This window comes from Harmonia axyridis, chromosome 4 (assembly GCF_914767665.1).
Source record: "Harmonia axyridis chromosome 4, icHarAxyr1.1, whole genome shotgun sequence".
In the NCBI taxonomy this organism is placed as follows: domain Eukaryota; kingdom Metazoa; phylum Arthropoda; class Insecta; order Coleoptera; family Coccinellidae; genus Harmonia; species Harmonia axyridis.
This window is the reverse complement of record NC_059504.1, coordinates 36,507,224-37,036,756: the sequence shown is the minus strand read 5'-3', so window position 1 is coordinate 37,036,756 and position 529,533 is coordinate 36,507,224. Positions and strand designations below refer to the sequence as shown.

At 34.0% G+C, this 529,533-nt stretch overlaps 22 protein-coding genes, 3 long non-coding RNA genes and 1 pseudogene across 43 annotated transcripts; 11 read left to right on the top strand and 15 right to left on the bottom strand.

The window, feature by feature from the left end:
- Window positions 1-13,088: 13,088 nt before the first annotated feature.
- Window positions 13,089-24,646, bottom strand: LOC123678915 (E3 ubiquitin-protein ligase TRIP12-like). Its single transcript, XM_045616186.1, has 6 exons — window positions 24,363-24,646; window positions 23,410-23,909; window positions 19,299-19,872; window positions 17,450-17,824; window positions 14,254-14,464; window positions 13,089-13,320 (listed from the first exon to the last, which is right to left on the bottom strand). The coding sequence occupies exons 1-5, from the start codon at window positions 24,598-24,600 to the stop codon at window positions 14,295-14,297; spliced, it is 1,857 nt and encodes a 618-aa protein (XP_045472142.1). The 5' UTR covers window positions 24,601-24,646; the 3' UTR covers window positions 13,089-13,320; window positions 14,254-14,294.
- Window positions 24,647-64,152: 39,506 nt separating this feature from the next.
- Window positions 64,153-99,758, bottom strand: LOC123679230 (mediator of RNA polymerase II transcription subunit 12). 2 transcript variants are annotated; one of them, XM_045616689.1, is made up of 23 exons: window positions 99,323-99,758; window positions 98,899-99,253; window positions 93,633-93,818; window positions 93,131-93,475; window positions 90,364-90,630; window positions 89,061-89,161; window positions 88,717-88,998; window positions 86,028-86,180; window positions 85,197-85,977; window positions 82,179-82,521; window positions 80,668-80,872; window positions 80,500-80,610; window positions 80,096-80,448; window positions 72,791-72,829; window positions 71,711-71,972; window positions 70,115-70,573; window positions 69,766-70,032; window positions 69,478-69,690; window positions 69,182-69,415; window positions 67,380-67,722; window positions 65,540-65,748; window positions 65,142-65,378; window positions 64,153-64,706 (listed from the first exon to the last, which is right to left on the bottom strand). In XM_045616689.1, the coding sequence occupies exons 1-23, from the start codon at window positions 99,518-99,520 to the stop codon at window positions 64,410-64,412; spliced, it is 6,240 nt and encodes a 2,079-aa protein (XP_045472645.1). In that variant the 5' UTR covers window positions 99,521-99,758; the 3' UTR covers window positions 64,153-64,409. The 2 variants fall into 2 exon arrangements, with proteins under 2 accessions (XP_045472645.1, XP_045472646.1); XM_045616690.1 differs by lacking the exon at window positions 72,791-72,829.
- Window positions 93,969-96,077, top strand: LOC123679231. 2 transcript variants are annotated; one of them, XM_045616691.1, is made up of 2 exons: window positions 93,969-94,121; window positions 94,196-96,077. In XM_045616691.1, exon 2 carries the CDS (start codon window positions 94,273-94,275, stop codon window positions 95,392-95,394), a length of 1,122 nt encoding a protein of 373 aa, XP_045472647.1. In that variant the 5' UTR covers window positions 93,969-94,121; window positions 94,196-94,272; the 3' UTR covers window positions 95,395-96,077. The 2 variants fall into 2 exon arrangements, with proteins under 2 accessions (XP_045472647.1, XP_045472648.1); XM_045616692.1 differs by having other exon boundaries at window positions 93,976-94,121; window positions 94,181-96,077.
- An 863-nt stretch (window positions 99,759-100,621) lies between the features above and the next one.
- On the bottom strand, window positions 100,622-102,384 carry LOC123677667 (protein FAM32A-like). Its single transcript, XM_045614329.1, has 2 exons — window positions 101,981-102,384; window positions 100,622-100,916 (listed from the first exon to the last, which is right to left on the bottom strand). Exons 1-2 carry the CDS (start codon window positions 102,197-102,199, stop codon window positions 100,794-100,796), a joined length of 342 nt encoding a protein of 113 aa, XP_045470285.1. The 5' UTR covers window positions 102,200-102,384; the 3' UTR covers window positions 100,622-100,793.
- A 191-nt stretch (window positions 102,385-102,575) lies between these two features.
- On the top strand, window positions 102,576-104,036 carry LOC123677666 (coiled-coil domain-containing protein 25). The gene is made up of 4 exons (XM_045614328.1): window positions 102,576-102,794; window positions 102,846-102,937; window positions 103,400-103,658; window positions 103,815-104,036. Exons 1-4 carry the CDS (start codon window positions 102,722-102,724, stop codon window positions 104,012-104,014), a joined length of 624 nt encoding a protein of 207 aa, XP_045470284.1. The 5' UTR covers window positions 102,576-102,721; the 3' UTR covers window positions 104,015-104,036.
- A 1,171-nt stretch (window positions 104,037-105,207) lies between these two features.
- LOC123677665 (integrin beta-PS-like) lies at window positions 105,208-125,859 on the bottom strand. Its single transcript, XM_045614327.1, has 8 exons — window positions 125,502-125,859; window positions 118,538-118,965; window positions 115,464-115,732; window positions 114,300-114,586; window positions 112,190-112,621; window positions 108,085-108,431; window positions 105,841-106,100; window positions 105,208-105,498 (listed from the first exon to the last, which is right to left on the bottom strand). Exons 1-8 carry the CDS (start codon window positions 125,658-125,660, stop codon window positions 105,296-105,298), a joined length of 2,385 nt encoding a protein of 794 aa, XP_045470283.1. The 5' UTR covers window positions 125,661-125,859; the 3' UTR covers window positions 105,208-105,295.
- A 4,489-nt stretch (window positions 125,860-130,348) lies between these two features.
- LOC123677540 (sodium/potassium-transporting ATPase subunit beta-2-like) lies at window positions 130,349-138,433 on the bottom strand. Its single transcript, XM_045614112.1, has 4 exons — window positions 138,297-138,433; window positions 137,850-138,098; window positions 134,122-134,399; window positions 130,349-131,541 (listed from the first exon to the last, which is right to left on the bottom strand). Exons 1-4 carry the CDS (start codon window positions 138,298-138,300, stop codon window positions 131,266-131,268), a joined length of 807 nt encoding a protein of 268 aa, XP_045470068.1. The 5' UTR covers window positions 138,301-138,433; the 3' UTR covers window positions 130,349-131,265.
- A 6,135-nt stretch (window positions 138,434-144,568) lies between these two features.
- Window positions 144,569-159,165, top strand: LOC123677543. Its single transcript, XR_006747117.1, has 2 exons — window positions 144,569-145,210; window positions 158,997-159,165. It is a non-coding gene; the product is annotated as an uncharacterized LOC123677543 (long non-coding RNA).
- Window positions 145,905-154,487, bottom strand: LOC123677542 (sodium/potassium-transporting ATPase subunit beta-2-like). Its single transcript, XM_045614113.1, has 4 exons — window positions 154,366-154,487; window positions 153,919-154,167; window positions 150,763-151,040; window positions 145,905-146,252 (listed from the first exon to the last, which is right to left on the bottom strand). The coding sequence occupies exons 1-4, from the start codon at window positions 154,367-154,369 to the stop codon at window positions 145,977-145,979; spliced, it is 807 nt and encodes a 268-aa protein (XP_045470069.1). The 5' UTR covers window positions 154,370-154,487; the 3' UTR covers window positions 145,905-145,976.
- Window positions 158,410-172,290, bottom strand: LOC123677539 (annotated as a pseudogene).
- A 1,225-nt stretch (window positions 172,291-173,515) lies between these two features.
- LOC123678571 (sodium/potassium-transporting ATPase subunit beta-2-like) lies at window positions 173,516-187,786 on the bottom strand. Of its 3 annotated transcripts, none has more exons than XM_045615682.1 (4): window positions 187,332-187,786; window positions 176,955-177,212; window positions 174,768-175,057; window positions 173,516-174,082 (listed from the first exon to the last, which is right to left on the bottom strand). In XM_045615682.1, the coding sequence occupies exons 1-4, from the start codon at window positions 187,531-187,533 to the stop codon at window positions 173,807-173,809; spliced, it is 1,026 nt and encodes a 341-aa protein (XP_045471638.1). In that variant the 5' UTR covers window positions 187,534-187,786; the 3' UTR covers window positions 173,516-173,806. The 3 variants fall into 3 exon arrangements, with proteins under 3 accessions (XP_045471638.1, XP_045471639.1, XP_045471640.1); XM_045615683.1 differs by lacking the exon at window positions 187,332-187,786 and adding an exon at window positions 179,722-180,065; XM_045615684.1 differs by lacking the exon at window positions 187,332-187,786 and adding an exon at window positions 177,452-177,535.
- Window positions 187,787-192,478: 4,692 nt separating this feature from the next.
- LOC123678570 (protein unzipped) lies at window positions 192,479-265,143 on the bottom strand. Of its 2 annotated transcripts, XM_045615680.1 has the most exons (4): window positions 264,881-265,143; window positions 237,069-237,132; window positions 203,710-203,929; window positions 192,479-195,392 (listed from the first exon to the last, which is right to left on the bottom strand). In XM_045615680.1, exons 3-4 carry the CDS (start codon window positions 203,918-203,920, stop codon window positions 194,179-194,181), a joined length of 1,425 nt encoding a protein of 474 aa, XP_045471636.1. In that variant the 5' UTR covers window positions 203,921-203,929; window positions 237,069-237,132; window positions 264,881-265,143; the 3' UTR covers window positions 192,479-194,178. The 2 variants fall into 2 exon arrangements, with proteins under 2 accessions (XP_045471636.1, XP_045471637.1); XM_045615681.1 differs by lacking the exon at window positions 237,069-237,132.
- LOC123678573 lies at window positions 200,682-200,954 on the top strand. Its single transcript, XR_006747271.1, has 2 exons — window positions 200,682-200,770; window positions 200,830-200,954. It is a non-coding gene; the product is annotated as an uncharacterized LOC123678573 (long non-coding RNA).
- On the top strand, window positions 211,671-295,189 carry LOC123678568 (GTPase-activating protein skywalker). Of its 10 annotated transcripts, none has more exons than XM_045615671.1 (11): window positions 274,248-274,701; window positions 274,930-275,164; window positions 277,861-277,995; window positions 278,111-278,315; window positions 280,301-280,638; window positions 282,824-283,177; window positions 285,657-285,743; window positions 287,555-287,713; window positions 289,875-290,092; window positions 292,166-292,316; window positions 293,753-293,953. In XM_045615671.1, the coding sequence occupies exons 2-10, from the start codon at window positions 274,994-274,996 to the stop codon at window positions 292,308-292,310; spliced, it is 1,812 nt and encodes a 603-aa protein (XP_045471627.1). In that variant the 5' UTR covers window positions 274,248-274,701; window positions 274,930-274,993; the 3' UTR covers window positions 292,311-292,316; window positions 293,753-293,953. The 10 variants fall into 10 exon arrangements, with proteins under 10 accessions (XP_045471628.1, XP_045471627.1, XP_045471631.1 ...); XM_045615675.1 differs by lacking the exon at window positions 292,166-292,316 and having other exon boundaries at window positions 274,251-274,701; window positions 280,301-280,425; window positions 280,492-280,638; window positions 293,753-295,189; XM_045615677.1 differs by lacking the exons at window positions 285,657-285,743; window positions 292,166-292,316 and adding an exon at window positions 285,037-285,066 and having other exon boundaries at window positions 274,253-274,701; window positions 280,301-280,425; window positions 280,492-280,638; window positions 293,753-295,189.
- LOC123678701 lies at window positions 218,362-219,432 on the top strand. Its single transcript, XM_045615847.1, has 3 exons — window positions 218,362-218,984; window positions 219,078-219,200; window positions 219,308-219,432. Exons 1-3 carry the CDS (start codon window positions 218,720-218,722, stop codon window positions 219,430-219,432), a joined length of 513 nt encoding a protein of 170 aa, XP_045471803.1. The 5' UTR covers window positions 218,362-218,719.
- Window positions 295,190-299,616: 4,427 nt separating the features above from the next.
- LOC123678045 lies at window positions 299,617-301,038 on the bottom strand. The gene has a single exon (XM_045614819.1). It carries the CDS (start codon window positions 300,706-300,708, stop codon window positions 300,172-300,174), a length of 537 nt encoding a protein of 178 aa, XP_045470775.1. The 5' UTR covers window positions 300,709-301,038; the 3' UTR covers window positions 299,617-300,171.
- A 1,446-nt stretch (window positions 301,039-302,484) lies between these two features.
- Window positions 302,485-304,076, top strand: LOC123678700 (protein snail homolog Sna-like). Its single transcript, XM_045615846.1, has 2 exons — window positions 302,485-302,488; window positions 302,741-304,076. The coding sequence occupies exons 1-2, from the start codon at window positions 302,485-302,487 to the stop codon at window positions 303,709-303,711; spliced, it is 975 nt and encodes a 324-aa protein (XP_045471802.1). The 3' UTR covers window positions 303,712-304,076.
- A 4,020-nt stretch (window positions 304,077-308,096) lies between these two features.
- On the bottom strand, window positions 308,097-321,024 carry LOC123678043 (lysosome-associated membrane glycoprotein 1-like). Its single transcript, XM_045614817.1, has 6 exons — window positions 320,829-321,024; window positions 312,129-312,503; window positions 311,535-311,768; window positions 311,256-311,450; window positions 310,795-310,930; window positions 308,097-308,610 (listed from the first exon to the last, which is right to left on the bottom strand). The coding sequence occupies exons 1-6, from the start codon at window positions 320,878-320,880 to the stop codon at window positions 308,547-308,549; spliced, it is 1,056 nt and encodes a 351-aa protein (XP_045470773.1). The 5' UTR covers window positions 320,881-321,024; the 3' UTR covers window positions 308,097-308,546.
- LOC123678047 lies at window positions 319,425-320,638 on the top strand. Its single transcript, XR_006747186.1, has 2 exons — window positions 319,425-320,178; window positions 320,282-320,638. It is a non-coding gene; the product is annotated as an uncharacterized LOC123678047 (long non-coding RNA).
- Window positions 321,025-321,831: 807 nt separating the features above from the next.
- Window positions 321,832-323,424, bottom strand: LOC123678044 (F-actin-capping protein subunit beta). Its single transcript, XM_045614818.1, has 5 exons — window positions 323,282-323,424; window positions 323,001-323,212; window positions 322,775-322,947; window positions 322,523-322,722; window positions 321,832-322,412 (listed from the first exon to the last, which is right to left on the bottom strand). Exons 1-5 carry the CDS (start codon window positions 323,282-323,284, stop codon window positions 322,173-322,175), a joined length of 828 nt encoding a protein of 275 aa, XP_045470774.1. The 5' UTR covers window positions 323,285-323,424; the 3' UTR covers window positions 321,832-322,172.
- A 241-nt stretch (window positions 323,425-323,665) lies between these two features.
- Window positions 323,666-349,651, top strand: LOC123678040 (retinoic acid receptor RXR-alpha-B). Of its 4 annotated transcripts, none has more exons than XM_045614812.1 (7): window positions 323,666-323,824; window positions 344,516-344,786; window positions 345,632-345,736; window positions 345,815-346,070; window positions 346,426-346,640; window positions 347,259-347,392; window positions 347,550-349,651. In XM_045614812.1, the coding sequence occupies exons 1-7, from the start codon at window positions 323,806-323,808 to the stop codon at window positions 347,801-347,803; spliced, it is 1,254 nt and encodes a 417-aa protein (XP_045470768.1). In that variant the 5' UTR covers window positions 323,666-323,805; the 3' UTR covers window positions 347,804-349,651. The 4 variants fall into 4 exon arrangements, with proteins under 4 accessions (XP_045470768.1, XP_045470769.1, XP_045470767.1 ...); XM_045614813.1 differs by having other exon boundaries at window positions 323,670-323,824; window positions 345,815-346,040; XM_045614811.1 differs by lacking the exon at window positions 323,666-323,824 and adding an exon at window positions 334,506-334,808 and having other exon boundaries at window positions 345,815-346,040.
- Window positions 349,652-349,756: 105 nt separating this feature from the next.
- Window positions 349,757-351,900, bottom strand: LOC123678042 (LIM and senescent cell antigen-like-containing domain protein 1). 2 transcript variants are annotated; one of them, XM_045614816.1, is made up of 2 exons: window positions 351,648-351,900; window positions 349,757-351,496 (listed from the first exon to the last, which is right to left on the bottom strand). In XM_045614816.1, the coding sequence occupies exon 2, from the start codon at window positions 351,493-351,495 to the stop codon at window positions 350,437-350,439; it is 1,059 nt and encodes a 352-aa protein (XP_045470772.1). In that variant the 5' UTR covers window position 351,496; window positions 351,648-351,900; the 3' UTR covers window positions 349,757-350,436. The 2 variants fall into 2 exon arrangements, with proteins under 2 accessions (XP_045470772.1, XP_045470771.1); XM_045614815.1 differs by having other exon boundaries at window positions 351,562-351,898.
- A 5,884-nt stretch (window positions 351,901-357,784) lies between these two features.
- On the bottom strand, window positions 357,785-361,261 carry LOC123678039 (testis-expressed protein 10 homolog). The gene is made up of 10 exons (XM_045614809.1): window positions 361,012-361,261; window positions 360,711-360,905; window positions 360,265-360,602; window positions 360,006-360,205; window positions 359,827-359,924; window positions 359,319-359,565; window positions 359,006-359,237; window positions 358,763-358,929; window positions 358,496-358,676; window positions 357,785-357,975 (listed from the first exon to the last, which is right to left on the bottom strand). The coding sequence occupies exons 1-10, from the start codon at window positions 361,201-361,203 to the stop codon at window positions 357,960-357,962; spliced, it is 1,866 nt and encodes a 621-aa protein (XP_045470765.1). The 5' UTR covers window positions 361,204-361,261; the 3' UTR covers window positions 357,785-357,959.
- Window positions 361,262-455,631: 94,370 nt separating this feature from the next.
- On the top strand, window positions 455,632-468,178 carry LOC123678699 (zinc finger protein 433-like). The gene is made up of 3 exons (XM_045615844.1): window positions 455,632-455,866; window positions 456,071-457,039; window positions 466,843-468,178. Exons 1-3 carry the CDS (start codon window positions 455,785-455,787, stop codon window positions 467,811-467,813), a joined length of 2,022 nt encoding a protein of 673 aa, XP_045471800.1. The 5' UTR covers window positions 455,632-455,784; the 3' UTR covers window positions 467,814-468,178.
- Window positions 458,457-462,031, bottom strand: LOC123678041. Its single transcript, XM_045614814.1, has one exon. The coding sequence runs from the start codon at window positions 461,599-461,601 to the stop codon at window positions 460,480-460,482; it is 1,122 nt and encodes a 373-aa protein (XP_045470770.1). The 5' UTR covers window positions 461,602-462,031; the 3' UTR covers window positions 458,457-460,479.
- A 681-nt stretch (window positions 468,179-468,859) lies between the features above and the next one.
- On the top strand, window positions 468,860-469,965 carry LOC123678698 (protein snail homolog Sna-like). The gene is made up of 2 exons (XM_045615843.1): window positions 468,860-468,917; window positions 468,995-469,965. Exons 1-2 carry the CDS (start codon window positions 468,860-468,862, stop codon window positions 469,963-469,965), a joined length of 1,029 nt encoding a protein of 342 aa, XP_045471799.1.
- Window positions 469,966-529,533: the final 59,568 nt, after the last annotated feature.

The window sequence follows — 529,533 nt, the reverse complement described above, 5'->3', positions numbered from 1 at the left end:
TTCCGTTCTCGAAATTGACAAAGCCGTTGACAACCTCAAAAGCATTATTCAGATTATGTTACAAATCCTCAATAAATATATCAATTATAATTATTACCCTCTGACGTAAGAGACCTTAATTATTAGGTCCAAAAACAAAACCAGAAAAAGACTCCAATGCAATTTCAGTGAAAGCCTATATCATGAATATAAGGAAAAATCGCCTTAACTAAAGCCCTTATTTCTTCTTCAAAAAAGAAAAAGATGAGAAGACTTTACTCGAAATCTAACCAACTCAAGCGATGTGAGGAATTTGGTTAGATCGCTAAAAAAAAGATATTCCTCGTAAAATTCCTCCCCTTCATAGCCACAAAGGTTTATTTGACAAGGATAAAGCAAACCACATAGCCGAATCAAACGCAGGAATCCACAACTTAACCACGACAGATATCGAAATGAAAAATTTAGTAGAAGAATCAATTAAAACTTTTCTCGAACGACTCTTAAACACCTCAGGTGAAAAATTTACATCTCCTTCTGTAATTAATAATATACTAAAGTCACTTAAAATAGAAAAGCACCAGGTGAACACCACATTGACAATAAAACCACGGAAAGCAATTTTTCGATTAACATACATTTTTAACAGTTATTTCCGGATGAATTACTTCCCATCTAGGTGGAAAAATGCTATAGTCCTCAAGGGCGTAGAAATGGGGGTACTGGGTTTAATTTCCCCCCTCCCTCCCAAGATTTCCAAATTACCATATCGCGAATTCTCGCGAAGACGAAGAACGAAAATTTTTCCATGAAATGAACCAATAATCATTTTATTTTTCTTCAAAATCCACACAGCTGTAAAAAATTGGACCCTTTTTACGCTTTCAAGATGAGTACTTTTATTGCACTACAGACACGTCTTTGTCCGAGGTTTATTGTTTTCCTTTATCTATCCACTTTCTCGGTCTCTTATTTGCCATCTGTTATTTTTGAATCCGTCATCAGTATACACTTACCCATTGTTTTGTTTTCGGTTTTTTGTATCATTCTCGTCACAAAAAATCAATAGTGTAGTTATCAAATAACTGAACTGAGTAATTCGCATAGAAAAATTGTGTGGTATGTGTTGTACCATTTCGTGTTTCATTCTAATTGCAATTTATTCGTGAAGACATCAGTTTTGAATTGATTATATCTACACGGTGTTCCTAAATTGGAGGTACAAATGAAAATGATATATTCCTTGGATCATTTGAAAAAAAATTCTATAACGTGAGTCCCCAAACACTTTGTTTTTGAGTAACAGGTGTTGAAGTTTAAGTTTTTTCACTCATAGAACTGTCCCTTCACAAGATAATTAATTTGAATTGACCATATCATATGCATATGCAAAATTAGCATATCATCATGTTATATGCTAATTTTGAATGCAAATCCACAGGGTGTTATTTTTTCTGGAAGGGTGCCTGTTCTTTCCTTCAGAACTATTTTTTGGTGAACCATCGGTAGTTTAAAAAATGTAAAAAAGAAATTCAGGTCCAATACTACACTTTTTGGTTTGTTAGGTATAGTTTTATCGTATCTGCTATCGATTTCGAGAAAAATAATTCAATCAACTCTCAGAAAAACCCAAATTATTATTACGATCCAGCTAGGCAATGAATGAATTATAAGTTTTGGTACTTATTTCCCACTCTGTAGCGAATATCAATAAAGATTTGATAAACTGATATAGGTATCGCTAAAAAGTACGACACATTAGAAACATCCCGTATCTCGAAAACAAAGCGTTTGCGGGTTTGAGTTCATGGGACTTATTATTCCTAAAATTATCCAAAGAATCTTTCATTTTAGTCCGTAACTCTAATTTAGGAACATCCAGTATAAGGTGAGAACCACTGAATTGGTAATAAAAAAGTTTTTCGAGTAATTTGGTTCAAACTTCGTTATCAAACATTTTTTTATCACATTACAGATATGAGTGAACGTTTTCGTCCAAAAATTTTTTCGATTACCCCCACCCCCCCCAAGAAAAAAAAGATCTACGCCCTTGATAGTCCTTCCTTTTCCAAAACCATAAAGATAAAAATTAGCTATCGATTACAGACCAATTAGTTTATTGCCAACATTGTCAAAAATATTGGAAAAAATAATTTTAGTCCGTCTCCGAATACACTTAAAAGAAAACAACCTGATTACCGACGAACAATATTGCATTGACGTTCAGAAAGTAGTACTTTTCCAAATTCGTGCGAAAAAAAGCCCTGGAAAGTGAATAGCAAAATTTTTTTCCGCACACAAATATTTAAGAGACGCATCAATCATAAAATTTCGACATGTCTCTATGCGCCAATCATAAAATTTAAACGTTTCTCTATGTGGCTGAGCGCAAAAAAAAATAATTTTCCTACAACTGATATGGAAAGTAGCGTATTCTTCACAGCTTCCTCAATTTCCAAACTATGTATTGCTCATACTGTGAGAAATATTATTTCCCATGGCACTTTGCCCACACCAATGAAATTGGGCTTTTGAGTCGTTTCTATAGGAACGCAATAAATTAGCACATACTATCAACGAAGGCCATTTTGATTCGAATCAAGTCCATTACTTGAATTATTGAAATTTGCGCAGTTGTAGGAAAAGTAAAGTGTGCAACATGTGGAGAAAGTCCTTTTCTCGCTCGTTTGTTTGCGGCACTCGCGAGAAAAGTTGGACTTTCCCCACTTGTTGCACAATATACTATTTCCGCACTCGATAGCTTGGCTACAACTGCAGTGTCTTGCGGAAAAGTATCACTTTCCACATTTGTTAGGAAAATAACTATTAATACCGTATGGCATATGGGTCTCATTCATTCATAAATTAATAAAAAGTAATTTCCTATCATTCCTCATAAGAATTATTATGTCTTATATAGAAAATAAAACATTTCAAGCAGAGGTAGGTAACGTCCTTTCCGAGAAAACTTCTAAAAGAGCTGGAGTTCCCGAAGGAGGATTATAATCCCCAGACTTGTTCAAAATTTAAATAAATGTCATACTAAAATCACAGGACACAAAAATTTACCTTTTCGCAAATGATGCGGCTATAACCTCCGAATCCTGGTCTTAACCGCAGTCTACGAAATATCTTCAAAGGCATGTTAACCTATTAAAGAATACTATCACCAATGGAAAATTAAAATTAATGCATTCAAAACAAACCTAACCTACTTTTAAATTTAAATTTTAACATTCTACAACCACAGAATAGAGGAAAGAAATGAATTGAAATATTTAGGTGTGATTATTGACAAAAAATTAAATTTCAATAGACATATCCATGAAATCTACCGAAAAAGTATTTCTCAGATTAGTAGCGTCTTCTCATTAATTTGTAGACAAAGCAAGCTCAGCCATAAAGCAAAGCTCAAAATTTATACAAAGGGTATAAGGCAACTTATGCTAATCCCATTTGGAGTGAAACTTCCAAGTCCAACTATCATAAACTCCAACGTATTCAGAACAAATACCTAAGAATTTTACTCAACCATATAGCATAAGGAAAGAACTTTTCATTTCAACGTTTCCAAGTATGTCATCTTGACCATTTTCGCAACATGGGGTCGAGCATGTCATGCTGTAAAATCACTTTGGGTATAGTCCGTTTATCACTTTGGGTATAATCCGTTTATCACTTTGGGTATAGTCCGTATATCATCTTGGTTACTATGGTTAGTAAGTTGACGGTCCGTATATGTCAAATTCCTCAAAAACCGGTGACTATTTCCTCAAACTTCGGTGAGTTATCTGTCACCAGAGTAACCACGCCCACTCCGGTTGGCAGTTGTCATTTTAATTTTCAGATTATTGTTTAGAAATATTTTCCATGACATCTAACACTCAAAAATTGTATAATTTCAATTATGGAACAAATACCTTTCAGAGCCATTAAGAACTAGTTATTTACAAATTAAAAGTGATCAACCATTTGGATGTTGATGACTCATGAAATAAACATTATTATTAGTTATAACCTCCAAAATTCTGTCAATGAAAAAAATAGTTGACCATTGACAAGTGTTAAGCGGTCTGTAAATACGAAGCAGGTTACCTGACACATTGAAAACCACTAGTAACCGTTCTCAAATTCTCGGCGATATACGGACCATACCCTTTATCATGTCTCTCTCTGTATTGCGGCCGTTTTATCTTTCAATGTTCGGCCTAAACGCATTAATTCCGTTCGATAACGATCTCCTGTGATTATTGCAGTAGGTCCTGCTGATTCTTTTTGCGTTTGACACGAGCTTGATCAATAAATATTCTACATCTTCAAAAACCTTCTCTCTTCCATCGCCATGCTTGTCTTTGTGGTCAAAATCATCGTTCTTGAAGCGTTGAAACCACTCTCGGTACGTTCTTTGACTAATAGCAGCCTCATCAAAGGTATTTGAGAGCATTCGATGAAACTCAGCCGTAGATTTCTTCATATTAAAGCCATGGGCGTAACGAGGGGGGGGAGTTATTGGGGACGTAACCCCCCCTCCATTGATCAGAAGGAAAAAATTTTTTTGGCAGAACAATAAAAAAAATCACTTGGAAGATTTTGCTTTTTCAAAGTTGTTATTGTGGAATTACAGAAGTATCATTGTGAGAAGAAAAATATTTTTAAATTATACTACATGAAAAAATGCTTATTTGAAGTGTGAGCAATTTTCTCATTCATCAGCTATTTAAGCAAGATACCAAAATTCCCTCTCTTTTCAGTATTATTTCTTACTTTTACAAGTAGAATAGTCTTCTCGCCCAGAACCGCGCCTAACCAAGAGCGAATAATACTATCATTTGAGGGAATCGGGGCACCGTAAGTGCCCCTCAATACTAGGCGCCTGTGGGCCTAGCAAGTCACGTGACCCGTCTGATTAATTATGTTATTGCTTATAGCAATCATCCAGGGTTGTCATGTTTCATGTTGGGGTATTTTCCCCCAAATTTGGGGGATTTTTGAACACTCTGGGGAAAATTTGGGCGACAGCATTTCTTGGGGTATTTTTTTGGGGTTTCAGTTTTTCACTTGGGTGTTTTTGGGGTAAAAATTACTAATTTCGAATTCGATATTATGTATTTCCCCACAACGGCCACAACAGCTCACATTCAGAATTCAAAACTAGTGTTGCCATCTGTTGGTTTCCAAGAGAACTTATAAAAGCTTCTCGCATTAGGTGGACAACGCTGATGGGGTTCCCCGAATGTTTGCCCCAGGAACTGCAAAATTAAAATTAGAACTAGTATTGCCATCTTTTGGTTTTCAAGATAGATTGCACATTATTAGCCTCTCAGATCTCGATGAGGGGTTAGGGGTTTTCCCGAATGTTCGCCGGGCCTTCCCCTAATTCAAAGCATATAAAACAATAAACTCGGTAATCTGTGAGGAAAGTCTACTGACTTTCCTCACAGATTTGGCGAGCAATACTTTGCTCGCCAAATCTTGTGCGTATCCGCGGTCAAGTGAAGTGCAGTGTTTACTAGGATAGCGAGTTTTTTTTTCATTCGTTTTTAAATTTCAATATGAACCCTAAGGATGAGAGGAAACGTAAAGGTACCACTACATTATTGAAATTTTTTAAGAAAATCAAATCGGAAGTGACTGATAATGTGGTTGTGGAAGACACTATAGAAAATCATGCTTCTGTGAATGAAAGTGTATGTGTACCTACAACTTGTTCAGATGCACAACTAGGTCCATCAGGAGAATGATATTGGTATAATTTTGAAAAAACAGGTAAAATTAAAATTTTTTGTTACCAATTGTACAGTTTCGAATATTTTATTTTGTTTTATATAACAAAAATGAATAATTTGAGAATTAATTTTTGGAGCTCAACACGGAGTTATTATAAGGTCAAAATTGGAAACAGTATTTGTCACTATTATGATGCTGCTCAATTAATTGATGTAGTAAATAAGTGCAAATGCTTTTGCAGATTGGCGATGAAGAAAGAAGAGTGATAATGGAGAACCCTTGGATTCCTGAATGGAATTTCAAATTTCCGGGATCTGGTGCCCGAAACCTTAAATTTCAATATGGATGGTTGTTAAGGTGGAAATGGCTGCTCTACTCGTTCGAAGACTGCAGATATTGTTCATTGTTTTCGTCTTTTGGTGCAGGAAGAGGCTTTCAGCCATTGGGTGTCTTAGTAAAAAAGCCTTTCAATCGTTGGAAGGACGCGGTGGAACAATTCAATAACCACGAAAATAATGAATACCATAAACGCTCTTTACCTAAGGCTGAAGATTGGTTGAAAACTTAGGGGATTGATACCGAATGTCGAGGTGCTACAAAACACAGCTCTGCAGCAACAAATTATTGAAAATAGGAACGCAGTCCTACCAATAATTGAAACAGTAATTTTTTGTGGTCTGCAGGGTATACCACTTCGAGGCCATGGAGACCACGGGAAGCTTAATTTGGAAATTTGACCTGTTGAAAATGAGGGCAACTTCAGAGCTCTTCTGAGATTCAGAGCCAATTCTGGAGATGAGGCTCTGAAAAAACATTTAGAAATAGGATCGAAAAATGCACTTTACCTCTCACCCAAAAACACAAAATGAAATTATTTTGGCTATTAACGATATAACGTTGAAGAAATTGGTTGAGATGGTCAATTCCGCGAAATGTTTTACTATTCTTGCAGATGAAGCGACAGACATCTCAACACAAGAACAAGCATCAATCGACGTTAGATACCTATACAACAATGATATTAAAGAAGATTTCCTTCAGTTTGTACCTGTTTCTGATTAAACTGGTAAAAACCTTGAGACAGTCATTTTGAAATCATTACGCGAGTTTGGAATTGATACAAAAAAAAACAAGATGGCCGTTACGTGTAAAAAGGTTCTAAAACTATTAGTCGTAATGATGATTCAATAGCATGCTCTAAGGATAGTTCTCACTTGTTTCATATTCAGTGTGTCAACCTTACTGTAGAGAATTTGGAAACAATGAAAAAATCGGGAACTTCTAAGCTAAGATATGGTTGTGTGATGGTTGTTCATTAGTGGACATAACCTCTAAAACTGATATGTCGAATAAAATATCGACAAATACTCAGATTTCTTATGAAGACCTTCTCAAAAACATTGAAATTATTGTTGTTCATTCTTTCAAAACACTATTTCTGCCCGCCGTAGAAGAACTGAAAATTGAAATAGGAAATCTTCAAGATCAGGTTTCGAGTCTCAAAGCTGAAAATTCCAAACTGAAAAGTATTAAACATCAAGAAACTAAAACACAGCCGAAAGTTAAAACATACAATGAGGTAATCAAAGCAAATATTGATCAGAATAGTAGGAACAATTCTTCAACGAGTACTTCTAAAGTCGAGAAAATTAAAAAACCTCAACAAGACCAATTACCGTCTAATTCAAAATTGGCCGAAACGAAAGACAGTACTACTTCTTGTCCGAGTACAAGCGAGTCACAAAAAATCAAGGAAGACGAATTCATTACTGTGAGAAACAAAAAACCTAGACGAATTGATAGAAGCATTGTAGGTAGTGGAAAGCCTGATGGAATGTCAATAAAAGGAGCCCTGAAGTATGGATATTTACACGTATGTAAATTAGAACCCAGTTTGCAACCCGAAATACTGGTCAAACATCTTAACACCAAGGGTTTCAATGACATAATATGTGAAAAATTAGAATCTAAAAGACCAAAAGAATACTCATCTTTCAAGATAACGGTACCTGCACAGAATTTCGAAGATCTCAAGAAACCTGAATTATGGCCAGAAGGAAGTAGAATCAACCATTTTTTATTCCGTCTCAACAGGAGCAAAACATTAAATCTAAAGAAAACTTCATAATTATTCATCAGAATGTTCAATCTTTGAGAAATTCTATTTTAAGGTTAGAACAATTCATAAATAATAATAACGCATGCCTTGTTGCAGTCACAGAACACTGGCAAAGTACTGCCGAACTCGAAGTACTTACTATCCGTGGTTTCAAGTTAGCATCCAAATACTGTAGACCGATTAATTGTCATGGTGGATGCGCTATTTATTGCAAAGATGAAATAATTTTCAAAGAGCGTTTAGATCTGGTAAAGGCTAGCATCCCTTATGTGTTCGAGTGTTCTGCGATAGAAGCACAATTAAACAACAAAAAAGTTATAATAATTTCAATATATCGACCCAACAGTTATCCCAGATGTGATATAAACTTATTTTTTGAACAAATTCACCACCTTCTTCAAAACCTCACTGATTCAAATAGTCAATATATTATAGCTGGTGACTTTAATGTGAATATACTTTTAAATAACTCGGAAACACAAAAATTTTTGTCAATTCTTCAAGGCTTCGGCGCTAATCTCACAGTTCATGAAGCAACTCGAATAACATCAAACTCAGCTACCTGTATTGACAATTTCATAACTAATTTGAACAACTACGATGTCGCTGTCCTACCATCGCATATTTCAGATCATACCGCCAAAATATTCTCTTTTCCTGTTGGAAAAGCCCATTCCAAATCCGTCAGGAAGCAAATTCGTCTAATAAATAACTCAACAGTTAAAACTTTTCTGGAACTTCTTTCTGTTGAAAATTGGGATGATCTTTCTATCTACCAGAATATCGTTGATATTGATCTCATGTGGGACATGTTTTTCAGTAAGTACAAGACCATATTCGATACTGCTTTTCCACTTGTCGTCATGAAGAGCGAATCATCTCGGGAGAAATATGTGGATAAATCGCCTGAGGTTCAAGAAATCAAGAAAAGATTGGATTGCTTGTACACAATTTCTCAATCTCGCCCAGAAATGAACCATATTTACCAGATAACAAAGAAATCATATGATGAGTGCATCAAATTGAATAAGAGAAAATTCCTGAGAGAAAAAATCGATAATTCCAGTAATAAATCAAAGATGGTTTGGAAAGTGATCAACCAAGTTATTGGCAGGAAATACAAGAATGATTTCAAGATGCCAAGGTCGGATGGACCACAAGAACTCGCCGATGCATTCAATAGGCAATTTATCGATGTCCCCACCTCACTGAATACCCAATCTTCCTTTTGCAGTTCAGGGGATTCAAACCCTAGATCTATTCGATATAACGAGAGGTCATTCTTCCTTTTTGAAATAACAGCAGATGAGGTCATCAGGACTGCGAAGGCTATGGAAAATAAGGGATCTTTTGGATATGACGAAATACCGATGACAGTGATCAAGAGATCTATTGAAATTGTTGCTAAACCGGTGGCTCACATAATGTATATAGCATTCAGAGATGGTATCTTCCCAAGGTCTCTGAAGGTAGCAGTAGTGAAGCCTCTCTTCAAGAAGGGAGATACAGACGATCTCGGTAATTATCGTCCGATAAGTCTGCTGACTTCTTTTTCTAAATTATTTGAGAAAGTTCTGGTGAGTAGGCTTTTGAACTTTTTCCATAAATTTCACCTTTTTTCCAAATTTCAACATGGATTCCTTAAAACAAGGAGCACGGAAACCGCATTATTTGAACTGTCAAGATCAATTCTCCATGCTTTGGAATGTGGCGAAGTTCCAGCGGGGCTCTTTCTTGATTTCTCTAAAGCTTTTGACTGCGTCAGTCACGAAATATTGTTGGATAAACTCAACAGCTTCGGCATCAGAAATAAACAGCTAGATTTGATGAAGAGCTATTTGGAGGATCGAGTCCAAAGGGTATCTATTGAGATTGATGGTGCTGTCTTTGTTTCTTGCGATGAGATACTGAGTAGTGGTGTACCTCAGGGGAGTATAGCTGGACCCTTACTTTTTTTGGTCTATATAAACGACTTGCCGGAATGCATTTTAATCGAGGATTTCATGTCGTTGAACCCGAATGATCTGATGGTAACAAAGACAGAAGAAAATAAAGATATAGTCATGTATGCGGATGATACAAATTTGGTGGTAGCAGCTTCCAACGTATCTGAAGTGGTAGGTTTGACTAGGAATAAATTTTGTAAGATCGCAGATTGGTGCCGAAGAAATCAAATCAGCTTAAATCTGAACAAGACTGAATGTGTGATATTCTGCACCTCACACAGCAAGATAAAAAACCCAGAAACAATTGATCTTATGGGACAAAATGTTGAACTTAGTCACCGTACTAATTTTCTGGGAATCACAGTGGATGAACATCTGAACTGGTATGATCATATTGATACTCTCCAAAGAAAACTAAATTCTGTCCTTTGCGCTATTTGAATATTGGTGCAGCATGCTGACTTGGAACTGCTAAAAACAGTATATTTTTCTAATTTCCAGTCAATAATGAGTTATGGAATCATTGTGTGGGGAAACAGTTCTGATATCTCTAGAATATTCGTAGTTCAAAAAAGAGCGCTAAGAACTATGCTACGTTTATCCTCCAAAACATCCTGCCGTGGAATATTCAGAAGAGAAGGCATCCTCACAATAACTGCATTGTATATATTTCGTTGTCTTACATTTTTAAGAACTAACTTCCTTTATTTCGAAAAATATCTCAATTCAAATATGACCAGGCGCATCTACTCATACCATCTTCCGAAGTGCTCTCTCACTCTATCACAGAGAAATGTCGAATACATGTGCCTTACTTTGTTCAACAGATTGCCCAAAAATTATCAAGTCCTAACTACTGTAAAAAATTTCAAGAAAGAAGTTCGTAAACTACTCACTGACCTTGAACCATATTCTTTAGATGATTATTTAAATTATAAGTTTCCTGTATAGACATCACTATATGTAATCAAGTATTATTTTTTGTTAGCTTCCTTATGCTTGACTTGTTTTCTTTTCTGAGTGTAAATTTTGATTATGAAAATAAATATGATTATTATTATTATTATTATTATTATTATTTGAGGGGGCAAGGATATGATGGGGCCGCTGCAATGAGTGGAAAATTCAACAGAGCACAGGCATATGTAATGGAAGAGCATCCGACTGCAATATATGTCCATTGTGTATCCCATAGCTTAAACATTGCTAGACATTGCTAGAATATTTCGAGAACTAATGCATAAAATGAAAAAACAATTACTGTGCTGAAATCAGTATAAAAATACCTTTCAAATGAGTTATCACTCACCCCATCTCCCCTATTCAAAATTTGGGGGTGAGGGTTGTAGTAGCAAGGGTTGAAGCGCTATGCGTCCGTAACCTACATCTTAAGTTGTCCCCCTCGAAACAGAAATCGACCTGTCCGAGGGTGTAAGAGGGTTTTCTTGGTTCCAAAAATACTGAGACCTCTCTTAACCGAACGTGAACCTCTAACAACCGAGTTGTATGTGGTAAAATAATATTTGTGTGTTAGTGATGCTGCACTGTGTAATCGGAGAATTTCCGTTTTTCATTTCAGTGCTAGAGAAATGAAAGAAAGAGTAACGACTCAGTGGTAAAATAAATAAGCGTGATTGTGGCGCCATTATGGGCAGGGTATTGGACTAACTGATTCCGCTCATTAGGCGCCTTAAATCATAATTCCAATCAATTTCACAATTTGAAGGAAAACCTGCACGGAAATTTATAAAAAACTGTAATTTCAATTACAGTTTTTTCAATATTTCAGTGAGGTTTTACATCCAACTTAGTTTTTATTCAAGTAATAATACTCAACGAGTTTTGAAATACTTTTTATTGCACATAATAATAGAAATTGATATTTGTGGACCGAAATTAATGAAATATTTGAATCAACTTAAATATATCGTATTGTACCACTCAACTTTTGAAGAAGGAAACATTTCATTTGAAGATTTACAATAAAATAATCATTTAAGTGATTACTGACAGAAATCCAGGAAATCGAAGGATTGATTTAGAATTAGAAATCTTCATTTCTTTGGCAGAGCCCCAAGGTAAGCCGTTTGAAACCTGGAACAAAGTGAAAAATTAGTGGCGATCCGGAAGAGATTTTTATTAAAAGTATATAAGGTGATAACAATAGAACAATATGAAGTGAAAATATAGCTCCATTTTCTCAAATCTAGACAACTGTTCTCTTCGATATTTACTTATAGAAAAAAATGTCTCTCTATGTTAAATGACCCTTTTCCTTGATATTAATTTGATTTAAAATGCCTGATCTTTTCTTAAAAAAAAGGGTAAACAGTCACAGCACTCGGTTGGTTATTTCTGATATCTGTACTTGAATATGTTAAACTAGTACTCGGCACACAATTAATTAAATTATTTTGATCTGAAAGCAATGGATGGAAACATTTGAACATTGTTTCAGGTGTAGGTATTGAAAAAATTTTACTCACTGATATGGTCCTCACATATTCTACTATTCATATTAATATTTGCTGGAATAAACAGCTTTAATTGCTTTGTTTCATTCTAAAAATGTAATGAACTACAGGCTGTTACATTCAAACCAATTGCCGCTAGACAATAATTATTTTTGATAATATTGTCAATTTAACTAATAAAGAATGTTAAGCGTTGCTTTATGAGCACACAAGACTATTGTATTTTTGTCCACCATGTACCAATTGGAATCAACATGTTTAATATTTTTGGAATCAGCTCAGCTAGAGTAATTGGAAAATTGAGACAAAATGGGGGTGTTGCATTTAAAAAAATGACGGTGACGTCATTACTCGAAAGTAATTCTAATTCAGATTTTTATTTAAAAATATGGTAAATCAAAATAAAAAATCGCCGTGTTTCAGGATTATTTTTTAAAATGGTCTGTTTAGCTAAAAATGAATTTGTTCCATACTTAACGGTTACAGTGTATACATAAAAACATTTTTTTCTTTTAATATTTTTGGGCGCCCCTGCAGACCTTGCGCCAGTGGCAAGTGCCACCTTTGCCATGCCCTAGATACGGCTCTACTGAACAGTCATATTCCGATAGAATAAAGATACAATTGAAAAAAGCTCCCGAAGGGTCCAAAAGAAAATGAACTATAAATTTCGTGGAGATTTTGTTCATTCCTCTAACTATGCCAATGTGGTGATTTCCAGTCACCAACTATTAGATATAATTTAGAGTTCATTCAACAACTGTTGAATGAAGTGTAAAATATAATAATTGAGACGGGTATGGGTATGGTATGGGTATCGATAAATGATAATAAAATAAGAAATAAGGTATAAATCAAATATTATATTTCACTAAATTTAATATCACAGAACTAATATGAAAAGACATGTACAAAAATATACACAAATATAGATGACATAAATATCGAAAAACTATTTTCAAAACAAATAAATATGTTTTAAAATTTAAGCTTAACCGCACTGCGACAAATGGATTTTGAAATACTATGTCCTTTTCTTGGTTTATGGATTTTAACTGGTCATGAGTGTTGAAGGCTGAAAAATAAAGACAACAAATTTTAAAAAACATCTTACATACTTTACTACAAGACAAATCACTAATAAAAAAAACTCAGCCAAAGGTTGTGGAACTAAGCTCTTTCGTCCCTAATCCCTAAAGTCAGTCCTCAACAGAACGTTATTGAAGATCATTTTTGCAAACCCAAAACTGAAATTCCTATGGAACCATTTATATCCCAACATGAAAATCTATACTTATCAAATTTGTTCGAAATAGGACAAAAAGCACGCGAGGTATGAAAATACCGGAAAATTCTTTTTTGCGCATACTCAAAACAAGATACATCCGAAATCGTTTTAGACCCAATCCGAACGTACAAAACTAATTTTGGAAAAATCAAATGAAGGTAAACTTCGCGCTTGAAATTTGTTTTCTGAATTTCTGATATATGCAGGTATTTATTTCAATATATGTTGAGTTAATATGAAACGTTGATTCACTATGGGACATAAGAAGAGAAATTTGCGAATTGAGTAAAATACCGTACACTGATATTTTTTCATTTCCGCGCGCTTCATGTTAAATTTGATAGTTCATGTTGGGGACAAAATTTGCTTACTGAAAATGACATTTCTATGACTCTTTCTATGTTTATTACTCAGAGGTTATTCCCAATTTGAATTCGTTAATTCCCTATTTGAATTTGTTAATTACCAATTTGATTTTTTTAAGTCCCAATTTGAAGTTGAAAAGGTAGAGACTCTAGAGGTTCCTTAAAATTTCAAGCTGTTTTGAGTATACGGTGTGCTTTGCGCATGAGGAGGTATACTAGAACTTCTCGGGAGATCATAATTTTGCAAGAGGAAATACGCAGTCAGCTACTGCTAATTTTCAAAGAGAGAAACACCAGAATGCATAATCCACAACAATTGGCAGAGAATTTTTGATGGAGATTAAGTATTAATTACCTTCTATATGCGTATCGATCTAAGCGCCATAATTATAAACATCAGACCAAGCCAAAATAGTTCAGCGCTTCAGGAATGATCTCCTCGATGAACTTCTTCAATTCACTATGGTCCATTCCTCGTTGCAATCTAAGCAGACGGAAACATGTCTGCGCCGAAGGATACTCTCCAACAAGGACAATCGTCAATTTTGGATTCAACTCTGCAAAACCTACAAAGAAAATAAATGTTTGTGTCTCAGAAAATCCAATTGATAAAACCTTATTTTATGATGTGATAATTCTTTCTAACTGAATCCCACTCTTTTCATTTCAGGAAGAGCCACTTCACCAAAAAATGTGAAAAAATCATTATTCTCACTTATTTACACAATAGTTGATTAAATGGATTCAACAAAGTACCAAGTGCGCAGCAATGAAGCATTCAATACTTTCGTGAGGTACCAATCGCTTGAAAAAAATTTCCTAATAACTACAAATTTGAGTGTTTTTACATATCTGGTTAAGCTCCATCCATAATATAATAATAATAATAATAATAATAATAATTGGATGACGGACATGAATGATTTGAAACTAATAATAGGCAATAAGAACCACCTAGAAATAATGGTCAAACTAGTGAAACATTTTTCGAAAAATGTAGGTATGGAATTCGGATTGGACAACTGTCGTACTCTCAGCGTAGTGCGAGGAAGAATTCAAGATGAACCGATTACTCTTGCAAATGGAATAGAAAATAGAAGCAATGAAGTTGAATGATCTTTACAAATACCTTGGAATGAAACAGAACCGACGAATAAACAACCAAAGAATGAAGCAAGACTTAACGACTGAGTTCATTAGGAAAACCAAAAAATCTTAAAAACAAACCTCAACAGCAGGAACATGTCATCAACACATATGCATGTTCAATTCTAACATACTCATTCGGAATAGTTCCACGGAGTAAAACAGACATCAAAAACTTTCAACGTAAAGTGAGAAAGCAAACAAGCACCATCCGAAAAGCAGCATTGAGAGAGGACTACACTGCCAAGAAATAAAGGAGGCAGGGGTCTGACGGACATCATAAAACTTGCCTAAGGACAGATAGAAAGCCTTCGGCAATACTTCAGAGATCAAGCAAGAACATCACAGTTCTCAAAAGAATATATATATAATATATATTTTTCAATGGGATTGTATTGGTAACTTTTAAACCATAAGAGTTAGAAGGTCGGTCAAATGGAGAAAAAGTTGCATGCATAGAAGCATTATCAAGCAGTTCAAACAAATCGAGATTATCAGGGCCGGTTTTCGAGATATCATAAGAAAAGTAAATTATGTCATTTTGATTTTTCTTTTTTCCCACTTTATTTTAAATTTTATCAAAAAATGTTAGAGGAATTTTTTATTCGACAGTAAATTATCCTCGATTTGACGTAATCAGATTTCGTATCCAACGTTTCGTACTCTCTGGGCCACCCTCAACCTCATTTTTTTCAATACGGACCTGCATATTTTATGACATTTTTCGAAATAACTTTTAACGCTGAATTCAACGCTATATCATACAATGTCATTCAAAGTTGATTTTAGGTGATTTTGACCCTCATCCAAATTTAATGGTGTGTATGTAAGAAAAAACAAGTCTATTAACGATATCAATGTTCTGACCCAAATTCAATCGAACCCAGAAAAATAATCGAGAACTGTGGCCAGTGAATGGAATTTTTCAAAAACTGCTGTTAATAAAATAGTCAAGAGACGCGAATACAATGATTTTAAATTTGAATACCAAGCCTTGCAAAAATTATATCGTAATGATCTAAAAATAAAGTTCGATTCTGTAATTTGTTTCAACGATTCAAATGACAAATACAACAATAGTGATACCTCGCGAGAAAATGGAGAATGTTTTGGAAGGTATTCAAGTAGACCAAACAAGCAAATGTATAAGAAGTATGGGTTCCAGAACCGTAAAGTGCAATTTACAAAATGGTGGACATTTCGAACACTTACTTCATTAATTTTCATTTACTTTCGAATAATCATTTGATTTTTCTTTCATTAAATGATACTTTCGTTTAATTATTATGAATTGAAATATTTAAATGATTATTATAAAAGAAGAACCAAGAAACCAGCACACTGGTTTCTTGCTTTGATTCTAATATGTTACATTTAGTTCAAGATGGGTAAGTTGATTTTCTTATCGAAATTTATTGCATATTGCATGTTGTTAATTGAACTAAATGAAGGTAATACAGATCTGACCCAAAGAAAATTGGAAAAGGGTCAAAATCACCTGAAAATCTACTTTGAATGGCATTGTATGGTATATCGTTGAATTCAGCGTTGAAAGTTATTTCGAAAAATGTCATGAAATATGCAGGTCCATATTGAAAAAAATGAGGTTAAGGGTGGCCCAGTGAGTACGAAACGTTGGATACGAAATCTGATTACGTCAAATCGAGGATAATTTACTGTCGAATAAAAAATTCTTGTAACATTTTTTGATGATATTTGAAATGAAGAGGGAAAAAAAGAAAAATCAAAATGACATAATTTACTTTTCTTATGATATCTCGAAAACCGGCCCTGATAATCTCGATTTGTTTGAACTACTTGATAATGCTTCTATGCATGCAACTGTTTCTCCATTTGACCGACCTTCTAACTCTTATGGTTTACAAGTTACCAATACAATCCCATTGAAAAAGTGGCCACCCTGTATACAAAATACTGTATGAAGCGGACGAATCAACACCTTCACAAGGAGCAATTCTCATACAACCACCAGACAAACCAAGAAAAACTGCAAATATGGAAGACATTTCAACGAGGTGAACCAGGAACATGTCGACATTTCCTAAAACAGAAACAGTGCTAGAAAGTTGCTCATAAAGCATGAATTCAGAGATTGTAAAGACTAACAAAGTTATCTATTTATCTAACTACATAAGTAGTTCTATGGACGTTCTCAAAACTTAACAGGATATTCCTTTTTCGTGAGAACCATAAAGAACATAAAAGAAGATAATGTGTTAATATATCATTCATTTAACTCAATTTTTTCATATATGTAGATATAATACCGTAGCTAATCAATTCTATGAGTTGGAAGTTATGGCTGGTACTGTAATTTTGGTTGAATAAAACATTCTTATTATTATACAATAATATTATAGTTGAAATAAAAACAATTTACTCACCACCCATTGGCAAACGCGAACCGCCGGTCACGAATTCCAAGAAGTTTCTTCTCGTTTCTTTATTGGCAGACGATAATATATCGAAAAGGTCTTGTATCTCAATATCATCTACGGTGCAATATTCTAATTTGACGTGATTAGTCAAATTTTCGTAAGACCAATACGAAGAGTCATCTTCCTCTCCCAAAATGATGTACTGTAATTCTTTTGGGTGGAACATATGGAGGTTACTAAATTGTATTACATGATCAAACCCCCACTTCAAGGCGCTCATCTGTTTCTGTACGCCAACGAACAATTTCTTCATGATAGCATCCACATAGACATGAGCATTCATGATGTCAACTGATGTGTTCGCTCCATCAGGGATCAATTCTGTGTAGAAATACATATGTTATTTTATGAAGAACAAGTAACTCGAAAATGTCTACCTACTCTACGAGTGACAATCAAAGAATAGTTATTTATACAGATGTCCCGTACATAGTTGGCCAACGGAATGTCGGTTATCGAAAACATGGAACAATCAAATTTATTTTCCTAGGCTCAATGGTTTCAGAGATAAATCGAAATTTACAAACCAATTTTCGTTACTTTAGATGGATAATCAAATCATTTTTATGGAATATTATTATTTTTATTTTATTTATTTATTGTTTCTTTTCTGCCGGTGTTTTCAAAAGAACTTTCGTCTTCACAATCAAAATGTTATAGTCATTGATTATGAATGGCGTCCCAAAAATTAAAGATGAAAACTTGTCCATGTTTGAACAACAAAACATGACAAGTTATTTTTAAATTCTACTGGTGTAAATAAATTCGGAGGAAACCTTGTGAAACATCATTTTGAAAACATATACGATTCATATCCTAAAAACGTAATATTCATCAGCATTAATTCCGTAAACAGGTGATCACCTGTTTATTGAGATAACTCCGAATTCATAAAACAGATCGAACGAGCTAGTTTTATTTTCTTTCACATTTTTGCTCAACGTTCTGAGTCATCAACGTATTTTCAACTGTTATTTCTACCACTGTTTTCATTTTTTAAACTACGCTCGACTTGGACCTTGCTTATGCCTGTTATTTAAACATTTTTCATCCACTCTATCGCAAAATGTCTCAGACTTTTACTCCACTACAATTTGCAAAAATGCGTTACATTCACCGGCTATGCTCCTCAGGCTGTACCTATCGCAAGCGTTTCCCTAATTGCAAACGCTATCCCGATTCCCGAGTACAGATTCATTCTTCGCGTAAATAAAGCATATTCTGAGGGACGATTTCGTTATCAGTGAGTAGCACCTCATCGTTAGAGACCATTAACGGTTCAAAATTCGGAAATACAGAAATCGGGACTACATAATATAGCGCTAGAAGAACGAACGCTCAAAAAAAGTTTCTTAATTGAAAATGAAAACCAAAAATTAATTTTTGAGAAATATTCAAGAATCCTATAATGATATTCATTCATTTCATTCATATTTGCACATCGTTCGCGAATTTTCCTAGTAAGAAATGTGATGACTATTTACGTATTCTATACCTTCTATGAATAAGAGTCATGAACATAAGACTGACTGCGCAAATTGTATTTTTTTTATTAATTTTTTTATATTTTGAAACCTGTCTGTTCCCCTCGTTCCCTTATTAACAGATTCAAAATAGGCCTAGTTCTCTAGAATCATCTCAAAGGCATTCGAACTTAGGACGTAAAGTCCAATCGTTTTATTAATTTTCATCGTTTTATACCTCCTTTGAAAAACTACCTAGATCGGCAAGTATATGTACTGGTAATTCATTAATAAAAAAAGGGAAAATCTTATAAATAAATGTTTTTACTTACCAATTCCTTCATGACCCGGCAAAACGAAGTTCAGGTTATAACATTCAAGGTTAGCTCCATTTATAGTCAAATTTTTTACTAAAGACAACTTTTCAGAATGTGTCAGTTCGTTGTTGTCTAAAATTTTGTCACGTTCTGTTATCAATTTTCTTATATTTCCTAATACCTTGTGAACTGAAGGATTCACATATTTCAGGTCATCGAAATCCAATGGAAAATGTTGATTCAGCAAGTATTTGAATATTGGTGTTGCTAACGGCAATCCCAATAAAGAGCATTCCATTAAAGCCTTCGCCAAAAGTGCACCAATGGTGATAAATAAATCAGCCCCATCAGAAGAGCTCTCGTCGTAGAAGTCAAGATGGGAGCAGAAGTCCAGTTTAGGATATAACCCTTCGTTGAACTGAACGAATCCATTTTGGGTTTCTTCGGTGGAAGTCCAAATGTTATATTTGTCTTTTTGCAGTTCCTTACCAATCGAATTGAAGAGTTCTTTTCTTAAACCTCTACCTGCACCTATTTCATTATTGAAGACTACACCCCAAAAAAGAGAGGGTCTCGTATGAAAAATATACTGAAAAAAAATAGATTCGATTATTGAAATCAATGACATTTTCAAAAACCTCAGAAAGATGATTCGATGAAATTTTCATATATAATTCTACCCAATGAAGAGGGTAACACCAATATTGGATTTGTCTACTTGGACATTGAGTTTTCAATAGAAAATAACTATAATCGAACAAAAAGTATGACTAGTACATCAATCGCAATTAAAATCTAAGAAGCGCATTCAGAGGTACCACTAGTGTGATCCATTTTACGATGATAATCCTGAAGTAAACAACGGCTCCCTGCTTTGTTTGATTCAGGATGGGAAATTATAATTCCAGATTTTTACAGTCTGTCATTCACTGACACATATAAATACAGGATGTTCCTAAATTGGTGGTACAAAAGAAAATGACAGATTCGTCGGATTATTTTAAGAAAAAAAAAAGGTCCTATTGCCTCGCAAATCTTATGTTTTCGAAATACAGGGTGTTTAAATTTGATTCTTTCTCATAGCACATTCTCTTCACAAGATATTCAATTTAAATTTGGCTTAGATATTCCAATTCAATGTTCTCATCACGTGAAATGCTTATTTTGAATAAGGCTGATATTGTTTCTGGAACAATGTCTGCTTCTTTCCTCCAGATTTTATTTTTTGGGGGTTGTTTAGAATAATTCAAAAAGAAACTTTGATTTAGTATCAAACCAACTTGTGGTATCTGCTTTCAATCTCGAGAAAGAAAATTCGAAAAATTCTCTAGTAATCTTCAGGATAATCCAAAATACTATAATAATAGTTTTATTGTCCAACAGTTCAACCCATTTACAGGACAATGTTAATATACATTAGAGAATAATAACAAAATAAAGCATTGAAACAAAAAATAAAAAACAAAAATTTTACATGATCTAAGATACATTTCCTGAAAAATAATGAATAGCCGACTTGACCAAATTTCCCCTTGATGAGGAGAATAAATCTTATCCATCACAAAATGAGTTGAAGTTCTCACACATTTTTGTAATAGGTGCCTTTTGAAGAATGTTCGTTCGAGCTCTATCTGGCTTGAAAACCAGGACAATTCTTGAGTTGAAATATAAAGATACAGTTAGCTGTGATCAATAAAATAATTATAAGTTTTGGTACTTATTTATCCAATCTTTAACGAAGATTATTGAAGATTGGATAAACTGGTGTAATCAACACAAAAAGTAGGACTACAAGAAACACCCTGTATCTCGTAAACAAAGTGTTTGAGGACCCATGTTCCTTCTATCTATGGGGTGGGTCGTTTACCTCCACTTCGAAAAAAAAATTTCAATTTTATAATTTTTTTTTTATTGTTACCCAATTTTTTTTTTCTTTCATTTCAATGGGGGGGTGTTATGTACCTAATAACCCCTCTCGTTACGCCTATGATCGACAGTGTTACTTTTTCAGTAGTTTTCTCAAATTTATAATAAATTTTTAGTAGGCAGAAATCTGTTGGTAGATTTTGGTAGTTTTAGAAATCTAACAGCTCTAGCGACATAGAAACGAAGGTACAGGAATTGAAATGTCTATACTGTTCCCATGAATAAACTCGTTGTTCATTGGGGTTTTGCGTGATTCTAGAAAAATCTACGAAAACATAAAAAATCATAAAACTTCGTTGGTGGATGGTGGCTGAGAATCTACTTAGACGGTGTAGATTTCAATTGAAAATAAACCATCATCAGGTATTCTATTACGTAAAAAAACGAGGAAACTGGAATTTAACAAATTGAAGTGGCCGAATATTTCAGATTTATATAAAGATTTATGTATTTTATTCATTTCACATAACAGAATCGTTTTTTGAATGACCTTTATTCAACAGAGAATTTTCACATAGCTTTGCATTCCCAATTAATTCAATGGTAGCATAAGTTCAATTGTTGAATTTTTATCGAAGAAATAATCAAAAAATATAAGAAAACCATCAAAAATATTGATAATCACATCAATCGAATTAATTAATTCTAATGCTGAAACTCAAAAAATCTTAGAAAAATTTCCGAAAACGTATTCATAAGATACGTTTTTTTCTTTCAGTATTTCAGATTAAATTTCGAAAACTAACTTGTATCTAGTACCTCCAACACTCATGTCTAAAGAATTTTGTATTTTATTATTTTATCTTTTAAATCTTACCATATTTTTGGGAATATTCAATGTTATTAGGAGGGAGAATTTTCATGGAAATGAATAATTTGTGAAAAAAAAAACACAAAACGGTAAAATCTTTTCTGATCAAATAGAAAAGTCTATAAATATCCACTTATGTGATCGTTAATTTTTCATTTTATACTAAAGTCGAAAATAATTGGGTATTTAAACAACATACATATGGAAGACTTGATTTCAAGTCAAGTAGCTTGAAAATCAAGTCAAGCCTTGAACCCCTAGTGTGAATGACATTAAAAAAACTCTTTCCACGTTGTCATCAGATTACACTGCGATATCCGATTTGGCGTTATTTATGAAAGACAACGATATCCGAACTGATGTTTGGTTATTGTGCTATATCAAAAAAAAAAAGAAATGTACCTACTCGCCAGGTAACTAAAGGGTGTTTTTTTTAGAGCTATAGAACTTTAAATTGCAATAAAACAACGATGGATTATTCGATTGACATGAATTCTATTTATCCGCAAGATAATCTTGTGGCATTACATTTTAAATATGATTTCTGGCATATGACCGCCACGGCTGGCTCGGATGTAGTCCAATCTGGACGTCCAATTTTCGATGACTTTTTCCAACATTTGTGGCCGTAAATCGGCAATAACACGGCAGTATCTTCCAAATGGTCAAGGGTTTGTGGCTTATCCGCATAGACCAATGACTTTACATAGCCCCACAGAAAGTAGTCTATCGGTGTTAAATCACAAGATCTTGGAGGCCAATTCACAGGTCCAAAACTTGAAATTAGGCGGTCACCAAACGTGTATTTCAATAAATCGATTGTGGCACGAGCTCTGTGACATGTTGCGTCGTCTTGTTGGAACCACAGCTCCTGGACATCATGGTTGTTCAATTCAGGAATGAAAAAGTTAGTAATCATGGCTCTATACCGATCACCATTGACTGTAACGTTCTGGTCATCATCGTTTTTGAAGAAGTACGGACCAATGATTCCACCAGCCCATAAAGCGCACCAAACAGTCAGGTTTTCTGGATGTAACGGTGTTTCGACATACACTTGGGGATTAGCTTCACTCCAAATGCGGCAGTTTTGTTTGTTGACGTAGCCATTCAACCAGAAGTGCGCTTCATCGCTTATGAAAATCGGGAACAACGGCACATTATTTTCGAAATGAAATTGCACTATTTGCAAGCGTTGTTCAGGCGTGAGTCTATTCATGATGAATTGCCAAACCAAACTGAGAATAAATCACGTGGCAGCTGTTAATGCCAACTTATAGTTGTATACCTCCAAAAAAAAAAACACCCTTCATAACATCTACATTCATAGTGCGAATCAAAAAAATGCCATCACTTATCAATATTGGACAATCGATAATATTTCCTTACCTTTTTCACGTCGTTCACTATATCACTTCTTTCAATACTCAATGTGATAATTGTTTCGTATATATAAACTGCTAAATTATATCTTTCGTATTTCCACAATACACTGTGCAATGCTCTAACTCTATTCAGGTACAGAACCCTGAACCCAAATATTCTTGTTCCCAGGGGGAAAACGAATGGGCAATGGTCGAATATGTATTTGATCCAAGGAGGATATTTGCCCATCAAAGCAGCAAAGGGATCTAACAAACGTTTGAACACGCATTTATTCAAACGTGTATTCACGAAATCTTGAGGATCAATCAAGACTTTCGGATGTAGGATCTGTTCATAGGCAGAGGTCCAATGTTCGTTGATGCCATATAGTATATTGGTAAGGTGCAGAGCATTTTCAACCTCTTCCGTCAATTCTTCGCATTCTGATGATCTAGGTTTCAGATAATTTTCCAACAAATATGTTGGTTTCATAATCTCTTCATTGAGGTCTGGATTATTTTCTTCTGAAAAAAAATCATTTGATGAATATCATACACTGAATATTAGGACTAAAATCTGATCGATAAACACAAGTAATTAGTATGGGTATGATCCGTATTTCGCAGAGAATTTCAGAGCGGTTACAAGCGGTTTTCAATATTTCAGCTGACCTGCTTGACTACTTGACACTTGTCATTTCGACAAAATTTGCCTTGGCAGAAGTTTGGAGGTTATTAATGGATAATCTCTTGTAATTTGCGAACAATTAAAAGTTTTCAATTGCTCTGAAGCCAAACCAACATCCACCCCAGATCCTTAAGCACTTATCAAGCATGGATTATCGATTATGATACTATGAGTACGGTTATTAGACAAAATATTCTAGCTTTATTCAATCCAAAGGGAAAGTATTCTTACACTACATTGCTATAAATTCAATGTAATTCTCATTCATAATAATATAATGCCCAACTTACCATTCGGTGGGAAATGCACTTCATATTGTTGATAAAGGAATATATATTGATGATCGAAAACATTCGACTCGTGACCAACAACGCCATATTTCATGATAATTTCATAAATTGTCATCTGGGGAGAAAGTAAGATGCCATTGAGTGAAAATGTAGATTTGGTAGCGAACCTCTTATTGGGAACTATTGACCATCCATGATAAGATGATTCATGTTTTCGCGAAAACATGAAATGCTGCATGAATTGAATCGTCGTGAACGGACGAACTGTCAACGAAATTTCTTCTTGTGAAGGGGTTATGCGGATTATTATCTGAAACAAAAAAAAATTAATTGTAAAAGACAAACAGATCTAATAGAAAATAAGCATGCAAGTTTCTCGGAGAAAATATTCCATGAATAATCGAAATTACTAAATTATTATTTGTATTAGGTGTACAACTGCTTCTGTCGTTTTATTATAGATGGATGTAGCGGTAAATGGTAATCAAAATAAAAAGATCGAAGATGTCATATAATAAACTTGTATTGGTATTCATAAACATAACGCCATCGAAATATTAGTCGGTCTGTGTCTGCATTATAAAATTATTCTAGATTAAACATGTCAGCTTATGAACTAAATTCACGTCATTTGCGGGAGGTTTTAATTTTCTGATTTAATATGACGGAATCTATGACTGAGACTCATCGAATGATCTCAAATACTCAAATATTAGTGAAATAACGTGCCGAGAGTGGTTTCAACACTTCAAAAAAGGTGGTTTTGACCTCGAAAACCAGCATGGCGGTGGAAGAGAGAAGGTTTTCGAAGATGCACAATTGGAGGCATTACTTGATCAAGACTCGAGTCAAACGCATAAAGAATTGCAGGATCATTGGAAGTGACAAAACAAGCCATTCCAACAAGCCTAAAAGTCATGGTAATGATTCAGAAACAAGGAAATTGGGAGCCGTACGAGTTGAAGTCGAGAGATGTTGAACGGCTTTGTTTGCTTGTGAACAGCTGCTTATAAGTCAAGGACGGAAGGGATTTCTGCGTCGCCTTGTGACTGGAGGCGAAAATGGCTTCATTACGATATCTCCGAGCACAGAAAATCATGGAGATATCCCGGCCATGCTTCCACGTCGACGGCCAAACCGAATATTCACGATTCCAAGGCCATACTCAGTATTTGTTGAGACCAGCTCGGCGTAGTGTATTATGAGTTGTTAAAACCGACTGAAACGATCACAGGCGATCGTTATCGTACGCAATTAATGCGTTTGAGCCGAGCATTAAAAGACAAACGGCTGCAATACAACGAGAGACATATTCAAGTGATTTTACAGCATGACCATGCTCGACCCCATGTTGCGACGGTGGTCAAGACATACTTGGAAACGTTGAAATTGGAAGTCCTACCCCATCTGCCGTATTCTCCGGACTTTGCTACCTCGGACTATCACTTGTTTCGGTCAATGGAACACGGCCTGGCTTACCAGCACTTCCGGTCTTCGAGTAAGTAAAAAATTTGATAGATTCGTGGATCGCTTCAAAAGACGACCAGTTTTTCAGCGCAGGATTCGAACGCTGCCCGAAAGATGGGAGAAAGTAGTGGCCAGCAATGGACAATACTTTGAATCATAAATGTATAACGAATTTTTCACAATAAAACCTCGAATTTCGAAAAAAACGGCGAAAGCAAAGGTGTACGCCTGTGTTTATTATACAGAAAAACAGATTTTTTCTAAATCTTCGAACTCACCTGAAAAACTCTAGTTGCTATTCTCCCGAAGGTGTTTATACTGGTTCGAAAAATTTTATTTAAATTCTTGTAATCCTCATCCTCATGATCTACCAAAAAGTATCCAATTTTTTTTACCAATTCCTTGAAAAGTTGGCTGTTCCAATTGAATTCCTGTCCTTGTGGTTGCACAGGAATACCAAAGAACACATCAAGGAACACTCGCATCCTACAAATTCTGTGATCGCTTTCAGTCGGCCCAGTTAAATACCAAATGAAGTATTTAATAGCTTCAGAGCGACGATTCAGAATATCAGGGTTTTCTTCGTCGAAAAACGACAGCTTATAATATTCCAATACTTGTTTTGTTTGTGTAATACAACCATAACTATTCGATATGTTGCTTCCAACGTAACTCGGATAACAAGCATTTTCCAGGTTGAAATACGCGGTATATTCTTCCACCTGTAAAAAGAATTGGTTGAATGGATACCATAAAATAAAATTAATTTTGTTATTTTTAGGTAATTGAAAAGTTTGGAGGGTGATTTTGATGTTAGATTTTTCCAACTCAACACAAATTACAATATACAGGGCGTTAGTGAATAATTTCGACAAACTTCAGGAGATGATTCTGCATGAAAAAATTGCTCTATTACTTTTATCCGGAAATGCTTCGTTTTTCGAGATACGGGTTGTTAATTCTGCCTAAAAACTGACTATTTATAATAATAATATATTATAATAAACTTTATTTAGCACTCGGCTATTGAAAACAATACAAATGTAATCCACTAACTTAATTAAATTCTTTATAAATATAACTCATTAAACATTTTTTAAATTGTCTATAATTATTACAATATTTGATCTTTTCAGGTAGTTTATTGAAGATAACTAATCCCCTGCTAAATGTGGATTTCTTCATTAATGTGGTATTAACTTTTTCTATGTAAAAATCATCTCGACGTCGTGTATTATAATTATGTATCTCATTAGCAAATTTTAGGTTTTCACTCAAATATTCGGGTAACATTTCATTCCTTGCTTTGAATATTAAATCTTATGTTCTATAAATAATTCTTTGATTGACACTCATCAATTTCAAACAATTTAACATATTTCTTATGGGAGTTCTTTTATTACATTTCAAAAAAAATTTCCATATCTCTATTTTGTACTTTTTGTAACTTATCTATGCTATCTTTATTCAAATTAAACATTACTGACGAGCAATAATCAACATGAGGAAGTACCAATGATCTGAAAAACATCAGTGACGTATTCATACCAATTTTACCCCTCATTCTAGATATGAAACCGACTTTTTTGGACATTTTATTTGCAATAAAATCCACGTGAAACTGAAACATTAAATTCTCATCTTGATCTTGTGTCAATGACCATAGCTGTTGAGACACGTTAATTTAAATAAATAAATAAATAAATTCTCATCTGATATCAATCCTAAGTATTTCATTTTAGTAACCCTCTCTATTTCATCTTTATTAATATACTACTATAGGTACTACGTGTCCTATATTCACTACCTATTAACATACACTTCGATTTGTTTATATTGACTTTCAAGTTATTGTCGCAAAGCCAAATGAACAACTTATCCAAATACTCATTAATTAATTTGAACTAAATTTCAACATCATATCCAGAAACATATTTATTGCTCTGAAACCGCGCGATGGAATGCGAATAAAATTGGGTTTCATGAGGTAGTTATTACGCATTTCCTGACATGCAAATAAGAATTTTATTTTCATCATTGGCGCTCCTATGGTTAATGATATCTCAATAATCTCTAAGAAAAAAATGGTACGCTACTGAGATATTTCATACTAACAATCATTTTCAAATTCTTCGTTCAATTCGTGCAATAAATCTCTCCTACCTTTATTTCATATGGAGCATCGTTTTCATGCCAAAAAATAAAACATCTTAACGCGCATTTTTCATTTCTTTAATACTCGTACAATAGTTGGCGCTAACACCCTCTGAATCTGTGACCAGATTTAACGAATTATTTGAATAATTTAATTTCCAAAGACTCCAAAAACATGTTTTTGAACTCATTTTCAACTGTTCTTAATATTGTAGCTTCGTCAAAATTCATGCGGTGACCCGTCTTCAACTATGTGAGTAGACAGACCAGTCGAAGGCTTCAAATTCTGGCAATCTCTCTGATGTTCTTTCAATCGAGTTTTAAAGATTCTCCCAGTTTGTCCGATATAAGACTCCACAATATATTTTATAAATAAATGTTATTCCTATTCAGCTTGTTAGTCCTACCTTTAGTTTTAGTAAACACCAATGATGCCAAAGTATTGTAGCCTTTTTAATATTTTAATATTATTTTCTACTGGTGAGGAACCCTTAATAACAACCGAACAGATTTTTTTAGTCAAGTTGCGGATATATGATAGCGTACTGTTATCAGATTCAGAAATCACATTTACTCCAACCACTGGATTTGGAGCCTCAAGTCCTGCTTCCAATCTACTGGGAGTATTGAAAAGTAGTTTGTTGAGCAATCTAACAGGATATGAATTGTCCACAAGTTAATTCCTCAACTTATTAAGGTTAGGGCGTATATGGGGTGAACAATTCCCTCTATCCGATCCCTCAAACCAAATACAAGATTTATCTTATGCTTATACTCATGATTGGATCTATAATTTGAATACCTGCCTAAAGATATACTCTTTCAATAAATGGTCGTGACAAGGCAGTTATTACTATCATATTTTGGAAGGATATCTAGGGAATGACTATTGTTCTTCATAAAAAAAATCGATTAATCTATTTGATTACAATTTTTGCAAAATTATTAATCAGACTTATGGGTCTGTAATTCTCTATAGAGGTGATTGTTTCAAATTGATGAATGAGAGTTATCAATTATGCATTTATTCCCACTTTGCCTCATTGATTTCCAAAAAATTTTTTCTGGCGCTGAAAAATGCATAAGCCAGTTCCATGGATTCATATCGACTGAATGTCAGTTAAAAACGGGGAAAATCACAATCTGAAATGTCAACGTTTATTACACCAATATGCTGTCGATATGTACCTACGTCAATGTTCAAACAGAGTGATTGACATGTATCAGGTTAAATCAGCCAAAACTCCGAAGAGTTCCGAAGAGTACCAACATGTACAAATGTACATAACTAGTAGGATAACTTCGGTCGCTAGCCAATTGATTTTGAATCAATTAAGTTAATTTTTCTCTCTTTTTCTCCATTTTTTTTCTACTTTAAATACTATTCCAATTTAATTTTTTTTATCTGACAAAACAACTTCAGCTAGTCATGTAAATAAATACATAAATTCCATTGGATATGATCACATATATGGTGCTAATTATAGTTATAATATAAACAAATGTATCATGGAAATTCCCCCTGTAAATAGCCATGTATAAATAGTTGAGAAAAAGTAATAATAAGAAATCTGCATGTTCGTTTTTTTAGGAAATGTCACCATGCTCCGCTATGGGATTGGAAATTGTATTTGGCAGGGATCACTGAATGCCAAACTGACGATTCCATCAGTGATCTTGTGATGAAACACCGCAATCCTTCAAGAAAGGACACATCTCCGACATTAGCCGAGAATGCCTCGCCCAACTGTGAACTTAATTGAAGTTGAACTCACCTGATCTTTTATCCACTTCACGAATTCAAGCTCCAATGAAGAATATTCTTGGGTAACGTAAAATGAATTTTCCTAAAAAAAAAAATATTGATTTGAATTTATTAAGAATTTGGGAATTGTTCAAGATATGACTTTATCATAAAGAAAAAATAGAATAGGTTCTTAAATATTATCAAGATGTTATTAGTTGTATAACTTTGCTTCCTCCGTTTTGCAATATATGGCAATAGCGGTAAGTGGTAGTCGAAATAAATGGATCGTAGATGACATACAATAAGCTTAGGTATTTGTGAACATAACGCCATCGAAATATTAGTCGATTTGTGTCTGCATCATAGAGTTATTCTCAATGAAACATCTCAGCTAACGAGCCAAATTCTCGTCATTTGCGGGAAGATTTAATTTTCTGCTGTAATATTCGGAAATCTGCAGCTGAGGCTCATCGAATGCTCTCAAATGCCTATGGTGAGTCCTCTATCAATGAAAGAACGCGCCAAGAGTGATTTCAACGCTTCAAGAACGGTGTTTTTGACTTCGAAGACCAACATGGAGGTGGAAGAGAGAAGGTTTTCGAAGAAGCAGAATCGTGTCAAACGCAACAAGAATTAGTAGGATCATTGGGGTGACGCAACAAGTCATTTCAAAACGCCTGAAAGTCATGGGAATACTTCAGAATCAAGGAAAATGGGGTGCTGCACGAGTTGAAGCCTAGAGATGTTGAAGGGCGTTTGTTTGCTTGTGAACAGCTGGTTGTAAGGCCAAAACAGAAGGGATTTCTGCATCACATTGTGACTGGACACGGAAAATAGGTTCATTACGATGATTCCATGCTTCCACGTCGACGGTGTCAAACCGAATATTCACGGTTCCAAAGTCATGCTCAGTATTTGGTGGGACCAGCAGGGCCCCCGCAAGGATCATCAACGCCCGCGTGCCGAAAATATTTTGGCGCCCCTTAAGGGGGGGAAGTGGAGAAAAACGTCGCAGGATAATCGGCAAAAAATGTTTCAGTTTTTGTTAGGAATTTATTTGTAGAAGGGTTAAAAAAACTATCAGCAACTTTTATTGAATGCCTTAAGAACTTTATGCTGTCAGTTGTTGCATAATACATTTTTTAAATGTTTCATTATTTTATTCAAGCATTCGATCAAAACCGCATTTTATTTTAATTTTGTAATGAAGCTGCAGAGTTTTCAAAACCTGAGCTTTATTCTTCTTTAAATTATTCATAATATTATATTAAAATATTAATATTATTATTAATAATTATTAAATATTATTCCATACTCCCAGCCATCTTCTCCCTTTGTTGAAGTCTAGCTTTTTTTTGCTCTCGAAATTTTGCATCAGAAGGTCGTTTTCTCTTGTATGGCTCCTAGAATTTAAGAAAAACTTGATCCAAAATTGGTAAGGACATTCACCCATGATTTACTTTGCGCCATCCCTTTGAGAATAACCCGTATGTTTTCATTTTTATGAATTTAAACATTAAATCCGAGCCTTTGAACCTAAACGGAGTTAGTATTAATAATAATAATAAGTTAAGACCGATCTGAAGCACATACCCTGTTCCTGTTATAATAATTAATTTTTGGCAAAGGTGAAATATAATTTTTTTAGAATGTCAAACGGCTACGAACATCAAATAAATAATACAGATCCAGGGTGCATATTAAAAAAAAAAATAAGTATAATATGATGGTGGCCCCAGGTAACAAATTCAAAATATCAAAGTCGATTCAATTTTTTCACGATTACAAACAATACTTCCCTATTTGAAGCAAATAAAAATAATATTATAGTATATAGGTATGGGCTAATTTAGGATGTGCACCATTTTAAACAGAAAAAAAAAATATCGAATTTTATAGACTAATAGAAATGCTAATACTGTATGTGGATAGGTACTTACCATTTCATAAAATTTAATTTAATCACAACAAGAAACAGTAAAACAAACCACAATTACACAAAATACAAATCTTTCCAGTATTTCTGAGTATTTTAATTTTTTGTGTCTTGACCTCAACCCCTAAACGTTTCGAAACAAAATAACTATTCTTTGGATAGGTTTCTGCTGTTATAGCATAGCAAGCAGATTTTGGTAGTTTCAGAAATTCTCTGTAACATGTAGTATTTTTCCTACAGATGGTGGCGAAAGTTTCAGTAATTCCCCTGGCTAAAAGCTATCGCTTCGGTATTTATGATTGTTTATGTGTACCATATGCGTTTTAGTGATGATCGAAGAAATGGTGCCCGCCGTCCGGTGCAAGGTGGTCCATAAAGAAATCCCGTACCGACAAAGGGATGATTATTTATGATTTGTTTACTCGAAAAGAATCGTATAATTACAATCTGTGGCCGAAGTTATTTTATAGGGATTGTGACGTTCGGGAACTTGTTTGGATGTGTGAAAGATGTCTTTGCACGTTTAAAATTGTTGAAAAAATAAAAAAAAAACTTTTTCAAAAACCTTTGGTCTTTCGGATTTTCATGCGGTCTATAAGAGATTTTGGCGCCCCTTAAGAGTGGCGCCCGCGTGCGGTGCACGCGTTGAACGCGCGGTTGCGGGGGCCCTGGGGACCAGCGTAGTGTATTATGAGTTGTTAAAACCGACTGGAACAATCACAAACGCAATTTATACGTCTGACCCGAGCATTGAAAGATAGACGTCCCCAATACAACACGAGACATGATAAAGTGATTTTACATTTAAATTTACATTACATACATGCTCTATGGGGCGAAAGTTTGGGGTATCTGGGCGGCCATGGCAAAAGATTCACATGGGTCGCTTCGAAAAAGTTTAAACTAACTCTGGCTACATGAGGTCGGGCATTATTTTGCTGAAATATTGGATTCTCAAGCCGGTTAAGGTAAGGGAGCACATATGGTTCCACTATTTCTTGAAGATAACGCAGCACTGTCATGTTACCCCGACTAAAGACTAAAGGTGGCTTATTGCATGTGCAATATCACCCCATACCATAACACCTACGGTGTGCATGACGCTCAACATCAAACTGGAGTTCACGTATTTCTCCCCGACGCCTTCTACCCTTCTTCGGTCATCATGTGTACCCTAGGAAAATCGAGATTCATCAGAAAAGACGAGCTGATACCATTCCACATGCCATTGTTGACGTTCTCTGCACCATTGTAATCGTTGCAGGCGATACTCAACCGTCAGAGGTAACACAAGATGGGGTCGATAATGCTACAGTCCAAAAGTCCGGCAGTAAACCGTTCGGACAGTTACTGGATGACTTTGTTCTCCTAACCACTCATCAGCCAAAGATCGAGTTGTCGCAAATCGGTATGTAATGGCCTTAAGTCTTAGACGTCGATCTTAGACTTCATTTATGTCCCTTCGACGTCCGGTGCTTACTCTTTTTTATTTGGGCATTATCAAACCACGCTTGGCAACATCTCATATTAGTAGTAGGATTTCTGTCCGTACGTTTAGCGATTTCTCGAAATGACAACCCCGCCTCCAGTACCAATTATTCAACCTCTTTCAAATTCACTTAGCTGACGATGAATTCCGCGTACACGTGCTCTAGGCATTTTAACAACTAAACATCGACTCTGGTTCTCCTCGAACAGCTGGTTTGTTGTAAAATTTAAAAAACGACTACAATATTCAAGTTACAAAAATTGTTTTCATGAAAAACCTTCAAATTCAATCATCAACTTCTATGTTTTACCAACAAAAAAAATTCAAACAGCTCCTTCTGGGTGTTGCAGTTCCTTTGTCAGTTAGTAAATTTTAAGAAAAAATCCTGTAACACGTCGTTTTTTGATTTTTAATTTTAATTTTTAATAAAGATCAATTTGATGATTCTTTCCGCTTTCGGTTCTTAATTCGATAAACCAGTAAAATGTACTTCCTTTATATTCCTGATTCGATCCTACTCTGAGACTTTCCAGCAGTTTCCATCCTAGATTTATCTCTACGGACGACTGCAAATAGAGGACCGTAAGACCATTTTCGGTTCAAAATTAAAAAATTACAGACATTATGACGAAATGGTAGAGCGATCTGTTCAATGCTTAAGATATAAGTTGAAATGATTTCCATAAAGAGTCAATCCAATATGAACTTACCTTCTCTTCAGAGAAATTTTGTAATAATATGCCTATTCCATGCACATCGATTCGTTTAGAAAGAGAGTTGTGATAACATCCTAGGAATGTAAAGGTCTGAACTGCGAACATTTGACAATACATGGGATTTTGTTTCAGTAGTTTCACCGATATTTGAACTAATTGGTCAACTCTCCAAACATATTTTTTTGGGTTTGCACAGAATAAGAGTTTTGCACGTTGTTCGACGTCCATGAATTTCATGATGCTTAACAACGCTTCCATGCAATAATATTTTTCTTGATGATATAAGGAGAGAGGGAATCTCCTTGTAAGAAATTTGTATGCGAAATTAACAAATGCGGGTTCTTTTCGATCTATCAATAAAATGCATCTTCTTCTTTTCGTCAAGAAAAGTGGTGTTATGATATCTTTTTCCTCACGAGATACTGGCCTACAAAAATAAAATGTCTATAAATAATGCCTAGAAAAATACGAGTACGAAGAAAAATGGAAAAAAATGCTAAGAGTGCTATCATGATAGCGTGAAAAGATATAAAAACATATTCATGGGATGTATCAGCTTCCAAAATATATTCGTATAAAATTTCATTATGATGTTGCCAGTATTTTCGGCAAAATTGTAAAAAATGTGTAGATTTTTTTTCCTTCAGCGCCTTTTATCTTGAATACGGATGACGTTACTAAATTTTTTTATTGAACAAAGGCCAATTAATTTTCATTTTTCACCGTTTTTGAAACACCCTGTATAGTACATATTCGAATATAACTACATTATAAAATTCTTATACTTACGTTCTCTCTGACATTGTTTCATCTATTATTACCATGTGGATAAAATCAACGGTGTATATTCTTTCGTGATCATAATAAGTGAATTCCTTAATATTTTCTCTGTAAGATTGCTCGATAAGATAATTCAATCGGGGAATGAATGGAACCCAAATACCACTTTCTATTTCTTTATGCCATACGGCCATTTTAATAACATTTTCAGTTTTGAAGGTCAATTCACGGACATCATCATTTATATCGAAAATGTCCGAGCATGGTAAAGGTAGGAGGGACCAAATAAAGGTGACGAGATGCATCTTCACTGCCTCTATCCTAAAAAGTAAAATAAATGGTACTAATAGGTAGATATATAATAAGTATATAAAAATTCCAAAACAATATTTGTTAGTTCGTTTATATGCCATTTTATGTAGGATGCGTGCTTTTTGAGTTATATGCGAAATACTGAAAATGGTACGAAAGGAACCGTCGCAAACTCAGATACCCGTTATTCAGGACCTCCAAAATGGGCTAAATGATTTTCTGCTCTTGAGCAATTTTTAAGGTCTAGACTAGGGCTGGGAATCATGAATGAATGATTTGAATATTCGAATATTCATTGAATAATTATTCGAATAATTGCATTTTGCATTATTCGAATATTCATGAATATTCACTGAATAGTTGAATAATCAATGACTACTTTTCTATTCATGAATAATCAGTGAATAGTCGAGTATTCACTGAATAGTTGAATAATCAATTACTTCTTTTCTATTCATGAATAATCAGTGAATAGTCGAGTATTCACTGAATAGTTGAATAATCAATGACTACTTTTATATTCATGAATAATCAGTGAATAGTTTTCTATTCAGTGAGTAGTTGGATATTTATGAATCATTTGTGAAGTTACGAATGAAAGTTTGAATGATCACTTCACTCATTATTCAGGAATGATTAAAATAAGGTTTTGTAATGTACTATGGACAAATCGTTTTATTGATAGTGAAATTCCTGGAAATTACATATAATGAAATTGATAGATACAATTGAATTAAATAGTAGAAACTGGTTTTCATCCGAAGGAAAATTTATAGAATTGGGATTTCATCAATGAAAAAATAATAAAAAATGGAATATAAGATTCTAACACATGAATTTAGCAATAAAGAGTTCTAATAATATTCTAATAATAATATAAGATTCTACATTCGAAATCTAATGCCGTCTTTTCAATCGATTGCAGAGTTTTTCATTTGAACCTTGCTTTCCTATTCCATATGCAAGCCATTTCTAGACATTACTCTATTTCAGTGGTCAAATATTGTTTGATTCTGAATTGTGAACAGACAAATCTTTCTATTCTTTTAAATCTGAGGTCTAAAAATGTACACACATCCTTCCCTAACAAAACTGAATCAAAAAACAGAGTTTTTTGAAAATTTCTTATAATTGAACACGAAGTGTATTCTCGAAGGATTTAATGTTCTCAGAATCCGCTGGATCATTCTTTTTGTGCCTGTAGACCTTTAATGGGTCTATGTAGATTATATTGTCCCAGCGAAGGTTTCACTATGTCTATTTAAGGATCTTTTGTATTTTGTACGTTGTCATGTAATAAATATAATTTCTGCATTTACCAAACGACAATTTGATTATAAAACTGACAATTTTTTAGGTAAAACCAGACTACTCCCGACTTTCCAAGAATAACGAACGTTTTTACAATTATGCATCAGATAATAGTACACTGTGTTCAATATTACCTGTTCGTTAAATAGATCTGTTAAATATGTATGCATATTTTTTGCTAGATATCAACGAAAATCTAGTCCAATCATCGGTGGCTAGGTTTTTTGAGTGGAATATTCGAATGAGTATTAACTGAATAATCATTGAGTATTTACTTAATATTCATTGAATAAACAGTAATTATATAATAAGGGCATAGAAAATATTCTATTATACACCGAGTCACGAGAGCGCAACTCGAGTGGTGTTTCGCGAAATACGTCGAGTGTAGAGGTTCGTAATGTTCGTACAATCAAAATATAAATAAAATTTTCAAGTTCTTATTTATTAATAGAACTATAATCGTAACGCTGCCTTTTAAAAAATTCAATGACATTTCACCGAGCTTGACTTTCATTTTTTTTTTGGCGAACGTCCAAGAACGTTACTCTGGAAATGATCGCAATATGGCGAGAGGCGAAACACGCGGATTTTATTGGTTATTAAAACATGAGTTCAAACGCTGAATAATTATTGAATATTCATCGAATAATCATTGAATATTCATTGAATAATCACTGAATATTCATTGAATAAGCACTGAATAATCAATGAATACTCGTTGAATATTCAACGAATAGTTGAATATTCATGACTACTCATGAATAATCAAGCATCAATATTTGTTTGAATGAATTATTGGAATAATTGAATGAATTTTAGAATGAATATTAATATATAAAAAGGCGAAAAAGTCCCAGCCCTATTCTAGACCCCTCTTAAGCCCCCATATGCAAAATTTCATGACCGTGAGCCGTTTAGACCTGGAATTTTAGGTACACCCTTACTCACCTACGGATTTATTATGCAGGGTGTTTCACGAATAACTGAATGTACATCTTTCAGTACAAATATAGAATATTATGGGAGTAAATATTGGACTTTATCCTATAATATTTCGTTTACGCGTTACCTAAGAGCAAAAATTGGAAAAATGACGATATCGAAAAAAAAAATCTCTCTGTGAATAGTGATCATAGAGCTATGTGAAATTATACAGGCACTTTTTTACGTAGAATCCAGTGGCATGCTCGTCTTTTCGACAGGATTTTAAATTACGAAGCTATGACCCAAAGTTAAGTTTTTTAAATGAGAATTTACTTGAATTTAATTTCCCGATGAGTTTCATTGCTCCCTTCACACATTCAGAAACCACTTGCTTATTTTGCACAATAAATACATGAAGAATTCAATATAATATATAACTAATTAAATGAGTAACTTACTTGAATTTATATTGTTGATCCAGATCAATAAGCGTTTGATGTATATTATTTCCTAAAAGGTTTGAAGCTGCTTCCGAGTAATTGGCACAAATGATTGACAAAATCTCCATCACACAGTACTTCACTGATATTATTGCATTGGTATTCCTCAGTACCTTGTGTAATACATTAGTCGTTTCTAGTGAAGTGATACCTTCAATGATGTCTGACTGATGCATATATTCGAGATAAATTTCATGAATAATTCGAAGTATTCCTTCAAAGGTAACCGCTTCAGGGTCAGTTTCAAATTTAGGAATAAAAGTGAGGAGATTGACTAAAAAATGCCTGGTAGCACTTAGTTCCAAATTCTCTATAATCGTTTTATCTCTATTCAATAAGTGAAGTATTTTTATTCTATAATCATCTTCTAGGGAACCGGAATTCCTCATGATGATCTGCATCGTCTTCGTAAAAGCTGAAAACTATTTTCGGAATTAAAAGTTGTTCAACCCATGAGTAATCTGTCAAAGGGCAAGGAAAAAAGGAAAGCAATAGATTCACAAATATTTTCCGGTTTTCAATGGAATAACATACTATACATATAATCCATAATCGGCAGAGGTATTTTTTGAATTGAAAACTTTTTTGGACGCGTTGAGCACTTCTTGGGTGAAGAAAATCATGAAACCGAAATCACTCCATGCGTGCCAATTTGTTTATAAATTCATCTTATACACTGTGTCCGTATCCATAAAGTATGGAACAAAATTCATTTTTAGCTAAACAGACCATTTCAAGAAATAATCCTGAAACACGTCGATTTTTATTTTGATTTACCGTATTTTAAAATGATAATCTAATATACAGGGTGAATTCCTTTCGAGTAATGACGTCAGTGTCATTTTTTTTAAATGAAACACCCCCATTTTGTCTCAATTTTCCGATTACTCGGGCTGAGCAGATTCCAAAAATGTATGACATGTTGATTCCAATTGGTACAGGGTGGACAAAAATACAATAATTTTGTGTGTGCTCATAAAGTAACGCGTAACATTCATTAGATTAATAAAAATATATAAAAATAAAAAAAATTTCTTTTATATTCTGTCTGCTAGACCACAAGTATCAAACATGTTTGGAAACAGCTCATTTTTATTAATCTAAAAATATAACAAACTACAGGGTGTTACATTCAAACCAAATAACGCTAGACAATAAGTATTTTTGATAATATTGTTAATTTAACTAATAAAGAATGTTATGCGTTATTTTATGAGCAGATATGAAACTACTGTGTGCTCTGATAAGTACCACGAATAAAATATGATTGCCCAATTATAAAATTACAGGTACGAATTTTTATGAATTTCCGATTATTATAAAACATCGTAAATGTCTACAAACATAATTATGTATTTTTGTGGTTTTTTCAGGGGTCAAATTTTCAATTTCTTGATCTAATTCACCACTGGAACTAACGAGCTGTGCTTTTACTTTAAAATTCCTCGCGAACATTCAAGTTGGTATACTTCCTATCAGAAGAAGAATGGAATATGAAAGCAGTATGGTAAAAAATGTTTGATTTTGCTCTTTCTAGAGTAAGATCTCCTGTTGCGTCTGTGTCAGTAGGAATTAATATATATATTAATATTATTGCTAAATATAATAAGCATGCAAACCTTACCACTGAAAATGAAGATTCATAACTGATTCTGAACTAGTTTCAAATCATTGACGAACTACATATTAAATCCAATAGACCCTGTAGTATTCATTATGTGCTCTCGACTAATCTATAAAGGTAGTAGTTTAGTGACTAAATTATTATTACACTAGGAACCTATATTAGCTAAAGTGGCATTTCTAATCCAGATACAATCAAAAATGAGACCAAGGAAATAAAATGTACGATTTGTAGCACAAGATCGAATCTCGAAGGTGAGACAAAGCAGTGAGGGAAAAATCTTCCCAAGGTGTACCCATAAACCATTTTATATTTTATGCACCCGATTATGTACGGGGTGTCCCAAATTTGATGCTCACCGAAAGCATCTCAAGAACTATAATACACAGAGAAAAATCTTCAAGAAGCCCTGCTCTCTTCTTTCGAAATGATTAAATATCAGAAAGCAGATCATAGATATCTTGATTCGTTCTCGGAGGAGTTGCAGAACAGAACAGAGCTGAAAAATGACTCTTTCAAATATTTCGCTATGCATATTTCGGTTTCTGTTCGAGATATTCGAAAAAGTCCACAACGTTTTTTTCATTAATTTTTATCGTTCATATAATACTCATAACGGATCATCAAATGTCTTGGCCCTCCTAGGTTTCTTAGGAAATAAACAATCTATGTTCTGGAAATAAGATGAATAGTTTCCTCTATTTCAACTGCAATACGTTTGATATAAAATCTTTGTTTGTCACCCTTTGCTGTATGCAGGATGGAAAAAAATATAAAAAATGGAGAAAATCTAAATTCCTCCTTTATTTATTTTTGATTAATTATAGTTATTCCACAACTGAACCCAAATTCAATAGTCCGTATTGCCACCTCTTCTTTAAATCAACTGCCCAATACGCCTAGGCATCCCACGCATCAAGTCGTTGATGAAATTTTCAGACATATCGTTCCATTCGTTCTGAAGGGCTTAACTCAATTCCTGAAGAGTTGAAGGCGAGGTTGAAGGTGAGTTTTGGCGAATGGATAGTGCTCTCCCTAAGTAATCCCATACGTGCTCAATTGGATTCATGTCTGGTGAGTTTTCTGGCTAGTTCATTATCTGGATATTGTTCTCTTGAAGAATGTTTTGAGCCCTTCGTGAGCGGAGTGGTGGGGCGTTATAATCCCTATAAATCAAATTCCCCCTGAATTCGGTGCGCAGAGGAACAATAATTGGTTCAATGATGTCATCTGTCACCAGTCATGGTGCAAGACTTTTGACGATGTGTGTAGATAAAGCGAAATATTCGAAAGTAATTTTATTTTTCGAAAAACTGAATCGAGAACGTTCAAGATATCTATTATCGGCTTTCTGATATCTGATTATTTCTAAATCGATTATTGACTAGAATTGAATATTGATCATTACCCTAGAAATTTTCATGAAAATATATAAAATCATTCAAGATTTATACATATAGGCCAAAAATTTTTGATAAAATACATAAAACACCAAATGTCGAAAATGTGCTGCTTGGTTTATTCTCGAAAAATTCACCAAAGTTGAAGGCATCATCTTTGTGGAGCCATTATTCATTGCATAAGAGTAAAATACAGTGGTCACAGAAACTAATGTGGATCCCTCAGGGATCAAAATGACTTTTGATCCTTCAAGGATTAAGAGTGCCACTTTATTCCCTCATGTGAGGGATGAAAATAACTTTTATTGCGGAAATTGAATTAATTATTCAATATCGTAAACCTGTGAGAGATAACAAGTTTCAGTGGTGCTCCAAGATTATTCGATTTATTCAGAGTGGTATACCGTAAGATAATTTCATTTCTGGTCTGTGCGACTTATAAACTTCAGCATTTTTGATCGTGCATAATTTGTATGAATTTATTAGGTATTATCTGTTGATATTGCTTTCATATAAATTACATTGTTTATTTTGGATCCTCGTTACCACAATTTTTTGATTAATTCACGCCTGACGCTCTACATATGTTGCTTGGGATCTCTGATAATTTCGAGCACATTCTGAAGGGGGCCATACCCGATCTGACTTATTGCATATTTTCACCTGTGTTTTTGATCCTGTGTTTCCTTCCATCCTTTTTTCAACCTAGGCCCACCTTGTACGTTAATTTAAGTCTCACCGATCGGCCTCGGCTGAGTGAAGCGTGTATCCTCTGTTTTTCATCCTTTTTTTTTTTTTTTGCGTGAAGTTTGATCATCTCAATAATGTCCAACCAGCAGAGCAATAATCCCCGTCCGCTTCGGAGTAAGCCAGTTGTAGCGGAGTCCCAAACCGCTGGTTCATCGAATCAGTTGGACATGGTTTTGTCCAGATTGTCTGTCCTTGACGGGATTGCTGGAGATATTTCCGAGATCAAGCGGGCACAGAAAGAGCTTTCAGATAAGCTGAGCAGCTGTTTAAGAAGTGTGGAGGAACATGGCAAAATGTTGAAGCAGCATGCATCATCATTGCAGCAATGCAGTGGTGAGCTCAGTGTCCTTAAAGCTTCCCATTCAGTTTTGAGGGAGGACGTCTCGGCGCTGAGGAATCAGTTAGGGTCAGTTGATGTTGTGGCGTTGGAGAAAACTAGCCTTATATTGAAGAGAGAGGTGTCGAACTTGAAGGATATCGCTGGTTCTTCCACCTCGATGGCGTCGTGTGGTGCCGATGGCTCTGATTCTTCTTCATGCGTCAATCCAGTGGAGTTATTGGAGCGTGTTAAGCGAGCTAACAATATCATTATCCGAAATGTTCCTGAATCTGAAGATGTCACAACAGATAAAGATTTAATTATTGATATTATTTCGAACTACAGGAGGATTTCGGTGGATGATGATAAGACACCTCTGCAGATTAAGCAGCTTCAGAACCTTCGTAAGGAACTTGACAGAAGACGTTCTTCTGGGGAGGCTGATCTGACTATCAAATACAAAAAAGGAATACCTTCAATAATTAAAATAGCGCCGTCAAAAAACTGAAGTCTAACTTAATTACGTTGCCACTCATTTATACAAACCTTGCTTCTCTGAACTCCAAATTCGATGAGCTATCTGTCCTCGTTTGTGATCGTGAACCTGTGTTTGTTTTTCTTGCGGAAACGTGGCTTCACCCCAGGATGTCTGATCGTCAATTTGCGCTACCAGGTTATACATTATATCGTTGCGATAGTGTTACAACGCCAGGTCATGCTGGTGTTTGCATTTATGTTCGTGACGATGTAATACACTCATACACGATTTCTCACTATTCAATCGCTACCCCTGGTATCGACAACCTGTTCTTCGATGTGAAATCAGACGACTTGGAGGTGTCTCTGGGCTGTATATATCGTCCCAGAAGTTGTGTTCACGATCAAGATCTATTTAATCATCTAGAACAACTATCGAATTCAAGAAAGAACTTGTTAATCGTTGGCGACTTCAACTTTGGAGATATTCGTGTCTGGCCTATTACTCAGCTGCCATCGGGTGGTTCCCCTTCCTTCCCTTTCGCGGATATGTTACAGAGGTCCAGTTTGACTCAGGTCGTGGATAAGCCTACTCGATTCAGACTAAATCAGCAGCCAACAACACCTGACCTCCTCCTCACCAATGACGAGGATCTTATCTCAGATATTGAGTATCTCCCCCCTTTGGGAAGGTCAGATCATGTAGTGTTGGGCACAAGCATTCAGATACATGCATCCAGGCATCCAAAAAATGTGAAGAGGGTGATAAAGTCTGTGAATTATGAGAAGGTGGATGCTGCGCTTTGTGACGTTGGTTGGAGTTCGGTGCTTGATGGTCCTGATATTGAGGAGGTGTGGAATCGGTTTTCTCACACTTTGACGCAGATTCTTCAGGTTAACACTAGAACGAGAATAGTTAAACAGAGCCCGACTAAACCTTGGATCACTGGTGGTTTGTATGATGACATCCGCAGGAAGAAGAGTCTCTGGCAAAGGTTTCGTAGAAGTCGTTCGACACAGGATTTTTTGCGACATAGAAAATTTTCCGAATACCTCTCAGCCGTAATTAAACAATCCAGAACAACTTACGAGCAGAATCTGACCAGGCCTGAAAACAAAGCAAAGTTTTTCAAGTATATGCGATCTAAGTTTAATAGTAAAGTCTCGATTCCTATAGTTGTTGATGAACATGGTACCGTAGCGAGTAATGAGTCCGTGTCAGCTGAGATTCTTGCCAACTCTTTTTTCTCCTCCTTCACGACTGAACCAGATGGTTCAATGCCAGTTATCAACTGTCCCAGAAAAGTGGATTCATTGGAGAGCATAACAGTTACTGATTCCATGTTGGAGGAGTATCTTCATGGATTGGATGTTTCTTCTGCCCCTGGTCCTGATGGATTTTCGCCAGCTTTTCTCAGGGCGTGTTCAATCTCTCTCAGTGGACCATTGTGTACTATTATGAATCGTGTACTATCTATGGGTTATTTACCTTCAGCTTGGCGACAATCGACGGTAACGCCAATTTTCAAGAAGGGCGATAAACTTAAGGCCGAAAACTACAGACCCATAAGTCTCACTTCTGTTGTGGTCAAGGTTCTTGAGAGGGTAATATCCAAACAGGTGCTTCAGTTCGCATTGCGGGAGTCCATTATTCCACCCCAGCAGCATGGCTTCGTTCCAGGAAGATCAATTATCACCAATCTTTTGACTTGCCTGAATGACTGGACTAAGTCATTAGATGCTGGGATTCCGATGGATGTGGTGTATCTTGACTTCGCAAAAGCATTTGATCGAGTACCAAGGAGAAGACTACTTCATAAATTGGAGCATTTTGGTATTCGAGGTTCTCTACTCAAGTTCATTGATGCATTCTTAACAGATCGTTCATTTTCTGTTAGGGTCGGTAATATGTCATCTTCTATGAAGTCAGTGCTGAGCGGTGTACCCCAGGGATCAGTTCTTGGGCCCCTCCTGTTCATTCTATATGTGTCCGATCTACAGCCATTGTTAAGCTCCCCTTCCGCATCTTACGCAGATGATATAAAGCTGTACAATAGGTCAGAGTGTCATCGATCTCTGCAGAGTGAGCTAGATTTCCTGGTAAAGTGGTGTCTTGACTGGTTGCTTCCATTGAATATACGCAAGTGTCGTGTCCTATATTTAGGCAACAATAATCCGAAACGACCTTATTTCATTGATGGTGTTCCCCTGGATGGGTGTCTGAGCCACGTCGATCTGGGTGTTGTTGTGAGTAGTGACCTATCTTGGAGTCCTCACATCCTTCATATATGTAATAAAGCCAAACAACGGCTTTATATGATCCAGCAGTGTTTTGGGGGTGGCCATCCGGATGTCGTTGCTGCACTTTACAAGGCATACATCCGCCCAATCCTAGAGTTTGCTGGTCCAGTCTGGCATCCATGGCTTCAAGGAGATGCTCAGATGCTCGAGTTTCTGCAGCGACGTGTCACACGGTTGCCATACGGGGTGCAAAGACCTTCTTATCAAGATCGCTTGAGTATTATGTGTCTCGACACATTTGCGGATCGTAAGCACCGTGGAGACATGATTGTGACGTTCAGAGCGTTGAATGGTTTTTTCGGCTCCGATCTATCGCATCTCTTTGAGTTGAACACCAATCATCTAAGAGGGCATAACTTGAAATTGGCGCAGGAAAGATTCCATACGAGATCCCGTGAAAATTTTCTGAGCAACCGAGTTTTCGCCTGTTGGAATCAACTTACACCTGATATTGTTGGAGCTCCGTCGGTGAACGTATTCAAGAATAGGTTCGACGTCTGGAAGTCAAGGGTTCTTGAATAAAGTTAATTAGTTTTTCATAAGTTGGATATTTCCGTTTCTTTGTTTTTCTCAAATTGCATTCATGTTATTTTTCTCATTAGGGTTTTATTGAAATTTTTTGTTTATTAAGAGTTTTATAGTTACATACTCAACTCTGTTTCTAATGTAATATTAATAATAATAATAATAATAAATTACATGATCTCGACTACCTCGGTAGTGCAGTGGACAGAGATGTCGAATCCTGGCTAGGTCATGGATGTCGTAAATGTCCGGTGATGGTTAGGTTAGAGGCTAATGACCATAGAAGTCGATGCCTTCAACGAAAGAAAAAAGAATTAGTTGATCTGGATCTGGAGCTGAAGATCTGGAAAACTTGCATATCAACGAAGAGTTAGTTATACCCAAAGCAGATTCCGTGAAATATTTGGGCATTGAAATCGACAAACACCTAAAGTGAGACCAGCACATGATTTATTTAACGAGGAAACTACGTGGTATATTGTACAAATTCAAACATATAAGAATGAATATCAATAGTACTAAACACCTAAATATGCTATATAATGCTCTCGTCCAACCTCAGTTGTCATATGGCGTGATTGGTTGGGGTGGGGTACTGGACAGTCACAAGAAAAGACTAGATGTACTACAGAAGTATTTTCTCAAGATAATACACGGTAAGCCAAAAATATTCCCAAGTAAACAACTCTATGAACTAGCCAAAGTACCCGATATTAGGCAGATATTTGCGCTGAAGATCATTATGAACATCTTTGAGGGAAAAATTCATATAAAAAAGAAGGATCACCGATATCGTACCAGAGCAGCTGATAAAAATTTTGAACGCCCAAGATCAAAGAAAAGGCTTGGTCAAGGATGCTGCGACTACATAGCCCCAAGACTGTACCCCTTATTACCCGATGAAATAACTAAACTGAAAAATAAGAGATCTTTCAAACTAGAAATGAAAAAATGGATTATGAAATTTGATAGAACAAAATTACATGAAATAATTAATCAAAAAACTTTATAAAATACTCGATTTCGACATTAATACAAAATGGATTTGACACATACCCGGACTTGACAAAGAAAAAAAACCGTTACATGATCTTCGATTTTCACAAATGCAGGCTCGTATCTACGATGGATAACACGATTTATGGGAGTGTATATAATTAGAAAAACATATTTTGTGGCAGAATTAAAGAAAAATATTTATGTTAGCACTGTGCACAGTTGATGTAAAAAAATTAACTCTACAGTAGTTTAGAGTTTGTTTAATGTATTTATATTTCTTGAATAAACTCTCTTATTATTATTATTATTATTATTATCACTCTGCTATTACCAAATAGTCACAAAAAATAAATCAGTGGTACTCGTTTGGGGGTATCGGAAACATTCACATGTTAGTGATCGAAAAGATCTTAAATATTAGTATTCTGTATACTTATTTGAAGTAATTAATTAACTTACCGCTGGATCCATCAATTGAACTGGGTTTTTCTCTAAGTATAGCAGGATATCTGCCAAGGGAATGATGCCATAAATTATGATTTTGAAATCTTGTATTATTATAAAATTTAGAATTTCCAAGTTCCTTGCAACTGGAAATGGTGGACATTTTTCCTGGATTCTTGCTTTTAACGCTTCGATATAATCACCTACAAAAATAATCATGGTGTTTTCAAACGTTTCATCGTGAAATTCTGCATATTTCATGTTGGATCCCAATCTTTCAGTATATCTGCTAGTTCTTCAGTCAAAATATCAGCATAAATTTTGTAATTCCGATGATCATAAAAAATCCTAAACTGTCTACAAACATAATTAAGTGTTTTTGTGGTATTTCCAGGTGTCAAATTTTCAATTTCTAGATCTAATTCACCTCTAGAACTAAAGAGCGTTCATTAAAATTCGGGGTCAAGAGTGATTTGGAGATATAAGAGTTGATTTTCTGTTAGTGTGAATAGCGCTTAGCTTATACCATATTCTTTCCAGAGTCGAAATATGTAAACAAATGTTAGTAATATCATGGTATAAGGAATGAATCCTATCCAGGGCTGTCGCTAGGGGGTAGGCAGGGTAGGCGGTAAAATTCAAGGGCGGCAGTTCAAGCTTGATCAACAAAAATTACATGTGTAGCAATTGAAAGTATCAAATGAGATTTAATTCAGTCAGGAACAGAAAGGAATACCGACAAATTCAATTAACATCAAAAACCATCATTATACATTATACTCATAAAAATCCAGATGTGGCGTGATCCCCTCATAGTGCAGTTTACGAGTTATTGACGCTAACTAAAACACATGCACTCATCAGACTTGTCGGCGTTCGCTTTACGTTGCCGAATTTTATTGCCACTTGGGGTTCTGGATTATTTTCTGTTCAATTCCCCAATCAGAATGTTGATTCCTCAGAATGGAATGCAAAATATAAGAAAACGATTCCATTTCATCACTTCCAACTGATACTTCTAAAGAAATATAAGAAGTTTTATTATTTCATACCATGTCATTAATTTATATTATTCTTCATTTTTTAAATGAAATTAACTATTGTAATGTAGTGAATGTTATAAAAAAAACATGATCCTCATTTACATCTAAAATCCCTAAGTGATACTAGATGGTTAAGTAGAATTGATGCTAGTGTTTAATTTTATTCAAATATGTGATAGCCTTTTAGAAATAGCAGAAAATGATACTTTTAACATAGAAACTATACATAAAGCAAGTTCTCTTTTATTAAATATTCATTCTTTTAAATTTATTTGAAGTATAATAATAAGTCGTTGATCGTTACTATGGAAATGATCACAATATGGCTGGAGGCGAAACACCAAAGTGATTATACCACGACTAAGATGTCTGAAAACATTCTGTATGCACTCGTCAATTCTTGAATGCGATGACATTCGACCAAACTGAGACTATTAATTTTATTTTGTGTGAACGTGCAAAGTCGTGAAAAAAAACTCAAAAAGTTTACTAGAATCTGTCATAATTTGTTAATAGCGCTACCTACAGTTGACTCAACGAAACTTCACTAATATTCTCAAAATTGGCAAAAAAAATCAGTGCATACACCAGGGTTTTGGACATCTTAACCATTAATATGTTTAAAAACCTTGTGTATGCACTGTTTAGATTTTGTTTTGCTAATTTTTAGAATATTAGTCAAGTTCCGTTAAGTCAACTGTATATATGTAGGTAGCCCAATTATTTTGATTTTGACGTGTGTCAGTTCAGTTAAGTCAATTTTATTCTTAAGTTCTATGGTTCTATATCCCCATTCACCATTTTTAGGCTCAATTCTCGCCACTATAGTGGCGAGAATTCGTTCAACCATAGAAAGTAGAAAGCGAAAGTAGTGTTGTTTCTCATTTATGTAAAATTTATAATGATTTCATCTTTTGATGAGGTTATGTATTAGGGCAGGGCCGCCGTCAGACATTTCGGCGCCCCTGCAAAATAAAATTTCACCGCCCTGCTCTTTGGATAATTTATATGAATTTTCTTTGAAGGAGCCTCTGCTATTCCTGTCAGGCAACTTTAAAATTTCATATGAAACCGTATATTCCAACTCAAAATCTTAGGGTCCCCGCAGACTGCAGACTTTTTATCGGCCGATAGTTTGGTCGGGTTGGGCTGAAAGTGCGCACACCGCGCCAACTAAACAGTTTGGTTGGTGAACAGGGCGCAGACTATACAACAACCGGCTGACTATTCTCGAACTTTCTAAAATCATCAATTGTGATATGGGCGAAGCCATATTCAAAATACACGCACACGACGCCAAATCACAGAGCGAACTGAACTATCGGCCGACTAAACAATCGTCATGTATGCGCAGGCGTGTATAGAGTATGTAGACGTTTATGGAAAACTATCCATAATTTTTAGCTGAAAATTTGCATTTTGGGGTTTGAGACAATGATCTTTCTCCCTAAAATATTTTCAGATCTCTACAACTTCCGGTTATACTGGAAACAGACTTCTACTTCCTTATTTCAAATGGCACACCCAGTATATTATTATATCATTAGATAGCTTTTCTGATGCCAATTTCGGCAATATGCCATATCTTGGGTAAAAACTCAACGGTTCATGAGTTATTGGGATTCTTATAAAAAAAATGGTGGCGATAAGGACTCACATTTATTTGAATATTTCAGCAGAAAAAGCTTTTTTCGAGAAAATATTTTTCTTTTTCGATTCTGCAAATACGTAGTATTATAAGACTGTTTGCGGTTTGAACCAAAAATGTACAGGGTGTTCATAAGAAGATCATGAACTTGGAGAACACAAATTCATCAAAACTCAAGATTTTCAAATCTAAACCTATATTTTTAATTTCTTCAGTCGATTCTACGAACAAAAATAGTGGGGGTTACCCTTTACCTAAAGTGAATACTTTGAGAATTATCGAGGAAGAACTTTGAATGAGGAAAAACCGCTATTAATAACTGTGTTGAGTAGTCTGTGACCGAAAAACATAGAAAGAAACTAAAATTCGATGTTTCCAAAACTAAATTTGACATACCAAGAATTGTAATGAATTATTCGTAATTCATTTTAGGTAAAGGGTTTGCTTGAGTAACCCCCACTATTTTTGTTCGTCGAATCGAGTGAAAAAATTAAAAATACAGGTTCTAATTTGAAAATCTTGAGTTTTGATGAATTTGTGTTGTCCAAGTTCATGATCTTCTTATGAACACCCTGTACATTTTTGGTTCAAACCGCAAACAGTCTTATAATACTACGTATTTGCAGAATCGAAAGAGAAAAATATTTTCTCGAAAAAAGCTTTTTCTGCTGAAATATATCAAAAAAATGTGAGTCCTCATCTCCAGCATTTTTTTCATAAGAATCCCAATAACTCATGAACCGTTGAAATTTTACCCAAGATATGGCATATTGCCGAAATTGGCATCAAAAAAGCTATCTAATGATATAATAATATACTGGGTGTGCCATTTGAAAAAAGGAAGTAGCAGTCTGTTTCCGGTATAACCGGAAATTGTAGAGATCTGAAAATATTTTAGGGAGAAAGATCATTGTCTCAAACCCCAATATGCAAATTTTCAGCTAAAAATTTAGGATAGTTTTCCATAAACGTCTAATAGGCCATCCCGGTGAATCACCCTGTATGTATATAATACATTCACTTACCCTCCATAAAATTAATCACACGATGCCATACACTATTGCGATATTCTTCATCTGATTCACTATCTTTTTCAGGTTCATACTGCAAATATTCCTGAACTGGATTCAAATCCAATTCGGGGCTACCATCTAACGATCTGAGGTCGTCGTCATCTTGTCTATAGTAGCTAAGAGGAAAAAAATTTGTTCCAAAAGATCTTTCTATAGAGGTTATTTTGAAATCTTTAGGGGGCAACGGTTTTTCGAAATCCGAAATTTCTATTTCTTCGTCAGAATACGATGAAGAAGTATCAACATCAAACTCTTCTTCTATATAAAACGTTTTTATTTCTTCACCTATTACCTCGTTGTTCATTTTGGACAAGTTTCAAACTTTCATCACTAACAACCACTGATGTACACTGGTACATGCAAATTTAAAATAAATATACCTACTGGCTTCGAAGTAGGTACTTAAATTTTGAGTTTTTGAAGGGTGGGGTAATACCTGGAATTGTAAGCGTCAACGCCGTCAACACTCGTTATTCAGACAGGCAATAACAAAATAATTATTTTCAAAATACAAAATGTACCTTATCCTATTCAAACTGAAGAAGAATTTTGAACCCAGCAGGTAAGCAGTGAAATCTTACTTTGGCTCTTGAACATTTATTATGCTTAATAAATTGTTTCTTAATATTTTTGTAATTTTTTTCAAACTAAATATTTGTTCCCGAACATAATACCGGACCATATTCTGCTATTAGTAGGTAATACAAAATGTCGATATATAATTTGAAAAAATAAAGTTAATTGTGTGTTTCTTATAATAGAGGTAAGATAATAAGGTAATCATCTATTATACAGTACGAAATCTAAAATTTTTAATTATAATTTGAAATAATTGAATTAATTTTTTTCTTTATTATTTCCAAAAATGAATGTTAAAGAATGAATCACGAAAGGGTTATCATCAAGGCCGCCGCCAGTCATTTTGACGCCTCGGTTAAATAAAATTTGCCGCCCTGTTTTAAAGGCAGTAATACTCTTCATCGAATTTTTTTTTACTTTATTAGGTTTGGGATCTTATGTCCAAAATTGTGAAACTGTCACAGATTGAATAGATGACTGCGAGCTCCTATTTTATTTCAATGAAATTGCCGTGTGCAATTTTTATTTTACTGAAACGTGCGGTATTTTCACTACGAGAAAAATTTTGATTAAAAAAAAATTTTTCTAACTCCTACAATTTGGCGCCGCGGCAAAATGGCAGAACGTTCAGGTTGAGTCAAAAATTAATGTTCATCAAACACTCATTTATCTTTGCCGTTGGTTTGGCAGTTTGTCTTATTCTTTTACCCCCGTTGAGCTAGCAGAACCACTTTCGAATTTTCGATTTTTTTTTGGCCATAATTTCAGGCTATTTTATTACCCAATTAAAAATTGTTTTGCTCCTGAATTGTCGGAGAAATCGCGGGTTCTGCTAGCTTAACGTTAAGCTAGCAGAACCACCAAGCTAATCGATATCTTATGGAAAATTTGATTACACCATAATTTTAGGCTCTTTCAAGGCTCACGTTTGAACTCATTTCTGAATTCACTTTTTTTTCTAAACTCCGAGTTCTGGGGGGTTCAAACCCCCCCGAAATGTTTAAGATATCAAAATTTATTAAAAGAGTATATATTCGTTAGCGAATAGTAATGAGATTGTCTATCAATTCTGAACATGCATTGTGGTCTCCACAATTTAACGAACTTTATTCGATCTGATTCAACATACTAGGTACTTCCGATCGTTCACTTTGAAACTTTTTTTTTTTAAATCTCGAAAATATTTTTTCAATGAAATTTGTAAAAGGTAAATGAAATTATCACTCTCAGTTTGATTCATTTGTAATCTGAAATCTGAATTGAATTACCTCTACGTAATCCAGTCAATTTGAGCTCACATGTGCCCCTCAAGGGAAGGGAAGTTATGAGGTAGTTTTAATTTCTTGGATCGTAAGTATTTTTTTGGGTGCTGAATCCGAATCTGAGTATACCACCAACATTTCTTGTCGGAACATTAAAAAAAATACAAAAAAAAAATTATCTTCTGGCGTTTTCTTCCATGAAGTTTTTTGTTCGATAAACCTGGCTCAAACGATAGTTCAAAATTGGCGTATTTTATCTATCTCTGCTAAAACCCAGTTGATGGGGTAGTTTTAATTTCTTCGAGATATTTTTTTGTTTCTGGGGTACAGAATTCCAATCTGAGGTTTGCTTTCATGATAAAACATTGAAAAAAATGCAAAAAAGGTGAAAATTTTATTTTTTTCCAATTTTTTGCATATAAACTTTCTACGCATAAATTTGAATTTGAGTACTCTGTTGTAAAAATACTACGACGGTATTTATTTTCTAAATACAGGGTGATTCACCGAGATGGCCAATAGGCCATAAAACTAATCATAATTTTGAGCTGATAATTTGCATATTGGGGTTTGAGACAATGATCTTTCTCCGTAAAATATTTTCAGATCTCTACAACTTCCGGTCATACCGGAAACAGACTTCTACTTCCTTATTTCAAACGGCACACTCAGTATATTATTGCATCATTAGATAGCTTTTTTGATGGCAATTTCGGCAATATGCCATACCTTGGGAAAACTCAATGGTTATGCGTTATTGGAATTCTTATAAAAAAAAATTGTGGTGATGAGGACTCACTTTTTTTTTAATATTACCGCAGAAAGAGCTTTTTCCAAAGAAATTTTTTTCTTTTTCGATTCCGCAAATACGTAGTATTATAAAACTGTTTGCGATTTGGGCCAAAAATGTACAGGGTGTTTATAAGAGGATCATGGACTTGGACAACTCAAATCCATCAAAACTCAAGATTTTCAAATTAGAACCTATATTTTTTATTATTTCAGTCGATTCTACGTACACAAATAGTGGGGGTTACTTAAGCGAACCCTATACCTAAAATGAATAATTCAAGAGTTATCGGGGAAGAACTTCAAATGAGGAAAAACCTCAAACGAAATTCTTAGAAACTCATGACTGAGATACCTCTGGGATTTCCATAAATGTCTATAATTCTGGAGGATTAGGTCTTAAACTATATATCAGTCTATGTCCAGTTTGAGGATTAACGCAATGGTATCGACTAAATTTGCCGGTAGGCATTTCCTAGAATAAATTACTTGATGCGTTAATGACAGGAATTTTCAATTCCTATTCAATTTGGAGAAGCCAGAATTAGATAAATCTTGGCTTTCTTATAATTGGGCAAAATCTGACATTATTTAATTGTCTTATTTTCATTGGTTTTAAACATTTGATTCCTATTGCAAAAGTGGGAGAAAGTATCAACATTCTGTGCATATTTTGTCTAGAAAAATCAATTAAAATCACAGATTTGATTGGCATTTTATTGTACTGAAAGATCCTTAGAATATCTTTATCATTAGAAACTGTTAACTCAGATCTACCATGGGGATATTTACTATTTGTTCGTCGTATGAGTTGATGAAATCGATACAACACATATATCACAAAGTGGAGTTATGAATTTTTGAATACGTTTATGACAGATGTTCTGCTTTACTATTGTCCTTGAAGGTTAATCCTAATATGTATGTGACTCAAATACCTTATTTTTCAACTGAATTTTGAATTATTAGTATCATACCACTTCACGAAACAACTGCAAGTGTGAATCTGGTTTTTAATATCTCTGACCAGTGAAATTAATTGTGATATATTACAAATTGAATTTAGTTCTTGAATCTCTTTCATTAGTTTTCAAAAGTCATCTACATCGTTTTGATTTGTAATTGGGGTTTCTCTTATTGTTTGTTGAGTTTTTATGGATGATCTTTTCGTAATATCTACACTAAGAGAAATCCAACTTTTTTTATTGATAAAGCACGTACATTATACAACTATTGCAGCCTCGATTGCAGCATATTTATATTCGATATATTCACTTGAGATCAACAATAATATACTATATACCTAACTTCCATTAAAACTCTAGAACAAGAAATCCTGGAATTTACGGACACTTTGATATAAGGTCGGAATTCAACAATCAGAAAAATTGCCTCAATCCCATTCCATCAAAAACTTCCACCACACATTATCCTTTCGATCAGAACTAGAAATTTTTATAGAAAACGTTGGCAAAAATCAGGGCCGGCGTGAGTACTTTTGGCGTCTGAAGCAAAGAATTTTTCGACGCCCAAGCATCAATAATAACATGCAGGGCCGGCGTTAGCAATTTTGGCGCCTGAAGCCTGAAGAATTTTTTAGCGCCCCTGCTGAGAAAGTATTAATCAAACCGCCCCCCCCCCAACAAAAAACATCACCTGCTTCGATGATGATTTGTAATCGTGCTCAAAAAAATGTTAATTCAAGTGAATAAAGAACATTGAAATATTTTGATTTATAATGTACCGGCTTTTTTTTTAAGATTTTTGAATGAAATACAACAACAAAACTGAACAAATACATATGTCAAAAAAAGACCTAAAAAAACAAAAAATCCCAAAAAAATTTAAATTTATTTATACTAAAGCATAAAAATAAAACAAAATATCACATTTCATAAAAAAGTAGGAACGGCAAAACAAATCATTTCACCTACAATGAGTTCATAATAATAATACTTTACGTGCCTGCTTTTGGAGAAGTTAGGTAAATCGCAGAGCCGTATCTAGGTACTATTGCGCCTGTGGCAATATCTTAGACAGCGCCCCCCATTTACGAAGATTTTTTTTCATCGATTATATTTTCTTATAGTATTTTTGTGTTCATAACTCAAGTCATATATTTTCTGATTATTTTATGCTTAGTACGCAAATTCTAGGGAAGGCTAGCAATATTTTCAAATGTTTCCAGCAAGGGCGTAGAAATGGGTGGTAATTATCCCCCCCCCCCCAATATTTCCATAATATAAAATTTCAGAATTCTCGCAAAGACGAAAAACGAAATTTTTTCATAAAAAGAACCAATAATCATTTTACTTTCCTCTGAAATCGACACGGAGTACAAAATCGGACCCTTTTACGGTTAATGAGTTTATTATCGCTTTCAAGATGAGAACTTTTACTGCACTACGAGCACATCTATGTCCAAGGTTTATTATTTTCCTTTATCCGCTTTGTCGGTGTCGCCCCTTATTTGCCATCTGTAATTTTTGCATTCGTAATCGGTATGCACTTACTCGATGTTTTCGGTTTTTTGTTTCATTCTCTTCACAAAATTTCAATACTGTAGTTATCAAAGTACTGAACTGGGAAATTCGCATCGAAAAATTGTCTGGGCCGTGTTATTCAATTTATTTTGATTCATTTAAATTGCAATATAATTGTGCAGATATCAGTTTTGAATTGATTATATCTAAACGGCGCGCCGTTCCTATAATGTGTACAAATGAAAATGACATATTTCTCGGACCATTTTGAGAAAAAAGTCCTATAACATGAATCTGCAAACGCTTTGGTTTTGAGATACCGGTGTTAGAGTTTTTTTTCTCATAGCACCTTCCCTTCACAAGATATTTAACTTGAATTGGCATAGATCTTCCGATTTAAAGTTTTCATCTTGTGATATGCTTATTTTGTATGTAAATCAAAGGGGGTGATATTTTTTCTGGAAGAGTACCTGCTTCTTTCCACCAGAACTATTTTTTGGTGAAGCACTGGTTCTATAGAAAAATGTGAAAAGAAACTCTGGTCTAGTACAACACTTTTTGGTTTGTTGTAGTTTTGTCGTATTAGCTATCGATTTCGAAAAAAAAATTCAACCAGCTCTCTGGTAATCCTCAGGAAAATCCAAATTATTATGAAAATCCAGTTAGAAAGCTATGCTGAATAAATTAATTATAACAAATGGTATTTATCAACAAATTATGTAGCGAAGATTAATAAAGATTCGATAAACTAATAAATATAAACATCACTAAAAAGTATGGCTATACAAGAAACACCCTGTAATCCGAAAACAAAGCGTTTGCGGGCTCATGTTTATGGGACTTTTTCTTCTTAAAATAATCCAAGGAATATTTTCCTTCGTAACTCCGTAGGCGTATACATGAAAACCGTGTTGTGATCTTTCGAATTATTAATTATTATGTCTGGTGCTCCAATATTTTTCTCTTGATATTTTTGGGCGCCCCTGCAGATCTTGCGCCCGTGGCAAAAGCCACCTTTGCCACGCCCTAGATACGGTACTGGTAAATCGAATAAAACGAAATGTGTGACCCTTACAGAAAATATCTAAAAATATTTAAAAATTTTAAGACCAATTTACTGCACAGAAATTGACATCATATCGGCGGAAGTGGAAGCAGTATTGTGCAGTATGTGCGCTGGATAGTTTGGATGTCTTTGAAAAAAATCTCTTCTAATTAAAAAAAACTCGCCTTTATTTCACTTCAAAGTAAGTACCTATTTGTGTTATCCGAAAATATTTTATATGGAAATATTGAGGTCCTCTAAGGATTCAAAATAAAATGAAGTAATTGTATAAGTCGATTTATTTGGCCATGTGTCTAATTTTAGTAATTTTATGTTCAATCCTTCAGTTTCTGAAAAATAATGTTTGAGCAACGGAAACAGCTTTTCAGCCCCACCACCCCTCCCCCCCCGGAATGTTTAAGATATCAAAATTTATTAAAAGAGTATATATTCGTTAGTAAATAGTAATGAGATTTTCTATCAATTCTGAACATGCATTGTGGTCTCCACAATTTAACGAACTTTATTCGATCTAATTCAACATACTAGGTACTTCCGATCGTTCACTTTGAAACTTTTTTTTAAATCTCGAAAATATTTTTTCAATGGAATTTGTAAAAGGTGAATGAAATTATCACTCTCAGTTTGATTCATTTGTAATCTGAAATCTGAATTGAATTACCTCTACGTAATCCAGTCAATTTGAGCTCACATGTGCCCCTCAAGGGAAGGGAAAGTTATGGGGTAGTTTTGATTTCTTGGATCGTAAGTATTTTTTTCGGTGCTGAATCCGAATCTGAGTATACCACCAACATTTCTTGTCGGAACATTAAAAAAAAATACAAAAAAAATTATCTTATGGCGTTTTCTTCCATGAAGTTTTTTGTTCGATAAACCTGGATCAAACGATAGTTCAAAATTGGCGTATTTTATCTATCTCTGCTAAAACCCAGTTGATGGGGTAGTTTTAATTTCTTCGATTTATTTTTTTGTTTCTGAGGTACAGAATTCCAATCTGAGGTTTGCTTTCATGATAAAACATTGAAAAAAATGCAAAAAACGTGAAATTTTTATTTTTTTCCAATTTTATGCATATAAACTTTCTAAGCATAAATTTGAATTTGAGTACTCTGTTGTAAAAATACTACGACGGTATTTATTTTCTAAATACAGGGTGATTCACCGGGATGGCCTATTAGACGTTTATGGAGAACTAATCATAATTTTGAGCTGAAACTTTGCATATTGGGGTTTGAGACAATGATCTTTCTCCGTAAAATATTTTCAGATCTCTACAACTTCCGGCCATACCGCAAACAGACTTCTACTTCCTTATTTCAAACGGCACACTCAGTATATTATTGCATCATTAGATAGCTTTTTTGATGACAATTTCGGCAATATGCCATACCTTGGGAAAAACTCAATGGTTATGAGTTATTGTGGTGATTAGGACTCACTTTTTTTTAATATTACCGCAGAAAGAGCTTTTTCCAAAGAATTTTTTTTCTTTTTCGATTCCGCAAATACGTGGTATTATAAGACTGTTTGCGATTTGGGCCAAAAATGTACAGGGTGTTTATAAGAGGATCATGGACTTGGACAACTCAAATCCATCAAAACTCAAGATTTTCAAATTAGAACCTACCTATATTTTTCATTATTTCAGTCGATTCTACGTACACAAATAGTGGGGGTTACTTAAGCGAACCCTATACCTAGAATGAATACTTCAAGAGTTATCGGGGAAGAACTTCAAATGAGGAAAAACCGCTATTTATAAATGTGTAGAGTAGTCTGCGATTTCCGAAAAACACAAAAAGAAACTAAAGTTAAGTTTCTTTCTGTGTTTTCCGGAAGTAACAGACAGTTATTAATACAGTTATAAATTGCCGTTTTTCCTCATTTGAAGTTCTTCCCCGATAACTCTTGGAGTTTTCATTTTAGGTATAGGGTTTGCTTAACTAACCCCCACTATTTTTTTACGTACAATCGAGTGAAATAATAAAAAATATAGGTTCTAATTTGAAAATCTTGAGTTTTGATGAATTTGAGTTGTCCAAGTTCATGATCCTCTTATAAACACCCTGTACATTTTTGGTCCAAGCCGAAAACAGTCTTATATTACTCATATTTGCGGAATCGAAAAAGAAAAAAATTTTTCGGAAAAAGCTTTTTCTGCTGAAATATTCGAGAAAATGTGAGTCCTAATCGCCACCTTTTTTTTCATAAGAATCTCATGAACCGTTGAATTTTTACCAAAGGTATGGCTAATTGCCGAAATGGCTATCAAAAAAGCTATCTAATGATGCAATAATATACTGGGTGTGCCATTTGAAATAAGGAAGTAATAGTCTGTTTCCGGTATAACCGGAAGGTGTAGAGATCTGAAAATATTTTAGGGAGAAAGATCATTGTCTCAAACCCCAATATGCAAATTTTCAGCTCAAAATTATGATAAGTTTTCCATAAACGTCTAATAGGCCCTCCCGGTGAATCACCTTGTATATTCATAGGAATCGATGTAAAGAAATAAACTAAATTTCAAAAAGTGATTTTGAAAATGCTTTTTTTCTCAAAACATACTTGAGAAATAAAACTTGTGAAAATAGACTGAATGGGTTGGCTCTCATGAAGTTGATATATTTAAAAAGGAAAACAGAAGACTTTTTTATAATATGTAAATAAAATCAAATGTTCTTGTTCCTTTTTGGTTTTTATATGGTTAAATATATATTATTATTATTTGCTTTATTTTCTTGAACCAGTGCCATATACAGAGAACGAGTTTGATATTTTTGCTATAGCATGTAGGTACATGTAGGCACAATCCAAACACTCATTTATTTCTATGAAAAAAATTCTTATTTCTCCCATTATCCCTCCTGTATACGCCTTTGTCTCAAAACCAGTTGGGCTGCCATGTTTTATTTATTATACAGGCGGTTTGGAGATTTTTATTATAAGGGAATGTTGACAAACTTAGCGGAGTGGAACAACCTTACGTTGTTTTTAGGAATCTAAAATGAAATGTGGAAAGCGAACAGCAAACTGGACCGAACTGCCGCCCTTTAAATGGAGGTCGCTTGACTGTTTCACCCCTAACGCTGGCCCTGGCAAAAATACAGGAACTCGCATGCGAGTTTTTAGTCGCTAAGTTACTTCCATAGTACCTCCCAGTGTTTGCTATGATCCGTAATATATATTTTCAAACTATACGAGATGAGCAAGAGATTGTCTTTCTCTTCGGAGGGGTAAACCCTCTCGGGCATCCTCCTCAATTCAATACTGGGAAACTACTGCAATTGGCATATAAATTATGAGCGCCAAAAGCTCGTGACCTCACGTTCGTGACTTCCTCATTTTTTTTACTTGAATGTTGTATGTTTCTGAATCACGGGCGTAGCCAGGGGGGGGGTTTTGGGGGTTCAAACCCCCCCCGAAATGTTTAAGATGTCAAAATTTATTAAAAAGAAACATCAAGTTAACAAGAATAATATTCGTAAATAAATAGAAATGAGATTTTCTATTTTCTATCAATTCTAAACATGCATTGTGGACTCCACAATTTAACGAATTTTATTCGATCTAATTCAGTATGTTGAATTATCTGAATCTGAAGTATTAACTTCAGATCATTCACTTTGAAACCTATTTTTTTCTTCAAAATCCCGAAAATATATTTAATTCATTTGTAATCTGAAATCTTAATTGAATTATCGCTACGTAATCCAGTCAATTTGTGCTCACATGTGCCCCTCAAGGGGAAGTTATGGGGTAGTTGATTTATTCGATCGTATGTATTTTTTTTTGGGTGCAGCATCCGAATCTGAGGTTTAGAACCAAAATTTCGTGACGGAACATTTAAAAAAATTTCATCATGGCCATTATTCCATCATGTTTTTTGTCCGATAAACCTGGCTCAAACGATAGTTCAAAATTGGCGTATTTTATCTATCTCTGCTAAAATCCCGTAGATGGGGAAGTTTTAATTTCTTCGATTTATTTTCTGTGTTTCTGGGGTACAGAATTCGTTTTGGTTTACTACCAAAATCTCATGATAAATTTCATGAAAAAAATTTTCATTTTTTGAAACTTTCTACACATAAATTTGAATTTGAGTAGGTAATTTGTTGTATAAATACTACGAAGGTATTCATTTCCTAAATATAATCATAGGAATCGAGTAAAGAAATAAACTAAATTTCAAAAAGTGATTTTGAAAATGCTTTTTTTCTCAAAACATACTTGAGGAATAAAACTAGTGAGAATATACTGAATGGGTTGGCTCTCATGAGGTTGTCAAATTAAAAAAATCACAGACGACTTTTTTTATAATATGTAAATAAAATCAGATGTTTTTGTTCTTTTCTGTTTTTTTTTATGGTTAAATATATATTTTATAATGAATATGATTATGATTATGTCAAGTACTTTCATTAATAATAATAATAATGTAGTTTATTTTATCATAAATATTAATCGCAGAGGCTTCAAAGCCTGTACGCGATAAACGCTTTATTTTCTTGAACCAGTGGCATATACAGAGAATGAGTTTGATATTCTTGCTATACCATGTAAAGGGTGTTTTTTTAGAGCTATAGAACTTTAAATTGCAATAAAACAACGATGGATTATCCGATTGACATGAATTTTATTTATCCGCAAGATAATCTTGTGGCATTACATTTTGAATATGATTTCTGGCATATGACCGTCATGGCTGGCTCGGATGTAGTCCAATCTGGACGTCCAATTTTCGATGACTTTTTCCAACATTTGTGGCCGTATATCGGCAATAACACGGCGAATGTTGTCTTTCAAATGGTCAAGGGTTTTTGGCTTATCCGCATAGACCAATGACTTTACATAGCCCCACAGAAAGAAGTCTAGCGGTGTTAAATCACAAGATCTTGGAGGCCAATTCAAAGGTCCAAAACGTGAAATTAGGCGGTCACCAAACGTGTCTTTCAATGAATCGATTGTGGCACGAGCTGTGTGACATGTTGCGCCATCTTGTTGGAACCACAGCTCCTGGACATCATGGTTGTTCAATTCAGGAATGAAAAAGTTAGTAATCAGGGCTCTATACCGATCACCATCGACTGTAACGTTCTGGCAATCATCGTTTTTGAAGAAGTAAGTACCAATGATTCCACCAGCCCATAAAGCGCACCAAACAGGCAGTTTTTCTGGATGTAACGGTGTTTCGACATACACTTGAGGATTAGCTTCACTCCAAATGCGGCAGTTTTGTTTGTTAACGTAGCCATTCAACAAAACTCAGAAGTGCGCTTCATCGCTAAACAAAATAAAATGGACGTAGTGCGCGATACGTATTCCGCACAGAACCATTATTTTCGAAATGAAATTGCACTATTTGCCAGCGTTGTTCAGGCGTGAGTCTATTCATGATGAATTGCCAAACCAAACTGAGAATAAATCACTTGACAGCTATTAAATCGGTCGCCATCTTGAACAGTAATGCCAACTTAAAGTTATATACCTCGAAAAAAAACACCCGTTACATGTAGGCACAATCCAAACACTCATTTATTTCTATGAAAAAAATTCTTATTTCTCCCATTATTCTTTCTGTATACGCCTTTGTCTCAAAACCCCCCCCGAAACTGAAACCTGGCTACGCCCGTGTTCTGAATGATAATAATAATAGTCCTTTATTGTACCCAACAGAAATATCTAGGTAACTAGTAACAGAGAAAAATAAACATATTATCATATCATGAGTGAAATAATCATTGAGCGAAATAAGTGAAATATAGTGATCCAGCCACATACGAATGACGAATTCCATAAGTAACCAAAGAAAATAAACGAAAGTATTTTTGCACAACCTTTTTTTTTGGTTTTTTTTTTTTAATGGAGGGTAATCCACCTTATGGACACCCAACAAATCTCGACAAGTGTAAAACACCTGTCGGCACCTGGGTAGTGTGAGGATCTCCTGAAGGGCATACTCACTAAAAACCTCCATTACACCTCCGCCGAACCCGTAGAGAAAGGTTCCAAGGACGCCAACCTTTCTCTTATTCGTTCAGCTTCAGTGTGGCCGGGTCACCAAGAGTTTGGTATTCTACGGCGGAATGTCCAGATTTTTGGTTCGCTGTCCTGCCCTACTGGAGTTTGGAATAGGGCAGAAGCAATTCGATTCTGGGGGTAGAGCCATTCAACAGGTAGCCTAATAAAGCGTCAGACAACTACTCGTCAATGAGCTCGCTCATTCCAGGGAGGAAACCCCCATAGCATAGAATTGGTCGGCAAGCCTCCTCCCCTAGAACTTAATCACAGTGAAAGGAGACGTCTCTTGACCCTGGTCTCGACCCAAGGGTCTAGCAACCTTTGCGAACTTGCACAGCTGATGCAAACCCCAAGTCCTCACACCATAGGATCAACCTTAGTTTGTGCAGGGAAATTATAAGGATGGGGGTTTTTTAAAGAGTGTTCAGTAGTTTTGACTGTGAGCAGTGGGGTTGAGCAGAGTACTAACATACTTTTTCGTTATCCTCGTTTCCTAAGATTCGAGGTCATTAAAGTCATAGTTACTCCTCGAATAGTGTACCGAGAATTACACTTAAGGTCCTAAACTGGCGCCCGCGGAAACATAAGACGATTTGCTCATAAGCTATTTATTCATCTCAAATCCTTCCAAAGCAAACCTTGGTTGGGAAAATTAAATTTGTAAGGGAAACACATTTCATTTTCTCATCCTGATTAGTCATAAAATACTCGACAAAAATACCCTAACACAGAAATGGTCTCCATTCAACAATGATTTCACGTCAAGATTTGAGGATTTCCGTTCACGTGGACTTCAATTCCAACTATCCATGTCTCCTTTCGAAGGGATGTGGGGGAAGTAGAAATGTTGTTTCAGATGAGATTAATTGAGCTACAAGCTGATGTTTTGTAAAATCTTTGTAAAACCTTTGCAAAACTGAAAACTCAGTACTATGGAATGCGTATTCATTACTGTGAGCAATGAGTACAGTCGAAAAGAGACATAAATAACTCCATAATCCTATGGATTCGAATGAGGAATATAATTCACGGTTAGCAACTACTTCAGTCTCCCCTAATATACAGGGTGATTCACCGGGATGGCCTATTAAACGTTTATGGAAAACTAATGATAATTTTGAGCTGAAAATTTGCATATTGGGGTTTGAGACAATGATCTTCCTCCCTAAAATATTTACACTTCTCTACAACTTCCGAAACAGACTACTACTCCCTTATTTCGAATGGCGCACCCAGTATATTATTGCATCATTAGATAGCTTTTTTGACGACAAGTTCAGCAATATGTCATACCTTGGGTAAAAACTCAAAGGTTCATGAGTTAATGGCATTCTTATGAAAAAAGTGGTGAACCACCCTGTATATGCTCTTGTGAAAGAAGCACAATCTTAGATGCCTCATTAATTGAAAAAACTAGTGAATGATGAGTTATCCAGTTGAGATTTTGTTGAATTATAACTGTTTAAGGCTTTTTTTCATTTGCCTTATTGTAAGAAACGTTAGGTTCACTTGATTGTTTGATTGGATTTTATTACTATTAGCAATTTATTTTCAGCTTGTGGTCTACATAAATTTGTTCTATTTGACCCTCTGCAAGGTTGCCAATAGATGCTGAAGATCATGTAGCGCATGCGTAAATTAGAAGACAAAATAACTTAATTTCGTTTTATTTCTTTCACATATATAGATATATAAATATATACACCTAAATAAAACATAACTGCACTTATTCAAAATATCTCGTTTCATAATTTATATAAAATATAAAACATTTAAAATAAAATCAAGGTACTCTAAATGAATAGTCATTATTATAAATCAAACCTCCATACTACATGCAAATCATAAAATATATTGGAAAAAAAAATTTCATTTAAGTATTCTTCGTAAAAAAGAAATATAATCTTCCTACATATTATATGGAGGAGGTTGTTGATGATACGGCATTTGTCTGAGATGTGAGACAAGATTGGGTGATGGTTGTTGGTTCTGAGGTCCCCCCTGATGTTGTTGTTGCATAGCCATCATCTGTTGTCTCATTCTCTGTTGTTGCTGCTGCTGTTGTTGGAACTGATTTGGTTGTCCCTGAATGCCAGGCTGCATACCTTGAGCTTGGTTTCTCGAATATGGTGGAACTGAACCGGTTTGTTGACCACCCATAGCGCCCATAGTGTTCAAGTTTGCATTCATGGTAACATTAGGAACCTGAAATGAAGAAACACATTCTCTTAATTGATGTTATAGAAATAGTATTATTGGTACCAAATGTAATGTTGTAGGACTGTGTGAGACCTCTCAGAATCTTTGAGTGTGTACATATTAGGAAAACTGGTTGTGTTCGACAAACTACTCCTCTAGATGGTTCACGTAAGTTACACGACCTTGAAACTGTTTTTTAGTACTCAGAACATTGTGATGAGGTCTCTGTTGTCGGTATTTGCAGTTACAGTGAAAGTCGCATATTGCGACGTCGTCTAAAACGAACCACCGTATTTAACAACGCTTTTTCAGAGATTTGGTGGGTTTTCCATACGCCTAATGTAAAAATAGTACGGATTTAGCGACGATGTCGAGTTTAACGACCGTAGTCTGTTAAAATCCGTAATCTGTTAAACATAAGCCTACTTCAGCATTCCTTACCTGTTGTTGCATATACTGTTGTCTTGGATTCTGAGGCATACCCCTATAATCAGGTTGTGCCCTTTGTTGTGCGCTAAACCCTTGTTGCTGACCAGGAAACATTCCTCCTCCTCCACCTTGCATAACTTGTTGATTATTAGGCATATTACTTGCCATCATATTTCCACCAGGATAATTACCATACGATTGGTTGACCGTATTTTGCATACCTCCATACTGTTGCGAAAACATAGCAGCCTAAAAAATCCGTTTGAATCAATTTAAAATTCTTAAGCCCTAGGCTTAAATTAAGACGAAGAAGAAGAAGAAGAAAAAAGTTATTGCTAATAATTCAAATATGAACATTTTGTTATCTTCCAATAAAATCAATTATCATAAGAATTACACAAAACACTCACCTGATTTGATTGCATAGCACTAGGTATAGGTTGTCTCATAGGTTGCCTAGGAAACCTCTGCATTGTAGAGTATGCACCAGGCCCTGCAGGATTTTGACCAGGTCCGCCCTGACTAGGCGTCATAAACTGATTGAGTGGATGTCTTTGTCTCAACATATTTGACAACGCCTGCTTAGATTGGTTGATGGGAGGCCTCTCAAATCTAGCAACTGGAAGATGAATAACTTCAATGAAAACACATCATTTTTATAATTGACACATCAAAATCATTAACAATTGAATATTTTCATGAACTTCGACTACTACAGATTCAACCACAAAATTCCAGAAAATAACTACTGTAATCCAAAAATCCACTCTATGGAAAGCTACGAAGAAGTTTAAAGGTCTACTTCACCCTATTTCCACCATTTTCAGTAAAATGGATTGGCACGAACTGATCAAGAAAAGGCTGATGCATTTGCTGAACATCTATGCAAAGTATTCGAACCGCTAATAGCATCTTCCGGCTATTACTACATAGACGAATTCCTTGATAGCCCGTGCCAGATGATACCATCCATCACACCCTATATGTATAGCCAGAGAAGTAAACAGAGAAATATGAACTCTAAACAATAAAAAAGCACCCGGCTATGATCTTATTACAGCTGAAATCCTCAAAAAGATGCCAAAAAAAGCAATTGCCTTCCTCACAGCCTATGTTACTTCCCAATCATATGAAAATCCAGATGATACACAATCATGGTAAACCATCACAAGAAACATCATATACTACCCAGTACCCATAATGAGTAAAGTACTTGAAAGATTAATACTGAAAAGAATAGAAGACTACGATTTAACAAACATAATATCAAGACATCACCTAATAAGGTTAGGAGTTCCCCAGAGAAGTGTACTAGGACCACTGCTTTACCTCCTGTACACAAGAGACTTACCAGTAACCGATGACATAGCTGCCTTCGCTGATGATGTTGCTATTCTCTCTGTTGACGAAAATACAGACAACTGCACAATCAACATGCAAATTCATTCAAACTCACTCAACGACTGGTATAAAAAATGGAAAATGAAAACAAACCATATCAAATCAGCTCAAATAACTTTTACAACTAGTTTAAAAAATTGCCCTCCAGGCACAATTGCCCAAAATCCAATACCAATAGAAAAAACAGTCAAATACTTAGGCCTTCATCTGAACAGAAGACTCACTTAGAGCAACGCATACATACTAAGAGAAAACAACTTGATGTGAAACTTACAAAAATGTATTGGCTAATGGGTCGGAAATCTGAACTGACAACAGAAAATTTTTATGAAACAATTTTGAAATAAAGATGGTTGTTGTTGTAAAACAAGCTACTTTTTTATAAAGCTATATTCAAACACACATGGACATACGACATGTAACTCTGGGGCTGTGGGAAACACACAAGACTAAACATAATACAGAGATTCCAATTAAAAACGTAACGAGCTATCCTCAACGCTCCTTGGTATGTTAGAAACAGGACCATTCACCAAGATCTCAGAATGCCTTACATTGTAAAAGAAATCCGTAAAATATCTACCAATTATAAAAATCGACTTACTGGAAACCCAAATGAGCAAATAGACATTTTGTATAGAGAAGGACCAAACAACCGTCGATTGAAGAAATCTTGGCCTGAAGATATTCCGCAATAAAACTCATTTTTATATAATTAGTACTATTAAGTAGAGATGTCAATGGACATTTCAGTTTCAATGTTTGTCTGTACACCACATTTACTTAATACTTTTGATGATGTAGATTGTAAATTAGCAGAAATAAACAAAAAATCCATAATTTACATACCATTGGGCATTTGTGGAGGATAATATCCTTGTGGTTGCTGCTGAGAATTGTACCATTGTTGCTGATTTGGATTTCCACCATATTGTTGACCTTGAGGAGGCATATTTTGCCCATAACCCATATTATGTGGTATTTGTTGATTACCACTGGGTACTGGTACATGCATACCAGCTTGCTGAGAATTCATTGCATTCTGGGCCATACCAACCATTGGATTAACTTGCATGGGACCTGGCACATTCTTTGGTTTGCGAGGTTTTCTTTGACCCTTGCCTCGTCCTTTACCTAATGTGATTGGACTCTGATCAACTGATGAAGGTGTGTCCGCTTTCAAATTAGAATCCTTCAACAAAAATAAATCGTGAATAGTAACGAATTTTAAAAACAACAAGAAGAATATTATTCGCATATTTATAAAAAAGAGTTTCATGGCGTGTATTGATTTTCAATGAGTTCTACATAAGTTTCCTGTCTAATATTAAGAAAAACTTTGGGTTAGATGTGCTGAGATATTTGGATGAACATATCCAACAAAAACTTGAAACGAATTCAAAAGCTTCGAAAATAAATTTCTAAAATCAATATTTAACCTGCCTTATCATACAGGTTCAATAGCATTATAAAAAAGATTTCTTTTTCCCAAATATCTTTTTTTATGGAACACCGCGTTTTTCATTGAATTTTCAGATTGAATGCAATAAATGAACCCAAGTTCGTTCGAAGTTTCATAAGCTTCAAACTTAACGTTTTTGAGATATTTCGAATTTTTCATAGAATTCGGAAAAATCTAATGATTGCGAAATGAATGAATTCATTTGGATGGGATTTTGAGAGTGAGTACTAGAATAACGGAGGTATGTACTGACATTTTGATAATCATTGAGAATTCTACTGACTGTTCCAAATGAGACAATTCATTGATGACTAATTCAAACGTTAATATCGAGTTTATTCCAAATTGCACAATCTGTATTTTATTTTTGATTAAGTAACAATATTTATTATCTTTAAAAATTTCTGTACAAAATGAGAAAATAAAATATAGGGTGTACCATTTCAAAAAAACCCAATATTAACGTTTGAATGAATCATCAATGAATCGTATCATTTTGAACACCCAGTAGAACACTTCATTCAAAAAAATTCATTAATTTCAGTTTTGGTTTCCGAAGACCCTTCAATCACAGTCACAAACTACTCCACTCAGAAATATCGGTTTTTCCTTAGTTTTGCCTTGATAACTCTTAAAGTTTTAATTTAAGGTATAGATTTGCTTAAGCAAACCCCCTCTTTTTATATGTAGAATTGACTGAAAGAAAAAAATATAAGTTGTAATTTGAAAATCGTGAAATTTTATGAATTTGAGTTATCAAAGTTCATGATCTTCTCATAAACACCCTGCACATTTTTTTCGAAAAAAACTTTTTCTGCAGAAATATTCAAAAAATGAGAGTCCTCGCTGCAACCATCTTTTTCATAAGAATCACATTAGGCATTAACCCATGAACTGTTGAGTTTATACCCAAGTTGTGACATATTGCTGAAAGTGCCATCAAATAAGCTATCATTCGTGCAATGATATACTGGGTGTGCCATAAGAAAGTAGTAGTTTTTATCCGGTATAACCGGAAGTTGTGGGGGTTTAAAAATATTTTAGGGAGAAAGATCATCGTCACAAACCCCAATATGCAAATTTTCAGTACAAAATTATGGCAATCTCAATCGCATCTAATAGACAATCGCGGTGAATCACTCTGTATAATATTGAATTTTTAAACCTATTATGATATGTTACTACTTACAGGTTTGTCTTGAAGTGGTTCCAAATCTTCTGGTGGTAGTGGAGGTGGGTCTAAGTAGTAAGAAGCTGGTCTTTGTAGATTATGTGTATGATACTTCAGTAACCTATGTGTATCTTCCGAAACTAATGGTTTTCTTTCCAATCTGACTGCACCAAACCAAGACCATGATAATGGAGCAGGATTCCTCATCCCTTCTAATATGTCCCAGTTACTAACTCTTTGTTTATCTGTAACCTACAAAAATTATTAATTTGAGTAAAATCAAGTTAATATTTAGACAGGAGAGCGATACTTACTTGAAAACCATACTTTTTGTCAATGCTATCAAAACTAATTTTATTTCCTTTACTATCAGTCAGAGATCCAATAGGTTCCACTGCAATTATTTCCGTAACTGATCTTGGCATAGGTAATAACTGTCTTATATGTTGAAGAGATGGTACTTGTCGATCTCCAACTTCTTTTTTCAACTTTTTCATGAGATTCAAATAAACTTTTCTACCATCATCCTGTTGAAAGATACATTTTTTATAACCAAACCATCAAATACTTATTTTATGAATATACAGATACACCATACTTACTTGACTTTCTGCTGATAATGTGGAGTGAATTAATGTTGCCAACATATCAATAACAGTGGTAAATAAGGAGCTATGAGTATGAAGGTCAATTAAACCATTGGTAACCAATTGAACCAATAGCAGAACCCAATCATTAGTTGCAGAAGGATTTTTCTGGAATGCCTCAAAAACACCTCCGACTAATGCAAATCTCAACTGAAGACTATCCAATGTTCTTACATTATTGCAAATATCTTGGATGTGACCTTCTTTAGCAAGTTGTACAAGCTGAAATGATAATTTGGAAAAAAACAATGAACAGAAAGTCAATTGATAAAGCACCTGAGCACCATTGAAAATATGGTCTTACCTGACTCAATTGTTGATGAAGAGAAGACAAAAGTCCTTCTCGTAAACCCTCTTCTTGACCAGTCAGACATGTAAGTACCAAACTCAAAAACGGTTGATGTGTAAGAATACTCTGTTGTTCTGCTTCCTTCTTTCCCTTAGTTTTTTGTTCACGACACCAAGCCCCATTTTCTAATACTTGACCAGCCACCTTCAATATTCTGCCTTGTATAGCACTAGGTAATTTAGACACTAATGGAGCAACTAGCCAAATTGAATTATAGTTTCTATTTTTCAAAAGTGATTTCTTTTCATCTGAACGAGGAGATCTTGAACTAGGCGCATTCAGTTGAAATACATCAATGGCTGCTTTTGCAACAGTATCAAGCCATTGCGATAATTCCTGAGAATTAGGACTGAACTGCTTGAACATTAGTTGCAAATCTAACCAAGACATCCTCAAAGTCCACTGTTCTAAATTCTGCAATGAAAACACATACATCAATTACAAAAACACTGCAAATATCAAACCATGGTTTATTCGGATATTCTTGAATATCTTAGCTATTATTAGGAAATTATATATTAACCCCGTTTTTTCCGTTCTCAGCTGAAAAAAAATTAAGAGCCGATGAAGAGGTAATATCCAAAACCAAGGTCTATTTTGAGGCTAAAGACAAATCATAGTATAAAAATGGTAACGAAAAATGTTATGACCGCTATAATCGTTTCATCGCCCTCGAAAGCAATTATATCGAATAATAAAATCAAATTTTATCAAAAATAATTTTTTCTATATTAGCCTACAATCTTTTAAGCCCAACTTTTATACTACACTTAGGAGGAGATCATCACTGCAATAGATATTCTTTCAATCTTCCAAAGGCACATTTGAGAAACTAGTGAGATTTAATATCAATAGATGTGCAAGAAGTTATCAAGCATTTGAAAAATTACAAAGAATAAGTATATAATAATTAAGGAAAGCATAACAACATAATAAACTACCTCTTCTCTGAAAAAAAAAATTTGGAAAAACACAACCCAAGAATTGTTTCCCTTCATCATTCGACTTATCAAAAACTTCTGTAACTGTATTAATGTACAAAAAAAAAAAGAAGGAGAATGTTTAGAGAACACAGAAAGCAAGAAAATATAGCAAAATCTACACGGGGCATTGTTCCTTGACATTAATAAAGCATTTGACAGCATATGGTATGCAGGTTTGATCTACAAACTCTATACCTCTGACTGCCAGACTACCTCACAATTATGAGTATAATAATAATCTTTATCCGGCTAGTGACCCTAGAAATCTAAAATCCTAGAAAATCGAAAACATTATATAAAAAAATTTTTTATTGCTGACCCCAAAACAGATACAAAAACTGGAACCAGGACCTACACAATAACTACATTTGGCTTGTAACAAAATAACCAATAAAATAGAAAACTGTATAATTTCATATTCCTTATTTTGTTCTTTTAAAATTGAAATGGAAGAAAACTATCGCTTTTATGAATGATGGCCAGCCAAACGTCATTTCTAATTCTAATTAAAATAGGTGATTCAAAAAAATTTAGTTAAAAGTCCCCTGTGAACAAAATTGGAACCTACCTCTAGAATTCTGCTAATCATACTCTTCTGATCTAGTTCATCGTAATTGATCCCTGCCTCAGGATAACATATCATGTGAAGTAGTCTTTGAGCCTGAGAATGAGAAAGGAGAGGATCCAGCAAATTGTCCATGTCACAGAGTTCCTCAGGGTGACTTAGACATCTTTCTAAAACCCATTGCTGAGAGCATATTTCCCTTAAGACATGACAGGCAAAAGCGGACAAAGATGCTGTACTTTCAGCATTTCCTGTACTTGATTGCCTATAGATAAAAAAAATTAAGAATATTTATATCCGTTTATATCGGAATCGTGCAATTATTTACATGGGGTGCACTTAGCTACAAGAATGTTGCTTATGTTGATAGTGATTAATGTATTGTCATGTGTTACAAGGAAATGAAAGTCACTTGAAGATTATAAATGGAAAATATTCACAGTGAACAAGCAAACAATATAAAAATATTCCAATTGAATGAAGTGGTAAAATTAAATAAGAACAATAACTGTGAAATGACAGAAAAAGTAGATAATGAGTGCATATTATACTAATTCTAATAATGTATTTTGGTAGTAGGTCGGAATGTTTATTTAAAAAATTATAAATTATTTTTATTTTATTTCATTTTAAAAAATTATAAATAGTTTATCCGCACTTTTATTATCTCAAATTTTTGTGATTGATACAAGAAACAGAAAAACGTCAAATATTCTAAATCTTATACCAAAAACAATATTATAATCAAATATTCATTGTTTTCTTTCGGACATGCCCAATATGGAATGAAAATAACAAAAGTTAAATGAGTAATTAATAAAATATTTGATTTTCATAATATTTCAAGTCTTCAAATGATATTTAGCCATTAGTACCTATTATTGTAATAACTAGTTAGCACCTATTATTGTAATAACTAGATGATTACAAGTGTTGTGTAACAAGGAAAATCAACATTATTTTTGGTTATATCTTGAACAAAAAATATAAGTTGTGAAAATGAGAAAGCAGCTCATTATCATTGAAAAAGGTGCAAGCACGTGGTACAGTGAAAGCTTAAGCTAGTTATTTGTTTCGACAAACCTATGAGCGGTCCTTGATCCACAAGATTCCAAGTCAATCCTATTGAAAAGAAATATTTAACTTCATTTATGTAAGGTTATGAATAATAAACCTTCTTAAAATGATTTGTTTGAATATTATTGTTCAATAATTTCTTATTCCGATTAAAATATAGCAAAGAATAAAATAATAATAAGCCAATGTATCCAGTACCAGAAAACATTTCATGACTGTAAGATACGTATAAAAAAACGTATATTTAATGTTATATGATAGATAGACAGCTCCCAAATAAAATACATAATGAAAAAAAATGAATAGACGCATACTAAAAAAATTTGGATAATTTAAGTTGTATAGATCTCTTGAAAAGGAGATAGTAATATTCATCTGAATGGGAAATTCTTTAAGCTAAAAATAAAACTTTTAATTTAATGAAATAATTGTTTCAAAAACTCAAAAAGATGAATTCATTGAAAGAACCAATAACGCAGAAGATTTATTGGAACAAATTAATCAACTTCAATCAGAATGTTTACTTCAGCCCTGCTCAGGAATGTTGGCAATTTGTAACAAGCATTTAGTATTTCCAATTAAAAATAAATCTAACATGATTTATTTCTTAGACCTAAATATTATCTACCTTAAACTATAAAAATTTCAGAATGTGGGATTATAAAGATTCATTATTAAAAATATTAATCAAATAAATGAACAAAAGGACTTTTATCATAAGTACTGATTGTATCAAATCTAATGAGGCTGCTCATTATTTATGTTGAGTCGTTCCTGAAATTTGCCTCTATTTTGTTCAGTAAACCATTTATATTTATATTTCACCGGCAACATTAGGGAAACGGACAAAATCTCAATGAAGCTTGTAGTTCATTTTCTCTTAAAACCTTAGCGATTTTAGCATTTTTTCTAATTGTAACTTGATTCCTCGGGAACATAACTGTTGAAATGCCTTCCTAAGTTACTTACAGAAAGAATGAAAAGTTGAGTGAATGTTTACAAACACTCAGATGTTGCCCCATCTTTTCTAAACATTCATTTTTTTTTAGTAGTTGTGATATTTGATTTTGAGAGCAATTACAGAACTTTAAATGTGTTCACCTCACATTCTTATCAAATTCCGACAAATGTTATTATTTTATTATTATTATTGCATTGCAGTAGGCGGTTAAACCGATTGACTGCTATGTCACAACTGATAAATTAAAGATATTCTTCTCTTAAAGATATTTCGTGTTTCCGAATATTAAACAAATTTTCTAAATTCCAATCTACAGGGTGTTGTTTCGAGGATTCAAACGATTCATAAGTTTTTGTTAACCCGGACCTGGATTTTCCAGACAGTTGTTGCATGATACGTTTGGGCTCTCAATTAGGAACATATTTGCCAAATATGATATAGATATGGCCTCAGAAAGAAACGGGCAAAATTCATAAACCACCCTGTATCTCGACTACGATGACAGTAAGACCCAATAAATGGGGTATCTCCAGAACCGCCTTGGTGCCATCTATGCACCTGTGAAGTATTTCCGTTTCCCAATTAAACACCCTGTATAACGCACGTTATCAACATCTGCTTGGAAAGATTTTTTTCCCTTTGATTAGAACCGTGCGAATGTGATCCCTTTGCCCAAAACTCGTAATCCGACAGAATACTCACATTTTCGTTCAATCTCTATTTTACCCGTGTTGTCAAAGGTTTTGGAGAAGATTGGCTGGTGGCCAAAATGATGTTGGTGGCCAAAATGATGTCACCTTACATCTAAATGGGATTATGTGTAGCGATTCAAGTCAGTTAGCTAGTATTTTTGCTAAACATTTTTCCACAATTGCTGCTTCGAAATTGATGGTTCGTTATGGAGATCAGTTATCACAATCTTGCACATTGACTCCTTTGGTGAACAGTAGTTTTTTTTTCAATCCTGTTTCTAAAATCGAAGTTGAGGATGCCATTAAAGTTTTAAAAAATAAAAAAAGCGTCGGTATCGATTTCATATCTGCTAAAGTTTTGAAGGTCGCAAGCCAAATTATTAGTGAATACTTCGCATATCTCATCAATGCTTCAATCACAACGGGAAGGTTCCCAAATGTTCTTAAGAAATCCATAGTGATCCCAGTATTAAAAAAGAGCAATCTGAATGACATAATGAATTATAGACCAATATCCATTTTGAGTGTGTTTTCCAAAGTATTCGAAAAAATAGTTTTCACCAGGATGATGTGTTTTCTGAATAGATTTAACATAATCCATCCTGCTCAGCACGGTTTCAGGAGAGGTCATTCAACCCAATCAGCTGCTGTAAATTTTTTCGAATCCGTTTACGAGTGTTTGGATAGGAACCTGTCCGTGGCAGGTCTATTTTTTGACTTATCTTCGGCTTTTGATACACTTTCTTTCGAGTTCATACTCGAAAAGTGCTATAATTTGGGCTTTAGGGGCGTATTCCTGGACTGGTTGCATAGTTACCTAAATGAAAGAACTATGACTGTTAAAGTAGGATCTACTCATTCTGAAAGTCACGATATTGGTCTTGGAGTTCCTCAGGGATCCGTGCTAGGACCCCTTTTATTTATATTATTTATAAATGATTTGCCTATAAAATTAGCTTCTTTCTTAATAACGCTATTTGCTGATGATGCGTCTGTAGTGGTTTCTGGCGGGAATCCTGAGGAACTTCGGAGTACCTGTGAATGTATTATGTGGGAATTTGTAAACTGGTGCCGCTCAAACAATTTGATGGTGAACGTTGATAAAACTGTATGCGTTTACTTCTCTATAAAAAATAATGAAGTTAGTACCTTTAGTTTGAAATGTGGGGATAACACTATCACAACATCAGAAACAACTAAATTTCTTGGAATCCATGTGGACAGAAATTTAAGATGGACTACTCATATTGACGTGTTATGTAAAAAATTAAACAGTTCAGTGTTTGCAATCGCTAGAATTAGGAATGTTTTACCTAGGTCCTCTGTAATGAGTGTATACTACAGCCTGGTATATAGCCATCTGTCTTATAACATTTTGCTCTGGGGAAGTAGCCCCGACTTCTCCAGAGTTTTTGTAGCTCAGAAACGAGTATTACGTACAATATTCAACCTCAATATGTTAGCGTCTTGTAAGCCAGTCTTTATTGGGAATGGAATCTTAACCCTACCCTCGATATACATTTTCAAATGCTTACTATACGCAAAGGAAAATGAAGACAAATGGATGAAATTATCAAGTCATCATAATTATGTAACTAGAAATACGCAAATTTTTCTATTGCCTAAACATAGGACTCATAAATTTGAATGCTCTCCATTGTACCGAAGTATTAAGTTATACAATCATTTGCCACCATCTGTGAAGTCTTTGAATTTAAAATTGTTCAAAAAAGAAATCAAGAACCTCCTCTTAAAAAAAGGTTTCTATTCTGTAAATGAGTATTTATGTGACTTCTTAGTTGTTTAGTTTTCTTATTGTGACCTGTCCTATACACCATGTAGTGTCTTAAAGGATTAAATAAAATATTATTATATTATTATTATTATGGTGAAGCAGATATTGGCTTATTTTCAGCGAAACTATATCATACCGCTCAAACAGTCGGGTTTTCGGGCAGGTTATAGTGATATGGTGACATGGAGTGAGATCATGGACAATATTTATCGCGTTATGGATGATAGCAGGGCGGCTGTCTTGGTGTGGTTGGATTGTACTAGACTAGGGCTTTTGATTCCCTGGATCATGAAATTCTGGATTGTATCTGGGAGCATGTAGGTTTCGATCAAGGTGCATGTAATTTGATCAGGTCTTTTCTAGCGGATAGAACGCAATGCGTAGTTTTGGACGGAGTCACGTCTGGAGAGCGAAGGATGGCGCGAGGAGATCCACAGGGAAGCATTTTAGGTCCTTTGCTTTATATTATATATACCTCTAGTTTTTATAGATGCTTGAGGTACTGCGATTATCATTTGTATGCTGATAATACTCAAATACAGTTATCCTTTGATCCCTCTGACGTTGACCAAGCGAACAAGAACATGAATGTTGATCTCAGCAACTTATTTTTTGAGTTGAAAAGGCATAATTTGGAGATTAACGCCGATAAATCAGTGGCTCTACTATTTTGTTCTGATAATGTGAGACTGCAGAGTTTGAAATTGAGGATTGGCAATGGTGAGATAGAACTAAAGGACTCTGCAAAAAATAACTTGTCTAGTTATTGATAACAAGCTACAGTTCACCGAGCATATTAACTGGAAGCTTCAGTTGGCCTATTCGTCCTTTAAGCAGATTTATACACACAGACATTCCCTCAGCTGGAGCACAAAGATAATGCACTGTGAGTCCTTATGTTTGTCACATTTAAGTTTCTGTGATACCGTGTATGACCCCGCGCTGAACTCATATAATACTGGACGCATTCAAAGACTCCAAAACTCATGTCTGAGATTCATATATGGCATTCCACGTAAACAAGGAGTTTCTCATAAGTTGACGGAAGCGGGTTGGTTAAATATGCAGAAAACATATTCTCATTTGCTGGCTAAATAGGCAGAAAATCCAAGCTATCTCTCCAAAACAAGGTACTGATTTCCAAAGCCATAATTAAACTAATATGGACATACGGCATTCAATTCTGGGGAAGTGCCACGGCCTCAAATATCCAAATAATACAGTCATGATACATTTTTAATTTGACCAAAGATAATGATTTGAAAATCTCCTTTATTAATGATGAAATCAAAAAACGATCAAGAAGATATAAACAAAATCTATAAGGGCATGAAAACAGCTTCATAGACCAACTATCAGAAAACCCGTTCAACAGAAGATTACAGAAAACATGGCCAATTGACTTCAATTGAAGTTTTGTGAATAAGAAGTGTCAATATGTTTGATAACTTCCACATGCCGTATTAAATTAACCACATTTACTCACTACTTATGAAGAGTAGATTGTGAATTTCAATAAACGATATAAAAAAAAAGAAAAGTGTGTTGAATAGGAATGACTGAATTGATCAAAACGATTAACTGTTTATTGGAATTTATGTAAACCATTATTTGACTGAATGACTGAGGTCAATTGCCTTAAATACAGTTATTTATTCATTTTATGTAGACTTTTGGCTTAGTGTATCAATTGAATTCAACCTTAAGAACTTTGCGATTCCATTAATTTTTCGTTCAACAATTATACCATATAAAGTGCTATCATTTCTCCCAAAATTAAGATATCGCAATTGCTAGAAAGAATGAATGTTTATTATTCAACTATGTAGTGGCAGAGAGGACAGGGGAAATAAAAATCCTTAATGAGATGCCGACGTTTCGACCTTTATTTCTGGTCTTTTTCAAGGCTGGAAACAGAACGACATTGAAAACATGGGGCATAACATAGTACCATATATACCATATATACCAAACCCACCTCCTCTGGTAGAATGTTGAACTACCGATCACAACACCCCACATCCCAGAAGATAGCAACTATAACAAACTTGATGTTCCGTGCTATTCATTTGAGTGATGAAAGATTTCACAGAGAAAATGAACTGAAGATAACTGAGTTACTAACAAGAAATAATTACCCAACAACCTTGGTCAAACGTATTCTTAATCAATATAAAAGGAAAGTGCTCACTAACGATGCAGGTTCGAGGAATGATGAACGAACCAGATATTACCGTTTTCCTTATATTCAAGGTCTATCTGAAAACATGAGCAGAGCCTTACAACAAACTAACTCTTCTGCAAGACTGGCTTTCTATCCACTGAAATGCGTCAGTTCCCTTTTCTCGAAAATCAAAGATAAAACTCCAGATGGTTTGCAATCCGATTTAATATACAAGATCCCTTGTAAAGACTGCAGCAGATGCTACATAGGTATGACCAAACAGTATCTTAAAAATAGAGTCTACCAGCACGGATATGATTGTAGACCCACTAATAAAGACAAAAATGAAAAAACCGCTCTAGCCGCTCATCACTTCAACGAAGACCACAATTTCGATTTCGAGAACGTCACCATCTTAGAAAAAGAAAAAAACTATAAAAAGAGATGTATCGGTGAGATGATTCATATTTCTTTAAACGAGACGGTAAATTTGAGGACTGATGTACAGAATTTGAGCACAATATATCACAACATCTTGGAGAGATACAAACGGATGATTCGTTCTTGACGAATTTCAGGAACATACCCCTTTCTTTGACATTAGATAACCATATGACGCTCGACGTTCTGCATATGACAGATGACATGGAGACTAGTTTTCAGCTGTTTATTGTACTTAATGTGGAAAAATCTTTTGAACACCCTAAAATTATAATAAAAGATTATAGATAGTTTCATCTGTTGACCAGTGGACTTATATATTGTATATTGAGTTCTTAAAAAATCGACGACACAGTTTTATGTCCACCTCAGAATATTGTGAGGGATTATTCATATGAATTGGTATGTGTTTTAAATTGTGTTTTTTGTAATGCTCTGTTGTATTTTGTTTCTGCACCTACTAGAGTATACTACTTTCTTTATATTATGGTACTATGTTATGCCCCATGTTTTCAATGTCGTTCTGTTTCCAGCCTTGAAAAAGACCAGAAATAAAGGTCGAAACGTCGGCATCTCATTAAGGATTTTTATTTCCCCTGTCCTCTCTGCCACTACATAGTTGAATACTTAAAAGTCAGGACACGAATGCCAGTGATGAGTGAATGTTTATATTAGGCAATATCTGAGTGTTCAAAGTCATTCTCAACTGCCAACAATTCACTCCACAGGGTGTTCTGAACAAAAGCGTACTTTTCATTTTTTTTGTTCGCCCTTGTATATAACAAAAAAATGGAACTGAGGACTGCATCTTAATAGTTATGTTCGCAAAAACTCAAGCTTCAATGCAAAAAATTAATTGCTACAATCGGCCGAAGGATTCAAGAGAAAATGAACTACAGATTTCGTTGAGATTTTGGCCGTTCCCCTAATTTTGTCGTTGTGTAAATTATAAGATTTGTTCAATACTGTCACAGATCTCATAGTTTGTCTTCACTTCAAGTGACAAATTTATGTCATTGTTTTAATGAGTATAAAATGAACGCTCTTAATTGTTTGTACTAAAATTTTACTGTCTACTGCAGATAAATTTATTGAAAATTTGTCAAATAGAACAGTACATGAAGTAATTAACAAAAAATAGAAGAGACAAAACTTGCATCAACTAAAGCATCCCAGATTGGGACAATGAGCTTGAAAAAGAGAGCGATGGCAAAGCAAAATTAAGGTTATTATTCTAATCAAAGTAATGAATACTTACGCCAAGTCCAAAGTAGGCCCATCTCCTCCACTCATGAGATCACTTGTACCGAGTATATGGGATATACTTAATTCTGTACCTTCTCTAGCTGTCGCATCACCAACTACTAATACTGCTTTCAGTACAGCCAAAACAGGACCCACATGGATGTTCCGATGGGCTGCAGCCAATAGATGTCTATCGCAACTCAATCTTACTCCTAAAGGAGGTCTTGGCGCTGTTAATGGAGGAGATCCAACAGAATAAAGTCCCGGCTGAGGACCCTCCGCAGTTCGGAAGAGACGAAGCAACAAGTGGCATGTTAAACGCATACCTCCTTCTGCCACACCTCCTCCATTATCCAAAGATTTAACCTGAAAATCACTTTTGAGTATTGAGAATATTGAGTATTACTTTGTTCTTACCTTCAAAAGACTAGGTAAGGCGACTCTGCCAACAAAATCCTCCAAGGAAAAGCAATGTCTGGCTATAAGAATGCAGGTGAAAATAGCAAGAGCGTTATGAATACTTATATCCTGAAATTAACATAATCGGTAAAAATTTGAAAAATAAAATCATAAGATAAATAATACCTGAACATCTAAGCTCGTCAAAACTTCTGTATAATAGCCAGGATGCGACATCGGACAGCAAAGCGCTAATAGCACTCCCAACCATTCAGATGCAAGAGTATTACAGCAAGCAGTCATTTCAGCACACATTATGGCAAGATCATTTAACCGATCATTATCAACTTCACGACATACATGTAAAATTGCGTTGCTTACAAAGGAATACCTGAAGAAGAATTATTTGAAATATTGGTTTAACTGAATTTTTTGTAAACCAAATATATACACCAAGAAAATTAGGGAAACAGACAAAATCTCAACAAAGTTTGTACTTTTATATCTCTTTGGCCTATTTTTTGTTTAATTGTAGCTTGATTCCTCGGGAACATAACTGTTCAGATGTGCCGTCCTCAGTTACTTGGTTTTTTGTTATATACAGGGCTGAAAAAAAGTGAGTCGTGAACATACAAGAATGTTTACGAATACTTAGATGTTCTCTCATCTTTTTTGAACATTTCTTTTTTTCAGTAATTGCGATATCACAATTTTGAAAGAAAATACAGCACTTTTAATAGTTTCAGTGCACTGAAAAAAAATTGTTCATTGTATAAGAATGGCTATCATCAATTTGATTTCATTAATACAATGTACTTTTTCATCAATATAATGAAATTTCATTCATTACCACATACCCGTATTCATTGATATTATGGATCCCTGTCCATCAATATTACAATTCTGAAATTGTTGTTGAGTATTTGTTGTTTTGATGAAATATTCATTAGATAGGAGAACTTTGTTTATTAGATGTATAAAACCCTACATTAACACTTCCATTTCAATGAACAGTAATACATTATTGATTCAAAGTAAAACAGATCGCATAATGAACCGAAATTATAATAAGGAACTTTTCATTGGTTTACAAGAAACTATGTAATATTTTACGACCTAAAAAAAAATGGTTCCTTGATTCAACAGAAACAATTCATCCATATGATGAACGATTTTTCATTGTATTCATGTTTTTGTTCATCTGTTGCAAAATAATAACTGCAGTCATCAATACAATCAACTTTTTTTTGGACTTTATGTATAATTTTTGTTCAGTGTATCAATTGAAATTAACTTTAAGATTTGTGATTCAAAACATTAATTTCTTGTTCAACAATGGTATCATATGAAATGCTGTAATTTCTCTCAAAATTAATTGCAATAAATAAAAAAAGAAATGTTCAAGAAAGATGAGATAACATCCGAGCATCTGATAACTGTCTTATTTGTCAACAAATCACTCCACAGGATGATCTGAATAAAAGCTCACTTTCAATTTTTTTTTGTTCACCCCTGTATATAACAAAACGGTAGTAAATGAAGGCGGCAAATAATCATTTATGTTCTCCAAGAATCAAGATACAAAAAAAAAAAGTAATTGCTAAATCAGCCAAAAGGTTCAAGAGAAAATGAACTACAAACTTCGTTGAGAATGTTCCCCTAATTTTGCTGGTGTTTATTCACCATATTAATCTTACCGATTATTAACATTTTCATTCAATAATCTTGCCCAAGATGATTCTATACGGCCGCCTCTTCTAGGACTAGCAAATATTTCCTGCATGAACTGTGCATTGTATACATGATTACTACTGGGAGTTGGCTGAAGAGCTGTATACAAAGCCTGTCTTATCTTAGGGTAGGCATTACTGAATGGCTCTACCGTGTGTGGCTTTGACTTCAATAAACTACACGATGAGTAGAGATCGAAAAGATGAGCCAAAATACATCTTTCCGCTGAACTACAATCCCCTGGATTCGTAACATGCTTTACAACTTTGCATAAACCCTCAAATACTGCAGTAGTTTGCTCAGGAGACACTGAAAAATACCCAGTTAAAAATGATTTTTATGTCTACAGCATTGTATTTTATTTTATCACAATAATGTTATTTTGGAATTATGGATTTTATTATTTTGTACAGTGCATCCAATTTTGGGTGGTTTTCTCGCTTGTTATTCAAGATAGAGCCTTGCGGTTTTCACGTTCCTGTCCTACTTTTTTTTTAAACTCATCAGATTTTGCATAACTGTTTCCGTTCAAGAGATACAGGGCGATTTTGGAAATTTATACTTTTCGGACCCCTCCTTTATCTCCGAAATTATTAGAAATGATGCTGAGCTAAAGACTACATCTGAATTTAAAAAAATATAGGTTTGTGTTCAATCTTCAAAACCATACCCCGAAAAAAAAATTGAGTACGCCACTGGATTGTACGCAGAATTCTGACTCAGACGTAGTTTTTAGCTCAGCATTATTTCTAATAATTTCGGAGATAAAGGAGTTCTGCGTATATCTCATGATTTCTAAATAAAGAGCTATTATCATTTTTATGTGCTCACATAATAATTTTGTTTCTTCATTAGCATCGCCTTCACAGGATATGATGACGAGTTCTTCCCAAGCCCGTCTCCTTGAGTTTTATCTGAATATACACTACTTGCCATGTCGCATATTACAGGACAATTCTCAATTTCATATATGAATAATTCAGTATTAGGAGCGTCCGTTCCCATTTTGAACTATTTCTGACCGAACGGATCGAAGGAAAATACGTAAATACGTCTCTGGCATCTATCAGCTTGTGCAAACGCGCTCATCTGAACGTTTACATTAGAAACCTATGATCTCAAAGCGCGAGCCCACGCGCGATTACAACAATTCTCAGAAAAAGAGACCGAGAAGGGGGTATCAGATTTTGTCTATCTCCTCTGGTTTAAAAGTTGTAGTGCTAAAACATCGAAATTTGCCATCCTGTACAGGGTGGGCAAATAAGCGAGGTAAGCGGCTATATCTCAGGATCCACTCATCGTAGAGACTTGCGGTAAAAAATATTACCACTAAACAAACAGAGAACACTCTGGAAATTGTTTTGAAGTTCATACCTCTACCGCTAGGGGGCGTAATAGCTACCGTCGAGTAGAAAAATGAATTTTAATCGAAAATGTTTCATATGCAGTTGAAGAAAAAATATCATCACAGTAATCTTTGGAAAATTCTCTATCTTTTTAAATTGTCACTTTCGACTTTACGACATCAAATAAGGTTAGGTGAAAGGGAGAAATATGACTGATTGAAACGCCTGTAACTTCAGTTTGGCTCAACATTTTTGAGCAAACTAGATCTCGTCTGAAAGATAATATATTGTTGATTGAGGACAAAATATACTAATGAAATATTTGTTTTCTCTGCTTTCGATAGAGGGCGCTAAGCCAGAAGTTCATTGTTTTGTTCATTTTACTCCGAAATTTCAAATGTAATGATAGGATTTTCTTAACAGAAACAGAAATTCCATCAAATTTACATGAAAAAACCTGAAGGTCGAAAAGCGATAATTTCAGGCGTTCTGAAGTTATGGCCGAAAGAAGATATTCTTCAACTGATGCACGGCGAAAAACCAAATTGTGTCATTAAGTTCTTACAGAAACAGAAATCCCATCAAATTTGTATGAAAAAACCAAAAGGTCGCAAAGCGATAGCTTCAGGCGTTCTGGAGTTATGGTCGAAAGAAGACACAATTTAGTTTTTCAGTGCATCAGATGAAGAAACTCTTTTTTCGGCCATAACTCCAGAACGCCTGAAGCTAATGTTGAGCCAAACTGAAGTTACAGGCGTTTCAATCAGTCATATTTCTCCCTTTCACCTAAACTTATTTGATGTCGTAAAGTCGAAAGTGACAATTTAAAAAGATAGAGAATTTTCCAAGGATTACTGTGATGATATTTTTTCTTCAACTTCATATGAAACATTTTCGAGTAAAATTCATTTTTCTACTTGACGGTAGCTATTACGCCCCCTAGCGGTAGAGGTATGAACTTTAAAATAATTTCCGGTGTGTTCCCTTGTTCACTTTAGTGGTAAAATTTTTTACCGCAAGTCTCTACGATGAGATCCTGAGATATAGCCGCTTACCTCGCTTATTTGCCCACCCTGTACATGAGAAAGCTGTGTACAAAATGGGTGCCGCGCGAGCTCACAATCAATCTAGAGGAACAACGTGTTAATGATTCTGAGCAGTGTTTGAAGCTGTTCAAGTCCCCATTTGAAGAAAAAAAAGGTGCTGTTTCATCCAGACAATGCGCCGTGTCACAAATCAATGAAAACAATGGCAAAATTGCATGAATTGGGCTTCGAATTGCTTCTGCATCCACCGTATTCGCCAGATCTGACCCACAGCGACTTTTTCCTCTTCTCAGACCCCAAAAGAATGCTCGCTGGAAAAAAATTTAGCGCCGATGAAGAAATAATCGGCAAAACTGAGGCCTATTTTGAAGCGAAAGACAAATCGTACTACAAAAATGGTATTGAAAAGTTGGAAGATCGCTGTATCGCCCTTGAAGGCAACTATGTTGAATAATATAATCGAATTTTGCCAAAAAGATGTTTTTTACTATGGTAGACCGAGGACTTTTCAATTGGCTTGTGAAATATGTAATTCCAAAACTTATAATTGAAATAATAAACCATAAAGTGAGAAATTCCAAAAAATACTTACACAATAGACAACAATGATATCTTCGCAGCACTCCTACAACATATAAACTCAAGGATGTTGTATAGTTTCTAGTTAAAACAGAATTTTTCATATATAACTGCATTTCAACTTCTGGAAGTTCTTTCAATATCTGAATACAAACATCTATCAATCCATAAATATTCAAAGCCAGCTCCATTAGATCAAAAAGAAAAGCTACATGTTCTTGAACGGGTAAATAACTTGAGCTGCCGGTTGCAAATGAATTCAGCATTTCTATCACAGTAACACTGCATTGCCAAGTAACAACATGTTGATCGAAATAACTTAAACTTTGACACTTCTGTGTTGTTGCTTCAAAGTTAAATTCATTTCTAGAATGTTTCTTGACCTTGCCTCCTTCAGCAACATCAATACTGAATTTCTTAGAAAAGAGTTTACAGATTTCTTTCGACATCTTTTTAACCGTATGTCTGGCTTCATCCCTAACTTTACCAACACCATAGAGGAGAACATGTCTTTGATTGCAATCATGTTGTGAAAATGGATCATCTTGAGAGAGTGGGAAATGTGTTGTGTACAATAAATGCCTTGATGGTTTGATTTTCATATCATTGTGGTCAGTTTCCATTGGGACATGTCCGATAGTGGACTGATTATGTGAATGATGGCTATGATCATGTTCTTTAGGACTATCGGGTACATCCATTGAATTCTGTTGATCCTCTTTGATATTTTGCAGAATTTTATCTAAGTCATGATCAATATTAGCATCATCATAATCCATAGCTTGCGAATGATCCTAAGAACTCTGTTATTAAGATATGTTCACCTGATAATAATTGTACATACCTCTATTTTAGAATGACTGACATCAGTGATTTCTTCAAGACCTAACAAGTCCCCTCTGGAAATGAGAGTACACATATAGGCATCATGAGAGAACACATCCCTACGTATCAATTCCGAAAATAGATGCACTAAGTTTGAAAACGCTGTCTTTTTCTGAAAAAAAAAATTTTTTAATGAATAATTAGACAAGAAAGAAAGCGATAACGATGCATTTTGAAAAATGCGCAAGCTACAAATATTACATATATACTTTTTCATTTCCTCAGTTGAAGATAATAATTTATGTGTATCATTGTAGCAAAAATAGAAGCCATGCGTGCTATAGCATGGCTTCTAACAATTCTAACAATTTTCTTTAAACACGATCCCTGGTAACTAAAACCAAAAACAGTGCAATTTTTACACAATGTGTTAATATTTCCTCATTTAGCAGAAAAATAATCATATTATAAATATCTATATGAAAGAATAATATTAAATATTTCAGATCAGAATTAGAACCAGGACTTTTTTTTTCAAATATGTATCGAATTCTCAAAAATCAATGACATCAAAACAATAAGGATATTTTTGTAAATCATCAATTGTCCAAGAATTTAATTTTTATTGTTCGATTTCTGGCATTAATGGATCTTGTCCTTAAAATAGGAGGATCAATGAGGTATGATATTCAATTTTTGTATAAAATTTCACACAAATAGGTATTGGAGTTCAAGAAAAACTCTGGATGACATAAAGGATAGACGGATTTTTCTTCGATTTTTAGATTCTACACTTGCTAAACGTAAATTTGTAAATTTTGAAATTTCCAAAAGAATTGAATTTTTTTTCATTCCAAAGGTTCCTTGAAATGATGGATGACATATAAAGGATAGACGGATTTTTCTTAGATTTTTAGATCCTACACATTGCTAAACGTAAATTTTGAAATTTCCAAAAGAATTGAATTTTTTTTTTCATTCCAAAGGTAACTTGAAATAATACCCCAAAAAGCAAAAGTAATTGTGTTCGTGTGAACTCATACCAACATAGAAATAAATATGTACATCGATATTAATAGCACACTTATTTTCAAGTATCATTACTTTTTATCTAGTGTACAGTGCATCCCATTTTAGGTGAGACAGCCAGTTTTCTCGCTTGTTATTTAAGAAAGAGCCATGGGGTTTTCACGTTCCTGTCCTACTTTTTCGTGAAACTCAAGTTGGTCTAGTCAGATTTTTCATAACTGTTTCCGTTCAAGAGATACAGGATGATTTTGGAAATTGATACTTTTCGGACACCTCCTTTATCTCCGAAGTTATTAGAAATAATTCTGAAGTAAAAACTACGTCTGAATCAGAATTCTGCGTAGAATCCAGTGGCGTACTCAAACTTTTTTTTCGGGTTATGGTTTTGAAGATTCAACACAAACCTATGTTTTTTTTAATGGAACACCCTATATATCATTACTTCGTTGAATTCGTTATTTTTTCCCTTCAAAATGATGTATGATACTATGTAGGTAGCATGTTCAGAAATGTTAAAAAACACTAAAACATCAAATAATGATTTTTTCGTTAATTGGCAATGGATTTCCCCTATAAAAAAATAATCAATTGGATTATTTTCATTTTTGATTTTTATTCATAGTGGAGTAAGCAAACAAAGATAATACACTCATCACTAACATGAAAAACAAAACGTAGGTACCTACCTAATAGCAACAAATAAATAATACAAAAATTCATAAACTTTGCATAATATCTCACAGATTAAACTGTTCAAATTGCTGTCCATTTTGTCTTATACATAATTGACAAAAAATTTCAAATACGCCTGAGTGCATTTAATATTATAAAATATTGTAAATCCTGGAAAACTGCCTCTGTTGATGCACAAAGTTCTTCGGTACTGTTGTGTCTTTTACTGTAGTATAATATATGTATTAGGGAAAATGGACAGCAATTTGAAGAGTTTAATCTGTAAGATATTATACAATGTTTATGAATTTTTGTATTATTCATTTGTTGCTATTAGGTAGGTACCTACGTTTTGTTTTTCACGTTAGTGATGAGTGGATTATCTTTGTTTGCTTACTTTACTATAAATAAAAATTACAAATGAAAATTATCTAATTGATTTTCTTTTTATATTGGAAATCCATTGTCCATTAACAAAAAAATCATCATTATTTGATGTTTTAGTGTTTTTTTAACATTTCTGAACATCCTACCTACTAGTATCATACATCATTTTGAAGGGAAAAAATAACGAATTCAACGAAGTAATGATATATAGGGTGTTCCATTAAAAAAAATATAGGTTTGTGTTGTGTGTTCAAAACCATAACCCGAAAAAAAAGTTTGAGTACGCCACTGGATTCTACGCAGAATTTTGATTCAGACGTAGTTTTTACCTCAGAATTATTTATAATAACTTCGGAGATAAAGGGGGTGTCCGAAAAGTATCAATTTCCAAAATCACCCTGTATCTCTTGAACGGAAACAGTTATGAAAAATCTGACTAGACCAACTTGAGTTTCTCGAAAAAGTAGGACAGGAACGTGAAAACCCCATGGCTCTATCTTAAATAACAAGCGAGAAACCTGGCTGTCTCACCCAAAATGGGATGCACTGTACTAAATGTTGAATATGCCAACTACTTTGAGAAATTATCAAAGTTTGAAAAAATAAAATCAATAACATACAGCTGGACAATCTTCAGGTGAAGGTACTGGGGCATCGTTGTCCAAAAATTTCATCAACAGAGACTGAAACATAGGCGGGCCTGCTGGTATTGAACAATTAGAATCCTTATCATCATTCGCTGTAGTTTCTTGATCTGCATTGGAAGAGGAATCGGACTGTCTTCTATCCAACAAAGCAGCAACTGCTAATGCTCTATGTTCACCAGTTCTCTCAGGTGATAGTGCCCATTCGCATAATAATTTCACAACCGCGTCTTCTTGATCGTTACTTTCATTGAATACCTAATGGAGAATATAATTATATAGTTTTATTATCCATTCAGATTTCAAAAAATGCATTCTACCTTTGCATACAGGGTTTCCAAGGAATTTGTAGAGTCCATTCTGTCAAATTTGTGTCTATCTAAAGCATCTAATGCGCTCAAAACTCTTGCTGTCATAGTACCTTAAAAATTGAATTGTGTGAAATTGAAAACATACAGTCCTCACTAGGCCTGGAATCGTACTAATTATTTTCGATTCTTTCCTCTATCATAGTAACTTATGGTGGGAGAAAGAGGGAAACTAATTGGGAAAACCAATAGAAAACACTTAGTGAGATTCCAGCCCAGAGTAGTGTACACTCTCGTTAAAATTTGTTTGATGCATGTTCAGGTCACAGTTTATGTGTTTATAATTAATAACCTAAATTAAAATCATCAAATAATAATTTATTATGATTGAGATATTAGGATTTCTTTGATTACATATTACGCTTACAAAAGTAACCTCAAACAGATCTATTGATTGAATCATAAAAGAATATCATTTGTGCCTTTTATCAAAAACAGACATAACTTTTTTTTATTATGCGTTGATCATATATTAGGCCAATTGAAAAGTCCTCGGTCTGATGCACAGATGGCAGTGCTAGTATTAAATCCATATGATTTTTAGTTAGTACCAACCTTCAAACGATACGTATCAAAATTTGACAGCAGTCCGACCATTAGTTTGTGAGATATTGCGTTGTTAGTGTAGCTACTTTTGTTATTTGAAAAAAGATGGAAAAAAAGAATTTTGTGTGCTGATAAAACATTGCTTTTTGAAGGGAAAAAAACAGTTGAAGCAAAATCTTGGCTTGATGAAGAGTTTCCGAGGTCTCCACCAGGAAAATCAACCATCATTGGTTGGTATGCTAAATTTAAACGTGGTGAAATGAGCACCATGGTGAACGCAGTGGACACCCAAAAGAACCCATTGGAAGAAAAAAAAGATGCTGTTTCATCCAGACAATACGCCGTGTCATAAATCAAAAAAAACAATGACAAAATTGCATGAATTGGGCTTCAAATTGCTTCTGCATCCACCGTATTCGCCAGATCTGGCCCCCAGCGACTTTATTCTGTTCTCAAACCTCAAAGAAATGCTCGCTGGAAAGAAATCGCCGAAACTGAGGCCTATTTTGAAGCTTAAGACAAATAGTACTACAAAAATGGTATCGAAAAGTTGGAAGATCGCTATAATCCCTGCATCGCCCTTGAAGGCAATTATGTTGAATAATAAAATCGAATTTTGCCAAAAAAATGCGTTTTACTATGGTAGACCGGGGACTTTTCAATTGGCCTGTTAGGTACATATGTGGTAAACTGGAAAAATAGTTGTTACCTGCTGAAGAAGACTCTTGCCATTTTTTAGTACACCACCTTCCTTTAGCTTTCTTGCTTCTTTCTTTAATTACACTTTCTGCATATTTAATTTGTTTTCTATAAGTATTCATATCACATCTTGCTGGCATAGGAAGGGAAGATGGGTTGAATGTTAATTTATCTAGAGGAGAACCATACCAAATGGTATCAACTCCAGCTCCACACCAAACCAAACTAGTGGGGCATTCTAACATTATGGAATGTATTATCGAACTCAATTGAATAACTGAAAGAAGAAAATATGTAAAAAAAAAACTGTAAAAAAGTCTAGAATATTTTTGTGCTGTCTATAAATTGGTTGCAATTTTTTGCATGCATTATACACTCATGTGGAAGTGCTTAATTATGCAATAATTAAGCATTTGAGATAATATATATAATTACATACTTTGAACCCCTACTAAATAAATGAATCCTTTCGTTCATCCCATAAGACCTGTATATTACAATGTATTTAGTTGTAATTCAGCATTATTCTTATGAGTGGCCCTTTATTTTCTTTGTTATTGAATTGTTGTTCAAATAAGAATTCAGATCAGAAAATTTATAAAGGGGACTGAATCTTTTTATCCAAGCAGAGATTGCTTTATAGCTCAGAGGCATTAGTCAGTCATAGTATTCAAAATAAATGGTTTTTCAAAAACAAGGTTTTCAATCGTGAATACATATATTATAGATGCAATCAGACTATTACCTATTACATGAGAGGTATATAATAGTATATTCTAAAACACGTTACAGAATGGGCTCCTAATCCCATTGCGAAATTCGAAAACAAGCAATGGAGGAGCGAGTTTTGGAACGCATGAGTATTGGAATTGCCTTCTACAACGAGTATTAGACGATATTTTCTCTATTTCAGTCAAGTTTTGTGGAAATTGTCAAAATTCAATGAAAAATTCAGATTATACATCCTAGTGACATTTGTACTGTATCTTGGCAGTTGGTGTGACTGTTTCGAAAATTGACAGATTACGGAATTTCAATTTGAATCGTACATTTCGAGCACAGATTACAGATCATATTATAGCGTATTCGACTGGCTGCACCAGTGCGAATTAATTCGAATTTTGTTTGTGCTAATTTATGTTCGAGTGAACGTAAGAAATACAGTCTAAATCTATGTTCGGCAGGTCATGTACAATTTCAGGGCAGAGCAAATGTCTATTCGACTGGTAATGGCGCTCGCTGTCAATTCGAATTTTTTAGCACTGTACATTTCGACAGTACGGGGTCCTGTCATAATTCATTGGTTGTGTCAAGGTTAAGTTCAAATTTTGCGAACGAAAATTGTTGAAATGGATGGAGCCTCTGAAATGGATATCGATAAATCACTAGCCGTGGCCGTTGATTTTCTTTTATCTTCAAGTAGCAATGACAGCGAGGTCGAAAGCGATGAAGATGTATTAAAGTTTATAAAATCTATAAATATAAAAATATTCAAACCTAAAATTCGAGAATACCTGGAAATTGTTGAAAAATATTCTGAATACAAGGTACTAATCATTTAAACCTAATAAAGCACTCAGCACTCAGGAGCTTTTGCGCGCATGACCATAACCAGAAAAATTTCGAGTTCAGTACCTTCATGGATATTCATGTACTGAACTCGCTCAACGCTGCTTTGCCCACAAAATATCTGTTTTTTGAATATTCTAATTGCTAGATCCACACTAAATTCTGCACGAATATTACTAAAAGAAAATAAAATAAAACACTTGATTATAAAGGGTGTTTTTTTTAGAGCTATAGAACTTTAAATTGCAATAAAACAACTATGGATTATTCGATTGACATGAATTTTATTTATCCCCAAGATAATCTTGTGGCATTACATTTTAAATATGATTTCTGGCATATGACCGCCACGGCTGGCGCACCAATATTTTCCTCTCTAGGTAATATGTTGTACTTGAATGAAGTTTCTTTATCCAAGTAAGCAATTTCATCTTTCCCTTTAATAGTAATTGTATTATGAAAACTGACATGTTTGAATATTGAGAAAACCTACCTACATCGCTGATAACGCACATTTTTTTTTTCTTTTCTCGCAATTTATTATTCTGATGAATTCTTTGAATATAACATTCATAATTAAATAATATTCGTGTTACTTTGAAAAGCAATTCGAATTTCAAATTCAAATCTAGTCGAATGACAGCAAATGACCACAGAACACTTTGCATAAGCATTGTGCCAGTGCAGTGCCACAGAAGTTGGCATTACCTGCATGCTCCTAGTTCAAATCAGAGGAGTGCTAAAACGCCCCAGCACCGAGCGAGTGCTGTTCAGTCGAATGCGCTGTAATATATTATGGTATCTGTAATCTGTGATTTGGAGTTTTGAAATAATTTATATTTCATTTTAATTTAATTTTATGCTTTAAACTCGTCAATTATGCCTGACGAAATCGATTTAACAGAATTAAGAGAAATTGCGAATATAATGTCGCAAATCATTTCACTAAATCCAAATTATATTATATTGACAATTTGTCGTGTGCTGAATTTTGATAGGATTGGAAAACCACAAAACGAAAAATATAACTGAAAACAATGCTGTAATGAGTTAACTACAGCACTGTTTCTGGACCTGTAATGAACTAATTACGATACTGAAATAGAGAAAGGTATATTTATCACTAATAGCTGAAGTTGTTACTGTATTTTTTGGAAATATCCAAAGATTGAAAGATTTCAGTCAATAAAATTATCGGATTCACTTACCCATATCTCTATGAAGAGGACAACTTTGATATTCAATCAAGGAAGTTGTAAGGGAATTTGGAGGAATATTCTCCTTTTTTTCACCTTCAGAATTATCTTTGGTCTCTGTTTTAACTTCGCTAGGAGGACAATTAGTATTATCACCATGTGACAACATCTGATTCAATTTTTTGGCACAAAATAATGCCAATCTTCTTGATAATAGTTCAGATTGGGTAAATTCTTCCATGTATTGCATCGTTAATGGTAAAAATAGCCTCAAAATACCATCATCCAAAGGTTGAGTCCTGACTTTCTCAAGCAAATCTATAATCCAGTTCAGCACCTCTTGTGGGTCAGTAAGACCTGAAATAAATTTAGTGAAAAACATTCATAGAGAAATTATTATGCAGAAGCAAGAATAGAAGGTACTTATATTTTACATATGAGTACAATAATTATCAATCTTTAAAAAATCTAATGAATATCAAATATATCAAATGGTAAAGTTTAATTTCCTCACCTTCTTCATACATATATTTCAGTAACCTAGAGCAATATATCCAATGTTTATAAGCAAGATTCTGCTCAGCTTCACTATTAGCATTACCAGGGACTTGATTTATGTTGGATTTTTCAGTCTGAGAATAATGGTCTTGTAATTTTGGTATTTGATCCTTTAAAAACTTCAGTAATGTGCTTGACCATTCTAAAATGTAATTTATTTAACGAAATTGATATGAATGAAGAAATATTGATTTATTATGCTTGCTTTAGTTGTAAAATACAAATATTTGTAAGGAATTTCCTCGATCTGATTGAATTACGCGAGTAGTCAGGTCAATGAATCAGATTGCTTAATACTAATACGGTACGTTGTTAAATTCGCAAACGTATCATCAGTATGATCGATGAATTCATTCCGAATACAGTGAGTTGCAATATTGTGAAATTTATCTAACGACAAATTAGTGAATAAGAACATTGAATGTTGTTTCTTTGTTATTTACAGGTAGGATTAATATTCTAGATCATGTATGTAAGTGTAAATAGTGTATATAATAATAAAAGCTTTGTTATTTACAGAGAAACACAGCTGTTTTTATTACAACCAGAAAGATACTTAATAACATTATAAAACAACATTCTGGTTTTAAATCACTATGGAAAAGTTGAAGTTCACATTCAAAATGCTGGCTGCTTCAGATGGGAAGTCAAATGTGCTTTGTGTGACCAGAATAACTACAACGGATGGAAATACATTCAAAATCCCAAATGAGTATTCAAATGCATTATTACATGTAGAATTACTAAAAACTGCGGCATATACAAAAATCAAGAAAACTTGCTCACAAAGAGGCCAAACAAGGAGAGTGTGGGTGAGTTTAACAAAAGAAATGAGAAATACTTATTTCGATGAGGATGGAAATATCCAGTTTGAAAGCGTATACTTAGAGGAAGTGAGTGAAGAAAGCAGTGACACAACTACAAGTACTAGTGCTCCAGAACATTCATTAGAAAAATTATTAGAGAAGATACTGAAGAAAAACCAAGAAAATAGTGGAGAGAGAAATGTGGGTAAATTGGCCACAGAATTTACTATCGGAAAATTTGATGGAAAAAATGCAAATGCAGAGCAATGGTTAAGAAGTTTTGAAAAAGAATGTGAAAGATTCGAAATTGATGAAAATTGTAATAAAATAGAAATTTTGAAATCATTTATGGAAAAAGTTGCTGCAGATTGGTATGATTGTACTCTATTGAAACTCACAATCACAGCAGAATGGAATGATTGGAGAGAAAATTTTTGTAAGACTTTCTCATGTAAAGGTTGGTCTCCAATAAAATATGCAATAGCATTTAGATATCAAGCGGGCTCACTATTAGAATATTCTATGAAGAAAGAAAAATTACTATTACAAGTAAGAAAAACTATGGATAGTGATACGCTTGTTGATCTTATTGCTATGGGTTTACCCAACTTCATATTAGACAAAATTGATAGAGAAAAAATAGTAAAATCTGAAGATCTACATAATGAATTGAATAAATTAGAACATTTAACCATGAAAAAAAATTCAGAAGTCAAAAAGTTTAAGCCTGACTTTAAAGGAAAAACGGAAAAAATACCTTGTAAAATATGCAAAGATAATAACAAAGGAACAAGATTTCATCCCGAAATGGAATGTTGGTTTAGAGACCCAGAAAAGAAAGGTAACAAACTGAGACAAGTAAATAACTTAACTTTAGATGTAGAATTAAGTACCGATGATACAAAAAACTAATCGTACCACCATTAATTGAACTCAAAATTAGGTTGAATGATATTTTGGAAATACCTGCAATTTATGATCCAGGATCAAATATATCATTGATAAATGCTAAATTGATTAATGTAAAGACAAAAAATGGCTATAAAAAGAAAACTAATTTGAGAACGATTAATGGTGTTCATGAAACAGATGGTATGGTAAAATTAAAAATAAAAATATTAAATATAGAAAAATATGTAAACGTGTTCATAATCAATAATGAAAATTTTAAGTACAATTTCCTTATAGGCCTAGATTGTATTCAAAAATTTAAGTTGATACAAAATGAAAGATTAGAGATAGAACAAAAAGATTCCGAATCTAATATATTAATGAATGAGTATCAAATTAATTTTAATGAACATGTAGAGATAAATACTTTTAATATTTCAATGAATCATTTGAATAATATTGAAAAAAAAGTTATAACAGATTTAGTAAACAAATATAAAAATATTTTTGCTAAAGATAAGTACGATATAGGTACCGTAAAAGACTATGAAGCAAGAATTGATCTCATAGTAGATAAATATTGTAGTAAAAGGCCTTATAGATGTACAATTGATGACAAGAAAGAAATAGAAGTACAAATATCTCAATTACTTGAAAAAAATTTGATAGAAGAATCATATAGCCCTTTTGCTGCCCCGGTAACTTTAGCCTTTAAAAAAGATGAAAATAGAAGATCAAGATTATGCAAAGCTTGATATTAATTCTGCTTTTTGGTCAATCCCTTTACGAATTGAAGATAGAAGAAAAACGGGATTTGTAACCCAAGAAGGTCACTTCCAATGGACTTGCCTACCATTCGGATTAAAAACATCTCCGGCCATTTTCCAAAGAATTCTTAGTAATATAATAAGAAAACACAAATTATCAGAGTTCACAGTTAACTATATAGACGACATTTTAATATTTTCAAAATCCTTTGAAGAACACATAGATCATTTGACACAGTTATTAGAAGCAATCATGAAAGAAGGATTTCGATTGAAACTCTCGAAATGCACATTCGCACTCGACTCAGTACAATATTTAGGCCACATAATAAAACATAACACGATCTCGCCAATGAAGGATAATTTAATATCGATAAGAAATTTTCCTGTGCCAAAAAATAGAAAAAATGTTCGACAATTTTTGGGTAAAATTAATTTTTACAACGAATACATACCAAAAAATTCAATAACTTTAGACCCACTACATAATTTACTGAGAAAAGGACAGGAATTCATTTGGTCAGAAAAATGTCAAAATGTATTTGATTATATGAAAAATTTTCTTTGCACCCAACCAGTTTTAGCCATTTTCGATCCAGGCTTACCGATTCATATATATACAGATGCAAGCTTGCAAGGCATAGGTGCCGTTTTAAAACAACCACAACTGAACGAAAATAGTAAAACAGAAAAACCAGTAGCATATTTTTCCAAGAAATTGAACGAATCACAGAAAAAGAAAAAAGCAATTTATTTGGAATGTATAGCAATAAAAGAATCCGTAAAGTATTGGCAACATTGGCTTATAGGTAAACACTTCAAAGTATTTTCAGATCACAAACCTCTAGAAAAGATGAATATAAAAGCTAGAACTGACGAAGAACTAGGAGATCTCACTTATTACTTGTCGCAATTTGACTTTGAGATAATTTATCGCCCGGGCAAGGATAACTTAGAAGCAGATTGCTTAAGCAGAAACCCGGTGCTAGACGCTGAAGAAGAAGAAGAAGACAAGATAAAAGTGGTGAACTTAATAAAATTAGAGGATATTTTAGAAGACCAGAAGCAGAATAAAGATATAAAAATCAATAAAAATGGACTGAGAATGGACAGTAAAAATAATTTGTGTTATAAAAAAGCAAGAAATAAAGAGAAAATTTTACTGTCAGAAGAATTCAGTGAAAAACTAATTAAGGACACACACAATGAATTTGGTCATATTGGAATAAATCAAATGAAAAACAAAATACTCACTCATTATACAGCAGCAAATATATCAGAAAACATAAGAAAAATATGTAGATATTGTGAGGTTTGCATAAAAAATAAAACAAGAGGACAAAACAAAATTGGCTTAATGTCACATCTTGGGCCCGCAAAAAAACCATTCGAAATAGTCTCCATAGACACAATAGGTGGATTTGGTGGCTCAAGATCCACGAAAAAATATTTACACCTCCTAGTAGATCACTTTTCAAGGTATGCTTACATATTAACATCGAAAACACAAAATGCAAATGATTTTGTTAAACTAACAGAAAATGTACTAAAAGATCACGATATTCAAATACTTTTGACAGATCAATATCCAGGTATAAACTCTAAAGATTTCAAAAATTTTTTAGTGAAAAAAGGGATTACAATGATTTTTACAGGAGTTAATGCACCATTTTCGAATGGTTTAAATGAAAGACTCAACCAAACCTTAGTAAATAAGATAAGATGTACAACGAACGAAGGAAAAAATAAGCATGCATGGACAACTGTAGCTCATAACTGCATAGATCAATACAATGAAACTGAGCATACAGTGACGAAATTTAGTCCAAAATATTTATTAGAGGGCGAAGATACATCAATATTACCGAATGAACTGAAAAAAAATAAAAATTATAATCAACTAGAAAACGATAGAATGACTGCATATAGGAATAGTATAAAATATCATGAGTATAATAAGAAATTATATGACAAAAATAGGAAGGAGTTCGACTTTAATGTGGGAGATTTAGTGTACATTGAAAATGGCAATAGAATGAACCGGAAGAAATTAGATGAAGTAAGAATCGGGCCATATAAAATTTTGAAGAAGATATCGAATTCAATATATAAAATTGATATAGGACATAAGAAATCAGAATCAAATATATTTCACATTTCGAAGCTCATTCCAAAACCTTGTTAATGAAAACCTTAGCATATACTTAAATATAAATTTATATAATTTTTGCAATATTGTAATTCACGCAAAATTTTCTTGTACCAAAAAAATTTTTGTCTTAAGGGGGGAGATGTAAGGAATTTCCTCGATCTGATTGAATTACGCGAGTAGTCAGGTCAATGAATCAGATTGCTTAATACTAATACGGTACGTTGTTAAATTCGCAAACGTATCATCAGTATGATCGATGAATTCATTCCGAATACAGTGAGTTGCAATATTGTGAAATTTATCTAACGACAAATTAGTGAATAAGAACATTGAATGTTGTTTCTTTGTTATTTACAGGTAGGATTAATATTCTAGATCATGTATGTAAGTGTAAATAGTGTATATAATAATAAAAGCTTTGTTATTTACAGAGAAACACAGCTGTTTTTATTACAACCAGAAAGATACTTAATAACATTATATATTGAAAATTTGTGCCTTTTAATTCATTTCAAATGAAAAGAATGTTCGAATATCTATGAATTATTACAAATTTTCTGAAAAAAAATCGAAATAAATTTTTTAAATGAAACAATAACCAAGTACCTGTTGTTGGATCTGGCATCTGCCTCTTTTTATTCTTAGCTTCTGAAACTGTGTAGGCAGTATATGCAGAACTCAATTTAATAAACCAAGCTGCTCTCATCATAGGAACTTGATATTCACATAATAGCATAAAAATTTCTTCCTTTTTATTGAAATTGGGAGCTTTTTTTGATAAACTCATTAAAGGTTTTTTTCCTGCCAGATCTTTAAACCAGGCTTCAATTGCATTTTTTGTTCTGCCAGTAGCTGGCCAAAAATTATCTTTTGGATTAATTTGTTGTTTTTTCCTCCCGGAATCTGGTAACATACTAAATTTTTCCTTTTCTGCAATGATCTCGTTAAAATAAGCTCCAACCTTAAAAACAAATCCTTATTATTTTATCGATCTATTGAAATTTGATATATGTGCAACATTTGGAAGTACCTTGTTTGAGGTGACATTACAATTTCGTGCAGTACCAAACTCATCACTCAGTTGTGTCATGGTAAGAAACCCATGTTTTACATTACTACTAGTCAGCTCGTCTTCCTTCTGCTTTGGTTCCTGAGGATAAACATCAGGTGGTCCAATTCTAGGCTTCTTGAGAGGCCTTTTTTCGAAAAAACCGCTTCCGTTGAACATCTTGGGGCAATATTGATATTTTTAAATTTCAAAGAAACTTTTCAGAACGACACCTAATAAATAAGAAGGATATAAGAAAATAATTCCTGACTAAACTTAGCCTTTATGGAATTGTGATTTGTTTTCATTTTTTGAGGTTCCAAAATTAAGATAATACTAGTTTTAATTCACAAACAGTAATATAAAATATACAACTACAGAAAGAATGGCGAAATTTGGCAGCTGTCATATATGTCATAAAAACAGCTGAAAAATTTTTCCTAAATTTTGTTTCGTCACTCTATGATCAATCAACTTATACAATAATTTCTATGATGAAACCTTAGAATAAAGATTAATTCTTTATTTTACCTTAAAATAAATAATAATTCTTCATTCTAGTTCAGAATAAAAAATTATTATTTATTCTAAGGATGAAACATTTCCCATATTTACGTACTGGATTTCTATAATTATCGTATGTTCGGCATGTTGCCTTTGAATTATTGTTATTCCTTGTTATGCTTCTTTTAATTTTTTCTTTGATTCAAGCCAGATAACTAATTAAGAATGAAACTGGCCGTGCTCGTGCAAATACTTTGTTTTCATTTTTTTAATATTAGCGATTCAAGTTCATCTTCACGTCACCTATCGGCGGAAACGGTAATTTCATACGTAGGGTCGAACGCTTCGATAATGTGTATTTCTAGAGTTATTAATATAAAATTTTTATTTTTTAATGTTCGATGTGTTATATAAAAATTGTGTTTCAGAGTTCCAGCTTTTATTTAATATATATTTGAACATTGTGAGTAGTGATTATTGGCTTAAAATGTCGAAATCAAAAGTGTTTTGTTCTGGCATTCCTTGTACTTTGGTTTCAGCTACGAATTTAAGATAATAGCATTTAAGGTGTTTTTAAAGTGGACAATAGGAATCAACTGATGATAGCCTCGAAGATGATTTGAATATAATCGAAACATCGGCAGAATTTCATCATATTGACTTCTTTCACCCTTGACCTCTATCATTCAATTAATAAATTAATATCTTAAAAAAAAAATGAATGAATATTAATTAAACTAAACATTAAACTAAATATTGTGAATTAAATTGAATTAATTATTATAAAATTATATTTTTTATTGTTATTATTATTATATATTACATATAATTCATTTAGTATTTACAGTCGTTTACTAATTCTAGAAAAGAAAACTTAAATTTAGGTTTTTCAAGAGGGCAGCAATTATTGCAGTAATAAACATAAAGTGTAGTACAAGTGAATGTAATACTACTTAGTCCATGAAACCTTAGGGATATCGAAATGTTCCGTGAGGCTATCCAAATGCTGATTGAATTTTTCTACTCTTTCTTTGTGAGTCATGGTTGCTTTCTCTAAAATCCTATTTGCTTGCTGGAAAATAAAATTAAAAATTTTAATCGAAACTGAGTATTTTTAGAATATCATTAAAAAACATGTTAGTTTTTCAGCATTGAATGGCAAACTTTTAATGTGCCTAAATCTGAGAGAGACTATGACATTATCTGTCTCATTTCTTTGAATACTACTACCTCAGATTTAGACAAAAATCAGAACAAGTGTAAAAAATCAATATATGGAATTTCAATAAATCCTTGAGTCATCAATACAGCAGAATAAACATGGTCCTCATTGAAACATGGGGATAATATCCTGGATAATTGTAACTTATTCCATACACCTTTTTATCTGCCTCTTTATACTCAGCACATTTTAATTTTATTAAAGGACTGAAAGATTATTCTTGTTGTTCCCCTTGAGTTCATATGTATATGTAAAATCAAAAAGTTTCAGCCTGTCCATGGAAAACACCAGAGATAAATATTCTAGAAAGAAGCTATTTTTGTACAAAATATGTTGAAAAAAAAAAATTTATAGCGTATGTACTGTAAGCATCTTAAGAACTATAACACTTGAACAAAAAAATCTCTAAGTCATATAGTTCTTGTGATGCATTAAATGACCATTGAATTTCTCTCTATACAATTGTTTATCTTTTGTGTTGAATTGGTCTCATCATTTCTGGAATATATTTTACATACCCTAGGATTTAAGTATATAATCAAGGTGTTGATTATATGAATGAACATATACCAAGACATACATATATCAGTAACAAAAATAATAACAATGTTGCTCAGAAGATAATTTAAGCTATAACAACAGTAAGAAGGATGTGATTGATACTTGATAATATTCAAGATTTTTTTATCTGATCAGGGGTGGGATCTTACTAATTTATTATGGATTGATACTTATCAATCGTTAATAAATTAGTAGGATCCTACCACTGACGGATAGGGCTATAAGCTTATGGAGTTGAGTAAATTTGTAAATTCTATGTAAGCTTTTTAATGTGCCCCACGATCACTTCAGGATCAGCATTGTTAATTTTTCATTAAAATGATGGAATGATACCTCCCAATAATGATACTTACATTTTTTTCCTTTTGTTTAAGGAATGCCAATTCAGCCTTCGTTCTTTTCTGTTCAGATGATAATTCTGTTTTTCTTTCAGCACCGTCATTCAGTGTATCCTGTACTTGTTCTAATGATAATTTCTTAGTTTTCGATTTTTTCTTTTTTTTTATACCATCTTCCCGTTTCAACTTCAATTTACTTTGTCGCACACTGGCATAAGGATCTTCAGAAGACATTATTATTACTGGAAAAGCTAATTTAAATATCAACAATTACACCAGTATATTTTATATTTAACTAAAAATAATCAGTTTAATTAGTAATCACAATAATCAGTAACAGTAGTCCGTAAGTAATAAACTTTCCCACCTCTCGAGAAAATAAAACATTGACATTTAATAGATCATAGATCTATACCATTAACCATAGAGTGATCTGTCTCTTCTTTAAAATATGCATTCTAAAGGATAATGGAAAAAAATATAATACTTTTTCTTCGTTCTCTAAGATCTTTTGAAGAAAGAATTTGAGCTTACATATTAAAAAAAATAAAAATTTCTGTATATATCCCCCAGAAAAATAAAATGTATGTCTTCTATGCATCCTCCTCTACCTTTGACATTTGTGATATTAACCTCAAAAACTTTTCCTTCCCAACAGTAATCAAGAGGTGAAGGAAAAAGAGCAATTAACTAGAATTAGTTAGTTTTTCAGCCATATAAATAAAAGCATCGTAAAATAAGTTCAAAATTATAAAAATGGTTTTTTATTTCGAAAGTACAGCCGCTTCACCGCCTGTAACACTGTTTATGGGTTTGGACAAATATGAAAGTAGGTTCTCTCATTTATAATTACCAAAAAATCATTTGTCAATTTTTGTAGATGAGGATCTCATCAAATGGGGGTGGCCTGAAGATGTATGGTTTCATGTGGATAAGGTCTCATCAGCTCACGTGTACTTGCGCTTACCCAATGTAAGTAGTTTTTAGTGACACCATAACCGTTACCTTCAATAATAATAGGGATATAACTCACAAAGTATTTTCATAGATGGCTGGGTAACCGATGGCACTATTTTTCACAAGTTATTTTCTCACAAATTTCCATCTTGGTTATAATGGAATTCTCATAGTTTGGGAAACGTTAATGAATATTTTTGAGTTGATAGAATATGAATATTCAATTCTTTGATTTTATAATTATTTATTTACTTAAAAATATTGCATCCAACTGGACCATGCCCAATTACAGGTGTAAATAATATAAACAGTATTATCTAATAACAACAAACTGATATGAATCGCTGTCTGCAGAACAAAATCAATATTAATTTTTGGTCAGGCAATAATATTGCTTTCTTAACTGATCAATAGATCAGTTATTAATTTTTTCAGCTTTATATAACTAAAATGAGCTTACATTATTAATTACCTTAGGGTCAAACTATAGATGACATTCCTTCTGCAGTTATAGAAGATGCAGCTCAGTTAGTTAAAGCTAATAGTATTATGGGAAATAAAATGAATGATGTAGATATTGTTTACACAATGTGGTCCAATTTGAAAAAAACTCCTGCCATGGAAGTTGGGCAAATAGCATTCCACAAAGAAAAAGAAGTTCGAAAAATAAAAGTTGCCAAAAGGATAAATGAAATTGTGAATAGGTTGAATAAAACAAAAAAAGAAGAACAAATAGGTAAGAAATGTTTTGAGATCAATTGATATTTTTTGCGTTTTTTCTGATATAAAAGTTTTGTTATCTAAGTGCCAATTATTTATTTTGCTATTATTTCAAACTTTCACAAAAATATTCCCCAAGTTTCACTTAGTATAATATTATACATTTTTATAGATTTTAGAGCTGAAAGAGAAAAAAGAGATAAACTAGAAAGAGATGGCAAGAAGAAACTCTTGAAAGAAGAACAAGAGAAAAAAAGGGAACTTGAAAAGAAGAGAAAGGAAGAAGCAGAATTAAAAAGTTACAATACATTAATGAATACTGAAACTATGTCAAAATATGACGATGGAAATGATTCAGATGATTTTATGTAATTCAATATATGGTAAAAAATTATCTTGAATATTACTGCTCTATCACTTTACTGGTGAGAATATTGTGACTATGTTATTCATGGATTAAATTATTTTTCATTCAACAAAATTGGAAATTCTTGGGCTTTTTAGCCATGGTCTAGTCGGTAACTTACCTGACTTTTGGCATACTACTGTGGTAGGCATTTTCAGAGGTTTCTAGGTCATAGATTGTAACTCGATACTGGATTTTTTCAAACTATTTAGTTGTAGTACATTTTTTGCTAGTAACCAGGTGCTATGAACTATTAGTATTCCTTTAATTCTGTTGATGTTATTCAAATGTTAAATTTTGATGGCTACTATATTCATTTGTCAGTAATAACTCTTGATTTTTTAGAGAAATTCTGTCTTTGGGAATAAAATGTCGGTGAGATCATGATTTGCATCCATTCGGCAACATCTTTGTGTTCCTGGACTAGGGTTTGTATTGCTTTTTTTAGGCCCAATGTTAACTTTTCCACAATCACAATGTATCCTATATATGCCTACTTCCAATAAGAAAACATTATTACCTTTCATATACCATAAGTGACTGACAAAATAGGAAAACTTCTCAATAGAACCAATTTCAAACCAACACAAAAACACACACAAAAAAAAAACATTCGAAGCTGAGTCCAGAAACATGAACAGTGTTGCCGAATGAACCAAACAGATGAGTCTCTTTCAATAAGACAGATATTCTGTCAAATATTACCAGCGAATTAATATGGAAGTGATTGGAAAATATACAAACATTCAAATAATATCAACAGAAGTCAAGAAACACCAATACTTCACAGGGCCTGATTACCAGTATTAGATCATACTAACAACTAAACCTGTCAGAAGTGAAGGGGATGAATCCCACTCTGGTGAATAAAGTATAAATACTGCAAGCGGACACAATGGAATGAACTAGAGACTAGAAGTAGGCAAAACGTCATGTGAGAAATCGATTGAACCACTGATAAAAAGTTTTAAATCGCAAATATTACAAGCGTTCTGTCGAACTTTCTGTATAAGAAAGATGAGTTGTCGTAATGAAAGTGGCACAAACTACAGAAAACAAACGAATGGTGACATATAAGTTCAGCTTATTTAGATGACTCAAAATTGGTTTGAAAGAATGTTACTATTGATTGTAATGGGATAAAATTGAAAGTTTATGATCAAACAAGTAAAAAATTTATTAAATATTACAGTTATAATAAAACTTAATGTCCTCTTGGGATCTTGAGATCATTTTCCTGTTGAAAATTAAGATTTGTATACTGGATTTTGAAACGTTGTAGTTGCATCCTTGTAGAGTGGATTTTCATTGGTGTGCCATTTCACTTTCTTCCTTTCATTCTCAAATCTAACGTATTCCCTCTTGTCATGTATGGTAGTAAATGCCTTCCATATGAGTAACATAGTAAGGCCAGCTAGGAAGATTGTACCAATAACTCCAAGGGCCCAAACTGAAGATTTAAATTAATTAATATCCTAACAAAAAACGATAAATAACTTAGAAATAATGAATAATGACTCATTGCGCATACCAAAAATAATTAAAAATAGTCACTATGTGACTAAAGTTACAAATAAATTCAAATTAAGTAAACTAGGTTATAGCGTTAGAATTTACCAAAAAACTAGCAGTTATGGGTTTGAATACCACTTGTGCTTGGATTTTGACTTTTATAGCTTCCAGTTCAATTTTTTATACTACCATATCGAACCCTTTTTTAAAATTTTTGCAAAGATTATAAATTTTAGAAAAATCATGAGAAAAGCACGCTACTAAATTCAAACACCCTCACCTAAAATGCTTGGTGGACAGGATTTCTTTTTCAAAACTTCTATGATGATATTTTGGTCTTTATCGTAGCGATATCTATGTACAGTGGTACATCTGTGGTCATCTATAGTACGACATAATTTGTATTTTTGATCCCCCGTTATTGGAGAGAGCTCGTCTACTTCTTCGATATAGTATTCGGTGCAATTCAAACTGCACATTTTTTTTAATGGTCCACTTTTGAAAACTATACATTCCACACAATTCTTGATATCTTCGCATCTGTAAAATAAGAGAATTAACTTAATTGAGTTACTTGTCATTTTATTTATAACCCATTATTATTTGGCGAGGCGTTCTCGAGTTTGGATCTCCGCCAAATACAACTTCCATCTCATCTCCATAGCAGAGCATAATTACTCTGCCATAGAACGGCTGAGTTTATATCCCCAAGGGGGGCTGAATTGGAGAAAGGTGCGTAGCCCACGATGCCATCTCTCAGAGAAGCATAGAGTCACTACACACTCTCCTATCAGTACCAACGATGCCTCAGGAGGAGGAGAAACGAAGGGGGGCTGTGAGTCGTCGCTTGTGTTCGGTCAACATGCTAGGAGCCGTGTTATATGCATGTTATGTATAGGTAGTTATCTTTATGTGCTATCTAGTGAATAGAGTCTCACATTCTCAGTAATGCTATGACAGGAACCATTGAATGCTAAACTGATGATTCCGTCAGTGATCCCAAGATGAAACACTGCATTCCCTGCTAATAGGTGAAGAAGGCTTCGCCAAAATTTCAGTAATAATAATAGAGAGTTGACGAACGAGCACGAAAAACATTAAAATCCGTTCATGGCATTCTTCAATTAATTTATTCCATATCTGATAGGTATTCTTCAATCATGTTGAGAATTATCATGAGGTTAGCAAATTGTCTGTCTTCTTCACGGGTCGTGGTATTGGAACTAATTTAATAGTTTACACTGAGTTTATCTCGCCAGCGTTGGATTACCAGTTTCGAGTGGATCGATTTCAGTAAGGTTTTCGATAGGGTTCATCACAATTTACTTTTGTCTAAGCTTGCTGGGGTCGGTGTGCATGGGGATCTCCTTAGATGGTTCTCTTCCTATATTTATTAACTAACGCAGCTAGTTAGTGTCAGGATTCAGGTCGGCTCCTTTTGTTGTTACATCTGGGGTACCCCAGGGACCTAATTTGGGACCCGTTCGATTTTTAATATTCCTGAACGATATAGGAAGCTGTTTCGGATTTGTACACTTCCTTCTTTACGCAGATGATTTAAAGATGTTCAAAGAGATAAGACTAGTAAGAGATTGTGTAGAAGTTCAGAAAGATCTTGATGCGTTCTCAGATTATTGTAGACGAAATGAATTAGATCTGAATATAAATAAATGTTCATGCTTGGCATTCTCTAGAAGCCGTACAGATATTGGGTTTCAGTATCGATTGGTCGGTTGTGAGGTGAAGAAGGTGGATCAGATTAAAGATTTGGGGGTGATTTTCGACTCAAAACTGTCATTTGATGCTCACATTGATACTCTCATTGCTTCTGCCGGTAGGTCTTTGGGTTTCCTTTGCAGGATTTGTAGGGATTTTAACAACGAGTCAGCTATGAAAGCAATATATTTTACTTTTATACACAGCAGAATCAATTTTGCCAGTATTATATGAAATCCTTATTATATTGTGCATAAGCAAAGGTAAGAGAGATTGCAAAATAGATTTATTAGATTCTTACATTACAAAATGACTGGTATTTACATCACTACAGTTATAAACCAAATAAGATGTCATTATCATATGGAACCATTAGAGCACCGAAGGATAAAATAGGATCTGATTTTCTTCTTCAAGACCGTGAATAACTTTTATGATTCATCCGACTTGATTTCCATGGTACTTTATGATATTCCTACGAGAACGTTTAGAAATAAAAAATTACTTGTTTACAGTGGATTCAATACGAATCTTGGTAAGAATTCGCCTATCGTGAGAATGTGTAGTTTATTTAATCAATATTGTAATGATTTAGACCCATTTAATGTAAATTTGAAATCATTTAAGCGGAGTATCAGAGGAATTTTATTTCAATGATTTGTTGTTTCATGTTATGTTGCCACTTATGTACACTATAGGATAGGATGTTGTTAAAATAGTTTCTTATGTATCACAGGATATTTTTCTGGGAGTATTCCTGTTTGTATCCTGAAACTGAATAAATAAATAAATGATTAATGCCACTTACCTATCTCTGCATGTAGGACATTCTTCACAATATTTTCCGGTATAGTCAGTAATGCATTCACATTTGCCGCAGCTGCAGATGCCGTTACCAGAGCACACTGCGCTATCCCCTTCTCGAATGCAGGTGGCGTTCCTTTCGAGACAACTACAAGATGTCCCGCCCCATCCTGCTTTACACTGACAGACCCCACAGGAACAATCACCATTGCCGGCACAAAGCAATCCGCCATCCCATTCGCAAGAAGAGTTGCTGCATTGGCAGAATTTTCCACTTATCATCTCGTTTTCATTCGAACTCTTGAAACATTCACAAACTCCACATTTGCAGCGACCAAGGCCGGAGCATACCTGTACATGATAATTAATTGTTGTTACTACTGTTTCTTTTATTATATTTTATTGGTAAATATGCTGAAAATATGAAAAGTGGTAAAATCTATTTTTCGTCCACAGAAATCATAAAATTCTTTGTAGAGGACAATATTCTTACATCTTTAACTACTTTCGACTCATTAGAGCCTTATGTCACATGTCTTGAAAAGCAGGTATGCTTTTCAAGACATGTGACATAAGGCTCTAATAATCTAGGTATAGATTATGATTTAATTAGGGAGGTTCCGTTTCACTTCAACCTAATTGTCTATCGTCAGAGTTAATCCCCAAAAATTGATGGAATGCTTGCACGGAAATAATACAATTGACATCAGAATGATACAAATTTTGTACTGGAATCAAGAAACATTTCTGGGTACCCAGATGGGTGGTATCAACTGAGGTCATAAATATCGAGAAAATTCTCAGACAGCTTGTTCTTACTCCATTATTGTTTAACTTGTATTACGAAGAATCATCGTACCAATACACAAGAAGGGAACCATGAAAGACTTTGGAAATTATAGACCCATAAATCTATTAACATGCTTGCCAAAATAATCGAAACAATCCTTGCAAACCGTTTATTAAAGTTCTTCAACAAGCACAACATTTTCAACACATCAGAAGTTCCCATAGTACTTCTCCTCGATCAAAGAAAGGGTTGTTGTAGAAGTTGGAGGCATATGGAGTAAAAAACAATCAAGTTAGTTAGGTTAATTAGGAATTATCTAACAGATCGCAAGACTATTCACCTAGCTCTGATGATATTTTGGTGAATATATAGGAGTGTCCCAAGGTAGGGTTCTTCAAGATTTTTTCTGGAGATGTTTTCAGTGAGCATCGAATTTAGGACATCCTGTACGTGATATACCCTGGGAATCCCAAGTAAAATACTTTGGAGTCATAAAAAACTCGCATTCAACCAGCACATTGACTATGCCTTCCGAAAGGGTAAAACGGTGCCAAATTGTCTTCGCTGCTATCTGATCGCGGCAACATGTTATTCTAAGACTAGCTTATCTTGTCAAAACTAATGTCAGTCCCACTGTAACTCATTTCTTTGTTCGTAATACCCAACTCCATCGCGAAGCGAACCTATCACCCTTGAGGAAATTTCTTCAAGAAATCACACTCAAAACTCTTTGGAAGGCCATAAAACATCTCAACTGATTAGTCAGAGAATCTCTCGAGTACAACGAATCTTCCACCAGATACAAGCGTCCAAAGCTTGTATTTCAAATCAACTCTTTCGATGACCATCAGTGAATGGTGCATGATCTCACTCAATCTTCCTAAAAGGCTTGTACAGGCAATGTATCTTTTCTACGATCTTCCGACAGGTGACAGGCAATCATAGTTTCCGCCATTTAACTTCGTTCAGATTGGGATAAGGAAACGTTAATTAAAATTCAATGCCGTCAATAAAATCTTTCTGTAGGAGCCTATAATGCCTTCCTGCACATGTTTAAACACACTTTTCGACATTTTATATAAGGTAATTCGTCTACGGGGATTCCCCCTGCTTGAAAAAAAACAAACTGAAAAACAAATGAATAAACAAACCAACACCCATTCGGATTCCTTATATAGGGTGTTCTTAAATAGGAGGTTTGCAAATGTTTTGTTTTTAAGGTACAGGGCGTTAAATCTTGATGTTTTTCAAGTTTTTTTTGTCATAGCACATTCCCTCAGTGTTGAATCCAGGGGGCTCCCGGGGAGGTATTACCCCCCAGAGCATGATTGATACCGCCCGAAGAAAAAAAAATATCTTCCAAAATCAAAATTGTTGAAATTCTCCCCGGTAAAATTTTCTGGATTCAACACTGTGTTCGTTCACTCCACAAGATATTTAACTTAAATTAGGCGTAGATATTCCAATTTGAAGTTTTCATCATATGATATGCTAATATTGAATGCAAATCTACAGGGTGATATTTTTTCTGGAGCAGTGCCCGCTTCCTTCCTCCAGAACTTTTTTGGTGGACCACTAGTAGTTTAGAAAAATGTAAAAAGAAACTTTGGTCCAATATACAGGGTGGCCATTTGAAAACGAAACAGACGAGATTACAGACGAAATGAAGTTTTTCGATAGAAATGCTCGGACAGGTCGATTTCTGTTTCGAGGGGGACAACTTAAGATGTAGGTTACGGACGCATAGCGCTTCAACCCTTTCTGCTACAACCCCCACCCCCAATTTTTGAATAGGGAAGATGGGGTGAGTGATACCTCATTTGAAAGGTATTTTTATACTGATTTCAGCACAGTAATTGTTTTTTCATTTTATGCATTAGTTCTCGAAATATTCATGCGTTAGTTAGTTAGGAAGGAAGCCACAGTCATGGTTGTTTTGAAGCTCAAAATGTCGATTTTTCACAAAACACTACAAGTGCCATGAAAACACTACTTAATTTCAAATACTTAGTTAAGAATATTTCGAGAACTAATGCATAAAATGAAAAAACAATTACTGTGCTGAAATCAGTATAAAAATACCTTTCAAATGAGGTATCTGCACTCACCCCATCTTCCCTATTCAAAATTTGGGGGTGAGGGTTGTAGTAGCAAGGGTTGAAGCGCTATGCGTCCGCAACCTACATCTTAAGTTGTCCCCCTCGAAACAGAAATCGACCTGTCCGAGCATTTCTATCGAAAAACTTTATTTCGTCTGTAATCTCGTCTGTTTCGTTGTATACAATTCTCTATTAATCCATAGGAAAATCCAAATACAGTTAGTAACCAGTGATAAATGAAATAATTATAAGCTTTGATACTTATTTACCCAGTCTGACCCTGGTCATACAGCCAGGGGTATCTGCTGACATGGGAGTACCGTAATGTCATAAGCATGCCATTGTGGTATTGAAGGAAATGAAAAAGCCGAAGAACTTGCGAGAAGGCCATCAACGTTAACGCCTGTTTATCCTGAGCTTTTCTGTGGACTTGGAAAAGACCAAGGCAGCGCTCCAACAATGGGAGTGGAACAATAGAAAATCCCTCTGGAGGAACACTCCAGGTTTTGCTCAGGCAAATGAGTTTATGGTGCATTCACCGAACTATAAGTACCAGGAAGCTTTTGAAGCTACCACGCCATCACGGGCTGAGCTTCGGGTAATGGTGGGACTGCTGACAGGATATGTCGGTGCAAATACTTTTTGTACCGCATGTATAAGTCTGCAGATGAGATTTGATGGCTCTGTCGAAAGGAGGTAGAAACAGCCGAACACTTAGTGCGCAAAAATGTCCAGGCTGACTGGCATAAAAACCACTCAAATGGGGAAATCAGTTCTGGATACTCACGAAGTAACAGCCTAGGTTCTTAAGGATGTGGTCGGTTTCGTTAAGAGTATCGACGGCCTCCCTGGGTTCTTATAAATAGGTAGGGTTAAGAACAGCATACCAAGTTGGTAGTAGTTCCTGGAATGCTAACATAGCCGCAACGAATTCGATTTAGTAAAATAATAATACCCAATCTGTAGCGAAGATTATTAAAGATTCGATAACCTGTTATAATCATCACAAAAAGTAGGACAACAAGAAACACCCTGTATCTCGAAAACAAAGCGTTTGCGGACCTATGTTTATAAGATTTTGCTTCCAAGGAATCTCTCATTTTCCTTTTAGGAACCCTTGTATTAATAGATATGGATTCAATACAAATTTTTGTGTTAGTTCCACAAATTGATGGCTGAAAAAAAATTAAAAATTTGATATGGATCAAAAAAAATCTTACCGAAGCGCCAGGTCTTTCTATGCAATTGGTCTCGTTGTAGGAATTTGCTTGTTCTCCATCGCATTCGCAGTGGGTTCCGTATCTGCCAGGGGCACAAGCACATACTCCGCATGTTAGATCTCCAGCGTTGGAACATTTATTAGACTTCTCGATGAAATGAGGAGACTCCCGTTTTTCACAATCGCATCCACAAATCAAGTCAATTTCGATCGTTAAGTTTTCATCTATACCATCGGGTTTCAGCATAATCGATATCGGTTCTCCTTTGTAACCAGTGCAGGTCAATGGTTTGATCGTAGCAGTGAAATTGATTATCTCCCCCACATGAATATCTGAGCAGCCATTAATTTTTGGTGTTGTACAATTCGAACTTAATTGTACTTCGATATTGTCCGTGGAGTTGACATCTATGATAACTGAATCTACTATTTTCTGTAAGATGATAAAAAATACCTACTGTTAATTCTAATGATATCGAAAGACATATGTATATACGATAAAGATGTCGAAGATGAAGCACTTAGGCAATTTTTGTTACGACGCCCAATAAATCATGGTTTTGTTACACCATGTTATTGTTTATAACAGTATGCTCTCAGTAATGGGTGTTTTTTTCGAGGTATATAACTTTAAGTTGGCATTACTGTTCAAGATGGCGACCGATTTAACAGCTGTCAAGTGATTTATTTTCAGTTTGGTTTGGCAATTCATCATAAATAGACTCACGCCTGAACAACGCTTGCAAATAGTGCAATTTCATTTCGAAAATAATGGTTCTGTGCGGAATACGTATCGCGCACTACGTCCATTTTATCGTCGACAAAATCGTCCATCAGAGCAGTTAATTCGATTAACCATGGAACGTTTTCGCACCACGTTTACTCTTATTGATAACTCGCATCCCCAGAGACGCCATACGGTGCGTACAGAAGAAGCTCTTGCTGCTGTAGAGCGTAGCATTGAGGAAGACCCGAATGAGTCTATCCGCCATCGAGTACAGGAATTGGATCTGTGTCCATCCACTTTATGGAAGATTTTGCGGAATGATCTTGGTTTGCGTGCTTACAAAATCCAACTCGTGCAAGAATTGAAGCCAAACGATCATCAAGTAAGGCGTAGATTCGACGAATGGGCCCAAAATGAGTTTGCCGTTGTTCCCGATTTTCATAAGCGAATTTTGTTTAGCGATGAAGCACACTTCTGGTTGAATGGCTACGTCAACAAACAAAACTGCCGCATTTGGAGTGAAGCTAATCCTCAAGTGTATGTCGAAACACCGTTACATCCAGAAAAACTGACTGTTTGGTGCGCTTTATGGACTGGTGGAATCATTGGTCCGTACTTCTTCAAAAACGATGATGGCCAGAACGTTACAGTCAATGGTGAACGGTATAGAGCCATGATTATTAACTTTTTCATTCCTGAATTGAACAACCATGATGTCCAGGAGTTGTGGTTCCAACAAGACGGCGCAACATGTCACACAGCTCGTGCCACAATCGATTTATTGAAAGACACGCTTGGTGAACGCCTAATTTCACGTTTTGGACCTGTGAATTGGCCTCCAGGATCTTGTGATTTAACACCGCTAGACTACTTTCTGTGGGGCTATGTAAAGTCATTGGTCTATGCGGATAAGCCACAAACCCTTGACCATTTAGAAGACAACATTCGCCGTGTTATTGCCGATATACGGCCACAAATGTTGGAAAAAGCCATCGAAAATTGGACGTCCAGATTGGACTACATCCGAGCCAGCCGTGGCGGTCATATTCCAGAAATCATATTTAAAATGTAATGCCACAAGATTATCTTGCGGATAAATAAAATTCTTATCAATCGAATAATCCATCGTTGTTTTATTGCAATTTAAAGTTCTATAGCTCTGAAAAAAACACCCTCTATTCATTTTGTAGCGCCTCTTTGCCTTCCCGATAGATGGCGTCGTGGTCTGCGCATCTCTCGGAAGATCGGAACCGCTTGAGATATAAAACCGACCGATATAAACGGTGCATATTTGACCGAAATCGGATCGTTTTAACTATGGTAATTAATGCCTTATTTTTCATGCGAAAATAATGGATTTCTTTTCACTACATCTTATACTTACATTGTAATTGTCCAAAACTAATTTTATCACATTGTCCGAATTACCTTCCAACGCCCCAATATACGAATTTTCTATGTTTTTACTCAAGTCTTCGTATGTTTTTAAGATATTTTTGGAATATTTTGTTTTGACTATCGCAAATATTAGATTGATATTGTTCTTTTTAGCTATGTAATTGAGGTGGGATACAGAAGGATAGTCATAATCGAGATAAGAGTCATATTGATCATGAGACATGTGACATTTCCCATCATTCGGCTCAACCACGCCAATTAATTTTCCATCACCTGCAAATATAAATTGGTTTATTGAAAAATAAATTCCCTAGACGGTCAACTTTACATCGATCAAAATCTATTGAAAGGTTTTATTGATCGTTTATAGCTTTTCTAATATACTTTTTCAATATACATATTTACTTTATTTGTTCAGTATTTCTAGTCACAATTCGAATTAATTTAACAAATGCGACTTTTCTTTTTGACTAATAACTCCAAGAGAATGGATTACGTTTGTATAAAAAAATTAAATATGAAAAATTAATCATATAATTCGGAAATTGAACTGAATGTTGAAGTGATTAATAAAAATCAATCATTTTAAATATTCAGTTTTCTTTCAGATATTCCAAGGATACATTCTCAATATCGAATTCAAAATAATAATAAATATTCAACAAAGCGAGCTGTGTCAATCTTTCATTTCCCATTATACTTCTTAAATACGTTTTCAGTCTCTTGAGGGTAGACATTATTGTATAAAAACATTTTTCCTGGCGTTGCCGTCCATACTGCTAATGTAGAAAATATTTTGCGTAATATATAGGGTTAGAACTATTTAGAGGGACACTACAGGGATATTGAAAACCGTTATAAATATAGGGTGGCTTAAATTACAAATAAGTTGCGTTATTCAGGGATGAGTGCGTTGGTGTGAACATATCCAAAATATCTCCAATGGTTCCCGACATATTAAAAAGAATGAGCAATAATTTCCAACTTATTAAGCTATTGAAAATAAAATGTGTACGCTTGTTGTGATATGATCCTCAAAATTTTTTAATTCAAATAAATTTCAATGAAAATTGCGCACTAGCCTTCAAGACGTTGTTCCACAACTACTGAGTTTGATCGATATTTTCGAATAATTTACCTCTATACTTACCAGCTATATGAAAACTTGCATCTGTAGAGAAAACCAAAAGATGTCTAGCTTGATCTCTCCAGCCAATTTGTTTTTTACACACGATTGCTTGCATGATAGCATCAAAACCTCCTTCAGGTGAGTCCATATTCCCCGAAATCTTGGCTCTTGATACTTCGTGTGAGAATTTTTCATAATTGCCATCCAAACTCATATGGTTTTTGAAACTGTACGGTGATACACAATAAATAACTTCGTTTTTCTTAATTAATCTACATGGAGATTTTAGTCTGAAATACAAAACAGTATTCTTAGGAATTGTTTATTACTGAGCTTCACCAATACTGGATCGGAGCAGCATAGTGAAAAATAGTTAATGTCAGAGCCTTCTCTAGTCAAACTGCAGTCTTAGGCAGAAACTCAATTTGCAGCCCTAACAGAAGTCAAATAAATTATTATTGTGTGAAAAAATTCAGGAATTTTGATAATATCATAGAGGAAATATTCACTAACAAAAAAATCAACAATTTCAAACCTGTAAAAAGAATTATATTCATTCTAGGATTGGAGAAAAAAATCTTTGTCCTTTCTCTTCATATAACTCGCATTATCAATCACTATTCTCTCATATTTTTGAATGGTACAGGATTTTTTTTTATTTCACTGACTTTTTCAAAATCACTCCCAACCGTTTTTCTCAAAAGAACAAATTCCAAAAAGTACTCCTTTTGTTTTTTCGTCATTATTCACAAAATTATTGGTTTTATATCTTGTGTATATCTACAAATCTATTCGATCTATTGCCATCTATTCTACGTGACTTACATAGTAGGTGTAGGTACCTGTTACCTGTTATCTTCTTAAAAAATAAAAAATTATAAAGCTTACTTCCATATACTTGATTTGAAATCATCAAATCCAAAAGCTGATTGAAAAAATAAGAATATGATAGCACTTTGCATATAAATCAAATCAAGTTTATTCACACACATATATACATTTTCCAATATTTTGAAATAATAAATGAGGCGGAGACATCTAGGCAGCATAATTCCTGTTTTTTATCCCCCGAGAAAAAGAGCAATTAAATCAAAGGGAAAATCTATTATTACTATCCGACTTATATTTATAAAAATAATTATGAACATAATGAGGCCGTGAAAGATGAGGGAAGCAACGAAACTAGCGGCGGCACGTAACGAAAAAAATTTTTCTTGAGCGAAAAATATCATTAAAGAGGCATTTACTATCAAGGATCAGTAAAATGAGAAAACAAAAGGAGCTTTAACTCAGATTCCAATACCTCATCTTGTATTATCGTCATGTTTGAGGTACCTTCTCAACTTAACCTTGAATTTTTTATTATTGGCAATACGCTCTATTAGTGTGACGTCACTCACCGCCATTTTTGGTTTCTTCTGTTTGTGTTCGGAATCCAAACAAATAAATTGTCATTCAAATTAACACGGTGTCGTTGAAGGAATTGGCTTATTTTCATAAATAAGAGTATTTGAGCAACGATTTCAGTATTAATTGATAGACAGAAGGAACGAGGTTAATACCAGTAAGTTTGAATCCTGTATCATTCCCCAGATTTTGTAAAAAGCCTGGTTTATTAGTTGAACTTACTGGTAATAACCTCGTTCCTTCTGTCTATCAATTAATAGTAAAATCGTTCCTTAAATAATCTTATTTATCAAAATAAGATGACAATTTGTTTGTTTAGATTCCGAACACTGACAGGAGAACTAAAATGGCGGTGTGTGACGTCATCACTAATAGAGCGTATTTCTCTTGAACAGGTAGGCAGCAAATTATATAACTTTGGTTCTAGGAAGAACACTGATTTCAAAAATCGATCTTACCTTGAGAAGCTATGCCTCCTCGTACATTTGCAGAGTTGGATATAATTTTTTTTCCATATAATTTTTAATATTGTATTTTGTGCAACCAGGGCCGCCGCCAGGAGCGGCATACCGGACATTTTGCCGGGGCGCCAAATTGTAGGGGCGCAAAGTTAGTTAATAAAACAAGACATACTTTTTACCATGAAAATGTTTCCTTATTGGAATAACCACTCTTTGTATTAATATGAAAAATTGCCAAGCGCCAGTTTTATTGAAATCGAATAGGCGCTCTCAATTGAATATGAATTTAAGATCTTCGTCTTCTTTTTACTATAGAGCGTCGTACATGACAAGGTGGTTTCAAGTCCAAAAAAACGATTTAATATGAAATTGAAAAGATGCCTGAGATGAATAACAGGGGCTCCTTCTAAGAAAATTCAGATAAATCAGACAAAGCAGGGCAGCGAAATTTTTTTTTTGCCGGGGCGGCCCTGTCTGCAACTTGAGGGATTCAATATTGAATCAAAGGTACCCCCCAGGGCTAGAACGCAATAGCTAATAGAATGAATTCTATGAGGGAATTGTAAATAATAATAAGGTTTTTTTCGTAAGAATATCTCTTAGCATGTAAAAAAAAAGCAGGAAAAAATTTGGGCCCAAGACAGTTCCCTGAGGTATACCAGCACTGATCCATCAAAATACATCTAACGATCAGAAAATAGTATAATTGATTGTGGTATGAAATGAAAACACTTCTTATATTTCTTTAGAATGATGCAAATGGTGAAATGGAATCATTTCTCCAATATATCTCCAACGTTTCGATTGAAGATTTGAAAATAAAAATTATTCCTGAAACATCAAGGAGCCTCCCCAAAAATGAAATAAAAGTCGGCAAAGTTCATCAAAGAGAACGCCGACGAGCCTGTTAAGGACATGAGTTTTATCGTCAATGACTAGTTAAAAAGTAGGTACTATTTGGAAGATTTCTCTTCATCTGAGATTTGTATGAGTAAATGAGTATATGCTGTTTTTGACTGAACAACATTCTCATTCGATACTTTGAATTTCTATTCATGAGATTTATGTTGCCTACCCCTACGGCCCTGAATATATAAGATGTATACAAATAGAATATAAAAGGTATATAAAATTGAAAAATTATCACTAAATTGCTTTGAATGACTTTGGAGTATTTTTTCGCCTACCTTGTGTGATATAATAAAACGGTTAATCAATATAACTTACTTTTGTGGTAATGTATTGACAAACGGCGACTGTACTTTATCTACAAAACTGCCGAAACCAATCCTGAAGTTATTTGTTATATTCCTCATGGTGAGTGCCAATTCGCTTCCCAAGTTACCAAGTTTTTCCCTATGAGTTTCCATTGATGCTGACAAATCCATTATATAATACAAATCTACGGGATATTCTTCTGATTGGGCGAATTGGAAATTTATTTTTTTCTCTTCTCCGAGTCTCATTGTCAACTTAACCTTTTGGGGTGTAACCTGAACATGACCACCCTGTTTACTTTGTAGTGGCTTTTGAGAAGTGATTTCTTCAGTAGAAGGAGGATCCACTAAGTTTTCAGGATCGCAAATACTGTAAATCAAGCTTTCCCTCGGATAACAGTGTATGAGATCGTTTTTATGTGTTTTTCTCGATATATTCTGAAAAATTAGACATAATTAAAAGGTAAAGGTACAAATTACGCAGTGATTATTTTATTTATAATTTTTTTGATTCGGTTGGAAAAACCAACTTCCTGAAGTTCCTCAAGTTTTGGATAGGTTATTAATTTAAAAATTTCATAACTGCTACTAGATCATTGGTGTGAATTGCATATGTGGTTATTCGTGTTTTGCACCTATGACTTGAATTTTGTTTTGATAATTAGGCAATAGGTAAGAAATATCTCATTAATTTTAGTTTTGGTAGTTTTCAAAATCACAGCATGAAAGCATAATTTAACCTAAAAAAACCTTATACAGTCATTTGAATTGTTCATTGTTATTTCGCAAAGTGATTTTAATCTAATAACGAATATATTAGGTGTACAACTTTGTTGTAGTGGTAAGTGGTAGTCGAAATAAATAGATCGTAGATGTCATACAATAAGATTAGGTATTTGTAAACATAACGCCATCGAAATATTAGTCGGTTTGTGTCATCGAGTTATTCTCGATTAAACATGTCAGCTCACGAGCCAAATTCTCGTCATTTGAGGGAGGTTTTAAATTTCTGATTCAATATGAGGAAATCTCTCTAATACCTATGGTGAGGCCGCTATTTGTGGAAGAACACGCCGAAAGTGGTTTCAACGTCTCAAGAACGGTGATTTTGACGTCGAAGGCAAGAATGGCAGTGGAAGAGGGAAGGTTTTTGAAGATGCAGAATTGGAGACACTACTTCATCAAGACTCGTATCCAAGGCAACAAGAATTGGCAGGACCATTGGGAGTGACGCAACAAGCCATATCAAAACGCCTGAAAATCATGGAAATTATTCAGAAACAAGGAAATTGGGTACCGTACAAATTGAAGCCGAGTGATGTTGAATGGCGTTTGTTTGCTTGTGAACATCGCAGAAAATCATGGGGATATCTCGGTCATGTTTCCACGTCGACAGCCAAACCGAATATTCACGGTTCCAAGGTCATGCTCGGTATTTGGCGGGAGCAGCTCGACTTAATGTATTATGAGTTGTTAAAACCGACTGAAACAATCACAGGTGATCATTATCGAACGCAATTAATGCGTTTGAGTCGAGCATTGAAAGACAAATGTCTGCAATACAACGAGAGACATGATAAAGTGATTTTACAGCATGACAATGCTCGCCCCCATGTTGCGAAAGTGGTCAAGACACACTTGGAAATGTTGAAACCTCAGACTATCACTTTTTTCGATCAATGGCACACGGCCTGGCTGACCAGCACTTTCTGTCCTATGAAGAAGTAACAAATTGGATCGATTCGAGGATCGCTTCAAAAGATGATCAGTTTTTCAACTCGGAATTCGTACGCTGCTCGAAAGATAAGAGAGTTTTTCACAATAAAGCCTAGAATTTCGGAAAAAAACGGCGGAAACAAAGTTGTACGCCTATGTACAATAACAAACATCATTGATAAAGAAGAAATTTCACGAACAGCTCTTGTGAATTAGACATTCGCATAATTCTCACTTTAAAACTGGGTTTTCGTCAGTTTTTGTGGCACAGAATAGTTATTTATAATACAAGTGCAGAAGGCATTGATATTCTTCCACGAGTTCAAAATTCAAAAACGAGCCACGAAGTGGCGAGTTTTGGAATGAACGAGTGGTAGAATGAGCCTTCTGTACGAGTATTATACATTATTTTCTCTAATTCATTGCATTTTCATTGAAATTAATGAAATATTTCCATAAATATATTTTAGTGATTTTTGCATTGAAAAATGTTGGTTGGCAGAACTGATTTCTTTAAGGCAAATTGATGAATTGACAGATAAAGCCGTGGCGGAAAGTTCGGAGTACCAACATAGAATAATAAAATATAACCATGAAAACTGTGCGTTTCTGATATATTCTCGCACGATTTTGTTCTACAAGATGTGGAAGAATGAACGGAATAACCACAGAATTAGAGAAAAGATTAATACGTCTCATTTTTAGTTTGAACTAAGATCTCTAAAAACATGGTGAATGCACTCGTCAATTTTTGAATGGAATGACATTCGACGAAATCGAAAATATTAGTTTTATTTCTTGGCGGCGCCGCAATGTCATACCTTTCATTTCGATCTTTTTTCCTTTGATTTTGACAGGAAACATCAATTAAAACCCGACCCTAGCCAATCAGAAGCTCAAACTAATATTCTCAAAATTGGCAAAACAAAAGCTAATTTATTTTATTTATTTTATTTAATATATACAATGTTCTACAGGTTTAAACCCAACTACAGAACAAGGAACATATGAAAAATAAAGTATACACTAATATTACATATTCTGAGAAAAAAAAACGATAACAAAAATGCTCAGTCAGTCAAAATAATGTGATCTGATATTTAAAATGGAACAATTAAAAATATCCAAGTGAGAACTTATAGTATTACAGGCATCACACAAATTATAAAGAGGTGAATACTTCAATGTATTCGTTCGAGGTGTCGGCATATAAAATGTATTTCTAACTCTAGAGGCTGGTCTTGGAATAGCAAAATTTAGTTTTTCGAGAATGCAAGGATCTTTAATGACACCGTTTATTATTTTGTGAGTAAATACAACTGAATGACATTCTCGTCGACATTTCAAACTATTCATGCAGTGTCTGCTCAAAAGCAGGTTCTGAGGAAAACCGATAGGCGGGTAGACACCATCTGCTCTATATGAAAAAAGTTTTAGACAACGCCGCTGCACAGACTCAACTCTCTCAATATGGACCTGGTAGCAAGGAGACCATATTATAGACGCGTATTCTAATTTTGATCTGACAAATGTATAATAAAGGGTCTTTAATGTGACTGTGTCAGAAAAATCGCGAGAGATTCGCGCTATGAGCCCGTACATCCCATTCGCAGCAGACAAGGTAGCATCAATGTGTGGCACAAACGAAAGTCTGGAATCAAAATTCACTCCTAAATCAGTTAACACCGATGGACGCTGGAGAACTTTGGAAGCTATTGTGTAATCAAAACGAATAGTATTTTTATTTTGCGTAAATGACATAACATTACACTTCTCAGCGTTCAAAGGTAACCTGTTTCTTCTACACCACTCTTCAACGCGTTGCAAATTAGAGGCGAGTCGCAAGCAGTCCGATACATTGCTTACCTCCAGGTATATTTTGAAATCATCAGCATATAACAAACAGTCGACATCAACTACCTCCGCCAAATCATTAATGAATATTATGAAAAGGAGTGGCCCAAGGTTACTTCCTTGAGGAACTCCAGAAGTACTGGAGAACACTGTAGACCTAACTCCATTGAACTCGACATATTGCTGCCTATTGGACAAGTAGGACTTGAAAAGACCAATGAGAGCCGAGGAAAGGCCAAATTGAGACAACTTCCTCAACAATATTCCATGGTCAAGCAGATCAAAAGCCTTTGAAAAATCAGTATATAATATATCTACTTGGGATTTTCTCTCAATGACTTCGGAAATAAACTGGGTTACGTTGAAGAGGTTGGTAACTGTCGAACGACCTTTAACAAAGCCATGCTGAAATGGAGTTATTAGATTGCAAACATGGGAATATAATCTATTATAAAGGAGAACTTCAAAGATCTTACTGCAATTACAGATTATCGATATTGGTCGGAAATTGGAAATATCAAATTTATTTCCCTTCTTATAAATTGGACGTACTTTGGAAAGCTTCCAGCAATCAGGAATCGTGCCAGTTCTCAAACAAATATTGAACAAAATAGTGAGTGGACAAGCTAAAACATATGCACAATCTCTAAAAACCAATGATGGGATACTATCGGGACCCATAGTCATTGTGGGTTTCATCCTCTTCAACGCCACGAGGACTTCACTCTCCTCGAAACAAGTAATATTTAGATTAATTACATTAGTATTATCAGTCACTTCAATGCTAGCTGTACAGGTAGAGTATGATTTCGCGAAAAAATCGGCAAAGCTATTGAGAATGTCTAATGGATTATTGAGTAACTGCCCACCATAAAACATTTGATTCGAAACAAGAGTTGAACCTCTTTTGCCATTGATAAATGACCAGAATTTTTTAGGGTTTTCTTTAATATTTTGTTCAGCTCTTTTCACAAAATTTTTGTAGGCCTTATCCACATCCGATTTGATTTTCGCTCTCGAACGGGTAAATTCCTCCCGAGCAATGACATTGTTATTTCTTTTAAATGAATTCCAATACTTAGCTTTCAAGCGAATCAACCGAATGATCTCTCTATTGAACCAGGGAGGATATCTGCGCTTGTTCTCGTAAGATCGAAGAGGCACACTACGATCGAATACGCTATGAATTGTATCATTAAAAAAAGCACAAGCCTCCTCTGCACTGTCAATGATCCCGAGAGGGCTCCAGTCTATACCTTCAATAAGATCATACATGAGGAAAAAATTCGCTTTACTGAAATCATACTGACGTTCATAAGAGGTGACAAAATTAGTTTTTAAATTATGGGCAATATTAAGCGAACAACTCACCCCCAAAGCGGGATGATGCTTATCCTCAACCACTAACGGATCAAGAGACCTCTCAACAAGGCACCTACCACCACTAAAAATAACCAAATCCAGTAGTCTACCATAATCATTGAAAACAAAATTATGTTGTGCTAAACTGACGATCTCTAAAAATTCCCGAAGACAAATTTCAGGTGTGCTACGTTGTAAAGTAGTGTTATTGATATCCGTAAAACATAGAGGAATGTTGAAGTCACCAACAATGAGAAGATTCACATTGTAAGTTAAGCGTATGGTCTCAAGAACTTCGAAGAGTGAGCGAAATCGGTCTATGGTCAAAGAAGGTGGCAAGTAAACATTCATCACATATAGAGAGGTCGAGTCCGTGATAATTTTGATCATGATTATATCGAACACTGAGAGACCGCAAGAAAAAAACTGACTTAAATCTATCTCCATTGATTCGAATGTCTTATCAACCGCAATGAGAACTCCACCACCTCTAGAGCAATTACATGCGATAAAATTTCTGTCAGAACGATATACCTCATAATGGCTAGGAAATAACTCATCATTCTTAATTGTGTTGTCTAACCAAGTTTTGTGTTAAAGCTACTATTGGATATTGACTGATAGATATGGAATTGAAAAACCGTGATGTCTTAGATCTCAAGCCTCGGGTGTTCTGATAATAGATGTTCAAAGTTTTACTAGTGCTGTGTTTAATATTTGAGGCATTGTCAGAAGGGTTAGAATCAGTGAAGTCACCCGAATGCTATGCTGGACCCAATAAATCATCCCTAAACTTTTTCAAAACCGCTTTATATGAGGTACATTTTTCTTTTTCCCAAACTGCATGATTCACTGAAACTACTGAATCAGATGCGCTAACCAACTTGACACAGTCCATTTGGACCATTTACGCTCTGAAGATTTACAATCTTCATGCATTTGGGCACAAAGTGGACAAGTTACAGGCTTTTTACATCCCTTTGAAGAATGGTGATATCCGTTACAGTTATATACAGTTATATAATCAGTCCATACACCAGGTTTTAAGACATCTTAGTTAGAACTATCGAGAATCATGTCGGCCTATATTTGTCGCCAATAAACTACTGTCACTCCCATGTATATACATATTCAAGTGTCTCATATACTCTAATAATGAGATTAATAGGAAAACTCTTGTTAGTTCGCATGATCATAGAACACGTAATTTACAGGTGCTTCTGGTTCCTAAACATCGGACTCACAGTTTTGAACGTTCTCCACTATATCATAGGGTATCAGATTGTTCAATAATTTGCCTTTCCATTTGAAATCTTTGAACAAACAAACATTCAAAAAATTAATTAAGGAGTTATTGCTGCAAAGGTGCTTCTATTCGGTGAAGGAATTTCTCTGTGATTCGTTAATCACTCATTAGAATAGTAATTGTTGTAAATAATATAATATTATCCTATACACATTATTAAGTGTCCTGAAGGATCAATAATTTATTATTATTATTGATATTCTCAGTTTTTCTTGAGCGACGCACACGGTTTAGATTCTTTACATCACTAACTTGTACCAACAGCTCAAAATTTTCCACCAGTTTCAATATTGCCGGTCGAGAAGATGCTTCACGAAGAAACGAAGTGCTTTTTTCTGTGTTGTTCAGATTGAACGATGAAAAACTGTTCCAAATATCTTTGATGCAAGTGATTAATTTTTTAATAATTTATAGCCCGGATTTTATTGCTGAAATCGTGACAATAATTTTAGTTTGATAGTTCTGCAATTATGGCTTCAACTCTAATTTCTAAATTACTTGAATTTCATCCTGTTTGTGAGTCATTATTAAAAGCGTTTGTAAATATTGCTTTTTTGGAGAATACTCGACCTCTTCAGTTGAAGTTATATAGGTCATTTTGGTATAATCAAAAACCCAGACTATAAAACATGTTAATCTCTACTCGAATAAGAGGATTATGCAGTTGATAACAATCGGTTCAGTATAAGACCACAAGCGACTATATAAACGAAGTATTAACTTTTCTTTCACTTACAGGTTTGATACACCACACACATCCTAAATGGCGTAAACACTCTGAACATTCTCCGTAAGACTCACAATCCGAATTTTTTCCTAGCACTTGACATCTTAATTGTTGGATTAGGAATCCACTGAGGAGGACAAGGCAGGACCATCTCATGAACCCAGACATTTTCTATTGAATTGGAAATTTAAAATGAAATCATTCTGTAACCGCCACAGGAAGTGATGATGATAAACGATTCGGGGAAACAAAAGCAAATAAAACATTCGAATCAACGATGATAGATAAATATGGACACTAGTACACGGGCTTATTTGTAAATTTGCTAAGTGCGCACAAGTCATACGGTAAATAGAGTATTCGCTCTTGCGATTAAACTACTTTCAGATGTAGCGATTATACTATAGTATATGCTCAAAAGCAGTTTCCAACTTCATTAGTCATTAGTCTTGTCGACATGATAAGAAGTGCGTTTTGGCATTTAATTTTCAAAGGTAATACCACGCGTGCTTTAAATTTTATCGAATATTTCCCTCCTGTCAAAATTTTTATGTAAATGGAGTGCAATTCCAAAATTGGCTGAAATAATGCATTGCTATTAGTTGAAATCACGAAAATATCAGATTTTGACATGTGAAAAAAATAATCAAAGGTAATATACAACTCGTTCTTCAAATTTTATTAGATAATTTTTTATTTTCATCACTCAAATTTCTTATTTGAGGCAAAAACATTCAAACAAACCGAATATAGATAAAATCAATCGTCCTAACGGACTCGTGATTTAATCAATCGGTTTGTTTTCATGTTTTTGCCAAATAAACAAGTTTTCGTGGAAAAGAAAAAATTATCGATAATATTAGAAGCACTCGTGGTAAAACCTTTGATAATTTTTTCTTTTCTGCGAAAACTTATTTATTTGGCGAAAATATGGAGATGCATCGATTGATAAAATCACACGTTTGTTAGGACGAGTCATTTTATCTAAATTCGGTGTGTTCGAATGTTTTTACCTAAAATAAACCAGTTTGAGTGATGAAAATACCAAATCATGTAATAAAATTCGAAGAACGGGTTGTATTTGAGTAGATTATATTTTTCAACAATTTTAATGTTCAATATTCTCTTGGGTGATGGTACTGAATCGATTTGTGTTCATTTCTCAATAATGCACTTTAAGCTGTCAATAATGACGAATTTAAAGTAAAATTTTGACTTTTCAATGTGAACAAGGTATGATCGATGAGGAAGTAGAATTATCAAAGGTAATACCATGAGTGCTTCAAATATTATCGATAATTTTTTCTTTTCCACGAAAACTTGTTCATTTGGCAAAAACATGAAAACAAACCGAATGATAAAATCACGAGTGCGTTAGAAAGAGTGATTTCATTTAAATTGGGTTTGTTTGAATGTTTTTGGCTCGAATAAACAAGTTTTAGTGAAGAAAATAAAAAATTATCTGATAAAATTTGAAGAACGAGTTGTATTTGCGAGGATTATTCTTTTCAACAATTTGAATGTTCAATATTTTATTGGGTGATGGCACTGAATCGGTTTGTGTTCATTTCTCAATAATGCACTTAAAGCTGTCAATAATGACGAATTCAAAGTAAAATTTTGACGTTTCAATGTAAATAAGGTATTATCGATGAGGACTATGAGGAGGTAGTATTATCAGTATAATCCCGAATGATTGGCTGCTATTAGTTGAAATCACCAAAATGTCAGATTTTGACATTTGAAAAAATTATCAAAGGTTAGACCACGAGTGCTTCAAATTTTGTCGATAATTTTTTTTTCTACGAAAAATTGTTTATTCGGCAAAAATATGAAGATAAATTCGGTTTGTTCGAATGTTTTTCAAGAAACACCATGGATCTCGAAAACAAAGCGTTTGCGGGCTCATGTTTATGGGATTTTTAATTCTTAGAATTATCCGAGGAATCTCTCATTTTTATTCGTAACTCCAATCAGAAAAAACCATTATAAGGCAAAAACAATCGAATTGGTAATAAAAAAAAATATTTTGAAAAATTTGGTTCAAAGTTCGTTGTTTAATTTAATTTATTAAGGCCTTTATTTCTTTATAGAAATCTCAAGGGGAAGTTCACCCATAGGTGTTCTACCACTTAACCCTTGTTGATACATGAAAGAAAAAAAAAATTAAATACATACGTACATTGTGTGCAATCCATCCAATGACATTGATAAAAAAAAAACAGTAATAGAGCATAAAGAATTGAAAAAAAAAATTTCATTTTTTACCCTCTCGGAGATAGAAGGTGAGCTAGGAGGAACTGAGCAGGTATTCTCTGATTTTGTTCCTGAATTTGTGATCATGAAGTTGTTTCAATTCATAAGGTATAACATTGTACAGGGTGGGCAAATTTCGATGTTTTAGCACTACAACTTTTGAACCAGAGGAGATACACAAAATCTGATACCCACTTCTCGATCTCTTTTTCTGAGAAACTAACAAGGGTAGTATTCATTTTTGGCCACCTTCTTTTGTTTTCGAGTTATAAGCGAAAATTGGAAAAATGGCGATATCGAAAAACATTCATATCTCCGCTAATACTGATGATAGAGCTCTGAAATTAAAACATTATACAGGCACTTTTCTACGTAGAATCCAGTGGCGTGCTCGTATTTCCAAAAGGGTTTTCAATTACGAAGCTATGACCCAAAATTATGTTTTTTCAAATGGGAACACTAGATTTTTGTGCCATTTTCTGAAAGCTTAATTTTTCCTGATTTCAAAAATATATAACATCGTATGATTCGGATCAATATAAATAATAGAAAATGGCCGAAAACCTCTTTTCACCTAAGAGTCTCAATATTTCTATGGTTCCAACTGTTGATGAACACAGAAAAATTGAGCTTTCTATAACAAGAGCAGTGTCCTTCCGTCAATCTGATTATTCATATGCTTTTCACTTATTTCTACAGAATTCGAAACTAGATATGTTTTATACATTTTTTATCTAAAAATTGATTTGGAAATAACGGAGAAACCACAAGATTGAATTTTTCAATCGAAAGAGTTGTATTGAGATGCATGTATCAGGAGATTATTTACATAGGTCTCCAGAATCAATACGCACAAGTACCAATCTATTTTAAACAGCATATGAAACAATGCATATATGATTGAACTCAACATTTTAATTACGAAGGGACAAACAAGAAATAATATTTAACCTAATAATGACAACAATTGCACAATGCACAGTCGACACCTCTTCTCAATATTTCAATAGATGAATATTTGAAACTGTGTTCAAGCTACCTAGGAAACTTTTTCCAAGTTCGTTCATCTTTTCGAAACTATTTGTATAAAATAAATATAGATTCGAATTTTGTAGAAATAAGTGAAAAGCATAGAAGTAATCAGATTGAAGAAAGGACACTGCTCTTGTCATAGAAAGGCTCATCAACAGTTGAAACCATAGAAATATTGAGATTCTTAAGTAAAAAAAGGATTTTGACCATTTTCTGTTATTTATTCTGATACGAATCATACGATGTTATATATTTTTGAAATCAGGAAAAATCAAGCTTTCAGAAAATGGCACGAAAATCTAGTGTTCCCATTTGAAAAAACATAATTTTGGGTCATAGCTTCGTAATTAAAAACCCTTTTGGAAATACGAGCACGCCACTGGATTCTACGTGAAAAAGTGCCTGTATAATGTTTTAATTTCAGAGCTCTATCATCAGTATTAGCGGAGATATAAATGTTTTTCGATATCGCCATTTTTCCAATTTTCCCTTATAACTCGAAAACAAAAGAAGGTGGCCAAAAATGAATACTTCCCTTGATAGTTTCTCAGAAAAAGAGATCGAGAAGTGGGTATCAGATTTTGTCCATCTCCTCTGGTTCAAAAGTTGTAGTGCTAAAACATCGAAATTTGCCCACCCTGTACAATTTACAGATGTTGTATCTAAAACTTCTTTGAAATGTTGAGGTTCTATGATGAGGACATGTAAGCAAATTTCTATGTCTGATATTAACATTGTGAACATCAGCTCTGTATTGCAACTTATTGAAGATATAAGGTGGTCTTCTCTTCACACCTATTTTATGAAAAGTACAGAGAGCATGATAGTTGAAACTAAGTCTCATAGGAAGCCAACTCAACTCCACCAGCTTATGAGATACATGTTCAAATTTTCTAATACACCGAAGATAAATCTTATACAGTAATTCTGTACCCGTTGAATTCGACCAAGAGAGTCCTGGTCCAAGCAAAAGCTATACACAGGGGAGCAGTAATTGAACTTCGATAATACCACACTCTCACACAGAAGTTTTTCAGTATAGATAGGTAAATACGATCTATGCGGATATAAGATTCTTAACGCTCCATAAGCTCTTCCAACCGTATTCTCTACATGCTCGCGAAACCTCAGCGACTCATCCATAATCAACCCCAAATTACGTGCACTATCAACGAAAGTAACAACATATTTTTCTTACATTACAGATATGAGTAAACGTTGTTGTTGAAAACCCCCCCAAAGAAAAAAGAGATGTACGCCCTTGATTCCAAATAAATTTCAAAACGTCACATTTTGGCAATGCATATGTTCAAAGTACCTATAACAAATTATAAATGCGCCAATCAAAGAAAAATTTCCAGAAATATAACATACGGTCACAAATATATTTGGGGAATATTTATGGATTTTTGCTGCGAATGAGAATATGAATTGAAGAGCTTAGAAGAATTGACATATTGTGGTACAACAGTCGTCTTTATAGACGGCTATGGTGGTACTAAAAGATTGAGCGGTCAATATGGGAAAGAAAGACAGGACCGAATATCCTAGGTGATTGAATGACTGACTATACAGAAGATTTTCAATTTATTTACAAACAATGTATTTTCTAACATTGGTAGGAACTGTTGACTAGATTAGACAATCACAAATTATTATGTCTCTAGATGACAATCTTTGTAAACTTACTTTTGATGTTATAGCACTTGAATATATTGCTATTTGCTAGTCTATATCAAAATAATTCGGAGGTTGCTAAGTTCCTGAAAATTTCAAGATCTTGACTAGATTTCAAGACAAGAAGTAATTTTAGATTTCAAGACAAGAAAAGAAATTTCAAGTCGATATCAAGACTCCTCTTGTCAAGCAATAATAAGAAATTTTGGAATATCTTTACTATAACGAAAACGCTAAAACGTATTTAATTATGAAAAAATTACATATTTCAACATAACATATGCATTTTAATTAATTGAACATATTTTCTGCTGAATCGATTCACAAAAATATAAATTAAAAATATTTAATGATAGGTCTGTTGGAACTAAAATTGCAAACTAGATATGAATTTTTTTTAAACCGAAATCAGACCATAAGACTTCTTAGGCAGTCAACACCTAGCCGATTTCTTAACTTTGTTTCTGTTAAAGCTGCTCTTGAAAATAGGCTTTCCGCAGGTCCATACATATAAAAGCAAGAAATTGTTATCAAGTCAAGAATTCTTGTCTTGTTGATTACTTTGATTGTTATAGCACTTGAAGATATTACCAAAATTTGTAAAATACAGACATTCTGACGAAATAATAGAACGATCTGTTGAGGGTTCACTCAAAAAAATAATTAACCAATTTTACAAAATAACGTTATTCAAAACTGTATATGTATGTTATTGTGAAAAAATAAAGTTAAAATGTTAAATTAATCATCATATTAGGTACTACATATATTTAACTTATATCTATGTCTGAAACGTTCACCAATTGTTTTACACTGTATATAGCTCGAAATGAACAAATCCACTCTTATCATCTTTGTTATATTTGATGTTTTTGGCCCATGCTCTACATTCAATATTCAACACCACTCCGATAGCTGGTCTTTTGAAATGCACGGCAATCAAAGGACTAAAGTAGTCTTTCGAGTTCGTATATGGGAAATAGTATCCTGGAAATCCTTGATGAGAAGGATAATATTTGATAGGTCCCAAAAATTCAATATCGACTGATGTTTCCCCAGTACAAGAAATCCAAATATTATTCCTCTGAAAAAAACACACTTTGTTTATTTTTACGATTTGAATAAAAAGCAAGTAGGTATATTACAAATTGCATTGTTTCCATGAATATTTTACCTTATCATTATGCTTAAAAGCGAATAATCTAAGCAATTTACGTCCATTGAATTGTGGAAAATAAGGTCGCTTACTCGTAACATACATAGGAGAGCTCCCAATAATACTAAAAAGTGCAAGAGGGAACTATTGCAAGGTACACTAAACAAAGCAATAAGAATAGCGGTTGGTGCCCCTGGCACAGAGGCCATGGTACATATACAATCAGCAAATAAGAGAACTCAAAATTGTAACAATTGAGGAAATTGTAAACAAACAAATAAAGAAGCTATAGAAACAATAAAGGAGCACGACTAGAGTGAATTGAAAGAATAATAAAAATGGTCGACATAATCGTCCATCTGATGATCTGAGCGTTCAAAAGACTGGATTTGTTACTGATGTGACTTCTTAACACCATAGGTACATTATCTACAATGGCAAAATCAACCAGTCAGTAGAATACACGGAAATTCAAGAACCATCGACTTCAGTGGGACACAAGAAGATCAGAAAGAAGGGAAAAGTGTAATTGAAAGCGAGCCATGACAAGGTACTTCTCCTCCGAAATAAATATGTTATTTTTTTCAAATGTTTCGAAATTCACAAAAATCTGGAGATGTACCTTTAAATTAGATTTATATTTACGATCGTTTAATTGATTGATCAATGGAAAATTTGCCTAGTACGGTTTCATGCTAAATTAATTTTGACAGACAAGAAGCATAATAATTGATACTTAGTTATCATTACTAGGCAACACTTTTTCCTCTGGCTGAAGAGAATTTTTCGACGATTCTGTCAGTAAAAATATGACGTTGTTATTGTATGTTCGAAATAAAAAGATAATACCTAACTACAAGTTCAGTTTTCGCAATCAGCATTCATTAATTCATCCACTGGTACGACTCATCGAAGTTATAGAAAAATTAAACTTCCAGCAAATAGCTAGAAGGAAACAGGAAAACCGAACAAGAGATAAGACAATATTACGGTCGACTGCACCCAGGACTGCTACTCAACCAAAACAGCAAACTATCAGTGGAAAATAAGTTCAACATCATAAAAGCAGTACATAAGAAGCATAACGTACACATCAGGAGTTATCTACTAAAAAGTGCAAGAAGGAAGTAGTGCAATTTGCAAGGTACACTAAGCAAAGCAATAAGAACAGCGGTTGGTGCCCCATGGGCTATGGTACATAAAGAACCAGCCAATAAAAGAACTCAAACTATTTAGTATTGTGAACAAACAAATGAAGGAGCTGGTAGAAACATTCAAGGAGCACGAAAACAGTGAATTGAGAAGATTAATAAAAATTCCAACAAGAAAGTCAATCAAGAGGACCTACAACGAAATAATGACAAGCGGAAGGGAGGAAGTTCTCTCTAATAATAAAAAGTAGAAAAACGGTTAAATTATAGTACAGTCATACAAGAAGAAGATCTAGGTATAAGAACCGAACCTATCTTGAAAATTTGTCTAGGTTCCATGGGCGCCCGCAAGGGGGGAAGCAGGGGGGCCATGAACCCCCCTGAGATTTTGATTGCCTCATTTTCAGCACAACACCCTCAATATTACTTTCTCAATCCAGAGGGCATGGAAACAAGTAAAGTAATGGATTCTCCACAATTTTCCGGTTTTCAATGACAATCATAGATGCCTTATCGTTTTTCAATAATTTTCATTTTGCCCCCCCTGAGAAAAATTTCTGCGGGCGCCCATGCTAGGTTCTTATCGGCCTTATCGCGTATATAGTATATGGACGAGAAGGCAGATCGAATTTGAGAACGGAGTCGTCATCAGTGAGTTCAACATTTTTCGGTTAAAAATTCGTAAATTACAGACATTATGACTAAATAGTTAACCTAACCTTTTTCGACAAAAATTCTTGAATTATAACGAAATGAAAAAAAATACGATAGTTATGATGAGATTTGTTGTGTTTTTGGACAGAAATTATCGTTATCAACAGTTAATGTGGTGCATAATTGTCCATTCGCATATTTGGTCTTTTTGTACGAATTTTGTTCGATATTTTCATCTTTTCCGGAATTTCCAAAAACACTCAAGCTGAAATGCCGAATACAGGAATGTAAACAAACTAGGTTAATAACAGAGGATACGTATCAAGGCCGTGACCAGGGGGATTGATATCCCTGAGAGGACTTCATCTTCTCTAAAACGCGAAAAAATTTATTCAAGAAACTCCAGAAGTCTTTTCTTTTTCAAAACAATTCGATGTTTTTCTACAAATCATGAATTTTCCGAAATATCTTGACGAAATTCATACAGAAGGATATAGTAAATGCTATACCAAACTTCATAATCATTCAGTAGCAATTTGAGTGGACAATGTTCACTAAAAACATACTCAACTACCAGAAAATATAAACATCGATAAGTATTCTGGTTCTTGTCTTGATATTGATGATGGACTTTATGGACAAGTATTCTGGTGTTAAAATTTAATATTATTTTTTATCGAGAGTAGCATGAGGTCTCTTTTACCTCTTCAGGCCGTGTTATGTTGTATTTTATGAGGTCTTTCAGTTGTTGTGGCATGTCTTCTGGAAGATTATTCGTATCATTGTAGTACTCTGGCACCCATCCTTGTATCTTATTGAGTTTTAGGAATATACATGGGGCATTCTTGTAATAGTTAAAATAACGATCTGGTTGGCAGGGCCCCCACTCTCTAACATCGAAACTACAAACTTCACCTGATTTGGGGGGATTTATGTAAGAACAACTTTTTCTTGGCACATATCTATCTTCATAATAATAAGCTGAAAAAAGTAAAATCCATGAATAAGAGAAAAATCAGGAGATGATGATGCAATTTGAAAAAAATACAAAATTTATTTCTAGGGTTGATACTTAAGGGACTGATCGGTAAAAAAATTGACCTTCCTCGATGTTTTCTGGAGAAACTCGCACCCATTCACCGAAATATTCGGGTGATTCACCGCGATGGCCTATTAGACGTTTATGGAAAACTAATCATAATTTGTGCTGAAAATTCAAATGTTGGTGTTTGAGACAATGATCTTTCTCCTAAAAATATTTTCAGATCTCTACAACTTCCGGTTATACCAGAAACAGACTACTACTTCCTTATATCAAATGGCACACACTGTATATTATGGCATAAATAGATAGCTTCTTTGATGACAATTTCAGCAATATGTTATATTCTGGGTAAAAACTAAACGGTTCGTGAGTTTATGAGATTCTTATGAAAAAAAAGGTGCCGACGAGGAGTCAGATGCTTTTGAATATTTATGCAGAAGTAGATTTTTTCGATTTTATTTTCGATTTCCCAAACAAATATTATTACAAAATTGATTGCGGTTTGGAACAAAAATGTACAGGGTGTTTATCAGAAGATCATGAACTTAGACAACTCAAATTCTACGAAACTCAAGATTTTCAAATTAGAACATATATTTTTTTTGATTTCCTTCAATATTATGTATAAAAAGAAGAGGAAAGAATTTTAGATCAAGAAAGACCGCAATTTCTAAATTTCTGGAGTAGTCTCTGTGACTAAAAAAAGTTAAGAGGAAGGTTTTATTCAGAAATCAGAACACCATGTGGACTGTGGCGTGATTTATTGAGATGAATGTTTATGAACATTCAGATGTTGCCCCATCTTTTCTGATTTTATTTAATGCGATATATTAATTTTGAGAGAAATTAAAGCACTACATATGGTACCGTTGTTGAACGAGAAAGTATTACCTATTTTAATCGCAAAGTTCTTCAAGTTAATTCCCATTAATACATCGGACCAAAAGTGTATACCTACATAAGTTCCATGAAAAAGTTAATTGTATTGATGAATTCAGATATCATTTTTTAACCGATGAATAGAAACAGTAATACAATGACAAGTCGTTCATTATATTGATTAATAGTTTTCATTGAATCAACGAACAACCAATGAAATGTTCTTCATTAAAGTTAATGATCGGTTCATTATTCAATCGGTTGTACTTGGTATCAATAATGTATTTTACTGTACATTGAAATTGTCTAAAGTAGATAAGGTACATACTTAACTCACTTATTTTATACATCAAATGAAAAAAGTTCTTCGATCTATAAAAAAGTGATCAAGTAAACAATGAAATTAAGTTGATGATTATGGCATTCTCTAACACTAGGTATACAACTTTGCTTCTGCCGTTTTGATATAGATGACAGTAGCAGTGAGTGGTAGTCGAAATAAATAGATGCAATACAATAAGCTTAGATATTTGTAAACATGAGCCCTTCGTCATGGCTTGAAAAGCAAAGACGGAAGGGACTCCTGCATCACATTGTGACTAGAGACGAAAATGGGTTCATTTCGATAATCCCAAGTGCAGAAAATCATGGGGATTTACCGGCCATGCTTCCACGTCGATGACCAAACCAAATATTCACGGATCCAAGGTCATGCTCACTATTTGGTGGGACCAGCCCAGCGTAGTGTATTACGAATTGTTAAAACCGACTGAAACAATCACAGGCGATCGTTATCGAACGCAATTAATGCGTTCAAGCCGAGCATTGAAAGACAAACGGACGCAATACAACGAGACACATGATAAAGTGATTTTACAGTATGACAATTCTCGACCCTATATTGCGAAAGTGGTCAAGACTTGCTTAGAAACGTTGAAATGGAAAGTCCTACCACACCCGTCGTATTCTCCAGACGTTGCTTCCTCGGACTATCACTTGTTTCGATCAATGACACACGCCCTGGCTGACCAGCACTTTTGGTCTTATGAAGAAGTAAAAAATTGGATCAATTCGTGGATCGCTTCAAAAGATGAGCAGTTTTTTCAACGCGGGATTCGTACGCTGCCCGAAAGATTGAAGAAAGTAGTGGCCAGCGATGGACAATCATAAATGTAGGTATAACCAGTTTTTTAAAATAAAGCCTCGAATTTCGGAAAAAGAACGACGGAAGCAAAATTATGCGTCTATGTACAATCATTTTATAAAGAACTCCTTATACTATGGTATAATGAAACAAGCTCTTCCAGTATACTGAAACCACTCATGCTGTAAAAGATGAGGCAACATCTAAAGGCGGCTACTCACGAGGCACCCATGTTCGAGCGTTCGGATCATTTTACAGTCGGGCAGCTCGGGACACGGCCGCACGACTGCAAATCAGAGAATGAACTTGACTGCCCGACTGGAATCTCCTGGTTGCCTGGCTTCCAAAGTCTCGAGAAAACGCCTCGTGATTGGCGGGCATAAGTATATTCGTAAACATTATCTTCTGTAAACCATTCACTCCACAGTAGGTATGTTCTGAATAAACACTTACTTTTCATTTTTTTTTTCACCCGTGTAGGTATATAACAAAGGAAAAACAAATAAGGATCGCATTTGAAGTTTTCGAGGAATCAAGCTACATCTATACCTACTCTTATCAGAGGTAGAGTACTCTGAGTACTTATATATTAGGATTAGGTGAGTACGGAATGACACCAAAACATCAATATCAGCTTTCCCTCAGAATGCTACATGGTGAGTTTTTATATTCATGGAAATAATGGAGCCATCATCAGAACCAAACTGATCGCTGGAATTGATTGAATTTCAGGATATTATTGACACATGCCGAAGTCAAGTGAAAGAAATATTAATTATTTCAATATTCCAGGACCGAACTCATTATTTCTGGTTTGAAGAGTTCAGGTAAAAAATATCACTTTGAGTTGAAATAATGCTCTTTTTCGAAATCAAAACAATGATTTTAAATTCGAAATACAAAATGATATTTTCAACCCGGACACTTCATATGGGAAATAATGAGTCCGGTCCTGGAATATTGCAATAATTAATATCTCTCGAACTTGATCCCGGCATGTGTTAAAAACATTTCAAGTTTCAATAAATTACAGCGACAAGTTTGGTTCTGATGATGGTTTCATTATTTCCATGCATATGAAAATTCACCTTGTAGCTTTCTGAGGAAAGCCAAAAATTAAAAAAGGTTTTTCCTTAATATCTGTTCATGCCTTGGATAGAGAGTTTTTCCGATAACATATTTGGATAGCCCGTGAAAAATACTATTATTGTGATGGGCCACTTTTCATTATTGCTCAAGGATAAGCCACAAAATCCAGTGACCCGCTTACGTGAAACACTCTGTTCAGTATTACCGGTATACCCTTATTAATTGTTTCCTAGATCTCAACACGAAATATTCAGAATATTTCATTTATACTCACTTTCTAAAGAGGCTTGAATTCTTGAGGACCATTTTTTGGTATTTGTTCGATTAGTTCCTTGTACCCATATAAGAGTACTTTCGTTGTTTTCTGGCATTGGAATGAAACCTAATTTGGGGGTGGTACCATTCATGCCTATATCACTCCATTTTTGAACTTCTGACCTGACCGCTCGAGAGAAAACTAACACGCATGTGGTCAATAAAACTGCTAGTACGGTAGAAGAAATAGAGTAATGAAAAATTTTCGCTGAAAAAGGAAATTCAAATGACAATTTTTTGCATTATCAATCCAAATAATCATTCAATATTAGAATTTTTCATGAAAAATGATCTGATAATTATCGTCTTAGAACTCCCTAGATATAACAATGATGGTTTGCTAGGATCAGATGTTAATAAGTAAAACAAACATCATTGGAACAATATGAGAAAAACATATAATTACCCATAATTTTATATAACTTCCTATACCACCAGTAACGACTCTTCTTCTGTATATTTCAAGATGTAAATGAATTATCAATCAAAAATTTGATTTTATGTAAATATTATGGAAATGATAAAAGATAACATTGACCTATCGAGAATAATATATTATAGAAAATCAAAACAAATTGATCGAAATTTATAATAAAAAAGCACACGATGAGAAATACTCTGATCAGTGGCACAAGGTCCAACCTAAAATTATTCATTAAATAAATTATATTCAGTTATTACTTCCGAAATTTCCACACAATTCCACAGATCCTGAAATTCACTATTATTATATTGATACTCAGTGGCGTCGATAGGGAGCCATAGGGAGGGTAAGCGGTCGCCTTGGGCGCCAACATTAAGGGGCGGCATTTCAAGCTTGATTAAAAAAATCCTTTGTGTTGTTTTACAAAGCACCGATTGAGAAGTAATTAAGTCAAAACCGGGAGGACGGAATGCAGACAAATTCAAGATAAAAAAACTATCAAAGATGCCGCAGATGGCGCGAAATCTCCCTCACATTGCTTAGTTACAAAATTATTGACGCCAAAACTCATGTACTGATCAGGCTTGTAGGCATTCTTTTTGATAAAATTTGTCAGCTTTTATTTCGTTTGTGGGACGGCTCCTTGATGTTTCAGGAATAATTTTTATTTACTATTCTCCAATTCTGTTATTAGTTTACTCAATCAAATTTTTGTTTCATTATTTCAGTTTTAGTCAGTTGGGGTTCATTACTTTTTTTCTTTTCTTATCGGGGATCATTAAGGGTTTTTTCCTTTTTGATAGAGACAGTTAGAGTGTAATGTCACAGTAAGGCTATCAAAGAGAACGAGTGCACTGTTTTGTACTGGACTTTCAGTATAATTTCCACGCATACCATTTCAAAATAAGATTACTCAACTCTACAACAAAATATTTTAAAACATTCATTTGTACAAAATGAAATGCAGACCACGTGAACAAACAGACACTCAGTTTGAATTCTCTTAGGTTCCTTTCACACGGTGAAACGTACGGCTTTCGCTCATAAGCGGGATCCTTTTCCGGTTCTACATTCAATTTTTGTGAGATTTTATTATCGCGGTGTCACACATGAGTGAGGTTGGGGTAAAATTAATAAAAACAACTTGTTGTATTTTTGGATATGTTCGTATGGAATACATAAACAAGTGTAGAATGTTGAATATGAATCATTTCATATCTTCATTCATTCAAAAATTCATTTATGGAAAAGAGACGAATAATGTTTTTAGTTTCATAAGAAGATTAATATTCTGCGAAGAAAATATATATCCTGCTTTTAAAAAATATACCTACTCAGCCTTGATATAGGTAAAACTTCAAGTTCATATTGAATATCTGCATCAGATGTCACCCTGAAAAATAAGAAACTTTCATTTAACTTTTTTTTTTGAAAAGACTATTCGTACTGTTCGTAGGAAGTTATTAATATCATTATATTATTCATATTATTATAGGGGATCTTACAGAATGGGACTCCATGTATATAATTATTCTTTGCGTGTTCATTTTATTGAATTCCTCCTGATTGGCAGGATGGATTTCGATGAAATTTTGTATGTATGTTCAAGTGGATTCGAGAATGGGTTTGGATCCATAATTTCAGGCGTTCTGAAGTTATGGCCGAAAGAAGATATTCTTCAACTGATGCACTGCGAAAAACCAACTTGTGTCTTTAAGTTCTGACAGAAACAGAAATCCCATCAAATTTGTATGAAAAAACAAAAGGTCGCAAAGCGATACCTTCAGGCGTTCTAGAGCTATGGCCGAAAGAAGACACAATTTAGTTTTTCAGTGCATCAGTTGAAGAATATCTTTTTTCGTCCATAACTCCAAAACGCCTGAAGCTATCGCTCTGCGACCTTTTGGTTTTTTCATACGAATTTGATGGGATTTCTGTTTCTGTCAGAACTTAAAGACACAAGTTGGTTTTTCGCAGTGCATCAGTTGAAGAATATCTTCTCTCGGCCATAACTTCAGAACGCCTGAAAGTATCGCTTTGCGACCTTAAGGTGTTTTCATGCAAATTTGATGGAATTTCTATTTCTGTTAAGTAAATCCTATCATTACATTTAAAATTTCGGAGTAAAATGAACAAAACAATGAACTTCTGATTTAGCACCCCCTATCGAAAGCAGCAAAAACAAATTTATCATGACTATATTTTGTCCTCAATCAACAAGATATTATCTTTCAGACGAGATCTAATTTGCTCAAAAATGTTGAGTCAAACTGAAGTTAGAGGCGTTTCAATCAGTCAGATCTCTCCCTTTCACCTACCCTCATTTGATGTCGTAAAATCGAAAGTGACAATTCAAAATGATAGAGAATTCTCCAAGAATTACAATGATGATATTTTTTCTTCAACTTCATATGAAACATTTTCGAGTAAAATTCATTTTTCTACTCGACGGTAGCTATTACGCCCCCTAGCAGTAGAGGTATGAACTTCAAAACAATTTCCAGTGTGTTCTCTTATAGTCTTATACACTTTAGTGGTAAAATTTTTTACCGCAAGTCTCTACGATGAGTGGATCCTGAGATATAGCCGCTTACCTCGCTTATTTGCCCACCCTGTACAGGACAACCTCTGTCAGGACCGCTAGTATTACCTTGCTGGTTGCTGGGTAGGCAGACCAATACTTACTACTTACCTACTTACTCAAAATTATGCCTATTTAAGTTGTTTCAGAGCTAAATAATTCATTATTTACTCTGTCAGTTCCGATGCTATGTATGATAATCATGAATTTTCCCTAAACTGATTCAACAGAAATTATAAATTCCGTTTTTTCTCTAAGAAATTCTTTTGAGAATGAAGAATATAGAGTGTTTCTATCACCTATTATTCTAGTGGAGGTGGAAGAGATTAGTTTGAAATCTTAAATGGCAACCCCTATGTTTTATCCAATTACTAGCCGGGTGCTAAATAAATTTTATTATTTTTTTCTCTTTCGTTGAAGGCATCGACTGCTATGGTCATTAGCCTCTAACCTAACCATCACCGGACATGTACAACATCCATGACCTAGCCAGGATTCGAACCCGGTACCTTCAGCAATCGGCACCTTGCTTTTATAGTCTTTATTATATTTTAATATGTACATGTTATAATGGTTTACATCATTTGTTGTTTGATATTTTAGTAGTTCCTATCTATACATGATTTACCTACAATAATAATAATATTTTGGCTGGACGCCTTTAGATATTCAGAGGTTTTGTTTTTTTTTATGTTTTAAGTTAGCACTAAAATTCATAGTATTCACAGGAAAATGTAGAGAAAAACCTGTTTTCATGCAATCGGCACCAGTCGACATTTCTGTCTACTGCACTACCGAGGCAGTCTAAATTTTATTGTTATTAATTCGTATGTATTCCATCCTATTGTTTCTGACTAAATTACATCTCATTCGGTACTTTGAATTTCTGCATATGGCCTTTTTATTGATCAAGCTTGAAATGCCTCCTCTGAATTTTGTCCGAGGCGAACTCCTACCCTGCCTACTGCCTAGCAAGCGCCCTGTTTCCTATAGAAGCGCTCTGGTCGAGATGCATGAGACGTGACGGCTCTCGCCCATGAGCCGTGACATCTCATGGCTCATCGTGTGAAAGCGCCATTGTTATCTTTGCATTTCCATCTTTCGATGTGACTCTCACTCATAAGCGAGAGCTGTACGCCTCACCGTTTGAAAGAAGCTCTCGCCCATGAGACGTGATGGCTTATAGCTCGTTGTAGTCTTTGCATTTTGATCTGTCGGGTCTGCCTCTCGCTCATGAGCGAGAGACGTACAGCTCACTGTGTGAAAGGAACGAATGGGTATTCGAAATGACTGCATATTTTCGGTTGAAAAAGTGTCATCAATATGTATCGCTCATATGATCTCCAAACTTTTTTAATAATTACAATGAGATTGAAATGAGGTGCATTTCGATTCAAAAAACGTCTGCAGAAATCTGAGTAGTATCATATGAGCGATAAATAACATTGATGAGGCTTTTTCAGGTCAAAATATGCAGTCATTTCGAACTCTCTAAGAAGAGAATTTTGACTATGTTTCTGCTTATTCTCATGGTCTCCATTTCATTCTGTCCAAATGAATGTTTTAAAATATTTTGATGATTTCTTTGATTTGGCTTATCTTAGTTTTTGGAAACATGAACAACCCTTCCATAATCGAAATATTCTGGCTTCCTCCAAGTGACTTTGGATTAGGGCTGGGACTTTTTCGCCTTTTTGTATTCGAATATTCATCCATAAATTTATTCGATTATTCGAATAATTCATTCAAACAAATATTCATGCTTGATTTATCATGAGTAGTCATGAATATTCAACTATTCGTTGATTATTCAGTGATTATTCAATGATTATTCAATTATTATTCAATGATTATTCAGTGATTATTCAATGATTATTCAGTGATTATTCAATGATTATTCAGTGATTATTCAATGAATATTCAGTGATTAAACTCATGTTTTAATGAACCAATAAAATCCGAGCGTTTTGATGAGTGGATATACCCTTTGCGACGTGGTATAATCGTTTTGGTGTTTTGCCTCTCGCCATATACACTCTATTAGTGTGACGTCACACACCGCCATTTTTGGTTCTCCTGTCAGTGTTCGGAATCCAAACAAATAAATTGTCATTCACCAGTCGAGTTGCGCTCTCGTGACTCGAAGTATAATCGAATATTTTCTGTGCTCTTATGATATAAATGTTTATTCAATGAATATTAAAAATATTCAATGATTATTCAGTTAATACTTATTCGAATATTCTACTCAATAAACCTAGTCAGCCATGATTGGACTAGATCTTCTTTAAGATCTAGCAGATCTAGATCGAACAGGTAATATTGAACAAAGTTTACTATAATCTGATGCATAAATGTAAAAACGTTCGTTATTTCTGGAAAAGTCGGGAGTATTCTGGTTTTACCGAAAAAATTGTCCCATTTTTATAATCAAATTGTCGTTTGGTAAATACAGAGATTTTTTTATCACATGACAACGTACAAAATACAATAGATTCTTAAATAGACGCAGTAAAACCTTCGCTGGGACAATACAATCTATATAGACCCTTTACGGGTCTAGAGGTACAAAAATAATGATCAAGCGGATTCTGAGAACATTAAATTCTTCAAGAATACACTTTGTGATCAATTATACGGAATTTTCAAAAAAAATGTTTTCTGATTCAGTTTTGTTAGGGAAGGATGTTACTTCAGTCGATGTATGTACATTTTAAGACCATAGATTTAAAAGAATATAAAGATTCGTCAGTTCGCAATTCAGAATACATAAAACAATATTTGACCACTGAAATAGAGCAATGTCTATAAATAGCAATGCATACGGAATAGGAAGGCAAGATTACATTTTCGAATGTAGAATCTTATATTATTATTATTAGAACTCTTTATTGCTGAATTCATATGTTAGAATCTTATATTCCATTTTTATATTTTTTCATTGATGAAATCAAAATTTTATTAATTTTTCTTTGGGTGAATACCTTTTTCTACTACTATTAAATGAATAATTTCAAACCATCAAGAATCATTGTAAAATGCACATTTTCAATGAAAAATAACAAAAAAGTGAAAAATACGAGGGGGCGTTAAAGTAAAGAATTACCCAATTGTATCTATCAATTTCAATATTATGTAATTTCCAGTAATTTTAATATTAATAAAACGATTTGTCCGTAATGAATCACAAAACCTTGTTTCAATCATTCCTGAATAGTGAATCAAGTGATCATTCAAACTTTCATTCGTAACTTCATAAATATCCAACTACTCACTGAATAGAAAACTATTCACTGAATAATCAGTGAATACTCAACTATTCACTGATTATTCATGAATAGAAAAGTAGTCATTGATTATTCAAGTATTCAGTGAATACTCGACTATTCACTGATTATTCATGAATAGAAAAGTAGTCATTGATTATTCAACTATTCAGTGAATACTCGATTATTCACTGATTATTCATGAATAGAAAAGTAGTCATTGATTATTCAACTATTCAGTGAATATTCATGATTATTCGAATAATGCAAAATGCAATTATTCGAATAATTATTCAATGATTATTCGAATATTCAAATCATTCATTCATGATTCCCAGCCCTACTTTGGATATACCATACAACAGTCGTCTTTATAGACGACTGTGGTGGTATATACTAAAAGATTGGGCGGTCCATATGGGGAGGAAAGACGGGACCGAATATCCTAGGTGATTGAATGACTGACTATACAGAAGATTTTCAATTTATTTACAAACAATGTATTTCCTAACATTGGTAGGAACTGTTGACTAGATTAGACAATCACAAATTATTATGTCTATAGATGACAATCTTTGTAAACTTACTTTTGATGTTATAGCACTTGAATATATTGCTAGTCTTATATTAAAATGATTCAGATGTTGCTAAGTTCCTAAAAATTCCAAGATCTTGACTAGATTTCAAGACAAGAAGTAATTTTAGATTTCAAGACAAGACAAGAAATTTCAAGTCAATATTAAGACTCCTTGGCATACAAAAATAAGAAACCTTGGAATATCTTTACTATAACGAAAACGCTAAAACGTAGATATTTAATTATGAAAAAATTACATATTTCAACATAACATATGCATTTTGATTCATTGAACATATTTTCTGCTGAATCGATTCACAAAAATATAAATTAAAAATATTTGATGATAGTTCTGTTGAAACTAAAATTGCAAACTAGATATGAACTTTTTTTAAACCGAAATCAGACCATAAGACTTCGATTTCTTGACTTTGTTTTTGTTAGAGCTGCTCTCGAAATTAGCTTTCCGCAGGTCCATACATATCAAAATGAAATACAATGAGAGCTGTAGAAATATATTTATTGGTAATAACTTATTGACATTGTACAGTCTGTTTATTTATGAATGTGTTATGTATGTAAGCAACAACTTCAATGATTTTAAAGAATTACTGTTAAGTCATGAATACAATACCAGAGGAAAAAATTATCTTAGTAGAGAAAAAACAAATTTTAGTTATATACAAAGGAATGCTGTATATTTTATAATCACAGTATGGAATAAATTTCCTCAAAATTTTAAATGCATGCCTATTGCAATTCAAAGAAAAAGATTAAAAATGTTTTTGGTTAGTAAATGTTATTATAGTGTTAAGGATTTTTTAAGTGAAAGGGATTTTGTTTCATTATAGTGTTCATATGTATTGATATGTATTGACGTGATCTACATCTGCTGATATTTGATCAAATAAAGGATATTATTTTTATTATTATTATTATTAAAGGGCAAGAAATTGTTATCAAGTCAAGAATTCTTGTCTTGTCGATTACTGTTATTGTTATAGCACTTGAAGATATTGCCAAAATTTGTAAAATACAGACATTCTGACGATATAATAGAACGATCTGTTGAGGGGACACACAAAAAAATAATTAACCAATTATACAAAAATAACGTTATTCAAAACTGTATATGTATGTTATTGTGAAAAAATAAAGTCAAAATGTTAAATTCATCATAATATTAGGTACTACATATATTTAACTTATATTTATGTCTGAAATGTTCATCAATTGTTTTACTCTATATATAGCTCGAAATGAACAAATCCACTCTTATCATCTTTGTTATATTTGATGTTTTTGGCCCATGCTCTACATTCAATATTCAACACCACTCCGGAAGCTGGTCTTTTGAAATGCACGGCAATCAAAGGACTAAAGTAGTCTTTCGAGTTCGTATATGGGAAATAGTATCCTGGAAATCCTTGATGAGAAGGATAATATTTGATAGGTCCTAAATATTCCATATCGGCTGATGTTTCCCCAGTACAAGAAATCCAAATATTATTCCTCTGAAAAAAACACACTTTGTTTATTTTTACGATTTGAATAAAAAGCAAGTAGGTATAATACAAACTGCATTGTTTCCATGAATATTTTAAATTATCATTATCCTTAAAAGCGAATAATGTAAGCAATTTATGTCCGTTGAATTGTGGAAAATAAGGTCGCTTACTCGAAACGTACATAGGAGAGTTCCCATAATACTAAAAAGTGCAAGATGGAATTATTGCAAGGTACACTAAACAAAGCAATAAGAATAGCGGTTGGTGCCCCTGGCCCTCTCGACCATGGTACACATACAATCAGCATATAAGAGAACTCAAAATTGTTACAATGAGTAAATTGTAAACAAACAAATAAAGAAGCTATAGAAACACTAAAGCCCGCCACTCACGAAGCGTTTCTTCCAGCGTTTGGTAGCTAGCGTCGAAGAGATTCCAGTCGGGCAGTCAAGTTCATACTCTGATTAACAGTGGTACGGCCGTGTCCCGAGCTGTCTGACTGGAATCTCTTCGACGCTTGCTACCAAACGCTGGAAGAAACGCTTCGTGAGTAGCGGGCATAAAGGAGCACGACTACAGTGAATTGAAAGAATAATAAAAATGGTCGATATAATCGTCCATCTGAGCGTTCAAAAGACTGGATTTGTTACTGACGTGATGTCTTAACGCCATAGGTAGAGACATAATCGACAATGGCAAAGTCAACCAGTCAGTAAAATACACGGAAATTCAAGAACCATCGACTTCAGTGAGACACAAGAAGATCAGAAAGAAGGGAAAAGAGATCAAAGAAAGTGTAATTGAAAGCGAGCCATGAAAAGTAACTTCTCCTCCGAATTAAATATGTTATTTTTTTTAATGTTTCGAAATTCACAAAAATCTGGAGATCTACTTTTAAATTAGATTTATATTTACGATCGTTGAATTGATTGATCAATGGAAAATTTGCCTAGTACGGTTTCATGCTGAATTAATTTTGACAGACAAGAAGCATAATAATAATTGATACTTAGTTATCATTGCTAGGTAACACTTTTCGACTCATCGAGGTTATAGAAAAATTAAAATTCCAGCAAATACCTAGCTAGAACAAAACAGGAATACCGAACAAGAGATGACACAATATCACGGTCGACTGCACCCAGTACTGCTACTCAACCCAAACAGCAAACTATCATTGGAAAATAAGTTGAAGATCATAGAAGCAGTGCATAAGAAGCATAACGTACACATTAGGAGTTGGTATAATACTAAAAAGTGCAAGAAGGAACTAGTGCATACAGAACCAGCCAATAAATGAACTCAAACTATTTAGTATTGTGAACAAACAAATGAAGAAGCTGACAGAAACATTCAAGGGCCCAGTGATCTTGACATTAGAAATCAGAACAGACAGACTACCCACGGACCGAAAATCAATTAATTGGGCAAAATTCAAAGAAATAATTCAAACAAAACGTGTGAATATAGAAAAGAAAGAACAGCTAGACGAAGCAATCGAGGATCTAGAAAAAAGAATAATCGAAGCTGAAGTACAGTCCACCAAGATCAAAAAAATACCGAAGAAGAGATCGCTACCTCTAGACGTGAGAATTTTGTTAGAGAAGCAGAAAAAGGCGAAGAAACAGTATAGACGCACATTAAACCTCGGTGACAAAACTATACTGAATAAACTGACGAACGATGTGAAAAACAGAGTCAGACAAGTGTTCAACGAAGACTGGGACAAGAAGTTAGAAGAACGAGATACGGAAGACCAATCACTGTGGAAAATGACGACAGCACTAACTGAAAGAAAAACGAAAGCGAAGATACCAACACTCAAGCAGGGAAATCAAGTAGCTGTCACAAAGGAAGAAAAGGCAGAAATGTTTGCAGAATCTCTGTAACATCAATCCAAGCCGAATCCAAAAATCAACGACGACCAATTCAACCAATCAGTCTTACTACACGGAAATATAACAGACGAAGATCCCAATGAAATGGAAGAAGATTCAACAGAAGTGACTAAAGAAGAAATTGAAGAAGTTATCAAAACATTGAAAAATAGAAAAGCACCCGGAATAGACGGAATACTCAATCAAGCAATGAAAAACTTACCAGGAGAAGCTCGAGATGAAATCGTTGAAATAGCCCGATTCATACTAAAAACAGGATATTACCCAAACAATTTGGAAGAAAGGAAAGGACAAAAAAGAACCAACGAATTATCGACCCATAAGCCTATTATCGGCCTTTAGTAAAGTGGTGGAGAAATTAATCCACAGAAGACTGACAGATTTCGTAGAAGAAAAGAAAATAATTCCAGATCACCAGTTTGGGTTTCGTAAAGATCATTCAACGATTCATCAACTGGTACGAATAACGGAAAATATTAAGAAGCAAATGAACCTCTCTACAGATACCGGTGCAATTTTCTTGGATATAGAAAAGGCATTTGATACAATGTGGCATCAGGGTCTGATTTACAAATGAAATTTCCAATCAAACTTATGAGATTGATACAATCGTACCTGGCAAATAGAAAATTTAGGTTGAATATCGATAGTACCAGGTCAACGATTAGAGAAATAGAAACCGAAGTTCCCCAAGGATCGGTGATAGGACCGCTGCTGTTCAACTTATACATGACAGACACACCGAAAATGAATAGATGCAAGATAGCCCAATTTGCAGATGACACCGCCATATACTATTACAGTAGAATGCGGAAAACAATCACTAGGCAGCTACAGATAGACCTAGACACACTGGTAAGGGTACTCAACCGTCTATTGAAAATTGAATTAAAATTCTAATACATAAACTCCGACACACACTGATGGAATATTTCAAGAAATGGAGATTCAAAGTGAACACATCAGTTGCAATCTACTTCGGAGGAACAACAGTAAAGAAAGAGAAAGCAGGAAACGTCAAAATAGAAAACCAGACGATAGAATGGACAAAGGAAGCAAAATATCTGGGAGTAATACTGGATGATAGAATGAATTTTAACAAACAGATAGAAGAAAACAGAAAAAAGACAAGGCAATAGCACGGCAGACTGTACCCGTTGCTCAACCCTGAAAGTAAACTTTCTTTAGAAAACAAGCTAAAGATAATAAAAATAGTGCTAATACCAAGCATTACGTATGCAGGAGTTACCTGGTATAATACGAAAGACAATAATAATGACCAGTTGCAAAGTACGCTAAATTCAGTAAAAAGAACAGCGGTTGGCGCCCCATGGTATATAACTAACCAACATATCAGAGAAGAACTGAAAATTGAAACTATTGAAGAAATAGTCAATAAACAAAGAAAGAAGACAATAGAGACACTGAAAGAGCATAAGGAGAATAAGGAATTAAGAAAGATAATACAAATCAAAATAAGAGAGATAAGATCAGATAAGAGGAAATACCTCTTTCAAAGAACTAAATAGAAGAAAAAAGTGACATGAAGTAGGGAGGAAAGCCTTCCGATCAGACAACAGCAGAAAATAGGAGAAATGAAATTAGAGGCGAAGGGAATGTAAATTCCGGATCTTAAACAAAAAGAAGATCTGAGCAGTCAAGGAGCACGAAAACAGTGAGTTAAGAAGATTAATAAAAATTTCAATAAGAAAGTCAATCAAGGGGACCTACAACGAAATAATGACAAGCAGAAGGGATTAGGGAGGAAGTTCTCTCTAAAAATAAAAAGTAGAAAAACGGTTAAATTATAGTACAGTACAGTCATACAAGAAGAAGATCTAGGTATAAGAACCGAACCTATCTTGAAAATTTGTCTAGGTTCTCATCGGCCTTATCGAGTATACACGGTGGCCACTTTTTCAATGGGATTGTATTGGTAACTTTTAAACCATAAGAGTTAGAAGGTCGGTCAAATGGAGAAAAAGTTGCATGCATAGAAGCATTATCAAGCAGTTCAAACAAATCGAGATTATCAGGGCCGGTTATTGAGATATCATAAGAAAAATAAATTGTGTCATTTTGATTTTTCTTTTTTCCTACTTTATTTCAAATATTATCAAAAAATGTTACAGGAATTTTTTATTCGACAGTAAATTGTTCTCAATTTGACGTAATCAGATTTCGTATCCAACGTTTCGTGCTCTCTGGGCCACCCTCAACCTCATTTTTTTCAATACGGATCTGTATATTTTATGACACTTTTTGAAATAACTTTTAACGCTGAATTAACGATATATCATACAATGTCATTCAAAGTTGATTTTCAGGTGATTCTGATTCTGAATAACCGGCCCTGATAATTTCGATTTGTTTGAACTGCTTGATAATGCTTCTATGCATGCAACTTTTTCTCCATTTGAAGACCAAACTTCATAATCATTCAGTAGCAATTTGAGTGGACAATGTTCACTAAAAACATACTTAACTACCAGAAATAATAAACATCGATGAGTATTCTGGTTCTTGTCTTGATATTGATGATGGACTATATGTGCAAGTATTCTGGTGTTAAAATTCAATATTATTTTTTATCGAGAGTAGCATGAGGTCTTTTTTACCTCTTCAGGCCGTGTTATGTTGTATTTTATGAGGTCTTTCAGTTGTTGTGGCATGTCTTCTGGAAGATTATTCGTATCATTGTAGTACTCTGGCACCCATCCTTGTATCTTATTGAGTTTTAGGAATATACATGGTGCATTCATGTGATAGTTATAATAACGTTCTTGGTTGCAGGGCCCCCACTCTCTAATATCGATATTACAAACTTCACCTGATTTGGGAGGATCAATGTAAGAACAACTTTTTCTTGACACATATTTTTTTTCATAATAATAGGCTGAAAAAAGTAAAATGAATAAGAGAAAAATCAGGAAATCATATTCGAGGTTATGGAACGTAAGATGCAAAAAAAAATACAGATTTAATTTCAAGGGTCGATGCTTAAGGGACTGATCGGTAAAAAAATTTCTTCGATTTTTTCTGGAGAAACTCGCACCTATTCACGGAAATATTCGGCAGTATTGTTATATACAGGGTGATTCACCGCGATGGCCTATTAGACGTTTATGGAAAACTAATCATAATTTTGTGCTGAAAATTTAAATGTTGGTGTTTGAGACAATGATCTTTCTCCTAAAAATATTTTCAGATCCCTACAACTTCCGGTTATACCAGAAACAGACTACTACTTCCTTATAATCAAATGACACAGCCTATTATATTATGGCATCAATAGATAGCTTCTTTGATGACAATTTCAGCAATATGTTATACTCTGGGTAAACATTCAACGGTTCATGATCATGGGTTAGTGAGATTCTTATGAAAAAAAAGGTGCCGACGAGGACTCACATGCTTTTGAGTATTCCTGCAGAAATAGATTTTTTCGATTTTATTTTCGATTTCGCAAACATATATTATTACAAAATTGATTGCGGTTTGGAACAAAAATGTACAGGTTGTTTATCAGAAGACCATGAACTTAGACAACTCAAATTCCACGAAACTCAAGATTTTCAAATTAAAACTTATGTTTTTGATAATTTCCTTCAATATTACGTATAAAAAGAAGGGAAAAGAATTTTAGATCAAGAAAGACAGCAATTTTTAAATTTGTGTAGTAGTCTCTGTGACTAAAAAAAGTTAAGAGGAAGGTTTTATTCAGAAATCAGAACACCCTGTGGACTGTGGCGTGATTTATTGAGATGAATGTTTATGAACACTCAGATGTTGCCCCATCTTTTCTGATTTTATTTAATGCGATATATTAATTCTGAGAGAAATTGAAGCACTACATATGGTACCGTTGTTGAACTAGAAAGTGATATTTTAATCGCAAAGTTCTTCAAGTTGATTTCAATTAATACATCGGACCAAAAGTGTATACCTACATAAGTTCCATGAAAAAGTTAATTGTATTGATGAATTCAGATATCATTTTTTAACCGATGAATGGAAACACTAATACAATGACAAGTCGTTCATTGATTAATAGTTTTCATTGAATCAACGAACAACCAATGTAATGTTCATTATTAAAGTTTGATGATCGGTTCATTATTCGATCGGTTGTACTTTGTATCAATAATGTATTTTACTGTACATTGAAATTGTCTAAAGTAGATAAGGTACATACTTAACTCGATTATTTTATACATCAAATGAAAAAAGTTCTTCTATCTATAAAAAAGTGATCAAGTAAACAATGAAATTAAGTTGATGATTATGGCATTCTTCAACACTAACAACTTTGCTTCTGCCGTTTTGATATAGATGACAGTAACCGTGAGTGGTAGTCGAAATAAATAATCGTAGATGCAATACAATAAGCTTAGATATTTGTAAACATGACGCCTTCGTCATGGCTTGAAAAGCAAAGACGGAAGGGACTCCTGCATCACATTGTTACTAGAGACGAAAATGGGTTCATTTCGATAATCCCAAGTGCAGAAAATCAAGTGGATTTACCGGCCATGCTTCCACGTCGATGACCAAACCAAATATTCCCGGTTCCAAGGTCATGCTCACTATTTGGTGGGACCAGCTCAGCGTAGTGTATTACGAATTGTTAAAACCGACTGAAACAATCACAGGCGATCGTTATCGAACGCAATTAATGCGTTCAAGCCGAGTATTGAAAGACAAACGGCCGCAATACAACGAGAAACATGATAAAGTGATTTTACAGTATGACATTTCTCGACCCCATGTTGCGAAAGTGGTCAAGACTTAGAAACGTTGAAATGGAAATTCAGACCACACCCATCGTATTCTCCAGACGTTACTTCCTCGGACTATCACTTGTTTCGATCAATGACACACGCCCTGGCTGACCAGCACTTTTGGTCTTATGAAGAAGTAAAAAATTGGATCAATTCGTGGATCGCTTCAAAAGATGAGCAGTTTTTTCAATGCGGGATTCGTATGCTGCCCGAAAGATTGAAGAAAGTAGTGGCCAGCGATGGACAATACTTTGAATCATAAATGTAGGTAAAGCCAGTTTTTTAAAATAAGGCCTCGAATTTCGGAAAAAAAAACGGCGGAAGCAAAATTGTGCGTCTATCTACAATCATTTTATAAAGAACTCCTTATACTATGGTATAATGAAACAAGCTCTTTCAGTATACTGAAACCACTGATAGTGCTGTAAAAGATGAGGCAACATCTTAAGGCGGCCACTCACGAGGTGACGAGGCACCCATGTTCGAGTGTTCGGATCATTTTACAGTCGGGCAGCTCGGGACACGGTCGCACGACTGTTATGATATTTTTAACCCGGACACTTCATATGAGAAATAATGAGTCCGGTCCTGGAATATTGCAATAATTAATATCTCTCGAACTTGACCTCGGCATGTGTCAATAACATCCCAAGTTTCAATAAATGACAGCAATAAGTTTGGTTCTGATGATGGTTTCATTATTTCCATGAATATGAAAATTCACCTTGTAGCTTTCTGAGGAAAGCCAAAAATTAAAAAAGGTTTTTCATCCTGGGTCCATGCCTTGGATAGATAGTTTTTCCGATAACATATTTGGATAGCCCGTGAAAAATACTATCATTGTGATGGGCCACCTTTCATTATTGCTCGAAGATAAGCCACAAAATCCAGTGACCCGCTTACGTGAAACACTCTCTACAGTATTACCGGGATACCCTTATTAATTGTTTCCTAGATCTCAAAACCAAATATTCAGAATACAGTTATACTCACTTTCTAAAGAGGATTGAATTCTTGAGGACCAATTTTTGGTATTTGTTCGATTAGTTCCTTGTACCCATATAAGAGTACTTTCGTTGTTTTCTGGCATTGGAATGAAACCTAATTTGGGGGTGGTACCATTCATGCCTATATCACTCCATTTTTGTACTTCTGACCTGACCGCTCGAGAGAAAACTAATACGCATGTGGTCAATAAAACTGCTAGTACGGTAGAAGAAATAGAGTAATGAAAAATTTTCGCTGAAAAAGAAATTTCAAATGACAATTTTTTGCATTATCAATCCAAATAATCGTTCAATATTAGAATTTTTCATGAAAAATTATCTGATAATTATCGTCTTAGAACTCCCTAGATATTACAATGATGGTTTGCTAGAATCAGATATTAATAAGTAAAACAAACATCATTGGAACAATATGAGAAAAACATCTAATTACCCATAATTTTATATAACTTCCTATACCACCAGTAACGACTCTTTCTTCTGTGTATTTCAAGATGTAAATGAATTATGAATCTAAAATTTGATTATTATGTAAATATTATGAAAATGATAAAAGATAACATTGACCTATCGAGAATAATATATTATAGAAAATCAAAACAAATTGATCGAAATTTATAATAAAAAAGCACACGATGAGAAATACTCTGATGAGTGGCACAAGGTCCAACCTAAAATTATTCATTAAAGAAATTATATTCAGTTATTAGTTCCGAAATTTCCACACAGTTCCAGAGATTCTGAAACTCACTATTATATTGTTACTCAGGGCCGTCGATAGGGAGCTATATACAGGTTAAGCGATCGCCTTGGGCGCCAAAATTAAGGGGCGGCATTTCAAGCTTGATTAAAAAAATCCTGTGTTGTTTTACAAAGCACCGAATGAGAAGTAATCGAGTCGAAAACGGGAGGATGGAATGCAGACAAATTTAAGATAAAAAACCAAAGATGCCGCAGATGGCGCGAAATCTCCCTCACATTTCATAGTTACAAAATTATTGACGCCAAAACTCATGTACTCATCAGGCTTGTAGGCATTCTTTTTGATAAAATTTGTCAGCTTTTATTTCGTTTGTGGGACGGATCCTTGATGTTTCAGGAATAATTTTTATTTACTATTCTCCAATGCTGTTATTAGTTTACTTAATCAAATTTTTGTTTCATTATTTCAGTTTTAGTCAGTACTTTTTTTCTTTTCTTACCGGGGATCATTAAGGGTTTTTTTCCTTTTTGATAGAGACAGTTAGAGTGTAATGTCACAGTAGGGCTATCAAAGAGAAAGAGTGCACTGTTTTGTACTGGACTTTCAGTATAATTTCCACTCATACCATTTCAAGATAAGATTACTCAATTCTACAACAAAATATTTTAAAACATTCATTTGTACAAAATGAAATGCAGACCACGTGAACAAACAGACACTCAGTTTGAATTCTCTTAGGTTCCTTTCACACGGTGAAACGTACGGCTCTCGCTCATAAGCGAGATCATTTTCCGGTTCTACATTCAAATTTGTGAGATTTTATTATCGCGGTTGGAGTAAAATTAATAGAAACAACTTGTTGTAGTTTTGGATATGTTCGTATGGAATACATAAACAAGTGTTGAATATTCATTCAAAAATTCATTTATATAAAAGAGACGAATAATGTTTTTAGTTTCATAAGAAGGTTAATATTCTGCGAAGAAAATATATATCCCCCTTTTGAAAAATATACCTACTCAGCCTTGATATAGGTAAAACTTCAAGTTCATATTGAATATCTGCATCCGATGTCACCCTGAAAACTAAGAAACTTTCATTTTAATTTTTTTTTTAATAGACTATTCGTACTGTTCGTAGGAAGTTATTCATTTCATTATATTATTTATATTATTATAGGGGATCTTACAGAATGGGACTCCATGTATATAATTATTCTTTGCATGTTCATTTCATTGAATTCCTCCTGATTGGCTGGACGGATTTCGATGAAATTTTGTATGTATGTTCAAGTGGATTCGAGAACGGGTTGGGATCCACGTTTTTTCATAATGTTTCTCTGATTGATTTTTAATTCAATCCGAATTTTTTTTTGCCGAATCCACTTGAACACACAAGAATCAAAATCCGTCCAACCGTTTAGGAGAAGTCTAGTGAAATACATACTGTACAGGACAACCTCTGTCAGGACCGCTAGTATTACCTTGCTGGGTAGGCAGACCAATATTTGTGGTACCTACTTACTCAAAATTATGTATATTTAATTTCAGAGCTAAATAATTCATAATTTACTTTGTTAGGCCCAGTTTCACCAAATGCTTTAATCTTGACTTAGCTCTTAAGTGAGGCCTTAGATCACGATTAATGTAATGTAGCGTTTCACCACACTCCAAAGCGCCATTTAATCGACCAATCGCGATTTAGCACTAATCGGCCATTTTTGGAGGATTATAACCTTTCAAGTTGAGATTAATAATTATTTATCAGTATGGAACTCTTGTCTATGTAATGATTCTTCCGGAAATTTCTAATTTTTGGGTCAATTTTATCGAAATATGACTATATGTATAGGCTCAATATTTCCCATTCAAAATACACGTAAACTTTGTTTTTGTGTTTTATGAAATTTATTGCAAAGAATAATTTATTGATATGTTTGATTGAAATATTATTTAAGAAGCAGTTAAACTTGTTAATAAAAATAAATAAGTTAATAAAATTACTTATATAGTTTTTTTTCCAGAATGTGTGGTTTTGTGAAATGGGATAATTTCTTTTTAACTTCTGCAAGTTTCCGACATTTCGAAGCACATCACTCGACATTTTCGGCAAAAATTAACTTTGTTTTTTATTTACAAGATGACAAATGATTTGAAATGTTATGAGTTATGAATGAATGACACCTGATACCTAGCGCCAATGGTGGTCATCACTGCTTATACGATACAGAACACTATATAACTGTTTGTTCACAACGTTGCCAAATGGTTTGACTATTTAATCGCGATTTGGTTAATCGCGATCATCTTCGGACGGGTTGATGCATGGTGAAACAGAAAACACTGTTAAACCTGCTTTAGTAACAAGCGGAGTTTAATCAATCTGGGATCAAGTGCTTTTTGGTGAAACTGGGCCTTAGTTCCGATGCTATGTATGATAATCATGAATTTTCCCTAAACTGATTCAACAGAAATTATAAGTTCTGTTTTTTCTCTGAGAAATTCTTTTGAGAATGAAGAATATAGAGTGTTTCTATTACCTATTATTCTAGTGGAGGCGGAAGAGATTAGTTTAAATCTTAAATGGCAACCCCTATGTTTTATCCAATTACTAGCCGGGTGCTAAATAAATTTTATTATTTTTTTTCTTTCGTTGAAGGCATCGACTGCTATGGTCATGAGCCTCTAACCTAACCATCACCGGACATGTACAACATCCAGCCAGGATTCGAACCCGGTACCTTCGGCAATCGGCACCACAGTCGACATCTCTGTCTACTGCACTACCGAGGCAGTCTTAATTTTATTATTATTATTAATTCGTATGTATTCCATCCTATTGTTTCTGACTAAATTACATCTCATTCGGTACTTTGGATTTCTACATATGGCCTTTTTATTGAACAAGCTTGAAATGCCGCCTCTGAATTTTGTCCGAGGCGAACTCCTACCCTGCCTACTGCCTAGCGAGCGCCCTGTTTCCTATAGAAGCGCTCTGGTCGAGATGCATGAGACGTGACGGCTCTCGCCCATGAGCCGTGACATCTCATGGCTCATCGTGTGAAAGCGCCGTTGTAATCTTTGCATTTCCATCCTTCGATGTGACTCTCGCTCATAAGCGAGAGCTGTACGTCTCACCGTGTGAATGAAGCTCTCGCCCATGAGACGTGATGGCTTATAGCTCGTTGTAGTCTTTGCATTTTGATCTGTCGGGTCTGCCTCTCGCTCATGAGCGGGAGACGTACAGCTCACCGTGTGAAAGGAACGAATGGGTATTCGAAATGACTGCATATTTTCGGTTGAAAAAGTGTCATCAATATGTATCGCTCATATGATCTCCAAACTTTTTTAATAATTACAATGATATTAAAATGAGGTGCAAATCGATTCAAAAAACGTCTGCAGAAATCTGAGTAGGATCATATGAGCGATAAATAATATTGATGAGACTTTTTCAGCTCAAAGTATGCAGTCATTTCGAACTCTCTAAGAAGAGAATTTTGACTATGTTTCTGCTTATTCTCATGGTCTCCATTTCATTCTCTCCAAATGAATGTTTTGAAATATTTTGATGATTTCTTTGATTTGGCTTATCTTGGTTTTTGGAAACATGAACAACCCATGCATAATAGAAATATTCTGGCTTCCTCCAAGTGACTTTGGATATACCATACAACAGTCGTCTTCATATACTATATGGTATATACTAAAAGATTGGGCGGTCCATATGGGGAAGAAAGACGGGACCGAATACCTAGGTGATTGAATGACTGACTATACACAAGATTTTCAATTTATTTACAAACAATGTATTTTCTAACATCGGTACGAACTATTGACTAGACTAGACAATCACAAATTATTATGTCTATAGATGACAATCTTTGTAAACTTACTTTTGATGTTATAGCACTTGAATATATTGCTATTTGCTAGTCTTATATTAAAATGATTCAGAGGTTGCTAAGTTCCTGAAAATTTCAAGATCTTGACTAGATTTCAAGACAAGAAGTAATTTTAGATTTCAAGACAAGACAAGAAATTTCAAGTCAATATTAAGACTCCTTGGCATGCAAAAATAAGAAACCTTGGAATATCTTTACTATAACGAAAACGCTAAAACGTATTTAATTATGAAAAAATTACATATTTCAACATAACATATGCATTTTGATTCATTGAACAATTTTTTCTGCTGAATCGATTCACAAAAATATAAATTAAAAATATTTAATGATAGTTCTGTTGAAACTAAAATTGCAAACTAGATATGAACTTTTTTTAAACCGAAATCAGACCATAAGACTTCGATTTCTTGACTTTGTTTTTGTTAGAGCTGCTCTCGAAATTAGCTTTCCGCAGGTCCATACATATAAAGGGCAAGAAATTGTTATCAAGTCAAGAATTCTTGTCTTGTCGATTACTGTGATTGTTATAGCACTTGAAGATATTACCAAAATTTGTAAAATACAGACATTCTGACGAAATAATAGAACGATCTGTTGAGGGGACACAAAAAAAAATAATGAACTGATTTAACAAAAATAACGTTATTCAAAACTGTATATGTATGTTATTGTGAAAAAATAAAGTCAAAATGTTAAATTCATCATAATATTAGGTACTACATATATTTGACTTATATTTATGTCTGAAACGTTCAAAAATTGTTTTACTCTGTGTATAGCTCGAAATGAACATATCCACTCTTATCATCTTTGTTATATTTGATGTTTTTGGCCCATGCTCTACATTCAATGTTGATCACCACTCCGTAAGCTGATCTTTTGAATTGCACGGCAATCAAAGGACTCAAGTAGTCTTTCGAGTTCGTATATGGGAAATAGTATCCTGGAAATCCTTGATAAGAAGGATAATAGAAGATAGGTCCTAAATATTCAATATCGGCTGCTGTTTCTCCAGTACAAGTAATCCAAATATTATTCCTCTGAAAAAAACAGACTTTCTTTATTTTTATGATTTGAATAAAAAGCAAGTATATTACAAACTGCATTGTTTCCATGAAAATTTTAACTTATCATTATCCTTAAAAGCGAATAATGTAAGCAATTTACGTCCATTGAATTGTAGAAAATAAGGTCGCTTACTCGAAACGTACATAGAAGAGTTCCCAATCATACTAAAAAGTGCAAGAGGGAACTATTGCAAGGTACACTAAACAAAGCAATAAGAACAGCGGTTGGTGCCCCTGGCCCAGAGGCCATGGTACATATACAATCAGCAAATAAGAGAACTCAAAATTGTAACAATTAAGGAAATTGTAAACAAAGAAATAAAGAAGCTATAGAAACACCAAAGGAGCACGACTACAGTGAATTGAAAGAATAATAAAAATGGTCGACATAATCGTCCATCTGAGCGTTCAAATAACTGGATTTGTTACTGACGTGACGTCATAGGTAGGTACATGACGTGATGCCATAGGTACATGATCGACAATGGAAAACTCAACCAGTCAGTAAAATACACGGAAATTCAACAACCATCGACTTCAGTGGGACACAAGAAGATCCGAAAGAAGGGAAAAGAGATCAAAGAAAGTGTAATTGAAAGCGAGCCATGACAAGTTACTTCTCCTCCGAATTAAATATGTTATTTTTTTTTCAAATGTTTCGAAATTCACAAAAATCTGGAGATGTACCTTCAAATTAGATTTATATTTACGATCGTTATAATTGATTGATCAATAGAAAATTTGCCTAGTACGGTTTCATGCTAAATTAATTTTGACAGACAAGAAGCATTGATACTCAGTTATCATTGCTAGGCAACACTTTTCCCTCCGGCTGAAGAGTATTTTTCGATGATTCTGTCAGTAAAAATATGACGTTGTTATTGTACGTTCGAAATAAAAAGATAATACCAAGATTAATACCAAGTTCAGTTTTCGCAAACAGCACTCAATAATTCATCCACTGGTACGACTCATCGAGGTTATAGAAAAATTGAACTTCCAGCAAATAGCTAGAAGGAAACAGGAAAACCGAACAAGAGATAAGACAATATTACGGTCAACTACACCCAGTACCTACTGCTACTCAACCCAAACAGCAAACTATCAGTGGAAAATAAGTTGAACATCATAAAAGCAGTGCATAAGAAACATAACGTACACATCAGGAGTTATCTGGTACAATACTAAAAAGTGCAAGAACTAGTGCAAGTTGCAAGGTACACTAAACAAAGCAATAAGAACAGCGGTTGGTGCCCCATGGGCCATGGTACATAAAGAACCACCCAATAAAAGAACTATTTAGTATTGTGAACAAACAAATAAAGAAGCTGATAGAAACATTCAAGGGCCCAGTGATCTTGACATTAGAAATCGGAACAGACAGACTACCCACGGACCGAAAATCAATTAATGGGGAAAAATTCAAAGAAATAATTGAAACAAAACGTGTGATATAGAAAACAAAGAACAGCTAGACGAAGCAATCGAGGATCTAGAAAAAAGAATAATCGAAGCTGAAGTACAGTCCACCAAGATCAAAAAAATGCCGAAGAAGAGACCGCTACCTCAAGACGAGAATTTTGTTAGAGGAGCAGAAAAAGGCGAAGAAACAGTATAGACGCACATTAAACCCCGGTGACAAAACTATACTGAATAAACTGACGAACGATGTGAAAAATAGAGTCAGACAAGTGTTCAACGAAGACTGGGACAAGAAGTTAGAAGAACGAGATACGGAAGACCAATCACTGTGGAAAATGACGACAGCACTAACTGAAAGAAAAACGATAGCGAAGATACCAGCACTCAAGCAGGGAAATCAAGTAGTTGTCACAAATGAAGAAAAGGCAGAAATGTTTGCAGAATCTCTGGAACATCAATTCAAGCCGAATCCAAAAATCAACGACAACCAATTCAACCAATCAGTCGAAATACACGGAAATATAATAGACGAAGATAACAATGAAATGGAAGAAGATTCAACAGAAGTGACTAAAGAAGAAATTGAAGAAGTTATCAAAACATTGAAAAATAGGAAAGCACCCGGAATAGACGGAATCGTTGAAATAGCCAGATTCATACTAAAAACAGGATATTACCCAAACAAATGGAAAACGGCGGATACAATTTTAAATTGGAAGTAAGGAAAGGACAAAAAAGATCCAACGAATTATTGACCTATAAGCCTATTATCGGCAATTAGTAAAGTGGTGGAGAAATTAATCCACAGAAGACTGACAGATTTCGCAGAAGAAAAAAAAAATTCCAGATCACCAGTTTGGGTTTCGTATAGATCATTCAACGATTCAACTGGTACGAATAACGGAAAATATTAAGGAGCAAATGAACCTCTCTACAGATATACCGGTGCAATTTTCTTGGATATAGAAAAGGCATTTGATACAATGTGGCATCAGGGTCTGATTTACAAATGAAATTTCCAATCAAACTTACGAGATTGATACAATCGTACCTGGCAAATAGAAAATTTAGGGTGAATATCGATAGTACCAGGTCAACGATTAGAGAAATAGAAACCGAAGTTCCCCAAGGATCGGTGATAGGACCGCTGCTGTTCAACTTATACATGACAGACACACCGAAAATGAATAGATGCAAGATAGCCCAATTTGCAGATGACACTGCCATATACTATCACAGTAGAATGCGGAAAACAATCACTAGGCAGCTACAGATAGACCTAGACACACTGGTAAGGGTACTCAACCGTCTATTGAAAATTGAATTATAATTCTAATACATAAACTCCGACACACACTGATGGAATATTTCAAGAAATGGAGATTCAAAGTGAACACATCAGTTGCAATCTACTTCGGAGGAACAACAGTAAAGAAAGAGAAAGCAGGAAACGTCAAAATAGAAAACCAGACGATAGAATGGACGAAGGAAGTGAAATATCTGGGAGTAATACTGGATGAAAGAATGAATTTTAACAAACAGATAGAAGAAAACAAAAAAAAGACAAGGCATTCGCACGGCAGACTGTACCCGTTGCTCAACCCTAAAAGTAAACTTTCTTTAGAAAACAAGCTAAAGATAATAAAAATAGTGCTAATACCAAGCATTACATATGCAGGAGTCACCTGGTACAATACGAAAGACAATAATAATGACCAGTTGCAAAGTACTCTAAATTCAGTAATAAGAGCAGCGGTTGGTGCCCCATGGTATATAACTAACCAACATCAGAGAAGAACTGAAAATTGAAGAAATAGTCAATAAACAAAGAAGACAATAGAGACGCTGAAAGAGCACGAGAAAAAGGAATTAAGAAAGATAATAAAATCAAAATAAGAAAGACAGATAAGACGAAATACCTCTTTCAAAGAACTAAATAGAAAAAAAAGTGACATGAAGTAGGGAGGAAAGCCTTCCGATCAGACAACAGCAGAAAATAGGAGAAATGAAATTAGAGGCGAAGGGAATGTAAATTCCGGACCTTAAACAAAAAGAAGATCTGAGCATTCAAGGAGTACGAAAATAGTGAATTAAGAAGATTAATAAAAATTCCAATAAGAAAGTCAATCAAGAGGACCTACAACGAAATAATGACAAGCAGAAGGGAGGAAGTTCTCTCTAACAATAAAAAGTAGAAAAACGGTTAAATTATAGTATAGAACAGTCATACTAGAAGAAGATTTAGGTATAAGAACCGAACCTATCTTGAAAATTTGTCTAGGTTCTTATCGGCCTTATCAAGTATATAGTATATGGACGAGAAGGCAGATCGAATTTGAAGACGAATTCGTCATCAGTGAGTTCAACATTTTTCGGTTAAAAATTCTAAAATTACAGACATTATGACGAAATAGCTAACCAAACTTTTTTCTACTAAAAATTCTTGAATTATAACGGAATGACAAAAATACGGTAGTTATGATGAGATTTGTTGTGTTTTTGGACAGAAATTATCACCAGTTAATGTGGTGCATAATTGTCTCTTCGCATATTTGATCTTTTTGTACGAATTTTGTTCGATATTTTCATCTTTTCCGGAATTTCCAAAAATACTCAAGCTGAAATGCCGTATACAGGAATGTAACCAAACTAGGTTAATAACAGAGGATGCTCAAACTCTACATATCAAGGCCGTGGCCAAAGGATGTCAAGGGGGATTGATATCCCTGAGAAGTGAGAGGACTTCATCTTCTCTAAAACGCGAAAAAATTTATTCAAGAAACTCCAGAAGCCAGAAAAGATTAAACGGTTCGGTAATTGAGTTGTTCGCTGCGAGAAAAGCTAGAACACTCAATTTAATTTTCTAATATGGTGTACATATACAGGGTGTCCCGGGAAGAATGCGACAAACGAATACCATGAATTAAAGTCATCAAGGAGGACCTGTATCAAGAGGTTTCAATCGCCTGAGTGCCTCCGTTTGGGATTTACAGGGTGATGTTCATCTTATGAGTGAAATTTCACTGTTGAAAACTCTTCAACTAATCGACCGAATAATTTCAAATTTTGAGGTTTTGTGACCCTTTCCTACCGCCTTCCTTCAATATTTCTTAATTCGAGTAAATCAGATCCGGACTAGGAAAATTTCAGACTTTTCCTATTTTCGTGAATATTCGATCACCCTGTACGTGAATATTTATGACTTTTTTCCGTTTTCGGAACCACAAAGAATCAATTCATTATAAAAATTCTAAATCTCGGCTTGGCACGGTCATACAGGGTGATCAATAAACATTCCCTTATGAGTGAAATTTTTTTAGTTCAATAACTCTTCAAGAAATCCACCTAAAAATTTAAATTTTTGAAGTTTTGTCGCCTTTTACTATCGCCTCCCTTCAATATTTCTGAAAACGAATAAATCAGACCCGGACTAGGAAAATTTAAGACCTTTTCTATTTTCTTGAATATTGAATCACCCTGTATGTTGATATCATGATTTTATTCCGTTTTCGTAATTATTATTATTATTATTTGAACTGGGGTCGTTTTGCTTCGGTAAGCATTCCGGGAACTGCGACCATGCAGATCTTTTGTTCACTACCCTACTCATTCATAGAAACCCAGGGAGGTCGTCAACGACGTTAATAAAATTGACAACCTCCCTAGGGGCCTTGGCCATTACCTCTCTGGTATCCAGGACCGGCTTGCCCATGTGAATGGTTCTTAGGCCAGCCAGCTCTGGACACTTGCATATCAAGTGTTCAGCCGTTTCTACTTCCGATCCACAGAGCCTGCAAATCTCGTCTGCTGACTTACCCATACGGTACAAATGATGTTTCTACCGACAGTGCCCCGTCAGCAGTCCCACCATCATCCGAAGCTCCGCTCGCGACAGTTTCAGGAGCTTTCTGGTGTAAGTTGGTGAAATCTTCACGAATTTCTTTGCCTGAGCAAGTCTAGGAGTGTTAGTCCAGTGGATTGTCCTACTGTTCAACTCCCATAGCTGGACCGCAGCTTTGTATTGGTCTTTTCCTATCCCACAGAAAGGCTCAGGTCCAGCAGGTCTTAACCTTGATGCACTTTTTGCAAGCTCATCCGCTCTCTCATTTCCTTCAACCCCACAGTGCCCTGGTACCCATAGTAGAGTCACCTTATTTCCTCTGGCCAGTTGCTTTATGGTGTTACGGCACTCCCAAGTCAGCAGAGACCCCTGACAGCACGATTCCAGGGATCTCAGCGTGGTTTGGCTGTCCGTGGTGATGTAGATATGCGCCCCTTTGAGGTTATTTTGAGACACTCCTGGGCGAATACATAAAAAGCCATTATCTCGGTCTGTAGAATCGAGGGCTCACTTCCCAGGGCTTTAGAGATCCTCAGTCAAGGTCCATATATCCCAATGCCGGTGCCCTTCTCTGTTTTTGATCCATCTGTAAACCATATGGATGACTTTTTGTCCAGACGATTTATGAAACTTATTTCGTAATAACAAAGAATTAATTCATAATAAAAATTTCAAATCTCTGCTTGGCGCCATTATTCAGGGTGATCAACAAACATTTCTTCATGAAGTATGTAAATCCATGTATAGTAGCCAGGAGATCCGAAGATATTGTCTGGCTGCCGAAGATCGCTCTAACACTTATATGTTTTATGACGTAATGTGAATGTGTACAATTTTAACTAATTATAACTAAACCCATGTATACCATACGCTAAATAAATAAATTTCTTCATGAAAGAAATTTCATAGTTCAAGATATTTTGAATTTATCGGTAGAATTATCTCGAAAATTGTTTTTTCACCCTTCACGGATGTCTCACCTAAATTTTCCTCAAATGATTTAGGAAAACTTTCAATCAACAAGCTGAATAAAAAATAGAACAAAAACAGCAAATAAATTGAAAATAATTGATCTTGAAAACAATTAATCAAAAATAAAATATTTTCAGTTCAGCAGATATTGTTCAAAATGATATTCCTCCATTTTAATGCATTTTGAGCACGTTGATATGATATAATTGTTTCACAGATTTCGCTATCTTATTCGGTTGAATCGGTTGTACCTCTTTCATGGGGGAATGTTTATTGGTCACCCTGTATGACGGTGGCAAGCTGAGTTTTAGAATGTTGATTATGAATTGATTCGTTGTGGTTACGAAAACGAAAAAAAATATGATATTGACGTACAGAGTGATCCAATATTCAAGAAAATAAAAAAAGTCTAAAATTTTGTTAGTCCGGATCTGATTTATTCGATTTCAGAAATATTGAAGGAAGGCGATAGTAAAGGGCGACAAAACTTCAAAAATTGAAATTATTCGGTGGATTTGTTGAAGAGTTATTGGACTAAAAAAATTTCACTTATAAGGGAATGTTTATTGATCACCCTGTATGACCGTGCCAAGCAGAGATTCAGAATTTTTATAATGAATTGATTCTTTATGATTCCGAAAATGGGAAAAAATCATAATGTTCACGTACAGGGTGATCCAATATTCACGAAAATAGGAAAAGTCTGAAATTTCCCTAGTCTGGATCTGATTTACTCGAATTCAGAAATATTGAAGGAAGGCGATAGGAAAGGGTGACAAAACCTCAAAATTTGAAATTATTCGGTCGATTAGTTAAAGAGTTATCGAACTGTAAAATTTCACTCATAAGATGAACATCACCCTGTATATCCCCAACGGGTTCTCCATGATGACCTTAATTTATGGTATTCGTTTGTCGCATTCTTCTCGGGACACCCTGCATTTCTGTCACGATTTTCTAATAATAACATACACATATGTATAATAGATTATTAGCACCCTTTCCTTTCTTTTTTCAAAACAATTCGATGTTTTTCTACAAATCATGAATTTTCCGGAATATCGTGTAGAAATTCACACAGAAGGATATAGTAAATGATATACCAAACTTCATAATCATTCAGTAGCAATTTGAGTGGAAAATGCTCACTAAAAGCATACTTAACCACCCGAAAATATGAACATCGATAAGTATTCTGGTTCTTGTCTTGATATTGATGATGGACTATGTGGACAAGTATTCTGGTGTTAAAATTTAATATTATTTTTTATCCAGAGAAGCTTGAGTTTTTTTTACCTCTTCAGGTCGTGTTATGCTGTATTTTATGTGGTCTTTCAGTTGTTGTGGCATGTCTTCTGGAAGATTATTCGTATCATTGTAGTACTCTGGCACCCATCCTTGTATCTTAATTGAGTTTTAGAAATATACATGGTGTATTTCTGTGATAGCTAAAATAATTATCTGGTTGGCAGGGCTCCCACTTCCTAACATCGATACTACAAACTTCACCTGATTTGGGGGGATTAATGTAAGAACAACTTTTTCTTGACACATATCTATTTTCATAATAATAGGCTGAAAAAATTCAAAAATTAAAATCAGGAAATCATATTCGAGGATATGGAATGTTTGATGCAATTAAAAAAAAATACAGATTTAATTTCAAGGGTCGATGCTTAAGGGACTGATCGGTAAAAAAATTGACTTTCTTCGATGTTTTCTGGAGAAACTCGCACCTATTCATGGAAATATTCAGCAGTTATATACAGAGTGATTCACCGCGAAGGCCTATTAGACATTTATGGAAAACTAATCTCAATTTTGTGCTGAAAATTTAAATGTTGGTGTTTGAGACAATGATCTTTCTCCTAAAAATATTTTCAGATCCCTACAACTTCCGGTTATACCAGAAACAGACTACTACTTCCTTATAATCAAATGACACAGCCTATTATATTATGGCATCAATAGATAGCTTCTTTGATGACAATTTCAGCAATATGTTATACTCTGGGTAAACATTCAACGGTTCATGAGTTAGTGAGATTCTTATGAAAAAAAAAGGTGCCGACGAGGACTCACATGCTTTTGAGTATTCCTGCAGAAATAGATTTTGTCGATTTTATTTTCGACTTTGCAAACATATATTATTACAAAATTGATTGCGGTTTGGAACAAAAATGTATAGGGTGTTTATCAGAAGACCATGAACTTGCACAACTCAAATTCTACGAAACTCAAGATTTTCAAATTAGAACTTATATTTTTTATGATTTCCTTCAATATTACGTATAAAAAGAAGGGAAAAGAATTCTAGATCAAGAAAGACCGCAATTTCTAAATTTGTGGAGTAGTATCTGTGACTAAAAAAAGTTAAGAGGAAGGTTTTATTCAGAAATCAGAACACCCTGTGGACTGTGGCGTGATTTATTGAGATCAATGTTTATGAACATGCAGATGTTGCCCCTTCTTTTCTGATTTTATTTAATGCGATATATTAATTTTGAGAAAAATTAAAGCACTACATATGGTACCGTTGTTGAACGAGAAAGTTATATTTTAAAAATTGAGCAATTTATCACAGGAATTTGGACAGAAAGAATAAATAACCAACTATGATTTTGCCAACGTTTCGGAACGTCTTGTACAGAATCTGTTATATTTTAATCACAAAGTTCTTCAAGTTAATTTCAATTAATACATCGGACCAAAAGTCTATACCTACATAAGTTCTACCTACATATTCTAGGTAGAAACTCAACGGTTCATGAGTTAATGAGATTCTTATGAAAAAAAGGTGCCGACGAGGATTCAGATGCTTTCGAATATTCCTGCAGAAGAAGATTTTTTCGATTTCGCAAACATATATTATTACAAAATTGATTGCGGTTTGGAACAAAAATGTACAGGTTGTTTATCAGAAGACCATGAACTTAGACAACTCAAATTCCACGAAACTCAAGATTTTCAAATTAGAACTTATATATTTAATGATTTCCTTCAATATTACGTATAAAAAGAAAGGGAAAGAATTTTAGATCAAGAAAGACCGCAATTTCTAAATTTGTGGAGTAGTCTCTGTGACTAAAAAAAGTTAAGAGGAAGGTTTTATTCAGAAATCAGAACACCCTGTGGACTGTGGCGTGATTTATTGACATGAATGTTTATGAACATTCAGATGTTGCCCCATCTTTTCTGATTTTATTTAATGCGAAACATTAATTTTGAGAGAAATTAAAGCACTACATATGGTACCGTTTTTTGAACGAGAAAGTAATATTTTAATCGCAAAGTTCTTCAAGTTGATTTCAATTAATACATCGGACCAAAAGTGTATACCTACATAAGTTCCATGAAAAAGTTAAATGTATTGATGAATTCAGATATCATTTTTTAACCGATGAATGTAAACACTAATACAATGACAAGTCGTTCATTATATTGAATATTTCCCTCCACCTTCGGTGTCGTGCTCTTTCTCCAAAAATGAAAATGAACTCATGCAGTTTTTATGACAACACGCTGTCATGCAAAATTATCGGTAATTTTGATGCACTTGTGCAATTACTTCCGATTATTAGTTTTCATTGAATCAACGAACAACCAACATTATTAAAGTTTGATGATCGGTTCATTATTCGATCGGTTGTACTTTGTATCAATAATGTATTTTACTGTACATTGAAATTGTCTAAAGTAGATAAGGTACATACTTAACTCGATTATTTTATACATCAAATGAAAAAAGTTCTTCTATCTATAAAAAAGTGATCAAGTAAACAATGAAATTAAGTTGATGATTATGGCATTCTTCAACACTAACAACTTTGCTTCTGCCGTTTTGATATAGATGACAGTAACCGTGAGTGGTAGTCGAAATAAATAGATCGTAGATGCAATACAATAAGCTTAGATATTTGTAAACATGACGCCTTCGTCATGGCTTGAAAAGCAAAGACGGAAGGGACTCCTGCATCACATTGTTACTAGAGACGAAAATGGGTTCATTTCGATCATCCCAAGTGCAGAAAATCAAGGGGATTTACCGGCCATGCTTCCACGTGGTTGACCAAACCAAATATTCACGGTTCCAAGGTCATGCTCACTATTTGGTGGGACCAGCTCAGCGTTGTGTATTACGAGTTGTTAAAACCGACTGAAACAATCATAGGCGATCGTTATCGAACGCAATTAATGCGTTCAAGCCGAGCATCGAAAGACAAACGGCCGCAATACAACGAAACACATGATAAAGTGATTTTACAGTATGACAATTCTCGACCCCATATTGCGAAAGTGGTCAAGACTTACTTAGAAACGTTGAAATGGAAAGTCCTACTACCCGTCGTATTCTCCAGACGTTGCTTCCTCGGACTATCACTTGTTTCGATTAATGACACACGCCCTGGCTGACCAGCACTTTTGGTCTTATGAAGAAGTAAAAAATTGGATCAATTCGTGGATCGCTTCAAAAGATGAGCAGTTTTTTCAACGCGGGATTCGTACGCTGCCCGAAAGATTGAAGAAAGTAGTGGCCAGCGATGGACAATACTTTGAATCATAAATGTAGGTATAACCAGTTTTTTAAAATAAAGCCTCGAATTTCGGAAAAAGAACGACGAAAGCAAAATTATGCGTCTATGTACAATCATTTTATAAAGAACTCCTTATACTACGGTATAATGAAACAAGCTCTTTCAGTATACTGAAACCACTCATGCTGTAAAAGATGAGGCAACATCTAAAGGCGGCTACTCACGAGGCACCCATGTTCGAGCGTTCGGATCATTTTACTCGGGACACGGCCGCAAATCAGAGAATGAACTTGACTGCCCGACTGGAATCTCTTGGTTACCTGGCTTCCAAAGTCTCGAGAAAAAGCCTCGTGATTGGCGCGCATAAGTATTCGTAAACATTATCTTATCTTCTGTAAACCATTCACTCCACAGTATGTTCTGAATAAACACTTACTTTTCATTTTTTCTTGTTCACCCTTGTAGGTATATGTATATCAAAGGAAAAAGAAATAAGGATCACATTTGAACTGTTAAGTTTTCGAGGAATCAAGTTACATCTATACCTACTCTTATCAGAGGTAGAGTACTCTGAGTACTTATATTAGAATTAGGTGAGTACGGAATGACACCAAAACATCAATATCAGCTTCCCCTCAGAAAGCTACATGGTGAGTTTTCATATTCATGGAAATAATGGAGCCATCATCAGAACCAAACTGATCGCTGGAATTTATTGAAACTTAGGATATTATTGACACATGCCGAGGTCAAGTGAAAGAGATATTAATTATTTCAATATTCCAGGACCGAACTCATTATTCTTATTTGAAGAGTTCAGGTAAAAAATATCACTTTGAGATGAAATAATGCTCTTTTTCGAAATCGAAACAATGATTTTAAATTCGAAATACAAAATGATATTTTTAACCCGGACCCTTCATATGAGAAATAATGAGTCCGGTCCTGGAATATTGCAATAATTAATATCTCTCGAACTTGACCTCGGCATGTGTTAATAACATCCCAAGTTTCAACAAATTACAGCGACAAGTTTGGTTCTGATGATGGTTTCATTATTTCCATGAATATGAAAATTCACCTTGTAGCTTTCTGAGGAAAGCCAAAAATTAAAAAAGGTTTTTCCTTGGATAGATAGTTCTTCCAATAACATATTTGGATAGCCCGTGAACAATACTATCATTGTGATGGGCCACTGTTCATTATTGCTCAAGGATAAGCCACAAAAAGCAGTGACCCGCTTACGTGAAACATTCTGTACAATTATTACCGAGATACCCTTAATAATTGTTTCCTAGATCTCAACACGAAATATTCAGAATGCATTCATACTCACTTTCTAAAGAGGATTGAATTCTTGAGGACCATTTTTTGGCATTTGTTTCATTAGTTCCTTTTACCCATATAAGAGTACTTTCATTGTTTTCTGGCATTGGAATGAAACCTAATTTTGGGGTGGTACCATTCATGCCTATATCACTCCATTTTTGAACTTCTGACCTGACCGCTCGAGAGAAAACTAATACGCATATGGTCAATAAAACTGCTAGTACGGTAAAAGAAATAGAGTAATGAAAAATTTTCGCTGAAAAAGAAATGTCAAATGACAGTTGTTTGCATTATCAATCCAAATAAAAATTCATTATTGAAACTTTTTATGAAAAATGATCTGATAATTATCTTCCTAGATCTTTCTAGAATATACAATGTTGGTTTGCTGGAATCAGATGTCAATAAGTAACATCATTGGGACAATATGAGAAAAACATATAAATACCCATAATTTTATATAACTTCCTATACCACCAGTACCGACTCTTTCTTCTGTGTATTTCAAGATGTAAATGAATCATGAATCAAAAATTTGATTTAATGTAAATATTATGGAAATTATAAAAGATAACATTGACCTATCGAGAATAATATATCATAGAAAATCAAAACAAATTGATCGAATTTTATAATGAAAAAGCACAAGATGAGAAATAGTTTGATCAGTGGCACAAGATCCAACCTAAAATGATTCATTAAAAAAATTATATTACTTACGAAATTTCCACACAATTCCAAAGATCCTGAAACTCACTATTATATTGATACTCAGTGCCGACGATAGGGAGCCACAGGCAGGTTAAGCGGTCGCCTTTTTGGCGCCAATATTAAAGGGCGGCATTTTAAGCTTGATTAAAAAAATCCTATGTGTTGTTTTACGAAGCACCGAATGAGAAGTAATTCAGTCAAAAACGGAAGGACGGAATCTCCCTCACATTGCTCAGTTACAAAATTATTGATGCCAAAACTCATGTACTCATCAGGCTTGTAGGCATTCTTTTTGGTAAAATTTGTCAGCTTTTATTTCGTTTGTGGGACGGCTCCTTGATCTTTCAGGAATAATTTTTATTTACTATTATCCAATGCTGTTATTAGTTTACTTAATCAAATTTTTGTTTCATTATTTCAGTTTTAGTCAGTGGGGGTTCATTACTTTTTTATTTTCTTATCGGGGATTATTAAGGGTTTTTTCCTTTTTGATTGAGACAGTTAGAGTGTAATGTCACAGTAGGGCTATCAAAGAGAAAGAGTCAAAGAGTGCACTGTTTTGTACTGGACTTTCAGAATAATTTTCACGCATACCATTTCAAAATAAGATTACTCAACTCTACAACAAAATATTTTAAAACATTCATTTGTACAAAATGAAATGCAGACCACGTGAACAAACAGAAACTTAGTTTGAATTCTGGGTATTCGAAATGACTGCATATTTTCGGTTAAAAAGTGTCATCAAAAGGTATGTATCGCTCATATGATCTGCAAACTTTTTTAATAATTACAATGAGATTGAAATGAGGTGCATTTCTATTCAAAAAACGTTTGCAGAAATCTGAGTAGGATATGAGCGATAAATAATATTGATGAGACTTTTTCAGCTCAAAATATGCAGTCATTTCGAACTCTCTAAGAAGAGAATTTTGACTATGTTTCTGCTTATTCTCATGATCTCCATTTCATTCTGTCCAAATGAATGTTTTAAAATATTTTGATGATTTCTTTGATTTGGCTTATCTTATAATTATTATCTTATTATCATTTGTAGGTATTAAGTAGAGTCGAGAGTTTTTATCAAATAATCATCAAAATTATAAAGGTGTTTTATTTTATCAAAATATACATTGTACATCGACGTCTGGTAATAAATATTCAAAACTGAAATAACAACAAAAAAACTAACCTAATCAGTATCTCATCTTACTATCAGTTGCTACATTTTGGCTCGGAATTGACTACTGGACAAAAATAGCTGCCATTAGATTCTATAATACCAGACGAACACATTATTGAAAAAACAACATCAAATAAACTATAAATTCATTTATAATATTGCTTTGTATATTTCTGTCCAGCAGTTTTAAACATCACTTCGATTTTAGTCAATCAGTAATTCGAAATGTACCGATCCACTTCTGTCATGTCTGTTATATTTTATGTTTTTGGCCCATGCTCTGCATTCAATATTTATGACTAAACCAGAAGTTGGCCTTTTGAATTGAACAGCAACCAAAGGACTCAAGTAACCTTCCGAGTTCATATAAGGGTAATAGTATCCTGGAAATCCTTGATATGAAGGATAATATTTGATAGGTCCTAAATATTCGTTATCTGCTGGAGTTTCGCCTGTACAAGAGATCCAAATATTGTTCCTCTGAAAAAAAGAAGAAGGACCACTTTACAAAAATGCATAACAGAATTTGACAATTGCGAAGAGTTGCATGGTTTGATGTCAAACTTCGTAATTTTTGTATTTGCAACATTTCTTGAAATATGTGTGTTGTTATAGTATATCCAAAGTCACTTGAACTAGTCCTTGAAAACGCTTGGCCAGATGTCCTTCTGCCGCGATCCGCTAAATATCGGGGTTTATTTGAAAGTGTTGTTAGGCAATAAATTCACTGGCTCCAAAGGAATTTCTGAAAACTTGGACATCCCTTAAATAATCGAAATATTCTGTCTTCCTCCAAGTGACTTGACTGGATATACTATATCAGTTGGTTAGGTGTACATATTCTTTTTTCTAGTTTTCATGCATTATGGTGATTGGAATAGGTGGTCTTAAATTTTATGCTCTTTTTTGGGAAATGAGACCATTTCTAGATCATCTATTATGCAAATAATGAGATAAGAAGAATTTAATAGATACGGGTCTATATGTTTTTGGTCAGTGTGCAATGGATTTTGTTAATGTGATTTTTTCAGGTAAATGAAAAATATCATCACCTAAATTCCTCTCGCAAAATCTCCTACGATTGAAAATAGCACATAACGAGTCGTGGTAAGTCATAAGAGACAAATAATTTTTCGAATTGAAAAAAGATTTAAATAACTCCTACCTCTTTTTCCCGAGTAATATTATATGTGATATGATCCTTAAGTTGTTGAGGCATATCATCTGGGAGATCATTAGGATCGTTGTAGTACTCTGGCACCCACCCATATATCCTATTCAGTTTCAGGAAGATACAGGGTGAGTTCCTGTGATAGTCGAAGTGACGATCAGGTGTGCAAGGTTCCCATTTTCGGACGTCTATATCGCAAACTTGACCAGGTATTGGTAGTTCGTCATACGAACAACGCTTTATTGGCACATTTCCTTTTTCTATTTTACCAGGGGTGTAATAGACTGAAAACAATGAAAACTTGAGTTAGAAGTTAGAACTAAATAAATTAAATGGCTCAACTAAGTCAATTACTGATGAAATTATTATTGCTATGGGATGAATATCTATCACTTATCAGATATTCATTCTATTGAATGAAAATTAGTTTTTTTCCTTGTTCAGTCTTCTCAGTTTAATTTAAACCAAAGACTCCAGATGTACATTTGATATCTTGACCAATAATAAGTACAACATGCAAAGCATAAGTTCATGCAGAATAAGATATCAGGCAGCTGTAGTCCGATATTGTCAATACCCTGCATTGATCTGCTACCGAAGTTTCGTTCAATTATTACAAACTTCAACGTTATACATCGATAATCTGACTATGGCTTGACGAGTGATCCAGAGTCATGGTGTTATTTTTCTTTGTGCCCCATAGAAAATAATCACAGGGAGCTAAATCATGATGGATCCAACATCCAATAAGATCTGGATCTTATCAAGAGTATACTATATCTCCTCACTGGATTCCTCACAGGGCATTGTCGCCTTAGGAAACACCTCATAAGAATGGGTGTAGCAGAAAATGATGAGTGCAGATTCTGTGGAGAGGAGGAAGAAACTCCGAATCACTTGGTGACGTAATGCCTCGCCATCACTAGCCAAAGGCAAAACCTGCTTTGGACACGAAACTTGTAGAAGTGAGGAATTAGCCTCCTTGAAGCCATCCCAGATACTAGAGTTCATTAGAACTCTGGAACTGGAAGGCAAGCTGTAGATCACGTTGAGTTAAAAACATCAAAATATACGAGTCATAGACTATTTTATCCGGACCTGAAAGGGGTAAAATGGCAGAAATTGGGATTGCCTGTCAACTTTCGAGAGGCCTTTAGAAAGGTTACATAGGTTGAACGGTCCTTTTGGGGGTGATTGAGTGATACAGTGCAACATTCACTGCCATTCATCGAAATACTCGATTTCAAGAGCAAGCTTTGGACGCTTTTATCTGGTCGAAGATTCGTCGTAGTAGAGGGATTCTCTAACTAATCGATTTGGGTATTTTATCACCTTCCAAAAATTTTGAGGGCAATTTCATGAAGAAATTTCCTCAACTGTGGTAAGTTCGCCTCACGATGGATCTGGTTATTACAAACAATCCAGGGCGCTTTGAAGGCGGTCCTTGGACATGTTGTTGCGACGAGAGAGTAGCGAAGACAATTTGGCAACCGCACTATTTTACCCTTTTGGAAGGCTTAGTCCAGAAGCAGGTTGAATATGAGTTTCTTATTTAAGATGATTCCCTAGTATTTTATTTGAGATTCTAAGGGGATATTACGCCCGTTTGAGTAATGTGTTCGTGACAAGAGAAGAGCAGCTCTTTTTTCTGGGTTCACTTTGATGAATCATTCTTCCAGACGGCTTACATCATCCTGAAGGTATTTGGTTACCACTCGAGGGATGACTCAAAGACGATCAATCTCGTATGAGTGCACAAGCACTTTATAAGTTGGCTTTGAAAAGCCTTTAGGAGTTCATTCGTTCTCCCCTTGAAATATAGGTACATTTCTGCTTAACCTCATCTAACTAGGTACTTACAAACGTAGCATACAAGTATGTCATGTCTTGCTGAGATCAAGATGAATCTTTCCTTTGATAAGACGCACTTGGTAAGTTTCTAGAAAATATTTGGTACTTCAAACCTTCCCACTTCTATATGTCCTCTTGTTTTTGCTCGCTCCTTCTTCGATGCTATTAGTTTTATATTATGTTAGTTTTCGTTCTTTTATTTATCTACCGGAAATATTTTCACAAATTCTTTACTATGTATCTATTTTCTATATTGGAAAGATTTATAATACGCTCATCTTGACTTCGTTCGCATTAATGCGAATCATTTTTTTTATATTGAATACTTACTGTCTAAAAAGTTCATGAGGTTAGCCTTCCACTTCTCGTAATTAGTTTTATTGGAACCACGTAACCAAATAAGTGTGCTTTCTTCGTTGTTCTCGGGCATCGGCCTGAAACCTAATCCTGGGTTTGTACCAATTATAGATTCTTCATTCATCCATTTTGGAATTCTTGGGTTCAGAGTTTGAGAGAAGACCCACATACAGATGGCTACTAGAGCCGCAAGCATTCCATAGAAAATTAAGTAGAAAATACCAATTTTGGCTGAAAAAAAATACACATTAAATTTTCCTCCATAATTATTATGAATGTATTAAACATATAAGTAATGAATGTCACAATGTGGTATTTAAAGTTAGGATTATTAGTTATGAGATCCGAATAATATTTTCGAAAAATCATAACTGCATTTGCATTGAAGTTAAAACTTTGCGATAAAGCTCGTTGTATTTATTATTATAGTAGTGACCTGAATTTCATATTTGGATTTTACCAAGTATTACATTTTGGGTACTTAATTTTTGTTTTAGGAGAATCAAGTTCCATAGCAGCGAGAGATCAAAGTAGTATCATTAAAAAAGATTTACACAAACGATTTACCGAGCGATTTACGTATCATATTTCATGCAAATAACCTTCAGAAATTCGGAGGACAAAAATGTAGAAATTTCTTTTTTATCTCGAATGATTCAATATGTTTGTTGTTTACAATTTTTTTTCAACATTAAAGATTATCAATTTCATAAAGAGTATTGAATTTTGCGTACAGAATGTAATCAGTAATGATTAGGGGTTCAAAAATAATAAATATTTTCTGTGTCGGGTGTCCCAAATTCGTTTTCTAGTGAAGTGAGAGGATCTCAGAATCCCTTTGAGCTAAAAAAAACAAATGACACATTTTTCGGCTCGATTTCTGAGAGCATTGATTTGATGAAAACCGCAACCTCACAAATTCAACTGTTTCCGAGCTATAAGAGAAAATTGGAGAATAGCGTGAAATGAAAAGTTCTCATAACTTACTTACTGGTGCTATAAACATGAAACAAAAACATTCCACAGGCACCTTGGTGTAATCATTTATTTTTTATTGTAGGTAATTAGTTTTGAAATTAAAAAACAAACTTGTGTTTAAGGACAAACTGACAGCAAGACTGACGGACATAATTGAATTTGAGGACGAACATTATCGTTTGAGACCATTCCCCACAAAATTCAAACATAGTAACGAAATTATATATCGCTTTGTTCGGGGGACGATCGTGAAAAAAAAATAATTAAAAATTACTCTTGGTAAGCAAACTTTCCAGAATAAAATTACAGTAAATGTTTCAGGAAATAATAGCCATCGATTTTTCGGAATTTGACATTTACCTGCAGTGGCGACGCCAGCTTCCAAAAACAGGGGTGGAAAGATTTTTTTTGGGGAGCCAAAGTAAATCGAAATTATAGTTCTGCTAATCTTGTAATTATTTTAGTATGGCAAATTTTAAGGGGGGCCAGTACTGGAAGAATAGAAGTAAGTTCTAACTTTTTGATAATTATTGAGAATTATACAGGGTGTTCGAGATGAGAGAATTCATTGATTACTTATTCAAACGTTCATATCGGTTTCATTCCAAATGGCACACCAATAAAATCTGCTTTCTAATAAAACAATACAGGGTGTGCTATTTGGAATAAGCTTGATATTAACATTTAAATAAGTCATCAATGAATGATCTCATTTTGAACACCCAATAGAGTTCTCAATGATTATTAGAAAGTCAGTACTTAGCTCCGTTCTTCCAGCATTCATTTTCAAAATCTCATTTGAATAGATTGATTCATTTCGAAGTTATAAGGTTTTTCCGAAGACCCTTCATTTATAAAAAATCGAACTATCTAATAACGGAAAGTTTTAAGCATATGAAATTTTATTCATTCCATGCAATCTGAAAATTCAATTAAATACAGGGTGTTTTATAAGAAAAAATGTATGTTCGGTCATTTAAATTTTTCGGTACACTACCTGTGTATTTTCAAAAAATTTGAAATTGCAGCTCAAATGGAGCCTAATGATACAGTGTCGAAGAAAAAAAAATAAAAAATTACAGCGTTTGGCCGTAATTAAGCGTCGCGTCAATGATAGAACATGAATCACCCTGTATACTCTTATAATTGGTTCTTTGGTTGGTAACCAAGGTAAATGTCAAATTCCTGAAAAATCGATAGTCATTCCCTAAAACATTTACTGTAATTTTATTGTGTAAAGTTTGGTAAGCAAGTTTCAACGCTTAACTGTAATAAAGCGTCATGTCAATCTTGGAAAATCTGTATCTGTATCTGCCATATACCTATTGCCCATACCACATGAAATAACTCGAGTGCATAAAATTATTTTAAACCATATTTTGCATAAATTAATAATAAGAATATAATTGTTCATTGGAAATTGAATGGAAAGTTTACTTGAAGCAGTAATTAAGTTAGGTATTCCTCCGAATTAATACCATTTGAGATTATCAAGATATGATTGATGACTAGGTTATTAGTTAATTTTAATTGGGTGATTAAATTAAGTTTCACGGGCGTCACACAGAAGAATTTAAAATTTGTGCCACTCAACAACACGTTGGGTATAAGGCAACCATCATCTGGGAATAAACAACGGATTGTTAATTCACATTGGTTAGTCATCATGCGCGTATTCATGCTCTACGCCCATGTTTATCTCGACACACTCAGATGAGATCTTCATTTCAATCGGTATTTCCACTATTTCACTCTAACCTACCCAAATCTTTAGGTTTTCTCCCTAAATACGTCCCCTTCTCGGGATTATAAATTCTGAAGGTGGAATACTCCCGCCATCTGTCCTCTGGATACCTGTACCTCACAGTCATTTTTACTCACTAAAAACTACACCTATTGAACACAAAATACACGAAATTCTACGGTTCGCACTACATAAGGTACACTTGTTACACTCTATAAGTCATTCTTCGGTGTTTTTAAATCACGGTTAAAGCGATGATGCATAATAGTGGGTGAGGTTTCTTTCAGTGTTTAGCTGCATGGTTGTTAAGGCAACGGAAAAGGCACTTTCAAAACAAATGGGTTCGGCTTCTAACTAACGACGGTGTTGAGAATGAGGTGGTGGGACAGTAGGTACGGCATGCAGGTGGAAGGAGAAATGGTCGATGACCTTGCTATCGACCATGTAGTTGATTTGATGAGAACCCATAGTTTTTGGGAATTTTATATTTTTTTATCCCTCTTCTAATTATTTCATCGGACTTCAATTTTATGGGTTTTTTTGGATACTGAAAAGTCGAAACTACATAAAAGAGCGCATCGGGAAACAGGGTCGCCGCTAGACATTTTGGCGCACCGGCAAAAAAAAATTCGCCGCTTTTCTTTGCCTAATTTATCTGGCTTAATACAGATCGGATTTTGTTGGACTATTTTAGGTATAGAGGTTTGTATGACCAAAAATGTGAGAACTATCACGGATTCACTAGAAGTCTGATCATACTCAGAATATTAATTTTTATAGATAAGTAAATTATGTAAATTGATGCGGCCGTTGTGAATATTGTAGCCATATCCAACAATAGGAAATAAAAGATAATATTCGGGGACAGTAGAATGAAGTAAATAACTACTTCATATTTGCCAAATATGAGGAAAATATACCGGGTGGTTCGTTTGATATGGCCTCAGAAAGAAACGTGCAAAATTCATAAAACACCCTGTATCTCGGCTACGAAGACAATAAGACCCAATAAATGGCTCCAGAACCGCCTTGGTGCCACCTACGCCCCTGTGAAGTATTTCCATTTCCCAATGAAACACCCTGTATAATCACAGTAACTTAAAGAGCAGGGTCGTATCATATGACAAGCAGAAGCGCTCAATGCTGGTTTTGTCAACGCGCGTTTACGAGTGCATACATTTTATTCGTAACGTCCGAGCGCTCCAGAAAAACGCGCGTTAGCAGGTGTACGCTTTGATGTGAGTACTTGTAAACGCGCGTTTTCAAAACACGCGTTGAGCGCTTGTCATGTGAACCTGCTGTAAAACATGTAAATACTGAAGATTTAAATTTTCTTATATAAACTTCGAGAATAAACTGATATCGTGATTGGAGAATGGACAGTCATTTTTAATTTTTGAAGCCAACGTTAAGAGATAATGTCGACAAGCTTGAAAATCGCAAAAATTCGTGTAAAGTAAATAGGGGAGCGCAGGGAGTGAAATGACGACAAAGGATAAGCTCGCGCGTTTTGACAATGCACATTTACAATGTACATTTACACACACCGTGCCAAAAAAGTAACGTATCTCGTCAATAATTCTTGTACGAAGAATGATTGAGGAAAATCCTCACACCCGTCGATTTTTAATTTCAAAAGCAATTTTTGCATGATTTTTTGAATTTGATATTACTCACCCCCCTACGCCCCGCACCACTCTATTTATTTTTTCAAATGGGAATATATGGATTGTGATACATCAAATGGAAGGTAATTTGATTACCTTCTCAACGGTGCAAATGAAAGGAAAATTGGCTGCTCCTTTTTTTTTATTAAAACATTAGAAAATAATCAATTGGGTATGGTTCCTACCCGCTTTATGAAATCGATGACTCTTCTGTTCAAGAATGGAAAATAATTTTAATATATCAAATTTAAATGTTCGAATTGAGCACCGCTGACTGCTTGACAATGTAAAAGCCGTTTTTCGAAACTCCCCAATAAATAATTTTACGCAGCAACAGGTATTCTTCCGACTGATCTCTGAATTTTAAGACACAGGTCTTCCAAATTATATGGGCGATTTTGGTAAACAGTACTCTTCAAATAGCCCCACAGAAAATAGTCGAGAGGGTTCAAATCTGGATATCGAGGTGGCCATTCAACTCATCCTCTCCTAACAATCCATTTCTCAGAAAATGTGCCATCAAGATACCTCCTCATTTCAATTTCATAATGTTGGAACCTTGTTGGAACCAAATTAAAAATCCATAGATTCGTGGATTTCCCTTGATAATAATTAGTTAAAGAATAATGGTCTGATTTCAGTTACTATCTAATCTCAAATTGTAAATTATTTCCTAATTATTTAATGAAAAACGGCCCAACCAATTCTACTTTTAGCCACATCGCCGAATAGATATAATCAAATTACCTTTCATTTAATATATCACAATCCATGTATTCCCATTTGAAAAAATGAAGTTGAGAGGTGCGGGGAATGGGGGTGAGAAATATGAAATTCAAAAAAAGCACATGATAAATTGATTTCGAAATTAAAAATCCACAGGTGCGAGGATTTTCCTTAATAATTCTTTCGTGCAAGAATTATTGATGAGTTACGTTACTTTTTTGGCACGCTGTATATGCATTTTATTTTAAGCGTACACATATGCTAACGCGCGTTTTCATGAAGCGCGCGTTGGACAGTTCGAATAAAAAGGCATGTACTTGTAAAAGCGCGATTTCAAAACGCGCGTTAAGCGCTTGTCATGTCAACCTGCTCTAAATCTTAATAGGTTATATTAAATATTATTGAAGAATCTTTCTCTATATAGAGAAAGATTCCCGTTTAAAAGCAGCATTGACTGCTGCCAATTCGATATGTTTGGTTATATTTACCAGAAAAAAAAACTTATTTTTGGCAGCTGAGAGCTCTGTAACCAAATATTTATTACTATATGTATATTTCTCAAAATCAGTTAATTTCTTGAAGGTATAGGTGATGAATGAATATTTGAGCTTATATGTGATTTTTTTTCAAACTTTCGAACTGCGGGTTCTTGAATTTGTTTTGAAGGAGCCTCTGTTATTACATCCCAGGAATCTTTTCAATTTAATACGAAATCGTATTATTCAATTAAAAATCACCTTGACGATCTATAATCTATAAAAGGCGACACAGGTCTTAAGGAAAAGGTTTATTTTAGTTATCACCTATTTGTATTTTCAGAATCCATTGGAAACGCTTATTGGATTTCAATAAAAAATGTTATTTTACTACAAAAACACAAAAAAATTTCGTGTCAAAAAGTATGGCTTATTTCATTACCTAACATTGTGCCCTTACAATTTGACGCCCAGGCAAAATATACGGTATGCCGATCCTGGCGGCGGCCTGTCGGGAATGCATCGTAAGTAATATCAACTAATTTTTCCGAAAGAAATCGAAAAAACACGTTTGCTAAGTAATATTTTAACAATAAGTATGAGTGCTGGTGCAACAAAAATCCGTGTCAAACACAAGGAACTTTGCATCTGCACGAATGCTTTTTGTTAAAAAAATTTCACTCTCCAATTGTGCATTGTGTTTTTTCGACTTTTTAAACAGGAAATGTAAAGCCGAAAAAACTACTCTCAGTTCTGATAGGTGCTGTCACACAGATTTTTCATCTAGAAACCATTTGTAATTCGAAATTGAATGTTGACCTTTTATGGTTTTTGATGTAAAATTTGCTTGTATTCATTTCTGTCGTTTCTGACAGTATTAAATTCTTATAAGGCACTTTTCTTCACATGTGATTTTTGGTGGTAAAGCTTGAAATGCTGCCACTGAATATTGGGCAAACGCTTAGATTCTCTGCGTATCACATAGCGACGGCACTGGTTCAGAAAACTGCAGCATCTTCTTCAATTAATGGGTCAAGTAGAGGAATCAAATGTTAATGCGGGTTCTCATATATCCGAAAATTTCATTGTGAGCTCGTGCCAAAGGAAATCCACTTAAACGATTTATATGTCTGCATGAATCATGCAACTCCAGAAACAATATAAGACAGGATCTACTTTGAACTGGTTTCAAATCTATTAGGGTTATTGTTCCTTACACGGCATGACATTCTCATTCTGCCAAACGTTTAAGGTTAATCAACGTAGGTATTGAATTTTTCATGATAAGGAAATGAATTTATCTACCGCGGGCTATCACATTTTGAGATTCAGCCAATAATTGAGGAAAATATAGTTGCTAGAGAAAAATGATATTCTATGTGAATTGTAATCTTTCAGGATAGGTTTGAGGTGAACGCGCCGATAGGTTCGTTAGTGGGTACAATCAGGCAAATGATTTCGAAGAAAGAATATTAGGTATGTTTAATATTTTTATTGCAACTTTCCTAGAAAGCGGGGATTGGCTAGTGAAACAAGGTCGTAGCCAGGGCATCCGATATGGTTCGGAGCCCCCTGCTCCCCGAAATTTTTTCAGAAATACAGGATTCTATTTTCACCGAAAATACTCTCAACTTTTTCAAATTGAATCTTCTATTTTATTACATGTTCAGAGCTATTTCTTAATTCATTCAATTGAACCCAAGTTTGTTCAAACTGTCATATGCTTAGGTGAAACACTGAAACGTACCGATTTTTCATATATTGAAGATTTTGTGGGAAAACTAACGGGTGCTTTTTTTCGAGGTATATAACTTTAAGTTGTCATTACTGTTCAAGATGGCGACCGATTTAACAGCTGTCAAGTGATTTATTCTCAGTTTGTTTTGGCAATTCATCATGAATAGACTCACGCTTGAACAACGCTTGCAAATAGTGCAATTTTATTTCGAAAATAATGGTTCTCTGCGGAATACGTCCATTTTATTTTGTTTAGCGATGAAGCGCACTTCTGGTTGAATGGCTACGTCAACAAACAAAACTGCCGCATTTGGAGTGAAGCTAATCCTCAAGTCTATGTCGAAACACCGTTACATCCAGAAAAACTGACTGTTTGGTGCGCTTTATGGGCTGGTGGAATCATTGGTCCGTACTTCTTCAAAAACGATGATGGCCAGAACGTTACAGTCAATGGTGATCGGTATAGAGCCATGATTACTAACTTTTTCATTCCTGAATTGAACAACCATGATGTCCAGGAGCTGTGGTTCCAAAAAGACGGCGCAACATGTCACACACCTCGTGCCACAATCGATTTATTGAAAGACACGTTTGGTGACCGCCTAATTTCACGTTTTGGACCTGTGAATTGGCCTCCAAGATCTTGTGATTTAACACCGCTAGACTACTTTCTGTGGGGCTATGTAAAGTCATTGGTCTATGCGGATAAGCCACAAACCCTTGACCATTTGGAAGACAACATTCGCCGTGTTATTGCCGATATACGGCCACAAATATTGGAAAAAGTCATTGAAAATTGGACGTCCAGATTGGACTACATCCGAGCCAGCCGTGGCGGTCATATGCCCGAAATCATATTTAAAATGTAATGCCACAAGATTATGTTGCGGATAAATAAAATTCATGTTAATCGAAGAATCCATCGTTGTTTTATTGCAATTTAAAGTTCTATAGCTCTCAAAAAATCCCACTTTATAAACTTCAAAATGAATTCATTATAATTTTAATGAGATTTTGAAGGTGAATACTACAGGAACGGAAGTTAGTACTGACTTTTTGACAACTTTACTGGGTGTTCAAAAAGAGACGATTCTTTGATGACTTATTTAAACGTTAATATTGTACTCATTCCAAATGGCATACCCTCAATTTTATTTTCTCATTTTGTAGTCAATAATTCGAAGATATCTAAAGGGCTTTCCAATAAAAGGTTTCATTTTCATTGTAATAAATTAATATTGTACTCATTCCAAATGGCATACCCTCAATTTTATTTTCTCATTTTGTAGTCAATAATTCGAAGATATCTAAAGGGCTTTCCAATAAAAGGTTTCATTTTTATATTGAAAGAAAAACATTTTTAGGGAAATCAATGGATGTTTATTTCATTGTTAAGAGATGCTAAGATGGTATGCCATAAACGATGGAAAACGATTTCAGCCAAATGGCCACCTCGGCTACGGTTGCAGCACGATATTCTTTATATGAAATTTTCCTAGAAAAATTTGTACATTTGCGGCTGTATGTCCTCGATAACTTCACGAATTCCATCTTCAAGGTCTTGAATAGATTTTGAGGCATTGGCATAGGTCACGTGATCCAAAGAAAACAGTCTAAAAGTGTTAATTCACAAGATCTCGGTGGCCAATTGTGATCCCCTCTTCAAGAAATAACTCGCCCTGAACATTTTTCTTACGAACTTGCGATTGTTTCGTCGTTTACATCAATTCCATGCCATAAAAAATCATTAAACATATCTCGGTAGCACAATCCATATACCATAACAGTTGCACCAGCCTCATTTCCGAATGAGTAGGTAAGGACCAATCACACCACCAACCCAAAAACCACAACTAACAGGGACACATTGAGGATGGAGAGGCTTTTCAACAAAATCATTCCTGAATTTTCCTAACCCAAAATGCCACAATTCTACTTATTTAATGTAGCCTCCGAGGTTAATGATCATTTTGATGAATTTCAATGACCCAATCAGCGCACATATGAAGTTACTGGTGATCGACCGGCTTGAGTTCTTGGGTTAACTGAACTTTGAGAGCCTTAAGACCTAAGTCTCCATGCAAAATACGGTGTGAAATTCCAAATTCCCAAGAGGAATCTACAAACCTTTCAATATATAGCAACATTCTAGGTAGTTATTGAGTGGCGCACACGATTCCGATTCTTCACATCACTAACTTATTCCAGCAGCTCAAATTTTTCCACCAGTTCCACTATTGCTGGCCGAAAAGGTGCTTCACGACGACACAAAAGTTCTTCAGTTTTGAGAACTGTGACTGCAAGATTTGCATCGCTTTTGTTGTGAATGTTAAAAATTTCCACGTATTTTTGAAGCGTGTATCTTCCATTTTTAGTAATGGCGTAGTTTTTACTTGTCAAATGTCAAAATTTGACAGCTTCAAAAGTGAGAGCTGCACAGATAGCGGGCTATTCAAAATGAAACCTCTTATTGGAATACCCTATAGAAATAATTCAATGCTCCAAATTATCTCTAATAATTTTCGAAAAAACTACAGATAGAGTGATTCTTTACTTACTTCCTTCTTTTCTTTCAAGATGACGGCATCGATTGCTAGAATCATTAGCTTTCAGTTTTTTCTTACTAAACGTTGAGGACAAAGATTGATTCCGCGAAGCCTATTCGTAAAATATTTACACTATAAAGATGAAATTGAAATATAATTTTCACAAAAGTATCGTAAACATTTTAGTGAAATTATGAACAAAAATACAGAAGGCTCAATTCATTTGTAAAAGCAAACAATAAAAGCTTAGCTCAAAAATTTATCTGAATAAGAATAGGTACCTATGTACTTTTTAAGATATAAGTAATAAGATAACAAGTAATGACCATAAGGAACCCTTCAATTATTAGGGTCTTCCATCAGTCTCAAGAGCATTTTCAGCAATTTTCCAATTATGTATTACGAAGTATCGCTAGTTTTTTTAGAACAATAGGACAAGAATATTCAAAAAAGATACATTTAATTTTAAAACTTACCCCAACTAGACGAAGTTCGGCCCATAAACTTCCTAGTTTCAGGGTCCCATATGAACTTCTTTATTTTCTCCTCCTTAGTCAGCTTTCTCTCTTGCAAATTGAGAAAATATTGCGTCTGGGCCTGCAACAATTCATCCTGCTTGCTCAAAGACCTGGAAGGCGCCACTTTTTTAACAGTTTTATCCATTTTCCCAGAAGTCATTCTGGATCGCTACTTGTGCACCGTACGTACCACAAGCAGAATAGGTGGTTCAGAGGTTACGTGCAATGATGAAAGAATTAAGTTATTCGAAGGGGCCTTCATACTGTTGAATAGACATTACAGTAGGTGGTATAATATCCGGAAATTAGCGATTTCGTTCCTAAATTGTCACATCCTTTTCAGAACGTCTCGTTTATAAAGGTCTACAAGAGTTTAGTATTTGTTATTTGCTGGATCGAGCTGCACATATCTAGAATGATGTCCTCCTCAGGGTCTTATCGTTGAAACTTGAAACTTAACTAGGTTGAATTATGTCTGTCTCATCCAATTTCATTAACATATATTATTTTGAGAGAGATAAAAAAATTCTTTACTTCAAACAATAAGGCATGCGTAGATAAATTTCATTAATATCTATAGAGTTTTACGAATTCGATAAAAGATCAATGTGTTAGTTGGAAGTAGATCATTTGCTGTGGTCTTTTATCAATATGACTTGTTTTTCAGAATATTCTCTGTTTTAAATGAAAACTTCCTCAAGCGCAACTAGTCTGAATTGTGATAAAACAACTGTCATATTCGGATCTACTTAGTTTTATTTTTTGATAATATTTCACGCTATAGGCTAGACCCAATTGTTATTTCTCAGTTGGTCAGTAATAGTTTGAAAAATTAAAATGATTAATTTTGAAGATAACCTCATTAACTTCTGAGAATCAGATATTTAAAAAACGTGGTTTTATCAAAATTTAAAATTTTTTCACTACATGTAGGTGTAAAATGATTTGAATCAGCTTAATAATATCCATCCATGTTTGCATTCGAAAATGTCGAAATATTTATTCATTACCAGTGGCGTACCCAGACACAAGGCCGCCGCCAGGACCGGCATAACGGAAATTTTGCGCAAAGTCACTTGACAAAACAAAAGACATAATTTTTGACACAAAAATCATTTCTCAATGATACTTTGTAGTGAAATTGAAAATTGCCAAGCGCCAATTCAATTACTTCTTCGTCGTTTTTGCTATATAGATCTTTCTAATTTCAAACAATTGAGGGAATTTCTGATGAGATCGACAAAACGTCCTTCGATAAATTTGTCAAGGTGATTTAGAGTTCAAAAATACTTTTCAATATGAATTAAAAAGATGCCCGAGAGGAATAAAAGAAGCTCATCCTTCAAAGAAAATTCAAAACCCGCAATTCGAAAGCGCTAAAATATGCAGGGTGCACCACCATCGACTGGACGCTCTATCACGGTTCTTCTTCTTTATGTGCCGTCCTATCACGGTTAGGTACTAATATTAGGCTCCATTAAAGCTAAATAATTGAATTGTTTGGTAATACACAGATTGTTCCAAAAATGTTTGAATGACCATATTTTTCCACACGAAACACCTTGTTTTTCATTAAAATTTCAGATTGTATTGAATAAATGAACCCAATTTTGTTCCATATGCTTAAACCTGAGATGACTTTTTGATAATCATTGAGAACTCTACTGGGTGTTCAAAATGAGACGATTCATTGATAATTTATTCAAATGTTAATATTGGGCATATTTCAAATGTCATACCATGTATTCTATTTATTATTTGGTTTAAAATTTTGTTATCTCTACATATGAGAAATATAAGGTGTGCCATTTGACTAACACCCAGTAGAGTTTTCAATTATTATCAAAAAGTCATCAGTGCTCCCCTCCGTTCGTCTAGTATTCATTTTCAAAATCTGATTCAAATGAATTCATTCAATAAATTCAATTACTGAAATGAGATCATCAGGGCTTTTCGGCTCTAGTCATTCATGCGCCCATTGCACATTTGGAGACCACTGAACTATATCAGGAATGTATATCCAACGATGCAAATAACGCATGAATGAAATGAACCCTAAGTTTCTGATTTCACATAAGTGATTTCCTCATTCTTTTTATGATATTGTGCTCAATTTTGTATGGTACCTATTAGATAACACGACACCACGGGATACCTATAATTGTTAGGATCTTTTATTGAAATCACGCAAACCTTTATGGATTAATACCTTCCTTCAATCTAATGAAAGCGACAAGGAAATTTGGCGTTCGGAATATACTTCTTCTAACGTCTTCAACAAAAGTCTTATTTGTTATTCATAATTTTTATCAACGATCTTCTGACTCTTCTCAGTTGCTTAGCCTTGGCCTATGCAGATGACTTCAAACTTTACCTGAGGATACGCGGAATTTCTGATTTGGAGCTGCTCCAGTCCAGCTTGGAGTTAGTTAATGTTTGGTGCTCGCGCAATGGACGCATTTTAAATATACAAAAGTGTTTTAAGGTGAACTTCACGAGAAGCTTACGTCCTCTCACCTTCAATTATTCTATTGGTAATTGCCTTATCGCTAGTGGAGATCGGTTTCGCGATTTGGGGGTGTTATTTGATGCGACGGCGACGTTCAGCTTTGTTCCTCACATCGAGGAGCTTTGTTCTTCGGCTAGTCGATCTTAAGGCTTTGTGTTCCGGTGTTCCAGGGAGTTCCCTGATGTTTCAGTCCTCAGAATTCTCTATTTTTCTCTTGTCGTCAGCAAGTTAGAGTACGCCAACTTGGTTTGGTTTCCGATATACAGTTCCCACCTAACATCACTTGAACGCATTCATAGAAAATTCTTGAAGTGTGCTGAATATAGAAAGACCGGCAGGTATCCTGAACGTGGTGCGGTTTGTCGGAGATCATGCGGGAAATGCGAATTTCAACGTTGCAGGAGAGACAGAAGCGACAATGCGCTAAATTTGCGCAAAAGCTTGTCACCGGAAGAATTGATTCACCTCACCTACTGTCCAGGGTTGACATTCGTGTACCAATAATTGAAACGAGGACCAGATCAACTTTTCGACTCCCTAAACCTCGGACTAACATACTTGAGCAAGCTCCCCTCTATCGATTGTGCAGGGCTGCTGATGAACTTAAGTTTAATTTGTTTTTTTAGTTCGGGGCGGTTATTGTTTATTATTGTATCATTGAATATGTAATGTTGTTTGAATAATTGTTCATATTACTCAATGTCAATATGTTACCCTGTTATTGGGAAATTTCCTGTTGGGTAAAATAAACAATTATTATTATTATAAGCAGTGGCGACGCTGGGGCCAGAGGGGACCGCCCCCCCCCAAAAAAAAAATTTGACATACTAAGGCTTAAAGATTAGCAGAACTATAATTTCGCTTTACTTTGGCACTCTCAAAAAAAATCCGGTTCGCTCTTGGCCACCCCTGTTTTTGAAAGCTTGCGTCGCCACTGTTGATAAGTGTTATTCATACTCTACTCCAGGAAAAAAAAATGGCTCTAATGAAGAAGTGATTGCCGAGGTTGAAGCCTATTCGTAAAGCAAAGACGGAGCTTTCTATAGGAAAGGTATTAAAAAATTGGAGGAAATATATATTTTGGGTGTTGATAAAATGTAACAATTTCAAGTCGATCACACTATTGAAACCATAGCAAAATTCAAAACAAATATTATAAAAAATACCCAATATTTCCGTCATTACAGATCCATCGTCATTGAAAGTTTCGTCATTCGTGTATACAATTTACACAAATTTTTAATTGTTATGTTCTCTAATTTTATGGCAAATCCATCAATTCTGGCATACCTTGTTCTTGTAGAACAAAATCGTGCGGGAATATATCTTAGATTCACATATATTTCATTTATAATATTGAAAAAAAAATTAGTAAAGCATCTGACGTGCAGTCAGAAGTTTTTGAGCGTTCTCTCATTCATGCTCAAAGTGCGCTCTTGGAGACCTATAAACAAATATTTGGTCTCCAAACAACATGAATGACGAGCGCTCAAAAGTTCCTGAGTTATGACCACGTCAGTGCTTTTTTAATAACATTATTATCGCATGCACCATTTCGAAGTTCAAACATCCCAAATATTTATTATAATATATTTGAGATTTCTTCTAAACAATTTCGATAAAACTATTTTGTTTGTTTGTCAGGATTCATATAATTTTTGACGAAATATATTTAGATTTTTGCTTACTGGTATGTGACATTCTCGGAAAACATAAGATAGGTACCTACATATCAGCATCAAATCATCAAAGAAAGACATTCTGCATTCAAATTTACCTATAAGTTTTCTTGTAGTAAACTAAACACGACGGGAAAATTCCGTCCTCTTTGTATCTTAGCATATCTTCAACCTTCCCTGCAAAAAACCGAAAAAATTTTCAAATATGCTCTTTGGTTCAGAAAAATTTACAATGCAGTATTTTTGAATAACTCATTTCATCGATGAACTCTATGAACACAAAATTTCAGTGAAGTCTGATGGCTAGATTCTGAGATATAGAAATTTAACAAAAAAAATTTTTAATATCTAAACTTTATCATACTGTAGAAAGTTCTGCTATTTTTCACGTGTATTACTCCGGAATCTTCAAACGGATTTTGCCCTTCAAAGAACATAACTAAAATAGTCAGACTCTGAACTCATCCTAAAAAAGTTTCTCTTCGAGAATTATCGTGTATACCGTATACCATACAGACTTTTGGGCAGAATCAATGACAAAAATTTGGGCACTATATTTTTTTTTCATGAAAATATAGTGTTATCACTACATTTTTTTTTCATGAAAATATAGTGTTAGGATTACCTATTATTAACTTAATTGAAAAAGCTGTTTTGCAGTAATTTATTATTTTTATATTATAGAAGATGATATTGTTTTGATATCTTTCAATTTCTTCCATGTTGCATGCTTGAAATTCATTAAAATAAATTTAGTCCCCATCTAACATTCAAACAGATTGATTGGCAAATCATCTGACCTCTATCCGATTCTTAGGTAGTTGACCCTTGTTGTAGGCCAACTTTTCATGCGAATTTTGTTCGAAAACTTGAATTGTGAAGTAAAAGTTCTATCATTTAAATAATTGACAGGTAGATGGGCGAAGAATGATTCTTTATTTCATAAGATCATAAATAACTTGATACAAGACACCAAATCTGGTAACTTCCAACTACAAATTTTATAATGAAAGAATTCACAACAATAATAAAAGGATATGCTTATTTTATAGACTACATTTGAATACTGGTTGATATTATAAATAAAACAAGGTATACATTAAGATCTAATCAATAAGTGGTAATATAGGTACATTTCGCAAATCTTAGTATGTGATAGATGGAAAAAACCTGAACAAATTACATTCATCTTGATAATTGAATACAATTACAGCGATTAATATCATCTTTATCAAAAATATCTCAAACTTCAAGCTTTCCAGCAAATACATTACGTTTCTGTACAGTCACATTTCACAAGTGTAGCCAAAATATTTTTTGTCTAAGCTACAATTTCTCCATCTAATTATTAAACTTGATGTTTCACGTTAGTTTTACAGAATCTAATGTATAACAAGATACATTTTCACAATGCTATGAAAAATTAAAATAAATAAATTATGGTTCAATTTTAATTGTGATGGATAATGATGCTTACAGTGAAATTTTAGTTTTATTTGTTTTTCAGATACTCTAGTGGAAATTACTGAAAATACCCAAATCTTAGCATGAAAAATTATTGATCTGTGAAACAGCAAAATTCCATTTTCAGTACATTCCAAACCAACCTGAAATAATAATTCAACTTCTTTAGAGTTCATCCATAAATATTAATTGGCAAATAGGTACCTTGTATGAAATTCACATAAACTGATAAACAATTAGCGAAAAACATTTTTGAAGAAATATAAATTAATTCTGATATAATTTACATTGATAATATTATCAGTAACAAGATAGGTATGCATTAGCTCAAATAGATCCTAATATAATCTTTATATTTTCACCTTTATTGCCCATAAGAAGGATATTCTGCATATATATATTTCAGATCTGAATTTCAATTATAATCAACATAGGTTTATTTAAACATATCAAATTGGAATCTTCAATTGAACACTATTTCTACACAAGAAAATCAATTGATTTGGAATAAATTTTATATTTCAATTAAAATAAATAATATACTGATTTTTTAAGAGATTGTAGAGACGATTTTTCATTCAACAAATATTCAGTTCAAACAAAACAGATGTATCAGTATTTTGGAATTTCAGTAAAAACACTGAAAGATTTATAGTTACGTGTGTTATTCACATTAAATATAAAAATTTACTTCAAAACTTCCATTTCACTTCAAGTCTATGTTAAATACATGTTACTCCTCACCGCTAGTATTTTTGGTTTTCCGCTTAAACAATTTTTCTTGCAGATGAATAGATAAATCTTTTTTATCTCAAATAATAATAACAAAAATAATTGAACATGCAGAAGTTATTTTGTAAATAATACATTCTGAGGAATAATCTCTGGAATGTTGTTATCATGAAGAAGCTATTTGATACATATCGATAACCTGAAGCTATTTCAATACTCAATTGAAAGAACGTCGTTCCTACAATCTCCTTTAATATCTACAATATACACTGGAATGTCTCATCTACACATTAAGACTAAATATTATATATACACAAACACAGTCTTCATATGTACAATATCTATTAACTAAATCTGAATCTGGCAAAGGGCAATCAAATTACATCACAATTAAACTTTTTTCTCATAAAAATCAGCCAATTCATGTAATATGAATGATGATAACACTTGAAATAATAACAAATGGACATATGGTTATACTACTAGCGTCGTCGCTATCATCTTTCTTGGTCAATTGCTGCACTGTATTATCCTCAGTATTACCAGCAGGAACAGGTTCTACGTCATTTGGCACCACTTCATTTGATACAGATTTTTTAGATTTATCATCTGCCATGTATATGTCCTCAGTGTTTGGCATAGGAACTGAAATGGTCTGAGTTTTACTTGTTAGTGTTGTTGTTATAGAAGTAGTTCTAGCTGTTGTCGTGGTTGTTGGTACAAGAGTGTTATTGCTTAAGAAATAAACAGGTCCAAATTCAATCACAACTCCAGTCATGTATTTCATCAGTAAGCTGTCCCTTATGAGACTTTCCAATACCTCGTTATCCTTGTAGAATGCTGTTACAGTTGAGATATAAGGTATGTCGCTTTCAGTATAATTTCCTTTCAAAGTGACGTTAACTGCAGTACCTTCCTCTAAATATCTCTCTATAGGTACAGTCTCAGTTCTGTTGATAGACTTGGGTATTCCCCATTTGCCAGTATATTCTGTTCCATTAGGCATGTTAACCGAAAATGGCAAGGCAATAATGAGGCCATGATCTTTTCCCCAGTCCATAAAGTGCGTGTAATTGTAACTTAATACGGTATCAACCCTCTGAACTCCTTCAACTTCGTTCTTCAAAACAGTGGTACCAAGAATCCTGGGATGATGCTTGTGTTTACTTTTTATCCTATCGAACTTGGTGTGTTTGAATTCGTATCTTATCGGTTCTTGTTCGACAAGTACTTCACCATCTTCGAATTTCAGTTCTTTGTTATTTTGATCCACCAACAGGAACACTCCTAAATTCTCGCTAGGATTGAAATTGCCAGCTGTATGTGTGAGTGCGCCATCTTTGCGATGGTACTTCACAGGTCTTCTGGCGACGTAGAAACTGTCGCTTCCTTGAACGCTGCCTTGTGGTATGAGGGTGTATCTGCTCTTTTGGAACCAGCTGAGTCTTGAGCGTTTCTCCCTGTTTATAAGGATTTCGAAATTCTTTTCTTCTGATACTTTTCTGTATGAAGAGACTATACAGACTTGTTTGTCTTTGCCCTTTCTGTATTGTCCAGGTACCCAAATGGCTGCTACCTTGGCTCTGCAGACGTAAACCGGCACTTCCTCGTGCCTATCTTCCACGTCTTCAGTACCTGGAACAAAATAAAAAATAATGTTTTCAAGAACAGAAATTCTAACATATATTTATATATTTGTAGAATTTTCCTATATCCTCCTTGAGTGATCGTTACCCGTTATTCTCAATGGTAGGGACACTAACGTACAAAAGAGTTTTTCTTCCAGAGAAAGATGACTGGAACTTATGATTGGCGTGATGAGTGCTTGTTGAGCATTATTCCGAGAGGGTCGAATCTGTCGTTATTGATATGCCAGAAGTTGTTCCTCTGTCATATGATTTCTTTTATAAATACGTTGATGATACCAATATTATAACGAGCGTTCATTTGAATTCGTGGTCAAGAGTGCTGTGGAGAAATTAGCTTGTACCATATGTAGTTCCCAGATTCGAAGTATGTGAACAAATGTTAGTGATATGGTACAAGCTAAGCGCTCGTTACTTCGCGCGAAACCAGAAGCAGCATTATCGGAGCTTCTGAATGCCACATCTGAATCGATTTAATATTGGTATTAATCGCAATCACATAATCTAAATCTCAACCATAATATAACCGAGATCGTCGACTTTAATGAGAAAACTTGAAAACTTAAAGATCATACCAAATTTCTTTGCATAATCATTGACAAACACCTAGAGTGGGTCGAACAGTGGCCGAACTCCAGAGAAATTTGAACATGGTAGTTTAATAGGTAATTTTTTTTGAGTTGAATCAGTCAAAAATCTCGATACCTTTTAGGTGTACAACTATGCTTCCTCCGTTTTGCAATAGATGACTTTAGCGGTAAGTGGTTGTCGAAATAAATCAATCGTAGATGTCATACAATGAGCTTAGGTATTTATAAACACAACGCCATCGAAATATCAGTCGATTTGTGTCTGCATCATAAATTTATTCTCGATTAAACATGACAGCTTACGAGTAAAATTCTCGTCATTTGCGAGGGGTTCTAATTTTCTGATTTAATATGAAGAAATCTGCGGCCGAGGCTCATCAAATGCTCTCAAATACCTATGGTGAGGCTACTATTAGTGAAAGAACGTGTCAATAGTGGTTTCAACGCTTCAAGAACGGTGATTTTGACGTCGAAGACTCTGTGGTGGCAGAGAGAAGGTTTTCGAAGATGCAGAATTGGAGGCAATACTCGATCAAGACTCGTGTCAAACGCAACAAGAATTGGCAGGATCATTGGGAGTAACGCAACAAATCATTTCAAAACGACTGAAAAAATGGGAATGATTCAGAAACAAGGAAATTGGGTGTCGTACGAGTTGATGTTGAGACATGTTGAACGGCGTTTGTTTGCTTGTGAACAGCTGCTTGCAAGACAAAGACGGAAGAGATTTCTACATCGCATTGCGACACTATTTGGTGGGACTACCTCGGCGTAGTGTATTATGAGTTGTTAAAACCAACTGAAACAATCACAGGCGATCGTTATCGAACGCAATTATTATGTTTCAGCCGAGCATTGAAAGACAAACGGCCGCAATACAACGAAATACATGATAATGTGATTTCACAGCATGACAATGCTCGACCACATGTTGCGAAAGTGGTCAAGACATACTTGAAAACGTTGAAATAGAAAGTCCTGCCGTACCCGCAGTATTCTCCAGATGTTGCTCCCTCGGACTATCACTTGGTTCGATCAATAGCACACGGCCTGGCTGACCAGCACTGCCGGTCTTATGAAGAAGTAAAAAATTGAATCGATTCGTGAATCGCTCCAAAAGAGAACCAGCTTTTTCAAGGCGGGATTCGTACGCTGCCCGAAAGATGACAGAACGAGTGGCCAGCGATGGACAATACTCTGAATCATATGTGTATAACCAGTTTTTTACAATAAAGCCTCAAATTTCGGAAAAAAACGGCGGAAACGAAGTTGTACGCCTATGTATATTCAAATGCCTAAAATTTGTCTTCAAACAGCCGCAATACTTACAATACTTCACAAAGTTCAGAAAGACACGCTCATAATAATATGTACAAGAAACGATTATTTCCTCAGCATAACCCCAAAGATCTTGATTGATAATTTAAAAAAAAATCGCAAGGAGTTCCCAACCTTTTGATTCAACATGAATCCTACATCGATACATAGATTTTTTGGCTGAAATAGTTCAGATTTGATTAAATAACAGTTTCATTTTTCTGTTTTTCCCCTTGACTTTTCCTCAATTTCATTGTGAACAAAACATAGCGATGATTTGTGGTGAATAAAGTTTTTTTTTGTTTAACAAAATCAAGGACACCAAGGGAAAGGACCACATTATTTGTAAAGGGTGTTTTTTTAGAGCTATAGAACTTTAAATTGCAATAAAACAACGATGGTTTATTCGATTGACATGAATTTTATTTATCCGCAAGATAATCTTGTGGCATTACATTTAAAATATGATTTCTGGCATATGACCGCCACGGCTGGCTCGGATGTAGTCCAATCTGGACGTCCAATTTTCGATGACTTTTTCCAACATTTGTGGCCGTATATCGGCAATAACACGGCGAATGTTGTCTTCCAAATGGTCAAGGGTTTGTGGCTTTTCCGCATAGACCAATGACTTTACATAGCCCCACAGAAAGTAGTCTAGCGGTGTTAAATCACAAGATCTTGGAGGCCAATTCACAGGTCCAAAACGTGAAATTAGGCGGTCACCAAACGTGTCTTTCAATAAATCGATTGTGGCACGAGCTGTGTGACATGTTGCGCCGTCTTGTTGGAACCACAGCTCCTGGACATCATGGTTGTTCAATTCAGGAATGGAAAAGTTAGTAATCATGGCTCTATACCGATCACCATTGACTGTAATGTTCCGGCCATCATCGTTTTTGAAGAAGTACGAACCAATGATTCCACCAGCCCATAAAGAACACCAAACAGTCAGTTTTTCTGGATGCAACGGTGTTTCGACATACACTTGAGGATTAGCTTCACTCCAAATGCGGCAGTTTTGTTTGTTGACGTAGCCATTCAACCAGAAGTGCGCTTCATCGCTAAACAAAATTCGCTCATGAAAATCGGGAACAACGGCAATCCCATTTTGGGCCCATTCGACGAATCTACGCCTTACAAATTGCCAAACAAAACTGAGAATAAATCACTTGACAGCTGTTAAATCGGTCGCCATCTTGAACAGTAATGCCAACTTAGTTATATACCTCGAAAAAAACAACCTTTACAGAAGGAACTCTGGACTGTTCTGATATAGCATTCTGGATGTCGGATGTTTTTCTATAATTTTTTTTTCATATTTGAGAATTTTCGCTTTTCGATAGCTTCTTTATTTTGGCTTTAGAAATTGTTGTATCATGAAAGTTTTCGACTATTTTATTTTCAATGTTACGTAATACACGAGAGCTAAATGTACAAAATTCAATTATAAAAATTTTCAAAGGAGGGAAATGTGAGGGTTATAATCACGAAATGAACTTCCATCATTACTTCAGTATGTTATCTTTCCACAATCAAGCATTCCTACCCTATAATCTCTGACATTTCATTTCAGAGTTTTCCACGAAAGCACAAGCATAAAATTATTTATCCTCTGGGCTTTCCAACGACGAAAAACCATGGTGAAAACTGCCCTCGCTTTGGATGAAAGAAGTAATAACGACTACTGGAAAATTCCCCTCATCACTTCTGCACATGAAACAAGGTAGGAGTCTCTACATGCACCCTTCATACCCAAGGGGCCTACAAATTGTTGATTGACTTGTGTTTGTCAATGTCTCCCCATTTTTATGGAGGAAATCCAGGCAATCGGAGGGTGCATAAAATAACTTTGCCAGCAGGTGGACCGGAAATCGATTAGACGGGGCTCTGGGCAGTTTAAAATGGATTTATTTCCTCGTGGAAATGAAAATTGCCATTTTTCCTTTTAACTTTGTACGATTCAGTTAAGATAATAGCATATTTAGATCTAGCTGGCTCCAGAGAGATCTCATGGAATAAAATAGAAATGTTTTTTTTGCTGCATGAGAAGTTTCGATGGTTGCTGTCTATGGTTTGACAGTCGAAATGTCAAAGTTTTTTGACATTTCTGTTTAGTAAAGTTTGAAAATTCATCATAAATCATTTAACGCCAGAACGACGGTTTCAAATTGTTGAAATTTACTTTGAACAAAATTTAATATCTGTCCGCCAAGTTCATAGAATACTTCGTCCATTTTACGGTTAACATATAATCGGCCTAGTGAGGAAGCAATTCGAGCAATTATTGATCGTTTTTGTACTAATTTCACTCTTTTCAAAACTACCAACAAGACAAAAAAATGTACGTATCGAACAGAATATTGTTGTTGTAGCACGGAGTGTGGAAGGAGACGCCGAAATGTAGGAACGTCGCTGTTCTCAACTTGTTGGAAAATTTTACGTAAGGATCTTGGCTTTGATGCCTATAATATACAGCTCGTGCAAAAATTAAAGCTATGAGAGTCAGATATAACAATAAATCCAAGGGATGTATCAGCATCCAAAACATATTTGTATGAAACTTCATCACAATGTTGCCAGTAGTTTCGACAAAATCGTAAAAAAAGTGTACAATTTTTTTTCTTCAACTCCCTTCATCTTGAATACGGATGGCGAATTATTCTTCAGTTTTCTACCTATCCTAACGACCGGGTTGCATTTTTCCGTTTTCTATGTGGCTAGCGCAACCAGTTGTTCTAATCCATAAGGAACGGAGACGCGTGAGACAACTCCGTTCCCTATGTGGCTACCGCAACTATTTGTGATCACCTCTTTTCAACAATAATCTTTGTACTTTCCGAACCCCAAATGTGACAATTCTGCTTATTAACGTAGCTTCTTAGGTGAAAATGAACCTCATCAATGTAGATGATCTTTTAATGTAAATCCGGATCATTTTGATGCATTTAAAGGCCCCAATACTACGTTGCTGATGATCGATCGGCTCGAGTTCTTGTGTGAACTGTACTTTGAAAGGGATTGCCACCACATTGCTTCTGCGTATCAGTCAAACTGTGTTACCCATTAATTCATCCTCTGGCGGTCCTGCAATGACCAAACTTTGTATGAGGCACGATGTTGTATATTCACTTCATCTCCTTTCTCTTTTCGAATCAAATAAGTAGAGGGCAGCACTGTACGACGGTCGATTACTTTTTTCACAAAATTATAGTTCTACCTGTTTTGTAATGATTTTTGGTGGGTTTTTCTCACGAATATTCTAGAAATATTTCAGTGCTTTGTATATTGTACGTATCATCAATACTTTCGCGAAAAACGGAAAGTTACCAATTTGCAAATTAAAAATTTTGACTTTCCACAATGTACTGAATACTGAATGAAAAATCGTAGTTTCCAGATTAATAATCAGACCATTGAAGCATTTTTAACTATTAACTCCTCAACATCTCGAATTGATGTGAGTGTTTTAGGTCATGTCTGTTGTTATATTTTTGTCTTACTGAATGTATATTTCAGCTCCCTGAAGATGGTCACAATGATGACCGAAAGCTAGGATGGTACAATAAATGAGATAGATGATATAGAGTTTGACTACCATACCCGATATCCTTAAATTGTCAATTTACTGTAGTCGATATAAATAAGTTGATTCCACAATGTAGATTATCGGTTAAAGAAATTATGTGAAAACCCCATAAAAATCGGTGGTTGTAAGATGAAAAAATTTATAATTTCGTTTTGAACTTATTTACTCATAAGATCCAAGTTTTTATGCAAAAAACGGTAAAAACCTGGGTTTTCATCAACACTACGGGCTACAGCAGCAATATTCTCAGTTGTTCTTGAGCGACACACACGGTTTCGTTTCTTCATATCAATAACTTGTCCCTACAGCTCAAATTTTTCTACCAGTTTTATTATTACCGGCCGAAAAGGTGCTTCACGTCAACATAAAAATGCGAACTGTGACTGCAAAATTTTCACCAATTTTATAGTGAATTTTAACAATTTCGTTGCGCTATGAAAGCTTTTATCGTTCCATTTTTAGGAATGACATAATTATTACTTGTCAAATATCAAAAAAAAAAATAGCTTCGAAATTGAGAGCTGCCCAGATAACTGGTATTCAAAATGGAACATCTTATTGTAAAACCCTTTATTAGTTTCAATTATGAATCTTGAGGACATAGTATGATGATTATTCTAACAAATGTTTGGGGACATGTGAATTTTAAAAACCTGATGGAAATAATATAAATTTTTTGAGAGTCGGAATTTTCAAACTTCATACGAACACGAAGTACGCCATATTATCTCAAAACCATGGATATAGGGCATGCCTAGGTCATTTGCCAGACTTTCAGGCGCTTGCTGCATCAATATCTTGGCAAAGGATCTGCATTATGCAATTCTATCCTAATAGAGAGAACTAATGCGTGAGTGTAGACGCGCCCTGCAGTTTGTCATCAATAAAGGAGAGCATTTCAAACACAACTTTGACGTTCGGAAACTATAATAGAACACCAAAATCAATATTGCCTTTCTAATAATTTATAGTGACTTGAGTAAATAGAGATACGCCCAAAATCTCGTTGAGATTTATAACCAAAGGAACGTAAAGTTTCATTGTTAGCCTATGGTCATGGAAAAAATTGCATATACTTTTATGGGGATTTACTATTTATTTATGGCATATGGAAATGCAAGCATAACAATGCACCATCAATAATTATGTACGTTGTGAGTCATTATAAGCAAATATTTAGGAATAGGTAGATATATAACAAAGGACAAAAATGAGACAAACTTCAAAACTGTAAACAATTCAGGGTAGAAATTCTCTTAAGTCGTATATTGAGTACTTGAGTGACTTATCTGTCACCTTGCCTTTGAATTGAGTCAATAGAAGTTGGAGGAGTCTATTATAAAGTTTATCAATGGTACAATGCGGTGTAAGGTGTAACAATCGGAAAAATTTCAAGAAGGGTTAAAAACTTATTTGCCTCAAACGAATCCGAAAGTTTATTATTGGAAAAAATAAACAAAAAGCAAAACAAAAGTAAAATTGCGTATGTTTAGCTGTTTGTGTGACACATATCGCCGTCTTATTGAAATTCAATATCTTCTTATTCCGGCCATAAAAAAATCATAGCTTAATTGCCATCGACGAGGAAGCGACAAACCTGAAATACGCACACGGTTTCGGTTTTTCGCATCCCTAACTTGTACCAACAGATCACATTTTTCCACGAATTTCACCATTATTGCAGGCCGAGAAGGTGTTTCTCGGTGACCCAAAACTGCAACTGCAAAATTTTCCCCATATTGTAGTGCATTTTAACAACGTTTTTGAAGCGTGCATCGCTCAATTTTTAGTATTGGCGTAATTTCTACTTGCCAAATGTAAGTCGACTACTTTACAAGTGACAGCTGCCAGATTATTGGCTGTTCAGAATGAAACCTCTTATTGGTAAACCCTGAAGAAAATGATTTTCAACTCAGTTGGATCTGAAGAAATAATGCTTAATTTTTCGATAAATTGGGATTCTGGTGACGCGATCCACTTGAAATTTGTCGTCAAACTCCATATTGTTTCTATACATCTACACAGTTACGGACAGGCAGACAAACATAATAAGAACGGAGTGAATCCAATCTCATCTTTTGAGACCATTTCAAAATTCTAAACTTAAATTAAAGACATTGCGACAAAATGATAAGTGTTCCGTACGGGGAACGAGCGTTAAAAATAGATATCAAGATCAACAAAAATAAAAACTGAACACTACTAGGAAAATCGATATGTCCTTTTGGATCCCTTATGTTAATATTAAACCAAACTAGTGTTTTTCTTCCGCATCAATCTATAGTGTATATTGAATTTTTTGTTTGTTAAAAGAAATATTTTTTAGTTGAGCTCAACATACCTTTTTCCTAACCTAACAAAATCGAATCTTCAACAAAATAATAATTGAAATTAAAAACCGTTTTTCCAGAAAAGAAGATTGTCATATTTCTCAGTATCCCATTCTTGGCTCAACCCGGTTGGTATTTTTTTTTTTAAATTGAGAAGAACACCATGTTGTCTTTATAGTGAACTGGATGGAGAAGATTGAATAACCATAAATTCTTCATCAACTGGTCTAATCTTATCGTTCAAAACCTTTTAGGACATAAGTAGCAAATTACAGACTCTTGGGCAAAATTATAGCCGATAATAAATTATCATCCTTAATGTTTCAAATATATAAAATTGTGTATATCTGATAAGACATTCTGAACTTACTGTGTATGCTCAGGAAATAACGTTTATTTTTGATTTTTTTAAAATCATGTTATCCATGGAATATTGGAAAATTTTCAATTCTCATCGGGGAGTATTTAAACTGAACTTACCATTTTCCCTTTCTCTTATTTGATGGGCACTGATCACTGCATTCTTAAGTGCGACATCCTTATGTCCATTGAATGGTATCCACTGTAAGGTAGAAGATGTAACGACTTGTTCCAAGTTTTCTGCTAAAATGTATACTTGAGGTTCACTCCGTACCTTCTGGATTGACAGAAGGATGGAGAAAAACCACGCCACTCTCAACACACCATGCATGACGTAATTCTGAAATAAAAAACATAACAATGAACAAAACTAATGGTTAAAAATGGCAATGATATTTTCTGCTAATTTATTTTCCATGACAAGTGCACCAAGTACTATATTTCCGCACGCAATACAAAACAAACAACAATACAGACCAAATATAACAATGAAAAATAAGAAGAGAGAATGAAATTTTTTTTTAATAATGTTAATAGTAAAATAGAATTACTTAAGTTTTGAAAATTGATTGCTTGATGAAGGCATATGATTGTTTGTCCAAATCACTAATTCTAGCTAAACTGAAGAAGCTTGGAATTGAAGGCAATGTCCATAAATGGTTGGAGTGTTATCTAACAAATAGGAAACAAAAAGTAGTTATTAAAAAGGATGGACATAAAATAAAATCTTCAATACTTTTTTGTGAGTATGGGGTGCCACAGGGGAGCATCTTGGGGCCACTATTATTCCTGATATTTATTAATGACTTGTACAACTGTTTTGAATTAGATAGAATATCAATCACAGACTATGTGGATGACACAAGTCACAAATGTTATCATTGGTGGCAAGACAAGTCAGTACATTACCAGTAATGCATCTCTCATCTATATAATAATAAAACACTGGATTAGTATGAACAAACTCATTATTAATAACAAGGAAACAACAGGGATATTATTTACAACTGAAAGATCAAGGAAGGAGAGGATTGAAGAACTGAATATTGGAAATGAGAACATTGCTCTAGAACACACAACAAAATTTTTAGGGCTGTATATTGATGAATTTCTGAAATGGTCTCATCATCTAGATTGGCTCAGTAAGAAGTTGTGCAGTATATGTTTTGGAGTAAGAACCATGGCTAATTACCTGGAAAAGGAATGTTGCAAAAGTATCTATTTTGCAAACTTTGAATCCATTGCAAGATACGGAATTATATTCTGGGGAGCCATCTATGGTGTGAATGATATATTTCTCATACAGAAGAGAATTTTAAGAATTATCTTTAAAATGTCATATAGGGATTCATGTAGGGGAGTGTTCAGGAGAAATGGAATATTAACTTTGAGTGGTCTGTATATTCTAGATTGTTTGAAATTTTTATACAAAAACAGATCTCGTTTTGAAAGTTATGAGAATGATAGATATCCTGTAAGGTCTATGAATATTCAATATTCAAAACATTATTTAACACTAACAGAAAAAGACCCTGACTATATGTGTAGAAAACTTTTCAATAATTTGCCATCACGGTTGAAGGGTTTTGGTCCATATAAAGATTATGTAAAAAATATAAGGAAATTTTTGTTAGAATTAGAACCATATTGTTTTAGTGAATATTTTTCCAGAAATAGTTAGAATTGCTCTGTGTTTTGACGTCATTCTTTTGCATACCCTTATGTATGAGTTCATGTAAGGTTTGTGCTATGAGAAATGAAGATTTATTCATTTATTTATTTATTAGACTTGAATAGAAGGACATTTGATATTATGGCTCGATAAAGATAGAGTAAGTATGTATGAGTTGATGATCGTTGACCCAACTGAGAATGGTACCTGATTGTTTATATGATGATGGTAGGTTATTGAAAAGTTTTTCTTTTCCGCTGTACGGATACATGTGCCTAGTATTCGCACGTTATGTGGAAAATTGTAACTTTGTGCACACAAATGAATGTGGACAATCAATAAATTGCGTAAGCCCGAAAAAATTTTTCGTTTCACAAATCCAAATTAACTTATTTTATGAGACTCATGACATGTCATTTTGTAGTCGGTGAATGTGATATTTCACGGATTAAAAAAAATTGTTCACCCCAGGAAGATACCAGGTTCATTTTGGTCAGGCATAATTAAATATTAATACGTCTGGCTTCCAATTCCCCAATACAGGGTGGTCCAACGAGAACTCAACACCTCGATTTTTCGACTTTCGAATCAGATTTTAACAGGTCCGAACGATTTTCCACATTTTCATTTTGAAGCCGGAAAATCGAGGTGTTAAGTTTTCGTTGGACCACACTGTGTATGTGTATGGTCAAAATGAAATATAAAAAGGTATATTGATCTTGATCAACATTTCTACACAACGTGAATTATAAATGGTTATTTATAAATTTTGTTTCCTGCTTCCTATTTCTAGGACCTAAAGCTAATTTCAAAATGATGATTATAAATATTAATTTCTCTTCAATCGGAGAATAAATTACAAATTTCACTCAAATATTTATTCTACATATAACACAAACACCGTCATAAATTGAAGACATTTTTCTGGACACGATTAGAACAATAAGAATAAAGGAAGACACTATTTATTTGAAATTGGTAAATGGAGATAGGCTCTTCAATTGAACTAAACTCAAACTGCCTCTGATGTAACGAAATGATTAGTGCAGAATTGATGTCAGTAAAATAATAAGTACCTACCTAATTGTTCTCGGAATCACGTGCAGAAATATAGAGATTTATTATAGGCAGATCTATATTTTAGCTTAGTATTTTCAATGACTGGTACTCATATTACTCATATTTAGAAAAAAGAACTGATGCCAGGTCATGAATAGTTGAGTGAATTCAAATGATAAGTTGAAAATTACGATATTTTTTTAAATTCTGGTCTTCAATTTCGATTTTATAAAGGGGGTTTCAACAAAAAATTTCTTTTTCAAATATCGTCACCCCGGAACTGAATGACAGTTTTTCTTTCGACATTTCGTTTTTTGACATATCTATAGTAGAAAGGCAATTGCTACAATGAATTCAGCTTCACTCGAAAATTGCATCAAAATAATAAAAATTCACGTTACTGAAAATATCTCGAATTTTAAGAAAAGTAACTTTCACAGGTCCACCGTTTTCTTAGAGAACTTTTATTTTCGAGTGAAATTGAATTCATTCTACCAATTGCCCAATCGTCTACTTATGTCGAAAAACTAAAGGTCAAAACTGTCATGTAGTTCCGGTGTGAGTGGTGTGACCGTACTGAAAAACAAAGTTGAAAAACCCTTTACAAGGCCAGCTAGAATCATTACAAGTTCAAGTACAATCCTTTACGGAAAGATTCAAGGCATTATTATTCATATATAATATATTAAAAATGTAATATACAATTCTAAGTGACATAGGAGTGTCTTCTCAACAATAGAGGCTGAATTTGTGTAGGAGACAGGAGTGACACTCACAGGATGTTCAGTTCATCTACTCTACCCAATGCATATTGAAGATCTACATTTACGATTTTCAAATAATTTTTTAAATGATTGGAAAAAAAATGTTGTTCCATACATGAATTATATCTTCTCTTTATTTCATTATAAGTTACTTTTACCAGAATATTAGGGTTTACATCTTTGCAAGCTTGCAAGCTATTTTTATTTTCAAATGGTCTAAATTATCATAAACAGTTTTGTAAACCATATTTTTCAGGGTGGCCTACATCCATACGCGTTAGGTCCGGCGATTTTGAGGGATATCTGATGACCCCATTTGTTCCTATCTATTAATTTTCGAATTCTTGATGGGAATAAAAATAACATGGAATTATGTATTTTCAAATTCTGAAAATGATGCATAAGTTACACTAACGGTGAATCGACTCTATCAAACATATAAATTTGACCTCTTGAAGTTAAAATAACCACACTATTTTCCATGTGATTTCTGTTTTGTTCAACTCCGTTTTACAATAATTATTAGGTATATAATTTTCAGAAACTTAGAGAATACAGTAACTTGTGATTAGTGTTAAAACGGTGTTGAATATAAATAAAAAAGATAAAACTGAAGTTGAGACAAGGTTTTACAAATTGTATCTACATACAAATCAGTAAAAAAATTACGAACTGAATCCTTCAAACTGAGCCAAAACCAAAGGAAGCACATCACATTAATCAAATCATACGAAATCTTACTTGAAGGAAAATATGAGATTTGAAGCAAGAAAACTCAATAAAATAAATCAAACAAATTATTTCGATATGGTTCAGGTCGAATTTTGGTTTATTATGTATTTATAATAATACATTTTTGGAACGGAAGGGAAGTAGAAACCATATGGAAAATATTCGAACAAAATATTTTAGAGAGAGCGGAATCCAGATTCAATTCAATGCAGCACATATTATATAATCCTCAACTTTGGATTGCGAGGTAATCTCGATAACAAATCAACATTCCCCATCATTTAAAATTGAATCAAGGACATAACAATTGCGTTTGATGATGTTCATGATGGAGCATACATCGCATATTCCATTCGAACAATAGAAACGATAATTCAAAGGGAAATTTGGAAAGGAACCATCAATTGATTGGAATGTACGTATCATCGGAATGAAATAATATAGGTGGATAGCTCTGACATTTATAGAAAAACAATGCGAAATTTATACTACCTATATAATTCGTCATTCCTTTTTTCAATGCAAAATATCTTAACACGTGGAGAAAAAAAAATATCAACATTACCATAACCAATAACTTCGAAACTATAAGAGCAGAAACTTTGTGGAAAAGAATTGTGTGATACCAACTAAAATATCATTGCAATAACAGATGTTCATAATTTTATAATTATATGTTGTTTACAAGTTTACAAGAAATGACGAATGGGATTTTTCATTCGATTTTTGGATTTTATTCATTCCAAAACGTAAACTCTGAAAATTTCAGGGCAAGTATTATTTTCCGAAGGTTCATTTATAATAAACTAAAAGCTGCCATTTTTTCAAAAATTCAAAACATATACTAATAGGTGATACATTCATACGATTGTTTCAAACAAATCATTTTTATTCAATTTCAGTTCATTTTTGGAATCACCAGAGAATTCAAACTAGCATCAACGAGTTGATAGGTCGATCAGTTTTGTGAAACCCTCCATAAGTGTCATCGAAGTGTTATTGACTACAGATTTATGGGTATTCACAACTCGTCGCAAATTCTAATTTCATATTAGAAAAAGAGAAAAAAGTCAACGGGAGTTATATCAGGGGATTAGGGTGGTTGTTCCAAGAGATTTGTTGACTTTGTGAGCAAAAATTCGTTGGTAATGCATTTAACGTGGTGCAAGATTTATACCTACTGCAAGTTATTATTTATTATCATTTCACCTTGATGCCATATAATGCTTCCTTAGGGATTAATGAAGTGGTTTGATAGTGCTTATTCCCTCTTCTGCAATCACGAAATTATTCAGATTAATGATGATGTTTGTGAAGATTGCAATTAATTAATAAGACAATGGAAATTGGAAACAGAATGAACCAACTCAAAAGTGTAAGTGAAAAATGCGCATGTTCATGTAGGTACGTATATTCAGGACCGGCGCCAGGACTGTCATATCGTATCATTTCGTTAAGAAAATGTCATATCGTACATTTTGCCGGGGCGCTAAATTGTAGGGACGTAAAGTCAGACATACTTTTTTACACAAAAATGTTTTCTTTGTGAAAATAACTTCCTTTTTAGTAAAAAAAAATGACAAGCGTTATGAAAGTATAAATAGGTACTGAAATGCACCTTTAAGAACCTCTCGTCTTTTTAATATAGGATCATACTTTAATTAACTTATTAAATCGAAAATCTATGAGAAATATTGAGTATTAAATGGTTGTTTTACAGAGCCCTCAGCTGCCAAAAACTTTTAGACAATTAGGGCGGCGAAATTTTATTTTGCCGGGGTGCCAAAATGTCTGGCGTTGGCCCTGGATATAGCCCTTTCAGAAAATATTGACATCCCAGACGGCAGTGGAATATGAAGTTAGTATTGTTAGTAATGGTTGAGACCTAGAAACCTTGTTCTGTAGAGTGCATCCCATTTTGGGTGAGACAGCCAGGTTTCTCGCTTGTTATTTAAGATAGATCCTTGCGGTTTTCACGTTCCTGTCCTACTTTTTCGTGAAACTCAAGTTGGTCTTATCAGATTCTGCATAACTGTTTCCGTTCAAAAGATACAGGGTGATTTTGGAAATTGATACTTTTCGGACCCCTCATTTATCTCCGAAATTATTAGAAATTATGCTGAGCTGAAAACTACGTCTGAATCAGAATTCTGCGTAGAATCCAGTGGTGTACTCAATTTTTTTTTCGGGGTATGGTTTTGAAGATTCAACACAAACCTATATTTTTTTTAATGGAACACCCTATATATCATTACTTCGTTGAATTCGTTATTTTTTTCCCTTCAAAATGATATATGATACTATGTAGGTAGGATGTTCAGAAATGTTAAAAAAACACTAAAACGTCAAATAATGATGATTTTTTGTAAATGGGCCATGAATTTTCTATGTTTCAATAAGAGGATTATTACTTTCGATTTTTAAAAGTAGTAGGTCATTGATGACACAAACATCCTTGTTGTTATTATGGCTACTATGCCTTTGGGAGCATTGTTTTATCAAGTAGGCATTGGAGGGAAAAAACCAATCTGATCTAGCTGTCATCGCTATAAATTATTGTTATCATTATTGATTCTTCTTTTCTATGGAAAATCCATTGCCCATTAACCAAAAATCATCATTATTTGATGTTTTAGTGTTTTTTTAACATTTCTGAACATCCTACCTACATAGTGTCATATATCATTTTGAAGGGAAAAAAATAATAAATTCAACGGAGTAATGATACACATGGTGTTCCATTAAAAAAAACATATTGAGTACGCCACTGGATTCTACGCAGAATTCTGATTCAGACGTAGTTTTTACCTCAGCATTATTTCTAATAACTTCGGAGATAAAGAAGGGGTCCGAAAAGTATCAATTTCCAAAATCACCCTGTATCTTTTGAACGGAAACAGTTATGCAGAATCTGATTAGACCAACTTGAGTTTCACGAAAAAGTAGGAAAGGAACGTGAAAACCGCAAGGCTCTATCTTAAATAACAAGCGAGAAACCTGGCTGTCTCACCCAAAATGGGATGCACTGTACACTGATTCGATTTTGATATAGTCTACATGTTGTTTTGGCTAGAACTAGAGGTCTGTTCTAGAACTGGAGTTCTGTAAGGTGGTACTCTTCCGAATTGTTGGAATTCCTGTCTGTCGGAGTTTAAAAATGAAATAATAATTTGAGAAACTGAAACTTTGACAGGAAATCATAATTCGATTCATATCGAACAATAATAAGATATCACAAAGCATATAATAGATACCTTGATTCGTCGAGTTACAGGGCTTTCAAATATTTCGCTATATCTCAGAATATCTAACAATAATTTCTATTAAAAAACAGTCTAAAATTATTACATTATGGGCAAACAATATTTGTCGCGCAAAAGTGTTCCATTCAAGATATTTTCCTACGAAAAATGTTACTTTAAAAAAAAGCCATTTTCCAACTTCTACACCCTGTATCTCGAAAACTAGTTATAGGATTGAGTTGGACCTATAGATTTTCTTGTTCAGGAGGTCATATTCTACAACATACGAAAAATCCAGAAAAAATAACCGTTGACAATATTTCTATTAGGCTGCTACCTGGTCCTTCAAGAAAATCCTCTTTTCATAAATCATAATATCCCTTATTTCTTCAGTCATGGTGAGTATCGTGATGTGAAAATATGATGGGAAAAGATTATCCGAACACCGGTTAAAACTTTCTGCTTTCACGAGTATTCTTGTATTCTGCCAATGTTTACAATACACGTAATAATAACATTCGTCCTTTGGCAGACTCTAAAACACTGCGTGGGAAATTGCCAAGCCATAGAGCGGTGAAAAGCTGAAAAGTCTGCATGCAATTTTCAACGGCATAGAAATAATTTCCGGCTTTAAAGCCGCATTGTGCATTATGTTCGAATAGACTTGCACTTCCTGAATTTTCATCATGTGAAATATGGCAGTGTGGGATCCACATTTCGAATGCGCATCATTATCCTGAGATATGGCTTAATGATATGTTTTATTCTTCCAATCACGGACAGGTGAGTAAATGTATTCCGGTTTAATTACAAGAAGTACGCGGTTACATTGTGTGTTTGTTTTGCATGTGTCGCGAATATTAATATATGTTGATGGAAATACAGGGTGTGGCAATTTTATTCCCGAAAAACTTGGTAATGAATATTATCGATTCGTATTAATTAATACATAGGACATCGTTCTAGGGGTCGAACTATACAAAAAATAATTGGGCCATGTCCTAAAATAAGCAGTTACACCCATTCTAATTACTGCCAAAAACCTATAATTTTGATGTTTCCGTTAAAATTTTTACATATTCAAATGAAATTCGGTAGGCGGGAATTTTTGAATGAAACTTGCATCCTCTAACACCTTCATAACAAAATACTAATTTTTATTTATAAATTTATAAAAAAGCCGGTAGCTCTAGAATCACGCTTAATCCTTACATCCTGTATAACAGGAGAGTAATGTCTCCTACATGGCATTTCTTAGGCCATGTGATATATTATAATATACCAAATAAGTTCATAATAATAACCCTACCAAGTTTATGAATCACAAAAAATATAAGTTTAGAACAAAACAATAAGAAATGAATTTATATTCCTCATTACGCTACTTCCGTCTATAACATCTTTTGGTAATCCCTTAATATTCGGGGAATGAATTGTTTTTTACTAAGACTTTAATATGCTACCCAATATAATTAGGTAAAATAAACAATAAAAAATAAAAGCTACCTGGGTATATGACCATACTACTGTTGTATACTATATGATATGTATAGAATGAGTATGGAAAATATGTTCACTCATTTACTCTTCATACAAAATAACAATGATGCTACAGAAAATGGAATAAGTTAGATTTGTAGAAAAATAAAGCTTTTTCCATTAAGAGGTATCATTCTGAATAGTCTACTATCTGGGCAGCTATGACATTTGACAAGTAAAAACTACGTCATTCCTAAAAATGGAACGATAAACGCTCTAATAACGCAATAATAAAATTGTTTAAATTTACTACAAAAATGGTGAAAATTTTGCAGGCACAGTTCGCAAAAGAATAACTGAATAATTTCGTAAAAGATACCTAGATAACGAACAATAAAATAAAAATAAATCTGGTTCATACGTTACATTATGTTCTGAAGAGAGGCAGTAATATTGTACCACCCTGTATAGAAAGGTATCGACACAAATCGACGAAGATTGGAACTTATTTGAATAAGAATTATATCAGACTAGCGGTACCATAAATATTAAACACATAGGTGCATTATTTTATTCCTTAGGAGGCGCCATCAAGGAGACCCAACTGTAAAGTTATGCACATTAAATACAAATTTGTTATTATTCATTACACGCTGTGAATTGTTTCACCATTCTTGTCAGTATTTAGCTGGCGACATAAAGATTTATTTTCATACCATAAACAATTTGATCAATATAATTTACATTGACATCAGGGAACTTCTTCCTTTCGATTTTCGACAAAAGCTGTATTTTTGAAATATTTTATGACCGTGGTCAATCTGCAACCTGAAAATCTCTAAAGATGCCTAGAGTACAATCACGGAATTTACTTAGATACTCTATTGAATAATCCAATCGCCTAAACCATCAACAAAAAATTTGGGAATTACCATAAGAAAAAAATTCAAAAATATCGACTATTTAAATTATAAACAGAATAGAAGGAGCAAATAATGTTCTAAACAGTTGTCCTGTTGTAATGGCCCTTATTACATATATACAGGGTTAGTTAGCCATAAGTTAGTCATTGGTGCATAAGACCTATCTGGTGGACCTAAATACAGCAAACATTTCAGGTCCGAACTCCATTGTTTTTGATTGAGGTGATCGAACTGTTTCTGTTGAGAATGCACTTGTCGATAACTTCTGAGTAGGTTATTATTTTTCGATCAGATTTTGTACGGGTGGTCAACACTAAGAAGTCACAAGATCGTGAAGAAAGATGAGAAAATTATTTTAGGCACATATTGAAAAAATTGGATTTTGTTGTGTAGTTGAAAATGTCCAGCCCATATAATCATTGCCGAAAACAAATTTATTGGGTTGAAATTGTTTTCGGTTTTTGGGTTCATGAGATAGGTACTTCACATCAGTGTGACGTATATGGCTAACAAGTTGCGTAACATCCAATAAAACTATCGGGTGTTCATAAAATACGAGCCTGTTAACGTATGGCTTAGCTCACATCATTCCTTCTAGTATCGGTTTCATCCCAACCCATGGCCTACCGCAAACTGGTTTTTTCATCTGAATACCTGATACTGAATTTAAATGATTGGATTTGGATTTTAACCAGTTTTTGAAAGAAATATATCGATCGATTTGTGAAAGTGAAAAAAATGATGAAGAAGATATAGGTTACAATGGGAGAAGGTCACAATGGAAACTTAATGGAAATATTGAAATACAAAAATTACAGAATAATTCAACTCTTATAAAGAATACATATACAGGCAAAGCCTAAACCTAAAATGACTACTTTAAGAGTTATCGAGGAAGAACTTTGAATGAGTAAAAACCGCAATTTCTCACTGTGTGACTTCCGGAAAACACAGAAAAAAACTGAAATTCGATGTTTCCATAACTAAAGTTGATATTTCATGAAACGTAATTAAATTCGTTGAGATTGCTGAGAAATCTATAAACCAATAAAAATATCAACATCAAATTTTAGTTTCTTTTCTGGAAGTCACAAACTAATCCACACAGTTAGAAATTGCTGGTTTTCTTCATTTAAAGTTCTTCCTAGATAACCCTTGAAGTATTAATTTTAGGTATAGGGTTTGCAAAAGTAACCCCCTCTTTTCATAAGTAGAATTGACTGAAATGATAAAAAATATAGGTTCTAATTTGAAAATCTTGAGTTTTGATGAACATAAGTTATCCAAGTTCATGATCTTCTGATAAACACCCTGTACATTTTTGGTCCAAACCGCAAACTGTCTTATAATACTACGTATTTGCAGGAATCTGTAAAAAAAAACATCTGAGTCATTGTCGCCACCATTTTTCTCATAACAATCCTATGAACTCATGAACCGTTGAGATTTTACCAAAGGTATGGCATATTGCTGAAATTGTCATGAAAAAAGGAACTAATGATGCAATAATATACTTGTTGTGCTATTTGAAATACGGAAGAAGTAGTCTGTTTCCGGTATAATCAGAAGTTGTAGAGATCTGAAAATATTTTAGAGCAAATTTTAGCACAAAATTGTAGTTATTTTCCATAAACATCTAATAGCCCATCGCGGAGAATCACCCTGTACCTAATAAATAATACGTGAAGGAGTTTGAACCTGAGATCATATCCGAATTAAACTGCTACAACATCAAAGCAAGGATTTCGTTATAAGAAATATTTCATCATCGTAGCCATATTGTTCATATTTCTGATATATTACCGACAAACCAAGAAACAAACAGGAATTATTTTTATTATTGACAAAATAAAGTGAAATTTATTACAACATCTTAAACATTAGTTGCTACTAATTATAAGTTTCTCAGTTCAGAGCAATGTAATAACTCCCTCTCGACTTGTAGGTTGGTTAGCTTTTGAGCTTTTGAAGAAGGAAAGAGGATTGTTCTTCGTGTCTACTCCATCATACCGAACAGATATGTGTTTAAATTTTCAGATTGTCAGTCGTCAATAGGAATAAAAATAATAATAACTATGTAAAGGATGGCATTCGAACTGGACAAGTTTCATATTCCCAGCGTAAAGCGAAGATCAATTCAAGATGAACCAATCGCTCTTTCAAATGGGAAAGAGATAGGAGCAATGAAATCGGACGATCTCTACAAATACCTTGAAATGAAACAAAACCGATTAGTCAACCATCAAAGATTGAAGGAAGATTTAAAGACTGAGTTCATTAAGAGAACGAGGAACCATTTCAAAAGAAACCTCAATAGCAAGAACATGCTAAGCAAAATGGGAACTTTGATAACAAGAGTAACAAATGCCATTCGAAAAGTAGCATTGAGAAGACATTACTGCCGAGGAATTAAAAGATACAGACATCATGGAATTTGTTGATGGGCGAATAGAAAAATTAGCATGTTTCATACCACCAGACAATAACAGAAAAACTGCTGAAATGAAGAAAGAAGCCCTTACATGGTCGACATTTCATCGAGATGAACCAGGATCATGTCGACATTAAAGCTTCGAACTATTGGCTCACATCAGGTGTAATGTTTCCAGAAACGGAAGGTTTTTTTTAGCCATCCAAGATCAAGTGATCTCAACGAGAAATTACTGCAAGCATATCATTAAGGATTGAAGCATGACGATCGAACGAAACAGTCCAACATATCATAAGCGGATGTCAAATGTTTGTAGTTAACCACCAAGAATTGACAACAATATTAAAAGTAATTCAGTGTGAAAAAGTGCCATACCACAAGTACAAACCGGAAACCATCCTGGAGAATGAACGCTTTAAAATGTACAGGGATCGTACGGATCTCATTGATAAAACAGTTCCTCATAATAGACCAAATTATTATTAGTCGATAAACATAAGAAAATACAGGGTGATCAATAAGCATTACCTTATGAATGAATTTTTTTAGTTCAATAACTCTTCAGCTAATACACCGTATAATCTCAATTTTTGAAGTTTTGTCACCCTCTTACTATTATATTAATATTCACGAAAATAGATTTATCCGATTTCAGAAATATTGAAGGAAGGCGATAGAAAAGGGTGACGAAACTTTGAAATTATTCGATTAATTGAAGAGTTATTGAACTAAAACAATTTCACTCTTAAGAGAATGTTTATTGATGACTCTGTACGACCGTGCCAAAGAAAGATTTAGAATTATTAGAATGAATTAATTCTTCGTGGTTACAAAATTAGAAAAATACATAACGTATGGGGTGATCCAATATTCACGAAAATAGAAGAATGTCAGGAATTTTCCTAGTCCGGATCTGATTTATTCGGTTTCAAAAATATTGAAGGAATGCAATAGTGAAGGGTGACATAACTTCAAAATTTTAAATTATTCGGTCGATTAGTTGAAGAGTTATTGAACTGTAAAATTTCACTCATGAGATTAACATCACCCTATATATCCAAAACGAAGGCACTCTGGCGATTGAAACTTCTGGATACGAGTTTTCCATGATGACCTTCATTCATGCATTTGTCGCATTATTTCTGGGACACCTAGTATGTATGTAATATAATGCAAAAAGTAGTTCTTTTAGATACAGCAAGGATGAAAAGAAAATTCATAGGAGGCGACGTTTATGCCCAAGGATCGCGTGGACGAAGGCCAGAGAGGCTACGAGGACCGGACATGACCAAATTCTATCCTTCTGACATTTTAAAAATCTGGGATTCAGTGATTGTTCCCCTCAAGGGGAGTGAGAACACTGACTGCGAGGGGAGTTTTCTCTCCTACGCTGATAAGAATTCGGGAATATACAGGGTGTCCCAACAAAAATTCGAAGAGAAAGAATTCCTTTGACTACATTGTTCCGAAAAAACCACTTGATTTTTTTTTCAATAGGAAAGAGATGGCGAATTTGTTTTAGTTAAAAAGCTTTTTTGTTCTGTAAACATCCTAGTTGAAATTTTCAAATTAATTCTCAAAAGTAATTTTTAATGTTGTTTAATGTTGGGGGTTTCAAACATCTTTTACATATTAAAATAATGTTGGGTTTTTTTTCGGAACAAACTCATGATGGAAATTCTTGCCCATCAAAACTAACCTGTTATTTAAAAATCTTCCAAAATTCCTCGTTTCTGAGTTCAGGGGGGTCAAATTTTCGTTGGGACAACCTATATAATTATCAATCATGTAAATGTAATGCTGTAAATATCTAGTGATATTTGCTGCGTTTCACATCGAGTAGGACAGGAATGAACAAAAATGCGACAACAATGCCATTCTTTTCAACAGTCTCTACAACGACCCCAGTAGGTACAACAAATCTGAACCTGAATCTCTAATTTAATTCAGTGCCCAGTGGAGAACAGGGGCTGACACCTTCCTACGCCCACTTTAAACGCCGTTTTTCGTGACGCTGCAGTCGCAAAAATTAATTATTTCGTCGATAGATGACTCTGTCGACTATATTTTTTTCACGGATTGTCAAACATATTTTGACAATAATATGTACATGCATTTGAGACACTCTGTTATATGTGATTTGATAAGACAATTTTTTATTTTACAAATGTTAAATTTAAATTTTAATTTAATTGCTATGCATGTCTAGAAGATATGTTACTATGAGCACGGATAAAAAATTATCCGCGCACTCTATAATTTTTGCTGTGCACCTAATGGACAAAAATTCTATCGTGTTTCTTTCAATTCGAAATTCGAATACCCGAAAAGAGCCCTTTATGAAAAGTTTGTGCATTTTACAAGAATCGTAATGGCAACGAAGAGACCAGGGGGCTGACACCTTCCTTCCCCCACCATAAACCCCGTTTTTAATTCTGTTGTCAGTCGTCCGAGGCGCTACAGTCGTAATAATTAAGTATATGGTCGATAGATGACTCTGTCGATCATAGTGTTTTCACGGATTGTCAAACATTTTTTGACATTGACAATAATATTAACATGCATTTGAGACACTGTTATTTGTAATTTGAGAAGACAATTTTTTGTGTTAGAAATGGTAAATTTAAATTTGAATCTAATTGCTATGCATATTTGGAAGATTTTCAAGCGTAACTATGAACACGGATAACAAATTATCCATCCACTCTATAATCTTTACTGTGCACCTTAGAGATGAAACTTACATCCTAATTCTTTTAATCCAATTACTCAAGAAGAGCTCTTAATCCGTAAAGTGAAAAATAAGTGTGTGCTTTACAAGAACCGTAATGGCAACGATGAAACGGAAGGTGAAATGTTGTGTGGAAGGATGTGAAGATGTTGTCAGCATGAGACATCGTTTTCCCAAAAGCAATCCAACATTTTTCAAGATATGGATAGACAATATAAAACCCAAAAATTGGGAAACATTATCTGTGCAGCAAATCTATAATAGATATTATGTGTGTCATGCCCATTTTGAGAAGTGCTATCATCTGGTTGGAAGTTTGAGAGGCCTCACAGTTCATGCAGTTCCTACATTGGGTGTTCCAGGTAAGTTTCTTAATATATTAATTAAATTTTAAATAATTGTAGATGTTTCAAAATACATAAAGCCACAAATATAACTGATCAATTCTTTTTAAGGTGTTAATAATAATAATAATACTGTTGATGAGCCAATGAACATATCATCAAAATATAAAACAGAAATGGAAATATCACAGCCTGAAGAATCAAAGAATATTATGGGGCTAACAAAACGAAATGGTGAGTATACAATAACAATATAACAATAACAATAACAATACAATTCAAGATAATTTTTTATACATAATTTATATTTAAAAATTCAACCTTGCTTAATTTTTCTGAAGGTGCCCCTAAAGTACTTAATTATTATTTGAATCGACCATCAACTTCCAAAAATAATATACAACCAATACCATCAGTATCTAAGCCAGAAGAATTGCCGAGCTTTTTGGAGCCAAGTACCCAATAGAAGAGAAGAATCTCTTCAGGCGAGTACAATATTTAAATATTCCTTAAGATAACTTTTAGGTAATTCTATTCTTTGTATTGATTAATAACAAATTTGTTTTTCAGGTTTTTTCTACTCTGTTCTCTGTAGTCGAGAATTCAATTGAACAAGCAAACCACCTTGTGAGGAAATAGAGTAATAATAAACATAGATAAAGGGAGTATGCGCAATTTTTACATTTGGGCTTCGAATTGCTTCTGCATCCACCATATTCGCCAGATCTGGCCCCCAGCGACTTTTTCCTGTTTTCAGACCTCCAAAGAATGCTCGCTGGAAAGAAATTCAGCGCCAATAAAGAAGTGATCGCCGAAACTGAAGCCTATTTTGAAGCGAAAGACAAATCGTACTACAAAAATGGTATCGAAAAGTTGGAAGATCTCTTTATTCGCTGTATCGCCCTCGAAGGCTGGTGAATAATAAAATCGAATTTTGCCAAAAAATGTGTTTTACTAAAGTAGACCGGGGACTTTTCAATTGGCCTGTTACTTTACTACCATAGAGTAATAAACATAGATAGAGGGAGTATACACAATTTTTACATGCCCCCAACATGGTTGGATAACGTTGTGGGATTGTGATATATTTTCAAATCCATAATTTTACTACATCGTTATAAATGTATATTATGTTGAATGAAATTTATTTATTTGAGTGATTCCCAATACGCTCTATTAGTGTGACGTCACACACCGCCATTTTTGATTCTCCTGTCAGTGTTCGGAATCGAAACAAATAAATTGTCATTCAAATTAGTACGGTGTCGTTGAAGGAATTGGCTTATTTTCATAAATAAGAGTATTTGAGGAACGATTTCAGTATTAATTGATAGACAGAAGGAATGTGGTTAATACCAGTAAGTTTGAATCCTGTATCATTCCCCAGATTTTGTAAAAAGCCGTGTATATTAGTTGAACATATGACATATGTTTATTACTCTTAAGGTTAGATCCAACTCAATTGTGATTCAAAAGGCCAAATAATCATCTAGGCGAGATTTGAACCGAATGAAACACTCACAATGTGAATCACTCTTAACAATTCTGGCAGTGTCAATTTCCTCGAAATCGAAGTGTGCGTGAAAGAGTGAAACGATGCTTGGGGCATCTTAATCGTGAACATTCCAAGCCGGTCATTGCGAATCTAATAAAATAGCCGAAATCATTCCCGTCGATTTGTCGAGAGTTGTTTCGATATAGGTGTACCGGTTCAAGTACCCGGAGGTGCCAAGGTTCTGAATTTAATTGTCGAATTACGGCAATGACCCGTATGGGAATAGTAAAACAGTTGATTTATGTATTTCGAACTTTCACTCGTCTCTGTTGTATGCCACATTGTATTCTGCTATAATACTAATAATAATATAATGAAAAAAGGGTTATCCATATTGTCGTTCCGAAAGTAAACTTAAACGGACTTTCATTTAGAATATCGATCAAATATTTATCTTGAATACAACATCATTTAAATGTCCTCCGCCGTGATATCTTAGAGGACTTGATCCTTGTGAGGAGGTTTTCGATGATTTACCGGCACATTTCGGGCAATATCTAATATCTATGTGGGCCTTTACAGATCGTCAATACGATCTATTAGTGTGACGTCACACACCGCCATTTTTGGTTCTCCTGTCAGTGTTCGGAATCCAAACAAATAAATTGTCATTCAAATTAGTACGGCGTCGTTGAAAGAATTCGCTTATTTTGATAAATAAGATTATTTGAGGAACGATTTTACTATTAATTGATAGACAGGACAGAAAGCACGAAATTAATGCCAGTAAGTTTGAACTTAAAGTTCAACTAATAAACACGGCTTTTTACAAAATCTTGGGAATGATACAGGATTCAAAGTTACTGGTACTAACTAAGTATGGTCCGTATATAACCCAGAATTTCAGAGTGGTTACTAGTGGTTTTCAATGTTTCAGGTAACCTCTCGGGTAACTTGCTTCGTATTTACGGACCGCTTGACACTTGTCAATGGTCCTAAGAACTAAGACTAAACCTAAGAACTAAGAATTGAACGCTAACAAATCAATGAGGGCGTTTATGCACTTTACCTAAGAACTAATGGTGGATTTATGCACCGTACCTAAGAACTAAGAATTGAACGCTAACAAATCAATAAGGCGTTTATGCACGTTTCCTAAGAACTAACACTAGCAGGTCAACTGTTAACTAAGAACTAAGGGCTCAGGTAAAATATAGAAGTGCGCGTGCACCGCATAGAATTTCAATATTAACGAGTACCAGTTTCTATCATTTTATGTTCTTTATTCGTGTTTATCGATGAAAAGTATTAGGTGTATTTGAAAAAATTAAATTTAATTTCGTCACAATAAATATCAATGTCAAACATCAAAGTAAAGAACAAATAGAAAGTAGTTCAAGCATGTGCGCATGCCTTAACTAAGAACTAACAAGAGAGTGCATAAACGCCACTGAATTCTTAGGTTTAGTTCTTAGTTCATAGTTTTTAGGTACGGTGCATAAATCCACCATTAGTTCGTAGTTCTTAGTCCTTAGTTCTTAGGAATGGTGCATAAACCCACCATAACAAGAGAGTGCATGAACGCCACTGAATTCTTAGTTTTAGTTCGTAGTTCTTAGTCCTTAGTTCTTAGGAATGGTGCAGCAACCCACCATTAATATAACACGGTGGAGATAATTGGTCAAATTCATCCTAAAACTGGCGAACCATATTGCTTTACAATAGAACTTTAGAATAAAATCGACTGAACTGAACTGACACCTTGTCAAAATTAAAATTATTGGGCCTGATGGTATTTGATATATAGAACAAATTCATGGAATACTACAGTGACTTAATAATAATAAAATGGACTTATATTTTGAATAAATTCCAAAAATCAGGTAAACGGAGATTCTTCTAGAAGCATGCAGAAACTCTATGAACAATAAATTGATTTATGGGAACAGTATAGGCATCCCAATTCCCAACCGTCTCGGTACCTTCGTGTCTCAGTCGCTGAAGCGGACACTCAAAAGGGTAAATTTCTGAAATCCCAACAGATTTCTGTTTAATAAAAATTTCATAGAAAATTACTAAACAGTCACACTGACGATCTTAGGCGTAACGAGAGGGATTTTAAGGGACATGAACCCCCATTAATTAGAAGAAATAAAAAAAAAATGGGAGTATCAATCCGCCATAGCGTGCCGTAAGAGTGGCCCAAATATTGTGCGCGCCGAGGAATGGATGCATTTGGATCTCCATCAACACTTCCACTTGTACCAGTAATATTTTCGGTCGAGCATTCATTTCGATGACGTATGCGCTTTAAAACATCAATAAAAGATCCAGTTTCTTTGAATTTGTTCACTGTCTTATCAATTGTACTCTCAGATGGACGATTTTAATCGACGATAATCTGTCCGTAATGCACGAAACGTACCTTAGTTACTACAGAATCATTATTTTCATAGTAATATTTCACAAGTTCAGCAGTATATGAACGATCCATATTGTTAAATGACTAACCTTCAACTAAACATATGACGCTGTTTGACGTATGTTATTAAAAATTTGGACCTAGACATGGATAACCTAGTATCAACGATCAGATATTCTAGAGTTATGTATACCGACCATCGATAAATTAAGACAATGTTTCAAATTTATCAAGTAAAGATGTCACATATATGTACGTCCATTATCCATAATAAATAACTCGAGTGAGAAAAATTGAGTTCGCAGTAGGCCATGGATTGCACAACAAACGAAAGATAATTTTCTCTGAATGTTAGAATCTGACAGTCTCAACATATTACGCTGTAGGTAGACTAAGCTATAGGAAGCCCATGGCCTACCGCGAACTCGTTTTTTCTTAACACACGTACACGATAGTACATTTGTACATGGTGGCGCCAGTGGTATTTGGAATTCCCGCATAAAAGATTGCTCGAACGAAATATTTGAATCATTATGAATGAAAAACCTTTGGAATTTATATATTTGAATTTATAGAATCTCAAACTGTGCTGAATGACACTTTCAGTATTTGGCTAATTTTTGGGCAGCTTCCGAGATATTTCTGTTAATTTCGATGTTCCAATCATCATGCCCCCTCCCCTGGAAAATTTCCTGAATACGTCGATGATTTCAACTCTTTCGTCACTGCGACGTGTTAATATTTTTTGTGTTTTGACTATAGAAGACAAAGAGGGTACGTTGTAACGAAAGCGATTCGATGTGTAAAATGGCAGAATATTTCGATCTTTCCACAAGGATATTTAAATAATTCACACACAAATAATCATGACATGAAAAAATATATTTTTAATATTTCATTTATTTATTTATTTATTTACAGAAAAGAGTCGAGGTAAAAAACCCATAAAAGACTCAGCATATAATAATCGGAAAAATTAACACAAAATTCTTAATAATCAACCGAAGAGTGAAAATCAGCAAAACAATCAATAATATCTCAATAAACTAAATCAATCATCATACAGTCCGAGAAAATCTAACCGATTCTTAAACACATTGACATATTCCGCTGATTTGTGTTTTAAATATACGGAAATCAGTAAATATTTCAAAAGAATCTATTTTGTCTTCATATAACTGCATTGAACATTTTTTGGTTCCACTGAATATCAAAGAGAATCGGGATGATCATTTAAAATTGAATTATAATGGACCAGTGTGATTTCCTGTTGATTGGCCAACCATGACAGTAAATTATTGTTGATGAGCTCCAGTACCTTTGTTTCAATGGGAGTATGTGTTAATGAATCCATTACGCGTAACCGATACTGGTTGTTTAAAACAATGTCATTAAGATAGACAGTAATAAAATTTGAGTGGGTATCAGAATTTTGCAGTCCTGCTAGTAATGAATGAGAGTCCTGATAATTCAATGAATAGAATATGTAAAGGAAATTGACTTTACATTGGGGACAGTGCAGCGAATATAGTGTTTATGAAGTAGTTTAATTGTTTAATCGGCAATATAATTTAACCGAAAATTTTTAATTACTTCAAAATATTATTTTATTTTGTAATGAACATATTAGGCATTTTGTAGCGAATGGTTTTTGTATATTTTCTCCTTTTCGTTTAAGCATCTCCTCATTATCATATCGTTCTTGAATCGACTGTAGTACTGGTATGATGAATACTATTTACGTTCATTAATATTATATGCCTTCACGATTGTTAAAAACATAATAAAGCAATCAGTAAATGAAGGATTGTTTCAAGTGGAGCTCCGTATGCGGTTGAATGCATCACAATTCACAAAGTGTAGTGAGTCGAGAATATACAGGTTTAGAACTTTTTAGAGGTACACTACAGGGATATCGAAAACCGTTGGAAATACAAGGTGGCTTGAATTACAAAAAAGTTGTGTTATTTAGGGATGAGTGTGTTGGTGCAAACAAATCCAAAATATCTCCAATAGTTCCCGATATATCTCGGCAAAATTGAAAATCGAGATTTTCTTTTTTCAGGGATAATGGCTACAAACCGAATTTCGTGAAGGTATCTCTAGAAACAAATGAGTTATACAGAAAAAAATCTCGATTTTTAGTTGTTTCGAGATATCTCAGGAACCTTCGGAGATATTTTAGATCTGGTCACACCAACAAACTCGTCCTTAGATAGCACAACTTTTTTGTAATTTAAGCCACCCTGTATTTCTAACGATTTTTGATATCCCTGTAATGCCCCTTCAAATAGTTCTAACCTTGTATAAATGAAAGAGGACGAAAAAGTGCTAACATATAACAAAATCCGTTCACTAGTCCTAACAGCAAGAAGATAAACCTCGAGATAAACGCATCAAGAAGAAAAAAACAGGATACTATAAAAACAGGACTTCAAATCAAACTTTCAGAAGACTATTGAATGGATGTCAGAACCATTTTTAATATGCAGATATCGTAAGATGACAAAAAAAAACAAGAGGTGCATAGGGCTAATACTGGTACTATTTTTTACTGCAAAAAGTAATTGATAATAATGATCGTTCCTTCCCTTTGAAAATTATAAATAATGAGATATATTATCACGGCAGAGAGTAACTACCTTGATCAGTGGACATGAATTGAATTGAGTATCACAGCAATTGGTTAATGAGCTAGAAGTAACTTGGGATTTAATACGTCTTAATCAATTGATTATTAATGACTCTTCAACAGAACAGCAAGTAGGTAACATAATTGTAATTTCTTTTTGATTTCCGCTCTTATTGAGTCAATATTTAATTTCAATTTATTCTAGTTATATTCACTGTATTCACATTTGCAACCGAATTTTTTGCTTCATTACAGTTTTGATAACATTAAATTTTTTGTCGACTAAAAATTTGTCAAATGATTTTTAGTTATGGATAGTTCATACCAGGTGTCTTAAAAGAAAGTTTATATATAAAAAAGCGATTAAAAATGAGCTGTTTTATACATCGGGAATTTATTTCTTAAAAAAAATATCATCCAAATATCTAACCTCGCGTTCATGATGACACTCATTCAACCTAACACTAAAATTCTTGATAACGAATTATTAAGGATTCACGGCTTGACTTGATTTTCAAGCTACTTGGCTTGAACTTGACTTGATTTCAAGACAAGCCCAAATCAAATAGTAGTATTGCAATCTCAAGTCAAGTATTTATTTATCAAGTACTTGAATCATATCAAGCTACTTGATTTTTAGCAGTTTTATTGTGTAATACCGAATCAATAAAAAATGATGAAATGAGAAGAAACCTTGCGAAAAACACTTTTATTTTATAACTTATTGTATAATAGAACCGAAAATATCAACTTTTTGAAATAGAAACATAAATTAATTCACTATAAATAATAACAAAATAAAAAATAATAAAAAAACAATTTCTTTATATTGAGAAACATCCAGGATTTGTTCGATTCAATAATTTTCCATCCAGGATCTAAGACACATGAGACATCTTATAGATTTGTCGCCTAACCTATTACGGGTTTTTGTAGCTATAAGAGCAGCTCTGGAAAATTGTCTTTCAACAAGAGCTGAAGATGCTGGCGGTGATAAAAAATCCTTGGCCATTTTGGCCAAGTTTGGAAAGAAATTTCTCTAATTCTGTGATTATTCCGTTCATTCTTCCACATCTTGTAGAACAAAATCGTGCGAGAATATATCAGAAACGCACAGTTTTCATAGTTATATTTTATTATTATATGTTGGTACTCCGAACTTTCCGCCACGGCTTTATCTGTCAATTCATCAATCTGCCTTAAGGAAATCAGTTCTGCCAACCAACATTTTTCAATGCAAAAATCACTAAATGATATTTATGGAAATATTTCATTAATTTCAATAAAAATGCAATGAATTAGAGAAAATAATGTATAATACTCGTACAGAAGGCTCATTCTACCACTCGTTCATTCAAAAACTCGCCACTTCGTGGCTAGTTTTTGAATTTTGAACTCGTGGAAGAATATCAATGCCTTCTGCACTTGTATTATAAATAACTGTTCTGAAGCTACCAAAATCTACCAATAGATTTCATAGAAATGTGAGAAAACAACTAATAAAGTCACACTGGCGAATTCTTCAGTCTCTCGGCGCTCGAGGAATCTCCTTATTTAGTCCAAGAGCGCCACGAGATTGCAGAAATATATGCCGTGCGACGCGTGCATATCAAGCTCAAGTAATATCAAAAGCTTGATAATAAGTCAAGCAATAAATATCTAAAGTCAAGTCAAGCTCAAATACGTAATTTTTCACGAGCTTGATTTTCAAGTTAAGTAGTTCCTTAAAATGTCAAGCTACTTGGCTTGATGAATCCCTAGCAAGTATGCTCCGTGATGTCTTTCTCTTCATAGCGAAAATTTTGTTTCAACTGGGCCAGGGAAATTGGTTTTGACGAAAACCCAAATTTGTCGATTCTTCGTCGATCTTGGGAATTAGGCAATGACAAATAATTTTTTATGACCGGAATGGGAAGATATTGATGTGGGTGACGTTTATTTTCAACGCTAAGGCTTCGACGACATTTTCTACACAAGCAAAGGATCGATCGCAATTTTGCAACAAAAGTTCCCTGGCCGTTTTATTTCTCGGAGAGGTGATCACAATTGGCCACCGAGTTCTTGTGTTTTAACACCTTAAATTTTTACTGTTCTTTGTGGCCACGTGAAATATAAGGTCTATCCCAATGCTCCACAATCGATTCAAGACCTTGAAGATGAAATTCTCTTAAAATATATTCGTTTTTTTTAAATCAAAATATAACCTCTTATCGGAAAATGGTTTTCACCTATCCAAGGTTAGGTAATGTTCCTTAAAACTAAAGACTCCAGGGAAATAGATGATAAAATACTTGGATTAACCAGTAATTTCCTTTAACTTGATTTTTTGGTCGTTGGCACAATAAAAACTCACAACTCACTGCTGAAACAAATCTCTCCTCAAAGATAGGATATAATCTCAGATTTAGAAAGGGATTAATGCATGTCGATAATTTTTGTGGCCTTAGGTAGGTAGTTACTAAAATGAAGTAAATAAGTCGGAGATTGTGAGTAGAGTGGTTGTAATTTGCATAATATAATAATAATTCGACTGACTATGTAGACCTGAATTTACTATAGTACTAAATCAAAATACCCTAGTAAACTTCACACAAGAATAGGAGTGATATCACCGTTCAAATAAATGCCTTGAACTTGAGGAGTGGGTGAGTTATAACCTCTTTTTCACTTTCAATTCAGGTTAAGCAACCGAAGGTAACAACTGCAACATTGGTTATCGAAGACATATAAAAGTTCAACGTTTTATGAACCGAGACATTTCTCATGGCTTACTGTAAAATTAAAGATGAGGTAAGTGTGTGGTGTAATTCCCTCGCAACTATCTGCATATGGGAATATACCTAAGGTACAGTGATTCAACATGACGCGACGTCAAGATAGTATCACGCTCAGCATCATTATTACTATATATAGAAGGCGCTTGATCATCATTATCAACTTGGCATAATATTTGCCGCCACCGTTGACCTCAACTTGTTTTTTTTTATCGTCTCTTTCTGAGAATATCAACTTAGATATTAGGTCAAACTTGGAACAAATCCGAATTTGCAAAATTTTTCGATTGTAACATTTCTAAATTTAGAATGAATGTAAGTACGTAATACATATTCCAATTAGTATATTTCGATATGCCAGATATTATTTTCATACCTTTTAAACCTTTTAATATTCTACTACAATAAAGGAAATAATAAACAAAAACAATGAATGGAATGTCAGGGGCTTTTAAGCGCCTAGAATTTCCTCACTTCACGTCAGTGCTCTCCATATATTTTTTGTTTATTATTTCATTTATTCTAGTGGAATCGTATTAGATGTAACAGAAATCATATGATAAACACCAATATAAAAATAAATGAGAAAATATGTTCTACTTTCCTGAAGATATTTCAGTGATGATCAGTGTTTTCTAATAATGTAAGTTGGAAGTCTATACTGCCTGGTCTCTTAATTTTCAAATTATATACGGAATATAATCACTCAATTAATGTGCGAAGTCACATGGCCTGAGAAAATATAATTAGGCTACCTCTTTTCAACACATTGTCATTCAACACTTTTAATGAGGAAACGAAAAAACGAAAATTCTGAAAACACCTCGGTCATCTCGTGTTATTTCTCTTTTTTCGTCTGACATTCAACAAACGAAACTAGTGACTACATTCCAAAGAAAACTTTTTTAGAAAATGAAGAAGGAATTTGTCAAGTTTTTTAAATAATTTTGTCATACATAAATAGTGGAATCCGAAAGTTGCAGCCAAATTAATATTAGAAATTGATTTTCATTTTCTTCAAATACCAACTTTCAAAAAATACTAATTTTTTTTCAACATCTAATACAGTATAGTTTTGCTTTCTTCATGCATATCATATCCTCCTATGAAGAAAATAATCTAAAATTATAATCAAACTCGGTCAACGTAGAAAAAATTGACAAAAAATAAAATAAGTTGGGAAATCTTTTAGAAATCATATCAAGAACTCAAATATCTCGGAAACTGTTGATTTTCGAATATCAATAAATATGGTTCAAATGAGTCATACTAACGCGTCCTCCAAGGTTCACGTCTAATTTAGAAACACCCTGTATATACACGCAAAATCTCAACCCGATCTAATCTGTGATTACGGAAATATTGGTTGTTTCTTTTTCTATATTATTCTTGAATTTTATAAGGTCTGTTTTCTGAATTTTCGATCAAGTGATAAGCTCGAAACTTTGCACGGAGCTTGGAATCATCTACATCTGAAATGTCATATTGAACAATTCTTGAGTATCAAAAGTGGGCTAATGCAAAAAAAAAAAATTTTTGAATACACAATACCTATCCACATCATTTCAATCGTTTGTTATTGACTTATCCATACTAATTTATAAATGCTGTTAGGTATTCGATATGTTGATTACAAATATTGATTTTGGTAAAATTGAATCAAAAGAGTTTCTTGTGTAATGTTATTTTCTACTTCGATGCTCCCACCTTTCCACTTTTCTTGATATCACTATGAAATACCGTTTCGTCTACTAACGAACCCATAGAGGTGATAATGAGGCTTATCACTCAAATTGGGTGTAAAACACCATGTTTACTAACACCCATATATGCCACCCATCGATTTATCACGATTCAAAGATATTGAGCACAGATTGAAAAACTTTTCTACAAGATTTCTTGAATAAACTGAGATATCCCGTAATAGAGATGGAAATAATGTTTCATAGCTTTCGTTTCTTTCATCTCGCCCTAAATGTATTTTCAACCTTGCCTGCAAAAATTTGTTTTTAATTAATAGTATATTATAAACCTAGGGACCAGATTGGTTTTTTTAATCCCGAGGAGAAGAGTACAATTCGCTGAGGGATCAAAAAATACGCGGTTTATATGCTATATTATGCACTTTTGGAAAATATTTAAAAGATATCATATCATATGTATCTATGAGTTATGACCAGTTAAAAATAATGCCTTCAATATCAAATAATTAATTCGTGAAAAAGTTCCAGATTTTCGGTCAATTAGAAGTATTGTTACCCTAGCAACGAGATGTCAATCACTTTTAAACCCTAGAGATTGAAAGTATCAGTTTAGTCCCTGAAATTAGGGATTAAAACTACAAATTTATCCCTAAAGTGTATAAAGTTGTGTAACCTAATAAATTTTATTTTTACCGAATAATTGTGTAGAATTAGAGCCCGTTCACATGACGAGCGGTTTACGCGCGGTTGAATGAGCGGTGGATAATTGGATACCGTTCACATGGAACGCGGTTGCCAAGCGGTGACCGCGCGTTGCCGTAACGGCCCGTATTCAGTTTGAATTCTACATTTTGATTTGAATCTGGATTCAGTATCAGATTTAGGTGAGAATTAAACGTTTTTAAGTTTTGATAGGTAATTATAGATCGAATAGTTTCTATTATTCATCAATTAAAACTGATCCTACTTAAATCATCTTCGAATTTGCCGATGACATCGTCCTAATAAGTAGCAACATGCAGGAATTGAGCGAGATGTTAAAACAACTTATTGATGCTCTGAAAAAAGTCGGTTTGAAAATTAATGTTTCGAAGACCAAACTTATCAATAACATCACAGAACACATAAATATTGACGGCACACAACTTGAAAATGTAGAAGAATATATATATTTAAGACACTCAATAAGAATCGGCAAAGAAAATCAAACAGCAGAGATAAAAAGAAGAATCAGGCTAACTTGGATGGCTTTTGGAAAGATGAAATATATATTCAGGAATAACGACATCCCAATAAACCTTAAAAGGAAAGTTTTCGATGCCTGCATATTACCGGTAGCGACATATGGCCTGGAAACTATGGCAATAACTGAAAAGACCGCAAACCAGCTGAGGGTGATGCAGAGAGCGATGGAAAGGACTATGCTCAATGTCAGTCTTAGAGACAGAAAAAGGAATGAAGAAATCCGACGAAGAACTAGAGTCGTAGATATTATAGCGCGTATTGCAGAATTGAAGTGGCAGTGGGCAGGACACGTGGCTCGACAGGACAAATCGAGATGGACATATAAAGTAACACACTGGCGACCAAGAACAACGAAACGCAGTGTAGGTAGACCACAGAGAAGATGGCTTGATGATATAAAGCAATATGCGGGAAAATAAATGTTTTCTCCTATCATTTCAGAATATCAAAATAAATATAACACAAGTACAATATCATTATTTTCCAAAATGTAAATTAAATTCAACACAAACAGCAGCTAGAATACAGTTGTTCAAAGTTTTTCAATAGACTGCCTAATGAAATCAAAGAAATAAATAATTATAAACCATTTAAGAATATAATATTTAAGTTATTGTTGAGAAATTATAATTAGAACCATATACCTAGTATAGTAGATTTCTGCTGTTAAGTGGTAGGTGAATGTTATTTTGATACTATTTCTCTTCATTTGTATTTGTTCTACGTGTATCTCATGATTTCTAAATAAAGAGCTATTATCATTTTTATGTGGTCACATAATACATTTTTTTTCTTCATTAGCATCTCCTTCACAGGATATGATGACGAGTTCTTCCCAAGCCCGTCTCCTTGAGTTTTTATCCGAATAAACACTACTTGTTATGTCGCATATAACAGTAAAATTCTTAATTTTATCTATGAATAATTTAGGAGCGTCCGGTTCCATTTTGAAATATTTCTGACCGAACGGATCGAAGGAAAATACATAAATACGTCTCTGGCATCTATCAGCGCGTGCCCGCGCGGTCATCTGAACGGTTACATTAGAAACCTATGATCTCAAACCGCGCGCCAACGCGCGGTTACTACGGGCAAGCTCTAGAACCGCGCTCTACGCGCGGTCCATAAAACCGCGCGGAGGCATGTGTACGCTTCGAAGAAAATTCATGTACTTGTAAACGCGCGGTTTCAAACCGCGCGGAAACCGCTCGTCATGTGAACGGGCTCTTAATGGCTTTTTTTGGAATAATTCTAATGCCCTGGTTTCGAAATTACTACATTGAATTTTTAATTTCTATTTAGACCAAAAAACCGATAACGACAGAAACTTTTTTCTATAAAATTCCAGATTGATTGGAACAATAATAACAGGATTATACCCGTTATTTCCTTCCTTATTACCTCGTGATGTTGGTACTCATATAAATGATTTTCCCAGTCTGAGAATCAATTTCAGAAAATAACCCATTCTAAGCGATAAATTATTTATCTATTCCTAATGACAGTAATTACACTTCAAGAGCTTCCATTCAATTAATAAATTCCTTCCTTCTGATCGGCCAATTAACATATCACTACAAGATGATCTGCATGAGTAGAACACTATATCCAATTCATAGCACAGGTGTTCAGATCTCTATATAATAAGGTTTCGATACATTTTGCCTCGCTTCGCTTTTTATTAGGCCAATTGAAAAGTCCCCGGTCTGATGCACAGATGACGGTGCTAGTATTAAATCCTTATGATTTTTAGTTAGTACCAACCTTGAAACGATACGTGTCAAAATTTGACAGAAGTCCGACCATTAGTTCGTGAGATATTGCGTTGTGAGTGTAGATACTTTTATTATTTGAAAAAAGATGAAAGAAAAAGATTTTCGTGTGCTGATAAAATATTGCTTTTTGAAAGGAAAAAATACAGTTGAAGCAAAATCATGGCTTGATGCAGTTTCCGGGGTCTGCACCAGGAAAATCAACCATCATTGATTGGTATGCTAAGTTTAAATTAAAGAAGGTGAAATGAGCACTGAAGACGGCGAACGCAGTGGACGCCCAAAAGAGGCTGTTGGCGACGAAAAAATAAAAAAAGTTCAGAAAATAATTTTGAATGACTGTAAAGTGAAGTTGATCGAGATAGCAGACATTGTGAAGATGTCATCTGAACGTGTGCATCATATCATTCACGAATATTTGTACATGAGAAAACTGTGTGCAAAATGAAACACCGCAATCGATCAAAAGCAACAACGTGTTAATGATTCTGAGCAGTGTTTGAAGCTGTTTAAGTGCAATAAACCTGAATTTTTGCGTCGATTAGTGGCAATGGCTGAAACATGGCTTCCATAAATTCACTCCGGAGTCCAATCGACAGTCAGCTGAGTGAACTGCATACGATGAAACGAATCCAAAGTGAGGAAAAACACAACAGTCATCTGGCAAGGTTATGGAATCAGTATTCTGGGATGCGCAAGGTATACTATTCATTGATTACCTCCCAAAGAGCCAGACCATCAACAGCGAGTATTACATAGCATTATTGGATCGTTTAAAGAATGAAATCGTTAAAAATCGGCCCCATTTGAAAAAAAAAAAAGGTGCTGTTTCATCAAGACAATGGGCCGTGTCATAAATCACTGAAAACAATGGCAAAATTTCATGAATTCGCACCGTATTCAGATCTGGCCCCCAGCGACTTTTTCCTGTTCTCAGACCTCAAAAGAATGCTTGCTGGAAAGAAATTTAGCGCCAATGAATAAGAAATCGCCGAACCAGGAGCTTATTTTGAAGCGAAAGACAAATCGTACTACAAAAATGATATCGAAAAGTTGGAAGATCGCTATAATCGCTGTATCGCCCTCGAAGGAAACTATGTTGAATAATAAAATCGAATTTTGCCAAAAAAAAATGTGTTTTACTATGGTAGACCGGGGACTTTTTAATTGACCTGTTATATTGGTATGAGAGCATATCCAACCATTTTTCAAAACTATTTTTCATATATTGGGTGTTTCTGCGAGAAAAGCTCAAATGAATTGTGTAAATTTTTTAGCGTTTTTCTTTAACAGATAACTGGAAAATAAGCTCTTCATCTTTTGAGAGTTGCCGCTGAACAAATGTCTTTTTCTCAAGATTCCCACTTCCTCGTATAGCCTGGCACCAACTATAACAGAAATTACATGCTCACCCAACCGTAATTTCAAGGCAGAAACGTTACTAATTCCTAATCTCCAATTTTCAACGGAAATAGCAAATAAAATTCTCGAAGAACTGTTATTCAGGAATAGAGACTTATCTTTCATGATGTAGGCTAATTAGAATGATTGCGCTCTCAATGAGTTCGAATCATTTTGCGCGCAATTATGACGAATGATCAATCAACCAATTATTATTTTTTAGTTATTCATAATGGTATTTGATTCATCTTTAGCACTACATTCTCAAATGATCAGGCACCTGAATGTATATGAAATATGGTTATCGGCTATTTTCCATTGTTTGTATTGTTTTTCTCTAATTCTGTGGCTAATCCGTTCATTGTGACACCTCTTGTAGAACAAAATCGTGCGAGAATATATCAGATTCACACATATATCATGGTTATATTTTATTGTTATTTGTTGCTACTCTGCACTCTCCTGTCACGAATTGATCTATTTTCTATATATAATTGATTATATAGAAAACTGTTCTGCCAACCCATATTTTTCAATGCAAAAATCACTCAACTAAAATCACTATTTATGAAATATTTCATTAATCTCATTGAAAATACATTTCAAAAGGGAGAAAATAATGTATAATACTCGTACAGAAGGGTCATTCTAACACTTGTTCTTCAAAAACTCGCATCTTCGTGACTCGTTTTTGGTGGAAGAATATCAATGCCAAAAGCGAAGCTTTGCTAGGGTTCAGTTGATGCCACACATATTCCAGAAACCATAAAATGCTTGCGATATGAGAGCAGGTTCCCAACTTTGTGGCTCCTGTTCAACATGTGTGAAACTTTGTCTCAATGGTGGTTGAATATATCAAAAAGTTTTGAACATGGTCAGCGTATACACATGAAGGACGAGAAGATTGTTCTAAACCGTTAAATAGTTTGGACAACAAGAAGCAGAAAATATACATCAGGATCAATAACTTTTTTGGATCGACTACTAGAAAAGTTATTCGAAATCAATTTTTCACAATCCGAGTGCAAGCATTTCATTTGAGAGCGCAAAGTCGATTTACAGTCTAGAACTTTTTCTTGACGGTGGTCAATTGAATTTTCAAAATTTGGTATTTTGCCTCTTCTAAAAATAATCAACGTTTCATTTGTGTAACTATGACATTTTACTATTGGATATTGAGAAGAATAAAACAACCATGTAGGAATGAAATGAATGAGGATGCATGTGATAGAAAGATCACACTAAATTAGTGTACTGAATGGCCAGGCTTTTCCAGTGGGTGCAAATATAAAGCAAAGTAATATAAGACCGAGGTCATAGAAGGTTTGTGGGCTTGCAAACACCCTTGAAAATTTTTGTGGCTAAAATAAAAATGGTAATTTTGTCTATGTGGCAGAAGTACGCCCAAATATTATCAGTAAGAACCGAAGAAGTACCAAAACTCAGTAGAGCGTCAAAAATGAAAGTTGTCTATGGAGTCTTATGCCAGATAAAGTATGAATCTTATAACGCTATAGTGTGACAAAAATATTTTGTTCCTTTTAAAAATTGACATTAACCATTATTTTCTTATAGACATATTCTTATTTTACTCTATTTTACAAACCGAGATACTAGCTGTATATAAGTGCGATCAAGAGTGTCTTAAAAGAAACCTCAAAGCTGCTGACATGGGAGTGTCGTAGTACCATAAAGCATATGGCCTGAGGCAACCAAGTAAATCTACTATGGGTACCGGGGCATTTTGGTATTGAAGGAAATGAAAAATCCGATGAACGTGCTTCATCCAGATTAACACCTGGTGGTCCTAAGCCTTTCTGTGAATTTGGAATAGACCAATATAAGGCAGAGGCCAAACAATGGGGATTGGACAATAGAAAAGCCCTCTGGAGGAACACTTCTGATCTTGTTCTGGCAAAGATATTTGTGGTGCTTTCCCGGACCTATACCAGAAGCTCTTGAAGCTTCCACGAATTGAGTTTCGGGTAATTGTGGGACTGCTGACGACAGGACACTGTCGATGCAAATATCTTTTGTACCGCATGTGTAAGTCAGCAGATGAGATTTGAAGGTTCTGTGGAACGCAGATAAAAACAGCAGCTGAATACATGATGTGTAAATGACCGTGGTTGACTGGCCTAAGAACCACTCATATGGGAAAGTGAGTCCTGGAGACTCAGGAGCTAAAAGCCAAAGTTCCTGAGGATGTTGTTGGTTTTGTTAACAATATCCACGGCCTTCTTGGGTTTGTATGAATAGGTAGGAATACGAATAGAAGATCCATGTGGTCGTATTTCCGGGAGCCGCAACAACCTCGATTCGAATAATAATGAATCTAGTATCAAATGAAGTGTAACCTTCATCATGCTGAATGTGCCAAAAACATTGCTCAATTTTTTTTTTCATTTCATGAATTTTAGCCAGACTAAGCACATATAGACTGCTACAACAAATGAGTATCCAAAGTAGGTTCAAATATTTAATATTTATCAATGAATATGAATATTTTTCTTTATTATCTAGTACAATTGAAGGTAAAAACCAATTTTCAAGAGATTCCCAATGAAAAACAAAACAATCAACTCCTTAAAAAATGAATTCAAGGTGATCATCATGAAACTATTATTGTGTATAGGTCATTTCAATATTTCCACTTACCTCTATTTGTAGGGAAGTAATGAATTAATCCTTTTCTTATATCCACTTATTGGTAGATATACACCTGGAAATAATAGAAAAAATTAATATGTATTTCATTTGAAACGATCTATTGTTGTGGAAGAGGTGACTTGAATCCGTTACAATTTTTAACAATAAACGATGATCAAAAATAAACATTATAGATCAATATTCCTACAAACCAATACCATTTAAAAAAATCAACGGCTTTCACTGAAAGTGAAAGTAGAAAATCTAAATGGCAGTATATTACTATTTCAATACTCGAATTGAACCTTGTACAATTTTCAAATAATATCCACCTAGCACTCATAATTATATACTCGATCCTAATTATGTAGGTATTCCAACTGGACCTAATAAGCGATACACAAACACATGTGAAATATTTCCAGAGAACCGTCATTATCATTTTCAACTTAATCATTTCGTTTTTCAGTTCTAGTCGATTCGAATCGTATATAATCACTAGGTGCAACCTTATTATAATGTTAGCAATTCTATTGTGACGAATCTATCTCCTCCAAAATAATTGGAGAAGGAAAACAGGAATAATGTGTGAACACAGATTTATTAGGTACCTGCTTTTGTCAGATTTATAATTCCACTCGCAATAATGAGAAATTCAAACTACACATCATTTCGAAAAATAGTAATTTACGTAACAAGTCCGGAAAATAGGGTTTTTTTGGACGAATAGACAAAATTCCAGGACGAGCGTAAGCGAGTCCTGGAAGTCTGTGAGTCCAAAAAAACCATTTTCGGGCGTGTTGCGTACAATATTTTTTCGGCAACCGTGTAGAATAACATTATCGCTGCTGCTTTCCATATTTTATTGCGATTGCGATCAAAAAACATGCGAATTTCATAATTTCATAAGAACTGTCAGCCGTTATCTCGGTTGCTATGGTAATGATCAACTGCATTTATTAAAAATATCCCTACCAAGATTTTCATATTCACAATGACACGAACCACGTGATTCTTTTCCGGCCTAGTCCGGGAAGTACGTACTTTCCGGACTAGGCCGGGAAATGCTACTTTCTCAGAGAATAAGCTTCCGGGAAGTGCTCACTTCCCGGACGGTTGCCGAAAATAGTAATTTACGTAACAAGTCCGGAAAATAGGGTTTTTTTGGACGAATAGACAAAATTCCAGGACGAGCGTAAGCGAGTCCTGGAAGTCTGTGAGTCCAAAAAAAAACATTTTCGGGCGTGTTGCGTACAATATTTTTTCGGCAACCATGTGAAATAACACTATCGCTGCTGCTTTCCATATTTTATTGCGATTGCGATAAAAAAACATGCACATTTTTGACAACTAATTTCATATGAACTGTCAGCCGTTATATCGGTTGCTATGGATTCTATGTTGCTTTTCCGGCCTAGTCCGGGAAGTACGTACTTTCCGGACTAGGCCGGGAAATGCTACTTTCTCAGAGAAAAAGCGTCCGGGAAGTGAGCACTTCCCGGACGGTTGCCGAAAAAAATGATTTTTTCGGAATATTCGAAATTAATTAAATATACAACTAATTAAAATGAATAGCTAATAAGAGAGTCTATTCCTCTACAAAAGAAGTCAATTAATAATGAAAAGCAGTGTACAAAAATGACTTTGACTAATTGAAAACATCATTGGCCTCTTTAGTTGACTGTGTTCTATCGCCCAACGATGTCTGCAAAAACGCTGATTTGTCGTCAAACATGCATCTGTAGTGCATCTTTTTGCTTACAAACCTTTCTTCTAATAAAGGGTTTTCCTATAAAAGGTTTCATTTTAAATAATTCGCTACCTGGACAGCTGTCATTTTTGAAGCTGTCATCTTTTGCCATTTGACAAGTAAAAAATAGGACATTACTAAACGCTTTAACAACTCATTGAAATTGTTGAAATTCACTATATATAGTCATTTTTTTCACTAGGCATGAATTGACTGCCGCGGCTGAGAGTTCATAGCTAAGCGTAGCGAGCCAGCCGAGGTAGTCAATCTACTTTGCTGCCGAGTTTATTTATTTCTAAACAGGAACTTCAAAATAAATCCAATACCAGAGGTTCACAATGATAACAATATATAAAATAATTTCACACTCTATGAGAAAATAATTAAAAAATAATATATTAAGCACCGAGCAAAACACCAAAAGACAAATAAGAAAAAAAAATTAAATATTTCATAAAAGACGAAAATATAAAAAACAAACATTAATGTTATTCGGTATCAAGTCATGTAACTTCTGAACATATATGTCGACAGCCTTTCCTGAAAGTTCCCAAACCAAGATTGAAAAGTTAAACATATAGTTTTTTCTTCGATTGTTTATAATGACGCTTGTACGATAACGTATTCGCAAATTATTACAGAATTGTAAAATTGTAAAAGATTGTGGGAATCCACAATCTTTTATTTTTCCTGTAGTGATAAATTAAAAAGATATTTGATAGAAATCGCAATTGTTGGAATGATTGATTGCTATGGAACTTATGAAATATCTGACAGTTTTTTGAAAAATATCGGATATATTTATTTTAAGGCCAGAGATAGCGACTTAGAAGTTCTCACTTCTCCAGAATTAAGGAAGGTGGCAAAAAAAATTGATTGTCAGAAAATGTTGGATGTTTTATTCGCATTGAAAATAATCACTTTGCTGCCTAGGCAGGAAAAATAATACTTTGCTCACTTTTATGATTGATATGTGTCCCCAAAATGAATATTTGCTGTCAATCGAAGAAAAAATTTATTTATTTCACATTAAATCAAATATATTTCAATTTAATTATGAAGCATCCTGAACTTTGTTTGAGGAAAAACATTTAACACCTATAAAATTCACATTACTGTGTAGTGAACAAACATGAATATTTATTCGAGTAGAAAAACAATCAGGTGCATTTCTATAGATTGCTAGATGTGGAAATGGATTAGTAAGCAATGAAAATAAGTACTTTTCTCCTATTTCAGTCCCGTCAATGTCAAGCTTGTAGTGGATGCAAGACATTGGCAAAAAACAAAGAGAACAGACCTGTCAAGTAAGTTGACATTGAGAGTCCATCTTGTAACTTCATATAAGTTATTGCAAATCAACTTGAATACCTATACTGAACAGAATTAACAAAGGTTAATTTTTTTTTTAATTTAACGCAGCTCATTCAATTTCGATGTAAGTTTTCATGGCTGGAATAGGAAGATATTGATGAGTACGACGTTTATTTTCAACAAGACGGCGCTACGTGCCACATAAGCATTGAAGCAATTTTAAGAGAAGTTTCCTGTGCAAGTTGACCAAAGAAAATTTCATGAAAAGGGTATAGTGCTGCAACCGTAGCCGTTGTCGGATTGTGATATATCTTCAAATCCACAATTTTATTATATCGTTATGAATGTATATTTATTTGAATAATTTCCAATTTAATATGCAAATTTGAAAATTTGTAATCGGATATTCTTCCTAATTGTCGAATTTATAATAAACAGAATAATAATTATTTTTTGTACCTACCTGCTGAAATCCAAGGTTTGGCAACTTTTGCTCTCATCGGTTGTTTCACGTCGTTAGTCGCGCTTGAAGTTTGTTTTCTGAATTTCTGATATATTCAGGTATTTATTTCAATATACTTTGAGTTAATATGAAACGTTGATTCACTATTGGTCATAAGAAGTGCAATCTTTGTGAAGAAACTCGCGAATTGAGTGAAATATCGTATCACTGATTAGTTTTCATTTCCGCGCGCTTCATGTCAAATTTGATAGTTCATATTGGGGACAAAATTTGCTTTCTGAATATGAAATATGTTCCCTCTATCTATGTTTACTATATTTATTACTCTGAAATAACAATGAAATAAACATCCATTGATTTCTCTTAAAATATATTCGTATTTTTTTTCATTCTGATGAAATGATGAACTGATCTGTTTGGAAATGACCGCATAAAAATATGATAGTCTCATCACATTTTGTCTAGTGTATAGTAGGTCTAAGGATTGAGCAACGAGCTCAGATATAACATGAACAGTATGTGCGTCAATCCAATTAACAGTAATTCATTGTGGATCCAGACAAAGTGCGAACATGCGCTTTGAGCAATGGAAAATTAGAAAAATTATGTTTGAATCAGAACCAGTTCGAAGACAAATGATGCTAACCAATAATATAACTGGGTCATCGAGTCCATTGTACCAGAGTATAAGATCACATTTTCAACTGCACAGTGACGACAAATGTTGTATCACCATATTCGGAGTTTACGACAAAACCACTTCTTTCTTCTTCTTCGGTCAAGAGGAACGGGAAGTTGAAAAACCGTAAAAACAATTTCGAGATGTACAGTGAACTTCGTTGTTACGAAATGTGGAATGGAAGAAGTACGTGAGAGGAATTTGGAACAATTTGCTTCGCTGGCTTCTAGATTAGTACATATCGGTCAGAGGAGTTGTGATGCTTTGTGAAACGGACGAAGATTCTTGTTTTGTCTGAAAGTCCAAGGTTATTCGACCATATTGTACGTTTGCAGTAATTGCGTCGAAACATTTTAATGGAAGGAAATGCATAACATCATAAAATCAATTGGATCGAAATAGAAGATAACCTTAATGAAATGCGGACTTAAGTTTCTGATGTTATGGGTGATTTTGATTCATTCAATTATACAGGGTGTTCCTAAATTGGAGGTTAAAGGAAAATGAGAGATTCCTCTGAATGATTTTAAAAAAAAGTCCTACAAACATGGGCCCGCAAACGCTTTGCTGTTTCACGGTTTGACTTGATATTCAAGCCACTTGACTTGATATTCAAGCTACTTGACTTGAAATATCAACTCAAGTTCAAATCTAGTAGTAGTTTTCCAATGTCAAGTATTTATTTATCAAGTAATTGACTTGACATTGAAATACTGTAACTTGACTTCAATTTGAGTTTATTTCAAGAGAAGCCCAAGTCAAGTACCTTAAATATTAAGTCAAGTAGCTTGAATATTAAGACTTGACGTTTTTGTAGTATTACTTTTTTGTGATGATTATACCAGTTTATCGAATCTTTACTGATCTTCGCTACAGATTGGGTAAATAAGAACCAAATCTTATAATTAAATTATTCGTCACGGTTAACTGTATCTTACTAGTAATTTGGATTTTCCTGAGAATTACTAGAGAATTGTTTAATTTTTTTTTTCGAAATCTATATCGGATACGACAAAACTACAAGAAACCAAAAAGTGTAGTACTGGATCAAAATTCCCTGAACTGCAAGTCTTCACCAAAAAAATCAAAAACCAAACCAAAAAAATTCTGGAGGAAAGAAGCAGGCACTAAAATATTGGGGCTTCACGGATTGACTTGACTTGAAATCAACTTAAGTTCGAGTAGTAGTTTTTCAATGTCAAGTCAAGTACTTGATAAATAAATACTAATTGACTTGAACTTGAACTGATTTCAAGTCAAGCCCAAGTCAAGTAGCTTTTGCTTGATTATCAAAGCAAGCTGTGAATCCCTACTAAAATATCACCCTGTAGATTTACATTCAGAATAAGCATCACATGATGAACACTTCAAATTTGAATATATGTGCCAAATTTAATTAATACATCTTTTGTGAAGGGAAGGTGCTATGAGAAAAAATTCGAAAAAAAAAATCAAAATTTAACACCCTGTATCTCGAAAACAAAACGTTTGCATGCTTATAGGACGTTTTTTTCTTGAAATTATCCGGAGAATAGCTCATTTTCGTTCGTACTTCCAATGTAGGAAAACCCTGTATACTCGCCTGTATATAACATAAAAAGGGGTCCATTCCAAAAGACATTTTGAACTGAATTAATTTTTAATTTTTAATGATGGTAAATGTTTCACTTCATGTTTTGGCACTTTTTAAGTTATATTTGTTATGAAGTTATTATCTATATTATTTTGATTCGATATTTGTGAGATTTCTCTAAATAATAACTATAGTGTCAAATGCTTTTTTATTCTTCTACTTGAAAGCAACACTCTTGTCGTATAAAACTCTAGAACCAAAATGTGGACAAGGATACAGTTATTTCGGCTTTAATGTTCAATATCGACTTCATAGAAAACATAAAGTCTTCATAACAAAGATTACAAGTTCATTACCGAATAATATTATTAGGAAAATGTCCAAGAAAAACAAATAGAACCTTTACAAAACTGAAAAATTGTCGATTACAAAAAAATTGTGACCTAAGGACGGCAAACAGAGGCTAAAAGAATATAGTTCAAGGCTAATCCATCGCATAATAAATTAATAATAATAATAATAATAATCATTTATTTGCCAAATTGAAAATTATAAGAATAACACATATAAGTATAGTACACCACCTTCCGTAGGCAAAAAGGAAGTTAAAAACAAATGAATGATCCTACTTCAGCCCCCTGTCAATACTCTAACAAAAAATCAAATCCGAATCAAGTGCATATCAGATTATTTACAGAAACTTGCAGACATATACCCATTCTATAGTAACTGTTTGATGGTAGAATTATTTCTCATTTTATGAGTTTTATGAGTATCTCTTCCATTAGCATAGTAAACTATCAGATTTCATGCTATACGGTGAAAATTATAATCCGTTAATGCAGTGATATAATTCAGAATGGCCTTTAATTGGAAGGTAAATTTTGATACCATTTGCATGAAAATACTAGAACCCCAATAGTATAAGCCACAATTTATGAAGATCATCTAGAAACTTGCCAAAACATTAATTTCATCCTTTCCTATAAATTCCCAGAATTAATGACCTACGTATACTTTAGTGGGTAAACTTCTCCAATTCATTACTGATATAATTTTGAGGGAAACGTAAATAAAACATTCTTTCTATTTTGCTCCATAAAGAAAATTCAGGGTTAGTCTTTGACTTGTGCATATATTTCAACCGAACATTCCTGAGGCCGAAAGAAATATTTTTTCCTCTACTATTTTTTCCGATTAGCTTTTTTTTCTCATTTATTTTAGCGGTCATTCTGTAGTTGACCAGACTTTGATGAAATTTTATGTTCGGAAAAGATTCATCACATCAACAAAAAACTATATTCTAAATATCATTTCCTTCGATTCCATTCCATTTGCGAGATATAACTTAATTTTTTTTATTGATTTTCAATAATGGTAGTGGAAAATGTGTTTCTTTTGAATTCAGGAATCTCCAGTTGAAATATATGTACAAGTCAAAGACTTGCCCTGTATAGTATGGTATGATCACGCAATTTTATTCAGTTACTTACAGATAGTGTATATCACTTCATAAAATATAGATTTCATTGGCATAATAATGCGAATAAATCTACAATATCAAGGTAGGTTGCTTTGAAACACGAACTCAGTAAAGGTAAATCGGTTTAGAGGAATAATCGCACTGGGCGATCTTTAATCCTTTCACAATTTTGAACCATAAAACTGGATCTAAAGCATCGTTTATATTTGGCTAATTTATTGTCAGAAAGTACTACTGGTCCTTAAATATGTAATGTTTTAACCGTAATGAAGTACATACTTGCTACTTGCCAGCAAGCAAGATAACTCCATTCAGACATGATGAATTTAGTGGCGCTCATATTCTCTACCAATATTCCAGAAAATGTAATCGACGATAACGTATATTTAAAGAAGTGAGCTGTTTCATTTCTCCTGCCATATGTCGATTATAAATTGAGTTGAGGTCTTTTTTCAGTTATAATTTCTCATCATCAAAAATATCTTCATGGCAATAATCACTTCGACTACCTAAAAGCTTCTAATGAATATTAATTTTGATAATGAGTGTGAAAGTGATAGGATTTCTTCGAAAATAAACTTGTTTAAACATCCGCTTCCAAGAAATCCGTCACTCTGACCTCTCTCTACCTGGTTATTCAACAGAGATAATATGCAAATATTTGAAAACCGTCGATATGGATACGAAGTATTGAGAAGGCAGTCTATACATGATTAAGCGGCTTGCATTTTCGTGCATAAACTAACTTATGAAGCACGTGGAAAATTAAATGGAGATGCAATTTTTGGTTTATCATCAAGAAAAAAAAAATTTCAACAGTTTACTTTTTAGAATGTGTGGACCCCAAAAATCGAAAAAAAATATGTCCGCCGTTCAGAGCTTTTCTCGGAAGCTATTAAATATATTTGAAACTCGTTCAAAATAATGCGTTGCTCAGACGTATTTTATTCAGGATGTACAATTTAGTAAAATTTAGACATTTCTGAAGAATTGAACATTATGAAATCTGAAAATTGAGATTATGGCTTTTGTTTATTTTTCCAATGAATCATTCAATGGCGACGCCAGCTTTCAAAAACAAGGTTTGGCCAAGAGGGGGCCGGATTTTTTTTGGGGGGGCCAGAGTAAAGCGAAATTATAGTTCTTCTAATCTTTTAGCCTTAATATGTCAAATTTTAGGGGAAGCCAGCAGAATTCTGGGGGGTTCCCGGGGCCCCCTGGCCCCCTTCTAGCGTCGCCACTGGAATCATTCAATAACAGATCAAGTATTTGATTGGCTTTTGTTGTACGATCTTTGAATGAAAAATCAAGAAAACAAAATGAAAAACATCATTCCACGAAAACCTATGAAATTCAAAATATTTATTGCTACTATGAAACGGATTATTATATTTTTCAAAGTCCTAGCACCTTCAGGAGGATTTTTTAGATTAATTTCATTCGTGAATCGAAACTAATGAGTCCGGGTTCGAATCCCACCACTGGATATTCATTAATAATTTTTTTCTCATCGATTAATCTATATTTTTGCATTGAAAGTAGGAATCATAAATCATAGTGTAAAATGTGGATTATTTTAGAATTTGATTCATTTTTTACTTTACATTTACTATACATTTCTTGACTTGAACTCGATGTGTAAATTGTAAAAACTCACTACAGAAATAATGTAGGTAAGTTTCGTACATAACGGCCAGATTATGGTGGTCATAATCGTCCATCTCGGCATGGAATTGGTGAAATAGTGGAATAATTTAAAAATGCTGGATCTGTCAATGAAGTCTTAAAGCCACGAAATCACGCTCGTCTGAAAAATTTGCTGCTGTAAGTGAAAGAGTTGAAGAAGATCCCAATTCCTCGGTGCGCAGAACATTTGGGCCTCTCTTATGGCAAACTATGGCATCTGTTGCATCTGAATTTACAAGCCAGCTGATCATGGAATGCATAAAACATATTATAATATATGCCGATTGGGTGCTTGAATAAAAATTTTTGGATGACGATTTTTCGCATTGAATTTCTTCAGCGACGTAGCACGTTTTTCATTCGGTGGCTATGTAAGTAAGCATAATTGTCTCATATGAGGCAGTGAAAATCCTCATATGAGAGACATTAACAACCACAAAAAGTAACTGTATGGTGTACAACTTGGTCTTGTGGGGTGTTTGGTCCATACTTCTTTGAAAATGAGGAAGGTGTCACTCAAACCTTTAATTTTCATCACTATAGCCAAATGATTACCGATTTTTCACACGACCCATTTTCAATGGCGTACCCAAGGGAAGATATATAAGGGGGATATATCCAACACGAAGGATCGTATTGACTATCTGAAAACCAACATCCTACAAGTTATACAGGGTGATTCACTGGGGTGTCCTATTAGACATTAATGGAAAACTGATCATAATTTTGAGCTGAAAATTTGCATATTTGGGTTTGAGACAATGATCTTTCTCCCTAAAATGTTTTCAAATCTCTAGAACTTCCAGTTATACCGGAAACAGACTACTACTTCCGTATTTCAAATGGCACACCCAGTATATTATTGCATCATTATATAACTTTTTTGACAATTTCGGCCATATGCCATAGCTTGGGTAAAAACTCAACGGTTCATGAGTTAATGAGATTCTTATGAATAAAATGGTGGCGATGAGGACCTACATTTTCTTGAATATTTCGGCAGAAAAAATTTTTTCGAAATTTTTTTTTTCCTTTTCGATTCTGAAAGAACGTTTTATTATAAGACGGTTTGCGGTTTGTACCAAAAATGTACAGGGTGTTTATAAGAAGATCATGAACTTGGACAACTCAAATTCATTCATTAAAATTCAAGATTTTCAAATTAGAACCTATATTTTTTATTATTTCAGTCGATTCTACGTACAAAAACAGTGGGGGTTACTTAAGCAAACACACTAATGATCCAATAATATACTGGGTGTGTCATTTGAAATAAGGAAGTATAGTAGTCAATTTCCGTTATAACCGGAAGTTGTAGAGATCTGAAAATATTTTAGGGAGAAAGATCATTTTCCCAAACCCCAATATGCGAATTTTCAGCTCAAAATTATGATAAGATTTCCATAAACGGATAATAGGCCATCCCGGTGAATCACCCTGTATGTGAGATATTGCCCGAAATGTGCCGGCGAGTCATCGAAAATTACCTCACAAAGATCGAGTCCTGTAAGAGATCATGTGTAGGATATTTAAATATTGTTATACCCCACATATAATTCAAGGTCCAAACATTATATTGAAACAAAATTTTGATCGTGATCGATATTTTGAATGAAAGTTGTGGCAGTAGTAAACTGTAAACATAGTATTCATGGTGTGTAATCTTCGAAGGCAAGTTCACCTTATTATTCCTACCAAATAAAAGTTTTATGAGAGAAAAAATGAAACCTCAATGCGAATAAAGAGCACTTACATATCAACTTTTATATTTTCAAAACAAAACCACGCTAACATAAAATATTTCCAATAAAGTTTATGGGTTGGATCATGAACTCTTATGGAATATTCCATTAATGGAAAGGTAGCCATGTAATGGTAAACAAAGCTAACGAATCGGGTACGCAAAAAAGGAGATAGTGGGTTCGGTAATACTTTGAAAAATGTCGGAACAATGGCTTAATTGTTGTTTTGATTATTACTTTGGATTTTATGTTCATAATCTACCACGTTGCAAGCGGTTCTTAACTTGAAACGACTTCTCAAATGATTCGTGAAATTGTTCTCTGAGTAATAAAGTGTTTTTCCAACAAATGCCATTGTCAAGACGTATCATTCGCGTTCATATTAGAATTTATGCCAGAATAGCTCAATAATAGATTCTCAATCAATCCATAAGACTAAAGTAGTCAACTAATAAACATAGATAGAGGGAGCATATGTCATTTTCAGTAAGCAAAATTTTTTCCCCGACATGAACTATCAAATGTGACATGAAGCGCGCGGAAATTAAAGCATATCAGTGATAAGACATTTCACTCAATTCGCGAGATTCTCCACAAATAACGCACTTCTTATGTTCCATAGTGAATCAAAGTTTCATATCAACTCAAAATATATTGAAATAAATACCTAAATATATCAGAAATTCCGAAAACAAGCGCGCCAAACGACGTGAAAAAACGGATGACATTAAGAGAGCAAAACCTTGGATTTCAGCAGGTAGATGCAGAAAATGATAAATATTCTGCATACTATTAATTCGACAATTGGGAAAAATATCGGATTCCAAATATTCAAATCTGCATATTTAATTGAGAATCACTGAAATAAATATATTTCATTCGATATAATATACATTCACATATAGTTAAATTGTGGATTCGAAAATATATCACAATCCGAAAACGTAATCTAAACATGTTGGGGACATGTGAAAATTGTGTATACTCCCTCTTTCTATGTTTATTACTCTATGGTATTCAAGTAGGTATTTATTTCTGGTTTGTCATATCCAATAATGAACTTTATGTAATCGTTCAAGGATAGATTTTCAACCACTATGAAATGATTGCAGTTTATGTCATGAAATATGTAGAATCCAAAAATCTATTGAAAAATGAGTCTGTTCGCATGAAATTTGTTTCAAAATTTAAGTGGTACATTACATTGATCCTACCATTTGGAGAACCTGATCTAAGAGCTGCTACCAACAAAATTATGCAACTAAATGCAATAAGTAACAACCCGAACACTTCTCGGAAATGAATGAATTGACAATTCTATTAGGATTTCGAAATTAATAATTATTGATTCAACATATGTAAATATTAATAAGGGATATGATCCTTATAAGTATAACATATTTACATTGACTGTTACAATATCGCATCTTCCTAAATTTAGAATAATAATTTTCCCATTCATTTCAGAAACACTCAAATCAGATTGAATATTATTCAAAAAACATTCCATTTCCTACAACAAAATAACATGTATAGAATATCTATGCAATATTATGATGGTAATTTAAACCACAATGATTAAATTCCCTTTAATTAAAATTGTTAATTTCAGTTTGATTCCGCATTTCTTGTATTTATTTTCCAAGAAATAAGTCGATGAATATGAATGGTGAGAAAAACCTAGAAATTATAATGATAGGAAATCATTGACGTGAAATCTGGTATTTATTTTACAACATTTTTACTTGAATTTTCTATAAGTCTGATGATGTGGTCGTTTTTAAATTTTGCACGAAGCAATTGTTAATTGATATGCACACTGGAAATGTCAACTTTATTGGTTCTGCGATCAAGAAAATATTGAGTAATTATAAAAAATTCTGCACGGAGATTGAAATGATTATTCTATATACAGGGCGAGTCTTTGACTGAACGAGATTATTTTGTGCAAGACCTAAAACAAAAGGTTATACAAGATTTGAAAATAAAAAAAAAATGGTTTCAATTGAATAAACTCACCTTGAATCAACAAAAAACTAAATACTTGACTTTCTCATCCAATAAAACTGGACTTCCAGAATTGGGGATACTTCGAGTGGACGACCAGTTGAATATTCCAAAGACATGTTCAACAAAATATCTTGGTGTTTTCATAGACCAACATTTAAAATGGGATGAACATACATCTTATCTGATTAAAAAACTGAGAGGTATTGCCTATAGATTGCGATTAATAAGAAAAAACATGAAATCTGTGAAACATCTTCAAATAATTTACGACGCATTGGTACAATCGCAACTCTCATATGGCATTGTTGGATGGGGTGGTGTGTTGGATTGTCATAAAAAAGGCCTAGATGTTATTCAGAAGTGCATCCTGAAAATTATGTATGGAAAAAAATACACTTTTTCTAGTAAAGAGATCTACAAAATATCCGAAGTACTAGATGTGAGACAGATTTATGCTAGTAAAATAGCAGCAAACATTTACCAGAGAAAAATACCTCTTGCACTGAAAGAACATAAATATTCAACTAGAACAGAAAGGGACAATTATGAAAGACCAAGAGCGGAAAAAAAAATAGGACAACGATGCTGTACATACATAGCCTCAAGACTGTACACAAAAATACCAACAAATATAAGAGAAATAAGAAATTTGAAAAAGTTCAAGAAAAAATTAAAAATTGGTTAATTAGAGAAAATAGAACATTTATACACAACCTAATCAACTCTTAATAGGTTGATTTGGTGGTATTTTTAAAAGATGAAATAAAATTCACAGGATGAGTCAAATTCCCGATCATGAAAGAAAAAAAATCCCGATTATGAATAAAATTCCCGATTATGACAAAGAAAATCCCCAAATGAGACCATGTAGATGAATTTGATTGTGGAATAATGTTGGAAAGAACTGTATTTTATTTTTTTTGCTGTCGTTAGAATCATATTTTTATTAATAGCTGTAAACAGTTATTCTAGAGATAACTCACAGTTTATTTTTTCTGAGTTTAATTTGAAATTGTACTTATTGTATTGAATATTCGAATAAACTCATTTATTATTATTATTATTATTATTATTATGAGTTTCGAGTGTGATCTGAATTCTTCAGAACAGAATTCTAACTTTAATAAAGTATCTTCAAATGATCAGTTAGGTGCCCAAGCTGAGTAATATGTGATCAAATTGTAGAAGTTGAGGTGAGCTTATTCAAATTACTTTTTCAATCTAAGTTGGCTATAGTGCTTTCATTCAATAGCTTACATTCATTTCTTTGGATTTTTTAACAGAGTTGCATTCAGCCAAAGTACCCAATTTATTGTATTTCACAGATGATTTTTTCTGAGATCAAATTACTCGAGAACGGCGTAATATGGACGGGAAAATATGAGGAATATTTTTATTTTTCAAAATATTCTTTAGTGAGCGTTCAACTTACTTTAAGAGTGGGATTCTTTTCATTTCTGATAGGTACCTATTTTTATGGAATATAATAATCATAATGAAGAAACTGGAAGATTTGGATAGAACTTTGTTTTGGGAGGAGATTGATCATATTAATGATAGACTTCATTACAAAAATAATTTCCTTCGATAAAATCATTTGAGGATTTATAACTGAAAGAAAAATGTTGATGGATTGTCAGTTATTCTAGTTATTCTATATAAGGAATATAACCCTATCGGATTTGTGATCACGAAAATATTCAGTATTCCAATATTCTTCTTGGGTTTTTATGATTTTTCATGATTTTTTCATTATTTATTTTTTCATTATGAAAAAATCTTTCGATATTCTTCTTTAATCTTCTATGGTTCTGACTGAGCGATCAACATGAAATTTGGCAAGAAGCTTCAAATTGTCATTCTTTATCCAAATGCAAATTTTCATATCGATCAAAACCAGTTTTGAAATTAATTTATTAAGGTTACATTTGAAGAAATCCTAATCGGATTTTGCTAAGTACCGAACCGTATTCGAGATCAGAACCTACCCTGAAAATTTTAAATTTCTAGATCCTTTTCCGTTCGAAATTTGTCGTGTACTTTTACGGGCGGAAAGAATATAATTTCAATTCGAAAATTACAGACACAGGGAGAAAATAATAGAGATAATCTGTACAGGAACGAGCTTTAAAAAGCGTAGAAAATCTGCAATATTTTCTTATACATTTTGAATAGATAGATAATTTCTGTTTTCATCCTTAATGAATATTGAGCGAATAATGCATTCTCTGTCTGGTCATTAGGTCAAGTCTCACTGATAATAATATTTACGATTTCGGATAATTTCAAAGAAAATTTCGTTAATGCATGCTGATTTTTTAATGTAAATATTTACATTCATAATTTTTTTCAATTTTATCCAGAAAATTATGTCAGTATCTTCAGGGCATATCGAAAATACAGCATTTCGTAATAGAAGATTGATGAGAACAATTTTATGGAGAATAGTCATACATAGATATATGAAACAAATCTTCAAATTGTTACAGGCCAAAATAAAATTTCACTTTAAATCTTGATGGATATTTTGATTGAGATCGAATAATGAATTGCTGAGATTATTTCAGAGAATTATTAATACCATATTGGTGGAAATATAACAAAATTTACTATTACCTATATGAGACTTTGCAGTTGAAATTATTCAGAAAATATCATATCCAAATTTCAGAATGTCATTATTATTTTCACATATAATTTGTTGAAGACTCATTATTCATTTAAGTGTAAAGTTGAAAAAAATATTACTAAATAAAAGTCCCAAAATTTCCACTTGTGAAATACTTGTTATCACTTTTAAAACCTTCGCAGTTTATCGTTCCACTATTCACCTCAAAAAGTCAACATCAAAAATTTGAATATCCGACCAAGGTCAGTCCAACATATTTCCATTCTTCTCTTCATCTCCTTGGTTGGTGATAAATTCTTTGTCACTGCTTTCATTTAGAGCCAAGGTCTTATCGAATTAGCTAAATTTAGCAATGAAATAATGCCAAAATGTGGGCCACACGTAATAAACACTATACAACTTAACGTAATCATGACCACAACTCTCAAATTGTCTTGTAAACATGAAGCTGTCGGTCAAATTGGTCATAATTGTTGAAATATTAATATGCGTTCGTCGAAGTGACTACAAATTAAACGGTGTCCTGATTGGCGATTCAAACCAATATCCCGATGTTTGTTGTCTTGGAGCGCTTGTTCTCTGAACCTATTGCTTTATCATTTCGTCACAATGGATGTACATATTTTTAGAATTATGAGGCTCAAACGATGAAGTTCTACAAGCTGATGACGAATCCGTCCTCCAATTCGATTCTGTCCGTCCGTAAACATTATAATTCCTAAACGTAAAGTGCTAAAAATTTGAGATTTTCAAAGTGAGTTCGGATTTCGAATGCCGCAATTCGAAACTAGGGGTTCCATAAATATCGCCGTTCGCAATTTTCCGTTCCTGTTAATTTCAAAACAGCAGGTTCGATTGATATGAATATTTGCATTTAGATGTAGAATGCCAATTTGAAACCTCGAACAAAATTTCATGTTGATCGCGTAATCAAGACCATAGAAAAATGAAGAAGAGTATCGAAAGAGAATTTTCCCAATATTTACGTGACTACAGAACTCATAGTGTTGAGATTATGTGTTGATATAAATTGTCATTTTCAAGCTCTGTGCAAAATTTCATGCTAACACGTCATCCAAACCATAGAAACCATAGCTTCGTGAAAAGCCTTGTCATAAAAAAATTGAGCGAAATATTGAAAACAAAACACTCAATAATTCCATTGCAACAGATCCTACGTAGTTGTGACTTTGCAAGTAAATATTCATATATAGGGGTTTCCAATAAGAGGATTCATTCAAAATAACCCGCAATCTGGGCAGCTATCACTTTTTAAGCTGTCATCTTTTGGCACTTGACAGGTCAAACTACACCATTACTAAAAATAAAACTATACACGCTTCAACGACAACAACGCACTGAAATTCCCCATAAAAATGATGAAAATTTTGCAGTCACACTCAACTGACTCAACTGAAGCACTTTTGAATCATCGTGAAGCACCTTTTCGGCTGGCAATAATTAAACACATAGTGGAAAAGTCTGAGCTGTTGGGAGTTTGGGACAAATTAGTGATGTGAAGAACCGAAACCTTGTACGTCGCTATATAACAACTATGAATATTGCTGTTGTAGCCGGGAGTGTTGACGAAAACCTAGGTTTTTCGATTCGTAGTCGATCTTGAGAAATAGGCATTCTACAAACGACATTATACTGTATTTTGCATAAAGACTTAGCTCTTAAGAGGGAACACCACCAAGTGGCTGTTTAGTTCAAAACGAAATAAGAGATATTTCTTCTCACAAATCACCGATTTTTATGGGGTTTTCACATAAGTTCCTTCAACAATATGTAATCTACAAAATAGAAAGTAAATATTTTTGTTTGTCGAATGAAAAAAAAAAAAGAAAAAAATTGGTAACTTCTCGTTTTTCAAAAGAATGGATGATATGGACAATATAGATAGCACCGATATATTTGTGAATTATTTACAAAAAACATTACAAAAGAGGTAAAACCATAATTTCGTGAAAAAAATAATCGAGAGTACAGTGCTGCCCATACTCATTTGCTTTAAAAGAGAATAAAAGAAATGAATGTACATACAACTACGTACAAAATCTAGTCATGGCAGGATCTCCAAACGGGAAATGAATGGTTACCAAAGTTTGACTGATACGCTGGAAACCACGTGGTAGTAATCCCTCTTAAAGCTTCAAAAGTTCAGTTAACACAAGATCTCAAGCCGGTCAATCACTAACAACTATTTACCTCCTCCTGATTTCCAGCAATTATAAACGCTCAATTTTGAATTAAAAATGGTTTTTAGATGGGAAAACTGTAAGAGAGTACCTGTCAGCAGTTTTTTTGAGTTTACCTGCGGCAAAACTTGACAGCTATTGCCATGAAATACCTAATACAATATCTTTAAAAACAAGAAATTATGGTCTCATGAAATCATGAAATAATCTTGTCAAATACCATTGGGGCATTCAATTTTTCCTGTGAAAAAAATCGAAAACACACAAGGTAATATTTTTTAAACAAAAAGCATTCGTCTTCGACTCGGATTTTTGTAGCCACCAGTACTCATGAATTTTGTTGAGCAACGTGTTTTTTTCAGAAAAATTAGAGGCCCTTATGATATTACTTACAAGAAATCATCTTCCAGGGATGTGATGAGGCCCATTTTCATTCCGGAGGCTACGTTAAAAAGCAGAATTGTCGCATTTGGGGCTTGGAAAATCCAAGAATAATTGTTGAAAAGCATCTCCATCCTCAATGTGTCAATATTTGGTGCGGTTTTTGAGCTGGTAGTGTGATTGGACCTTAATTATTCGAAAATGAGGCTGGTGCAACTGTTACTGTTGATGAAATTTTTTATGGCCGAAATTGGAAGATATTGATATGGACGACGTTTATTTTCAATAAGACGGCGCTAGGTGCCAAACAAGCATCGAAACAATTGCTATTTTGCGAAAAAGTTTCCTGGCCGTGTTATTTATTGAAGAGTTAATCACAATTGACCACCGAGATCATTTGACCACAAATATAGAATTCGTGAAGTTATCGAGAACATACAGCCGCAAATGTGCAAATTGGTCATGCAAAATCTCATGAGGATAGGGTGCTGCAACCGTAGCCGTGACAGCCATTTGGCTGATACCGTTTTCCATCGTTAATGGCATACATTCATCTTTACAATGAAATCCATTGATTTCGCTTAAAATATACTGTTTTTTTTTATGTAAAATGAAACATCTTATTGGGAAATCCTGTACTTGTTATAGAGTAGAATAAACTTTATGTTGTCGAAGCAATATGGATTGTCACCATTGGCTAATGAATAATGGACATCATACTACTTGTACAAATTCATGCAAAATGAAAATTGTATAAAACAGTTGTTGGAAAAAAAGGTTATGAATTTGCAAAAAATCCATCAATCGGATTAACATCAACAATTTCAATACCACTAAATTAGTAGCTATAGAACTCAACGAACTTAATTGAAAAATGTTCACGAACAATTCAAAAGTTTTTTCCATTAAAAATAAGAGACCAACATCAATTCATTTATTCCATATGAATATTAAAGCAAACCATCAGGCAATTACATGAATATTCAGAGCATATCTGCCCGTACATCTGATCAGGCCAGCATGTCACAAGACTTCGTGCTAAGAGAGTTAAAACAACCAACAGGCATTCTCCGTGATCTTGAACTTCGATGACTCGACCAAGACGTTGCCTTTTTCGTTTTTGACTCGTCCAATTAAGAGTAATTGTTCTTCGTTCTTTCACCTCTATGTTACTTGACGCCGGAGATTCGATGAATCAGTGTTCTCGGAACATAGAATGCTTCTTCCCGAAGAAATATGACATAGAATCGCAGATAGGACGTAGGAGGGTTTCCGTTTTAGGCCGCTATTGTATTTAAACGCATGATCAGATTTCAGTGTAACCTTGTTCTGGGAAATTCGATGTACCTAGTTCACGGATGACGCATTTTGGACGAAATTGGGTTTTCGTTCTGAATTGACTACTAATAGGAGCTAATGCGAGGAGAGTTAAATATGCACTTCAAACATAAACGTAGTGAAAAGGGGAGAACGAATTTCAAATTTGATTAGGTGAATGCATTGCATAATACACTGGCGAACAAAAGCAAAAGGTCACTAATGTTTTACACTGTTTTTTCCAGTAAAATAATGTTTTTATATCAATTAAATATGCGAAAATTGTAGAAATATGGGCTTTTTTTGGTGCCTGGGATTTAAGAGCTGATTTTAACTGAATTTGGGACGCTTAATCTGTACATGCAATCCGTTTTTCTCTATCAGCTCTACTTTTCTAGATACATAAACTTATCTACCAATGTGGGTTTCATTCAGTATATTCATCTATGAGAGTTCTAAAATTATTATATATTAATTAATTAATTAATATCTACGTTATTCGAATGCAGGACATCAAATTGATATAGAATCAGCTCAAAAAACCTCAACACTAAAACAGCTGTTCCCCTGTGAATCAGAGCTAGGCTCGGAGCTAGGGGAGGTCACATGTCATACTGATACAAACATTTTCACAGTTACGATAATTTTGTCAATTTCGAAGTTTTTTAAAAAAAAAACTTATTATTTTTACACTAATCGAAAAAAAAGTTTCATTTTTGTTGGGCAATTCTCTTCTTCCTACTATTTCAGAAATTTCACGATTCTCACAAAAATTTTAAGTAATAAAGGTATTTGAACAGTTGTGATCAGTAATTTTTCTACTCGCCAGTGTATTATTAACAATTTTCTTTCACTTCTTTTCGTCATTACCACCGTTAATACTTGTATTAACACATATTTCCAGCGAATAAACCATCCATAAATCAATCCAGCCGAAAAAAAACTCCAAACATGGACTCGAGACTAGATCATTTTCTTTTCCTGCTATGAAATAAATCTTACAGCCGTATTACATCATCTTGCCTTCGGCTTCAGGACACTATTCGAATACTGTCAATATAGAATAGAAACCATTCCAAGGTGTCCAGTTTTTACATTTCTTTCTCACATATCAGATGGACAATTTCAAAGCTTGTTTAGAAATTAACGTTGAGTTAAAACCTGTTTATTGGCAGTTTGGGAATCGTATAATGATAATAAATGTGAGTGGCCTTTCTCACAGATACATATATCGTTAAAAAAAAGATATTTATGTGTACAGAAACATGTATGGAATAATAAACTGCACAAGAACTGAAGTGAAAATGTTCGCCTAAAATTTGCATTGGAAGTACTTCTGAAATATTTATTCGTCACGAATATTAGGTATTATAAGGCAAATTTTTATCGCTTTTTTGTGTGCTCTTTCCAATATGTCTACATTTTCAACAAAATATATGCAATTTTCGAATTTCGAGCTGAAAATAATCTAAGTAGCTAATAAACAATAATGCATGTCGAAAATCTCTTATATTCGTTCGTTAAAACTTCGTAGTCAGTTGTAAAATTACTCGAAAAAAATTTTTCCACTACAAGAATAGAAAAAAAAAATAAATTATTCCATTTCATATCTGCGAGAAGGTTTGAAAAATTTTGGAAAATACTGATGTAAAAGTTAGGAGCTTTAGCGATTGTAAACCTCACATTAAAAATTTGAAGGATTTTTCGAAATATTTATCAAAGAAACTGGTCGTGTATAATGTATAATGAAACTAATCGTGTAAATAAATACAATTATATGTTAAATAAGTATATGTGATTTTCACAATGAATCTCATTTTATTTTTGCCGCAAAGGTTATGAAATGTCGAATCTATTCACGTTAGTGTAATGTTGATTCCACACGAGTCAATTACTTTTTTGTACGTTCAAGGTCGGATAAATAATTGACGTGATAGAAATTCAGCAGGGAAAGTTTATATTAATTGAACTTTCGAACATTTCAACTTTAAAATAGTTTCGCTTATCAACAGATGCATTTATGTTAGTTTGGTTTCTAATTCAAAAATATAAGCCATAAGTAACTCATTTTCAAAATGGTTTGTAATATTTTTCTCGTTGTTCCAAGTACTTGCGTTCAGCTTTGGCTTCGAATGATAATTATATTGTCGGTTTTTCCCTTAAAGCCTCAAAACTGAAGTTCCTAACTTAAGAGGGAATACCACCACGTGGTTTTTCGCGTATCAGTCAAACTTTGGTACTCATTCATTTCCCCTCTGGCGCTCCTGCGATGACCAAACTTTGTACGGTGTACGAAGTACATTCACTTCATCTTCTTTCTTTTTTCGAATCAAATAAGTAAAGGCCTTGTACGACAACTTTCACGAAATTATAGTTTTACCTCTTTTGTGGTTAGTTTTTTTCACGAATATTTTATGAATATATCAGCGCTTTGTACAAAGTACATATCATCAATTTTTATGCGGAAAACGAAAAGTAAATTTCTTTTCATTCGCAAATTAATAGTATATTCTAAAACAAGTTGCAGAATTTGCTTCTATTCCAACACGAGTGCGAAATTCTAAAACGAGCGACGAAGGAGCGAGTTTTCGAATGAGTGTTGGAATTGCCTTCTGCAACGAGTATTAGACGATATTTTCTCTATTTCAGTCAAATTTTGTGAAATATTGTCGAAATTCAATGAAAACACAGATTATAGGTACATCCTAGAGACATTTGCATTGTATCTTGGCAGATGGTGTGACTGTTACCAAAATTGACAGATTACGGAATATGTATTAGAATCGTACGTTTCGAATTTTGAAATAATTTATAATTACGCATTAAATTCGTGAATTATTTCTGCCGAAATCGATTTAACACCAACAGAATTTAGAGAAATTGCAAATAATGTTGCAAATCATTTCACTTCATCCAAATTATATCATATTGGTAATTGATGGGTGTTGAATTTTGACAGGATTGGAAAAATTTAACTGAAAACAATGCTGTAATGAGTTCATTACAGCACTATGTTTAGAACTGTAATGAACTCATTACGATACTGAAATAGAGAATAGTATATTCTAAAACAAGTTGCAGAATGGGCTCCTATTCCAACACGAATGCGAAATTCGAAAACGAGCGACGAAGGAGCGAGTTTTGGAACGCATGAGTGTTGGAATTGCCTTCTGCAACGAGTATTAGACGATATTTTCTCTATTTCAGTCAAGTTTTGTGAAATATTGTCGAAATTCACTGAAAAATTCAGATTATATATCCTAGTGACTTTTTTATTGTATCTTGGCAGTTGGTGTGACTGTTACGAAAATTGACAGATTACGGAATTTCAATATGAATCGTATGTTTCGAATTTAGACATAATTTACAATTACCCATTAAATTCGTGAATTATGTCTGACGAAATCGATTTAACACTACAGAATTAAGAGAATTTGCAAATAATATAGCAAATTATTTCACTTTATATATTATATTGACAATTATTGACGTTTGTCAAAATTTGATAGGATTGGAAGTCAGCATAGGCAACCACACGAAAAATATATCTGAAAACGATGCTGTAATGAGTTCATTACAGCACTGTTTTTAGAGCTGTAATGGACTCATTACTATACTGAAATAGAGAAAAATATTTATTTCCTTAATTTAATTTAATTTAATTAGATTAATGTTTAAAGAAATTATGTGAAAACCCCAAAACCATTAACTAAAAAGAACTTAAATTTAGGCCCTGGGCACAGAATATCAACGACCTTCCTTGGCGGTCTCGACAACAATTCAATAACAATGAAACAAAATTTAAATATCCAATTTTTATTATAAAAATTAACACCAAAGAAAAAAATGGATTTCTCATAGGAAATTATATAAAATTGAGCCTGCTATCGCAGGTTAGCAAAAATTCGGGTTGGGTCCAGGCCCTCGGAGACTTTATAAAAAAGGAAAAATTACGCTTAACGTAGCGAAAACATAGTGAATTGTGTTTAGCAAAAGGTTCCATGATAACAACAAACTTAGAATTAATGGGAATCAAATCCACCTTAAAAAAACTTTCAAATATCTAGGTATAGAACTAGACAATAGATTAAACTTTCAGTCCTACATCAAAATGGTACTTGCTCGCGGTTGAGCAGCAGAATCTTTTTTCTATTATTATGCAGGAAAAGTCGTTTAAATCAAAACAATAAAGCTCTCATTCACGAAACAATAATCCGACCTCTAATTGGGTATATGCTGCACCTGCCTTCTGTTATCTTCGACTTCAGCCCCTCAATCTAAACCAAATTTTCACAATAAATGTTTACAGTTAATTACCAGCCGTAATAGATAGAGTAGACACTGAAGTTATTAAAAAATACATTATTTCTCTTCACAATAAAAACTGAAGCAGAATATTCCAATATTCTGGTTTTATTCATTTCAAATGTTGAATCTCGTTAGAGTTTCCTGAATAGTTTGAGAGAGCGTTGGTGAGCAAATCAATAATTCACACTTTTATTGAAGCCATTTAATGTAGGTACAAATATAGAATATCTTAATGAATTTCGAATCGATGCGAATTCAGAAGAAAGATTCCCACATTGATTAAAATGTTAGCGTTCATTCCAGTAAACATCATTTCTCTAATTCGAAATTTCTTAACTGAAAATCAAGTTATAGCTACTTGATCAAATTGTCTACCATAACTCAAATAACCTTTTAAAACCTGAAGAAGATTAGGTCTGAGGCCCAAAAACTTGAATTCGTTTGAACCAATTTCTATACTGATTTTATATTGTGAGAGAAAAAAAACGTGCTGTCTTATTCCATATCGGTGAAGAGAAGACCAAAAAGATCCCTAAACACCATGTTTACAAAGAAAATTCGAAATGTTGTTTTCCCAATAATTTCAAAACTACCGTATAGATCGTAATGACATTTCGAATTCAGATGTAAAATAGCAATTGCAATCTCTATCATGTAAAAGTTCATGTTGATGGCATGAATAGGATCACAAAAAATTCAGAAAGATTATCGAAAAAATTGATCCAATATTTCCGGGACTACAAAACCGTCAAAGATGGGATTTTGAGTGTAGATATAAAATAACAATTTCGAACGTCGTGCATAATTTCAAACTGATCACATCTTGAGAACCATTGTTCAGGCAAGATTGAAAGGACCATGGGATGATAATTTTTTTGTTAACTTTAACTTTATTAATGAAAGAGGTACAAAAAAATGTTTTCTACAAAAGTTTCACGAAAGCGACTAGTGTTTTATATATATATATATATATAGAGTGGGCAACATATTGATAGCAACTTCATTTTTTCAAATGGAACACCCTGTATATTTTTCTATATTTGACTAGCTCTTTTTCCCCTGATTTCGAATATATAACATATGTTTGGCCTATCTCTCTTATTCTGAGAACCACAGGGTTTCAAATTTTAAGAACCACCTGGCAAGCTAAGTAATCAGTTTTCAAGTGGAAGGCTGCGATAACTGAAAATGTCCTTTTTTGAGTTATCTTGTTGGCAACGATATGATTATTTGGATGCAACTCCATATATTCTCTCCTTGTAGCTTTCTTATTTTTATTGTTCTCCACATAAAGCTCCTGTGTAGTGCATATTCGATGAATAGTTTTATTCAATGACAAACGTATGTCATATATCGTTGCCAAAGAGATAACTCAAAAAGGGGCATTTTAAATTATCGCAGTCTTCCAATTGAAAACTGATTAGGTACTTAGCTTGCCAGGTGGTTCTTAAAATTTGAAACCCAGTGGTACTCAGAATAAGAGAGATAGGCCAAACATATGTTATATATTTGAAATCAGGGGAAAAAGAGCTATTCAAATATATAGGGTGTTCCATTTAAAAAAATGAAGTTGCTATCAATATGTTGCCCACTCTGTATATATTTCGTTTTGTCAAATCATTTCAAAAAACACTAGTCGATTTCATGAAACTTTTGTAGAAAAATTTTTTTTGTACCTTTTCTAGTAACAAAGTTAAAGGGGGGTCAAATTATGGTGAAAAACCCGGTACAACCCTGTTTTGAAGTAATGGTTTAAACTTTAAAGACGATTGCTCGTGCAATATACTTTTCATGAGAAGAAAATTGACCTCCCAGCAATACATTCTAGAAGTAGTGGTAAAATCAAGTCAGCTAGTTGTCGTGACCACTTCAACCTCCAGATTGTTGACCCATTGAAAATTTCTGGGACAATTTGTTTATACGATATCATACAATTTACCCAATCCGAGACCCAATCCTACTCAGATTTCGCAACGACCTTCATCAAAAGGAACTGGAATAAGCACAATGCAATACATATATTATTAAAAATTTTTCTAGAATCATGTATATGCATATCAAAAATTATTGAAGAATCCAACTATTTCTGGATGATTATTTTGGATATAGATTGTAGATATGTAATTTAAATTTAACATTATTTCATTTAATATCTTTATTGCTGTGCTGTAGTCGATATTATTGGAAATAAAGATTATTTTTATATGTTATGGGATACTTATTTCCTATTTACACAAAAGTTATAAGCATGAAATTCAATTCAGAAATTTATTGTTAAGTATAGTGTATTTAATTTTTTATTCTTGTTCGATGCGTCCCTATCTTCCGAAATAAAAATCAGAATAATTTAGATGTCAGATTTACTCTCGGATTTACTACTTCAACTTTAAAATTTTATATGTGTATAAGTTGAATTTATACGGAAATAAATAATTAAATCTTGTAGGTATATGTAACATTTGGAAATATCTTTTCGATACAATTCACTCAATAACGAGCTCAATAAGAAAATATGAACGTATTATCATTTATATTTAAATATAATTTGGGTACTGTGAAAGAATGGAAGGATGCAAAAACCATAATGTGCTCAAAAACGTCGAGTAGGATTTAAGATTTATGAAAAATAACTCTCATTTGATTCCTGTACCTTGGTACATGATGAAAATGTGAATGAAAATATATCATATTATACAGGATGTTTCCAAATTAGAGGTGAACCTTGGAGGACGTGTTTGTATGACTCATTTGCTGTCGTTTGAGCCATATAACATATATTTGAGTTCTTGTAATTTTTTGAAGATTTCTCATTTTGCGTCAATTTTTTCTACATTGACCAAATTTTATTATAATTTTGGATTATTTTCGTGGCCAGTGAGAAGTCTGATTCTAACACCGTTAGAATAGACGAAGCAGTGAGAAGATTGAGAATCAATTTCAGGCGGAAAGTAACAACAGAAGAAATAATAAAGAGGGCCCGTGCTTGTATAAAAAATGATGGAGGTCATTTCAAACAAAATTTATAAATATATTTTCTACTAAAATTTCGATTTTAATTTCAATAAAAAATATCTTATTCATTAATTTCTTTTCTTTGCTTCTTCCCCCTTTCAAATCAAAATCTGATGAAAAAAAACTAAGTGCCTACATTCTAACGAAAACTTTTTTAAGGAATAATGAAAGAATTTGCCAAGTTTTTGAAATAAGTTTATCGTACATAAATTCTGGAATTCGAAAGTTGCAGACAAAATTATATCAGAAATTTACTATTCTTTTCTTCATATATACCAACTTTCAAATCCTACTTATTCTATTCAATATCTAATACGGCATAGTTTGCTCGATAGTTTGTTTTCTTCATACATTTTCTGATGAAAATGATCCAAAATTTAAATCAAACTTGGTCAACGTAAAAAGAATTGACGAAAAATTAGGAACGGTAAGAAATATTTTGAGAAACACAAGAACTCAAATATCTTGGAAACTGTTGATTTTCGGTTATCAATAAATATGGCTCAATCGAAAGCAAATGAGGGATTCAAACACCTCCTTCAAGGTTCACTTTTAATTTGGAAACACCCTGTATAAAAAATATAAACAGCGATGAAGAATTATGTAAACAAAACTTTCATTTATAACCAAAACACAACTTGTAAGCCTGATTTTCAAAAACAGAATATAAATTCAAAATCGTTTACTGAAAATGAAATAATTTAAAATTTATGATAATTTGTGAAATATGTATGTATATAACTATAAAAATTAAAACACGCAATGGTATGAAAATCTCGAATCTTTTCATAAAATATGCAATTGTTTCTTCAAAACGATTTGTTTGTTTCAATGCAATAATAAATTGATTTGAATAATTAAAGACGTTAGTATATCCATAAAAAATATAACGAATAAATAAATTATTCATGCATTATGCACACATTATTATATGCGCTTGAAATAATATATGACGATGCAGTATTGAGATTTTATGCTGAGAAAGCAGTTTTAAAACATAACAACCATATTTAAATGTGAAAACATTTGGAAATCTCAATAAGTACTAAGAACTTTGAACAATAACGTAAAACGTCTTCGCCCTGACAGCAAAATACGCACCCTTTCAGGGTTTACCTATTCACCTCATTTACCCAGTTTCTCTCTGGAGTAATAGACAATTATTGATTCTACAAAAAAGTAACCAGTGCTCACTGAAATTCACCAGCACACTCAACAAAAACCTCACGGTCCAGCGCGAATTGATTAAAGATAAAGACAGCATAGAGGTTACCTTCTTCAAGATATCAGATTCACCAGGGCAATAATCAAACTCCCACACACTGACCGGCGATATTATCAATTATTGTCCAAAGGGCGCACGTATATCGACTACGTCGTTTTTTTACTTGTTCCGTATTGGGGTGAGATTTGGCGGTAAAATCACAATTTATTCGGAACCGCAGTTGTTCAATTCATACGTCAAACGGTTTGCAGTGTGCATCAAGGCAACAAACATAACAGCACCTTTTGAGCGAGACACTAACGCGCCAAGCGGCAACCGATGCGGTGCGCCCGTCGAGGACTGTATGGGCAGGTGGACGTTGCCAGTTGAGCTCGGGAGTCTTGGATTGAGGGAAATTCTGTAAATGCGAGATAAGCGATATTTTAACGGACACTTATGGTGTTTTGTTAATTCTCTAATTAATTCATCGTTTGATATGTGAATTTTGGTGTTTAATGAGACCTAAGGCATGCTTTAATACTCTAAAATCTATACACACCAGCAAAATTAGGGGGACAAACAAAATACCAACGAAGTTTTTTAGTTCCTTCTCTCTTGAACTTGAACCTTTTAATATTTTTTTTTTGCATCGTAACTTGATTCCTCGAGACATAATTGTTTAGATGCCGTCCAGTCACTTAGTTTTTTCATGTATAGGATGGGCAAATTTCTATGTTTTAGCAATACAACTTTTAAATCAGAGAAGATAGAGAAAATCTCGTTCTCTCGTTCTGAAGAACTAACAAGAGTTGTATTCATTTTTGGCCACCTTCTTTTGTTTTCGAGTTATAAGCGAAAATTGTTAAAATGGCAGTAACGAAAAAAATGTATATCTCCCGTTAATACTGATGATAGAGCTCTGATATCAAAACATTATACAGGCACTTTTTTAGGTAGTATTCATTGACGTGTTCGCCTTTTTAGCAGGATTTTTAATTACGAAGCGATGACCCAAAGTTATTTTTTTTTTAAATGGAAACACTAGTTTCTTGTGCCATTTTTTGAAAGCTTAATTTTTCTGATTTCAAAAATGTACAACATCGCATGGTTTGTAGCGATATAAATAGTAGAAAATGGTAAAAACTTATTTTCATCTAATCGTCTCAATGAATAAATAATAAATAAATAAATAACTATCTTTATTTCCAAATTTTACATATAATATATACATAAAAAATTAAATGACCTCACAATTGCATAAATAAACTGAACTAAATTCTCACATCTGAAATAATCGCATGAAGAATATGGTTCCAATTCATTAATATATTCTTTATGAACCTTTTGAATTTATCTAAATTATAACAGTTCTTTAAATTATCAGGTAACTCATTATAAAATTTTATGCCCATATAATGAGGTCCCTTTTCTAAAATAGATACATTTTTTGTTTTTTTTTTATGAATTTATAGAATGTACTAATACATCAGCTTCTACTGCTTCATTGTATGAAAACAAAGACTTGCAAATTATTGTATAAGGTTTGGAAAAATCCCCAAGAAATCAAGAAATATTAATCAAAGTACCAAATAAATTGAAATTGAAAGTACCTAATGGAAAATAGTATTTATAGTTTATAGATCAACACTCTTGAGCCTCGTGGAATCTCTCTGTTCGAATCAACTAAATGTAGAGGCAATCGTGACAATCATCACAATGAAAATTTTTTGATACCATCAATGAATTTTCTTTTTTATGAATTGGTTTTACCAAATATTCAATAATAATAATATACCTAGACACTTAATAACTATAGGTTCTTGTAACCGACAGGTGGCAAGTTCATTTCTTTTAGTAGGGAAGAAAATTTCTGGAAAGTCGCAGAATTTCACTATTCAGTAAACAATGAGGAATGATAAGGTGTCAGTGGCAAAAGGACACATTAACGAAGCGCAGACGGAAAACGACGGGTTTTTTAACTCACTAAAGCTCTAGACTTTTGAGGGATCTTATAGGGACCAGTGAGCATAATTCTACTTTGAATATTCTGTAATTCGAATTTAGGACACCCTATACATGATGTCAATTAGATACTAATTTATATTCAATACAGAACCTTCATTTCGAAATTGATAAAAAAAAAAAATAAACTAAGAAAACTAATTATTATTCCATCACAAGAAGAAAATTAACGATCATTCGTAGGTAATCTCTTCAAAATCTCCAGACTCTAATTCTGGCCTTGATCCTTCACCCTATTCTGGCTCTTTGATAGAAAATCGACCCATGTCAAGCGACGTTGTTCACCGCTTCGTAACGTCCTAAGTGCGGCATTGCCAGACTTACACGCCCTATTTTCCTTGATTCCGTATTATTCAAATGAACCAGGTATTTCACAATCGCTTCAGCCGGTTTTTTTTTTCAATAGTAGGTATACATAAAATTGTCACTCTCATATGTGAAACTTCTCACTAAAGAAAATAGGTATTTTGAGAGAACCTTGAAATTAGATTTATTACCTCATTGTGATTGTATAATAGTTACTTACTTTTGCCAATGAATTTGTCCAGGTAAATGGCGATAATTGTTTCCACGTAGATACCTTTCGATAAAACAAAGTCAGTTCATATAGTTTCAGAGATTAACATATACAATGTACATAATAATAAACAATAAATTAAAAACAAATGCCTTATGTGTTCTGTCACCCTCTTTGTCAACCGCATTTTTTGAAGAATTTATCAACACGACTTAATCATTCAGGGTGCTACTAAATTGGCGGTACAAATGAAAATGAAAGATTCCTCGGTTAATTGTGAGAAAAGAAATTAAAATTTCTATAAACATTAGCATGCAAACGCTTTGATTTCGAGATACAGGGTTTTTATTATAGTCCTACTTTTGTTGTGTTAATACGAATTCAGCAAATCTATATGAAACAATGCTACAGATCAGGGAAATAAGCACCAAAACTTATAATTAATTTATTCATCACAGCCAGGACCGGCAAACCGGACATTTTGCTGGGGCGCCAAATTATAGAGCAGCATTCAGTTAATAAAACAAGATATATTTTTTGAAAGAAAAATGCTTTCTTAGTGAAAATACCACTCTTTGTAAGCTTTCGTGGAAACCAGAACATAAAAAAAAATAATGAAATTACCAAAGCCAATTTTTATGAGAATAGAATAGGTACTCAAGTGCACCTTTGAGAACTACGTCGCATTTTTACTATAGCCTTACACAGTCCTACTTTCAAACAATGCGTTTTTTGATTAAATCGACGAAACGTGCTTTGGTAAATTTGGCAAAGTGATTTCAAGTTAAATAATACGATTTCATATGAAATTGAGAAGATGCCTGAGGGGAATAAAAAGGCTCCTTCAAAGAAGATTCAGATAAATTAGGCAAAGCAGGACGGCGAAATTTCATTTTGCTGGGGCGCCAAAATGTCTGGCGGTGGACCTGATCACAACTTACTAACAGAATTTCTATGATAATTTAATTCTCCCGAGAATTTCGAGAGAATTGTTTGAATTTATTTTTCTCTAAAACAATAGAAGACACAATGAAATTACAAGAAATCAAAAAGTTTTTTCACATTTTTACTACCAGTGGTCCACCAAAAAACTTCAGGTGGAAAAAAGCAGGCAGTAGAAAAAAAATTTCACCCTGTAGATTTTCAACCGAAATTGGTATATCACGTGATGCAAACTCTAAATTGGAATAACTATGCCAAATTTCAGTTGAATAACTTGTGAAGTGCAGATGCGATGAGAAAAAAAACTTAAAAAAAACAAGCTTTACCACTCTGTATCTTGAAAACAAAGTGTTTTCAAGTGCATGTTTATAGCCTTTTTCCATAAAACTATCTGGAGAATTTCTAATTTTTCTACCTTCAATTCAGGACTCTGGATGTAACTTGGAAAGGGGACCATTCCAAAAAGCATTCTAAACTGAATCTTTCAAAATAATTTGAAATTTTAATTTGATTTAGAATATAGGGGAAACATTAATTCATTTAATGATTGAAAAAACATCACTTCACGTTTTTGACCAATAGTGTTCATAACTTTCCCAAAAATATTTTAAGTTCTTATTTCAATGAAATTTTGTAGGAACTTCATTCAGAATCATTGATATTTCATTACCTTTACCTCCTAAAATTTTAAATGTTATTGTCTTGTTCAGAAGATTTTGAGATCGTTTTGGTTTCCAATATTGAACCTTTGGAATATTTCGAGAAAAAACGTTTTGTATTTCAAACTCATATTTTTTGATCGGGAAAATGGTGAAAAATTGAAAATATGCAGTTTTTGTAATTGGCATTAAATGAAAAAACCAGTTACGCTATAGAAGAAATTTTGACAACTCTTATGCAAAAAAATCAGCTCAACCCAGAGCTGATTACTCTGTATAAGCCAATACAGAGTAATCATAATTAGTATTCAATCAAATAATATTAATTAATAATAACATTCAACTACAAGTAATGGCAAAAAACTCTTATTTCAAATGACACACCCAATATTTCTGAGTATATCTTGTTGAAAGTAAAAATTAATTGGCGGCGGTTCTTCATTAATTACCAATTGATAAAACACCATATTTTGAATTTTCCGCCATTTTCTTGTAAATGTAATAAAGTGTTCTCATTAAACTCATCATTATATTCGAGCTTGCAATTTCCATTTCATTTTTGAATTCATAAACGTTTGAAAAACGTGTAACTTTGGTCTATATCTTAGTTTTCGAAAATCCTGAACCTATATCTATATGAAAAGATTTTCAAAATATCTTTATTTACATCCTTAAAATGTATATAAAGAATAACAATTTCAAGCTTCATGCATAATTTCATCCTAAGTCGTCAAAACCATAAAAATTCAAGTAGAATGTTGGTCAAAGTTACCCAATATTTCCGTAACAACATTTCCGATTAGGTTAAATATGTTTTATTGCGAAGGATAAGATGGAAATAGTAAATTGAATTCATTTCTCGTAAATTTTGCATTCCTGTGAGGAATCAACATTCTGATTGGAGAATTCAAAAGAAAAATAATGCCTGAAACATCCAGAAGCCGCCCCAAGTAGGCAATAAAATTCAGCAACGTTTAGCAAAGCGAACGCCGACAAGCGTGTGTTTGTGAATTTTTTTTTGTGCTTGTGTCTTTTTTAGAGTCAATAACTCGTAAACAGCACTATGAGGGGATTACACGACATCTGGATATAGATAGATACAAAAATTCATTGTATTGCACACGTCACAGGATTCAATAAAAAAATACAACGTCGAAATGGTATAAATCATTTCTCATCATTGTCAGAACATGAATATAGTAGAAATAACTTAATGAAGTTATTCAATTCTTAAATGATACTGAGTATCATTGTCAAAATATAAAGACATTACTCAATAAAGTAGTAACTTCGAAATGGTATATAGCATTTCTCATCAATGTCAGAATATAAAAATAGTAGACATAACTCAATAAAGTCATACAATTCTTAAATGATGCAGAGTATCATTGTCAAAATATAAAATATAAATGCATTACTCAATAAAGTAATACGACTATGAATGATATAAAATACCATTCCTCATTACAACATTACAACATTACAACACAAAAAATAAATTAATTTAAAAGAGATTAAAATTCAAAATACTGGACAGGAACTCTTGGACACTCCAGAACGCATGCTGCCGCAAAAATTTACCGACAGTTTGCTTATACTCTTTGAGTATAATTCATAATCCGGCACCTTTGATGGTTTTTGATGTTAATTCAATTTGTCGATATTCCTCTTCTTGTTGTTGTTGACCGAATTAAATCTAATTCGGTAATTTGAATTTCCACACATGTGATTTTTGTTGATCGAGCTTGAAATGCTATACTTGAATTTTGGTGCCCTTGACGACCGCCTACACTGGCTACCCCCTAGCTACAGTCCTGGATATTTTATTTGAATTTTCCTAGTTCTGACGCCGCTATTAAAACCATATGTCGCACGAAGCTTGAAATCGCTATTCTTTAAATGCACGCAAACTCTGAACCCACTCAAATATAAGTATACATTCACGGAAATATTTTTTTCTCCAATATTCCTTTTGAATTTTCCACGGTTGTGATGATGTGATCATCCTGCAAGTGCGCAGCAGATTAACCGCAGGTAGAAGCCTATGGTCGAAAATTTTAAGGCTCAGCAGATTGAGATTATTAATATTTCATTTTGATTTACTGAATTAAAAAAAAATATTGTATACTCAGAAGGTCCGAATTTCGAAAGTTGAAGAAAAATTAAAATATTTAAGAAATTAATAGATCAAAAATCATAAAGTTCGAATGATATTGATGGAAAGTGTAATTGATATAACTGTGAGCTAATAAGGTATCAAAACTCAGAGACGGCAAAAGCTGAATAGCCTTCAGGCGGCAAATCTGTAAATCCGAAACTGTGCACGGAGCTTTAACTTGTTATTTCATATAAACACCTACAAAAACCACAAAACCGTCGGTTAGTGGTCACGGAATTATTGGGTAATTTTTTTATTATTCTTCTTTAATTATCTATGATCAAATTATGAGAGACTTTGATCTGTCCTCCTACATCCAAATGCTAATTTTCATCTGAATTGAAACTACAATTTTGAAATCAACACAAATTTTCAAAGGGCGATATTTTCGGAACCCTTTGTTAGCGTTTTGTCCATTAAAGAATTTAACTGCGGCATTCGAGATTAGGGATTCATCAAGCTTGTGAAAAATTACATACTTTTGACATTTTAACCAACTACTTGACTTGAAAATCAAACTCGAGAAAAATTACCTACTTGAGCTTGACTTGACTTGATTTTATATATGTATCGCTTGAGTTGATATCAAGCTACTTGATATTACTTGAGCTTGATATGTACGCGTCGAATGGCATATATTTCTGCAAGCTCGTGCGCGCTTAAACTAGTGCGCTCGTGCAGTAGAAAAAGGTTAACAAAGTACCTACAACTAGTCAAATGAAATAAGGGGATTCCTCGAACGCCGAGAGAAATATATCGGTAGATTTTGGTAGTTTCAGGAATATCTTTCCAAACTTGGCCAAAATGGCCAAGGATTTTTTATCAACGCCAGCATCTTTAGCTCCTGTTGGAAGACAATTTTCCAAAACCCGGATTAGGTTAGGTGAAAAATCTATAAGATGCCTCATGTGTCTTAGATCCTGGATGGAAAATGTTGAAATCAAATAAATTATGATTTATAGTGATTCAATTTATGTCTCTATTTTCTTCGATAAAGGCGAAAATGCGAGCCAAGCTTCATGGACATTGTCGAGTCCTGTTTCCATTGCTCAAGAGTAGAAGATTACACAAAAAACCGTTTGAAACCATTTGCATAAGGCTGGTCTCAAGAAGAACTCGAGTTACCGCAGATTAACCACTTGGACCGAATTTCCATCTGCGGATTGTTGCTGAATCGCAACAAAATAACCCCATTTTTGAAACGGTTGGTGGCTGGTGATGAAAAGTGGATGGCTCACGACAACGTCAAGCGAAAACGGTCATAGTAAAAAAGCGGTGAGCAGTCGGAAACGGTCAGGAAGGTTTTTCTGTGTGTTTGATGGGATTGGCAGGGAATTATCTACATAAGCTGCTCCCCTAAGGCACAAATACTGACTCGGAACTGTACTGTCAATATTCGGATCTTCTGAAGGAAGCAATCGCCCAGAAGCAAAAAATAGGAAAGGAATTGTGTTCCATGGGGACAAAGTAAGGCCACACACATCGATAGTGACTCGCCAGAGGTTCTTATGAATCTTATGCATCCACCTTATTTTTTGCCAATAGCGACTTGGGCTTTTATGAGAGAGGCATGCACAAACCTTCAAAATAGCAACAAGTTATAGAACCAAACGGCGCATATTCGACCTGAATCGGATCATTCTAACTGTGATAATTGAAGTCTTGATTTTTATGCAGAAATAATGGTTTTTTTTCGATACCTCATACTTTCTTGTGTCCGAGTTTTCTCATGAAATAAATCTACATATATTCATGAAATTGTTTGAACTTGTTTTTGTACTACAAAAATTTTGGAAACTGAATATGATATGATTTACTAAAATACATCTTTTTATAAAAAAACAATTGTCTCAGTAGGCACCAACAAAATATCTGCTATTTTGATAATCGATATGAGCCGTGACATTCTATGCCCCCCCTCAGACATCGCCTGGGTCCGCTCCTAGAAAAAACGCACATTTATCATTTAACTATATCTGGTTGACGCCTGTGATTTTGAAAAACCCTGAATGATTTGATTAGGGACGTATTTTATTGCACGTAGCACGTGTAATATACATGGGATATTGGTAATCCTTACCCGAAATTTCAGTTTTCTAGGATTCCAAATGATGAATATTTACCTGAAGCTATGTTTTGCACAAAAAAAAAAGTAAGAAAATAGAATAGAAAGGAAAGAAAGAAGTTGATACATAAATAAAAAGAGGCTACGGCAAACATAAAAAGTAATAATATATAGTGTGTTTTATATGAAATAATTTGTTTTTGATATAACTGACAAGATCGATAGAGCAGTGGTTCCTAGTGTTCCTACCCAAGATACCAATTTTTCAGTGAAATTGTACCCTCCGTGAAGATCCAGGGTACCATTTGCCCATCCTGGATATTCGCTTTTTCTCCTTCAATTTTTTCGAGATCGGTTTACATAATTTATCATAAAAAAATTATCATTCTTGTTGCACCTAGGTACGTTATTGAAGAGAGAACTAATCAGACCTCTATTGAATCCGTGATAGTTTTCACATTTTTGATCATACAAAACCCAAACCTAAAAAAGTCCAACAAAATCCAGCAGTATTCAGCCAGATAAATTAGACAATGCAGAGCGGCGAAACTTTATTTTGCCGAGGCGCCAAAATGTCTGGCGGTGGACCTGTCACCAGCTTCATATTTTACACTACTTATGAGTCTATGGTAAGCTTTAATATTTTATCAGGTAACAAATCGAATCTTGGGCGTTATGAACTAACTTCAATCTCGTAATTTCCGCCATGAACACCTGCATCCTGAGCAAGATTCCCTCTTAAAGTTGTCATACGATATTAGAACTTCGCATAAATATTGATCTATGCAACTTCCAAAGGATTTAATTTGATAACTACGCGTCAGTATGTTATTTTCCCATATAAAATTTTTCGTTCCAACGAAAACGACACAATAAGGGCACTATTTCATCGGATACATATAGGGTATATCCCACTTCCACTAGCTTAATAATAAATAGATAATAAGAAAGTAATATCAAACCAGCTAGTGTATGGATAGCTTTAGACAAGTTGTCGGTGGAGTCGCTCCGACTAACAAGGTTATCAAATGCTCCGAGCAATGTATGTGAAATGTCAGTTGCTCCGAACAGGTCAATATTCTGTGGTTGGTTGTGTCGCGTTCGGTCTGCTCTGCTCGTTCAATTCTGTGAACTTGAAAAAGAACATTCTATGCCGAATAATGATATGAGAATGAAATGAAAGGTGTTGGTTGTGTATTTTTCTCCCTACAACATTCGACACTCGACTCGCTATGCAATTTTGACTCGTGACTTGATCGTCTTGTACTTGTTTATTTGCACGGACATTGAGGAAAATAACGAAAATCATCATTATCTGTTCCGGTTTTGAATAGAATGCGATGTGCGCCTTCAAAAAATCAACAATAAATACAGAAAAATTTGGAGTTGTCGAAAAAACCAATCCTCTGCCGTGATTCCTCTAAAATTTTGTTCAAACTAGAACGTATAACCGAGTACATTAGCCATTTTTCTAATAGGATTTATGGAAGGAACCAGTTTAATGTAGGAAGTTTCGTCTTGAGAAATGTAAGTTTGAAAGATTCATTCACTTATTCACTTTAATTGAGTGACAGGGGTGTTTGCCGTGAAATTTGTATAATTCTGTCGTTTGTAACCAGTGCAGAGATGAGCCTAATTATCTGATTAAAATCAATTATTAATGTGTCTTATTGGAGGTCAGATTTATTATGAGCCCAATGCGACTATTTGCTCGCCTTTTTTGTGTGAAAATCCGCTAATTTTTATTTTTTGCAGATCTAAATATGGTACAAGATCTGACCTAGGTAACCTTTGAATTTGAGGGCTTCAATAGACAGGAATGCCAATGATGCCCTCAGCGCTGGAGGAGGCAGAAATTAGTAATGTTTTCACCTCTTTAGTTAATCCCACTGGGATTACCATAGTACCCTGCAGTCCTACTGCCAAGCCACTCAAGACTATCACAGATGTAAAGAACACCTTGCAGCAAGGACGAAAACAGGACTTGAAGGTATCAACACATTTACATTTCATATTGTGAAAGAAGCTGCAACCCTGCTTTTGTTTGGGACTAAAAAAATTATCAAAACTGAATGACCATATAGTTTCATGCTTTAATAAAATATTATCCCAAATTAAACTAATTGAATTCTCCATGACTGCTTCATTTTTGTTCATATTAAGTTCTTAGAACCCATTTAATTTTATTATGGTATGATGAACCCTGTTTATTTTTTCATCAATCAGATTGCATTACTATGAGTCATGATACTTGGAAGGGAATTTTTAACTCACATGGTATATTCTTTTGGAACCTTTTCAACTCTTGAGGTATCCAAATTACTCACTCAAATTACCTATTGAACTTCTGCACTGGTATTTTATTTTGAATTTTTGTAATATTTTTTTTCGTTATGTAATAAAAATCTTAGTTTTAATTTTAAATTGAAGGAAATAGAATAATTTTAGTTATCAAGATAATGCTCTCATATTGTGGTTACATGGAATAGGTAAATAATCAGTATTTCAACACAATAAAACTTGTTTCAAAGGATATTTTTGCTGTTTCGACTTATTAATTCTTTTTTCATCTTTAACATCAATTTAATACACATATTAAACAAAATTTTAGATTGCTGTTACATAATAATGCTAATTTTCCTTCAAAATAGTGATTGGTTTTCAGTTGTTGGAAAATGAGATAATTTGAAATAGTGAGCTAATAATTTCTAACTCCAATATTTCTAATATAAAAATTATAAGACAAAACAAGTAGAGCTAGTAGTAGTTACAGTGATTAGTGATTACAGATCAAATAGAATACACACTTTTGACTTGATTAAATTTTCCAAAATAAAATTTACAATCATTATGAGCTTTTATTGAATGTTTTTTGATTTAGAATATTTTCAACATATTTAATGGGTCATTTCAAATAATGAACTTTCTAGACTTGATTGTTATAACCTGTTACTTCACATTTTGGAATAAGGAATGTATAACATTGCCAATTTCAGACAATTTTACTTAATTATATTACTTTCACTTTTAAGTGTCATTAATTAAAATGTTATTGAATATTTTCCAATGTCCTTTTAAGGGTATCAGTGGAATAGATTATTTAAATAATAATATACTAATTGAAGGCTTGTAATCTTTACTCCTTCAAACAAAACCTAACGAACTCGCATAATTTTTTATGTAATTATTTCAATGAAAGATTTTACTGCTTTATCTAATTCTAATCAGTTTTATGGATTTTAGGCTTTAGTAGATATCAAACAATCATATCTTGGTTGAATTATTCAATATTTCTCTAATGATAATCAGGATGCACAAAAAATAAGCAAAATTTCATTAAACACTAATACTAGCTTCGGCTCTTTGGTCAAAATGTACTTCAAGTTACCTTCACCTTCAATATTCAAAATCATGGTTCAATGCATCAAGAGACTTTTAGCAAATCATCATTATTCAAGAATATCCTATTATACTAGGAAATTTTATATTCATCAATCAAACTAAACAAAAAATCAATAACACTACAATTTGTTAAAATAAAGTTAAAGAAAATACTTTTCTTTGGCAAAAAACATATGATGTGAATTAAATTAGGATAAGAAAACAAATATTCCTGCAATAATCTCCTGGATTTCAATTGAGATGAAAAAAAAATTGAAAAATCTTGTTATATCCTCGAAATGATTATTATTTTCCAAACTTATTCATTGAAAGTTGCCAATCTGTCTGAGCATTACATGATATTCCAATCAAGGATTTCCCTTTATATTCAATTGGTATGATTTTTTAAATTTTATTAGCAGGTTGTAAAATAATTCTGATAAGATAAGAAGGTTGTTATAAATAATCTTCTATATAATTCTTCTGGTACTCTAATGCATTTATTACTGTTTATAAAGAAAATGGTTGGTAATAATTTTCCTCAATATAATAATGCATGTGCTACAACAATTTTTTGTTGTATTCATCAGAGTTTTTTCCTTTTATGTGGTTTTCATTTCTATTTCTCATGTTTTTTATTTGGTTATCCCCTAATAGTGCATATACTAGTTTTTTGTATGGTACATTTTCTTGTGATTAATCTCGTAATAATAAATTCAAGCTTTCTGAAGACCAAACGTAAGTTACTTTTTCTCTAATGGATAACAGGTAGTCTTCATCTAATAACTCATATAGTAATTTCATTATATTATTACTTTCCATTATATAATCTAATTTCGTTGATGATTAAGTTATATTATAGGAAGTGATAATATAATAAAATTATATTTTATTTATAGTTTTTGATCAGATGATACAGATGGATGATGAAATTATTTTTATTGAATTCTGTGATTTGTCTGAGTTCTTGAAAATTTCTTACTTTGAAGGTGATAAGTTTTGTTGTGGTGTTTGTATATTGAGTCTATTTATGTTTGGTAATAAACTACTGCAAAATAGAACTTATAGCATTGACCTCTATCAGATATTTTTCAATTGAAAGTTTTCTCTTAATGAATGTTCCCTCTATACTCACCTAATGATTCTTATGCGTTGTTTTATACATAAGTGCCTTCTGCAAATTTCTTATTATGTTTCACTGAATCTTTCCAAAACTTTCATTATTTCTGGTACTTTTGATTTTTCATACAACTATAAAATATAGTTAAGTTCAAGCTCTTTTCAAACTTAATTTCAAATTTACAGTATATACTCAGAAACAATGCCTGGCCTGTTGATCATCCAATACGAAACCAGATGTGGCCTCTGCTCTGTACACAGCACCAGAATGAAAAATCATCGAATTCAGTTGAAGGATTTTACTGGGAAATGGTCAGACAGGTTAGTTATATTTAATTGTTGATGGAAATAATTAAAACTCAATAAATAAGGCAAACATTTTCTGCATTCAATGAAACCCTTTTAAATTTTGAGTACTATGATGTATTTTTTAAAGGTATTTGGAACCATGGAATTACCTGATAAACCCATAAATCTACCACCATTTGTGGAACCATCCCACTGCCATTCTTACTACCTAACACACAGAGGTAAAGCTGCGGTTGACAGAATTGTTTCTGTACTTGGATATGCTTATCCAGATATTGTGTACAGCCCAACCATATATTCTATATGCGCACTGCTGCTGCACTATATTTCAGGTAATTTTCAGTTATTATAATATTCAGAAATAATTGCGCCTTAAATCTTCGAAAGTCAATTTGAGGTATTTTTCAATATCCATGAGCATTTTTTCTAGGAAGATTTTGATAAACCTTTGGAATCGTTTAGGAAAAAGAAAGAGGGGTCTATACCGTTTCCGCCTAAAAAATTAAAAAATGCTAAATTTCAATTTTGCATTTGATTTTGGATTTTACACATTCCTATACGTGAAAGAGCGAAGGATTAAAAAATACGATGCTTATGAAAAAGAATAATGTGCCTTAGTGATGTAGATGATGTTATACTCTAAAGTGCCATTCTTCTCTTCATGAAATCTAAAAATATAATAATGCACCATAGACTTTTAATAACCTGGACTAGCCGTCACGTGACTTTTACTGAAAATGCTTTGCGGACTATAAAAGACAGATTGATGTTATGAAGTATGGAATAATTAATGGCAAAAGATACGAATTGGCTATTGAAACGCTATTTAAATTTTTTCAAGAGAAATATTGAGTTATTCAGATGAGAATAATATTGAAATAGCTAAATTAATCACCTTTAGGACAGATTTTCATGATATCTGAATTTCTTTAAGACACTAGCTAATTTCATTGAGTCCTTTCTGAAGGGAATATTTTTTATTTCTATTCCATAGTTTTCAGGAAGTTCAGTGAATGAACAATATTATAGACAATTAAATTTATATTCCATATCATGTAGCTACAGAAGTAAATGAACTTTAGCGATTTCAAAATTTGTGATGAATAATAACACCTACAAAAAACATACATGAAATTATCAAAATTTTATATTTTTTGTCTGTACAAAAATTGAGCCAAATATTTTTGGTACTTTTTTTATCGAGGGAGGACGGACTTTCTGTTGGAAAGTCTTTTTCATTTCAGCCTTTCGCTCCAGAAGTATACATCTTCCTTTACTCTGGTGGTGTAAAAAGTACTGCAAATTTTATACAATGGTTTATTATTTTCACTTTTATCACAAAATATTTAAGCACATAATAAATATCAACATAAAAATTTTATTATGAATATCCTCAGTTTTGAAGTGATTATTACATATTACGGCTGTAGCAGAAGGTTTAGTCTTTCCTCATCATTGCCATCACCTATTTCTGTCTCACTATGTCACTTTTCGGAAACCTGTGTAAATATTCCAGAAAATAAACAATAAATCGCTTCATGCTTACTTACCTATGAAATTTCACTGCCGACCCTATTTTGGATCTACCTTAGAATAATAAAAATAGATATCATTTTCAGTAAGCAAATTTTGTCCCCAACATGAACTATCAAATTTGACGTGAAACGCGCGAAAATGAAAACATATCGGTGATACGATATTTTATTCAATTCGCGAGTTTCTCCACAAAAAACGCACTTCTTTTGTCCCATAGTGAATCAACATTTCATATTAACTTGTGGCGTTTAACCCTTGGTTCAAAAAAAAATTATTTATTTAAAAAAAAATGTCCACCGCTTTCCAACACAAAGAAGAGTCCCTCTATAATTTTTCCGGTCAGCTATCAGTGAAGACGGCGTGGGTTCAAGATGTTTTTAAAGGACGCCAACGTATTTTGAAGTGACTCTTCAACAAAAAAAACTATCGGCTAAATACGTAAATACCGATGAAATTTTTCAAAAAAAAAAATCTATGTGACAAGAGATAAAAAAAAATATTATAATAAAACCTAAAGAATAAAATGATTTGTGAACTTTTTTCCAATGACATTGGATAAAATAGAAAAATCTTATCGTCATAAGATGCTCATAGACAAAGTGGTCAAAAGTTAGTACTACAATAATCCATTTTGTTATTTGAACATCAAGGAGAGATAAATATTCTCTATACAGAGTTACTTGGAATGTGGAAAATTCTAATTGTTAAAAACTCCTAGTGTCTTCCATAACCTTAACAATCTCAAATTAAAAGAAATAACTTAAAATTTAATTTGTTTCAGAGGAGGAGTGTTATAACTGTATGGTTTGTCTTGTTGTTTGTAAGGAAAAAACTTTCATCACCCAAACGAAACTACTATACGAAGTGACATGGAAGACAGTGATGCAGATCAGTAAAAAACATGTGGTAGGTGCACTCAGGCGCCGAGAAAACTGGAGAAACTCTATGTTTTGTTTCCTGTTTTGGTTGCAGAAGGGACCTGCTGTGTTTCTGCAGAGACACTGCAACAGTGCCCGGGCAGAAAGAATTTACATGGATTGGATATGGTGGATATTTCAAGGGTTGCCTTTTCAACATCTCATACGTATAATGGATTGCTTCTTTCATGAAGGAATAAAGGTTAGTTGAATACGAAACTTTTTTCACTTACTCTCAAAATATACACACTGGCAAAGTTTTTAGTTTATTTTCTCTTGAACTCTTTAGCCTATTTTAGCAATTTTTTTTTCTTATATACAGGAGAATGAAAAAAACGCCTCTTGTTCAGAACACCCTATAGAACGAATCATTGACACACGATAATTTTTACAAATACATAGATGTTACCTCATCTCTTTTCTGAACATTTTCAGTTTTTAGTAATTGCAATATCTTAATTTTGAGAGAAAATACAGCACTTTTGGCTTCAGTACGCTGAAGACAAAATTGTTCATTGTATTAAAAAAATGGCAATCATCAACTTGTTTTCATTGATATAATGTACTTTTTCGTCAATATAATGAAATTTAATTATTTAAGCATTGATATTATGAATTCCTGTTCCATCAATATTGCTATTCTGAAGTTGTTGTTCAGCATTCATTTTCGATGAACAGTAATATATTTTTGATACAAATTGCAACCGATCAAATAATGCACCAAAAATTATAAGAACAATTGAATGAAAATAATTTATCCATATGATGAACGAATTTTCATTGTTTTAATGTTTCTGTTCATCAGTTGAATTACTATAACTGTTTTCATGGAATTTTTGTACAATTTCGGTTCAATGTATCAATTGAAATTAACTTTTTTGGGAGCTTTGTAATTCAAAACATTAATTTCTCGTTCAACACCGGTACCACATAAAGTGCTGTAATTTCTCTCAAAATTAAGACATTACCAGAAATAAACACAGGAAATGTTCCGAAAAGATGAGGCAACATCTTGTCTGTCAGCAATTCACTCCACAGATGTTCTGAATAAAACCCTACTTCTCATGTTTTGTTTCATCGCTGTATAATAACAAAAAACAACGTAACTGAGGGCGATATTTGAACCGTTATATTACTGATAAATCAAGCAACAATTCAAAAATAAATGCCAAAATCTGCCAGAAAGATTCAAGTGAAAATGAACTGCAAACTTGGTTGAGATTTTGTCCATTTTCCTACTAAACAGTATTATTATTATTATACAGTGGAATCTCATTAACTTGAAATTCCTTGATAACTTATATATAATATATATAAATTATTGTCAATCCCCTTGGAAGAACCTGTGTAAGCCGTAAAAATATCCAAGCATAACTGGAAATAATGTTACTGATTCAAACTCAAACTGAAGAAATAAACAACTTATTTCTAAGTGAACGAACACACCACAGTACAAGAACAATTCCATCATCAACTATAATCGAAAGCTTAAGATACCTCAACACATGAAGACCTACTACCTTTTTTTACCTATTTTACCTTTACAATAATGTTGTTGATACAACTCATAGTATTTATGTATATATATTTTATTTATTTATTTACATGGCTGAAGGACCTCGGTTGATGGCCTATTGATTCTTATCAATAAAGAACTTGTTGTTGTTACTGATATGTTTTACCATTTTTACCTTTATAAGTCGAAGACACAAAAATTACCTCTATAACTCAAAGTCAGTAGTTAATTCCAAATCCCTCCGCACAAGTCGAAACGTGTCGATGAATTAGCCTATTCAATAATGCAATAATTGCATTGTGAGGATTTATAGAGTTTAGTTTTGTTTATTGTTTAATTTTGTAAAGGCTGTAGGAAACACATTTTTTGTTTGATGATTTTTATCCCGGCTCTCCTAAGCCTCTGAGAGACCTCTCAGAAGATTGGAATCTTAAAAACTTATTTAGAGTTTTCACTGTTAGTTGCTGAAACAAGCTTGAAAAATTTCAATAAAATGCTCCTGCACATATAATAGCAATAATTTGTCAAGTTGAAAAAAATGTTGCCAAAAAAGAAACGAACAATAACACTTTGAATTAATTAACTCTTTTGACGTTTTGAGATAAAACTCAGACTCCTTCATCAGACAAACTCTTATTTGGTTTACCTCTATAAGTCGAATTTAATCAAGAATGACCTGTATAACTCGAACTTCGCCTATGTCGAACTATATGTAGCTCAACAAAAAATGTTGGTCCCGTGGTGATTCGAGTTAACGAGAGTCCAATGTAGTATTAATTTTGCTGGTGTGTAAAGTCCCCTAAAAATAGTAAAAAATCTAAATTATTCACTACTTTTCTCGCAATATAGAAAAATGTTTTGCCTTTTCCAGGTGTTCTATAGAACAGCTATGGCTATACTCATTCTTTTCTACAAAAGCACCACCAACCCATCTAGTGAATATCAAGTAGAAATTCAAAAGAACGGCGTGGAGAGTGCTCTCCTCAAGTTCTGCAAGGAAATACCTGTAACCCCACAGAAGTTTCTCAAAGTGGCCTTCGGAATAAGAGGATTGAGCTCAGCCTATATTTCTCGAGTTTTCATTAGGACAGAGATGGTGCTGAAGAGTAAGACTGTGATTAGTGGATCCAGGCAACTAGTCAGGTCTAGATCGAGCGAAAATCTGCCGAATAGTCAGAGTCAGAATAACATTCAGATGGTGTCCCATACATTGACGATCAGGGAGGTAAGTGTGTTCTTTTGATAGATATATTGTTCTTTGAGATGAAAGATTAATGTTTACAGTTTGTCTTACTGAAAACTATTAATGACCAATATTTTTGAAACTATAATTGATACAAGAAAACTATTCTGTGGATTCAAAGAGAGAACCAAAACATTGTACTTTTCAGCTCTATATATTCCTCTAAAGATGGTCATTCTTACTTCAAAGTGACAACATAGGTCGTGTGATACCTTGTTTGAAAGGTCTTTAATATCTTCAAGCAATTTTGCTGGAAAGTTATCTGGATCTGAATGTGTCTTATTTTGTTGAAAACCTCATATGAACTAGTGGAACAGTGGTTGTGGTTCAAAATTGACTATGAACAAAATAAAATCACAGCGGTTATTATTTCAATAATAGAACGGAAATTTTATTGTTTTAGCTTCTCCCGCTCATATTATTCTCATAATTTTGTAGTAAAGGTTACTATTCAGTCCTACAAATATCTGCAAGTAGGCTCAGCTTTAAGCACACATAAGATCCCAAAAAACAGCAGTGATCACATAAGTTGGTATACTTGGCTATTAATTGCCAGTTCAATTTGCAACATGATATGCAGGTCTCTACTGGAATATGAACATGCCTGAAGAACTAGCAGAAAGAACAAGCTAACAAAACCAAATTAGGCACCTTAGCCACCTGTTGCACAAGCCTTCTAACCTCTTCTTATTGTTGAGGTTAAAAGAAGTAGAGCCAAGAACAAGAGTACAGAAATTGAGACAAAAATTCATTACAGCAGATCAACAAGACTATTATGAATTTACTGATACATCTTTCCGTCCTCTCTTCAAAATTAGAGAAACATTTAAAACTGGATAACTTTTATGGCGGAATTTTTAGAGAATTGAAAGATTTTTCAGAAAGTCATCACATAACCTAGAGTGCTATTTAAGATTTTGACGTAACTACTATTATCAGAGGTAATTTTAAAAGTGACTAATTTTGGTTCCCTATTGAAAATTTTGAATGGGGTTTTTCAATTTTATTAAATCAGATTATATTTTGAAAACAAACAACCATTAACAGTTCATGGAGGACAGACTGTAGATTTGAAATTTATGACTCTTTGAGTCGAATGTTATAACACCAAATAATTTTTGTTTTTTATTACTTTAGTGTCTAACTCTGTTTGAATTAGATATTATTAGTATGTCAACTAGTTATCACTTCATTTCAAAAATGGTCTAAAGTTCTTATCAAAGGTAATTAGGTGAAGTATTCAATTTTTTCGGATTTTATTTTAAATATAAGAATGTATCTTCAACACGAATATTCTGTTGAAGCCTCCCATTGAATTATTAATTTACAACACAACTCTTCTTAATGTCTCAGGTCATTATTGTAACAAGTATATTTGATAAACTAAAGGGTAGATTTTGGGTACATTGGTGTATTCTTCAAAGAAAATAGTTAAAGTTATGAATGGCTGCTGAGAAGTGTACCTAGACTAGACCCATTAGTTTTCATTATATATTTGTGAAGAAGCAATATAGGAACAGGTACAGTTATATTCTCAAAAGTATCCTAGTGTTGTATTGTTCAAGATTACAATTTCATCAGAAAAATGGAAAATGAAGTCAGTATTGGCACTTTTATCTGATAGGTAACTTATTAAGGAAAGAAGTGTAATTTATTTGCTGCTAGATAATCAACTTTTGTGATCCCATGTATAATACTTGAAAAGGTTTCTTGAAAATTGATTCAATCTTCTTTATTTTTATATTCTCATTTATTCCCATTTGCTACTTCACGTCATTATACTATCCTTCTGAGTTCAGTTAGTTCAATTATAAATCTTCTTCCTTCGTTTTGCATTTCAGAGAATGCCTGAAGAGATGTATGATGATATGGTATCGTATTAGATTTTTTAATTCAAATTGTGTTTCGCTGTGCCATATTGATTGTTGGCCGTTTTTATGTTCAGTTTCATTCTTGATGGGCTTTCAGTATCGTTCATCCATTCTATTCAGAATAACCTTTCGACTATCTCATATTCTGGTAGGTGAGATCTTTGAAATTTCAGGCATAAGCAACAGGAATTTGATTTTTCTGTATTTCTAAATGTAACAAGACAATTGTTGAAATTTCAAAGATCTTTACCTCACTCTCTTGCTTTCATTCTTGCGGCTATTCAGATGTCATCAGTGGAAAAAGCAGATATTTTACCTGCCCTATTCACGTGAATGTTAAATAACACTTTGTTAGAAACTCATTGGATGTTGTGATGTATTGCACCACTAACTTTGCGGACAATAAAAAAGGATCATAGCTCCCGGTTACTGAAGATAATTTTGCGTACTTTTGTAAATCTGTTGAAGAAATTTTTTTCGTAAAGTATTTCTAACCAGAATATGGATTAGAAAACTCGTGACAATATGTAAAATGTAGTTATTGTATTTGACATTTGAAAACGTTTTATTTTTTCTAATGCTGCGCAAAGGGAGCTCATTCGCCAGGTCCACGTACTCTGTCCATGGGAATTTATCCTGTGCAGAATGTGGAATCTGTTATACTCGCCCAGGAAGATGTAAGTCAATGGGAGTACTCGAAAAATGTATGGGTGGTACTTGTCTTTTTCAAAAATAGAAGCATTCGGAGAAAAAAGATCAAGTGCACAAGAGCCTTTTGAAAATATAGCCTATCTTTAATTAAAACGTCATTGTATTCTTCGATTGAAGCAGAGACGAGTTTTATTGATATTTTTCGACATTGGAATATATTGACATGATGAAGTTAAAGCTAAGCTGTAAACAAAAGGCATTCTTGATCAAGTTTTTTTTTTCTTTCTTTTTTTTATTTTGAGAATTCCCATTATTTTGTGTTAGTTTATTTTTGTCTTTGGCATCAGTGCATTTTTTGATTGAGATTTTTTTGTTTTCTGTATTATGTCAATGGTCTATATGTTAGGTTTAGAGGATACAAGATTTATTTGTTTTAATATTCTAAACAATACTAGGTGATCTCAATTCTGAAGTAATGCCCACCCGAAGTTCAAAGGTTACAAAACACTATCTTTATTATCTTTTAAATATCTCGCAATATTTTTATTTGATTATTGAATTATTTTTTAATTGAATTACACTCCATATTCAACAAAGAGTTAAAATACAACCAATTAACTCACAAACAAGTTTTCTAATGGATTTTTTCGGGACAAAATAATTTCAAGGATTTGGAATTAAACTATTACACTTTACATGCATATCCATGAAATTTATAATATGACTTTTACTTGTCTGTAATAAATTTTTATGTTAGTTCATTACTCCCTGGAAGTATTCGAAAATATAATTGAAAATAAGCAACATTGACTAAATTTTTATGCATAGGATATGCATATATGCATGAAAAAGTGTTAACCTTTCACATATCAATGAAAAGTTTCTGGACAGTAACTCAAATATTAATGGCAATAATAAATACTAACCTAACCACTGCATGTGGATAAAAATTACACTTAATAATTGGATATATAAAATGTATGATATTTTATTAAATCAATTTATATTTGAGAAGTATTTTAAAGGAAAATGCTAATTTGTAAGTTGTACTTTTTTGATGTCCTATGCTCACACAACAGAAATTTGAAAGCAAAACATTAACTCAATATAAAAAATAATTTTTTTTTGTTTTTAAAAGAAGTTTCATTTTCATTCAATGGTGTTCACAGAAAATAATTCAAATTGGGATTTACTCTCTGCCTCGCATTTTATTGCTTTGCAATTGTTCATTTAAAATTATCAGAAAGTGGGAAACATCATTTTTAAAGTGAGCATTCATTTTTCAATGAGGAATTGGCATCGTTATTGACTCAGGGGTTAAATCCAACATTTTTAATATATGAAACGAAAAATCTCCTAACTTTTTGTTAAATTTATGTATTAATCTATTTTATCACAGCTTCGTGTTAGGCTGTATTGAATTTTCTCTTAAAAAACCAACCTAACTAGAAAATACTGTTTATAAAATAAAAATTACTTGGAATTTGACTTGCGCATCCGCCAAATTATTTCTATCCTGATTGGTTCAAATTCAATCCTAAAAAATCTGGCACACCCTAATAATATTATAAGAAAAAAGTTTATGGCGTTCTATTGGCTATCATCTTCCGCTTTACAAAGTAAAAAAATACTTTATTCGTTTGCTTCTTAGCATAGTTGTATTTATGAATTGTTATCATCTATAGTTTTCGCCCAGTGTAGTGAATAGCTCTGCTTGAGAGATTTTTCCTTTCAAGCTCAAGGTCCAACGGGCCATTTCCTCATTTTCGTTATTGTGTGTCCGCATCGGAACTTGCCAATCTGCCTACCATCCATTACGTGATTATTTTCCATCTAGCTTCTAACACTGTGGTCTTGGCTGCCGGTTCGCATCACCATGTACACCCCCATCTTGCTGTATACCACAGAGGAACACGGATGCTCTTTAACCACATTTTATGTGAGGGTTGAACAGCACGAGCCTACCCTGCTGCTTATTAAGACGTGCAACAACGAAGTAAGTAGGCGTCAACAGGTAGTATGATAAACGTTTGTGATAATTGATAACACTAGGTAGGCTGTGATTTTTCGGGCGCATGCGAGAATAGACTATCAATAGGGGTTGAAGTCGAGGAACGAGTTGGAATGCTTTGATGTCGAAATACATTGCGCAAAAGAATTAACGTACATTATGGAAATCTCAAATTTACTCTACAACTGAAGGTGTGCTCAATGATAATTATTTTTATCAGAATTATGCATGCATATGTTATCCACTTTCAACGTTTTTCTTCAATACATATGTTTTTTCCCAGCAGGAATAAAAAAGATGATTTTGAATGTATTGGCTCCATTCTGAAATCTGTTGTTCTCGATCAATTCTAGTGATCAATAGTTTTTTTTTCGTTTGATTTTCTACACTCGATCGCTATGCAACGCGAAACACGCAATTTGACCCAAGAGGAATGTGCCCAAGCGGTAGTTTTGCGAGAAGAAGGGTGGACATACACAAGAATTGCAGAAAGGTTTGGAGTTTCCCATACAAGTGTGTCCAGAATGTTGCAGCGATTCAGGGAGACAGGTATAAATGTCCGAAGACCAGGACAGGGTAGACCACGGGTAACAACTGCCATTCAAGAACGTTACTTGAGAGTTTCTTCGTTGAGACAACGGTTTGCAACCGCTAGCCTCCTTCAAAATCAGCTTGAGCAAACTCATGGGGTGCAAATTAGCACTCAGAGAATATGATTTAAGACCTCGTGTCGCGGCAAGAGGCCCAGCTCTTACCCCAGCCCATCGAAGGGCGCGTTTAGATTTTGCGAGAGAGCATATCCATTGGAAAGAGGCTGATTGGGAAAGAGTGCACTGAGCATATCTTTCATGTGGACGTCTGTATACAAGGGAACATGGATCACAATGGTAGAGGCAGAATCTAGACTCATCTGTGAAGAGAACTCTTTCCTAATCAGCCTCTTTCCAATGGATATGCTCTCTCGCAAAATCCAAACGCGACCTTCGATGGGCTGGGGTAAGAGCTTTTTTTATTCCTGCTGGGAAAAAACATGTGTATTGAAGAAAAACGTTGAAAGTGGATAACATATGCATGGATAATTCTGATAAAAATAATTATCATTGAGAACACCTTCAGTTGTAGAATAAATTTGAGATTTCAATAATGTGCGTTAATTCTTTTGCGCTGTGTAGTTTATGTCTGCGTGAAATACTATCTTTACTTGACAATTTAGTTTTTCACAGCCTTAATGTTGCTGCAAGCTCATCTGTGACAATCGCAATTCTAATTTCTGAGATAAGCTTGAACAGACTGATACAAAATGAAAAATATTATTTTTGTCTTCTGCAATTTTTTTTCATTGCCATGCTACTTAATTTTTTTATGTACATATATTACGAATCTATCATATTGATTTCTCATGGATTAATTTTGGTCTTTGCCTGTGATTTACTTATCATAGTTAAATAAATATAATAATACCTAATCAAAATTATTGGGGTATTCAATCTATTTATTATTAATATTTATATATAATTTTGAACACCGTTCTCAAGGAGATACTAAATATACAGAATAATATATCATTCAAATCGATATTTTCAGCCTTAAACTGATTGATATCTTTTAAGGCCTCAATATCCAACTCGAAAAATATGAGACAAAAATGTGAAAACCCTCATTTCTTTAATAACAGCAATTGGAATACACACTTGTATAAACCAATTTGCTGTGAATAGGGCATGAAATCCTCAAGTAAACCCTCATTGAATGACTATTCTCTAGGTATTTCATATGTGATTTAAAAATTAAATAATATTTTACTAACATAATTCTTTTTGTGTAATTACTAAACAATTTGCTAACATTTTGTGATTATGTAAGTATGGGTGTGATTAAAATATAGTCATTGCAAGTTTTTTGAACTATTCGTTACTATAAAATCTAGAGTGCATTCTGCTGGCAATACTCGTATAGAAAGTAGAAATATATCTTGGAGGTAATGTCCTTTAACCAACGATCACTAACTACAAACAGTGATGAGGTTTAAGTAGCGTAGGAACACGGTAACAAATCATAACCGAAATACATGAGGACCTCCTTGCTCCAATAACATCCCAAAAGAGATTTATAGCCTTTATAGGAATTGATTATTTGCTTTTTCAAGGTTTTTGGTGCTTATTGCTCTTCGAGATGGTGCGAACGGAATCAGAAGGATCAACGAGGTAACAGACAAGCCTATTTCGGCACAGGAGAAACCTTCTTATTTTCACTCTACCCTGAACGTGCCAAATACCCATGGGTGGGTATTGATGCCGACAGGGTTGAACATGGTGCTGAGCTTTTCATGGCCGCTGATACCAAAATGATAACCATTGGCGGAGGGTAAGTTCAAATTTCTACGATTTAATTTAATCGGTGTATATATTGTATAAAAACTACGTGATTGGACGAACGGGGTTTCGCGAATATGATATTAAATCTAGATCGTCGAATGATTATCGCGTATAAGGGCCAGTTGTACCATTTGCCTAATCGTTGATTAAAAATTTAAACATTGATTACTTTCTGATTTAATGACGTTTAATGTGGCCTAATCACCGATTACACTAAACAGGAAAATTTGGACGTTTATTTTCCCGATTAGTTTTAAACAGGGTTCTGCGCATAGACCTAATATCAATTTGATATTAGGTCTATGGTTTTGCGCAACTCAAAACGTCAAAACATATGACTTATTACATAACCATAAACATTATGTCTTTATGGACATAACCTGATGGTGTCACATTATATGTTTCTGTGTTTGGTTTTGTGAGGAATTTCAAAATTGAAATATGGATTCTGATTCAGATCGTGAATTATCATCCAATGACAATTTATAATTGATTGTGATTTATTTTGACTTTGTCACCACAAGAACAGAGAACATTATGCTAGAAAATTGAAATTCCTGATTTTTCTATGATCACCGTCGATATTTTGAAATGTTGCCAAACATATCTCATGTTTAGCTAAACATCGATTATTATCAAACGGTGCAATCGGTGCAAATTATAATCATCGATCAGTACTAAACATTGATTAGGTAAACAGCGTTTATTCTTTGAATGGTGCAATTGGCCCTTAAGCTGCGTTTACATTGGTCACTCGGGTGCAACATACTCACTTCGAGGGAAATTTCACACTACCCAGAGGAAAGCGAGAAATACCGTGCGAGTTAGGCAAGTCCTCAAGGGAGCCACCTTCAGTTCTAGTTTCTGTACAAATAGGAAAGCTAAGTTCAGAAATAATTTCCTTTCGCGCAATTCTCGGTTTTTGTGGAGATCTGCAAGAACTCTTCTTGGCTCATCCCTCGCGCAACTATAGGATTACTATAGTTTACCTTAAACGAACTCGATGAACGAAATCCTTTGAATCGCGGACAAAATTGATTGAGCGAGGGCCCACACACCGAAATTACTCAGGGGTACTCGCGAAATAATTTCGCGAGGGAATTGCGCCTAGTGTAAACGCAGTTTGGAATTGAAAAACGCATTCTTTAAAAGTAATAAATAAGAAAATATTGGTAATATTGGACACAATTTTATTCTATTGTTTAATTTGTAACAACGCCGACGTTTCGACACAGTTCGTTTCTTTTTCAAGGCTAAAAAATATAAATAAATATATAAGGCATACAATATGACATAACATGATAACACATTACCTAGTTACGACAAACAATATTGTACGTTTATTAAAATCATTAAGACAATCTTCAAGGAATCGAAATTCTTTTACACCGCAGATAATCAACATCAACATCCATTAAGTTATTTCCAATACGACAATGACATAAACATACGATTACGATAAAAAATATTAAATGGACTTCTTTAAAAGGTTTTGTTCCAACACATACGAGAATCTGTACAATGTTTCATATCATCTTTGTTTCGTCTTATCATAAGCCTTGTACCTTTTTTTTAGGCAGTTTACAAAATTGTGCCGATGAACGCTGAAATCTTATTTCTAATATGTTCTCCTACCATGTATTTTTATATAACAAAAGAACTAATACTGTTTTAATTGGAAAATGCATAGGTATTATATGTGTTCCGACATCCTGAGAAGATTTGATATTGTTCAATATTAATAACATTAGAAGAACTACAAACGACAAATGTTCATATTGATCAAATCAATAATGTCTTTGAACATTGGTGGTAAATTTGTATTGGCCTCTTACACATTATGGATACATTAAGGATATATGGTATACTGCTTTTGCCTAAAAAAACATGTATACCAAAGTGCAAAAATCATAAGAATATCATGTATTACTTGGTTTTCTTATTTTAATGTTTAATTTGTTATTTTATTGTAAATGTTGAATCCGAGAACATAATCATTAATAAAATTACGAGAGATGTACTTGTTCTGATTACATCGGTTGATTTTTTTTTAATTTTCTAGTGATGGCCAAGCTATTTGGATCGATGAAAATATTCGCTTTGGCAAAAGCGATGCTTGTTCTACGTTCAATAACCCTCCTTTGTGTCCTGGTGGAGACTTTGAGATAAGGGTTGTGGAAGTATATGGCTTCAAAATGAATGATTAAAATGAAGTATGACGATATATTTTTATGCTGCACAGCAAACTTCTTCAATCAAGTGGAAATATCTCGCACGGGTGCTTTCATGTTCTGAGAAAATTTCGAGCAATTGTGCACGCATCGAATTATGTCAATTTCATATAAGCTTATGTTGAATGTCAAATATCCCACTTCTTGGCTTTTCAGTCTGCTTGATTTCTCTTAACAGCCTCATCTCATTTTCAGCTTTTGTCAAATTCACTTTTCTGCATTTTTCGTTCAAAGCATGGATATCTGACAAGCTAAGGTATATGCAAAAAAAAATAAAATGAATGGATGATCAACGCTGGGAACTGCATCACTTGATACTATTTGATTGTTTATTTAGATTTCGAGATACATCAATCTCGCAATTTTAGTAATTCATAACTCAATATAATATTGTGAACAAACATGATCACATTTTTGCAATAAAAAAAAAACTTACGGCTCCCAGAATAATATATTCTCAATAGTAGATATTAAAAATAATTATCTGCTATAAATATAATCCTATCTGACCAACAAAGAAATATTTGGTTGAATTTAATTGCACCCTGAATGAATCTTTTTAAATCCAATACTACGGAGTTCTGTATTTTTAAATATCCCCTTCTGAATATACTGGGTGTTGCCAAATAATTGTGAAAGTTTTATGGGTTGAACCTTGTTGAAAATTTAAAGGGGTATTTCATGTAAACAAAATAATTTTTTCAAATTATTTCTAAAATTGCCATTTCACTTTTGTTGTGATCCTTTAAAGAGGATTCATAGATGCTCAATGTTTTTTTGTATTGTTAGGAAATTATTGCTTTCACAGACGCAACACAATGGTTAAAAATGTTTGCAATGTATCATCATTTCAAACAAATATTTTTAAATTGAGAAATTCTGTTCCTTTAAGAATTTCTGGTAAAAAATGCAAGAGCTTGTATGTTCACTCTTTCATTAGATCATAATAAAAATAAAAAATTCCCATTTTTGAAAGCGTGTTTCAAGAAAAGAAGCTTTTGATTACATAAAAGACTACTTTCAATTTTCGAAAAAGATTGATCTGCTAAAAGTCCCACACTGATTTCAACCCCGGAAGATACAATACCTAGCGAAATATAATAAAAAATCTGTAAAACAGATTCAATCGAGTTGAAATTTAGTTGGCGTTTGTGAAATAACGAAATTCCAGTAGGATTATTTTCAATTAATTAATTACAGCTCCCGCAATGGATCAGCGTTTAAAAGTTTCAAAGCTGAAATAAACACTTATCCACAAGATTTTTTTAATTGGCGATGACAACTTTGTTCTTGAAACCTGCGTTAAACGCTAGTAAAAAATCCTGTCCACTGAGAACTCGCATAATTTGACATCCCTGCCCAGGATTTTATACATTTTTATTCAAAATCACTGTAATTTTTTCGCATTATTTTTACAGAGAGGGGCAAGCAATCTGGATGGACGAGAATATTCGGTTTGGTAAAACAGATCGCTGTACGACCTTCAATAATCCACCACTATGTCCCAAAGGCGACTTCGAGATACGAGTATTGGAAGTTTATGGGTTTGCTACGGAACAATAAGATCATACACCATTTTGTTCGAATCTTATTTATTTTCTTGTTATTTCCACTCCTCTTAAAATTTGACAAAATGTACCTGGACTTGTAATTCGACGTTTTCATTCCAGTGATAGGCGAATTTCCAGAGATTTGTTTTCAACAAATTTTTTTTATTCATCGTTTTTCTGAAGAATAGCAGCTTGAATTGAAAAAAAAATTGTGTAGCTCTGGTAGTTGCTTTAAATTTGTGAAACAAGAGTGATATACTTTTATTTAGAATTCTAATGACGAGAGAAACATGAAATCGAATTGACTGAATCTATCTTCCATAAATTCATAGTACTCGATACGAAATGAAGAGTTCTACCCTAATTTGGATAATAACAACTCTTTTTTAATGTGTTGAATGGCAGACCATTTGGAGAAATTAAATTTTCTTCTATTTTGTACCTAGTCAATATTATAACTATGCAATAAAATTGTAATAGAAAAATATGCGTAATATTCATGAGATATTTTTGATTCTTCATTGTTGTGGAAAATCGAATTTTTATTGAGATTTCCGAAATTATTGCTTAATCGAGTATTATTATTACTTTTTTAATCCTGAGTTATTAACTCACTACGGCGAATGAATTGAATAGCAATATACATTTTTTGTTATTAGATTTTTAAAGTATAGTCTTGTTTTAATTGTCAATTGAAATCTCTGGAGAATCGGCTGTTGTGCTTGAGCAATCATTGTCATTAAAAGCGTGATTATTCGTGTGAATGACGAAAGTACTAGATTTCTAGTCGTAGTAGTGTATTATTATTGTTAGTTGTTATAAATGTGTATAAAATCAAACTAGTGCAATATTTTATTTATTGTATTCAATTACAAACATGTATATATTAGTTAACGGTTATTGTTAATTTTATTTCATATATTTTAACTGAACTACTTAAGTGAAACAATGTGCCACAAAGTAGTTTTCAAGTTTACATTCATTGACATTGCAAAGATTTAACAGTTCATTGTGACTAGAATATCAATTTTGATTTATTGTCAAATTTTAATTTTAAGTTGACCTGTGACTAATTCTAATCAAACCTTTTTTATTCTATTTTTTATAATTGAACCTCATTAGATGTGTTCTTATCAATATTATATAAATACTATGACTTGGTGTTGAAAGTTTTAAAATTTTAGAACATATCACGTCATATTTATTTCAAGAATATTCCCAAAATATGTAGCTTTGAGCTTATTGCTTGTAAATGTATTTCCTGATGTTTTTCATGTTAAAATGAAATAGATCGTTTACTATAGATTGTGTCTTTCATTTTTCCATTTAAAAAGGATTTATTTACTTTTTTCTCAATATTGTTGATTGTGATATTCATTGAGGCGCCCCTGAACCTATAAATTTCAATCGCGTTAGGGCGGAATAAGCGTCTTATAACTTCAAATAACTGTAGCAAGTTTCAACCAAATTTTTATGATATTTTTTGAATACATTAGGTCATAGGAATTTTTTTTAAATACCTAACGAATCACCCTCTGAAGTTTTGTACCATAGTTAGGAAACACTCTGTATATGCTCTCAATAGGCGCATGAATGTCCTGACTTCACGTCAATGCTCTGAATTTTTTTTATTTTCTTGAATTTTCTATAGTTCTGGTTATGCGATTATCGCTTAGAATATACAGGGTGAGTCTTTGACTTGTACATATATTTTAACCGAAGGTTCTTGAGGTCAAAAGAAACACTTTTTTCATTTACCATTTTTTCCGATTCGGCCCTGTTAAAAAGATATAGCCATTTTAAATTTTCAAAATGAGCTAATTCACCCCTGAAAACCGGAACACTGAAGTTTTCTCAAGCATAAGATATACCTCTTGAACCTTGGAAATAAGCTACTAAATTAGAAAAACCATCATAAACTCACGTTTAACATTCCATTTGTTGAACAAAGTAGTGTTTATAATCAAATAAATGAGTTATTCCAATTTCGTTGACGCTAAAGATTAAATATTCTTCTCTTGATTTCTATTTCATTTTCGATAATTATAACGAATTGAGCTCGCTACCACCCATATTAGCTCTGATACTCATATCCATTCATTCATTATATTTCATTTATATGATATCGTTGTTTATTTTTCGTGCAAGAATTAACCTTAAAATCTCAAATAAATAATATTCATCTATGAAAGATCTAACACAGACTATAGTAATCTGTGGTTTTAAGTTTGAATTTCAAATTTCGAGTGATGCCAAATATAAACACAGCAGTTCGGTTCGAATAATCTATGTTCTAAGTTCTAACCTAAAATTTTCATTTACATGTTATTGTTATAAGATATTTGTTATGAAATGAAGCATTTGATTTGTTCCAACTATCTCATAAAAATATTGAAATGCATCAATATTTTTGAAACCATCAGTATGAAAATATGGAAATATGTAAAATATTCTGGCTCTGTAATCAATGGAAAATGTTAGACTCCACTTGTAATCAAATTTGTTGTTAATGTGTACCTACATTATAGCCAACTTTACTACTTAATTCATCTTGATTTTGGCATTGAAAATAAATGAGAAGTATTCAATGTAAATATCCACAATAGAATATTTGGTTTCTTTCAACTCACCTAATTTGTTTTCACATTAAAACAATTATGGCCCTCTTGGAAGTATGTCAATCATAAGCTCTTAGGATGAATTTATGGAATAGCAAAAGAATAAAAGTATTCAATCTCAATCACATGAAAATTTGTCTAGTATGTACCTAGTCCTAGTGATATGTTTCGATGTGAGTTTGAATGAGCCGAAGAAGAATACAGTATTGTTCGATAGCAGCAGTCTTTAGTGGGATATTGATTGTTGTCATTATAATGGGACTATTTTGTGAAAACTTTTTTAAACATGGGTTTTATGAATAATCTGGACTTTTCAAAAAGAATGTTGATTTTAGTGAAGTATCTTCTTATTATCAGAGCTGTGCCAAAGCTCAGTGATTTTTAATCAAATCGAGGAGTTGAGGTGAGCTTATTCAAATAACTTCATTTTCAAACTAAGTTGGCTAGTACTTCAATTCTTAAATCTGAGACATGCCTTCATAGTAAATATTCATTTCTGTGGTTTTTTTTTCCACAATAGAACAGAGTTGCATTCAGCCAAAGTACCCAATTTTTTGAATTTCACAGATAATTTTTTTTTTTTAAGATCAAGTTATTCGAAAACGGCGCTTTGTACGAGAAAATATGAAGAATACTTTTATTTTTCAAATTAGCCAAATATTCTTCAATGAACGTTCAAATTACTATTAAGAGTTGGTTTCTTCGAATTTCTGGTATTTTTATGGTATGTTATGTTCATTACAAAGAAACAGAAGAATGTGTATGGAATCTGGTGTTCGGAGAAGATGTATCACATCAAAAAAAAGCTATATTTCAAAAATCATTTCTTTCGATACAACCATTTACGAGATATAGCCGAAAATCACATTTTTTTAACGATTTTCAACAGCCTGTATCTTTTTAACCGGGCCGAATCGGAAAAAATGGTAAAGGAAAAAAGTGTTTCTTTTGACCTCAGGAATCTTGGGTTAAAATATATGTACAAGTCAAAGACTCACCCTGTAGATAGAAAGAACGGAAGTAAACATTTGTGCTCGATCCTGAATACAAGAGAGATGGAAGTGTCCCAAATACAATCGAGCTAGCTGATTGTGTGTGCGAAAATCCTGATTTGATTGTTGAATGCTTTATCAGGAATTCTTTGTTCATAACTCCACAACAGCTTAATCATTAAACTGAGAAAAAGATTCACCCTTTTGAAAGACGAAAGAATTTTTATGAATAAATCTCACTGTAAACTATTTTTGAACATCAATTTATAATTTCGAAATTCATCAAATTATGTTACGCTACTGCTATAGTGTCCCGTCAGACAAGGAGTGACGAATGTTGGCACCAAAACAAATGCATCAGTTACAAGGCGCAGAGCCGTATCTAGGTACAATTGCACTTGTGGCAATATATTAGACAGCTCTCCCATTTTCGAAGAATTTTCTCCCATCTATTAAATTTTCTTATAGTATTTTTTTGCTCATAAACAGGGGTAAGCCCACATGCCAATGCGCGACCTTAATATTTATGATTAGATTACGGCATACTTGAACATAGCCATATTTAGTACAATTTCCAAACGAGTAATATCATCGTATGATATTAATTATTTATCTGATTATCTAATGTATCAGCAATAGGAAATTGCCATCAACACAACCATTGTCAGACAGAAGGTCTCCACGCCATTACGTAGGAATCATAATCGAAAGTAACCCAAGGAGAATGCATGTCATCAAGGGAGGATAGCGATATACCGGTTTCACCCTTATTAGGGATCATCAGTTACCGCATACAGAGCCGTATCTAGGTACAATTGCGCCTGTGGCAATATGTTAGACAGCGCCCCCCATTTTCGATGATTTTTTTTTCACCCATTATATTTTCTTATAATATTTTTTTTATTCATAATTTGAGTCATATGCTTTCGTTGAAGTTTTAAAATAATAACCAATATTATACAGGGTGTATATGATATAGTTGCGAAAAAATTCAGGGAGAAATTACTTGTCAAAAAATAGGGTGGGTTTTTCATATAAACTTTTTTTTTTGCGCCTCCATCTCCTTAGCTGTAGTCCCCTAAAGATGGCTCCCGAAAAGTAGTTTTCAATTTATGAAAAGTTTATAATTGTTGTTTTTATTTGTTTCATTCATTTTATATTTGTACCATTTCTCGATTAAATCATCGTTTTGACATCCATCTATTGGATAAATTTGAGGTCGAAAATAATTCCAACCTCCACAACTCAGACGTATTATTTGTTGATGTTTTTTTTTTCGAAAACTGAATAAAAGCAAAAAATTACAAGAGACCTCATTTGTTAAGAATAGATCAATCTATCCAAAATTAATTTACTCATTGTAAAATATGGATAAAGAAAAACTTATCGCGAAACAAGTTTGGAGGGTGGCTTTTTCTACCCCTTGGAATCATAGATAAACACCATCAACAATTTTTTCGAATGCCTTCTCGCTCGCATGAAATGTCAGCTCAACTTTATTTTTGTGAATTTTTTGGTTTTCAAGAGAAAAATAATGTCAAAACGATATTATTTTGAGAACTGTTACAAATATACAGGGTGGCCATTTGAAAACGAAACAGACGAGATTACAGACGAAATAAAGTTTTTCGATAGAAATGCTCGGACAGGTCGATTTCTGTTTCGAGGGGGACAACTTAAGATGTAGGTTACGGACGCATAGCGCTTCAACCCTTGCTGCTACAACCCCCACCCCCAATTTTTGAATAGGGAAGATGGGGTGAGTGATACCTCAATTTAAAGGTATTTTTATACTGATTTCAGCACAGTAATTGTTTTTTCATTTTATGCATTGGTTCTCGAAATATTTATGCGTTAGTTAGTTAGAAAGGAAGCCACAGTCATGGTATTTCGAGAACTAATGCATAAAATGAAAAAACAATTACTGTGCTGAAATCAGTATAAAAATACCTTTCAAATGAGGTATCACTCACCCCATCTTCCCTATTCAAAATTTGGGGGTGAGGGTTGTAGTAGCAAGGGTTGAAGGGCTATGCGTCCGTAACCTACATCTTAAGTTGTCCCCCTCGAAACAGAAATCGACCTGTCCGAGCATTTCTATCGAAAAACTTTATTTCGTCTGTAATCTCGTCTGTTTCGTTTTCAAATGGCTACCCTGTATACTGAACAATTCAAATCAAATATATTATGTTCTACATTCAATTTTAGTGAAAACTTTTCATTCATTGATACACAATTATGACACTTTACTTTCTCATTACAATTTTCAGTTTTGTGACTTACTGACGTACAAAGTAGGCATCTATCTTCTTCTGTGCACTCACTGGCCTTGTGATCAAAATTTCCACATCTGTAGCATCTGAATACTGGTACATATTCATACACACTGCATCTGGACCATCCTATACTCAATTTTCCTCTCTCGACAAGAAGACTACAACACGAAGGATCGCATTCTGCAATGGCCATATATCTAGTTCTCATCTTCTTGATTATTTTCACATCTAAAAGGTGATGTTCTTTGATAAGGCACGCATTTTGTTTTCTTATCATTTCCTCAATTGTTTCTTTATCCATATCTTCCTCTGTTCCTACTATTTTAATCCTTGGATTTATTTGGTTGGCACTCATATCGTAACATCTTTTTAATTTCTTCTCAGTTGCAGATCTTATTTTTTCAACTTCTTCTTTGCTGTTGCATTTGATCAGGATTCCACCTTCTGATGTTTTTGACTTGGGTTATTCCTACCTCTAAGGTAGCAGGGTTGCAAGATTTCATTAGGGCTTCTTTAATAATTGAACTTTCCTGCTTTCGTTTAGGTTTTATCACCAACACCTCTCCTGTAGCTTGCGCATAAGTTTCTGTTTTCGCATTCTGCTTAGCATTTTTTGTAGCAGTTAACTTGTTTTCAATATCAACAATTTTTTCTTCAAATAGTTTTTTTATTTCAGCTATGTTTATACCATTTTCCAAAAACAATTCGATGTACAACAGGTACTGATTACAGTACCATTTTGCATTTGTAGCATTTGATATCGTTGTCCACGCATCATCCGCTAAATTGGCACAATTTGGATGAAATCTCCGCTTGCATAATCCATCGCCTAACACGAAGAAATCTTCTAATTTGTTTCCACATTTATCACAGTTCATTTCCATTTCATCCGATTTACTTTGTGGGAAACACTTCTTGAGTGCGCCACTGGCTGGCATATTCAGAATTCAGCAAAATTGTTCTTGTTTACACAATTTGCCATAAAATATAATAATCAGCGGAGGTGGTTTTCACTGGATCATTTACTGTTTTTAAATGAATATTTCATATGTCTTGAAAAATAATCAACAAGATTATTTTCCGATTTAAAACAATTTGAAAAACCTCGATCAATTATTCGCCTCGATAAATATCATAAAGAGCACCAAAAAACACGTCTACTCAATATGGAGAGAATACTAACTTACTTGATGAATGATAGTGAATACATATATGGTATTAGTTACAATGTAAGTGGAAGTCTATCGTCTATTGATGAATTTTAGTGCTAAGTAGGTATATCTATTTGAGTGTATACAATATAAGTGTCTGTGAAGATAGCACCCACTTTTTCGAAAATCGAATTTTTTTTTGCATTCGTTAGTAACTCATAAGTAACTATTTGTAAGTAACATTTTTTGATTATAGGTTGGGTTACAAACGAAAATTTTTGTGTTATAAATAGTTAATAACGAATGCAAAAAAAAAATTCTTAATTTTCGAAAAAGTGGGTGCTAACTTCACATTTTAGGAGTGACGATGGACTTTCTAACTGATTTTTTTTTGGAGAAATAAAAAAAATTGGAAAAAAAAACGAAGTTAGCATCCTCGCGGAATTCGATGTTGTTTTACTAGTATCCTTGAGATACAAACAAAAATTTTTGTGTTACAAATAGTTACTAACGAGTTACTAGCGAATGAAAAAAAATTCTTTATTTCGAAAAAGTGGGTGTTAACTTCACGGACACACAATATACAGAGTGTCATTTTATTGCTATAAGACTACATCCACCAGTTGCATGATAACTAAGTGTCTTAATTTTCGAGATATCGACAGGTTTATGGAAATCGTCAAAATCTTAGTCATTGTTCTGAGTGCCACAGCAACAAATGTTGATATTTTGTTATTCTTTTTTCGATTGAAAATGACAGGCGGATCAGCTTATCCAACATGACTAAAGATTTTGGTGCGTATGATATGCTCAAAAAAAATAAATGTCATATTTTCAAAAAATAATGATATTTTTGCGCATTCGGATGCATTAAGTTTCTTTAACTACTGATTTAATTAATTCTCAGAGTTCCATTTCAATATAGATCTTTTTGTGATCGTTTTCTTTTAAAAGATACCAATAATAGTTGATACCTCATAGAGTAGAGATCTGGGCTTCAACCACTTCGAAAGTGTTGGTGCTTATGTTGAAGTTGTGAAAAACAAATTATTTTTATGGTTATTATGAAATAATATTATATTTAACACATCATAGATGTTCATCTGTCCATCAAATTCTTGTGTCATCGTTCCTGTCATATGGAAATTCGAAATTAATTGTTTCAAATGTATTTAATGGATTAAGTCCTTACTTATGAAAATTCGCATCGATTTGATAAATATAAATACTTTTCATTTCAAGTGAAATAGGTATTAAACAATTTCAACCAGGTCAACTCAATATCTAGTTCAGAAATGTAAATATCTAGTTCAGAAATGTAGATATCTATTTCAATTTCAAAAGCTGGAAGGTTGGAGTTTGAAAATAAGGGATATAACGTTTAGCGAGATCTATTGCAATATGTGTGAACTAAGGCAATATAAACCATTGGCGTAACTGCCGGCTGGTCAATAGGAATTTGTGTCTCAAAATTAGGAATTTATTTTCATCGAATAAAAATTAGATAACAATGAACATCGAGAAAATCATTTCCATCTGAATTGTAAATATTCAAATGCAAACATGAGTAGGTACAGTGTGATTCACTTAGGAATTAGGATAGGTATTGGTAACCACAATTTTCTCGAAAACGGAATATATTTTCATTCTGTAAACAGAGGTTTGTACAAGTCCATGTTGATTTGAGATGCGCGTTGAATTTTTGATTCTTCAAGTAGTCACTAATGAATTTTATACCACCAGTCAAAAGCTAAAATTTCCGAAAATAACCGAAATAATTTTATCGACATCGTCACTAAATTCATTTTTTCTATTATAGATGAACCTCTCAGCACAAAACCAAGGAATTTGAGCAAAACCGAACAAATCTCATCGTCGAGTTCTCCAAGTTTGCCAAGTCCGACTAGCAGCACTAACATCCCTTCACCTTATTTTGATTACACTTCAATTTCTCCTTCAAACTCACCAGTTTCTTCACCTTCACCTCCAGCAATCTACCATCCAATTCCATTCCACCCAGCTTCTATAAGCCCTGAATACGCTCCTCAAACTTGGCACAGCAGTGTGGCAGCTCCTCATTACCCCTATGGATTCGTCCCTTATGGATACCATCATCATGACTACGTTGTGAGGTCATCGTCACCTTATAGTGAAAGTTCTTTGTCGCCTCCACATCAGCCAACTCACCCTATGATGCCGCTGGCCATCAAACCTCTGCCACATAGTGACCAATCTTCGCTGAGTCCAAATTCGTCGACAGCATCACCGCCTCCTGAGAAGGTAACAGTTCGCGCTGACAAACATCGTCAAGCAGACAGACATCAATGCCCGGATTGTGGAAAGAGCTACTGTACCTTCTCCGGACTCTCAAAACACCGTCAGTTCCACTGCGCTGCTCCTGCTGGTGATGGACCCAAAAAAGTCTTCAACTGCAAGTACTGCGATAAAGTATACGCTTCTTTGGGAGCTCTCAAGACGCACATCAGGACCCACACTCTACCTTTCAAGTGCGAGATTTGCGGAAAAGCTTTTTCCCGACCTTGGTTGTTGCAAGGACACATTCGTACCCACACCGGAGAAAAACCCTTCTCTTGTACCCACTGCAACAGGGCTTTCGCCGATAGATCGAATTTTAGGACCCATCTGCAGACCCATACGGATGTCAAGAAGTATTCCTGTAAGAATTGTAACAAGACCTTCTCGAAGATGTCTCTCCTGACCAAACACTTAGAAAGTGGATGTCTTGGCAACGCTAATGTTATGCGTATGCCGACTGAAAATAGGTACTGATTTTCCATTCGTTTTCTGTCATTTTACAAAGTACAAATCCTGAAGAGTGTGCCTTCTTAGTCAGTTCGATAATTTATGATGTTCTTGTGACGAAAATGATAAAACCTTTATTTTTATATGTTTATTGTACAGTTGTTTTTCGAAATCAACGTTTCTGTAAATATCTGAATGCGAGTTCAAAATTAGTCAGTTAAATTATGTAAATATTTGTTCAGTATTAATTGTTAGTTATTTATTTTCATATATTTTCGAAATATTATTTCTAGTCATGGAAGTTGTTGTTCTTCCTCATGTACATATTGCCATTTGATAGTGCCTTATCAAAATATATTGAAGAGCTATTATTAAAATGTTATTTCCAATTATACTTTCGTTTTCTTCCAAAGCTTACAACACAAAGTGTTGGTGCTTATGTTGAAGTTGTGAAAAACAAATTATTTTTATGGTTATTATGAAATAATATTATATTTAACACATATATCATAGATGTTCATCTGTCCATCAAATTCTTGTGTCATCGTTCCTGTCATATGGATGTTCGAAATTAGGTAATTGTTTCAAATGTATTTAATGGATTAAGTCCTTACTTATGGAAATTCGCATCGATTTGATAAATATAAATACTTTTTATTTCAAGTGAAATAGGTATTCAACTTCAATTTCAAACAGGTCAACTCAATATCTAGTTCAGAAATGTAGATATCTATTTCAATTTCAAAGGCTGGAAGGTTGGAGCTTGAAAATAGGGGATATAACGTTTAGCGAGATCTATTGCAATATGTGTGAACTAAGGCAATATAAACTATTGGCGTAACTGCCGGCTGGTCAATAGGAATTTGTGTCTCAAAATTAGGAATTTATTTTCATCGAATAAAAATTAGATAACAATGAACATCGAGAAAATCATTTCATGTATGAAAAAAAAAAGAAGCCGCCGCAATTCAAAAATAGATGGTACCGTTTGTCGAAGAAATACCGACAAGTTTGATAAAGCGCAAAAAACTCGTTAAAATAGGGGTAATAACACATGTCGAAGCTCGACCCTTAATATTTATGATCTGAATGCGGCACCTTTGAACATACCGATGCTCAACAGATATATTTATGACTAGATTACGGCACGCTCGAACATAGCCATATTTATATTATTTCTTCCCTTAAATTAAAGTTTTGTTGATCCTGAGATCATTTTGGGCCAATTCTATGGAAGGCTAGCAATATTTTAAATGTTTCCAGATTTCTCGGCATCGTTCGTTGCGAGGCGTATATAGGTCTTCTTCTTCTTTCTCTATGATAGGCACAGTTGCCTGTTTATTCTTCATAACTCGCCTACTCTCAATGGACGGTGAGATTATCGCTCCATCGCTTTCGTGGTCTTCCCAAACTTCTTCTTCCAATGGGGGATTCATCACGTGCTATCCGTACTATTCTTCGTTGGTCCATTCGGCTTATGTGGTCGTTCCATTCCATCTTTCGGGCTAGCACCCAATCGCTGATATTGTCCACTCCACATGTCCGCCTCACGCCCTCACGTTGTCACTTCGTTTTCTGTCGAATAAAGTCTTTCCAGCGATTTTCCGCAAGATCTTCATTTCGCCGACCTCCAAGATTCTTTTTGTTTTTGCTGTATCTGGTCGTGTTTCCGCTGTGTATGTCATTATAGGTCTTATGACAGATTTATATATTCGTGCCTTAGTCTCATTGTGTAGGTATTTATTTTTCCATATCGTGTCATTCAAACAACCAGCAACCCTCAGTGCTTTGTTTGTTTGTTGTCTGACTTCCAACTCAATGTCCCCATATCCAGAGAGTTCGATACCTAGGTATTTAAACTTCATTTCCTGTTGAATAATTTTATCAACAAGTTTGCATCTGATTGGTATTTTAGATGTTGTCAAGCTTTTTGTTTTGGATGCAGAAATGACCATGTTCAAGGAATTGGCTACACAGTTAAAGCGATACAGCAACCTCTGAAGATCGTCTTCATTTTCAGCAACAAGCACAGCGTCATCGGCGTAACATAGGATAGTTATATTACGGTTACCCATTTTATAACCTTTCAAGTGGCGTACTTGTTTTATGATCTCGTCCATGATTATGCTGAAAAGGAGTGGGCTCAGTGAATCGCCCTGACGTATTCCCTTGTCTACGGGGATTGATTCTCCCTCAATTCTGTCTTGTATTTTGTTGGCGCTATAGATATTTTCAATCACCTTAATCAAATTGAAGGGCACCCGTCTACTATATAGCAAATGGACCACATCCTGTAACTTTACCTGGTCAAATGCTTTCTGTAGGTCGATGAAACACATGTAGGCAGGTCTATTATACTCAATAGATTTCTCGACAATTTGCCTTATAACAAAGACTGCATCAGTGCAAGATCTGCCCGTTCTGAAGCCCTGTTGTTCATCTGAGAGTGAGATAGTGCTATTTATCTTATTTGTAATTATTTTAGTTGTTAATTTCAGTGTCGAGTTCAGTAAGTTGATGCCTCTGTAATTCTCCGGTATTTTTTTATCGCCCTTCTTGAACAAGAGAATCGTTATGCTTGTCCGCCATTCATCCGGTATCCTGTGGTGATTAAAGATTTTTTTCACCAGTTCAGTTAGATGTTGCACAAGACACTGTCCACCATATTTGAGCAGTTCGTTAGGGATGCCGTCCAGACCAGGGCTCTTCCTGTTCTTCATCTGTTTGAGTGCCAGTTCTATGTCTGTACTTTCTATTTGTGTGTTGTCGTCAATATCTATTACCGGTATATTATTCTGTTTAATGACATCTTCCTCCATTGTATATAAGTTTTTCAGATATTCAAGCCAGCATTGCTTAGATATGTGTTGGGGCTCTATTAACTCCTTTATTTCCTCCCGCGTATATAGATATGACATGAAAACCGAATTGCGATCTTTCGAATTATTTCGCCTGGAGCTCCAATATTTTCTTCTTTTGATATTTTTGGGCGCCCCTGTGGGCCTTGCGCCCGTGGCAAGTGCCACCTTTGCCACGCCCTAGATACGGTACTGACCGCATAACCCTACCCAAGATGACAAACAATGGGTAGGGTTATGCGGTACTGATGATCCCTAATAAGGGTGAAACCGGTATATCGCTATCCTCCCTTGATGACATGCATTCTCCTTGGGTTACTTTCGATTATGATTCCTACGTAATGGCGTGGAGACCTTCTGTCTGACAATGGTTGTGTTGATGGCAATTTCCTATTGCTGATACATTAGATAACCAGATAAATAATTAATATCATACGATGATATTACTCGTTTGGAAATTGTACTAAATATTGTACTCATTTTTATTTTCATCAATTATATCCAAATATCAGCCGTTTTATTTTGTTATTTTTCAATAGCCATATTTATATTATTTCTTACCTTGAATTAAATTTTGTTCATCTCGTGTTATTATTTTCGGCTAAGTACGCAAATTATAGGAAAGGCTAGCAATATTTTAAATGTTTCCAGATTCCTCGAATCGGCATCGCTCATTGCGACGCTTATATATACATGAAAACCTAGTTACGATCTTTCGAATTGTTTCGCCTGGTGCTCCAATACTTTTTCTTTTGATATTTTTGGGCGTCCCTGTGGACCTTGCGCCTAAGATGCATCTTACTTGCGCCCGTGGCAAGTGTCACCTTTGCCACGCCTTAGATACGGCCCTGACAAGGCGATTTCCATTATTATTATGTTCTAAGGATTAACGTGAAATTTTGCACTACATCCCAGTGCAAATTTTTATCTCGATTAAATCCGCAGTTTTGAATATATTGAAGGTTTCAATATTTGTTATTCATACTAACAAATTGTAACTTAAGGTTTAATCTATAATACAAAATAGGGATATGAATCAATAATATAATACATTTCTACTACTATCACAACATGAACCCTACATCCTACAAGCTGCAATATTATAGCTGTCTACGAAGGCTCCCAAGAGTGTTCTTAAAAAACTTCGAAGAGATAAGCAATCTAGTCACAATAACAGCTTTGAATTCTAATTGTCAGAGCTGTTCATTTAATTAAACTCAGTACTATAAAGCAACTTCCTAGAGGCAATAAAGTGACTTTCTTATGGGTGCCAGGAACCTTTATCATCCGGCTATGAACTCTTGAAGAGTTCATCAAAGGCAAAAACCAAAGACTAAGACTAGTAGTCTGTGCAAAAACTGCCGAACAACTTCTAAATAAATTGTTAGTTCTATAACGATGATCTCCTTAGGAATTGAGTGAGTAGGATATAAGAATAATAGATCAAATTGGTTGTAGTTCTAAAATGTTGTTTTCCAAGCAAATTGACCCCCCCCCCCTTGAGCTTCTATCTATTTCAATACTCAATGCCCCAGCTATAATTATAATACTACCGTAAATTAAATATTTAATTCAACCATTTGTCGTTTTACATTTACATTGCTCACAACAACTAACCCAAACTAGAATTAATTACAAATGCTTCAACAGCGTTTGTGGTCTCTTGTCAAATCGGAATATTCTATAATTTTACAATAATGACTCAAAGAAACTTCCGATTATAACATCATATTTGTGATGAATCAGTTAGAAAAAATATGCTAATTAACATCAAATCGTTTCATTATATCACTGGTGTTTTAGTTCATACAAGACAGAATGTTTAAAAAGGTAAAATAATATCAAACAATTAAGAATAAATGGAAAAAGCAAGACCTACACAAATCAGTTATCTTCTTGAAGAAAAATATTTCTTTCTTATCACATTATAAATTTATAAAAGGCTAGAGTGCTTTTCAAGCAATTATCACTCACATATCACATATATTTGCATAATACACTTATTCAACGAAAACATGACAATGTCTTCATGGGTATATAGTCCTCTTCTTGTTTTGTTTCAGCAAACCTAAACACAAACATTAATTAGTAAATTAATAGATTATTATATCTTGTAGAATAGTAAAACTCATAAACATGAAAACTTTCCGAACAAGAACCATTCGATCCAATTCCATGAAAAAAATCTATTTATTCTGTTTAACATTTCAATTCAACTGTTGGTCATGAATATTTCTTTTGGAGTGGTCATTTTAAAAGTAAAAACCAGTTTTAATAAATCTCAATTCATTTTTTTATAACATAAACCTATTATTTTTGTCACAATTATTATTTTTTTATTCACGAACATGAGCTGTTATTGTACCAGCTTATTATTTATTTTAGTTTTATGTATATGAAGCAACTAATCACACAGTTTGTTAATACCAGGCAATATGGAATTCAATTCATTTATAGTGACATTGAAAATGATCAGTCAAATAATTAACATTTAATTAATACAAAAAGAATTATTCCAATGAATTATGTTGAAATTCTATAAATTTGATTTCATCAAATGAAGTTTCAAATATACATTACACACCTTTTTTGTCAAATGTGTTCTGATATCTTCAGTTCAAGGGTTCATACTATTTATTTACGAATTTCAAGTCAGGGTATACACAGAATTGTCATTAGAAAACTTATTTCTGTTCAGAATCTGTAGGTAGGTACATAAGCAATACTCACCTGAGCTTCAAAAAGAAAGAGGTTCTATCTAATATTTAGTTGATATGCTTACTTAATAGAATTCTTTTTAAATGAGAGAATGATAAATTTAAATTTCCACAAATTTTTTTAATACTCTACAATAATTGTTTTGCCAAACACTACAGCATCAGATGTTTGATATTTTGAAAAGAAATAAAGTGCAAATGATATGTTCGATATCTCTATATGCAGCTCATACAGTGCACTGGATTGTCCTTGTAGTGATATTTGGTCTCAAAGCTTTATAGCTTTCTTGAATGTTCAACTTGCAATTTATATGTACAAGACTCATTCGATATATTATTAAGAAAAAGCTTTTATCGTGTCTAATAAATTATTCTCCTTCATTTGTTCAGAAGCATTGAAAGCATACATTGGTGGAAATATCTTTCATATAGATCATTTTTAGTATCTGTATGAAGAATAGGCAGCAAATACTAACTTGCATTGAGAAAAAAAAATGATGGGGTTCAAATAAAACTAGAACTGAATGCCAGATTTTTTTATTGGGTGATAAAAACACTTCATAACAAAGGATCTATCACAGACTATCACACATATGACACAATATTTTCAAACCTGGCAAGATACAAAATATAGAATTTAAAACTAATCAAATAAAACATGTTTTTTCCCAATAAAGTTAGTGAAATTTTTTTTGGTGCATAGCTGACAATCAGCCCAAAGCAAAATAAATCCAACAGAAAATGAAATTTGAAAGCAATGTGCACAAAAAATTGTAAAATTTTGCATTTTTCAAATGAAGGGGAATAACATTTAATACTATAAAGTTATAACAGAATTTTCTAGTATATTCAATTATCAACTTAAATGTAAAAACCTTTAACATATTATAAATTCAGAAAATTACATCTTCGATAAACGTGATTTCTGTTGGAGTTATTTCAAGAGGCGCGATTAGTCATGTATGGTTTTATGTCACTTTTCAGTAGAGATGAATTTTCGAACTCAAATAACTAGTAATGTTTATATATATATATAGGAATCGAAAACTTTTTGTACAATATTCAGCCAAAGAAGTAGAGATTATTTTATTTAAAAAAACAAGAATATTTCAGAAACAATCATCATATCACTTGAAAAACATGTTCTGAATGCTTTTCATTTAAAAGGTGTTAAACAAAACGAAATACGAAAACTATGCACTAAGAATTATATAAAACTATGTCGTAAACCTAATGTTCGAAAATATTTGTTAGTAGATCATCACTAGCAAAAAATAAAAGTATCCAAAACAATTATAATCCTTTTTGTACAAATATCCCCTTCAAACCATCACCGAGTGCTATAGGAAAAATTTTATTTTTTACTAGAATGACTTCATTTAGTTCGGATTATAAGAAATGGAGAGTATGGAAGGCTATATTCGAGAAGTTTTTCATAGATGATACTATTATGACTACAGATATATAGAATTCAAAAAAAGAAAAATTGTTTTTATTTTGGGGTTACCAATTTTATGCTCGAGATTTAAACTCACATTGAGAGATATCCTCTTGCCTGAGATCTTCTACGACCATACAAGTAAGCTAGAAGCACAATCACTACCAAAGCAGCTAGAGCACAACCAACTGCGATGGGAACTATGTCTGGAGTTGAAGATATGCAATCAATTGCTGTAATAAAAATAAATGATATTATGAATTGGTAGAAAAATTATATAAACGGACGTCTTTATGTTTAGTGAATGCTAAAGACGAATAAGTTTGGTACTATACAAAACATCATAGAAGTTTTTCAGATTTATAATCACAAACACACAGACATCATGAAGAAATAGTATATCATTCTGTTTGGAGAATAAACACCTCAAAAGTATAAATATCTTATTTTTTCCTTCAATTTGAAAATATTCACGCATATGCACTAAAAATCATTTTTACTCATCATTTTAGTATGGAAACACTATCATAAGGAATACTGTGTACAATATTTGCTTACCATTTCCAAAATCTGTGGTATTTGATGATCTGAATGCCTGCATTTGAAGTTGACTGACAGTCAACATTGCCTTGCAACTGGTGTCATTCTTAGCATTGATTAAAGTGAGTGTTTGCTCCTTCTTGCATTTGTAAGAACTTGTTAGAGGTGTTTCGAACACAGTATGATTGTAGAAGAAGTTCATTGGTTCTTTTTCTGTGAATTAAATATTTGGTATAAAATCACATAAAGTTCATAAGTCCAGTACCACCTTCAAACAGAAAGTGGAGGCAAACTTACCATTAGGCATTAGACCATTCAGATTCACAAGAATATTGTTGAGACCAATTGTGGAAGTATTTGTGTTATTCACGAAATTGAAAATGATAAAGTTTGTGATATTATGTTTTGCATCTGTCCACTTGATAGAAAGCTGATTGGATTTGAGATTGTTGCATGTACCATTGGCTGTGGCATTCGCTGGGACATTGAGAACTGCTTTTCGAGTATCGTTTTTGTACTCATAATCAACCTCTACAAAAATTAAATCAAATTAAACAATCACTGTATCAAAATAACAAAGGGAAAGTTTAAATAAAAAAAGGAATAAGAGAAAATGGATGAATGAACAAAATAAATACAAAAAAACATCATGACCTCTACAAGGGAGTATCTGAAACTTCTAGCCAGAAAATTGAAATCAGTTTGTTGTTAAAGTTCAATAGACTCCAATTGGCTTTTCCAACGGTTGAAGATCACGAAACATGATTTATATGTATATTATATCAGATTGAAATGTGATACAACTTCCAATGAAAATATTCTCAAATATCTCAAATACCAGCTTATCAACTATAATAGAAAAACCATTCTTATTCTTTTATAAACTCTCACCTATTTGCATTGCCATTTTTGCCAAAATGCAAATTATGTCGGTGCCAGGTTCTGTAACATTCCAGGTTCCCACATCAGGTTTGCTAGGATTTGGCGAAGGGGTTGTAGTGGTTGGCTTCGTAGTAGTAGTGGAGGACGGTACTGGAGTGGTCGTGCTGGTTGTTGTAGTAGTTGAAGGAGTTGTTGGTTTTGCTGTCGTCGATGGTTTTGTTGTAGGTTTTGCTGTTGTTGTAGTACTACTGGGGGTTGTTGGTCTTGCTGTGGTTGGTGGGCTTGGTGGGGCTGGGGTGGTTGAAGGTTCAGGGGCGTGAGTAGTTGATTCATTTGGACCAATAGGTACTTCTTTTTGGCTTGTTAGGGTATCTTTCTTGGTGGCTGCAAGTAGAATGTAATTAAATTGCTGTTAAATTAAGAATATGCATTATGTCATTTTAAGTGTACCGCTTTGCTTCCGCAGTTTTGCAATACATGGCTGTAGCGGTAAGTGATAGACAAAATAAATAGGTCGTAATTGTCATTGAATAAGCTTAGGTATTTGTAAACTTAACACCATCGAAATATCAGTTGATGTGTGTCTGCATCATAAAGTTATTCTCGATTAAACATGTGAGCTTACGAGCCAAATTCTCGTCATTTGCGGTAGTTTTTAATTTTTAGCTTTAATATGAAGAAATCTGCGACTAAGGCTCATCGGATGCTCTCAAATACCTATGGCGAGGCCGCTATCAGTGAAAGAACGTACCAAGAGTGGTTTCGACGTTTCAAGAGCGGTGATTTTGACGTCGATGACCAGCATGGCGGTGGAAGAGAGAAGGTTATCGAAGATGCAGAATTGGAGAAATTACTTGAACAAGACTCGTGTCAAACGCAACAAGAATTGGCAGGATCATTGAAAATAGCCCAAAAAGCCTTTTCAAAACGCCTGAAAGTCATGGGAATGATTCAAAAACAAGGAAATTGGGTGCCGTACGAGTTGAAGCAGAGAGATGTTGAACGGCGTTTGTTTGCTTGTGCACGGCAGCTTACAAGGCAAAGGTGGAAGGGGTTTCTGCATCGCATTGTGACTGGGGACGAAAAATGGGTTCATTACGATAATCCCAAGGGCAGAAAATCATAGGAATATCCCGACCATGCTTCCACGTCGACGGCCATACCGAATATTAACGGTTCCAAGGTCATGCGCAGTATTTGGTGGGACCAGCTCGGCGTAGTGTATTATGAGTTGTTAGAACTGACTGAAACATATACAAGCGATCGTTATCGAACGCAAATAATGCGTTTGAGCCGAGCATTGAAATTTCGGCCAAAATACAACAAGAGACATGATAACATGTTACAAAAGTGGTCAAGATATACGTATAAAAAACGGCGGAAAACAAAGTTGTACGCGTATGTTTAATTTATTACTTTCAATAAAACACCTTTGAAATCATTTCAGGATTATTTTTTCAACCTCTGAAATAATTTCAATTTAACGTTTTGCAACAGTCAGAATCAAAATACCGAAAAAAATCTGTCTGAAGTATGCCGACCAGAGATATTAAAATCAAATTCGATTGAAGAAATAGTTGATTCAATAAGTTAAATCAAGTGATCAAATTAAGAAAAAAACAACTGAAATCTTACGGCTCAACTTCACGGTGACAGTAAATATCACAATAGTACTATTGTGATAATGCGACCGCACTCTTGCACTATCAGGAGGAGGACATGAACAGGTGCTAATGACGTGTATAAACCTAAGCAAGTATGGTTTGCCTTATCGGGTAGTTTCTTGAGACAAAATTTGGAGGAAAACGATACACGTCAAGTTTTCTTATTAGTTTTTGGGAATCGCCAAGTATATTTCTTCTTTGGATCCACCTTCTCATCCAACATCAGCAGCAACAGCTGTCACAATAGCTACTGTTGTAAATATAGGCCTTCATAACTATCGCTATCAAGGAAACTACCACGCAAGTAGGTACTTTCATGACAACACTAGATTTTTTTTATATTAATTCGAATATTCTGTACAAGAAGGGAAGAATAATACACCATAGTGTAAAACTTGAAGATTTGTAATAATGAATTTAGGAAAGGTATAGAATTCCAAAAAAATCGTCCGTCAGCTACAGACCATAGTTAAAAAAGAGCACAATCATGACATTGAGAATATACAGGTGTGGATCAAAACAATTTTGCGACTAGCAGGTAGGAAGAAAACAGAAAAATAAGTTGAGTTTACTCAGTAAAAAATGTTCGTAACCTTATTCAAGAAATTTTTACTCATTTTTTTTTACGATAATGTTGAACTACGGACAACATTTTAATCAAATTTTGTAGAATATATTTTGGAATTCGACACATCACCTAAGTTTGTTTTTATATATGGCTTTCATAGAAGGCGCTAATTACAAGGTTTGTACCATATTATAAGAATACGTGATATAATAAAAATATTTGTTTATTTGCGCAATAAAAACAATTACAGAAAATGAATAATAACATAAATAGTGAATATCTTATTGTGAGTCCAGTTATGGTCAAGCATACTCTGCTTTACTCAACCCACAAAAAAAAAAGGAAAAACACAAAAAGTTATTTATTTTGACTTGTTCTGCGTTTACTATTTGAGGAAATTACAGATACGCATGTAAGACATACCATGTTAATTATTATCTTACTTTGGATATAGGAGAATTTAGGATCTGTTCTGTTCATTCAAATAATATTAGGAGATGCTAATTTTTTCATGTTCAAAATATCGAAATATACGGAAGTGAATGTAGAGATACTCGCAAAGTAGTAGCATTTATGTTACCAAGATATTTCTGACAATTGCTTCCGAAGTAGGTAACAGAAAAGCTTTGAGATCAATTTCGGCACAAAAAAAAGTTTTCGCTAGCATTTAAGACCGTTTTGAACAACTTCGGTTTTGTGTCCATCTGTCGGTTTCTGTATCCGAAAACCTTTGTAACAACCTTAACTTCTAAATATAATAATATCTTTATTTTGCATAATTCAATTGAAAAATTTCAGGCTATAGCCCATACGAATTTCAGATTTTGTAGATAAACGTACGCGTTGGACATTTACTAATGTAATGACTTTATTCATTCACTTTCAACATAATAATACACACAGTACGAAAGAATTATATCTAAATATTGAAAAGATTAAACTCTTCGTCTACATCCTGTTTTGGTTTGTATGCTTGCAGTTCCCGGTATTTTCATATTTCAGAGTTCTACTAATCATTGAATACGACAGTGTTTCTCAAACTGTGGGGCGCTCCCTAAGAGGGGCTATATATACGATTAGTTTCTCTTATGCTTTGGCCTCATGGGGCACCGCAGAGTTCCGCCTTGGACCAAATAAATCGATTCTTCGGCGCCTCCTTGCCACCTAATATACAAGGTGTTTCCAAATTATACGTCAACCGTGAAGGAGGTATTAGTATCACTCATTTGTTGTCGATTGAGCCATATTTATTGATAACCGAAAATCAACAGTTTCTGAGATATTTGAGTCTCAGTCTCACAATACTCAATATTTCGAAAAAATTTTTCAAGTTAAATTTTGTATTATTTTCATTAGAGAAGGATATGATTTTAATGATGGTATATGAAGAAAAGAATAAAAAATTTGCCTGCAACTTTCGAATTCCACAATTTATGTATGACAAAATTATTATAAAAACTTGCCAAATTCCTTCTTGATTTCCTAAACATTTTTTCGTTGGAATGCAGGCACTAGTTTTGTTTAAGCAAATTTTGATTTGAAAGGGGAAAGAAGCAAAGAAAGGAAAGTTATGAATCAAATATTTTTTTATTGCAGAACTGAGAATTTCAGTAGAAAATGTATTCAAAAATTATGTTTTGAAATGACCTTCACCATTCCTTATTCAAGCACATGCCCTCTTTCTCATTTCTTCAGTGAAATTCACTCTCAATCTTCTCGCTGATTCGTTTATTCTAACGGTGTTAGGCCGGACTTGTCGCTGGCCACGAAAATAATACAAAATTATAATCGAATTTGTTCAACGTAGAAAAAATTGACGAAAAACGAAGTAAGGTGAGAAATCTTTTAAAGATCACAAGAACTCAAATATCTCGGAAACAGTTGATTTTTGGTTATCACCGAATATGGCTCAATCGACCGCAAATGAGTGATACTAACACCTCCTTCAAGGTTCATGTCTAATTTGGAAATAGCCTGTATATGAATCAATTGGAGCAGATTATGTTCGCATATATCTGGACTTCGCCTATTCTCATATCTATTATTATACCTGTGAATATTATGTAACAGTTTATTGATGTGATAATAAATTATTATTATTAAATATGGCTCAAACGACAGCAAATGAGCCATACTAAACTAACACGTCCTCCAAGGTTCACGTCTAATTTGGAAACACTCTTTATAATTGTAACATACTTTGAACTACTGTAACTCGACTAAATGATATTCATATTGCGTTCTTCTCGTCAAATAACTGTTTACCGCTCCGGAAAGAGTAATCTACAGGATATCAATGAATAGGTGAATATTTTTAATAGTGTCAAATAGCCTTTTCAGTCAATTTACTTCAGCTACTACAAACGAGTGTTCTTCTTTAACTCTATGTTTACCCAGCCTTTCGACAGCAATTGTTAATTGTACCAATTTATCGTAACCTTTCAAATTCAAATCACTTTTGAAATCCGTTCTCTTGTTCAAAATCGCCCCTTCAGAGTAAGAATCTTCAAAAGACTCTTTGACCTAAGAGATCTCGAAAGCGGAGTCCCCCAAGGTAGTATATTGTCTCCTTTGCTATGTATATTCGGCATACAACATTAAATTTCATGTCGAGCCATTACGGGAAATACAAAACCTACTTCTCCAGAGATTGTTAAGAAAAAGAATAAGAAGACTACAAAAGCCAAAACTTCATGCAATTCATGTGAAAGGAGCTTCACCCATAGAAATTCACTGATGTATCACTTGCACAGTCATCACACTAGAGTCAGACCACATCAATGTGAAACTTGTGGAAAGAGATTTTTTGCTTCTAGTACTTTGAAAGTCCATAGGAGATTACACTCAGGAGAAAGGCCGTACCATTGTACAGAATGTGGTAGGACCTTTAGACAGTGGGGAGACTTTAAGTATCACATGACCTCTCTACATTCAACAGAGAAACAATTTCAGTGCAAGGAATTTGCTAGAAAATATTCCCTTGTTGTACATCGAAGGATACACACTGGAGAGAAAAATTACAAATGTGAATTTTGTGAGAAAACATTCAGAGCATCATCTTATCTCGAAAACCACAGAAGAATTCATACTGGCGAGAAACCTCATGAATGTGATATTTGTGGAAAACCATTTAGAGTGAGATCAGACATGAAAAGACATCAAAAGTCTCATAATAAGAAACCAACTACTCCGAAAGTATATAAAATTGATAATTTAGATATTGGAGTTGAAACTAAAGCAAAAGAAGAAATTGATCATTAAATTGATACTGCTGAACTTCACATTAATGACCCAGAACAAGAAACGGAAATATAATATGAAGATCCCTTGGCACCTAGGGATGGAATGTATACCAATGGACATCAACTATTTTTGGTAACATATTCAGGAGATGTAACAAAAATGGATTCTACTTGGATTCAAACTACAACATAAAAACTTGATGTAATATATATTTATTATGGTGAAAAAAAACATTGACTATTGAAATTACTTTGGACCTATACTTAAGATGAATTATTATTATTATTATCATACACATCTGACATCTCCAAGTCTGACCAAACTTTTCTATCGATATACGCAGACGACATTGCTATCATGGCCAGGTCAAAAATCCCCAGATTGGCAACCAAACATGCCTTCAGGACGACATAAGCTCTCTGATGGCAGGATGGTGTTATAAATGACTAATCAAAACGAACACAGAAAAGAGCGCTAGTCTTCTCTTGTCACGGAGATTAGTCAAACAGTTTGCCCACGTCCAAATATACGGACGTGATATCCCAAGTAATATTCTTGGGAGTCATCTTGGATAAGAAACTCATTCAGCCAGCACCTGGACTGTGTCGTCCAAAAAGGGTGAAATGGTGCTTGCCAAATTGTCTTCGCTGCTCTCACGAAGCAGCAGCATGTCGAGTCAGAACAAGCTTATCTTGTATAAAACCGTTGTCCTTCCCACTGTAAGTTATGCTTCAATGTGTCATGCTTTCGCGCCCTGCGCAACGTAGTTCAATAAGTTAAGAATCATTCAGAATAAATTTCTGATGACCGCCTTCCAACGCGGTTTGTTCGCAAACTCCATTGTTTGGCGAACCTACCACTCTTCAAGAAATTCCTTAATGAAATCGCTTTCAAAACTCTTCGGAAAGCGATTAAACACCCCTTCCTATTAGTCAGAGAATCCCTCGACTACGACGAATCTTCCACCACATACAAGAGTTCAAAGCTTGCACTTTCAAATCGAGCCTTTCAATGACCATCATTGAATGATGCACTCAATCTCCCTTAGGGCCGTTATTATGAAGGATAACCGACGGTTCAACCGTTGTGTCAACTACCAAATTCCTTAATAGAAATACAGAATTTGGTAGTGGTAGTTGACGCACGGTTCAACCGTCGGTTATCCTTTATAGTACTGGCCCGTAAAGACCAGTTCCACCGATGTATTCTTTTTAAAAGCTTCCGAAAGGTGACAAACAATCCCAATTTCCAATACCTTCCACAAGATACTTCGTCCATGAGGATTCACATGCTTTAACAAAAAAAAAAATGGGACAGTGAAGATCACAGCTGCACAGACAATCGATTCCCTTCAACCCACTCAAAAATCCTTGTGTTAATACAGGCATAAAAAGCAGGAATTGTTTTGAAAGCAATTTTAAGTTATACCAGTTAAATTAACTTTAATTCAGCAATAAAATCATGCCTTTCTCACATTAATTAGTGTCGTATCCGATTTTTTAGAAAATATAACAGTCCATGAATTCAATTTTTATTTCAGATCAAATAAATCAATGGAAGTGATAGGCAAGCACTTATTTTGGAAAAACAATTATTTTTGAAAAATCGATAAAAACTATATGTGAAAGTAATGAAACTTGTTTTATTTAATATTTTCATATTGGTACCTTAATCACCTGAAAAATGTGTGAATTAAATAGTTCAATTTTTCTTTTAAAACTCAAAATTATTGTGTGAAATGTAGAAAATGCATGCTCCAAAGACACTAGAGTTGAAATATAATAACGCACCTTTTAAAAGCGATGAGCATGTCTGAAAGTTAATCTTTCATGAGGGACATGAATCATTCAATGACTAAAACTATCCTGATAACGTTAAAATGCAGAATATCACGTTCGTTATCTAGACATTCTATACTAAACAGAACTTCGTCCGAAGTTTCTGTAGTCAAAAGTGAGATGGAAATTTTCTTGATTAAAGAAAGATGAAAATATCTGTTTGAACCATGGACTATCCTACTATCCATATCTTTCATTTACTGCTGAAATTTCAAATAAAATATTTGCGCAGTGATATTATTATACAATTTCCATAAGATTTTAATTTATCTCTATAACTATCATCTTAATAGATGAAAATGATGCACATTTTAGCAAAGATTTACATAATGTTATTTCTTTCATCAAATGATTAAACCATGAAATTCTAAAAAGGAACCACTACATTCGAATTATAGTTTTGAAATTCTATTTGTGTAATTATCTGCAGTAAACTTTTCAAAACAATGTTAATTCTCCCTAAAATCTTCAGTTCACCGTTTGGCTAGTGAAGAGTTAAAAAATCAAGTGGAAAAATACTGTAATATCTTCTCTAATTTACAAAAAACAACACCTCGTAAAAAACTAAAATTAATTTTAGGGTTTGAACTAGGCTAAAAATGTGACAGTTTCGAATTCCTAATCAAATATTTAAAATTATTTTGACATGTTAATTGCTTATAAAAATTATTGAACAAGAGACTAAGGGGATTCACTCAAAACCCATTACCTCCATTGATTGGTAGAGGCTTGGTTAAGTTATTCGTGTAAATATCAAAATAATTCGTTGTAAAGACTTTGAAATTTGAATGAGATAAGGGTTCCGAAATTGGGTTTGTCAATTTCATTCCAATTCTCATCTTGTTCTAGGTTTGAAAACATAAATGAACGTTATACGCCACTGACATGAACGGAAATAAATTCGTAGAAATCAATTGCGATAATCCTATTGCAGCAACCTTGAATGGTGAAACCATCGCTTAAGTAGATCGAAAGGAGAGACAGACTAGGATTATTTACTCCCCCATATGAAATAGGATTCATATTTCGTTGACAAAACAAATAACTGCCACCATTTTGTCTATGAAACCTTAACAATGCAACAGAAGGGTTGTCAGCAAGTATTAATCGTTGCTCTTTAGCACTTCTTTGTCTGAAATTCTTCTCGAACATGCATATCCTGAATTCGACTGCTTGTAAAGTGGAATAAATTGATAATGCGTGTTATCTGATTCGATTCAGTTTGAAGTTATGAAAACATTTAAGGTTGTACAAAAATGATCAAAATTTTTCTGAAGTTACTGACACATTACCACATAATGAATAAAAGATCAAATCGCTTGAACTTGTACGAAGCGATGAACCTCCAAATGCCATTGATCATTATTCTAAGTAGAAATAATGAAATTATTCTTACCTTCGGTAAAAATACACAAAACCAAAACGATGGTTAACTTAAAGATTTTCATATTTTTAAATCAACCACTATTATTTGTGGCGCAATAGTATAAATCGGCGTTTCTATTTACAATTAAATTCTACCTCAGCAGCTCTTTGTCAAAGAACGACAAAGACAGACAGTTCAGACAGTAGGCGATATTTAACCGAATGCTAATAATTTCAAGAAAATACTGTTGCAATGTTACCAACCTGTCAAATTATTCATGGTTACATTGTTTTGTACCGTGAGTTAAAGTTTATTTTGTGATAACCGTGTTTGTCAAATTGAAATTGTCATGGATGGAATCTTTGGAAAGATAAACATTATATTGATATATGATAACATGAATTAGGTTTTGTTGGTGAAATTATCGAATAATGAGAACATGAAACAGAAGGAAGGCTCTCTATTTTCAATTTCCAGTTAGTAAAAACCTAGATGTGGTTATGTGTCATTGCAGACTCAAAATGTACCATCTAATTCTTAAAATTCATTATTCCTGACGCTTGTATTTCATTGTAAATAAGTAGTTTGAAGGATTCATATTAGTTCCCCAAAAATGCAAGAAGATTTACAGGACCAACAATGAATCCTTCATGCCGAGGGTATAGATAATCTGAAGACCATATTAGAGTTATTCTGATTGAGTAGTACAAAACTAGTTTCTTAAATTGCAGAAAATCCAACTTATTTTTGGAGTGATAACTTATTCACAAAATTCCATCCTATTCAGATTTTTCAGTTCAGGGAACAATTTACTCAGTCGTTTTCAACAATATCGGAACATATTTCTTCTAAATAAAGGATAGATTTTTCAATCAATTTGAATTAATGAATTCACTACAGATTTCTCTGAAAATATCCATGTTTGAATGAAAATAAACTGCTGCATATGAATAAAACGAATATTGTTTTAAATAACATACATATTTTGGCACTTTGAAAATATAAATATATATTCAAAGAAATTATCCAAAAGTGAAATAAATACTATGTAATCAAAAATATAACATTACAATAATATGAAAATATTGAGACTAAAATAGTTTTATAAAATACTATATAATAAGGATAATTAGTACAAAAAACCATAACCTTTTAAGGATAAGCTGAATAAAATATTTTAAGCCTTAAAAATTAACAACTGTGGATGAAAAAGCAAGTGAAATGTAAAAAACTGAATTTATGAAAGATGCGGTTTATGTGATAAATACTTTATGTTTTTGCTCTTCCTGATGCAAAGAAGAAATTTATTTATATATACTTTTAAGGGAGAACTTGTCATTTCTCTTTAATTTTTGGTTAATGAATATTTTATTCTTAATTTTCTACTTTTGTATGCCTCCTTTGTAGTGCAGCAGCTAAATCCTGCTTTAAAGCTTGTTGTTGTTTAGTTTCACAAATAGGTTGAACAGAACGTAAACTATTGACAATATCTTTAGTTTTACTGAAATAAATTTCATTGAGAGTATTTCTGATTTTATTTTCCATGTCTTCAACCATACGTCCTATATTGACAAGATGGGGATTAGCATCATTTACTGGAGCATCCTGCTCTGTCTGAAAGAAATCACCAATGAACAAACTTTTGAATTAAATATGAAAATTCAATTAATTTTTTCTTTAGTGCCTCAAAATGTTGAGTCCAGAAATATAAATTAAAGCCTTACCTGTCTAGTGAGACTACCACCAAGATTCATAGTACCTGAACCTTGCTTATTAGTTTGTAACCAAAGCATCGCGGTAGATGTCATTTTATAATGTGACATCCGACCAGAACTCTTCTCTTGTACTTCAACTACATGTATAGAATCCCAACAACCTTTGATCTTTTTACTACCATCGCCGGTTTTCTTCACTAATATTACTCCTGAAAATATATAATGAAAATTCTGCTCTAAAAGGAATACTTTTGGATTTACCTGCAAAACCATGCTCTAAGTCCCAGAAATATACAGATGAAACACCCCCTTCAAAGTACATTTCCCTATATTGGTCAAATGCATAATTTGCATCAAGTTCTAATTTACGTAAACGTTCTGAAGGCATAGATCCATCTTCTAAAGGAGGATAGTATGTGTTAGACCATGGTGATCTGAAAATTTTCTAATAAGTAAAAAGTTTTTCAATTTTCAAATTCATAAGCACCTATATGAATCTCCGTCTCTATTATAGTCACAGAGTAAATAGTCTTTGCCACTTTCTCTATCTTGAGCAATTTTCAGAGGTTGATCTACTGATGACAGTAAATCTTCACATAAACTAGGAACTAAGTCAATTAGATCACTCAGATTCTTTTCGATTTCTTGAGGGGGTAATCTTCTCATCAGATCTAAAGCGCAATCAAATTGTTGTTCGCCCTATAAATAATATCAAATTATAGGCTGAAGTTTTTATTGTAAACAATAATTGAGATTAGGGATACTGACCATATTGAATTTATTAAATTTATTTAAATATTTAAGAAAACAATAAATTTGATCTTATGAGAAATATTAATGATCAACCTCTCAAAAATATATTTCTGAATCTGACAAATATATTCTTTTATAATTTCTATGAATACTGTCATATCGTTCAAGTTCTTTTTCTTATTCTAATAATATTGTTATTGGCAACTACTGGTAAATTTTTATTAGTCAATGTCGATCACTCAAACTGAAACAGATATGGGTCTTCGGAGGTAGACAGAACAGCAAAAAATTATAAATGATAAGGATTATTAGGGTAAAAAATAAGGAATAGAGAACTCATTGGCAACAAGGCAGGTACGCCTGTCATTTTGGATGAATGTTTTAAAAAATAGCAACGTCGCATATCCTGATATTCCATAGTTATGTACATAATGGTCTCTAGATTTAATACACTTAATTTTTATTTGTTATTTAACCATTATAGTTATTGTCGATTAAATTGAGTGATAGGTTAATTCATATAATTTTACAACAATAAAATGGAACCTTCTGATAGAGGTAAGTCATCAATTTTCTTAAATTTCAAAACAAAGTTGGGACAATGGTTGTAAAGTCAGGGTCGACCTATTTAGTTCAATGACCTATTCCAGTTGAAGAAAGCATTGTTTTCATTTTTATCAGAGGAATTATGCTCCTAATATATATCTGAGCCAATATAAATTTCAGGTAAAAGTAGGAGTTGTTGCATTTGTTGAAGGAAATCATGCTGACCCACTCTCAGTTATGTCAATGTCAGCGTATTTTAAGTTTTTCCCTGTATGTGAGATACATTCTCCAATTAAATATTCGACTTATATTCATAAGCCTATTTAAGATGTTTTCTATATTGACAGTATTTATTACACTCCTATAATAAGATGAAGCGATTTTATGACCCATATGTTTAGATTGATTATTTCTACGGGTAATCTTTATGAATTGAGTAAGAAAATTTTCCTAAAATGTTTAAAGCAAAAAAAAACGAAATTCGGATAAAAGACACAAGTCTTTTAAATTTTGACTTCGTAAAATTGAATGGGGTTAAAAATGGAAACAAAACTGTCAAGCTTAAGTATAATTGCCGAATCAGGTTTCTTCTTGAGGAACTATAAGGGTTGATTACACTAAAATTTGTTTTATTATTTACGATTATAAAGCTGATTGTTCGAAGAAAACAAAATTTTACCCATCTGAAAGTTACGTTGTTTTGGAATGTATGGAATACAAAAATAAAAAATTGTCTGTCCACCGTCCAGTGATTTTCTCGGGAACTGTAGGAGCTTTTTCCATCACATATAGTACAAAAATCAAGCTCTAGCTCTGGAATATTATCCATAAAATTTTGAAGCAAAACATAAGGGAAATATCGAAAAAATTCATTACTCGAAAATTTGACAACGCATAGACAACCATATTTTGCTAAATTGCTACAAAGAAGGGCGTTAATCTTTTTTTTTTTTTTTTGGGGGTAATCGAAGAACTTTATTTTTCAAGACGACGTTCACTCATATTTGTATTATGAGAAAGAAGGTTTGATAACGAAGTTTGAACCAAAAATTACTCGAAATAAAATTTTTTTCAATTGCATTGTTTTTATTATACCCAAATTTGAAGAACGAAGAAAAATGAAAAATTCCTTGACTAATTTTAAGAATACAATGTCCTATACTTGCGCCCGCTAATACGTCGTTTTGGAGATATAGGGCGTTTTTTGTAGTCCTACTATTTTGTGATGCATATAACAGTTTATCGAATCTTTATTGATCTTCTCTATAGATCGGGTGAATAAGTATCAACACTTATAATTAATCATTATTTATTCATCACAGCTCACTGGATCTTATAATAATTTGACTTTTCCTGAGGATTACTGAAGAATTTGACAAGAACCGACAAGAAACTAAAGTGTAGTACTGTTTCTTTTTACATTTTTCTAAACTACCAGTGATTCACCAGAAAAAGTACTGGTATAATGAAGTGGGCACTCTTCCAGAAAAAATATCATCCTGTGGACTTGCATTCAAAATTAGCATATCACACGATGAAAACTTATATTGGAATATCTATGCCAAATTTAAGTTAAATATCTTGTGAAGGGAAGGTGCTATGAGAAAAAAAACTTGAACTTTAACATTTGTATCTCGAAAACAAATCGTTTCCGGACCCATATTATAGGACTTTATTTCTTGAAATGATCCGAGGAACTGTCATTTTCGTTTGTAACTCCTAAATTGGTAAATAAAGGAAAATAATAAAGCTCTGACATAGACGTGCTCGTACTGCAATGAAAGTAATAATCTTGAAAGCGATAATAAACTCATAAACCGTAAAAGGGTCCGATTTTTTGCTGCCGTGTCGATTTTAAAGAAAAATAAAAAGACTATTGGTTCATTTTATGGAAGAATTTTCGTTCTTCGTATTCGAGTGAATTCCGAAATTTTATATTTTGGAACTCTTGGTTGGGGGGAGTACCCCTCCATTTCTACGCTCTACGTCCAGCAGCTGTGGTTCCAACAAGACGGCGCAACATGTCACACAGCTCGTGCCACAATCGATTTATTGAAAGACACGTTTGGCGACCGCCTAATTTCACATTTTGGATCTGTGAATTGACCTCCAAGATCTTGCGATTTAACACCGCTAGACTACTTTCTGTGGGGCTATGTAAAGTCATTGGTCTATGCGGATAAGCCACAAACCCTTGACCATTTGGAAGACAACATTCGCCGTGTTATTGCCGATATAGGGCCACAAATGTTGGAAAAAGTCATCGAAAATTGGACGTCCAGATTGGACTACATCCGAGCCAGCCGTGGCGGTCATATGGCAGAAATCATATTTAAAATGTAATGCCACAAGATTATCTTGCGGATAAATAAAATTCATGTCAATCGAATAATCCATCGTTGTTTTATTGCAATTTAAAGTTCTATAGCTCTATTTAAAGTTCTATAGCTCTAAAAAAAACACCCTTTATAAGAATCCGATACCTACTGTGATTGTAGGCTGATAAACTACCCGATTCACTTCTCTGTGAATTTGAGTTGTATATGTATTTCAGCATCCTCAGCGTTTTTATTAGAGGTAGATGTAGAATACTGAGCATGGCTCCAAGAAGAACAATCGACAAAAACAAGAGGCATGGGATGTAGGTAACTAAATAACGCACAGGTAGAAGTTTTCGTCATGTGATTCCCAAATTTGCATTACGCCCACAAATATGCTAACACCACATGCGATAAATCATCTATACAGGGTGAACCTTAGAGTACAAGTTAGTATGACTCATTTTCTGTCGTTTGAGCCATATTTGGTGATAACCGAAAATCAACAGATTTTGTATATTTGATTTCTTGTGTTTTCGAAATAATTTCACACCTTACTTCATTGTTCGTCAATTTTGCTTTATTTTTATCAGAAAAAAAATTGATATGTATGAAAAAAGCAAAACTATCCTGCATTAGATGTTGAATAAGTATTAGTATGACTTAAAAATTGGTATATGAAGAAAAGAATAGTAAATTTGTCTGCAACTTTCGAATTCCACAATTTATGTCAAAACTATTTTGAATACTAGCGAAATTCCTTCTTTATCTCTTAGAATGCAGGCACTAGTTTTGTTTGAGTAGATTTTGACTTGAAAGGGGAAAGAATCAAGAAAGGGAAGTAATGAATTAACTATATTTTTATTGCAATCAAACTCAAAGTTTCAAGAGAAAATGTATTCATAAATGACCTCCACCATTCCTTATACAAGCACGTGCCCTTTTTTTATTTCTTCAGTTGTTACTTTCCGCTTGAAATTTACTCTCAATCTCGCTGTTTTGTCTATTCTAACGGTGTTAGATCAGAAATTATCGCTGGCCACGAAAATAATCCAAAATTATAATCAAATTTGGTCAACGTAAGAAAAAGGATGTAAAGGAGAAATCTTTCAAAAATCACAAGAACTTACTTAAGTATCTCGTAAACTGTTGATTTTTGGTTATCGCTAAATATGGCTCAATCGATAGCAAATGAGTTATTCTAGCACGTCCTTCAAGGTTCACGTCTAATTTGGAAATATCCTGTATAATCTCCTGAGGAGTGTTTGAGCGGGGTCGCAATTCTGAAATAATAAATTCTATTCAATGGACCCTAATTTAATCTGCACAAAAGCGGTAACAGAACATAGGTGCACATAAAATGGATGCTCTATTGACCGCTAATTACAGTATTCGGAGCTTTGGACGTTGCTCATACTGTCCACGTTTCATCAACACTGACCTAACTTACTGTTACTGACGTAAATATAAAAAATGATTAGGCTCTATAACAGCTAAGTCACAAAAGAAAAAGTAATTGATACATTCACAAGGAAATCTCGAACAAAAATCATCCCAATTCTCTATAGAACTCTTCCAAACTATATGGTGGATGCTGAACCAGAAAAGTTTTCAAACTCCGTTCAATCAATCTGGCGTCCAATCTGCGCCATTCATCATATGCACACATCGTCAAAAGTCTTGGCCCTCCCGCGATCACCTCTCAACTTATTGAATGCTCGATTGAAGGTAACATGACAATTTCTTGTTAGTGGAATCATCACAATAAACCAGCAAAAAATGTTTCTTGTTCGAGAGAATATAGGTGTATTCGAAGCTAATCAGTTTTCAGCGAATAAGGAGAGAGGAGTTGATATACAGAAGTGAAAAACAGAACCAACGCAGCGATAAGAGACATGAAGCGGAAATACTGGGAACAATTTACCTCTGAGATGGAACACGATCTTTATGGGGCTCAGAAAAATATATGGGGTGTGCTCAGAAACAGAAGAATGGAACTAGCGAATACACGAGAACAGCACAGATAGATAAGAATGCGTGGGAAGATCACTTCAGGAGTTTATATTGTTCAAATGAAGAGCATGATGATGGTCACTATAGAGAAGAAGCAGAAAATACAAGGACATCAGAAATCACAGTCGAGGTGGTGAAACAAGCACTGGACAAACTGAAGAATCGTAAATCTCCAGGTCCAGACGGAATACCAAATGAACTTCTCAAATATGGTGGATCCCAACTTGCCAACGAACTGAAAACTCTCTTCAACACAATTATCGATACAGGAAGGGTTCCTGATGAATGAAAGAAGAGTTTGACAATACCAATATTTAAGAAGGGAGACAAGAGGAAGCCTGAAACTATAGAGGTATCACCCTGCTGAACTCTACCATGAAACAAATTTTCAGAACGGAAATTTTGAATTCGAAGATTAAAAAAAAAAATTTCAGAAGTGGTCACAAGGCTTCTTTCTAAGTTCGAGACTCAGAAGCAGTGTGCATACCGAAATATGTCTAAAGTATTCTAGCAGTAAGCTTGCGTACGCACACACGACTGAAAATTATGTGTCTGTGTTCTCATTGAATTTAATTTCTGCGATTAACAAATCGCGCGACTGAAAGTCTTCAGTGCGTGGGGACCTTTATTGGGTGTTCCCGTTTTGTCACTCTCAGCACAGATACGAAGACTTATGAAGGTGACCCGATGAGTGCTTAAAGCTGGACCTCGACGAGCGTTCCATCTTTCTAAATGAAGTGACAACAAACCATTGAATACAGATTCCTATTCTCTTAGAATAACGATATGAATATGTTGTTGCTGAAATCTCCGCAGTTTTTATCATAAGCAAATGCACAAGATTTTTTTTTTTTCATTGGATATAGTTTCATTTTTATGAGTGGCATAACCAAATGTATTGAACAAAAGTAGAAACCTTTCTCTACAAATTCGAAAGTGAAATATGTCTTCTTTCAAAAAACCAAAACAAACTTTGCGTATGTTTTTTGTTTCTTTAAACTAAAACAATTAACTGTAGAAAATTCAAAAAATTCGTAATTAATCTTTCAAAAATGCTATACTGACATTACTGTTCGTAAAGAAAGTGGTTCATAATACTTGAATAGTACAGTTATTTTTAGTTATTGCCATTGACTTTTGTTAAGCCATAGTTAAGCGTAACAAAGCCTGGTGTTCGAAGACGTCAACATTATCACCAAGTTAACGATTTTAAAAGGCTAGAAACTAGAAATGTTGCCTATGGACAAATAAAGTGAGATGAATACGAAGAAGACAAATTGGTCGAAAGAGGCATACCACAGAACGTCAAGATAGGTGCTTCAGGCAACTGGCCCTACGAGACCGTTTTGCTGCTACGAGTCAAATCCTTGATCAATGTTTTGGAGAAGAAGGTAACAGAGAACGACAACAGGAGAAGGCAGAATGGCATAATGGCGTATTCAGCGTCGAATCACGGTTCTCTCTAGGTATGCACGATGGCCGTAGAAGCAGCCGAGAACATCGACGTGATATTGCGTTTGCTGTTGAGAGACATGTAGGTACACAGAACTGATGGTGTAATGGTTTGGGGAGCCCATTGCCTCTAGTAGCCAATCACCACGTCTGTTTATTCGAGATAGTAGAACAGCTGCGTGTTATGTTGACGATGTGCTACAAACCACTCTACTGCCTTATCTAAATGGCCGCCAGACGTCCTTTTTCAGATTATTGGTATCTAATAACAGTCTCCAAAAATACTTTAGAAACCTCAAAGATGGGGAAGAGGAGTTCATGCGAGGGATACATTGGAACAAGGCTCACATCTAGTAGAGTGCATTCAGTAAAAGAAAGCCCTTTCCTAGTCATCCAAGATCAAGTGATCTCAACAATAAACAATTGCAAACATATCAATAAAGGATCCAAGTATTTCTAATCGATGACGATGTAGATGTTCGAGGAATAAAACAATTCAAAATATCACGGAGAGGTGACAAATGTTCGCAGAAAACCTATATAAAGAGAGACAACGCAGTGGGGAAGATACTCCACCAAGAATTTTGGCAACCATATTAGGAACAAACGATAACGACTGTTAAAAAGTATTCGATACTGAACGCTTTGGTAGACCGAATTCTACAATTGTTTCAGAAAACATATAAAAAAATCAAGAAATGGTTTTGAGCGATCGTAAATTAAAGTTGCGTGAGGAAGCAGTGGAGTTGAAGGAATCAGAAGGCAGTGTATTCACTATTTTGTGTGAATATTTGTCCATGAGTCCGCTGATCGAAAGCAACAAGGTATCGTCGGTTCCTAACGCTGACGCTGTTTGGAGCTTTTTTTCCGTCAATGGATGACACTGGATAAAACATAAGATTCATCACTATATTATAGTCAAAGAGACTCAGCTCAGTCCAAAGAAACCAAAATCACAAACATCAATTGGTACGGTTATTGCATCCGTATGTTGTATATTGTTCATTGATTATCTTCACAAAGGTAAAACCATCAACAGCAAATCTTATATAACGTTATTGGATCGATTGAGATTAGAAAAAATCTATTTTACCAAGATAATACTGCATGTCACAAATCGATTACAATCATAGTCAAATTGAACGAATTGCTCTTCCAACTGCTTGGCCACCAAGCTTATTCTTGAGATCTGAAACCCAATGATAACTTGCTTTTTGCAGACCTCAAAAGAATGCTCTATGGAGAGAAATTTGGCCCCAATGAAGAAGTGAGGTTGAAGTATATTTCGAAAGCAAAGTCTAATCTTTCTGCAGAAATGGTATTGAAAAGTCAAATCAATCAAATCAAATTTATCCCACAAATAGTTACTTAGCCAAAAGGTAACAAGTAATAGTAAAAAAAATACACCAGAAACATTTGAAACAGAAAATATTATCCAGTATGAATACATATCTATTATTATATTACTTATTATCTGGATTATATCCTCTATTGGAATGGAAAGTTTATTTTGCATCAAAAATCAGATTAAAATTATTATCTTCAATCCATTCAGTTAATGCTATACCATTAATGACATTAATGTCATTAACTGCATAGCCCCACATCAAATGGTGACAATTGAAATCATCACAATAAATTGAAGGATGAGGAAGAATGACAACGAAATTTCTAGGCTAATACTGAGATTATTCAACACATATGCTTCATTGTTTGAAATTAATAATTTGTATTGCTCTTTTTCAAAAGAATATATATCTATATATATTATACTACTTCTCTATTATTATATACATAAGTATTGCGAATTCTACTGAAGTACCTACATCGGACAGAAATTCTTCAATTGAATGATAGGCCTTCGAAATAATCAAATTTTGAAATTCCAGATTCAGATTTTTGACTGAGGTTGGTCGACAGTTATTTCATTTTAATAAATGGTGAAATCTCCTATTTTTTTTTTGGGGGGGGGGGGTTATGTGGTGTTGTGGATTGGTGTCACATCTTACTAACTGGATCTTTATACCTAATAATTCGAATTTTCCTGAGGATTACTGAGTAGTACTGGACCAAAGTTTTTTTTATACATAACTCGAAGTCACTAGTTTTTTCAAACCTTGTACAAGTCGAAATGTGTCGGTGAATTGAGCGTATTTGATGGTGCAGTAATTGCATCGTGAGGTTTTATCGAGTTTAGTTTTCTTTGATGTTTAGTTTTGTGAAGACTATAGGAAATACATTTTTTGTTTAAAGTTTTTTATCCCGCTTCTCTAAGCCTCTGGGAGACTTTCCGAAGATTGGAAATATTATTTAGAGTCTTCATTCTAAATTGCTGATACAAGCTTTAAAAATTTGAATAAAATGCTCCTGCGCATATTATTGCAATAATTTCTCAGGAGTTGTTAGGTTGAAAAAATGTTTCCTGAATTGTTGGTCTATTTCATTATGAAATTTTTTATTGTCAATTCATTTTTCAGTGTAAATTGTGTATGTCGAGTCAGTGCTATTTTCGAATTTTCTTTCAGTAACATTCTGTCCTGTTTTTCCATCCTGCCAAACGTTGTTTCCACATTACCTAGACTCGAGGCCGCCGCCCGTCATTTTGGCGCCCCGGCAAAATAAAATTTTACCTCCCTGCTTTGCCAAATTTATCTGAATTTTCTTCAAAGGAGCCTCTGTTATTCCTCTCAGAAATCATTTCAATTTTATGATTTTCTACAAAGAGTAGTATTTTCACTTAGAAAACATTTTATGTCGTGAAGTATGTCTTGTTTTATCAACTGACTTTGCACCCCTACAATTTGGCGCCCCGGCAAAATGTTCGGTTTGCCAGTTTTGACGGCGGCTATGCCTGGACTGCCCACGGGCGTAGCCAGGGGGGGGGTTTTGGGGGTTCAAACCCCCCCCGAAATGTTGAAGATGTCAAAAAACCTTTTTTTTTTTTTTAAAATCTCGAAAATATTTTTTAATGGAATTTGTAAAAAGTGAATGAAATTATCACTCTCAGTTCAATTAATTTGTAATGTGAAATTTGAATTAAATTACCTCTACGTAATCTAGTTAATTTGTGCTCACATGTGCCCCTCAAAGGAAAGTTATGGGTTAGTTTGATTTTTTCGATCGTTTGTAACGGGTGTTTTTTTCGAGGTATATAACTTTAAGTTGGCATTACTGTTCAAGATGGCTACCGATTTAACAGTTGTCAAGTGATTTATTCTCAGTTCGGTTTGGCAATTCATCATGAATAGACTCACGCCTGAAGAACGCTTGAAAATAGTGCAATTTCATTTCGAAAATAATGGTTCTGTGCGGAATACGTATCGCGCACTACGTCCATTTTATTTTATTTAGCGATGAAGCGCAATTCTGGTTGAATGGCTACATCAACAAACAAAACTGCCGCATTTGGAGTGAAGCTAATCCTCAAGTGTATGTCGAAACACCGTTACATCCAGAAAAACTGACTGTTTGGTGCGCTTTATGGGCTGGTGGAATCATTGGTCCGTACTTCTTCAAAAACGATGATGGCCAGAACGTTACAGTCAATGGTGATCGGTATAGAGCCATGATTACTAACTTTTTCATTCCTGCATTGAACAACCATGATGTCCAGGAACTGTGGTTCCAACAAGACGGCGCAACATGTCACACAGCTCGTGCCACAATCGATTTATTGGAAGACACGTTTGGTGACCGCCTAATTTCACGTTTTGGACCAATTAGCCTCCAAGATCTTGTGATTTAACACAGCTAGACTACTTTCTGTGGGGCTATGTAAAGTCATTGGTCTATGCGGATAAGCCACAAACCCTTGATCATTTGGAAGACAACATTCGCCGTGTTATTGGCGATATACGGCCACAAATGTTGGAAAAGTCATCGAAAATTGGACGTCCAGATTGGACTACATCCGAGCCAGCCTTGTCGGTCATATGCCAGAAATCATATTTAAAATGTAATGCCACAAGATTATCTTGCGGATAAATAAAATTCATATCAATCGAATAATCCTTCGTTGGTTTATTGCAATTTAAAGTTCTATAGCTCTAAAAAAAACACCCTTTATTTTGTTGGGTTCTGAATCCGAATCTGAGGTTTAGCACCAAAATTCTGTGACGGAACATTAAAAAAAAATACAAATAAATTTAATCTTCTGACGTTTTCTTCCATAAAGTTTTTTGTCCGAAAAACCTGGCTCAAACGATAGTTCAAAATTAGCGTATTATATCTATCTCTGCTAAAACTCAGTTGATGGGGTAGTTTTAATTTCTTCGATTTATTATCTCTGTTTCTGGGGAACAGAATTCGAATCTGAAGTTTGCCAACAAAATTTCATGATAAACATTGAAAAAAATGCAAAAAAGGTGATAACTATCATTTTTTACCGGTTTTTTGCATATAAACTTTCTACTCATAAATTTGAATTTGAGTACTCTGTTGTATAAATACTACGACGGTATTTTTTCCTAAATATATTCATAGGAATCGATGTAAAGAAATAAACTGAATTTCAAAAAGTGATTTTGAAAATGCTTTTTTTCTCAAAACATACTTGAAAAATAAAACTAGTGGAAATAGACTGAATGGGCTCTTTTAAAGTTGATATATTTAAAAAGAAAAACATAAGATTTTTTTTATGATATGTAAAACCCCCCCCCGAAACTGAAACCTGGCTACGCCCGTGGGACTGCCCCTGATTGTACAGATGTTTCGAATAAAATGAAAACATTTTGCGCAACATTGTTTATGTTCTATTTCCCTTAAAAAATCCTAAAACACTGTATTGAATCACCATGATCTCGTTTCTCATCTGATTGCGACGCCGCTGTCCCGAGCTAGTGAGCGTCGTTAGGAGCTGACCTTCAAAAAACAACAGCCGATGCCTGCACGACTAAAAAGTGAATTAAACAGTAATCGTCTCTGTCTGTAACAGAAACCTTCTCGCACGTCTGGTTTTAACAACGGTCCCGAATATTCGCCGTAAAAATAATAACGTCGCGAATTTTTGGAGAACGCGTGTGATATGTGCGCCCTTTGATATAAATCCGCCAGTCGTTTACAGAGATCGAGTTCAATCGGTGTTCGACCAAACGTCGTTATTATGATCAAAAAGGAGAAACAAATGTTGTCTGTGACCGCTATTATCGAGGGAGCTCAGGCGCACAACTGGAGCAGATCCCTGGCCGATATGGGGCCCCAGAGGCTGTGTTTAGGTATTGTTTTTCCCCATTTCGAAAAGTCATCCTGTTTAATTAGATCCGACGGCGAGGTGTGATAAGCACTTCTCAACGTTGGTTCGGTTGTTGCTGTACCCCGACATGTGATGCGGATTAGAAACGTTGATTGGTGTGTTGATGTTGATTGTGTTCGCGAAAAACGCTGCCAATTTCGGGCAAGGTCCATTATTTCGACATCAGCGAGATTTTTCGACTCCGAAACCATTTGGACTTCGTTGTGATGAATATTTCATACTGCATCCAAATTGCATCGCTTTCAAAGTAGATAATAACAGGCCAATTGAAAAGTTCCCGGTCTACCATAGTGAAACACATTTTTTTTTTGGCAAAATTCGATTTTATTATTCAACATAATTCCCTTCGAGGGCGATACAGCGATTATAGCGATCTTCCAACTTTTCGATACCATTTTTGTAGTACGATTTGTCTTTCGCTTCAAAATAGGCCTCAGAGTCGGCAATTTCTTCTTCATTGGCGCTAAATTTCTTTCCAGCGAGCATTCTTTTGAGGTCTGAGAACAGGAAAAAGTCGCTGGGGGCCAGATCTGGCCAATACGGTAGATGCAGAAGCAATTCGAAGCCTAATTCATGCAATTTTGCCATTGTTTTCATTGATTTGCGACACGGCGCATTGTCTTGATGAAACAGCACCGTTTTTTCCTCAAATGGGGCAGTTTTTTAACGATTTCCTCCTTTAAATGATCCAATAACGCAATATAATATTCGCTGTTGATGGTCTGGCCCTTTTGGAGGTTATCAATGTATTGCGCATCCCAGAATACTGATGCCATTATCTTGCCAGCTGACTGTTGTGTTTTTCCTCGCTTTGGATTCGGTTCATCGTGTGCAGTCCACTCAGCTGACTGTCGATTGAACTCCGGAGTCAAATGATGGAGCTATGTTTCATCCCTTGTCACATATCGACGCCAAAATGTTCATGTTTATTGCACTTAAACAGCTTCAAACACAGCTCAGATTTATTAACACGTTTTGATCGATTGTGAGCTCCCGCGGCACTCATTTTGCACTCAGCTTTCTCATGTACAAATATTCGTGAATGATGATAGCTTCTCAATGTCTGCTATCTCGATCAACTTCACTTTACGGTCAAAATTATTTTGTGAACTTTTTTTATATTTTCGTCGGTGACAGCCTATTTAAGGCGTCCACTGCGTTCGCCGTCTTTGGTGCTCATTTCACCACATTTAAACTTAGCATACCAATCAATGATGGTTGATTTTCCTGGTGCAGACCCCGGAAATTCTTCATCAAGCCAAGATTTTGCTTCAACTGTATTTTTTGAACCGTTTTCTAGATATTTGAGTTTTTGTAGTCACATGATGTCAACAGATTCATTAATCGCGAGATTAATCGATAACCATAGAAAAATATCAGAAATGTAGGAGTGTAATGAAAAAATGTGTTTTAACATCATACATTTATGCGCGAAATTTCAATCGGGTGGCATTCACCGTTTAGAAGTTATGCAGAGAAATTTTTTTAATTTGATCAACTTTGAAAGGATATATCTTCCTTAATATGTATTTTTTATGTACCATCACGCCCAGAATGCAAATTTTTGAATCACCCTGTATATGTATATCATGTAATATTTTTCTGCGTTTCAGTAAACGAAACTTCATTTGCATTGCAAATTTTAAGACCTATTGTTTCTTCTGATATTTTTATCCATTGTCAAAATCGCAAAAGCACCTGAAATGAACGGACAAAATCAAATACCATGAACAAAATAAATAACAGATAAGGATCAAAATCCGCTCGAGTATAGAGTACCTACAGTTGCACCAACTTAGCGAAAAAAAGAAATGTCGACCAGCCCTTTAAGCAAGCTTTTCAGATTAATCAATTTCCGGTATTTTCACGCAGAATATAGTTTGTCAATTATGGTTTTCAATTCGATCCCTTGATGTTTCGTAATAACCGCTTTTTATACTGAAAATATGATTTTATATCCTCAACACTGCAAATTTTTCACCATATTTCGTTTCCTGAATGCAGAACTAAGCTACGTCCTTGAAAGTAAAGTTTTCTTCAAGGCAGCAGTTTTCAATCGGAGGGATATTCATTCAATTATGTTCTTGGCTCTTCGACTATGAATTCAATCATGATAATTCAAAAAAAAAATTGTAGTCACTTCAATATAAAAAAATTTATACATAGAATATAATATGTATTGTTTTTGGCTATCGTATGTCTATATTGATACAACTACAGTTATTATCTGGCCGGAAATAAGCTAATTCTGATTGAATAGAACTGCATTATATCATACACAAATTAGTTTTACACCTACTTTCATAAAACATTCTGATTGAAAATTAGAGGTCATTGGGTAACAATAAGAAACATTTATCGATTATCAGTTCTTTCATTAGATGAATCCTGAAACTTCAAAAACCGTGATACTAAAATATCACACCAATTCCACTGAGAAATTATAAGAGATCATGTTTTTCTTCTGAAGTTAGAGAGAAAACTCAACTGCGCAATGAATTTTTATCCTTTTCTAGATCAGAATTCTCTTGAAATCCAAAAGTGCGCATTTTTTTATGAGAATCAGGACACCTAGAAGAATCCATGAAATTCAAAAATTTGCAATTGAATAAAGTTACACAATTGAATATCCGCACTGCGCAGTTCTACCGCTAATAATTCATGAGTTTTGTGGTTATGACGTTTAAAATATAGTTGCGAAATCGACAACTAGAATAAATGACCCTGTTACGTATGCCTGCTTGGCCTAGTGGCCTAACAATTTGGATTTGTCTATTGTAGCAGGTGCTTTTTATGTGTAATTTAAATAACGTGCCAAAGCTTTGGCTTCAATCAGAATATTTTCTGAGAATGTTGATCATGTAAATACACGAAAATCCATATTACTTCTGTTAGTTATTTGAAATCGTTGTATGAGAATTTATTAGATACATTAAGGATTTTCCAATGAGAGATTTCATTTTAATATTAAAAAAGAGGTTATTTTAAAAGAAAACAATTGATCTTTATGTGATTGTAAATAGGAAGATATGTCATTAACGATGGAAAACGATATCAGCCAAAAAGCTGCGACACTTACGGTTGCAGCCTTTTCATAAAATTTTCCATGAACAATTCGCACATTTGCGGCTGTATATCCTTGATAACTTCACCAATTCTATCTTTAAATTCTTGAATCGATTGTGGAGCATTGTCATATACCTTATCTTTCACGTGGCCCCCAAAGAAAAGTGTCTGAAGAAGTTAAATCACAAGATCTCGGTGGCCAATTCTGATGACCTCTTCGAGAAACAACACGATGAGGAAACTTTTCTTGCAAAATTGCGATTGTTTCGTTGCTTGTGAGGCACGTAGCTCCATCTTGTTGAAAATAAACGACTTCCACGTCAATATCTTCCTATTCGGCATAAAAATTAATAATCGCCAGCCTCATTTTGGAATGAGTAAGGACTAGTCATACCACCAGTGCAAAAACCGCACCAAAAAGTGACACATTGAGGATAGAAAGGCTGTTCAGCAATCATTCTTTGATTTTAGGATTCTCAAATATGACAATTCTGCTTAATAACGTAGCCTCCGAGGTGAAAATTGGCCTTATCACTGAAGATGGTTTTTCGATGAAAATCCAGATCATTTTGATGCATTTAAAGGAAGATACGACGTTGCTGGTGATCGACTCACTTGAGTTCTTGTGTTAACTGAACTGTAAAAGCCTTAAGACCTAAGTCTTCATGCAAAATACGGCGAGGAATCGACAAACCTGGGTTTTCGTCATTACTATAGCAGCAATATTCTTAGTTGTTCTCGAGCGACGCACACGGTTTCGATTCCTCACATCACTAAACTGGTCCCGATAGCTCAAATGTATCCACCAGTTCCACTATTGCTGGCCGAGAAGATGCTTTTCGTCAATCCAAAAGTGCTTCAGTTTTGCAAACTGTGACTGCAAAATTTGCACCATATTTGTAGTGAATTTTAACAATTTCAATGCGTTGTTGAAGCATGTATCATTCAATTTTTAATGGGTTCTTGTCAAATGTCAAAAGATGACAGCTGTCCAGATAGAAGGCTATTCAAAATGAAACCTTATTGTAAAACCCTTTATAAAATTCTTATGCTTTTTCGTGTCTATAAGAAAATTGTTCTAAAAAAGGGATAAACTAGACGTTATTGAGCAATTGTTTTTTATTATAAGGGTTTGTAAGTTTATGCGAAATTTCGAGAAAGTACGAGTATTATAGTTCAGCCAATAGGGTTTTTTTACAGGAAAGTTTTGATTTCATATATTTTTGGGGTGCTGCATCCCAATCTGAGGTTTCCACCAAAATTTCTCGACGGAACATTAAAAAAAATGCAAAAAAAATGAAAAAAAAAAAACCTTTTTTTTTGGCGATTTTTTTGCATATAACTCGGAAAATATCAATTTTTTGTAAATGACTTTTCTATACAAAACAAAGTACAGTGCATCCCATTTTGGGTGAGACAGCCAGGTTTCTCGGTTGTTATTTAAGATAGAGCCTTGCGATTTTCACGTTCCTGTCCTACTTTTTCGTGAAACTCAAGTTGGTCTAATCAGATTCTGCATAACTGTTTCCGTTCAAAAGATACAGGGTGATTTTGGAAATTGATACTTTTCGGACCCCTCCTTTATCTCCGAAATTATTAGAAATAATGCTGAGCTGAAAACTACGTCTGAATCAGAATTCTGCGTAGAATCCAGTGGCGTACTCAATATTTTTTTTCGGGGTATGGTTTTGAAGATTCAACACAAACCTATATTTTTTTTAATGGAACACCCTATATATCATTACTTCGTTGAATTCGTTATTTTTTTCCCTTCAAAATGATATATGATACTATGTAGGTAGGATGTTCAGAAATGTTAAAAAAACACTAAAACGTCAAATAATGATGATTTTTTGTAAATGGGCCATGAATTTTCTATGTTTCAATAAGAGGATTATTACTTTCGATTTTTAAAAGTAGTATGTCATTGATGACACAAACATCCTTGTTGTTATTATGGCTACTATGTATTTGGGAGCATTGTTTTATCAAGTAGGCATTGGAGGGAAAAAACCAATCTGTTCTAGCTGTCATCGCTAGAAATTATTGTTATCATTATTGATTCTTCTTTTCTATGGGAAATCCATTGCCCATTAACAAAAAATCATCATTATTTGATGTTTCAGTGTTTTTTTAACATTTCTGAACATCCTACCTACATAGTGTCATATATCATTTTGAAGGGAAAAAAATAACGAATTCAACGAAGTAATGATACACATGGTGTTCCATTAAAAAAAACATAAGTTTGTGTTGAATCTTCAAAACCATCCCCCGAAAAAAAAATGAGTACGCCACTGGATTCTACGCAGAATTCTGATTCAGACGTAGTTTTTACCTCAGCATTATTTCTAATAACTTCGGAGATAAAGAAGGTGTCCGAAAAGTATCAATTTCCAAAATCGCCCTGTATCTCTTGAACGGAAACAGTTATGCAAAATCCGATAAGACCAACTTGAGTTTCACGAAAAAGTAGGACAGGAACGTGAAAATCGCAAGGCTCTATCTTAAATAACAAGGGAGAAACCTGGCAGTCTCACCCAAAATGGGATGCACTGTACATACATTTTCTACAAATTTCCTTAATTAAAGTTTTTGGTTCAAACGATCAACGATTCAGGTTCAAGCGATAGTTGAAAATTGGCATATTTTATCTGTCTACAAAAACCCACTTCTTCCACTCCAAAACTTTAATTAATTCTTAATAGCATGTATTCTACTCAATACTTCTTCCAATGCAATTCAGATGAGTTTAAACTATAAAGCTATCATCAGTTCAGTTTAGACAAAAGCATTTTCAAAATCACTTTTTAAAATTTAGTTTGTTTCTTTATATTGATTTTAATTGAGGAAATTATACCGTCGTTGTATTTATACAATATAGTACTCAAATTCAAGGTCATTTACAAAAAATTGATATTTTCCAAGTTAGATGCCAAAAAATAAAATTTTTACCTATTTTAAAGCATTTTCAATCAAAACTACCGAAAAAAAGGTTTTTGCATAGATAGATAAAATACGCCAATTTTCATCTATTGTTAGAGTCAGACTGGTTCATCGAACAAGAAACTTAATGAAAGAAATTTTATATAATTTGTCTTCATATGGAAGGTCATTCACGAAAAAGTGATGTTTTCCGAGCCATGCAAAAAAAAAAACAAAAAAAATGTCTTTATTTATTTTTTTTTTCAATGTTCCGTCACGAAAATTTGGTGACAAACCTCATATTCGGATTCAGCACCTCAAAACCATGTAAAATCGAATGAATCAAAACTACACCAAAACTTTCCCGTGAAGGGCCCTTGTGAGCACAAATTGGCTGGACTATTACATTAACACGAATTTTGAAAAATCTCAAAAGGTCTTGACTTCAAGTCAGTGCTTTTTCATTTTTTGTCCTCTACTTAATTGATTGAATTCTGAACAAATAACCACTGTAACTGTTATAAGTATATTTTATCGATATTTATTTCATAATTTTTATATGAATTAAGATTTTCTGAGATAATAATTTGACGTAGTATTTTTCCTGCGAATATAATAATAATAATGTATAGCGTCCCAACTTCCAACAAGTGGCACATCTCCGGCTACTAGGTGAATCGATGATGCGAGAATTCTTCGCATACTACCCGACTCCACTTCCGCAGTCTGTTGATTCTAATGCAACGGCGGGGGGCCCCCCGTCCCCATTTCGGAACGTCATTCGTCGTCTCCCGTCTGTTCTACGGCGCATCGCATTCCTGGCCTCGTCGCCCCACTGCCCCAGGTGACCTTCGTTTTGTTTTCGTCCCGTCCACAGGCGTGGAGGAGTGCGGAACCCCTCTCACCGGCGAAAACGAACCTTGAACGAAAGACGTCTACAGGACGTTGCTTCACAGGAGCGGACCGCGGTTTTCTGACACTGAAATTTTTTAAATCGCAACAAATTCCGCTTTATATTCTGCCTATGAGTTAGGCATTACGTTGTCTCCTCCTTCGCTCCTAAAAAGTCGTTACTCAACAGTACATTAATAAAGCTATCCTAACAATAATTTACTGCCAATGGGTTTGACCCTACGCTTCTTCTTCCTTCGCTCCTAAAAAGACGTTACTCACCAGTACATTATTACACCTATCCTAACAAAAATATACTGCTAATGGGTTTGACCTTAAGCTGCCTTCTTCTTCGCTCCTAAAAGTCGTTGCTCACCAGTACATTATTACACTTATCCTAACAAAAATATACTGCCAATGGGTTTGACCTTAGGATTCCTTCTTCTTCGCTCCTAAAAGTCGTTGCTCACCAGTACATTATTACACTTATCCTAACAAAAATATACTGCCAATGGGTTTGACCTTAGGCTTCCTTCTTCTTCGCTCCTAAAAGTCGTTGCTCACCAGTACATTATTACACCTATCCTAACAGAAATTTACTGCCAATGGGTTTGACCTTAGGCTTCCTTCTTCTTCGCTCCTAAAAGTCGTTGCTCACCAGTACATTATTACACTTATCCTAACAAAAATATACTGCCAATGGGTTTGACCTTAGGCTTCCTTCTTCTTCGCTCCTAAAAGTCGTTGCTCACCAGTACATTATTACACTTATCCTAACAAAAATATACTGCCAATGGGTTTGACCTTAGACTTCCTTCCTCTTCGCTCCTAAAAGTCGTTGCTCACCAGTACATTATTACACCTATCCTAACAGAAATTTACTGCCAATGGGTTTGACCTTAGGCTTCCTTCTTCTTCGCTCCTAAAAGTCGTTGCTCACCAGTACATTATTACACTTATCCTAACAAAAATTTACTGCCAATGGGTTTGACCTTAGGCTTCCTTCTTCTTCGCTCCTAAAAGTCGTTGCTCACCAGTACATTATTACACCTATCCTAACAGAAATTTACTGCCAATGGGTTTGACCTTAGGCTTCCTTCTTCTTCGCTCCTAAAAGTCGTTGCTCACCAGTACATCATTACACTTATCCTAACAAAAATATACTGCCAATGGGTTTGACCTTAGGCTTCCTTCTTCTTCGCTCCTAAAAGTCGTTGCTCACCAGTACATTATTACACCTATCCTAACAGAAATTTACTGCCAATGGGTTTGACCTTAGGCTTCCTTCTTCTTCGCTCCTAAAAGTCGTTGCTCACCAGTACATTATTACACCTATCCTAACAGAAATTTACTGCCAATGGGTTTGACCTTAGGCTTCCTTCTTCTTCGCTCCTAAAAGTCGTTGCTCACCAGTACATTATTACACCTATCCTAACAGAAATTTACTGCCAATGGGTTCGACTTTACTATTAAGAATAAAATTTAATTACTTCATAAGTATACAAGTGGAAATCAATTATCAGATATGTATTACTTGTCTTTCTAATGATGTTTCTCATTCTCAATGCAAAGCTGTCCCTATCCGTTTTGAAATACTCTGATGAGTCTGATGTTCAGTTCAGACTGAATAGATGTTATTATGAACTGGTTTATAATAAAATGATAGTATTTTGTTGAAATAAAGATGAAATATTTATATTGTCTTTATGATTTCATAGAATAATCTTCTCGTTCCAGAGAATATTGACATTTACTTTGAAATTTGGAAACAGTTGTTTTCATTATCCAAGTTTCATATCGTGTTTCAACCTTGACACAACTTATTATAGCAAATTAGTGCCTCATTGTTTATACAACGACGTTTATCGTTTTTCGTTGAAGGCAACTACATATTATGAACTTTGCTACAAGAAATATTTCAGAATTTTGATTGATATTTATAGTCATGGGTGTCTGATCCTGCCAAGAATTGCAGCAATTGCACTGATTAATATTTATACAAGGTGTCTCAAAAGATATTTGTTTTGCTTACTACGTATCGATTTGCAGTTGCGTTGTGCGAACGCAAAATCCGCACGAAGATTTTTTCTCCAATATTCGAGGTTTTCGTCACTTAACTGATGCGTTAAGCATTCCTTTTATTCAGAAATAAGTGAAAGTTTGAGGAGAGCGTTTCAACAACAACGTTAAACGAGTTAATCGGTCTGTTCGTGATGGTCCCGACCTATCCATTCGGAAGGGTGCAAGTGCTTTGAATTTGCATAAATCATCGCTACACCGCATTTTGCCACTAGATCTAAGCTTGACCCTTATAAAATTCAATTGGTGCAAGAATTTAAACTCCAATATGCCATTCATATGTTATAATGCGTAAATCCGGCAATTGAGCGCTTACAAACGTTCACCAACATCTTGTTTTCGGATGAAGCTCATTTTTACCTTGATGGCCACGTAAATAAGTAGAATTGAAGCTACAGGAGTGCAACCAATCCGATACGCAAGCTTAAGCATCAGAAAGGCAATCATTCGCCAAAGGTGGCCGTATGGGGTGCAATGTCATCGCGAGGAATTATCGGTCCATATTTTTATTTGAAAAACATAGGAGGCGTGCACCTACTGTGAATTCAGAGCTTATGTGAGGGTTTTAGATGAGTTTTTGTTGTCTCGACTGCAGAACCTTCCAAATAATATCTCTCATGCTTTTTGATCATCATATATTTTATTATATTCATAAACAATTTAAAATGATTTTGGCACAATATTTATTATTTACTTGTTTGCTTTAAGGTCTGCCAATCGACCAGGCTATGTCGCTGAATTCGTTAAGCCCTCAGTCACCATTAGACATGAAGCCTGATGCAACAAGCTTAGGACAGTTCAGTCCGCAAGGGCCAAACAGTCCAGGATCTTTCTCATTAGGTAGTGGAAGTATGATGAGTCCGACAGGAAACCAAAAAGTTGGTTCTCCATATCCACCTAATCATCCGCTGAGCGGTTCCAAACATTTGTGCTCCATCTGCGGAGACAGGGCTAGTGGAAAGCATTATGGTGTATACAGGTGAATTTTTTTATCAAATATTTCACACCTCAAACTCTCTCTCCTCACATCTACTGGTATATTACACTGGACAAAAATTAACAAATATATAAGTGAATTTTTTTGCTAGGTTGGTTTGCCTGGTGTGAACAGCAGAAATTAATTACATGACATTGGAAAAGTGAAGAAATTTTGAAAATATCAGAATGTTAGAATTATGCATGTTCATCAATATAAAATACGATAAGTGAAGGTTAATCAAGAATCAAGTAGGCCATCATCATTGCTTCTTTTAATTACCAGGGCGTTGTCCTCGAAGAGTTTTATCCTCCTGCTAGTGTATAAAAGAAATTATGTACGACTTTGGCACCAATCAAAATATCTCGGAATATCAGAATTATGATGAAATAACTCATTCAATGAAAACAAAAAAAAACATCATCTGTTATCCGCCTTATCTGAGTGTGTAACTTCTTCTCATTTCTTATATTGTATTTTTGGAAAAAGCCAAATAGAAAAATGTGTAAACTGCTTTGATTGATTGACTTACGGCTGAAGGAACCTAGGTCGATGGCCATTTGTTTAGCAATAAATAACAGTTACTACTACTACTGATTGACTTATTCCAATTGATACAATTTTCGTAAGAGGAAATTACTTTAAAATCGACACAATAAATGAAATTAATAAAATGTTTCACGTAATGAATTTTATTACTTTTTGTCCTGTGTATGCCCAGTATTTCTTTCAGCCAGCCTTGTCTTTTTTTTTGTTGTAGATAAAAGTTGCCAAACTTTTAGTCCCCCTCAATATGAAGAAATCTGCTGTTGGTACATTCCACATAATACAATGTTTTTTTGTTGCAGCTGTGAAGGTTGTAAAGGATTCTTCAAAAGAACGGTCAGAAAAGACCTCACCTACGCATGCCGGGAAGAGAAAAATTGTATAATTGACAAAAGACAAAGAAATAGGTTTGTTAAAAAAAACTTAATTTATTTAACTTGATTTGGTGATTGAAACAGAAGGTTGTCATATTATCCTTATTGCAGGTGTCAATATTGTAGATATCAAAAATGTCTACTCATGGGAATGAAAAGGGAAGCTGTACAGGAGGAAAGGCAGAGGACTAAAGAAAAAGAGAAAGAAAGAGAACGAGAGATAGTGGTTGAAGAGGTGGATACTACTTATCTACATTTACAGGCTGATATGACTCTGGAAAGACTTTTAGAGGCAGAAAAGCGGATGGAACTCAATGATCTGCCAGATTCTTTGGAGGTATTGACCCCAATAGAATTCTATGCAAGGGTAAATGGTTATGAGGGTTTAAGATTATAATAAAGTAGTTGTCAGATAATCAAGAGTTCACAACATAAAAAGGATTCAAATGTGTCCCTCTATAAGTTTGAATTGACTTATACCTGTAATATTATAACCTAAAACTTTCTATACCTTTTGCAGTATGTCAAAAAACCTATGAATTTCAAAAACTAAATTAATAAAATTCATTGTCATAGATTCTTTATATTGATATTTATTCATATAGCTATAACGTTTTCATCAATATTAAGATATTCAGTGATAAAAGGAGAAATAATAGACTATATTGTAGAATATGCTTTGTTATTTACATTGCGATAACTTTGGATTCACCATTTTTTAGAATGCCATGACAAATATGATGCAAGCTACAAATGCTCAACTTTCTCAGTTGATAGAATGGGTTAAAATGATACCTCATTTCACCTCTCTTCCTGTATGTGACCAAGTTTTACTTCTGCGGTCTGGTTGGAATGAGCTGCTGATAGCTACTTTTTCTCATAAGTCCCTCCAGATACAAGACGGAGTACTTCTTGCAAATGGGTTAACAATAAACAAGTGAGTAATCATACATGAACATATTGATTTATTTATTTCCATGTTAATTTTTATTAAAAATCATTCTCTTATACCTAAATTCCACACCACACATTTTGCCCAAATATCAATAATTTTCTAATTTTGAACCAAGAGCGGTCTTAAATGGTTGGTTTCAACTGTCTGATGAAGGAATTGAGGCCAAAATCAATTCTTTCCGTTAGGCCGGTCGTCTTGTACACAACTAATTTCAAATGAGTTGTCAGGGTATAAAACGAACATCTCGGTTAAGTTTGTCAATGGAAAAACTCCCTTCGAGTTGAAATTTTGTTTTCTCAATGATTGAAAAAATATCCATCTGATACCAGTTGCAAATTGTAAACAAGTGAAATTTTGTGAAGATTGTATAATTGGAAGATCAGAGTCAGATTCAACTGAAATTTTGAGTGTATATGAACTTCATCAATGAAGTTAGTTATTGAAAAATTTAGCTGTTTATTTTTAACATTGGAAAAAAATCAAGAATTCTCTGAACCGCAGAATATCCTCTGGAGAATGAAACAGAATTTACTGATTTTCTCATTTTTCATTGAAAGTTGCAAATAACTTTTATATTTATTTCTCATTTAAACATTATAGGCAGTCTGCTAACTCTGTTGGTATAGGGAATATTTATGATAGAGTGCTCTTAGAAATCATACATAAGATGAGGGAAATGAGGATTGACAGAGCTGAACTAGCATGTTTGAAAGCAATCATACTGCTTAATCATGGTGAGTAGACTATTAGAATTAGAGCATGAGCCTGTAGAGGAAGTATAGTGATACGAAAGTGGCACTTATACTGAATAGAATATCGAATCAAGTTTTTTTTTTCTTTACTTAAGACCTAATTTCTCCACAAATAACCACAAACTTGTTTTATTCTCAGATGTTCGTGGCTTGCAGTCAGTTCCAGAAGTCACAGTTCTTCGAGAAAAAGTTTACAGTTTATTAGAAGAATACAATAGAGCTACACATCCAAATGAAGCAGGAAGATTTTCCAAACTCCTGTTACGGTTGCCCTCTTTGAGGTCAGTTGGCTTGAAATGCACAGAACCTTTGTTCTTTTTCAAAGTGGTTAATACACCACTTGATACTTTCTTGACTGAAATTTTTGAGAATTCTGCAGAAAATTCAGCCTAAAAGAAATGGTCAAAAAAATTGGCAATGTTGCCTGTTACCTTCAAATGTGAAGATGATAGAGAGGAGTGTGTAAATTAAATTGAAGAAAGAGAACTACAATATAAAATTCATTTAATTAACTTCACTACACATACTCATCGACAGAAAATCACGATCAGCAAAAACTGTGATAAATCATTGTTAATTTCAACGAAAATATTTGTCTATTAGTTGAATTTGACCTGAATGAACTGAGCTGAAATTTATGTTGTTAGGAGTAAGTGTTAAAAGGGTACCTGATATTTTTGTAGAAATGGAGGTTATATGGATTTACAGTTATTTACTTGCTGAATCGTTCTTGTTATGAAGGTTGATTAAATTATGTACTGAAAACCAAAATGTACATGATATTGATTTACAACTTGTATAGGTTTTATGAAGAATTAATTGCAGTTTCCAATGTCAAACTCGGATTAAAAAAATTACGTGGACAAGAGTGTGGTTCAGGCTTTCATTTTTGGATATTCTTTGTTTTATGTTTATTATACCAACTCTCCCAGGCCTAGTATTATATTTTTAAATTTGTATTAAAGTGAAGTAATAAAATTTCTATTTTATTCGATTGAACAAACATTTGAAATATTTCTTTTTGTAATGCTACCAAAATGTTGAATTTTAATTAATTTCTGGATATGAAATTCTGTAGATTGAATTTTGATCCTGAAGCTTGTGAATATTTTTATATTATATAGGATCTTTATGAATTATTCTAGTTTCCTTACTGTTTAATTACTTTATGGCGTATATGACAAAATTTCAATAAGAATTGATGAACACAATTTATGATTGTCATTTTTTAAATATAGCATAGTTATTGATTCAATAATCTAATTATAAGTAGATAGCGCATAGAGAAATGGTTTGATTAGTTTAATATATTCCAACATATCTAGGAAAAATACAATATTGTTTTCATACACGACCATTTTAGATCACGTGATGTGGCTTCCCTTATCATTGGTGGAAATTCAACGATTTCTATCCTCTCCCTCGTGGTAACATGACAAGAGGTTCAATCTTTCTCTAATGTTGAAGTCAATGTTCTCCACTGCACGACCGTTCAAGGACACATTTATTCATTATTAGATCATTGTTAGTACTAGTGAAAAGCAATAAAGAATATTTCAAAGGCCACTAAGATGGTTCAATAATTCATAAAGACCCTGTATAATATGTAATATACATACATATTCCTAAAAAAGGTATAGAACATTTTAGTTGAAATGTTATTAATAAATTAAAATTGAATATTATAATAGGCTAACCAGATTAACATTAATAGTTTTTATTTGATTATTCACACAAAAATAGTACCAGTAATATATGGATATTTCAAATATTGAATATATTGTTCAGAGTAGGCTCAATAAAGTACAGAAAATGTAAGTATAAAACTGTTGCGATACAAAAATGATATGCTGTAATGCTCCACTAGTATGGTTGCAAATGTATTTCAGTGTTTCGATTGACTTTCAGTTCATTAGACATGTTGGTGAAGTTGAATGTGGCTCCTTTCTGTCACTCTTTATCTTTAGAGCACATTGGTTTCATATATGAAGCATTTCAATTGCTTTCTATATATTTTCGATCTGTGATTAACGATGAAACTACTATATTTAAGTTATTTCTTCGGAAAAGGGTATTAATAGCTATATATTTTGAAACTTAATACAGATTATGATTACGTCGTTATGACATGAATGAGTACTTTAAAAAAAATGTTAAATATCTGATCTCTCAATATCATTGTAGCTCATTAAATATTAAATTGTTACTTGCTGTAATTATGAAATAAAAATTATAGATTTATGAATTAATTTTTGTTCTTCCACAGCAGAAACTCCTTCCTTTTTTTCAGTCATATTTATTCATAGAAAAACATCTAGAATAAGGTTACAAAAATAAAAGAACTCGTGAATTAATATTAATGTATTGATTACAAAATAAAATATAATTTACATATTACACGTTTTTTTAAAGCTTGGAATATAAAGGCACATTAGAAGCTGATTGATCAAACATTTCATTGTGTTTGCAATCATTAATAACGTTATGACATACATTGGAATTAAATTCAACCCAAAATTTGTAAAAAGGCATATAAATAATTTTTTCTGGAAGCTTAATTCAAGTTTGAGAACTATTTTTATTTATTTTTAGTAAAAAACTTAAGATAAAAAAACCTTCAGCTGAAAGCAAATCTATAAATAAATTATGGGTTTCAGGGCAGTTGGAAATTATTCTGAATACATAATATTATAACAACATCTGTTAGTCCAATTTGTTACTATAAATATATAAAATATGTGTTAAAAACGGATAGTTACAACATATAATCATTTCCGATATTATTAAAATTAAATAAGTACCTAATAATTAATCAAATAAAGGATTTTTCAAAGATCTAGATTGGACAGTATGGATTCAACAGAAATTACCGCATTATAAATATGAGATTAACATAGAATTTTAATTTGACATTTCAACATAATCTTTCCTTTGGAAGAATTTGACGCAAAATCATTTGCCTATGGAACAAGAACTGATTTCTGAAGGCGTTAAAATATAAGAGAATCATTCTCATAAAATAACATTTAAGAAGGAGTTACTGGTTTTTTTGGAGTAGCATCATGTTGTCGTTTCAACCTTTTTCTTAGTTCCATAGGGAACTTTTCAAAACATTTCTTACAGACAGGTTTCAGATCCCACTCGTAAAATTTCGTTTTCTGATTCATTTTCTGGTCGCAGACTGCACAAGCAAAGTGGTGAACACACCAAGCCTTATTCAAGGCTGTAAAAACATCCCCTGAGATCACCTGATTACAGACATGACATAAATTTCCAAAGAGTTGATGATAATGAGTTTCACAGTATGCTAACCCTTTCTTCTCATAATGACGATGACCAAAGAACGGTTTCTCACATTTGGCACATGCAAAATGCTCAACATGCCAATGCTTTCCGAGAGCAGTAACCACTCTCTCTTCAATTGGTCTTCGGCAAGCTCCACAGATTGGAATACCCATCTTATCATGACATCTCAAACAGTACAATTCATTCATTTCATTGGCTGCAAAACCAGGGCGACTACGTACTTCCCTTGCTGTCGCATCTAATTCAATTCCACAAGCAGTGCAATTGAAGTGATATGGGTGATAAACTTCACCACGGAATTTAAGAGGCTGATCATCAATAATACCATGACACTTATGACATACATGTTTCCCAAGACCTTTGGCTTTTAGATTGGCATTACACTCATGGCATAAAGCTTTGCCAGCATATTTGATAAATCCAGTATCAGCCAATTCAGTGTGACACATCTCGCAACAGAAGCATTCTGGATGCCAAGATGCATTCATAGCCTTTATTACCCTCCCAATAATAAAACTTCCACATTTTCCACAACAAGGAGCAAATAATACCTGAAAATCTCTTTCGCAGTACTTCCTGTCATCAAATTCATAAAATACGCCATCCTCGAACTGTTGAAAACATTGGGCACACACAAAACATTGTGGATGCCAGAGTTTTCCTGTTGAATTCACTATCTTTTCATTCGGGTCGAAACCTTCATTGCATCGGGAACATACCATATTTTCCATGTTTAATCCTGTTCCAACAATAAAGCCAGGCATGGGTGTTGGTGACATTCTAAAAATTTCAATTTATATATAACTCATAATTTTATATGTTTGAAGGTAATGTTGAATCATTACCTTTAATGATTTTTATTGATATGTATCTAAAAAAATCACTCAAACATAATGAATATGTGTAGGTAGATTGAATGAAGTTCAATTACCAAATTTGGTCTCCACCTTTTCATCAGATTCAGAAATAGAACGAGGAAAACATCATTCTTGATTGACGCAGTGTTACCAATCTACTTTGAGGAGACGCACTAGTGCTTCACCGAAAAATCCAAAACTGCCGTTAAAAAATCAGGAAAAAACAGTTACGTCCGTAAAATAATCCGAAAAAACATAAAATAATTCATTGGAAATATACTTCTTACATTATTAACAGTGAGAAAAAATATTTTTGTTGGGATCTCGACGGTACTGTCATCTAACGATAAAAAGTAACAATATTATCCAAGAGGCAACTCTCCGATGTATCTGTTATAATTTTATAATCTCTCTTGGAATTCCAAACCGCAATTTATCAATGCTGATAAATTATAAAGATTGATAACGCGAATCAGTCATTTATTCATATTATTTATTTTTAATGGATTAAACTCGAACCACATTGTGGTGTTTTGGTTTTGGTGTTTCTAAATAAATCCACTTTTTCATATAGCTTGCTAAACCTATACATCATATGAAAAAGTGAATTTTTTAGTAAACACAAACTCAAAACACCAGAAATGTGGCACATGAGCTACCATATGATTCCGTTTACCCTCTTGAAAAATATATTGCGGAGTAAAGCGATCAATAAGAATTAAAAAAAATATATTTTAGAATAGAAAAAATCGAGCTTTTTGCGGTGAAATTAGAATCCTGTATTTCTAAGAAACTTTCGCAGGCTACAGTCTTGGAAAAGGATTATTTATTAATACACGGAACTAATTTTTATCCATTTTTCAAACAAAAACAAATGTATAGCTACTTAACCTTCAAAATCTGGATCCAGACTTAACTCTATTTTTCTGAAATTTTGCCACGCATCTGTTGAAGTTTGGTACTAACGAGCAGGTCCGCCGCCAGTAGCGGCATAACGGACAATTTTGCCGAGGCGCCAAATTGTAGGGGCGCAAAGTCAGTTAATAAAACAAGACCTACTTCTTGACAAAAAAATGTTTTCTTATTGGAAATACCACTCTTTGTTTTAATAAAAAACAAATTGTCAAGCGCCAATTTTATTGAAATCGAATAGACGCTCTAAACTGACTATGAATTTAAGATCTGTGTCGTCTTTCTACTATAGAGCGTCGTACACATGACAAGGTGATTTCAAGTTCAAAAATACGATTTCATATGAAATCGAAAAGATGTAAAATAACAGAGGCTCCTTCAAAGAAAATTCAGATAAATTAGGTAAAGGAGGGCGGCGAAATTTTTTTTTGTCGGGCGCCAAAAAGGCTGCTAACGAGAAAAATATTGGGTGACGTGTTGAAACAATCTAAATAATTATCAAATTAAAATAATTTGCCATCGTTTATATTCGTCATTATCTCCGACTAGTTCAAACGAGTTTGAAGATTCAAAGATGGATTTTTTCGTCAAATTTGTTTTTCTTCGACGTAGGCATAAAATAAATAGTTATTATTACTGATTTTTTGGAGTGAAGAAAGACGAAGCATAACGCCACATACACCCATTGCCATAGTTTTATCGTAAGATTTAGATAGTAAAATTGTTTTTTTTTCAGTTCAGAGAAGTTTAACTTTTTGGTATATGTATAGGTAGGTATAGTATATCCAAAGTCACTTGAACTAGTCCATAAAAACGCTTTACCAGATGGCCTTTTGAAGTGGATACCGCGATCAGCTAAATACCGGGGTTTATTTGAAAGTATTGCAAGGCAATCAATTCACTGGCTTCAAAAGAATTTCTGGAAACTTGGACAACCTTTGTATAATCAAAATATTCTGGCTTCCTCCAATGACTTTGGATATACTATACTAGAAAGTTTTATTCTTTTTTCGCTCGATCCTTGAAGAAGAACCTTTTATTCATATTGGCAGGTGTCCTCCTCCAATACAGAAAAGTCGAACATTTTTCCTATACTTTATACACTGCGCAAAAAAATTAACGCACATTATGAAAATCTCAAATTTATTCTACAACTGAAGGTGTTCCCAATGACAATTATTTTTATCAGAATTATGCATGCATATGTTATCCACTTTCAACGTTTTTCTTCAATACAGATGTTTTTTCCCAGCAGGAATAAAAAAAGATGAGATTATCAGATTTTGAATGTATTGGCTCCATCCTGAAATCAGTTGTTCTCGATAAATTCTAGTGATCAATAGTTTTTCTTTCGTTTGATTTTCTACACTCGATCGCTATGCAACGCGAAACACGCAATTTGACCCAAGAGGAATGTGCCCAAGCGGTAGTTTTGCGAGAAGAAGGGTGAACATCACAAGAATTGCAGAAAGGTTTGGAGTTTCCCATACAAGTGTGTCCAGAATGTTGCAGCGATTCAGGGAGACAGGTATAAATGTCCGAAGACCAGGACAGGGTAGACCACGGGTAACAACTGCCATTCAAGAACGTTACTTGAGAGTTTCTTCGTTGAGACAACGGTTTGCAACCGCTCGTCTCCTTCAAAATCAGCTTGAGCAAACTCATAGGGTGCAAATTAGCACTCAGACAATCAGAAATCGTCTCAGAGAATATGATTTAAGGCGTCGTGTCGCGGCAAGAGGCCCAGCTCTCACCCCAGCCCTTCGAAGGGTGCGTATGGATTTTGCGAGAGAGCATATCCATTGGGAAGAGGCTGATTGGGAAAGAGTTCTCTTCACAGATGAGTCTAGATTCTGCCTCTACCATTGTGATCGACGTTCCCTTGTATACAGACGTCTACATGAAAGATATGCTCAGTGCAATTTCCTGAATACTACTGGTTTCGGGGGAGGATCGATTATGGTATGAGGTGGAATATTCTTGAAGAGCATGTAGTGCCATTTGCCCCATACATTGGTGAAAATTTCATTTTTATGGACGATAATGCCAGACCTCATCGTGCGCGCATCGTTCAGGAGTACCTTGAAGAGGTTGAAGTCTCTCGAATGGAATGGCCAGCAAGAAATCCAGATCTCAATTCGATTGAGCAGGTTTGGGACAACCTCAATAGAAGGCTGAGAAGTTCAGAAAATCATCCAGCTACTCCTTAATGACTTAGGAATCCAATTCAGAGAAATCTGGGAAGGATTAGATCAGAACATTTTAAGATCACTCATTTTGAGTATGAACCGTCGTTGCCGAGCTTTAATTAACGCAAGGGGAGGAAATACCAAGTATTAAATCCCTTATCAGCATTCCAGTATTTTGAAAATTGTTTATTCCTCTTCTTTCACATAAGATTCGGTGAAATCCTGAATTTTTCTTCCATTTAATGTGTCTTGTTTCGTTCAAAACCTTTCCGAGAGAACATAAAAAATAAGTTATAAAGTCAATGTAGAGTTAACCTTCATTAAAATTGAGATTTTCAGAATGTGCGTTAATTTTTTGGAGCAGTGTATTTCATATATCCAAATATGATTACAGAAAAATTCCACAAACATCAAATCGTAAATCTGCTACCTACCCCAACTAATTTCATAATCGAACCCACATCGCACAAAACGTTCAATGCAAACAGAAATTCGTTGCGAATCCCGAATTGGTGTATCGAAAAGGCCCTAAAACAATCCTTCCAGTCAGGGTATCCGAGGGGTAATTCTCTAGAAAAGTCCGTTACAGAAATACAATAGAGCACATGCCCTTTTGACATTACCACATATGTGCCTGCGATATGTGTCGCAGGTCGTCCATTCAACTTACAAATCGTCACCTGTCCTCCAGGTGCCCTGTGGGGATCTGCACTCTGCAGCATCCCGTCTAGCTGGGCACAAAAATAGCGAGAGGGATATATGAAACACTCGAGACGCAATCGATGCATCCAATCGGAAGGGAAAGTCAGCTGTTAAAAGTTGGCAGGTCTGGAAGTGATTTAACAGGCATTTGTGGTGCGGTGACGGCTTTGACTGAAATCTTGCCAATTCACTTTGTTTTTTCGAAACTTCTTGATAGTGAAATACAAATAATGGTTAGATTTTGATTGGTTATTCCCCTTTACATTTATAATTCTCTAACATTAAGGCAATACATTCATTATGATGATTGTTAGTTCTGATTGAGCAATTTATCACAGGAATTTGGACCGAAAAAATAAATAATCAACAATGATTTTGCCAACGTTTGTTCCTTTTTCTTGTTCTGATGTTTTTTAGAATTTTATTAAAATTTTATATCTTGTTTCATATTCTTAAAATTAGCCTCTGCAAAGCCTGCTACATGCAAGTCGGCTGTAAAGTATTTTTGTATCTACATGTGCCAACTTCTACTTTACAACGACTTCACTAAGTACTTCGCTCGGTAGCGTAGTCATGGATGAGATACTTATTGTTACAGCTGTTGCATTATATGCGAAATCAAAATCCAAAAAGCGGTCACGGGGTGGACTTGCATTAAACTGTTAAGCGAAAATTGAAGCTTGAGTTGGGCTTGAAGGAATTCGAACAAAACCGATTGCTTACAGTCTTGATTGATTGCTACTATACATTATTGATATGTTTCGTTATTCACAAGAAAAAAAATTGTTTTTGGCGACTCTGATGAGGCCAATTATTACCATATATATTTTTTCGATTCAATATAAGTTGAACCTATTTGAGCGCTATTATTATTATTCCTGAATTTTCTTATGTTATTCTTCGTAAGCATCTTTTTAGTTTAATACGAAAACGTATTTTTGATCGTAAAATCACGTTGTCAAATTTATCAGAGGATGCGGTTTGTTGACTTCATAAAAAATACCAAGAAAATTGTTCAAAGTACGGAACTCTATAGTAAAAAGACGATGCAGTTCTTAAAGGTGCATTTTATATATAGTACCCTTTATTTGTATTTTCATAACTATAGTTAGCGCCCATTCGATTTCAATAAAAATTTTTTTTTAAGATTTTTTGTTATTTTACTTCAAAAATTGGTAGATATGGTAGATAAAATTTATGTGTCATCGAGTATGTCTTGTTTGCTCACCGGCAAAATGTCCGGAATGCCGGTCCTGGCACCGGCCCTGAATTGGCGGGTTTAACAAAACTATTATTGCAGTTGATAAAAGTATAAGTATAAAAATTATTGTGAAAAATAAATTTCATGATAGATTTTCGGACAATTACATATAGTTGTAATACCTATATATTTACTATTGGAACAGACAATCCTAAATGGTTTCATCTCAACAACTTGTCTTCACCATCATATTTCATCTTTATGTTTGGAACATTCATTATGTTAGTTTCCCCTATCTCAATCGCCACAGGGTAGAACAAACTCATATCATCTCGCTAATTGAATTTAGAAAGGGATGATGTTAGTTAGGGTATGAGTCAGGTGAGAATTCACAGATGATTTCGTCAGGTGAAACAATATTTCATCGATTTGCAACATATGAAAGCGTGATAATCTTGTGGAAAAGTATTTTTCTGTTATTAATATATTTCTTCCATGTTTACAGATCATAATTCGCCCTATTCTCTACATCTTGCAGAATAACTAACAAATAACAGAGGCGGATAGTTTTATTCAATTCTGCACGTATTCCAAGACGTAAATATTGAGTATCATTATTCAATTCTCTTTATCGCAGTTTTATAATTGGTTCCGAATCTATACCAAAGATTTGTAATTTCAGTATCCGATTTAAAATTTATTTCTGATCAACTTTGACTTAATGTCTACTCTACTGTCTGTCAGTAAGTTCTTAACCAATTTTGATGGAAATTGGTCCTGTACAAAATTTATCTTTTTTTTGAGGAAGTTGATCATGCGCAAACTTAAAATTTCCGCTTTTTCTTTACCTTGCAAGAATATTACGTTCCTTCAATCTATCAAATAATGTGCTACTTGTAGGAATCGCTGAAACATTTTACTCATTTACAAGAGTTTAAGATAATGGACGATATACTGTCTTTTATAATATTGGAATTCCTAGGTATGTTGAAACTAATAGCTATCCTTAAAAGCTTTTGATTCCAAACAACTCAAATCTTTCAAGTAAATTTATTGTTTTAAGTATTAAAATTAATAAAATTCACCATTCTCTATTGAAAACAAAATGGTTACAAAAAACTATGTAGTCTATTGCATATGGGAATCAAGTATTGACGAAGTATTATATAGGGATTCAGGGAATAAAGTGGTATGATTATAATACAAATTTATAGAATAATTACCATTTTTTTTTATTGCGTACACATAAAAAGAACATATCACAGAAGATTAGAGAAAATAACAATATCTACTCTATGAAATCAATTGAAAATAATTGAAGGTTAAAAATTCACTCTTCTTATAATATAATACAGCATTCTTTTAAAATCACCTCAATTCCCTTATAAGATATCGTTTCTGAAAAAAACCAAAATTAATTGAGATGAGTAAAATGAACTTAATTTTGCAGGCTTTAAGACCAAATTATTCAACTGAATTGGATAATTCCGGACTTTCTAGCATTGATCTAATGGTTTTTTTCTACAAATGCGAAAGGCATCTTTAGAGGTTTCTCTCTCATAGATAGTAACTCAATCTGAATTTCTCAGAACCTCGAAGAAATCCAGTATCAAGTTACAAATTGGCGAGAAACCTCACAAGATGTCTACCGTAGTTGTGGACGAAATGTCAGGTGGATAAGCGATTAGATAGTACTGGACACCGGATTTCTCTGAACTTCAGGGAAATTCATTATCAGGTCACAATTTATTGGAACAAACCTCTGAAGGGCACTTCCTCAGTTAATAGCGAAAATTTAAGTAAAAACTGATTAGAACATGTCTAAAAAGCCTAAAATTATCCAACATTCTTGACAGAACATACGGTAGAAGAATCGATATTGGCTTGTTTTTCAATTTTAAAAACCCCATTTGTTTACCTCTCAGTCCTCAAATATTCAATTTCTTTCCAATAGGGATTATTCTGGTCCAATTTATGAAATATCTTTTTTAGTTTCTGGCAGGGTTCAGGAATATACACAATAAATTTTGCTATCTGGATTTTTCTGAATTTTTTATCCAGCTCTGTCATATCATGAATCTGCAGGTTTGGTAAATGATCTGAAAGAAAGAAGTGCAATTATTAAATCACATAAGTTTCATATTCTTAACTAACAAATTAATTATTGAAATTTAAGGCTACTTACTATATATGTTGACATAATTTTCTATTATGCCCTGGTAAAATGGTAAATTATTTTCTGGAGGGGTAAGTCGTATCCTGTTGATAATTAATACCAATAAATCTGCACCAATGCTATCTTCTAGAAAGCATTTAGGTAAACTTTGAAGCCAAACAGCATAATTTTTATTTCTGGAAACAAGAGAAATGTTATAAAGGTGGCCAAATTTCAATTTGTTTATTAAAATTTAATCAAATTGAGACTTACCGTAGAAGATCTTCATAAGTAATTGTGATTATTATTTTGGTTAACTCCAACTTAACATCATTTTCCAAGTTACCATTTTGGTATAACGTAACAGCACTGTCCAAAATATCACAAACAGGAAATTTGTTTCTGCACCAAAGTCGGGCTTTCTCAGAAAATAAATGTTTTAGTATTAGGAACAGATATGTGAAATCCATTTTTTTATTATTGGAGTAATCTCTTGTTAGATATTCTGAAAGAAGAACAAAATATTATTAGTCCCATATTATTTAGTGCTGAAACTCTCAGTTGATTTTCACCATATAATACGTACCTATGATGGTAGTTGAAACATTGTGAATATCTTCTTTTTTTGCCTTTGAAGGATTTCCAGCGAAGAGAATAAGGTAATTGTAGCATATAAGAATATTATCATTACTACATTTCATGTCTGTAATAACAAATTTAGATAATACGTTGCTCATTTTGTCTGATTTTTTTGGCCTTTTGATGAGTCCATATGGAAGATGCTGTACAAGATTCCTCAACAATTTTTCATGATCAGAAGTTTTGATCTTATCCTGGAAAAAGAAAATATCTAAAAATGCATATTGATAAAGTATTTGATGTTGACTATGTCAATTATGATATTAGTTTAGTCACAAAGAATTAAAGCCATGGAATAATTTTATGTCAATAAGGTGGCTCTAAGCTTATGAAAGGATTCACAGTGTCTTAAGAGAGTTGAAACAAAACATCTATGGAATTCTTCCATACAGGCGATTCAACCTAGGTAATGAGAAAAATTCAATAAGATGAATGAATGTTAAAAAAATACATACCATCCTTTGAGTTAGTCGAAGATATGATGTGATAATATGGTAGGTCTGTACTACACAATTGAAAAGCATCGCAATTTCTTCAGAAAGTAGAGTAACATCTGAAATAAAAAAATTGAAATTTTTTTAATGACATCATGAAGTCTTAAATGGAAGACATAAATCAATGTTTAATTACTCACCACCAATGGATAAATTGACAGGACGACCTTCTAACCATGTTTCATACAAAACTGAAAACAAAGTTTGGAACTGTAAGTCTATAAATTCTTTTTCTTTGTCTTCAACAAATTCCTCCTCCGAATTAATCATCTCCTCTCTAAAATGCCTCCATATATAAAAGGGACTGTCACCATGTTGTTCTTCCAGCCTTTTCATTGCCCTACAATATTTATTCCTACTGTATTAATATTCAATTTCATATAACAACAACATACATACTCATCTCTTTTCATCTTTTCTTTGAGAATAACATCTAGAAGCTGATGTAATCTACTCAATACAACTATTCTCCATTGGGAACTAGTAATTTTACTTTCAAGGTTAACTGTTACTGTACGTCGCATCTCTGCATCATTTTTCAAGGCAGATACCAACATCAAATAATCTTGTATGAAATGACGGAAATTTTGTGCCATATATTTTGGCAGATGCTCAAGTAAAATATCGAAAAAAAGAACTGAATCCTCCCTGATTCTTCTATTAATGTTGGTCATAGCACAACGAAGGTGATTAAGTAAAAACTTAAATAAGAAATCACAACACTCGTTCTCTTTCATCTGAAAATAGTTTCTAGATTATCAAGTGTTGAATGCAACCAATTCTAATTTATATATTATAATGGATAACATTGTCGTTAAGGGTAGAATTTATTCTATTGTACTTACAGCTCCCAGCATAGTTTTTAGTAGTTTCAAGCCAGCTGTTCTTGCTTTTGGCATTTCCTCCTGAATGAAGATGCAAACATTTTTGAAATAAAATGGTATACTTTGAATTTTATTATTTTTCAACATGAATTCCATATCCTGACATGCTCTTATTTTCATATTTTCGTTTCGATGGCGTAATCTGCTGAGTACATCCTGTAAGAAGAATCGAACTAATTATAATAACGAACAGTTATCAGTGATAACCGAAGATTATGAAGTCGAAGTATCTACATTCTATAATTTTGCAATAATAACTTACATCAATTTCTAGGTCTTTTCGTCCATCCTCTAAAGTTTTAGCTTGTAATTGTGGAGCTATTACAATAGGTTTTATTTTGAATTCAGTTTGGGTGATATTTTGTCGTTTGAGTAATTCTTTTGCAGCATTTTTCAGTTGAGTTTTTGACTTTTCTTGCTTAAGCCTTTTTTTATGTCTGTGATTTTTACCCATTTTATCATATAATTATTACAAAAGTATGATGAAAACTAACCTCCATTCGAACAGTCTCAAAATTTTTTAAATTTGAGGTTAGGTCATAGACTCATAGATTCATCAAAACTGATATTTTTCGATTATTTCTTGTTTTTTTTTTGACTTATAGCTTTATTCAAATTTTTGTTTGAAGAATGTGAAATTTTCAATGAATTATATCAGATAAAACAAAAAATCTTTTGATGTTGTGCCTATATTTTACACAATGTTTCATGACGTGGAAATATAAAGATTAACTAAGCGAATTCTCCCTATTATAGGCCCCAAAAAAAAACTGAAATATTTTCACTTTTCCCAGTTTTTAATGTATAACATATTACAGAAACCTATTTCGTATAATTTCATAAAAATATTGAATTGAATTGTACTTGAATTATGAAAATCGGTTCATTCGTACGGTCACAGTTTATCGTGAATGATTACTCATGAACTTTTGCGCCTTTGTTCAATTTTGTGTTCACGTTAGTTTCTTTCACGAAAGTAGAATTTTGCTTCAATTTGCCTATTCACATCATTCCATCTTTTGAATACAAATATGAAGTCAAAACTTTCAGGCCCATGGCATTTCATGAAAATATACATAAAATTACGTGATATTTTTAACACAATTTCATTAATCATTTTTTTGGAAACATTTTCTAGGCGAAAAAAAAAGCATATAAAATAACAAATAGTTGGGGGGTGAGGGATATCGACCTATAAATATTTAGTTGTTATTTCTCTTTATTCATTCAACCTAGCTTTCGGAACTAAATTTGTTCCTTCCTCAGGGTTCCTACAATAACCAGACAACATCAATCACAAAAAAACTCCACAATGACCACAATTTTATATCTTCAAATCTTACATGCAAAACAAATTTAACTTACTGAATTTGAGGTTTTTTTACTTCCTCAATTTCTACTGCATATATAGCAAAATACTTCCTTTCTTTTCCGGAATTTACAATCAATTCTCAATCCTACAATTTCAGCCTACTACGTATTTAACAATCTATCAATTTTTTATTATCATAAAAGGAAACAAAGAAAACAAAATGAAACTATTCAAATTAAAAAAACGACCATTTCAAAATAACAAATATTGAGGGTTTTCCAAAAAGAGGTTTCATTTTTAATAGGGCAGCTGTCACTTTCGAAGTTATATTCTTTTGACATTTGGCAAGTAAAAACTACACCATACACCGATACACGCTTCAACAACGCATCGAAATTGTTAAAATCATTAAAAAATGGTGAATGTTCTGCAGTTACAATTCCCAAAACTAAAGCAATTATGGTTATTGGGAAGCACCTTCTTGGCCGGCACTAGTGAAATTGATGGAAAAATTTGAGCTGTTGAGTGTTGGGACAGGTTTGGTGATGTGGAAACCGTGTGCGTCGCTCAAGAATAACTGAGGATATTGCTGATGCGTAGCCCGTAGTGTTGACGAAAACCCAGGTTTGTCGATTCCTTGTCGATCTTAGGCATTTCACAAGTGACATAACACTGTATTTTGCATGAAGTCTTATGTCTTAACGCTTTTTTAGTTCAGTTAATAACAAGAACTCAAGCCTGGGTTCTTGAAATGCATCAAAATGATCCGGATCGTCATCGAAAAATCATCTTCAATAATGAGGCCCATTTTCACTGATTTTAACTGATATATTTGGACCCTAAAGCTACCCTGGTAATTTCAAGTCTCAAGCATATTTCGTTCGGGATTTGTAGTGAATGAGGACGGACGAACATAATTGATTTTGATCTTGAATTCTTCATCAGTGAGTAGAACCTTATTGTTGGAATCCATTTTCGAAAGTATATCCGCTGTTTATCTAGAAGTTTCAGGATCATTAAATGTTTATGATCGTTCAAAAAATAAATTCTGATTAACTAATGAATGTTTAATATTAATAAAAGAAGGGACACTTGACCATACGTTCCATAATTTTTGATAAAAATAAAAATATATATAATCTTGTTGACATAGATGTTTCGGGTTTCATCCCATTCTCAGAACAGTTTTCTGTTCACCTGGGTTTCTTTGTATCTTAGGAATGAGTAAGATGCATAGAAACCCTGGTGTGTCTTCTTATACCTGTAAAAAGACAAAACGGGAGATTTTTCAGATTTATGCCTACTTGATTTTGAGAGATCATGACAGTTTCAGATGGCGTTTATATTTGATATTTCTCGTGAATCTTGACTCTCGTGACCTTTGAGTATAGAATAATAGATAATATTTTAGATTTTATGCTCATGACAATTTTCTATACTCTGAATTAAGATGCATAGAATCCCTGGCACGGGCGTAGCCAGGTTTCAGTTACGAGGGAGGACAAAGGCGTATACAGAAAGGATAATGGGAGAAATAAGAATTTTTTTCATAGAAATAAATGAGTGTTTGTATTGTGCCTGCATGTACATGATATAGCAAAAATATCAAACTCGTTCTCTGTATATGCCACTCGTTCAAAAAAATTAAGCGAATAAAGTGCTTGACATAACCATAATCATGTGTATTATAAAATACATATTTAACCATATAAAAAAACAAAAAAGAACAAGTACATTTGATTTTATTTAAGTATTATAAAACATTATTCTGTTTTTCTTTTTGAAAATATCAACTTTATGAGTTCATTCAGTCTATTTTCACTAGTTTTATTTCTCAAGTATGTTTTGAGAAAAAAAGCATTTTCGCTTTTTGAAATTTAGTTTATTTATTTACATCGATTCCTATGAATATATTAAGGAAATAGATACCATTATAGTATTTATACAACAGAGTATTCAAATTTATGTGTAGGAAGTTTATATGAAAAAAACCGCCAAAATATTCACCTTTTTTGCATTTTTTTCAATGTTTTATCATGAAATTTTGGTGACAAACCTCAGATTCGAATTCTGTACCCCAGAAACAAAGGAAATTAATCGAAGAAATTTAAACTACCCCATCAACTAGGTTTTAGCAGAGATAGATATAATACGCCAATTTTGAACTATCCTTTGAGCCAGGTTTATCGGACAAAAAAATCGATGGAAGAAAACGCCAGAAGATGAAATTTTTTTGTATTTTTTTTTTGTTCCGTCACGAAATTTTGGTGCTAAACCTCAGATTCGGATTCAGCACCCAAAAAAAATACATACGATCGAAGAAATCAAAACTACCCCATAGCTTTCCCTTAAGGGGCACATGTGAGTACAAAATTACTGGATTACGTGGAGGTAATTTAATTCAGATTTCAGATTACAAATGAATTAAACTGAGAGTGATAATTTCATTCAATTCAAACAAATTCCATTAAAGAAATATTTTCGAGATTTTGAAAAAAAAAATTAGTTTCAAAGTGAACGGTCTGAAGTTACTACTTCAGATTAAGATAATTCAACATACTGAATTAGATCGAATAAAATTCGTTAAATTGTGGAGTCCGTGGAGTCCACAATGCATGTTTAGAATTGATAGAAAATCTCATTACTATTTACTTATACGAATATACACTCCTGTTAACTTGATGTTTCGTTTTAATAAATTCTGACATTTTAAACATTTCGGGGGGGGGGAGGTGTTGGGGGGTTCAAACCTCCCCGAAATGTTTAAAATGTCAGAATTTATTAAAACGAAACATCAAGTTAACAGGAGTATATATTCGTATAAGTAAATAGTAATGAGATTTTCTATCATTGAACCCCCCAACACCTCCTCCCCCCCTGGCTACGCCCGTGATCCCTGGTGTGTGTACTGATTCGATTTTGTTTCAGACTTTTTGAGATATCCATCTGTTGCTTTGGTGTTCTGCTTCACTAGAGTTCTGTAAGGTGGCGCTCTTCAAAAATTTTCGAATTTCCGCTATCTGCCTGGCGCCGTTTAAATACTGATTTTAGGCTTTACAAACTTTCACAACAAATTACAATTCAATTTCTATCGAATTTTCAATGAAATGAATAGAATATAATGAGAGAGTAAAGAAAAGTGCTACGAGCATAGAATATAAAATATTATTTTTCTATACTTAAAGGTCACGAGAGCCGAGAATCTAGAGGAATGTAAAATATAAACGATGTATGCGCCATCTGAAACAGAAGTGATCCCTCGAAATCAAGTAGTTATAAATCTGAAAAATCTCCCGTTTTGTCTGATAGTTTTACAGGTATAAGTAGACACACCAGGTTTTGTAACAATTCTAAAGAGCGCTTACAGAACTCTGGTGAGTTTTCACCGAAGCAACAAGTGGACTATCTCAAAAAGTCTGAAACATAATCGAATCAGTACACACACCAGGGTTTTATGCATCTTACTCTTACCATAGATAAATACTTATCAATTAAGATGTTTAAAAACAGACATCCTTATATCAATAAATACGTTTTGAGTTGTGCAGATCCCTGTTTAAAATTAATCGGGAAGTTAAACGATCAAAATTGTTTATGACCAGTTGCACCATTTGCTTAAATATTGATTAAAATTTATACATTGATTACTTTCTGATTTCTCTTAAGAAATAATAAAGTAATCAATGTTTAAATTTTTAATCAATGATTAGGCAATTGGTGCAACTGGCCATTAGTGTCAACTAAGATGCAAGGAATTCCTGGTGTGTGAACTGATTCGATTTTGTTCAGACTTTTTGATATATTCCACCTGTTGCTTTGGTGTTCTGCTTACAAAAGTTCTGTAAGGTGGCGCTCTTCAGAATTGCTCGAACTCCCACTAACTATCTGGCGCCGTTTGAAAATGAAATACTGATTTGAGACACTGCAAACTTTCACAATAAATTACAATTCAGTACATATCGAATTTTTAATGAAATGAATGGAATATAATGACAGACGGCTATTGGCCTATTCAGAGTATAGAAGATTGTCACCAGCATACAATATCTTCTTCTTCTTCTTCTTCTTCTTCTTTTATTGTGCTTGGCAGCGAGGCCATCTACACATGGAACATTTCATTGTAACTGAGAGATTTGTTAAACTAGATTATCTTTTATTCTGAACTTAGAACAATGTACAATACAATCAATACTATTAGAGGTTGGTATTTTTCCAGCTCCGGGGCAGGGGGAGCGGTACAAAAGACAACACTTGTGGAACTGAAAGGATGAAGGGATTATTAGTATTTTGTAAAAAAAACATTACAGTTTAAGCCCACATGAATTTAAAAAACCATAAAGTGACCTATATATCAGTACATTCTCAGAGAATATCAAATCTTGAATATTAAGTGGGAAGTTGTGATCAGCGTATATCTTACAGAGGTCATCATATAAATTTCTGCACTTGACATCATTTAGAGAGCACGAAAAGAAAATGTGCTGTAAGTCCCCTCTCTCTCCGCATTCGCAAAGGTCATCATCCCTAACTTGTATTTTAGCCAAATGAGCCGGAGAACAGCAGTGATTTGCTCTGAGTCTGTTCATTGTTGTGATATTACCTCTAGGGAGATCAGCAAATGAGTGGAACCAGGGTTTTCTACTAAAATGGTCAACGTTAATCATGGTCGAATAAAGGTGACCTCTATGAAGAGATGTTTGCTTCCATTCCGTCTTCCATCTTTCCCATATATTGCGTTTGAATGAGGGCCAATGTTCTTTTATATCGCCCTTAATAGTAAGGGTATGGGACATTTTACTGCCCTCTTTAGCAAGACGATCTGCTTGGTCATTACCAGTGATGTTTGTGTGGCTGGGAACCCACACAAATTTAATTTGTCGATTAGTTTGGGTGATGCGGTAAATTTTATTTCGAATTGACAGAGTTATGTGATCGTTACTGGAATGGGGGAACCAACCTTTTAGTTTTTCAAGAGCGGACTTGGAGTCAGAAATGATGAGGACATCATCAGTCATTCCCTCAATAATGGATAGGGCTTTATCAATCGCGAGGAGTTCAGCAGATGAAATGGAAAAGCTTGAGGGGACTCTCCCACTGAAAGAAATATTTCCAGGGCTATATATACCAATACCCACCTGGTCTCGCGATTTTGAGGCATCAGTGAATAGCAAAGAGAAATCGGGGAATTTATCCCTGCATCTCTCATCGAACAAACCTGAATTGTCTAAGTCCAATTTACGAAGGTTCAAAGAATAATAGGGAACGTCAAGATAGTGGACACACAAGGGAACCTGGAAACAAGGAAGGAGGGGAGAGGAATAGAAGGAGCCAGTCTCTGGAAGCATATTGAGAGCTTCTAATATAGGGGGCATAGGTCTACTACCCCATGCATGACGCCAAGAAAAAAGTTGTGACAGCCTTTGGAGAAGGGGATTTGGAGAAATCTTAGCTAGCTTTGACAAAAACTTGATCGCCAACCAGAGGCGACGGTAGGACAGGGGAAGTTGACCACTCTCTGCGAGGAGGACATTTATAGGCGTGGACTTCATGTAGCCTAGTGCTACTCTGATAGCCGAATATTGGACCCTATCAAGTCGAGAGAGAACAGACTTGGAGCATCTGCCCAAAAAGACAGATCCATAGTCAAGAAAGGGAAGGACGATTGCATTATAAATTGTTAACATGGTTTGAGGGTGAGACCCCCACCATGTCCGACACAACGACTTCATGACATTGATGTTCCTAGTAGCTCTCGAGCACATGTTTTCAATATGGAGGGACCAATTCATGTTGACCTGTAAAGTAACTCCAAGATATTTGGTGGAGGTTTTCCAGGGGATGGCATTATCGAATATATAAAGAGTAGGGAGATTGACCAAGATTTTTCTCTTGTGGAAGCACATTGCTTGAGATTTCTCTGCCGAAATGGTTAGGCCTCTACTTCGTGTCCATTCCTCAACCTGGGCTAATGCCCGGGACATATTCTCAAAGGCTTCTTTGAATGTTTTTCCCGAAGCTTTCACAGTAGTGTCATCTGCGTATTGAAGTACTTCAACTCCTGGGATGTTCAGAAAGGAAGAAAGACCTCTAACAAAGAGGTTAAACAGAGAGCAGCTGTCGGGGGAACCCTGAGCCAAGCCTAGAAAAGATGATACCGGACCAATTAGTTCATTGAGACATGGGTCAAGTAGAAAAATACTTCTATCAACTATGAGGTTTCGTAGGAGATTAATAATCTGGAGGGGGACACCCTCTGCCATTAAAACTGATTTTAAAATATCAAAGTTTACAGAGTCGTAAGCTTGTTTAACATCCAGGAAAACAACAAGAGTTATCTCATTCATTACATACGCCGAGTAAATTGGGACTGTAATAGCAGTCAGCGCATCAGTCACCGATTTGCCCTTTCGGAAGCCATATTGAGGTTCATTTGATGGCACGTTTAGCTCATAAACTCTCTCCAATCTTGACGCCATAAGGGTCTCAAAAATTTTTAGCAGACAGGAGGTGAGGGCTATGGGACGGTAGCTGTTGGGGTCGTGGGGGGGCTTTCCTGGTTTGCAAATGGGAACAATTATTGTTTCTTTGAGGGATGGAGGAATATTGGGGTCTGTAAATAATCTATTGTATACCTGAAGAAGAACATTTTTGGCCTGAATGGGAAGATGCTTTAACATTGAGTACGTTATCGCATCTTTACCAGGTGCGGAGTCCTTTTTACGATGGATGGTTTTCGACATCTCACATAAAGTAAAAGGAGAGAATAACATGGAGTGGTTACCTGGCGGAGGATCAATGTTCCTAAGAGGGGTTCTATCTTCTTCGTTCAAATCAAGCTGAGGAGATGGACAGAGTCTAGAGAGGATTTCTCTACCACAAGAAGGAGAGGCTCGTCTTGACGGGCTTGGGGAGACTCCAGAACGAAATCTTCTGATATTTCTCCAAAGATTTTTACTATCTTTTACTGACAGACTCTCACAGAACTCTCTGAAGGATGTTTTCTTCTTTTCTCTGATTTTTCGTTTGGTTGTAGCTTGTTTATGTTTTGCATTCAAATAATTCTCTAATGTGGGATTGAGGCGGTATTTTTTATAGGCGTCTGACCTGTTTTTTACGTGAGTGGTTAGCTCGTCGTCCCACCAGGGAACCCTATAGCTGGAGAGTTTTTCAGGGTGTTTTTTAACAGGAATTGAACGATCAGCTGCAGATAAAATTATTGCTCGAATATCATCCAGACCTTGAATATCTTGTCGTTCGATCTCGTGGATAATTAGTTCCTGAAACAACAACCAGTTAGCCTTTTTAATGTTGTATTTGGAGGTTGAAAAGAAGTTTTGAGGAAATTCAGGTAAGTTGAGATCCATAATTGTCGTTAAAGTGGGGTAGTGGTCACTCCCACCTGGATCTGGGAGAACCTCCCATGAAGTGTCGATCCTAATATCAGGGGAACAGAGACAAATATCTGGTGAGCTGGACTTATCTGGAGGGGTGACTCTTGTAGAAGATCCGTCGTTGAGGAGACATGAATCGCTTGATAGCAGGAACCGTTCAAGAATATTCCCATTTCTGTTTCTATTGTGAGAACCCCAGGAGGGGTTCTGAGCATTAATGTCGCCACAGATGAGATAGGGAGAAATGAGGGCAGAGGTCAGATTATGCCAGAAATCTAACGGAAGAACAATATTTGGAGGGCAGTAGATGTTCACAATTGAAAGGTGGTCAACTTTAAATGCATGAATGTTGACACCATCTGGGGGAGATAAACTGAGGACATGATCAGTGAAAAGCAAGTTATCTTTAATGAGCGAGGCTATACCGCCTCCTCGAGTACTTCTATCCTGTCTAATTATGTTATAGCCTGGTATCTTAAAGGTTTGGTCGATTTTCAGCCAAGTTTCTGAAAGGAGTATTATGTTCGGATGATATTCCTCTATGTTATATTGTAGGTTGTCTTTGTTGGATGTTATAGATCTAATATTCCACTGTAGGATTTTAAACATTAGGATTAGAGAGGGAAATGAAACTGACAGCAAAATAGGTGGTATAGAGGAATAATTGATGTTTATTTATTAGGAACAGTGGGGACAGGATTAACAGATTTATTTATATTTTGAGGAAGCTGAGAAGATGATGTCGATGGTTGATTATTGGTCAAAAAGTTCATAAGGCTCTTAACTAACTCAGAATCAAAATTATTGGATATACGTTGTGCTAGAATTTTGAAAAGGTCTTCGTCTGATAGGGATATTTTGGGAAGACTTCTTGAAGGAATTGTTGGGAGGTTAGATTTTTGTGAAGGAATTGTTGGGAGGTTAGATTTTTGTGAAGGAATTGTTGGGAGGTTAGATTTTTCTGAAGGAATTGGGGAGAGTGGAAGGGATAGGTGGAGAAGCTGGTTATTGTGGGCTTCCCTATTGTAACCAGGGGATTGGGGAAGTTTTCTTCGTTTCAATTGTGTTGAATATGATGTTCTTGGGTGACTGGGTTGGAGGAGAGAGCTTCTGTTCTGGACGGATATTAGTGTAGCATCCTGAGGGGAGTTGTACCTCTTTTCCTGACGCACCAAGGGGGGGAAAGATGATGGACGGTTGACTGGGTTCACTGCTTCCTTATCAGGAAGATTGTCAGCATATGATTTTGGGACCAACTTCATCGCCTCAAAGTATGAGATGTTCTCAAGAGCAATTAGATTGTTAATTTGTTTTTGTCTGGAGTATTCAGGACATTTTCTATCTGTGGCAGCATGATCACCATGGCAAAAAAAGCATTTGGGGTTTGATGTATTGGGGCACTCTGATTCATCATGTTTTTCACCACAGTTTCGACATTTACTTGATTCCTTAGGGGAATTACAGTTTACCTTTGTGTGGCCATATCTTAAACAATTGTAGCACTGGATCACTGGACCAACATACAAATTCACATGTCTTATAACGCCAAAAATACCTATCTTCTCAGGCAGAATTTTGCCGTGGAAGGTGAGAACCCAAGAGTTAGAAGGAATATAAGAAGTGACACCCTCTCTGGTGACTCTTCTATTCAATTGGCGGGCACCAATAATTTTTATTCTGGAATGAGAGTGATTTAGTATATCATCTTCAGTTATATCAGATCCTACGTCTCTTATGACACCTCTGCTAGAAACCATTCGTGAAGGAACGAAGACATCGATGTTGGGGTCGTTGATGAAAGGATTTTTTGACAAAAATTCGTTGGCACAAAGGGAGTTAGTGAATTCTACAGAAATTCTTTTTTTTCCTTTTTTGTTCACGTCTTTGACGCCTGGAACCTTGAGTCGGACTAATTCTTTACCAAAATTCATCGGGTGCATATTTCCAATATTGTCGTTTGCCTTTGATTCTACAATTACCATAAAGGGGCCACAGTCACCGATGGAGTAAGTATGAGATATTTTCTTCCTTTGGGGTTTGTTGTTTGGAGACTGAGAATTTTCAGAAAGACGGGATAAAAGCGTAGAAACTGTCTGAGAAGCACATGAGGCTTCTGCAAATAATTCTGAATCATCCTTAGATATATCTATGACACTGTTGATTTCCCTAGAAAGTAATGCAACATCTGCTAGTGAAAACTGAAAGGAGGACTCTTCAGGTACCTTGGTTAGGATAGAAGAGAAAGTAGATTGGGACTTTTTAGTTAAGCGATCAAATACTTTTGGAGAGAGTGGGGGTTTAGGGCGAGAGATTTTGCTTTGACTTGAGGTGGAAGAATCCCCAAGGGGGTCTGGAGAAACCTCCGGGGGATCCGGAGGATCCCCCGACGACCAGTCCATTGAGATCGTATTAAATTATTTCGTTATCACTCTACCGTTTTTTATAACCCTTTATGTGAAATCAGGAAGGTGAGAAAAAAATTAAAAATGGACTTACCAACAGTTTCCACAAACACAACACTGAGTTAGTAGAGTTTTCTGATTGTTAGAACAAAAATTTACCCAAAATTAGCGAAATTTGGAGAGAAAATTAGGAAGAGCTGTCACTCGTAAGACGGTTAACCTCTTTTTTCCAGCATACAATATAAAATACTATTATTCTATACTCAAAGGTCACGAGAGTCGAGAATCGCGAGAAATGTCAAATATAAACGCTGTATGCGCCATCTAAAACAGACGCGATCTTTCTAAATCAAGTAGGTAGAAATCCGAAAAATCTCCCGTTTCGTCTGAAAGTTTTAGAGGTATAAGTAGACACACCAGGGTTTCTAATTTTTCTATGCATCTTAGTGTAAACGATGATTATGATGCAAAAAACGTTTGCAAAAGAAATCAGGAATCAATCAACGTTTAAATTTTTTATCAAGTTTCAGGTAAACGGTACAACTGACCATTAAACTATTATTATTGTTGGAAACGATAAATTGAAACAACATTTTCAGAAAATAAATAATATTGTGCTCAATACAGAATATTAACAACACTCGGAACATGGAGGGTGTTACCCTTTCAATATGCAAGAGCTGGTGCACGTTTCATTCGACTAGGCCAACCATGCGAACCGCCGGGTATCGCTAATCAATTATCGAATTGAATGATGTCCAAATTCGATCTACTCATTAATTGGGATACATAATTCAGCCCCATCGTTGACATTTCGGATATCATCCCCGCATGCACCAGCTAGCATATGCTCCCCATTTCGAGGGGGAGAGAATTATAGTTCGACATAATCGTTCCCACGAAATTATTCCTGTGAGAAAAATGGATGTGAAAAAAAAAATGTTGTGAATTTTGACGTTTCGTCTTAACGACGGGATGCTGATCTTAAGTATAAGTAGGAAAAACATATAATATATAGGTATACCTTTATACAATAAAACTCTCTTAAAATAAACATCATAAGTTACAAATCGTCGTTGCCGTAAAAAATACTACTATGTGCATTCATGCTAATTTTACAAGAGAGGACAAAAACCTTTAGAAACTATCTCGTCTTATGTATAACTGAGAAGTTCATATATGAAATTGATTAATACTTTTTTGTGATTATGATGAGACCTTTGAACGTCCAAAATATCAAATTTTCTTTATTTGGATGAATTGTGCACATAGGAGAAATGTGCTGCCGCGAATCTCCCACTTAGGAGTTCTTTCACAGGAAATAATATCAGAATAGATAGAATAAATCATTTCATTTTACTATTATTACAATTGTGACTAATGAATAAAAAATAAGGATGAATTCTTCAAAAAAATAACAAAGAAGGTCAAAATTATTTGCTGACGCGTTTTTTGTTCGGTATTCGGTCCAGATTGTTTACAGATAAGAGACTTCTTTTTTCAGGTTTATCTTTTTTGTAAGGCAGCTTATCATAAAAATCGTGATATTGTTGGTCCATAATTGACTTGAGGGATTGTGAATCTTTATATTTTGACTCACTGATAGGGATGGGGCTATTATATAATGATTTGAGACCTTTGAAGCATTCCACAAGGGGTATTCTTTGAGGCAGCAATTTATATTCCTCACTAAATTCTGTTTTCGTGTACACTTTACCATCTGGCGTATATTTTATCTTACAGATATCATTTACACACTTACACTATATTATAGGAGTTTATTTCATGATTCAAGTTCCTGTGCGTAGTAAAAAATCAATAGGTATGTCTTATCCTAAAATCATAAATCTTCACTTTACAAGCAAAAGAAAAAAGAAGATGTGTCTGTACATTATTAAATTCACGAAGATATTTGCGAGGGTGATAAGAAAAGTGTAACTGAACATAACAAAACATTTATAAAATCTGTCTCTACACGCTATTTCCGAAACTGTAGCACATATTTCATTGCGTCTGATTTCGCCTATATCATCGAACTCAACCGCGGAATTCAAATTTAAAATTTCTAGTTCTTGGAAGTTATCGTGTGTAGACAGAATCGAATGCGAGGACGGATTCGTCATTAGTGAGTCAAGATAGGAGCGAAATTTTTTGTACAACCGTATATTATAAAAATTAAAAAAAATGCTTTATTCCAGCACAAATCACTTTTGTAACAGAACTATGAGATAAAGCTTGCAATTCGCCATTAGTTGCATTTACCTTCACATTGAGTTGTGCATTTTCTTTTGTGATAATTTACAAAGAATCGAATTTACAAATTGAAAAATATTTACTCTCTCACAGAAATAGTTATTTGTTTTACTAAGCAGCATTAGCAGCAAAGTAGTAGATATATGGTTGGATTACAATTATAAAATAGACACAAATTTAATTCAATATCGAAATGAATGAGAAATATATGTAAGATGTCCCATTTCAAGAATGAAGTCGAAAAACTAAATGTCTTTGGAACAAAATGACATTTTTGAGAATCCAGTATTGGGAAGCTTTTCGACAAATCTACGGCTGAAAAATCGCATTGAAAAATATAGTTTGTCTCCTCTATATCTCTGAAACGGAAATTGATTTCTATAACCTGCTATGAGTGTCATATAAAACATTGAATTCACTGAAAAAAACGTTTTAGTATTCTTCGAATATCTGTAACAAAAACCAAGATAGCGAAAAATCATTTTTCAGAAACGCCCTATAAAACGAGAACCATTTAAGATATCTATGATTTGCTTTCTGATATCTAATTATTTCAAAAAAAGAGATCGGGGATCTATCAAGATCTCGAGATACTTTCAGTGAGGTTCAAGTTTGGAACACTCTTTTTTGTAACTCAGGTCATTTTGTATAAGGAATGGAATTTTATTCCCTACGCCTCTACTTTAATTTCTACAATTTCTTACTCTTGTCTAATTGGTAAACTTTTCTCCCTTCTGTATGTCACTTTTTTCTTCTATTTGGTTCTTTGAAAGAGGTATTTCCTTTTATCTGCCTTTCTTATTCGGACTTGTATTATATTTCTTAATTCTCTATTCTCATGCTCTTTCAGCGTCTCTATTGTTTCTTTCTTTGTTTGTTAACTATTTCCTCAATAGTTTAAATTTTCAATTCTTCTCTGATTTGTTGGTTGCTTTTATACCAGAAATCAGAACAGCGGTTGGTGACCACCGCTGTTCTGATTTCTGTATTTAATGTACTTTGCAACTGATTATTATTATTGCCTTGCCTTCTTTCTTCTATCTGTTTTTTAAAGTTCATTCTTTCATCTAGAATTACTCTCAGATATTTTGCTCTCTTTTTCCATTCTATCGTCTGATTTGCTATTTTGACGTCTCCTGATTTCTCTTTCTTTACTGTTGTTCCTCTGAAGTAGATTGTTTTCGCCGTACTTATTCCCTTTGAATCGCCATTTCTTGAAGTATTCCATCAGTTTATCTAAGTCTATCTGTAGCTGCCTAGTAATTGTTTTCCGCATTCTAATGTGATAGTAAATATAGCGATGCCATCTATAAACTGGGCTATCTTGCATCTATTCATTTTTGGTATGTCTGCCATGTATAAGTTGAACACTAGCGGTCCTATCACCAATCCTTGGGGAACCCCGGCTTCTATTTCACTGATCGTCGGCCTGGTACTATCGATATTCACTCTAAATTTTCTATTTGTCAGGTACGATTGTTTTAATCTCGTACCTAAGTTTGGTTGGAAATTTCATCAACTTCGTTTTGTATATCAGACCTTGATGCCACATTTTATCAAATGCCATTTCTATATCCAAGAATATTGCACCAGTATATTTAGGAAGGTTCATTTGCTCCTTAATATTCTCAGTTAGTTGTACCAGTTGATGAATCGTTGAATGCTCTTTGCGGAACACAAACTGGTCATCAGCTCCCCCATATCATTTCATTATGGTTATAAACGCAATGATAAGCGGGAAGACGGTGGACTTTAAACCCACGTTCCTTGATTATGATGTCGGTGTTATATTTTTTTCAAAGGTTTTTGTTTTCAATACTTGAAGCCATTGTTTTTTTGTGTAAGATTCTTCAAAGTACAAATTATTGCAATAAAGAAATTCTTTAAATTCTTTTTTTCTGGAAGATGTATACATATAGGGAAAATTTTGAAAAGACAAATATTTAACGATATATAGTCAAGTGTAGATATTACACAAGACAATAAGTTATCTTCGATTGCCTTAATTTAATTTCCCACGAATTTAACACTCCCCATCAACTATCAATACAAACACATACAATAAAACAAATAACAACGATACACAATAAGGAGAAACACGATAGAATCATCATAGTCCATGAGGATGATAGCGAAGGTCATCCAGAACGAACCATTTTAATTGAATGTGGGTAGCAAAGTGTTATCGGGGTCGCCCCCGTGGGAAAGACCACGAAGAATCGGAAGTAAACAACAAGTAGCAATTGCCGAACGTCGTGTGACCCTGAGTGGTTGCTGGCACTCGGCAAAGGGCAGCTTTTAATTGTGTTAATTTCTCAGATCAGATTCATTGGACATCCCCCCCGTACTCTGCGTGAGAACCTGTGGGAATAGTCGGGTATTTCCTCCCCCTCTATGAGGGAAAACATATGCCCTTGGATGTTTTATATCATCTTTTGTCCGTTAGATGAAAATGGACCATCCGCGTTAGGGTGGAAGTGCATCCGGAAATAAAGGGAATTTTCAGCAGGTACAAGCGGGCTCTTGGGAACAAGTTGGCTGTGAGAAATACGCCGTTTATGAATAATTGAACAGGAAAAGAAATAGAGCCGTAAGATTTGTCCAAGCTTTTTGGGGGCTAGTTCTACGAACCGATCGCCCTATCATTTTGTCACAATGTTTGTTCGAATTTTGAGCAGGTTCGAATCATTGATAACGAATCTGTCGAATGTCGATTCTGTTCGATAACTTTCGAATGAAAGGACCTAAAAGCAGAGTAGGTTCGGATCGGTAAAGTTTTTTATTGGGCAAAATTTGACTAGGGGTTTCGTAAATACGGCCATGAGAAATTTAATTTTTTTGTTAATTTCAAAACTGTGGATTGAAAAAGGACGAAAATTTACATTTGAATGTAGAATGACAATTTGAAGATTCGTGCAAAATTTCATGTTGATCCCGAAACCAGAACTTCAAAAAATTAATAAGAAAATGGAAACAAATTACCCAAATATTTCAGTGAAATGAAATGTATAGAAAATTCAACAAAATATAGGAAAAAAGTACTTAATACTATAGATCCGATCGGAATGAAATTTTCCATTTATACAGGGTGTCCCTTAATTGGAGGTAAAAAAATGAGATTCCTCGGATGATTTTGAGAGAAAAGTCTTATAAACATAGGTTCGTGAACGCTTTGTTTTAGATACAACTAGGGAGTTCTTTTTCTCATAGAATCTGCACTTCACAAGATATTTAACTGAAATTTGGCATAGTGGTTCCAGTTCAACGATTAGATCACGTGATATGCCAATTTCGGTTAAAAATCTACAGCGTGATATTTTTTTAAAAAGAGTTCCCGCTTTGTTCCACTCGAAGTTCTTTTTGGTGCTACACCCCTAGTTTGGAAAAATATAAAATAAACTCTGATCTAGTAATGAACTTTTTAATTTTTTGTAGTTTCATCGTATCTAAGAAAATTTCAAACTATTCCCTCGAAATTGTCAGGAAAATTAAATTATCCAAAATTATTTCATAAAAACACGTTGTTAACTACTATTTTAATAAGAGTCGAAAACGAGGATTTTTGCACTTCCTCGAATGTTTTTAGTTTTTTCGATTTTTTACACGACTTTTCATTGTATTTATCAGTATTATGTTCATTGGTTGAAAAATGATGTCTCAATTCATCAATACAATGAACTTTCACCAATGTAATATACCCTTATGAATTTTGGATGATTTAATTTTCCTGACAATTCCGAGAGAATAGTTTGAAATTTTTTTAGATACGATGAAACTACAAAAAATTAAAAAGTTTTTAACTAGATCAGAGTTTTTTTTTATATTTTTTCGAACTAGGGGTGTACCACCAAAATAACTTCTAGTGGAACAAGCGGGCACTCTTCTTAAAAAAATATCACCCTGTAGATTTTTAACCGAAATTGGCATATAATGATTTATGTACAGTTTTTGATTCGGTATATCAATTAAAATGAACTAAAAGAACTTTGCAATTCGAAACAATAACATCTCGTTCAAAAACGGTACCATATATAAAGTGTTGTAATTCTGTTAAATTTGAGATATGGCAATTAATAAAGTTAATAATAGTTAATAAAATTTCTTGAACATTCTCGCCTTCAATGAATAACTCCACAGGGTGTTCTGAAAAAAACCTTATTTTCCATTTTTTTTTGTTCACCCCTGTATATAACAAAAAAAGAAGTAAATGGGACGGCAACCGAACAATTATGTTTCCGAGAAATCTAGATATAATGAAGAAAAAAAAAATAATGTTTTCAATCGGCCAAAGGGTTCGAGAGAAAATGAAATACAAACTTCGTTGAGATATTGTTCGTTCCCCTAATTTTGACTATTTTTGTCCTGAACAAGGAACACCTCAAGGATCCTCACTGTCAACTCTACTCTTTAATATATTTTGTCACGACATAATGGTAGAAACTTCCTACCATCTTTAGATCCTACAGTTCGCTGATGACACAATACTGATATAGCATGCTACTAGAAGAGTTGAGTACTTGATAATCATTGATAAATGTACTGGGTGTTCGTTATTAGATAATTCATTAATGACTTATTCAACCGTTAATACTGGGCATACTACAAATGGCACACCCTAAATTTATCATATGGTGGAGATAATAAAATTTGCTACCTTATAAAAAATAGAATACATGTTATGCCATTTGGAATAGACCCAATATTAACGTTTGAATAAATCATCAATGAATCGTCTCATTTTGAACACCAGGTAGATACTCAATGAAGATTCGAAAAGTCATCAGTATTTACCTCCTTCTTCTAGTATTCACTTCCAAAATCTCAAATGAATTAGTTCAAAATTATTAGGTTTTCCAAAGACTCTTCAATTTATGAAAAATCGAAAGATCTTAGGTTTGGTTATGAAACTTAGAACAAAATTGGATTCATTTATTCTATTCCATCTGAAGTTTCAATGAAAGGTGTTTTCTAAGAAAAAATATGGTCATTCAAACTTTTTTGGTACAATCTACGTATTTCCAAATAATTTGATAATGTAGTTCTAGTGATACTGTGTCGAGAAAAAAATTCAAGAATTTCAGCGCTTTTTCAACTCAAAATCACCTTGACAAATTTATCAAAGGACGTTTGTGGATTTCATCGAGAACTGCCTTAATTGTTCAAAAGTAGGACACTTTATAGCAAAAAAATTGTGTTTTCATAACTAGTTTAGAGCGCCTATTCGATTTCTCCAATTAAATTGGCGCTTAGCAATTTTTAAATTTTAATAAAAAGAGGGGTATCACTGAGAAAACATTTTTGTGTTAAAAATTATATCTTGTTTTGTGAATTGACTGATAATATACAGTTTTCGAAATGTTTTAATTTAAAAAATTCATTATAAAACAAAATATTTCGAAAACCGCAATATACTTCATCAGTAGTATTAACTGATATCACGGGCGTAGCCAGGGGGGGGGTTTTGGGGGTTCAAACCCCCCCCCGAAATGTTGAAGATGTCAAAAAACCTTTTTTTTTTTTTTTTAAAATCTCGAAAATATTTTTTAATGGAATTTGTAAAAAGTGAATGAAATTATCACTCTCAGTTCAATTAATTTGTAATGTGAAATTTGAATTAAATTACCTCTACGTAATCCAGTTAATTTGTGCTCACATGTGCCCCTCAAAGGAAAGTTATGGGTTAGTTTGATTTTTTCGATCGTTTGTAACGGGTGTTTTTTTCGAGGTATATAACTTTAAGTTGGCATTACTGTTCAAGATGGCTACCGATTTAACAGCTGTCAAGTGATTTATTCTCAGTTCGGTTTGGCAATTCATCATGAATAGACTCACGCCTGAAGAACGCTTGAAAATAGTGCAATTTCATTTCGAAAATAATGGTTCTGTGCGGAATACGTATCGCGCACTACGTCCATTTTATTTTATTTAGCGATGAAGCGCAATTCTGGTTGAATGGCTACATCAACAAACAAAACTGCCGCATTTGGAGTGAAGCTAATCCTCAAGTGTATGTCGAAACACCGTTACATCCAGAAAAACTGACTGTTTGGTGCGCTTTATGGGCTGGTGGAATCATTGGTCCGTACTTCTTCAAAAACGATGATGGCCAGAACGTTACAGTCAATGGTGATCGGTATAGAGCCATGATTACTAACTTTTTCATTCCTGCATTGAACAACCATGATGTCCAGGAACTGTGGTTCCAACAAGACGGCGCAACATGTCACACAGCTCGTGCCACAATCGATTTATTGGAAGACACGTTTGGTGACCGCCTAATTTCACGTTTTGGACCAATTAGCCTCCAAGATCTTGTGATTTAACACCGCTAGACTACTTTCTGTGGGGCTATGTAAAGTCATTGGTCTATGCGGATAAGCCACAAACCCTTGATCATTTGGAAGACAACATTCGCCGTGTTATTGGCGATATACGGCCACAAATGTTGGAAAAGTCATCGAAAATTGGACGTCCAGATTGGACTACATCCGAGCCAGCCTTGTCGGTCATATGCCAGAAATCATATTTAAAATGTAATGCCACAAGATTATCTTGCGGATAAATAAAATTCATATCAATCGAATAATCCTTCGTTGCTTTATTGCAATTTAAAGTTCTATAGCTCTAAAAAAAACACCCTTTATTTTGTTGGGTTCTGAATCCGAATCTGAGGTTTAGCACCAAAATTCTGTGACGGAACATTAAAAAAAAATACAAATAAATTTAATCTTCTGACGTTTTCTTCCATAAAGTTTTTTGTCCGAAAAACCTGGCTCAAACGATAGTTCAAAATTAGCGTATTATATCTATCTCTGCTAAAACTCAGTTGATGGGGTAGTTTTAATTTCTTCGATTTATTATCTCAGTTTCTGGGGAACAGAATTCGAATCTGAAGTTTGCCAACAAAATTTCATGATAAACATTGAAAAAAATGCAAAAAAGGTGATAACTATCATTTTTTACCGGTTTTTTGCATATAAACTTTCTACTCATAAATTTGAATTTGAGTACTCTGTTGTATAAATACTACGACGGTATTTTTTCCTAAATATATTCATAGGAATCGATGTAAAGAAATAAACTGAATTTCAAAAAGTGATTTTGAAAATGCTTTTTTTCTCAAAACATACTTGAAAAATAAAACTAGTGGAAATAGACTGAATGGGCTCTTTTAAAGTTGATATATTTAAAAAGAAAAACATAAGATTTTTTTTATGATATGTAAAACCCCCCCCGAAACTGAAACCTGGCTACGCCCGTGACTGATATATAATAATAATAATATATATTCATCGTCAAAGTTTACATATACATAAACATACATATGAGGGACTAATGAATATTCAAAAAATGGAGAAAACCAAGTAAAATGGTTTTCTGTGAGTAAAATCACAAATATTACAAAATGATGCTTTGCTGATTTAAAGTAAGTACATATGGAGATATTGTGAAAAACAATTACCTATTTATTCTAATGGTAAAGTTATAATTGAACAAAGAATACCACTAAAAAAATAAAAAAATAATGTCTATCTAGTTTCTAGTATCTACCTACCTTGAATAAGAAAGCCGTTACGAAAATTTTTTTACAGAATAAATCTAACTCATTTAGCGAGTTCTTACCTACCTTGAAAACGGAAAACCTTCTTCGGAACACCCCTAATTTAAATAGATTCAGGGGTTATTTGGACTATTGATATTACAGACAATATTCTCAATGAACTTTAAGTGACCTCTGACGGCTTTCAATCAAATTGAACATCTTGAATGTAAGGAAATAGGAGGTGATAGTTGAAAAATTAAAAAAAAATTGACGTTTGATCAAATAGAGGATTATTTTGAATTCTGAAATTGATTTTGAGTGTTCATTGTTTCGATGAAATATTCATTGGATAGAAAAATTTGGTTCATTAACTGCTTCGGACAGTTCCAATGAATATAGTAATACATTATTGATACAAAGTATAACCGATCATTGTAATAGGTAATAAACATTTCATTGGTTTAATGAATAATTTAGGTGCTTGGAATCAATGCAAAAAATTCATCAATATGATGAACGACTTTTGATTGTTTTAATTGTTCATTGGTTAAACAATGATAACTGGTTTCATGAAAATAATTAATATTTTCATTTAATTCATGAATAATTTTGGTACAGTTTATCAAATGAAAGTTACTTTGACAACTTTACGATTAAAAATATTAATTTCTCGTTCATCAATGGTATCATATGAATTGCTCTAATTTCTATTATAATTATACCAATAAATAATAAAAAAATGTTCAGAAAAGATGAGGTAACATTTATTATTATTATTAAAGAAATTACAGAGTAGAGGCAAAAGCCTATGAACTCAAAGAAAGGTGAAAAAATAGTTGAACATACTATATATACAGACAACAGTAATAGAACCAAGAACCAGTAACAAACACAAAATTAAGAGCATAAACCATAAACCGAATGTTCAGATGCGAAACCCATTTTCAAACCAGGCGTCAAGTCTGTTCTTGAAGGCGTTCACGGAAGGTGCATTCACGACGTCACCGGGGAGTCTATTCCATACACTGAACACTCTATTGGAAATGAAATATTCGCGGCACTTTGCACGAAAACTTTCACGCTTGAGTTTTAAACTGTGACCACGTAGATTGTTTGTGTTCATTTGGTATAAGTGCGAGATATCGGTACCGAACATTCCATGGAGCGCACGAAAGGTGATGATCAAATCCCCGCGCAGCCGTCGATCTTCCAGTGAAGACAGTCCCATCCTCTCCAACCTCTCCGGATACGATGGTCTCAAGACACCATAAGGCAGACGAGTCACTCTGCGCTGAAACCCCTCCAAGAGCATCAGATCGCCTCTGAGCCAAGGGTGCCAAACAGGACCGGCAAATTCTAAAATTGGCCTCAGGTATGTTTTATAAATCTGGCCTACGGTAGCGACATCACATCCCTGGAAAGATCTCTGTATAATAAAGAGGAGTCTCCTTGCTTTGTTCAGCGTTTTTGTTATGTGGCTTGACCAGGAGAGATCGCTGGTGATGGTCACACCCAAGTCAACATGTGCGGTGCAACCCTCCACTTCAAGGCCATCAATACAATAACTGTGTCGGGGATTGTTTGCACCGAGATAGAGAACACGACACTTTGACTGATTAAGAGGTATCAGCCAACGAGATGACCAGAGGGAAACCCTATTAAGATCCTCTTGGAGTCGTCCATAGCAAGTCACAGCCTCTCCGAAAAACTTGACATCGTCCGCATAGGATGCACTTGGTGAGACAATAGAAGAAGTCAGATCACTTACATATGCTATAAATAGAAGTGGTCCAAGTACCGACCCCTGAGGCACACCGCTAAGCACCTCCCTGGGCTCCGAATACGATTGTCCGACATTCACTGAGAATGTTCTGTTGGTCAAAAATCCCCTGATCCAGTTGAGGAGTGCACCACGAATGCCAAAACTTTCCACTTTATACAGCAAAAGAGATATTGGAACCTTATCAAAGGCCCTGGAGAAATCCAAATAAATAACATCAATAGGTATCTTTCTATTCAAGGCTGACGTCCATTTATCCAAACAAAATAATAAATTGGTGATTATGGATCGACCAGGGACAAATCCATGCTGTGAATCAGGAATTAGTCTGTGATTCAAGAGGAAAGATGTTAGCTGCTCAGAAATAACTCGCTCAAGAATTTTACAAACTATTGAAGTCAAACTTATTGGCCGATAATTGTCAGGATTGTGCCTGTCACCCTTCTTAAAAATTGGTTTGACCTTGGCCTCACGCCAGGGGGAGGGTAAATCACCAGAGGCAAGAGAAAAAGAGAATATGGACGCAAGAGGCACAGATAGACTGGTAGCACACTCCGACAAAAATTTGGCACTGATATTATCGGGACCAGGTGACGATGAGATCTTAAGCGATCTAAGTTGTCTTTCAACTTCTTCATGTGTGATCACGATTTCAGAAATGGATGACTCATTACGGGGAGTTGTCAGCGGCGGCATGGGGCCTACCGGCTCAGAAATAAAGGCGAGAGAGAAGCAAGATGCAAACGACTCCGCTGTCTCAATGGGACTGAGTAAATCACCATCCTCAGCAGATCGAATTGAAGGGGTGGACACCTTGCAGTTGAGACATTGGCGTGTGAACTTGAAAAATTTCTTTTTGTTGTTGGATGTCGTCAGGCTGTTAATGTAAGAAATTTTTGCCCTTTTAATTGACTGTGACAGAAAGTTGGACAACTGTCGATGCTGCTTAAATATAGCTTCACTCTTGCTTCGAAGGTATCGCCGCCAAAGGCTCTTTTTATACTTTATGGTTCGCAAAAGTTGATTGTTAATCCAGGGTTTAAGTTTATCTTTAACAGTCTCCACGAATGTTGTGTTTTTGTCGATTGCACTACATATATAGTCAAAAAAGTTCTTCCACCGCTCATCAACACTGCCCCTGCCCAACACAGAATCCCAATCAGCTGCGTCAAGAGCTCTTCTCACCTCTCTATAATCAATGACTTTGTGAGTCTCTCCCACGATATTGTTCTTCAGCGATGGAATTCTCAACTGAAGTTGAGTGCTCAAAACCAAGTGATCCGATTTTCCAAGTGGAGGACCATATCTGATATCTGATACCATGTCCGGGTCATTCGTAAATATTAAATCAGGACATGTAGGGGTCTGATTCGCCCTATAACGAGTGGGCTTTTCCACCAGCTGTTGTAGGTTGGAGTTAAACAGCATATCTATGAATAGAAAGGATGGAGAATTCGCAGATGGGAGTCGCGAAACTGGCCACTCTCTAATATCTCCCAGGTTGAAATCACCGACAATGAAGACATTTTTTTCACGTTCTGAAATAGTTTTAATGTGATCGCAGATAATGGCATCATGTTCGGATGGTCTAGGGCGGTACACACATCCAGTAAATAGAGCAAAATTCCCATAAACCATTTTTAAGAACAAGTTATCTATTCCGGGTGTTGGCAATGAATACTTGGTGATAGAGAAGATATCTGCAACACAATCATGAACGTATATACACGACCCCGCATGCCCCGGTGTTGTCAGGCTATCGCATCGAAACATAGAAAAACCAGGTATATGGAAGGCTTGGTCGGGCATCTCGGGAGACAACCAGGTTTCAGTGATGAAGATGAAGACTGGTTTACAATCCTCCACAAGAAGAAGAAGATCACCAAACTTTGCAGATAGAGAAGCTAAATTCGTATACAAAATTGTCCAATCCATGAGTTCGTCCACTAGTTTTCCGACCCAGATTCCTTGTTGATGGTGACTATCATGGGGGAGCCCTTTACATATTTTATAGTCAGATTCTTCTGCCCAGATAATCTCATCTGATCCAGTTCCTTTCGCAAGTTATGAAGTTGCTGGGTCTGCATGGGTGTTTTATCATCCGATAAAGCTACTTTACTGAAGTTTGGAAAACCCATGAGAGCCCTTTTATTACGGAGAATACGTATGGCAGTATTGGGATTATTGAATTCGATCCTAATCGGTCTTGGTCTATGACTCGACTCTGCACCCAGCCTAACTACAGCGGTGATGGAATTCACGGCCCCCTCATCAATTTTTCCAATCACCTCCCGTGCAACTGCGTTATCGGAGACGACACTGGAGCTCTCGGGAACATTACGAACAAAAATGTTGTGTGACCTTTTGATGCGTTGAATAATCTCATCCTGTGCTACACCCTGACCACCCACAGAAGGTGATGATGATTGCTCGACAGTCCTTGCGATGCTCTCAATCTGGTCCATCCTATCACCGATTTTCAACAGATTTGTTTCTAGACCATTATGGGTATCCTGTAAACTCTTTACGTCCTTTTGACAAGTTTTCAATGCGTTGCTATGCTCATTCAATATCATCTCATGAGCTCTGAGTGTATCAGTGCACTTTGCCAATTGCTCAGTTAGCTTATTCTGAGTGGACTTAATCGAGGCTATGTCTTCGGCAATTTGATCAAGAAGAGCAAGTTTTCCCATGGCTCTCAGGATCTGGTCAATGCGTGTATCAGGCGAGGAAGGATTTCCCGATACAGAAGGGGAGACCGGAGTGCCCCCAACATTGCGGCTACGCAGCTGTCTTGCTGAGCTAGAGCATGACGGACATGAAAAAGGTTCGCCGCTTTCAAAAAGAAACTTTGCATCCTGAGTCTTCAGGTTCACACAAGCCAGATGAAACGTTCCACAACAGACATTACATGAGATCTTATCCCTGCTGCTCACATTCTTCGCACATATTACACAGTTCGCCATGATTATGATATGGGAAGTCTCCAGGTGGATGGAACCCTTTATTCTCTAATATTAGAATTCAATCGAACTTGTGGTAAATCAGCCAGCGAACATGAATAAGAGAGCGAAAATAATCAAGAATTACACAAACCAATTGAGCTGATTATAAGCCGGGGGAAAGGAGAGAGACAGGGGAAACACACTTTTCACTTTCTGAGGCCGACCAGAAAGACTTTGGGTAGACGAACACGGGTGGGCCTAGGAAAAGCAAGGGTATTCCTACAGAGGAAAATCACAAAGGAACTGGGTACTTGTATTCTGTGATCACCTTCAAAAAACTACAATATAGAAAATACGAAGAAACTCTCGTGTATGGTCTTCCTTAGTCACGGGAATTCCGGTGTGCTTATCAGAAACGCAGATGTTAACTTAACTGATTACAGATGAATGTGATTCTCGATCCAAGAAAACCGATTAAACTGAATCGGAAGATTGTTTCAAATAACAAATTTGAGGTGATATAACGACAAAAATTGCAACAAAATCACACAAAAACTCACGCGTGTACCCTTATCCGTCACCAGACAACTGGAGAATAGAAAAGAACTCTGAAAAATCACAAAAAAACACCGCACGATAAATAAGCCTGCCACACGATTGTATGCTCAACGTTTGAATTGAAATAGGTTGAGTTGAGATTTTTTTCATTCCCCTAATTTTGCCGGTTGGTGATGTTCCGTGTTCCGTTAAATAAGCAACCTAATTTTTTGCGTTCACACTAGCGCGAGTCTACTACATAACCCCAATTATAAGAACAGTCTCAACAATTTTCCATGTTGGTTTCTAATTGGTACAACCCGCACAAGTTTTCAGAAATTCGGTGATTTATGTGGGCCTTCTTGAAATTTCACTTTCGAGACGGACAGATGTAATCCTTGATGATGATGATATCCTATTGATCAGGTATTTTAACACCCGCAGGGACCTTAGGGGGTCGCATCTGCCCAAAACGCCTAGTCTTGAATGTTCTAAGACGGCCAGTGGATCGATATCTAGCCGATAGAAACTAATTATTGTGTACGTTATGGTCAAGAAGTGTTAAAATGATTTTTATGATATCGATTTATGGAAACTTGGGTGGGCGATGGTTTCAACAAGGTGCGATATTCAATAATAGTTCGAGATTTGACCTCGGGGTATCACGGGGTGAATTTTAAATTGATGGACGCTATGATTTCGTTACATCAGCTGTCTGTTCCAGGTATACATATATTCGATGTACAGTTTCAATAAATCTGAACTACTTATTACCAAATTTACACATACAGTATACAGACTGTCAGGGCCGCCCACAGGAGCGGCATACCGGACATTTTGCCGGGGCGCAAAATTGTAGATTGCGCCTCTGCAATAGAGAGGTAATTGTTTTTCACAATATCAGTTAATACTTCTAATGAAGTATTGCGGTTTTCGAAATGTTTTGATTTATAATGAATTTTTTTAATCAAAACATTTCGAGAACCGTATATCATCAGTCATATCAACTACTGAATACGCTGAAATACTTAGGTACAACCATAGACACAACCATAATGATCAATTTGATTGAAGAAAAGTTTCTTTTCCATTTATAATAGATTTTTGAGTTATAAAGTCTTGGTGTTGAAAAATTTATGTTTTTACTTTTACTTCCCGCAATTCTTTTATATAGGCATAGATAATACTTTTATTTAATTTTTAATGATAAACCATTTTTCCTTCTCTGTTATATAAATTAATATATTATATATTTTAGTGTTGAAAATAAGCTTATGTTTCAGAATAGTTAACTATCCACAAGCAACATTTGATGACGATCTGATAAGTTTTTTAAATAACACACAACAAGTATTTTTGAAATTATATTTTAACTGGTCAATCCCTAATTGAAAAAAAAAATGTTCAGTCGATTAAGAATGTTCCAAATTCGACGTTTATTGAAAGCATCTCGAGAACGATAAAACTCAGAGAAAAAATCTTCAAGAATCCTTTTTTCGAAATAATAAGACCTCAGAAATCAGATCGTAAATATCTTGCTCCGTTCTCGAGTTACAAGGCGTTTCTGAAATATGACTGCTACAAATAGTGCTATATCTTAGTTTCTGTTTGAGATATTCGATAAATTATAAAACTTTTTTTTAATAATTTATATGGTTTATATCATATTCATGAAGACCAAAGAAATTAATTTCTGTTTTAGAAATACATAGAGGTTGTTATTTGTTAAATGGGACATCCTTTATTTTTCAATGTATTTTTAAGCTGGTTTTTCAAAAATATTATCCGTTTCAAAGACATTGAATTTTTCGACTTCATTATTGAAAAGGGACATCTTATATGTAAATATCTTTCAGATTTCTTCTTTTCGAGATTTGATTCATTTTGTATCTATTGTATAACTGTAACCCAATCATATATTTTCATTAACTCGAGAACGAAGCAAGATATTCACGATTTGATTTCTGATATCTTATTATTTCGGAAAAAGAGATCGGGGGTTCTTGAAGATTTTTCTCTAAGTCTTATAGTTCCCGATATGCTTTCAGTGAGCATCGAATTTAGTACATAAACCATTCGTTTTCGCTATGTCCTAGAATTTCTTGAAATCCTGGGATGATCTCCTAACCAGACATCGACAAAATCTCGAACTTCCATCTTGTCGTCTCATCAATCCGACTGGAGTTATAATTGAATTTGAGGGGCGCATATTCTTGACATCTGAAGACAAATGCGGCACCTATTTCCGTCTGGAAGAAAGGAAGGAACCACTCTTGTGCACCATACTCATCTTTGTCTCATGTTACCGGGGTGCTATAATGTCCGGCAACTGCAACTGCGTTTATAGGGGATGCTTTGGAAACCAAATAGACACACGTACCGACGCACACACCTACGTGTATAAATAACTGTGCAGTATGCGAGTTTGATGGCTGGCTCGTGCAGATGTGCAGAGGGGGTGGCCCTTCAATGGGGTAGGAGACGCGTGGCAAAGTACTTTTCGGGAGAGTTGCCACGGCTGAAGGGGAACGAAACTGTCGGTTGTTAGGTTTTACAGGACTGGACTTCGGACTTGTTTATCTCTGGACTTCGGGTTTCTTTATCTTACTGTTTTAGATGTGGTGGATTGAAGATGCTAGATCAGCCATGGGCAACCTTATTTTTCAGAAAGTCAACAAGAAAATTTTATTCAGGCCATCACGGACCAAAAATAATTTGCAAACAGTAATAATATTTATTGTAAAAATCAAATGAACTATAAATTGGAGCCTATCGGATCCATATACAGTGTGCCTAAAAAGTAAGGTAACTCGTCAATAATTCTCGTACGAGGAATTATTAAGGAGAATCCTCGCACCCGTGCATTTTTAATTTTAAAAGCAATTTATCCAGTGCTTTTTTGAATTTGATATTTCTCACCCCCTACCCCTCTACTTCATTTTTTCAAATGAGAATAAATGGATTGTGTTAATCAAATGAAAGGTTATTTGATTATCTACCTATGTGGCTAAAAATAGAATTGGTTGTGTTTTTTATTGAAAAATAAGGAAATAATTTACAATTTGTTATTAGAGAGTAACTTCTTGAAATAATAATTATTGAGAAATATCCTCCCACCCGCTGATTTCTATTTTCGACGTTTGAGAAATGCAAGCAGTTTTGAAGTTAGGGGTTTATTTTATACCTACCCTTAACCTTTAACAATTTTTTTCTATTGGAAAAATTTTGCTTGTAATATAGATATCGCATCAAAGTTCATTCGATGACCAAAAAACAGCAATTGTTCTATTTTCTGCATGATCTAATTCAAAACGTTCAAGTAACAATGACAAATTAGAAACCTATACTGACCTAACCTATAATCTAACGATGTGTTATCTCCCAAAAGTTGGACCATATCTAGTTTGCCCTTAATTTCCATGAAAGTTTTTACTTTCTTTCTCAGTTCATAGAATCCCTTCAATATTTTGCCCTTACTGAGCCAGCGAAATCAAGGGGTAGGTTATGTGTGGAAAAATTTATTGATTGGCCAAGAAATTTCTATTAGCGTGCCGTAAGTTGCTCATGCCTGGCTAGATTATTAGAGAATCCTAGTTAATAGACCTACAGTATAATATATGAAGGTTTCTGAAAAATGAAATACAGCAATCAGTCATGTTACCTGACACACCAATCAGAGCGAATTATGTCATTTTCAAGTATTGGGTTATCCATGTCGTGGTCCGGATTTCCCAGCCCTGTTTCAATGACATATTTCAAACAGAACTGTCATCTTAAGCTTCATATTTTTCAGTTGAAGATTAGTCATTCAACAATATGGATCGTTTATTTACTGTTGAACGTGTGAGAATTGGGAAAACTACAAAAATAACGATTCTGTGACAAGTACGTCTCGCGCATTACAGGCAGATTAGAGTACCCATAATCGTCAATTTGAGTGTACAATTGGTAAGACATTGAAAAAATTCGAAGAGACTGGATTTGTTACCGAGTGAAAGTATTGGAGAAGATCAAAATTTATCCATTACTCCTCGCGCAAAACATTTGGGCCTCCCTTACGGCACGCTATGGCTTATTCTGCATCTGGATTTACATCTTCATCATTATAAGGTTAAATTGGCAGGAGAACTGAATTCAACCATTGAATGAAAAGAACATATGCCCAATAGGGCTTGAACAATAACGTACTTTGGATGACGATATTGCGTATCGAATTTTCTTCAACGACGAAGTACATTTTTCATTCAAGGCTTATACAAATAAGCAAAATTGTCGCATAATGGACAGTGGAAATCCTGTAACTGCTGAGAGACCATTACATCCACAAAAAGCACTGTATGGCATGCAATTTTGTCTGATAGAGGGATTGACCAGTACTTATTTGAAAATCAAGAAGGTGCTACTCAAACCGCCAATTCTTATCGCTATATCCGAATGATTTTTGTTGATCTAAAATGAATGATATGGAATTGGAACCTATTTTGGCTATATTGGTAGAACAATTCCCAGGACGCGTAATTTCTAGTTTCGGCGATGTGAATTGGACACCAAGATCTTGTGATTTATCGTCTTTGGATTTTTTTGTAGGGTTATGCGAAGGATCGCACCTATAAAAATCTGAATAAAAATAAATTTTGAATGATTTCTTGTACGTCAATTCGGTAAATGCACTCTGAAGAAAAAATGAACTAATCAATTAATTAAAGATTCTCCGTGAAGATGAATCAAATGTCCATAATTCCATAATTTTCTTCATCGATTTGAAGATATTTTCAATGATATCTTCAGGCATTTATTCTGGTACGGTTCTGCTCTATCCATATAGGCATACAGGACGAAGGGATTTATGGGTGGTGATCTTTTGTAGAAAACGCAGGTGTCTTCGTTTTAAGCTGGATCTAGTCAATAGGAGAATGAAGATCTGTCGATCATTTTTATTGATTCGGCATTACTTTGTTGCTGATAAATCATTTCAGAGAAGAATGACTGTTTACCTTCGATACGGCACGTTAAAGGATTGTTTTTTGAATGAAGGATTAATTTGAGGAATGTTTGGTCTTACCTGTCTTAGACCCGTTTCAACTCTTTTATTTCGTATCATCGGCAGATATATTCTCTTTCAAATTTATTTGCTGTTGATGTATCAGGAAAAAACTCGGGAAAAGGTGTTAAAGATATCGCTTGATGTTCCATTCAACTGAATTACTTCGTATTCTTGTTTGAACACGAAATTTACCGACTCTTTACCATGATGACAATTGCGGTTACAGAAATTGGGTTTAAAAATCCTGTCCTTTTCAAGTTCATGCCTGCAAATATTGGTGTTTAGTGATTTTCAGTTGTAGATAACCTTGAAAACATTCGGCCCCATCACGTATCTACCGAGGTATCTACTCAGTTCACAATTAGAGATATTTCTTCTCATAAATTACCGATTTTTATGGGGTTTTGACATAATTTCTTTAAACCATAATATACATTGTGGTATATCAATATTTGTATTTTGCGGATGAAAAAAAAAAAAATTTTGAAAACTTTTCGTTTTTCGCAAAAGATTTGATGATATGATATCCCTACAAAGCACTGATGCATTTCAAGACTATTCGTTGAAAAAATCCTACAAAAATTTGTTTGTGAAAATTCATGAAATGATTCGTAAAGTACTTCTTTTCGACGAAAGTTGGAATTATTGTTATATTGTAACTTTCAGACCGAATAAATAATAGTTATTGTTATTATTATTATTATTCCTAACTACTAGTGATCATTCAGTCATTATGGAAACACCGCACATTAATATTGTCCCTATTCCTCTGGGAAAATATTTACGAGAATGTCACATGGTGGCGTTCCCTCTTAACACAGCATCCAAAATATTCCAGTATGTATTCCTAATTGTAAAATAATCGTATAGACTTCCAATATGACACTTTTTCTCTTTGGTCACGAATAGGTTTTATTAATGCTTAATAGCTTCGCACTCATATCCTTATGATACAACTCACTGATGACGAATCCGTGGTCAAATTCAATTCTGCCGTTCCGTCCGATCTGGCCGTCATACGATAACTCTTAAGAGGGAATACCACCACGTGGCGGTCCAGTTCCAAACGGAATTAATGATTTCTTTGAACAATAATCTACATTGTGGAAAGTCAATATTTTTTAATTGCGAATGAAAAAAACATTTTTTGGTAGCTTTTTATTTTTCGCAAAATAATTGATGATATGTACAGGATGGGCAAATTTCGATGTTTTAGGACAAAAGCTTTCAAATCAGAGAAGATAAACAAAATCTGATACCCTATTCCCGAAGAACTTACAGTTATAAGCAAAATACTGATGATAGAGCTTTGAAATTAAAACATCATTCAGGCATTTTTTCCCGTAGAATCCAATGGGGAGCTCGTCTTTTCAGCAGGATTCTCAATTACGAACCTATGACCCAAAGTTTTTTTTTTAAATGGGAACACTAGATTTCTGTGCCATTTTTGGAAAGCTCAATTTTTACTGATTTAAAAAATATACAACATCGTTTGGTTTATATACAGGGTGGCCACTTTTTCAATGGGATTGTATTGGTAACTTTTAAACCATAAGAGTTAGAAGGTCGGTCAAATGGAGAAAAAGTTGCATGCATAGAAGCATTATCAAGCAGTTCAAACAAATCGAGATTATCGGTTATTGAGATATCATAAGAAAAGTAAATTCTGTCATTTTGATTTTTCTTTTTTTCCCACTTTATTTCAAATATTATCAAAAAATGTCACAAGAATTTTTTATTCGACAGTAAATTGTTCTCAATTTGAAGTAATCAGATTTCGTATCCAACGTTTCGTGCTCTCTGGGCCACCCTCAACCTCATTTTTTTCAATACGGACCTGTATATTTTATGACACTTTTCGAAATAACTTTTAACGCTGAATTCAACGATATATCATACAATGTCATTCAAAGTTGATTTTCAGGTGATTTTGACCCTCATCCAAATTTCTTTGGGTCGGATCTGTAGTGAATGCAATTTATCAAAAACTGCTGTTAATAAAATAGTCAAGAGTCAAGCCTTCAAAACTTATATCGTAATGATATCAAAATAGAGTTCGATTCTGGAACAAATGACAAATCCAACAATAGTGATTTCTCGCGAGAAGATTGAGAATGTATTGGAAGGTATTCAAGAAGACGAAATAAGCAAATGTATAAGAAGTATGGGTTCCAGAACCGTTAAGTGCATTTTACAAAATGGTGGACATTTCGAACACTTACTTCATTCATTTTCATTTACTTTCGAATTATCATTCGATTTTTCTTTCATTAAATGATAATTCGTTTAATTATTATGAATTGAAATATGTAAATGATTATTACTTGTTTCTTGATTTGATTCTGATATGTTCCATTAAGTTCAAGATGAGTAAGTTGATTTTCTCATCGAAATGTATTGCTTGTTGTTAATTGAACTAAAGGTACCGAAATGTAATACAGATCCGACCCAAAGAAATTTGGATAAGGGTCAAAATCACCTGAAAAATCAACTTTGAATGACATTGTATGATATATCGTTGAATTCAGCGTTAAAAGTTATTTCGAAAAGTGTAATAAAATATACAGGTCCCTATTGAAAAAAATGAGGTTGAGGGTGGACCAGAGAGCACGAAACGTTGGATACGAAATCTGATTACGTCAAATTGAGAACAATTTACTGTCGAATAAAAAATTCCTGTAACATTTTTTGATAATATTTGAAATAAAGTGGGAAAAAAAGAAAAATCAAAATGACAGAATTTACTTTTCTTATGATATCTCAATAACCGGCCCTGATAATCTCGATTTGTTTGAACTGCTTGATAATGCTTTTATGCATGCATCTTTTTCTCCATTTGACCGACCTTCTAACTCTTATGGTTTAAAAGTTACCAATACAATCCCATTGAAAAAGTGGCCACCCTGTATAAAAAAATGGTCAAAATCCTTTTTTTGAGAGTCTCAATATTTTTATGGTTTCTCTTATTGGTGAGTACAGAAAAATAAAGCTCTTACAACACCGATTCTCTATATTTCTTGTGATTCGCGATGTGTTTATGTCAATAGGATATGGAAAAAGAATATATTTTATATTACTTGCAGCAGGAACCTGTATTACGAAAATACATATTAGGGAATTTGTTTCGTTCACACTTTATTATTTTTAATATCAAACCTCATTTCTTTATGCAACTCTTTTTCGAAAATGTCGATTTTTGAAATGTATCCAACTATTTTGTATTTCATTCATTCGGTCTTTACTTGATTAAAACATTAAATGAAAAGAAACTAATTTTGTTTATTGCATTAAATCATTCTACTATTTTTTTCAAGTGTATATTTGGTGATTTTAAGTCATTTCAAAGGAAAAATTTTCTACTTCCTATAAGAAAACACCGATATGTATTAAACTACAATCTTTGTCCGGAATCATTGGGAATGACAGGTTTCTCCTTATCAGAATTAAATACAAAATAAGGCACTATCAAAATGTTTAATATTCAGTTGGAAAATAAATATTGTCACACGGTCACCTGTGATATACAGAATTGACCTAAAATGGGGTGTTCAATAATGCCAATGATTGTGAACTTATCGATTGTTACATGCCTTGAATTGCATCTGCTTTTCGCTTTATTAAGACAGCTGTCGCCACACGAGTTTAGAGTAATTCAAAGGAATTTTGTGTGGGGATATCTTTAGATAAGAGCAAGTCGTTCAGGTATGGCACCTTCCGGCTACATTATAGTAGTTGGATTTAGCGGTTATGATTTTTATACTTTCAGTGTAATGACACATTGTGGTATTATGAATCAAATAAAATCATCTCTAATAAAAAATTTTTGAAATTGGTTACTACTGGATGTGACTCTTTTGAAAAAAAGTTTTTGTTGAAAAATCATTAGATTTGGTCAAGGGCGTAGTTCTTTTTTTTTGTTGAGGGGGTAAACTTTTTTTAAGCCAACGTTTTCACTCATATCTGTAATATGAGAAAGAAAGGTTTTATAACGAAGTTTGAGCCAAAAATTACTCAAAATAATATTCGATATACAGGGTGTTTATTGTAGTCCTAGTCGTTCGTGATGCTTATAACAGTTTATCGAATCTTTATTGATCTTCTCTACAGATTGGGTAAATAAGTGCCAAAACTTTTAATTAATTATTTATTCATCACAGCTCACTGGATCTTATAATAATTGGAATTTTCCTGAGGACTACTGAATAATTGTTTGGCAAGAATCGACAAGGAAGTGTAGTACTGGACCACAGTTTCTTTTTACATTTCTATAAACTACCAGTGGTCCACAAAAAAAAGTTCTGGTGGAAAGGAAGCAGGCACTATTCCAGAAAAAATTTCACTCAGTAGATTTGCATTCAAAATTAGCACATCAAATAATGAAAACTTAAAATTGGAATATCTATGCCAAATGAAGGGAAGGTGCTATGAGAAAAAAATTGAACTTTAACATTTATATCTCGACAAAAAATCGTTTCCAGAGCCATGTTAAAGGACTTTATTTAGTGAAAGTAATACCTCTAGTACCCCCCAATTTCTACGCCCTTGGGTATGGTCTTTTCATTATGTAAAGAAAAAAAAAATTTGACGCATTTGTAATTATTACTGTTTCTGCAGATTTGATCTTATTGATAATTCCACAAATGGCAACCTCTCTTCAAGACGGTCAATTTGAAAGATTTTTTTTGGATGCAGTACTTCACTAAGTCACATTAGTTTCATAGAAAATAAATTTCAATTTAACTTATTCTATTTTAGATTTTTAGGGGGACTATCAAAAAATATCGCATTTTCTGAACTGAAGCAAACCATATCGAGATTATATATTGATGTTAATGTCCAACAAAAAACTGTTCATAGTCTTGGATACTGTAACGACTGAAATGGACAATGAACTTGAGATTCACGGCTTGGCTTAATTATCAAGCTACTTGGTTTGAGCTTGACCTGATTTCAAGTCAAGCTGGAGTCAAGTAGTACTTTTTCAATCTCAAGTCAAGTCGAGTATTTATTTACCAAGTACTTGAATCATATCAAGCTACTTCATTTTTGGCAGTTTCATTGTGTAGTGTCACATCAATAAAAAATGATTAAATGAGACGGAACGTTGCAAGAAATACTTTTATTTATCAAACTTATTGTATGAAAGAACCGAAAATATCAACTTTTTTCAATGGAAACATAAATTAAATCACCACAAATCATAACAAAATAAAAAAAAATTAAGTTTCTTAATATTGAGAAACCTCCAGGTTTTGTTTGAATTCATAATTTTCCATCCAGGGTCTAAGATACATGAGGCATCTTATAGATTTGTCGCCTAACCTATTGCGGGTTTTTGTAACTGTAAGAGCAGCTCTGGAAAATTGTCTTTCAACAGGAGCTGAAGATGCTGGCGTTGATAAAAAATCCTTGGCCATTTTGGCCAAGTTTGGAAAAATATTTCTGAAACTACCAACATCTACCGATAGATTTCATAGAATTGGGAGAAAACTACTAATAAAGTCATACTGGCGAATGCTTCAGTTTCTCTGCGCTCGAGGAATCCCCTTATTTAGTCTAAGCGCGCACAAGATTGCAGAAATATATGGCGTGCTACGCGTGCATATCAAGCTCAAGTAATATCAAGTAGTTTGATATCAAGTCAAGCAATAAATATCTAAAATCAAGTCAAGTTCATTTTTCACGATCTTGATGGCTTGATGAATCCCTATTATAGAGTGTATAGACAGTATTCATAACTGTTTTCTTATTCATGAAGGTCCAATGTATTTGAGGCAAATTATATTGACATGTTAAGAGAGCATGAATTACAATCTATGAATTAGTCATTTATGTGAGATGATGCCCAATAGTATTGCCAAATCATCAGTTTATAATCACACATCTGTTTCTTTTTTTCGTAGAAATATGTTACATTTTCAACGTTCTATTCGAATGCAAAATGTAAGAGGGATTTTTTGTTAGTTATTTGCTCCATTGAAACAAACCCGAAATATAATTTTGGATTCATCTTTATATTAATGTGAAATTAATATTTCGGGATATTTTTAACTGCAGTTCATTACAGACAAGGCCTAAACTCAGAAAAAAAGGTGAGGACAGTTGTGCCACCAGTATATCGACAGAATGTGCATCGGATATTATATCTCAGCAACGTGAGACTCAATGTCTGATGATACCGAAAAAACTGCATTAGTAAGAACATTATCATCGCCACTCGAGATCAAAACAAATAAATACAAGTTGTAATATTGCACTCTAGCGTGGGAAGGGTGTAACCTAAATTCTAATAGGTGAATTATCTCAAGTTAGAATTTTGCAGAACAAATAAATTTGGAGAAATAGAAACGTAAACTTGACCTAGAAGAATTCTTTATCGAGTGTAAGAAGTGACAAATCAAATATGTATAATGATCTAGATAGGAAAATTATGGGAAAATCGCGATAGGATATGCTTATTATCATATCAGTTCCGAATATTTAATCATTAAGATGCGGATTTTATCAGGTTACTTAATAGGATCATACCGTTTTTTGCATATACAGGATGTCCCTACATTGGAGGTACAAAGGAAAATGAGATATTCTTCGGATAATCTTATGGAAAAAATTCTATAAACATGGGCCTGCAAGCGCTTAGTTTTCGAGATAAAGGGAGTTGGAAAGATATTTCTGAAACTACCAAAATCTACTAATATATTTTAAAGAAATGTGAGAAAACTACTAATAAAGTCACACTGGCGAATGCTTCAGTCTCTAGGCGCTCGGGGAATCCCCTTGTTTAGTCTCAGCGCGCACGTGATTGCTGAAATATATGCTGTGCGACGCGTACATACAAGCCCAAGTAATATCAAGTAGCTTGATATCAAGTCAAGCAATAAATATTTAAAATCAAGTCAAGTCAAGCTCAAGAATGTAATTTTTCACGAGCTTGATTTTCAACTCAAGTAGTTGGTTAAAATGTCAAGCTACTTGGCTTGATGGATCCCTATTTGTAATGATTTAATTTATTAATTAATTTTAATTTCCCGAACTGTTCCATAGGGTGTTGAAAAATTGGACTACAAATACATGTTTTTTTTTCACCCTGTATAAATAAGCTATCAACAATGTTGGATCATTTTCTGGAGTTTGTCTTAATACCAAAGAATTTGGAATTGGAACAATTGAAATGGATGAAAAATTACGTTCTCGGTCAACGAATTTCAGCAAAATTTTAGGTGGCCGAGTTTTTTCGCCGGTGAGTGTATAATAACTAACCAACAACAATGACAACATAATAATTCACATTTAAAACATAAATACGCTTTGCATGATTGTTTTTATGGATGCAGTATGAATAATGATAAAATATGATGATTGTAGTGAAGTATTGGATTGAACGGACTTCTTAGAGATACCGACGAATCTATTTCAGCCTATCGTATTAAGATCATTGTTCCTCATACAATTGGGTTTTAATTAACGTGTAACGTGGTAGCGTCTTATCGTAACTGTATATCAGTTTTATTTCGGGATGTCACAGTTTGAATCGAGGCAAATGATTCAGATGAACCCAGCATACATTAGCATAACACCGCGCCGATACAATGCAAAGCTATAGAAACGGCCATTGTGGAAGTGAAATTGGCTATTGCGATTGATTATTTATTATTCATCGAGGCGGCGAACTAACAAATTATGAATCAACCAGACGGAACCCGGAGTGTATTAAATCACCTGTTGGTATCAAGACACCAGGCAGGTTCGGACTTGTCAACCGTTTGAGGTTGAAGAGAAGTAAGGATAAATTGATATAGTAGATAAATTTAACAATGCGGGTTCTATTCGAGAAGGCACCTTTGGTGATTTCGACGAAATAGGTTTATTTTTATAATTCAGAGTTAATACTTTGGTGTGAGGAAGTGTACTCTGGAAAATGTTTTATTTTTGGTCAATAAACTTATAATAATAATAGATAAGAGAAGATCTTTCTGTTGTACTTTTTTAGGAAACTATTCTACCTAATTCAAACACTGGGTATAGAGAGTTACTTAAAAATACCGAATAGTTATTCATAATAAAAGTGCAGAAGACAATGATATTCTTCCACGAGGACAAAATGAAAATACAAAATAAACGAGTATTAGAATGAGCCTTCTGTACGGGAATAATACGTTATTTTCTCTAATTCACTGAGTTTTTACTGAAATTATTGAAATATTTCCATAAATATTGTTCAATGAATTAAGCATCGAAAAATGTTGGTGTCCGAACTGTTTTCTGTATCACAAATTTGAAAGTTAATAGATAAATCCGTGACAGGAGAGTTCACAATACCAAGAAGTAGAGAAAAGAAATTCTTAAATAAGAAATGATAAATATTTCATTAGGACACATTTGAGATTATATTCTATGTGAGATATTAAATATGAATGCTTTATTACAGATTCATTTATAATTTCAACGAAATGCCTGAATATTTCGAAAACCATATCAACCTCAGGAACTCTGTTTTTTCACTAAAATTCAAATATTCAAATAAAAAAAACTCGCTCACTATTGCGTGTAAGCTGGTTTAAAACATTATTTTTGTTATTGAAAATTTCTATGAATCCTATGATAACTATGATGAAATCTATAAGTATAACTTATAATCAAAAATTGTAAATTGTGAAAAATGATATTGTTGGCAAATTTTCCTCTCACATTGTTTTTTCCTTTTTAGGTCATTTAGATCATATAATGCCATATTTCAATCTTTACAGTATTTATAAGGTTCTTTTCAGAAGGGAACTACAGGGATATCGAAAACCGTTAGAAATACAGGGTGGCTTAAATAAAAATGTTGCGTTATTGAGTGATGTGGTGTAGAAAGATCCAAAATATCTCCAATGGTTCCCGAGATATCTCGAAAAAAAAATAAAATAAATTTTTTTTTCCGTATAACTCATTTGTTTTTGGAGATAACTTCACGAAATATGATTTGTAGACATTTTCCATAATAAAGATTCGAACGATGTCTCTAGATTTTTTCTGTTTTTCAAGATTTCAGAGACGCGATAGTCAATTTTTTTTTGATAACGCCATATTGGTTTTCCTTATGAGGCGATGAAGAAAAACATTACGAATTCAACAATGTATCATCCTTTACAAAAATATCGAGTCAGGATACGACAATTTGAACTTAATTTTTATTTTTTTGTTTAAGTAGCAGGCTGGTGCAAGAATTGTCAAATAACTTTGTTGACAAATGTTATGTGAAACCATCACTTGGGTTTTTTAAATTATGTAGAACAATTTCTTCAAATATTGCCAGTTATACGCTATGTCGAGTGTGATCAGCATGATAAAATTAATAGGACATAACTCATCAAACAGGATTTAGGTTTTTACAAAACTCAAATGATGATTTCACATAATAACTGAACAAAGTAACAAGTCATTTGTCAATTCTCTCACCAGCTCACAGCTTAAACAAAAAAAATAAAAAAGAACTTCATATTTGCCTACCTAGACCCGATATTTTTGTAGAGTATGATACATTGTTGAATTCGTATAAGAAAAAAAATGACTATCGCGTCTCTGAAATAATGAAAAACAGAAAAATCTGAAGACACCATTAGAATCTCTATACTGAATAATGGCTACAAACCGAATTTCGTGAAGTTATCTCCAAAAACAAATGAGTAATATAGAAAAAAAGAAAATCTCGATTTTCAGTTTTTTTTAGATATTTTTTGTAATTTAAACCACCCTGTATCTCTATTCTGTATACTCTTCCATATCCCTGTAGTGTCGCTCTAAATAGTTCTAACCCTGTATTACTCATTTAGTAAACCTTTGGTTTGTTAACAATGCTTTTTAAGTGAAATTTTCGGCTTGTATTTGATGTGTTTGGTCAAAATGAGTGAATCAAAAAGACTTTCATCCTTTATAGGAGCAGTGGCGGTTATTGGTTAAGTATATTTCTTTAGTGTCTCAATACTTCTTCTAAAAAGAGCGTTACGTAATGAAATTTAAGTTGTGTAATTGGTTTCATTAAGTAACGCAAATGGACCAAATTTAGTTGTCATATAGCTTCAAAATGAAGCATTTGTATATAAACAAATTATCATAAATAAACGTAAAACTATTCATAGGTTGAATTCCATTGAGGAAAGACAAATAGACAGATATTAATTTTTGCCTAACAAATAGAACAAAAAAATTCCAACGGATACACCTCTGGTTCTGTTGGCGTCCACTTTCAGATCCACGACTCCTGGGCCACACCCGCGTACACCAGCTATTTATCTTATAATTGATTCAAATTATTTATAATAATAAAAGCAATGGTCGAATAAACACCGCACAAACTGCCGGTTTCTTCGAAGAGACACAATATACCGACGTTTTATGGTCACCATGAACCGTTGCACTGGCGAAGAAAACTCGGAGGTACATGGACACTTGATGAAACAATATCATTTCGAACTGTCGAAATTGCCCATAAATTTTTGAATGGCTCAGGGCTCAGGTGAAATTTTAACGGTACAGCATGTGGGAGGCCATATATGTGTGGCTTTTCTGCAATCCGGCCACCAACCTTGTGATATCTCTATTTGTTTGGTGTTATTCGATTTCGCGATCATCACCATAAAAGATAAACAGTAATGATACTAATATGATTAAAAAGTTAAACAATTTATTTCCGCTTATATTTATTGATTTCACAACAATTGTTTCGTCAAATTACATTTTGACTTCTTCATGGGCTCCCGCAGGGAGGGGCCAGGGGGGGCCATGGCCTCCCTTAGATTTTGATTGCCTCATTTTTCAGCACAACACCCTCAATATTACTTTCCCAATCCAAAGGACAATGAAAAAAGGGAAGTAATGGATTCTCAACAATTTTCCGGTTTTCAATGACAATCATGGACGCCTTATCGTTTTTCAATAATTTTCATTTTGCCCCCCCTGAGAAAAAATTCTGCGGGCGCTCATGGACTTCTTCAGGTGAGTATGGTAACCAACTACTTTTACAATATCATATCGGTCTCCATAAATACAAATTGCAACAATAAGAAAAAAGAAACGTGACCAAAAGAAGGTTCATTTTGGAAATTCCCTAAATTTACTAAAAAAGGTTAAACAATAGTGATCTGTTTAAGTCTGTCTGGTCGTCAAGCAAAATGTGTTTTTTATGATTTCGGTTTATTTAAAGTTCTTCTAGAAGGTTTAGTTTATTGCCTTTATTTTCTATATGGAGCACTTCAAAATTATTGTCAAAACCATGTCCGGTTTCTTGAAGGTGATTGGCATAGGTAGAATTTGATTCATTTATAACAGATTAATTTCGATGTTCTTTAATCCTATTTTCGAATGCTATATCTGTTTGGCCAGGCCATATATGTGTGGCTTTTCTGCAATCCGGCCACCAACCTTGTGATATCTCTATTTGTTTGGTGTTACTCGATTTCGCGACCATCACCATTAAAGATAAACAGTAATGATACTAATATGATTAAAAAGTAAAATACTTTTTTCCGCTTATATTTATTGATTTCACAACAATTGCTTCGTCAAATTACATTTTGACTTCTTCAGGCGAGTATGGTAACTAACTACTTTTACAATATCATATCGGTCTCCCTAAATACACATTGCAGCAATAAGAAAAAAGAAACGTGACCAAAAGAAGGTTCATTTTGGAAATTCCCTGAATTTACTAAAAAAGGTTAAGCAACGGTGATCTGTTTTAGTCTGTCTGGTCGTCAAGCAAAATGTGTTTTTTATGATTTCGGTTTATTTAAAGTTCTTCTAGAAGGTTTAGTTTATTGCCTTTATTTTCTATATGGAGCACTTCAAAATAATTATCAAAATCATGTCCGGTTTCTTGAAGGTGGTTGGCATAGGTAGAATTTGATTTATTTTTAACAAAAGAATTTTGATATTCTTTCCCATTTAATTCTCATTAATTCTATTTTCGAATGCTATACCTTTTTGGCCGACATATACACATGGGCATGTATCACAGGTTAACTTTTTGTTTTTTTATTATTTTTTATTGATTTGCCTTAAGAGTTTATGGTCTTAATATGAAATATTAAGATTTTAATTTTTTTTTTTGAATAGGCACCTTCAGAATTTCGTTAATTATTCGGTAAGCAAATGGGGTTTTCATTTTTCGATCTAATTTGCGGGTAAACTAAGGACATTGATTATTTAAGTTGAATTTCAGATAAGTTTGCCAATTATTGATGGGTTGTATTGATTTTATTATGCGCGATCTGTTTTGTATTGTATTTCATTCTATCTCAAAATTCTCCTGTGTCATAGGTAATAAAAAAATAAAAAATAAAGCAATATACTGAACCTTTTAGAAGCACTATAAATAAACTAAAATCATAAAAAACACATTTTGCTAAATGACCAGAGACCAGACAGACTTAAACAGATCACCGTTGCTCAACCTTTTTTAGTAAATTTAGGGAATTTCCAAAATAAAGGTTCTTTTGGTCACGTTTCTTTTTTCTTATTGTCGCAATTTGTATTTAGGGAGACCGATATGGTATTGTAAAAGTAGTTAGTTACCATACTCACCTGAAGAACTCAGAATGTAATTTGACGAAAAAGGCTCTACATTGTTCTGGTCCAGCCTCATCTGCTTTATGGAATATTGGTATGGGGTGCTTTTGTAAAAACTCATTTGAAAAAACTAGAGGTGACACAAAAATGGTTGATCAAGATAATTTTTCGGAAGCCTTTTTCATTTTCGACTGAACGCTTGTTCGCCGAGAGTGGAATTACCTGTACCTGCGAAAACTATTTTTCTTGACTCTGACAATTCACCAGAGAAATAAATTAATGCCAATGGATATGCCTTCGGGAAAGATATATATTTTTTCTAATGTTTTTTGACATTTTGAGGTTTAAAGGAACTCTTGTTAGTTTATTTGGTACATAATTACACAGATTGTAAGAAAGTTATGTATGTGGTTGAAATAAACATTTCAATTATTAATTATTAAAATTATTAATTGTTGTGAAATCAATAAATATAAGCGGAAATAAAATGTTTTAATTTTCAAACATATAGAGATGAATAGATCAAGTAGAGACCGAAACAATCAAGAAATAATAATATCTTTTGAAAAAAATTAGTCCATACTATTGATCACCAAGTATTGGTATAGTATGATGTGACTCCAATAAAAAACTACCTAAACCTAATTTGAAACGAGCTGTTTTAATCCATGCCTGGTTAAAATCACAAAGTGCCCCTACAGGCAAATTTTCAGCACAAAATTATGATTAGTTTTAAATAAACGTCTAAAAAGGCCATCGCGATAAATCATCCTGTATATGCAAATCTTGTCATTTTGAGTACCTGCTTAATTTTTTGGGAAATTGATTATACTTATTGTTATGGAGATGTCGCTAAGTAGTTGAGTAGTTCAAGACCTACCATCTTGACAACTAACGCCGCAAAAAATCCTTCAGGATCAGGCTGAAGCATGTTTCAATTCAAATTTTTATTCCATTTTCGTAGGCCACTGAGGGAAGTCTTGGAATCTCTTGAACTGAAAGTTAGGTCAACGGTTTTTTCACCATATTTAATTTTACTAATAATTATCAATGTGAGATGAATTTAATATAAAAAAGCAGGGATTTTTATCACATGAACTTCGCATTATTGTTGATATAAAGATTATATCCATAAAATCTTTGAATCATTCAAATATTTTAAGATAAATTCAATCATGATTTCCTTTATGTAACAGTGTAACACCACATTTTGGTAGAAATTTTTTTCCATGTGACTTTTACCTCCTTACTCCATGTTGATATTCTCTTCATTATAGGTAAGCCAAAGCTTCCTCGATAACTCTCAAAGTATTCGTTTTAGGTATAAGGTTTGCGTGAGTAACCTTCCTCTTGTTATGCGTATAATTTACTGAAATAATAAAAAATTAAAGATCTAATTTGAAAATCTAGTATTTTGATGAATTTGAGTTGTCCAAGTGCATGATCTTTTCAAAAACATCCTGCATATTTTTGGTCCAAACCGCAGTTTTATTACACTACATATTTGCAGTATCGAAAATAAAAAAAATTTTTTCGAAAAAAACTGTTTCTGCAGAAATATTCAAAAAAATGTGAGTCTTCGTCGCCACCATTTTCATAAGAATTTCATTAACTCATGAACAGTTGAATTTATACCCAAGGTATGGCATATTACTGAAATTTTCATCGAAAAAGCTAATCTAAAGATGCAATAATATACTGGGTGTGCAATTTGAAATAAGGAAGTAGTAGACTATTTCTGGTATAACCGGAAAAATTATCAGATATGAAAATATTTAAGGGAGAAAAGTCATTGTCTCAAAGCCCAACATGCAAATTTTCAAGAACTAATATTGCTGCTGTAGCCCGAAGTGTTGACGAAAAGCAAAGTTGTTGATTCCTCCTCGATCTATAGGTAACTTGGAATTCTACAAACGACATTTTACCGTATTTTGTATACAGACTTAGCAAAGACTTTTGAAGTTCAGTTAACACAAGAATTTTTGGAAAAAAAATTCCTGGCTGTGTTATTTCTTGGAGAGGTGATAACAAATGGCCACCAAGATCTTTCGATTTAACACCTTCAGATTTTTGTCTTAGGGCCACGTAATAGATGAACTCTATACCAATGCTCTACAATCTATTCAAGACCTTAGACCTTAAAGATGGAATTGGTGAAGATTTTGATGACCTACAGCCGCCAATGTGCGAATTGGTCATGGAAAATTTCATGAAAAGGATAAGGTGCTGCAATCGTAGTCGTGGCGGCCATTTGGTTCATATCGTTTTCCATCGTATCTTACTCTTTACAACGAAATAAACATCCATTGAATTTTCTTAAAATATATATTTTTTTAAATATCAAAAAACCTTCGAACTATACACAATATTTAATGTAGAATTTCTTCATTGTTTCTGGTACATTTGATATTTCAGTCACAAATTAATATTGACAATTTTGTGAATTTGTTCTGGAAATAAATTAGCAAGGCTAAATTAAGTTGCCAATTAGTCCTGTATTAAAAGCGTTCTTCCAGTTTCTACTTTTTTGGTTTTCAACTGATGCATCTATTCGCCCAAGTTGCTTGCGCTTCAACCGTATCATTTATCTTCAGAAGTGACGATCCGATAATATTTTACAACTAACATATGGTACCTTTCACCATAATGACGACTGCACATGTTCTTTATCAGTTATGGTTTGAACATGTCGAATCGGTGTTTCAAACCATTCTTTTTCACTGAATTTTAGTAGAACACTTCAGTTCAGAATTTTGTATATTTTAGGTATCCATTCTTCTTAAATGAATATTTGAGCGATTATTTTATGCAAACAAACTAAATTTCAACCTTGTCATATTAGATGTTATAATAATTTTTTTTCGATATTCTGCTTGAATTTTCTTTGTTTCTGCTGAAGATCAATTTTGAATCAAACTTGAATATATTAATATGCAGGGTGTTCCTAAATTGGAGGTTCAAACGATAATGACAGATTACTCGAATCATTTTAAGAAAAAGAAGTCCTTCAAAAATGTATCCGCGAAAGGTTTGTTTTCGAGATACAAGGTGTTGAAATTTGATTTTTTTTCAAGCTTTTTTCTCATAAATCTTTTCCTTCAGAGGATATTTAATTTAAATTTGGCATAGATATTCAAATTTAAGGTTAGGTTAGGTATGCTAATTTTGATTGCAAAACTAGAGGGTGATACTTTTTCTGAAACAGTACCCGATTCTTTCCTCCAGAACATCTTTTGGTCTACTGGTAGTTTAGAAAAATGTGAATACAAAACTTTGGTCCAGTACGCCAGTACTATTTTTTTTTTTGCAATTTTGTCGGATATGCTAACGATTTCGCGACAAAAATTGAAACAATTCTCTAGTGATCCTAAGAAAAATTCAAATTATTGTGAATATCCAGTTTGTAAGCTGTGATGAATAAATCAATTATATGTTTTGGTATTTATTTACCCAATCAGTACCGAAGATTAATAAAAATTCGATAAATTAGTAAAATCATTAGAAAAAAGTTGAACTACAAGAAATACCATGTATCTAGAAAACAAAGCGTTTGTGGGTCCATGTTAAAGGACTTTTTCTTTAAAATTAGGAATCTCTCATTTTCCTTTGCACCTCCGATTTAGGAACATCCTGTATATCTTGATTTGTTCTGATCACCTGGTGTTTGAAATTGTTATTTCATATCTAATTATGAAATTATTTGAATCGAATTCTTAGTTTGGAAATTATCAGAAAAACAAAACGTTTTTATTCGGGACATTCGAAAAATTCTAAAACGTTTTTTTCAGTAATTTTATGTTTCATATGATACTTATAACAGATCATAAAAATCAAAGATACAGAAGAGATTTGGTGTTTTTTAAATGGGATATCATATGCGTATTTCAAACAGATTTAAGCCGCAGATTTGTCGAAAAGCATCCCGTTTCAAAGATACTGAATTCTTCAACTTCATTCTCGGAATTATTATTAAATATTATTCATTTATTTGGTAAATTTAATTCATTTTGTGTCCATTGTATAATTGTAGTCAAGTAATATATAGGGTGTCCGAACAGAAACCAAAATATAGCGAAATATTCAGAAGCAAATTAGTTAAGAGTTACGACCTAATAACTGATATATTTTGAAAAAAGAGATCGGAGATCCTTGAAGATATTTTTTCTCTAAGTATTATTGTTCTTGAGATTCTCTGAGTGAGCATCGAATTTGGGACAAACTGTACAAACAACATTCAACTAATATCGGGCCGAAAGTTTTTCATCTAGGATTCGGAGTTTACAAATTTTTTTTTATTGAAATTCTCCATTTTCGTCATGCCTTCAAACTTTATTCCATTTGGTCAGACAGTTATTTTCGAATTATTCAGAAAATATTTAAAGTTATCGTATTCATGAATTAGTTACGTAGATTTAGCAATAATTTAATTTTGTATATTTGATCCGGAATTCTAAACCAAATATTGATTATACTTCAAATTTAATTTTATCAGCAGAAAAAATGAACTTCTGCATGAAATTCACAATATCCTATGGGAGTTGAAAAAATGTCAATGATGTGTTGAAAGAACAATTTCACAACTACCAATTTTCCTTTCGATATTGCACAAGTAGGATTTTACCTGCTTCCTGGTCTGGTGGATGATGATGGCATATGAAGAGGCATGTGCCATACCGACAGATGTGTCAAATGTGTTTGTTTGAAAAATGTATCTGGATTAAACAGCGGTCCTCAACATTCGTCCTACTTAATATTCTTACTATACTTTTTGCAAAAATCACCTTCTATTCTATTATTTCGAAGCTAACTTCAGAAGACATTTCACATATTTTCCATGCAGAATTCACCTAAAATTTTTGAATTCAAATATGGTGATCTGCAGGACAATTTCTTCGAAAAAAATAAATAGTTTGTTTAGAGTATCGCGCCAAAATTTAAAACAAATTACTAAACCTCTTTCTTGGGGATTTGAAGACTTTATAGTAGTTTATCAAGGAGGACTTTCAAGGAAAGAAACGTCTTTTCAGAATCACCTATTTGGTACCTCTGTTTGTCTGCACAGGGGTGGCATTTTCGCGGTGTTCTCTAAAGCTCAGGTAGAACCAAACAGATGTTGTCTTCGAGTCTGTTGATCCACGGTAGCGCACCTTTATGATTAAAATGTACAAGATTTATGGGCAATAATTAAAAACCCGAGGTGCCATTCAGACAGGCTTCTACATTCTGATTCTAACACTTCTATAGTTTTATGGCATTACCTTTATCAGGTTACAATATAGGGGCTGTAATATGAAACTGTACACCTGAGTTTTGAATTAATGGTAACGTCTTCCGAATTAGATGCTTTGTATAGTTCCAAGGGCTCAATTCTCTAATTTTTCAATTTTTCTACGGGTACGTTGACCTTGAGGGTTATTCGAAAAAGAAATTGAGGAAAAATTCAATGAGTTGAAATAAAATCGTTCTGAGAAACTATGAGTATTATTAATGTATAAATCACATTACTGGAGTAATTATCCCACAAGGAAAGAATTTTGTACCACAATATCTGAATACAAATGAAAATATATCATATTGTACAAAAATTATTGGAATATTTTTGTTCCATATTTTTTGATTTGATATTTCATGAATGGAAAGGATTTTCTATCGATTTTACATTGCCACGCAGGTAATTTGATAGAAACTACCCATAAAAACAGTTTATCCATGGTAATATTGGTAATACCATTATGTGAAATGAAATATACAGGGTGTTTCCTAAACATGCGGCAAAAATTCAGGGGGTTGTTCCTTGGACTATTCTAAGAATATTTTGTCCTTTGATGATTTTTGAAAAACCTATTTGTTTCGAAGATATAGGGGAAACAAAATTTCAGATAATAACATTTTATTATGAAAAATTACATGAAAATTCAACTCAACCTACAAAAACTGTTGAAAATGACCACCTCTAGCCAGCATACAAGCATCCAATCTTCTCCTCATTGACTGCCGAACCCTTTCAAAAACACCAGGATAAAATGTTAATTGCTAATACATCACAAAACGAATTCAAATGAAAACCGTGTTTAATCTGTATTCCTTTACCATATGCACTTATCAATTTTTAGTCAAAAAACTGGCCGTTTTTAGTAATTGGAATGTTGTTAAACAAATTTAAAAATAAATTGTACCTACTTAGTAAACACAGTGCGGTACGCATTTTTATTTAAACTATTATTAATTTTAAAAATATGAAAAATGTTGTTCGCCCTGTATCTTCGAAACAAAGAGGTTTTTCAAAAATCATCCAAGGACAAAACATGCTTAAAATAGTCCAAGGAACAACCCCCTGAATTTTTGCCGCATGTTTAGGAAACACCCTGTATAATATGTAATGGTACCTACTGTTGAAAAAAATGAGGAACTTGGGTTCAGGTGCAGAGCTTATAGGTAATGAGCCCATTTCAAGTGCTCAGGTTTTGTTCAGAACCTAAAATGACCAATGATAGGTTATTTTCGTTCTTTATAATGTTTGATTTTTGTTGTAAGTATATTATATTATTATATTTTGTTATAGTTGTGATTTTTTATGTTTCTGTTTTGTAGATTTAAATTTAAGTATTATTTGATGGATCTCATTACCCGATGCATGGGGTATTGGGAGTGAAAGTAACATCCATAAAATTGTAAATGACTTGATTTCAAGTCAAGCTTAAGTAAAGTAGTGGTTTTTCAATCTCGAGTCAAGTCAAGTATTTATTTATCAAGTACTTAAACCATATCAAGCTACTTGATTTTAAGCAGTTTTATTGTGTAGTGTCATATCAATAAATAAATGATGAAATGAGAAGGAACCTTGAACACTTTTAATTATCAAACTTATTGTATAAAAGAGCCGAAAAAATCAACTTCTATGGAACATAAATTAAATCACTATAAATCATAACAGAATAAAAAAAATAATACAAAAAATAAAGTTTCTTAATTTCGAGAAACTTCTAGGCTTTGCTTGATTTCATAATTTGCCAAGTTAAGCTCGAATATGTAAGTTTTCACTAACTTGATTTTCAAGTCAAGTAGTTGGTTAAAATGTCAAGCTACTCGGCTTGATGAAACAAGAAACATTTGACCCCTCCAGAACTCAGAAACGAAGAACTTTCGAAGATTTTAAGAAAACAGGTAAATTTCTGTTTTGATGGGGACACATTTGATGGAAATTCGACTCTTCGACAATTCTTCGTTTCTGAGTTCTGGTGGAGGGTCAAATCTTCGTTGGGACACTCTTATTTCTTGAGCTCTTAAAATGAATATAGTATTGTTTTATATGTTTATGTTTTTGATTAAAGATTTCAAATTATATTTGAACTGAAATGTTTTAAAAGGAATCTTCCTCATCATTCCAAGTTTATTTTTGTTCTACTTTATTTCATTCTCCGGGGGAGATATCACCTTCTAAGACTAAGAACATCGATATTGAAGTGGTGATGAGATATAATGAGTGACGTTTCTAATAAAACATATTCACGTGAAAAATGAAATCTAATAAGTTACATCGAGAACCTAACTAAACAATTCTTTCTATTATTTCCAATAATAAACCTTTTTTATACATTGTTCCATTTAACCTGAAACCAAAATATATAAGAGATAATGCCTATCTACATCAGCCCACCCATCCATGCTTCTTTATATTCAACAATAGCCATAATCAATGAGGTTAAATTCAAATCAGATGAACACAGGTTTTTTTTTCCATTTTCCCGATTGCCGATCTCGAATTTCATAAGGAAATCTACCTGTACCAGTCGAATTCAAAACTGACCCGAGTTCTTCACTCTCAATTTTCTGTCAAGCGCCGCGCAGTTGAAACCGCATTCTTTTCAATAGGAAATCACCAGGACAGGTTCCATACAAAACTAGAAAAGTGAACGAAATTCGATGCATATCACAGGTTTTTTGTAAATGTCTACTTTTCTGAACAATCCGGAGATGAAAGACTCCGTTCAAAGCATATTTTAAACCATTTATTCTGAACAATGAGGAGTCCTGGTCACAATGGGCATAGTGAGTACATTCGCCCAAAACATATAGTGCTGTTCGGAACAAAACGACAAGGTTGAAGTTGGGGTTGGCCCAGATTATCGGTGAAATAAACACCGCTGACTTCGTTGAGAAACACGGCTGTGAGATGAGAGTAGCAGGTTGCAGAGTTCGATTGTTTTGTTATGGATTGTTTGAACGAAACGGACAACCACCCAAATATATAAAGAGAATGGGATTTATTTTTTGTTTTCAAGGTAGACGACTAAAAAAACCTGAAGGAATAGAATTCTTCAAATGGTAGAGAATGATTTCTGAGGTGGAAAGGTTTGTGAACCTACTTCTTTTCACATTTAATTTTTTCAATTTATGAATTTTAAAAGTAAAATAATCAAAACTATAACTGAGATAGTGTTGTAGATACATGAAAGTTCATTGTGCGATATTTCTAGATGAAAATATTGGTTAGAAGACTTTACCATACATGCTACAAATTTTGTAATCCTGGTTAATATTCTTATTAATTTTGATTTTTATTTTCAATAATTCACTTATTGAGTAGTTCAAGATAAAACTTTCAAACACCTATGAATTGTTCACAGTTTATACAGGTTGGTAAAGTTAGTAGATTGAGAAGAAATATTGATATAATAATTCGTTTTCTTGGAACTAATTTAATCAAGTAAAATTGACATAGAAGTCATTGTAATACCATTGATTATCTGGCTTGTGAGTACTATTCAAATATTTTTAAGACTACATACCAAGAATAGTTATTTATAATATACAGGGTGTATCATTATAAACTCGACTAACATATGTAGCCGTGTAGATTGCACCGGGAGAATCATTTTTGCCTTATTACATTTACATTGTTTTCGAAATATAAGCGAGATACAAGGTATTCAACCTCATATCTGAGCCATATTCTTTGAGTGTGGACAGCTATGTACAGGGTAACCGCCAGACATTTTGGCGCCCTGGCGGATTTAAAGGGGTCGTCGCGTTGCAACAGAGTCACCTCTCCACGATGGTGTGAGAGGGTGCGTCTTGGGCAGGGATCGCAGGATAGACCAACTGATGAGTCCACCAGCGATCTCGGGACAAAACACCAAACCCCTGGAAGAGGGCGCACCTCGTAACTTGGCTCGAGAACAACTCGCCAAATTCAGTTGTCAAATTGGATTTCATTTTCTGAATGAACTCAATTTTCTAAGAATTTCTGTTTACAAATTTTTCATAAATCGAACAAATTTTTTTAATGCAGTAGATAATCATTTGGCTGAAGTGATGAGAATTGATAGTTTGATTGACACTTTTTTCATTTTCAAAGAAGTACAGCCAATCACTTCACCGGACCAAATTACACACCATACAGTGACTTTTTGTGGATGTAATGGTCAGAAAATTAGAAAAATGAATTTCTTTTTAACTATCACTAACTTTGAATAAATAACTGTTACTCGATAGTCGAGTTAGTGATAGTAGAGTTTTTCGTTTTTCTAATTAAAATGATCTATCACAAAGTAACAGACAACTCTTTCCAATAGATGTAATGGTCCTTAGTCCTGAGAATTTTCACAGCCAACTTGCGACAATTTTGCTTATTCGCATAGCAATCTAGTGAAAATTTGCTTCGTCTCTGAAGAAAATTCATTGCGAAAAATTGTTATTCAACCGTTGCTATTCAAGCTGGCTTCATTTCTTGTGACTAACAAATTTTATAAGGATAGAGAAGCAAATTCAAATACAAAATACGTCATAGCGTGCCGTAAGAGAGACACAAATGTTGTGCGCGCCAAGTAATGGATAAATTGGGATACTATTCGACATTTTCACTTACAGTAGCAATATTTTCAGCCGAGCGTGCATTTCGATGAAGAATGAGACTTGAGACATCAGTAACAGATCCAGTTTCTTCTACTGTCTTATCAATTGCCCAGTTGAACGAATATGTTGACCATAATCTGCTGGTAATGCATGAAATGTCCTTACTATAAAATCAATATTTTTATAGTAAGTTTTCACAATTGCCACGCATTCAGAAGTGGATGAACAATCCATATATTGTTAAATGGCTAACCTTCAACTAAACATATGACGGTTCAGATGACAGTTCTGTTTGACATATGTCATTGAAACAGGGGTTGTCTCGTAACTTAGGTTAATGAGTGGGTGTAACTCGTCATCCGGTATCCGTATCACCATTGGTCAAGGTCTATAGAGACTTAACTTTCAATCAATCATGATCTACCATTCGTGACGTCACCTGGTAATCCCATTCAAGTTGAAAGTTACGAAGAAATCTGACAAATCTATGCATAGACCTTTAACCTCTAATTATAAGGTTACAGGGGAACGTCATACTATTTGGTTTTGAGTGTTTGGTGAAAAATAAAAGTGGAGATAGATCACAGTGAGAAAGAAAGTCTAAACAAAACATGCCCTGAAAATTTCCGGGCTAGGCCTTTCTGCTCTTAAGAAATTATGCTCATGGCTGGATTAGCGGACATAAATGAATTTGTGACTCAATTTTTCGAGATAGTTCTCACAAAATTCGGAAATTTCAAAATTTTAGATTGACAACTTGTTACCTAGTTCAAAAATGTAGGTGAATATATTTTTGGTATCTCATTCAATTTCAAGAAACCGATCGGCTTTATTGGGATAACCTATTATATAGAAGGAATTTCTGCTAAATACGCTAGTACCTGTGTCCCTTAAATGTTCCATTCACACGAATCGCAGCTCTTCAGTTCAACAATTCTAACCATCAGAATCCCATAAGAACATTGTGCGTATGTGTGGAAAAACTTAGAATTCTTCACACCTTCCATTTTACGCAATATGCACTGCAATACTCACTCATTCCAGCATCCGAGAGACCAAATCTTAAAGATCCAAGCAGCATTTCCAATAACAAACTGTGGAATGTCATCTCTTTACATAAGTGTAACAGTGGGCACAAAAGACCGGGTCGAGATTTAACAAATACACCTGTAGTCGCATTTTGCACAAAAAGATATTGATTTGCAAGGCAGCAGGTGTACCTTTTTCCACTTTACCTGCAACCAGTGCGTTGGCGGGACCGAAAAAACATACACATACTTGAACTTCATAGAATGTGAGAAGGATTTCAAGACTCGCTTTCAGAGCACCCTTTTGTGATGCTCGGTGGGTATCTAGATGAAGCGGTATGCCGAGAGCGAGGTTTTTGAAGAAGTTCGAATCCGTGGTATACAGCGTGTTAATAAATTAAATAGTCATCAGGACGATATTTTTCTGAGTGATTCTCAAATGAAAAGTTAATGAATTGAAAGACTATATTATAAACTTTTGAAAATGAATTGTATTAGTTCCCAAGAAAGTACACTAGCGGGAATCTGAAGAATTAATAATAATAATAATTACTTGTAAATCTCGACTAACAATTTATAATTTGAAAAAGAAAGGTTATCGGGTATGTAGTCAAACTATGCGATTGTTTCGCAAGGGCGTAAATCTTTTTTTTTTCCTTGGGGGGGGGGTGATAAAAAAAAAATTTTTTTGACGACAACGTTTGGGTACTCATATCTGTATTGTGAGAAAGAAAAGTTTGATCCAAAAATTACTCAAAATAATAGCATTTTTTTGATTACCGATTCGATTGTTCTCCCCTTATACAGGGTGTTTCTGAATTGGAGGTACGAAGAAAAATGAGAGACTTCTTAAATAATTTGAAGATTAAAATGTCCTATACATGGGCCCGCAAACGCTTTGTTTTCGAGATACAGTCGTACTTTTTTGTGATGCTTATAACAGTTTATTGAAACTTAACTGATTGGGTTAATGAGTACCAAAACTTATAATTGATTTTATTCATCACAGCTTATTAAGCATGTTAAGATATTCAGTTCCGTTTGTAGATATTCACATAAGGCTGACATTTCAATATAAAACACTCTTCTGAAGTTTTATAACTTGATAAATTTGACAATTATTTTACTGGTGTGGCAAAGAGGTCCTTTCTGAACCTCTTTGTAGTTTGAATCTCTCTTAAATTAACCCTGTTAAACACCTAGTTTCCTCAAAGAACTATGCGTTGGTATCAAAGCAATCCTGACAAAGAATTATACTTTTGTTCCAAATTTCCTTATCCTCTTATAAACCTTTTAATAACCGACGTCAAAAATATCAGAGCAGACAGTCTGATCTCCGGCCAGACAAAAAATCCCATTCAAATAGGCTGCTTATTCAAATTATCAAGAAATTCATAAACATGAACCAACAAGTGAACAAATCAGTCGTCAATCTCAAAGTTCGTGCTCTCGCATCAAGCAGAAGATTCAAAGACGGTATTCCATAAAGATTTCCGAAAAGATTAAGCCCTTTTATGTCGCATGTTTCGTAAATATATGCGAGCATAATAATTAGATACATTCCGAGAGGTTTTTGTTGGAAAGGCCGCAGACAGTATTCGAATTGTAATGGGATATTGAGAGTTGCACAATGAGCTCAAGACGCGGCTAGTTGGGAATTGAAAAACGTTCAATATGGGGTTTCAACATAGGGTTATTCATTTCGGTTTGGAATTTTCAAAAATGAGCTATCAATACCAGGGATCACCAAGAAGTTTAATGGTAACTCCGTTCAAAATGAATATACATACACACATCGTTAAAAGTCTTGCCCCCGATTATTTATTTTTGATCAATTATACACTGCGCAAAAAAAGTAACGCACATTATGGAAATCTCAAATTTATTTTACAACTGAAGGTGTTCTCAATGATAATTATTTTTATCAGAATTATGCATGCATATGTTTTTTCAACGTTTTTCCTCAATACAGATGTTTTTTCCCAGCAGGAATAAAAAAAGATGAGATTATCAGATTTTGATTGTATTGGCTCCATTCTGAAATCAGTTGTTCTCGATCAATTCTAGTGATCAATAGTTTTTCTTCCGTTTGATTTTCTACACCCGATAGCTATGCAACGCGAAACACGCAATTGGACCCAAGAGGAATGTGCCCAAGCGGTAGTTTTGCGAGAAGAAGGGTGGACATACACAAGAATTGCAGAAAGGTTTGGAGTTTCCCATACAAGTGTGTCCAGAATGTTGTAGCGATTCAGGGAGACAGGTATGAATGTCCGAAGACCAGGACAGGGTAGACCACGGGTAACAACTGCCATTCAAGAACGTTACTTGAGAGTTTCTTCGTTGAGACAACGGTTTGCAACCGCTCGCCTCCTTCAAAATCAGCTTGAGCAACCTCATGGGGTGCAAATTAGAACTCAGACAATAAAAAAAAAGCCTCAGAGCCTTGAGGCCTCGTGTCGCGGCAAGAGGCCTAGCTCTCACCCCAGCCCATTGAAGGGCGCGTTTGGATTTTGCGAGAGAGCATATCCATTGGGAAGAGGCTGATTGGGAAAGAGTTCTCTTCACAGATGAGTTTAGATTCTACCTCTACCATTGTGATCGATGTTCCCTTGTATACAGACGTCCACATGAAAGATATGCTCAGTGCAATTTCCTGAATACTACTGGTTTCGGGGGAGGATCGATTATGGTATGGGGTGGAATATCTTTGACTGCTCGCACAGACCTAGTGGTCGTTGATAATTGAGCTATGAATGCTGATAGGTATAAAAAAAACATTCTTGAAGAGCATGTAGTGCCATTTGCCCCATACATTGGTGAAAATTTCATTTTTATGGACGATAATGCCAGACCCCATCGTGCGCGCATCGTTCAGGAGTACCTTGAAGAGGTTGAATCTCTCGAATGGAATGGCCAGCAAGAAGTCCAGATCTCAATCCGATTGAGCAGGTTTGGGACAATCTCAATAGAAGGTTGAGAAGTTCAGAAAATCATCCAGCTACTCTTAATGACTTAGGAATCCAATTCAGAGATATCTGGAAGGATTAGATCAGAACATTTCAAGATCACTCATTTTGAGTATGAACCGTCGTTGCCGAGCTGTAATTCACGCAAGGGGTGGAAATACCAAGTATTAAATCACTTATCAGCATTCCAGTATTTTGAAAATTGTTTATTTCTCTTCTATCACATAAGATTCGGTGAAATCCTGAATTTTCGTTCCATTGAATGTGTCTTGTTTCGTTCAAAATCTTCCTGAGAGAACATAAAAAATAAGTTATAAAGTCAATGTAGAGTTAACTTTCATTGAAATTGAGATTTTCAGAATGTGCGTTAATTTTTTTGCGCAGTGTAGTTATTCTACAACTGAAAACAAATTCAATGATTCGTATTATCACCTCTTCTTTCTATCAACTGCCCAAAACTCCTAGGCATCCAACGAATCAAGTCATTAATGAAATTTTCAGGCATATCGTTCCATTCTTCCTGAAGGGCTAAACTCAATTCCTGAAAAGTTGAAGGTGGGTTTTGTCGATTGGATATTGCACTCCCTAAGTAATCCCATACGTGCTCAATTGGATTCATGACCGGTGGGTTTGCTGGCCAGTTCATTCTCTGGATGTTGTTCTCTTGAAGAATGTTTTGAACCCTTCGTTTGCGTTGTGGTGGGGCGTTATCATCCTGATGAATGAAATTATCCCCAAATTCGTTGCAAACGTTGGAACAATGATTGGTCCAATTATGTTTCCTACATAGATCGCACCAGTCATTGTTTGTTATACGGCGACCGAACATTATACCCTACCAGCACATTATTGGTCCTCCTTGAAAGGACACAATTTCCCGGTCGAAATTGAGTCGCTCTAGTCTGCTTGGACCTCTCCAAACCCTTTCTTGTCGACTATCACTTTGTAAACAGAATCATGACTCGTTCGAAAAAAGTACGTTGCGCCATTGTGGTAAAATCCAGTCTTGGTGGTGTTCTGGCTATTGCCGACGAGTAGCTCTATGTCCAGGTGATAGCCAAGGTACTCTCAAAGGTTTTCTCGCCCTTAAATTTGAGCAATGCAACCATCTCCATATGGTACTGGTGAAGACTACCAGTCTATAGGTACTCAAAAAATGACTTTGAAGAGATGTTACAGATACCGTTCGATTCCTAAAATTTGCGATATAATGGTCTTGCAGATGTCACTCTGGGTCGACCAGGCACCGGTCTCCGGGCAACGCTGCCGGTATCCAGGAAGAGGGCCACTATGCGCCCTACTCAAGTCAGTGGAATATTCAAACATTGCGTAATCTGGTGGTTTGATAGAGCTTCTTGATGGTAGGCTACTATTTTCACCCGATAAAACTGATAAATTGGACGTCCCGGCATTTTCCGCTGAATATTCTAAATATAACAACTCTCATTCTTCACTGAAAACTGATTAACTTCGATTCTCCCGAACAAGAAACATTTTTTGCTGGATTATTGTTTTCATTCAAGTGATAAGATAGTGAATACACAAAAAATTGTCATGTTACATTTAACAAGTTGAATGTTGATAGAGGGGGGCCAAGACTTTTGACAATGTGTGTAAATCAGTCGGGGTCCATGTTGTAAAAAAGATTTGGATATTGGACGAGCAGGGGGTGAGTAGTAGTGATGGATTAACGACTATCGAATATTTATGTTTTAAATAATATTCTATAGTTTTATAGTTTATAATTAGATAATTAATTTTGATCCCTCGATTTCATTAGACTTCGAAATTTATACTTATATTTAGATTTTCTGGTTAAAGCTTAACATATCTGAGAATCCGAACAGCGAATCGAATTCAGATTAAGAGGATATAATAAAAAGCCATAGCAGAAAACAGTGGCATTAACCGCAATTCACTTATACATTAAGGGAGCATGGGGGGGGGCACACCTTTTATAACATAAAATGACATATATGGAAATATCAACATAGGATAGAATCAAGATTTTGAGGATATAATTACAAGCAATACCAGAAAACAATGGAGTTTTTCTCATACCCCATGGGGGAGACATTTTTATAACCTAAAATGATATTTCTGAAAATCCGAACATACAATCGAATTCAGATTTTGGGGATATAGTTAGTAACTAGCATCATCAGAAAACAGAGGCGTTTTCCGAATTCACCTACAACTCAAGCCGAGGCCGAGAGGGACACCTTTTACAACTTAAAATGAAATACCTAAAAATTCGAAAAGATCGAATTAAGATTTTGGGTATATAGTCACAAGCAATAGCAGAAAATAGTGGCGTTTTCCGGAAACACTTTGAACAACAGGAGGATATCGTTCATCATCTAAAATGGTCAGTGAATCGAACCTTATCCGAGACCTTATCGTTTGAGTCCATTGAAAATTGAAAAATTGCAGATATTGATGATAAATCGATCTGTTCGGAGACGAACGATCAAAAACGTCATTCAATGTTGAAAACTTTCCAGGAAATAATCTAGTCGTATACTTCTCGACCATTCAATTTGAATGGATTGAAGTATCAAAAAAAATTTTGTTCGACTGATTCTGAAATAATAACACATGATCGTTTAATGATTTCAGGTTATAATCGTAGAGTGGACACTAGTCCAATTGTTTAAACTCATAGATATTATGGTACAATATAAGGAGATTTTCCTCTTTCATCAGGGTAAGCAAGTTGTTTGTCATGGCCATCTCGATGTCCCGATTCTATACTTCACGATAGGCGATAGTTCCAAGAATCGAAGTCAGATAATTTCATTATAAAAAAACTTATGAATATTCTACGCGTTATATAAATAATATCAATTGTTTATTAATAGGATTGTTCACAAAAATTCATTGCCATTATTGTAGCAACTCCTAAGAGTTCAGTTGATAAAGGGATTTATTCAATTAATCTTTTATATTGTGGGTGACTACTAACTGAATCAATTTTTTCAGAAACGGATTTATGTATCGAACGTCGAAACATTAATTTTTGTCACTGCTTTCTAAATTAATTTATAGATATGCTTGTCCGACCCATAAAATACATGTATAATTTTGGGAGGGGCCATTTTTCATATAAGGAAAATCGTATCACGATGTTGAACTTTGATTTTGGCACCAAACTGTGCGTGCTACATGGTACTTGTTACTAAATTATATGTCTCATTTTCCTAGTTTGGAAGATTGCTGATTTATTGATAGAACGGCAGGCGCCTAGTGAAGACTATAGGGAACTAATAATATATGGGCCGTATTCGAGAAATCAACGGATATAAAGAAAAGGTTAAATTGGAGCAATATTATATATAAATATACTAACTGATAAAGAAACTGCAACACCCAGAAGGAACTGTTTAATTTTTTTCGGTAAAAGATAGATAGTATAACAAGGAGTAAATGATCGAAATTTGGAGAAAAAAAACGAAGGGTTTACAATTTTTTTTTAATTTGTTAAATTGTTAATTTGTTTGTCCACGGTGAAGTGTTTGTCCACGGTGATTATCTATAGACTCCCCAACACGTCTCCGCATTGATGCAATGAGATAGTCTATCTCTTCTCAAGGGATACTTTTCCAAGCTAACTGTACTTCATGTCTCAGAGCCGCCAAAGCCCGTGGAGGCTGGGGTAAATTTCCAAGCCTTCTAGCCATGTTGTCCCAAACATGCTCTATGGGTGAAAGATCGGGGGATCTGGGCGGCCATGGCAAAAAATTCACATGGGTCGCTTCGAAAAAGTTTAAACTAACTCTGGCAACATGAGATCGGGCATTATCTTGCTGAAAAATTTTCGTGCCGGTTAAGGTAAGGGAGAACGTATGGCTCCACTATTTCTTGAAGGTAACGCAGCGCTATCATGTTACCTCGAATAAAGACTACTTGCATGTGTAATAGCTACCCATACCATAACGTGTGTACATGACGCTCAACATCAAACTGAGGTTCACGTTTTTCTCCCCGACCTCTTCTAACCCTTTTCGGCCATCATGTGCACTTGAGGAGAATTGAGATTCATCAGAAAGGACGACCTAATGCCATTCCGCAATCCAGTGTTGACGTTTTCCGCACCACTGTAATCGTTTCCGGCGATGCTCAACCGTAAGAGGTAACACAAGATGGGATCGATAATGCTGCAGTCCAAAAGACCTTATCCGGCGGTAAACCGTTCGGACAGTAACAGGATGGCCTTGTTACCTAACCACTCATCAGCCAAAGATCGAGTTGTCGCAAATCGGTCTCTAATGGCCATAAGTCTTAGACGTCGATCTTGAACATCATTTGTGCACCTTCGACGTCCGGTGCCTTCTCTTTTTTGATTTTGGGCATCATCAAACCACGCTTGATAACATCTCATAACAGTAGTTGGATTTCTGTTCGTACGGTTAGCGATTTCTCGAAATGACAACCCCGCCTCCCGTAGAACAATGATTCGACCTCTTTCAAATTCACTTAGCTGGCGATAAATTCCGCGTACACGTGCTTTAGGCATTTTAACAACAACTAAACATCGACTTTGAATTTCCTCAAACAGCTGGTTTGTTGTAAAATTTAAAAAACGACTACACATGAAAAAACCTTCACGATTTTGTTCTCCAAATTCAATTATTTACTCCTTGCTATACTATTTATGTTTTACCAAGAAAAAAATAAAATTTAAACAGTTCCTTCTGGGTATTTCAGTTTCTTTGTTGGTTAGTATAATATTGAATAACATGGGGTTTGTTTCTGATTGCAAAATATACACCCTTCGACAAAAAATCTGGACATTTGCATTTTGCATAGCTTTCCAACAGATTAAGCATTTTATTGAAAGAATGCTCAGGCGTATCGAAAGCCTTCAGAGTTGTAGGGAGACTATACTCGATATTAATTTTGTTTCGAAAATAAAAGAATCGGTAAAGGATTGTTATTGCAAATCATCTTTTTCTTTTTCTTTAATTCTTAACACAAGAGTCGGGGTAATAAGCGTTTGGAGGATTTTGTACTCAGAGAATTTCCTATATCTTCATGTTTTTGTTGAGTTCTTATAATGCCTCAGTGGCGTCATTTTCTGGGGTATCGCATCTTCAGTCTCCCCTAACTTCTACGCCAATGAGGCTATTTACAGTGATTTCTTTGTTTTCTCGATTAGGTCAATCGAAAAAATTACATTTCTTTATATGACAATTGCTAAAATAGAGGGCTTTTCAAAAAGAAATATCATCAATATGCTTCCTGGATACGGTTTATTTTTTCGGGCAGTCTCTACCCTTTGGGTACCTAGTTTCTAATCAATTGTAATTAATTATGAAAATTAATTTTAATAATCAATTTTAATTCTAACTATTGAATTCAAAGAATTGTTTGAAAATATTGCAAATTGAATTTTTTCGAGTGATCTTATTGAACTAAAGGAAGAGTTCTACCTTACCTATTTCCAAAACCATCAAGCAACACGACTAAGAACAGTTAATCTTTCCGTGAAAGAAAAACCCACGTTCACAGCACACTCCATATCCTTCAGATTTCTAATGAGTGAATACTCAACGGTTGCATGTATGTATGTATACGAGTATGCATAAAATCATCAACCTGACTGCCAAAACAAATTGGTAGGTATCATTTAAAATTTTGCATAAATTTCCCAATCACAGTCTGGTGTTGTTTCCACCTATGCGCTCAGTATTACGAAACTTGAATGTAACGTACCATGAGTCATACATATAATCGATGCAAGCAGTCAATCTATAATTTCTAATAGTAGGTGCCTAGATTGATTTGAGTAGGAATTTACAGATGCTTCCTACATGTGCATCTGCACGGGCTGGATAATTTAAGGTTGTGTTTGGCTGATCAGTTTTCCATTTAAATTTATTCTACTTTAGAATGACAGGATTGACTATTATTTGTTACCGTATGTTTTGTAGAAATTTGTTAACTAAATTTGATTTGTACTCAACTGTATTTCTGAAATCGATGAGTATAAATATAGATCAAATAATATTCGACTAGTTAGTTAGAATATTTTCTTTGAAGAAAATTATTTAAGTTGATTAATTTTTCAATGGAAATTTTTGAAACAAAAAATTTTTCAAACTTTTCAAAAAACTTTTGATGAAATGAAAGTGTGATAAGATCAGAATATTTTTCAAAATTGCTAGCGTTTAAGTGGTTAAAATAATTGCGGAAATGAAGATCATTGTTTTCGGTTTATTAATTATATTTCCAATATTTAGAGACTAGAATCGAAATTTTAAATTGAATATTTTTCACCGCAATACTCCAATATTCCTGGTGATTTTTTCAAGTTGAGTTTGTCAAAAATCAATGTAAAGGAAACATCTTACGGAAAAACGTTTCGAATAAAAGTTTAATGGTTTTGAATGGAAAGTCCATTTATGGCAGAAACTCTTTCATTTAATTCCCCCTTATGGGGGAGCTTGCAGAAATATGTGCCGCGTGATCAAGGGCGTGCCAAGGATCAAAATTAGAAAAACTATGGTCGTTCAGGATGTGACATTTTATGAAATAACAATAAATTACCCTAATTTTATAATTTTCAATAGTGTAAGGGTTTTTTTCATTATTAAAATAAATATTTCAAGAATTGTAATAATTGCTTCAACAAAATTTAATAACGATTGATTTTATTGCTTCCAGGGGGGGCAGCAAGATCACCGAATCTTGTAGTCCTACTATTTTGTAGATAAGAAGCAAAATAATTAATTTATTCATCACAGCCTACTAACTGAATCTTTACTATAATAATTTGGATTTTCCTGAGGATTACTAGAGAGCTGTTTGAAATTTTTTCTTGAAATCGGTAGGAGCTAGATACGACAAAACAACAGAGCAACCGAAAAGTGTAGTACCTACTGGACCAGATTTTTTTTTATTTTCAAACTACCAATAGTGGTTCACAAAAAAAAAAGTTCTGGAGGAAAGAAGCGGGTTCTCTTTCAGAAAAAATATCACCCTGTAGATTTGCTTTGAAAATTAGGTACCATATCACATGATGAAAACTTTAAATTGGAATATCTATGTCAGATTTGAGTTAAATATTTTGTGAAGGGAAGGTGATATGAGAAAAAAAAAACTAGAAAAAAAATCAAACTTCAATACCTTGTATCTCGAAAAAAAAGCTTTGTATGTTATATTTGACTTTTTTCTTCAAAAGATCAGAGGAAACTGTCATTTCCGTTTATACCTCCAATTTAAGAACACCCTCCTGCAGTTGCTTCATAATCAGAAAAAATGTATTATTGAATATTAATTACATCTTATTGAAAGATTTTTAATTAATGTTATAATTACCATTTTTTGAATTCAATGAACAAGAGAATTTTAGCAACCATAAATCATTTTGATTTCTAGCTTTCAACTTACAAGATATGATATGATTCCATAGAGATAATAAAATATAACCTTCATAAAGCAGAGATCGAATTATAATTCAGTATCTATTATTGTCCTAAAAATCCTATTTTGATTTCTTATTATTCTGAAATATTTCGATGAAATAAATTTTATGAAACAGCATATTAAATCACATTTAAAAAAAGTGGGGAAAACCGATTCTTACAAACGCCGACTTTCACTTTGAAAAACATTTATTGTAATAATAACCAAATAAACACAGCATATAAAAGAAACCTGCTCTCGTCGGATACAAATTCAGTTGTGCATTAGATTATAATTTACGTCAGATTATAGAGGTGCCGAACGTCGGTGGTTACCTTTAAGCGCCGAGCCTTCTTCACTTCTAAAGGGGTAATGATAGTAATTTAAGGTTTCAGACGGTGCTTTATGGTCAAATTATATGTGAAAATTGGAAAGGTGTAGAGGTGTTTATAATTTGGGCTTGTTGGCTTTGAGAAATCAATTATCAAGCCCTTTTCACGTCTCAACAACAAAGTATTTTACGATGATGAATACACTGTCAATGTTTCGGATATCTTTTCGAATGGTTAGTTGATAATTTTCGATTGCTTGTTGGAGAGAGATGTGTAATTTATCGATATGATAATTATAGCATTTGTATGAATACGAATGAAGGAATAATTTTTAATGTTATGCTAAAGGGAAATAAATAAATGGTGATTGGAAACTTGATAATATTTTAACATAGTTTTTTTTAAGATTTCATTTTGAACAAATATTATTTTATACCATCACATAAATATGTGTGTAAAGACAATTCCTTTTATAAACCTAGTATCCGGGGTGAAAATGAGCTTCGTCAATGAAGATGATTTTTCGATGAAATTTCGTATCATTTTGATGCATTTCAAAGACCCAATTAGCGAAAATACGACTTTGCTGCTGATGGACCGGTTTGAGTTCTTGGTTAACTGAACTTTAAAAGCCTTAAGGTAAGACTTTAGTTTGTGGAATGTGTCATTCCCAAATTCGACAAGGAATCGACAAACCTGGGTTTTCGTCAACACCACGGACCACAGCAGAGAAAATTCTCAGTTGTTCTTGAGCGACACACACTGTTTCGATCCTTCACATCACTAACTTGACCCAACAGCTCAATTTTTTTCGGTTTGAAAATAAATGAATTTCATATTTTTTGCAATCTAGTTTGTAATTTTAGTTTAAACAGGATTATCATTATTTTCAATTTATAGATTGGTACAGGAGCTATTTGACTGGTAGGAGACAGTCATGGGCGCCCGCAGAAATTTTTCTCAGGGGGGGCAAAATGAAAATTATTGAAAAACGATAAGGCGTCCATGATTGTCATTGAAAACCGGAAAATTGTTGTGAATCCATTACTTTCCTTTTTTCCTTGCCCTTTGGATTGAGAAAGTTATATTGAGGGTGTTGTGCTGAAAAATGATACAATCAAAATCTCAGGGGGGGCCATGGCCCCCCCTGGCCCCCCTCTGCGGGCGCCCATGGAGACAGTGTGTACGGATTGGAAGCTCCTTTAGTTTTTTTTCTGCTGTTATGGTGTACCGCAAGGTACAATTTTGGGTCCTCTTCTATTTATTACCTATCTGAATTCTATATTTTCTCTAAATAGTAGGGGTGAATTGTTTGCTTTTGCAGATGATACCGCTATATTTTATCAAGCTGATACGTGGGAGGAATTAAGGAGTTTGGCGGAAGATGATTTCATGATAATAAAGGATTTTTTCGATTCTCGAGTGTTGACCCTCAATTATGAAAAAACGTGCTTCATTCCCTTTTCTGTCACCTCTGTTGGAATGCCCAATTTCCAAACGTTATCATTTAGAGAATGCGGCTGTTCACGTGAGATCAATGCAGTGTATAAATTCAAATATTTGGGTGTTTGTTTGGATCCATCTACGATAGAATAATCAGGTTGACCATCTGGTGAATAAGTTGCGCATGCTTGTCCCGAAGTTCAAGAATTTAAGAGAATTTTGCGATTTAGAGCTGCTGAGGGGACTACATTGTTCTGGTCCAGCCTCATCTGCTTTATGGAATATTGGGATGGGGTGCTGTTGTAAAAACTCACTTGAAAAAACTAGAGGTGACACAAAAATGGTTGATCAAGATAATTTTTCGGAAGCCTTTTTTATTTTCGACTGAACGCTTGTTCGCCGAGAGTGGAATTATGAACCTGCGAAAACTATTTTTTTTTGACCCTAACAATTCACCAGAGAAAGAACTTAATGACAGTAAGCTTCAATGAACATCAATGTAGTACCAGAAATAGAGGAAATTGGATTATTTTTCCGCGAACAATAAAAACGATAGGTCAGAGGTCACACACGAACCTAGCCCCCTTTATTTACAATAAGGTTCCAACAACAATAAAAAATTCTGCAACTCTTAATGAATTCAAAAGGAATATCTCGAGGAATATCAAACATTGGTTGAAAATGATGTCGGCAGAAGTGGTCGAAGAAATGCTCTGTATAAAAAATTCATTTGTTCATGTTTAGATAATGTGCCTGCTCGCTCAGTTTTACTTTCCTTTCAAAATGTGATGTTTTTTCTTTTTCTATATCATCTGGATTTGTTTCTTTTTTAGTGTCCTTTTGTTTTTGAGTAAATGACATAATAATTTTCCACACAAGGCAGATCCAGTGGCTTGCCAATGGATTATTGTAAGAAAGTTTTGTTTGTGGGTCAAATAAACCTTTCAATTATCATTATTATTAATATATTTTGCTAAATCTTGGTATTGACATGTTTGTATTTTCAGTTTAAACAGGATTACCATTATTTTCAATTTATATTTTGCTAAATCTTGGTATTGACATGAAATTTCTCGTCTTGTCTTAAAATCTAATGTTACTTCTTGCCTTAAAATCAAGATAAGATCTTGAAAGTTTCAAGAACTTAGCGACCGCTAACTAGCAGTGTTGTTCAAGTTCAATGGATGTTACATGCAGTGTTTGATTTAGTTTCTCACGAAATTCCCCAATATTAACGACCAAGTGTTCTGAGAACATTCTACCTCATATGTGCACTAAGACATAAAACATCACCAATCTAAATTTCAAATCGAACGTCTTTCTGTATTTCATACCTACGATATGTTTCCTCATTGTAGGTCCACATTCCAGGACATTTCGAATGAATGGATCTACATCTATCAATGAATCTCTACGCCATTGTTATGTGTAGAAGAAACAATGTAGTACCTTGGCAGGTAGGGCGACATCCATCTTCAGGCGGAATGTTTTAGTATTGGGTAAAATGGGCGGAGAACCCTGACTTCATCTTTCGCCTTGTCACCCCACTGTTACCAAATTTAGAATGGGTCCTTCTTGTGAGACTACCGAAAATATGCTCCAGGATAACTTTGTCGTTTCATTGATAGCTTCACAGTTTTTCGATGCTTGAAGGGGAAAAATGCAGGCTTGCTTGCATGGTATGTACTTATGCTTTTTGAGTGTGATTTTAAGGATATTCGAAGTATATAGGTAAACAAAAAATAAATGTTGAAGATCCCGTTGAAGGATTTCCTCCTCATCCATCTTCTTCGTATCGACAAAAAAAACAACGATCAATTGATTCCAGATCATAGAGGGAAAATTAATTCCATTTGTAAAACACACCAAAGATACGATCGAAGTTGAACAGCAGCGGTCCTATCACCGATCCTTGGGGAACACCGGCTCAATTTTTCAAATCGTTGACCTTGTATTATCAATATTCAATCTAAATTTTCTATTTTCCAGGTATGATTTTATTATCCCCCATAAGATCGGTTGGAAATTTCATCAACTTCATTTTGTATACCAGGTTTGACAATGATTTAGATGAAACATATAAATAATAAAATTTAAAAAAAATGTCAGGAATGTGGACAATGCTTTATTTTTCTCACAAGTTTACTTTTGCCAACGTTTCGGAGGCGGTTTCCTCCTTCTTCAGGGCTAAAAAACAAAACAAAACAAGGACAGCTCCTGAAACTAACCTCAAGAATATCAAGTTTTCGAGAAAACAACAGTTAAGCAATATTTCATAAAATTGTTTGTAGGATTAAATTACAATCGGGTATAATGTCGCCAGAATCAAAACAGAAATGTCAAATACAAAAACATAGACAAACATGAAATTTCAAATGTCAAGTATTACAATCACAGATAGGTCTTTTTCTTTTTGTCAAGTTATATTCTACGTGTATTCCTATATTGTGTAGCACGTCACGTCCAACAAGATATCATAAAAATAGCTGAGGTTGTTAACATCTTCTCTAAAGTTTACGGTGTTGTTTCTCCTGATGGAAATCATCTCACTTATATTTCTCTTATAACCATTGTTCTCCACATCTTCTATTTCCACATCCTCAAAGTTGAAATTATGACCATCACTGAACACATGATAAGTTAGGGCAGGCTTTTCCTTGTTGTTTATATTTCTTGTATCATATTTGTGTTGTTTTATACGATCTTTTAAGTACTGCCGAATTTGTCCTATGTAACTCTTGTCACAATCCAAGCATGGTATCTTGTAAACCACAGATGACAATAGTTCTTTTTTGGTGGTTTCCCTTAATCTTGAGAAGAAATTGTTGGTGATAGAAATGTTATAGAAAGCACATGTGCAATTTAACTCCCTGATAATCTTTTGAAAAATATAGCATTGTCCACATTCCTGACAAGTTTTTTTTATTATGTTGTTTATCATGGACGAATACCAAACTGACATATAAATAAGGCTTTTGAAAAAATCAGAAAAACTGTTTGAGCCGTTGGTGGTCGATTTCTAGGGAATTCAAGATTGAAGTTGTTTGTGTCGACCTAATTGGTTATACCGCGGAACATGTGACAATAGCTAAAGGATACGTTAATAGGCCATAAAGGTTTATTCATCAAACCAACCAGAAGGATCGAATCAATCTGTCACACTCTTCATTGCCCCCACGAAGATCGAACCAGTCCACGTTGAAGGATTCCCTCCTCAATCATCCATCTTCTTCGTATCCACAAAAAAAAAACCACAGGGGGGAAATTAATTCCATTTGTAAAACACACCAGAGATACGATAGAATTTGAACACCAGCGGTCCTATCACCGATCCTTGGGGAACTCCGGCTTCAATTTCTGAAATCGTTGACCTAGTACTATCGATATTCACTCTAAATTTTCTATTTAACCAGGTTGGATTTCATTAACCTCGTAAGTTTGGTTGGAAATTTCATCAATTTTATTTTGTATCTAAGGTTTGACAATAGTTTACATGAAACATTAATAAGGTTTTGAAAAATTCAGAAAAACTGTTTGAGCCTTAGGTGGTCGATTTCTAGTCAATTTAAGATTGAATTTGTGTGTGTCGACCTGATTGTTTATACAGGGGAACACGTGACAATACCCAAAGTATACGCCAATTAATAGGCCACAAAGGTTTATTTCTCATACCAACAAGAAGAATCGAATCAATCTGTCACGCTCTTCAATGCCTCCACGAAGATCGAACCAGATCACGTTGAAGGATTCCCTCCTCAATCATCCATCTTCTTCGTATCGACCAAAAAAAAAAAAAAACCACCGATCAATTGATTCCAGACCACAGAGAGGAAATTAATTCCATTTGTAAAACACACCAGAGATACGATCGACCCATTAATTATTTCTGGGCTAATGCGATGATATCGTTGTTCGTAAAACAACAACGTGTCGTCCTCTCTCCGCACCAATCCGATCAGATCGTCCTTTGTCTGTCGGATTTGGACTCCTCACAGAACCGAATCTCTGCCCGTGTTCTAAATGAGCCGATAAAAAACGCGAGTAGAAGGGTGCTGCTTGTGGTTTATTTTTGTAGTGGCACCTGGTATGAACTTGAAATCAGGTCGGCAGCAAGTTCAGACACACCTGGTTTGAACTTTGTGCTCGCAAAGGCAAGGCACCCTACGATTCTTAATAAGCCGGTTTTAGGACAGGGCCGGCTCGGAGGAGATATCGAGTGCGATGGAGATTAGAAGAAATGTGAATAGATTTAATAGATTAAGAGGGATTACTACCACGTGGTTTTCGCATATCAGTCAAACTTTGGTACTCACTCATTTCCCCTCTGGCGCTTCTGCGATGACCAAACTTTGTACGATGTACGAAGTTTTACATTCACCTCATCTTTCTTCTCTTTTAGCAAATAAGTAGAGGGCAGCACTGTACGACGACTTTCTCGAAATTATAGTTTTACCACTTTTGTAATGATTTTTGGTAGGATTTTTTTCACGAATATTTAAAAAATATATCAGTGCTTTGTACAAAGTACATATTATCAATTTTTTTGCGAAGAAGGAAAAGGTTTCAAATTTTATTTTATTTTTCATTCGCAAATTAAAAATATTCACTTTCTTTCATGTACATTATTGTTTGAGGAATTTATGTGAGAATTCCATAAAAATCGGTGATTTATAAGAAGAAATATGTATAATTTCATTTTGAACTCAGCAGCCACGTGGTGGTGTCTCCTTTCAAGGCCCATTATATTGATCAGTGAGCTTAAATACCAATATAATGTGAATATGAAAAAAGTATTGAGGTTTGTAAATTTGGAATTTTAGAGCATTTCGTTGCTCATTCATATAAAAACTACCCGGACATTTGAGTTTTTTCGAGGAAACTTGATTAATCCATTTTCATTCTCATGAAAAAGTCATACAACTAGATTTAAAGATATTTTATTTCATTGAAGACTCTCAATATAAGTAATTTGTGCTGAAGAACAACTCTTAAAAAATCGTTTTATTTACAAGCATTCATCTTGTAAATAAAACGATTTTTAAGAGTTGTCTTTCAGCATAAATTACTTATATTGAGAGTCTTCAATGAAATAAATTATTTTTAAATCTAGTTGTATGACTTTTTCATGAGAATGAAAATGAATTAATCAAGTTTCCTTGAAAAAACTCAAATGTCCGGGTAGTTTTCATATGAATGAGCAACGAAATGCTCTAAAATTCCAAATATACAAACGTCGATACTTACTGACAGATTAACAGATTAACTGAAAGACAGACTAAGGAGCAATCGTATATGTTTTTTGGAATTGTTCTCAAATTTTTTATCTCCACGTTTTTTTCCCTGTTCATGGATGTCGAATTATCAAGTGTACTTTTCTGCAGCACCAAATAACAATTACACATCAATTGAAAATTTTGAAAGTTATTCATCATGAAAATATGAAATTATCTTAATTTGAATTTGAATATTACCAAATATTTGGTAAGCATAAATTGTAACATTTTGGTTATTTGTTTCTTGATAATTGTTACTTTACATTTGTTATTTGATTCTGCATTAATATTAACTAATGATTCCTGAAATGAAAATAGGCAAACGAAAACAAACATCTAATCTGAACGATTAAATGTATTTCTCAATTAGCAAAATTGTTCAGAATGACTATACTTCATTCATTTAATATTGATCAAAATTTCTTCGAATTTCCGGGTTTTATTTTTCGGTAAATATTTATCTCCATTTTCCTTTCTTGTTTCGAGTTAAAATGAGATACATAAAAGAGGTTACAACAAAGTCTATAATAAAAAAGTCAAAGCATAATCACTGGCAAAGGAGCCATTTTCGATATGATTGACAACGATTATTGTATTCGTTCATTTCATTTTGAGAAAATATAAATTTGATATATTAATATAGTTTGCAAAATTATTGTTTTTTTTATGTTACCGATACATTTCAATATTCGATATCAATCCCATTTAGTCCTCGAGACATTGAATGTGAAAAACGGCTGAGTCGACCCTGCTCTCAACGATTTACAAAGTAGTTCTCTAGCCGCAGTGGCGTAGCGATGGGGGCTCCTCCATTGATCTATGCTATTTATGGTAAGTTTGTTTTGAAAATGTTCAAATGCGAATAGGGAAGAAATATTCTAAAAAATTCATTTATTCAATAACAATAAAAATAGTAATTGAATAAAAATGGATTTTGGTTTGCAAAAAAAATGGAAGTAGATATTTCTGTAGTATGTATATAACTATTCAGCTGGAGAATTGATAACCAAACTGATTTAGCCTTCTTTCATTTTTTTTCAACAATATGAGGGGCGCTAAACGAAAAAATTACCAAAATGAGGGAAATCAGGAGTTTCTTAATGCCCGTTCATTCATTCACCATTTGCGTCCTTGGCACATAATTTTTCAAGCGCTTAAAAACTGTGACTTTAAGACAATACTTTCCTAATTTAATTAATGAAAGTTGGCATTGAAGCTTTCTGAAAAATACTACATTTTGTTCCGGAACCTGCACCACAGAAGCAGTAACTAAAACGATCATCTGGTTAAAAGAGACAAGCTTGATGATTGAAGTTAAACTAATTGAAATAAAGAGAGAATGACATGCAAGCTGGGATATTTAGAGTGTGGCACTTTATTTATGGTTTTATATAAATTGTGGATATCGTTGGGCTTGGTGTTCTTTTAGTGACGGGTCTCCTACGCCACTGTCTAGACGACTTGATCAATGAATCGTATTAACAATTTTACAGGGCTTCCTGTGTGTGTGTGCCTCAATCGATGTTTGCACTAAGTTAGTCATAGTTCTGCCATCAACTTCCCGTAAGATCTTGCACGATGAGGATGATGCCTCAGCACACAGTTGTTTGATCAGAGATTTGCACAGTTAACCTCTAAATAGACCGGTAATGATAAAACGGGTGGTTGAAATCTCGAATCAGGAAGTTTTTAGATAGTTCACGTTTTATTACCGATAAAGCGGCAGTTCACTTGAATGGGATTATAGAATTTGAGATTTATTCGATGAACAAAATTTTTTGAGTGCAGATTGATGATTTGGGATAAATCCTCCTAAAATATTTTGATATAATGATATAATATTTGACTAACATAAGAAAATAATAATATCAACAATATCGAAAGAAAATTCATGAATCCATAAGTGTCACCTTTTGGATCTATTCCTACACCTTACTGAATTAATCAAATACATTTACTGCCTCACTCAGCAAGGCCGTAGCCAGGGGGTTCTGGAACCCCCTGGTTCAGAAATACAGGATTCTAATTTCAGCGAAAATTTTCTCAATTGTTTCTATTTCATTATAATTATTTTTGATTTTATTGATCGTAAACTCCGATTTATTTATACAAGAGGGTCAACGGTCAACTTGAATTCGGCATATATATATTCCAATTTGAAATTTCCATCATGTGATATGCAAATTTTGAATGGAAATTTACAGGGTGGAAGAGTGACCGCTTTGTTTTACGAGATTTTTTTTTAGTAGACCACTAGTAGTTTGGAAAAATGTAAAAAGAAACTTTGGACCAGTACTACACTTTGGCTTTTTTGGCACTTTTGTCGTTTCTGCTACCGATTTCGAGAAAAAAATTTCAAACAATTCTCTAGTAATCCACAAGAAAATACAAATTATTTTAAAGATTCAGTGATGCATAATTTAATTATAAGTTTTGGTATTCAATTTCCCAATCTTTAGCGAAGAATGATAAAGATACTGGTGTAATTATCACGAAAAATTAGGACTAAAGAAACACCCTATATCCCTAAAACAAAGCGTTAGCTGGCCCATGTTTATGGAACTTTTTTTCTCAAAATAATGCAAGTAATCTCTCATGTTATTTTGTACCTACCTCTACCTAACTTCAAATTAGGAACACCCTACATTATCACTTATTATTATGTATAGGCATTGACTAACAACATTTTTTTATGGTAAGTATCGTTTGCAACTCCTTTTGCAGAATTTTTTCTGTCTGCAGGTAAGAAATTTGACTGATAAGTATGTATTGGTATCATGTGACAAACATCTGTTCCAAAGCAATGGGATTTCCAAGATAACAGCAGGTACATAAAGAATTGCATTATTATGGGTTCGTTGAGATTCAAGGACTATGGAGTTTAATTTTTTTCAAAAATATTGAAAATTCAATTTTTTTCTTTCGAAAGTTATTGTGTTTACGTTCGGTCAAGCCATTAAAGTAGATTTGGCCAAACTCATTTTCGGATAAAAATGAGAAAATTACTGACATTGTGTTGAAAAGGTGCTTTCATTAATTGCATAATTTAGGGGCACCATCAGATATTTTATATAACAGGTCTTATGTTATGTACTGACGACTTTCAGTTTTTCAAATCAGATTAGAATTGGCGCTAAAGAATATTGACTCTATTTTGGATCATTCTATTGAGATGAATAATGAATGGCATCTACCATAATAGGCAACTCAATAGAAATGGCTGGTTAATAATTGTTTCAACTTCAAAAGTTGAATGAATATTGATGAAAACTTTTCGTGGTTGATATTTTTAAAAATTTTTAACTCTGCAACAGTCTATCAATAAGGTCATATATTGAGGTAATCTTGAGGAAGTACCCCACATTTAATTTAACGAGGAAATAAATATCTAAATTTTTCCTAGCTGTTCAAATAAAACAGTTATCTGAAGACCTTGAGGAAGTCATGTCTGATATAATGTTTAGGAAGATCTTAATGAGTATATTGGCATTCGATTTAGTAGGTGAATGATAACGAATTCAAACATAGAGAGGAATGACTCAGTGAATCAATCACTATTTCTGAATAAATAGAAAATGCCACTCTAATAGTTTAATGCATGATCAAGCCGGTATTACTCAGTTGCACATGAATTTCCGCATCGTAGATATTTGAGGCGCCTGTATCTAGGAAGTTACCGAAAACGATTGAAAGATTAGGTATATGAATAATTACATTTTCTATGACATAATCTGTTTTCACATATGATTATTGGGGTATCTGATGATTTAGAAATAACGACATCATAGGTTCTCTTAATATCCACTGCCTGTTTCACCACCTTCTGTAAAAGTCCCGGATAGCCTAGTCATAACTTATCCGACAGATATAACTAAAATTGTGTTTCACCAGTGTCGGATTGGTTAAAGTGGAACTAAACTTCTGGATATATCAACACCTAGATCCGGTGGCCTTTATATTCTTAACCATCAAATAACCGCAATTTCTCTCTTGAGTCATGACAGATTATAGTCATGACAGGCCAGTGGCGGATCCAATGGGAAAGGGGGGTAAAGGGAGTAATTACCCCCAAACCTCATCGAAATATAAATAGTTTGAAGCCGAATCAGCTTTCAACCAAGAGTATATGCAATGGGTATATTTGAAGCTTCGTGCATAAATTCTTGAGGATAGTTTAACCAGAACTATAGAGAAGAATACTGAAAAACAAAATCCAATATTTCTCCAGCAACAGATACAAATGAGTTGAAATTTTTCGTATATGTATAGGGTGTCCGGGAAAATGTGGGAAATCTCTCGGATTCAGATAAAACATAAAAAAAATAAGATGACACGTTGTTATCATTTTTTTTCTAGCGGCCCTCCCTACGGAGATGCGGCCTCCTAAATGACGTCACTGGGATGGCCGCTAGGAAAAAAATGATGGGAACTTGCCATCTTATTTTTTATGTTTTATCTGAATCCGAGAGATTTCCCACATTTTCGCGGACACCCTGTAGAGAAAAACAATTCCAAGCTTCGTCCAAAATTTAGTGTTTGTAGTAGAGTTGGAATCATAGAAAATTCGTGAACGATATAAAAAAATCAGGAAAGCATTGACGTGAAGAAGCTTTTGAGTTCTTCTTCGGGACCACATAACTGTATATAGTTATGTGTTCTTTTCTAATTTTTTTATTTCTCACAATGTATATACATATTTCGATCAATTCGTCTGTACCTAAACACTAGGCGCTAACCGTTCAAAACAATCCTACCAATCATCCCCTTTTTGTATTTTCCATAAATCTTAACACCTTCCTTCTGATCACGAACCGACTAATATGAAGATGTCCAACTTCGCTATGATGGAAACATAAAAACGTTATTGTAGAAATCTTTACAACCAAGCCAGTCGTGTAATTTTCACCTGGTTAATTATAAGCTGAACAACTAGAAAACGATTTATTATAAGTCAGATGTTATGAGTAGCCATAACAGCAACCAACTCTACTACATAATAATATATAATATTCCACCGTACGAAACGTTGCAACTACCAGGACCGTAACCGAGGCAATTCCAGTATGCGGTTTTATTCGACAATATTTTTTTGTAGAGTATAAGATGATATTTATTCTTAAGAAATTATATATTTGTTCATCATAAAAAACACTAACACAAAGGTAAATTGTGATTTGAGGAACATTTAAATTGATGGAATTAGAAATGAAATTAATCCTAACGTTATGTATCTGATCACTAATAATCAAGAATTCCAAATTTTATTGATACATCCATTTATTTATTTATATAATTATTTTTGAATTTCGATTGAAAACAAGTAGCTAGGGATTCATCAAGCCGAGTAGCTTGACATTTTAACCAACTACTTGACTTGAAAATCAAGCTCGTGGAAATTACATACTTGAGCTTGACTTGACTTGATTTTAGATATTTATTGCTTGACTTGATATCAAGCTACTTGATATTACTTGAGCTTGATATGCATGAGTCACACGGCATATATTTCTGCAATCTCGTGCATGCTTAGACTAAATAAGGGGATTCCTCGAGCGCCGAAAGACTGAAGAATTCGCCAGTGTGACTTCATTAGAAGTTTTTTCACATTTCTATGAAATTGGTAGATTTTGGTAGTTTCAGAAATATCTTTCCAGACTTGGCCACAATGGCGAAGGTTTTTATATCAATGCCAGCATCTTCAGCTCCTGTTGAAAGACAATTTTCCAGAGCTGCTTTTACAGTTAGAAAAACCCGCAATAGGTTAGGTGACAAATCTATAAGATGCCTCATGTGTTTTAGATCCTAGAGGGAGAATTATGAAATCAAATAAAGCCTGGAGGTTTATCCATATTAAAAAACACTTATTTAGTTTTTATTATTTTTTATTTTGTTATGATTTACACTAATTTAATTTATGTTTATTTTTTGAAAAATTTTATATTTTCGGTTCTTTTATACAATAAGTTTAATAAATAAAAGTGTTTTTTGCAAGTTTCCTCTTCATTCCATCATTTTTTATTGATGTGACACTACACAATGGAACTGCTAAAAATAAAGTAGCTTGATATGTTTCAAGTACTTGATAAATAAATACTTGACTTGAGATTAAAAAACTACTAATTGACTTGATCTTGAATTGAAATTAAGTCAAACTCAAGCCAAGTAGCTTGAAAATCAAGCCAAGCCGTGAATCCCCACAAGTAGCATATTCACGAGATGGAAGCATACGAAGTATTGGAAAAATAGAACCAATGAATTAAATTCCGAGAACTGATCATTCAAAAAACAGCTCAAATAATAACCCAAAATTCAAAAGCCGCCAAGTTGTCTTCTATTTTCTAGTGTTTTAATTTGATCGGTCATTGGTTTTGTTTACATTTCATATCAAGTGGTCTGCGATTTTTACTATTACTTTACTGTCAACTATTGAACAAAAATTCGTTTTTGATTTTGTATCGCAAATTGAATTTTGTGTGCAAAAGCACTTGAGCTTATTCGTCGAAACGGTCAGATTTGTGAGAACAAAACTAAATCTAATAACTGATTTTTGTGGTTCTGGAATGGATCCAAACATTTACTGTTTTTTAAACAAAGAAAATAATATTTGTTAATATCACTTCATTTTTATTTTGTTCATCTAATTTCGCTTTTACTTTTTAGTTGAATCATTGATTTTAGTTCCATATAAATAGTGTTAGATTAGGAATTAGATTAATAGATATTTAAGTCCAAATCAATGGGTCAAATTGTAAGTGTAACTAACCAATTAGATATGGAACATAAATTCTTAAAATCTGGTTACTGTAATTTGCAATCGTTTTATAATTCTGTTTAATTTTTTGTGGATAATTATGTTGAGGTACAATTTTTTTCTGAAATATTGTGGAAATATAAATGAGACGAAATAAACAATATGTCTCAATGTAGAGTTCACCACATCTCAAAATTTTACTGAATATAGTATTTCTATTGACAAATAAAAATTATACTTCAAAAATCCCATTCAATTATCACCAAGAATACACGACAACTCGCACAGAGCCATGACGCGTGCCATCCAGCGCCAACTTCCTGTAAACCTCAAATCCCCGCATTCTAACTTCGCCAGTCCGATCCTGGAAATCATTAAACGCAGATTCCTAGCAAAGTACCGGCTATCGGATGACAAGGGGTGACGAAATAAAACCAGAAACGAGCGACTCCCGTCTAAAGGTAGCTGCAGACACCTTTGCAGGGCAGATGGGCCCCATCTTAACAATTATAGAGGGGTATCCCGTGCTATGCTGTTGAAATTGCATCTGGTCCCGGAACTCGGTTCTTGTATTATTGTCTCGTACCTGAACCTGCCATTATTCCAGGGCAAGGTTCGAGAAGAATGCCCAAATATTTGAAAGTTAGATTTTCGGTTACAAATGGCATGTGTGTAACACTGCAGATTTGATTCCGAACATATAATTTGATCGGTATCTCTTTCGGTTTGAAAGGGAAATGAATTTTGTTGTTGAAGAGTTTCGATTATGGACTGAATCGATATGAATAATTGATGGTATTCGACCCAGGGTTGCATGAATAAGTTGAGAACGAAATCAATTATTATTATTATATGGCTATATTCACGTATGAGCAAACTTTTCAATTGAATTTAAATATCTAGAAAATTGAAAAGAACAATATTATTGAATTCGTCTGGATTTTTTTTTAATACCAAAAAACTATAGGAATATATTCCATAGAAGATATAAAATACATATTAAGTACATGTAAGGTGAGAATAACAAAAATATAGAGTTTGAAGAAATTATAATTCTTTAAATAACAGAATATAAAACTTAATTGTTGTATCTAGTAGTAGCCGTGATACTATAGTCCCCTAAGCAAACAGCTATCAATCAGGAATCATGTTAATTAGAAAATCATAAATAACAAACTTTTTTTAATTATTTCAAGAAAGTTAAAAAGCCGAATAATAACTAAAGAAGTGAAAAAAACCACTAATAGCTTTGAGTTATGAGTCCAATTAATAATGGAATGAATAGAAACCAAACGAACGTAATTCGGTTAAAGAAAAAAACCGTTATATCCAATTGTGTTATATATTATCTCTATTCGACAGCAACCATATTTTGGCAACATAAGATATTTTCCCAAAACTCGAAACCATATGAAGGGAATGGAAAGGGCATTTAACTGTTCTTAATAATATAATATTTTTGTTTATTTCGAAAGACACCTTATATTTTATTTTCTCATTTGGTAATCTTATAACTCCATTAGAGTTCTCAATGATTATTATAAAGTCTGTTACTTCTGTTATTCTATATTTCCCAGTTTTATAATCTCATTTAAATAAATTAATGCTCTTCGAAGTTATTATTAGTTTTTTCCTAAGATCTTCCAATTTATGAAAAATTCAAAATATCTCAAAAATTGTAAGTGTTAAGCATAAACTTCGATAAAAAAAAATGTCCTTCGTTTATTCCATACAATTCGAGAATTAAATGAAAAACAGGGGTTCCATAACAAAAAACATTTGCTTGGTCATTCACACTTTTTGGTATACCCTTTGTATATCCAAATATTTTGGGAATATAGCTCTAATGGAGCCTAATGATACTGAGTCGAAAAAAATTTCTTCAAACTCCTGAATTAAGGATAGTTTACGTTTAATAGAAAATTCGAACAACAAAAAATTTGCCAATACAGCTTGAAATTTCGTTGTATTCTTCAATTTCAATATTTCATCATTAAAAAAATTATTAACCGGATAAAAAGCAAAGATATTCAAACAAATAGAGCTTTCTTTAATGAGAAATGCTACGTAGATCACATTAGAAACTACCAACAATCTCATTTCATAGTGGTTGCATCTAATCTTCTTCATTTCATTGAAATTACAAGTTTTTCAATTCAAATGATGGCTAACACCACTGAATACCAAGGTGTAGTCTAAATATTTCACGTTATCCTGAATGATATCGATTGTAATACACTTGCTTGTGCTCGGACAGCTTTTTCTACCGTTCATTTATATCCACCCCTTGAAAAACTTTTTTTTTATCAATTGGATAACACGTATTTGCCTTCTATTAGTTATTCAAGACCAACCAGTTCGCTCATCAGTCAAGTTTCGCAGTCCATTTTGAATGGAGAAGGAAAAGAACACCTGTGTCCATTATAATTTCTTCGCTTCAAAATCTGCCATATGGACGAAACAGGTTCATTAGAATGGGTTTTTACAACCGGGAGACAAAGTTGTTACCCTACAATTCGTGAAAAAATTCGGTAGATTTACCAGGTGGTGGAGTTTGTAGTTTTATAGAGCTTATTATACAGACAGAACGTGTTTTCTCTGGACGAAAGGAATTAAGTGTGTGAAATATTCGAGTAAAGATTTTTCTCTAATTCTGAGACAAATCCGTTCATTCTGTCTTAACTTTAGTCCAGTCAATATGTGTTTTTCACACATTTTTGGGTTTTGGAGTAGTTTTTATTTCTTCGAAATTATTTGTTTTTTGGGGTGCTGAATCCGACTGTGAGGTTTGCTACTAAAACTTCGTGACGAAACATTTAAAAGAATGCAAAAAAGTGAAAAAACTTTTTTGGCGGTTTTTTCTATATAAATAAGAGAATATCAATTTATCGTGAATGAACTTCCAATACAAAAAAAAATGTATAAAATTTCCTACAAATTTATTTCATTAAGGTTATTTGTCCGATAAACCGTTCTGGCTCAAACGATAGTTGAAAATTAGCGTATTGAATCTGTCTCTACAAAAACCTTTTTCCAAAAACTTTGAAATATTATTAATGGCATGTCTTCTTCTCAATAATTTCTCTTTCCAATACAACCCAGATGGGTTTAAACTATACAGCCATCATCAGTTTAGAAAAAGCAATTTCAAAATCACTTTTTAGTGATTTCGTTCATTTATTTATATTGATTTCAATGAATATATTGAGGTAATTGTACCGTAGAAGTTTTTGTACAATAGAGAATTCAAATCCGAACTTCGGTATAGGAATGTCATTCACGAAAAATTAATATTTTCCGAGTTATATGCAAAAAACCGCCAAAAAATAAATTTTTTTGCCTTTTTTGCATTTTTTCAATGTTCCTTCACGAAATTTTTGTGGCAAACCTCAGATTCGGATTCAGCCCCCCAAAACAAATAAAAACCGACGAAATCAAAACTACCCCAAAATCTTTACCCTGAGGCGCCTTTGTGAGTACACATTGACTGAACTACTTTCAGGTTTTCAGGGTTTCATTTCATCATTATATGAATTATTATAATTTGTGATACAGAAAATATTTCTGCCAACCGACAGTATTCAATGCAATTTTTATTTTATGGAAATTTTTCTCAATTTTTTATGTATTTCCTTCAAATTAATTTCAATAAAAAGTGAAATACACGAAATAATGTAAAATACTCGTACAGAAGGCTCGATATAAGCTCATTCATTCAATTAATTTGACTGTAAAACTCGTGCATGATAATCAATGCCTTCTACACTTGTATTATAAATTACTATTTCAGGAATAAATTGAAGTACTAGGGTTTCCAGTTTCTGCTTAGGAGTTTCATAGACTAATAAAAGCAATGCCAATAGACAGTTAAACAGAAACGACTACCGGCTCCATTACTCATTTTAACAGACATGTTACGAAATTATGATTTGTAATTATAGTTTGAAGAAAAGTATGCAATTTTTTGTTATCTATAACTAAATATTAACACTTTCTGGAGTGATTTAGATATAACGAACACTCATAACCACTGCAGTGTATGACGAATGATTTCTGTTGCACAAATTCTCGGTATCATGGGATTTAAATGTTATGTGGTAATCAATATTTCTTTTTCTTCTGAATCATTTAATCGATTTACTTTACTTTAGTGATAATTGCTATATTCTACCTGCTAATTGAGGCTTTAACCTGTTAAATGAACACTTTCGTTTTCAATATTCGGTTCGTCAAAATGAGAATAATGACATTAAGGGTTCTTTTTTCACCTGATTTTCAGAAAATTATGAATAACAGATTTTGCAATTCTTTTCTGGAAATATGGGTACCTACCTAGTTTAAGCTGAGATAATTCACTTCCGATTATAATTGTATTGTTCTGATTTAAAAGAAGTTCAAATTTTTATTTGACTACTTTGCAATTCTTGGAACGAAAATACCAATTCAAACAGCTCTGCTAGATTTAAATCGATCTTCACGTAATCTCTTTCCATTTTTACTCGACTTCAACAAGTGTGAAATTACTCATAATATAATATGTCATTAGTGTTTATATTGAAAATGAAAATGTTCAATTAACACCCAATTTGCAGGTAGAATATATCAATTATCACTAAAGTGAACTAAATCGATTAACTGAATCAGCAGAAGAGCGATCTGTTCAGTGACGAACACTCAAAAACGACGAAAGCACATTGTAAGCTCAAGAGATTTTGAGTCCTTAGTCATTAATGTGACAATTGAATTGGACGCAATTGATCTATGAATGAACGAGCGCATAAACGCTCCTGTCGTTCTTCTTTTTCTTTTTGATAGTCTGCTTGTTGTTTAGTTTTATCTAAATTCGCATAATTTCATTAGAAAAGGATATGATATGTATGAAAAAAGTAAAAGTATGCTGTATAAGATTCCGAATAAGAATAAGTATGATTCGAAAGTTGGTATATAAAGAAAATAATAGTGAATTAATCATATAAATTTTCCTGCAATTTTCGAATTCCACAATTTATGTATGACCTTATTATTTCAAAAACTTGCCGAATTTCTTCTTTACTTCCTAAAAAAGTTTTTGTTAGAATGCATGCATTAGTTTTGTTCCAACAGATTTTGATTTGAAAGGAAAAGAAACGAAGAAAGGAAAGTAATTAATTAAATTTTCATTGCAATTAAACTCAAACTTTCAGTTAAAAATGTATTCATAAATTATGTTTGAAATGGCCTCTACCATTCCTTATACAAGCACGTGCCCTCTTTCTTATTCATTCAGTTGTTACTTTCCGCCTGAAATTTACTTTCAATCTTCTCGCTGCTTCGTCTATTCTAACAGTGTTAGATCCGGACTTCTCGCTGGCCACGAAAATAATCACATATTATAATCAAACTTGGTCAACGTAGAATAAATCGACGAAAAATGAAGTATGGTGAGAAATCTTCTAAAAATCACAGGAACTCAAGGATATCACTGAATATGGCTCTAACGACAGCAAATGAGTCATACTAGCACGTCGTCCAATGTTTACGTCTAATAAGGAAACACCCTGTATACACGAAAAATCTCGACCCAAATGGATCCATTGTTACCTAAATATTCGATGTTTCTATTCCGATGTTTTTCTTGAATTTAAACTGGATAATGGTACCAATTATTCGTGATAGTTTCAGGAATAACGACTGTTTGAGAATTGAATACAGAACAAACTACCGAGTGAAATATGATGTGTTTCCAATATCAACAACACCGACTTTAATGATGGCTTCATCCCGAAAATATCTCCGTCAAGAATTCTGGCTTTGCCACCTCAGAATTGGCGCCCTTTTCAAGGTGCATCCGATGCCATTCAGCCACATCAATAGTTATGTTTTTCATCGTTTACCCACCGTATATACCTAGCCAGATTCAACCCTGCGAATATAATAGCGAAAAGGCAAAGTGCAAGATGTATGGTACGGCACAAGGTGCATGCAGCACAAAGGGCGCAGGAACAAGGGACCGTAGGCACGCGTATGAAGGGCAGCTGCAGCCCCGGAGACCGTTAGACCAGTACGGCACCCTCTTCTGCCCTCCCTTTCCGCTCTTTCGAGGGTCCCAACTCCGCATGTGTTGAGGTATGGCACGGCTAGATTTTCAAAGATGATTCGAGCAGGTTTTTTCTCGTTGGGAGTCTGTACTATATTTGGGAGCCCCTATATTAATTAATTTTTTCTGTTTCCTTTTCCTCCAGTCATTGTTGGGTGTTTTAAGGCCTTCCTCTCTAGCCTCCTTCGTCGTTTGTACATGTGCTAACAGGGGATGTCGATTGGGAGTATCTTGATGGTATTTAGACTAGTTACTTTGATTTTTTTCTTTTTCTTTCTTTTCTCTCATGCGAGGATAACCAGCTGGAGAATTCACCTTTTCCATCTTATGGACAATGAGCCTAGTTGTTGATAGGATGTGCCCAGTTGAATGAACAAGGTGATCGATTCATTGTTCTGAAACTCACTTCTCAATGATTTATCTTATTTGTGAAAACAGTTCTGCCAACCAACATTGTTCACTTGCAAAATAACTAAATCACGATATTTGTGTGAATATTTTATTTACTTCTACTAACTCCTACACTCGTTCATTGAATTCGTGGAAAAATATAATTGCCTTCTGTAGATACTTGTATTAAAAATAACTATTCTCCACATATAGGTTTACCTACTAATTATTTTGCATGAACCAAAAGAATTCATCTGAAATTACTGTTAACGTTTCAATATGCGTAGGTTTATTATTTTATTTCTGAAAGAACCTACCAACTGACTGATGTTAATAACTTTCATTTTTCAAGAAAACCACTGATGTATAGATTATGTGGAAGAAGGTACTTGTATAATCAACAAATATAAAAATCTATTTTTTGGAAAAAACCATCACCTGGCTAGGTGCTTAAACTGATGAAGATTCCATAGTCAAATTCAAAAACGAAAAGATTCCAAATCTTCTGAATCAGTTTGATTTCTTAATCCTTTCAATGTCGAACCTTATTTTCTCCAATTCTGTGGTTATTCCGTTCATTCTTCCACATCTTGTAGAACAAAATCGTGCGAGAATATATCAGAAACGCACAGTTCATGGTTATATTTTATTTTGATATGTTGGTACTCCGAACTTTGCGCCACGGCTTTATCTGTCAATTCATCAATTTGCCTTGAAGAAATCAGTTCTGCCAAACAACATTTTTCAATGCAAAAATCACTAAATGATATTTATGGAAATATTTCATTAATTTCAATGAGAATGCAATGAATTTGAGAAAATAATGTATAATACTCGTACAGAAGGCTCATTCTACCACTCGTTCATTCAAAAACTCACCACGAAGTGGCGAGTTTTTGAATTTTGAACTCGTGGAAGAATATCAATGCCTTCTGCACTTGTATTATAAAGAACTATTAGAACATAAGACCATACGAGATTTTTTCTCATTATTCGAAACCCATAACCTGATGCTCTCTTCTAGATTAACGACAAGAAGTTTTATATAATCATTGTGACTATATAATTTGCGAGTAGATGTAAAATGACAATTTGAAGACTCCTGAAGAATTTCATTTCAGTTCCATAACCAGAATTATTGGAAATTTAAGAAGAATATCGATCGAAGAACATACAGATCCGATCGAAGTGAAATTTTGAGTGTAAAGAACAACAAATGAAAGAATAATTTCGAAAATGAATGAAAAAAACCCTGTAGGAGTGGAGTAGGGAGCGAGCGCTCAAAAGTTCCTGACTTCACGTCATTGCTCTCGTTATTTTTTCTTTTGAAGAATCGATAAAATAACTTCAAAAATATTTTCTTCATGTAAAAATTGTTTGTCCAATTCCGAAGTCGTCTAAGCAAAAATGCTTCGAAAATCTCTATGAAACTTCGGAATGTTCAAAAACTATATTTATAAAAAAAAATCACCTCTCCGTATTTTTATGTCGAAAAAATTATATAAATTTTTGTTGCATTCTTTTTTTAGGATAGAAAACCCAATTCATAAATTTCAAAGGATCAAATTGAAACATACTGTCTTTGAATTTCAATGGAATTAAATTAAAAATTGAAATTAATTGTTATTGAATTGTTTCCTTACAAACTTTTAATCCTTCACAGTTTCACAATTTTGAACTTTGCATCGTGGATATTCATTACATTTTTTGGAATGAGTTAAAATATTTTTGGACGAAATTATGACTAACTGTTGAGAATTCTGTGTAGATTGGGATGTGTTGTGTGTAATTTACTTAGAACAATTTTTTCACTTTCTGAAAATACATACTTTCGTAATTGCGTGGAAAAGAAAACTTTTTTTCAAGAATAAGAGGGTGGCAGGGAGTGGCCAGAATTTTGTAAGGGGGGTCAAGATTTTCAGGTCCATCTAGTTTATGTTTTATTCATGTTATATATATTTTTCTAATGAATTATTTCAGGAGGGGGCAGCAAAAATTTAGGAAGGTTCGTGCACCCCTGTCCCCTCCTAGAGACGCCACTGCTTTTTCACCAACTGAAATTTGGATATAAGTATGGAAAGATCCTAACAGAAATGCAATTTATTATAACTAACTTCCAATTTCTCAAAACCAATTTTCACCACCCGTAGATACCATCAGACCACCCTTAAATCTAGTTCTAAAGGGTTCTAATGGCGCCTCAAAAAACTTCGGTGCACCATTCCGATATCTTGCAAATTACTGATAGAAATCAGCAATAAATTCAGCCAACACCTCATCAAAGGGCTCTTCGGCCGACTGGCTATATCGTTGGGCAGGTGATCGGACGATGAGATGCGCAATCATAATCTCTTGTAATGATCTCCGTGAAAACGATGATTGGGCAATTTTCAACGGTAGTCAGAAATGAAAATTTAATTTGGGAGTTATCGATCCGACGAGATGATTGGTATCTTCGGAGAAGGTGCCAAACGAGGTGGAATTGATACCCATCTATCTGGAGAAAACTAATGTAATTATGAGAGAAAGAATGGCTTGTGTTTTTTAAAGGATTTGGACGCTTTGATTTCGAATTAAATGGAGACAGAAGACTCTCTTTGAAGTCCAGGAACTAAAAGGTCTATAATTATCGAATTTTGAAGGTTTTAAACGATAAGGTTCGCTGATGACGAATCCGTCCTCAAATTTATTGTTTTCCTTATAATTTATAAAGTACTAATTATATTGAGGTGGAATTTCGCCTTGAAGAAGAATATAGAACAAAAAAATACCTAGATATAAAAGTGACAACTCAATTGACCTACATTGATTTAATAAACCACAGTGGCGACAAGTTTGGTCTCGTTTTTGATTGACTGAGCCTAAATATGGCGGCTTTTTGTTTACATTCTTTATTTACCAATTTAATTTAGTCACTGTAGTATTCTTCAGTTAAATAAATTCGTTCTATAGACAATCGAATACTATCAGGCCCAATAATTTTGATTTTGACGTGTGTCAGTTCAGTTCAGTCAATGGACTAGTTTTCATTTTTTTGTTAAGGATTAATTCCAAAAATTTAAGTAAAATGAAACAAGAATGTGGAAGAATCATTGAAATATCTCTAGAAATGAAAGTTATGGGACTTTGAAGTTGCGCTTGGAAGAATAATTTCATAGTACGCAACGTCTAGTGTGTGACGTCACGCCACTTACACGAGGCGACTGGTATTCGCAGAGTGCTTACGAATTCATTGGTGTACCACTTGTGACGTTCGTGTCGTGTTTTGTTCGTTACACGATGGCTGAAATAAAAAAAAATCCTACAAATATTGTATTGTGCCTATGTGTGCAAGCACATAAATATGTTTTGCCTTTGATAATGGATAGACTTCAACAACCAGTACTCAACTACAAACTGTTTATGAAACGTTTTTTAAATAAATCATCGTTATAAGTTGAACCATGATGAAGCAAACTCAAAAGTAGATATCTACTTACTTGAAAAGTTTATTTCCTTTTATTTCAGCACTGACATAAGATGGATTTGAAGAAAAAAACTCCACTGCGAATATATCTATTTTAGGCAAATTGTCACTTTGTCCTTTCACGAAGCCTTTTTCCATTATGGTGACATAAAAACAAAACTCGAGTTACACTGTACAACTACAAACGGCGCGAAAGCCTTGGCGCGGCCAAGTATTTAAACGTAATATATGGTGTAGCGATCACAGGCAAGTGGCGTGACGTCACAGACGAGTCGGAGATCCAAGACTTTCCGCGCGAAAATACGTAAATTTAAATAATATATTTCTCAGTCATTTATTGATGGATTTTCAAAATATTTTCACTGATTCATCAGTTTTCCTCTATATTTTAATTCTATCGTGTCAAATATAGTATTATCAACATCACTAAACTAGTCCATTGTCACCACTATGTTCAATTAAATCACTATAAATTGACCGAGTTGAAATATTGCGTGATTACATGATATATAAACAACAATTTCAAGTTTCGTGCCAAATCTGGCGTCAATTTCTTCACGAGAACATTAGAAAATTCAGACCTCGATTCGGACAGAATATCGAAAAATCCTATTATTTCAGTTATAGCATATATGGCCGAGATGAAATTTCAATTGTAGGTGTACATATATGTAATACAAATTTCATGTATTATACGAAATTTCATCTTTTTTTTCGCGTCACCAGAACCCTGAAAAAGTCAAGCAGGTTATCGAAAAAAATGCCTTATATTTCCGTAACAACAGATCTGACCCTGATCAGATTAAAATTCAGTTTGTAATGTAAACTGATCATTCGAATATACTTGTTGCAGATCGTATAATTATACTATCTTCTGGAGATCTGATAATAACTGCTCATATAGATAAACCAACTAAAGATCGCATAATTTACTATCTTCTGAATATCTGACAAGAACTTCTCATGTAGATAAACTAACTGTAAACAAACAACAATGACCATACCTCATAATATACAGGATGTTTCAATATTGACGCACTATCACGATTAAGTGCTGAAATTTTCGAATTTATTTCGACACAATATCATTAGGCTTCAGTAGAGCTAAATTAAAATTAAATCATTTGGAAATACGCATCTTCAGTTCCCGTTGAAAGACAATTTTTCAACGCTGCTCTTACAGTTACAGAAACCCGCAATAGGTTAGGCGACCAATCTAGATATAAGATGCCTGATGTGTCTTAGATCCTGGATGGAAAATTATGAAATCAAACAAAGCCTGGAGGTTTCTCAATATTAAGAAACTTTATTTTTTTATTATTTTTTATTTTGTTATGATTTATAGTGGTCCAATTTATGTTTCTATCTCAAAAAAGTTGATATTTTCGGTTCTTTTATACAATAAGTTTAATAAACAAAATTGTTTTTTGCAAGGTTCCTTCTCATTTCATTATTTTTTATTGATGTGACACTACACAATAAAACTGCTAAATATCAAGTAGCTTGATATGATTCAAGTACTGATAAATAAATAATTGACTTTACTTGAGATTGAAAAATTGATGAAATTTTCCATCCTTGTCAGAATTCACACCTGACACGTCGGAACGATATCTATGTCATGTACGAACATTATTCCAAAATCCACTTATTTATTCATTGCTCATAAATCACATGTTAATTTCCAACAAGTACCAACCGAATAATTTCCATATAATATATTTCGATTAGATTACGGAACCCTAGCGTAAACTCGCGAAGTACTTGCGGACCACTAAAAGGCCATATCTCATTCTGCGAACAAGCTGCCATAAAAACCGAGTAGTAAAACATGGACACAATCACGGTTCAATGATACTTATTTCTTCGAAATGCAGTTCAGAAAGAATGATCATGCTTCGACATTACATATTATTAGGGTACACCTGATATTATTGTGTTCTACCATTTCCATTTAGATTTAGTGTCAATAAATGCGCTGACATTTAATACATATTAACGTTCTGTATCGCTCTCAATCTTCAACGTCGATTTTGGAATATATGGTCATTTTATTGCTATAAAAGAATTATTTGGTGGGGACATGTCGATTGATCTATTGTTAGATAAAAATTATTACACTACTAAAGATTAAGTTCGCTCTGAACATGAAATTTGTTGTAATTTGCCTTAAGTTTTGTAGATTTTCAATTTAGAAAATTCTGTAAATTTCCAATCTCAATATTTGATTGGTAAGGTGTTTTTTAGCTATAAATTGTTTGATTCTTTCAATTCTGTTCAAATATTTGCCTCATAACCTCAAGAATCGAAATAATATCCAAATATTGACCTTTGAACCTGTTCCAACCAGAAGTACTGGATTTCGGCCCGTTGGAACTAGAGATTCACGGTTTGGCTTGATTTTCAAGCTACTTGGCTTGAACTTGACTTGTTTTCAAATAAAGTTAAGCTTAACTTGTTTTCAAGTCAAGCTCAAGTCAAGTAGAAGTTTTTCAATCTCAAGTCAAATCAAGTATTTATTCATCAAGTACTTGAGCCATGTCAAACTACTTGATTTTTAGCAATTTTATTGTGTAGTATCACATCAATAAAAAAATGATGAAATGAGAAGAAACCCTGCAAAAAACTTATTGTATAGAAGAGCCGAAAATATCAACTTTTTTTATATAGAGTCATAAATTAAATCACTATAAATCATAACAAAATGAAGAAAAATACAAGAATTAAGTTTCTTAAAATTGAGAAATCTCCAGGCTTTGTTTGATTTCATAATTCTCCATCCAGGATCTAAGACACATGAGGCATCTTATTGAATTGTCGCCCAACCTATTTCGGGTTTCTGTAACTGTAGGGGCAGCTCTGGAAAATTGTCTTTCAACAGAAGCTGAAGATGCTGGCGTTGAAAAAAAAACCTTGGCCATTTTGGCTAAGTTTGAAAAAATATTTCTGAAACTACCGAAATCTACCGATAGATTTCATAGAAATGTGAGAAAACTACTAATAAAATCATACTGGCAAATGCTTCAGTCTATCGGCGCTCGAGGAATCCCCTTATATAGTCTAAGCGCGCACGAGATGGCAGAAATATATGTCGTGCGACGCGTGCATATCAAGCTCAAATATGTAATATCAAGTAGCTAGATATTAAGTCAAGCAATAAATATATAAAATCAAGTCAAGCTCAAGTATGTAGTTTTTCAAGAACTTGATTTTCAAGTCAAATAGTTGGTTCAAATGTCAAGCTTCTTTGCTGGATGAATCATTAATTGAAACACAACAATCGGTCCATAGGTATTTATATTATTTCTGATCTTATTACATATTCATTCCATAATTTCAATATTTCGACTACAAAAGTGAATCAAATTATAGTTCTGCTGATCCTGTATTCATTTTAGCCTGTTATTTTAGTATAGTTTAGGCCTAAGGGAGGCCTCCCTGGCCTCCCTTAGTGTCACCACTGATCTATCGTGAAGCGCCTATTCAATAATCAGCTATTTAAATGAACAAATATTCCGATGCCAGATGGGTCAACATGCATTTCTAGTTATCGAATTCTCAAGTTCTTCATCTGTAATCAGATGAATCAGGTTCTTCAATATTATAATTGTATACAGTTCCTGTGTCTAATTTGTTTATTTGATTTTTCTTTTTATTTTATCGTGCATATTATCTTCGAACTCAATATCTATATTTAACCCAATTTGTTATTTAAAGACCTGACCTGCAGAGTATATAATGTATTTTGAAGCTGTTTACTTTCATAATTACTTTGTAATCAAATTAGAAAGTATCTCAAATATGTTGTTGTTGTTTGGTTCAAACATAAATCTTATATTTCATTTCAAATGATAATGTTTCCCCGATTACTTCAACAGCGGGGGAGACAATAATATACATACATAGTACAATAAAAGGGTTACAATCTAATTAAAGGCTGATTGCATTTACAAATTGAAGAAAAATATGAAAGTAGATGGGTTAATATATTTCAAAGAAATTTTAAGAATTGTACTTTTTTATTTCAGGTAATTCTAAAAATAGAAATTCAAAACTAGTTATATTTCGATACATGATGAAACACTTTCCGATCATTTGCCCTTTGGAATTTATATGGGTATCTACTGGGTGGTCCAGATTTTAGTGCAATAACTTCGGAATCGGATAGGAGAACTCTTTTCATGAAAAAAAATCCTATAAACATTCATATAGCATTTAATTCAACATTTCTGGAAGACACTCGAACAATAAAAATTTTTTTTTAATATTTTTTATTGTTTCAGTGTCTGATGAATTTTCTCTCTGAAATGCTCAATAAATGCCATCTGAAAGCGTTATAATGCATTAGCCAATTTTTGTACTTTCATTTACCACTAATGGAAAAATTTAAAAATTAATTTTTGTAGATTTTAATGGATAGTATTGTTTCGAAAATGGTTCATTCTATGAAAAAAATTCAAGAGACCTTTTTTTTCAATGAAGCGCTGTTGATTCTGAAATGAAACAATTTTTTCGAAAAAAGACAATGGTGTAGATTTTCCCTAAAAAAAAAGAATAATCCACTCCCCTATATCTACGCCACTGGATAAGTTTGGCAGGATACCTAATTCGAAAAATTACATAATCAAGACTTCAATATCTAAAAATTAAAACAATGAATGTAATAATACTTGAGTTATAAGTAAAAACTAATTTTTTTGAACTTCAACAATCTGAATCTCGAAAGCGAAGGATATATGTTTATAGAATTTTTTTCATAAAAAGGGTTTTTTTATCCGACGTCAAAGTTATTGTACTAAAATCTGGACCTCCCCATATAATTTCTCAAAGTTTCGTATATTCTTTTCTCAAAAAACTTATGAGATATTTAGTGTTGTTTAATATTTTCCTGAAATATTCGAGATGTACATTATTACAGAAAAATATAAAGATTGACACAATATCTTTCCACTGACAATCTTCCTAATGAAGCTTTTTTGAGAAAAACAAGAATCGAAGATGTTATATTTTACATATGATTACCCTATAAAGAATCTAGAGAAATTCGTTTCATTAATTTCATTTTTTTCTGTTTTCAAATCCATTATTATGTCAAACAATTCGTTTTTGTTTAATATAACCATGCATGTTATACCTACAGTTCTTTTCCAATAATAACTTCACGTAAATATTATCTCAACTCAACAGCTGATGTTTTGCAAGCTTGTTTGAAAAAAATCACCCGGAACACCTTTCTGAGAGATAAATACATCTGAACCTCTTGAGAAAGAGTATACCTAATGAAAGACAAAAAGTCGGACCGATAGCATTTCTAAACTATCTAACTTCAAAGGAGTTGACATCTGTTCATCTAATTCCATCCCAAACATACCTACTTCAGATTTCGACAAATTCATACTGCTTTGAATTGTGGTTCAATACTTTCAGATGATTTGTGGAATATTCCTCGACTTGAATGAGATGTGAAGTTTTTCATAAAGTTCAAAAAAATCATCGATTCAAAAAATATACGTGATAATATATGTAGAAAGGTTCGCAATACAACCTAGAGCAGTGGAGATAATTGCGATATGAAAAAGAAAATAAATTTACTTATAGAAATTTCTTGATAAAAACGACAATAAGAAAGTAACAGATTTTCCACATTCCAATGTCTGCTGGATTTTCTCTTGTCCAAGACTAACACTTCACTAAAGTATATAAATAAATAAATTTGTAATTTCAAACCCCAAAATCAATTGAAAAATCACGATAATAATACCTCAATTCGATATTCTAATCCAATTGTATCAAACAATCAATTTACTGTCTTAACGTTTCATTGCAATCTCCAATTACCGTCAATCGTACTAGCACGTTTCCCTGTGTAATTCTCAAGTAGCTAATTCCAACCAGTGGTCATCCTTAACCTACTCAATTAAATTACGAAATTACACATCATCTCTACACCTACCGAACGAACATAAACAAAACACGATTATAATCTATTCCATTCGGGAGCCAAAGCACACCTGTACATTCCCTAACCATAAACCGTCCTCCCATTGGCTAAGCCAGTTCCGCTACGGGTTCTATTGGTTCTTCGGCACGTGTTGGCAGGGGTGGGGGAACACCTATTTGAGTAAACCGCTTACAGTGAGAAACTCAGAAACCGTCGTACCACGAACCGTGAATGTGCTAACAACAGTTCGTTTCAGTTGGTTCAGTGAACACACGTTATAATAGTGATACCTATTTATTGGATTTTACGAACAGTTTTGTGTCTCCTGTTTTTTATTTTGGATATACCATGCCTGTGTCAATGATGGCGAAGAATTATTCTCATTGTCCTTTGAAGAAGAGGCCTGTGCATATTGTGGATGATATATCAGGTAGGTTGAAACGCCTTGACGTTTTGGAAAATTTTCATTCAATTCGTTGAATATTTTTTTGGATAATTGGATCTTGAGTAATTTTTGATTTTTCAAGTAGTCAGTAAAGAATTTCATTCCACCAACAGTCAAAAGTTTAAATTTCCGAAAATAACCGAAATAAATATGTTGACATCGTCACTAAATTCATTTTTTCTATTATAGATGAACCTGAAGATCTCAGCACAAAACCAAGGGATTTGAGCAAAACCGAACAAATCTCATCGTCGAGTTCTCCAAGTTTGCCAAGTCCGACTAGCAGCACTAACATTCCTTCACCTTATTTTGATTACACTTCAATTTCTCCTTCAAACTCACCAGTTTCTTCACCTTCACCTCCAGCAATCTACCATCCAATTCCATTCCACCCAGCTTCTATAAGCCCTGAATACGCTCCTCAAACTTGGCACCGCAGTGTGGCAGCTCCTCATTACCCCTATGGATTCCACCCTTATGGATACCATCATCATGATTACGTTGTGAGGTCATCGTCACCTTATAGTGAAAGTTCTTTGTCGCCACCACATCAGCCAACTCACCCTTTGATGCCGCTGGCCATCAAACCTCTACCATATAGTGACCAATCTTCGCTGAGTCCGAATTCGTCGACAGCATCACCGCCTCCTGAGATGGTAACAGTTCGCGCTGAAAAACATCGTCAAGCAGACAGACATCAATGCCCGGATTGTGGGAAAAGCTACTCTACCTTCTCCGGACTTTCAAAACACCGTCAGTTCCACTGTGCTGCTGGTGATGGACCCAAAAAAGTCTTCAACTGCAAGTACTGCGATAAAGTATACGTTTCCTTGGGAGCTCTCAAGATGCACATCAGGACCCACACTCTACCCTGCAAGTGCGAGATTTGCGGAAAAGCTTTTTCCCGACCTTGGTTGTTGCAAGGACACATCCGTACCCACACCGGAGAAAAACCCTTCTCTTGTACCCACTGCAACAGAGCCTTCGCCGATAGATCGAATTTGAGGGCCCATTTGCAGACCCATACGGATGTCAAGAAGTATTCTTGTAAGAATTGTAACAAGACCTTCTCGAGGATGTCTCTCCTGACCAAACACTTAGAAAGTGGATGTCTTGGCAACGCTAATGTTATGCGTATGCCGACTGAAAATAGGTACTGATTTTCCATTCGTTTTCTGTCAGTTTACAAAGTACAAATCCTGAAGAGTGTGCCTTCTTAGTCAGTTCGATAATTTATGATGTTCTTGTGACGAAAATGATAAAACCTTTATTTTTATATGTTTTTTGTACAGTTGTTTTTCGAAATCAACGTTTCTGTAAATATCTGAATGCGAGTTCAAAATTAGTCAGTTAAATTATGTAAATATTTGTACAGTATTAATTGTTAGTTATTTATTTTCATATATTTTCGAAATATTCTTTCTAGTCATGGAAGTTGTTGTTCTTCCTCATGTATATATTGCCATTTGATAGTGCCTTATCAAAATATATTGAAGAGCTATTATTAAAATGTTATTTCCAATTATACTTTCGTTTTCTTCCAAAGCTTACACCCTTCGTAAAAAAAGGTAGACCTTTTTGTATTGTTATGATATAAAAAAATCCCATTCAAAGGTACCCGTGTTCCTTGTCCATATTCATCCGTTTCATATCGGATGTAGGACAGATGGATCTTTCTGGTTCCAAATTACCGTGACAAAGGCGGTGGTACCCTGTACTTACCTAGCAGTCCCACAAGTTCTAACCGATACGATTGAATAAAAAGTTGTACCTTATGAATGAAATTTATACAGATATTGTTCCCCTAAAGTTCGGTTGTGTCCGTTAATAAGGGGGATGGAAACGGTAATGCACCTTTCAGAAGAAGAATGGGATCTGATTTACGTATTTTATGGGTTGCCCGACCATGAAGACGTGGTTTGGTGGCGAAAGGAATCTTTCTCATCGATTATTCGATAGTATTTTAACGTTTCTGATATATTCAACAATTAATTTAGTTAGTAGTAATCTTTATTGATCCTTTAGATTGAGAACATTCAATATAGGACAAGTCATTGAACAATTATATTATAGGTGGTACACAATTAATTAAATTCACTATCATTCAACAAATCATTAACATGATGATAACATTTATTATCATGTTTTTTTTGAATGCAGAAATATTTTTCAGTTCTCCAATGGAGTTTGGTAACTTATTGTATAGTAATATACCGAAGTAAGCTGGATTATGTTCACAAATACTGAGATTATGCCTAGGTATACAAAATTTCTCACAATGCCGTGTGTAATACTTATGATAATCGCTATTCTTTTGAAATCTATCCAAATTAGATTTAGCAAACACAAGAGTTTCCAAAATATAAATACAGGGTACTGTAAGCAATCTATACTCAATAAATATGTTCCTACATGAATTATATCTTTGAACACCTGCTATTATGCGTACAGCTCGCTTTTGAAATCACTAAATTATATTTATGGAAATATTTCATTAATTTCAATGAAAATGCAATGAATTAGAGAAAATAATGTATAATACTCGTACAGAAGGCTCATTCTACCACTCGTTTATTCCAAAACTCGCCACTTCGTGGCTCGTTTTTGTATTTTGAACTCGTGGAAGAATATCAATGCCTTCTGCACTTGTATTATAAATAACTATTCTGAAACTTGCTGTATACTCTTACTATTAATTTTTATCAGAAATGATTCCATGCTGAGCTTAGTTCGAGGGGTAAAGTTGATAAATACCGTTTTTTCTATGTTTAGGTACAGTCTATTATCTAAAACCAAGTAACGAATCCATCTAACATTTTTTGTGCATACATTATGAGTTCTTCTTTATTTTTATGGCTACATAGGTAGCTGATATCATCGACAAACATTTCAATCGAATTTCTCTCATCTATATCTGGTAGGTCATTTACAAATAGTAAAAACAATAGGGGTCCCAATACAGAACCCTGAGGAACACCAAACTCTATATTTTTTTTCTTTAGATCTTACACCCTCTATCTCCACTACCTGGGCTCTGTTGGTCAAGTAGGATCTCAGCAAATTATTTACTTGCCCTCTTAATCCATAGGCTATCAATTTTTCGAGAAGCAATTCATGATTAACCAGGTCCTAGAGTTTTCATTTTACCTCACTGTCATATAGTTTGCTCAAAAAGTCGTGAATGGCTGTAGTTGTTGATCTATTTTTCAGGAATCCGTGTTGCGCACTGTGAAGGATATTGTTACTAGTCAGGAATGAAATAATTTTATCGAAAAGAATTCTTTCAACTATCTTAGATATGACGGACAGTAGACCTATAGGTCTAAAATTTTCAACTTTTTCTGTATCTCCCTTTTTATAGATTGGAACAATTTTCGCCAATTTAAGAATCTCCGGAAATACACCTCGATCCAACATCAAATTTATGAGGTATGCCAATGGGTGGGCAATCAAATCTGCGCATCTTTTCAAAACTTTCGTATTTATGCCATCCACTCCAACGCTATTCGAATTTTTTAGATTTTTCAGTACATCCCTGACAATTTTATCATCTACTGGTGTAAGAAACACCAATTTTTATAAATTTAGTATATTATCGTCATAGTTGCTGTCTAATAATTCACAGTATATTCTTTTCAAGTGTTTTGATGACGTGCTAATGCCAGGTGTTATCCAAGATTTTCTGTTGTTGTGTAGATTTGGCTTGTATTTTCTGAGTGGAAATGTTATATCCGTGTAATATTTCATAGATTCAACAAAATTCGAAAACGCTTCATTTACCTCCTGACATGTGAAAACTTCACTCCAAGTTTCTTTTAATAAATAAGATCGAAATCTATGATGATTTCGTTCCGTGAATGACCTAGCATACTGCGTCAATACAGGTTTATTAATATTTTCGCTTATGGTTAAAATTTGTGCAGAATGATCAGATAACCCATTAAAAATAACGTTGCATTTCAAAATATTTCCTGAATTATTTACACAAATATAATCTATACCTGTTTTTGAATTTTTTGCGACCCTCGTTTCAGTATTTATCAATTTAGAAATGTTGAAAGATGATAGTACATCTGTTAGTTCCCTCTTAGCAGTGGCGTCGCCTAGGTTATAGATATTTAGATCTCCACAAATTATGATCTCATTATTGGCGTTTCTGCAGACTGAATTTAGAATAATTTCCAATGACTTGAGAAATGGAGATATCTCACCGTGAGGAGGGCGATATACAGAGATAATACACAGTTTTTTGTTAGTCAAATATACCTCGATTGCACTTATTTCTACTATATTTTCAGTTGACATTTCCTTTATCTTTTTTAATTCTTTAACATTGTTTATTAAAGATTCTTTACAAAATATGGCACTACCTCACTACCACCACAACTTTTCAGAATTCTACAAAATATACTACCTAGTTTATAGCCATTTAAAGATATATACCCTGACAGTTCCTCTGTTAAATAATGTTCTGTAAGACAAAGTACATCAATTTCCTCATTCATCAGAAATATTTCAAGCAAATCTAATTTATTTCTCAGAGAATTTATATTTTGATGCACTATGATGAGGTTGTCCGTTTTGGTTATTTTTAATTGTTATTGACTATTATTAACAGGTAATTTGATATATTTTCTTTTCGCCTCAACTTTCCTTAAATATACTGAACAATTCAAATCAAATATATTATGTTCTACATTCAATTTTAGTGAAAACTTTTCATTCATTGATACACAATTATGACACTTTACTTTCTCATTACAATTTTCAGTTTTGTGACTTACTGACGTACAAAGTAGGCATCTATCTTCTTCTGTGCACTCACTGGCCTTGTGATCAAAATTTCCACATTTGTAGCATCTGAATACTGGTATATATTCATACACACTGCATCTGGACCACCCTATACTCAATTTTCCTCTCTCGACAAGAAGACTAAAACACGAAGGATCGCATTCTGCAATGGCCATATATCTAGTTCTCATCTTCTTGATTATTTTCACATCTAAAAGGTGATGTTCTTTGATAAGGCACGCATTTTGTTTTCTAATCATTTCCTCAATTGTTTCTTTATCCATATCTTCCTCTATTCCTACTATTTTAATCCTTGGATTTATTTGGTTTGGCAGTCTCATATCGTAACTTCTTTTTAATTTCTTCTCAGTTGCAGATCTTATTTTTTCAACTTCTTCTTTGCTGTTGCATTTGATCAGGATTCCACCTTCTTTGATGTTTTTAACTTGGGTTATTTCTACCTCTAAGGTAGCAGGGTTGCAAGATTTCATTAGGGCTTCTTTGGTAATTGAACTTTCCTGCTTTCGTTTAGGTTTTATCACCAACACCTCTCCTGTAGCTTGCGCATAAGTTTTTGTTTTCGCATTCTGCTTAGCATTTTTTGTAGCAGTTAACTTGTTTTCAATATCAACAATTTTTTCTTCAAATAGTTTTTTTATTTCAGCTATGTTTATACCATTTTTCAAAATCAATTCGATGTACAACAGGTACTGATTACAGTACCATTTTGCATTTGTAGCATTTGATATCGTTGTCCACGCATCATCCGCTAAATTGGCACAATTTGGATGAAATCTCCGCTTGCATAATCCATCGCATAACACGACGAAGTCTTCTAATTTGTTTTCACATTTATCACAGTTCATTTCCATTTCATCCGATTTACTTTGTGGGAAACACTTCTTGAGTGCGCCTCTGGCTGGCATATTCAGAATTCAGCAAAATTGTTCTTGTTTACACAATTTTCCATAAAATATAATAATCAGCGGAGGTGGTTTTCACTGGATCATTTACTGTTTTTAAATGAATATTTCGTATGTCTTGAAAAATAATCAACAAGATTATTTTCCGATTCAAAACAATTTGAAAAACATCGATCAATTATTCGCCTCGATAAATATCATAAGGAGCACCAAAAAACACGTCTACTCAATATGGAGAGAATACTAACTTACTTGATGAATGATAGTGAATACATATATGGTATTAGTTACAATGTAAGTGGAAGTCTATCGTCTATTGATGAATTTCAGTGCTAAGTATATCTATTTGAGTGTATACAATATAAGTGTCTGTGAAGTTAGCACCCACTTTTTCGAAAATCGAATTTTTTTTTTGCATTCGTTAGTAACTCATAAGTAACTATTTGTAAGTAACATTTTTTGATTATAGGTTGGGTTACAAACGAAAATTTTTGTGTTACAAATAGTTAATAACGAATGCAAAAAAAAAAATTCTTAATTTTCGAAAAAGTGGGTGCTAACTTCACATTTTAGGAGTGACGATGGACTTTCTAACTGATTTTTTTTTTGGAGAAATAGAAAAAATTGGAAAAAAAAACGAAGTTAGCACCCTCGCGGAATGCGATGTTTTTTTACTAGTATCCTTGAGTTACAAACAAAAATTTTTGTGTTACAAATTGTTACTAACGAGTTACTAGCGAATGAAAAAAAATTCTTTATTTCGAAAAAGTGGGTGTTAACTTCACGGACACACAATATACAGAGTGTCATTTTATTGCTATAAGACTACGTCAACCAGTTGCATGATAACTAAGTGTCTTAGTTTTCGAGATATCGACAGGTTTATGGAAATCGTCAAAATCTTAGTCATTGTTCTGAGTGCCACAGCAACAAATGTTGATATTTTGTTATTCTTTTTTCGATTGAAAATGACAGGCGGATCAGCTTATCCAACATGACTAAAGATTTTGGTGCGTATTATATGCTCAAAAAAAATAAATGTCATATTTTCAAAAAATAATGATCTTTTTGCGCATTCGGATGCATTAAGTTTCTTTAACTACTGATTTAATTAATTCTCAGAGTTCCATTTCAATATAGATCTTTTTGTAATCGTTTTCTTTTAAAAGATACCAATAATAGTTGATACCTCATAGAGTAGAGATCTGGGCTTCAACCACTTCGAAAGTGTTGGTGCTTATGTTGAAGTTGTGAAAAACAAATTATTTTTATGGTTATTATGAAATATTATATTTAACACATCATAGATGTTCACCTGTCCATCAAATTCTTGTGTCATCGTTCCTGTCATATGGATATTCGAAATTAATTGTTTCAAATGTATTTAATGGATTAAGTCCTTACTTATGGAAATTCGCATCGATTTGATAAATATAGATACTTTTCATTTCGAGTGGAATAGGTATTAAACTTCAATTTCAACCAGGTCAACTCAATATCTAGTTCAAATAAAACACATATTGCTTTTCAGCGTTTTTATTATTATTTTCCTAAATTATATATACAAGAATATTTACACGGAGAAATATACAGGATAGATAAATTTAAATTTTTAATTAAAAATTAGTACCTGATCTCTGGGATCGCACCTAATGTTTTTATATAAATTATAATGTATGAACAATATTGGGTGGTTAGTATAATTTTTTTCTAGAGGTATGTTGGGTCAAATAAAACACATATTCGCCTCAGGTGGGATACATTTTTTCAGGATTTCTTACGTTAGAGTAATGTGATGTATCAATTTATGTCGTATTCTAATATTAGTATTTTGTGAAGTAGTAGTGCCGAGGTATTTGGTTTTTTCAAGTTTTTTGGCAGTATATTTAAAGAATTTTATAGTATCGTTTTTTATTTTGTCCTGAATTAGTTCGATGTTTCCTGTTTTGTGAATTTCTTCGATTGGTGTATACCTTGATTCATTTAGAATGATTCTAAGGAATTTATTTTGTAAGACTTGTAATGTTCTTAAATTTGACAATGAAGTTTTGCTCCATATTGGATCTGCATACAGGAATACCGGACGGATGCATTGTTTGTATATTCGAATTTTTGATTTTTTGCTGAGTTTGCTTCCCTTAGACAAAAGTGGGTACAGACAGCGAAGTAGTATGTAGCACTTCTGTCTAATGTTGTTTATGTGGTCATTGAAGTTTAATTTTCTGTCTAGGGTGAGACCTAAATATTTGACCGTGTTTTGTTTGTTTATTATTTGACCGTTGAATATTAGGTGATTTGGATTTGGTGCAAGCTTTTTTTTATGCGTGAAGTGGATTAGGGTAGTTTTACTCGTATTAATTTTGATTTTCCATTTCTGATAATATTTTTCTAACTCGTTCAAATGATTTTGAATGTATTTATTCACTTGATTGGAATTTGATGATTCGGCCACTATTGCAGTGTCATCGGCAAAAATTTTTAGTTTTGTACTATTTGTCTTTGGAATGTCATTTATAAAATAATTGAATAGTGATGGGGATAGTAGGCCCCCTTGTGGTACCCCTGCTCTTAATGCTAGTTTTGTTGAAAGCGTTTTTTCTACTCTTACCTGGAAAGTTCGATTTGTGAGGTATGAGTGAATGATTTTAATTAGGTGTGGAGGAAAGTTGATTTTAATAAGTTTGTAGATCAGACCTTCGTGCCAGACGGTGTCGAAAGCCTTTTCTATATCCAAATTAAGCATGGCTGTGATTTTATTGTAGTTAAAATTTTTTGTTATTTGGTCAGTAAAATATCTAGTTCAGAAATGTAGATATCTATTTCAATTTCAAAGGCTGGAACGTTGGAGCTTGAAAATAGGGGATATAACGTTTAGCGAGATCTATTGCAATATGTGTGAACTAAGGCAATATAAACCATTGGCGTAACTGCCGGCTGGTCAACAGGAATTTGTGTCTCAAAATTAGGAATTTATTTTCATCGAATAAAAATAAGATAACAATGAACATCGAGAAAATCATTTCCATCTGAATGGTAAATATTCAAATGCAAACATGAGTAGGTACAGTGTGATTCACTTAGGATAGGTATTGGTAACCACAATTTTCTCGAAAACGGAATATACAGGGTGAGTCTTTGACTTGTACATATATTTTAACCCAAGATTCCTGAGGTCAAAAGAAACACTTTTTTCCTTTACAATTTTTTCCGATTCGACCCGGTTAAAAAGATACAGGCTGTTGAAAATCGTTAAAAAAATGTGATTTTCGGCTATATCTCGTAAATGGTTGTATCGAAGGAAATGATTTTTGAAATATAGCTTTTTTTTGATGTGATACATCTTCTCCGAACACCAGATTCCATACACATTCTTCTGTTTCTTTGTTATGAACATAACATACCATAAAAATACCAGAAATTCGAAGAAACCAACTCTTAATAGTAATTTGAACGTTCATTGAAGAATATTTGGCTAATTTGAAAAATAAAAGTATTCTTCATATTTTCTCGTACAAAGCGCCGTTTTCGAATAACTTGATCTTAAAAAAAAAAAATTATCTGTGAAATTCAAAAACTTGGGTACTTTGGCTGAATGCAACTCTGTTCTATTGTGGAAAAAAAAACCACAGAAATGAATATTTACTATGAAGTCATGTCTCAGATTTAAGAATTGAAGTACTAGCCAACTTAGTTTGAAAATGAAGTTATTTGAATAAGCTCACCTCAACTCCTCGATTTGATTAAAAATCACTGAGCTTTGGCACAGATCTGATAATAAGAAGATACTTCACTAAAATCAACATTCTTTTTGAAAAGTCCAGATTAGTCATAAAACCCATGTTTAATAAAGTTTTCACAAAATAGTCCCATTATAATGACAACAATCAATATCCCACTAAAGACTGCTGCTATCGAACAATACTGTATTCTTCTTCGGCTCATTCAAACTCACATCGAAACATACCACTAGGACTAGGTACATACTAGACAAATTTTCATGTGATTTAGATTGAATACTTTTATTCTTTTGCTATTCCATAAATTCATCCTAAGAGCTTATGATTGACATACTTCCAAGAGGGCCATAATTGTTTTAATGTGAAAACAAATTAGGTGAGTTAAAAGAAACCAAATATTCTATTGTGGATATTTACATTGAATACTTCTCATTTATTTTCAATGCCAAAATCAAGATGAATTAAGTAGTAAAGTTGGCTATAATGTAGGTACACATTAAGAACAAATTTGATTACAAGTGGAGTCTAACATTTTCCATTGATTACAGAGCCAGAATATTTTACATATTTCCATATTTTCATACTGATGGTTTCAAAAATATTGATGCATTTCAATATTTTTATGAGATAGTTGGAACAAATCAAATGCTTCATTTCATAACAAATATCTTATAACAATAACAGTGTAAACTGTAAATGAAAATTTTAGGTTAGAACATAGATTATTCGAACCGAACTGCTGTGTTTATATTTGGCATCACTCGAAATTTGAAATTCAAACTTAAGACCACAGATTACCATAGTCTGTGTTGGATCTTTCATAAATGAATATTATTTATTTGAGATTTTAAGGTTAATTCTTGCACGAAATAAACAACGATATCATATAAATGAAATATAATGAATGAATGGATATGAGTATCAGAGCTAATATGGGTGGTAGCGAGCTCAATTCGTTATAATTATCGAAAATGAAATAGAAATCAAGAGAAGAATATTTAATCTTTAGCGTCAACGAAATTGGAATAACTCATTTATTTGATTATAAACACTACTTTGTTCAACAAATGGAATGTTAAACGTGAGTTTATGATGGTTTTTCTAATTTAGTAGCTTATTTCCAAGGTTCAAGAGGTATATCTTATGCTTGAGAAAACTTCAGTGTTCCGGTTTTCAGGGGTGAATTAGCTCATTTTGAAAATTTAAAATGGCTATATCTTTTTAACAGGGCCGAATCGGAAAAAATGGTAAATGAAAAAAGTGTTTCTTTTGACCTCAAGAACCTTCGGTTAAAATATATGTACAAGTCAAAGACTCACCCTGTATTTTCATTCTGTAAACAGAGGTTTGTACAAGTCCATGTTGATTTGAGATGCGCGTTGAAATTTTGATTCTTCAAGTAGTCACTAATGAATTTTATTTCACCACCAGTCAAAAGCTAAAATTTCCGAAAATAACCGAAATAATTTTATCGACATCGTCACTAAATTCATTTTTTCTATTATAGATGAACCTGAAGATCTCAGCACCAAACCAAGGGATTTGAGAAAAACCGAAGAAATCTCATCGTCGAGTTCTCCAAGTCTGCCAAGTCCGACTAGCAGCACTAACACTCCTTCTCCTCATTTTGATTATACTTCAATTTCTCTTTCAAACTCAGCAGTTTCTTCACCTTCACCTCCAGCAATCTACCATCCAATTCCATTCCACCCAGCTTCTATAAGCCCTGAATACGCTCCTCAAACTTGGCACAGCAGTGTGGCAGCTCCTCATTACCCCTATGGATTCCACCCTTATGGATACCATCATCATGACTACGTTGTGAGGTCATCGTCACCTTATAGTGAAAGTTCTTTGTCGCCACCACATCAGCCAACTCACCCTATGATGCCGCTGGCCATCAAACCTCTGCCATATAGTGACCAATCTTCGCTGAGTCCAAATTCGTCGACAGCATCACCGCCTCCTGAGATGGTAACAGTTCGCGCTGACAAACATCGTCAAGCAGACAGACATCAATGCCCGGATTGTGGGAAGAGCTACTCTACCTTCTACAGACTCTCAAAACACCGTCAGTTCCACTGCGCTGCTGGTGATGGACCCAAAAAAGTCTTCAACTGCAATTACTGCGATAAAGTATACGTTTCTTCGGGAGCTTTCAAGATGCACATCAGGACCCACACTCTACCCTGCAAGTGCGAGATTTGCGGAAAAGGTTTTTCCCGACCTTGGTTGTTGCAAGGACACATCCGTACCCACACCGGAGAAAAACCCTTCTCTTGTACCCACTGCAACAGGGCTTTCGCCCTTAGATCGAATTTGATTGTCCATTTGCAGACCCATACGGATGTCAAGAAGTATTCCTGTAAGAATTGTAACAAGACCTTCTCGAAGATGTCTCGCCTGACCAAACACTTAGAAAGTGGATGTCTTGGCAACGCTAATGTTATGCGTATGCCGACTGAAAATAGGTACTGATTTTCCATTCGTTTTCTGTCATTTTACAAAGTACAAATCCTGAAGAGTGTGCCTTCTTAGTCAGTTCGATAATTTATGATGTTCTTGTGACGAAAATGATAAAACCTTTATTTTTATATGTTTATTGTACAGTTGTTTTTCGAAATCAACGTTTCTGTAAATATCTGAATGCGAGTTCAAAATTAGTCAGTTAAATTATGTAAATATTTGTTCAGTATTAATTGTTAGTTATTTATTTTCATATATTTTCGAAATATTCTTTCTAGTCATGGAAGTTGTTGTTCTTCCTCATGTACATATTGCCATTTGACAGTGCCTTATCAAAATATATTGAAGAGCTATTATTAAAATGTTATTTCCAATTATACTATCGTTTTCTTCCAAAGCTTACAACACAAAGTGTTGGTGCTTATGTTGAAGTTGTGAAAAACAAATTATTTTTATGGTTATTATGAAATATTATATTTAACACATCATAGATGTTCATTTGTCCATCAAATTCTTGTGTCATCGTTCCTGTCATATGGATGTTCGAAATTAATTGTTTCAAATGTATTCAATGGATTAAGTCCTTACTTATGGAAATTCGCATCGATTTGATAAATATAAATACCTTTTATTTCAAGTGAAATAGGTTTTCAACTTCAATTTCAACCAGGTCAACTCGATATCTAGTTCAGAAATGTAGATATCTATTTCAATTTCAAAGGCTGGAAGGTTGGAGCTTGAAAATAGGGGATATAACGTTTAGCGAGATCTATTGCAATATGTGTGAACTAAGGCAATATAAACTATTGGCGTAACTGCCGGCTGGTCAATAGGAATTTGTGTTTCAAAATTAGGAATTTATTTTCATCGAATAAAAATTAGATAACAATGAACATCGAGAAAATCATTTCCATCTGAATGGTAAATATTCAATTGCAAACATAAGTAGGTACAGTGTGATTCACTTAGGATAGGTATTGGTAACCACAATTTTCTCGAAAACGGAATATATTTTCATTCTATAAACAGAGGTTTGTACAAGTCCATGTTGATTTGAGATGCGCGTTGAATTTTTGATTCTTCAAGTAGTCACTAATGAATTTTATTTCACCACCAGTCAGAAGCTAGAATTTCCGAAAATAACCGAAATAATTTTATCGACATCGTCACTAAATTCATTTTTTCTTTTATAGATGAACCTGAAGATCTCAGCACCAAACCAAGGGATTTGAGAAAAACCGAAGAAATCTCATCGTCGAGTTCTCCAAGTTTGCCAAGTCCGACTAGCAGCACTAACACTCCTTCTCCTTATTTTGATTATACTTCAATTTCTCCTTCAAACTCACCAGTTACTTCACCTTCACCTCCAGCAATCTACCATCCAATTCCATTCCACCCAGCTTCTATAAGCCCTGAATACGCTCCTCAAACTTGGCACAGCAGTGTGGCAGCTCCTCATTACCCCTATGGATTCGTCCCTTATGGATACCATCATCATGACTACGTTGTGAGGTCATCGTCACCTTATAGTGGAAGTTCTTTGTCGCCACCACATCAACCAACTCACCCTATGATGTCGCTGGCCATCAAACCTCTGCCATATAGTGACCAATCTTCGCTGAGTCCAAATTCGTCGACAGCATCACCGCCTCCTGAGATGGTAACAGTTCGCGCAGATAAACATCGTCAAGCAGACAGACATCAATGCCCGGATTGTGGAAAGATCTACTGTACCTTGTCCGGACTCTCAAAACACCGTCAGTTCCACTGCGCTGCTGGTGATGGACCCAAAAAACTCTTCAACTGCAAGTACTGCGATAAAGTATACGTTTCTTTGGGAGCTCTCAAGATCCACATCGGGACCCACACTCTACCTTGCAAGTGCGAGATTTGCGGAAAAGCTTTTTCCCGACCTTGGTTGTTGCAAGGACACATCCGTACCTACACCAGAGAAAAACCTTTCTCTTGCACCCACTGCAATAGGGCTTTCGCCTATAGATCGAATTTGAGGACCCATCTGCAGACCCATACGGATGTCAAGAAGTATTCCTGTAAGAATTGTAACAAGACCTTCTCGAGGATGTCTCTCCTGAACGAACACTTAGAAAGTGGATGTCTTGGCAACGCTAATGTTATGCGTATGCCGACTGAAAATAGGTACTGATTTTCCATTCGTTTTCTGTCATTTTACAAAGTACAAATCCTGAAGAGTGTGCCTTCTTAGTCAGTTCGATAATTTATGATGTTCTTGTGACGAAAAAGATAAAACCTTTATTTTTATATGTTTATTGTACAGTTGTTTTTCGAAATCAACGTTTCTGTAAATATCTGAATGGGAGTTCAAAATCAGTCAGTTAAATTATGTAAATATTTGTTCAGTATTAATTGTTAGTTATTTATTTTCATATATTTTCGAAATATTCTTTCTAGTCATGGAAGTTGTTGTTCTTCCTCATGTACATATTGCCATTTGATAGTGCCTTGTCAAAATATATTGAAGAGCTATTATTAAAATGTTATTTCCAATTATACTTTCGTTTTCTTCAAAAGCTTACAACACAAAGTGTTGGTGCTTATTTTGAAGTTGTGAAAAACAAATTATTTTTATGGTTATTATGAAATAATATTATATTTAACACATCATAGATGTTCATCTGTCCATCAAATTCTTGTGTCATCGTTCCTGTCATATGGATGTTCGAAATTAATTGTTTCAAATGTATTCAATGGATTAAGTCCTTACTTATGGAAATTCGCATCGATTTGATAAATATAGATACTTTTCATTTCAAGTGGAATAGGTATTAAACTTCAATTTCAACCAGGTCAACTCAATATCTAGTTCAGAAATGTAGATATCTATTTCAATTTCAAAGGCTGGAAGGTTGGAGCTTGAAAATAGGGGATATAACGTTTAGCGAGATCTATTGCAATATGTGTGAACTAAGGCAATATAAACTATTGGCGTAACTGCCGGCTGGTCAATAGGAATTTGTGTCTCAAAATTAGGAATTTATTTTCATCGAATAAAAATTAGATAACAATGAACATCGAGAAAATCATTTTCATCTGAATGGTAAATATTCAAATGCAAACATAAGTAGGTACAGTGTGATTCACTTAGGATAGGTATTGGTAACCACAATTTTCTCGAAAACGGAATATATTTTCATTCTATAAACAGAGGTTTGTACAAGTCCATGTTGATTTGAGATGCGCGTTGAAGTCGATGAAAAAAAATAAAACTCGAGGCACCGCAGCAATGTCAAATTTTTTTTCACTGGAACGACGAACCTTTTTATTATGCCATTCAAAAGTCGATTTAATTCTAATTTTTTTTTTCATTTGAAGCTGTTAGCGACCTCCTGGGTGTTACATGTTAATTCTATGCCATTTATTTTTTCTGTATTGTGACAGTATGCCCTGATTTGAAGAAATTATGATTTTGTATCTTAAAAATGAGGATGTTTATTAGCAAACTATTCCTATTCCTATTATGAATGATAATGATGAATTTTTGAAAAATGTTTGGATGACTGGATGACAAATATTCGATGGATTTGGTGCTCACTCAAATTTCACAAAATTATATTAGAATAAAAAGACAACTGTTTCGTCACATTTTTCAGGTAGTTTTATTAACTGATAACAGGATAATACGAATTACTTCTTGACCTACAAAGGATATAAAGTAAAATGGTATAAAGAGAAAAATCTGAAATTGACAAAAGAGAATATAAAATTAATAAATTTTAAAAGGGTTAGTTTTAGACTTTCATTCGCAGAATAGAAGATTTCAAAACAATTATTTAAATGATTCACAAAAGTCTTTTGAGCGCAGATTCTCCGCTCAGATCATTTTGTCACAATATTTATATTTTCGAATTTCAACCAAAAATAGTTTCAAGCGATAATGTTCGATTCGCTGATGACAAAAAGAAATTTGTCATCATTTGAAGAGAACCTCAAAGGATACCGCACAATTAATTAGAGAAAAAGGACCCCTGTCAAATTGGCTGAATTTTTGATATGTTATAGTCCATGTCATTCAAAAAAAAAAATTCAAAAGGCCCAAGTTTTTATATGGGCTAGTTTTGACGCTAGATGCCTCTGAATACTCTTATTTGTTCTCCATTGTTAAACAATTTAAAACGTTATTCTGGATAATCATTACTATTCTGAGTAATTTAGACGACAATAGTCATTAATATTATATATTATCAAAATCATTGTTCATTTGATCAATTATACAGTGTGTTCCAGCTACATAGATACTTACAATTTTTAAAGTTCAATTATTCTAAAATGGTTACAAACTGCCTTAGCGATCTACAATCAAAAAGAGTTCATTAATCCTAATTAGAAATGAACAAAATTAAAATTATCTATTACAAAGTAACGGACTACTATATCTTATATTTATTAATCCTATTATACACCTTATTTCACATCTCAATCGAGAAAATATACGATTGTGATGTAGAATAAGGCGTGAAATAGTATTAATGAATATATCGTTAATATTAATTAATAATTATTAATTAATTATATTAATAAATAGTTCGCTAGAATACTTTTAAAAATTGAAGCTTGAACACACTTGACCAAATGAACACCAAAAAACAATGATTTTAATAGTATCTCATATTAATGACTTGATTAGTCAGAATAGTAATGATTATCCAGGAGAATGGATCGTTTAACAATAATAATGGATAATGATGAATGAGGCTCTATTATACATGTTCAGACTTCACGTCAGTACAAGAAATCAGGAGCTTTTGAGCGCTTTTAAGGCGAATTGCGCACTTGAAGTTAATTTGGGTGTACCTATAGCTTTATTTCTTCTACTTCGAAGGTGATGCAGTGATTTTGGGTCATGAATAAGCAAGGTGTTCCTTAATGATACGCGCATATTTAAAGGGGCGACTTTTGAAGCCATTTAATGGCTTCAACAACTTTTGCTAACTTTTAGATACAGAGTGGTAAAGTTTCCAGGAAAAATCTTTTTTATCCATTTTATTTTAGGTATAGGGTTTGCTTGTGTTACACCTCCCATTTTTATAAATTGAATTGACTGGAATAAAAATATAGGTTGTAATTTAAAAATCTTGAGTTCTGATGAATTTTAGTTGCCTAAGTTCATGATCTTGTCACAATCACCCTGTACATTTTTTGTCCAAACCGCAAAAAGTCTGAAAATGCTACGTATTGACAGAATCGAGAATGAGAAAAGTTTTTTGTCGAAAAAAACTTTTTCTGCAGAAATATTAAAAAATCTCGTCAAGTGAAAAATCCTTCAGATCAGTGTCAGATAAAAGTCGATATTAATTCGGCACGTCTTCGACAATCCAGTCATTTGCACGTGCTGAATACCCCTCAAAATCGATCTCCGATGCGAATATGCATCCATAGGCGCGGCCCAAGAATTTTTATCGTCATCATCTGAAAACGATACGGCACCGGAGCGCTGCTCTCAGACAAAGACCGAGAATATTCGACTTTTATTTATTCACCCGGAGAGTCCCGATTTGAATACAATAGAATATACATGGACATTTTCATACTCCACCAAAATACGACGGTTGGCCCAGAAAGTAACTGTACACTGGGACTGGTGGGACAGAGGCGGTTCACGACCTTATGGCTTTATTCAAAATGTGACCCAGGGCACGAGGAAATTTAAGACAAAGACGCGACGATAAGTTACAGGTGGACAATGTGGCGCGTTATATAAAGCGCGCAATTTGCATACGGGATGATTCATTTTTCCTGTATGAATGAGGTTGCTTCAATTTCGAAATGCGCTTATGAATATTGGCGCTATGCTAATCCGATAAATTACTTGGGACCTTTGGGCCCGACCTGAATAAAGATCGATCACTCACTGATTTTTTTTTAAATATAGAAATACCCGGTTTCTATTGCTGTACACATAAACGTTTCGATGACAGGTGAGATAAATATTTAGAATCGTTAGAGGAAAGGCAATACAAATTTTACACTTTGATTTTCTATTTCCTTTTTATAGTATATGGTTTTCCCATAGAGATTTCACTTTGACTAGCCCGCTATCTGAGCAGCTGACACTTTTGAAGCTGTAATCTTTTGACTTTTGACAACTAAAAACTACGCCATTACACTTAGAGCAATCCATACTTTTTATCAATAAAGCTTTTATTTGGAGATTATTTATTCACAACTATAACAGCAGATTTATATTTGATATATTCATTAATAGTTAAATTATGCATTAAAAAAAGTTTATTAATAGAGAATAAAATATTTGTTTACAAGGTATTTGATAATATTGAATATATTTCGGTGATAAATAATTTATATGAACTTACGTTATCTCAACAAATAACATAAATTTAGTGTCAACAAATTTTCAACTGGTAGTTAACGAACATTTGCTATTTATGAATAAACTCTTACAAGAATTCAATAATTAACTCAGAATATAAGATTTATTAATAATTAACAAACTAACATAATTCTAGCGATCCAATCTGTGGAAAAGTTTAGGGACACCTCCCGCAAAGAAAAGCGCATCTCCTTGAAGGATCTGTCCTTGAACTTTTCCTTTGATTTGAATTTCCTTTTTAAACATAAAATCTGTGTTACTATGGGCTTATTGAACGCTACTTAGCACATCTGTACTGAATTCTGGGTTTAGATCGTTTGTACCTACTTAGTTATTAGTGATGTTGGCAGAACAGTGGTTAAACTGAACAGATACAATCAAGATGACTAGGGTTCAACCTGGATACCCTCAATATGAACTCTAAAAAATTACCTAGTTTGGCAAACGGTTCTTCTCAGACCCTAACAATCGAATAAAAGAAATAACCAAAATAATAATCTGAAAAATACGTTAACCATTACTGAATTGAAATATTATTTTTATTCAGAATGGATACATATTACATATAAATAAGGTTTATTAATTATTACTCAATGATATATTAACCTCAACTAAATTTATTTCCTTCAAATGGATATTTCTTCAGCATTATTAATATAAGTTATGCGCAAATAAATGAAGTGTAATAATAAATGATGATTATTGGTGGGATTTCAAATAAATTATTTATTTCCATGAAACTAATATTTGTTTGTCCATACATCCAATAAATGATTTATTAAGTATAATGCATTTTCGATAATATCAAATAAACACTTCTCTCAGTGTACTGAAAATGTTATGATACACTTTTCAAAAACGTATTGAAGTTGTTAAACTTCAGTTGAAAATTTTGCATTTTGCATTTAACAAAACTGAAGAACATTTGGTTTGTCATGAATCACCTTTTCGGCCGGCAATAGTAAAACTGGTGGAAAAAGTTAAGCTTTTGGCACAAGTTGTTGTTGAAGAAACCTCAGGTCTGTTGATTCCTCGTTGATCTTGGGAATTAGGCTATGATGAATAATTTTCATGGCCGAAACTGGAAGATATTGACGTGAAAGACTTTTATTTTCAACAAGACGGCTCTACGTGCCACACAACCAACGAAACAATCGTATTTCTGCAAGAAAAGTTTTCTGGCCCTATTATTTCTGGAATAGATGATCACAGTTGTTATGATTGAATGCCTTTAGACATTTTTTTTAGGGCTACGTGGAAGATAAGGTTTACGACAATGATCCACAAAAGATTCGAGACCTTAAAGATGAAATTAGTGAATTTGTCGAGGGCATACAACAGCAAATGTCCAAATTTCTCAAATAATGGCATGAAAAGGATATGGTGCTGCAAACATAAACATGGAGGCCATTTGACTTCAATGATTTGTCATCATTAATGGCGTACCTTACTCTTTACAATGAAATATCCATCTATTGATTTCTCTTAAAATATACTCTTTTTTTTTCAATATCAAAATGATATATCTTATTCGAAAACCCTTTGTATTCTACAACTTGATGTCGACTGTAAGAGCCCCATTACTTTTTTGTATAGTAAGAAAGGGTCTTTATAAATGATTGCGTAACATCGCAATTGACTTTGAATTATTTTTATTGTACCGCTTCATAAAAACACCTACTGTTTCTTTTTTGATTCAGGCCACAGAATTGATATAAAATGAGAATATCAGTCCCCAGACATACAATTTTGTATCACGGCTGTCAATTCCACGACAATTCATTCTATGACATAGGTATAGTTAACACCTATTTGTAGGAACGTTCATTAAATTTTAATGTCGCATTAAAATTTTAATCATTCATTAAACGGTGCAGGTAGCCAATAGGAGGAGCCTTTTGAAGGATTAAAATTTTAATGACGGCATTAAATTTCAATTAAAAAAAATTCAAAAATAATGAACTTTCCTGCAAGTGGGTGTTAGACTCGAAATGAAAGTTTGAATCAAATAATTTGACAACTTTGTGTCTAATCCTTCAAAATAGTATATCTGTATGATATATTTAGTTTATTTTTGTCTTGGAATATATTCCAATTCTAAAAATGACAAATTTAATAATCAACCAAAAGAAAAATTCAAAATAACTAAAACTGTACAAATTGAGTCAACGGTTAACAAATTGAACAACTAAATTAACATAAAGACAGACATACGTTTCGGAATTTTTGTATTTAATAATACAATTTTTCCTCATCAGTGCCTTATAGTTCAACGAAATAATTGAATTTACAAACTCATCACGTGTATATCCACTTCACCAAAATTGCAAGCAAGAAACTACAAACTAACTAAACGTACCGGTTGCTCTAGTGAGGATTCACAGAGCAAGCCATTACTGAAGGTAGCCATAGATTTCTTTCATGTTATTCTTTTAAAATAGTGAAATACATATACAAATTGACATTTACAATTGAATAAACAATTTCAGAAAAATTTCTGTGAATCCTCACTAGAGCAACCGGTACGTTTAGTTAGTTTGTAGTTTCTTGCTTACAATTTTGGAGAAGTGGATATACACGTGGTGAGTTTGTAAATTCAATAATTTCGTTGAACTATAAGGCACTGATGAGGAAAAATTGTATTATTAAATACAAAAATTCCGAAACGTACGTTTGTCTTTATGTCAATTTAGTTGTTCAATTTGTTAACCGTTTACTCAATTTGTACAATTTTAGTCATTTTGAATTTTTCTTTTGGTTGATTATTAAATTTGTCATTTTTAGAATTGGAATATATTCCGAGACAAAAATAAACTCAATATATCATACAGATATATTATTGTGAAGGATTAGACACAAAGTTGTCAAATTATTTGATTCATATTAAATATCCTTTATCAAGAAGACTCATTAAACTTTTATAATTCGAAATGAAAGGTAGCCAAAAATAATTTAAAGGTAATTGCTATGTTACAATCATTTAAAAAGAACCTCAAGCAAATAAAACCTATTCTAAACTTTCAGTTGAAAAATTTGTTGACATATAGGTGATAATTTGATGATATTTCTGAAGTTCCAATTTCTAATGGAATTTATTATATCATGTGGAAATAGTTATTTGTTTTCCTTGGCAACAAAGTAATAGATTGATTGCCGCGGCTGATAGTTCATAGCCGAGCGTAGAGAGGCTAGCAATTCAGCCAAGCAGTCCAATCTACTTAGCTGCCGACACATATAATTTTTCCATCGTTTGTTTATAATGATATATGTAGGATATTGTATTTGCAAATTATAACAATTTCGACAATCTTTTTATTTTTTCTGCAGTGATAAATTAGATTTTTTTTTATAGAAAATGTATCGGTCCTTAATAATTATAATTTGACAAATTATGAAATGTTTTATTCCCATTGAGAATAATCATTTTGCTGCCTATGCAGGAGTGCTAACTTTGTTGCCTAGGTACGAAGAGTAATACTTTGCTGATTGATATTTGCCTGCAGAATTAATATTTGCTGGCAATCGGAGAAAAAATATATTGGGTTTAATATTATCGTATTTACCAAGATTTGTTTTCGATTCTATTGTTGAATATTTTTCGGAATTTTTTTTTGTAGTGTACTGTTTAAGTTAAATTCAGAACCAATTCCAAGCAGCTCAATTATAATCGCTTAGAAAATTTGAAGGGGTTTTAAAGTATTTTCCTTGAAAAATCTCAAAATTTTATTGCTCGTAATAATCAAAAATCATAATTCATCATGTCAACGTTTGCCTTGGCGCCTTATTTCATAGAAGCATATTAATGTACTTCCCTTCTGGCCGAATGTATCAGGTATTCAGTCAAATCGCATTGAGCGAGCTTTACATATCGTGACTAATGGCAACATACATTTACTACATATCGTTGAGCAAGAGATGCAGTTTTTTCTTCTGACCATGAACTTAACCGAGATCAATGGAAAGGTTTCCGTACGAGAAACACATATTTATGTCTGTTGAAGATCGAACAAACAGGGTAGATTATACGGAATTGTATTTGGTATTTGCCCTCGTATCTATTTATTTATTTTTGTAGATTGGGTTCAAGTGAAACTCAAATAAGTGTTCGAAAACCAAACAACCAGTTTTGTCATCTCTAGACTACGCAGGAAATCGAGAAGGCTATCATCTTCGCGAATGAAATTATTTAAATTATCTTTATTCGTATTTGAGGATATAGACATTTAGGAATTCACCTTAAGAGGGGTCTTTACCGTTTCAGCGATCAGTTCAAAAATTAGTACGCTTCATTTTACGCTAGAGAGACCATCGAATTATATGAGGTTTTCACTATTATTCTTTTTAAACAGTTCGTCATTGCAGAAAGTCCTTATTTATTAATTTTTTTTGGAATACAGAAAAAGAATTAGATAAAATTTTAAAAATAAAATATATAGGTATGCATGATATAACTCTCCGAAAAAACATTTATATTTTTATGAATTTTCACATAAAATTATTATACGAAAAAGTCTCGTCAAAGGCTGAAAAAACGATATTTCAAATCAAAAATGAAGATGTATAAACGTATTTTGAATTCTTGCATGTGGTAGAAAAGGACGGTAAATCAGAGGTACGTTTGAGTTTGCTGCAATCATCCTAAAAAGTAGTAGATTAAACTATAAGGTGTGTGAATAAGTCTTTCCCGTTTTTTTTCAAATTTTGAGCCTTTATTGTGAAAAAATGGTTACAAATGAATTATTGAAAGTATTGGCCATCGCTAGCTACAACTTTTCCCCATCTTTCTGGCAACATACGAATCCCGTTGCGAAAAAATTCGACCGGTTTGGCCTCTATCCAGTCATCCACCCATTTTTTGGCTTCCTCGTAGGAATGGAAGTGCTGGTCAGCCAGGCCATGCGTCATCGATCTGAAGAGATGGTAATCAGACGGAGCAATGTCTGGACTATACGGCGGGTGGGGTAGGACTTCCTATTTAAGCGTTTCTAAGTATGTTTTCACCGGCTGTGCAACATGTGGGCGAGCATTGTCATGTTGCAAAATAACTTTGTCGTGCCTGTCGGAGTATTGTGGCCGTTTTTCTCGCATTGCGCGGCTCAAACGCATCAATTGTCGTCGATAGACCTCGCCTGTGATCCTTTCATTCGGTTTCAGAAGCTCATAGTAAACCACACCTAGCTGGTCCCACCATATACAGAGCATGAGCTTGGCGCCATGAATATTTGGCTTGGCCGTCGATGATGATGCATGGCCGGGTAGTCCCCATGATTTTCTTCGCTTCTGATTATCGTAACGGATCCACTTTTCATCGCCAGTCACGATACGATGCAGAAAACCCTTTCTTTTATGTCGCTGAAGCAGCTGTTCGCAAGTGAAAAAACGCCGTTCGACGTCTCTCAGCTTCAGTTCGTACGGCACCCAATTTCCTTGCTTTTGGATCATTCCCATGGCTTTCAAACGCTTGGAAATGGTTGTTCGGTCAACTCCCAATGCTTCAGCAAGTTCTTCTTGCGTTTGACACGAATCTTCATCAAGCAAAGTCGCCAATTCTTGATCTTCAAAGATTTGCGGCCGCCCGGAACGCTCCTCGTCTTCCACGTCGAAATCGCCACTTTTGAAGCGTCGAAACCATCCGCGAACACTTGAATCATCGACACAACCTTCTCCATAAGCTTCCTGAAGCAACCGATGCGCTTCGGCAGCAGATTTCTTCAAATTGAACCAATAAAGTGAAACTTCCCGCAAATGACGTCGACTCGGCTCAAATTTCGACATTTTCACGATTTCAAAAATTGATGATGCGAAAAAATTTCAACTAATGTGTTAGTGTGGAATTGTTGACACATGAATAAGCTTTGATTATGACATATGTAACCATTAAATACTCGCACAGTATTGGTGGCGCCATCTCTTACAAAAAACGGGAAAGACCTATTCACACTCCTTATAACAATAATGAGGAAAATGTAGTTGAACTTTGGCAGATCACGAGGAAGCCACGTGGTATAAACCCTTCTTGAAGAGGGATTACCACCATGTGGTTTTTCGCGTATCAGTTAAACTTTGGAACCCATTCATTTCCCCTTTGGCGCTCCTACGATGAGGAAACTTTGTACGGTGTACGAAGTAAATTCACTTCATCTTCTTTCTTTTCTCGAAGCAAATAAGTAGAGGGATGCACTGTATGACGACTTTCACGATATTATAATTTTACCTCTATTCATAATGATTTTTGGTAGTTTTTTTCCACGAATATTTTAAAACTATATCAGTGTACACACAGAGTACATATCATCAATTTTTTTGCGAAAAACGAAAAGGTACCAATTTTTTTTCATTTTTGTCATTCGCAAATTGAGAATATTTACTTCCCTCCATTCTTGATTAATTGATCTGATTTGTTTTTCTCTACGATTTCGTGCCAATCATGTGGTATTCTTCCCACTTAATACGTTTGTCTAATTTAATATCTGGGATGCCCAGATTCGTACAAAAAGAGCAGAAATGGGTAGATATATTCGAAAAAAATTCTTCACATTTTTTATTCCTTTATTTCAGGTCAGTAATTGAATTTTTGAACTACAAAACTATTTGGTGTAGTTTATATGCGTACACTTGTTTTTGAGACAATTTACGTACAGAGTGATTCACTTATCTTGGTAACAACAACTTCTCAAAAACAGCCCAAAATTTTTTACCCTCTAAACGTCGTTTTGAACAAGTCAATGGTGACTTGAGAAGCGCACAAAAGTCAGCGAAAAAAATTAGGACTATTAAGTTTTTTATATTGTGATAGTCTGCCTTGATTTGGAAGATTTAATTCTTGAAATTGCGATGGCTTAATAACAAACAATTTCTCTATACAGGGTGAGTCTTTGACTTGTACATATATTTTAACCGAAGGTTCCTGAGGTCAAAAGAAATACTTTTTTCATTTACCATTTTTTCCGATTCGGCCCTGTTAAAAAGATATAGCCATTTTAAATTTTCAAAATGAGCTAATTCACCCCTGAAAACCGGAACACTGAAGTTTTCTCAAGCATAAGATATACCTTTTGAACCTTGGAAATAAGCTACTAAATTAGAAAAACCATCATAAACTTACGTTTTACATTCCATTTGTTGAACAAAGTAGTGTTTATAATAAAATATCATAAATGAGTTATTCCAATTTCGTTGACGCTAAAGATTAAATATTCTTCTCTTGATTTCTATTTCATTTTCGATAATTATAACGAATCAAGCTCGCTACCACCCATATTAGCTCTGATACTCATAATTCATATCCATTCATTCATTATATTTCATTTATATGATATCGTTTTGTTTACAAGAATTGCCATTTAACCTTAAAATCTCAAATAAATAATATTAATCTGTGAAAGTTCTAACACAGACTATAGTAATCTGTGGTTTTAAGTTTGACTTTCAAATTTCGAGTGATGCCAAATATAAACACAGCAGTTCGGTTCGAATAATCTATGTTCTAACCTAAAATTTTCATTTACAGTTTACACTGTTATTGTTATAAGATATTTGTTATGAAATGAAGCATTTGATTTGTTCCAACTATCTCATGAAAATATTGAAATGCATCAATATTTTTGAAGCCGTCAGTATGAAAATATGGAAATATGTAAAATATTCTGGCTCTGTAATCAATGGAAAATGTTAGACTCCACTTGTAATCAAATTTGTTCTTAATGTGTACCTACATTATAGCCAACTTTACTACTTAATTCATCTTGATTTTGGCATTGAAAATAAATGAGAAGTATTCAATTTAAATATCCACAATAGAATATCCAGTTTCTTTCAACTCACCTAATTTTTTTTCACATTAAAACAATTATGTCCCTTTTGGAAGTATGTCAATCATATGCTCTTAGGATGAATTTATGGAATAGCAAAAGAATAAAAGTATTCAATCTCAATCACATGAAAATTTGTCTAGTATGTACCTAGTCCTAGTGGTATGTTTCGATGTGAGTTTGAATGAGCCGAAGAAGAATACAGTATTGTTCGATAGCAGCAGTCTTTAGTGGGATATTGATTGTTGTCATTATAATGGGACTATTTTGTGAAAACTTTTTTAAACATGGGTTTTATGACTAATCTGGACTTTTCAAAAAGAATGTTGATTTTAGTGAAGTATCTTCTTATTATCAGAGCTGTGCCAAAGCTCAGTGATTTTAATCAAATCGAGGAGTTGAGGTGAGCTTATTCAAATAACTTCATTTTCAAACTAAGTTGGCTAGTACTTCAATTCTTAAATCTGAGACATGACTTCATAGTAAATATTCATTTCTGTGGTTTTTTTTTCCACAATAGAACAGAGTTGCATTCAGCCAAAGTACCCAAGTTTTTGAATTTCACAGATAATTTTTTTTTTTGAAGATCAAGTTATTCGAAAACGGCGCTTTGTACGAGAAAACATGAAGAATACTTTTATTTTTCAAATTAGCCAAATATTCTTCAATGAACGTTCAAATTACTCTCAAGAGTTGGTTTCTTCGAATTTCTGGTATTTTTATGGGATGTAATGTTCAAAATAAAGAAACAGAAGAATGTGTATGGAATCTTGTATTCGGAGAAGATGTATCACATCAAGGAAAAGCTATATTCCAAAAATCATTTCCTTCAATAGAACCATTTACGAGATATAGCCGAAAATCACATTTTTTTAACGATTTTCAACAGCCTGTATCTTTTTAACCGGGCCGAATCAGAAAAAATGGTAAAGGAAAAAAGTGTTTCTTTTGACCACAGGAATCTTGGGTTAAAATATATGTACAAGTCAAAGACTCACCCTGTATACGTGCCTTCGAAATTTTTTTTAAATACGGGCGATCAAATTTTATTTGGAGGAATTTATTTTTATTTCAAATATTTGCCACCAACAAATATTTGATTCTGTAATGTTAATGAATATTAATTGTGTCTGATGAAATCCAAACTATATATTTACTTCCACTGTATTCCTTGTATCAATCACTATATTTCTGGAATCTGAGTCTTCGCAGATCATTTATCGAAAAACGAAAGTTATTCAAATAAATATTATCAATTCAAAGACGGGTTCAATTGATTTAGATATATTTTTTTACACCAACTGTATTATGAAGAATAAATTCCTCAATATCCTCATCATATTTGCCCCCAGATAAAATTTCTAATTATATCTGTTATTCCATTGTCGATTTTTCACTTTTACCCGATACATGGAGTTTGTTAGAGTTTATTTGAATTAAATTATACAATTAACTACAAATCGCAAATGAGGGTGGAAAAATACGATATCTGTCAATCTATTGACTTTTAATTTTGCGTTAGAGGATCCTTCATGACAGAATCCTTCAATAAAGTCATCGCTTAATTGTATGTTGTAATAACACTCTATTCGATATTCCTAAAACATCCATACCTTTCAAACTTCAAATTGGGACTTAACAAAATCAAATTGGGAATTAACAAATTCAAATAAGGAATAATCGAATTCGAATTGGGACATTTATTGCTATTTAATTTGATTTTTTTATTGAATTCAGTCATCTTTGTATGTCAGAAGAGAGTAGCGATCGAATGCTCTATATCAAAATGAAAAATCCAGAATATGTTCAAAATTACATTATTGAATGTTTTTTACAGATACAGAAAGTGAAGTAATGAATTCATATAGAAATGAATCTTGTTCCGAATTGAATGTGTTTCTTCTCAATTTGAACGTGTTTCGTCCCAATTAGGATTAGATTATTCTCAATTTCAATTTGTTGATTTGAACTATTTGAAGTTGAGAAGTTATAGTATATTGCCAGTGCAAATCACATTTCCTGGACGACGTATGTCAACATGATTGTTTCTAAACACCACGTGAAATGAAGTGAGGTAGGTTTGGCTGGTAGGGAAATCTCTTCAATGTATATTTCAGGATTAACCTTGTTAGAGTGGAATAAAGAAAAGAAACAAAGTAAGAGAGGTTCCGTTTCTCGTCGTGCCAGGTGTGATGATCGCTTAAGAATCGTGTGGGGAGCGTAGGTAATGGAGATGAAGAACAGGAAATGAATCTGAATACTGAATTTCAATTCAGTCATCACATCCACGGATATTGAAAGAACTTAATTGAAATCTCTTTTGGTTGGATATTTCTTAAAAGAAAACCAATAAAATCATTCGAAGAATGAATTTTTATATCCTGATCAGAGAGGTCCAGGCAGTAGTCTATTGGAAAAATGACCACCGGTTAATTTTTATGAATTTGTCGTATTTTTTTGATATGGCCTCCTAAACAAGAAAGTCTATGGGTCCAACTCAATCATGTCACTAGTTTTCGAGATAGAGGGTGTCGAAATGGCATTTATTTAAAGTAACATTCTCAAAGGAAAATATTTTGAATGAGGCAATTTTGCACGACAAATATTGCTCACCCATAAGGTAATAATTTTAGATTGGTTTGAAAAAATATATTGTAAGACACTGAGTATGTCAAACATTATTCATGATGAGGTTTGGAAGACTAAAATCTCCCTGCAAGTTTGATTATTATTTGGGGCAGGAATCTCTTATAAGCACAAATGTAATTGGAGATTTAGGAGTCTATTTCGATTCAAAAATGAGTTTTGTCCCTCACATCCAATTCATCACTAATAAGGCTTTCAAAATGCTGGGTTTTGTTAAGAGATCAATGCAGGAATTCAATGATGTGAATGTATTGAAAACAGTTTACTGCTCGAATGTAAGAAGTATTTTAGAGTATTCAGCAGTGGTATGGGCGCCCTACTATGCTGTTAATAGACAAAGTATTGAAAGGGTACAGAGGAAATTTCTGAAGTGGGATCATTCAAAACTGGGATGTCAATGTCATCCGAAAATTATAATCAAGAGATAATCGGACTACGATCTTTAAATTTGAGAAGAGATAACTTTAGCATTATGCTTATTTTCAAACTTATCAATAACCTCATCGATTGTAATTATTTAATAAGCAGAATAAATCTCAACTGTAGTCCAGCGATTCTTAGAACTCGAGAGGTTTTCCACATTAGCTTTGCGCCAACAAATTATAGTGTCCACAGCCCATTATCTAGAGCTCTTCGCCTAGCTAACAAATGTCAGGCTGATATATTTTCAGTATCTATATATTCACCCTGAAGAAGCACTTCGAATCCCAAGCTCTTACTAGCCCGCTGGCATCTCAGATCTGATTTTGCCTATTGCACAAAATTAGTGAAAACATTATTGATAGTGTATATTTCTGAAAATTTAACTCGTTCTTGTGATACTTATGTGCTTGTTTATCTATGTTCTTATATATTATAATGAAGATTGTTTTTGTTAAAATTTTTCATCAATGTAAAATGGCTTTGACGTCTGATCAAATAAATAAAGAAATTATTCGAAATGCAATTCGTTCAGTTCATATTTCACTCTGTAATTGAAAACATCGTCCGTGGAATTTTTCTTTCTTTTGTCCTTTAAATCGAATAAAATCTGTCAAACAGTATTGGCTTTGCTATGACCAGTTTTTGAAATACACAGGTCACAGTGTTAATATTAATAAAGGGTGTATGTACACTACCTTTCTCACTAGGTTCTTCAGTGCAGATTCTTTTTGATTCTGTGCGGAAATAGTTCCTTCGAATCTTCCAATTTTTGGAAGAAACCTTCGTATGACAGTTTAAAATAAACTCGCTAATTTTATCACATGAAAATTCATAGTTTTTGTTAAATATCAGCGTGGAAATTGAAAATTTTTTCAATTGTATCTCAATTATTTCAATGATGAATTTCAAAATTCTTTCATTATCATGGAATTTCCAATTTTTCTAAAACACTATCATGTTCCAATTGTCATTTATCGCTTTCTTTAAATATTTACATTTATTGATATTCTGAATTTTTACATTGAAATAAACGAAAATGTGTAATTTTTGGGACACTAGCTTGTTTTTTTATTTTCATTTGAAAGTAAAAATTTAAAAAACTTTGGAATAATTCAATAACTGTTTGAAATAATTCTTATACGTTTGATAATCCTTTCAAATTTCAAAGTGACTTCGCTAGACTTTGCCTCTGAGTAGAAAGATATCCATCTATTCAATAAAGGCGTTCATTATTATTATTTTTTCGTGAAAAAAAAAACAGTGAATTTATTCAAAACTGCAATGGGAAGGTTTCTTCCAAAATCAGAATGAATCTGCACTGAATAACCTAGTAAGAACGGTAGTTCCTTGAGGGTCAACCGTTAGTACAAAAGTTGTCAAAGAGTTGTATTACTTTCATTAATATTTTGAATTTTTAAATTGAAATACACTAGAACGTATAATTTTTTTTGAAAAATCTGAATAGTATTTTTCATGATAATGTAAAAATTACAAATATATATTTTGAAATTCATCTTTGAAATAATTGAGATACGATTGAAAAACCTTACAATGTTCAAAGTGACAAAAACTATAATATTTTTTGTGAAATATATCAGTGAGTTATTTTAAACTGTCCTGCGAATGTTTCTTCCAAAAATTGAAAGAATCGATCAGACGATTTCCGATCAGAATGAAAATGAATCTGCACAGAAGATTTTAGTGAGAGTACACTTCACACTTCAGAAGCATATTCTTGAATTTTACCACAAATTCCTCATCTTTTGAGACCATTTCCGGCCCAAAATTCGATAATTAAAAGCATCCTGACGAAACAAAATTTTAATTCGTTATATTACTTTTTCTACATTCATGCAAAAAGCACAACTTTATTGAAATATATTTAGTGGAAAAAGAATTTCTTTATTGCACTAGTGCAATAAAGTTTTTATTGCACTCATCTGTCATTCTACTTCAACGTGCTGTCACCAATTGTTCATTCACTTTCAACATTAACTATTATAAAGAAAAAATATAACGACTTAAATATAATTTCAGTTACTATACATATTTTTTTAGCGTTTTTTGTGTTTTCCTTCTGGATGTGACGCAATATTGATAACTTTCCACAAATCATAACCTCAAAATTATTTGGTCTACGATTCATTTACCTGATGCTACTACTGTAGTATCGGGATAGATGTACAGGGTTATACACTATAAATTACCCACCCCTTATCAGCGTTATTATTGCCCACAGAAAAAAAAGTTGAATGTAAAAGTTGTGTGCTTTTGAGTAAATTTTGATAAAATGCTATCAAAGAACCCAGTGGCATGCAGATTTCAGGGGATATAAAATTTTTTATACTTTTTTCAAATAGAACACCTTGTATATTGTTGAATTTTTGGAATGGTCTTTTTTTCCTGATTTCAAAAATATACCATATGTTACCCCTATCTTATACTGTTTTCGAGTTATTAGAAGTCGATTAATGGCAAATTCACTTAGTCTTAATATAACTTAATCATAAACTTAAGATGAAACTATAATTTTTTATGGTAATGTTCATGCACGGCACGCGACTTAAGGACTTGAGTGATTCAAGAATGTCATAATAATAATAATAAAATGGTTTATTCTGTAAGCTACAGGGTATAAACATAAGTTGGCCAACATTCAATTCTTCGTGCAAATCAGGTTCTGCGCATGTTCATTAGACATCTTAACGATTATTAGATTGAAGGAGATGGTAGAAAGAACCGCCTTTGTCATTAATTGTCAACTGGAAACGTCCATTGGTTAAAGAAATAAAGAAATCACTAAGAAAAACTGTTAGTGTTTGGTGCTGAATTTTCAGAAATAAAATTGTTGGCCCAATATTTTATGATTATAAGTATATTATCAGGAGTTAACTATCAAGAGATATTAATGTCAGAAGTAGAAAATATTCTTATACAATAATGGAATAATGGAAATCATTGAACATCTTTTATGATATTTATCATGTCATTTGAATATCCTTAATACATTTTTTGTTCTCTATTTTTCAATATTTGAACTTTTTCTTCCTCACCTCTTATAACTCAACTCAACTTTTTTTTTCTGTAGGCAATAATAAGGATGAAGTTGAAGGAAAAGTCTATAAAACACTTCTGTTATAACATGTAACTGGATGATTTAATATAAAGGGTGTTTTTTTTAGAGCTATAGAACTTTAAATTGCAATAAAACAACGATGGATTGTTCGATTGACATGAATTTTATTATCCGCAAGATAATCTTGTGGTATAACATTTTAAATATGATTTCTGGCATATGACCGCCATAGCTGGCTCGGATGTAGTCCAATCTGGACGTCCAATTTTCGATGACTTTTTTCAACATTTGTGGCCGTATATCGGCAATAACACGGCCAAATGGTCAAGGGTTTGTGGCTTATACGCATAGACCAATGACTTTACATAGCCCCACAGCAAGTAGTCTAGCGGTGTTAAATCACAAGATCTTGGAGGCCAATTCACAGGGCGGTCACCAAACGTGTCTTTCAATAAATCGATTGTGGCACGAGCTGTGTGACATGTTACGCCGTCTTGTTGGAACCACAGCTCCTGGACATCATGGTTGTTAAATTCAGGAATGAAAAAATTAGTAATCATGGCTCTATACCGATCACTATTGACTGTAACGTTCTGGCCATCCTCGTTTTTGATGAATTACGGACCAATGATTCCACCAGCCCATAAAGCGCACCAAACAATCAGTTTTTTTGGATTTAACGGTGTTTCGACATACACTTGAGGATTAGCTTCACTCCAAATGTGGCAGTTTTGTTTGTTGACGTAGCCATTCAACCAGAAGTGCGCTTCATCGCTAAACAAAATTCGCTTATGAAAATCGGGAACAACGGCAATCTCATTTTGGGCTCATTCGACGAATCTACGCCTTACTTGATGATCGTTTGGCTTCAATTCTTGCACGAGTTGGATTTTGTAAGCACGCAAATCAAGATCCTTCCGCAAAATCTTCCATAAAGTGGATGGACACAGATCCAATTCCTGTGCTCAATGGCGGATACACTCATTCGGGTCTTCCTCAATGCTTCGCTCTACAGCAGCAATAGCTTCTTCTGTATGCACCGTACGGTGTCTCTGGAGATGCGAGTTATCAATAAGAGTAAACGTGGTGCGAAAACGTTCCATGGTTAATCGAATTAACTGCTCTGATGGACGATTTTGTCGACGATAAAATGGACGTAGTGCGCGATATGTATTCCGCACAGAACTATTATTTTCGAAATGAAATTGCACTATTTGCAAACGTTGTTTAGGCGTGAGTCTACTCATGATGAATTGCCAAACCAAACTGAGAAAAAATCACTTGACAGCTGTTAAATCGGTCGCCATCTCGAACAGTAATGCCAACTTAAAGTTATATACCTTGAAAAAAAACACCCTATACAAGGTTCCAACAACAGAAGTGTTTTATAGACTTTTCCTTCAACTTTATACTCAACACTTCAAAATGGGATTTTATGAAATTAATAATAAGGATGATAAGGGGTGGGTAATTTATAGTGAATAACCCTGTACAAATGTATAATGATTTAATCAGATATAACATTCTTGTGTAGATAATATCACAGCTAAAGGTTAAACTTCCAGACTATTCTTTCCAATTTTATTCAATATGTAAATGACTGAATTTTTGAACAAGCATAATTTATTATCACCAAAAACTGAAGAACACCTAGACTGGTCAGGCAATTCATATTCACCGACTTCATTGATTTCCATATTTCTCCATAATTTCGGAAGTTAAACGGAAATTTTTAGACAACTTCCATGCAGTCTGCATCCAATCAAATTCATTTACAAATCAATATTCCAACCAGTGGTCACCTTATGCTGATGGTATGTTAATACGCGCCAACAGTAATAATATGACAAGTCCTCCCACGGACTTCAAAATTAGTTCGAATTCGAGGTACTTATGAGCTCACACGGCAACATTACAATCGAAGCTTGAAGGGATTAAGTCATTTATTTGTCAAGAATGTAAACTTAGTCAATTTCCATAAACCATATTTATGCACATTTGGTAGGAGAAATTCACAATTCAATGTTAGCGTACTGTTCGTCTCTTCTGTGAATCCTTGTAGATACAATTTCCTTCATTATAATTTACGTTTTATTATTTCTGAAAGCAATAAGTATACAGAGTGATTTACGAAGACCATTGGTTAGAAAATTTCAAAGAAAGACTGGAGATAAATGCTTGAAATTTTATCGGGAAATGGGCTTTTCAGAGAAATAGTATGTATAAAACTATTTACATACACTTTTTTTTGACATAAATTCACTATTTACTACACTATTGCACTATTTTTTGACGTGAATTCCCCCTGAGGATTAAAAAAAAGTTTTGAGGATTTTCACCCTGAAATCGACCCTGCATCCTGTATGTTCATTTTCAATTAAAGGAGGAGAAGCATTGGCATGTCTCCTGACAGAAGTTAGAATATTAGAAATTATCTTAATGTTATTAACATTGTAATTAAGCCATTTCGAGAAAATGAAGAAAAATTTGAAAATTGGTATCATTTCCGGTGAAATCAGAAGTCGAACGAGTCTGTAGTTTTTCACAAGAATTCATTTATTCCAACAAAGCTTAAGAGGGAACACCACCACGTGACTGCTCAGTTCGAAACGAAATTAGAGATATTTCTTCTCACAAATCACCAATTTTCATTGATTTTTAACATATTTTCTCTAAAAAATAACCTACATTGTAGTATTTCAATATTTTTAATTTGCAAATTATAATTTTTGTAACTTTTCGTTTTTCGCAAATAATTCATGATATGGTATTCCTACAAGGCACTGATGTATTTCAAAAATATTCGTAAAAAGAAATTCTACAAAAAATCATTACCAAAGAGGCAAAACTTTTGTCAACATTTTTGAAAGGATACTTCTTATTAATATTCCTAACTTCTTCTGATCGTTCAATCGTTCCCACAACACCGCTCATTATGTTTGTCCCTCCACCTCTGGGAAAATATTGACCTATCATGAGAAAGTCACGTGGTGGTGTTCCCTCTTAAAGATGATTTTCTAAAGATGTTTTGTTTTGTCAATTTCTTCAAAACTGTTTTGTATTTATTTTTTTGAAATTTGACCAAGGGAAATCATCACGTCTGTAATTTTTCATTTTTGAGGTGGGAATGGTCTCAAACGATAAGGTTCGACTCACTGATGATGAATTATTGGTCAAATTCAAGAATGTCCGTCCGTCTTGCGGTAAACACGATAACTCTGGAACGAGAAAACTAAGGGCCGGTATTATAAAAGACAACCGACGGTTGAACCGTGGGTCAACTAACAAATTCAGTATTTCTAGTGAGGAATTTGGTAGTTGATGCAACGGTTGAACTGTCGGTTATCCTCCGTTAAGAATTTAAAATTTTCAGGTTGAGTTCGGTTCTCCAATACCACAATCAAACTAGGGGTTCCGTAAATACATATAGCCGTTCATAATTGTTATTTTTTCCAATAATTTCAGAACGGCAGATTCGATAGAAGCAAATTGATTGATTTCTCACGAAATCAAATCATTTTTTTAAGAGGGGTTTATATGACGTGACTTTCTCTTGATCTGCCAAAGTTCAAATATACCTGTCCCCTCAGCGATTTTGAGATCTTACCACTTTTCAGCAATCTCAAACGTTCCTCTGATTTACCATTTTTTCTACCACATGCAAGAATTCAAAATGAGTGTTCACGTCTTTATTTTTAATTTCAGAAAAAACGCATTTTCAGCATTCAACAAGACTTGTATAATATTGTTATGTGAAAATTCATACAAAAATAAATGTTTTATGGGAAACTTATATCATGCATATAATTATTTTTCAAACAAAATCATCTAATTCTCTTTCTTTCCATTCCGAAAAAAATTAAATCACCATATAAATCTATAGTCTTTAGCGTAAAATAAAGTGTACTAACTTTCGAACTGATCGCTGAAACGGTATAGACCCCTCTTAATGAAACCTATTTTCGGAAAACCCCTTTGTTTCAATCATTTACCTGTACAAGATTACAAAGGAATCTTTTTGAATTTTTTTAATTCACATCTTCGGTAGCCGAACAGACAATTATCCTACCGTGAGCACTAGGATGGCTATCTCTTGTTGAGGCACTTTTCAGCTTGTTGTCATGCTGATGCGAAACTCAATTTATTCGTATACCTACACAATTTTCAGATACAAGATTAGGCATTCACTGATTCGTTTGATAAGGCATACGAATTCAGCTTCATTAATTCTACAGATCATCTCTGAATTGTATTATATCACTCTCCTTATCTTATATTCAATCATATTTGTTCCTAAATGCCAGAATGAAAAGACAATATTGGTGATGTTTCCATGAAGAATATTCGATATCTCATTGAAGTTCGAAGAAATTACTTTTGGAAAATTTTAAATTACGCCAATGTGATCGACGAAATAATTCTATAATTTTGTTTTCTGCTGATATTTGTATGGGCACCGAATGATACACATCAATCTTGCATTGACGAAATAATTGTTGTGTTTTAGTGTTTTAAAGGTGCAATATTGATTTCCTCCCCTTCAAGAGCTGAAATAAAAAAGCTTGATAAATAGGAAATAATAAACAAAAAATTTATAATTAACAGAAGGACAAGCTTTATTACTGTTGATATGAAATTGTCGCACTTTGCTGTTTAAACTTAAAATTTTGCTGGTAAAACATAGATAGTGTAGCAAGGGGTAGATGATTGAAATTTGGATAAAAAACGAAGTGTTTACAATTTTTCTAAGCAATTTTTTAATAATGTGTTTGTCCACCACGACTATCTATACACTTGCCAACACGTCTCGGCATTGATGGAATAAGATGGTCTATTTCTTCTTGAGGGATACTATCCCAAGCTACCTGAACTCATGTCTCAGAGCCACCAAAGTACGTGGGGGCTGCGGTAAATTTCCAAGTTTTCTACCCATGATGTCCCAAACATGCTCTATGGGCGAAAGATCAAGGGATCTGGGTGGCTATGGCAAAAGATTCACAAGGGTCCCTTCGCAAAAGTTTAAACTAACTCTGGCAACATGAGGTCGGACATTAGCTTGAATCCTGAAATATTGGATTTTCGAGCCAGTTAAGGTGAGGGAGAACATATGGCTCCCCTATTTCTTGAAGGTAACGAAGCGCTGGCATGTGACCTCGAATAAAGAGTAAAGGTGACATAATTCCATGTGCAATAGCACCCCGTCCCATAACGCCTACTACCCGGTGTACATGACACTCAACATCAAATTGAGGTTCACGTCTTTCTCCCCGACGTCGTCTAACATTTCTTCGGCCATCATGTGCACCCAAGGAGAATCGAGATTTATCAGAAAAGACGACCTGATGCCATTCCACATTCCAATTGTTCCACTGTAATCCTTGCTGGCGATGCTCAACCTTCAGAGGTAACACAAGATGGGGTCGATAATGCTGCAGTCCAAAAGACCTTATCCAGCGGTAAACCGTTCGGACAGTTACAGGATGGCCTTGTTCTCCTAACCACTCATCAGCCAAAGATCGAGTTGTCGCAAATCGGTCTCAAATGGTCATAAGTCTTAGACGTCGGTTTTGAACTTCATTTGTGCTCCTTTGATGCCCGATACCTACTCTTCTTCGATTATGGGCATTATCAAACCATGCTTGACTCATAACATAGTTGGATTTCTGTTCGTACGGTTAGAGATTTCTCGAAATGACAACCCCGCCTCCCGTAGACCAATAATTCGACCTCTTTCAAATTCACTTAGCTGGCCTACACGTGCTCTAGGCATTTTAACAAAAACTAAACATCGACAATGGATCCCCCGAACAGCTGGTTTGTTGTGAAATTTAAAAAATCTTGCAGAAAATGACTACAATATTTAAGTAACAAAAATTGTTTACACTAAAAAACCTTCACGATATTTTTTCCAAATTCAATCAATTACTTATGGTAATATAGAGAAGACAGCTATGTGTTTTATATTATTACAGTGATATAAGTCAAACTATGAAAAACAATTTAAGCTTCTTACTATACTATCTATGTTTTACCAAAAAAATTTGAAAATTTAAACAGCTCCTTCTAGGTGTTGCAGTTTCTTTGTCAGTAAGTTTATGATGTTATGTTTTGATATGCTAGGCTAACTATTCAGTTGAAATCAGCTAATTAGAGTTGTGTATATGATAGCAGCCAAGCACATATAAAAATGAATATTGTTTCCATGCATGCCTCGAATATTGTATAAGATATATTGCTGTGTTCAGAGGATCAATGAATTTTTTTATGTTGTTGAAGTTTATTATTTCATCAACCCCTTCTTGAACCACAATATCCAAGTTCATTTGAAGTATTTCAATACAGAAATCGATTTAACGAAGTATCTAGCAGATATAATTTCTGGCAATGTACCAAAGGATGAAAGTCCTATTACCGAATTTCCCCGGATAAACAAATCAACAGAATTACTGCAGTTCTAATTAAAAATATAACCCGAATAGCCGCACTCTTAAACCAAGCCGCAATTTACCATCTCGAAAAAAAATCCTCTCAATATCCCGTTCTTCATTGACCATCATCCAACCATCAATAATTCTCACAGTTAATACCTTTCCTCCCAATAATGGATTTATCTGAGGCATAGTGTTCTCTAAGCGGATTTCGGCGAAGAAACGAAATAGATCTCTCTCGTTCACATCGTGACAGCCTCCGGCGCTCTGGTTCCTTTCAAGAAAATTCGGCTATATTTCAAAATCGGAATGAAGACCTTTGATATTTGAAATCGTTAAAAGTGCACGATTTTACCCTGGATAGTGCACCTGTTTACTGTGACCTGGATTGGCCATTGTTTTCACAACCTGCCTGTTTTTAAACTGTTTGCTCAATGTGAATAAAGCAAACGAGGGTTTTTAGTTTATTTTTTTAGGAGATCCTTGGATTCTATTTCAACCCCTTGAAAATCTGAAAATTCAGTAAAAAACCTGCTGAATGTAGCCTAGAGCTTTTCGTAGGAAGTTTGGAACAAATTTCTGAATTCATCCTTTCAACTCAGGAATCAAGATTAGTTAGTTAAAGTAAATTTTAAAATTAAAATTGAATGAAATTTATATCTGGTGGGCTATAAATATAATATAATATATAATATAAATAATATATTATAAATATATTAAATTGGGTTTATTTTATCTTGAAAATAATTACATTATAGCAAAACAATTTGTGTGTACTTTTTGCTTTATTCCATATTCTTCATATTACCATTCCATATTACTTTCCACTTTTTTTGACAGGAAAAAGAGTAAAATTGAAACATTATATCCAGGGCCGTCGCTAGCCTAACTGCTGCAATAGGCAGATGCTAAAAACTAATATTCGGGGTTCAACACCAAAATACAAGTTTGGGGTTTTGTACTATTTTTTTGAAGTATTTAAGGAAAGCACAAATATAATTATGTTTTAGGGGTTCAAATTTAAATCGAATAGATTATTCAGGAAACGAAAAGTGTTATAAACAATAAACGTGCTGAATGGAATTCTAATGAATAAATGATTAAATATATGAATTCAATTCAGGTTTCCGATTTTTCTGCTGAGTTTCGATTTCATAGAATGCACGAAAATGTTGTGTTTTTTCCTTTAATATGATTAAATAAAACAACCGGATGATGCCGATGAACCATTATTTTTAATTCGAATAGTTGTTGCAGACATTGATGCCAAGATGTAAAAGATTAGTGAATTTGATAAAAAAAAATTTTTTATGGAATTCGTCGAACTTGAAAAAAAATAGTTTATTCATTGTTTCAGGAATCCACATTAAATGGAAAAGTAGATAATGCCGCCTTCCAATATTTCCGCCCCTCTAACGCAGGTTTTGCGATTTAAGATTTTTCTACTCAGTTTCGACTTTATAAAATGCTTGAAAATTTTTTCCTTTTTCTTCAAGATTATCGAGTTAACCAATCAGGTGATGATAAATTCGAATGCGCCCACGCCTAGCACTAGTTAATTTGATATAAAAAATGAAAAATATTATAATATTTATTCATTATTTATCAATATGAAATAAAAAACTTCTTGAATTTCTTAAGAAGGCTAAGTTGGAAATGGTGAAATGGAATCGGTTCTTATATATTTTGCATTCCGTTCAGAGGTATCAACATTCTGAATGTAAATCCGGAAAGAAAAATAATCCAGAAGCCGCCCCAAGTGGCAATAAAATTCGGCAACGTTTAGCAAAGTGAATACCGACAAGCCTGATGAGTGCATGTGTTTTTTTAGCGTCCAATTACTCGTAAACAGCATTGACATCATCAAATATAATTTCATCTCAAATTTGATGTCTGATATTGTGTAGATATATTTTGAACTTTCCATTGATCAAATATTGTAGTCCCAAACACATTAGTTTCCATGTTATTTCACCACAAGTGATTGGTTTTCCATATATGCCGACTTTACTCTAATGTAATAGCATTCACTTGTCAAAAGTCAAAATATAACAGCTTCAAAAGTGACAGCTGCCCATATAGCAGCCTATTCAAAATGAAACCTCTTATGGGAAAACCGTGTATACCTAACTTGAATAATGTTAACAAATAAGGTAACCAATGAGATTCTGAAGGAATAAAAAAAAATTCATTCAATACCGTAACTGTAGTACATTGCGAATTTTGAATCGAATGGACATTTCACATAATGATATATTACCTATAACTATCGTTCACATATCTCAAATCATTGAAACAACGGCTAGATAGATAAAAAAAAATTGAATGTGAATCCAACTACATTACATAGTATTTTGCATGAAAAGTCAGGTCTTGAGATTTTAAATTTAAGTAAACACAAGAATACAACGTCGTATCTTTGCTGATCGAGTATTGGAAATGTATCAAAATAATTTTCATCGAAAAATCATGATCAGTGATGAAGCTCATTATCACCTCGTAGACAACGTTGATGAGTAGATATGTCGCATTTGGAGCTTAGAAAAATCAAGAATGATTGCTGAAAAGCCTCTCCATTAGACCTTACTTGTTCGAAAATGAGGCTGGTGCAACTTTTAAGGTGCCTGGGATTTTAGAGCTGATTTTAACTGAATTTGGGATGCTAAATCTGTACATGCAATCCGTTTTTCTCTATCAGTTCTACTTTTTTAGATACATCAGTTTCTCTACCAATCTGGGTTTCATTCAGTATATTCACTCATGAGAATTCTAAAATTATTATATATTCATTAATGTAGTTTTATTGTCAGACTGTAATTGAGTAAATATTGTTCAATACCACAGGCTCAATCAACGAAACTGAAAGAAGAATATAATACCATAGCTTTGATCTTGCAGAAGATAAAGAATCACATCAATGGATGATTTGTGTAGGCTTGAAAATGGTAAAATTTCTCTTGGACAGCAAAGTGATTACACGAAATATCCGTATTTCTTGTGCCTCAGAGAATAAACATGGACCTTGGAAAAACGACGGTTTGGATAAGGAAGAAAAAAATCATACTTCCTCCGTTACATATAAAGTTGGGCCTAATGAAGCAATTTGTAAAGGCTTTTGATAAGAATGGGTCATGTTTTGCATATACAGGGGTACAAATGCATCAGTTGAGCACAGAAAAACTCAAAGCAGGGATATTTGACGGCTCACGAATAAGACAAATAATTAAGGATCCTGCCTTCATAAAATCAATGAATCAAGTTGAACGAGAAGCTTGGACATCATTTGTTGTAGTTGTAGAACATTTTCTAGGCGGAAATAAAGCTCAAAACTATGTTGAAATGGTTAACAAGATGGCCAGTTGCACCATTTGCCTAAACATTGATTAAAATTTAAACATCGATTAATTTCTGATTTCTCTTAAGAAATCAGAGAGTAATCAATGTTTAAACAATGTTTAGGCAAATGGTGCAACTGGCCCTTAAGGTGCGATATAAGTATTGAAATACACTATTTACACAGCTACTTAGACCGTTTTCCAAAAAATTTAGGAGACATGAGTGAGGAACAGGGTGAAAGATTTCACCAAGATATCAAAGTTATGGAGGCCCGCTACCAAGGAAGAAGGGACATGCACATGATGGCAGATTACTGCTGGAGTTCAAAAAGAGATTGTTTAAAAAAAAATTCAACAATGTCGCGGAAAAGAAGCTTTCGAAGTGTTGAGTGAGTATTTGATTTCCTCAATGTTTTGTTTTTTGTTTATATGTTCGACATAATATTGTATGTAACTGAAATAAAAATTTTGTATCTACTTCTGTTTACTACACTTAAGGATTTGAGTTAAAATAATGTAACTAATATTTCTCTAGAATTGTATATCTTGAAAATTTGAGCTCCTTGGTAAAAATTAATAGATTATTTGGATTCAGGACATCAAATTGATATAGAATCAGCTCAAAAAACCCCGACACCAAAATAGCTGTTCCCCTATGTCATATTCGAGTTTTGGTTTCCAGAGATTTTCGTCAATAATATGGATAGGTTAGGTTCTGTCGATTGGAATGAGAGTAGATCTACGAATGCATGCCAGTCCCCGTTATTATACATATCACAGTATAGTTCTGCACTCATTTCAGCAGATTCCTATGTAGTTTTTGCCGTCGAAGCATTTCAGCTTTCTACAAAACCGATAGTTTTTGCGAAACAACGGTATCGAATTTAGGAACATCAGAGACCGTCGTGAATTCCTGATCGCTTTTTGTTTGTCGATATCGCCGTTGTCGAGTTTGAAATATGGCCGAAATATCTGTAAAACATCCAAACTGCTCTGGGCAATCACGAAAAGAACTGTAGAGATCTAATTCCGATCTGTCGGTAATCTGCTGTCCCAACAATGTCCGTCTATTTGTTTATTTCTTCTTTAGCGCGAGCGACAGGCTGAGAGGACGCTTGATCGGATCTGAAATGATTATATCTTGATACGTTCATGTGAGGAATATTTCGATGAAAACTAACGGTTGATCTGTAATTCCCGATGCCGTGCGACGGTCTTGAGATTGCAGGACTGGCACAGAGTTTTTTCTCTGACAAAATCTCTACGGGCAATTCGAAGAACTTCAATTAGTCACATAAGAAAAAAATCTTCAGATCGTGGAATGAAGTAACGTACGCTTATAGAGAAAGGTTTGTGTGTGAAAATACAGGTAATTTCAAACATTAAATATTATTGAATGAAGGGTTTTCCAATAAGAGGAATCCATTTGATTTTAGAAAAAACGAGTATATTTTGATAAAAGCAAATGGATGTTTATTTCATCCTGAAGAGAAAGGTATGCCAGTAACCATCGAAAACAATATCATTTGGCCGATATTGTTTTCGATCGTTACTGGCATACCTCCCGCCACGACTACGGTTGCAGTACCATATCCTTTCAATGAAATTTTCTGTGACCAATTTTCACATTTGCGGCAGTATGAGTATGTCCTCGATAACTTCACGAATTCTATCTTCAACGTCTTGAAACGATTGTGAAGCTGAAGATTAACTATTCGAGGCTTTTCAAAATTAAAATTCTTATTGGAAAAAAAATGCTATATACCGGTTGTTTTCAAATTGTTTGTAAACCTTTAAGGAGGTGTCAGTATCACTCATTCGCTGTGGATTGAGCCATATTTATTGATAATCGAAAATCAACAGTTTCAGAGTTATTTGAGTTCTTGTGTTTTTTAAATAATTTCCCACCTCACTTCATTTTCGTCAATCTTAGAGTTGGTATATGAAGAAAGAAATAGTAAATTTCTTATATAGATTTGCCTGCACCTTCGAATTCCACTATTTATGTATAATAAAATTATTTCAAAAACTTGCCAAATTCCTCCTTCACCTCCCAAAATTTTTCGTTAGAATGCAGTTTTCAGCAGATTTTGATTGGAAAGGGGAAGAAGAAAAAAATGGAAAGTAATGAATATTTTTTGATTGCAATCAAACTCAAAACTTTAGTAGAAAATTATGTTCGAAATGATCTCCATCATTCCTTATACAAGCACTAGCCCTCTTTCTTATTTCTTCAGTTGTTACTTTTCGCTTACAAAATATCGGTTCTTATCGTCAATAGGGATTCATCAAGCCTAGTAGCTCGACATTTCAACCAACTACTCTACTTGAAAATTAAGTTCGTGAAAAATGACATTCTCGAGCTTGACTTGATTTCAGATATTTATTACTTGACTTGATATCGAGCTCCTTGATATTACTTGAGCTTGATATTTACGCGTCGTACGGCATATATTTCTGCAATCTCGTGGGCGCTTGGACTAAATAAGGGGATTCCCCGAGCGCCGAGAGACCGAAGCATTCGCCAGTGTGACTTTATTAGTAGTTTTCTCACATTTCTATGAAATCTATTAGTAGATTTTGGTAGGTTCAGAAATATCTTTCCAAACATGATCAAAATGGCCAGTGATTCTTATCAACGCCAGCATCTTCAGCTCAGGTTGGAATTTTTCAGAGCTGCTCTACAGTTACAAAAACCCGCAATAGGTTAGGCGACAAATCTCTTAGATGCCTCATGTGTCTTAGATCCTGGATGAAAAATTATACAATCAAACAAACCCTGGAGGTTTCTAAATATTACGAAACCTTATTTTTTCATTATTTTTTTATTGTGTTATGATTTATAGTGATTAATTTATGATTCTATTCCAAAAAAGTTGATCTTTTCGGTTTTTTTATACAGAAAGTTTAATAATTAAAAGTGTTTCTTGCAAGGTTCCTCCTCATTTCATCATTTTTTTATCGATATGACACTAGACAATTGAACTGCTAAAAAATCAAGCATCTTAATTAAATCAAATTTATTCAAAAAATCATTACAAAACAATAGGTAACAATTAATAGTCAATGAAAAGAAAAAATTGTGAAAGTAACAGAATAGTATAAAAAAAAAATTTAATAATTATTTCACTTGAATTCATCTGACCGATATTCATCAACCGAGTAATAACACTTGGAGATCAGAAAGTACTCCAGGTGTTTTCCATAAGATCTGCAGAATTTGATCTCGTTTGGGAGATGGTTGTACAATTTGGTCGCTAAATAGTTTGTGGCCTTCTGTGCTTGTTTTATTCTGTGGTATGGTATGCATAGATCATTTCTCTTCCGTGTGGCGTACTGATGGAATTCGCCACTCATTATATATTTACTCTTGTTTCCATGAACATGAATCAAACAAGCATAAATAAACTGACAACAAAAGGTCAGTACCTCATACTTTTTGAAATATTTTCTAAAAGAAGTAGTGTTCCCTGCTAGTGTTCTTATAGCTCTCTTCTATTTCATGAAAATTGCGTTCGATTCAGGCGCATCACCCCAAATTAGTATTCCATAAGATAAAGAGCTATGGAATAGTGCAAAGTAGATATCCCTCAGAACAACCTCACTGGTTAGTCGTTTTAAACTGTTCATGAGGAATATAACTGATGATAACTTTTTTGTACTATATGGTTGTTAAATTTGAAATTATTCTGAATTTGAATACCTAGGAATTTCGCACTCTCGATGTCAGGCGATCCTGGCCTATCTCCTATTTTCAAGATGTTCGTTTTTGCCACATTCAACTGGAGACTGTTTGAACTAAACCAACTTTCGGCTTTTCTTAGTGTGATTTTTGTGTTTGTCCTTACTGATTTTTTGGAAATATTTAAGAAATAAGTATCATCTGCGTAGTTACAGACATAATCGCAAGGAATATTATTTGGAACGTCGTTGATATATATTTTAAACAGTAGTGGTCCTAATATAGAACCCTGAGGTATTCCTTTACCGATCTTCATCCAGGATGTTTTTTTTCCTTTCAACTGTACCTGTTGCTGCCTACCCTGGATAAATGAAGTAAGCAATCTATATCTTGATATGATTCATGAATACTTGACTTGACTAGAGATTAAAAAACTACTACTTGACTTGGAATCGAGTCAAGCTCAAGCCAAGAAGCTCAAAAATCAAGCCAAGCCGTGAATCCCTAATCGTCTATGGCATACCTTCCTCATCCTCTTCACAATGAATTGAACATCCATCGATTTCTCTCAAAAAATAATTCTTTTCAATATCAAAATGAAACTTTTAATCAGAAAATCCTTTATATCATCTTTAGAGTGAAATTTGGAATATTCAATATCAGCTTAATGTGGGAGACTCATAAACCTACGTTTCAATAAATTTACATAACAGATAAATAACATTTTACCGAAGAACAAAATCCTGTCGAATAATGATATCGTAGGTATGTACCATTGTTTTGCATCTTGGTAGAGCCAGTTCTGCTTTCGCAAGTTGACGATGTGAAAAATAAGGTACGTTTAAGAATCAATAATTGAGGTCAGGAGTCACCACATTTCAATTTGGGCCGAAATCAGATAAACGATTCGGTTCTAGGACTGTTTTCTATCGGTTTATCTACAATCTAGACCGGCCTTTCAAATTTGTTCGATATGATTTATGTCTTTCTCTCGTAATAAGCGAACTTACGAACGAAAAGTGGCACCTGTTCCTAGATACGTTATGTGGGTGCCGCGAACATGAGACCGTTATGATTCAGTAGTGATCACGACTTTTCGAAAAGGTTATTTAACTTCAATTAAAATGGAGGTGCACCCGAAAAAATTTTGTAACAATCAAGGTTACGAAACTTAATATAGAGCAATTCTCGACACATTTAATTTATCACGAGATTATGGTAACTTTTGCAAATTGCGGGTGTTTTGTAAGATATCGATCTAATGAGCAAGGGCAAGGCGTTTACGCTAGATTAGTTCGGTGCTTATAACGTTAATACGATTGATCTTGGGTTTAATTAAGACGGGTGAATCGAATTTCAATTGGGAGTATTATATTTTAAGAATTTTCCAAGGGTATAAAAGTATCTTAGAAATATCTTCATTTGTAAAGGGCCCACCAATAAAAGGTTTCATTTTAAATAGACCGCTATCTGGGCATCTATCATTTTTGGAGTTGTTAACATTTGACAAGTGGAAACTTAGCCATTACTAAGAATGAAAGGAATTACCTACGTCTCAAAAACGCACTGAAATTATTAAAATGCACTTTTGGGTCGTTGAGAAGCCCTTCCTGGCCGGCAATAGTGAAACTGAAAAACCTAACCTAACCTAACCTAACCTAACCTTTAGTTTAATTTACAACATGCAATACATTTCGATGAGAAAATCAACCTACTCGTCTTGAACTAAATGGAACATAACAGAATCAAATCAAGAAACAAGTAATAATTATTTGCATATTTCAATTCATAATAATTAAACGAATTATCATTTAATGAAAGAAAAATCGAATGATTATTCGAAAGTAAATGAAAATGAATGAAGTAAGTGTTCGAAATGTCCACCATTTTGTAAAATGCACTTAACGGTTCTGGAACCCATACTTCTTATACATTTGCTTATTTCGCCTTCTTGAATTCCTTCCAATACATTCTCAATCTTCTCGCGAGAAATCACTATTGTTGGATTTGTCATTTGTTACATTGAAACAAATTACAGAATCGAACTTTATTTTGATATTATTACGATATAAGTTTGGCAAGTCTTGGTATTCAAATTTAAAATCATTGTATTCACGTCTCTTGACTATTTTATTAACAGCAGTTTTTGATAATTTGCATTCACTACAGATCCGACCCAAAGAAAATGAGATAAGGGTCAAAATCACCTGAAAATCGAATTGAAAGACATTGTATGATATATCGTTGAATTCAGCGTTAAAAGTTATTTCGAAAAAGTGTCATAAAATATACAGGTCCGTATTGAAAAAAAATGAGGTTGAGGGTGGCCCAGAGAACACGAAACGTTGGATACGAAATCTGATTACGTTAAATTGAGAACAATTTACTGTCGAATAAAAAATTCCTGTAACATTTTTTGATAATATTTGTAATAAAGTGGGAAAAAAAGAAAAATCAAAATGACAGAATTTACTTTTCTTATGATATCTCAATAACCGGCCCTGATAATCTCGATTGGTTTGAACTGCTTGATAATGCTTCTATGCATGCAACTTTTTCTCCATTTGACCGACCTTATAACTCTTATGGTTTAAAAGTTACCAATACAATCCACAGTGGCCACCCTGTATAATATTCCGTAACAATTTTCCAATAATTAGCATAAATAGCAAATTGAATAAAAAATTTCAAAATCGTATTTACAAACAAGGCATTAGACCAGCATTCTTGTATAAAAATCCAATTTTAACCAGTACATCGAAAACCAACTACAAAAAACTCAAAATAATACAAAATAAATTTCTTAGAAAAAAACAAGATACACGAAAATAAAAAATATTACATTCAATCGAAAATATTGAGACGATCCATGAAACAATACACAACCAAACACATGCATTCTCCAGTTACACCCCCAAATAACTGAAAACTAACTAAGTAATAAAAATAATAATTTCCTGGGCACAACTATGGTACCCAAAAAACCAATAACAAAATAAAAAAAAAACTTACTCATCCTATTTATTTTATGCCACCCTTAACCAACCTGAGACGAACATATCTGTGTTTTTTGGTAAAGTTTCCACCCTAGAAGAGTACTTTTACCTTAATCTATGGTCATCACACTTCGCTATGGAGATATATGGGTATATAAGTATATTTGACAGGGATCACTATATGCCAAACTGATGATTCCATCAGTGATCACGGGATGAAACACCATGATCCTCTGAGAGAGGGCGCACCTTCAACATTGGCTGAGAACACCTCAGTATACATTACTATTAGTTATTCTGTTCGAATTCCTGTGATCAATTGTTCAAGTATAAATTATGTTTTAGAATGTTCAATACTTTGAAAAATTTCAAACACCAATTCATATACATAACACAATGATGAGTGAATTAATTAAGAACCTCTACAATTTCTCATAAAAACTGCACTCTCCTAAGAAACAATAACATTACAGCAGCTTCAATTTGTGTACATAGGTTGAAAATTGTTATTAAATTGTACAATCATTTTCAAGAGTGCACCTGCACCTCCATAACATATCAGAAATTATAAAATGCCGGTCATATCACCAAGAAAAATAAGATCAATTAATTCATTGAAATATCAATGAATTAAAGAATCCATTGACCAAGCGGTACTGCACATTCGAAAGAATTCAGCAGCATTTGCTCCGTGAGAACCCAGACCGGAAAGAATTCACCGTCTCCGATCACATGACCAAACGAGAGAGAAAATGCCTCATGTATTGACAACGAATACATCCGTCTTTCACCCAAACATAAATACTTTGTCGGACGTGAAATTTCAGCAGTGCCCACTTCTCGAAAGGCATAAAAATGAAAATGAGTGAAAAATGTCGATGCATATTTCGAATATTTATGCGTCGACAGTAACGCCCATTTTATTGTACACGGTAATTATTTTTGAGGGTTTTTATTATACGTTTCGTATATTTCGATATTAACTCACGACATTTACGATGCCGGGTATAATGAAAGCCGTGTCCAAAATCTGCAAAAGGCGTTTTTGGTATCTGGCAGCACCGTTCAGTCGAAATTATGACGGAACAATCATAATGCGGGTGCATTTTTGGTTTTAGTTTATTATTTGCAATAATGAACTTCAAGAATCGTTCGGGGAAAAGGAATTAATCCACCGTGAAATTATCACAGTACCTATCTCTTGTCGTTTCACAAAATTCTCTGGGGATAGGAGGTGGCCAGCACATGTCCGGTATGAGAAATCAATCAAAATCCGAAAGAGGTCTCACAAAACATAAAAAGTGGAATGATTAAAAATGAAGTGAAGGGTAAGTTAAGATTATTGACATTTGCTACTGAACAGATACTTCAATAGATCCTGAATAGTTACTTCAAAACTAAGAAGTTACTGCATTTCAATGTAGACACTTTTTCCGGAAGTTGTACTTTCGTGAAAAACTGAACTTATTACAGCAAATATTTTTCAAGAAAAAATTTGTAATATTTGCTCGACGTTAGCTCCACTAGACTGCGTTTAGTTTTCTTGGGAAATGGATGGAAAAAGCATGAATGAACACTGATGAATTACTGAATTCTGATCTCCGTTCAATAGATCACAAAAGTTTTGTTGTCACACATTCAATTTTGTTATTTTCTGTTCTTTCAAATCAGTTTTTTTTTTATTTTGCTTTCGATGTTATTAATTTTTTTTCAATACTTGCTTACTATCTAAGTTTTCAGTTGTATTTTTCGTTTTGTGGTTGATCCTACCGATCAAATTTCAACATCAGTGGTGTTAAATCGATTTCGTCATACATAATTAACGAATTTAATGCGTAATTATAAATTATTTCAGAATTCGAAACGTACGATTCAAATTCAAATTCCGTAATCAGTCACACCAACTGCCAAGATAAAATACAAAATTCACTAGGATATGTAATCTAAATTTTGAATTGAATTTCGACCATATTTCACAAAACTTAACTGAAATAGAGAAAAAATAGTTTAATACTTATTGCAGAAGGCAATTCCAACAATCATGCGTTCGGAAACTCTTTCGTCGCTCGTTTTCGAATTTTGCATTCTTGTTGGAATAGGAGCTTATTCTGCAAAACTCTTCTAGAATATACTATTCTATGTCATCAGTGGGCTGATCTTCTTAATACAGTTCATCGCATAAATTTCATAAATACCTCGAGTAAAAACCATGAAAACCCAAGCTTATAGAACCAAGTCTATTTCCACCTGTTTATAAGGCTCATATTTTTCCAATTATTCACCACAAAACGGACCGGCGAGTATATCAAGTTAATATTATCGTAAATTCCGCTATCTCGCGGACACCATAAAAATAATATGCGCTTGGAGTTGGAGAAAAAGGAGTGAAAGAGCCTCGCAAGTTCGCCTATCCATCACTGGATAATCGCTTTATTTTCATCGTGGTCGTATATATATGTGGCCACCTACAGGAGGTATTATTTCGTATTTAAAATGGTTTATTGGCCGGATTTTCAGAACCGGATTCCATTGACATCGTGAAGACGATCATTTTTCGGAAATTTCGCTTAGAGGGAGACGTTTCTTGTTCTTTTTTTTTTCATTTTATTAAACTGCTCATCTACATTTTTATTGTGGTTTGCTTATAAAATTTGAGAATGTAACATTTTTCGGGTTGGCTTCTGACATTTTTCTGTGTAACATTGAACCATATTGATTTACGAGTACAAATTGAATTGCATTTTGAAGAGTTTTAAAATAAGAGCAGGTTCACATGACAAGTGCTTAACGCGCGTTTTGATAACGCGCGTTTTCAAGTACCTAACGGGTGTTTTTTTTCGAGGTATATAACTTTAAGTTGGCATTACTGTTCAAGATGGCGACTGATGTAACAGCTGGCAAGTGATTTATTCTCAGTTTGGTTTGGCAATTCATCTTGAATAGACTCACGCCTGAACAACGCTTGCAAATAGTGCAATTTCATTTCGAAAATAATGGTTCTGTGCGGAATATTTCGTTTAGCGATGAAGCGCAATTCTGGTTGAATGGCTACGTCAACAAACGAAACTGCCGCATTTTGAGTGAAGCTTATCCTCAACTGTATGTTGAAACACCGTTACATCCAGAAAAACTGACTGTTTGGTGCGCTTTATGGGCTGGTGGAATCATTGGTCCGTACTTCTTCAAAAACGATGATGGCCAGAACGTTACAGTCAATGGTGATCGGTATAGAGCCATGATTACTAACTTTTTCATTCCTGAATTGAACAACCATGATGTCCAGGAGCTGTGGTTCCAACAAGACGGCGCAACATGTCACACAGCTCGTGCCGCAATCGATTTATTGAAAGACACGTTTGGTGACCGCCTAATTTCACGTTTTGGGCCTGTGAATTGGCCTCCAAGATCTTGTGATTTAACACCGCTAGACTACTTTCTGTGGGGCTATGTAAAGTCATTGGTCTATGCGGATGAGCTACAAACCCTTGACCATTTGGAAGACAACATTCGCCGTGTTATTGCCGATATACGGCAGCAAATGTTTGAAAAAGTCATCGAAAATTGGACGTCCAGATTGGACTACATCCGAGCCAGCCGTGGAGGTCATATGCCAGAAATCATATTTAAAATGTAATGTCACAAGATTATCTTGCGGATAAATAAAATTCATGTCAATCGAATAATCCATCGTTGTTTTATTGCAATTTAAAGTTCTATAGCTCTAAAAAAACACCCTTTACATACCTACGTTTTAGTTATTATAATAGTTAAAATTGAAAAAGAAAGTAGGCCTATAATACTTCTTTTTAATGCAGAATGTTTTGAAGTTATTTTAAGTTTTTTTTTGGATGAAGATTCCGACTTTAACGTATATAGCTTGTTTATTATTTCGGATATATTTTCAATTCTTATTCTATTCATATGGAAAGAATCAACTGAAGAGGAAAATGTAAATCGCATCTTCAGAATCAGTCGGATAAAGATATCTGACTGATTCTGAATGATTCTTTCTTCCTTCATAAGACTGAAAGTAGAAAGAGATTCGCAGTATCTCTTATTCAATTATTCGGTGATTCTCTACATCAAACTAAATAATGCATTCTCAGAGAAGATTAAACGTTTTTTATTTCGAAGCTTTATCGCTGAAAAAATAAAAGTTCAAAAAGAAGGATAAAATCCCAGTTTTGTCACATCCCTAAAAACGTATAAAAATGACCGTAATACATCAGCACGAATTGAATCGCAGCTTCACCTTTTTTGGACAGCAACCGTAAAAAACGCATCTCGATAAGAACGTTCCACTTTACCACGTAATCTTTCATTCATAAAAACCTCCTTCACAAATAACCGGCGCACACCCTATATATCGACCGAAATTCGAATAAAGCGCTCCCGGGATCTTCGGATATAAACTTAAGCTCATCTTCCTCCATCGACGGATCCAAGCTACCTGCCGCATCCGGTCTGGATTGTCTGTCTGTCTGGAACACATCTCCGAAAGATTTACTCGTCCGCGTGTTCGGCCCAGATGTGCATGCATGCTCACTTTGTTTTCATTTCCTGCACCTTATCGGTCGCGGTGTCCCATTCACTGGGATCTAAAGGTTCCTTCGCCTTTCGGGGACGTAAACGGTGAGTTAATGAATGTCAAAGAGTCCGAATGGCCTTTTTGGGAGACATTGGTTGTGATAGAGTTGGGCGATGTATAATCAAGTGCAAAAAAATGCAACAAGTTGATAATAGGTCAAAGGACCCCGCACGTTTAGTACGGGAAATGGCTTTCCGTGAATTTGGCTGAATTTTTGATATGTTGTAGTTCTTGATGAACTGATCAGAAAAGTCCGTAGCCACAAAGCTCAAAAATGGACAGTTTTCGAGATATGGAGCTTTGAAAATGGATTTTTTGCAATTTTCGGGGTTTTTGCTCATCAATCGGGGAGCTCTTATTTCTGGTTTTGATGGAATTTGGATGTTCGGCGGCCAGAACCCGACTGAGAAATGATCTACCTTGGTTATATTAGGCACCGCCATCGATAATTTTTTATACACTGCTCCACATTGGCTATGAAATGAGATACAAAATCCAAGATCTTCCATACATCTTTTCATGCCACACAGAATAATTCACATAACCGAGAAACGACATATTGTGAGATTTTTTTAAGAGAGACCATAATAACTGAATCCTCATATATCTGATGTCCAATAATATCAAATATGTTAGCCAAAATGTTCATAACCAGGCACCGCTAGCTGTAATGGGGAAAAATGGGAAAATCATAATCATATATCCTCAGGGATAACAATTGTGATCACTATTGATGTCATTTACATATGATATGTGATTTGTTTCTCACAAATCTCGATAATCTGACAATGGGGTGCCAAGACATTTTCCTCAGAATGTCTCGAAATTGATGATAGCATCTCACAGACAAACGAATCCGTGAAAATGTCTGCAGTTTTGATACAATACAGTACTATCTGGGTAGAATATAGAAGTCCAAGTGTTGGAAGCTAACTATGAATGGAACTTCCGATATTAACCCACGAATTCTTGAAAATAATTTTTTTTTTCTATGAACTTTAAGAACTTCACACATAGTCACATACGAATGAAAATTATCTAATAATATGATCGTTGGCAAAATGAACGAGTATATCAATCAAAAACAATATAATAATGAGAATAACATTCATAATAATAATAACAATAATGATTATTTTGCCCTCGATTCGATTCATAATATTCTAAATGATTTCTTGCGATTGCTAATATAATTTCAAATTGTTTTTTGTTTATTATCATTATTGTTATTATTATTATGAATGTCACTCTCATTATTATATTGTTTTTGATTGATCTACTCATTCATTTAGCCAACGATCATATTATTAGATAGTATTCATTCGTATGTGTGAAGTTCAAAAAGTTCATAGAAAAAAAAATTATTTTCAAGAATTCGTGGGTTAATATCGGATGTTCCATTCATAGTTAGCTTCCAACACTTGGACTTCTATATTCTACCCGTATAGTACTATATTGCATCAAAACTGCAGACATTTTCACGGATTCGTTTGTCTGTGAGATGCTATCATCAATTTCGAGACATTCCAAGGAAAATGTCTTGGCACCCCATTGTCAGATTATCGAGATTTGTGAGAAACAAATCACATATCATATGTAAATGAGATCAATAGTGATTACAATTGTTATCCCCGAGGAAATATGATTATGATTTTCCCATTTTCCCCCATTACAGCTCGCGATGCCTGGTTATGAACATTTCGGCTAACATATTTGATATTATTGGACATCAGATATATGAGGATTCAGATATTATGGCCTGTCTTAAAAAAATCTCACAATATGTCGTTTCTCGGTCATGTGAATTATTCTGGCGTCATCTTGTGGCTTGAAAAGATGTATGGAAGATCTTGGATTTTATATCTCATTTCATAGCCAATGTGGAGCAGTGTATAAAAAATTATCGATGGCGGTGCCTAATATAACCAAGGTAGATCATTTCTCAGTCGGGTTCTGGCCGCCGAACATCCAAATTCCATCAGAACCAGAAATGAGAGCTCCCCGATTGATGAGCAAAAACCCCAAAAATTGCAAAAAATCCATTTTCAAAGCTCTATATCTCGAAAACTGTCCATTTTTGAGCTTTGTGGCTAAGGACTTTTCTGATCAGTTCATCAAGAACTACATCATATCAAAAATTCAGCCAAATTCACGGAAAGCCATTTTCCGTACTAAACGTGCGGGGTCCTTTGAGGTTTCATAGATTTTTATTTTTCAATTTTAATTTTTTTTTTGTTTTGGATAAAATTACCAAAATTTCGATTTACATATTCCGTCTTTCATTAAATGATGGCATATTAGTCAATAAATGTATAGGGATGATTAGAAGTTTGTTGTTAAACCGTAATTTTGAAATATCCTGTGGAAAAGTCGTGGGTAAATTCTTTCAAATTACCAATTTTTATCAAAAACTATTCCTTCCTAACACAGGGGTTTGTACTATGTCTCTTGATCTTCCAAAGTTTAACTACTCCTCTCCCCACAGCCTTTTTGAGATCCCTCCACTTTTCAGGATGAATACAGCAATTTCAAACGTTCCTCTGATTCACCATCATTTTCTACCACATGCAAAAATTCCAATTTAAAAAAAACAGATTTTCAGTCTCAGACAAGAATTTTTCTATAATAATTGTATGTGAAAATTAATAAAAAAAGAAGTAATTGTTCGGAAAGTTGTTACTATTCTCCAATGAAAAAGTCATGTAATTTTTTTTCCATTCCAAAAAAAAATATTTGAATAAGGACTATCCGCAATGACGAACTGTTTATAATGGATAATAAATAGTGAAAACCTTATATAAATCGATGATCTCTAGCGAAAATCATCGCTTACTTATTTTTGAACTAACAGCACCTCTTAAGAACACCACCACGTGACTGCTTAGTTCAAAACGAGATTTTTCCAAGAGAAAAAATCTATAATTTCGGTGCATGCAGTAGATTACATGTAATAATAACATGTAACCGACTTTTATAGGCTTTTTACATTATTTCTTTAAACAAAATTATCTGTTGTAGATTGACAATATTTTTAATTTGCGATGGAAAAAAAATATTGGTAACTTTTCGTTTTTCGCGAGAGAGTTGATGTATAATACAATTCGATTATAATTTAATGTACGAAGCATTGATATATTCTTAAAATAATCTTGAAAGAAACTTGAATGCTCCGTGAAGAAAGCCACGTGGTAGTAATTCCTCTTAAGTATACTAATTTAATTTTTTGAAGAGGTAGCTCCGATTCCGATAAATGAACTTTGTTTGGCAATTCAAGAGGGGTGGCAAAATATTCCTCAAGGTCATGTTCGCAACCAAATTGATAGTATAATCGGACATATGCAGGCAGTGATAACTTAATAGGAGCTACATCTGGTAAACAAAATATTATGCTGAAATTGTTGTAAAAAGTACGCATAAATCGATTTTGCAATAATTGCTTATCATAATAACTGATCAATAATATGTTGCATTCTGAAAACTCGACATTATGACACAATGTGCAAAGCCATCTCATGAAAAAATAGTATTATGTACTTAATTTTTTTGTTGATTGGAGTTCATTTCAGTCTTAAATATGAACTAGTGTACTTGAAGCTTTGAAACAAGAAAAAAAAAATGTTGGAAAGGAATGGATCTTGACAAAAAAATTTATTTTGATAGAATTCAACCAATTTATTATTGCTAAGGATATTAGAAAATTAAGGCAACAATAAATTTCTAATTCTGTATATTGACTTATGAGGCAGCATTTGGAGGAAAAATAAATGTGCTAGTTAAATCTACAGTTTGCTATAAAATTTCGAAAATTGAACAAAAAATAAAACATTTGCGATCTGTTTGATTATAAGTTTTTCCGAAAAACACCGAATTAAGTCAATTTTGTTTTGGCGGAGAACAACCACCTGAAGAATGTTAAATGACGATACGGTACAGGTGACTCATATTTTTGAAGGTTTCACAATTCTATTTATGAATTTAGGGATGCACCAGACAAGAATTCTTGTCTCTTCTCGGAAATACCTACTCACATATCGCAAGCATTTTATGGATTCTGGGATACGCCCGTCAACTGAACGCGAAGAAGCCTAGCATATAGCATGATCCAACGAAAACTTAACACCTCGATTTTCCGAAATAAAGTGGATCTCGAAAATATTATTCGTATCCGACACTTTCCAAAGATATTTAGTAGTTGTACTCTTCCACTATTTCACCTGTCATTCTGTTATCGATGGAAATTTTGAAACGAAATTTCAGGATTAGATAGTACTCGATAAGATCTTCAAAATGAGGCATCGCAACACCCCTCATCCCTAATCAAAATCAAGGGGTTGTACTCACCCCCCAGAGTTGCGAATAGTGGAGAAGTTGTTCCCCCTCAAATCAAAAATTGACAGGTCCGACCGATTTTCCACATTTTCATTTTGAAGCCGGAAAATCGAGGAGTGGATTTGGATCACACTGTATTTGCTGGAAAATTTTCAAGATGCCACCTCACGAAACACCGTGCAAGGCCTGCAAGTTGAAATAAATAATGAAAAGGAACAAAGTTAACCATATCCGGTTTGTAGTCCATGATACTAGCAGAATCCTGCTTCAGAGTAGAGAAATAATGGATAGTGTGGCATTCAAAAATGCTGTTATTGTATTCATTTTATGTGAAAAATATATCGCCTTGTCATGTAATTCATAAGTAAAGTGGATGAATACCCCTAAAGAATCAAACAACCTTGGTGATCTATGAAGAATAGCTCTCTTAGCTGTCATTACTCTTACTAAATGATCAGAAAGAAAAAGAAGTACGATTTTCAAGTGTATAAAATATCATAAGATATTACTTTGCTGGTTAATGTTTCGGCAAAATGCCATCCACATAACCATTGTCAAACAGAAGATTTCCACGTTATTACGTAGGAATCAAATCGAAAGTCACCCAAGGAGACAGCACGTCATCGAAGGAGAGTAGCGATATACCGGTTTCACCCTTGTTAGGGATCATCAGTACCGAATAACTCTCCTTGGGTGACTTTCTATTTGATTCCTACGTAATAACGTGGAAATCTTCTGTTTGACAATGGTTATATGGCATTTTGCCAAAACATCAACCAGAAAAGTAATATCTTATGATATTTTATACACTTGGAAATCGTACTTCTTTTTCTTTTTGATCATTCATTACCAAGTGTCAGCCATTCTATTTATTATTTATTATTACTCTTACTGCCTTAACTGAATAACTTCAATATGTTTCTTGGTTCAAAAGTTATGGTAGTATTATATTTATAGCTTTCATCGCTATTTCTACTTTGAACACTCTGTAACTTGGAAACCAGAATTGACCAGATTCTTCTAATCAGCTTTTCTCTTGAGGGCATAAAGGTCTACAGAAAACAATAATAAAATTTGAGATTAACCGATAACCATCATTTATACATACCAGGCACATCAGGTGCCTGGTAGAAACTAGAGGATGTTTTGGATGTTGCGTGAAATATCGAGCGAGGACAAAACTTGGATTCTTCCCATCGTTAGCTACTCTATATACACCAGTCACGATACGATTTCACCAAATCACATGTGTTCATCATATCTTGCTCCTTGCCACCTTACGCCACGTCAACTAGATTTGAAATATGTTTGTTTTATATAAGAGTGTGTGGAACCCTCATCAGAATAACGGAAACGGCTGCATTTGTTTTTGCCACTTGTTCCACAGACTCATCGGGCCCATCCAATCGGCCAATCTATCCGACACCCTTTTCTATCGGTTTTCAAACGACGAGTGTCTGTCTGGTCCAGCATAGAACACCTAACGCAAACAAATCTGTGGCTGCCATAGAGAGCGTCTTACTCCGGAAAAGAGTATCGGATGTCATGGAGGTAAGCAAGGTTGATTTAAATTGGGTGGCTCTGGTAAAAAAACGTGGGCGGATACATCCTCCGAAAGCGGAGAATGGGGAGATGGAGGTTAGGACGTTTAAGGTTTTCGGATGTCCTCGGTTTACCAGATTATTTTCTACATGGGATGGGACAAAAAGTGATAAGACTTTAGAAAGCACTACAAATGTTAATTTGATTATTGATAGGTGGGTACTTTTCTTTTGAATTACTGAGGCCAATTTTCATAACAATTGCACGGTTAGGTAAGAAATTGCTTTTTTTCTGTGTTTGAAGTGGATTGTCATTTAGGCCATAGCCAAATTTTGGGAGGGGTACGATTTGATGGAATAGTAGAAAAACATCAAATTATTTCGATAAAATAAAGAAGAGGGTGCTAATAATCTATTATATAATTAGAAAACCATGACGAATATTACGAAATTAAATTTAGTTTTCCAGCTTTCTCCGCAGTGAACATATCAAATCATTTCTTCGGTGTCGATATCAATTCTGCGGTAGATTGACATTGAAGCCCAATGTTTCTGGAGTTTCTTTGTTATGTTTTGAGGCGTTTCAGAAAGAGAAGATCCTCTAAGCGGTACATGTGGTAACAGGCAGTGTCTCCAAATAACTCCAGAACGCCTGAAGCTATCGCTTTGCGACCTTTTGGGTTTTTCATACAAATTTGATGGGATTTCTATATCTGTCAGAACTTAAAGACACAATTTGGTTTTTCGACGTGCATCAGTTGAAGAATATCTTCTTTCGGCCATAACTTATGAACGCCTGAAACTATCGCTTTGCAACCTGCAGGTTTTTTCATGCAAATTTGATCGAACTTCTATTTCTGTTAAGAAAATCATTACATTTGAAATTTCGGAGTAAAATGAACAAAACAATGAACTTCTGATTTAGCGCCCCCTATCGAAAGTAGTAAAAACAAATTTATCATGAGTATATTTTATCCTCAATCAACAAGATATAATTTTTCAGACGAGATCTAATTTGCTCAAAAATGTTTAGCCAAACTGAAGGTTCAGGCACTTCAATCAGTCAGATTTCTCCCTTTCACCCACCCTTATTTGATGTCGTTAAATCGAAAGTGACAATTCAAAAAGATAGAGAATTTTACAAGGATTACAGTGATGATATTTTTTCTTCAACTTCATAAGAAACATTTTCGAGTAAAATTCATTTTTCTACTCGACGATAGCTATTACGCCCCCTAGGTAGAGGTAGAGGTATGAATTTAAAATAATTTCCAGTATGTTTTCTTGTACACTTTAGTCATAAATTTTTTTACCGAAAGTCTCTATGATGAGTGGATCCTGAGATATAGTCGCTTACCTCGCTTATTTGCCCACCCTGTACAAAGTACATATCATCAATTTTTTTTTATTCTCATACGCAAATAGAAAATTTCACTTTCTGCTATGTAGATTATTGTTTGAGAAAATTATGTGAAAACCCCATTAAGATCAGTGATTTGTGAAAAGAAATATCTTTAATTTTGTTTCGAACTGAGCAGCCACGTGGTGGTGTTCCCTCTCAAGTTCTTCATTTAGATGTAGAATGTTTAGCTTCGCGCGAAAATTCATATTGATCTCGTTCTCTGAACCAGTAATAAAAGAAAACTCAAGAAGAATATCGAACAAATTTACCTAACATTTCCGTACGAATAGGTCTGTCTAGGTAGAAATTTGGTTTGTTTATGCTCATGGTGAATTTTAGAAGCATTAAATCATCAGAAAACCTCATCTAGAAAAATTCCTTACACCCTATTATTATTAAATTTTCAGATTGCATGAAATAAATGAGCCCAGTTTGTTCGAAGTTTCCTATGCTTAAAAGTTACCGTTTTTGAGATACATATTTCGGTTTTGTATGAATTGAACTCCGAAATAAATGAATTTATTTAAATTAGATTTTGAAACTGAGTACTTGAAGAAACTGACTTTTTGATAATCATTTAGAACTCTACTGGGCGTCCAAAATGAGACGATTCTTTGACATCTTATTTCATTTTTTATGAGGTAGTGAATTAAATTATCTTCGAAAAACGATTGATGCGACTATATAGCCTAATTCCATTTTTTTTTCAATTTATTTGCATTTTCATGGAAAATCTTAAGTTCTCATCTTTCTTCTGTTGTGATGCAAATCAGTAAATCAGGTCTGGTTTCAATTTCATCTTAGTTTTGGTTCGAAGATATTTTGAAGGATTTTGTTCATATTTTGGAGTAAAATCAAAGAGTTGCTCGCTCAATTGAGGTTTTTCCGCAATTTGGCATTAAATAAGGCTTTAAATTTAGAATATCAATATTTCATTTGTGATTAATTTCTTAAGTATTATTCATTAAGTTAGGCAACTCAATTGAAAATCAAGAAGAAATCTAATGCTATCTGGAAACATTTGTCTTACCAATCTCCCAGATGATCATATTGATATTTTTCATATATCTTCCTGTAATGTTCCACTCAATAAGATATGAATTAATTATTATTAATTCATCAGCAGCGGGATCAATAGGGGACTATCCGTAGATACATATTCTTAATTTTCACAATCTTTTGGAATTATGTACAATGAGTTTATCCCAGATTAGGGATATAATAATAAAAATATCGTTTTTATATCACAATGAGTTCCCTTAGAACTTCTTAAATCATTCATATCCACATAGGTTGTCGATAAAATGCATAGTTCTAGCAGACCTGCAACAAAGATCTGATTCAATCGCAACAGCGTCTACACCTTGAAACTTCTACACACCCTTCTTCGTTCAAGTATGACCCGAATATGAGTTTGCTCGAATGAAGCCGTATAATAGCCTGGTTAAGTTATTATTATTATTCCTGCTCATTCAAGTAACTCACAAGTCACTTCCGACAGATTAGATCACCAGGAGTCTCTCAAACGGAAGCCCATTTCTTATGATTTTAATTCGTATCATTATTTAGGGCAGCAAGTACTGTGCCTATGTATGCATTCATACCTTGAATCTCCTTCGATTGTGAGTCATGCAATTACGACGGTTTTTGAACCCGGTATGTCATCTGTCAGCGGTAGAGATCTAAGATGCTGTCATAGTTTGAATGGCAGCATTATAGTTCTGAAGATTAAATCAATAGGTACTACCTTCACACGTGAGTTTTGGGCTTTCTCAATTTCACTAAGTTACTAACGAATGCAAACAAAATTTTCATTTTCGAAAAAGTGGGTGCTAAAACTTCGCATTTTAGGCTTGATATTTTTGCATTATAGGTTAGGTTACAAACAAAAATTTTTGTGGTACAAACAGTTACTAACGATTTTCTTTCAAACTAAATATTTTTTTTCAAAAAATCGGAAAAATCGAAATAAATGTGAAATGTGAAATAAATGGCACCCCAGCGGAATGCGGTATTTTTCTACCAGTTTACTTGAGGAACCAACTAAATTTTTTGTGTTACAAATAGTTACCAACGAATGCAAAAGAATTCTTTATTTATTTATATTTGTATAGGTATTTGTTGTTGAATACTGCGTCATTTAGTTCTGCAGCTGTTCTTGCTGCTTTAATAGCTTGTTCCCTTCAACTCGCCAAAGTTATGGCCAATTTTTATGCCCAAGTAACAACAACTGCCAATTTACATCTTAGAGCTGTTTTTGATGTAGTCATGCACTTAGTCTTAGACACTGATATTGAGAATCCCTGTGTTTTTGCGACCATGTTAAATGTGTAGAGGAGCCTTTGAAGGTCATCCTCATTTTCCCAAGACTGCTTCATCAGCATAGCATAAAATCTTCAACTTTCTAACTTCCCATTCGATAGCCTCTGTTCTTGCGTACTTTACTTATCCATAGTAGTAAAGAGTAGTGGACTCAATGAGCCACCCTGACGTATACCTCTTTCTAGAGCTATTGAGTTTTTGAGGAGTTCGTTGTCTACCTTAGCTTTTATGCTTTTAGTTTTATGATGTTACTCGGTATTTGTCATACAGGAGGTGCACCACATCTTCTAATCTTATTCATTCAAACGCGTTTTTTGTGTTTACAAAGCAAAGAAATGCTGCCTCAAGAGCAACTGAAAATATTCCTGCTGTAGCCGGTAGATGTGATTGGAAATGAGACAGGTGCAACTGTTTCAGTGGATGGATTGCACTACCGAGCTATGATTAATGATTTTTTATGACTTACAGCAGTGAATTTGCGAATTGGTCATGGAAAATTTCATGAAGAGGATATAGTGCGACCATTAGCTGATATCGTTTTCTATCGTGAAGGCATACCTTTCTCTTCAGAATGAAATAAATGCATCGATTTCTCTCAAAATATATTGGTTGTTTGTTCAATATCAAAACCTTCTAGTAGAAAACCCTTTATTAAGTAGTCCCAATCAGGACATCAAAGCAAGATATTTTATCTTGAAGTATTCAATTTGAGCTAGCATTCGAAGATACCCGATCGAGCCAGTAAACATTCCAGTGGACCAGTTGATTTAAAAACGAGTAGTATCGACGCCAACTGAAGAATAAATAACCGAGTCTCTTTCAAAACGTCTATGGCTCTTTCGATACCTCCATTCAAATTATTCCATCAACTCTCTAAACACAATAAAACGAAAGACATAATATAATTGCATAGTCAGGATCAGGTGAATAAGCTTTATCTCTCGAGATTAGCATATATTTTACGTTGCCCATAAGGTTAGAGCCTTATCTGAGATTGCCATAAATTATCGATAGCCAGCTAAGTTAATGTCCGATTGCTCCATATTTCGAAATAATTTCTTTATCTGCTGGAAATTGACTGAATTATATTTATATATATTTATACCTGCTCGTAATATATAAGGCAAATTCGAATACTGTCGATTAATCTCAGTCCACTCCCACACCACAGATACAGTTAGAATTCTCTGGTCGGTAGTTGTGTTCAGTGAGCTCTACCCGTTTTAAAATTCACGACGTATTTTTCGGATTTGTGTTCTATATATTTCTAAAAGCTGTTATTTGTTGAGCGATAATATTTTTTAATCAGTATACCTGTTCTTGATAGCGTACTAGTTTGTTAGTTGGTATCTTATGGAGTTTTTATTTTTGAGATTTATGCCGGTGGTTAACCGGGAACTGAGCCGAACTTGTTCTTGTCCTGTTTCAATGAAAAATGACGCAAAGGTGGACTTAATTTTGTTGCTGTGATGCTTTTGGACTGTCGATGTTAATCTCTTTCTATCGTGATCGAGCTCAAAGCGTTAAATGTTTTATCGGAGGGAAATATCAAATTAGATTGGGCTTGTTTTTCAATCTTCCAATAACGACAATGTTGTGATGGGATGGATTAACCTCCTTCTTTTACATATGTGATTTATTAGATTTAAATAGGAACATTCGAAAAAAGTCTCTCAATCTTTGAATATTGATTGGTTTTCTGGTACTGCAATATCGAGTGATGGCCTTTTGAAATGGAACAGATTACTGGTATCTTCAGAGGGCGTAGAGATGAGATATTACAAATTTGAATGCTATTTCAAGGCAAATTTGAGAGCAGAATTGGTGATATAATATTTATCAGCCTCTTTAACATGGATCATTAATTTAAAATCCATATTCATGATTGCCAAAGGCTAAAAGATATAACTGCCAAATTTGAAAATTCCAAACCACGATATTTGATTATAAATAGAATATAATAGTGAATACAATACTTTCAAAGCGAGCTTTATCAATAGAAATTATATACTAACTGACAAAGAAACTGCAACACCCAGAAGGAGCTCTTTAAATTTTAATTTGTTTTTTTGGTAAAACTTGGATATTATATAGCAAGGAGTAAATGATTGAATTTGGAAACAAAAATCGTGGAGGTTTTTTCATGTGAGCAATTTTTGTTACTTGAATCACATTATTAACAAACTTATTAAAAAAAATTGTAAAACTCCAATTTTTTTCTCCAAATTTCAATCATTTACTCCTTGCTGTACTATCTATGTTTAACCAAAAAAAAATTGAAATTTAAACAGCACCTTCTGGGTGTTGCAGTGTTTTTGTCAGTTAGTTTTTTTTAACAGTAGTTAATTAATCGATGAATGGAAATTATTCAACTTTCTTAAATTTTGTACCACTTTTCATTCAGATAATCTTGAAGAAGAAACGGTAAAGTTCGGAAAGTATCTAAGTATAACAATGAATAAAATATTTTTGATTTTATTCCTTATATCTCTAAACTTGGAAATTTGTGTTTATGTTCGATATAATGATGTGAAATGTGCAATGTAGCTTTAGTTTCGGCATCTTGTTTGCTTTGTCTAGAGAGTTAACACGTAAAATGTTGAATTACCAGAGCTTTCGAACATTAATATTCGAAGAACTAAAAGTGACCATTTCTTGATTTTTCAAGTTACTTGTGTTTATATACACCACTCCTAAATAAATGTCATACTTGTACGCGATAATAATAAACAAACATAAAAATTTATGTTTTTTGAAGTTGATTTTCAGAAAATGAGTTTAATATTCTTCACTTGAACGAACATTACGAGTAGGTTCATGGGCGCCCGCAGGGGGGGGCCAGGGGGGGCCATGGCCCCCCCTGAGATTTTGAATGCCTCATTTTTCAGCACAACACCCTCAATATTACTTTCTCAATTCAAAGGGCAAGGAAAAAAGGAAAGTAATAGATTCACAACTATTTTCCGGTTTGCAATGGAATTACATACTATACATATAATCCATAATCGGCAGAGGTATTTTTTGAATTGAAAACTTTCTTAGGCGCGTTGAGCACTTCTTGGGTGGAGAAAATTCATGGAACCGAAAGCACTCCATGCGTGTCAATTTGTTTATAAATTCATCTTATACACTGCATCCGTAACCGTTAAGTATGGAACAAAATTCATGTTTAGCTAAACAGACCATTCTAAGAAATAATCCTGAAACACGTCGATTTTTTATTTTAATTCACCGTATTTTAGAATAATAATCTAATATAAAGGGTGAATTACTTTCGAGTAATGACGTCAGCGTCATTTTTTTTTTTAAAGGAACACCCCAATTTGTCTCAATTTTCCGATTACTCTGGCTGAGCAGATTCCAAAAATGTATCACATATTGATTCCAATTGGTACAGGGTGGACAAAAATACAATAGTTTTGCATGTGCTCATAAAGTGACGCGTAACATTCTTTATTAGTTAAATTAACAATATTATCAAAAATACGGCAATTGGTTTGAATTTAACACCCTGTAGTTTGTTACATTTTTAGATTAATAAAAATGTATAAAAATAAGAAATAATTTCTTTCATATTCTGTCTGCTACACCACAAGTACCAAACATGTTTGGAAACAGCTCATTTTTATTAGTCTAAAAATTTAACAAACTACAGGGTGTTACATTCAAACCAATTAGCGCTAGACAATAAGTATTGTTAATTTAACTAATAAAGAATATTATGCGTTATTTTTCGAAACTATTGTATTTTTGTCCACCCTGTACCAATTCTAGTGATCTTTCGAAATTCAGAGTAGACGCTGGTGATAAATATAAATACAGAAATAGAAAGAAACGGAATACTGATGTCGCCTACGACAATCATGGACGCCTTATCGTTTTTCAATAATTTTCATTTTGCCCCCCCTGAGAAAAATTTCTGCGGGCGCCCATGAGTAGGTTCAAATTACGATATTGGAATAAATTTTAATTACAACATCTATTTAATATTACGGTTTCTAAATGCTTTCTTGATAATTAGGTACAACCAAAAGCATCTGATATCCGCAGTAATACGCCATAAATAGCGTATATTGTTTTATGTCATAAACAAGATAATAGTTTATATGTATATGTAGGTAAACATACATCCTTTCATGGCTTCTGTTCATTTCAAGCCTCAACTCAGTTGTACACCTTTAATTTAGTCGTATATTCATTTTTAGATCAACTTCAGGACTGAAAATCGATATACCGGGTGATTTTTTCAATTTGAATCAGTCTAAATTCTCGAAAAGGAAACATATTACGGACAAATATTTCGAATAAAAGATTTATGATGTCCAATTATGCTAAAATCTCTTCCATTCTATTACCCCTTGTAAGGGGTATGTGGTTCAACTTTGGAGTTTTGTTTTATAGCAGATTCGTATTCTACGCCAAAAAAAAAAGTCTTTTATGAACAACTTTTCACCAATCGTCAAAGATGGCTCTGTATTTTCCGTCTGAACAACCTTAAGAGGGGTCTATACCCCTTTATACTTAAAGATGAGGTTTCGTGAGGTTATCGAGGACCAATTCGAAAATGTGCAAATCGGTCATGTAAAATTCCTTGAAGAGATTATGGTGCTGCAACCTGTGGCGTCCATTCAGTTGATATCTTTTTCATCGTGGGATACCTTCACTATTATTCCTTTTAAAGAGAACGTCATTGCGAGAAGTCCTAATTCATTAATTTTATCGAAATGGAAAAAAAATTAACCATAGGGATTTTGATTGAAGCATAAATATATGCATAGAATAACTTTCCGAAAAAGAATTTATTTTTTATGAATTTTAACAATTAAATATTTTACCAATAGTCTTGTTGAAGGCAGAAAAAACGGTTTTTCTAAAATAAAAAATAAAGACGTAAAAATGTATTTTGAATTCTTGCATGTGGTAGAAAAGAGGGCACATCAGAGGAACGTTTGAATTTGCTCCATTAATCTCGAAAAGCGGTGGAATCTCAAAAACGCTGAGGAGGAAGGAGAGTTTGAACTTTGGCATATCACCTGAAAGCCACGTGATATAAACCCCTCTTAACGTACCCGTTCCATTAATCATTCATATAAAATTCGGACGTTTTCTGCTGAACTGTTTGTTTTCTGTACACATACTGTCATTGATTATTTGAAAATGACGAAATTATTTGTTTTTGGTTCAAAATAATTCCCAATAATTAATAAGGATGTATCAATTGAAACAAGATTATTTGAAATCTAGTTATAGTACCTAAAAATCTCCGTCAAGCCGTTTTTTTTATGCGTAGAATGTTTTCCATTATTTCAACGAATAGTTGAAAAATTACGACTATAATATTTCATGTTCATGATTACTGAACGGATACATTAAGTTTGTTCAGACGTAAAATTCAAACTCGATTACAGAACCTTTGTAATCGAGTGTTCGTACAAAATTTTTTTGCATTAGAATACAAATCCCGCAAATCAAAATGGAAGAAGTAGATTTCCGCCCCAAAACCATTGACTTTTCATTCGAAATATTTCTCCGTTCGAGTTTTTTGACTGATATAAATTAAAAAATCGCTCGGTATGATAGCCTCTCATTTAGTCCAGTGGCAATTAGTTCTTCGGATATGTTACATTTTTCAATAACTTATTCAAAAATGTAAAATATCTGAAGAAGCCACTGTGTTGCGAAACAATTGTAATATCAAATAATTACAAGTGGAAATAACATTTATCTTCTAACATTGCAAACTACTGGCCCCAAAAGTTTCAACAATTTTTAAAATTTCGTATATTCATTATGAGATATATTCACTTAAATTCGTAGAATATGTGAAATAGGAGAAAATGATAAACCAAAGTACCAAATTTAAAAAGCTGAAATTCAAGAGTTGAAATTCGAATACATATATCTCTGACAAAATATACTCCAAAAAAAAATCATAAAATTGGAACCGCATCATGATACGGTAATGCTCAATGAAAGTACGAAGTAAATGCAGAGATAAATAGGTGACCACAAAAAACTGATTTCCGATGCAAAACGATTCAAATTATGATGTAATTTTTTTCAAGTCTTGACCTTAAGAAACAGTGGTAAATTACTAGTGGGAGCAAACACAGCCAAACGATTAACAATTCAAACACAGGTAAGGGAACAAACATAAATATCTGGCGAAAGAATATTAATATCCCAAAGAACGAGCGAGACCTAGTGAGCCTGATTTTCATTTCAAAGTTTCACGAATACATCAAGTAAACATGACTTCTCGGTAAAGCACAGTTTACATTTTCCTCTGGACATTTGCATAACAATTAAAAACTTGTACTGTCCAAAACCCACGTTGTATTTATACTCGATATAAATTATTAGCGTGAAGACAAGACAATTGGGCAAAATGAGAAATGGAAATCGTGGCGTCAACTGGGCTTTTACAACAAGAATTATGAAAATTATGAATTGATTCTTTTCAATATCGTAATTATAAGTTATTGCCCATTCTTCAGTGAAAGAAGTTGGAGTTTCACATAAATGCTAATGATATCGGTTACCTGTTTTGTTATTATCAATTTTATGTCTTTGGAATTGTGCAGAGGAAAATATAATTAACCTGAAAAGTTTTCAATTCAAGATTTGAATTTTGCTTCGAGGTCACCAAAGCTAGAGGAAGCTTTGTGATGATTTTTAGAATGAAAACAGTTTTTAGTCTCCTATTACAAATATTTCCGTATTGTTTCGTGTCTGTCTGTCGGCCTGTGCTCGCAAACTGCTTCAACTTCTACATTTCTTATCTGATATCTTTTGAATTTGGTATGCCCATTTGGTTAAGATCATAGTAAGTACTAAGTACCATACAAAATTCAACTCTTTCAGGTTGGGCATGTGTAAACCTGAAATTCCCGGGATTTGGGTACATACCATCGCGCGATCTACTAGTCCGATTTTGATCAAAATTGATAATTGTACTTAGATTGAGAAATAAAAGGTTAAATAGAAATTTCAACTTTTTAAAACCTACGATGTATAAATTAGAATTTCTCAGGATATAAGTTTGGATTTTTCAAGGAATGAAGGACGAGGAACTATAGTTCTACAACTATTATTATTTAATTTTCTCAAAAACTTGTCTTTAATTTTTAAATATTTCCAAGTATGCCTTCACTAATTCGATATCGTCTGTGAAAGTTTTCAAGTAAAACATTTCATTTTGAATAGCCAGCTATCTCAGCAGCTGTCACTTTTGAAGCTGTCATCTTTTGACCTTTGGCAAGTAAAAACTACGAAATTATTAATACTGGAACGACACACGATCCAAAAACGTATTGAAATTGTTAAAATTCATTATAAAAATGGTGAAGTCACTGTTCGAAAAGCTTCATCACCTTAGGGTCGTCGTGAAGCACCTTCTCGACCTGCAATCGTGAAACTGTTGGAAAAATTTGATCAGTTTGAAGAAGTTTGTGATGTGAAGAATCGAAAACGTGTGCGTCTCTCAAGAGCAACTGGGAATGTTGTTGCTTTCGCACGTACGTGTGATTGGACATTATTATTCGAATATTGTGATGATATTTATGGTAGAAATTGGAAGTTATTGATGTGGACGAAACGAAGGCGCTACATGCCACACAAGCAACAAAACAATAGCAATTTTGCAAGAAAAGTTTTCTTGGCATGTTATTTTTCGAACATGTGGTCACATATGCCACGGAGATCTTATAATTTAACACCTTTAGACTTGTTTATTTGGGTCCACGTAAAAAATTAATGCTCCCCAAACGATTCAAGAGCTCAAAGATGGAGTTCATGAGGTTATCAAGGTCCAATACGAAAATGTGCGAATTGGTCATGAAAATTTTCTTGAAGAGGTATGGTGCTGCAACCGTATCCGTGACGTCCATTTGGCAGATATCTTTTTCATCGTTAATGCCATACCTTCTTCTTCACAATGAAAAAAACATCAATTGATTTCTATCAAATAATAATCGTTTTTTGTAATTTTAAACTGAAATATTTTATTGGATTTATTGATGGTGTTTACTTCATTTTTACTCCAATTTCAATATCGCGTATCGCATGTGACATTCGACTCGTCATAGAATAATAATAAAAATTCAAGTTTAAATTCTCAAATTCCAAATATTTCCAATAGTTTATTCAACTCTCAAAGTATCCTGCCGTCTTGCAAAGTTGACCAGCTACCTCTGTATCTTGTTCTTAGATGACTAGATCTAGCTGGCGCCACTTGTTATCTCATTCAAGGTGGATTCATGAATTGACACACCTTGCATTGTTATTCCCGTATAATAATCATAGGTAATAAAATTGTTAGAGGCAACGTTACGTCTGACCGATCCAATATTCCTATTTGTAAATCATCATTGTTTTTGTTTGGAGTCCATTACAGTTTGAATTAAGGTATCTGCCTCTATTCAGTTGTCAGATCGTTTTATAAAAACATCCGAAGAATATGGTTAGTAGCTCTTCAATGGAACCGTGGTTAAACGTCGAATTGATTCATCAGTTTCGATGGAGGCAAGACCAATTGATAAAAGTATGGTTGTCTAGTAGACACGAAAGTTTATTTAACTACATACCAATTATATATTAGACGTATCAAATATTGTAAATTTTTGTTATTTTGAAAGTAAAAATAAGTTAATAGTAAAGCCAAAAGTCACAATGTATTTCCAAGGTGGTGCAATTTTCAAAGGGTATTTATGCAATTTTTGCAAGGGTTTTCGGAAGAAAGTTTATTTTCGTTCAGCTTACCGCGTAGGGGATATGTCAATCGCTGACCTGGCTATTGGGAATAAAGTCGATATGATTATGAAGTGATTTTCGGGAGTGGATCGCGCGTTGTGCGTATGCGAATTTTACAAAAAAGTTAATTCTGCAATTAGCGCAAAGCATAACAATATTTGAAATGTATATTACTGTTAGTGATGAGAATTAACTGTGAAAAAATGATTGACTTCCCTTGGGATCCACGAGTAGTTTTTTCAACAATAAAATTTGAAATTTTCTCAAGCGCTTATGAAGGTTTTTTTTTTAGAGCTATAGAACTTTAAATTGCAATAAAACAACGATGGATTATTCGATTGACATGAATTTTATTTATCCGCAAGATAATCTTGTGGCATTACATTTTAAATATGATTTCTGGCATATGACCGCCATGGCTGGCTCGGATGTAGTCCAATCTGGACGTCCAATTTTCGATGACTTTTTCCAACTTTTGTGGACGTATATCGGCAATAACACGGCGAATGTTGTCTTCCAAATGGTCAAGGGTTTGTGGCTTATCCGCATAGACCAATGAATTTACATAGCCCCAGGGAAAGTAATCTAGCGGTGTTAAATCACAAGATCTTTGAGGCCAATTCACAGGTCCAAAACGTGAAATTAAGCGGTCACCAAACGTGTCTTTCAATAAATCGATTGTGGCACGAGCTGTGTGACATGTTGCGCCGTCTTGTTGGAACCACAGCTCCTGGACATCATAGTTGTTCAATTCAGGAATGAAAAGTTAGTAATCATGGTTCTATACCGATCACCATTGACTGTAACGTTCTGGCCATCATCGTTTTTGAAGAAGTACGGACCAATGATTACAACAGCCCATAAAGCGCACCAAACAGTCAGTTTTTCTGGATGTAACGGTGTTTCGACATACACTTGAGGATTAGCTTCACTCCAAATGCGGCAGTTTTGTTTGTTGACGTAGCCATTCAACCAAAAGTGCGCTTCATCGCTAAACAAAATTCGCTTATGTAAATCGGGAACAACGGCAATCTCTTTTTGGGTCCATTCGACGAATCTACGCCTTCCTTGATGATCGTTTGGCTCCAATTCTTGCACGAGTTGATTTTGTAAGCACGCAAAATCCTTCCGCAAAATCTTCCATAAAGTAGATGGACACAGATCCAATTCCTGTGCTCGATGGCGGATAGACTCATTCGGGTCTTCCTCAATGCTACGCTCTACAGCAGCAATAGCTTATTCTGTACGCACGCACCGTACGGCATCTCTGGGGGATGCGAGTTATCAATAAGAGTAAACGTGGTGCGAAAACGTTCCATGGTTAATCGAATTAACTGCTCTGATGCGCGATACGTATTCCGCACAGAACCATTATTTTCGAAAGAAAATTGCACTATTTGCAAGCGTTGTTCAGGCGTGAGTCTATTCATGATGAATTGCCAAACCAAACTAAGAATAAATTACTTGACAGCTCTCAAATCGGTCGCCATCTTGAACAGTAATGCCAACTTAAAGTTATATACCTCGAAAAAAACACCCGTTATAAGTATATTATAATACTCATACAGAAGGCTCATTCTAACACTCGTTCCTTCTTAGTCTCACCACTTCGTCACTAGTTTTTGAATTTTGCACTTGTGAAAGAATATCAATACCTTCTGCTCTTGTATTATAAATAAAAATAGCTTTTCCTTACCAAAATACATCAAAAATACAATTCAAGAACCTTATGGAAACCCGACACAGCGCGGTGACGGGTTCCGTATGAAATGTGAAATCTCACTCCGCAGCATCCCGATGCATCTCTCTCTCATCTTGTTCTTCTTATCGCCCGTATCGATATTTCATGCACTCCGGCAAAGGTCACTAGGCAAGGTCGTTCGCCGAATTTCGGCAACACCTCCGCTATTGCCTTCTCTCCGCGCGTCCTCGAACTGGGACGGTCCATGGCAAATGCAGATGCGGCGAGGAGATAAGCGGCATCTTTAAATTGCGCTGTCACGTTTTTCGATTTACACGAAAATTCCGAAATGCG

Coding starts and splice junctions, on each gene's coding strand:
- LOC123678915 (XM_045616186.1), bottom strand. CDS start 24,600: ATGCAGCATTTCATGTTTTCGCGAAAACATGAATCATCTTATCATGGA. Junction 19,873..23,409: donor TAGTGAACGACGTGAAAAAG/GTAAGGAAATAT, acceptor ATTTTTTTTCAG/TATATTTTTCATACGAGACC. Junction 14,465..17,449: donor TTCGCGTTTGCCAATGGGTG/GTGAGTAAATTG, acceptor TTTTCTTTGTAG/GTTTTGCAGAGTTGAATCCA.
- LOC123679231 (XM_045616691.1), top strand. CDS start 94,273: ATGGAAAAGTTGAAGTTCACATTCAAAATGCTGGCTGCTTCAGATGGG.
- LOC123679230 (XM_045616689.1), bottom strand. CDS start 99,520: ATGTTCAACGGAAGCGGTTTTTTCGAAAAAAGGCCTCTCAAGAAGCCT. Junction 93,819..98,898: donor GATGCCAGATCCAACAACAG/GTACTTGGTTAT, acceptor ATTACATTTTAG/AATGGTCAAGCACATTACTG. Junction 89,162..90,363: donor GCAAGAGTCTTCTTCAGCAG/GTAACAACTATT, acceptor TCAATTTTTAAG/GTACTATGACAGCAAGAGTT.
- LOC123677667 (XM_045614329.1), bottom strand. CDS start 102,199: ATGTCTTCTGAAGATCCTTATGCCAGTGTGCGACAAAGTAAATTGAAG. Junction 100,917..101,980: donor TTAAACAAAAGGAAAAAAAT/GTAAGTATCATT, acceptor TTTATTTTCCAG/CAAGCAAATAGGATTTTAGA.
- LOC123677666 (XM_045614328.1), top strand. CDS start 102,722: ATGGTTTTTTATTTCGAAAGTACAGCCGCTTCACCGCCTGTAACACTG. Junction 102,938..103,399: donor TGTACTTGCGCTTACCCAAT/GTAAGTAGTTTT, acceptor TAATTACCTTAG/GGTCAAACTATAGATGACAT. Junction 103,659..103,814: donor AAAAAAAGAAGAACAAATAG/GTAAGAAATGTT, acceptor ACATTTTTATAG/ATTTTAGAGCTGAAAGAGAA.
- LOC123677665 (XM_045614327.1), bottom strand. CDS start 125,660: ATGTCTGGGTTCATGAGATGGTCCTGCCTTGTCCTCCTCAGTGGATTC. Junction 112,622..114,299: donor TAGTTTTGGACAATTACAAT/GTAAGTATAAGA, acceptor ATCATCTTACAG/AAAATAGTAGATTCAGTTAT. Junction 106,101..108,084: donor TGTCCTACATGCAGAGATAG/GTAAGTGGCATT, acceptor CTTATTTTACAG/ATGCGAAGATATCAAGAATT.
- LOC123677540 (XM_045614112.1), bottom strand. Junction 134,400..137,849: donor AATTCAAGCCTCTTTAGAAA/GTGAGTATAAAT, acceptor TACTTTTTTCAG/CTTATTATTATGAAGATAGA. Junction 131,542..134,121: donor ACATAACACGGCCTGAAGAG/GTAAAAGAGACC, acceptor TGTTTTTTTCAG/AGGAATAATATTTGGATTTC.
- LOC123677542 (XM_045614113.1), bottom strand. Junction 151,041..153,918: donor AATTCAATCCTCTTTAGAAA/GTGAGTATAACT, acceptor TACTTTTTTCAG/CCTATTATTATGAAAAAAAA. Junction 146,253..150,762: donor ACATAACACGGCCTGAAGAG/GTAAAAAAGACC, acceptor TGTTTTTTTCAG/AGGAATAATATTTGGATTTC.
- LOC123678571 (XM_045615682.1), bottom strand. CDS start 187,533: ATGACTTCTGGGAAAATGGATAAAACTGTTAAAAAAGTGGCGCCTTCC. Junction 175,058..176,954: donor CCTCATGAACTTTTTAGACA/GTAAGTATTCAA, acceptor CATTGTTTTCAG/TCTATTACACCCCTGGTAAA. Junction 174,083..174,767: donor ATATTACTCGGGAAAAAGAG/GTAGGAGTTATT, acceptor TCTTTTTTTCAG/AGGAACAATATTTGGATCTC.
- LOC123678570 (XM_045615680.1), bottom strand. CDS start 203,920: ATGCATGGTGTGTTGAGAGTGGCGTGGTTTTTCTCCATCCTTCTGTCA. Junction 195,393..203,709: donor AATAAGAGAAAGGGAAAATG/GTAAGTTCAGTT, acceptor ATTTTGTTCCAG/GTACTGAAGACGTGGAAGAT.
- LOC123678701 (XM_045615847.1), top strand. CDS start 218,720: ATGGCAACGATGAAACGGAAGGTGAAATGTTGTGTGGAAGGATGTGAA. Junction 218,985..219,077: donor TCCTACATTGGGTGTTCCAG/GTAAGTTTCTTA, acceptor ATTCTTTTTAAG/GTGTTAATAATAATAATAAT. Junction 219,201..219,307: donor GGGGCTAACAAAACGAAATG/GTGAGTATACAA, acceptor ATTTTTCTGAAG/GTGCCCCTAAAGTACTTAAT.
- LOC123678568 (XM_045615672.1), top strand. CDS start 274,994: ATGCCAATGATGCCCTCAGCGCTGGAGGAGGCAGAAATTAGTAATGTT. Junction 277,996..278,110: donor ACTGGGAAATGGTCAGACAG/GTTAGTTATATT, acceptor TATTTTTTAAAG/GTATTTGGAACCATGGAATT. Junction 290,093..293,752: donor ATGATAACCATTGGCGGAGG/GTAAGTTCAAAT, acceptor TTATTTTTACAG/AGAGGGGCAAGCAATCTGGA.
- LOC123678045 (XM_045614819.1), bottom strand. CDS start 300,708: ATGCCAGCCAGTGGCGCACTCAAGAAGTGTTTCCCACAAAGTAAATCG.
- LOC123678043 (XM_045614817.1), bottom strand. CDS start 320,880: ATGAAAATCTTTAAGTTAACCATCGTTTTGGTTTTGTGTATTTTTACC. Junction 312,504..320,828: donor TTTGTGTATTTTTACCGAAG/GTAAGAATAATT, acceptor TTCTACTTGCAG/CCACCAAGAAAGATACCCTA. Junction 308,611..310,794: donor GCAAGAGGATATCTCTCAAT/GTGAGTTTAAAT, acceptor GTTTGTGTTTAG/GTTTGCTGAAACAAAACAAG.
- LOC123678044 (XM_045614818.1), bottom strand. Junction 322,948..323,000: donor AGAGACGGAGATTCATATAG/GTGCTTATGAAT, acceptor GAAAATTTTCAG/ATCACCATGGTCTAACACAT. Junction 322,413..322,522: donor GTGGTAGTCTCACTAGACAG/GTAAGGCTTTAA, acceptor GATTTCTTTCAG/ACAGAGCAGGATGCTCCAGT.
- LOC123678040 (XM_045614810.1), top strand. CDS start 334,697: ATGATCAAAAAGGAGAAACAAATGTTGTCTGTGACCGCTATTATCGAG. Junction 334,809..344,515: donor GCCCCAGAGGCTGTGTTTAG/GTATTGTTTTTC, acceptor GTTTGCTTTAAG/GTCTGCCAATCGACCAGGCT. Junction 347,393..347,549: donor AATCATACTGCTTAATCATG/GTGAGTAGACTA, acceptor TTTTATTCTCAG/ATGTTCGTGGCTTGCAGTCA.
- LOC123678042 (XM_045614816.1), bottom strand. CDS start 351,495: ATGTCACCAACACCCATGCCTGGCTTTATTGTTGGAACAGGATTAAAC.
- LOC123678039 (XM_045614809.1), bottom strand. CDS start 361,203: ATGGGTAAAAATCACAGACATAAAAAAAGGCTTAAGCAAGAAAAGTCA. Junction 360,906..361,011: donor GAAAAGACCTAGAAATTGAT/GTAAGTTATTAT, acceptor TTCTTCTTACAG/GATGTACTCAGCAGATTACG. Junction 360,206..360,264: donor GAAAAGATGAAAAGAGATGA/GTATGTATGTTG, acceptor TAAATATTGTAG/GGCAATGAAAAGGCTGGAAG.
- LOC123678699 (XM_045615844.1), top strand. CDS start 455,785: ATGCCTGTGTCAATGATGGCGAAGAATTATTCTCATTGTCCTTTGAAG. Junction 455,867..456,070: donor TATTGTGGATGATATATCAG/GTAGGTTGAAAC, acceptor TTTCTATTATAG/ATGAACCTGAAGATCTCAGC. Junction 457,040..466,842: donor GCCGACTGAAAATAGGTACT/GATTTTCCATTC, acceptor TTTCTATTATAG/ATGAACCTGAAGATCTCAGC.
- LOC123678041 (XM_045614814.1), bottom strand. CDS start 461,601: ATGCCAGCCAGAGGCGCACTCAAGAAGTGTTTCCCACAAAGTAAATCG.
- LOC123678698 (XM_045615843.1), top strand. CDS start 468,860: ATGCGCGTTGAATTTTTGATTCTTCAAGTAGTCACTAATGAATTTTAT. Junction 468,918..468,994: donor TGAATTTTATTTCACCACCA/GTCAGAAGCTAG, acceptor TTTCTTTTATAG/ATGAACCTGAAGATCTCAGC.